Here is a 576,716-nt window from a genome sequence, read left to right as displayed (position 1 = left end):
ATGCCTAGGTTTTAGTGTAAAATATAAAATTAGAGTATAAAATTTTATATCTAGAATGAGATCAAAGATGTAAAGTATGTATAAAAAATGACTGGAGTGGATTATAATAAAATATTAATAATGGTTTTATCTGGTTGGTAAGATTATGGGGAGAGTGACTGTAATTTATGTTCCAAGTGGGGACATTTGGGAGATTAAAAGGGGGCTGGATCAATGGTTACAAACTGAATTGTTGCAGCTTTACGGTCATACTTCTCCCAGGTCACCTTCAAATGAATTTTTGCTGGGCTCTTCCATTCAAAATTTCTCAAAATTCCATTCAAAAAAAAGCTTCTCAAAATTTCCAGTGAAAATCTTTTCAGTTATTGTGTACTGAACACACACCCCAAATGTCTGTGAGCAGGGAGGTATCAGGGAACATTCTTCTGGCAGGAGAGCCTAATGGGAATGTTACTTTTCATTAAAATCCATAAATATTTTTCAGGCAAGTACTACTTTTTTCCACAAAAGGGATCTTTCTAATTATCAAAAGGACACAGGTTCAATGTAGAAAATTTAGAGAACATAGAAAAATATGAAATTTTGAGAAATTATACTGATATAAATGATGGGTGGGTAGAACTCAGTAAAAATTCATTTGAAGGTGGTCTGGGAGAAGTGTGGTTGAGAAACCACTTAGTATGAGAAATAGATGAAGTGGAAAGATTTAATGTTGAAGAAGCATATACTGTACTAGGTAGGTATATGCAAAGTAGTGAGTTCCCTGTCACTGGAGTCATTTGAGTTGAGACTGGGTGACTCCATCAGAGGTGTTCTTAAAGAGAACCAAAAGTTGCTTAAGAGACACCAACCCTGAGATCTGAGGTTCTTTGGAAGACCATCATGCACCGAACTCAGTCCGTAGCTTTTCTCCAGAACTGGGGTATAACTTGGAGAGGTAAGGATGTCCAGGCAGGTCACTGCTGGCCGCAGCCGCACCTAGCAGTGTATGGGCGGGCAAGGAGTGGGGAGCTGAAACCATACTCAGAACACTACCTCATATTTGGGTATACTCTTTTCAAAGCAGTTTCGGATATCTATATGATTTTTTTTTTCTTTTTTGGTGAGGAAGATCAGCCCTGAGCTAACAGCTGTTGCCAATCCTCCTCTTTTTGCTGAGAAAGATTGGGCCTGGGCTAACATCTGTGCCCATCTTCCTCTATCTTATATGTGGGATGCCGTCACAGCATGGCTTGATAAGCAGTGCATAGGTCCACACCCAGGATCCGAAGCTGTGAACCCCGCACAGCCAAAGCGGAGTGCACGAACTTAACAACTATGCCACCGGGCCGGCCCCTCTATATGATTTTTTTTTAATTGTATTGTTTTTATTGAACACAGAACATTCCCAGAATTCCAGAAACCCCTTTATTCCCTCTCCTAATTATAACATCCGTCTTCCCCCTGAAGGAAACCAGTATCCTTACTTCTTATTCATTTGGCCTGTTTTTAAATCCTTCTAAATGGAATCATACAGTATGCACTCTCCTATGGCTGGCTTCCTTCACCCAACTTTATGTTTATGAGATGTCTCCATATTGTTATTTTATATCACTTAATTCTTACAGAAACACCAAAAGGTAGGTTAAAATATGATCAGCAATTTGCCATGGAGATAAGGAAATAAACCCAAAGAGATTAAGTGACTTGGCCAAGGTCACATAACCAATAACTGGCCAGTAAGTGGTACCCAGATCTGCAGGCTCCAGGTCTGGCTTTCTTTCCTTACACTGTGTCAGTACCCCCAGAGAAGCATGGCTTGGTGGAGACAGTGTGGGAACTGGGTTTATTCATATCTCAGCTCTCCTACTCACCACCTTTCTGACTTCAGGCAAGTACTTACCTTCTCAGAAACTTGAGTGCCTCATTTGTGAAATGGTACCCTGAAGTCAACGCCTCTTAGGCAGTCAGTTAATATTTGTTAAGTGGATGAACAAATGATTCTGGTTCTTAGGAGAAAATGAGATCATATGTGTGTAAAATCTGGTATGGTGCTTGGCGCTTTTCCAGCACTCAATAAAGAGCAGCGATAGGTGGCCCTGAAAAGAAAATCTCATACCAGCGAGACTCTCAGCAGAAGACTAACTTTGAGGCATCAATTAGAATGCATCAAGTTAGGATGCACTGAGCTATCTGATACTAGGTGACCGGAAGGGAAGTTAAAAAATAAAAACAATCATCTGGGAATTTCTAACATCTGAATTCTCGCTGTTATGCCGTTGACCTGCATGACCTACTGTACACTCACGGTCACCTGGAAGCTCAGATCCAGTGACAGCTCCTGCCATTAGCCCTCTGAAGGCTTTCAAAGTGTTTCTCAGACCCCCAATTGCTCCAGGCTTTGGTGATATGTACAAAAATGTCAGCTTTTCAAAGCTAATCTCTTCCTGAGTTTTTGACATGCATATAGCATTTGTGAATGTGCAACAACCTCTGGGACAACATAGCTTTGCTCAAGCAGAATGTAAAAGCCATCCAGCTGGCAGGCCAAGCTGAGAAATCCACGTTCATCTAAGTTGGTTTGTGCCTAAATGCTCTCTGGGGTTTTACTTATTTTTCAACTTGCTCTTGCTGTGAAAGTTCCATCTTCTAAATGTTAAGTCACTGAGTCATAAAAAGATGTGACATGACCACAGCCAGCAGGCAGCGTCAATTGTTCTGTAATGGTCTGTATGTGTGGTGCTGGCTATGGGGAATTTTGTAATGGATTTCTAAATATTGTGGCATCCTTATCCTTTCATATATAATGGTTATCACTTCAAGTTTTTGAGCAGTTAGTGTGTGTTAGACTCTGTTGGCTACTCTTTTGGTGTTTCATTTAATCTTTGAACCCCATGAGGCAGAGTTATCATCATCATTTTATGGGGAAGAAAACTGAGACCCAGAAAGGTTAAATAACTTTTTCAAAGTCAAACAGCTCATAAGTGGCAGAGCCTAGCGTTGTCTGATTTGAAAGCTAGTTCTCTTTCCTCTAGTCTGTGAGTTGTAGCAGGAATGAGGAGACTCTAATATAAGAGGTCCGGAAGTGTGACCCAGGAAAGAAGATGGAATCAGACCTTACTGACACACACCGGTCTATGGGTGCGGGCACCACGGTTTCACTGAAGTCCTGGTGACTTTATTAAAGAATACAGCCCCCTATGGCTGGAGAGGAGCAAGTGTTGGCACATCTGCCAAGAAGGAGGTCAAGTACACCTGGCTTGACCCCAGCCCGTGGCTGTCCAAAACAGGCTGCCTGCAGGCACTCTGGAGGAACAGAGACAGCTTTCCCGATTTTTCCTCCACCACCAAGGTGAGGTGTTCTCTACTGGTCTATCATGGCTCTTTATTTAGTATGGCAGTTCTGTTCCGCCAAAACATCCACTCCAAATGTGAGTACTTAAAATAAAAATTATCATATAAAGAAACCAAAAATCCACCCATAGGTAACCTCCAATGGTGAGTCCCAGACATTTGGAAGAGTGGGAGGAAATAGAGACATGTTGTTCCCCTGACGGTCAGGCTCTGTTGAACCTTTGAAGGTGAGAGAAGTGTTTCTGTGTGCACTGCGCCTTGCTCATTCTCCTGTCTCTGGAGCCATTTAGCTCTTTAAAGTAAACTCTGTCCAAACCGGGCACTTATGTCCTGAATTCATCCCTGCTTTTTATATCAATTCTGCCCACCGTAGTCTAAGCCTCATTATTTCTCCCCAGGAGAAATAATGCTTGTGCCACCAGACCGAACTCCATTTCCACCCTTGCCCTGCTATAATTTATTCTCCTCAAAGCAGCCAGAGTGTCCTTTCAAACATGTAAATCACATTCTGTCTGGGGCAGAATTTATTTTCCAAAGATGGCCACACAAATAGATCTCATTCCACATGTTCTTACGAGGTGATATTGAGACTCCTCCATGACTAGTAGGGTCTGTGTTCCCTCTCCTTAACACCAGGTAGGTTTTTAAGATAGCCTCCATGATTAGGACACAGCGGACTTCCAAGATTAAGTTTAAAACAGTGATACGTTTAAAACGGTGATACAAGTTTCCATCAAGCTCTCTCTCTCGGGATACGTGCCTTGGAAATCCATCCACCATACTGTGAGGAAGTGAAGCAGGCACACAGAAGGGCCAGGAGCGGTCCAGCTGAGGTCCCAGTGGAAAGCAGGAATCACCTGCCAGACATGTGAGTGAGAAAGCCTTCAGAAAACTCCTCACCAACCCCCCTACCCCCCCAACACCACCCCCCCAACCTTGGAGCTGCTCAGCTGCACCAAATGGAGCAGACACAGCTGACTTTGCCAAGCCCTGCCCACGCTGTACATCTTTAAGCAAAACAAGTGTTGTCATTGTATCACGACACTAAGTTTAGGGGAGGGTTGTTATGCAACAATAGGAAACTGGAACTCACTCCCTTGCTTGAAAGCATCCAGTGGCTTCCCAATGCCATGTGAAAAAAATCCAGCATCCTTCCTTGATCTACAAAGATGCATGATCTAGCCCCTGACAATCCCTCCCATCTCATCAACCCTCTGTTCACTGCACTATAGCCACATGCTCCTTTCTCTCCACTCTCTCTCTCTTCTTACTGTTCCTTCTGCCTGAATGCTATTCCCTGGATTTTGGCATAACCGGATTTTTCTCATAATTCAGGTTCCACTTCAAACATCGCTTTCTTCACAGGTCACCAGGACTAGCCCCTGGGTCTCTTTCAGATTAGTGGTCACACGTATAAGATTAGGTGGTCAGTGTGGCATTTTTTTCTCAGCCACTTTCAGCTGCAGAGATGCAGGCATGGAAGAGGGGCAGAGTGGACTCTAAACAGAGTTGGAGCCTTGTCAGGCGAGCTCATAGCTCTTGACCCCTTTGAAAGCGACTCTGAATCTGTAATCACTGCTCCCCACTGATTCTCTAAGGGTGCTTTTCACCAAGACAATATGCTAAGGTTGAAATAGTCGCAGTCTCAAAGATGTGTTTATCAGATTCTGTCTGACTATTCTTTGGCTCACCTGCAGTCACAGAGAGAAAGAGAGATTAGAATCTTGGTATACAAATTCCATGGTTCTCTTCAATCATCTTCAATTCTTTACCCTCCAAAATGTATTTATTGTAAATGTATCCACTGTCATCAAGGAGGCTATATTGCAGTAGAAGGGACAGATGCAACACAAACGAACAAATAAAATAGAGCATGTCAGCGTGTGATAATATAGGAGGGAAGGGGTGAGGGTTGAATGAAATGTGTCAGTTAGCCACGCAGCTATCCATGAAGAGTGTCCCAGGAAGAAGGAACAGCAAGCACAAAGTCTCTGGTTTGTGAGCATGTGTGGCATGTTCAAGAATTAGCAAAAAAAGACAATGTGACTGGAGTGCAATGAGAAAGAGAAGAGAAGGAGAGGAAGTCCCAGAAGCACCATGACTGGATCTTACATGGACGTGTAGGACACACCAAGGACTTTTGCTTGTGCTGAGTGAGATGGGAAGCACCATTTGGTTTCAAACATGGTGTGACGTACACTCTGGCTGCTGGTTAAGGAGAGGCAGTGGAAAGACAGAGAAGAAGCAGGAAGACCAGTTAGCAGCTCTTTCAGTGACCCACAAATGAGGTGACAGAGGCTTGTATGAAGGTGTTAAGGCTGGGGTAGTGATAAGTGGTCAGATTTTTGATATATTTTGAGTGTAGAGCCAAAATTTGCTGATGGATTGGATATCTGAGGTGAGAAAAATGATGTCAACAGTAACTCCAAGTTTTTAGCCCAAGCAGCCGTGAGGATGGAGTTGTCACATACTGCGATGAACGAGATGGTAGAGGAGCAGGTTTGGAGAGGATAATCAAGAGTTTCAGGAATTCTATTTCATACAGGTTTTAGCTGAAAGGACTCAATGTCTATTAGACATACCGGCAGATACATTATACAGGTAGCTGAATATATGAGTATAGCTTTCAGGGGAGAAGATTAGGCAAGGGATATAAATTTGGTGGTGGTCAGAGTATAAATGGTATTTACAATCATGAGACTAGAAGAACTGACTAAGAAATAAATATAGATAGAGGACAGAGGTCCAAGAAGTGAGACGTGGAGATTTCCAACATTTAGAGATTAGAGAGAACAGGGTGAACCAACAGAGTGACTAGAGAGGATTGGCCAATAAGGTGGGAAGAACAGAGAGTGGTATCTGGAAAACTAGATATAAGAATGTCCTTGGAGGGGCCAGCCCTGTGCCGTAGTAGTGGTTAAGTGGGCACACTCCACTGCTGGCAGCCCAGGTTCTGATCCTGGGCGTGCACCAAGTCACCGCTTGTCAAGCCATGCTGTGGCGGCGTCCCATATAAAGTAGAGGAAGATGGGCACGGCTGTTAGCCCAGGGCCAGTCTTCCTCAGCAAAAAGAGGAGGATTGGCATGGACGTTAGCTCAGGGCTGATCTTCCTCGCAAAAAAAAAAAATGTCCTTGGAGAAGGAAGAAGCAATCAACTGCTCGAAACACTAACGAACAGAGTAATATGCGTGTCGAGAATTGCCTGTTGGATTTAGAGATGAGGAAGTAATTGATACCCTTGACAGGAGCTATTTCAGTGGTGGGGAGAGAATGAAAACCTGAATGACGATGGGTCCAGGAGAGGATAGGAGAAAAGGAAATTGAGACAGTGACTTTGAGAGCATTTTTTCTGGGGGAAAAAAAAAAGCATAAAAATGGGTGCAGTAGGTGAAGAGGGATATGGGGCAAGTGAAGATTTTTTTTAAATAGGGGAAACTATAACATGTTTGTATGCTAATAAAGAAGAGTGAGGGAAATTGATGATGCAAGGTAGAGAGGAAACAACAGGTAGATCACCACAGGAGGAGTTGGCCAGAGAAAGGCGAGCAGAAGGAACAATCCTTAGAAACAGGAGTATATGTATATGTTGGCAGGTAGATGTGGTGATGGGAATGTATGGAAGTTACATTTTGATTGCTTCTACTATGTATGGTGAAATATGAAGCAAGGTAATCATTTGACAGTGAAAAATAGAAGAGATACTGAAGGTTTGAGAAGAAGGAAATAGCTAACCAGGAGAGTGGATGAATAAATGAATTAGCAAAATGCAATGGAATTAGTGACAGCACTAAAAGTCCACTTCAGATTAGTGATCAAGTGTTTAAAGTCAGACCGGTCAGTATGACATTTACCATATTCAGCTGCAGACAAGGAATAGGTGTAGTGTTGGATTTAAACAGGAATGAAGTTTTGGGGGGCACTAAGGAATGAAGTGTCCCCTCAAAATTCTCATGTTGAAACTCCAAGCCCCAGCGTGACAGTCTTTGGAGATAGGGCTTTTAGGAGGCAATTAAGGTTAAATGAGGTCATAAGTGTGGGGTCCTAATCTGATAGGATTGGTGGTCTTATGAGAAGAGGAAAAGAGAGAGACTTTCTCTCTCTTTTCATGGACACACATGGAGAAAAGTCCATGTGAGCACACAGCGAGATGACAGCCATCTGCAAACCAGGAAGAGAGCTCTCACCAGGAGCCAAATTGGCTGGTACCTTGACCTGGGGCTTCCCAGACTCCACAACTGTGAGAAATAAATTTCTGTTGTTTGAACTACCCTGTCTATGGTATTTGTTATGGCAGCCTGAGCCAACTAAGACATCAGGTGAGTATGATAAAGGAAAAGGCAGATAAGGGAGTTGAGGGCATATGCAAGAGAATAGTTATGACCACAGACCATGGGAACTAGATTAGGTGAGAAGGGAGTGATGAGGATGTGGAGGGTAGTATAACTGTTGAATATGGTAAAATCAATGAATTATAGATCTAAATTAATCCAAGAGTCCAGAAAATATGGTTCTCAAGGGGATAAAGTGGGAAGATAGGAGGTGGTGGTCAGAAAGTGAGATGTTTTCTATAAGATTATAGAGGTGGTACAATAATCAATGGCGACAAAGTCTAGGGTATGACCAAGAAAGTGGGAAGCTAGATTATTCAAGGATCAAATTCAAGAGACTAAAACTCCAGAGTGTTAAAAAGATTGTCTTCAGGAATACTGAAATAATCAAGGATTATAGTAACTGTTGGAGTTACAATAACTGTTGAAGTGAGTGAGTGGTCATGAGTCCAGTGTTTTCACCTTCAAAGAATGAAGAGGAGTACTCGAGGGGGTGGTTTAAGTGATTTCAAGAAGGTGGGGTAGTGAGTAGTAGAGTCTGAAGGTATGATCTTCAAAGTTATGGGCTGTTAAGAAGAAGGGAAGACGAATAAAGTATCAATCAGGACCAAGGATATATCTAGATCTAGATCCTTAGAGGATATCTTACATCTGTGTTCTATCATCTGTCTGTCTATCTATCTATCTATCCATCTATCTATCTATCTATCTATCTATATCAATCATCTGTCTATATATCTAAGGAGAATATCTAGATATCCTTAGATATATCTAAGGAGATATATAAATACATATATATATATATTCTCACCTCTAGGCCCAGAGGTATAGGGATGGGGAGGCAAAGCAGCCACCACTTGAGAGATCTCCAGAGAAATTATAGTCCATAGAGAAGAAAGTTTCAGTTGGAGCAAAGATGGAGGACACATTGAAAGGGAAGGGTGAAGTTCTTGTAGTTCTCACATCTCTGTCTGTACCTCAGCCAATAGCCCCTTCATTAACTTTGTTCTGTTGAGTGACCCATTTGATTCATGCCTGGACCCTAGTGGTCTTACCTTCTACTGCTAACAGGGTTACCATGTGTCTGGCTGTGCCCAGAATAGTTCTGGTATATATAATTTGTACCAATGTAATTACTAATAACACCCCCTTTCAGTCTCAAAAGTATTCTAGTTTTGATAAATTATATAGTCATCCTATGCCTGGTCCTTTGTTCCATTTGCTATGGTCTGAAGCACCTGTGAATCTGAATCTCCAGATGACCTTCCCTCTGCCTGGGTTCTTCTTGATCTCTTATAGTCTTTCCTGTGAACTCAGAGGCTGGGTATCTAAGGAAGGAAGGAGGGAGAGGAAGAGCCCAATCTGGTCTTTATTTTCATTCCTCCAGCACACCAGGGTAAAAGCAAATGAGAAAACAGAACTCATCTGGTTTATGATTTACATTTTTCCATGTTTAATCATGTATAATGAAGAGACACTACCCTAGGGTCACTGGCTCATTAGTTTCTTATCTTCCCTTATTTTAGATACATATCAAGTCAACCCTAATAGCAGCACAGGTGAATTGAGAAATGTCAAGTGGCTTTGCGAACTTAGGCAAGTTAAACTAAGCTCTCTTGGCCTCGGTTTCCTTGTTTGTAAATGAAAGTATTAAGAATGCCTGCCTCACAGGGTGACTAGGATTAAATGAGTTAATACATAAAGACATAAAATAGTGCCTGGCACATAATAAGCACTATGCAACTGTAACTCCAACTCGCGCACACATGATGGGGATGGGGATTAACACTCACGTAGCAGAGACGAGAAAGTGACTCTGTTTTACTAAGTACTAAGGAGCACAGAACTGGGGCACTGATGCAATATTATGTCACGGATCACTGTGTTTATTGAAACAAGGGACTATTTCCCATCTGGAGAGGGTGTGCATTTCGAGGAGAAGGGAGAAAAGGAAAGCTGTCCTTACTTTAGAGTCTCTTCAAAATGTCCACCTCTGCTATCCCAGAGACCAGTTACTCTGGGAAACATGGAACAGCTTCCAGCAGCCTGTACATAATTTTGGGTTTTGTCCACGCCAACAAAACAAATGAAATCAGCATTTATTTTTATAATCTGATATAAATTCTGGGCATGGAGGAGTGGGGGACAAGAGTGTATCAGTCTGGGTCTAACCAGAAGACAGACACTGTGAAGTAATTAGACAGGGGAAGTGTAAAATAAGTAATCATTAAGCTATGACAGGAGAGTAACTATAGAGATGGGGAGAGAACTCTGAAGGGCCGTGGGGCTGAGGGAGGGTATCCTAAGAAGGACAAGCTTGAAAAGGTTCCAATCTCATTGGGGAAGGTGTAGTTGCAGCCCACTGGGTGGCAGGGAAGCTCGCTGGCCTGCAGGAGCCCCGGCTGGTCCACAGTGACTGGGTAAGCAGGGACAACCTGCTGTGAGCCCACATGTAGAAGGACTCAGGGACCCTCCTGCAGGTGCCTGGCCTGGAGGTATGGTGTCTACATCAGGAGGATGGGAAACAAACTCCAGGGCATTGGTGAGCTGAGACTGGCAATTGACATGCAGATGGAGTTGAGGGGCCTCTATAGATGTAAGGCCTGGAGCACACAGTGCCTGAGTTGGTAGCTCCATGAGAAACAAATATCCAAGGCTGGTGAGCATGTACACAAAAGGAATCAATTGGGATACTGCTTCAGAGGGGAGCTGGAGAGGCCCCTCTCTGCAGGAACCTACAACACTTCTGTGTTCAGCTGGGGCTGGTCCAGATCCAGGTGGGGCCACAGGCTCACTAGAAGGTCAGCCCTGCAGATATTATGAGACAGCTTTTACTCTCCTTTTCTCTATCAGATGAAGTATCCCAATTTGTGACAACTGTTCCTCCTACAGCATTGTAATCCTGGTCACATTGACTGAAAATTCTCTTTGGCTGTTGTCTGTTGCAATAATCCAGATGTAATCAGACAAAAAATACTTCTTGTGCCTGGCACAAACTATAGAAGAGTTTCATGAGATTTTGTCAGCTTTTTAGCAACTATACAAGGGTTATATTTAAGTTAATGCATTGTGCCCTGAGAAATAACCACTTACATGCAGTATATAATTGACCTTACCTATGGGTATTATTGCGGATAGAGTCTTTCAAGCTATCAGAAAGTATATTTTGCATTTTTATAATCACAATATTAAGGACTTGGAAATGTGTTCCGAGGTAGCATTTCTATGAGCGACATCCATTATCTGTCTCATTACCCGGAGGGGTCATTAGATAATCTTCTGATGGCATTGGGTAAATCTATTTCTTGAAACTGTTCTCCTGGGATAAACAAATAAAGTCGTCATTTTGTTCACTGTGGTGTCTCTAACTCTCAGAATGACTGATGTGCCATAATGGTATTCCATGGGGATGGAGCGCACGGGCTGTGTGGTTGGCTTTTGGTTTCCTTAGCAACTCTCTCCTAGGGACACCGCGGCAGCCACATTTATTCAAAGTTAAGACTCTTTAAAAAAAAATGACAGTATTTCAATTGAGATTTTATACACCTAAATTAACTTTGCTCAAGAGAGATGCATTTTGCATTGCTATCATTTTTTAGTTTGTGTGCTATTTCTCATTAGAATAGCAAATTCCTCCCTCAGAGGAGAGTTGGCTGGGAGGGGGAGAGCGCTGGGGGTGGAGGAGATTAGAAAGGCTTTAATAACCAGAGTCCCAAAGAGGAAGTGGTTTTCTCTTAGCTGCATTTTCTAATATAGGCCTGAGGGGAACTAATTTAGAATCTAAGCAAGCCCCATCAAATCCATGGCCTCCTTAGTACCACGTTATTCAATCCTTAGTCTTTCCCATTGTTTTTACAGAAAAGCTGGTCTCAGTGTGAGATTTATAACCATTTCCTAAACCAGGGTTTCTCAGGCTTGGCGCCATTAATATTTTGGACCTGGTAATTCTTTGTTATGGGGAGCTGCCCTGTGCATTGTGGGATTTTTAGCAATAACCCTGGCCTCTACCCAATAGATGCCAGCAGATCTTGTCCCCACTGTGACAACCAAAAGTCTCCAGACGTTGCCAAATATCACCTAGGGAGCAAAATGGCTCCAGTTGAGCTCTGTTGTCCAAAAGAAAGGTGTCACGTGATTCCATGAGTAACTCACTGCCATTCTTCCTTTATCAGTCCTCATTCTCAGCTTCTAAACTACATAAGCCATGCTTCAAGCACTTGAGCGCCCATGCCCAGAACGCCCATCAAAGAGAGCTCTGCTATATTTACCTATAATTTTATAAGTATTTATCATTATAACATGGATGTCCTGGTTAGCTATGAGAAGAGATGACTTGAGCCATCTTCTGGCCTCAATCATTTCCTCTCTCTCTCATATCCATTCACTCTCACAACTCATATTTCTTATAAGAGTATGCATGTCAGATCGAAGGAGCTAACACCTCCCAGCCCCAAAATAGGAAAACTAAAAGAAAAATAAAATAAACTGTGAGGGAGCCACGGAAGAGTCGACTGTGAATTTCACAGGACACAGGTCTATAGAATATTGATTCTACTCGCCCTTAAAATTAACCATAAAATTAGACACATCTCGGGGGGAAACTTACATAACATTTTTAATCTCTAGAAGATAACTAGTATTTTTTCCAACAAGATCTACTATAACAACAATTCTAAATTAATAAAAGAATATGTTCAGCTTCTCATACTTCTATATGACCAAAACTACATTTCTAGAATAAAGGTATTCCTCTGTAAGTCCTATAAACGGAGACACATTTTTGTCTGATCTCAAAAGAAAAAGATAAGGGGGCTGGCCCAGTGGCATGGTAGCTAAGTTCAGGCACTCTGCTTTGGCGGCTCAGGATTCACCAGTTCAGATCCCGGTCATGGACACGCGCACTGCTCATCAAGCCATGCTGTGGTGGCATTCCACATACAAAATAGAAGAAGATTGGCACAGTTGTTAGCTCAGTGACAATCTTCCTCACCAAAAAAAAAAAAAAAAAAGAATTGTCAAAGTTTTTTCTAGAACTTCCACAATGCAGTTAGAATTGATCTATGCTGGAATTGAGGCAACATTTGAAAAATTTGATGTGAGCTAACATCAGTGTCAGCCATGACCTACCTCGACATGTATTCAGTAGTTGTTTGTTGGTTGTGTTGGAACTGATTTTAATCTTAGGATGAAGACTATGTGACAAGGGAGGTGGAAAGACCGCAGATTCCTGCGTTTGGTTGACTTAAGTTTTGAACCCAACATTGGCTGTGTGATTTCAGGCACCTTATTTAACCATTCTGAGCTTCAGTCTCCTCATCTGTAAAGTAAGAGTAGAATACAACCATCACAAAGTCCTTGTGGGGATTAGAGAGAATGCACCTAAAGCTCTGAGCAGAACATCTGGCCTGGGGAAGAGCCACTTCCCTATGGGGTAGTTATCCCACACTGACAAGATTTCTGACATACATGGCCTCAGGCTGACACATCTAATGCAGAGCCTAGAGTCCTTCTCCATGTAGATGATCTGAGCCATCACGTTTATTTGAAAAACAATGACAAATTATTATCTACCTCAGAGGTTTCCAAATGAGGATGTCAGCCTGGCTGGGTTGGATACATCTGGGAGCCTGTTAAAAACAATGATCCTTTGTTCACACCCTAGAGATTCTGACTCAGTCAGTGGTCCATCCTAGGACTTGTGAATCTGGGTTTTAGAAAACTCCCTAGGAGCTGGCAATGTGTTATTTCTCAATCTGACTAGTTACACGGGTGTGTTCATTATGTGAAAACTCGCCAATTGGTACACTTTTCGGCATGGATGTGATATTATGCTTTCATAAAAGTTCAGTTAAAAGTAACATGTCTCCCTAGGTAATTTTGACACACAGCCAGGTTTGAGAGCCACTGGCTTATATCTTATCCAAACCACATTCAAAAGTCAAAAATGATAAATATGATTTTTGTCATCATTGATGAAAGAATTATTGGATGAATACGCTTGGCCCAGTGGAAGAGTCACTTTCTACAGTTACACAAGAATAGATCTCAACAACACATACAGAGCATCTAGTCTAAGCCTTTCATTTTATAGTTGAGGAACCCGAGAGCCGGGAAAGGGAGGTGATTTCCATGGGTGGCCCAGCAGGGAACTGGCAAAGTAGACATGAGTCCAGATGACCATTCCTGTCCCGCATGTATAAATGTAAGTCATTTGTAGAAACGTACCCACATTTCACACATAGTACTAAATGTGAAGCCAGGTACCTGAGGGTTACTATTCAATAAGAACGTGATTGCCTTTTGACTTTGTTCCCAACACAGACATAGGTGAATCTTGTCAATTTGCTGTTTTCCTCTTTACCTTGAGAAGTGACTTGAATTGAGGATTTGTGAGTTTGTTTTGCAGAAGAAAGAGAATACCTTAGGGGAGGTTGTGATCACTGGATGGCTGGCTCTCAGCAGCGGTTGAAGCCCAGAAGTCAGATTGCCCAGGGGCTTATCAGGAGTGACCCCTTTGTTTCCCCGAAGCTCCTCCTGCCAAGCCCCTTAGCTCTATAAAACCCCCGGCTTTCTGTTCCTGGGGAGGTGGATTTGAGCAAACCCAGGCTCCCACCTACTCATTTTGGCCAATTCAAATAAATCTTTCTTCATCTCCAAGCTCCGATGTCTCAGTGTTTGGCTTGCTATGCATTGGGCACACAAACTTGAGATTAAGAGGTTCGGTATCAGATGCACAAAAATATTGGCCTTGGTCACCTGATACCTCACTACTGATGGAGAGCTTCGACCAGGGCTAAGCCTGGAAGTAAAGTAACAGATCTTGCCTTCCTTTCAGCGTCTTATGCTCTGACCCACACCTTTACTTTCTTAAAACTTCAGGGAATGAAGTGCTTTCAAGCTTCTACTAAAGCACTTCCCTTGATGGACACTGTGTTTCCGAAATCAGAATAACACCCCTCAGTTGCTCAGCCCTCACTGAACCTCAAACACTGACAACACGGAAAATGGATCTCTAATTGCTCATTTTCACTGCTGCTTAACTAGGAGTTAAAAGCATTAATACTGTTGAACCAAAGATTGCAGATTCTGTACAAAACGGCACACTTCTATTTTTCTTCTCATCGAGAGTGGTTAATTTTCTCCTGAGGAACTCTAGCAGCGAATTTTATCCAGCGTTGAATAACAGAAAGAAATTGCATCTTTTAAGCTTGGTAAGTATGGTATTTATTTGTAATTTCACTTAAGAGATGAACCAGTTAAGACTTATACAAAATGTCAATATATCTATACACAGGGCTTCCAGAGGCAACTGCTGTGATTTTGACTAGTGGCTTAGTTTCCAATTTCCTACTTTATTTACTTATTTCAGCTCTGGATAAATAGGGTAAGCTAAGTTTATAACACTATGAGAATTTTTTCACTATGGTGATTAATAAAAAAGCAGATAGAAATACACTGTCAATGTCTTAATCAGATGTTAGACAGATGAAATATTGGTTTTAACCAGATGAAATCCTGGAAATTTTTTCAACCAGCTGAAATGCTGCAAAACTAATAATATCACTGTGGAAGGACATATTAATAAAAATATGCAGACTGTGGGTAGGTGAGTTGAGAGTAATAAAACTGAGTCTGAAAGTGATGTAGTAAATAATTTCAGTTTGATCCTCACAATCATCCTTCAAGATTAGAATAATGTGCCCATTTTTCAGATGAGGAAACTAAGGTACAGAAAGGTTACAGATTTGTACAGGTCTGCTTGAACAGCTGTACCCTTCCGCCCACACCTCGCTGGTGATGTTGTTAGTGAACAAGATTCGTGCATTCAGAAATATTGCCAGAGGGCCTGAGGATGCCATAATGACTGAAAGAAAACACAATCAGGCAAGGAAGTCAGGCACCATGAGGAATAGCTAGAAAGTGAGATGCGTATTGTGAGGGAAGGAAGGCCAAGTGACATGGGAAACAACCAAGCAATGCAGTCTAGAAACAGAGACCCTAGAAAAGCACATGTCTGTGGAATATACAGCAGAATTCCTGGGGAAACATACATCATGCCCTGTATTCAATTTCATTGGTGAAACAGTGGACGGTCTCCTAAGCACATTTTACATGGACATCATTGAAACTTCACAAATCTAATTTGTATATGCTCTTTGCAGTGGCTTGAATGGTGGGTCCCCAAAAAGATGTGTCCATCTCCCAAAATCTCTGAATGTGACCTTATTTGAAAAAAGGGTCTTCACAGATGTAATCAAATTAAGGATCTTGAGATGAGATCATCCTGAATTACCCCTGTGGGCCCTAAATCTTACAAGTATCCTTAGAAGACAAGAGAAGACACAAACACAGAGGAGGAGAAGGCCACCTGAAGACAGAGGCAGAGACTGAAGTTTTGTAGCCACAAGCTAAGGGATGCCTGGAGCTGCGTGGAAGACGCAGGGAAGGATTCTCCTCCAGAGTGTCTCAGAGGAAGCATGACTCTGCTGACACCTTGATTTTGAACTTCTGGCCTACCTAACTTGAGAGAATAAATTTGTTGTTTTAAGTCACCAAGTTTGTGGTCATTTGTTACGTCAGCCCTAGGAAACCAGTAAACTTCTATCATCTCCATATTATAGATGAGGAAACTGAGGCTTAGAACGTTAAGTAGATTGCTTATTCACACAGCTATCAAGAGGTCAAGCCAGAGTTGGAACCTGACCACAGAGACTGTGCTCAGAACCTCACTCTGATGCCACCTCCCTATCTCCAGAAACGAGGCCAAATTCCTTGGGCTGGCCAGTGGCCCTTCTCCATGGGGCTCAATCCACCTTCCCAAATCATGCTTTCTCCATTTTCCACCCCCCACCAATCACCTCACCCTGTGTTATATTGGACCCTTGTAATGTACACATTTTTAATAAAAACAACAACCATGCATTGAGTGCCTAATATGTACCAGGCACTGTTTTAAATTCTTTATATTCATAGTGTATTAACTCCCCCAGAACCTGGATTCCCATTTTACAAAAGAAAGCACTAAGGCTTCTAAGATTGTAAGGAGGTAATGGGCCCAGTTCAAAAGCCACTTCCTCTATGAAACTTTCTGGATTTTTCCTACCACAGTGGAAGGGTCCTGCTGCCTCTATGCTCCCATATCACTTGGATCCCACTTCTAACTCTATCAACTTTCATTCCTTCAACAGTAGTTATAGAGCACATGCTTCTTGCCAGGAGCTAAATTTGGAAATGATTTCTTGGAGAGGAAAAAACATAGTCCTCACTGCCAAGGAGCTCACAGCCAGGTGAGAAAAACAGACAAGGAGATCAATATTATGGCATCCTGCAATGAGGGTTAGGAACAGAGCGAGGCTCAGGATGCTGGGTGAGTGTCTGTGAGGAGCATTCCCCTAAATTCACCCTTAGTGAGAGAGTAGTGGGGGCACTCAACACTTAAGCCTCAGGACCTTTGAACAAGACATTTTGGGTTTTTTCTTGCAAAAGCCATCTCTCTTTATTTTTCATTCCTGCTGTCAACCAGTTTGTACAGGCTAAGGATGAGTGGATTTTGGAGGAGAAGGAGGAGCATCTGGGGACAAATCCTCCTGGAAATAGTCTAGGAACACTACTAAAGCTGGTTAAACTTGAGAAGCAATTCAACAATAAACTGTACAGAATTAGAAATATACAAAAGTGTCAAGGCGGCTGCTCCCTGGTTTCTTGCCTCCCCAGGGGGATCAGAGTTAGCCCCATCAGTCCTGTGCAAAAGTACTCCCCACTCCAGTGTTGAGTACTCCCCACACCACTCTTTCAGCTAGACGGTGTATGAGAGGAGAGAGCCAGGGCAGAGAGGAGTCTAGGGAAAGCTTCCAAAAGCAGTGAAACTTTTCACACTGTGACATCATGACTTGTTAGAGTGTCTGTCTCCCACAGTAGAAAATCAATTATTTGAAGGCAAATATTGTGCCTTATTCCCATTTGAACACTGGGGGCCCAGCCTAGAGCCTGGAGCACAGCAGGTGTGGGCCAGCAGTGGAGGGAAGGCACCTGAGCTTCCTGGCCCTCACTCCCTCACCTTCCTCTTGGGCCCGTATCCCGTAGGAAGAGTTAATAGTTCTGGCGGCCCGTGTGTCTGGCATATTGTCAAGTGGTGTCCTGGTGAGGTGTTCCTCTTCTCCATTTTACCCTCATTCACTGACCTTGGCTGGAGCAGGCCCCTGGACACATCTCCCCAGCTCTCTCTTCTCCTCCAGGGCACACGTGCTCAGTCGCTCTCGCCTCTCCCACGGGCTGTGCAGGGAGGCCGACTGCCGGAGGCTCATCAAATCCCAAATTCTTGATTTGGGCTGAGGAAATGAGATGGGCCGTTTCACTGGGCTTAGGCCACCTGTTCTGGCCCAGATTTCCAGAATGCTCATCAGTGGTGTTTGGACCACAGTCGCAGCTCACAATCCTAATAAAGGATACTTTGCGTCTCCATTCACCACTGTTCCTGGTGCTGTCACTCACTGCAAGCAGGGTTTGGTCCCTGATGCAGTCTGGTAACATCACAACTCTACTTCCAACCACTGCCACCAGCCTCCGCACAACGATTTGTTAAACAAAACAGAAGCTACATCTCCTCCATTCGTGTGCATAGCTGTAAAAAGCTCCCGGGCCATACTCTCAGTTGAGGTTGGATGCTCAGGGAGGGCGATGCCTTTTTACAGAAGCCAATCGTGTTATTTGCCTGGTGAGAGAGGACAGGGGAGGGTCACAGCCCCAGGCCTGGCAGTGGGGCTCTGCACAGGAGGACAGGTGAAGGAGAAGGGCTGCAGAGCTTGGCTAATTTCCCAATCTCTCATTTTCACAGCGCCACAATGATTTTAATTAAATACTCCCCCTACTGACTCAGCAGCGGCTGACAAAGCCAAATGCAGAGTTAGGAGCCTGAAAAATAGAGTGTTCCTGGAGGTAGTCAAACTTGAAGCCTCCGGCTGGAGCCCGCCAGCCCTGTCTTCTCGCCTGTCAGCCCACAAAGCCGATGACAGCCCAGGTCTTCCTTTCCCTCAGCAGGACTCCCAGGGGACTGGCTGGAGGCAGGCAAGCTGTGCATTCTCAAAGCCTCTTGAAAGAGACACTTTTCTGGACTCCATTGGTCTTGGTTGTGAGTCCTTTACCAAACTCCTACTTGGAAAGCTGCTTAACTCACCCCATAGAGCTTTCCTCCTGGTTTTTGCATAGCTGTGGCTGGAAGCTGACTTCTGAGAGCTTTCAGCAGCCCCCGGAGGAAGACAGAAGAGAACAGCTCTCAAAGAGAGGAGAGCTGAACTCATCACATACCACAGTGCAGAGCAGTGGGAAAGCCATGGACCTTGTACCCAGACCCACATGGGTTCTGACACTAGCTCTTCTGGCTCTTACCAGGGCTCCTGGGCTAGTTACTCAACTTCCCCAGCCTCAGCCTTCTTATATACAAACCAGGAAGCATACTGTCTATTTTATAGGATGATTAGGAGATTAAGTGAGACAAAAAATGGCACCTACCAATTCTTCAATAACTGGTGGCTATTATGTCTAACACATATTGTGCAAGTACGTGCTGGACAAACCACAGCCTATGGCAGAGCTGCCAAGACAGTGCAAATATGTGTGAGCACTTACAGTATTTCAGGCATTGTGCTACATAGTTTTCACATCATCTAGGCCACAGAGGAAAACTATTTTTCTGCTCCCTCCACTTAGGGAGAGGATTCAAAGTCTCAGTGAGGCTGCCTCAGGCCCTTCTGTTTCAACACACTTTGCAACTGTCTCATAGCATTTACCATCCTGGTGGTAGATTCAATTATTATTCAGCAAATTTTCACCCCATACAAGGAAGACCTCTTCACCCCATTGATGACGAGCTTGGCCCTGTACCGTTTCGGCCAAATGGCATGTAGGCAGAAGCGACAGTGTTTGAGTTCTGAGTCCAGGCCTGAAGGGGCACCGCGTGTTTCCACTCATCATTCTAGGAGTTTCCTACCTCCACCATGAATCACTGACCCCCAGCCTGCACCCCCCGAATGGGATACATGGAGGAGACCCACCGTCTGAAACAGAGCCACCAAAACCAACCTGCAAACATGTGAACAAAAATAAATGCCTAGTGCCATACGCCAAAAGATTCTGTGGCTATTTGTTACGTGATAACAATAGCTGATTAATCCAGTCTCCTCAGGAAATGGACAGAAAGCGGGCAGAAGTCTCCTCTATTCTTGGATCCACTAATCTATCTGGGAATTCTACTGTTGCTCTGCACCCAATATTCAACCAGCTAGGACAATAACCACCATCTTTTCAGAAACAACTCTCGGACGCCCTCCCCTCCCCTTTGCCCATGTCTAGGCTAGACAAAAGAGAAAACATTGGTTAGCAGTGATTCTTCCCCAACCTTCACGTGTTACACTTGAACCTTTGCATTTTATGTTCTCTGACTCCATTAGGACAACTTTCCTCTGGGGCAGAGGTGGCCATCTCTAGCAGCCATGGAGACAAAGGGTTAGTACTTCCAACTATTATATGGCTATGGAAAAGTTCAATGAGATGAAAAGGATATAGTAAGCACTAGGTAAATCTCAATTTTTCTTCATTTATTTATTCATGAATGCAACAAATACTTATTGAGAACTTACTGTTAGTGTTGCCAGATATGATACAGGATGCCAGTTAAATTTGAATTTCAGATGAATAACAAATTCTTTAATATAAAGATGTCCCAAATATCACATGGGATATATTTATGCTAAAAATTATTTATTGTTTGCCTGAGATTCAAATTTAACTGGGTGTCTTGTATTTTTTTTTGTCAAACATAACCACTGGACTACTGTAATCTAGGCATTTTGTTAGATGTTGAGGATAGAGTAGTTGGGAATGATAGAAAAGGTCTTAGCCCTCCAAAAGCTTACAAGATTTTAGATAATACAGGCACGTATACAAGAATTACATACAGACGTGCACATGGAACATTTACATAGACGTATATACCAAGTACGTGTCAGATAAATTCTATAATATGAGAAGCCCAGGTGCTATGGGCTACGTAGGAGGAACAACGTATCAGCACATGGGCTGCCTTTCCCTCAACGCACAGCTGGGTCCTCACAGATTGCTCTCCATGCCACTTGACTAAGGAGGAAAAAATTAAGCCTGTGTTTTGGACGGCTCTGCATGACATTCTGGCAATTGCCAAAATTAATTGCTGCAATGTTACAGCTTACTCAGGAATGCCCCTGAAAGAGAACAGAGAAGGAAAATTGGCTCAGTGAACAAAATTTAGCAGCCTGTCTCCCTGGCTCTTTTATTTGGAAAGAGAGAGAGACTGACTCGAGGATTTACGCTTATTGATGGGCAATGGCTAATGGTCTGGCCACTTGGTCAGGGACTTGGAAGAAGCAGTACTAGAGCAATGGTGACGAAGACTTTTGGAGAAGAGGTATGTGGAAGTTTGGAAGGGCCCCAGAATGTAAAAATATCTGTATCTTATCTAAGGGTCCAACAACGCACTTCCACCACATAGTGACTTCTTAATAATTAAGAGAGAAAACTGACCCGGCCTGGGATTATCAATCAGCCTCCCACCAGAGGCCTCCCAGTGCCTACTCAATGGGTGGGGGGATGGTGGCAGGAATGGAGGCCATGCATGTGCCCAACAATATGGATTTCTCTTTGCCAAATCTTCTCTGGCTATCTCATTGCTGAGTGGCCAACTTCCCAACAGCAACAACTAACTGCAAGTCTTCAGTATAGTATCCTGGAGAACAATCTCGGTACCTGGCGGCTGGTTGGTTCTATAAACTTCTTTCCATCATGGAGAGACATCGGTTCCTTCTCAACGAAAGAGATACATTCTGAATTTGAATTTGCTTTCTCTGCCAGTCACACTTCTGCTAGTTACCTAGAAAGTTCATATTATATATATATATTATATTATATGTGTGTGTGTGTATGCATGTATGTGTGTGTTGAAAAATCAGTCCCCTGGTCCAACTAAGGGACAATACCTTCCTTGGAAGAGATGCAGCCTTGCAGAATAAAGGGTATACTCAGAACCAGTTTCTTATATATCATTTCGTAAATCTCATAGTCATATTACAAGCATCCATTATAAGGTCTAGAATTGGGGGACATATCACATAATTAAATCTAATGACTCACTAGCAAAAACTTTCCTTTCCCATCTGAATCTATAGATTCTATTTAGTATCCAGTTACAGACTTCTTCCACCCATGAATACGACAAAGATTCCATGGAATTGGAAGCTAAGAATGCCATCTGGCCACTTTGAGCTCCTCATGCCATTTAATCAACCAGTAGAAAACAGCACTAGATTGTTGGCTTGAGAATTTAATCCCACCAAAGGGAAATAGTGTTGAATTAAGGGGAGGGGGGATTATAAATGGAATACAGGTGTTCCCCTGGGCACCTCTTAGTTCAGCCATTCCCACAACGCTCATAGGCAAGACCACCAAGGGCTCATATCCTTTATGAGGGAAGGTTTGAGTTAGCTCACTAGGCGAACATCCCTGATCACACTGGGTGCTGGCTGAAGGCCTAGGAACAAGGAAAGCATAGGACACTGGGAAGAGTCATGTACATCAACTATGGCCTGGAGACCAGTTACAGTACAAAGTTCATGGCCTTCCCTCATATTTCTTTTTTTCTTTATATATATATTTAAAATATATATTTTTTTCTTTATATATATTCTATATATATACACACACACATATATATTTTAACTAATATTTCTTTTATTTCATCCATTTCTTCCCCCACTATTGTCTATAGGTTGTGTTGGCTCAAAAGTTTCAAAGTATTGAGACTGGATCAGGAGAGAACCGGGGGAATAGATATTATCCAGATACCCTGGACTCAGCTGGATGCATTAACTGAGAGATTTGTGATGTCTCTTTGGTTGGGCGGTGGGGGTGTGAATGAGTTTTCAACATACAGGAGTGAGTTGCAGTAGCTAGGTGAGAACTTTATTTTGAAAAGTGATTATGGAAGAGGAGTGTGTAAGGATGCAGAGTTGCCAAGCAGATGTACAGCATGGGACTTTGTCAATTTTGGCTTCTCAGCATCCCATACTCTTCCCATTTAGGGTAATCCCAGAAGTGACAGACACAGCCTGTCTTAGTCTGCTTGGGCAGCCATAACAAAATACTGTAGACTGAGTGGCTTAAACAACAGACATTTATTTCCTCACAGTTCTGGAGGTTGGAAGTCTGAGATCAAGGTACCAGCATGGTTGGGTTCTGGTGAGAACTCTCTTCCTTTCTTTTTTTAAATTTACTTTTTATTTACTTATTTATTTTTTGGTGGGGAAGAATGGCCCTGAGCTAATATCTGTTACCAATCTTCCTCTCTTTGCTTGAGGAAGATTGTCGCTGAGCTAACATCTATGCCCATCTTCCTCTATTTTGTATGTGAGATGCCACCACAGCATGGCTTGATGAGTTATGTGTAGGTCCACGCCTGGGATCTGCACCCACAAACCCCAGGCCACCAAAGTGGAGAGTGTGAACTTAACCACTACACTACCAGGCCAGCCCCCCCCGACTATTTTTTTTTTTTGCTGAGGAATATTCGCCCTGAGCTAACATCTGCTGCCAATCTTCCTCTTTCTGCATGTAAGCCACCACCACAGACGAGTGTTGTAGGTCTGTACCCCAGAACTAAACCTTGGCCGCTGAGGTGGAGCATGCCAAACTTAACCACTAGGCTACCAAGACTGGCCCAAGAATTCTCTTTCTGGCTTGCAGACAGCCACCTTCCCTTACATACTCACATGACCTTTCCTTGGTGCCTGAGCATGGAGAGACAGAGAGAGATCTTTCTCTCTCCCTCTTCTTATATGGGCACAAATCCCATCAGGAGGGTCTCACTCTTATGACCTAATCTAAACCTAATTACCTCCCAAAGGCCCCACTTCTGAATACTATCACATTGGGAGTTAGGGTTTCAACATATGAATTGGGGGGGGACACAAACATTCAGTCCATAAAATAGCCCTGTCCCCACTGGGGAAGCTGAAATGTGGGTGATCTTCCTCTTCCCAGCTCCCTAGTGATAGGAAGGAGAGCATATGTGAGCTATGCAAGGACAATCAGCTACTCTCACCCAAGACCCTTAATCTCAAAGGAGTGTGTCCAAGAAGAAGGGGCAGTTAGCAAGCTAGCGATCACTTGCAGTCGATGTGATGGTAGAGCTTCAAGCCCATTGCTGTGGTGGGGGCTAGGGCCAGCAGTGGAGCTGCAGTGGCAGTGGTCTTTGGGTCCCAGGACCAGAGATCGGGCCATTCTTAGGTGTCCAGACCCTCTTGACCCCTGATTTTTTTCTGACTTGGCATTCTGGTTTTCTCTGTCATTCCACAAACTAGCAGGGACCTTTCCAATGAATCCTTCATCTACTTTAGTAGGCTATATTTGATTTCTGTTGTTTACAACCAATAGTCCTGCCTAGAACAAGTAGTTTGTGCAATGAGAAGGTCTGGGGCATAGCCTGGGAGTGGGTGGGAGAACTGCAGTGAAGACACATATCATTGGACAAAAGGTGGTCAAGGAAGAGTCCAGAGCTTCGGTTGTGCCATGTGTGGAAAGCTGATGTCATGTATGATGATAGAATTTGCAGAAGAGGGATATGGTAAATCAGATGCCAAACTCTTTAGAAAATGAGGGGAAGTGATCAACTGGCCACTCTGAAGAGAGTGAGGAGGTTGGCATAAAATGATTTAGCCAAATAGATCAAGTCTCAGAGGAGCAGAGATTTTTACATAAGGTACAGAGGTTAGAGTGTGGAGCAGGCACTGGGGAGCAAGGAAAATTCAGACCCAAGCCCTGCCCCTGAGGTCTGTGAGTGTGGGAGAGAAGCAGGGGAGCTGTGTCCTGGCGGCAGAACCAGGTTTCAGTTAAGGCAATGAGCTTGAAGGAATGTATAGAGAGAGGGGAAAGGTGTAGTGGAGTTTGTCCACATGGGGCAGAAGTTGCACAGAGTGTGATGAAAGCCTTCTGAGGAGAACGCTGGGGTGTCAGTCAGCGGGGAGGCAGCTCTCACAATAATGGAGAGAATTGATACAGGAGAGGACAGATGACACTTCATCCACGGCCTATGTGAGGCACAGTGTTTTTAGCCAGCACAAAGTTGTCCAAAAAAATTAATCCCCTTCCACGTGCATCTAAATAAAGTCAGCTATGTGGCTGTCTAAGTAGACTGATGAATGAGCACAAGCTTTGTGTTATGAAAACCTGGGTTTTAGTTCTGAGTCTGTCACTTACTACCTGTGTGAGTCTAGAGATTTCATTTCGGTATAAAGGGGATAATAAGACTATAGTACTTAGTTGTTATGAGGATCACAGAGATGATGTATACAAGAGCTTTTTGAGAATAATTTCAAACTTACAGAAAAGTTGAGAGAATAAAAATAATACCAAGAACACACATATATCCTTTGCCCAGTTTCAACTACTGTTAACATTTTACCCTATTCGCGTCATCATTTGTCATTTGCACTCTCTCCATACATATATGTATGTATGTATGTATGCATAAAGTGTTTTTGACCACTTGAGGATAAGTTTCATACATCATGGTCCTTAACACCTAAACACCTCAGTCTGTATTTCCTAAGAATAAGGATATTCTCTTACGTAACTACAGTAATCAACTTCATAAATTGAACAGGATACGATAGTTGAATCTACTATTTGTATCCAATTTTGTCAATTGACCCAATTCTGATCTTCATGGCACTTTCCCCTCCACCGTGGGATCCAGCCTAGGGTCAGGCTTTGCACTCAACTGCATGTCTCTAGTCTCCTTTAATCTGGGACATTTCTACAGCCTTTCTTTGTCTTACAAAAGTGGCTTTTTAAAAATTACACCAGAGCAACACAAGTTTAAGGCATAAAAATTATAAAATATAGGTAAACACAAAAGAAAAACCCACCCATAATCCCAGACCTTGAACCAGTTAAGTTGACGGTGTCCCACTTCCCTGCTATCCTTGATGAGCGCCCCAGATGTCAATCCCACCTGCCTTTTGTCTCTCTACTCTGTGCTTCTTTGCCCTTAACAACAACCTCACGCTACTCCTTTCCACAGTGTGTGTGGGTGTGAAAATCGGTGAATGGACTCATCTAAAGCACTCAGCTAAACAATAGAGCTAGAAAATGGGATTGTGTTAAATGCCTCTTCTTGCTGCTTCTTTGCTCATTTCTCTGGCTGCCTCTCTGTCGCTCATCTCCCTCTTTACTCATTTCTCTTCTTTCTATCATATCAGGGACTCTTTTCTCTGTGTCCCCAGAGCACTGTAATTGTGCCTTATTGAATCATACTGCCATTATCTGTTTATAGGTCTGAATCTCTCACCACACTGAGATGCTCTAACTCTATGTCTTATCTCTCGTTCTATCTTCAGTACTCAGTAAGTCCCTGGCACATAGTAGGCAGTTAAAGAGATACAGAAAGAATACGCGAGTGAATGAATTTGAATCTATTTAAATATGTTTCTGGGGAATGCAATGTTATGTTGGAAATTATTCAATATTGGTTCGCAGGTGAACTGAGTCTTAGCATCTGCATAACTAGGAAGAATATTGGCTTATTGAAGACATCACACCTGTTCTATTATCTACAAATTATTAAATCCACTTAGGATCATGGTCAACACAACGGTACTAAACGAAAACAGAGTAATTAATGAAATAAAATCACATGTGGGGGGAATTTCAATCTTGTTTAAATTAAGAGAGATGAAAAAAACTGGTGTAAAATTGGAGCACCAGATGGTGTCAATACATTATACTAATCTTCTATTCACATATTCAGTTCTAGTTTAAATAAAAACTAATATTGGTAATTTATCTCATGGTGTTTGTATGCCCCGTCTGATTATAAATTCCCACACTGTCCAACACGCCCACGAGTCTCACACTGCACAATTATTGAGCAAGCAGGGCACAGTCCGCAGGGCATTCCAGAGGGGGTGCTGGCTCCTCTGGGAGCTAGGAGGCAGGTGTCATAGGGAAAGAGGTCAGCACTGACTTCTGTTTCCCGAGAGAGTGGGTGCCAGATAAAATACTGGATGCCCGGTTAAATTTGAATTTCAGGTAAACAAAGGATAATTTTTTAGTACAAATGTGGCACGAGACACATTCTAAAAAAACTTCACGTAGTTTACCATGTGCTTTTCTGTGCATTCCTTCACTCTTGGCAACAGATCCATGAACCAGGACCTCAGACTCAGTGGAAAAGTGTAGGATCCAAAGAGACAATGTGTCCAGGCAAAGCTCTGCGGTTCCCAGCAGCATCCAAGGACAGGTCAGTGTTCAGCAGCCACAGCCAGGGCCTCCCAGAGGAGCCAAGAGGGGCTGGGGTGAACTGGGACCAGGCTTTCTGACACTGTGACACCAGAAACTGATCAAAACAGGCTTTCCTTCAGGCCAGCCTAGAGACAGATCACCATCAGGCATGGGGAGAAGCCCCTGTCCCCTATATCCTTGAGATGCTATGCAAAATAAACCTGCTTTGTGGTGTCAGAAATTACTTTAAAATAGAGGAGGGGAGTGCAAATCTTCAAAATCTTAAAATATGTATAGCTTTAAATTAATTATAGGTAAATTTAGTTAGTAAATTTGAATCTGTTGTCTCAATAATGAGCAAATTATTTTTCTCTACTTAACCATCTTTTCCATCTCTCTCTATTTACTCCTTATTTAAATCTTCCATTAGAGCTCAAATGCTACTTCCCTTTTAGATCCTACCTGAACCCTCTGCATGCCACAGCATCTCATGTTTAATCTCCTGGTAATGCATCACTTTTATCTTATATGGGGATTTCTGTAGATGCTTTATCTTTCCTTTAGTGGAGAAATTCCTTGGGGTAAAGAATCACATCTTCAGTTTCCAGAACGCCACATTCAGTGCTTAAATATATTAGATGATCAATTATTGCCAAAAAAGAAAAAGAATAAACTGCATTTTAAAATTAAATAAAACACATTTTCCAGTAAGAGGAATGAGGGCTCCTTGGAGAATGGCTGATTCTAGGGCTGGGACAAATATAACACAAGACAAGGATCTTGTTAAAAGGACATAGAAGCTAACTTGAAGGTGCTCCCACTAATCGAATATGGAATAATTTGAGCAACAAAATAAGTATAGAAACCCATAGGATTAAATAAGAACCCATCATTCCTCACTAAGATAAACATGTAAATGGATAAATAAGTTAATGTTGCAGAAAGAAAGCTCTCCCTTACAGAAAAATTCCAGTGAAATGTAGAAGAAATGATAGAATTAGAATACTGCCATTTGGCAACTACCTATAGTAATAACTGTTTTAGATAAGAATCTAGTGGGAAAAACTAGTGGGAAAAAATGTGATGAGAAATGGCACATGTACATAGTCTCAATGTACCTCCTCATAAAATACCTGTTAATTACAAGGAAAAAAGTAACTTCTCAGTGGAGAAACCTAGCAGGTGTCACCTTAACTAGTGGTCAAAGTTAATATTATTAACAATGAGAGAAATCAACATAATGTGCCTCCTGATACGATGCACAGAGAAGAGCACAACACTCCTTCTGTGTATGCCTGACAAAAGCACATGCCATGAAACTAGACTCAAGGAAACATTAGACAAAGCCAAACTGAGGGACATTCTACAAAGGGTTTGCATGTACTCTTCAAAAATGTCAATCATTCGCCCAAGAAAATATACAGATGGCAAATAAGCATATGAAAAGATGTTACACATCATAAGTCATGAAGGAAATGCAAATTAAAGCAACAATGAGATAACACTACACACCTACTGGAAGTGCCCAAGTCCAGAACTTGACAACACCATGTCAGCGACAACACCAAATGCTGATGAGGATGTGAAGCAACAGCACTTTCATTTATTGCTGGTGGGAATGCAAAATGGTGCAGCCACTTTGGAAGATAGTCTGGCAGCTTCTCACAAAACTAAACATACTATTAACATACAATTCAGAAATTGTGCTCCTTGGTATTTGCCGAAAGGAGTTGAAACCATGTCCACATAAGAACCTGCCCACGGATGTTTACAGCAGCTTTATTCGTAGTTGCCAAAACTTGGAAGCCACCAAGATGTCCTTCAGTAGGTGTGTGGATAAATAAACTATGATACATCAGATAATGAAATATTATTAAGCACTAAAAAGAAATGAGCTATCAAGCCCTGAAAAGACGTGGAGGAAACTTAAATGCGTATTACTAAGTGAAAGAAGCCAATATGAAAAGGTACATACCATATGAATCCGACTATATGGCATTCTGGAAAAGGGGACACTATGGAGATATTAAAAATATAAGTGGTTGTCTGGGGTTGGGGGGATGAAGGAACAAATAGGGGGAACACAGAGGATTTTTAGGGCAGTCAAAATACTCAGTATGGTATTATAATGGTGGATGCATGGCATTATACATTTGTCTAAACTTATAGAATATACAACACCAAGAGTGAACCCTAAGGTAAACTATGGACTCTGAGTGATAATGATGTGTTTCAGTGTAGGTTCATCGATTGTAACAAATTTACCACTCTGGTGTGGGAAGTTGATAATGAAAAGACTACGCGTATGTGCAGGCAGGAGGTATATGGGAAATCTCTGTACCTTCCACTCAATTTTGCAACGAACCTGAAAGTGCTCTAAAAAATAAAACCTATTAAAAAAATTCCAATCATGAAAGACAAAGACTAGGAACTGTTTTGGATTAAAAAAGACTAAGGAGACGTGGCATGTAAACATAGTGCGTGATTCTGAACTGGATCCTGGACCAGAAAAGTTTTTCTTTTGCTGTATAGAACATTAGTGGGACAACTGGTGAAGTTTTAGTGTCTGTATATAGATAATATTAGTGTATCAAAGTTAACCTCCTGATTTTGATCGTTGGATTGTAGTTATGTTACAGAATACCCTTGTCTTTAGGAAATACATACTGAGGTATTTAGAGGTAAAGAGGTATAACGCTTTCTACTTACCCTCACACAGTTCAGAAAAAAGATAAATAAAGAGAGAGAATAGAGCAAAGGTGTTAAAATGTTAACACTTGAGGAACCAGGGTGAGGTTTATACAGGAATTCTAAGCGCTAATTTTGCAACTTTTCTCTAAATTTGAAATTATTTCAAAGTTTTAAATGGAAAAAAACCTCTCTGACATAAAACAGTATGTATTTTCATGTTCTTAAATTAGATAATCTTTAAAGATTACTTTAAAAGAATGTTGCATATGTTTTAAATTTCCCAAAATTTCTGTTTTTTCTTTTGGTCCCCAAACTGTCAAACAAAAATGATTTATGTCAATTTCTCATGGTGTCTGAGTTTCTGGGAATTTCAATTTTTGTAATTTTTTGGCAATTCTTCTAGAGCATTGATTTCCTTTGACGAGTGACCAAAATTCAAAGTCAAATTAAACCTCCCACAGAGTTCATGGTGAGGCCTGTTGTGGCATTACACAACTTATCTGTTCTTGTCATGAAAGGACTTCACTGCGCCGCAGCCTGCAGTTCTGGTCTCCCTCAAAACATTTGACATCCCTCATAGTCATTATCTTCTTGTTCGTGGTTGTTTAACTGACCTCCACTCCACTCCACTCCCCTCCCCCCTCCACTACTTGAAGACTGGGAACTTAGCTTGTCGTGTTGTCTCCATAGACCCTAGCACAGTGTCTAAAATGTGGAAAAAATGCTAAAAAAATGATCTTTATTATGATCTCACATTTCTAGGTCTATATTAATAAAGATATGTCCCCTTAAATTGTCTTACTTACAGAGCTATTCCTTGAGCAAAGGGCACTAGCGTTTATTCAATTCCCGTAGTGCCAGACAGCACACATCCATCATCTAGGTCAGTCGTTAATATTACCATAGGACACAAGTACTGTCATGCCCATTTGGCAGATGAGAAAATTGAGGCTCAGAGATTTTTTTTTTAAGTTATGGAAGCTCACTTGGTAAGGGGCAGAGCAAAGTTTGAACTTAGACTATGTAATGCCAAAGTCCACATATTCCCCTTCTATTATCCTTAGTAACCCTCTATTTCAATCAATTTTTCTATTCCACAATTGAAACAAAAGCCCCATTGAATAGGCACCTGCCTGTACAGCTGATCCTTACAGATGCTCCTTTCTGGCTCTCTGTAGTTCTGGGGGCGGGCGGGGGAATAAAATATAAAAATGTGGATATGGAAAAGTAAATTGAAAGTGAAGTTCACAGCCACATGGAACTAGGGGGACAAGTAGTAGCTTATTAATATGCTTTCTATGGAGTCTGCACTGGAAAATAATTTATAGGGGCACATGCTTCCCACCTTTTATCTTTGAGATGAAGTGAGAGGAAGATGCCAAGAAGAACTGAGAGGCACCCAGACCCAGATTCATATTAGGTATCACTCATCAGAACAGCTGATTTGTCCGGAAATAATGAGAGCCCGGGCTGCTGCTTTCCCTCAGTGCCTGCTACCCCTTTTCAGTGTCTAGCAGAAAACAGAAGCTGTAATACTGGGAACTGCACACGTCAGAACTCCTGGCTTCAATGTCACAGCTCCAGCTTACTCAGACCCAAGCCCCAAAGACCCTCACTTCCTTCTGACCTGACCGCATACCAAGCACAGCAAATGCTCTTGGGTCTCCAACAATGTAGACCGCTCATCCACCAGGAAGGGCAGGAAGTGCACATATAGATGAAGTTTGGGGAAATAATAACCAAAGAAAATAGCTAGTAGATAACAGATGCTGACCTGCTTTAGAAGAGAAAAAAAACTTGATGCAAGACCTGGTAGGATGCAGAACTGAAGACAAGAAAATGCCCCTTGACACCTTGTGGTCACGTACCCCAGGATGTAGCCTGGGTCATTGGCAAACATCTTTGGGGAGCAGTTTGGAATTCTCGAAGTAATCCACTCCTCTTGGGAGAGATGCTCTGTTGCTAAATGGGAATCATCTGATTTGAAGCCTATGGAGAAGCAAGGATCCTCCACCAGCCAAATAACACCTAGCAGTCCTGGTCATCACCACATGGAGCAGAAGAATCCCCCAGCTGAGCCCTGTCCAAATTTGTGGCTCACATAATTATGAGCTATAATAAAACTGTTGTTTTAAGCCACTAAATTTGGAGGTAGTTTGTTATGCATCAATAGATAGCTGGAACACTGGGCCTCCGTACCCTCATCTGTGAAATAAAAAGATTGAATTCCACTGGACTCCATGACCTCCAAGATTCTTTACAATCCTAAAAGAATACCGATATGTACATTTAGACTGTTTCATCTGAGTGGTAAATAATGTGTCGTTGTGATATTGTGCTACTCCTTCTAGCATTGAGATTGCAGCAAGAAATAAATTTTTGAGATATTGCTTTAGCCCTGAGGGTTTGGTATAGAATTGGAATGTTTGACCACATGGGAACCTCAGAGCACACCATGTAAAGGGGGTCCACTCTGGCAACACATAGGGCCCCCCCATGTATGATGTTATCCTCTCATTCAGAATTCTACTAGTGACAACAGTAAAATCAGGTGGCCAAAAGAGTCCCCTTGCCCATTAAGAAACTGGTATGAGGCAAAGAAGAGCCATTTCAAAAGTGATGAAATGAGAAAATGTACAAACTAGACAAAACTCCATAAATAGGATAGGAATGTGTTTCTCCTACGTATCAGTTTTCCTTAATAATATCTCTGAGGGATGTCGTTTACAAATTTATCTCAGCCATCTTTGAACCTATTTACGTTTTCACCATTTTGGGATAACAAGTTCCATATCATCTTTATATTTATTTGGCCTAAATTTACTTCCTGTAGGCTAGTTTTAGTAAGCTACCACCTCCTTCTCTGTGTGTGACTAGGTTTAGCAAATCTAAAAATCTAAGTTGTGAAATAAAATATACTGAAAATTAGCCATGTTGAATTCTTTGTAAAGCAAACCTAGATATAAATATAAAAATGCATAAAAATGGAATATATGGAGTTTTCCCATCAAACAGATTCCCATGAAAATCGTCAGAAAAACATGACACAAAGATGAAAGAAGTAAGCATTTTTGTGACCTAAGGGGTCACCTGGTTATGACTTCAGAGCGTAGAGTGGAAAAGGCTTAGAGACTAGTAAAGCTGGGAGTGAATCTGGTTCTACCATTTACTATCTGTATACCTTTGACAGGTCTCCTGACCACTCTAAGTCCATCCAGTTGCATATGAAGGGGAAATACACCCTAGTGGTTAAGACTCTGGCCCAGGGAGTCAACCTGCTTAAACTACATCCTACTCTACCGTGTACAGCTATGTGACTCTGGGAAACTACTTAACCTCTCCATGCCTCAATTTCTTTATCTGTAAAGTGTGAAAAAAATAATACATACTGCATTGTGTTTTCATGAAGTTTAAATACGTAAAGCTCTTAGAGCATGTCTGGGACTTGGTAAATACCATAAAAGTATTAGCTGTTATGATTACAATAAGGTACTAGATAAATATTCACTCTTTTCCTTTCCTTCTTCTGCAACTTTTAAATAAAAATGAGGCTCTGCTGTTTTCTGGTTCCAAGGGGGCGGATACTTGTACAATGTAAATAAAAATTACTGTTATACATTAAGCCAGCTTAATTGTTTATAAACAATAAATAAATGACTTTAGAGTCATTGAATATTGGATAATAATAAGTGACTATAAAGGAAAGACTTGGACTAAAGGAAGAGCTTCCAGACTGTAAGCTCACTAATACAAGTGATGGAGGACTCTGATGCAGTCTTTAAGAGGAGAATGAATATCATGTGTCCCGGTCATTAGTTGAGAAGCTCACCTGACAAGCACATAGTAGTCATTTAATACATATTTGGAGAAAGAATGACACTGAATGGCAGCTGGAAAAGGTGTTTCATGGGCTATCCTTCCAAGTCATGAATTCTTGAAGGTCCTAAAAATGTAAAGCATGTATCATATTTGATGTCTTTGGATGTAAAGCTTCATTTCCTTGAGAGTCTCCCTGGTTTCCCTCTGTCCTTGACCCATTGCTGGAGGGCTGACAGCCATGCACTGAGCAAGCAGAGACAGTCACCCCTGAATCACTGGGAGGAGCCAAGCACTCTTGCCCAGGGCCAAGTCCAGGGCTTCAGGGCTCGGGGCTGGCTACTAAGGCCTACGGACTGCAGAGCAAGTGCATGGTCAGCCTGCTTCACTCACAGCCCTTGTCTCCTCAGCCCACTCTGGAATTCACCTGATGAAGGTTACTCAGCTTCCTGTATCTGTGCTAGAGGGCACTCTCTGGCTGCCCAGTGTGGGAACCTCACTTAACAAGAGATGGGGGTTAGTGGAAAAATACCCCAAATAATGCTCTTGTGTTGTGGACCGAATGTTTGTGTCCTCCCCAAATTCCTATGTTGAAGCCCCAACCCGCAGTGTGGCTGTATTTGGAGATCTGATAGGATTAGAGTCCTGATAAGCAAAGACATCAGACAACTTTCCCCGACCCCCCATGCGCATGCACCGAGGAAAGGTCATGTGAGGACACGGCGAGAAGGCAGCCATCTGCAAGCCAGAAAGAGAGCCCTCACCAGAAATTGAATTTGCCAGCACATTGATCTTGGACTTCTAGCCTCCAGAACAGTGAGAAAATAAACTTCTGTTATTTAAGCTACTCAGTTCAGTCTGTGGTATTTTGTTATAGTAACCTGAACCAACTAATATATCCTATATTCTACTTCTCTCAGAGGGTCCCCAGACCGACTGGGCCTCAGTCACCCAGTGAGATAATCTGACCATTAACGTTCCCTTCATTGGTTTTCCTCCACTCACTTGAGGTCACCTCCAAAATAAATAACCTCTACTCAAATCCAGTCCTCAGGGTTTTCTTCTGGAGAATGCAATGTAGGGAATATATAACCAGGCTGACCGGGCATCAGTGGAAGTCTTGAATGTGATAGGCTATCATTAAAGGCATCATATGTTAGGGCCAGTGTGTTTGTGGAAAGGAGAAGAGGGAGATCCTTGATAGGGCTCTTGGGTTGAATGCCCACAGGTGTACCCAATTTGTCTTTACTATAAATCAAAGGTATACCTCCTTCTTTCCATCCTCTGCCCTCCTTTGAGTAAGAAAGAATTACACAGAAGCACCTTCCTCCCACACAGAAGCTTTCAGTCCAACTTCAGGGTGCAGAGTATTTGCCGTAATTCACTACGTACCAGAGAAGTCCTCTTGCAAGTCTTTCAAACTCAGGGCTTCCAGGATTGTATCTCAAGATTGCCCTCCATTTAGATATGACATCATAATCCCCTGAAGAGAAGTACTAATGGGCTGACTGGTGACTGATTTCTGGAGGTGATACATCCAATATGAAATGATGATTGGAGTCTGGCATGAGAGGGCATGTCAATCAGCACCTATGGAAGGTGGACTCACCTGCCTTGAATTTAGTAGCTTGTCCTGTGCCCTATTGTTGTGGCTCTGGATTTACTGTGTTGAGCACTCAAACATAACTTTGTAATAAAGTCAGTGGGGTTTACATGACTTAACAGCTTGTATAGTGCAGCAGCTGTTTGGTAGGGAAATGTGAAATTCTGTCACAAGTACATTCCCCAAGAAAATGGATAATTTTGGTCTCCACCACACCAGGAACATGGGCCAATTTCCCTGCCAAGCATATTTTTCCAGAGCATTAATCTGCTATAAATCACTTAAGTCAATCTCCAGAATCACTTTGATCCCCATAATTTTCATTTACATAATTCATCAATTAAAAATATTGGAGGAGAAATAAACTTGTAACTGCAGAACACATTCTCTTGACTCTCCATCCGTAAAATTACATCCTATGAACTTTAGGCTTAATTGGGCTCTGAATGAATTTGCTAGTTCCTTAGATCTCTACTGCAAGAAAGAGTTCTCATTTTTAGGAAGTCCCTTTTCTATATGTATTTTGTTACCTGATAGACCTAGGTTTGCATTCTCATTTCATGAATATAACTTTGGAAGTTTATTTAAACTCCTAAACATTAATTTTCTCATCTATACATTGGTAATAATAATAATAATTCCTATCACAAGAAGTTGTTACAAGAATTAATAAGAAAAAATATACAAAAGGGTCTAGCAAAAGCCCATCCCATAATTGGCACTTTTAGTACATATTTGACATTCTTTGTCCATTCCTCATCCAAACCTCATTCCTGTATTTAAGTAATTCCCTATCTTCTGCATCTAGGTGAAAAAGAGACACTGAAAATTCCAGATACCAATTTTTTCAGGATCCCTTGCAGCTAGGCCTAGGCACCCAACCTGAGCTTAGCCAATCAGATGCACATACTCTAGCCTTGACCGAGCAGATGCATCTGCCCAGAATTTGACGTGGGTGATTTACCACAAAGAAGCAGGACGCTGGCAAGTCCCTCCACGGCGTAAGTGTAGCAGGAACACCAGGCTGCTAGGGCTCCAGAGGCAGCAATGTCAGCAGCAGTGTCTGGGGTCCAGTGCTCCCTGGAATGGTTCTAAAGCATTATTTGGGCTGTGGTTCTGGCAACATGACCTTCAGCCCACTTTCCAAACCTGGTTCTCCAACTTTCCTGGAAATTCTATGAGCAACTCTATCCCCCTTTTTTTTTTAAACTGCCTACGTAGATATGCGGGGTCTACTTGATTCAAATGGCTTTCCGTAAACATACTTAAAAGCATTACTTTAACCCCGGGATTTTAAAAAGAAAATCAAAATGCTAGTTGAGGAGGATAAACCTTTCACCGCGAAAGAGATGCACCTCAAGCAAGAATAAATGACAAATGTGATGATCTGTTGTTGAATGTCAGTCTATTTACTAAGGAATCAATGAATTTCTGGTCATGGTAGCTAAAATGATATCTAATCTTGACTTAATCTAGGTCGACTTCATTATTTGTCATCCTTTACTACATTCTCTGCTGATGTGCTGTTCAGTGTCTGTTACTAGTCCACACCTCAAGTTGTGTGGGGCTGGCCTGAGGTTGTGTCATTTTTTATAGCAGAGCTGGTTTGTTAACTGCAAAGCATATCAGTGGCTGTCTACAATGGCTCTAAATCCAGTAACTTCAGCTTTGTCAACTATATTTCTACTGCTGTGACATTTTGTCTACCTATTCACCTTTGCCCAAATCCACAGAATATTGAAATGCTGAGGTTCATTGTCCATGAAATGTGAAAGCTCTCCAGTAAAGATTGCTGCCAAACGCCAGCTCAAGCCTGGCAGACTCCACCGTGACCTCTGGTAGCCCACAGAATCTCACCGTCAATTAGGGTTTGAGGCAACAGATCAGAGCCCACTGCACAATCCCACTTAACTTGACAGTTTTTATTTGCTTCTTATATTTCTAGCTTTAATGTCTTAGTTCTATGATCTCAACTTTATTTTATTTTCAAGATCATGCAGTTGATTTATTAAACCACAAATACACACACGTTTTTTGTTGTATATGTTTTATACAGGTTTTGTCAAATCTCTTCCACTTAAAAAATAGTAATTTATTATGAACTGTTTCAGATATACAAGGAGGTACAAAGAGTGATACAGTGAGCGTCCACATACCTCAACTTCCCTTTTTGCCTTCATGTTGAGATTCACCAGGTATTTAAATCAGGTACTCATTAGAGACTCAGATTAGCCTGCTCTGTTACTCCCAGTAGGAATTTTATACTAGAGCTTAGAAGATCCACTGGAACATTTCTTGTCTTCCCTTGGGAGGAAGACATGTTTGAGAAGTTTAGAATATAGGTTTAAAATGCAAAGTGAACTTGGAGATCCTTGAATCAACTGTGCTATTCCCATACTTTGTGTACATTTATGTATGCAGTGGCTGTATTAATTCCTCTACCCTTGTTTGGGTAACTATTGATGCATCATAATGGGACTCTGAAGCTGACTGGCATAAAATAACGATTTTATTACGGTCAGGGCACAGTGGAGACAGTTTACATCTGTTCTATGATCCAGAACCTCAGCTAGGAAGATTTAATGGCAGGTGGTGACTCAAATGCCAGGCACTGGAATAATTTTAAGGTATATGCCTCACATGTTTGGTGGTTGATGCTAGGGGGGCTGCTGACCCAAGCTCTTAGATGTGGCCTCTCCATGTGGCTTGGGTTCCCACATAGCATGGCTGCTCCTGAGAAGTCAAACTTCCTACGTGATAGCTCAGGGTTCCAGTCTAGTGAGTTAGCACACAAGGCAGAAGCCATATCATCTTGTATTCTGACCTAGACTTGGAAGTCTTTTCTGCCATATTTTATTAGTTAAAAGTGACTCACAAGCTGCTCAGATTCAAGAGAAGGAACGTCAAAGAATTCACAGCATTTATTTTTAACAACAACAATCCTAAATGTCCTCTCTGCAGCTCTTCCTTAAATACGCCTGGCATACCCACAGGAGCCATCAAAGGCCAGAGAAAGCAGTGCTGTAGCCACTTAGACTTTGCCTTAGGAACAGCATACTTCAGCCTCTCTTCCCCAACACAGACCTTGAAATTTTCCCCACCCCTAACTTGCATCTTATAGGTCTATTCACATTGGCTGGTCCATGTAGATCTTTGACCTGAGTCCAGACTCTCTCCCTGGCTCTGACCCGACGTGTCCATGGAGATCTGCTCCCGAAAACTGCCTTCTGATTCAGGTGCTAATGCCTCAGGTAAGAGGTCTGCCCTCACTTGCTTCTCCTAATTCTGGGATATCTCTGGCCCTAGTAGGTTAAGGCATGAGGATTGGACATAGGGCTGTGGAAATGAAAGAAAAAGAAAGGTTCAAACCTTCAAGAAACTTCTGAAAGCATTCTTCACATGGATTTAAGATATACTTATTAAAAGCAATGTCAAAACTTGAGATCATATTTGGCCAAATTTTTCCATTTTAGTAACAGATATTAAGTATAAAATTGATGAAAAGCATAGAATAGAGAGTCCTCATAGGTTACATGAGGCAGCCAACTACATCAAATTTGTAAATTGAAAAACTAATTATTTCTTCAAGTGATCATTTTCTGAGTTCACTCGAAACCAGCATCTACAGAGCACCCAATCAGTTTTAAATAACAGGGTTTGGGATTTTACTGGTGTCAAGGCATCGTGTTTATCATCTATCATTTATCGTGTGTTTGTTTTTCAGAGGAGTAAATCAGCCTGGAATCAAATGCTTGCATTTATTCTTCAGATATGTCCTGGCTTAACTACCACCAGTGTCTGCACTGTAACATGGAATTAAACACTTTTTTTTTTATCTTGTCTGTTTATACGTAAAATTTTCTTTCTTTTCAGAAAAATAACATTAACAAATGTGCTGGTCTTGGGATCCAGAATGAGAATCCAGAATGAGATCCTTTCAGGCAAATCTGCTTTACAATTCCCTAAAGCCATATGCAGGACATACTGCAATACACGTAACCTGGATTCTTGAAATAAAACGTGACTGAATGCAAACAGGATCTACGTGAAACCAAATAACCTGATCACATTGTTTTAATGCTCTGTGATCGAAGGCAGCCATGGCTTTATCATAAAAAGCAAGCTTTTGAGGGAAATTCTTTAAAAACGGCATGTCCTCACATATGGATTGACAACTGAGCAATTTCCCTCTGTGCTTTAGAAAGAGGTGCCAGCTCAATGAGGTGCTGTCGAATGAACTGAAAACCCCCTGCTGCCAATTTCTCCTCCACAGTACGAAAGCCAGCCTTCTCGCGGGTCATCACTGCTGCGAGGAGAGGAAAAATTGCCTCTGCATTTGCTGATTGTGGTTAACTGGTGGAGGAGGCTTCACATCCTGGCTCCTGGAAAATTCACAGATGCAAAATGACAGGAAGAGGCCAGGACCACATGTGACAAAGGAGAACACAACCACTTATTCCACAGTGTGTCAGGGAAGGGACACCAGGCTGAGCACTCATTATGCTTGAATTGCCCTTTTAATAAAAGCACATTTCAGTCAAAAGAATGATGCTCTGACTTTTCAAAGCACCAAATATTAATTTTCTAGGAGACATAGCTCTTTTCTTTTGCTTGCATTAGAAAAAATTTTATGTGACTATAGCATTTAGGAATATTTTTACAAAGAAAAAATCCATCATTATTTTCATTTTTAATATGTCCTAATTTTGGCCCATGTGAATAAATATTGATGTAAAAAGTTACAATCAGAAGGATATAATAATTTATAATTCTTGGTTTAATAATGTAGTCTGGATATTTACTCAGTTTTTTTCATAATTATCGTTATTAATAAATGTGTAGCAGCTCATGTATTTGAGATACATGATATCTAAATTTATAAAATTTATTATCATTTCTAATTGTGGCTACTAAAAACTAAAATATGATAAATGTTCCCAATTTTTCACCATCATGACGGACAAATGCGTCAATGCATTTTTTTTTTCTTCTGTGGAATTATTTCTCAAGATAAAGCTCTGGGCCTGGGATTACTGAGGCAACAAGTATGAACTCTGTCTGTTGGGTTCCTAAATACCTTCTTGCAGATTGTGCACAGCACAAATCCAAGGGGTGCTATTGCTAAAGTTCTCTTCCTCCAGAAGTTGTACACTGTGAATGGCACCCCTGCAGGTGTGCTGCACTTGACCTATGCAACCTTATGTGGCAGCCCTGCACGGCATCTGGAAACACCAGCCTACTGCTAAGTTGCTTTCTTAAGGATTAGCCCAAAAGAATCTCAAGGAAAGAGAAAAGACAATCTCACTCTCCTGCATAACTTGTTGTTCAAGGAGTTAATTAGGGATATAAGGACAGAATATTTAACAATGATAAAAGTGAAATTGGTGCATTCCACTATAAAACTCATGAGTAGGTGATAGTGTAGTACTTAAGATAAACTTTTGAAACAAAATTAAAAATTTGTGAATGAAGTTAGAATTTTTGAAGAATAAAATGATAAACATTTCAAGAAAAATATAGGAAGTAAATAAAGATAAAAGAAGAAACGTATTTAGACAAATATGCAAAAACATTGGAAATAAATAAATAAATATCATGACTACATCTTTGAAAATCTTAATACAATAAATAAATTATTGGTAAATCTAACAATGGAAAAATAGAGAAAAATAATAAATGAATGACTCAAAAATAAGAAATGGTAAACAACCAATATAAAAGAGATTAACTTCATATAAATACTATATTTATACACATTAAATTGGAAAAAGGCAATGAATTTTATGTCCTATAAAAAAACCATAAATACCAGTATGCAAGAAAGAAATAAAAAGCCTAAGCAGATGTATGACCCAAAAAAAAAATTATGACAAAGATATTACAGTTTTACCAGTTTAGAAAAAATTAGAATCTCATTCTTAAATTGTTTCAGACACTCAATGAATAAATAATCTCTTGTTATATAAACAAATTGATGGCAAAATTAGGATCAGACAATAAAATTCTTTTTATAAGGCAAATTTCACTGTGATTTCCAAACTTAGAAAAAATAACATAAAATTTAAAACATGTAATATCTGTAAACTGCTCATTTTATAATATTAATTGATGAAAGCAGGAATCAAAACCGTGTATACAGTATAATTTCAATCATGTGAGAAAAACAAAACTACACATTACAAAAAATGAAAACGGGAAGAAAAAATGTCAAAATATTGAGAGTGGTTCACTCTGGACTTGAGTGACTGATTTCTTTTCCTTTATTCTTCAAAAGTTTCCTAATTCCCACTATAAGTTGATGAAAAGGAGGGAACTGTCATAGGGTGAATTATGTCCTCCACCCAAATTCATATGTTGAAGTCCTAACCCCCAGTAGCTCCCACAAAATGTAACTGTGTCTGGAGATAGGATCTTTAAAGAGGTAAATAAATTAAAATGAAGTCATTAGAGCAGGCACTAATCCAATATAGTGTCCTTATGAGGAGATTAGGACACAGACGCACAGAGGAAAGACCACGTGAAGACACAGGGAGGCGACGGCCGTCTAGAAGCCAAGGAGAGAGGCATGGAACAGATTCTTCCATTATGGCCCTCAGGAAGAACCAACCCTGCTGACACCTTGATCTTGGAATTCCAGCCTCCAGGACTGTGAGAAACTAAGTTTCTGTTGTGTAAGCCATCCAGTCTGTGGTACTTTGTTAAGGTAGCCCTCACAAAACTAAAACAGGGCCTTCTCTTTCTTCCTTCCTGTCTTCAAGATTCTTTCTTCCTTTATGAATCAAAATAATCTCATTGGAGGACATTAAGAAAATTTTAAAAAGCATATATTACTTCTATATGTGGGTTTTCATAGCACTACTTGTGGATTAGCTGATTGATTACTTGAGGAGAGTGATTTGAATTACTGGGAGCTGTATTGGTAATGTTATAACCAGCATGTGGAACCAGCAATTCAGGCTAGTGGGGAACCACTGGGCTAACTATAAGCAATTCTGTTTAAGTGGCTCTGAGCTTTGTCCATCAGGTTATAAAGGTGGGAAGAATGACTGAGTGTCTGTGCCAATAATAGTGTCAGTAGGAATAGAAAAGGAAAAGTCGCTACCTCCACATATCAGCCCCATCTGATTAAAATTGGATCACTCAGTGATGTCAAGTTTTTATAGCTGTTTTTTTATAGCTTTAAAAATACCTTTACTCTTGGTATTCCTGAAGGAAAAATAATGTTGTTATTGCCAGGCTGAAACTCAAAAGCACAAAGATTCTTTTCCCCTATTGAATCAATTGCCTTTATAATTCAAGTCTTGGCAACACAAACATGTTATAAACTACTATAGTAGAAACAAAATTTGGTTATGCACAGTAAGAGAATCCTACAAGGATCAAGTAGACTGTTCATATCATGCAGCATTTCTAAACCCATCAGAGGACCAGGCACGCGACTTTCATGCTAGATGCATTGGTGTAAACTTCACTTCCACAAAGAAATTTTCTCTCTTCCATTATCTCTCCAAATCTACCTTTTTATTTTCATAAGACCATATTTGCAGACAAATACTCCTCCACTATAAAGAAAATACCAGTGTAAGCAGGTGGTGAGTGGCTGCTGACCCCAATTCTCATTGAGTAGAAAGGGTGGCTGAGACTGCAGAGGCCTGGGGAAGGTGCTCCATCCAGAGGGGCATGGCTATCTGGTGAGAGTGGACTGCAGAAAACCCACCAACTGCTAAAGAGGGGAACACAGTTTGGATGGCTATGCAAATTCTCCAAGTTTTAAAATGTTGACTCAAAAAAATTTTAAAGCACCCTGTTCACCAAGTTAATCACTTCTATGAGTACGATGCAGCTGCTGCTAGTGAAATAAAGAGTTCTGCTCTGGAAGTCAGAGGAATGGAATCCAGGCTCCACCCATCACTGCAGCGTAGGCTGTGGCACTGCTGGACCGCCTGGTTCTCAGTTTCACCATCTGCAAAATTCATCAGCTATCCATCAGGGTAAAGAAAGTTTCCAGCAGAGGATCTGGTACACACCAAGTCTTCAGTAAATGTTAGTTAGGTGATTGCAAACACGCCTAGGAAAAATCTATTACTAATCAGAGAATGCAGAAAAAGCAATCGACAAAATTTAGTACCTGTTCCAAACAAAGAAATTATATCAGAATAGAAAGACTCTTTCATAATAGGGTTAGATTTACAACCCAAATCGATATTAAACACTAAATAGATCAAGGAAAATATTACCTTAAATTCAGTAAAAAAAAAAAAAAATCATACCAGCTATCACCATTATTTTATTATTTATTTGTTTATTTTTAATTGTGGCAAAATATACATAACATAAAATTTACTATATAAGCATTTTTAAGTGTACGTTTCAGTGGCATTAAATACATTCACATTGTTGTGCAACCATCACCACCATCCATCTCCAGAACTTTTTCCATCTTGCAAAATCAAAACTCTGTACCTATTAAACCATAATGATAATCATTAAACAATAACTCCCCATTGGAAAAGAAGGCAAAGGTATCCTTCTTTGTGGACAGCATGATTATATACATGAAATATCTGTAATATGTTAAAATTATAAATAAGCATTTATTGAAATGGTCAGACACAAAAGAAATGCTCAGAAATCAATAGCATTACAACATATGAATAACATTCAATCAGGAAATATGATGACAAAATAGACTATGGTTCACAAAATCAAAAACTATGAAATACAAGGAAATCTGAAGAAAGATAACATGTACATTTTAAATATAACAAAGCCTTCTTTGGAGAAGTTAATCATTTCCAAAAGTGAAGATTCACTTTTTTTAAATAGGCAGACCATGTTAATTCATACATTTAAAAAAATCCCAATCAAAATTCTGACAATTTTAAATTGGTGAGACAAAATGTTCAAAAAATAGTTCAAGTAAGATCACTGTGGTGGTGAGGAACTGGAAAGAGGGCATGAAGGGGGCCTAGGCCTACTAAATCTTAGCATGTTAAACCAAAACCAAGTAAGCAATATGGCACTGGCACCAAAATTAAAATATAAACCCTCACAAATGGATCAACATATGAAACATTGCACAAGGACTTAACGTGTTCCAAGCAAGAAAATGAGAAAGAATTATCAATTAATAATGAGAAGCTAAGTCAAGGGAGTGGACAGTGAGTTTTTAGGTTTATGCATTATGCTATACACCAAAATAAACTCTGGCTAAGTTAAAGGGCTAAATAAATTTTAAATTTTAGTTTAAAAAACATACAGTACAATAAAATATTAACCAGGCAATTGGGGAAATGATCAAGATCTTTTCCACATGAATCTCAAAAAAAATCAAAATGAAACTGACCATTTTCAATACACAAAATATAAAAGATACATCAATCTGATAATAAAATTTAAATTTAAAAGTACACAATTTGAAATATTTGCCCTAAATTTGATTAAAAAACAAGGAATTAATATTTGTAACACATTATGATCTCAATCTATTTTATAAAGGAAGCAGGAAGACTCCAGAGATAAATGGGTCCAAATAAAAACAGGTAATATTTATTGAGTGTTTGCATTGAGCCAAGCATTTATTTATATTGGGTCATGTAATCCTTACCCCAATCCTATGAGACAAGAGATACTAATGTCTCCATTTTATAGACTTTACCCTCCTTGGTCCCACTGACATACAAAGCAGAGTCTGGAATTTTGCTTTAACTACTACTCTTGTTTTGTGTTTTAGATATTCCAAAACATTTAATTAAACAGCATAAATAGTCCAAAATGTCCTACAATTCATTAACTTCGTATTCATTGACCATCTATTCTATACTAAGCCCTGTGCTGGACACCTGGACTTTGAGATGGATTAAGATACTCTCTAGCGGTCCAGTGGAGGAAACAGCAAGTAAAATAACCACTAACAGTATGATGCTGTGTACCCTGTGCTGTGTAAATTAACACAACGTTAGGGGCACCATTTTGATGGCCAAGCCAAAATTTGAAATAATAATAATAGCAAAAGCTTTCAAGAAGTGATATAAATCTTTTTAAAAGCAATATACAAGTATGTAAAAGAATTTCAGAGTGTTTATTCCCTTTGACCCAATAATCTCTCTTATTCTTGGAAGTTCATCCTAAAGAAATGATCAGAAAGAAACAAAATATCATTCATTAATTAACTTTTCAAATATTTATTTGTGCCTATTGCCTGCCAGATTCTGTGCTAGGATCTGGGGGAATGAAGATGAACAAGAAACTCATTCCACAAAAGTCTCTATTTCAACCCTCATCATAATGGTGAAAACCGGAAACAACCATAATGTTCAACAATGGAGAGATATTTTATATATTATGATATGTTGACTTGCATAAATATAGCAAATATTAAAATTATACAGTCATGTGCCACACGACATTTAGATCAATGATGGACTGCATATACGATGGTGGTCCTGTCAGACTACTACCATATAGCCTGGGTGTGTAGTAGGCTATACCATCTAGGTATGTGTAGGTACACTCCATGATATTTGCACAACAACAAAATCACCTAAGGACACATTTCTCAGAATGTATCCCCATCGCTAAGGAATGAACGACTGTATTTCAAAATTATGTACGAAAAAGCTCATTTTCACAAAATAATGCTAACTTAAAAATATTAGATTTTGAATACAGGTCTATTGCTATAATAAATATTTATTCATAAAGGCAAAAGCTAGAAAAGTATATGCAAATAAGAGGAGTTGTATTAGAGTTTGGGGATTATAGATGATTTTTATTTTACAAAATTAATGTTACTGCTATACAACTTTTTCAATGAAAAGAAGAAAGAAGAGAAAGAATTCAAATAATCAAAGAGTGATCCTGGAAGAGTTTAATAATTGACTACAAAGGGGTTTGCAAACATGAAGTTCTGTGTAACGCCTCACGGAATAACAAACCAGAATCAGCAAGATATGAAGGGAATGATATTCCTGCCTTATACAGACAGACAGTAAAGAGATGTTAGAAAATGAAATAAAGGCTTGCACTGAAATCTCATGCCATATAACACCATAATCACTCTGAAATTACTAGCTTCCGAAGTCCCGCTAACAATACAGTACTTGCTAACTGTTGTCAAGTATAATTTTATTCAAGATTCCCAGGGTCAAGTATTCAGCATAAAAAATGTATTTTTAACACAAATAAAATGATAAAACGCTTCAGTGATCCATGGTCTCTTTGAGTCTTCCTCCTATCTCCAGTTATCCAGTCCAAGTATAAGCTCTTAAGTCAACTGACCTGCCACTTAGGAAGCAGGAACCCTGGTCCCTCTGGCTTTTTTATTGAACTACATACCCCTCTGCTGCCTTTGTGGTTCCTGATACCTTGACATTCTTGAGTCTGACCTTCTGTCAACAAGAAAGAAGCAGTGGCAAAAATAAGAAAAATTTTCCCAGTGCAAGGTCTAACATGGACTTCCCTGCATTGCACAAAATGAACGCTCCTTGTGAGCAGGGGAAATAAAAATGGCTAAGCAAGGACACAGTTCTTCACAGACAGGCATTTTCCCCAACCTGGGTGGTGAGGTGTGAGTTTAACAAAGAGAAACTGAATGCCTCAGAGAGGTAGGCAATACAGTCTCTGTGGTTCTGGGGCTGCACAGTGGCTTCACTAGATGTCAAAGTCAGCTGTGGACTTAGGTGTAGGTCTCATGATGTCTAGCACTTGGCTCCTGTAAACAGAACAGACTGGAGTTTGACCAGGGGCTATGGCCCCTATCAAAGAAAATTAACCCATCACAGCCAGTGCTAGCCTCTGTCCAGGTTCAATTTCTGCTCTGCAGTGTTTTTGTAATTGGAGTGATGCTTCGTTCTATAAGTCCAAATTATACCTATATCTTCCCCAAATGTATCTACGTTGACCTATATGTTCTGGTATCGGTTCAGAATTGCCTTGATTGTTTTCCTCTTTGATCAACATTATATTCATCACAGACACCTCACTTCTACCTTGGACGAGAACTGGTGGACACCTCATAGACCATGAGTGACACTGCTTGGCTTCAACAGTGCTCTGTCCACTGCCTCTGGTCTCATAATTCCCCCATTGGAAATGATGATTGGTATTGCTCCTTTGGTGTCATTCTTTGGTTCTCTTGAGCTAAAATTGGCTATTGCCTCCCGTAATACACTTGCCTTTCATGGTAGAATCCACATGGCCAATATCCTAGTGAAGTCAGCCATCAAGGAGGTTTTCATTAGGCTTTCATAAAATTTCATTTTATATTTTCCACTATAATCTATACCTTATTCTCTAGTTAACCTACCTAAGATCCATGCCAGAGAAGACTTGAGAAGATTACTACTGCCCAGGCAGTGAATCAAAGGCTACACGATTTCCCCAGGATCCCACCATGAATCACATGATACAGATAGCATGAGCACTCAGTTTCTAATTGCTAATCTGGTGCTCATATCTAATACAAGGAAATTTTAGTCTATAATATATATGAGCAAAGATATTTCCAACACTGTATCTAAAGATTTCTTCCCATGGTGCTTGATTCTTTCAATTAATCCAAGATGAAATGGTAATATCAAAGCTTCCAAAATGCCATGTTAATCTCAATAGGTAGGTATTCTTTATTTTTTCATTCTAGGCAGAAATGAGATACACATGAAGCAAGGGAGATTGGAATAGTGAAGCAGGGCTCAAGATGGTGAGGGTGGGGGATATAGCATTTGCTGATTTCCGTGACATAAATACTCCCACCATGGCCAATTTTAAGCTACTACCACTGTGAAGTCCACCAGCTTGCCAAATCTTGAAAATTTAACAATTAGCTCTCTCAAGCCACCTTGAGCAGCCTCCAGCACAACACTGGTCCTCTTTGCTATGAATTATCACCCCAAGATATGGCTTTGGTGATCACATACTTGCATAATACTGTTGTTTTGTTGTTATATTTGTTTTTGATTGCCCATAATTATTTTTCCTGTCCCATTGATATGTAAAATGTAAGTCAATTACTTCTTGGCTGAAGTATGGGTAGAAATTCTGCCATATGCAAGAAGAGAAATTCTTATGGCTATATCCATTCAAGCATATCTCCTCCAACTCTTTCTGGCATATGGCCTGATGGAAGGGAACAGCTCATAAACAGAGACTGGGAAATATGGTAATATTTTGATTTATAAATGTTTGTGAAAGCTTCTCTCTGTATCAGGCTTGAACCCATAAAATGTCCTAAGGTTCTTCCAACCAAGAAGTTGTTGTATTACTTTAGGATACAGCAGAACCTCAAAACACCATGACCACTAAAGTAAGAGATGAAGAGGAGAGAGGGAAGCCCTGGTGACCACAAAATAAGAACAAAACCAATATACCATATATTTTATGGCCCTTGAGTTTATGAAGCACTTGCACACACATCCTCACAGTTCTGGATATTGCATTTTAAGAGGACACTGATAAATGGGAGTGCATCCAGAGGAGACCAATAACAATAAGAGGCGCTCACACTTCTGCACTGTTTACAATGGGCCATGCATTCTACTGAGGGTATTACATGTTCAATCCTATTTTATTCTTTCAATTCTCCTATGCTCTTACAGATGAAGAAAATCACAGCTGTAATTACGATTAGTAACCTATCCTTTGTTGTGTATTTGGTAAATGAGGAAGGTGAGGTTTAGAACCAGGCAGTCTGATTCCAGAAGTTGTGTTCTTAAGCACTAGATAGTATTCAAACCATGTTTTGTCTGGAATATAGACTAGCCAGTGATATATTAAATGTTTTCAAGTTCTAAAAAGCTCCCCTACCCACAGCTAGATTGAGGAATTACATCTATAGGTGTCCAGAAGAAAGCACTGGGACCACAGGGGAGAAGGAAGATGCAAAAAGGCTGACTTGGAGACAATAATAAGTTCACCTTTCTCTTAGCAGGGGCCCAAAGTGAAAAAGTCCATCTTGGGAGACCATGATTTTCTTATCATCAGAGGTGCCTAGACAAAGACTGGGTTACAAGTGTGAGATACTTGTAGAAAGAACATGGATCAAGAGGTGCAGTTTGGATTGGATAATTTCTCTGTGCTGTCCAATGCAGTAGTCACTATGGACTTGTGGCTATTTAAATTAAAATTAAATTCACAAATTCAGTTCCTCAGTCACACTAGCCACATTTCACATACTCAATAGACACATGTGACTAGAGGCTACCATGTTGGATGGTGCCGATATATAGAACATTTCCAACATTACTGAAAGTTCTACTGGACGGTGTTGTCAAACAACACAAAATCTGCCTTTTAGAATTCTCTCTGCCTTTAAGAAAAGCAGGGTAATTATCCTTATTTCATAGATGAGGAAATTGAGAATGAGAGCTTTATTTTCTAGTCTAAGTGTTAACATTTCACGATCCTTTGATGCCTACACATACTTTGCTTCTCATCTCAGTGGAGAGATGCCTCTCTCCACTGTTGCAGCCACTTCGGCTGTGGGATGTGCACTCGGGCTCCCTCAATCATTGCCGATGCTTCCTCTTTGTGGCCACAGGAGAACTTGGCAGTGTGCCATTTGGTACATAGATAATTATCAGTTACTCCTGCCTCCCCTTTAATTGGCTCACAGAGTATTTCCTGAAAAGATCTTTGAAAGCAATTGGGCCACAGCACTCTGCGGGCAAGGAAAGGAATTACATTGGTTGGAAGGAAGTTAAATTGTGATGTCAGCTTGATTACAGTGCTTGTTACTGCTCAGTCATAACTTTGGGGAAAAGGGTCCACAGGAAATCCATTTATAGATTGGCTAGCACAGCGCCACCTGTTGACTGCCACGGGTGTAGCAAAGGAAGCCCAGCAAGAGAAATTGTGGTCAGCTTGGCATTGGTATGGAGCAGGTGGACTTCTACAGAAGGCACTGGCCCTTGCAGGACCTCCTCAGTTCAACACAGTTGAAATCTATTCATCTCAACAATCAAGTAACTGATTTAAGGATAAAGGTATTCAAGACCTGAGATGTGATATGCTTTCTGGCTACTCAATAAATCCATGCTGATCTGTTACTAAATGGCTGACTTTCTAGTGGATTCTGACCTTTATTTATAGTATCTTAAGGAGAAATAAGTCATAAATAACCACTTTGGGGTTGTACATGCTTTCATTCTGGATAACTGGCAAAAAGGAACACTCATGGAGCTTTCTCTGTGTCAAGTACTAAGCTAGAATCATCTGCATACCTTATCCCACTTATTTTGCACAGTGATAATGCAAGTTAGGTATTGTCATCATCCCAATTTTATAAGCGAGGAGACTGCGGTGGAATAAGCAGTTAACCCCAGGTCTTTAGATTCCAACTCCAAGGTTCTTTCTGCTAATACACTAGTACCTCTCAGGTGAAAGGCAGCATTGCCTCTTAATTTGAATGGTCTATTCCTGGATTCCCAGGACATCTCACTGCATCTCATCAGTATCTCACCAACTTCCCTCCTCTTTATGCCTCCAAATAATGTCTTCAGTAACAATCTTACTCAAATGCTACCAGTATATAAGCTGGTCATTCTTTTCTCCTATGTTTGCATATGACATTTCTCCCACCTGAAAATGTGTTCTTTCTTCCCTCATAACTCTTTATGAATCTCTTGCTTCCAAGATCATTTCAATAATCTTGTCATCTTGAGAAAACCACTTGGAAAATGCCCACAAATCATGAGTTACAAAGGACTACTGAATGGACCCGTATTTCCTTCAAACTTATTTATAATGCTGCTACCATATCACTATTCACTTTTCATGGGCCAGTCGCTTAAAGTGTGCATTTTGCATATCTTTAATCGTGTATCTCTTTTGAGGAAGAAAGGTATCTTGATTGCTGGTTCTTCTTCCCTATGATCCACACATTCTTGACCTAGAGAACTTCTAGGGTTCAAATTTCAGATGAGAGATAAATAGTTAAAACACATTGGTTCTTTTAAAATTTGAACTATACAGCTTTTTTTTCTGCTTTTTTTGAAATGACCCATCTATTTTAATGCCTTCACATAGTTATAAATTCAAATCCATACTGCTTATTATATTCAGTGTCTCTTCGATAACCATGATGACTCTTGGCCATTAAGAGACACATCAGGTCAACCACTTGGATGTATACATTATATCAACTACACTCTATTTCTGTCATCTGAATCATTATCAGAGGCCAAGAGCAAGTGGGAGAACTCTAAAAATAAATCATCACTGTAACAAGCCATTATAATAGGTTATTCAATTTGATGAATAATATTACTTTGACCTCATATCACATTTATCTTTCAAGAAGTTGACATACTTCATGGTATTTACTAAATATCTAAAAGTCACTAACACCCAGTATATGGAGACCATGAAATCTTCACAGAATGATACATTTGGGCTGGACATAATCAATAGTAACACCTGAGGTATCCTGAAGGGTGAGGAGAAATCCATTTTGAATGAGTGAATCTTAGGAAATTGAAGCATATCCTTTTAAGTCACAAGGCTTTTCTAAAAAAAATCCATTTCTAAAATATCTGATATACTTCTTTGCTTAAGAAAATAGGGTGGCATGTGTGACACAATTTACCCTTCTGTTCACGAGGTAGGGTAATTGTCATGAACATTAAGTAAAGCCCACACAGGCAAGGCATGTATAGGCATAAAGTGCATGGACTTTGGAGTCAAAAAGACCTGGATTTAAATCCTTGCTTTATCACTTAGCATGCTTTGGGGTGGGAGTAACTTAAAACTCACACTCACGTGTCTTATACAGCACAGAAATGATTTCACATCAAGAAGTTGGGTGGTTTCAGAGTCAGTTAATTTTTCATTTCAAGAAGTCATCACAGATCCAGATTCTTTCTTTTTTCTTTACCATCCTTAGAGTTTTAGATTCGTCCTCAGGCGACAGCTGGACATTACAGCAGTTGCACAAATCACAGTCAGGCATAGTAGTATCCAGCAAAAGGAGACTGTCTCTTCCTTAGGTCTCTTTCTGAAAGGAACAAACCCTTTCCCAAAGGCTTTAGAGCAGCCTTCTCCTTGGATCTTCTCATTTAGAATTGGGTCACATGCATACTCCTTAACCAATCACTGGCAGGGGGATGGGATTATCAGGATTGATTTGGACCAATCAGGATTCATCCCCTGGGACTGAAGCACATGGCACCATGGAGGAGGGTAAGCAAAACTGGTCTGTACAAAAAGAAGGAAGGATGGTAGGTAAGCAAGGAACCATAGCTCACTAGCTGTGAGATCTTGGGTACACTACTTAGCATCTTTAAGTCTTAATTTCTAAATCTGAGAAATGGAAATAATACCTGCACCTCACAGAAGTGTAAGAATTGGAAAAGGTGAGATTTTCCCAGCTCCTGGCCCATAGAAATGCTAGCAGTCTGTTTTGCTTGATTGCAGTCTGTAATATACTTCCCTGTTAATGCTGCTTCTGCCCACACCTTTGTAAAATGTGCTGTTCTCAGGTGTTACTTTTTGGTATTCTCAGTGGATTTGCTTTTTGCTACTCATCGCTGTTCCTAGTCTTTTTGGATTGGGTTTTCTGTCACTCATTTCCCTCCTCTGTCTTGCCTCTTTCTTTTTTTTTGTTCTTTCTCTATATCCAACTCTATCTTTACTGTACCTTTCTACCTCTAAGCATTATAATTTATGTGTGTGTGCGTGTGTGTTTAAGATATCTTCATGGCTCATAAGGGAGAGAATTTCTTCTGCTTAGCAAACCCCTTCAGACGCTCTGAGTACCCCACATGTACTTGAATGTAACCAGAAATTTTTCTCTCTAGATGCCCGTATAATTACATCTTTAATATTACATTTGAAATCAGAATTGGTTGATTAAGATGAGTGGAGATAAGCAGAAAGAAAATTCAATGAACATTTCACGTTCTAGTCACTATGCCAAATGCCAGGTAGAGGCAGAGGTGAAGCACAGGAAAAGCAAAAAAAAAAAAAAAATGCTGAGGAATGGTGAGTTTGTCAAAGAAATAATGAGCAATAAGATAGAAAATGCAGCATGAGGACACATTTGGAGAATTTTGAGTGCTATGCTAAAATGTTGGGACTTTATATTTTTGGCATGAGGCAGGGGACAGAGTGGGGCCATTAAATATTTTAATTAGAGATGAAATATGAAGAAAACATGACTATTGAACTTAATTTGGCAGTAATAGAAAAGAATGATTGGAAGGAGTACAAGGTACTCCAATCTGGCCAGTTAGGAGAATATCAGACAGGTTAGGCGAGGTTCTGCTAAAGAGACAATCTCGAAACTCTCATGACTTAAAATAAAGAAACAAAAATGTTTCTTTCTCATTCATACGACCTGTTCGTTGCCAGGAAGCGGGGAACTCTGCTCTTTATATTCACACAGGGATTCAGCCTGATAAAGTGAGGGCGGTGCCACTATCTTAAATCTCGACAAAGCGAAAGAAAGCCCAGGAGGGTCTTACACCCACAATTAATTGCATTGGCACTGAAGTGACTCACACAGTGGTGTGTGGCAGCCTGCTGAAACTGGATCACAAGAGCCAGATGTGAGCATCTTTTCCCAACTCCACATTCAGCGATGTCAAACTAGTAGTTTGAAATCAGCCATGGTAGGAGTATTGCACCACAGAAATTGGCAAGCACTACAAATCATGCCCCTCTCCCTGCCCCAAAGAACCAGTTGGAAGCATTTACCAACACACCTCTGGACTCACTTCACTTTCACTCACAACTCATTGGCCAGAACTATTCACACGGCTCTACTAAAACACAAAGGGACCAAGAAATCCAGTCCTACCATTGCCTTGTAGGCAGAGAGCCAGAAATGGTGGTGAAAACCCTAATGACAACCACAGCATAATAAAAGAGTCCAAGTGTTCATTCGTCCACACATTCATTCAACAAACATGTATGTAACACTTCAGACTTTAACCAAGGAGCAATAAAAATGGGAAGCAGAAGAGTTTTAAGCACAGGCAGCATGGCAGTTATCAATTTATTGCCTCTCAGCTCCTAATCCTCCTTTCATTTCCCTGTTTGGGGTACTGGAGATGGATCTTGTAAACACATCTCCTTTGATAGTAGGGGTTGCAGGCAGACATTGCAGAAGGAAAGGGCTTCTTTCTGGTTCTGGTGTGATTTCTCTCTCTCTTGATTTTGCAGTTCTCATCTGGCATTAGACCTACTATAGAGTTCATGTCCAGAAAATCTCAGAGGCATCCTCAAGGGTGGCTTTCTAGAAAGGTCCAAGGATGCCTTGGGCAATTTCCCAGCTTGTAAAGCAGCAACTTCTGCAGGTGTCTTCCTGGTAACTTTACAATGAGTCCTACTGATGCCCCAGCCAGTTCCCCAGTGAGTCCAACAGCATTCCCCATGAGCAGCTTCCCAGGAAGTTTTTCTAGCACACCAGTAGATTGCTTCCTGCCCATCAGCCTCAGCCTGGCGGTAACCCAACAGGAAGACTTCCAGCTTGCTGGCTCCACTCCGTGGTTCTCTGCCTGTCAACCTCAACCCACCAACTGTGGACCGGCTCTGGTCAAGTGAACTTCTTTGCCATCTAGTGGGCTGCAACCACATCCTCCCCATCAAGGCTGAACTCTCAGCCTTGGGGAAGAGGGCTGTCTCCCAAGTTTGGGTACCTCCTGCAGCCTCATGGTATTCTTTAGTATTTATCTTCTCTTAGTAGCTAATTTCACGTACATGGTTAACAATTCTTTGTTTTAAGCCTCCCCTGTTCAAATCACTGTGAACCTAATACAGGTCGGAAAACGGGACTTAATAAAAATGATTTAGGCTTCAGTGCAGAGAAAAGCCTGGAGTTAGTCAAAGGTGGAGGTAGACAGTCCAGTTAGGCGACAGATGATGGTTGGTCAGACGAGTTCAGATGATGGTGAGACCAATCAAGAGATATGGAAATATTACAGATGTTTTTAGGAGATAAAATAAGTAGGTCTTGGGGCCGGCCCAGTGGCGCAAGCAGTTAAGTGCGTGTGCTCTGCTGCGGTGGCCCAGGGTTTGCTGGTTCAGATCCCGGGCGCACACCGACGCACTTCTTGGCAAGCCATGCTGTCGCGGCGTCCCATATAAAGTGGAGGAAGTTGGGCACGGATGTTAGCCCAGGGCCAGTCTTCCTCAGCAAAAAAAGAGGAGGATTGGCAGATGTTAGCACAGGGCTGATCTCCTCAGACACACACACACACACAAAAAAAAAAATAAGTAGGTCTTGATAATGAATTCGAGTAGATGAAAGAAAAAGATGAATTGTGGTGTGATCCACCAAGTTAGAGGACACTGAGAGAAGATCAGATTTGGGGAACCAGATTATGAATGGTTTTGTCCTTGCTGAATTAGAGACACTTTTGAGTCACCTAAGTGGAAATGTCAAGTCAGCAGATGGATTGATGGGTCTGTAGCTCAATGGGGAGTTATGGGCTAGAGACATAAATGTGTGAGTCATAATGGCACAGTACTATAGGTTGGGTAGATGCTTTTGCCTGCCCAGCATCACCTCCTCCATATTGTTCACCCCAATTTTTCTTTGTAAAGCCACTCCTTCGTTAAATGGAAGTTTCCGGTTATGCACCGTGAGGCAATAAATATTATATTCTAAGCAGTTGTTAGACCATATGCAGAATGTGTGAAGGAGATAGTCAAAAACTACTTATACAACTGAACCCCTCACCTACTTTAAAAGTGTAAAAGAGGGCCGGCCCTGTGGCTTGGTGGTTAAGTGCGCGCGCTGCGATGCTGGTGGCCCGGGTTCGGATCCCGGGTGCGCATCGAGGCACCACTTCTCCATTCATCCTGAGGCCGAGTCCCACATACAGCAACTAGAAGGATGTGCAGCTACGACACACAACTATCCACTGGGGCTTTGGGGGGAAAAAATAAAATAAAATAAAATCTAAAAAAAAAGTGTAAAAGTGTTTTAGGCATGAGGGTACCATCTCAAGCTTGGTGATAAGGGATCTAAATAGAATATTCACAAAGACATTTAAAGATACCTCTGGAATGCTGGGAATCCCAACTCTTCCAAAATAGATGAGTGGAGTGATGCCTCCTTTCACTGTAAGTCGAGAGAGAGAGCTTAGTCTGTATCCCCTCAATTTGGGTAGGGAGTTAAACAGTTGCCTGAGATCTGACTCATATATTGTAAATCTAAAGGATAAGAGATTGGTAGAAGAAACCTGTAAGAGTTATGTGATTGCAAAGGGAAGGGGGTATTTGGATCAACCAGCACTTTGAGCATTTCTGAGGGCAAAAAGGAGTAAGTGTTGCCCAGAGGTTAGAGGTGGGCCACCTACAAGGGAGAGCTGGAATGGAGTCACCTTAAGGCCTATCTGTGAGGGCTATTTGCATGTGTAAACAGACCTTAGCAGAAAGCTGTTGAAAGCATCATCAGATCTCTGGGTGCTGAAGAAAGAGAAAACAACCAGGAGAGATGGAAATACACCTGCTCTGAAAGTTAGAGATCCCCAGCAATGAGTGGTCTCCAAGAACTTAAGAAGATGGGAGTTAGGGAGGATAAGTGTCATCCAAACACAGGTAGAGGGATTGAGAATAGAGAAGAGGCCATATGGCATCTCTGTTGTAAGTGATGGGAAGGAAAATAGCATCAGGTGAAAATGGAGTTAGGATTGTAAGCAGAATTGTAGGACATTGAGGGCATTCCTAGCTAATGACACCTATTTTCTCTAGAAGGCAGGGGACAGACAAAGCTTTATGCTAAGAAGAATGAGTTTGTGAGTGCTGGTGGAGGGGATATAGGTGGGTGACAGTTTTGGGGAGAGTGAAGATGGCTGGAAGTAGCTGTGTAGAATGGAGAATGGGTAAAAGAAGTATCTAGAGGACCCTAATAGGATTATCTGGGGGTGCTCAATGCCCATTTGAAAGGGGCAATCATGAGTTCATGGTGGAATAGTCTTTCCTGACTCCACAGCTACTAAGGTAGAGAGAGGGTAAACAGATGGATTTGTCAAAGTTTGAGTTTTTATCGAATGGAGAAGACAAAAAAGATAGAGGGAGAGGAATGTTTAGGGTATTTACAAGAGCTTTGTTGTAAAGATGGGCTGGATAAGGATAAAATTGACGAGAAGGCTGATGAATTTGGAGACAGTAGAGTAGTCCACTGCCTGGAGAGCTTCACGAGTTTTTGTAGCACCTGACAAGCAAGCTGACATGAGCAAAGGAATGAGAATAGAGGATAAAATGCTTCAAATAATGATTTTGGAAGTGAAGCACTTTTAAGAGGCCATGGAAATTACAGACTGAGGTTGAGAGGCAAAGAAAGCTATTAGAGGTCAAGAACTTTTTTAGGCTCAACTTTTTTAGGATGATGACAAGGCTTGGTGCGGAGAGGAGGATGTTGGGCCAAGAGCCAACATTTTCAATAAGGGGGAATGATAGGGTGTTCAGTTTATAAAACTGAGGAAGGAGAGAGGATGCTATGATTGCTTAGAAGGGGGCTAAGAGGAGCAAAGGTTTTTACAGGAGGCAGAGTAACAATCTGGAAGCAGAAATCAGGAGACAAAAAACCTACCTTATGACAATGAGGTGTGTGGGATTTGAGAGAATAAATAGCCACCTTTGAAAGGAATGGAGAAGAGGGAAGTAATGTCTTTAAGTTGAACCAGCTCTCAGTTAAGTCAGAAGGTGAAGGGAACACCTGGAGAAATTGAAGACATAGATGAGTTTGTTGATAATGGGGCAGCAGCCAGGATTCAACAGGACCAGGATTAAGGTGAGGGAAGTGAGTTTGGGTCATACTAGTGCAGAGTTGGATCCTGTCTTTATTTAAAATGCTAATATTTTGTTCACCTCGCATTGTTTTGCGTTAATTTTTATGTTTTAAAAAAAGGTGCATTAAAATATTACTTATCTTGGGGCTGGCCCAATGGTGTAGCGGTTAAGTTCACACCTTCCACTTCGGCAACCCGGGGTTCGTGGGTTCAGATCCTGGGCACAGACCCATTCACCACTCATCAAGCCATGCTGAGGTGGCATCCCACACAGAAGAACTAGAAGGACCTACAACTAGGATATACAACTATGTTCCTGGGCTTTGGGGAGAAAAAAGAAAAAGAGGAAGATTGGCAACAGATGTTAGCTCAGGGCCAATCTTCCTCAAAAAAAAAAATATATATATATTATTTATCTTGGTCACCGAGTTTTTTGGTGCCTCTCTTAAATGTTGCATCCGAGGGGGGTGCCTCACTCACCCCAACCTAGTCACAGCCCTGGCAGCAGTGTTAGTGGGTCCACGGGAGAGTTTGAAAAATGCAGGGGGGCTGGAGGGCAGGTAGAGTGGACTGCAGGTCACAAGTAAGAAAATGCAGAACACTATGGAGACAGGGGAGAAGGTTAAGCATATGTCTGAAACTAAGTAGTGACAGCAGTCAGAAAGTATTTAAAAATGGATGTTAAGACTATAGCAAGAGAAAATTGATAGAATGTGGTGAATATGGTGACTTTTTATATTGGTGGTGGGACTAGTAAGGGGATAACTAAAAATGACCATCCATGTGGGGAAGACATGGTAAGCTATGTAGTGAGAGAATAAAAGCCTTAAAAGGAATTACAAGGACTAACTAATAGGACCTGTTAATTTTTTTGGTGAGGGATGGAGGAGAGGTTGTGGTAGAAGGCAAATGACAGAGAGGATTGAAAAATGACTACAGTTGTGGACTGGGGATACTAGAAGACTGGTGGCGCATTCAACAGAATTAAGGACGTCTGTAGGAGGTCAGTCACGTTGCGTTTGAAGGAAGTGGCCACATTGAGATGGCTTTTCACAATACAGGCTTGGCTGAGCCTGCAGATGTGGGTGGCGTCCACACAGTGCTGGTGAGCGGTCCATGAGATGGCAGAGGTTTCTCACCGCCTAGGCAGAGCGGGTGAGGGTATGCTCAGAGGTAAATAACCTTTTCGAAGACCCCATACTCTGCTCCCCAGCCTCCCAGGAGCCAGTCTAGGCTGCATTAATACCACCTCTGACCTCTAAAGGGTCCCTGATTTCTCCTTGCACCTGAATCTAACATGAAAACTCTCTTTCCTTCACATTTCATCACCCAAAAGAATTTAGGAGTTTCTAAAAACAACTTTTACCAGAGAAAACTAATAACAATGATGAAAATTCCGAAAGTCTAACAATAGATGTTTTCAGAGTATAATCTGCTCATTGAAATTGAAATGTAAGTAGAGTCTGAATGCAAATAAGATCAGTCTGCAGTCACGGCCTATGGAGGCTCTGATTCATCTTCCTTGACAGGTATACACCTATTTCTCTGGCCTGCTTGCTTCATGTTATTCATATTCATTAACACATTGCTAAGGCTGTTTCTACTGGTTGGTGAAGTGATGTTCTCTCTTCAATTGTTCTAAAATAGCATCTTAAGGTCTCACTGGGGCACATCAGAGATATACTGTAAAAGGAAATTAACAATTCCCCACCAACACACTAAAAACCTTGGTTAAAACATTTCAGAAATCTACAAAAGAAAGTATTCATATAGGCGTTTTCCCCCGGTGTGTATTTTTTGTGAGTTTTCCACAATGAGTGTGTATTACATTTTTTTTCAATAGGTAAAAGTAAATTCCATTTAAAAATAATTAGAAAAAAATACAGTGCTTAAAGATTTCTCTAACACAAAACAGAATAGTCAGGTTCTCATATGTAGAAAATTGCATTCTTCATTCTGGAGATTAGTGCACTTTCTGTAGTAGTCCCAGATACATCTGAGAGTTTGTTATTTCTTGTGTAGTTTGGGACATACACCATTAGAGAGACGGGAAGAAGGCTTTCACTGATTAAACGTTTACCAGTAAAGACTTGATAACAACCCAACCACCTCTTAAACATTCAAATAAATGGCAACAGTGTCCCAGAAGGGAGAAACACAGGGAAATTATAAGAGACAACATTTCTAGCAACTGCCTTAATGCATCCTTTATGACTCCTGGAACACTAAATGAATATCTGGCCTGCAAGATATTTCACACCTTTGTCTTTCAAAGCCCCTACTTAGAAAATCTTTGACGTTCATTGATATAGAGCATCCTTGACATTCACTGATATAGAGCAACTAATTTCCTATTTGGGGAAACTAAGAAAAAGAGTTGTCCCAAAATACAAAAAATGGCAGGAGTTCTAGGAAGATCCTACAAAGAAACTCTTGGCATGCATTCCTTGGGTACATACACTCTAGTAAGCAATGTACTTACTACGATGGAGACTAAGAAAACAAATATCACCTTGAAAGTAAGTTACATTTTAATAGGAAAGATATGTACACAAACAATAAAAATAACACAAGGGAGCCTATGACAAATGTCCCAGGAGATCTTCAAAGAAGGTGCTGTGGGTAGGCAGTAATCATGTTCTACTGGGGAGGCCAGAGAAAGTTTCAATTCAGAAGTGGTGTTAAGTGTTGCATTTGGGGAAACTGTTTCGCAAAGCAGGCTGTTATGGCAAGCAGGAGAGGCATTCAAGTGTGAGAAGGAAGGTATGCAGGAATCAAATTCGGGTTTGGGGGACCCTGAAGGTTATGCGGTTGTCGCAGCACTCTTTGAGAAAAAGGATACCAAAATATTTTTTAAAAATTGATAGGGTCCTTCCATGTACATGAGGGGCCCTGAAGCTCAAGCTTCCTTAGCCACACAGGTACTCCATTCTTGAGGCCAAGTTGAGTCAAGCAGACTGAGAACAAGTTGGTCTCCGTCATTTACGACCTATATGATTCTAGGCAAATCACTTCATTTTTCTGAACCTCTGTTTCTTCAAACAATACCTACATCAAATATGCCTACTTCAAATGCCTACTTGTAGACTTGGGAGATAGCAACCTAATTTTCCTTTGGAGAACAACCCCTCCCCTACTCTCAGCCAATTTGTCAGAGCTCACCTCACACTTCATGGGTTGGTTATGTGGCTTGGCCCATGAAACATCACATTCCATTGGGCATGTGATCCAAGCAGGCCAATCTGGATCAACCCCCCAGGATATTGCTGTAACCAACGGGAAGTTTTTTTCCACTGGGAAAAACCAAGAACTTAAGCTAAGCTAAGAACATGCTTAGAACGTAAGCCTAAGCAGCTGGTGGCACATTGACCTCCATAGCAGGAGAATTTGAAGCCAACACAGTGGACTGCAGAGTCTAGAGACAGATAATATCCTAAGGGCACATCTGAGCTGTGCTTGCACCAGTTTGAGAAGGTTTCTGTCATCTTCAGCCACTAGTGCCTTGACCAATACACTACAATGACAGCAATCCTCTGATATTGGATTACCCAGCAAATCTGCCATTCAATTCAATACTTGTTTAAACACCTACTATGTGCAAAGCAGGACCGCCTGTGCTGAGCTCTGCCAGGAACAGAGAGATGAGGAACCTGCTTTCATAGAACTTTCAGGTGCTACTTAACCACGTGGGCTCACCAGCTTCAACTCTGTCCCTCCCAACTTCTCCCCATTCTACCTCAACATGCAGACATCCCTCACATGTATTTTAGCTGTGCCTGAGACAAATCAATCCATCATTTTGACTGAATAAGCTGAATTTGCTGATAAAATGGGTCAAACAACAGATGTAACTGGATCTTCCATAGCTAATTTAAGATCGTGTAGACCATCTTGTGTGGGTGCTGAACAATTCCCAGCCATAACTCCGTCTCTAATTCTCACTAAACGGTAGAATTTAAGTGAGCGGGTGACATTATCTTGGGATCTCTGTACATGTACCATAATTTATTTATCTTGAGTCAATTCCTTGCAAACTTTGGAACTTGAGCTCTGGTAGGTAACACATTATTTATGGCATCCTCACAGCTGATTGATCTCACTAACGAGCTGGAGCACCAAAATTGAGAACCATCGACGCGTAAATACAAAACGCAGATCCCGTTGTGTACCTGATTCCCGTCCCAGCGAGGGAGCTGAACAAGGACTTTTGTTTGGCTCTGTACCCCTGTCACCTGCAGAGTGCTTGACACAGGAAGCTCAATTAATGTTTGTTGAACTGGACTGAACCTTATCTCCCAGTGTAAACAGATGCAACCTCACTGTGCTTTACCAGAGCAAACTGCATACCAGTCCTATGCTAAATCCCATCTATTTCCTCTGCTTGGAAAACTCACCTGGAGCCAATCATATTCCTTACCACCTTCAAAAGAGACTTAAAGCTCACAGCCTCGATGATAAACTTTTAGCCTAGTGCTTTCAAACTTGGCTGCACACTGGAATCAGGTGGGGAGCTTTTTAAAATCCTGATGCCCAGGATGCACCCCAGATCAATGGATTCAGAGTTGTTGGGAGTGGGACCCAGGTGTCAGCAGTTTTTAAACTGCCACAGGTGATTCCAATATGTAGCCAAACTTGAGAAACACTCTCGCAGAGCAGCCCTTCTTTAGTTCCTGAATTATCTTTATAACTGTATCAAGTTCTTCTTTGTAATCTCTGCTGCCCTAGTCCAGGCCAGCCCTAGAATATAATGGTTTCATAATAGCAGCAACAAAATAGTAGATCTCTTGTATCATTCCCACCAGTGGCATTGTTAGAATCTCAGATGCTTCTTTTAAGATTCAGGAGGGGAAGGATAATAGGCAGCTTCTGGGTTTCTTCCCAATCCTAATATCCTTTCTGTGAGAACTGAGCCCTACCCGCTGACAGAAATGGGCCACTGAAGTTAAGAGTATGCTCTATAACCCTGCTTCCCACACTCCTACAACATCTCCCACCCCGCTGCTTCCACTTGCCATAGCTCAAAGGATTTTCAATTTGAGGGTGCATCAGAATTACCAGGAGAGCTTGTGATAACAGATTCCTGGGCCCCACCTCTAGAGTTTCTGATTCCATAAGACTGGGATAGGGCTTGAGAATCTGCATTTCTAAAAATTCCCCAAGCGTTGCTGCTGCTGCTGGTCTGGGGACCACACTTGGAGAAACACTGCTGTAGTTGATTACATCTGACCCAGACTTGGTCAAGTCTCTTATCCTTGACTCAGAGGTAAGCTCTTGAAGACTCCCAGATTAGTTTCCTAGGGCTACCATAACAAAAGACCACAAACTGGCCTTGGTGCAATTCACACCCTCAGTTTCCGTGAGCCATATACAGTTCCTTATATTTGGAAAGTCTCCATTTTTGAATTACTCTATTCTGATTGGACTCCTATTACTTGCAACCAAAAGAGTAGTGTCTAAGAGAAGGTATGTCCCATTTGTTCTCTAGCAGGCTGTGACTGACCTCTTCCACTCCTGGCATCTGCCATTTTTGCAGTTATTTCCTGATGCCCGGTCCTTAGGGCTAGCTGCTATTTCTGCTCTTGTTCCTGAAATAGAGTAATAGCTTTCTTTTGGCCATTTTAGACTCTGAACTGAGGAATCAACACAGCAAAACTGCTTGGTATGCTACCCTTTGAAAGATGTCTAGTAACATATTCCTTGTTTTCAACTGGCTTTTAAAAATTATAGCCTCTTTCTCTGGAGTGGAGAAAGCAGTGCTGCTGGAACATCTGAGCGTGAACACACCAGGCTACTTTCTAAATATTCTCTCTGATGCGACTACCATGCAGTGTTTGGAGACTTATTATGTATACTCAACTTTCTCTCCATTTGAGTACCTTCAGTATCCTAGACCCTTCCTGGAGGTTGAAGGAGTGGCCATTGTCTCTGATTCTGGATCTGTTATGGCTGTCCTAGTTCTGGCTGTTGGAAAGGACCTCTACTGGATATTTTCCATTTGTCCCTCAGGTCCACCCTCCACACTATCCACAGTGCACTGAGCCCCAGGAGGCTGCCCTACCTGGACTGCATGAATGAGCGCCCTTCCCCTCTGGCTTCTGAGTAGGTTTGGCCGAGAGGGAGCAATGACAGGAGACTGGATGCAGGGAGGCGGAGAGCAAGACCAGGGTATTTATTTCTCCAGCTCCCTCCTTAGGGTTGCCATCTGCTGGCTGCTTCCCTCAGCTGAAAGCGATAGCTCCTGTCAGGACATCTCCACAAAGTCCTCTCCGTCTCAGCAACTGCTCTTTCTCTTTGCCCCTCCAAGTCAAGGAAGGGTAAGAAGACCCACCCGTCACTATCCCCAGGTACCATACCATCTCGTGAAGTATCTCCATCCCTGGCCCACAACTTGAAACACTTACAAGCTTACATAATTGGATTGTGAATCTCTTTCCTGCTGGGACCCTGATCGATACAGAGCCTTGGCCTTACATGACCAGCCAGTGTCCCACAGAAGGCTCCTCAACCCCAGGGAAATTCTTGACTCTTGCTTCACCAATCCTCAAGAAATACTGAGCTTGCCTAAATTTTTTCAATATTTGCTTAGACCCACATGCTGGGACCTTTGCTTGCTACACGTTGTTCACAACTTTCTCTTCCTTCCTTTTACATAGCCCAGTAGTTCTCAAACTTGGATGCAAACTAGAATCACCTGGGGGAGCTTTTAGACATCTTAATGCCCAGGTCGCTGAGGGTGGGATTGTAGGATAGGAAAACAGTGTATAGTTTTCCTCATGGGAAACCAAGAGCCAGAAACTCAATGATTTTCTAAAGGTAACAGAAACTGAGACTAAATTCAGTTTTCCTGATTCTTACTCCAGTACCTTTGAAAGCATGAATACTGCAGTTTCTTCCTGTTTATTTGGACCTATCCTGTCTCTATTATTGTAATATAATTCCTCCAGGTCAGAAACAATTCCTTCTCTTTTGATTCATACCTTCCAACAATGCCTAGTAAAGGGTCATGGACAGAGTTGGTATTTAACAAAAATGTTAATTTATTGACTGTGTACTCTACATGAGGCTCAAAGGAAGATAGCAAATTCCTTTTTTGATGCACTATGGGGAATAATTAATGAACAATTATCTTGCACAGTATCATATATTAAGATATTTTTGAGAAAAGTAGATAGCTAAAATTGGTGTTGATGTAATCAGTTTTTAAACGCCATTCACTCTGTCTAAAAGTGTCATAAAATTGAAAATTTTATCTCTGAGTGTCCACATGAAAATCTTCTGATGTGGGTACATACAGATGATATGCATGTAGGTAAAACTAAACACTATGTGTTATCTCTCAAATTTCCTTCATAGAATTTCAAAGAATCCCTCAAATTTCTGAATGTAAAAAGTTTAAGAAAGAACCAATAAATCAGGTTAATAAAGAGTAAGAATATTTATGGCCAATTCTCCATTTCATAAGCTATCCATTAAAATGCTATTTCTATAGCCCAAACTGTCATCATTTCATACCGGGACTACTGCAGTAGCCTCCTACCTGGTCAACCTGCTCATCCCCCTTCCTATCTTTGCTCCATTCTTCACATAGCAACCAGAGTAATCTTTTAAAAATGTAAGCCATAACTTCTGTTTATGGCAATGATTAACTGGTGCCAGATTATCTCTGTCACCATAAACAACCAGAAAACTGGATAAAATAAGGAAAATATCTTTTCAGATGTTAAACAATAGGAAACACAGGACACTGATCTCTGAACAAAAAGAAATAAATGAGGGAAGCCCCACCATCACCCTGGCTTTATGCCTAGAGGTACTTTCCATTCTAAGATGTTGGGAAGAAAAATCCCAAATAGAATATAGTAATCTCATTAGCTGATTAGACAGGAATCAGAATTTGGGGCTACTGAGGCAACTTAAATTTGCAGGGCAGGGTACCAAAGAGAAGGGAGTAGTTCAGAGAAAAAGCTCCAAAAACTATATAACTGTCTTCTTGAGCCTTTAGCCAAATAAACTGTGCATATGCAGAATAAGACTTTATAAGACAAGGCAAAGAACTAATGATAAAAGACAACTAATGAGAAACAGTGACCTGAACCACTACTGGAACTCACATAGGAACAGGAGACATTTGATTTACAAAGAAGTAAAGAGATTTTGTTGAACACCTCCAGCATTCAGTAGAAATCTCAGCAAAGCCATGCTTTATGAGTAGGGCTAATCTAGCCCCAGAGTAAAAGCTATGCTAGACCAATCTTAAAAACATTAAAAACAAACCTTGAAAGGTACAAGCTGTTCCACAAGTAAATTACATGACTATGAGAACAAAACACAATACACAAAATTCAGATAATAAATATAGCATGCATAATGTCTGGCATAAAGCAGAAAATTACTAGACTTATAAACAAGCAAGAATATGTAATCCAAAACCAGGAGAAATGTCAGTTAATAAAAACACACCTGGTTGATAGAGATAATGGAACTAGCACACAAAGACTTTAAACAGATATTATAAACATGTTCAAAGATTGGAAAGAAAACAAGGACATAATGAGGGCACGGAACAAATAGAAAATCCCAATAGAGAAAATGGAACTATAAAAAAAGAATGAAATAGAAATACAAGTAGAACAATACAATACCTGCAGTGAAAACACTGCATGGGCCTAACAGCAGATTCGTTATTACAGAAATCAGTCAATGAAATTTGATACACAATAGAAGTTATTCAAACAGAAATACACAAAGAAGAAAGGCTTAAAAAAAATGAGCACAGCCTCAGTACCCTTTAGGACAATATCAAGCCTTCTAACATTAACATATGTATACTTGGAAGGAGAAAAGAAAGATATTGTGGGAAATATATGAAGAAATAGTGGTTGAAAGTTTTCCAAATTTGATTTAAAAAGATAAATAAATCCACAGAACCAAGAAGCTCAATGAACCCCAAGCAGAGTAAATAAAAAATAAAATTACACCAAGGTATCTCATAATGAAATTACTGAAAACTAATGATAAAGAGAAAATTAAAAGCAGATGGAAAAAAAATGACACATAAAGGGAAACAAAGATTGGAAAACTACAGACTTTCATGAGAAATTATGCAAACTGGAAGACAATGGTCTTTAGCACTTTAAAGTGCCACAGCAAAAAAAAAAAAAAAATTAAAAATCAACCTAGATTTCTATATCCAGTGTAGGGGAGGAAGAAAAATCCCCTACCCTCTGGGTTCTTCTGGCTGGGCTATGAATTAAACTGACATGAGACAGAATAACAGGAGAAAATGAAACAAAGTTTTATAACATGCATACATGGGAGAGACCCAGGAAAAACTGGGTAACTTGCCAAAATGGCAGAGGATCTCATCTTAAATACCATCTTCAGCTAAAGACAAAGGAGGATGTTGGGGGTAGTGGTTTGGGACTTCAAAGGGGAGAAAGGCAATCCACATGGAAATGGAAAAGCAAATGTTTGCCAAACAGAACTTTGATAAGAATGGGCTTAGCAAGGACCCTCCCAGTTTATCGATACGCAGAGTTATCTATGGTGATGGCCTGTCCTGGGGACAGGCCTTCTATCTTAAATTTCTTTTAGGCAGTTAGTCGGAGGGAAGGTCAAAGTTTTTTTCAGAGTCTTTTGTTCTTGAAAGTAATCAAGGTGAAGAGACATATTTTGAGGTGGCCAATTCTGATCCCCCACACCAGCATAAAATATTCTCCAAAAATAGAAGTAAGATAAAGACATTTTCAGACAAAAAACAAGTGAGAGAATTCATCACCAGCAGAATCGCACTAAAAGGACTATTAAAGGAAATTCTACAGGCTGAAAGACAATCCTACCAGATGGAAACTTGGATCTAAACAAAGGAATGAGAAGCTCAGAAATGATAAATATGTATATAAACATAAAATACTTTTTCATTTCTTAATATATTTAAAATGTAATTGACTGTTTAAAGCAAAAATAATAACTAGTGGATTTTATAACGTGCGTAGAAGTAAAATATATGACAATAACGATACAAAGGATGGGGAGGAATGGAAGTATACTGTTTTAAGCTTCTTATAGTATATGTGAAGTAATGTAATATTATTTGAAAGTAGCTGTGATCACTGTTCTAGCTATTACCACCTGCTGTTCATTCTGGGGATGAAGCAGGTAATTACCCAAATAATTAAAATATAAGGCCAAATGTGACAAGTGTCATGAGAGAGATGAACACAAAACCCTCTGATGTTCAAAGAGTGAGCCCATGTCTTGTTTAGGGAATCAGGTAGGGCCTAACAGAAAAAGGATGGCATTGGGTGGTATTCCAGGTCCCCAAATAGCATTAATTTACTTATTCAACAAATATTTATTGAATTGGTTCAGTCACTGGGCTGCTCTCTCACAGTATGAAAAAAAATAAGAAAATTGTCATTCAAAGGGCAAAGGCCTATTAAAAGGAGCCCTATGATTGACTGCATGTCCTTATCTTCAGTACCCAGAAGTACTCTAGTTCCTGGTTATTTACTCATTGCCCTGGTTGTAGACTTCTTGTATTTTTAATTTTTTTCCTGATCCTTGGAGTTGACCTTGACCCCATGCCATCAAGTTGGCCTCTGGATCACTCACTATATCTACCACCACTGTTTAGATGGCCCCTTGTTCTCCCTGTGTGACCAGCTCCATCGCTCTATGCTTTGTCACCTACGATGCTGCCCACAACCCCTCCAGTGTTCGTGGGGAGCCCTGGGTAGGTGTTGCCTATGTGTTAGTTACTTCTGAATTCCCTGAAATACTTATTCTGTCAAAATATTCAATCTATAAGATAGTTTCCCTCTTTATCCCGCTCTCCCAATCTCAAATCCAGATTTACTACATTAAATCTGCATATAAGATCTGTGGATTGAACTTGTGTCATTTATCCTTTCTCTTTTCAACAAATGGTGAGCACCTATTTTGAATAAGCACTGGCATCGTAGTAATGGACAAAAGAGAGTCTGTCTCTGTTACCATGGGCCTTATCGTCAGGTGGGAGAGGAAAGGATCATGAAAAAGTAAATAAATAAGTAATATTACAGATAGCTCTGAGTGTATGAAGAAACCTAATGCTTAATTTATTTAACTGGTGGTTGCCATCCATAGTCAAGGCATTTGGCCAAGAAAAGTGTTGTGCAATAAGCCCAACAATGACTTACACATGCTTTTCAAGAATAGGTGTTCTCTTTAGAACTCGCTTTTGAGCTATCCACCCAACCTTACAATCCACGTTCTTAATCTAGTTATCTGTGTCCACAGTAATAATCACGGCTAATATTACTGAGGACTTAAAATATTCCAGACACTGTGCTAAGAGCTTAATGTGTATTATTTCAATCATTCCCACAATAAACTTATGCAGAAAGCAATATTTTTATCTCCATTATGCAGATGAGGAAATGAGGCTGAGAGCCCACACACACCCCAAGTCATAGAGCTAGGGAGAAGAATTCACACAAATTCAGTTGTGGGTTGTGTATCATCTCCCTAACCAGAAGGCGGGCTTCAGAAGGGCATAGACTATGGCCTCTATTTCTCTAGCTTCATGGTGTTGAGCTTACAGCAAGCACTCCACAATAATACTTATGGAGTGCCAGATATTGCACAACAATCTGATAACCAATTATCATCTTTCATTTTCAACTGAGGAAACTGGGGCACAGAAAGTTTGAGAAACTTGCTCTAGGTCGTGGAGGTGCTGAATGATGGGCCAGGGTTCAAACCCAGGCAGTCTAGATCAGTGCATCTCAATCTGGAATCTAGAATCTTTTCAGTCTAGATCAACGTCAGGATGCATGATAGTAACCTGGAGGCCTTGTTAAAACCCAGGGAGCTAGGTCCCAATCCCAAGTTTCTGATTCAGCAGGCCTGGATGGGGCCTGAGAGTCTGCATTTCAAACAAGATCAAGGGATGCTGACTCTGCTTGTCTCCAGGGACCTCACCTTGAGTAAGGAGGGTCTAGAGCGAGACTCTGTGCTTTTAACTACTAAACCATGGTGGTTCTACAGTAGATTAATACTTGCTGATTGAGTGAAAGGCAATATATTCGTGTAATAATAAAGCAGCAATCAGTATAACTCATACCCATTGATCATGTTAATCAGAAATTTGCATTTCTGTTTCAGTGCTCACTCAGCTTTTACTCAAGTCATTCACTTGAGAACAGGAGGCTGTGCCAACCTCTTTGGAAGCAAACTATGTTAATCAGCATAGCTCTGAGAGCTTGGGTGAGGGCTAGTAACTCAGGGCCCCAGGCCAAGAGGCAAGAAATCATGCCTTGCCTCTCTACCTTCAACTCTTCTGTGGCTTTCCATTGAATTGGAATAAACTAAACTCCTTATCATGGTCCAGGAGGCCCAGATGATCTGGCCTCTCTCTGCCTATTCCTGTCTCTGCTCCTAGATAACCATATCCAGGCACATTGGCCTTTCAACAGTTTCTAAAACAAGATAAGCCTTTTTTGCAGACTCAGGGCCTTTGCACTTACTGTTTTCTCTGCTCTTTCTCTTTTATTTTGTTTCTGATGTCAAAGAAAACTAGAGACAGACAGAAGTTAAAGCAATGAAGACAAATTTTATTCAGGAACTACTGCAGTAGAGGAAGACCTCAGTAAAGCACTGGGCTACATTTCAAATATGACAAGGACAAGGCGGGATTTATTGCCAAAAAGCAGTGGGGCTCAGTGGATGGAAAATTACTAAGAGGAAGCCTCAAGGATGAGGGAGAATTCTGGCGAAACTGACTTGATAGGATTCTTGCTAAAGGCAGGCCAGGGTGATTAGATATCCATGGGAAATCTGTCAGATATCTTGAGTGGTCAGATAACAAGGGTGGAGAATGAGGAATTTGACCCCAGTGAAGGGTAGGGGATTTTCGCTCAACTGACCTGGCTGGATTCTTGCTGAAGCTGGAATAACTGGGCCAAGGACAGAACACAAGGGTGAGGCCCAGTCAAAAAGAGGACTCAGAAGAGCCTTTGGTTAAAGACAGAGTCTTCGTCACAGACAACCCATAGCACTTGTTTTCTGTATCACATAATTCACACTTCATTTTCCTCAATTTAGTCTTTTCTCTTTTGTTGTTTTGATTTTTCTTTCATATGTATAAATATTTTCTCTTCATGGGACCATAAGCACCCTTAGGAACTTTTGTTTTCCTCACAGTTCAAGAACCATCTCAGATGCGCATTACCATCCTTGCCTTCACAAGTTTGTCATCTTCCAGGGGAGACAAGACGTGCACACAGAACTATTACATAAGATGGAATTGCTGCTGTGAAGATGGCAACAAAGTCATACGGGATCACAGAGGAGATTGCGATCCAAACCGATTCGGATTTGGAGATTGGAGGCAGGCTTCTGAGTCAAGCCTTTAGTGACGGATGGATATAAACAGGCAAAAAAAGGGACCAGCACACTTGGCAAAAGAAAATGTTATGAATATAAGCCAGAGTTTTTGTTTGTTTCTTTCTTTTGTAGTTTCCAGTTTTGTTTAATGTAAATGTTTTATTGATGTATAAGAACAGTACACAAATCTCAAATGTACTGCTGAAGAATGTCTTTGAAGTGAACACACCCTTTTCACCACAATCTAGACCAAGAAAGAGCATGTTTCGAGTTCCCAGAGCCGCCTCCTACCCTCCCCGTCATTGTCCCTGAAAGTAACATCTGTCTTGGCTTTCATCACCAAAGATTAGTTTTGCTTGTCTGTAAACTTTATGTAGATGAAACCATACTCTATGTACTCTTTTGTGTTTGGCTTCTTTTGCTCAACACGTGTGTGAGGTTGACCTATGGTCATTGGTTTTCATTGCTGTGTAGTATTCTGTCATATGATTACTACACATTTATTTATCCATTTTATAACTGATGGACTCCTAGGTTGTTTACAGGTTCTGCCTGTTGCAATAATGTTGTCGTGAAACTTGTACATGATTTTTGGTAAACCTACTGTAGTAGACATGGTTGGAGCTCTTTGCCCAGACCCCTTTGTGCCCCTCTCCTAGCTTCTGGGTACCCTTGCTTTTCAAGGTCACACCTGTGAATCTCAGGCTGCTGAGCCACTTTGCCCATAAGAGGAGAGAGATAGAAGTAACTGTAAGTTTAAGTCCTTTCCTTCCCACTCCACCTCTCCTCTACCAGCCTTAGCCAATGCCTGACCACTAGGTGTGTGAAAGCCTAGCTTTCTCGCCTCAAGTGAGGATAAATGCTGAGGCATATTTTACATTCCGTGGCTCCCTTGCAAGGTGAGGCTGAGCTGCTCTCCTAGGGTTTTGTCTGAACTCAGTCTTGTTTGATTTCTTTCCCATCTCTGTCCAGCTGCCCTACTTCCTCCTGAAAGCATGTCTTTAGTAAGTCGCTTGTACACAAATCCTCATCTCAAGATCTGCTTCTGGGAATCCTGACATAACTCACACAGGTATAGAATTACTGGATCAGAGAATATACCTGTGCTTGGTTTTCCAAAGTGGTGGCACCAGTTAACGTGCCCAGCAGCTGTTTATGAGAGTTCCAGTTACTTCAAATTTTTGTCAACACTTGACAACGTCTTTTCCTCAATTTCTCATTTTACAATGGGACATCTTTTGCTTATTGATTTTTATATGTTCTTTTAAAATACATTCTCAATCGGAGTCCTTTGCTAGATATATGTATCATAAGTATCTAGTCCCACTCTTAATTTTGATGTACACAATCAGATCTGTGAGCAATTATCACTTGAATTCTACTTTTCTAACCATTATATATTTTATTTCTTTCTCTTGCCTTCTTGTGCTGCCTAGGTCCTCCAATATGATGTTAAATAGAAATAGTTATAGAGAACCTCCTTGTCTTAGATCCAAACTTGGCTTTCACTATTTCAACATTGTATAGGGTGTTTGTGGAAGAGTTTCTGTAGATATACTACATCAAATTAAGGAAGTTTATTTCTATTTAGAATTTGTTAAAAGTTTTTTGTGTTTTGTTTCCGTGGTTGAAGATTGAATTTAATCAAATGATTTTTATGCATCTATTAAGACTATCATATGATTTTTCACCTTTTTTCTTTTAGTGTTAAAACTAACCTTGCATTCCTGGATTCCAACTTGGTTGTGGTGTATTACCCTTTTTATATATTGCTTGATCCAATTTGTAGTTATTTCGCTTAGGATTTTTACATCTATGTTTATGAGAGATATTTGCAAATAATTTTCCTCTTTTATGATGCACCCATCAGGTTTGGTATCAAAGTTATCCTAGATTCATAAAATATGTTGTGAAGCCCTCCTTTTTCTATTCTCTGGATGATTTTGTGTAACACTGGGGTTCTTTATTCCTTAAATGTTTGGAAGAACTTATCCATGCATTTCTCTTCTTTCTTGGATTTTTGACCTCTAAAGTCCTGGCTGTCTTGGCTACTTTGTGATGCTTGTACACAGCAATTAAAAAAAAAATTTTTTTTTTTTCTGGTGACGAAGACCAGCCCTGAGCTAACATCCGATGCCGATCCTCCTCTTTTTTTTTTTGCTGAGGAAGCCTGGCCCTGGGCTAACATCCATGCCCATCTTCCTCTACTTTATATGGGACGCCGCCACAGCATGGCTTAACAAGCAGTGCGTCTGTGCGCACCCGGGATCCAAAACGGTGGACCCCGGGCTGCCGCAGCGGAGCACACGCACATAACCACTTGCACCACCGTGCTGGCCCCAGCAATTTTAAAAATTTTGATGAGACTTTATAATTATTCTCAGCAAGATGTTGGTCTGATATAACTGAGTCATTACAAGGTCCTTTTTTGAGGGCCATGTATAAATGGAGCATAGATTAGGAACAATGAATGGTTGGAAACATATGCACATTGGTATTCAATTGTGAAAGGCCTTGGATTCCAGAGAATACTAAGCAATGGGGACCCCTGATGGTTTTCGAGTAGAGAGACAATATGATTAGAGCTGGAATTAGGAAAGTAAATATGGCAATGATCTATGCCATGAAAGGGAGGAAGAACTGGTAAGAGGTTATTACAAAAGTTCAGTGAAAGCTAATAAGGGTCTGCTTAGAAGAGTGCCCAGAACAACACAGAAAACTTCCTTTCAACCAATGGTTCCCAGAGTGGATCCCTGGAGCAGAAGAAGCAGAAGTTCACCTGGGAACTTGTTACCAATGCAAATTCTCAGCCCTGCCCCAGACCTACTGAATCAGAACGTCTGCTAGGGGAGACACCCAACAATCTGTGGTCGAAGAAACCCTCCAGGTGATTCTGATGCTCATTTAATTTTGCAAACCACTGCTTTAGACCAAATTTTAGCCTCTCTCACAGCTATGGACGACCGCGTGGTGCCAGTTCTGGCCAATGAAACATAGGAGGAAGTCCAGTTGGGGTATTTGTAGGAAGACTTTTGCACCGACAAAGCTGGGAATGTCCATTTTCCTTCCTCCTGCCATGAATGCTGATTGACATGGTGACCAAGAGGCAAAAGGTCTGAGGACTGAGAAGTCCAACAGGTTGAGGTTGGAAGGGCAGAAACATACAAGAATCGAGGTTCTTGATAACATTATTGTGTCTAACACCAGCCCGGAACTGTCTACATCGTTAAATGCATTTAGCATTCAATTCACTGGTAACTGGGCATTCTGCTGCTTGTAGCTAAATGAATTCCTAACTGATATCTGTGTCAAGTTTATACCAGGCAGCTAGTAGGAGATCACAAGTGATAGTTCCCCTTGATAAAGTCAGAAAAAAAGAAATTGAGGCTGTTCATTTAACCCACTTCTGGAGAAGAGACCTGCTAAGCGTTTTTTACCCCGTGGAGATCACAGCTTTGAGTAACAATTCTATTTCTTAATACCTTGGGCAGAGAAGGCAGTTTTGAATGCTGTAAAAACATTTCTTCACTGGATGCAGTCACTTCTGTATGTGAGCCCAGAAAGCAAGGAATCACAGTGCCATCTTCTTGGCATTACCATTTGCCTTTTTCTCATCCAGAAGGGGAAATCCACTGGGAGTAAAAGCCCCACCAAGAAATTCACACCAGAGACAAATCTGTTCCCAATTCCTACTATCATGATACATTACTGAATACTATTTCTGGCTTTCCCAGGACTTTGTGGAACAAGAGAATGATGATTTTTGGCAGAGGAGTAAATTCCATAGCACAGTGGGCAGTGCCTGGCAGCTTCCTTGCAACGCGGCACAGGCTCAATTACTTGGAGCTTCCTCTGCAAGTGCTCTCCAGATGGCAGCAGGGACCTCTCCAAGTCTCACACGTGCTCGGGTGGCATTTATGACTTGTGTGTGACAGTCCTGTTCCAATGGGGCTGACCCACAGTGCACAACAAGAAACTCTAGTAAAAACATCAGCGGAGCTGCTTGGGGGTGTCACCCACATTCCCACATTCTGGCTCCTAATTTCTGCTTCAATTTGTAGGTGCCATTTTGGGTCCCAAGCAGAATATTCTGTGAATGGGTACAAATCCTGAACCACCTCCACAGAGAGCTTTTTGGCACTGACCACGCTGCTTAAAATTACAAACCCTCCTCCAAACTCTAGCCTGCATACTCCCGCATCTTTGCTTTATTTTTTCAGCATAGTACTTAGCACCATCTGGCATACTATATGCTTTACTTACTCAAGTTTTATTGTCTTTCCTCTTCCACTAGATTGTAAGGTTTATGAGAGCAGTAGTTTTTGCCTGTTTTGTTCATTGCTGCATCCACAATATTTAGGAAAGTACTTGGCATGTCGTAGATGCTCGATAAGTATTTGAGAACAGATGCCTCTCAACTACTTGTCTGACAGGTCCTGAAAAATGGCACACCCACTTCCTGCTCTTTGCCATTGTTTCTCTCAAGTGTAAGCCTTAGAGGCTGTTAGGCTCCAAATTCTGCTACAGTTTACTCCATGTCAAGAGACTGGTTGAATAATAATACTGATTAATAATAACTATTATTGTGTAAGACTCACTATGTAACAGATGAGTATTAGGTGCTTCAGATGCATTATCTTATTTACTTCTCAGAACAACCTAGCAGCTTTAGCCCCATTTTATCAATGAGAACAAGGAGATCTCAGGTGACTCATTCAAGCTCTCACAGCTCATCAGTGGCAGAGCCAGGACTTGAACTTGGGGCTGTCTGACTCCAAAGACTGGGCTTCACGAGCCACCTCTTTGGAGAACCATGCCAGCATTAGTTGACACATTTATGTTACCCTGATCTCTCCTCCTCTCTTGCCAAAAGACAAGTATTTTTGTGTAAGCCTAGGAATCATCAGAGATGCTTTATCCAGACAACCCTTCTGTCTAGATAGATAGATACATACATACATAGATACACAGATAGACAGATAAAAATACTTGGCAGAAGTGAAGTTCTGATTAAATGTTGACTGTTTAAGTATTTATGTATCTTCCAAAAGAAGAATATAAAAGCATTTTATGTAGAATGAACTTATTTTGGCAAATTTTTTTTAAAATAGTATCAAGGCAGACAGTTTCAGAAGTCATACTTCCTAAAGTAGTGTCTAATATAATTAGACACTAGCACAGTCTTAAAATTAATAATAATAATAGTGACAAATACTTAAAGAGTGCTTATTATGTGTTGGGCTTAAAATCTGCAGCAGCCGTATGAGCAGACAGAGAAGTAAGCACGTGTTTAACCAGTTGGCTTTGAGGAAATTGCCAACACTCTTTACCCCACCACTGTTTCCTTTACAGTTCATGCCCCAGCAGCCCCCCAATGACACACAAGTCCTCAATTGCCCCACGTTGTTTCATGCTTTTAAGCCTTCACTCACACAGCCCTTTCTTCCTGAAATGTCTTTCCCCTCTTGTTGGCATTGGGAACTCTTATTTGTCCTTCAGGACTCTTCTTGGGTGTTGCGTCACTTCCCCTAAGAAGCCCTCCTAGACTCTCTAAGTCTTAGCTATCTCTTTCTCCACTGTGCACCTAGATACCCCGTATGCCCTTGTGTAATACACAAGGTATGGTCATTCTTTCCTTCATTAAGGTGTAAGCCTCATGAAGGTAGGGATTGTGCCAATTCCATCTTTGCAATGAACAATACCTAGTGTAATAACGCATGCAATAAGAATGTTAAAGAACTGAGCTGAAATCAAAGGGGCTAAAATGAACGACATCATAGCATGACCAGTCATGGAGTTAAGGAAGCCTACTAACTAATAATATACCCAAAGGTTTAGACATCCAAAGTCCCCCACTGGATGCTCTCAAACATCATCTTTGCAGCCTTTGATCCTATCATTTTTGAGCATGTACAATGGCTGTAACAGTGTTGTGTAGGAAAACCCAGTCTTCCTCCTGTGTTTCTCCTTTACTCTCACACTACTATCACACTCACAACACTTTTAACACCAGATGTGTGGGGGCTTTCCCCACCAAGCAATTGTCTGTGACACCAGCCAGGTATGCTACAGTTTAATTCAGTTCTGACACTATCTTCCTCGAGATAGCGTCAGATTCCACAGATTAAGGGCTCAATCCCACAAGGGTGTTCCCACCCCACTTAAGACAACAATTGCAAGTCCCAGGTTGTCACCTGTGCTTCTGGCTGATTGGCTACAAATCAGAGGTTCCCATGAGCTCTTCCGTATGTTCGATTAATTTACTAGAGCAGCTCACAGAACTCAGAGAAACACTTACTTATGTTTACTAGTTTATTAAAGCATGTGATAAAGGATACAGATGAACAGCCAGGTGAAGGGACACACAAGATAAGGTCTGGGAGGGTCTCAAGCACAGGAGCTTCTGTCTCTATGCATTTGGGGTGTGTTACCCTCCTGGTGTGTGGATGGCTTCACCAGCCTGGAAGCTCTCTGAATCCCAATCCCGTACTAGTGGGATTTTACAGAGGCTTCCTCATGGAGGCATGATCAATTATTAAGTCCATTTCCAGCCCTTCTCCCCTCTCTGGAGGATGGGTGGCAGTGGGGCTGAAAATTCTAAGCTTCTAATCATGGCTTGGTCTTTCTGGGGACCAGCCCCCATCCAGGAACCCACCCAGAGTCACTTCATTAGAACAAAAGATGCTCCTAGTGCTCGTATCATTTAGGAATTTACAAGGGTTTTGGGAGCTCTGTGCCAGGAATGGGGTGAAGACCAAATATACATTTCTTACTATAAATTGCAATATTGTGTTAAGCATAATCAGGGCAAAAGGGAGGCATAAGACATGGTCCTTGAACTCTGCATCAAAGGAAAAATGACCAAAAAGAAGGGCCCAATAGGCTGCAGTCTGCTTCTTCCTCGGACTGTAGCTCAAGCAGATGGCGGTGAAACACTGCATATAAGGAAAGAAAGTCCTTTGACCCTCCCTCAGGAAATACTTCAAACTCAACGCTTTAATTATTTTAGGTCTAGACTCGAGAATTCCTCCCCTGGAGCTCAGACACATCACACTGGAACACGTTAGCCAAGAGACAAGCTGACTGGCACTGTAACGGATTTCTCTGCAACAGGATTGCCGGAGAGCACCTACCCACAGATTGTTCAACCCATCGACGGATGCAAAAGGCTTGGCTTGAGTTCCAAAACCTTTCCAGCATTTGTCTAGGGACCGTCTCTGAAGATGACGATAGAACACTATTTAAGTGTCTGAGGCTCTACAGGGTCTATTCAGAGAGGAGACAGTGCATTTATTAAGTGGAAGAAAGTTTAGGAATATTGGAACACAGCCGACTACCCACAGGATCTTTAAAGCTTGACTTCTTCGGGAAGTTCATTGAAATGAACTGAACATTTTGTGTGACAAATGGGTTCACCTCTCCTTTCCCAATTTCCATCTCTACAATCTGCTGTGAATCTCCTGTCTCGGGCATCTCTCTGCCCTCAGCACACAGGAGAGGCTCCTCATCCCAGACTGGGACCTAAATACAATTGGAAAATGCTGAACTCAACAAAGCTGAACAGCGGGACTTTTCAGAGTTTTCAATCTCTGTGATGTGTACAGAGCATGCAGCATTTCCGAAGATTATTGACCATGGAATCATTGTCTTCCTTTTCAGTGGAGTATTTCATGAGGCTAGTGGGCCACCAGTGCACACTTTGGGATCATCAGAAATTAGATGTCGTATTTGAAAACCTTATGCGAAGTGCAAGAAGCCAGTCACAAAAGACCACATACTGTATGAGTTCATTGATATGAAATATTTAGAATAGGCAAATCTATGGAGACAGAAAACAAATTAGTGTTTGCCAAGGGATAGGGGTGAAGGCGGTGGGGAGTGAGGTGTGACTGCTAATGGGTTTCTCTTGAGAGGATGAAATGTTCTAAAATTAGATTTGAGTGATTACATAATTTTATAAATATGCTTAAAAACCATGGAATTCTACACTTTAAGTGGTATGGAATTTTATGGTATGTAAATTACATGTCAACAAATCTGTTAAAATATTTTTACAAAGATCCTATAAAGATCATTTCCCTTCTGCCAGTTAAAGTAGTTCTTTATTTCTTTTTTCCTTTCTTCTTTTATCTCTTTTCACTCCCCAACTTTTTGTCAGTCTCCTGCACCAATTCAATCCCTTCCATTATTTTCTAATAAACTAACTTTTCTTTTTTTTTTTTGGTGAGGAAGATCTTTTGGTGAGGAAGATCAGCCCTGAGCTAACATCTGCCAATCCTCCTCTTTTTGCTAAGGAAGACTGGCTCTGGGCTAACATCCGTGCCCATCTTCCTCCACTTTATATGGGACGCCGCCACAGCATGGCTTGACAAGCGGTGCATCAGTGCACGCCTGGGATCCGAACTGGCGAACCCCGTGCGGCGGCAGCGGAGCGCGCGCACTTAACTGCTTGCACCACTGGGCCGGCCCCCGAAACTAACTTTTCTTAATAAGCAATATATATGCACAGTTTAAAAATTATAATGAGTACTGAAAAGTGTAAAATGAGAAAGCTTCCACTTCTTCATGAGCCCCTGTCCCACTCTCAGATGTAACTGCCATCAACAGTTTCTATGGGTCCCTTTAGAAATTGTTTACACATTCATAGCCCGTGTCCATATGGTGCCTATATTTTTACACAAATTGGACCACACTCTATTCTGCATCTTGTTTGTCTCATTTCGTAGTGAATTTTGGAGATCTTTTCATGTTTGCACATTCAGAACAATCACATCTATTTAACAGCAGCATAGTGTTCACTGAATATTTATGCCATATTTATATAATCAGTTCCCTATTAAGAGATATTTAGGTTGTCTCCAGATGTGGGTGGTTTTTATTTTATATGTTTTGCTATTATAAATTTTCCTACAATAAGCGTCTTTGTGTGCTGGTGGAGGATAATTACTGGGAAGTGCTCATAGGTTAAAAGCCAGCTGCTTTCGGATGTTGACAAATGTGGCTAGATTGCCCTACAAAATAGTGCCCCCACACACAATCCCATGCTCAGGGGATAACAGAGCTGACATATAATTGGACAGCTCTCTTAGCCTAGGACAAGTTCCACCTTCTCTCAGCCTGCAGCCCTGACCACACCCAACACTGCCCAGGCTGAAGTCCTGTACTAATGCTGCAATGATGTGTTCTATTCTTAGCATTCCTCCCTCTTCACGGGAAGGTGCTCGCTCTACTCTGTTCTCTGCAGTTTTCTTTCTTGACAGCTGAGCCTTGTACCAGAGACACCATCGATATGCAAATGGCCCATTACTGCCCTGTCCAAGAAAGGGTCGTGTCAGCTCATGTTCTGACTTTATGATTCTCTGACTCATGGTCCTAGTTCCTCCTTTGTATCCCTGCTTAACCTTGGGGAACGTCACTTAACTTCTGACAGCTTCTGTCCCTGCAGGCACTTAAGCAGCTGGTGGGGTTGATAGTGGCAGAAGGTGGGGTTTGCCATGAGTGAGGCTTTGAGCATTTGTGTGTGTGGAGGTTGGGGAAGGGCATGGAGGTGTGCATAATACTGAATGGCTATTTTTGAGTTTGTAGGGAACCAATGAAAACGCAGCTAGAATAATACTGTGAATAGTTTTAGTTCTCTTGCAGATGTTCTGATACAACTAAAAGAGATATGGTTTCAGCCATGATGTAGAGTTGTCACTCTTAAGAAAGGCCGTGTATGGAATAGAAAAATCCAAGCCTGTCTAAGGCCAACCACACTTACACTCTCAGAATCAACCCAGTTGTATTACACTCAGGCTATTGGAAGTGGCCTCGATTCCACTCCCTTCATAACATTACCGTCTTCGGGGCTCAAATTTCCAGCTCCTGCTAGAATAGAGTTTTGATACTCTGTTAACATAAGTGGCCTGGAAGTGACATGAGATGAAGAGAAAATAATTCCTGCTCTTGAGCTTTAGCCTCTATTCTCAATATGCAAGTCTGAGGCTCAGCTCTGACACTGATAAGCAGAAGTGGGGTGGGTGGGGTAGAAGGAGGTCCTTGGGAAGGCGCAGCACTTAATATTTCCAGACATGCACTTCCCCAGCTATAAAATGAGGGTGTTGGTTTAGGGTCATGACCTCAGATGCCTACAGGGGCCAGGCAGGTACCTGCATGTGTGCAGCAGGCCAGGGAGACTGAGCTGCAGGGGACCTCAAACCTACCCCAGGAGGTGCATGGTCGCTCCTCCTAGCGCTGATTGCTGTCATGCAGCACTGAGGGTTAAAACACCCTGTAGGCCAAACCAAACAACAGGTCTGCAAGCTTGTCGGCATGTCTTCACTGTCAGCCTGTTCCAACTCTGACACTTGACTATTTGGAACAGTGTGAAGTAAGAATCACAGCGACTACACCTGTGTTAAGTTATTTCCTAGGCTTACACACTCTGCCAAGCACTTAATAAGAATTAGCTTAGTCATTTCTCAAAACAACCCAACAATACAGAGATTGTAATTATCCCCATTTTACAGAGGAGAAAACAGAGACTTAGAGAAATGAAGTAACATGACATTTCTAGCAAGTGGTGGAACTAGATATGGATCTCAGGTGAGTCTAACATGCATGCAGGCCCCAAACCATGGGGGTGTGTGGCGCCCTGATGTGGCCATTCCTCAGCCCAGCCTCTGCAAATGTCTTCTTTCCATAGCTGGACCATCTCCACCCCCCACTCCCCCGTGTGCCATACCACCCAGCCCCTGAGCCCAGTCCTAATAGTCCCAGCCAGCGCTTGGAAGTCAATATAAATTCCTCCTGGTGGCTGGTCCAGCCCACGTTGAACCCAGTAAGGGTCTCAGCACAGTAATGGGCTCCTCGTGTCCCTCGGCCTCTGCCTGAGCTGCATCTCAGCAATGTGCTGGGCACCTCCACTTCCTCTCTCTCACTCCTTGTAGCTTCTCCCTACCTCCCAGCCCTCCCTGCAGGACTCTGGATATCCGGACTGCGGATTCTTAGATGAAGAGAGACAATCCCTGACAGAACCCCTCCACCTCCTGCCAGACGTCCCGTGCTGGCTCCTGTTCCTGTTGCTGCCCGTAGCTCACCCTGGCTCCTGCGCTGGGCTTTCTCCTAGTGCCTGCAACGTGAGTCTGCCCCCCGGGGCCTGCTTCACCTCGGGAGTGGGACTCGCTCTGAGCCCAGCCCTTCTGCATCTGCCTGTTTCTGCTGCACTTAAGTGGTCTCCGTACGAGCGAGTTCTGAGACACGCTGTCATACTGGTTCCCACAGCCCCTCCCACTTCAGAAATCAGAGACAAAAGCAGACACAGGTCTTCCAAGCCCAAAGAACGTGCTCCTCCAACAAGGTGGGCAATTTGAGGAAGGACAGACAGGCAAGAAAAGACAAAATGAGTCCATTTCTGAGGGATTCTATAAGTAACATTGTAAGAAGTTAAATAAAGTCCTCACTGGAGTCCTAATGGGTCTTCCCATCAACAGACTAAAGAGATGGGAAAAAAAGCACAAGAAATGAGGAAAGGCTGCCTGGCCTTGAATGAGCCATGTGACCACTTCAGACCACAGTTTCTTGAAGATCAGCCCTGAGCTAACATCCGATGCCAATCCTCCCCTTTTTGCCATGGAAGATTGGCCCTGGGTTAACATCTGTGCCCATCTTCCTCTACTTTATATGGGACGCTGCCACAGCGTGGCTTGACAAGCGGTGCGTCAGTGCACGCCGGGATCCGAACCTGTGAACCCTGGGCCGCCGAAGCGGAGCACACACACTTAACCGCTATGCCACCGGGCTGGGCCCCTGACCACAGTTTCTTGTCTCCAAATACTACAGATCCTGACTCCTGCCCTTACTTCTGCATAAGCTTGTTGTGAAATCAAACAAGTTATTGTTGGTGGTAAAAGTGGTTTGTAAATTCTAACACAGTGGTCAACGTCGAAGTATTGTTGATTTCATCAAATTAACTTGGTGTTAAATGAGTTAGAAGTCCAGAGGTGACAGGCCCTGCAAGAAATAAATATCAATTTTTTTTAATCAGTGTAATTTTGGTTTGGATTGTATGATAATTGACTCTTGCATGAGTATATTCACCATCATATGGTTGAAATTCTTTCTTTAGACTAAGCTGAATTTTTCTTTAAAAAGTGAAATAGAAAAGCATTTTAAGAATGATTATTTTGGTCCTGGTCCTAGTCAATCCATACTTCTGCTTTAAAAATTAAAAGAGAAAGTATCTGGGGAACAATTAAATTGTATCTGGTGAGAGAGTTCCCCCCCAATGGGAAAGGAGATGGAATTGGGGGATTTGAAGCAGCCTAAGAATATAATACTGTGCTACTGAGCGACAAAAATCCGGCCTGATTTGTAAATTTGTGTTTCCATGGCAACACAAGTATGTAGTTAAATAATCCTCACTCGTCTACAACTGAATTCCAGCAACTCTTACTAAACCTTCATCCTATTCTAATCCCACAGCTGTTGCCATGGAAATGATCAGATAAGATTCAGTCCTGGAGGCAGATGGGCCTATGGTGGAAGCTAAGTCCTGGCCTACATACAGCCCTGAAATATTAGGTTTTGTTTTGATTTGTTTTTTCCCAGTCTTCGAATCGCAGAAAGCGCTGCCTCCAATGAGAGGCTAATGTAGCACGATGTTATGAAAATCAGTCTTGGAGTTTGGGCTTCTGGAGCGAATGAGGAAATGTCGATTCCAAAATACTGCTGAGGAATGGAGAAATTGGGAACACGTTCCTTTGACTCATTTTTGTTCACGTGCTCTAGGAGAGGATCGCTCATGGGACTCCACGTCCCAGAAGTGTTTTCCCCAGGCTGCTTCCCCACCCTAGGAGAAGGGTAGGTCACACAAGGCCACTCCCTGGGCTTTGCCAGCCCAGGACAGGCCAGCTCAGTCTTCCTTGTTCAGGAGGAGTTTATTTTCCATGGTTGATGGGAGTTTGTGCCTCCAGGGTTCACTCTGGTTGTGTCAGCAATGTCCTTAAAAAAGAGTGACAGAATTTTTTGGTGCTCCATCAACATCCTTTTATCATGTGCATTCTTGCAAACAGATTGTTTGGGAAGACCTAAAATTTAAATCACTGTTTCTAAGTAATATCCCAATGAAGTCGTGGCGTTTTTTTAAATAGAAAAAAGCAAAACCTTGTCTCTTTACTTTGAAGTGTGATTTCATATGTTGTGAGGTCTTTGCCAGATACTTCACTTGGGGTGTTAAGCTAGCCCCCAAAGCAATTGTGCCTCTCAGTGAGGCAGATTCCCTGCAATGTGCGAGCCCCAATATGTCGCATGAGAACAAGACAAACCTCAGAGTAAAATTTACTGAATTCCAGAAATGAAAGGGACCTTCCAGGGTCACAGGCAGTTCAATGACTGCAAGCAGTTGTCAGATGAAGAAGCTTGGTCCAAGGTCGCCAACGCCTCACCGTTTAAGACTCCTGCATTTTCCTCTGGAACCTTTCCCACACTGCCACCGGTTTAACAAAGGATCCAAGAAACACCGCTATCTTTATTTGCCTTTTCCTTTTCCAGGCAGCTCCAGCTGAGTGTAGTTCTTATTGATTATTCCCCTTTAGAAGCTTAACTCAGACAGGCTGTGCATCATTTCACAAAGTTTCACTTACGTATAATTTGTTCAATAAACTTACCTCTTGAATTAATATATGTATTACGTGATTTGAGACACTAGTGCAGAGTGTTTAAGAAGAAGCTGCTATCAAACTGTTAATATTTATCTTGTTCTGTGTGACTCCTCTCACTACAGTTACAGAGCAATAGAGTGGAAACTTGTAGAATCTGTTTAGCGCTTTCTGGCAAGTTGCATGTTTTAGGTGGTAAAGGTTATGCTTTTCAATGACACGAAGTAGAATTTCATTCATTACAAGAGCTGAGTCATTTCTTAAATGAAAAAAATGAAAAATTGGAACTGAAAGCTTGCCCTTCTCCAGCTCGCTTCTGTGACTCTAACTGGCGCTACAAGGCTGCATTCTCTTTCACTGAGCAAAAACATAGCTGTGTAGCATACCGTTCACGCCTGAATAGAACACGAGCCAATGCAGATAGCCTTCCGTGTCCCATGGGCCAGTCTGATCATTGTCCCACCCCTTGTGTTATTTCAATCTTTGTAGACACCCTGTTCTCCTGAAGCTGAGGTCTATCTAATTTTAAAGAATACTCTTTGTGTGCAAGGATGTGTACTTGTTACTATGGTAGTGAATCATATCATTTTCACAACTGTGAGAAATTCTGAGTTGAAAGTTCACAGTTACTGGGAGGAAAATGGTCCCAGATGTGGCCATGCTAAGTGTGTGTCTTCAAATCCTCCCTCTCCAGATCCAATCAGGTTCCAGATCCCCACTAATGCACCTCTGAATATCTCTAAAGTTCACCTCCACCCAAGCCACCACCATCTTTCTCCCAAGACAGTTAGAGTAGCCTTGATTCGTCTCCCACATCCCCTCTTAGCGCTATTCAATGCAGGACCAAAACGATGTTTTAAAAAACCTAAATCTAATCATATTACTGTCTTGTTTAAAACCTTTCAATGACTCACCTTTGCCTTGGATTAAAATTCAAAACCCTTAGCATGCTCTGCAGGAGTGGTCCCCTTCCCACCTCCCCAGCGCAGCCTGGAGCCACCTCCTCTGCATTTCCCAGGCCCCAGCCACGCACCCGGGTGCCCAACGTGCACACCACGCCTGGAGCACTCCCCCCTCTGCCTCTTGCTCCAGGCTGACTTCTACTCACCCTTCAGCCTTAGCTGAAATGTCACTTCCCACAATAAGCCTCTGCTAAGCTCCCAGATTAGCTTGGGTGTTACTCTTGTAAACTCTTAGAGGAATTCACCACAACTTTAACCACATAGCAATGTGTATAATACTTAATCTGTGGTTCCTTCTACAATGTAAGTTCTGTAAAGACAAAGACTGTGTTTGTCTTGTGCATCTTGGTCTCCCAAGTGCCTGGCACAGGTGACACATCTAAAAAGTAGCTGTTAAAATAATGAATGAATGTCAGTGGCTAAATGGAGGGTGAGAACAGTCCCTGGCATTGGGAAGGTTTGGGCAGTGAAAGGCGGGTATTGGAAAGGTCACCAATGTTTAAGAATGGACAAGGAATAGGGACACCTTTGGGTTCAGCTGAAATATTGAGCACCTCTATGTGCCAGACCCTCAGCCAGACACCTCCTTCCCTCAAGTTGCTCAGTCTAATAGAGGTGACATACACTTAAGTGTAAATGTAAGTTATCATGAAGTCATACCATACACACTTCTAAGTTACATGGATTCAATTATATGCGCCTCACTTGACACGAAAAAAGACATTCCACGGGTTGTGTTTTATGCCCCAGGATGTTAGCATGATTTGGGAGATCTAAATATTCTGTGTTCTCAGTCAGGCTGGGTTCCTACAAGCATCTCTCCCCAGTGAAGCTGATTCTTGTACTTGAAGATGGATATTTTTCTTATATCATGGATCCTAACTTGACCCAACTACTTCTCCTGGGGCTCAACTGAGGCACAGATGATCTGCTTCAGTGCTAGAGGGAAAAAGCTGGAAGTAGGGTTGGGTGGAGGGAAAAGTTGAGCTGCCACGCAGTCTCAACAAGGGCCTCGGCCAACCCACTGGGAGCTCTGGAGCTGGGATGGCCCTCCAGAGTTGTCCTGAATTCAAGTGATGGGGCTGAGCCTTTGAATCCCAACACTGACTGGCCCTTGGATGTAGGGTGTCCCAGTCACGGGGGTAGCCTTAGATGAAACAGCTCCCTTAAGCTGAGGACAATTCCTGGAGAGAAATTCAGCTATGAGCTGTCAGTGGGAAATACTCGAGGAAGCAGGGGAAATGAGTGCCTTCCTCCTGAAGGCAAGAACTGGGTGGAGGGGCAGTAGATTTTAGATATAGCTTGCTTCACAGTGACTTGCTCCTTTCCCATCTTCGACAGATGCTGACTGGGGGATAAAGGCAAGTGAAATGTCTTGTCCTTCCAAGAAAGAATTAAATGTATTTCCTAAAGATGAGGATATATGGATTATTTTGCCCTCAGGAACAGAGAGTGGTAAATATAGATAGTCTCAGGGGGTTTTGTGGCCCTAGGCAGTGCTGTGGGCCACAGCTCCTTGCTCTCGTGGTACCCTTCTCGTCTTTAGAAGGAGCTATTTGTCCTGAGCTGAAGTGCAGGAATGACCGGCAGGGAGGCTCCCAGAGCTTCACACTGCTGAGATTTTGCCACCAGCCATGCCAAGTTGTGGCTGGGGCTGGCTGCGGGAAGGATGTATCCAGAGATGAGCCTGCCACCCCGCCTCTTTTGAGAACCCAGGTGCTCCCCAAGTCAGGTTCAAACCACTCATCTAAGTGGCAGTGCGTCCAGCAATGACAGGCTCTCCACCTTTGTCCACCAATTACACGTGCCAGGCAAAGGGCAGTTATTTATGAAGACTTTGTTCTCAATAAACTGTCAGTGCAGCCAAGGCACTTCCAGCCACGCACTGCACTCTATTTTTCCAGGGCTCCGGTCCCTACCGCATTCCCTCTCCTTCTCTCTGCCCTTTGTCTCCTGACTGCGGTGCTGTGGAGTATCACAACGGGAGCACCTCTTTTCATACAAGGCCTGAGAAGGTCAAGTAGGTGTGGCCTTGCCACCTGCCTCTGCATCATTCTAGCATAACCCCTATGGGGGCCCAAAGCAATTAGACGACGTGCAAATCCTGCCTTTTTAAGCTTATTATGGAATTGCTCAAAGCTCCTACATCTTCCAAAAGAAGGTATAAAACTCTTGTCACATTTCTGGAACTCCTTTCCCATTGGGATCAGCCTGCCACTGAAATCTCATTTTTTTAAAGCTAGACAGTGCCATATTGGGGTCTGGATGAAATCCAGAATCACAGAGGCGCTTAAAAAATTGGGCAAACTTTCTGGGAATGAAGTTAGCTACAAGATTTTTTGTTCTTTTTAATCTCATTATACGAAACCTCTTGTCACTCAGAAGGAGAATCTGGGAGCTTCTTTATGCTCACACATCTTCACTGAAAATTATGAGAGTCCAGCTTCAATTCTTTTGCCTTCATCACTCACCCACCTTTCCAACCATCTCTTTATTCAAGCATGTACTGAGCGCCTGCACTGGACCAGGCTCTCTCCCGGGTTCTGGAGGCCCGAAGATGAGAGAGACACTGTGCCCTAAGGCTGCCCTGTTACAAGACAAAACACAGTGAAAGGGGCCCCTGGAGCTGTGGCAATGGAAGGTCCATCTGCCCTGAAGGACCTTACTGCCTAGACCTGCACTGCCCAGTACTCAGCCACTGCCTGCCTACGGACATTGAGCACTTGAAATGGAGCTGAGGGACTGAATTTGTAATTGTCTTTAATTTCGATTAACTTTACTTTAAAAACTCATACTCACTTCCATTATTGGAAAACTTTTAAGTATGCTTGGAACAACCTGAGAATGTGAATCTCCTATTTGAACTCTAAATGGTATGAAATATAAGTAAAGATCAAGTATTTCTGATGAAAATTTAGTGTCAAAATTGAGACGTGCTTTTACTATAAAATACACATTGGATTTCTAAGACTTAGTATGAAAAAAAGAATGTAAAATGTCCCATTAACAATGTATATATCTATTACATGTTGAAATGACAATATTTTGGATATATTGAGTTAAATAAAATATACTATTAAAATTAATTACCTGGGGTTTTATTTTTAATTTTTAAATGTAGCTACTAGATAATTTAAAGTTACGTATGTGGTACATGATATATTGGATAGCAGTGTTCTAGAAGTAGAAATAAATGAGGAAATTGAAAATTAAAATTTGTGTGGTAAGTGTGAGATAGAGAAGTAAGGGATAAATAGGTGGGGTATCTCATACAGGGGATGTGTAAGAGCTCACAGGCCTAAGAGTAAAGAGAGAATAGAGTGCTCCAGTCAGATAACTTGACATGTGCAAAGACCTGGAAGCACAGATAAATCTCCTAGATCAAGAATGTAAATGAATTAGTTTTTTAAAAGTGGGGCTGGTAATAAAGGCAGGGTGAGAGATTGAAGGACGTTTTGTGCCAAATTAAGGAATCAGAGGCTTATCCTAAAGACAATGAGCAGCCACTGAGATACTTTAAGGAAAGAAATGAGAGGGTCAGAGCTGCGTTCTAAACCCATGTCCTTCCCAAAGTGTGGAGAATGATTGGAAGTGAGGGACGCTGGAGACTGTCCTCCACATGCAAGGGGAGCAAGGCAGAAATCCCGGGTCCTGAAGGAAGGAATGTTCAGTGAAGGGGGAAGGGAAGGAAAGGAACAATCCAGATTGCTGCCATACTGTAGGAATAATGAAGTCAGTCATAGATAAGATTTTTTAGAAAAAGAAAGAATTTTATATTTATGTTCATGTTACTTCCTTTTCTGAAAAAGATCTAGTTCATCTTAGAAAGTACATGTGTGAAAACCAACACATATATTTAGGAAGGCAAGTTACAACCAGAGAACCCTGAAAATATGAGTTTCTGACAAACCAAATCAATTAATTTATACCCTGTGGCATGAAAAATGCAATTACAAAAAGAAGAAAAATCCTGAGCATGTTGTGAAGGCAGGTTTTCCAGGATCAAGTCCAGCCTTGACATGGTTCTGATTCTGTTTATTTGACTGCTCTGGGTGCTCAGGCCTCAGTCTCATGTTCTTAGCCCTGGGATCCTTCGGGCAAACGGCTTTGAATACAAACATCCCAGCTCTTCCTTGGGACTCTTTCATTATGTTCAGACTTCGTTACTAGTTCTAACCCCGTTTCATTACTAATTTACATTTACTTTCCTACCAGGAGGTCAGAGGGTTTTTTTAATAAGGAAATGTAAATTGCTGTATTTCTGTTTTTCCATTAAGCACCTACCACTTGGGAATTATGTGTCATTCTCTATCTCCCAAGAAGGATTGAATGAATCAGAATTTAAAATGTGAAAATGCCTCAGGCTTCTTAGAAGAATAATGTTCTAGAAGTAAAAAATAGAAATATAGATTTATAAGTATCACAGGAAATGCCCTGGGTTCAATCAACACAAACAGTAACAAGTTATGGGGCAGCTTCTGGCGCAGGTTCGAGAGCAGGATTCAGGAGGCTGGGTCCCCAGTCCTACTGTGCATCTGGCCTCTGTGCCAAATGGCCCATTCACTTATTGCCTTGGGCTTGCACTTCATGGGGTGTGAAATTAAAATAATAATATCTGTCCTCTATACCCCAGAGGGCTGTTGGGAGAATCAAATAAAATATCTTCTGTAAAACCAATTGGCAAGTAGACACTGTCTGCTGTGCATCACTAGAAGTGGCAAATTTTTGAGGACAATAATTATGATTATGATGGTTGGCGCCATTTTTTAATCTCTCTAAGTCTAGCACACATATGGCCCATCGCAGGCACTCAATAAATATTGTTGAATGGAACCATTACTTCTCAGAGAGTTCTTTTCACGACATTGTTTTGAGAGATCCTCCCTCCCATCACGCACTTTTTCCTTTCATCAATTCTTAGAGCCACCTTCCTTCATCTCCAGTATAACCTAGTCTTCAATTTTTCAGGGCTGGCTTTCTATGCTAATTTTTCTCCCAGCCTCTCACTTTTAAACCTCACTCGCGGGTCCAATACTGTCTCCAGTTTGGTCCATCTATGCCTTTCTCTGTTTGCTTGAACTTTGTTTCTTCTTCCAGTTTGAGTTCTAGACAATCCATGGCCTCCCTCTTCCTTTACACAGCCACAAATAACTTTGAAAATTTCGGTTCTCACTTAAACACTTCTGTTGTTCTCTCCTCCTTCTTTTTTTTTCCCTATATCAGCAAATCCTCTGCCTCACTGTCAGAGAAATTCTCTTTCTCTCTTATTCTGTTTTTATACAGTTCAACTTCTGCACCACTATAATCTTTCTCATCACGTGGTTTCCCTTTTGGTTAAACCCTTTATTCTGACACAGTTTACAGCCTCCTTCCTTTCTTCCTTTCAGTACCTCAGCTCTTATTTAATACGAGGTTTCACATTGATTGTTTCCTTCTGGGTCAGAGCCATTATTGATGCCATAATATTTTATGATCACAGAGTATTTGGTCTCTAAGAACTTCAACAAGTACAATGCATTTGGAAAGGGCAAGAGAGATAAGATAGGCCACCATTTTAGAAGCACATTTGGTACTTCTATAGGAAACTTGAATGGCCTCACAATCTATTCTCTAGTGTTAATTAGCCCTTTGTCTCACTAGACAGACTGTATTTTGGGACTGCAGGAGTTTACGTTCTTTCATATCTTTATTGTAGTTGACTCACTGCTTTGCTCAGTGTTATTCAATTATTCTAGGCCAGCCAGAGGACAGAAAGAGAAGAGGAGGAGGATAGTTATAATAGCAACAGCTAACATTTCTAGAGGCTTCACCAGATAAGCCAGGTACTCTTCTAAACACTTTATATGTATTAACTCATTTTATCCTCCCGAGAATCTTATGATGTGGGCACAATTTAGGGTTTCCTACCAGAAAGTATGTACCATCATAGTGAGATAGTAATGCTTTCCGATGGAAGTACTACCATCTTAAATCTGTGGGCAGCACAGATCAAACGGCAGCTACTATTTCACACTGGTGACCAGAGGGACACTGCATTGGAATTCCCAGTTATGGTTCTACGATCCACATGACTGGACCTGTGATGTGGACCACTGGACCACTGACTCCACTACAATTTCACTACCTGACATTTCTTTCTGTTTCCATGGAACACTCTAGATTGATAAGTAAGGAATGGAGGGGGAAAGGAGTTGATTTTCACAATGAAATGTATAGACACAAACTTTGATGCTAAATCATCCTAAACATTCTTCAAAAACATTGAGAGTCATAAATTGAATAAAGCCTTCTGCAAGGAAACTCAAACATTTATACACTTCTTAGTGGTGGTTTCCCATCCATGAACATAATGACGCTCACTCCTGAAGTCTTTCCCAGCCTTGTCCAACTAGTGAACCCCTAATCATCCTTTAAGTTCCTTCTCATCCAATACCTCTTAGGAAAATCTTTCTTTAATCCTCCCAAACAATATGAAATGCACCTCTCTATATCCCAGTGGCACATTGTGCTTCTTTTTTATGGCGGTTGCGTTATAAGGCGTATTACACTATGATCGTCTATTTATTGCATTGCTGTCCATATAGACTGTGAGTGTCTTCAGGACAGCAACCCTATTATATAGAATCTATACTATAGACCTTTAATATTCAGAGCAATAGGATTACTATGTAGCAAATATTCAGTAAATACATGGATAGATGAATGAGAACATGAATAAACAAATAAATAAATGGACCAAACTTCAATCTACCTTTCCACTATTTTAAATTATCTACTCTAACTATAGGTGTATCAGGGTTTGATCAGAGAAACAAAACCACAACAAGTGGTATAGAATAAGAGATTTCTTATAAGAATTAGACCTTACACAATTGTGAAAGCCAATTAAGCAGTCCATGTGAAGCTATCGCTTCTTCATCTGATGCTAGGGCTGAAGTTAGCAGTGTAGGCAGTTAGGAAGGAAAAATGGACATGAAGTGGGGGAAGCAAGGACAAGCTGGAGTCTATGAGAATAAATCGGGGCACACATCTGCCGCCAACCTCAATAATGCAAGTGATATTGGTACCTTATCCCACGGAGTCATATCTGTACCTTAGCCAAGATTCAGGGCAGCTGACAGAGGAGATCCGACACAAGCTGAAGGAGCTGCAGGCATGGCTGCTGCTCCCCTGCCAACAAGGCAAGCAACAGATCACAAGCTACAACAGAGCCTGATGAACCTACACTGCCCTTCCAAATCTGGCACTGATTTTTCACACGGCCAACTGTAACCCGGAACCACGGAATAGGGATGAGAATTCTGGGAAATGTTGTTCCAGCTTAGCCAAGTTGACACTGTACAAAGCCACCACAATAGATATACTAGCAATACGCTGCCCACAGTGAAACCCGCACCCTGTTTGAAATTTCAGTTTCCATCTCAATTAGGGCCCATGCAAATGAGGAGGACGGACTCGAAAGAGGAGCCAGAGAATGCAGTCGGCAGGCGGCTGTGGTAGATTGCATTATTGGCTCCTCTTTCTCACCCCTCCCTGCATCTACACCCTTAATTACCTCGCAGTGGGCAGGTTGTACTTTCCCGAGCCATGAAACTTACTTTGGCCAATAACATCTGAGTGGAAGTGATAATGAGGTAGATTCGAGCCTAGATCTTAAGAGGCCGTACACGTTCTCGCTTGCCCTCTTGCTCTTCTGCCATGTCTGTGAGAAGATCACGCCCAGGCTGGCCCACTGATCCTAGGAGGAGTATCAGCAACACGCAGAGAAGAGCCACCCAGCCCCACTGCAGATGCATAAGTGATGACAGTTCATGGCTGTTTTAAGTTCTGTGCTTTGGAGCTGCTTGTTGCACAGGGATAGTTAACCAATACAACTCAAAGCAGACAGAAGAGGGGGCCAGCCGGAGGCCTCTCCCTGAGCGGCCAAAGCTTAGTGTTTGCATGCATGTCAATGACAGCCACGCGGTTCTCCACTTGTCAGTAGTTCTTGTACCTAAGCCTTTGCAACTGTTTTTGTGCAATGAGCCGTGTGGAGTAGAAACTGCAGCTCTTGGAGGAAAGAAGACATCTCTGATGTGGGCCATCCCTGGCCAGCCATGGCGCGAAAGAGAGACACGTGACTCAGTAGCCAGAGCCTGCAAATTAGACGAAGCTAAAGTGAAGGTGTGCACAGAGGAGTCAGGACTCGGTGTTTTCCTAAAGTGATTTTATTTTCAGGTGTGACTTGGCTAATGGACAGCTGAAGGACTGGTAACTGCACAGCTGCTGCATAAACAGCTTCTTCTGATGGTTCCCCATCCTCTGCAGGATAAATGTCACATGCTCAACCGGACTTGTAAGATCCTTTTCTGACCTGGCCTCCTCATGCCTTCAGAGCCCCTCTTTGTTATTCCTGCTCTCTCACACCTGCCAGTTCTCTCTGCCTAGAATGTTCATCTCTCTTCTCTACCTAGAAAGCTCCTATGCGTTCTTTAGAGGCTCTAACAAATGTTCCATTTTCTCTGCAGATTCTCACTCTCTAACTATTTCCAGCCTCCTAACCCATCCCTAGGCAGAATTATTGCTCCTCCAAATACTTTCTTCATTGTGTTGCTGCCTCCTGCATTAAATTATCACCTCTGGGGGCGGGGACTGGATCTCCCTCACCACTACAGCCTTCAGAGTTTAACCCGGAGCCTGGTCCAAGAGAGGTGAGCAGTGGATTGTAGCTACTGTAGTTGCTAAGATACTTTTCAAGAGGATAAAAGTTTTTCTTTACTGAAGCTTGTATTGTTATCTGAAAAGGTGACCTCTAAGGTATTGTTGATAATCACTGGATGCCAAGGCAAAGATATGGATTTTTCAGGTCTTTTTAGAAAGGAGGTCAGCTAGGAATAAGAGAAGAGCCTGAAACTTAAAATATACCTAAAAATTTCAAACACATACAATGACTAAATTCCTGTCTAATGCAAAATAACTTAACAGAAACCCATTTGAAATGGGCCACTTAAGTGCTGACAGGACACGCTTATCAAGGCTTTCGCTTGGTTTCATATCCTTCTCTCTCAAACATCTAGTTTTTTTCTTTTTCCAGAATCTTGTCTCATTTCCCAAACCCCACTCCTTAAGCTTTCAGCCCTCGAAAAAGCTGAGGCAATGTTGTTTCCTTCCTAAATTGACAATAGAGGAGGCACAGCAGTGTTTTGGCAAGGTAGCAATGAGGCCACCTCTCCTTTCAGTTTCAGATTTAGCAGAAAGAAAGTTCTGTCTGTCATTGACCTTCATGCTCTTTGCCCACAGCTAGGTCTAACCATCTCCCATGTTTTGGGGCAGCCTTACACCATACCTGGGGTGCCTCAGAGCTCGCTGCCCATCACATTTCCACTTGGCCAGCTGCATCCTGTAAGGCACTGCCAATAGAGGGCGCTAGAGGGTGACAGTGAGGCTGCAGGAGAAGGAACTTTCTCTTTCCTTTCTGTTCTTTCAGCTCACCGTAGCCTCGCTTCTTCACTTTGGCAGTGGCAGGTCCTTCCTGTGTCAATAGCCGAATCCAGTTTTTCAGCATTTGGGGAAAATAGCTTATTGCACACTCCCCATCCCCACAGACCCCACTGCAGCCAAGAAATATCCCTCTGAAAGGGTCTGAGTTTCCATTCCACGGGAATCCTCCTCTGAGTTTCTTAAGTTTTAAAAAACTCCAATCTCTTCACTTTGTTCTTCCAGCACTAGAGGTGGTTGCTACTTCTGCAGGTGTGACACCTTGAAACCTTGGAATTGTCTTTTTATCTCCTCACTTAACTAATACCCAGCTAATAATTCTTGATATTAAATTCTCTCTGTTTAAATAACTGGTGTGATTTCTGTCTCCTGAGTGGACCCTGGCTGATGGAGGCTGGCGTCTGAAAATACTTCAGCTGCCTGTTCCCTCCCCTGCAGCCACTGTAGGCTTTCTGTGATGCTAATGTCGCTGTTAGGATGCCCTGATTGGCAGACCCTGTGTGTACCTCTGGATTCCCCTTTTAAGCTCTGCATCACTCTTCCTGTGGTGTTTTCATGCCCCTCACCCAGTCATTCTGGATCCAGCCTCTATTCTGATCATGAGGGTTCCATGCTCAAGTCCTAACACCCACCCTTGTACCACAGTTCACAGCCTGGGCTGCTGTTTTAGTCTTTGTCATAATTTTCCAAACCCCTACCTGGATGTTAAGTCCCCTGGTTGTTAACAACTGAATCTCCAGGGAGGAAAAAGTCCTATTTTGTAGCTTTTGTCCATTTCTGTAGTGCGTAAATAGCTCCCACCATGGCCAATTTCACTGAACATGGAACTGGGGAGAGATGTGCAGTAGCATTCCATTATATAATAGTTTCACCAGATGGGTAAAATAGACATAGGTAATCTCAAGAGCATAGATAATAGAAACATGTAGTAAAATAATAATAAATGAGTTTTGAGTCTTTATTTCCTTTGCTTTTAATATAATTTGTTTAAATATAATTTATTTAATTGTAAGTTAATTTACTTTAATATTTTTTTTTCTTTTTGTGAGGAAGATCAGCCCTGAGCTAACATCTGATGCCAGTCCTCCTCTTTTTTTGCCAAGGAAGATTGGCCCTGGGCTAACATCCATGCCCATCTTCCTCTACTTGATATGTGATGCTGCCACAGCATGGCTTGATAAGCGGTGCATTGGTGCGCACCCGGGATCCGAACCTGCGAACCCCAGACCGTGAAAGCAGAGAGTGTGAACTTAACAGCTACGCCACTGAGCTGGCCCCATTTACTTTAATTTTTAATGACTCTGCTTAGCAACTGGTTCACAGAATTTCTGAAAATTTAACTATTAGCTCCCACCAGCCAACAAGAACTAGCTCCAGTGTACCACGGGTCAGAGCCGCATCCACAAAGTGTCCCCACTGCCCTGTGCAGTCATGGAACCCTGGGCCTGCAGAGCAAGCACAGCATGAAAACCACCTCTCTGGGGTTCAGTCGTTAGACTGAATGAGGTTCTACCATTAGAAAGGGATCACAGGGTCGCCTCTGCCTTTGTCCAGAACTGCTTTGAGAGTTTTCCTTTTGTGAAAAATCATCAGCTGACTTGAAAAAGAAAACACAGAAGAAGACAGATCAGAAGAAAGGCAGGGGCAGGGGACAATTTGGAGCAATGGAATTTTCTATTCTTGGCCCTGGATCCTAGCCCTTGGTCAATGTTGAATGAGAGCTACCAATTCTCCTACTTGAAAGCCACAAATTCCCCGCAGGTCTCATGAAGGTCAACTAGTCTCTTCTGCAAACTTGGTCTCTCAAACCTTCCCAAGGTCTTTATCCTCCAAGGACTCAAACCCAGGAAGCAGAGTACGGGTTCAAGTTCATTTTCCTCTCCAGGACCCACTAATATCTCTACTTCTCTCACTTCCCATTCATTCACTCACGCCCTCCACTTCTCAATAGCTTAGAAAATCTCCATTTTCCTTAAGGTTGGGAATTTTGGAAATAAATCCAAGCAAACTCTTCTTTTTGGCTTTCTGCCTGCCTTCCCTGAATCAATGGGCAGTGTGGGCCTAACAGTTAAAAAGCAAAGGAGGAGAACACAAAAAAAGCCAGTTACTATTTCTGAGTCTCAAATATGAAAAATATTAACTCTTATGTTTGTAATGTGAAATCTTATTTAAATTCTTGGTGCTTATACAGCAAAGACCCTTGTACTGGACTCCCCACTGCATCAAATGTCTTTCCTGAAATGCTTATGTATACTGGTTTTGTCTCAGGGATCTCTAGGATCAAATGCGTGGCTTGATCAAAATCAAAGTGGTAAAACTTTGACCAGACTTAATACTTGAATGATAAGATATCAAGGTGTAACCTTCAATTAATCCCAGAAACAAACTAATTGCTGATTTTGCAAGTCAGTTCAGGTCTATTAATAGCTAATGCTTTTAAATGCTTGCACATGCTAGGCACTGGACTAAGTGCCAGCTACCCAAAGAGGTAGACACTATTTTACACCCATTTTACAGATGAGTATATGGAGGCACTTAATTTAACTTGCTTAAGGTCACACAGTAATGGCAGAGACAGGAATTGAACCCATCCGGTCTGAGTTTACAGCCTTCCACTTAACCATTGTGCACCACTGACTCCTTTAGTCCAAGCCACTTAACCCTCACTACTAAGAATTTTCTAGAGTCTGAAGCTGCAATAAAGAATCTTGAAAATCTCCTGCTTTGCACCCTCCTTTCCTACCCCCCTCCACACATTCTTCATTCTGATTTCACACAGCCTGTTTGATTTTGAAGATTTAATATTCAATTCAGAAAACAAGGAAGTCATCTGCTTGACACCCCCTTCCAAACTCTTCTGACCCCTGATCTCACAACTGGAAGAATCTATGCTGGATGCTTGATTTTTCCCAAAGTAATGCCGATGGCTAATGTCCATGGGGTGCCTACCACATGCCAGAATGTGTTAAATTCTCAACATATGGTGGTCAGTACCATCATTTGTCACATTATCACAACTACACTGAGATGGTTTCATTATTGTCATTTTTACCAATGATGAAAATGAGGCTCAGTAAAGGTTAAGTGCCCTGAAAATGTCCCACAGCTAGGAGGTGGCTGAGCTGAGACTCGAACTCGGGCACTGTGCATCTCTGACACACTGCTGCTTAATGGTACTGCTCTGCATGGAGGAGGAAAGATGGAGAGAGTCCCCAGGCACACGTTACTCGAATTAAACTTAACTACTGCAGAGCCTTATTAGGCATTTTCATCTTCTTAGTGCTTTCTAATTAAAAAGGAGGGAAGTCGTGATCTTTTTGCTCTCTAACTTCTGTTTTCTCTGAGTGGAAAGCAGAGGGCCCCCAACGATAGTCTTTGCACAATAGAGCTTATTGCACTGCAATCAGCTGTTTAAGTGCAGAGTTCTCTGAGGTCACTTTTTACTGGAGAGTTAATTAACAACACAGCCACTAATCACGTACCCGTGCTTGGTCTTGATTGCAAAGAACATGTGAACGTACTTAGTCACCTGAAAGTCTAAAAGTGTGCCCTACCGTAAGCAGGCTTTGATTAATGGTAATAATAATAATATTAATACTATTTAACATCAATTGAGTGCTTACTAAGGGCCAGGTACTCTGCAAAGTGATTTTTATTTAATCCTCACAAGGACTTTAATTTGAAGCAGATGCTATTCTTTTTCTCTCCACCCTGCCAACGAATAATAAAAAAATAGCCAGAGGTGAAGGTTAGGGTGAAGGTGAATGAGCTGAGACTTGAACCCAGATGTCTGCAAACCCAGGGCCCGTACACTGAACCTTGATGGCCTCTGTGTCTTAGGCAATAGGGGGAAATAAATCACTTCTTTTTATATTGTACGGGATATTCCTTTATTCTTCCAGCAGAGCTCAGAGTCATGAAATCTAAGAAATTGAAAAAAGACCCTTACCGCAATAAACTGAAGTTACAGACCACTTGACTGTAACTAAGGAAACCTTCACAAGACCCTTGAGTTTGGGTAAATGGCAGCTAAGCCCAAAGAAATTGACAACCCATCCTCCCAGCTGGCACCCCCATGACTGAGACCTGGACAAGGCAGGGTGTTGGTGGCCTCTGAGTGGCCAAGGGCAAACCCAGCTGAGTGGTACAAGTTATCAACTCTTCTAGCTAAGACTGGTCCTTCACTGTCCAGGAAGGTGGGGTGGGAAATGGGAGTGAGATAAAGAACTTGGAATGAAAAGACTGACATTTATTAGCATAATCAGGCCCCTGGCTCTCTCCTCAGCCTCTCCCCATGCCCCCTTCTTCTGTCATTATATTCATGACATCACAAGCTGTTTCCTCTGCCTAGAGTATTCATTCATGCCCATCAGATCCCCCTCCCCAACTCCTGAGACCCTTTCAGTGTCAGCTTTAAAGCTCCTTTATCCATGGAAACCTCTCCTGACCCCCAGAAGAGGCCACACTTCAGCTTCCCCATGCCAGGTTCCCTCTCGTGTGCATCACAACCATGAATATCTATTTGTGTCATTGTGGATTAAATATCTGTTGTCAGCACCTGATTGTAAATTCTATGTCTTATTCTTTGTTCTGTCTCTAGCCTAGTACAGTGCCTGACATAGAATGGACCCTCATAGATAGTGATTGCATTAGTTACCCAGGGCTGACCTAACAAAGTACCAAGAACTGGCTGGCTTAAAACAAAAGAAATTTATTATCTCACAGTTCTGGGGGCTAGAAGTCTGAAATCAGGTTGTCGGCAGGGCCATGTTCCCTCTGATGACTGTAGGGGAAAATCCTTCCTTGTCCCTTCTAGATTCTGGTCTTGGCCAGCCATCCTTGGTATTCCTTGGCTTGTAGATGTGTCCCTCCCTCACATGGCCATTTTCTCCCTGTGTCTTCACACCGACTTCCCTCTGGGCACGTCTATCTGTGTTCAAATTTCTCCTTCTTATAAAGGTGCCACTTATATTGGATTAGATCCCACCCTCATGACCTCATTTTAACTTGATTACCTCTCTAAAGAACCTATTTCTTTGCAAGGTCACATACATGAGTACTGGGGGTTAGTACTTCAATATACCCTTTTTTAAGAGACACAATGTAATCCCTAACAGCGATTAAATGAATAAATAAACTTGCTTGGACATATCTCTTAACCTTTCTGTGCTACAATTTTCCCCATTTGCAACATGATAATAATAGTACCTGTTCTGATTCCACACATATTTTTGAGATGAAAGAAGTTAATGGTAACAGAATATAGCATTCCTCTGCCCACCAGTAAATTTGATTGGCCAACATGTTTGGGGGATATTCTCTGTGTAATTAGACCAAATTTTAGGTGAAATCAGAGTAAGGTTCAAATATGAGGAGAGTAGAAGTGACATAATATGCAGAGTTAAGAAGTTCCACACCCCAGGGCCGGCCCCGTGGCTTGGAGGTTGGGTGCGCGCGCTCCGCTGCTGGCGACCCGGGTTCGGATCCCAGGCGTGCACCGACACACTGTTTCTCCGGCCATGCTGAGGCCGCGTCCCACATACAGCAACTAGACGGATGTGCAGCTGTGACATACAACTATCTACTGGGGCTTTGGGGGGAAAAATAAATAAAATAAAATCTTTAAAAAAAAAAAAAAAAAGAAGTTCCACACCCCACATCAGAGCACGTGTTATGACAAGTGCAATGTATGTAATGGAGGTGACCCTCAGAGGCACAGGGGTAAATAGAGAGGCTTTGGCCTGAGACGGACCTGAGCTTGAAACCTGGCTCTGTGCCTCCCTTTAATTACAGGATTTAGTCTCTCTGAATCTCAGTTTCCTAGTCTATAAAATGGGTTAATAACTCTGTAATAATCCTACCTAAGATTATTGAATGGAGTCATTTTATATGCACTTAGCACAATAACCAATCAGTAGATGGTAGATTATATAAGATACACATGTGAGATGTATTTGGACTGTGCTAAAAATCCAGGCCATGCAGTTGTCATAATTCTGTGGCAAAGTGGAAAAAATGAAGGGTGGCCTATGGTGGAGTTTACCTGGACTGGGCCTCTCCAGTCCTCAGCTGTATCTCAGCTCAGCCAGGAGAGAACTGTGGAATCCCATGTTCTGTTCTTGTGTTCCTTCCCTTTGCTATCTATCAGCAGACGCCCAAGAAAGTGTGCAAAACTGGTGAAGGTACAAAACTGTGTCAGTGGTCAACATCCTGAGTGTCCTGGGACAGAGGTGAATGAATTATCACATTTGATGCTTTAGGACTTCTTTCTATGAGGGCGGGGACAAGAAGAGGAAAGGAACCCTGCCGAGTGCTTCTGGCTGAATCTCAGATTGCTCTTTGCCATCAAGGGAGGGTAAACTAAAGGCATTGTCTGAGATGCCAGGAATGTTAAGACATACTTCAGTGACAGAGGGCACTATGGGTACAGAGCTCCAGCTGCTCTGACAACAGGACCACAGCCAGTGTGGCCGAACATGCCAGCAGTTCTGTGAGGGCCATTCAGGCTCTTTGATGTATTGAGCTTCCATTTTTAAAACTAAGTTGGTGTGGCATTTTGGGGTCCATCAGACCTTGATTCAAATCTTGGCTATGCCACATCCTAGCCATGTGAGCATGGGGAAATTACTTAATCTCTGAGTCTCAGTTACTTCAACTGAGAAGTGGAGATGATTCCTATTTCCTGAGGCAGTAGAGAGGATTTCATGAGATGGGGTGTGCAAAATGCCTGGAACAGAGTAAACACCTGGTAACAAAGAGTCCGTGCCACTGCATGTTAGAGGAAGAACTGAGCAGGGGAGACACAGCAGACCTCCATCCTCATACCAGGACTCAAGTCCTGGCTCAATTCCTTACTCGCTATGGGATATTGGGCAAGTTAACTTCTTTCTACCTCAGTTTCTTCACCTATAAACTGAGAATGATTATATATGTCCATAAGCCATTATCCACAATTTCTAAATCCAAACTCTTTAAAAAACCTAAAAGTTTTTCTTAACTCCATTGGTGACAAAACCTGACCTCCACTGAGAGGAGGCTGTTTCCAATCTGTATCTATCCCTCTTGGTGTAAAAATTCACATTGATTATGGAGTGCTGCCCCAGACCTCATGGGTGGGTAGTAGAGCTACATAAAATGTGCTACATAAAATATGTGATTTGCACTACCTTCCTAAAATTTGAAAACTCTGAATTCTCAAAACCACCTTGCCTCAAGGAATGTTAGATGAGAGACTGTTGAACTCCGTGTGGAGTCCACGTGGTGGACTGGTGGACCATCTATGGAGAACAGAGATCAGTACATGCAAAGGGCTCAGTGAGCGTGAGCAGGGCAACAGGGCACAGACTTGGCACCAAGATGCAAGGGTCTGAATCCTGTTTCTCTTCCTTCCTGCGTGACCTTGGGTGAGCTACATGACCTTTCTCAGTTTCCCCACTGTTAAGTGAGGATGATGGCCATGATACTAACTACTATATCAGTTAATATATGTAAAGTACTTGGTAAATTGCCTAGTACATAATAAATACTAATAAGTGTTAGCTATTATTATAATTATTGCACTTTCATATGTATATGAAAATTCCTCTTTTATAAAGGGCATGGCATTACAGCAAAACTCAGAAAACAAGGCAGCTCAACTTGTGTTGGTATTCCAAGAATTTTACAGGGAATAGAAAGGTTACCCAGTGTATAAATCTAAGCTGTTCTTTTGTGCCTTCTTTAATCAGATTAAAGCACTTTTCATTAAAATAGTTTTATTTTATTTTTACATAATGCTCTTGATGGATTTTTTTTCCCTAAGAATTCTGATAAGACAAAAACAAGGACAAAACAGTTATTTCTTGCTTTTGGCAACACAGGTTATGTCAGGTGGACGGGTAGGGAGGGGAGATTGAAGGAAAACCCACTGCGGATGCTGTGTTAGGTACTTTTGGACTCAGCACTTGTTTCTACCCACTTCTGCCCCTCGTGGGGTGGCTGTGGAAGGTGCCACTCAGATTTCCAAGATAACTTACTGCAGGGAGCATGGTTGGTGGACAGCTTGAGATTCCCTCCATTTGCATCCACCACATGTGTGCCAAGACCACACTTCCCCTGTGTGGTTGACAGCCCGTGACTAAGCATAACAGGGGTCTTAGTGCCAGGCCATTCCTACCACCAACATAGGATTCCTTTAAAGGGCAACTATTGTTGGGGACTCTCCATTGGCCTGGCCAAGACTTTCTTAGAACTGCAGTCTGAGGCTTGTCCTACCCGCTTCCTCTTCTCTCTCCTTGTTCAGTTATCTGATCTGCTTTGGAGTCTGAAGAGTTTCTCTGCCTAGTTGCATTTTCTCCCCCTTCTATCACTCAGAGACAATTCCCCTAATAAATACCTTGCACACCTAATCTCACCTAATCCCATCTTGGTATTTGCTCCTTGAAGGCCCCTAGCTGACACACCCTGTGTTTATTTCCCAGACTGCCTTGCCTGGAGGATTCTGGATGTTACTGAGGTTCCGCCTCTGAGAGGTTCTTGCAGGAGACTCGGAAAGGAGAAGGAAGGGAGACATCAATCTCTCTGTTTGGGGCAGCTGACAAGTGGGCTCCAGCAGACATGGGTTTGTGTAGCGGCCGACTCCACATTCCGCTGTCTCATCACCAGCTTCACAGACGTGGGCTGCTGTGGTGGCGGCAGCAGCGGGAAACCCGGATCGCAGCTGCCAAGGCAGGATTCTAAAGCTGAGCAGCAGCTCTCGAGCTCTTGCTCTCCCAGACTTTCCAATAATTTCATAAGCACTCATTTCCCTGAACTGGATTTCTTTCTGCTTAAAACACCTGAGGTGATTTTGGTTTCTTGCACTGAACGCTGACTGATACACCAATGAATCTGCAGGTTGCCAACTTGACTTTTTTATGCTCAGGGAAACTATTTAATAAAGCTGTTACCTTCTACAACTTGGAAGTGAGACGACATACCTACTAAGCCAGTAACTCAAGAAGAAGGGATTATAAAGAACTAGAGGATTAGTTTGTGTTGGCTGCTCCTCATAAAGCATTTCAAGAAAAATTGAGCTCTGGGAACGATTAGCCAGTGAGTAAGCAAAGATGGAAGGGAACAGAGAGTCCAGGGATTAAGGTCCTCACTGCTTCTATGCCTGGTTTCCTTGAGCCAGTCCTTGACATAGTCCTTGTTTACATGCTCAAAGGTGTCTCAGTTTGAAAGATAAATATAGGGTCATCCTCTTTATACGCCAAATAGCTAGAGAGAGGGCTATTGTTCAAAACCTTTCTCAAAGGCCTATTAAGACCTTCTAGTCAACCATTAAGTCCAACAAAGGTATCCATTGCTGACCAAAGATCAAATTGAAAATGTTGCCTTCCAACCCAACCTATTGTTCCAAAAGGCTTCAGTGTGTGTAGCTATCGAACTGAGGAGGAGGGATGGGTATAACGAAAAAGGCAGGTTTAAGATAATGTCTAAGAAAGAACTTGGGCGTAATTTCTGGCATACGGAACTCACTAGAAGCAAATGGAAGAGTATCACCAAAGAAATGATAAAACTTGTTTGCAAAAGCCTGTAAGACCTTCCAGGTCTTCAAGCAACTCCCAGATCCCCCAAATTCTCATAACTAGGAATGGACTGTAAAAGCTATGCCACCACCAGGGAGGTCTTACTCCCCAGGAACCACTCCAGATGTGACTCCAGAGGATAATGGACCATCAGGAAGAACCTCTCAAGGGCAGGGGCAGGGAAAGCAGAGGAAAATGGATGGGAGAGTTTCTCCAACAAATAGAGCCAGAGTCTAACCAAGGAGCTAACTCTCCTGCCAGACAGTGAGTCTTCACAATGCCTGCCCTGCAGGACTTCCTTTGTTCTTGAAGGGACTGCTATATGCTCCCCAACCTTCCCTTTTCAGTTTGAGAGTTTTTATTGCAGTTGGCCTCTTCCTGTTCCATTATTGCTTATTGGGGGTGGGGGGGAGGCAGGGAGGGCAGGGGGAAGTGGGAAGTGCAGATAAATTGTCTTTTTGTTTATAAGTTATTGAACCAGGAAGAAGTAGAGCCTGAATTTCTTAACTTTGAGCTTAACTCAGAAACTAGGTGGTACTTTGGATTGTCTCCGTTGGGGAACAGTGATTTGTTCTATGTGTGGGAGGAATATACACTGATATTTGGAGGACAGAGGGGTGGGCTGTGTTGGAGACAGATCTATGCATAAAAATCCATTCCCCTCTTCTTCTGGTGTGTTTCAATCAGGGTCCAATCAGGAAAGAGTCACCAGGTCTTTCAACAAGAGGGAATTTAACGCAGGGAACTGGTTTCTTTAGGGATGGAAGAGCTGAGAGGCAATCAGGGGAAGGTGAGATAGCCCAGAAACTAACAGCACCAGAAAACTGCCCATACCTCTGGGGTTAAAGGGACAAAGGAAGGAAGCAAAAGCCAGAAACACAATGGCCATGTTTTGGGAGAGCCTGGACCATGGAGACAGGGGCTGTCAGGAGGAGGTAGAGCGATGGAGGAAACACAGCTAAAGCAGAGAGGGGGAAAACTACCCTGCCTTCTCTCCTGCTCCTGCCCTCCAGTGTCCCACCAATGCCAACTTTACCCAAAGCCAGGAGGCAAGGGAGCTTGGGAAATTGGGTTCCCTGTGATGTACATCAGGGCATGAGCCAGATGCTCTGCACATAGTGCTAGACTGCATTTCCCAGCCTCCCTTGCAGTTAGCTGTGTCACGTGATTAGAAATGTGTCATGTGAACAGAAATCATCTGTAGCCTTTCAAAGCCTGGGCCTTACATCAGTGAGCATGCCTCCTCCACATGGTCTTTTTCCTACTCAGCGGCCACCACAGGAGGGGATTTAGAATTCACGAAGCAGATGATGACAATGCCCTGAGGGGAGAGGGAGCAATATGTGGAAGAAACTGTGTTCCCTGAGTGACCACGTGGAGCAGAACTGCCCTGCTGACATGGATAATCCACCTGGAAACAGGTACAAAAGAGAGAAATAACCATGTTTTTTAAGCCACTATATTGTTGGGTCTCTTAGCTGTTACAGCTTATGTCTTTATCCTAACTGATAGAGATGTTTTGAGTTTTTCATTCATCTGTTCATACATTTATTCAAGCATCAATCATCACCTATGACCTAGGCACTTAGATAGGTACCGGAGATAAAAATATGAACAAAACATGTTCCTACTCTAGGGGAGATCACTACCTACTAGGGGAGACTGAAAAATATACAGAAAAATATAGCAGAGGGTGCTAAGTGCTCTAGCAGTGCAACACACTGAGGATGAAGAACTGACACAGCATAGCAATTGCTCTTAAAGGACAGAATTGACAGATTGGGACTTAGAGATTGAGTAATAACCATCACAACCAGTGAATGAAAACCTGCTTTGTGGCAGACCTTCTATCAGATCCCTTAAACATTTAATCTCACTTAATACTCACAACACCTTTTGAGACAGATGTTAAAACTCCCCCATTTTACAGATGAAGAAACTGAAATTCAGAGAGTTTAAATGATTTCTCTAGGGCCACACAACTGATCGTTGAGATTTAAACCCAGGTTGGCCTGACTCTAAAACCGATGTTCTTTCCACCACGGTAAGCTATCTCTCCATCCAGTGAGCTTCAATTTTCCAATACACTTAATAATGTGCCTGCAGGATAGATGCCTGCTTGTCTGCCCTGCCCCAAATAGATGTTTATCGAACTTGTTGCTCAGGTCCACGAGGAGAAGATGGAAGAAAGCATGGTGACAAGAAGCCACTCTCATTACTTGATTTATTTGCTTCATTTCTGAACAGAATAAGGCACTCACCACCAGCATGACTGCCCTCCTGATTTCATACCAGATTTGTCCTAAATGACTTCAGTCTGTCTCCCAAAAAAGCCAGACTTAAAGGACGAAGATTTACCACCATGAAGGATAGTCAAAAGAAATACTTTAGGCTCCGGCCACATGTAATATCTCTGTCTCTGAAACTTCCTGACCAATTGAAAGGGCAAGAGAACCACTTCCACTGGGTCCGAAGACCCCATTTTTAGCTATCTGAAAAAGAGGCATTTTAACTTGCATTAACTCTGCAGGACATCTTCTAATGACCAAGAATATCGGTTACAAAGCCAACACTATTATCTCCAAATACTAGAGTAATAACTGAACAAGATTGCAGCACTCCATGCAGCTCGCCTTCTAAAAATTAACATGAGACCGACTGATGTTAGGAGGGATTTTATCTATGTATCTCCTTGACATTATAAGAGGGAATGAGAACTGTAGATGACTATTGGAAAGGAGCAACATAAGCCTTTTCAAGGTCCCCAAGCCAGTCTCGTCCCGCTTCAAGTCTCTGCCACTTTTACAAATGATCATTTTTTTAAACAAGAAAGAATATGGGGAAGGCAGCTGAGCTTTCAAAACAGGAAAAGGTAATATGGTCTCAGAGCAAGAGGGTTGTAAATCGTGTCCTTTAAGAGCCTGGCCATGGTGTGCCCCTGAGTTCTAATGGAGAAGTCATTATGTAACAGTAAATAACAGGTAGCTTATACAATGTTTTCTTCCAGGAAGTTCGCAAGGTTCCATTTGTTCTTTATTCACAAAGCATTCACAAAAGTAGGTATGTGAAGGGCACATTGAGGCCAATTTTGTAGGGACAGAGAATAAGACTTGAAGTCATTATGCCCAAGATGACAGAGAAAAACACACTTGTGGGTACAGAATGTGGATCTCCTGGGTCAAGCGCCCACCCTAAACACCAGCACTTTCTATCTGTCTCTATTAGGCATTTTTGCTGAAACCCGATAATGATCAGAGAGACAAATTTAATCAAGATCTTACACAAACCTGATTGGATATTGAGCTTGCCAATATACATACAAAATAAACCAGCTCACAAAAAGATAAGAAATTATATCTCCCTTTTCTGGGACAGTCCATGATAATCAATCAAAACAACTCTGTTCACTGGGCTTAGATTATTAGTAGGCATGGACGCATCTTGATTAGCTCCATTGTGCCTTCAGATCCTAAGCATAAACTGAAAACTGTGAAAATACTTTTTGTTCTTGTGAAATTGTTAATTTTTTTCTGGCATCTTGAAAGAGGCTCCCAAGCCTAGTTGAGAATTTGGAGAAAAGAGATAAATCTGTCTAATTTTTTGAAGAATGGGAATATGTTGAAGATACGAATTGCCAGAGGCCTGGAAGAGTTTGTCACTTTTCTGTGTCATTGGCTCACTGGCTTTGTTTTCAAGGCAATCTCAAGAATGCCAAGCACCGTTTTGCAATGTCTCCCTCTCAGGGTTGTCCTGGGTGGCATATCTGGGATGTCTATTATATTGAACGGTCCACATTCCCTAAGTGTGTGCACTACCAAAATGAGATGATGGGAGGAGATGTAACAAACAATAGAGTAAAAAACACTAAATCAATGTATTATACATCATTGTGCCCAGAATCTCAAAATTTTCTCATTTTCACTGGGTGTCCTTCATACATGTATCTCCATTTCACACCCAGCCAGAGGAGGCAGGGAAGAGGAAAGGAGGCCTGGTGCTGGCATGGCAGAAGGCCTCCTCAGCCGGGCTGCTGTCTGCTCCCAGCAGGCAGCCTTCCTCTCATCCATCCCTCATTGCTGTTGGTTTGTCCTCCTAGTGCCCCTGTCACCAGGGAAAGAGCAGCTCCATTCCATCACAGCATCTCCATCACGCTCTCGTTTTCCTCCTCTTAGACCACTACCATCTTTTCCCTTCTTTCTCTTTCTGCTTCCTCAGTTCTTGCAACTCCCCAAACTTGGCCAATGTGCTCTCCACCGCCATCAGCGTGGTGGTCTGGTGAATCTCCTCCTCTCCCTGGGTTGCCCTCAAATTCCTCCCCCAGATGGTTTCTGTTTACCCACTCTAGCAGCCGTCCTGTCAACAATGGAAAAATTGAGCCAGAGCAGCCAAAGGACTCTGGAGGCCTGAGCACAGCCGTGTCTGAGATGAAATGTCCTTAATATAATTTGTGGACTCTTCTGGTGGTGGCAACAAGGGGCCAGTATCCATGCCAGCCAGTGTGCTATTGAATGCAGCCATTATCCCTCTCTGGAGGTGGAGAGAGTGGGCAGATGGGAACTTCCAGTTTTTTCCTCTTGATCTTCCATTATTTCTTCAACCTGTTTCCTGACCTTCAAGAGGTGGGAGAAGGCTGCCATGCAGGCTGCAGAGGGAGGGAGCCTCACAGCCCCCAAGACCTCCCACCACTCTTAGCACCCACGGCCTCTCCCTTCTCAACTTTACACAGCCACTCAAGAAGCTTGTCCTTGTTTCTCCAAAGCCGTTTCTCCACTTGAAGAAGAAAGAGAACTCTTTTGCTTATACCAAGAGTAGACAGTCGAGGTTGGGAACCCCATATTAGACTTTGCACTGAGCTCGGTTTTATTTGCTCTTACTCCTATCACTCTTTTGTGCACTGAGATGGTGAAAGTAGAAGGTCCCTCAGGGAGGAGTATCAGCACCTGCCTATTCTAGCATCTTCCTAAATGGCTAGGAGACAACTAAAAGAGAAAGGTCCAAGATTTCCAATGGCCGGACGTTCATCAGGACTCTAAGGAACCAAATGGAATGAGATGGATCACAGAAAGGGCTTATGACTCTTCACACCAGAACAGAGAAGTTTGGGGTGAGTTTAACAGGGTTAAGTGAGAAGTAAATGCTTCAGGAAAAGAATAAATCCAAATTGGAAATATGAGTTAGGAGCCAGAGCTATTGGCAAAAATGGGCTCCCTGAAGACTGCTGAATTGGGACATTAAAGTTTTTTCTTCACCAAAAAAAAAGCAAAGTTGGTACTATTATTGTTATTCAGTTGAAGAAACTGAGGTACAGAGAAATTAATCAATTTGCCTAATGTCACACAGCCAGTGAATGGCAGAGCTTGGATTGAAACCTGGCATTCTGGTGTCTGAGTCCGCCCTGTATTTTTCCAATTCTATAAGAAAATGTTCAAACTATTTGAAACGATATCAATGATAACCTACGTACACACTACCTAGCTTCAATAATTTTGCCAAATTTGCTTTATCTATATATATTAGTGTATCTTTTTTTCCTGAAACATTTAAAAGTGACTTTTATCACACTTTACCCCTAAACACTACAGCACGTGTGTCCTTACACTAAGGCCTTCTTCTACATGACAACGATATGATTTATCAGACCTAAACTATTAGAAAGCCTCTAGTATCATCCATCATCCAGCACCCAATCCATATTCAGATGTCCCCAGTTGTTTTAAAAAAGTTACAAAGCTTTTTTTAAAAATCAGAAACAATAAAAATTCACACGTTACATTTGGGATTTTCCTTTTTTTAAGAAGAGCCCCTTCATCTCATTTTTTCATGACATCAAATTTTTGAAGAGACCAGGCCAGTTGACTTCTGGATTTGTCTGAGTTTTCTCTGAACAGACTGACCACACTGCCTCTCGAGTGCAAAACATCCAAGTCCACAGAGCTGAAAATGGAGCCACTCCTGCCTTCTGCCAAAACACACACCCTTCCCCCACACATGGCCTTCCCATAGCCCCCTGCAGTCTACGGTAATATTTAATACACAGACTGTGTTTCTTTATTTCAACATCAGCCAATGAGTTACTTAATTTGTCTTTATATATCTGAGTTCTAGCTTAAGTCCTGGCACAGAGTAGGCCCTCAGGAGATATTTTTGAGTAAATGAATGAGCCATATCTCATGTTTTAACCTTTTTTAAAAAAATTGCGGTATAACACACATTCAGAAAAGTTAAAAAATCGTAAGTGAACAGATCTGAGATCTTTTACAAACACACACCCCGTAACCGCCATCTGGTCAGGATAAAAAGCATTTACCAGTCTTTCAGAATGTTCCTTCATGCCCCTTCCAGTTACCACCCCCAGACAGGTAGCCGTTGTCCGAACTTCTGTCATCACAGGTTAATTTTACCTGTGCATAAACATACAAATTATATCATATTGTACTTTTTCTGTGTCTGGCTTCTTTTAATCAAAATGGTGTCTGCAAGATTCATCCATGATGTTATATTGTTATTCATATGCAGAAGTTTATTTTTCATTGCTATCTAATATCCCATTGTGAGAATAAATGTCAATTGATTTATTCATTTTTGCTCTTTGGATTATTTCCATTTTGGAGTTTTATTAGCAAGCTTCTAACAATCTTTTTATGCCATATGCCTCTATTGCATATATACTTAGTAGTGGAATTTCTGGGTCATCAATATATTCTCCTCCAGTAGATACCACCAAACAGTTTTCCAAGGTGGTTGTTCCAATTTACGTTCTCAGACATGAGTGAAAACTCACATCTTCCATATCCTCTCCAACACTGGGTGGTGCTAGGCTTTTTAATTTTTCCCATTCTGGTGGGTGTGTAATGGCATATCATTCTGGTTTAAATTTGCACTTTCCTGATGTCAATTTTCATATGCTCATTGGCCATGTATGTGTTTCCTTTTGTGAAATGCCTGTCAAGTATATTGCTCTTATTACACATTAGGTTGATAGTGTTTTCTTTACTGATTTGGAAGAATTCTGTATATTCTGGATGCAAATATTTACTTCCTCTGTGATTTGCCTTTGCATTCTCTTGGTGGCATGTTAGTGACATTTTTAAGTCCCGTTTAAGAAAACTTTGCCTAACCCAGGGTCATGAAGATATTTTCCTGTTTTATTCTGGAAGCTTTATTGCTTTACCTTAACACATTTAGATCTGTGAACCATCTGAAGTTGATTTTTTTTTTTCCTATATAGATATCCAATTACTATAGCACCATTTATTAAAAAGCTGTTCTGGACTGCAGTGGCAATTCTGTCATTAATCAGGAGAACACCTTGTGATTTTATGTTATACAGACTTTAAGAAAAATAAATGTTTGTGCTTGGATGACAAGTTTCAAAGATAGCCTGGCAAAGGGACCCACAGATGGTAACTGAAGAGGACGCTCAGATGGAGGGGTCCAGGCTTACCTTTGCTGACCCACTGAGCCTATCCTCACCCCTAGTGCCTGTGAAGTATTATTGCCCATCTGGCTGGAGCCCAGGGCACGTCTCAGAACCTGGAGACTAAGACCAGAGCACTTTCTGAGGGTAGAAGATGAGATCTCTTTTGTGGAAGGGGTGGGCTTTCCCAAAGCTGGTGACAGGCTTGTCAGATTGCCAGGGCTTAAGGGGGTTGTACACTGCTGTCCTGAAGGTGGAAGGAAAGATCACACCCGCAGTCAAAGGAGAGTCCTGGGCAAGGGACGGCTCAAGACTTTACAGGGCTGGTAACATACAATGCCAGGGCCCTTCTTAGAAAAAAAAATTCAAAACTAAAGATACAAAAATCAGTTTCAAAGGCAATAATTTATTTAGACTGCATAATGAAATTACAACAAATTACAAATTTTTTAAAACATTATCACAAATACACAGTAAATAACATAGTATATTGCTTGTTTGATACACCTCTTGAATAGTGTTGGCCCATAGTTTTTGGCTACATAGGCTGAGATTTTGTAATATCTCCTATAGAGAAGATAGGAAGGTAGTTCAGTCTTTCCTTTAGCATAGTAGAGTTAAATTTATTTTTTATTATTGAGAGTTTAGGAAATTTCCTTTAGTTTCAAAAATGATTTTTGGTAATGTCATGTGATGTTTTTGAAATTGTTATCCATTCCTGAAAGCCAGTATCTACTTTCTTCCTTTCTTCTATGAGCTGTTAGATTTGGAAGCATTTTCCAGGCTAGTATCTGACTCTACGCACTTCATACCTCCCCCTACTACCCACATACCATGATTCTGGGCCTCATACAAGAACTTCTCATGACCTCAGGCCATGCTTCCTTGTGTGACAAGGCTGCATGAGTCAGCACATGGAGCATGATGGCTCTTCCTAGAAGCCACTCCAATGCAGAAGAGCTACTAGCAACTATACGTCAGTGTGTAGTGACAGTGATGGTGCTCAGGGAAAGCTGCCCCAGGAAGCACCACTCTGGTATGCGGATTATTTCGAGCTGAAGACAATAAGGACTCAGAGAGCTCAGGAAAAATATTTGAGTTTCCCCTCCCAAACTGCCTAAAGAATTTAAAACCAAAAAATCTGTTTTAGGAAGGGGTTATTATCATGACTGCTATAAAAGATAATTTAGGATAGAGGTTACAATAGAAAAGGCACCAACAAGCCCATCTTATCGGGAGTTCTGTCTCTCTGGCCACATTCTTTGGATGGCCCTGCGAGGAGTTGTCAGACAATCATTTACAAGGGAAGTCTCCATTTGTAAAGGTATCTCCCTCTCTGTATTGGGAAAAGTGGGGGGGTGAGCTCATTTCTAGTAACTTATCAATGTGGAAGGTGAGGCCTTGGGCTGCATAATAACATTACTCTTGTTTACTGTGCTTTAGTGGTAATCTCCTATAACTGACTCCCCCCACCCCCAAAATCCTCCTTTGTCATTGGCTGAAAATGATATTTAAGACGAGAATTTCTGCTATTGTGTTGAGAAACGCAGTGTCCCTGCTTTCTCCCATGTATACATGTTATTAAACTTGGTATTATTTTCTCCTGCTAACCTGTCTTGTTGATTATTTGGCCAGCCAGAAGAACCTTAAGGGAAAGGGCAGAGGGAGATTCTCCCTCTTCCCCCGACAACAGCAACCACATAAACATTTTACATTGAAACATAAATCTCTATGGTCGCTCCAATGCATCTGAATCAGACAGGATGTGTGACAGAGAATAAAATAGAATGACAATAGAGGGTGGGTCTTAATTGCTTGCAATTAAAAGTATCTTACTTCTGCCAATTGTATAAAAACCTAGAAGCACTTGGACACATTGCTATGCCTCCTCCCAAGGCTTTTTTGCAAGAGGCCCATGCAAGTGATGGGCCCTGAAGCTAAAGCTTCATTAGCTTCTTGGCAAACACACCCCTGCGAGGACACCCCATCTTTGCCTACATCCAGATGTACCCTTATTTGTGTGAGGAAAAGTTCCACATTACCTAGAACTGTATCTGTGCCTTTCTTAAAGTTTTATTTCCCTTCTGAAAATGTCCACTCTTATTCAGCAGAGAACTTTACATGGGCCCGTGTACTAGTCTTGTGGAGATAGAGGGGATAGGGCAGGAAGAAGATGGGGGACTTCTCCTCTCCATGAGCTCCCAGCCCCCAGGGGAGAAGAAGCTTCAGCCCATCAGAACTACACCACAAAATTGCCAGTAGGGAATGACTTTGGAGGAGTTGCCCATCCTGTTGGAGGGACCCAGAGAGGGCGTAGGTGGGCCACACCTCTCTGCAAAGCAGAGTTCCCAGGATGAGGTGGATTTCACAGGTAACAAACGTATCTTCAGGAGAGCCCCTTCTTCATCACTTCCCCGTACAATTGTCCTACATCCGCCATTTGGCCCTCATGGTGTAGCCAAGACAGGAAACTCAAAGTTTGCGGCCAGCTGGCAAGGAGGGAAACAAAGGAGCTATAGTCTCTGGTCTGTAAAAATTCTATAATTTCTTTGTTTGGGTCATTTTTTGGTTAAAATATAAATTGAAAACTTTCCCCTCAAAATGGCCCCCGGCCACTGACCCTTTGGCCAGCTCAATCTCAAATACAATTGCTTCCATTGCTAATCAGCATGGAGGGTTGAGGATATCTACTACTGACTGAACTTGAGTCTGCCCAGCAGATGGAGATTGGCCGCTATCCCTGTGACACTGATTGGGGTCAAGTGGACATGGGAACCCAAGGAGTTAAAATAACCCAGACACAAGGGTCTAACAGAACAATATGTCACTGTTCCTGATCTTTGGCTAAGGAATTTACCAGTGCTGCATTGGACTGAGACCAGGTCCTTTTCCTGGTTACAAAAGCCTATTCTCATAAGGGCAAAGGTGGCATGCATATGCCCTCCCAGAATTCTATGACAGCAAATGCCATGCTGGTGTGTGTGTGTGTGTGTGTGTGTCTGTGTGTGTGTTTGCACATATATGGCAAATATTTGAAAAACGCTTTATGGTCTCATACTGGGTCATAGTCACTTAGATGTGCTGCCTGATTCTGAAATTCAGTAGCTATTCTGCTCCACGGCTGGCTGTCTCATTAAAAGAGATTTCCTAGACTGACAGAAAATAATGGCCTTCTAGAACCAGTGACTATGCAGACTATGCAATAAGCTGAAATAAAATACACCATCATAGGAATATCTAACAGTTATTCAATGCTTATTGACACAGTGAATGAAAGATTAGAGCTAGAAGAGACGTTACAATGGATCACAGATTCAACTAATATTCATTGAGTACCTATTCCATGCACAAAGGATATAGAAATGAAAGAGATAGATTATTTGCCCTCATGGAGTTTGCATTCTAGTAGGGGAGACAGTCAGTTAACAAGTAAATAAATAAACAAGATAAATTCTGATAATTCTAAGTGCTATGATAGAAATAAATTAAGTATATGGTAGAGAGTCACTGTGAGGGGAGGGCGAGCTTCTTTAGATAGGGTGGTCGGGGGAAGCCTCCATGCTGAATATTCTCCATTTGCCCCTACAGATCCACTGTCCACCCTTCCCACAATTTCTGTGCCCCTGGAGGCTGATCTCCACTCGGTTCTTATGATCCGGCAAATCCAATGACATCCGAAGGGTCTGGGGTGGACAAGGGTGCATTTGAAAGCCATGGTGAACCCCAACAGGAGAGAATCACTGTGTAGACCTATAGGATTTGAGAACGAGGCCGCCTACATGGCACTATTCCCTTGGGGGACCAGCCAGTCAACAGGTAGCAGAATGTGAGGATATTCATATCCTACTTAATGCCCCCCAGAGGGTACCCATTCTAGAGGAGGCTATCAACAATCAGATAGACAATATTATCTGTCCTGTAAATGCCAGCCAGTCTCTTTTCCCATCTATGCTAGTGTTTGCTCAGAGGGCCCATGAACAATGTGGCCCTGACAGCAGAGATGGGGAAAACACACGGCACAAAAGCCTGGAATTGCCCTCACTCAGCCTCAGCTGGACTTAGTTACCTGCATCCAAAAGTAGCTTATAGAAAGAGGAATAGTAACTCGACAGGAGAAACCTGTCAGACACCACCCTAACCAAGTGATCAAGATTAACATCACCAGTAGAGAATCATATTGACATCATGTGTTCCCTGATGTGGTGCAATGAGAAGGGCAATTCACTGTGATATTTTTCCCAAAAACTCTTAACCCCGGTCTAATCATGAGAAAACATCAAACAAACCAAATTGAGGGACATTCTACAAAATATCTGACCGGCACTCTTCAAAACTGTCAAGGTCGTGGGAAACAAGGAAAGACTGAGAAACAGTCACAGATAGAAGAAGATCAAGGAGACATAACAATTACATGCAATGTGGTATCCTGTATCAGCCACTGGGACAAAAATAGGGCACTAGTAGAAAAACTGGCAATAAAGTCTGTAGTTTAGTTAAAAGTATTATACCAATGTGGATTTCTTGGTTTTGACAAATATAGCATGGTTTTATGTAATGTTAACATTAGAAAAAGCTGGGTGAAAGGTATATAAAAATTCTCTGTACTAACTCTGCAACTTTTTTGTAAATCTAAAATTGTTGCAAAGAAAAAAGTTAAAAAATTTTTTAAGAAAGCACAAAAAACAGACCACTGTACCAGATCACCTCTGAGTCATAGAATCTGACAGAACTTCCCTGGGTACTTTCCATTTGGGAACATTCAGTCATAGGCCAAAGAAGATTTGCCTCTCTGTCCAATTAATAGAAAAAATAAAGAAAATATAAAATTAAAAACATAAGGAGTGGATTAATTCTCTAGTTTATAAAGATTGCTCTGAGAGATTGCACTATTAACAACTGTGAACTATTTAATAAATTCAGTGACTCTACCATCAGCTACCAGTTCACTTGTTGAATTTTTCTCTAAGTATTCATAAAGACCACAGGTCTTACATCTTTTGCTAAAATCTCCAACTTACCAAAAAAATGGTGTACCAGCCTTGATGAATAGTCACTGGGATAAACCATTTTAGACAATCAGAAGCTTCATTATGCATTTGCTTGAAAAATTGGCCTCTTTGGTGAATATATTTAATGTATCTCTCAAGTCCATCTCCACTACAACACATCATGCTGGTGAATCAATATAGACAGCAAGTGGACGCAGCAAACCAAGGAGACGAAGTGTAATTACTGAGAAGCAAAATCAAGGGTGCTGTCTTCTCCATAGCAGCTGGATTCCCCCTGCTTCCAAGTTGTGGTAGGACCCATGCCTCTTCAATGCAGCTGGCATTTCATAAGTGCATATTTATGGAATGTCTACCTCTGAAATTCACAGAAATAACCACAACCATGTGCCAGGACCATACGATCCTTATTTTATTACCAACCCTACATAATAGGCAATATTATCCCCACTGCTAGAGATGAAGATTGAGACTCAGAAGCATTAAGCCACAGTGGTAGCTGGGCATCAAATCTAGATTTCTCTGGCTTCAGACCTCAAGCATTTCCCCAGACACAGGGAGCAGATCTGTGCTAACATGTGCAACAGAGCACATACCCTCCACCCCAGCAAAACAAGTGGGAGCTCGAAGGTCATTATTTAAATACATAATTTTTTTTAAAAAACATGGGAAATCAGTTAAACATTTGGTTGTTAGATAACACTGTCTTTATTTTTTTATTCAAAAGGTATACTCTAAGTTTCGTGTAAACGTTGGAAGAAAGTGAGACTTCTCAATGGTGGGGACACCTGTTCAAGGTATAATCCAGAGAAATATCTTTTTAACTTTTTTCTCCACTCAACTGACAAAAAACTGTTTTTTGTTTTCAAAAACAGCAACAAAACTATATGTATGTTATATGAGAAAACAATCTTTTGGGCAGACACACAAACAGCAGTTTCAGTGCAACCTGCAGCAGCCTCTCCTGAAAGAAACGGTAAACTCACTTACAAGGGTGTGGGGAGAGGCTCAGTCAACAGAAGGCTGCAAAGCAGAAAGCATCAGAATCACAACCCTATGAAGCTCATTCCAGAAATGAAAGTGAAACTCAAGCAGCAGAGGGCCCTGGATAACCAAACTTCTGCTCTATTTTATATAGTAGGTATATAAATATTTTGGATTTGTATATTGTGGATTTGTATATTTTTATACAAAAATATATGTATAATGTATATGTCTATATATACATAATATAATTATCTAGAAATATGAAATATAAAATTATATTTTTATATAAATATATTAAATTATATACATAATATACAAATCCAAAATATAAAATGAGGCATATTGTTTTAAATGATAATTTTTATTTTAAAATGAATCAAGAGTCTCACTTTTCCTTTTCGACTGGGAGTTCAGGGGTAGTTAATCAGATGTGGGGCATCCCCTGACTGGATAAGAAAACCTCTTTAGAACAATGGCATGTAATTGGGGGGGTTTCTGACTCCTTTGAGAATCTGATGAAGGCTATAGAACATCTTTCATGAAAATGAATATATCTCCATTCATGTGAGTTTTACTTCTGGGATGTCCATGGATGTCCATTGATGTCTCCATAGGGTGAATATCCCTATGGAGAACCCAGGGTCCTCTCAAGCCTTCTGCCATGTTCATTTCTCAAACATAAAGAAAGAGATTGACAAACCATCATGATTTATTAAAAAAACAGTTTACAAATCCGTTGTTAAAGGAGCTTTGAGTTTTATCTACTTGCACGTATGGGTTGATTTCTGATTTCTGTGCCTTCCAGTTTCCAGCTAATATTCCAGATACACATGCCACCAAATAATTCAGTCAGACAATGAAAAAGCAGAGCAAGAGACCAAGCACTCTCAGTAAGAGGCCCCCAAAGCCTAGAATCTGATGAACATCAGCCAAACCTGGAAGGCCAAAGAATCTGATCCACAAAAGCATGGCCAGGGGAGCCAGGATGTTGCCCTGGCCCTCTCTAGTTCCTCTCTGGGGCAGAATGGAAACAGGTGGAATATGGTATTGGAGCTGAAATAATGGAATCAGTGAGCCGAGCACATGGGCTGATCTCGAATAATAGAATAGAGTTGCATGATATGCACATTTCGCTTTCATTAATTCAACTGCACAAACAAGGAAATTAAAAGAAAATTCATAAGTAAAAGCAAGGTAAAGAGTGAATAATTTAAAATAATGCAGGTTATGAGGCCATTCTACTCAGTGAACACATGCCGAAAAGCAGTGGATGCAAGGCTGTTGGCAAAACTTAGAAGAAGAGCAAGAACATGTGAAGGATTTTAATGGTCTCTTTGCCACTGACAAGGAGGCAAGCCCGTTGTTCAGCTGGACAAGCGAGTGAGCGTTGAAGGAAGACAAAGAGGAATTAGGACCAGGGCCACAAAGAAACATTAGCCAGTAAAGAATGAGACAACTTGTGAAATCATCTGCAAAAGGTAGAAAAACCTAGACATCTTCTTTGGTCGTGGAGGGAGGATAGAGGATGAGTACTCCCCCTCATAGAAACGGGCTGTACAATATTCATGCTCTCCAGAAAAATAAAAACAAAAACAAAAATATTTGTTAACCAAGAAATATGGCCAGGCCTGGTGGCATAGCGGTTTAAGTTAGTGCATTCTGCTTTGGCGGCCAGGGGTTAGCCGGTTTGGATCCTGGGCACAGACCTACTCACCGCTTATCAAGCCATGCTGAGGTGGTATCCCACATAGAGCAAATAGAAGGATGTACAACTATGCCATACAGCTGGGGCTTTGGGGAGAAAAAGGGAAAAAAGGAGAAAGGTTGGCAACAGATGTTAGCTCAGGGCCAATCTTCCTCAAAAAAAAAAAAAAAGGAAATATGGCCAGAGCCTCGGAGTCACTAGCTGCCATATTCCTGGACAAGTCTGGTACATCACTGGTTTACATATTTGTTGGATGCTCCTAGGTTTTGTCACCGAGAGATACTTAAAGTATTGACTAAAGTGGATTTTGTCACACCTGAACTCGAGCAAGAGAAATGGAATAGGGAAGGCACTGTTCACATTAAACACTAGACCAAGCCCCACGGTTGTCTTACAGGTATGTGCAAAGCACTTGGTCCAGACCATGTACTGTCCATCAGCATCGCTAGTTAAGCCACTGTGATTAGGTCTGAACTAACCCTTCATCTCTCAAGCCTCCGCAACAATTACTTACCAAAGAATCTTCCAAGGGGCTCTGCACTTTGTCATCATCAATTAAACCTCAAAGAGGGTCCAACCACCCCAGGAGAGTCACAGTATATGAAGTGGCCATTTCATGGACTTCCAAAGCAAGGAAGCATGATTGTATTAAATATCAGACGTAATTCAGAGGCAGAAGATGCTGATGAGGGATAAAGAATTCCTCCTCATCATTGTGACCTACCTTGCAGCTGGCAGAAACAAGTCATACTTGCAGACATATTTGTCTATAAAATTCTGTTACTATATCTGCAAAATTGCTAGAAAAAGTTATCTCTCTCATTCATTGAGTACTTTGCACTTTACGATATGCCTTAACACATATTATCTCATGCCATGGTTAGAGTGAACTCTGTGATGCAGTGTCACAATGAGGAAACTGAGGCTCAGATGTTAAGTGATTTGCCAAGGTTGAGACCTGGAATGAGGATGGCTGTTTGGTCACAATGGTGAGAAACCAAATTTAGCCACTTATAATGTCCTGTAGTGAGCTACAACAAAAAAAGAAAGAAAGAAAGGGAACAATTGTTTGGTTGTCTATTTTCTTGAGGTAGCAACTTGCAAGGTTCTAAAAAACCAACTAGGCTATTAGGGCATTGGCTCCTCAAATTCCATCACTACTCCAGGGTGAATGGATGCCCAATTTACAGGCTTCCCTGGAAACAAGACTGGCTCGCTGCTCTTGTACACACTCTCCCAGTTCAGTGCCATTGTTTTGTTGTTTTTGATTCCCTTCCTTCCATTTATTCATTATAAAGCCCCTCCAATTATAACATTTTAAACTATGTGTAAATACAAATGCAGGAGGCATTTGTCATGTACATGACATGCTGTGTGACTCCATCTACCTCTGGATGATACGGAAAATGTGTGTTAGTCTCCAGTGTGTTTATTCCTGGGTTTTTCTCATTATAGAAAACCAAAAATGGCAGAAGATGGCTTATTTTGACTACAATTTAGGCAACCTTTATTTATCCTAGTATAATTGTAATAATGTCTTTAGAATTCAATATTATATTCAAACCCTCAGCTCCTTCATGCAGTCGGCAGGTTTTGAAAATAGAATCGAAGAAACAACTTCAATTTTAAAGAGGAACACAAGTGCTGAGCTCAGATAAAGTAATTATAACTTCATGAAAGTCTCAAGATTTTCATGCACAAATGCTTCTTGAAATGGGTCCTCCTCTTCCTTCCAAATCGGACCTAAATCCAGTCTGCTCTCCTATATCCAGATAGAGGACAAATTTCTACCTATGATTCGTGCTACTGGGGTAAAATTTAAAAATTACTCCTTTTTCATGTGATAGAATATTAGGCACGCATTCAAATGATGTTTTCAAATCCTTTGTAATGCCATGGGCAGCAAAGGAAACAAGATATTAAAGTATATATGTTCTATAATTTCATTGATATAAAAATATATAAAATATATTTTAAATGGTTAGAAAGAAGTAGATTAAATGTTCATAACAATGATCTCTGAGTTATATAATAATGATTGACTCTGTGCTTTTTTGCCTTTATTCTTCTAGGTTTCTGTAATAGTTATATATGGCTTATTTTCAAAAAAATTATTTTTTCCTCAAGCAGCCCTTTCCATCCTATAGCAATAATGGGTCAGTTTGCTCTCCTGCAACTGCTTCCATGTTCAGCTTACTCTGTGCTCAGGACTTACCCTATACACTACCCCAGCCCTCTTCCTTTCCCACTCAACATGCTCTACCGAGACAAGCTCGTCTGCTCCCATTGCTTCAATTAAAATATGTACATTGATAACTCCCAAACATATATTCCATATCCCAGAACTTTGCTCTGAAATTTAAACTTATGTAGGCAGTTGCCCATTTAGCATGTCCACCACAATCACTCACTGGCATCTCAAACTCAGTATGTTCAAGTCAGAGCTCATGACCTCTGTTCCATACCCAGTTCTCTCCAGTTTCCTATGTCAGCGAATGAAGCCACCATCTATGCTATTACATAAGCTAGGAATCTGGCTTGACACCTCCCTATCCAACATACCACATATATTTAATACATTACCAAGTCGTGTGGCTTCTCCTTACAATCTCCTTACAAACTATCCACGTTGCTCCACCATCTATGCTATTATATAAGCTAGGAATCCGGCTTGAAGATTTCATCTCTCACCCGGATCACTGCAATAGGCTCCAATTTGTCTTTCTGCATTCATTCTTGCCTTTCTCCAGTCATCTTCTCTCTCCAGTCAAATTTATCATTTTGAAAACACTAATTGAGCATGTTTTTCCCAAACTTTAAATCCTTCAATGATTTTCCTCTTTTTTTTTTTAAGATAAAATATAAAATCTTTACCAAAATCTATAGGACTCCCAACAATATGACCTCTTCCTTTTTCATCATCCTCATCTTGTTTGACCCTTCCCCTTGATTTCTGTGGTCTGATATTGGAGTGGAGGGGAGAACCCACAGACTCAGAGTTTCAAAGCAAGGCTTCATTTTTTATGAAATTACATTGCAGGAAGAAGACTTCTTGCCAGCCAAGGGTCAGATACAACCTCAACCCAGTTTCTTAACACATCAAAAGGACAGGCTTTCTTTTAGATCTGAGCACAACAAAGACGCCCTCCAAGAATTGTCCTGTAGTTAGCAAAGGAGGAAAGGGCCTCCTGACATGCAGGTAGGGAAGAGACATTGTGATGTTCACCAGGGAGGGAGAGTTGGACCTTGACCTAAACTATCAAACCTCAAAAGGCTATTTATCTAGGGACTCTGAGAATATGTATTTGAAGGAAGTATTTGTCCAGTCAAGCATTTAGAATCAATAACGGATTACAGTATTTGTCCAGGAGGATAAAGCATCGAAGCTCTATAAAGGAGTCCAGCTGTTTGCCCAGGGCAGTAAAACATTAGGGAGCTCTTTGGCTGACGTTATTAGAGAATGAGCCAAGAGTATCTGTTGATCATGGAGAGGCTGATTTCCTCATCATCAACCACAGTGACTCACTGAGAGCCTCAAGGAAGAAAATGCTTTCCTGCTTAAGTCCCCTTCACTGTCTATTCTATTCGAAAAACTCTTCCCCTCCTTCCCTTCTCCCCTCTTTGAGGATAACTCCTATTCTTCATGGAGATCTCAGTTCAACATCACTTCCTCTGGGATGGCTCTCCTGATCAATTGATCGTCAGCTATTAAGTGATTTACTCCTTCCCTGATTACCTCTTTTAGAACTCTCCATCTTTGAATCAATTACCAGAAATGTAATTCAATAATTAAGTGATGAATTTTTATCAGAATCTAAGCTCCAGAATACAACTATCATATTCACCACTGTCACCTCCACTCTCAGCACAGGATCTTGCACCTTTTAAAAATATTTGCTGATGGGGCCGGCCCCATGGCTTAGCGGTTAGGTGCGTGCGCTCCGATGCTGGCAGCCCGGGTTCGGATCCTGGGCTCGCACCGATGCACTGCTTCTCCGGCCATGCTGAGGCTGCGTCCTGCATACAGCATCTAGAAGGATGTGCAACTATGACATACAACTATCTACTGGGGCTTTGGGGGAAAAATAAATAAATAAAAATTAAAAAAAAATTTTCAAAAAAAATATATTTGCTGAACGAATAAATTAATTCTTTGTATTATTTAATATTTGTTCATCTATCCTACCAAATTATAACTCTCTTGACACAAGGACTTTGTCATATTTCTCTTTATATCTTCTCGTACATGGTTTAACATACTGCATAGCCCACAATAAACATTTAACCAATGTTTTTATACATATCTAAATAAAGAAACAGTAAAACAAACAAATACATAGTACTTTCTTTCACTGCTGATGTCCCTATGAGGGACACAGCAATCTTAAATTTTTGGATTCAGGATCCTTTATATTATTAAAACTTATTTAGGGCCTCAAAGAGCTATTTATGTGAGTTATATCTATTAATATTTACCAACTAAGAGTTAAAATGGAAAAACTTGTTAAAATATCAAATTAATAATTTATTAAAATAAAAACACTCATTACATGTTAACAAAAGTACCATACATTTTTATGAAAAATATTGTATTTCTAAACCCCAAACAAATATTAGTTAGAATGGCATTGTTCTACATTTTAGAAAAATCTCTTTAATGTCTCATATAAAGAAGACAATTGAATTCTCCTACCTGTTTCTGCTTTCAATTGCTGCAACAGGTTGGTATGTTTGAAGTAGATGAAGAAAATCTGGCATCACACAGCTACGTACTCGGAGATTTTAATAGCCTTTTTCAGTCATTGTGGATATTCTTTACTACTACACCAAAACTCAACTAGTGGCAATTTCTTAAAGATTAGTTGCAATATAGAATTTGAAACATTATCAGTGAATTTTTTCATAGATAAATGAAATTTTCTATTTCATTTTAAAGATTTTCATTAAAATCCATTGACATTTAATATTTTGAGTAGATATGTAACTCTTGCATGCTTTTGTAACATTGTGCATTGACCATTTGGAAAGTATTAACTCACTGAGTTATGCTGATCCTCTAAGTGTCATATTTCAGTATACAACATCAAAAAATTACATTTATTAATATCACCACCAGTCTCATCAAGAAAGTCATTATTGGGAAACCGCCAAGGTCAAAATAGCAAATATAAATTTTCCAAATGTCTAATTTTCACTTGAAACTTTGAATTTTATTATTGGCAACAAAATTTCAGTTGTCTGTTTTTAAAAATATTATTTTATTGAGGTCATATTGGCTTATAACATTGTGTAAATTTCGGGTGTACATTATTATATTTCAGTTTCTGTGTAGACTGAATCATGTTTACCACCAATAGTCTAGCTTTTATCTGTCACCATACCTATGTGCCTCTTTACCCCTTTCGCCTTCCTCTTACCCCCTTCCACTCTGGTAGCCACCAATCTATTCTCCTTATCTATGTGTTTATCTTCCACATATGAGTGGAGTCACGTGGTATTTGTCTTTCTCTGTCTGACTTATTTAGCTTAGTATAATACCCTCAAGGTTGATCCAGGTTGTTGCAAATGGCATGATTTTGTCTTTTTTATGGCTGAGTAGTATTCCATTGTATATATGTTTATACCACATCTTCTTTATACATTCATCAGTCGATGGGCACTTGGGTTGCTTCCACATCTTGGCTATTGTGAATAATGCTGCAGTGAACATAGGGGTGCATATATCTTTTTGAATTATTGATTTCATGTTCTTTGGATAAATACCCAGTAGTGGAATTGCTGGATCATATGGTATTTCTATGTTTAATTTTTTGAGAAATCTCCACAGTGTGGCTGTACCAGTTTGCATTCCCACTAGCAGTGCATGAGGGTTCTCTTTTTTCCACATCTTCTCCAGCACTAGTTATTTCTTGTCTTGTTAATTATAGCCATTCTGACAGGTATGAGGTAATATCTCATTGTAGTTTTGATTTGCATTTCCCTAATAATCAGTGATGCTGAACATCTTTTCATGTGCCTGTATGTCTTCTTTGGAAAAATGTCTGTTCATATCCTCTGCCTATTTTTTGATTGGGTTGTTCATTTTTTTGTTGTTGAGTTGTATGAGTTCTTTATATATTTTGGAAACTAACCCCTTGTCGGATGTATGATTTGCAAATATTTTCTCCCATTTGGTGGGTTTTTTTTCATTTTTTTGATGGTTTCCTTTGCCATGCAGAAGTTTTTAGTCTGATATAGTTCCATTTGTTTATTTTTTCTTTTGTTTTCCTTGCCTGAGTTAACAATAATAAAAGAAAATATTTAAAAATGAGAAATCAAGTTAATGTTTAGTTATGGAAACTGTAATTATGTACCTAGAAGACTAGAGATTGTACTGAAAATTTCTTAAGATGAATATGAAAATTATCCAGTTCACAATTAATAAAAATAGTATACAATTTTTTTAAAAATTTCAGTTGTTTTACCTAAAGTGACAGTCTCATTTCATATGTTTTTCAGAAAAATGTCTTCCAAATACCCACATCTGAATAACTAGAGTTTGCCTATCAGTCAGTTTCAAGTAAAATTGGTGTTTCACAACAAAAAAAAAGGGGGCTACTTCAGCTTGCAACTTAGTCAATTACACAAATGCTTTTTCTCTAGAAAACCATCGTGCTTCAGTATGCAGCAGAAGTGCTTTATGCGTACTTGTCTTTTCATCATGCAGTACTCAAGGGTAATATTAAATAGCCAGAGCTCAGGTGGCATCCACTGGCAATCAATATTCCATCCTGGAGTTCAACCCACAGCCCATTTCAACTCTGATGAAAAGTCATGGTTTCCAATACTGCTGTCTTCCAAACAATGTCGTCTCATTCTACATCTATCAATTATACCTCTAAACGTAGCCAATTTACTATTATCATTATTACTACAAATGTGTCCCGTCGTTCACCAGGGGGACCAGGCAAGGGAATAGAAACACCACTTAGTGAAAAACAAAACCAAACCAACTCAAATTCCAGGTCCTCTTACTGGTGGATGGGTGATTCCTTCCATATTAATCAAGAGCACATGGAAGTAGGGAGAGGAATGCTGAACAACAACCTCCAGAGTGCTGATGGGGAGAGGGGAGGATAACGTTGGTACAGAAGAGGAAGTCATCAGAGAGCAAGAGTCCAGGAAGAAGGCTTGAAGATGGCACTAAGACTGGGGATAATTTTTTTCCACATTAAATAATCATAAGTGTTTCCAAAAACACTTACCTCATTGATGCAGTGATTTAGCCAAGAAGTGCAAAACCACTGTCGTTAGGGAATAAGTAAATGGTTCAGGAAATGAATAATGGAGCAACCACTGGGATGCAGAGGGCCCGCTCCAGGAGAGTGGGGTCTCTCCTGCTCACTCTCCACCACTTGCCGTTGTCATTGTCAACATGTGCTTGAAAACATTCTTGAGTATTTTGAGATTAGGATTTGGAGATATTTTTAGCCTTGAAATGTATTTTAGAAATTTTATGTTTGTTATATATTTTCTCTGTTAATTAAACCTCCTTAAGAGTTTCTTTAAGGGGATAAACCATGAGAAGGGGCAACGTTTTAGTCACGGGGACCTCATGAAAGATGCTGCTTAAATGAAGATTCTCCCAAGAACAGCACTTCTGTGATTTATTTTTATCAAGTAAAAGTGGGGTTCAAATGCAGCTCTGCTTCCTTGGACAAGTTAGTTACTTAACCTCTCTGAGCCTTTGTTTCCCTCTCTGTAAAATGAGGATAATAATAGTATTTACCTCCAAAGACAGCTGTGAGGGTTAAACAAGATATTACACATGGAGTATTTAGTACTATGCTTGGCACATACTAATACATCCTAAATAGTGACGGGGTGATAGTGGTGGTGGAGACTAGTGGTAATGGTAGCAATGGTAGCTGTAGTGGTGGTGGTGGCAGAGATGGTGGTCGTGGTAGTAGTGACAGTGGTGGTAGTGGACACCCCAGTGGTGGTGGTAGAGAAGTGATAGTGATAGTGGAGGTGGTGGCAGCAGTGGCACCACAGTAGGGGTGGCAGTAATTGTGGTGGTGGTAGTGGCAATGATGGTGTGGTGATAGTGGCAGTGGTGATGGTAGTGGCAATGCTGGAGGTGGAGTTAGTGGTAGAGGTAGAGGTGGAGGTGAAGGTAGTGGTGGACATGGCGGTGAAGGTGGAGGTCACAGAGGTGGAGATAGAGGTGGAGGTGGAGATAGAGGTCACAGAGGTGGAGGTAGAGGTGGTGGTGGAGGTGGAGGTGAAGGTGGTGGTGAACATGGAGGTGAAGGTGGAGGTCACAGAGGTGGAGGTAGTGGAGGTGGAGGTGGTGGTGGACATGGAGGTGAAGGTGCTGAGGTCACAGAGATGGAGGTGGTGGAGGTGGAGATAGAGGTGGAGGTGGTGGAGGTGGAGATAGAGGTGGAGGTGGTGGAGGTGGAGATAGAGATGGAGGCGGAGGTGGTGGTGGAGGTGGAGGTGAAGGTGGTGGTGGAGGTGGAGGTGAAGGTGGTGGTGGACATGGAGGTGAAGGTGGAGGTCACAGAGGTGGTGGAGGTTGTGGTAGTGGTGGAGGTGATGGAGGCAGAGGTCGTTGAGGTGAAGGTGGAGGTGGTGGAGACGGAGGTGATGAAGGTGGAGGTGGAAGTGGTGGGGTGGTGGAGGTGGTGGTAGAGTAGATGACAGCAGAGGTAGTGGTGGAGGTGAGGGAGGAGATGGTGGAGGCAGTAGCAGTGGTGGTGGCTGCACAGTATTTAATTATTAAAGCCAGAGTGGTTCCTTCAGAGGGAATACAATGACTAGCTTGGTCATGAGAGTTGATCAGTCTTTTAAAAGACATCTACGAGGGAAGTTGAAAACCATCTCTTCATATAAGACTTGACTAGTCTTCTAGCTCTGCACCTTACAGTATATGTCCCCAGCTCATGACACTTTCTGTGGCTGTAGAAAGTCCAGGAAGGGGAACTAAAAGAACTGATGATAAAACCCATTTATTAAATGAGCTTAACTTGACAGAGGGTTAGAAGATCAATTTAATTCTTTTTTCCTCCATCCCTTCAAACCAAACTCCTCCCATTCCTGGATGAAATCTCAGACAAGACTTTTTAAATCTTTTTTATTTTTTTAATATTTATCTGAAGTTCAACAGTCCCTTCAGTTTTTTGTTTGTTTGTTTGTGTTTTTTAAAGCTTCAGTACATGGTTGTGTATCCTAGTTGTTAATTTTAGTTCTCTACGCAAGCCACCGCCACAGTATGACAACTGACAGAAGGGTGGTGTGGCTCCACAACCAGGAAACGAACCGGGGCCACGGCAGTCAGAACGCTGAATATTAACCACTAGACCACCAGGGCTGGCTCTTAAATCTTTTTTAGATAAGAAACAAGTAATCTCTTGGTTTTGGCATCCAAATTTTGAGTCCAATCTAATAGCTACCTAATTCCAGTGGAGTAGAGTATAATAATCTAAACACTGTGAATTCCTCACCCAAAGCAAGCTTGCATCAGGCTGGGTGCCTGGTCTCTGCCATTCCTGGGATGCTGTTTCTGAACACTCTAGGCAGGGCCAAGAGGGTGAGCTGATTAGGGGGAAAGGAAAGCATCCTACATGCTGATATGTTGTCATCTGGCCTGGTCCCCCTGGATGGAAGGTGGAAGGTACACATTTGCTGGGTTTTGCCCTCATGGGCACTTTCACATGGTCCTTGCAGACTCACCACGCACACACACACACAGACACACACACACACACACACACACACCCCACACACACACATACTACCACACCACACCTAAGAGAGCAGCTGTCTCAGTATAGGCAAGACCTTCCTCCTCAGGCTCTAGATCTCTAATTGCCCACTCTCTCGGGATCACATTGTCCCTCTAAGATGTCTTCTTTGGCCCCCTCCACCAAGTCCACATCTGGTCCCTGGAGAACACACATCTTTGCTCTTTATAATCAGACGGGAGCAGCATTAGCCAAGGCCACTCCCCTCTGGGTTCTCTTGATGATAATAAGACACATGTTTCTATGTGCCCTAGATGCCAGTGGGCACATGCTGGACTCTCTGGATGGTCACCTCAAAGCCCTCTCGCTTGACTTAAAGTGAGGCAGAAGCCCCCTCCACCCTCCCAGGGACAGAGGGTAGATCACAGCATCCTGATGACTCCATCAAAGAAACCCTCCTTCTACCAGCCCCTCACTCCTCCCTTGAGCCTGGAAGTGGTGAAGGGCTACTGCTTGAAGAACTGGTTTCCAATATCTCAGCATGCCTTGCTAAGGATGTGGGGGTACTTGGCCCCTACTGTGCTGTTGTAAGGCCTTGGGGTCCTGCTGAAAGCCCCAGACTGAATGAGTGACATTTTAACATTCTCTTACAATAGGGTTGAAACACTGGCAAATAAGAACCGAACAAAAAAAATTATGAACATACTTGGTCTAGGAAAACAAACACTAAGAGAAGATCATAATAATTAGAAAATACCCTGCATTTGTTTAGCAAAGCTTTTACACGCATTGTTATATAATTTTCAAGGACTAGGAAATGGACATGGAGATCACAGTCATAACCTAACATTTGGATAACGTGGCGGAGTCTAAAAAGAGCTTTCTCACGTATTGTCTCATTGGATTCTTCTAAGAAGCCTGAGAGGCTGGCGCTGTTCATCTCATTTTACAGAAGAAGAGCCAGGGTCGGGAGTGGCAGAGGGGTTAATCTCACGAGCTAACCCACGTCGATTGAGATCTGCTGCCTAGAGGAGCGCTATTCAAAGTATAGTCCAAGAGCATAAATAGAAAATAAGCATTTAGGAACTCTTACAGCCATTTCATGTTGCCATAACATCCAAGCGCGTGATCAGCAGACTTGTTTCACTGAGCAGCTGTTAACCACTTCAGGTGTGATCAAACTCTGATGGTGAGTCTCATGCAGCACCAGCTGTGTACTAGTCTTGTGCAGTAGGAATGCATTCCAGTCTGCAATCAGTTGGAAATTAAAGGAAAGAAAAAACTGGCCCTTCACAACAGATAATTTGAAAAACAGTGCCCGACACAGAGCAGTGCATTCAGAAGGATCAGAAGCCCAGGTGATAGTGCTGTGGTTGATTAGTGATGTCTACCATGAGCGTGGGGGTGGGAGGCAGTGACATGCACACCATACCATGTCATCTCTGCAAGGTCATGGGGTTCTATTATGGTAGAACACGCTTAGAGCTTGAAAGGAGACATATATGGAAAAAAGAAAGCTAGACATTACAGTGATAAACCTGATTACAGAAATACCTTCTATTTTCAAAACGCTTCAAAATTTCAAAGACATTCAATGTATACTGTCTCATTTGATACTTGGGACAATCCTGTTAAGAAGACAAAGAAAGGAGTATTTGTCCCGTGATACAGAGAGGAAAACTGTGAGCCAGAATATTTAATATCCTGCCATAATCCCAGAGCAAGACAGTGGCAGTGTTGGGACAGGAATCCAGGTCTCCAGTTTTTCAGTCCTAATATTGTCACCACCTCAGACTGCCACCCTACCCATGGCTGAGGATAAAATAAAGTGATGTATAGGAAAGCTCCAAGTAAAATGAAAATGTCCTATGATATCAGTTTTGTTATAGAAAAGGTTAGGTAATTTCATGGATGGCGTTCCTAGATGGTTTCTAGATTGACATCACAGAAGACAGGCTGCCCTGAGGATAAAAAGCAATTGCCACTTTCAAACAAATCTCTGGGCTAGAGAGGAACGTGGGTCCAAACTCAGGATGGCGATTTCCCCCTTCATTTGATATCTTAGAGCTAGTTCCAGATGTGATCAACTTGAGAGTTATTGTAAAGAGGTTAGTAAAAATTTCCTTCTGCCCAGCACGCATCTATTGAGCACGCTGTGTGTCGCAGGCTATACTAGGCCTGAGGGACACAGACTATAACAGGAGCAAAAGATGCATGAACAAATATTTGCAATGAATTGACTTATGTGTAATAACAAAAAATAGGTTAGAGGTCCAGAATTGTTTCCGAGTGGGGAGTGATTGACTTTATGGTTGGAAAGGGTGAGAAAAGCAGGCAAGGAAAGAGATTCAGAAAGGAGAGGACCCTGCTTGGGGCATGTTTTGAAGGATGAATAGGCAGAAAATCTGAGACAGGGCATTAGGACAAAAGGAACAGCATATGCAAAGGCACAGAGGCTTTAAACCACGTGATGAGTTTGGGGAAATATAGATGATTCCACACATCATGTGTGTGTGTTTATTTGTGGTAAAATATATATAACTTAAAACTTACCATTTTAAGTGTACAGTTCAGTGGCATTAAGTATATTCACACTGTTGTGCAACCATCTGGAAATGGATGGTTCTGCACATCTGCTTTTGTTCAAAGGTATGTAACGGGGGGGGAAATCAAGATTTGACCTTCACCATGCCATTTTTAAAAGAAACTCATCTATTGTTCATATGAGAGGCCAACATTTTTCCCTATTGAAACTAGCCCCGTACTTAACCTTACCGAGACTTAGTTTCCTCTCGGATAATATCAAGATACTAACAGAACCTGCTTCACTGGGTTGTTATGAAGGTTCCCTGTATAGAGTGGTTGAAACAGTGTTAGCGCAGAGTAAATGCTTAATGTTTTATTGTTGTTGATGATGATGACAGAGGTGGTGGTGGTGGGCATGATGGTGATGATGATAATGATGGCAATGGTAGTGGTGATGATGATAGGGGCGATGGTGATGGTGATGATGATGGTGATGATTTCTACTTTACCTGGCCCCTCACCCCAACTGCCACGTCTTGGCTTCCAGGACCAAATAGGGAATGAATGTGAGATCATTTGATTATGATATGACAGTACAGAGTATTGCTTAGCCCACAGAGGTTCTACCAAAGACTGTTCTGCTTGATATCTCGTGGTCAGGGGTGGATGAACTGCTAGTTAGAGCTCATTGGCATATTGGTCTAAGTCTCTTCTTCCAGGAACCTCACAGCACTGCCAACCACTTTCTGCAAATACAGTTGATCCTCATAGTTCACAGATTCCATATTTGTGAATTTGCCTGCTTGCTAAAATCTATTTGTAACTCAAAGTCAATACTCGTGGTGCTTTGGTGGTCATTTGCAGACATGCAGAACAGCAAAAAATTTGAGTCACCCAATGTGCACATACCCCGCTGGGGTCAAACAAGATGCTCTGCCTTCTTGTTTCAGCTCTCAGACTGTAAACAACTGCCCTTTTCGTGGTCTATTTAGTGCCACATTTTTCAGATTTCTGTGCTTTTTGTAGGTGATTTTGCTATTTAAAATGACTCCCAAGAGTAGTGCTGAATGCCATCTAGTGTTCCTAAGCCCAAGAATGTTGTGATGTACCTCACAGAGAAATTAGGTGTGTTAGATAAGCTTTGTTCAGGCATGAGTTATCGTGCTATTTGCCACGAGCTCAATGTTCACGAATCAGCAATATCTATTAAATAAAGTGTCTTTAAACAGAAAAACACCTAAAGCAAGGTTATGTATTGATTGATTGATGAAAATGTCACTAGAGGCTCTCAGGACCTAACCCAGTATTTCCCCTAGAAGCAATGACTGAGAACACACTAATTCGTGTTTGCGGGGAATTTATAGAACAAAATTACCTCAAATAATAGGAGTTGACTATATAAGGAAGGAACGGGCCCACGGAGGCCCCTAGTGTGTAACCACCTTGGCGGAAAGAAGTGCACAGGGACAACAAACCTCCTCTCAGGTGCCATGTTCTGGTGAAGGAGGACACGTCTTCTGCTTTTACATCTGCTGACTCAAGGAAGACCGGAAATGCTCCCGCAGTGGTTTGGGCACAAGAAATCTCCCCAACTAGTAAAATAAAGGTTTCTGGGAATAGACTTTTGGGTTTGGGGTTGTGGTACATGAGCTTTCCTTTCCAGAAAGCTGCCTACGTAGACTCAAAATGGCTAAATTCCAATTTCCCTTTTCCCTGGAACTTTGGTGCAGCTTCTGGGAAATGATTCCACTCCTTTCCTGACCAGACCTCCCAGTGTCTTTCCTTCTAAGCAGTACACAGAGATATTAAAATGTCCCCAAAGATGGCTGCTTTGTATCCATCCTAGCAGAGGATGACACCCATCTCTGGGGCCAGTCCTGAACACTGCCCACACCCAGAGTGATGAGACCCTGGGTCTGCACAGTTAAAAAATGTGTTGTTCCTCTTGCCCCTGTGGGTCATGTCTAGAGCTGAATAGCAGGCCTCTAGTATCACAACGAAATCCTGAAAGGGAGACTGAGAACTGAAATGCCTGGTGGGGGTGGTGCCTAATCCATGAGGGAGCTGGGGGCAGACACTTCATTGCTCATCATCTATTTTAGAGCTCTGTCCACACAGCAGCTGTGCAGGCATGACGTGGGGTAATGATGCCTACCTTGTGCATTAGAGGAGAGAGCAGCTGCAAGCTCCCTGTGCAGTACCTCCTAAATGCTCACTTTCTCCTCCCCTTTCCTTCCCTCACCTCTTTCCTTCCTCCTTCCTTCTTTCTCTGTTTCCTCCCTCTATGTCATCTCTCCATCTAAGCAGCTTGAACACTATTTAATACTAATCAATATCACACCCTTGCTAGTTGATGAATGGAATTTAGAGATAGGAGTCTTAGGTTTGAGCCTTTCTTTGTCACTCACTAATTGCATAAGTTTGGTTGATTTATTCATCAAATACTGAGTGTCTATTAGGTTCGAGGCACAATTCTAGGCCCTCAGGCTAGTACAGAAAATAGCAGAATGGGTGGCTGTCCTCGTGATGCTCAGACCCTAGCAGGCGTGGACAGACAAACAGTAAATGTAGTAATTCTCTGAGTTAGACAATGATAAGTGCCATAGGAGGGAGAAAACATGCAGCACAATTAAGAGGGTGCATACAATGGTGTGAGGGAAGACCACAAGGGTTACCCACTCTGAGACTCTGCACGCTCACATATAAAATGTGGGTGATGACCACGGGCTCTCCTTGCCAGGATGGAATGAGACAATATATGTGAAAGGGCCATATAAATCATAAACCATTAGATGAACACTGACCATTTGAGGAAGAATCATCTCATCTGTACGACCCAAAGTTTAAAATAAACTCCCCATTTGGACAAGAAAATGATAAGGACGGAAATTCACATTCAATGAGGGCCTGCCTTGTGCCACTTACTGCGTTAGCCCGTCACCTCAGGCACCTCCTCTCATCTCCAAGTGGGCATCATCATCCCAGTTTTGTAGCTCAGAAAGCAAAGCTCAGAAGTGAAGTAATCCACCCAAGTTCAGGTCACAGAACTGGGGGACGACAGAGCTGGGCTGAGGATCCGTCTTTGTCTTTCCAGGGCTCTTTCCTCACGGGATCCAATGCGTCAACCCGGCTGGGTGACCTCTAAAATTCCTCCAATTCCAAGAGCGCATGGCATCTCAGTGATTACTCTTCTGGTGAGGATAATTGGATGACCCAGAGAAAAGCCCATCTCTGAAGGAAATGAGTTCCTTGGTTTCTAACGGGAGAGTCATTTCTCAGCTCTCTCGGCAACAGAGATCTCAGGGGAAACAGACATCAGTAGGCTGGAGGTTGAGGATAAATGGGAGAGCAGTGGAAGGGGCTTCCTCCGCCTTGTGGGGTCCTGGAACCCAAGAAGAAAATAAAAGCAGGAGGGATTTTGCTGGTTCTTCCAAACCTCCTAATAAAAAAAGGGTGGGCTACAGTTGAAGAAGCAGCTTCTTACAGTGAGGTAATTATCAAAAGGGAGCAACCCAGGCCTCTTTCTTTAAAGAACAGAGCACTACCTGCACAGCTTAAAGTACTAGGTGGCTTAGGAAAGGCAAAAATACATATATCATTTCAAGTTCCAAGCGTGTGCACAGAAAGAATTGACAGGCACGTTAAATATTGCTTGCCAAGAAGTTGACCAGGAAAAAATGTTTTTTTCACGCTATTTTCCCAGTGTTTGATGTTTAGAGATATTAAATCACTTAATATTATAGATAACATAGTGTTTTTTGGCTGTTATCTTATGTCTGATCCCTGCCAGGTTATGAATAAAGATAGTCTGATTTACATATTTATTAGCTACATTTTACAAGAAAATAGCAACACTGCGTCTCCCACGGTCCACAATCGGCACTGAACGGCAAGGACATTTAAAATAAGCACCCGTCACAAATTCTCATTTTATACTGCTCCCAGTGATAGCTGTGCAGGAAATTATAATAGGGAGATGCTCCCAAGTCTGTGCTGAATATCAAGTTTAAGTGTGATAAGGTCATTCGGTGAGTCTGTGACCCTTCTAATTAGGTAAGGGAGTTACTGATACCCCTGAATCCCCACCTCAGGAACATAGTGGCCTAGATCGGCTTGCAGAACAAAGGTTCAGATTATAATATGCTGTCTGGAGGCAGTGGCATCAGTGCCCTTTGCAGAAAGGCCTCTCACCTCGAGGGGGCATTAAGTGGAGTGCCCTGTGTAGTTTGTTTAGAACCAGTCCAACCACTTGAACACCACTGCAGAGTTCCAATCATTCTCCTGGGAACACAGGCTCCTTCTACCAGAAAGCAGTGAACACAATTAGTCTCCTAGTGCAGTTTCCTTTATCTTGTAGGAAAGTATGTGTACATATACAACATTTCAACGGGGATTTCTCTTCACAGGCATAGAAGGATGTGCAAAGTGGAAATTATTTGGTAAGGAAGTACAGGCAACCTGACTGAGGAGGGGCCTGTGACAGCAGAGCTGGTAGCCTAGGAAGAGGCCCTTGGTGTCTTTATTTCCTAGAGCAGAAATGCTTACCTGTGTGAGAGGAGCATGCCTACAGGTGGGCACAGGAGAATAAGATTCTGAATGAATCCGAATTTTTATTTTCTAAGTACATCTTTGGATTTAAATAAAATTTCTAACTACTGACATCACCGAGTGATGATTGAAGTGTTATGTGAGTGGCATTGCCTACACTGGACCCATATTACTATGAAAAAGGAGATCTCTTTAATACTCTACTGCTTAACACTAATCCAACAACTCACCAGCCTCTTCTCTACTTCCCTGCTCACCAGAGGGACTATAAAACAACATGGACATTTGGCACAAAGCTTCTTCGAAACAAGTATTCATTATCTCTTTTCTCAAGAGCCTGGAAACAACTTTACATCCATTCCAAAAGAAGGCATCTTCTGAGAAGTCAAACCAAACTTAGTTTGCACCCTTATCTAAGGAGAGCATCACAGGGCTGCTTCAGAGATTTGCTCGAGACTGGGAGATCCTGTTTCTGGGCCATCAGTCTTCTCTAAACTGTTTTAGTGAAAGATCTACTCAGAGATTCATTCTCATAAACACAAAGAAAATGATGAGATGCGTAATATAAAGCCAAGCACTGCTGGGTGCTGCTCTATAGGGAAAAGAGTGGTAGATGTGAAGTTTCCCTGCTACAGACAAGTATTTCGTTTTTCTTTGCTTCAACTACCTCAAAACTGGAGGCTGCCAAACCTGAACTTGACGGTGTAAGGTCAGGGACCTCCCACAGACATGCGGCTCTTCTGGAAAATGAAATAGATTCTTAAATAGTCTTTCCCAGGCCTCCTGTGAGCTGACGCCCTATTTTGACCGGCTGTCTTTCTCCTCGAGTAGTTCAAGCAGGTCGACAACTCCACACAATAAGAACAAGGCTTCCTCTCCAGCCTTTAATCTCCCTCTGGAATTAAGACCCTTTCAGGAGGGACCCCACACTGCACTTGCCCCATCAGGGATTTCTCTGAGATGTTCAGGTACTGCCTTAGAGGGGCACAGGGGACAAGACGCTGCGGAGCATGGGGAGATCAAGTGAGGAACAACGGCATGCTGCAGAAAAAGATGAGGGCATGTTGGCGGGTAGGAAACCCAGCCCTGGGAACAGGGGCATCTGATTGCCTCGCTCTCCCCACTGCTCTCTCCCCTCCACCAAGCATACAGAGAATTCTCTCTGTGTCAGTTTGCCCTGTTATCTCCTCAAAATTGTCATTAAATAGGAAATTTGGAAATCATATATGAAATTTGGAAATTGTGTGTGTGTGAGTGAAAGAGAAAATAAAAAAGAAATGAAAGTTACCAAAAAGACAAAAGATAAGTATTGGCAAGAATGTGGAGAAAAGGAAACCCTTGTGCACTGCTGGTGGGAATGTAAATTGGTGCAGCCTCTATGGAAAACAGTATGGGAGCTTCTCAAGAAATTAAAAACAGAACTACTATAAGATCCAGCAATCCCACTTCTGGGTATATATCCAAAGGGAAAGAAAACAGTACCTCAAAGAGATATCTGCACTCCCATGGTCATTGCAGCATTATTCGCAATAGCCAAGACTTGGAAACAATCTAAATATCTGTCAATGGATGAATGGATAAAGAAAATGTGGTATATATATTCAATGGAATGCCAGTCAGCCTCAAAAAAAAAAAAGAGGATATACTGTCATTTGCTACAACATGGATGAACCTGAAGGATATCATGCTAAGTGAGATAAGCCAGACAGAGAAAGACAAATACTGTATGATCTAACTTATACATGAAGTCTGTCACAGTCAAACTCATAGAAGCAGAGAGCAGAATGGTGGTTGCCAAGGCCCGGCGGGAATTGGGAAATGGGAAGATCTTGGTCCAAGGGTATAAAATTTCAGTTATGCAGGATGGATAAGTTCTGGAGCTCTTGTGTACAGCACGGTAACTATAGTTAATAAAAATTAATAGTTAATATAGTTAATAGTTAATAGTTAATATAGTTAATAAAAATTTCAAGTATTGTATACTTGAAATTTTCTAAGAGGGTAGATCCTAAATGTTCTCACCAAAAAAAAAGAAATGGGTAACTATGTGAGGTGACAGATGTGTTAAGTAGCTTGATTTTGGTGATTATTTCACAATGTATACATATATCAAAGCATCACATTGTACACCTTAAATATGTACAATTTTTATTTGTCAATTATACCTCAATAATTCTGAAAAAATAATAAACGAAGGTAACATAAATTTTCGAGTACTTGCTGAGCTCCTGTACCAGCCTCTCTTGAACTTGACTTGTCCCTCTTTGGGGTTCTGATGGCAGGCACCTCATTCATGTGGGTAGGGAGTGTAAATTGGTGTACCCACTACCTCCAGCTAACAAAAGTCAGGTTCTTCAGGAATAAGGAAATTCCAGAACTACTGGCAGCAGACACCTGGAGAGTTGTTCCATAAAGAGAATTTCTAGGTTGAAAGCTCCACAGATCAATCAATTGGAAAAGAAGAACGATCTATACAAGAGGAAGTTACTTAACCTCCCCACACCTAAGTTTCCTCAGCTTAAAATAGAGACACTAATAAAATCTAACCCAAAGAGTTGTCATGAGGATTGAATTAATTAATTTATAAAAAGTTTTTAGAACATAAGTGCTCAATAAGTACTAGGATTCATATTACAACAACACAATATGGAAAAGATAAAAATAAGGTCCTGTCTCCAGAAGCTTGCCATCCAGTGGGAAGGCAGGGCTTAAAAGAAACAGATGGAATAAATAGGATAATTCCTATAGAGAGGTGAGTGCATTTAGGAACTCTAGGAGAGTTGCTCGAGTTTTCTGGAAGGTAAACTCCTAGAGAAGGTGCCATATGAGTTAGAATATCAATGATGACTAGCAGGGGTATTTTCCACATAGACACGTTGTAGGAATTTTTTTTTTTTTCCAGGAGAAGGCACATAGGCACGAGAAAACAATGGATTTGGGGGAAGTGCAAATACTTCAGATTTTGTGCCCTAAGGTTGCTCATTATGAGTCAAGTGTAAAATAAATCAACAATATGATATTTTTAATTACCAGAAACTTGAAAACTCAGGCAGGCAAAAACTGATTCACACTTCTTAACTATAGAGAAGAGTTGACAAAATCAGGCTTCTCGTTTAAAGGAAAGCATCAGATGTTTCTGCTCCGTAGCTACTATTTAGTTCCAGAGCAATGGATTAACACTGAATATATTCTCTGGAAATTATCCTAATTAAGTAAACAACATACAAGATCTGAAACAAACCCTGGGGCAGTCACTTTCAGTATTACCTACGTCCAATTTAAAGTTGGAAGTATTTTTTATTCTAAGTATCCTGTTTGCTAGTTACTAAAAAGCATCGCGACCCTCGACGAGATGTGGGGTCATTTCCTACTGTATTAGTCAGGGTTCTCCAGAGAAACAGAACCAATAAGACAAATATATCCATATCCATCTATCTATCAAGATATTTATTATAAGGAATTGGGGAATTCCTTATAATCACAATTATAAGGAATCTCACTTGATTATGAAGCTAACAAGTCCCGAGATCTGCAGTCAGCAAGCTGAAGACCCAGGAGAGCCAATGATTTAGTTTCAGTCTGAGTCCAAAGGTCTGAGAACCAGAAGAGCACGTGATGCAGTTCTGGCCCAAAGGCCTACAGGTTAGAGACCCAGGAAGAGCAGATGTTTCAGTTCAAGTCTGAAGGCAGGAAAAAAAGTGATGTCCCAGCTCCAAGCCTGTCAGGCAGAAGAAATTCTCTCTTACTGGTAGGAGAGTCAGCCTTTTTGGCCTATCAGGCGTTCAACTGATTGAATGAGGCCCACCCAGTATAGGTGGGCAATCTGCTTTACGGGGTCTTCTGATTCAAATGCTAATCTCATCCAAAAACAGTCTCATAGACACACCCAGAATAATGTTTGACCAAATATCTGGGCACTCCATGGCCCAGCCAAGGTGATGCACAAAATTAACTGTCACGCCTACTTAGTTGGTACAATATATTTCTTGGCATTTGCATTCCATATGGGGGAGTTTTTTCAGAACTTTGTTAATTGCAATACCAAAGGTAATTATTATGCCTCAAACTGGATGCACAAAATTTTAAATCAGGAAAGACATCTTCAGAGTTCAGAAGACCTGATTTTCATTTTCTTAACCTCTTATATGTCTCATGATTCTGTAGCAAAGTATAATGTGACAGAGGATCATCAGAAGGACTCCAAATATTGGTAATTTCTAACAAGAAGCTCTGAGTATTCCAATAATGAGAGATGGAGAAATACTCTGACATCAGAGGACTCGACTCTGCTAAGTTTCCAAGGTAGTATGCAGCTGTTCTTTATAAAATATGTATCGTTAAAATCCTGTCCCTGGATAGAACAGACCTTTACAGCTGCCCACACAGCACAAACTAAAACAAAGTTCTGGCCATCACTTCTCTAACCTGATGGATGTAAATAGCCAATCCTGTTAACTCAGGGCTGGGGGGATTGTTCTCTCAGCCTTCTTTACCAGTCTTTGCTCTGCACATCCATCACATTCATTGGTAAATTGTGGCCTTCCTGCTGTTTGAAATCCCCAGGGAGTTTCACTTAAGGTAGAAAAAGTTCTACCACAACTACTCCCACACAAGAAACTCTTTTCCCAAAATAGCAAGAGAGTCAAGATTTAATTAAATTTTGTCTCCTCTTCAAGCGTCCCCTTGACCACTCCCTTTTGTACCTCACTTAACGCCTTAAGGACTTAGGGTTCATTCTGGTGTCGCTCCCTCCCTTTGCTCTTGGCCAGTTGGTGGAACCTTGAGTCCATAAGCTGAGCAGCCCCTGACTTACTAGCCCTGCTCATGTCTCTACACTTTAAAGCTGTCTTTTGAAATTTGCACACTGACTCTCAGTTTGATCAAATTGTGTATAAAATGCAGTTTGGAAGACATAGCTTATTAACAGGGAAGAAGATTGTTATATTATAGTTGTAAGAATAGCCTGAGGTGTTTAGATATTTTTTTTCTTATAATAAGGAAGATTCAGCCATCACTGGGGGATTTTGGAATCTCAAGGACATCAGAATGATGTATCAGTTTCAGATTCTCAACAATAATGTGTCTTCAAAGTTTTTGCTTCAACATCTAGAAAAGGGTCAATTTTCTTATTTCAAATCAATTAAATATTCTGGGTGAAACAAGTCACTCATTTGCCTATGACCTTTCAGAAAAGTTGTCATTTTGTTAAAATACTGTACCTATTGTTAATCTGAATTTGCATTGACTATGGTTTATTATATTTATAAATGGTGCATTCAGTCTCTGAAATTAAACTTTTTATTTGCAATTTTCTAAAAAAAAAAGTAAGGCCCTGCTTTGAGCAGTCACCTAAACTGGATGGCTCTATCTGAGCACGATACTCTTGCCGGTCTACAGATGCTCATTGTTTATTTTCAGGACAGCGGCTCCAAATCATCGTCTTAGGACTTGATAAGGAGGCTCCCCACAGCTGCCATGTGAGGGAGGCAGCTCTGCTTCTAGCTGTTTTGCATATAGGGCTGCCAAGAAAGATCGTTGATCAGAAGGGTCCATGGCTACAAAAGTTCCTGGGCAATTATTTAGGAATCTTTCTCCCTTACTCCTCAAGACTTTCAATGAAATTAACTACTTGATCGTTACGCACTAATAACCTAGGCTAGACTAGACTACCTAGTCCAGCCTACTAGACTACCTGGTCCTACAAACCAACTCCAGAATCTCAGTGGCTTACCACAACAATGGCTTATTACCAACTTATGTGACCAACACAGTTTGGCGGAGGGTTCTACTCCATCGGACACTGAAGGACCGGTTGACTGATGCTCCAAGATCTCAATCGGGCCCTCCATGTTACCAAGGCAAAGCAAGAGAGAGAAGGTGGTCATGCACTGGCAATTCAAAACCTGCAACCCAGAAGTGATGAACACTACTTTCACTTTCACCATTGGCCGGAACAGTCACATGGCTCCATCAAACTGAAAGGAGCTGGGAAGTACAGAATTCCAGGTGCCCAGGAATTAGAGAAGAATGGGATATTTGTAACATCTGGTAATGTCCAGTAAAGCTTCTCTCTTTTTTCCTCCATCCCAAACTCCTGACTTCCAACTCCCTTCCAAACTTTCTCTGATTTTATGACATCTTCGACCCTTTTCTGGAATTCTTGTCATCAATATCTCTGTTCTTGCCCTCCCCCAATAAACCTCCATACAAGTGAGCCACACATACACACACACGTGTGTGTGAATGGAGAATGGGGAAATGGGGGTCTGACAATTAGTTGACAATGCTCATGCACATGTAGTAGAAACAAAAGTCATTGAGAAGTATGAGCATTCAGATTGCCTAGAACGTGTTAAAATGGTATTGGTATTGATGGTCTCCAGGCTCTGCCCCTCTTGTGCTCTTGTATATGTGAAAATGGTTCACAACAAATCCTCTGGTCGTGCTTAGTGGCACTGCACTTTTATATATTGTAGCTCACCGATGACACTGGTCTAGTCTCAGTTAGACTTGCCTGTGTGTGTGTGTGTGTGTGTGTGTTGAGGGCAGGGGTTGACAAGATTATCCCCATCCAAATGCAGAAATAGCAAATTCAACTGAAATGATCTGTCAGAATTTTTAAAATTATAATACTCATTGCTGGCAGGGATACAAGGAGGCAGGTGTGATCATACACTAGAGGTGAGAATGAACTTTAGTACAAATTTCTGAAGGACAATTTGGCAATATCTAGCAAAGTATTTAAAATTGTGTATATACATTGTTCCAGCACTTCCATTTTAAAAATTTGTTCCTGGGGTAAGCACACAGATTTAGTTGTAAAGTTGTTCAGTATAACGTTATTTATGATAGGCTTGAAACATTCTAGATGCCCAACAATAGGGAATTAAATAAATCATTTCATATTATTGGACACAACCCAACAATTAAAATCACATTGTGGAAATATATTTACTGAGCTGAAAAGCTGCTCATAAGTTATTATTATATGTTCCTATTTTGAAAACAACTACACACATACACTTTTTACCTTTGCATAGGGGTCAACTTGATTGATTTTTATCTTTTTATTTTAATTCACCTGAAATTGTTTTCTAGCTATTTGTGTAAAAATACTATTTTGAAACCATTTGAAATGTGTCATTTTGAAGGAGGCCTATTGGTGTTGACCCAGCCAGGCACCACCCCTACTCACCCCAAAACCCCTCCGGACAGATCTCATAACCACTTGGCTAAAGCTCTCTGCTCATTTATACCATATTCACCTAGCAAACACCCTCAACTTGAATATGTTACCCATGGCTTTTTGCTTTCATTCATCTCACTCTCTAATTATTTGGGGATGAATACCCACAAAAGCCTCTCACAACCTCTCTCCCCACTACCTTGAGTTGAGACCCCTTCTCTCTTGCACATGATTCTATACTAGCTCCATAGCTGCAAGCACATGAGTCATGTGTAAGAGGCTTTCTTCAGCCCACCTGCCCCATCCTTCAGAATCCATATCTCATTAAATCTTATTTATTATTATCTAGCCCTGAGGGTCAATTCTCATCCCTTTGTACACTCCCACCACTTAAATTGAGGAAATGGGATTAGATACAAATGCAAAGTTGTTTATACTTGTACAAACATGGAACTCATGAAAACTATGAAACTCACATTGACAATTTGGTACTGAAGAGTTATAAAGGCAGAGGATCACTATTAAACAAAATTCCTCATAAGGGCTTGTTTATCCTAACATCTGGAGTCTGACAATTTTAAAGGTTGTGAATAACCTTATGTTTTCCCAACATTTGTCCTGGGTATTTGGCTAATATGCAGCTAGATGAAATTCTATGCAAACGAGCTCTTCTGTTTCAATGTTGAAGTACATGAATGCCCTCACAAAAATTTCCTCTTCTTAAAATTGTGCTAAGCATACCAACAAGCATTATTTATGTGGCAGGTGCAAATGGAGAAAACAGAGACTGTTTTGTTGACTTGAAAGCAAATGCCCACCTTTCTTTCAGATCAGCCTTTGTTTGTATGACTTGTGCTAGTCAGATCCTGGTTCATTGGTAACAGTATTGTGCTTCCCGCACGTTGGGGAAATTTGTCCTCCACTATGTCAGAATCAATGAGCATTCTTTACTGGTCTAAAAGCACTAAGTGAGAGGCATTACCCTGGAAGAAAGAGAAATATGACTGTGCTAAGAATTTTTCAGTGCATTCCAAAGTACTTCTCCCCACATCTGCACTCTAGTGGGGCCACAGTCCTAAGGAAGGCGTCTGTGCAAATACATGTGGAGCTCTCCAAGGCCAGGCACACACCAGCTATTTCAGGACCGTGTGTGTGCGAGTGACAAATTCTCCTGCTGGGTATGTTAATGCACATTGTGGTAAAACTGAGGAGCAATCCATCTGGATTGACTTTATCCTCTGGAATCCAAGGTTTCAGAGTTGGGTGAAACGCACATTTATTTTTGGGGGGTAGCTTGTTAGGAAGAAGAATTGGCTGCAGTGGAGGTCAAAGCCAAACAGACATTGAGATGTTTGATACCTGAGTAGATAATGGGTGACACAAGGGGATTTGTTTCATTAGCTGGAATCTCAAAGCTCCCTCTAGAAGAGTTCTTTATTTACACTGCAGTTAAAAACATAGAATTTAGATGGGAGCAAGAGGTTAAACCTGTAAGGATAAGGTTACGAAACGCAATATGACTCGCACTGTAAACCTGGAGTCCTTTGGGCTGACTGAGGGCCCCTTTACATATGATATTACTATTTGTTGTACACAATCTTGATAGAGGCATCATTGAATTTACTGTGCCTTTTTTCGACAAGATGGCTAATCACTATTGAAATAACATCCCTTGATTAAATCAGTAATAAATCAAATTCACTTAAAGCTCCATATTGCACACTTGGTGAGATAGCTGCCCCTTGAGATTGAGAGGGACTACCACCCCAGCTGTTCTGCTGTCAGCAGCAGTCACTGGATTGCAGGCTTGGGTTATTGCATCAGCTGGAGGAACTGAAGACGAGGAAGTGCATTTAGGAAGGAATGGACTAGGCTGACAGTCATGGATGGTTATGTCCTCAACGGTGTACGGCCAACTAAAAATCCACGGGCTCTTTCTACTCCCTCCGTGAGCCTAGGGTTTGATGGGGAAGGACAGAGACTCACCAGGGCAGGGTTGATCCAATACAGCAGGAAAATTGTAGCAGGAATTAAGGAAGTAGGATGACGTAGCGGAGAGAAAACTGGATTGGAACCAGAAGATCTGGTTTCACTGCGGGGCTCTGACAAATATCATGACATCTCTGAGCCTTGGTTTCCTTACCTGAGCAATAGTGGTCATTACATACTGAGCGTATTAGTTTGCTGGGGCTACCATAACAAAATACCATAGACTGGGTGGCTTAAACAACAGAAATTTATTTTCTCACAGTTCTGGAGGCTAGCGTCCAAAATTAAGAGTTGGTTTCTCCCCAGGCCTCTCTCCTTGGTTGCAGACAGCTGCCTTCTCTTTGCAGTTGGGTCCTTATGTGCTATTTCCTCTGTGTGTGCACGTCCCTGGTGTCTCTCTGTACGTCCAAATTTCCTTTTCTTAAAAGGACACCAGATTGGATTGGGCCCACCCAAACAGCTTCATTTTAACTTAATCACCTCTTTAAAGGCCCTATCTCCAAATAGAGTCATATTTAGAGATATTAGGGGTTAGAGTTTCAACATACGAATCTGGGGGGCGGGGACAATTCAGCCCATAGCACAGAGCAAATGTAAGTATGCAACGAGATAACGGATATGCAAATATGATAGATTGCAAGGCACTATATAACACATTATCATTCGAAAGGAAATGTTAGAACACGCTGCCTCAGACCTCCACCAGGAGCAACCGGCTTATGAAAACCACCTTCAAGCCTTCCTGTTCTGAAGTAAAGTGGAAAAAAAGGGGGAAAAGGGAGGAAAAGGAAACAGAACAATTTTTGAATAATATTTTGGCCACTGGGCATCCATTCTCTTTCATAATTGTATAATTGTACCTTGATTTCCTTTGGGAAAGGTACCTCCTCAACCCCCTACACTGGGTTGCAGGAAAGTGCCCTGCATTCCCACCAGAGAAGCTGAGAGGTCTCTGCAAAGACCTTCTGCTAGATCCTTCCTTTCACTAACTCTACACATCCAAGGTGCTGGAGCACACAACCTTAGTTGGCTAACTGGTCACACTCTCCTGGAACTTTGTTCTTTGTTAAAGTGATGTAAGGATGGAGAAAAATATTGGGTTTTATTCGTTTCATCTGGTGAGCTCTGATAGTCCAAACTGTCATAATGTCCTGCTCCCAGATCTGGTTTTCTTACCTCATTGCTGATTCTTAATGCTTCCCAATATCCTTTTCCAAAGTTCTCTTTTGCTTAAATTAGTCAGAGTTCATGTCTATTGCTTGCAACCCAAAAGCCCATAACTAGTGAAAAATAGAGTGGAAGGATGAACAGAAGGGAGTTTGCAAAAGAGGAGGAAAGATGGACAAAGGAAAAATGAAAGAATAGAAGGATGGAAAATTGAAAGAAAAGAGAGGAGAATAGATGGAGGAAAAGAATGGATGGAAGGGATGGGAAAGAAGAAGGAAGCGTGAAAGAATCAAAGGGTCATGAGGCATAGCAACTCAGATCTTCCTTCAGTGAAATCAGCTCCATGCCCAGAGAAGAGAATATGGGTTCCGCCTAATGCTTAACATATGGAGTTACAACTCAGTGATAGGATCTTTCTTTTCATGGAAACTTGTGCTTCCCTGATCCACACGGGTGTGGGGTCAGGGGTCGTTTAACACCAATAGGTTTCACCTCCTTAGGCATCCTATGATTTTGAAACCTCACATGGAGATGAAACATTCACCCAGAATCTATACTCTCTGGAGCAGCTCAAAACAGGTCTCTTGACAGACTTGTAAGTATTTTTAAACTGATTGAGAGAGACAAGGTGGAGATACTATAGAGAGAAGCCACCCTAAATGAGGTCATTATATGCTGGTCTTCAGCTATGTAGGTCCAGAAACTCAATTTAGCCAGGAATCCCAGTATTGATTAAGTCAATTCAAACAAATTCACAATGTGATTGATGAGTAGAACAAGATTTAGTTTCTCAATACAAAAGTACTAGGTTTGAATCAGATCTGGATCCAAACTTGGCCCCTTGTATTTCTCAACTGTGTGATTTTGTGCAAGTTCATTAACTTCTCGGAGCCTAAGTAACTGCCGTGGTTTGTGCGAGGGTTGCATTAGATATTACCCGTGAAGTCCGCGGAACAGTATGGGCACCCAGCATGTGTCATGTGTCTTTCCTCACCTTCTGAACCAGACTCCTCTCCTGACCCTCTCCAGATGCTCTCAGTCTCACCTGTTCTTGTTCCAGCTACCACAACATCAACCAGCTGTATGTGGGTTCTGATGAATTTCATGCAGGTGCAACTTGGCAGTGCCTTCCTCTGGCCTATGCCTGCTCCACTGCATCATGGGCCATCCCTGCTGACTTGCAGGTGTGTGAGGCTGCAAACGCTTCTTGGCACCCACCCATGCAAACTTTGAAGGGTGGGGGAGTTACCACCATAGAGTGAATCTTTGACTAAGGAGAGACAGAACTCAGGATAAATCCCTCCCTCTTTCTCCCCTCCATTGTCCTGAGACCACTTATAAGGCTTCTTAGAGGACCATCCCTTCATCCCTGGGACCCTTAGTCCCTCAGAATTTGGTAACCAGTGGCACTTGGTGTTAGCTAACTCAGTAAGTTATCCTTTTATTGGCTTTGCCTCCTTCTCTTCCTTACTCCCTGAGGCACTCACTCCCTACCTAGAAATAACACAAAAGCCTTTTCCTCAGGGAACCCAGGCTAAAATGAACTCTTGCCCCCTTTCCCTTGCCAGTCACCAGAATATCTCCATTGGTCAGTCCACTGTCTGGATAAGGCACATTTCATGGTACTCAGGAGGTCAAATTAATAGTTAGCAGTTTGCTGGTATACACACAAAATGGAATATTGTGCAGTCTTAAAAAGGAAGAAAATTCTATCATATGCTACAACATGGATGAACCTTGAGGACATTATGCTAAGTAAAATAAGCCAGTCATAAAATGACAAAAACTGTATGGGGTACCACCTATGTACACATATGCACCACTTATATGAGGTACCTAGAATAGTCAAATTTGTAGAGACAGAAAGTAGAATGGTGGTTACCAGGGCCTGGGGGGAGGGAGAAATAGGTAGTTGTGTTTAATGAATACAGAGTTTCATTTTTGCAAGATGAAGAGTTCTGGAGATTGGTTGCACAAAAATGTGAATGTGCTTAAAAAGATTCCATTGGGACCATTACTGCTAGAATTTGTAAGTTATACTTTAACAAATATAGTCAAGGATTATGCTAGACTTAGTCTGTATTAATTAGACTATAAATATCATCTAAGCTATGATTTAGATCTTGAAAGCCCCCTATTATGGATTGGATTGTATCCCGCCCAAATGCATAAGTAAAAATGTCTTAACCCCCCCTATTATTTGGAAATAGGGTCATTGCAGATGTAGTAGTCAAGATGTGGTCATTAGGGTGGGCCCTAATTCAATAAAAATGATGTCTTTATAAAAGGGGGAAATTTGGAGACACACACACACAGGGAAAACATCATGTAAAGGTGAAGGCAAAGATTCTACAAGTCAAGAAATGCCAAAGATTGCCAGAAAACCATTCAAACCTAGGAGAAAGACCGGGAACAGACCCTTCTTCATAGCCCTCAGAAGGAACCAACCCTACTGACACCTTGATTTCAGACTTCAAGGCTCCCAAACTGTGAGACAATAAATTTCTGTTGTTTAAGCCACTCAGTTAATGGCACTTTGTCAGCAGCCCTAGCAAATTAATACCTGTTCCCCACCCCAAGATCTTTTCTACAAGTCAGGTATCACCTATCCTGTACTGTGCAATTTTTTTTTCTTTTTGGTACCCAAGGACAAGACTTCATATATATCTTGTATAATTTTGGTTCAGAATATACGCCATCAAAATCATTGCAACTCTTGATTCTGTCATATATTGCATTTGCTCCCCTTCCAGGTTTATATTATCTGCAACTGAATATTTAGCTCTTCTGGAGTAGGGACTGTTGCCCTCCTTCTCCTGGGATTCAGTGTGTGACTCAGTGGTGCTTTGAACGACATTGGCCCCACAGGAAGATATACATTATGCCTGGCTCAATGAATCATAGTGGTTTTATTACTGATGTCACTGACATGTTTATGGGTGAATGGCAGATTTCCCAGAGGCCAACCAAAGGCAGTAAGATGGAAAATCATACCTCTTTCCATTCAAATGGCTTGGTGATAATATTCACAATTTTATGAAAAAAATATCAGAAGCCACTGAAAAATCAACAGTTTAGCCTGTGTCTCTACCTGCCTTCTTTCTTTCTCTTTGATGGTGGTAGTGCCCCCCCACCTGTATATATAGATATATATATAGAGAGAGAGCTTACTAGATATCTATCAATTTATGTATCTATTTAGATATAGATATATAGAGATATATAAAGAGATAGAGATATCGTATACATCGTGCATGCACGCTCATGCACAGAATGGCTTGGTTGAATTCAATACAGAGGAAGGGCAGGGTGTGTCTTTTGTATATTTTTTATTTTGAAATAATAGACCCAAAATTCTCTGTTTGGCTTGAAACAGGTTTCAGTTTCCGTTATGGGTAAATCTTGTTGTTTGATATTGTAGCACATAAAGGAAATGGCTTTGACTTCATTTTTCTCTCTCCAACCCATCGCACCAGTAGTCATAACACCTGTTGACACGCCATCTTGCTCTTTAGTTATCATTAACTGTGTGTGATCTTGAGGGCATCACTTCACCTCTCTGGGCACTTGGAAAATGAGGGGCTCAGGGCGGCTAACCTCTGAGGTCTCCTTCAGCCTTGATTCTGTGATGCTTTGGGGTTGTTGGGGGCAGCGAATTCTTCATCATCAATATATGGTTTCAAAATGGCAATTCTCTTCTTAATAAAACCAATTCTTGCTAGGAATTTCAGAGTTGACAGAGACAGAATTGGAACAGTTTTAGTAATCATAATTCAAATCTCTCTCAAGACTTGTTTTCTAACGTTTGTTAAGTGAAAGGTGTCAAAAGCATTACATTTACTAGCGTGAATTTTTATTGACTATCAAGAGTAAATAATATATGACTCGGGAGGAAATTTATATTAAATCTATTTGGGGCCTTATGTAGATAAAGCTATTCAATTTGTGCTTTGCTTCAATATGAATGCACCATTAATATTTATCTACAAATAATCCATGGCTGTTATTTTTACAGGTGCCTGAAATCATATATGCCTTTGAAAGACATGTGAGGAATTGGGAGCTTCCCCAAACCTCCAGAGAGCACCCTGGATAACAACTCTTCTGTGATGTGACCGAGTAGGCAACGCCGAGCATTGTTTTGTGGTCATCAGAGGCAGCTGTGTCCGTGGTGGGGGAGGAGGACCCTAGGGGGATGTCAAGGGGCCCGTGGTGAAGAAGGAGCAGCGAGTTCCCGTTAGTACAGAAACACAACATTGAACAAACGTCAGAAATAAATGAAATTGAATTTTGGCTTTCTCTCCAAAACATAGCCCCCCAAAAATGGTCTTTGAGGAAATTAACATGTATTGGTGGGCAAGTCTGCATAGGAAATATTACAAATGCAATCTCACCAAAGCCCACGACAGCCCAGAGAAATGCTAATGTCAGCCTCTGTTTATAGATCTGCTAGGTGATGTTCAAAGGGCTAATGTAGGGCAGAGAAAATCAGCATTTATTCAATATTTATCACACTCCAAACATTGTGATAGATTTGATTAACTCCCACAAGAATGTTTTGAGATGTGTGTCCATTTGACAGATGAGAAAACTGAGGCTAGCAGAGGTTATGTATCTCACCCAAACGAGAAGTAGCAGAGTTGAACTTGGCTTCGTTAACTCCTGAGTCTAAACTCTTTTCATTCTGGCCTGCTGCATTATGGAGTATAGTTGAAATTTGATATTAAAGCAACATTAACAACCCTAAAAACATATTAAGTTTCATTAAAATTCCTATAAATCTTTAGGGCATTGAGGCATTTGCCCAATAGTCCCAAGTTTATACATATTTCAATAGTGCAAACTGTTCCCCAATCTTTCTTCCTGAATTCCTCAATACATCAGTGCGTGGTTAACATGAGAGCCACTGATTTGCTTCAGGAGTCAAAGAAACTTCTGGAATTGTGTGTAATTGTGTGTGTGTGTGTGTGTGTGTGTCTACAGCTTTCATTTTTAGAAAGGTCTCAATTCCAAAGACAGTTAGAAATGAATGGCATAGACTCATAGAACTATTATTAGCCTCCAGGATACTGGTGCTTTAACTGTCTGGTGAGAGGATTGACAATATGAGCCACAGAGGAAGTGATTGCTTAAAGTGAGGTCATGGGTCGTTAGAAGAAATTCATTGACAAGCTTAAGGGAGGAGAGGGTCACCAAGATTTGCATGGATCGAATCACCTCCCAGTGCATCCTATTCAGTCCTGAGTGCCATAGCTAGGAAAGACTCTGGCTGACTAGAGAGGACTGGAGGGGAACAACTACAATGGGTGTTGCATCAGGAAACCACAGGACGCAAAGAACAGTTGGAGAAACGGGTTTGAAAGGAACTCCCAGACATTGAGAGTAGGAATGTAAATTGTACAACAACTTTGAAGAGCTCTATGGCAACATGTAATAATCTAAAGACATGGATGTTCTACCACTCAGCAATTCTACCTCTCCACAGACAAGCTCTTACTTACGTGTGCAAGGAGCCAAGTAGAAGAATTCCATTATAGAACTGTGTACAATAGCAGAAATGAAAAGGACCAAAAAAAAGAAAAGAAAACCTATACATTTATCAACAGAAGAATGGGTTCCAAAAAGTGTAAAATATTCACAGAATGAGAAGTAAACAGCAGCTAAAATAAATGAACTAGGGATACATGTACCATACCGATAAGGATAAATCTCAACACAAATGTAAAAGAGGTTATACGCAATATGATATTCTTTATATAAACTTTAAAATCATGCAAAATAAAAACTATATTGTTTATGTACACATACATATATGGTAATAAAAGTATAAAAATGTGCACAAAAAAGATTCCCCCAACTTCCAGCTGGTGGTTATTTCAGGAAGTAAGGTAAGAAATGGCCTAGAGCAACTACAAAAGGAGCTTTGGCTTTATCTGAAATGTTTTATTTCTTTTTAAAAATCTGAAGCAAATATGAAAAAATAGTATAATTTAACAAAGGTGGGTACATACTATTCATTAACTTTATTATTACTATTATTTATTCATATCTCTGTGCTTAAAGTATTTTATAGTATTAAAGCACACAAAGGCATTGTGAGCTGTCTTAACTGAAAGGGTTCAGTCTGAGGTTGCATGTCTTTTGGAGGCAATTCCTACAAGGAACTAAGATGAAATTAAATAGTGAGTCTTTTCCGGCTGGAAGCCTGTCAGAAGCTGTGCCCCCAGTGGCGTCCTAGCACTCCGATAAGCAGCCTGCATTTGTTCCTTACCTGCTTTGTTTTACCTGGCACACTAGAATCAATGCCAGAGCAGAATGCAGTGAAATTAAAATCCCCATTGGAATCATTGCTCTGTTTGCAGGCAAGGATCCCTTTCCACACTCAGAGCCTGTGTGTGATTCCTACACAACTCATGACTCAGTCAGTCCTTAAGAGCCTGATAATAGCACTACAGGGAAAACTTCCACATCTTAGAGTTTTCAGAGTGCCAGCCATGATCATGGTCTCTATGAGCCATTTCAGCTGCCTCCTTACTTCTTTGCGCAAGATACCACACAGCCAGCCCGCTCTGCCCCTGTCGTGCCCAGTACCTTCAAAACAGCTCCAGCCCACGTAAGTGCCTCTCACCAACCCTGGCACCCCTCCATGCCTCCCGCACCCCCCATGCCTCCCTCTGAGCTGGGGCCCCACATCACACGTGCTTTCTTCTCACCCTTCTCCCCTTCAGAGCTTCTCTGCTTACCACCTCCTTAGGGACCTGAGTCCTAAGCTGAAAGAGAGGTAATGAATTTGCACGCAATCAGTGGTCTGGATGGGGGCAAGGCTTTACCCCAAAGTCACTCATAGCATTGACAGCACGAAAAAGAAGCAGGAGCAATATCTGGGGGAGTGCAGACCTTTCTAGTGCACTCATATCTAAGGGAGCCCTTGGTTCCCCCAGACGACCTTTAATTTGGGAGAACCCTTTCCTTTTGACTTGGTGTCATAGACTTGGCTTACACACTGGGAGCCAGTCAGTCCTAGTTTGAATCTTTGTCTGCTACTTTCTGGCTAAGCGACCTTCGACCTTCAGCAAGTTTCTTAAATGCTGTATATTCTTAAACATACAGCTTTCTTAGAAGTTAGGAAACTAAATAAGATAAACTATGTAAGATACCACACCAGAGTACTCCTCAGTTAATGTTCGTTCCTGTATTAGTTATCTGTTGCTGCATAACAAATTACCCCAAAACTTGGCAACTTGGCAACTCATAACAGTAATACGTTTTTTGTCTCACCATTTCTGTGAGTCAGGAATCCAGGTGTGACTTAGCTGGGTCCTCTGGCTCAGGCCTCTCACAGTCAAGATGTCAGGTGGGTCTGAGCCCATCTTATGACCTGACAGGGGCAGTTTCTCCTGGGCTGTTGGACTGAGGGCCCAGTTCCCCACTGCATGTCGGCTGGAGGCCACCCTGTGTCCCTTGCCACATGGGCCTCTCCAACATGGCAGCTGGCTTCATTAAAGTAAGCAAACTAAGAAGGCAAGAGGGAGAGAGAGATGGAAGCCAGTCTTTTATACCCTAACCCCAGAAGTGACTTCTCCTCACTTTTCCCGTATTCTCCTCATTAGAAGCAAGCCACCAAGTCCAGCCCATGCCCACGGGGAGAGGATTACACAAGGGTGTGAACCCCAAGAGGCAGGGCTCATTGGGGGCCCTTTTCCAAGGCTGCCTACCACAGTTCCTTTCCCTTCCCCACTTTGGGTCATCCTGACCAAAAGAATACTCTCACACATTGCCCTTTGTTCCACTTATTTTATTCTAAGTTATTTGTAACGCATATGCATATAACCTCTTAATGTTTCCAAGACTTTCCATTCAGATAATATTTACATAGAAAGTATGTAGTAGTCCCATGTATGTATACCTCTACGCTTCTTTCCTTGGAGAATTTCTGATACCAAGATTAGTACATTACAATTCTGCCAGAATCTTTCTTCTTCTTAGTTGAGATCCAGGTGACGAGCCACTGGGGACTAAGCCTCAAGATTCTTCATGTGCCCATTTCCCTCTGGCCCAATGGCCCCTCACATAGCATGTGTTCAGGCCTGAAGAAAGTCCCATCTGCCCACAGATGCAGGGAAAGCCACAATCTGGAAACCCCCCATTACTCACAGCCCCATTTTCCCTTTGATTCCTCAGAAGACAAGTCGTACTGAGTCTACCCTGCCCCACCAGGAAGACCAAAGACAGGCTCCCAGCTCCATCACTTTGCCTTGGTTCGTCTTCAGGTGCACTTCCCTCTTGTGTTCTAATGCAGTGACATTAGCCCAGTCTCGGCGGCTCTGCTGAGACAGCAAGTGTGGCCCCACTTTTGCCAACTTCTAATAAATTCATGGTCATGCAGAGCCTTGCAAACCTAGCTCCACTGTCAAGAAATTTAAGAAAACCAAAGCCTCCTTCTTGTATTTATCACACAGCTTTGCTCTCTATCAAAATCTCTGGGCCTTGAAAGTGTTTGATGAGCAAATGCTTGGATTGTTGTCACTTTGTCACTTCCTGCTTACTGCTCTGCCCTTCTCTACTTGCCCCCACCCACTGCTATCTCTGTTGTCAGCTTCACAGCACCCACGAGGCTGTGGGCCAGCACCACTAGTCATCTCCTTGCATCCCCTGTGGTGCTTTGGGCCTCCTGCTTTTGTTCAGGTTATCTCCTGTATTTCCATCTGACTATCTCTTCTTCCTCCTTTAGAACACAGCTCAGGTGCTGGCTCCAGGCAACTGGGCATTAATTTCTAAGCCCCAGAGTGGCCCTTGTGTGATGGAGTATAGCACTACCATAGGACTCACTGTATTATATTGAAATGCCCTGTTTGCACACTCACCTCCACTATGGGTTAGACTTTCTCCAAGATGGACCCAATGACAATGTTATTGGCTAAAAGTTATTGAGCATTATCTCCTATCAACCACCCTAAAAACCTAGGCATTATTTTTATCCCCACTTTGCAAATAAGGAGAACAAGGTTTGGAAAGGTTAAGTAGCTTACTCAAGGTCATGAGGTTAGAAAGGAGCAGAGGGAAGTTTCAAACCCAATCTGTCAGACCCCAAAGTCCATGCAATGCACTTAACTATTCAGCTAGACTGCCTCGTTCATCTTCCCACCCAACCCCCAGTCCTCAACCCTCCACTCTCATCAAGGGGACCAGCGTGTGGCTGGCGGCCCATCAATGTCTGTCTAATACAGCTGAATCGGACCCAATCGTTTATAGATAAGGGAATCATATTCCTACTGCCTTCATCAGAGCCAGTGGAAATGAACAGGTCTTTTTATATGCATGAGTTTTAAATATACTTATCTCTTTTTCTCCTAAGTGACAGAATAATCATCTTTCTCATCAATACAAGCAGACACAATACAAACTACAGATAAAAGGGCTGTGTATTTACGAATGTACTTTGTTGTTGATATGTAACCATTCTGCACTTACACACCTCTAGATTCAGCTCTGAGATTCACATCAACTAAGCTAAGGTGCATTAGTAACAATTAGGGAGAAAGAGCTTTAACTACACTTGCAAAACGTACAGTCATTTATAAGGTGGCTCTCAACTGTTGCTGAATCAAGGCTGTTCATGTACCCTGTCTCACTGTCCCTTTAAATACCACTCTCCTGCTCTTTGGGGAAAGGAGAATGATGTATATTTCTAATTATAACCGACCAGACTCTTCCACGCTCTGCTTGGTTCCCCGCAGGTTACACTATTTGCCAATATCTATTTAACTGTAGCGGCAACAGGAAAAACTTCCAACTCTAATCAGCTAGAAATTCTTTGGCTCTCTCTCACTTTAGTGGAATCATATTTTTGCACTTGAGGTCATCTTTATATATGAAAGGGGAACAAGGCTGGGAGAAAATTGGTATTAAAAATAGAGCAAAGTTCCAGACTCTCAATCTCTAGAGCTCGTGGAAGATTTTGGCCTTTTATTATTCATGCTTAATGCTGACTCCATCCCCCTGCCTTGAGAACACTCCAAGGATCTTCACAGTGCCCTGGCTCCATCTTGCCAGCTGCCAGGGTTGGCATCTGTTGCAAGGTTTTATCTTTCTCCTGCCCATCACATCCAGGCACCACGGTGGCAGGGCGAGTCCCGGTAAATGGGGTGCCATCCACCCCCTAGGCCTGCCTCCCACTCTGAAACCCTGACCACTCCTCCCACTGCTACCCACCTCATCCTCAAGCCTAAGGCTGCCTCAGCCCCCAACATCACCTGCCCCAAAGTTCACAATTCAGGGATGGAGGTTACCAATCAGCTAACTCCCTAAATTAAATACTGAAAATATACTGCCAACATGAGAATTTCCTCTTTGAAAAATTCAACTTTTATTGATAATGCCTCTTCTTGTGAATCAAATGCCAAAGTCACTCTAGTGGTAGCATTCTGGAATAGTTAAGAATATATTTTGAGGTAGAGAAAAGCTTTTTAGAAAATCTTGGTTTTGGCTACATCATAACTGGTGCTGGGAGAAATAATCAGACGAGCAAGCAAAGGAGAAGGAAGCACTGGTTGAGTCCTTTCCATGCTAAGCACTGTGCTCGATTCTGAATTCAGAATACCTCATTTAATTGTTATCATCACCCTTCGGGTAGATATAAAAATCCACATTCTTGCAGTTGAGGATCCTGAGGCTCAAAGAGGTTAAATAATTCTTCCAAGGTCACATACCCAAATGGAAACTTGAACCCTGCTCAGGTAATTCCAAAGTGCTGATTTTCCCTCAATCCCGCAACGAGGGGACCAGAGTTAAGCGTCGGCCCTAGCCAGATGAAGGTGCCGAATCAGCACAAGGAGTCAGGACGAGAGTCGTGCTTGTAGAGAAGGGTGCATGGCCCTATGGCCCAAATCCACTTCCCAGGTTAGGGGCTGTGCCCAAGCAAGGGCAAGGTGACCAACAAGGAAGGGCTAAGTAGCCAGTGGAGGCAGCAGATGCATTTGGAGAGGCACAAAGATGCAGGAGAGAGGTTCCAGGGAGGTCCAGAGCAGGCCAAAGGAGAGTGGTATTCAGGGCCAAGGCCTCCATCTATTTGGACACTGGAGGGCAAGACAGAGAACTGGGCAGATGACCAAACACTCAGTCACTAGACCAGAGTCTCAGGATTGGGGAGGAACCTACCTCAAGCCTGACCTGATTCTGAGGTGCTAAGCCTATAGCCCAGGACCCCTATTTGCTCAGATCCAGGATGAGGCTGGTTCCTCAGGAGGTTCTCTATTATCTTAGGTTGCCACGTTGAGAGACCTGCAAGGTTGTGAAGATATGAGGGTCATTGACCCTGTGAAAGCCTTGGGCAAAGCCTGAATATTATCAAGTTTTACAGAAGCCAACAGGATTACCAACTCCCTCCACATTCGGTTGGTCAGCACATCACTCACTCAGTCACCGCACGCTCTTATGAGCCCCTGTGATTCTTTCTTTCCTCTAAGCTTGGTGCCACTGCACTACTGTGCAGTGGGCCGTATTCTGCTCCAGGTATAAAAAGACAAAAGCCAGGTTCTGTGCAGAGTATCATGGGAAAGGTATCAGTGAGACAGACCCAGACTCTCCCTCATGCAGTTTATAACCTAGTAAAGAAGATAGGACACAAAGTGTAATAGTTATAATATCAGGCCACGTGTGATAAGGAGCCCAGTGGAGAAGCAGAGAAGCAGCTCTGCGTAATAACAGGGAAGAGAGAGAACTTCCAGTGACAGGGAGAAAGAAGGTGGGTGACTGGGATGATTCGGTGAGATTTCCAGGAATACGTGAACTTTGCTGTAAGGAGCACAAGGAGAGGTGTGGGGTCAGGAGGTGAGGGCTGCGGGACTGAGCTTCAGGTCTGAGATGATCCTCCTCTACATGACATATGCCCCCTCTATCCCTCTCTGGTTGGTCCATTGTAGTCAGGGAGGCAAAGCTCCTTGTCATCCTTCATGCCCACATCTGACCTGAAAATGCCATACCCCCTCCCCCTGTTTTTCCAGTGAAACACGCTCTCCTCCTCCAGATCACTAAGAACCTCTCCACCAGGAAGTGGCCCAAGATCAGATCCCTCTGGCTTGACTTCACTGTTGATTCCCCCTTCCCTTGAGCACGCCGAGCCAAGCGGCTCGAGTTAGCAGGCCTCTCTTCATCCAAGTACGCCTTACATTACCAAACAGCAATACTCCTGAAAGAGGGCGTAGAAAGTCAATCTGTTCTTCTAATTATATTTGAAAAATACTAGAGGAGCTTGCTGTTACCCTGTAGGAAATCCTTAGTAAAAAGAATGATCATCTGTAACAGAAATAATCCCACCCTATGTGTCTATCTTCCAAGTGTGAATTCTTCAGGGGACAAGTTTTCTTCTCCCCTAGATATCTGTGGGTTTGGGGGGTATGTATTTTCATGGGAGCTTGACTTGGCTTAAAATTTCCTGTCTTCAAATTTTATGATGACCTTCAGGGCAGAGAAGTCCTTTTTTAAACTCATTTTCCCAAACGGTCTTGAACAGTGACACTCTGTGAGGCTTGACTGCTGACCTGGCTGGCTCTCAGCTGGTGGTGGTCTCATCTGGCTCAGGAACAACCTAGGAGGTGGACAAGTGGCTTTCTCTTTGTGGACGCTGTTACTCGGGGGCACATAAGGATGCTTCACGGAAGCCAGCCCTTCTACGGGGGCAACTTGGTTCAGGTCTGTTCTGCAAAGCTTACCCTGTTCCATGGCCTACCTGGTCCAGGTCCTAAAACCCTAAAGGCCTAGGAAGTTGCATCCTTTGGCTGAAGCTATTTCTCCTCAATAGGATGAAGCAGCATAATAGGATAGAAAGATAAATGACCCCCAAATCAGGCAAGCTGAGCTCAAAAAGCACCTTTGGTAATTACTAGCTGTATGGGCACAGGACTAAACATAACCTCTTTCAAGGCTCTGTTTATCTTTCTAATGAGATCAATAGTACCTATTTCAGAAAGATGTATATATGAAATGAGTCTGGGTTATAGCAAGACCTTAGTGAATCATAGCTATAAATAACATTTCTTCTTTGAATTTCAAAATTTTAATGAAAATGATTTTTAAGAAAAACTATGCTTTTTTAAAAAAAGAGGCAGAAACTATGCTTTTTTTAAAAAATTATTTCAAGTGTAGAAAATTATATTTGGTTTGCTAAAGGGCTGACTTAAGCTTAGACGCATTTTTATAAAACATGTTTATGCATGTATACTTACATATCCAGACACTATGTGCCTGAGGGTACACATGTGCGCGCGCACACACACACACACACGACACCTCAAATTAATTACAGGTGGGATGAGTGTTTGACTCCAGCATTAATTTCAGTCCCTCCTCACTAAGGGATCATCATTGCTGAACTGAACTAACATCACTGTGTCTTGTTGTAAACACACCTGCTGGTAAGAGTTGCCCAGAGCTCCTTAGTTACCAGCGCCTCACCTAACCTCAGTGCTGGCTGGGCTGGACCAGCAGCCCCCGTTCACCTGGTTGCCATGAGAAAGAAACAGCACAATCCTTTGAAAGAGCTAAAAAGCCCCTTTAGGATTTCCTCCAGCCTTCAAACAAGAGAAGGAAAGCCATGCACAGCTCTGTGCCTCCGGTGGGGGTGAGAAACATCTACCACACCTCAGGGCTAACACCCACACCCAGCTCTTCTGACGTATTTGGTTGTTAACTAGATCGCATCACTAATCAAGTTTCGGTGTAATTATCCATGCACCTGTATTTCCCTTATGCGGGACTATGAGGGGTTTTTGTGTACGTGGAGTATACAGTATTCATTTCTGTGTTCCCGGCGTCTAGCCTGCCTTGTGTAGCTCCTGGCACACACTTGATTAGTTGGATGGATGAATGGACAGATGGATGGATGGATGAATGATGAATGGATAGGTGGGTGGGTGGGTGGCACATTTGCTGTTTTGGCTACCTGTATCAACCTTGATTCAGAGTCACAAGAGAATTTTTTAAAATAAGTATTTACCCTGTTTTTAAGATTGTCAAGTATTATCTCCTCCACAATCAGAAGCTGTCTTTTGACGATCAGTAGCAGGTGGTTATGCTGACCTGTATCCCATCCTTGTACATTTCAGCTTCTACCTTAAGACTATCCGTTAGAAGGTCTTCTGCTCCCTCTAACACCACTTCCACCCCAGTCGTTCCCCCATGAAGGGGATCAGAATACGCCACCTCAAAATATGCCACTTTGACATAGCATTGTTTTGAGCTAAAACCAACTGAAAAACAGCAGATGCAGGAAAAGCTCCCGACCCTCCCCCATCTGCCTGAAAAGAGAGTGTAAATTTCTCTTTGTGAACCTGCCCCCCTCTCTTACACCAGGAGGAGAAGAAAAACCTTTATGACCAGAGATGGAAATCACACTGAGATGAGTCTGCACAAACAAAACTGCACTAAATAACCCTTATCTTCCACTAGTTTCCCCCAAATATTTACTTTCTCACAATTTATTGCTCCTGAAAGCCCAAACCTCTTTCCTTTGTCCACTCATAGCTCTACAATTTATCACTCTTTGTTAAAACGGTATAAAAGCCCCAGTCATGGTCCTTGAGGAAAATGCTTACCCATCTCTTGCATCTCCTCTCGTTCCCCCTCCCTCCTCCCTGACAGTGGTTACAGCTCAGTACCTTTCTTGCTCCTCTCCCTCCTCCTCTTCTCCCTCACTCCTGAAGGTCCCGTTAGAGACCTCAGATCAGCCTCTAGGATGCAGTAATATGCTGATTGGAAATCCCCTAGCCCAGGTGGATCTCCTCCTTAAGAAGTCATCAACCCTGATGTAGCTTATTTAACAGCCCTATCCTGCCAAACCAAAGTGACTGCTGAAAGTCATGACCTTTGATTAGTCTTTACCTGAAGACCTTCTGGTTTACCATAGTGATCCAAAAATTAGGTAAGGAAGCTCCAGCATCTGAAATCAATACCTGGGGGATCGCCCCTTATGGTTATGAGCGTTAGCTGCCCGCTAGGCCTTGAAGGATTTTCAGAAAAAGTCTTCAGCTGTATCTGCTGAAGGGAACTGGAGGGGTAACCAGCAGCCCCCGCCATCCCTGCCCTCTCTGCAGCCCCTGGCCCTGCCCGGGCAAAACCTAAGCCTTCAGGGCTCGCAGAACACCCCTGTGCTCCCCGACATTTTTCAGCTGCCTTGCTGTTAGGTGGGTCCTGATGCTGAAAATGGAGTTGGTGTTTTTAGTTTTCATTCTCTTCCTTATTTCTGTTGATTTACAGGAAGAAGGGGGCAGGGGAAGAATGTCAACTTTACACAGTCATCTTCAAACCAGATGTCTTCCTCTGAGTTTCAAAATGACAACAGGAAGAATTTAACCCTCACACCCATTTCCAAAAGCTGGAGGGGGAGCTTTATCTCCGTGCTGTTTCTCTTTTGTCCTATCTGTCCAACCATCTTCAGCAAATGTCAGAGTTCCCTCTCTCGGGCTGTCCTTGGTGTGTTTCATCTTTTGTGATGAAGTGCAGACACTTACAGCCCAGAGGAGGGTCCAGCCAAGTGTACGTCTGGTTCATAGGTAGGCTTCACCCCAAGCCCCAGTTTCCTATTTGAGTGGGTTATACTGCACAGTCTAGAGGGAGACAGCCTCAAGAGCTTTTTCACTCACTCATTCAAAAAGGGGCAGTGCCTACGGTGATTAAAAACACGAGCTTAGAAGTCAGATTGTCTAAGTTTGAGGCCCAGTTATGCCACTGCCACCTGTAAGGCTTGGCACAGGCCACCAGCTTTTCTCAGCTTCATTGTCACCTGGAGCTGTGGGGAGCTGAACTGAGTTCATCCAGGCAAAGGCCTCCAGTGCAGTGTGACCCCAACCTCCATGGCTAGGCCTGGAGTCCACTCCTGCCTCCTGCTGCTTCTCCCAAAGTTCTCTTAGTTCTCAGGACAAGATCAAGGCAGAAGGCATTTTCCAGCCAAAAATGAATCTCCCAAATGATGTTGCCCAATTGCCCAGTGCCTCAAGAACCTTTGGCCCCTTCACATCTGATAATTTTATAATTTGTTTCCCCCACTCCTGGGCAGGGAGGGGAGGGCAGAGGCAAAATGGCATCTGAGTTGGTCTTTGTCACTCCACTTTGCCAGTCTTCTCATGTAGTAGAAGATCCTTATCTTTGTAAGTCCTTGATGACCCCATAGAGGAGGATGTGGGGGGCTGTGAAGCTGCCGCATCCTGGCCTTCCAGAGAGTTATAGGGTTGGTTCAGAGGAGACATCTCCAGAGCGTTTTATACCAAAGCCATCAGCATAAACTAGAATATAAAGAAGATAATTCTGAAAATTCTAAAACATTTTTGAGGAATTATCAGACAGGAAGGAGTTTCTTAGACTCTAGAAAGACAGTACACGATAGGAAAAGCTCTGGACAATGAGTCAAAAGACATGGGTTTCAAGATAAACTTCAACCTTAAGAAACTGTGGCCTTGACCAAGGCAGCTAAACTCTAGGGACCACGGCTTTCTCAACTCTAAATCAGGGGTAACAGTTTCTTTTTCTCAAGTTTAGTGTGAAGATTTCATGGGGATTTGTGCAGAAGACGTTTAAAAATGATGATGTGCCACACAATATTATTATTATCATAAATTATGAATAATAATGATAGTAAAAAGGGGTGTCTGAACGTTAGAGTTCTTTAGTGCTTCTCAGAACTAAGAAAAGAGGACTTTTTCTAGGTCAGTGTTTTTGAAACTTTATTTAACACAACCCTCAATAAGAAAAGACATTTCACATTGTGAGCCAAGATCCATATACTTGTCTGTGTGTATACATATGTATTAGTCAGGGTTCTCCTTAGAAACAGAACCAATAGGAGATATATGTAAAGAGGTTTATTAAAAGGTATTAACTCGTGTAATTATAGAGGCTGAGAAGTCCCAGGATCTGCATTCTGTAAGCTGGAGACCCAGGAAAGCAGGTGATGTAGATTGTAGTCTGGGTCTGAAGGCCTGAGAACCAGGAGCACTGAGGACAGGAGAAGATCAATGTCACAGATCAGTCAGTCAAGCAGAGAGCAAATTCACCCTTCCGCCGCCCTTTTATTCTATTCAGGTTCTCCATGGATTAGATGACGGTCACCTGCACCAGGGAAGGGCCATCTGCTTTACTGGGTCCACCAATTCAAATGCAAGTCTCTTCAGAAAACACCCTCATAGACACACCCAGATATGTTAAACCAGATACCTGGGCATCCCTTGGCCCAGTCAGACTGATGCATAAAATTAACCATCACAACTTATAATAACAAAGATTTCACAAAATAATACTTGCCTTGAAAATAAAGTGGACTCTGTTTTCTATTCTTTTTTATTCTACTTGAAATAAAATGTTGGTTTTAATTCTTTAAATTGATTTAAAAACTCCTAATAAGTCACAACTACAACTGGAAAAACTCTAGTCTACTAGATCAGGGGTCAGTAGATCCCTGTGAAGGGCCAGAGAATAAGTCTTCTAGCCTTTGCAGGCCATAGGGTTTCTGTTGCAGAAAGCAGCCACAGACAATGCATAAACGGATGGGCATGGCTGTGTTTCAACAAAACATCATTTACAAAAACAAGTGGCCAGCCCACTGGCCATCGTTTGCTGACCCCTGGTCTAGATGAACTCAAGTTCTTTAGGTAGGAATGTACTAAAGGACTATGAGACTGTAATGCAGATAGCCTTAAACACCATCTGGGTCTCTAAGTCCATGGCAGAGCTCGCTAACAACCTCAATTTGGCCTCCTGTATCAATCCACCCTCACAAGGAGAGAGAGTTCTTCCAACAGCACAAATAGCCAGCCTGGGTCTCATGACAAGTCCTTCTCCTAGTGCAAATCAACAAACTGGCACTGCTTGTGAGTTGAATTACTATGAGTCATTGCCCAAGAGCCTGATCATTCCTGAGTGAAAAGAGAAGTCATGTCCCAGAGCCTACAAAACTAAGGACTGGATGCCAAAATGTCAGACCTCATGGAGTACTGCCTTCCCTGCTCCTCTCCTTTCCCCGCCGCCCCAGCCTGGAGAAGCAGATTGGCAGAATTGATTGGCAGAAGATTAACTATGGAAACCAAAACAATTGTACACTGGAATGTGCAGTTCCATTTTCAGTAGGGTCTTTGACATTGTGTGACTGAGAGAGGAAATTGCAATGATCACTCTGGTGAAGGATATACTTTTACTTGATATTTTCTAATATGCAATCTAAGTGATTTTTCAGTTTGAACATTCCAGAAAATCATCTTGTCTGTATTTTAAAATGAGTAGAGCCCAGCCTGAGGACCCGTGACACAGACAAGCCACGGTTCTTGCAACTACACATGGAGAACCAATTATCTTAAACTACCCCCTTTTGCACCTTACCTAGTACCTTAAGAGCATAAGGTTCATTCTGAGCTCATGCAAGCGTCAGCAAACTGTTTCATAAGGGACCAGATAGTAAATAGTTTAGGTTTTGCAGGCCCAGAGGCAAAATAAAAGACATGATTTTGGTACTTATAGAACCATTTAAAACATAATCATTTAAAAATGTAAAAATCATTCTTAGCTCACAGGCCCTACAAAAACAAGAGGAGAGCTACTTTTGGCCCGTAGGCTATAGTTTGTCAACATCTGGCTTAGAGGGATGGAGGGCAGGACAGTAGTACAGCAGCATTATTCAACTGGAAAAAAATGACAGATTTGGCTTTTGGAATATATGCTTTCAATGTCATTGCCCCTTTTGATGGATAGTATTAACCGAAGGGAATTTATCATATTAGAGTAGGGATATTTACTAGGTTAAAAATTAAGTACATAAAATACATGTGGTTAGAAAATCTTAAAGGTAAAATTATGGGGTTGTTTGCTTATAAATAGGCTTTATGATATAGTATAGAAATACACTATTTTAATCTTGTGGATTTAGGAGAACAAGTCTTGATCAATAAGCTGAAGACACAGATATATAAAGAGACGTGATATAGAGTAAAATTCCATAAAAAGTCTATGTTCTTGAGACCTATACAGTGAAGGGAGAACGGGAAATGTTTAGAATCTGGCCAGTAGAGCAGAAGTCACCATGAAGATTGGAACTGGTTGTTTTGTTGTGGGACCTTGAGCACATGCTAACGACATATAAAAATAAAAACCATATGCAAATAAGTTACAAAGATAACCAGGGATGAGCTGCAAAGGCCTTTTCAGTCCCATTTGAAGGAAGTATTATAGTGAGGTTGCGTAGAGAACAAAGAGTGAAATAGTGAAGAACTTGGCTAGAAAATACAAGAAAGAAGCTGATTTATCATAAATGAGAGCATTTAGGACACTGAACATGCTGAGCATTTCTGCCAAACCATCCATCTTCATGGCTCCATGTTGTCCCATCTGTTCTTCTCATCACCATTGCTAGGTAACCCAAGTCAGTGTAACCAGGAGGAGAATCAAATGAGAATTTTAGTCAAGGAGAGGAGCATGGACTTGGCTGGGAAAACAAATCAAATGCCCGGGCTGAAAGGTGAGGTGAGGCTCAAAGTGGGAGAATGAGTGCAAAGCTCTGAAGCCAGGGGAGCAGTAATGTATAGGCATGCAGCACACATACACAATTGGGAGAGCAGTTCAGGATAAAAGTACGGACAAGATGAAAGCATGAACACCCAGATGGTCACAATTTAAAAAAATTCCATCTGAACCCAATGAACAACTATCAAAGCAGCAGCAAAGAGAAGCACATTGATGTGAGCTTGACATTCTGGACATTTTTCCCCTTGAGGTACTGCTAATTCTGAAGGAGCTCAGAGCCAAGAGACTAAGAATCAAAGTATAAAGTGGTGTGTAAGAGGTGGAAAGGCTAAGCAGAGATTTTGGCAATCTCACAGAGCTGGGAAGACAGAAATTGAAGGTCAGAGCTCACCAAATAGAAGGCGCCCTGGTAAACACCCGAGACTTCCAGTTAGAACCATAAGAAGAATAAACCTTAGGAGTGAAGGTAAACTGGAAGTAGACCATCCTTCACAAAAACCAAAACCATTGTTCAAACCGTTCAACCCCAAACTGGATTAAAGAGATCTGACCCAATTCTAACTGCCTGCCAGAGAGAAAAAGTAAACCCTCTTATAGAGGAAGATGTCAGCCAGAGCCTCATATGTTCTAGACAATTTTCCATGTACAATATTTGACTCTCAATAAAGAAGTTACCAAGCATGCTGGGAGTTAGGAAACATGACTAAAAATCCAGAGAGAAAACAGAAAAAAAAAATGACAAGCTGGAGGATTTCATTAGAAAATATCATTTTTTTTAAAGACTAATGGAAATTCTAGAACTGAAAATATGAAAATGAAAGATTCATTTAGATGAAGTAAGTGGTAGATTAGACACAACAGAAAAGAGGACTAGTGAACTGGAAGATAGGTCAACAGAAAATATTCAGAATAAATGACAGAAAAAAGTATGAAAGTACAGAAAGGTCATATTAGACATATGGGATACATTAAGAGGATCTAATATTTGGATAATTGGTGCACCAGAATAAAAGGAAGAAAAGTATGAGACAGAAGCAATATTTGAAGAGACAATACCTGAGAAAAACATCAGGAAACTGAAGACAGGCATCAAATCAAATATTCAAAAAGTTATTTGAACTCTACAGTTAAAACAACAAAAACCTTCCCACAAAGAAAATTCCAAGACCAGATGGCTTCCAAACCAGATAGAGTAAGTTATCTTCAATGATAATCCTAGTCCTAAAATTCTGACTATAAACAATAGGTGCATTTTCCCTCATGCATCATAGAACAGAGACCAGCTGTTTCTCCTGTGCCTTGCCTGAATACTTGAGCCACAAAATTGTGAGGATAACAAAATGGTTATTGTTTTACACACATACACACACACACACACACACACACACACGACCTTCCAAAGAAAATTCTAAGACCAGATGTTTCCACTGATGAATAGTTCCAAGTATTAAAAGAAAAATCGCAACAATTTTACACAAGATCTTTCAGAGAATAGAAAGCGAACACTTTCTAATTTGTATTATGAAGCCAGTATAACCTTGATTCCCAAAACTGACAAGGCATTACAAGAAATGAAAATTATGAGTAAATTTCTCACATGAACATTGATCAAAAAAAATTAGATTGCACACTGAGATCAAGAATATATTAAAAAGATAATGCAACAAGACCAATTTTAAGCTTATTGTAGGAATTAAAGGTTCATTTAAAATTCAAAAATAAGTTGATAAAATTCATGCCATTAATAGAATAAAGGAGAAAAAAACAAATAATTATCTTGATTGATGCAGAAAATGTATTTGACAAAATTCAACCCCAATTCACGATTTAAAAAAATCTCTTAGCAAACCAACTATAAAAGTTTCCTTTTTTTTATATATGGAGTGAATATATTTCACTCCATATTACCAATAAAGACTTAGATCTAGAACACAGAGAGAATATATGAATAAGGAAAGATAGACAATTTGGTAGAAAATTGAACAACAAGTTTGAACAGGCACTTTAAAAAATATATTATAATCACTAGTAAAATGCAAATTAAAGCCACAGTAAGATAACACTGCACCCTCAGAAAAATGGGTAAAATTAAAGATATTGACCATACCAAATATTGTTCAATTGTGGAGAAACTGGAATCTTCACATGCTCCCATTGGGAGTGCAAATTCGTGCAACTACTTTGGAAAACTATTTGGCATTATCTGCTAATCTGAACATACTCATACTCTATGACTCAGTAGTTCCATTCCTAGGAATAGATATACCCAACAGAAACACACACGTAGATTCACCGATAGACATGTTCAAGGATACTCACAGCAGCTTGATTCACAATAGCACCAAATTAGAAACAATCTAAATGTCCATCAATAGTAGAATGAATAAATAAATGGAATATTTTACAGCAATGAGATGAACGAGTTCCTTCTATATGAAAAATATGAATAAATTTCATGAAGGTAATGAGCCAAAAAACTGCATGATTTAAAAGTAAACAAAGCTAATCTATGTTATTAGAAATCAGGAGAGGGGCAACTTTGGTAGAATGGTGTGGTGGTAACTGTAAATACAGTGGCCAACCATCCTGATTTGCCTGGGACTGAGGAGTTAACCAGGACACAGGATATAACTACGTTCATCTGGAGCAAACTGCGATGGTTGGTCACCATAACTGGCAAAGTCCCAAGAGATGCCTCTTTTGAGCTGGTGATGTTCTGTTTCTACATCTGGGTGGTGGTTACACGGCAATCACTTTGTGATGAGCCATCTGGTATACATTTACGATGTGTTGTCTTTTCTTTTTTCATATATGCTTCACTAATATATTTATTAAGCAATTCAATCTATTTAGCATTTGTTGATCAATGTAGAATAATGTAGAGGTATATGGAAAACAAACTATCCCAAAATCATTTATTGATTAATGTGTGCTTTTCCCACTGATTGGAAAGGCTAATGCTTATTCTCTCACTATATATTTGATTGGGGCCTACCCTCAAGTCGGCACTGTTCCAGGGACTGGGAATACAAAAGTGAACAATGCTCCTATTCTCAGGGAGCTTTCACTCAAGTGGCAGGGACAGGCAATAAACAAACACAGAGCTATATTACATAACATACTATTAGGTAGATAAGTGTGAAAAAAAAATAAAGGGAGTCAAGGTTGAGGGTGACAGGCACTGATATTTAGGAAAGAGTGGTCAGACAAGGCTCTTCTATGGACATGACATTCAGTAAAGACCTGAATGAAGTGAGGGAACAAGCCATGCCAATACCTTAAAAAAAGAGGGAGGGAGAATTCCAAATGGAGGGAGCAATGATTACAAAGTTCCTGAGATGAGAGCATAAAATCCATGCCTTTTGAGCACTCATTGAAAATAAAACTATGTGTTTAAAATCTGTCTTTCCAACCACCCACTGGTGGCCCCATTAGGGCAGGAACTATACCTGTCTTATTCACCCATTTTTCCCACTATCTTGCATGGTGCATACATTTGTCCAATAAGTATGTATAGAATGAATAAATTACAGAACTACATTTTTACATATCCTTCAATTTGTTTCCCAGCTATCTCTCTGTCCCCAGAATCTATCTGTTTATTTGTGCATTGGTTCCACACTGGTTTAATTACTGTGGCTTTAGAGTTTGTCTTAACATTCGGTGGTACAGTCATAGGAGGCATGAGTCAAGCAGTGGACTGTGTACCGGAGATACAGCTGGAAGTAAAAATAGGCAGACGGTGTCATTATCCTGAGGAGCGTCAAATCCTAGGAGGATCGTGGAGGAAGAAAAGCTTAATTTCAAAGGAGAAACTGCAAGTGTTTTCTAGGTCTGAGGAGTAAGCGCATAAAAGCAGGAAATGGGTAGGACACCTTATCAGGATGGGTAACCAAGTTTGCAGGTAAGACATTGGCAAATCTTCAAAACGGGGCTCCGGGTTTTTATTTGAGGTGAGCTTCTTGGGAGCCGTGGTAAGTTCTAAAAAGGTTGTGCTATTTCCAGTCCCAAAACCAAGTGGTGAGTGTTAGCATCTGAGAAGCAGAGCCGAGAAAAAATTCCTGCTGAGATTGTATGACCGGCGTGGTGCACAGTGTGACCTGTTCACCTGATCCTCGTGAAGCAGCACACAAACAGCTCAGACTGTTCCTCTGTGCCCTGGCTTTGAACCAGTGCGGGCCTGGGGCCCAAAGGTTAAGTGTGGATTTAAAAATTAAACAGCTATCTGAGGCGATAACCCAGTTGTGCCCCTTGGCTGGGGCTTGCTTCTCTCCAGCCCCAGACGGGGATAGTGTTGCTGGCTGCCCTAGATTTTGGAGGGTGAGACAAGAGGTGAAAATGTCACTGTTCTTGGCCAGGAGAGGAGGCCAGGGCAGATTTAGAAACCTCGTCAACCTCGTGCGCAGGAGAGCAATTAGACGTGTATTTTCGTCTTTGCACCATGGTTGCAAATATTTCCGATATTTCATGTTGACATTGTGCTCTCTCACCACGAGCTTCCAACCCAGCAGGGAAAACTGGGCCTAGGTTTTATTTTATATTCCATATTTTGGTGTAAAGTTTGATTCTGACTGAAGTTCCATAACCCAAATCATGCCCTGTATGATCTTAACAGACGATGTAAGTGGAATTATTTCTTAATACAAATAACTACCCAGTTTTGTAGGTTTGAAAGTCGAGTTTTCACAAAGCAAGGTATAACTTTCGTTAGAAACCTCTCCTCCCTGTTTGTTGCAGGCGAGCATGGATGCCCCACCTGTGCAGGGACCGGCACGTGAAACATCTTAGCTGAAGTCTTAGGAAGGTGGGAGAAGAGCGCGGCTGGTTTCTGTACTCGTGAGTATGCTGTGAGCCCAATGTGGACTCGCCATCGGAGCCTCATTATCATCTTCATCTGTGAGTTCAGCTTCTCTTGTTATAGGGAGAAGGGATTTCTCCCACGGCCTCAGGATGAAAAGCATCCTTAGCCTTTCTTGGATTCTCTCCCTTACTTCTGGGAACAATAACAGGTCATGGGGAAGTGCTTCATGTGCGCTGCCCAGCAGAGCCAGCAGACAGCAATCCCAGAGTGCTTTGCCGGCCCAGGCTCCCCCACCAGAGCCCGTCGCTTGACTTGCTCCTGTCGGACACCAGGCTGTGACATTCTAGAGGGCAAGGAATCTGCAGTGGTTTATTAAATGGATCAAAGATGTTATTTAAGTGTACAAACTTGCAACTAGTAGATAAATAAGTCCTGGAAATCGAATGCACGGTACAGTGAATATCAACAACAATATTGTATCATAATTATCAAATTTACTAAGAGACTAGATCTTAATCAGTCCCACCACAAAAAAAAACACAATAATTTCGTGATGTGATAGAGGTGATAACAAAAGATACAATGGCAATCATATCACAATACATAAATGTATCAAATCAACATGTTGTACACCTTAAACCTATACAATATTATATGTCAAATATGTTTTGATTTGGAAAAAAAAAAATGAATGAGGGAACTACTGGAAGTGGTGGGAATCCGGTTGAAGGGTATGGTGTGAAGCTTCTGGCCTTAGAGATGGCAGACCTCATTCAAGTCTAGCCCCTGCCCTTACAAGCCCTTTGAGCTTTGCAAGTTACTTTGCCCTCTGTTTGCCTCGGTTTCCTCCTCTGTTTGGAGAAGCATTACACCTACTTCACAGGAGAGTTGTGAAGACTACACAGGACAACATATATAAAGTACATTGCACAGTACCTGCGTCCCCAGGCAACAAATGAGAAAATCCATTTCTGAGAACTGATTGTGCCTCAAACCATTAACCTGGCCTGCTCTTCTCTGTGAAGATTCTCAGGACCCCTGCCTTTGTCATTTTATTCAAGCTCAAATTAATAATTAAGAAAAATTCCTCTCTCGTACATCTTAACAAAAAAATCTTTAGCACTCATATAATCACTGAGTTTCTTCCTTTACCGGTGTGTTTCTCAAACAGTCTCTGCCTGTCCCGGGGCACAGAGTCTTGTTTGTAACTGTCTGTTCACTGCCTTAAAAACAAATAACAAAAAATATTGTTGATTGAAGTATACAAAAAAAATAATAAAATAGCACAAATTATATTTGTACAGCTCAATGAATTTTTTCCTTCACCCCTTATTAATCCTATTATCCCAAGCATTTATTCCTACTCTTATGGGCCAGGAATAATCAATCATTTGTTTGTAGATTTCACATGTACTTCCATTGTTGTGGTTCTGGCATAGGAGGAAAGAGTGGTTAACAAAGATATGCAACAGATAAAAATGATCAGGAGCTTTAGACTTAGGTAAACAGGAAGAGACAAGCGGCAAACTGACCAAAGCAAGTTACTTTGTGTCCACAAGTCTCCCAAGTCCAGAACATTAAACGCGGTAGAGGATAAAGATTTGGGAAGAGACTGGAAGTCCGGTTACAAGATAAAGGATAGAGGGAAGTCCTCTAGGTCCTCATCTCAACCAAGTGTTTGACGTAATAATGGGATTATCATCTGGGACGATCACCATTGTCCTCATGCTGAGAGTTTAATGAAAGTCGAAATGTTATGCAAGGTTGTGAATCAGAAACAGATCCCACTAGAATTTAGCTCATCCTTGGAATCTAATCAGAAATGCAAAACAATTAGGCTGATAGCAACAAGACTCACCCTCTCATAGCTGATTTTGAGGAAAAGCAGACATATAAGGGGAGAGTTGGAGAAAATGTGGAGTTATTAGCCATACGCTGGAGATCCCAGGAGATCCTTGTCAGGACTTCAAAATGGGAAATGGCATTCTCAACCCATACTTGGTGATGGAGACAGCAGTGATTTCTAACTTCCTGGGAGGGGAACAGCTCTTACCTATTGCTAGAGCCTTTTAACTCGGAGCCCAGGAGACGTCTTCGAGTCCTTGGTAGCCTATTTTCAATAAATCCCCATCTCAAATACACAGAAAGACAGACATGGGAAACCATCACCTTCCTAGACCTGAGAGGACAATTTGTGAGGGCCCACTCCTCCTGTCCCATTCTACCAGGGTGAGAGAGAGGATTTCAGCCCTATTATGGTCCTGCTTTTCAATTTTACTAGGATCTGAAGGGGTTAATAAATTGTACCTCTTCTTACCACCCACGTTTAGAACCAATTGAAAGACAAAAGGTAGTCAAATAAATGAAGTTTAAAATATTTGTTTTAGTACTGATAAAGACTCAATTGAAAGTCATAGCTTAGATGTGCAATGATAACAGGCTTCCTAAAACTGCATCCCACAGTTCATCAGAAATATCCACCCAAGCGCAGGCAGCACAAGAAAATGTCACGTCTGCCTCCAACAGAAGCAGCACCATGACTGCTAAGCTGGCTATTTGGCAGAGAACAAAGCAGAGCACAAGTTCCTCCCAGAAGCCATCTCCTAAGAGAAGAAGAGGAGGAAAGGGTCCTTCTCCCAAACGCACCGCTCAGAAAAGCCACTCTCTGGGAAGAGAGAGGCCAGGAGCATTTCTCTAATGGAGGTCCCTCCTCATGGAAGGAAATATCAGGGGAGGGATGTAATGTTCCCATAATAGGTTTTTATTTATTTCTTCTTATTTGTTTGCTGTTGCTCTCCCACAGAGAGAGAATGGCCTCTTTCCCTTCTTTAGCGTCGTGGTCCTTGAAATGCTACATAGGATAGGGAATATTCTCTGTCACATATAGGTTGACAACTAAGAGATTTCCTTAAGTTCGAGGGAAGGGCAAACGGACTGATAAATGGCTAGAACACCACAGGATTCAGTAGGGCTACCAGCAGTAGATCTCAGGTCTTTCACAAGACGGCGAGGGAACTCTTTCCGGGAATTGCCTTCCTCATAGGGAATGCCAAATAATCTGAAATGTGGGTGAATGGAGGAGATGGTATCATGGCCAAATGAAGAGTTTCAGAAGAAGGAACAAGGAGGACATAGAGAGTGGATGTGTTTCCAAGCCCATTTAGAGATTTGAGGATATAAGTGGGGCATTCATTATTCATTCATTCAACCAATATTTACGATGTGTCTATGAGGGCCAGCCCCTGGTCTGGGGATTCTGCAGCAAATAAAACCCAGTCCCTGGTCTCATGGAGCTTTCATTCTGGTCTGGATGGCAGAAAATACACGATGCAAGGTAACAAATAAAGTCATGGTATATTACCACATGAGGAGTTATACTGTTGTGAAGGAAGATACAGCTGGGTAAGGGGATGGAGAATCAAGTAGTTGTCAGGCTGTGCATTTTTTTATGTGGGGGCATCTAGATGGAATTATCAGCCAGCAGCTGGAGAGAGTTACATGCCATGGAGTCTTGCCTTCCAGCCAGTGAGGAAATCTGAGTTCCAGACTCCCTGAAGCACCCTTGCCAGCCTCAGTATGAATATGTCAGGAGAGAGGGAGTTTTCTGGGTTTTTGAGAAAACTATTTCAGTGCTAAACAGCTCTAAAATGTAATAAGAATTTTGCCTGAGCTAAAACTAATAATTTCCATATGCTGGAACACTTCTTATGGTTTCTGGAACAACCTAGAACAAGGCCTCTTCCTCTTTCATGTGCTAATAATGAGCTGTTGTTTATTGAGGGCCTACTCTCTATGTGGAACTATGTTTAAAAATATGGGCAAGTTCTTTAGCCTCTGCAAACATTGGTTTCCTCATTTATAAATCAGGAATGACAGTGCCTGCCTTACTGCATTTTAATGAGAATTAAATTAGGTAATGCTTCTGTGCCCAGGTACTGAACTAGACCACAGCTGATCTTTTTTGATACCCAAGATAACCCTGGAATGAAAGTTTTTCTTTCCTCAATTTATAACAAGGAAACGAGTTTTCCCAGAGGTTAACTCACTAACCCCAATTTCTACAGTTTATAAGTGATGGAGCAAGATTAAAACTTAGTTCATTTGGACTTCAAAGTCTAAACTATTTCCAAAGTTACATGCTTACTCCACAGATACTGGAAAGGGATTATCCTGGACTATTAAATCATATGATCCACAAACAACGCATCATCTCTTTCCTTTTCTTTCATTGTATGGCATTATTTCTAGACTTTTCATCCTGCCTAGTTCCATTTGGATGCATGCCTGTTGAAGTGAGCACAGTAGGCAGGTGAGATCTGGCCAGTGGAAAATGAAATGGAGCTAGTCCACCCCCATCTCCTTTATATGGACACAGGGCTTCTATTAACAACATGGCATTTGTATGGATTTTTTTAACTACTGTGTCAAAATATTTGCAAATATGACAAAAAGATTACTTCAGACCTTCATTTTCAAGTGAAATGCTGTGAGAAGAGGTCTCCCATTCTTTCTGTCCTCATTCATCTTTTTAAAAGTCAACAGTTTCTAATTTATAAATGGGTATACAGAGCACATTTTTTTTTTCTCCTTTCATTCTCAAGACCCCACTAACAGAAAAGTATAAAAATGGTTTAACCACTAACAGTAAAAAAAAAATGGGTTGAGGAGGGGTAGGGGTTAAGGGCAAGAAGATTATCAGCCAATGATAAATTTCAAATACTTTCTGGAAGGCAAAAGCCAACTGGAACATTTGATGAATGGAATGATGCGGAGAAAGCAGGAGTCTGAATTAAATCATACCAGTCATAGATTTAATTTTTGCTGGATGCAAGGGAGGGAATCTGGGACCCTGCTCTCATCTAAGGAGCAGCTGTGGAGACCCAGATCTTTATCTTGACATGCGGAGCCCTGGGCAAACTGTTCAGTGTTGGTTTCCTATCAGGTCCTTTCCTTATTAATTTGTTTATCCAATGCTTACTGAGCCCTGATAAGTGTCAGGCAATGTTTCAGAAGCAGAGGATACAAAGATGAACAAGATATAGTATATACCTTTGGGGAACGGCAGGGTCTAATGGGAGAGACAAGTGTGTGAACATATAATTATAGTGCAGTATGAGGAGCGTAATGAAGTGTTACAGAATTGCAGAGCACGGAGACACTGACTCTGCTGAGGAAGAAGCGGGACTAGGAAGGTTTCATAGAGGAGCTAACGTTTGATCTGAGTGCTGAAGGGGACTAGGATTTCTCAGGCAGATAATGAGAGAAGAACATTCTAGAAAGAGATATAGCACATACTACAAAAGCATCCTCTTTAAAAAATTTTTCTTTTTTTTTTTCTGAAGCTAATGAGATTACAACTGGAATTCTGACTATTTTGATTATTTTTATTGCCAAAAGGTAAGTCAAAAAGAAAGAAGAATTGTTCAAAGAGTTCCAGGTGGGGGCATTTAAAAAAATTGTCCCATCTAATTTGACTACCATGAATTGGAATGAAATTGAAAAGATTTTTTAAATGCAATTATTTAACTACTTTGAAAATTGATACACGAAAATACGGTAAAGCCATGTTGGTGTGATGGTTTGGGTTTTGTGAGATTGAGAACCAAAATACTACACCGGAAAAGCATTCTATTCAACAGGAAGACCAAGTGCAATGGCTTGAAGAAAAATATTCCCACCACATGGTTTACACTAAGAATAGCTTTGTTAGCTTAAATGAAACACAGCATTGCTTATATTTTCTACAATTCATTAAAACAATCATATCATTGCTTTTTAAAAAATTTCCTTCTCTAAGCACAATAGAACATTCTTGTAACCTAGCTCAGAACAATCCTTAGAGAAAAGATAAGACAATTTAGTAAGACATGATATCCTATGATGGTCGTAGATGATCCAGAAGAAATTACGGAAGAATACAAAAGTAAATATTAACTAGGACCCCTCTTAAATTTCCTTTCAGTTCAGTGATTAACAATATTCACCCAAATCCTCTGTTAACTAAACTAACAGGACACCCTTAAGTGCCCCAAAAGTCTGGCTGACCATTCCCTAAAGGTGCTACCTATGACTTCCTACAGACAGTGAACTCCACAAAGATGGGAACCATGACTGTCACTCTCATAGTTTATCCCTAGAACTTAGCATAGTGCCTCCCCTCAACACACATACCCATAGTAGGAACCTAATAAATACTGAATGAATAAATAATACCATCAGTTTTATATGGGTACAGCTTCATGAACATTAAAAAAAGAAAAAGATCAGGCTCCACATATGTTACCGAGGGCCATTGGAGTCATAATCCATAGTAGAGCAGAATTACCCAAGAACCCACAGCTCAAAGCACATATCACCAATATAGTTCATCAAATGGAGATCTATTTGGGTCAAGAGTTCTTGTTGAAATTTAAAAGCTTTCTTAGAGGTAAGGTATATTGGTTACATTCTAGTGCCATTTGCTTTAACCTTACAATCAATACTAACTACCCAGGCTCATATCTGAAATAAAATTTTTTCATGTGTGCGTGGAGAAAGGTGATCTTTATTTCCCCCTCCCCCCCAAAGCCCCAGTAGATAGTTGTATGTCATAGCTGCACATCCTTCTAGTTGCTGTATGTGGGACGCGGCCTCAGCATGGCTGGACAAGCGGTGCGTCGGTGCGCACCCAGGATCCGAACCTGGGCCGCCAGTAGCGGAGCGCGCACACTTAACCGCTAAGCCATGGGGCCGGCCCAGGTTATCTTAATAGAAGACTTAAGCTTTCCTGGAGTAGAAAATTTGCGATAACAGTAGCTATCGTATTTAACTGCACACCTCCAACTAGGCAATCTCCTAAGTGTTTATCTCATTTTCTTCTCCCAAAACTATATCAAAAAAGGTACTATTATCCAAGTTTTACATATGAGGAAACTGAAGATAAGAGAGCTTAAAATATGTGTTCAAGATCAACTCAGCTAGATGGTGATAGGACCAGGATTTAAACCAAATCTGTTGCTTTTACCTACTTCAGGGATTAGCAGAATTTTTCTATAAAGAGCCAGATAGTAAATATTTCAGGTTTTCAGGCCATAGTCTCTGGCTGACTTCTCAACTCTGCCAATGGAATGTGAAAACAGCCAGATAATAAATAAACAAATGAGCATGACTGTGTGCCAAGACAACTTCATTTATGGACTCCAAAATATGAATTTCATATCATTTCCATGTGTCACAAAATAGTCTTCTTATTTTTATCTTTTTTTCAACCTTTTAAAAATGTAAAAACCATTCTTAGCTGCAAGCTATACAAAAACAGGCAGAAAAATTTCTATGCCCCTTGAAGTTTAGCTGGAGAATGAGGTGGCCCTGTGGTGCCAGGAAGAGTTCACCTTTCTGTTAAATCTGATGGTTTTTTGGTACCATAGGCTGTTAAAATGTAAATTGAGATAATAACCTGTAAGTCTGCAAACTCCAGGAAACTTTGGTTCTGCGCCTTTCTCTCCAGATCAGTCCAAGATTTCTGATCATGTTTTCACTCCCTCACCCTTTGAGAAGGGAGAAAGCAAAACAAGAGGGAATATGACAGTCACATGTTTGAAAACAACATAATCCAGACTGGTCCTGTTATCCATTCCTTCCTCTCCACCTGTATTAATTAACATTAACTAAGACAATTGAAAACCCAGAATAACAGGGACATGAATAACAAAAAAAGAAGTGTATTTCCTTCTCATAAAAATTTAGGCAGCCCAGAGCTGGATCCTTCCACCATATTGTTCTGCTGTCAACTGGCAGCTTTCAATGTGTGGTCCAAGATGTCTGCTTCATTGTGGCCATCATGTCCGCATTCCAAAGAGAAAATTGTAGGAGAAGAACAAGTCTTCTCTCTTGTAGGGCACTTCCATTTCTGCTTACATCCTAATAGAACACAGTCATAGTTGTACTAGCTGCAAGGGAGTCTGAGAAGTGTAGTCTTTGATTCTTGCCATTCAAGTACCCAACTAGTATTTGGGGTATTTTTACTCAGTAAGGAGAGAAGAGAAGTTGGTGCATAACTGACAGTGTCTGCCACACAGTTCATTGGTGAAGAGGGACCTTTAAGACCTTCTGCTCTGGACCTCTACCTCTGCAACACTGATGTAAAGAGTCCCAACCAGTCCTCTCTTGGACAAAGTTCAGAGTTGCTCATCCTGTCTGCACCTCACACTTACCCTGTGTATCTCTGCCTCTCCTGTCCGCCAGTCTCAATAGTCAGCCCCCCTTCCCCGTTCATCCTCTTTCCTTAACTTTCCACATCACCACCCTAGATCCTTTCAACTGGATTCACAACATTACATTCTTGTAACAGACTCTAGGACTAGAGCAGGACCTTTCAGACTAATGTGGCTTCCAAGATCATCCACCCAGATGATCTCCTGGGGTGGGTCTTCCATCCATCTCTCGCGTTGAATGCATATCACAGACTGAACTCATCACCTATTGACCCTCAAGCTAACGCTGAATATCTGAATCACATACATAAATTCATTTTGATCCCATGGATGTATTAAAAGATGATGAAAGGAAAACCACAAATACAGAGAAAATTGCCTATTTAGCCATTGGTTTTTTAAAAAATCAATTTTAAGTATGGGGCCAGCCTGGTTGCATAGTGGTTAAGTTTGTGTGCTCCACTTAGGCAGCCCAGGGTCTGCAGGTTCGGATCCCAGGCACAGACCTACGCACTCCTCATCAAGCCATGCTGTGGCAGCGTGCCGTATATAAAATAGAGGAAGATGAGCACAAATGTTAGCTCAGAGCCAATCTTCCTCAGCAAAAAGAGGAAGATTGGCAATGGATGTTAGCTCATGGCCAATCTTCCTCACCAAAAAAAAAAAAATCAAGTTTAAGTAAAATTTAAAGAGCTATAACATGGTCTCACTATCATGCATTATTAAATCAGTGGTAATAAATTTACTGTTTGCTTTACTGATGTGGAAATCTAAATTCTGAAAAATAAATTATTCGAATAGTGTTCAGTAGCATAGCCACTGATAGGATAAGTTCACCAGTGGAATTCCTAACATAGGCCTGATTTTTCAGTACTGAAGAGAGCAAAATGAGACACAACTTCTTGTTCTTTTATTTACTTTTTTCCTATTTAGAAGTACAATTTAATGTCATTGGAAAAGATATTATGTTAAATGTATTATAGGATCATTTCTTTGGTGAGAAGAGGGGACAGTATCATAGAAAGGACTTTTTTCCTGAAAGCTATCCTCTCCCAGCTGAAGTTCCCTGTTATAAAGCTAGAATGACATAAATATGAAATGTGCTTGTTGGGTGTCCTGGATTGCAGCAAACAGACTATTCTGGAAATGCCAGTCTTGTGTATTATGCAGCCACCCAAGTACCCTGAGGCCAGCATGTTCCTTGAACTTGTCTCTCTCTTATTGGTCAGAAATCTTTGTTAACAATCTGAATATGCAGCTTCAAGCTTAAGGAATTGGAAACAAATGCACACATTTGGAGGAATTCATTTTACTAATAGGTTGAATTTAGTGAATCAACCTTTTCAGGTTTAAGAATATTGTGATTCAGCGTATTTTCTAATCTTTTTCCTCATCTCTGCCTCCTCAGAAGAAACTCTCCAAATACGTACATTACTTTCCAAGGCTCTTTTGAGTCCGATTTATGTCTTTTGGACGTAGTGCTGTGCAGAAGTCAGCCTCGAGGCCACCCGGGATGATTCTGTTTATACTTCTTTGATTTAGTTTTACACGTTCTGCAGATAGGGGAGAAGGTCCCCAGAATAGCCTCTGGCAATGTGTCCATCACTCAGTCTGTGTGTGGGACATATTTGCTCCTCCAGTTGCTGGAGGCAAGGTCAGGGCTGTAGAAGCCGCTGTGGGTTATATGTTGGTAGCATATGTTGGAAACACGAGTGGCCATGGAACCAAGGAGTTAAGAGCACAAGGGTTAAAAAAAAATTACCTCCAGCCTCGTTAGCTTTTCTCAATGCGTCCACGCCAAATCTCTTCGGACTAAGAACTAAGGCCCTTTCCTTGTTTACAAACACCTTACATGCTATGGGGGCCATAAGACTCTCGGTGTGGTAGCTGTGCCCTCTTTCAATGCCAAGCTTTCTTGGGTCCATGTTTGTGTATACTAGGTGTTTTAAAGAGACCTAGAGCTTCTCAAAGAAGGTAGTGTCTGAATTTTTAAATTTTTTGAAGTCAACGAATATTTATTGAGCTCTTACTTACATACCAGGTATAAAGGAAGAGACTGCTGAGAAGTTAGTTGAGAATTTTTCCTCCCATGGTTTTTACCCTGCTGTTCGAACTGAGAGTTACCTCTGCACCACCGCTGCCCTCTTTGTGTTTAATTGGGCTTTGAAGGACCGTTAGGAGTCTACCTGGTGAAATAGCTCATGGGGTGAGCAGGGAGACAGTTGAGAAAATGTGAACAGATTTATAAAATTGGGAAAAGACATAATGTATAAGTATAAGAGGCACAATTAAGCAATCCAGGATCACCAGTGAATGAATAGTGAAGGTAACCGGGGACTGATGCTGGAGAACTGCAAATCAAGAATATATAGCTCACATAAATAATGAAAAGACAAAATATTCATTTCAGAGGTAGCAGGGTTATGGAATTTTTTAGTCATTATTAAATAAAAGTCAAGGGCTACATGATGAGATCCACCAAAACTTGTACTGCTAGCACTGTTTGTTTCTTAGTGTGAAAAGGAAATAACTTTAACAAGCACTGAAGAGACCACATCTGAGCAATATGTCTGGCTTTCACTATTGGTATGAGCCTCACGTCACTAAAAGCCTATTGGAAAGCAGCAATTATACTAGAAATGTAAGCTCTATCATCATCATCAGAATCACTTCCTCCACATGTTGCTAATTCAGAACAGACACAACATGGACTTCTTTATGGCCAGAGTGGAATTTACATTATCTCAGGTCTCACCTAGGTCAAGGGAGCTTTCCATTTCCTAGTACATTTTCCATAAATTTACTGTAGAGGTCTAAATTGAGTATTGTGACTTCAAAGTGGTCAGGTCAAGAGCATTTAGGATATAAGATAATCAGAGAAGGACCAAAGTTGGCTGGATCAAAAGATTCAGTTGCTATTGTCTGCCTTGGCGTGTCAGGATGCTCCTAGGGACAAGTGGGTGAATTCTCGGGCTCCTTGCTACATGGCCCATCCGTGTAATCAGGCTAAGCCAAAGAGACCATCTTGGTCTCATCTCTGTGTCCGATGGAGACATTGTCTAAGAGGAAAGCAGCCAATATGTTTTTGTGACATTTGGAGTGGCTCACGGATTGGAAAAGATGTGGCTGTTGTCTACACAGAGGCATTAAAAGACAACAGCTATTTTGAGACCGTGGTTGGACTCACCATGCTTGGTGAAAACAGCCGGAAGCTATAAGGATCCTGAAATCTAACATTATCTTTGAAATTTGCACGTGGTTCATTGCTTTAAGTGCCATTACAGAAGGTTCCCAATGCCTTAGTCAGTCCATTCAGTAGAGGCATTAAAACAACCACAAACTTTTAGTCTTTGTCCCTCTTCCAGTGAGCTGGCTCCTTCACTAGCATTCAGGCCTTCTGAGACAAGCCAATTATGAAATAAGACCATACATTCTCAGTGCTAAGAATACCCAATGGCCCTGTGCGGGTGGAGGAGAGGAGGGACGATGATTAAATAAATGCACCCTGGGTTGAGGTTCCATTATAAATGGGCCCCTCAGTTTAATGGGTTATTGTGCCATAAAAGAATCTTTGATTGGCTACTGAATACCATTTTGTCTCTGCACAGGCTTCTTCTGTCATCCTCTGTCTCTATATCCTCCCCACGCCCCACAGTCCTCTTACATCACTATTCCTAACCACCTCCTCCTTCCTACATCCCACCTCATTCTCTGATTCCCCCATAATCAGCAGATATAGAAGACCTTAGACTCAGTAGTGAGACAATATTATCTATGCCTGGCAGTGTTGAAGAAACTATAGTCCTTGTTTTACTAGAGACTGGGATGGTCCAATTGAGGGCAACATCCAGGGTTTGGCTTCTGAAAGTAGAAGCCAAAGGGAAATGTTCTCTCAAGGAAACCAGGAATAGAAAAAGACAGAGGGTGTGCCTAAGATAAAGCCCATAGAGAAACAATGTGACGTGGTCGAAAGGACAAGGCTTGGGTATAAGAAAAGGTATGAATTTCAACCCAGCCCCTTATAAATTATGTGGCCCTGAGAGAGTCATTTCATATCTATGAATTTCAATTTCCTTGTCTGTACACTGAGTATAATAGAGAGTTATTATGAAGATTGCAAATAATATATATTGTGTCTGGCACATGGTAAGTGTATAATAAATATGATTTATTATTTTATCATTATTATCATTATCGGGGCTGCGGAGAAGCTGAAGATAGCAAACTCATTTGGCGAGTCCAAAGGGTAAGAAGAAGTTCCAAAAATAGAAGACAAAATCAAGAACTGAATGTGAGTCAAGTGATTTCTAGGCAGTGTGACATCAAAGCTGGAATGCCTGTAGACTGTTAACGCTGGCCTCGAGTCACGTGCCGTGTGAATGTGTCCGACTTGTTTAAACGTATAGGGTGAGTTCAACACTCTACCAGTGGGTAGGGTTTGGAGCTCCTCTCACGTCCCCAAACCCGGGATGCAGCTTGTCTGATGGGAGTGTCTGGGCACCATTCATCAATGGAATGCCATATCTCTCCCCTCTGCTGGGACTGGGATTCCGTGAATGTGAGCTGAAAAACAGACAATGGAATCCAGTCCTCTCAGCAACAGATCCAAATTCAGTTCTTTGGAAGGAGTGTTCATATTACTTCATTTGTTCAGGCATAAATATGAGAGAAGACCTCAGAGAAAAATGAGGGTGAAAGCTCTGATGGAGAGAAAAAGGTATCAAAGACTAAAAAACAACAAAAGGAGGTTACTGGCTTCTTATATTCAATACTTATGAGTGAATTTTGCACTTAAGAAAGTAATGTCCTCATTGCCAAAATTAAGAATGGGCTTTAGGTAACCACTGACCCTGGGCAGGAAACGAAACCCTTCTCTTTCTCCATTTCCTCATCTGTGAAATGAGAAACTGTTGGTGTAGACTCTATTAAAAATCATACTGACTTTTAAGTATAAGTAGTCCACTTTCTTTTGAGGGGATATATGATGGTTGAAGACCAATACAAATATTCAAACGTTTATTTTCTGCTCCATGCCTGGTACTGTGTTAAGTACTTTTACATTAAATTACCTCATATAATCTTCATGACAACCTCATGAGGTCAGTATATATTATCAACTCCACTTGACAGAGGACAAACTTAAAGCCAGAAAATTTAAGTAATGTGCCCAAGTTCACACAGCTGGAAATGTCAGTGCTTGAGGTCAAATCCTGGTGCATTCACACATTTATTCGGCAAATATTGACTAAGCACCTACGATGTCCCAGACACTGTGCTAACTACCTAGGTGCCAGGGTGATTAAAAGTAGATGCAGTTTTTAACCTCCAGCTACCAAGGAAGATGAACAACAAACGTGTTAGAATAGCAGCAAATACAGAGCTAGGAAGAAGAGTTACATGGCAGTTGGGGAGCCTAGAATAGAGGGATTTGCCCTAGTCAGGAGAGTTGGGAACAGCTCCCCTGATGCTCCTGGAGCTGAGATTTGGAAGATCATTATGGGCAGAGGGAACAGCATGAACAGTAGGTACAAAAGTCCTGTGGCAGGAAGGATCGTGAGAACTATGAGGGACTGAGAGAAAGCCTGTGGTCGAAAGGCTGAAGCAGAGAGAGGAGGAGAAGAATGGTATACAACACAGCAGGAGAGGGAGACAGGACCAGGCCATGCAGAGCTTTGTGGGCCAAAGTGAGGACTTTTGTCTTTCTCCTAGGAGCAATGGAACCCCCACTGAAAAGTTCTGAGCAGGAAAAACATTGAACTACTAAATAAGGTACAAATTTTCTTCCTTACTTTGCCAGTGGAAATGACATCGTCAACACTCATGTCATGGGGAGGGCAGGAAACAGAAGAAAGAAGGGGACAGTGTTTCACGCTTTTTCCTCTTGAGGGTATTGACCTAACCAGAGATCATTAGTAATAGGTAAATGGTCCATGCCAACAAATATTCTGTGAAAAATCTAGGAAGGGCCCAATTTGGCTTCTAAAATGTTTTGCCAATGAAAATCTGGACCCATTCTCAGTAATTCTTAAAACACAGTTAAATGAGAAACAGATGAGTTTTATTTGCTTTGTCTATAAACCAACAGATTCAAGGTGCCTACTCACCCAATGTGGCAGCTACTAAGACTAAACATGCATAGAGCTCAAACATCAACGCCTAACTCCTGATGTCCTGCACTTTAAGTTATTGCTGGTGTTTTTGCATGCTGTGTGGGGAATTTTCTCTCTCTTTTAAAGGATTCCAGGTCCTTTTAGATATAAAAGGATTCTCCTAGAAGGAATAAATAAATAAAATGAGGCAAGTCAAAGTTAGGTTTCGTTTCTTTTATTGAAGTAAGCATATGTTCATCAGCTGAGAGAGAACTGGGGCATAAGAGGAAGGACTTGAGCATCTAAGGTTTTCAACTATTTCCAGGAAAATCAGAAATTTTGTGCTTAGTTATGGTGACTGAACATACTATTCCGGCTTTATGAATATTAATAAGTTTTGAACTTGAAGAAGTTTCTTTACAGATTAAAAAGAAAAAGAATCTCAAGTTCAGTTCCCTGTACTTCAGAAAGGACAAGGCTCTTCGAACAGATCTTAAAAGAAACAGAAATGGAAAGGAAACTAGGAACATTCTAGAAAACAGGTCTTTCATTTTGGGGGAACTTAAAACAACAGAAGGAACTCAGATAAGGCCATCTCTGTGATTCCAATGTGCTCTGTTCATAGATTTGATATTCACATACTACTTTCTACAAGAGTAGCAAGATCATCCCTATTGCCTCCAGCTGGAAACTCTCTCTTCAGCAAGTCCTGCTCGACTCTTCTGAGTCTGGCCTCCACCCAACTTCTCCACTCTCTTCTCTGATCTCTCTCCTGTGTTTTATGTGGTGGGGTTTTAAAATATGCCCACAAGTTCTCTCAAAGTCTTCCCTCCAAAAGGTGGGGCCTAATTCCCGTCCTTTTGAGTATAGGCTGGACTTCCTGACTTGTCACAAATAGAACAGGGTGGGAGTGACAGGATGTGGTTCCTGAGAGTAGGTCATAAAAGATACCACAGCTCCTCCTTGCTCTCTTTCTTGGAACACTCACTCTGGGGAAGCCAGCTGCCATGTTGTGAGGACACGCAAGCAGCCCTATAGAGAGGCCCATGTGTGAGGAATGGAAGCTTCCTGCCAATGGCCATGTGAGTGCATCATCTTGGAAGTGAATCCCTTGAGTCAAGCTTTCAGATGACTTCCCTCCCGGCCAACATCTTGAGTGGCCCTGAGCCAGAATCGCCTAGCTAATCTGCTCCCAAATTCCTGGCCCATAGAAACTAAAATAATACAGGTTTGTCGTTTTAAGGCTCTACGTTTTGGGATAATTTGTTACACAGCAATAGATAACTGATACACTGTATAATAATAGTAACAAAAAATGACTAATACTTGCAGAGTTTACTAGAATATAATCTCCTTGCAGTAAAGAATCATATTTGTTTGTCTCACCATAGGAACCTCAGTGCCTGGCACCAAGTCAGTGCTCCGTACATATTTGTTGATTAAATGGCTGATGAGACCTTAGTTACGTGACTGGTATGGTGTTATTCACTTTACACATATTTTCTCATTTAATTCTCACAGCTATTCTATAGCATATTTTTTATCCTTGTTTTACAGATAAGTAATCTGAGGCTTGGCAAGATTAGGGAAGTAGATTCTAGAATCTCTGTGACTCCGGGACCTGAGGCGTACACAGGAGTCTGTGCCCGTCCCATGAACTTAGGGTCCAGCCACCCTGACAGGTGTTTTTGCACTTCCTGTGCAACAGCTAGAGACACGTTCTTCCCACACCTCGCCTAGAACTCTGACAACTGGGCCAAAATATGCCACAACTCTTGTGGAGGTGTAGCTGCCACGTGCCCCTGTAAGAAAGTACGAGAGCAACCTCAGCTGGTTAGGACAGGAAGACCCAAGTCTGCTTCTAGAGGGGGAAGGACAGGCAGGACCCGCACAGGGCAGATAGGAATAAGCCCTTGTCCCTCCCCGCAGGCCCTCCCTCTCCCTCCCTCCCTGAAGGCCTCCCTCTCCCTCCCTCCCCGCAGGCCTCCCTCTCCCTCCCTCCCCACAGGCCCTCCCTCTCCCTCCCTCCTCCGTCTCTCTCTGTGGTTTTACATAAGTCAAATCTGCTGCATTGGCATGAGGCTTCAGGCTGGTTCAGAACCATAGAAGAAAGTGCCCAGATTTGGGCAAGATCCACAGGAGTCTCCCTGACTTCTCCAAACACGGCACACTCTGGGGATTAAACTCTAAGGCTCCCAGTCCTGGACTCGCATTCCTGGCCCCACTAAGCCTTGATGGAAAAACGTTGACATGCAGTGAACATTAACCAGATGTGTTTGTGTCTAAATACACAGTGTCTTTGTAGTAACCTACTTTTTCCTTTTAAAACATAAAAATCTGGAGTGCTGGTGTAATTTACTAAGAGTTGCGAGTTTCCTTTTATGCTGTTTGGGGACATTTTGCTCATTTCATGAAATGCTGTGGCTCTGGGATAAGATATTTAAAGTTGGAAATAATCTTACCAGTCTTTGTCCTTATGACTCTATCTAGTCCTACCTTTAGGGTGGCCATTTTTTGTGTGAAAATTAAGTTCTGAATAGAGTTCTAGGAGCTTGTATGGCCCATAAGAGAATCTCAAGGTAATGCATTTTGATATTTTCCCAAAAAGCAACTTATTTTTCTGATGGGAAGAGAGGGAAATATGGAAGACATATTATTTTTTTTAATATCAAAATAATTTTTAGAAGAATATTTAATGACATAGAAAGAAGCTTACTATACACTACAAGTGAAAAAAGCAGGTTAAGAAATAGTGTGTATATTATGATGTTCTCACATTAAATATATAGACAGAAAGATTTATGTTTATAAAAAGAAAAGACCAAGATAGACATGAAATATGAATAACAGCCTTCCAATGTCTCTTGAGTGCCTACTGTGTGTCAGGCACTGTCCTAGGCTTCAGGTCCAGAGATAAGATTCTGCCCTCAAGTGCCTCATAGTCCAGTGAGAAAGTCAATGAAGTAAATAAACAGTTGGAAAAACCAGATATGTAAAAGGTCGTAGAGCATAGTGGTCCTGAGAACTTATCCTTGTGATCAACACAGATCTGTATACAAACCATGGTTTTGCATTTACTATGTGCCCTTAAGCAAATTTTCTCTAAGCTTCAATGTCCACATGTGCAAGTGGGAATAAAAGTACCTACCTCACAGGACAGTTGTGAGGAGTAAATGGGAATCATATAAATGTGAAGCACTCAGCACGGGCCCACCCACAGCAGGCTCTCAATAAATGGCCACCATTGGCTGTTAGCAGAGTGCGCCTAGTGGGAGCTCAGAGGAGGCTAAAGGGCTCATGAAGATCAGCATCCCTGAACTCACGGTGATATAACTAACCCTGAATTGGTAATGGTAAATCACTAAACTAGAGTTCATGTTCTCTGCAAACCCAATCATTGGGGAAAACCTGCCATTGTCATCGTACAAAAGTTTCCAGAATCTACAACATCATCCAACTCCTGTCTGAAGAGGCCATTCTTTTTTCAAAGCTTTTAGCTTCACTCCTGTCTGTGGCCTCTTCTGAAAGACTCTAAGGTAGCCCCCTACCTCATGGCACATTCAAAACCAGCTCAAAGGCCTCCACCACAGACCCTCAGAGGCCTGACTTCTCTCATTTCTTCCTTTCTCATTTCTCCTTTTTCTCTCCATTTTACTGGGAATTTTAGTTTCTATCATAATTAAAAGACTTCGTAAATCTTACTTCCTCAGGAGGTAGCATGGTGAGAGAGAGAAAGCACGGCCCTTGCACACAGGCAGCCCTGAGTCTCAATCCTACGGCTCAGAGCCCAGGAATGTTGAGCAAATAATCTGGGCCAGCCCCTGTCCTTGTGTTTTTGCATGAGAGTGAAAATAACCACCTCGTGGATTTGTTGTAGAAATGAAATGAAGGTCACTAACCCAGTAGCCAAAACTTGGCACATGCTCAGTAAGTGTTGGTTTTCTTTCTTTGTCAATAAAGACAATGTATTGACTATATTTATGCACAGACTTTTATGACTCTGCCTCTTAATGCCAACATGCTCTCCCTCTTTCTTCATGCGTATTCAGATAAAGAGTAAATAAGCCTTGCAGATGCTTTTAAAGTCGAAGCCCAGCTGAACTAATTAAGTATGTTTTGAGGTGAGGGTGCACACCTACCACTCATTTTTAGCATAATCGGACGATACTGACAAGAGGAGAAGTGAAAACAACATTGGTCAAATTGGTTGAGCTCCATTCATCACCATTACCCAATGGTAAAGTTCATTCAGCCAAATGGCACTATTTTCATTAGAAATCATACTAAAATTCTGCAATTGAAGGGTTAAGATACTCCAAGGTAAAGCAAAATAACCCAAATGTTTCATTTAAGTAGATCTTCACTCATTCGGCAACTATCAGATGTGATGGTGCTCAGGGCAAGCTGCCCCAGGAAGCACCACTCTGGTATGCGGATTATTTCGAGCTGAAGACAATAAGGATATTTGACCTTCCCGACTAACTGCCTAGAGAATCTGGCATAGTGGCTCATTCCTGAAACAGATCTTCTATCATGATGGCTATAAAGATAATGTAAAATAGATGTTGCAATGGGAGGGGCACCAAGCCCCTTTTATCAAAAAACTCTCTCTCTCCCTGACCAAATTATCAATAGATGACCCTGAAAAGAATTGTTCTTCTGCCCTCTGAAGTCCCAGGCCACTACCCACCCCCAACACGTTCCTTCGCCTTTAGCTGCAATACTTAAGCAAGCAGCTTAGACAGAGGGACGAGTTGCTCATTTCTGAGCTTCTCCCATGTATACATGTTATTAAACTTGGTATTATTTTCTCCTGCTAACCTGTCTTGTTGATTATTTGGCCAGCCATAAGAACCTTAAGGGAAAGGGCAGAGGGAGATTCTCGCTCTTCCCCCGACAGATGCATGTATAGCACTATCCTAAAAAGAAATGGAAGGCAATATTCTTTGTTTCTACAAGAGAGAACTTGAAGGATAAAATAAAACATATGTCCCTGATCTCTTCTCTCTTTATGGAGCTCCACATTCTGTCAGCAGCAGCTACTCCTTCCAGTGGTCTCTTCTCCCTCACCTCCTTACACACACCTCAGCTCTTTATTACACACCTACTCTCCACGGAAGCCAATTTCTCCAAGGATACCAATAACCTCTTAACTGCTCCAACAACAGGCTTTTCTCCTCCAGCTCTTAGTTGACTCGACTTGATTTTTTCATGGTTTCTAACACAGTCAACTGCTTGTCTTCTCGAATTTCTCTTGTCCTTCAATTTCTCTCCAGGTTCACTTGTGCCACTTCCTTTTAATTCATCATCTTCATTGTTAGCAAAGTTATTTATTGAAAATCCAACTCTGCCCATATTATTCTCCTGTTTAGAATCCTTCAGCATTTTCCGACGGCCTGTGGGATAAAATGCAATTTCCCTAAGGCCCTTTGAATCTTTCTCCTGCCTGTCCTTGCAGCCTCGTCTCCTCTTAGTCCCCTTAGAAACCTTACGTTCCAGAGATATGAAAGGACTTTTCTTCAAGTTGGTCATGCTCTTCCAACTCTCCATTCCTCTGCTTATACGGGTTAACTCAGATGAGGATCTTTTACTTCCAGAACACTTCAGAGCTCAACATCAACTCCGCCAGCCTACAACCTGTTTGCTGTGTGCCTTCCTCCATCTCTAGTTTTGAATTACTTTATAAGAAGGACATGTTTTCTCTTGAGCCCTCAAGGCCGAGCTCAATGCCTGGTACTTCATAGGAAAATAAATCACACTTTGTGGGATAAACGGGGTTCTGATGGTTTACCTCTGCAATGTCTCGGCTATCTTTATCCTCATTCCCATTGTCTCTGTAGTCTCCCAAACTAGGGAGTGAAGTCTCTTACTTAGACTGTTACAAAGCCTTTTAATTACTCTCTCTCCCCACTAATATCCTTCCAAAACACACAAACCGGAGTAACGTTCCTGAAGGCTTATTTGCACGTCAGCAGCTGGTAAAGCGCCACCGATGCAGTCTCTCAGTGCTGCCCTGCCAGCCTAGCTGCAGCCAACCCTCCTCTCTCCAGACCTCAACTTGGAGGAACTTGGCGCATCAGGGGACTCCTAGGACCTTGCCCTCACAAGAAGACAAGCATTGATCCCACCTGATTGGTGCTCAGCCCATACATCAGTGTCTGCTCACAAGCTGTCAGTGCTCCACATGACCTATCAAAGTCTAAATTCCCTAGCGTGGTGTCAAGGCCCTTCATAATTGGATACCATTTTCAGCCTTATTTACAAATAATACATATGATATTCTCTACCAGTATATCTCAAAACTTAATATGCATATGGATCACTTGGGGGAGCTCACTCAAATGTAGATTCTGATTTAGTAGGGCAGGAATGAGGGCCTGAGACTCTGCATTTCTAACAAATGCCAAGTGATATCGATGCCGCCACTCCACAGGCCACAACTTGGAGTAGTGAGGATGCTCACCTCCAAACCACCTCTGCCCCTGTGTTCCTACTGTTACTTCCACCCAGACTGCCCTCTGGTCTCCACGAATTAATTGATTAATCCTCAAAGCCAAGCTCAAATGCAACGTCCTCACTGAAATCTTCTCCTATCTCCTGCAGTAAATATGAACTCTTTCTCCCTGGCATTCTTGTATGTTTGATATGGGAAATCAATCACCCAAAAGGCATAGCTAGCAAAGTTTTCACATATATTTCCATTTTAGGACAAGTTTTATTGTTTTCCTATAAGTTGACCCAATCATACCCTAAAATGATCTGCACATTTATTGCTAGTTCTGCAGAGTAATTAAAGTACTATAGAAGGCTCCCACTCATTCGTGATAAAATAATCAGAAAAATGCGAACAACCTAGATTGTGAAGAATTTCACGATAATAATTTATGTTCATAGTAATAACCCAGAGGCATAAGGAGCTTAAAATAGCTTCTGAATCATCAAAGAAAGATTAAAATTATATTCAGCATATTTTAGTGTTAAGTGAATTTGATCGTGGTCTCATTCTCTGAAAACTGACATATGAGGGGGGCGGGGTATGTGTGTATGTGTGTGTGTGTGTGTGTGTGTGTGTGTGTGTGAGATACGTTCTGATTCCTTGAAAACATATAAGGAATATATAATTGTCTTTTTTGGTTACATGCAATATTCAGCACCCTTAGTACCAACTCTATGCCTGCCATTCTCCTAACACACACACACCACGTGCTTTCTCAGGGAAAAAAAATAGAAAAACTGGGATTCTACTGTACTTCCTAAATTCCCAAAGTAAACTCCTTAAAGCCCTCGGTTTTTTCTAAATTGAAGACCTTACAATGATCTGAACTGAGCCAATACTGGTTATTTCTCCATTTTTAAGAATTCCCATAATGAATGCATATTGCTCTTCACTCCATAGGGATTTGCAACGGATTGCAAACACGCATAATTTCAAAAACAAATTAAATTAAATATGAAGACCCAACAGGAGTCGAATACGAATGAGGCCAGGAAGAGCGGCTGGCTGGATATGTGTTGCATGAGGTGCTGCGTGATCCTCGACCCGGAGCAAGGATGTCAGTACATGGGGTCTGACTGCCCGCTTCCCCTTCCTCTTTCCTTTTCCTTCCCATAGCCCACCAGGGCAGATGGGCAGGTGTTTCCCTTCTTCCTCCTCTCTGGGACTTGCTTGTACGCATGCCCTCCCTCGTCCAGAGGTAGCGTATGCCTCCCTGTCTTCCCTGGAATTATATCATAATTGTTGCTTAATTCACTAGGGAGAATAAATCACACAGTTTCATAGTTTTTTAAAAAAACATTACATTAAATACATTCTCCCCCTAATAAACATTTTTACCACCCCACCCCCCCACGCCCCCGCTCTAAGGACACTATCTTTTGTCCAAGAATCTAACTTCTTGCAAGAAAGTGGGAACTAGGTCTTGTCCTACACTTGTGTCTTTGTCCATCTTCCAAGCCCCCAGAGGCTGGCCAGATGAACCTCATTATTGGCTGAAAGTCGCACCTCCTATCAATGGGGATTCTTTCTCATTCTCCAGAAAGGCTTGACTTTCCCAACATTGGCTCCATCTTCAATGGAATCTAGCCACACATGGAGGCAAAGCTTTCCTCTGCATGGACTAGCTCTCTGGCTGACACCACCTGCCTCATCCTGTCTGTTGCCTCCAAAGTCTTTCTCAAGAAACAAACAGGTGCTGGCTGAGCATTGCTCCACTGCCTGGCTTCCCAGGAGCTCTCATGCTACAGGCCGCCCCCCTCCACCCAGTTACCTTTAGAGGGAGGTCTTTCCCAGGACACTTAATAGTTTGTATATCACATGCATCTATATTTTGCAGGGTTGACCTGAAAAAAATTAGACAGCCAGAGAGGCTTGGGTCAAAACCCCAAGAGACAGGATGGGCAGGCACGGATGTAGGACTGTAGGACTGTCAGCAGCAAGAAGAAAGGGAGAGTCATAGATCTTTATCTTCAAGACCCCTCCATGGATTCTTAATCTTTGAAAGAAGAGATATCTTCCTGGAGAAGAAAACAAATCCAACTCCATGGCATAACCTTAGGTCAGCAGGGAAGGGCCTGGGACAAATTTGGAATAGCCATGCTGTAGAGAGGAAGACTGGAAGCCATTGCCAGACCAGAAGGAAGACTCAGATTAAGCCCTCTGAGTGTGCAGAGCTGCTGGAGGGTGGGCTGCCCACAGGTAGAGGCCACTGTCAGCATTTCCCAGAGGCTATACTGGGGTCCTTTCTTTGGCTGACCCATTGTCTCTGGACAACACACTGTTTGGCCCTAGACACTTGTCAGCACCTAAATAGAGAGGAGGGGAAACTCTGCACCCTGACCATGGTGGGGCTGGTCAGAATGGATTGGAGGTTCTCCTGAGTCAGGACAGCAGTGGACACTGTGCTCCTGATACACAGGCACTCCCTCACGTTCTCTTGCTTTGCTCTCTACCTTCATCTCCTAAGAATTCCTTGGTTCCTGACTGCCCGTAAATTGTCTTCCACATGGCTCAAAGCTTCAGGGTTTATATTGGCCTATTTCTTATAAATCTACCTTACTTCTTACACACAATTTGCCTTGATCTCAGTAATTTGTCTCTGCTTTGATTCAAAGCCTTTGACTTTCTTTTATCCATGACAAATACTTGATTCTTCCAATCATGTTTTATTTTCCTCAAGCTCAGTTTCTTACCCTTTATCCACAGTCCGCTGCCATTTATATCACTGCGTGAAAATATTTGAAACAATCATGAAAGGTGTCATCTTCATGCAGTGAGGTGTTAGTAAAGGTGAAGAGAGAGTCATATGAGGAGTTCATACATGAACCTCATGTCAACTGCTTATCTGATTACCAGGAGAAGGTAGATGATGACAACAATGACGACCACCCCCCAGTCGTGTGCTTCATTACTATTTTCTTCATACAATTGAAGCACAGTCTATTAGAATTGGAAGGGACCGTGGAGATTACAGGATACAAACCTACCATTTTAAAGGAGGTAAACAGTGAAATAGTTAAAGCCTTTGCCCAGAGTCTTAGAGCTAATCAAGAAAGATGCTAGGGCCAAAACCTGGGTTTCTAGATTTCTAGATCTAATGTTCTTTCCACTACATTTAAAACTCATTCAACACACATAGGTAAGTAGTAAATAGAATTGGATTTTTTTTTTTAAAGCCGAGACTTCAATGAGTAAAGCTCAAGAAGAATTTGCTTCACTCACTCATTCATTTCATTCCAATTTATCGAATGCCCGTTATATACCAGCACTCTACCGGGAAAAGGAGGTAAGGTTGTGAGCAAACAGATGTCAACACTATCTATGAACCTCAGACGTTAAGCAAATATCCATGCAAACAAATTATACCGTATCTCATTTATTTTAAGATACGCCTTTTTTAAACATCTCAGCATACCCAATGTCAAGACTCACTGTACCGTTAATGTGTCCTCTGACCTGGAAGGAAGTCAAGTTCTTCCAGAGAGGATCTGCATTTGTTTCTTTCACCTGGGTCTGCTCCCACAATGGGCCCCCTTTAAACTACATCCTCTGCTTGAGGTTTTCTGGGCCACACTTGTAGTTGGACTTCAGACCACAAACCTGCGTGATGATCACCTTCTGGTTCAAATTGCCAGGAGAGATTTTTCCTTCTCCTTCCACCAGGGGCTAAAGTCGCGTTTCCTTGCTGTCCTTTTCTATTTGCTGGGTTTGTTTCTGATGTGCCCTTATGTTGGTGGGCCAGCTTTGTGTGTGGAGTCCCATGCTAAATTTTCTACCTTGAGCTTTTTTAAAAAAACACTCTCTCATAGGTACATACAATAATGGTGCATTTTATAGTCAATGGCATTTTAGGTTCTACAAAACACAGTGATTATAAATTATGGCAAGAATTGTGACAGAACAATAAAGAGTAGCACAAGGAAGCATGATAGGGTGACCTAACTCAGATTGGAAGCCTCTATGACTAAGTGACGTGTAATCTGTGTGTTTGCTAGGGCTGCCATAACACGTACCAAATACTGGGTGCTTAAACAACAGAAATGTATCTCCTCACAGCTCTGGAGCCTGGAAATCCAAGATCAATGTGTCAGCAGGGTTGGTTTCTTCTGAGGCCTCTCTCCTTGGCTTATAGATGGCCGTCTTCTCCTCCCTGTGTTTTCACATGGTCTTCCCTCTGTGTGTGTCTGTGTCCTAACTTCCTCTTCCTATAAGGACACCAGTCCTATCAGATTAGGGCCCACCCCATTGACCTCATTTTACCTGAATTACCTCTATAAAGACCTAATCTCCAAATAAGGTCATACTCTGAGGTATTGGGGGCTAGGATTTCAACATATGAATTTTGGGGGCACACAATTCAGCCCATAAAATAAACTGAGGCCTGAGGAATGGGGCAAATGACCCAGGAGCTGAGCATTCCAGACAGGGGAAGCAGCCTGTGCAAAGCCCACTCATAAAGAGGCCAGTGTTAACTTCAAATCCCTTTAGTGTGATGTCCCCAAAGCTTTAATATCCAAAGGAAAAGAATGTTATTTCAATAAATCAGCTTTTCTTGAAACCTGAAATAGAAATATGATGGATTCTTGTTTATAAACTACTTTTAAAATCATATTTTTAAAAGTAAACAGGGTTATGCCCTCTGATTATAATTATCACCCATGCTTTCCTCAATCTGAAGTTGATTTTGTTCCCTGTTGCTGTGCTAAATGCACTGTGAATTGACATGTGGGTCTATAATAAGATAAATTACCACCATTACATATGCCTTTTGCATGGGGAGGTATTACAACCATTCCCTCTCACTGCTTTTTTAGAACAGCCTCATCTCCAGGGGCCAAGCATTCCAGACAGGGCGAACAGCCTGTGGCATCAGAGAATAAATTATGATTTGTAGCAGGCTCATGGAAAAAGGCTTTCCATCTGGTGTATGGAGGATGCCATTCCTCTCAGCCCGTCATCTTCAAATCAGTGCAAAAGCTGATGCCCATCCCAGCACTCCTCCAAAGGTGCTTCTCGGGACTTCAAAAAAGTGATAGTAAAAAAGCACAATTCATAATATTTTTTACATGTATGGCTCTACAGCAAACAGGAATGTAGGACTTCTCTGCTTTTATTGAGCCATCTCAAAACTCAGAGATTTGAAATAACAGTTTGTTATAAGATTAGACAATAACAGCATACTTGTATTTTCAGAGATCTGCTATAAGAGCTTGTTGATAAAAGCAAGTGATGTACAATATTGTAGAAGTGCCCCGTTACAGTGTAGCTCACCCAGATGAAATGCTCGATTCTTTTTCAAGCAAGTGCTCTGATCTTAAGTGACCAAAACACTCCTGTGAATTCCTAGGAGCATGTTCCACTTTTGCCCTGTACTATGCCTGGGTTGTGTGACAGCAGACCTGAATGTCAGTTTGTGTTTGGGAGGCTAGAATGTGGAGTTCATGGAGGTTCCTCTGCAGGCCTCTCCCTGGGAGCAGGGGCAGATTCCATCCAAGGAGCTGACAGAGTCGCAGGGAGCTGCTTCTTTGTCACTTGTCTGCCATCCTCAAACAGAAATGGGAGAAGTGGTCCCCAGGAATGAGATTTGGGTGGCTAGCCATCCTTCCTGTAGCCAAATCCTATGTTGGGTAGAAAAGGTGGGGAACTTTTCACCAGTGGACCCCTAATTTTATTTCATCTGGACCCCAGGTTGATCATTATAACTCCAGAAAAAGAAATCTCCCTACCCTCTCTTCCCCACTTCATGCTACTGTGATTATTTCATTCAGAGAAGAGTCTTTGGCTGTGATAAAGAGCAGTGGACGGCAGATTAACTGATCATTCATTCATTCATTCATTCATCCATTCAAATAGTAATTAACACATGCCTACTAGATGCTCAGTGCTGTTCTATGAACGAGACGTACCCCGTTCCCAAAGTCTCTTTCATTGAAACTGTTGGTTGTGTTGTGAATCTTCTTCTTCCTTTTTTTCTTCTCCTCTCCCCATCTCCTCTTCCACCTCCTTCTTATTTGAAGGTTAGTATTATTGGCTAATTATTAGATCAAATAATTTTATTTGGTTTGCAAAAAAGAAAGGAGTCCTCAAAATAGTTAAATCCTGACTTCAATAGTTAATTTCAGGCTGTGTGGAACAAAGCTGCTGTATTACTGCAAAGATCAAAAATAAGGCAAATATTCAGCTGTTGCAGTTCTGAAGCAGTTTTCAGAGAAAAGAGAACGAACTGGCTGACACCAATAAAGTTCCAAAAAAGTTGATTAAACATAAATCTGTCCCTTTCACCTGGGAAAAACTCTAGGCTTACGTGGAGAAATAAACCTTTATTTCAAAAGTAAACTTTGAAGTTTGAGAATAAAAGCAGAAGTGTTGTTCCTCAATACACAAGGGTGTTCCAACCTGGAGCACTCGTCGGAATTTCAAAGGGAAATGATAACATGTGAGCACGCGCTCGGGCGTGCACAGGCAGTGTGGACGACCCAGAACCTGCTACTAATACACTTCCAGGTAACTAATTGGCTTCATTGTGGAAAACTTTAAGGCACAGGACCCTTGAAGGGAAAACCATCCAATTGCCTGCCTATGATCATGGGTCAAAGGCAGAAGGAATGATTATTTCCTTTCTCCTCTGCCCTCCTCTAGCTACCAGGAAACGACCACACAGAGCTGGAAAATGGGCTTAGAAGGTGACGTACAGGAGGCACAGAGCAGCGGTTCTCAAACTTCGCTGCATCGCTGCACTTTAGAATCACCTGGGAGTTTTTAAAACTTCTGACACCCAGGCCATGCTGGGCAGGGGGGTGAGGACGACCTATTAAATCAGGATCTGGGGTGAGATCCTGGTATTAGCATTTTTTGAAGACCCCCAGGTGGTCTCTAATGCACAGCAAGTTTGAGACCAGAGGGATAAGTGGTGTTTCTCAATCAGGCAAGGCCCCAGAGGCTGCATTTCTAGCAACCTCCCAGGTGGTGTCCACGCAGCAGGTCCCCAGAATGCACTTCAGATAACAAGGTGTAGAGTTTCTCCCCCCGATGCCACCCGCCAACGCTGTCCTGGCAAAATGAAAGAAGCCAAGTTAAAAGAAGAGTGGGCCTGGGCAGAAATTCCTGGTAGTTAGGGTAATTAGGCAGGGAGTAGGAAGAGGGGGCTGTGTGAGGTTGTCGCAGGGACTCAACCCATCATCTCAGCCTGGAAAAAAGGAAAAGAAAATCTGTGCATTCCCTGGGAGGATAGAATTGCTTTCCATTTGAGGCAAGATGTCCCGCTCTCCCATGATGGCCCTTCCCTCCCCCTCCCACCCTAATACTATGCATGTGGGAAGAATCCATATGCCCACATTCCTCGTCCTCTCTGTAATTACACGGCTGAGTGAGGAGGGAAAGGGCATAGGCCCCCTCCTCAGTCTATAAATACGTCTAAGTTTCTCCCATCTTTAAAGCAACAAGCCAGCCAACTCACCTCCATGGACTTCGGGTCCCCTCCTAGCATAAGTCTCTCCTTCCCCGCACACAGTCAGCTTCAGAAAAAGAACCCACTGTGCACATCTACTGTCCACACTCTCTTGACTTCCATTCTGTCAGTATTTAAAATGTTCATATTTTGTTCATCATAGACTTTTTTGCATTAATTTTTATTTTTTTAAATACTGCCTTAAAATATTGTTAATCTTGATTACTTAGTGTTTTGGCACCTCCTTACATTCTGCTCCCAAGGCGAATGCCTCACTTGCCTTACCCTAGTCCCAGCCCTGTTCCATTTACTCTTCAACCCATTACGATCTGGCTTCTGCTCCCAAAACTGCAACGGAAACAGACCTTGAAAGGTCCATAAAAAATCTTCAGTGTGTCATTTTTTTTAAAGGACATTTTTCCATCCCCTGTTTTAGTTGATGTTCTTTTGAGCATTTCAAACACATCAAACAACAAATAAAACATACACAAATATAATGATTACAAAAAATATTACTATACTTACACCTAAACCTATTCCTAAAATTTCAACCTCTCATTTTCTTCCTTATTTCTTTATTATTTTGATACCACTTCTATGCTTCCTAAAATTACAGCAACAGTTAATTAAAAACATTCCCAAGGTTATAGCATTCTTACCCACATCAAAAAGAAAATGCCTATCCATTCAGACAGCCATGGTAACAGGATCTAACTGATCAATTGGTTCTTGGTTATGGCATAAGCCCAGGCTCTTTCTCCCAAGGCCATTCGAAACCAAGCTATGGACATCAGGCTGAAAATTTCTAAGATAATCTTCACCTTTTACATTAATTAAGAAAAACTTGTGGTCCACGCTTTTCCTGTAGATTTCACTTTTCAGTAGCCTGGAATTTCCCTATCAAATGTTGAAGTCTTTCTTGGCCAGCATGACACAGCCCATTGTCCTGTCATTGTGATAAGCTTTCTCTATTGGCATTATTGAAAACCTATGCTTGCCATACTAGCGTCTCATAATAATTAGTGGAACCATCTAGAGGTTTCATCTCCCAGGAGAGGTAGAACCAAGGTTAAGCAACGAGCACTCCGTTTTAAGACATTTGGCCAATTCGTCATCTTGGAACACAGTTTTGAACCTCCTCTCTGCCGAGTTGTTGTGTGTGAGCACTGGCGCCTATAAGTCCCTCCTGCTCTTGGTTCTGTATATTTCCCAGGGCAATTTGGCTAACTCACAGTTCCCTGTATTTCTCCTTCTCTACTTATGCAGATAGACAGTCTGTGTTTTAAAATCAGAAAATTAATAGAATAAAATACCAATTTATATTAACCTCCTTTCATCAAAATTAATAAAAAATTAAACAGATCCCTTTATAGCCAAATTCCTATGCTCATCCTAATCACCTCTAGTATACTTTCTATAAACTTTTTGCTTAATATCATTATGAAATTATGGCCTTTCACAAACTCATCATATTTTAATTAACCACAATTATTATACCCTCTTTGATGCTCAAATTACAATTTGGCTGGTGAGAGACCTGTAAGCTGGCTCCTTTGTCTTGTCAGCACTGTCCCTGGCATCTTTGAAGGTATCTCTGCTTTCTGGCAACAATAGAGTATTCAGGCCCATTCTACTGTATGTGTGTGTGTGTGAGTGTGCGTGCGCATGTGTGTGCATGCACACAAGGAGTGCTAGTTCCTTCCAGTGAAGTATGAGAGATCCAAATCTGGGCATTTAGAAGTTCATGTGAGAATAGGCAGTGAACAAAACGCTACTACTGTTGAGACACTTCTAGCTGGAAAAATACTGCTTTTTAACCTCATGAGTTCCCATTGATTTTTTCTAATATTATTAACATAATGAAGTTGCTGTACTTGACTCTTCTTATAGCATGAGGTTTCGTCGACCTTTAAGACTTTCTAATATATTGATGCAACAAATGACCTCAGCTTGAACCTTGTTTCTTTCGTAGTTCTTGCCATGATATTGGCTTTGTGCTTGTCCTCACGTCACACTTGACATCCGAGGATTTTCAGCACTTTGTCTTTGTTCGCCATCTCATCACGCCCTTATCACACTGATTTCCAATCCCATCCCAGATGACTTCTTGGCCCCAGGGAAATGTACCTAAGTGTTTCTTGCCCCTGAGGAGTAATTGCTCTGGATGGTGGCATGTTGAGTTTCTGCTATTCCAAGAAAGTCTTGGCTTCACTCATCTTGAAGACTCTTCTCTGTTTGGGATACAGTTTTGGAGGACCCCATATTTCCCCTTGTCCATATTTTCCCCAGCTGTTCTATATCTGCCCCCACAATTTTCAGTCACTGACGTCCAACACATTTGAATACAGGAATACAAAGCCAGAAAGATGTGGTCTCTGGTCATTCTCCTCAATGAGGACATTAAAAGGACAGGAGTATCTTTTCCCCTGTCTCAGCCTGGTTTATATTTCCTTCTGGAAGTCCTGGTTTTCTTACATTTTTTATGAGGATCCTCCTTGACTGGTAACTCCAGACTTACTGATCCCTTTGTTCAAGGGATCTGAACTCTACAAGTGTTTGCTCTGGCTATAACTAGGTGAGCTTCCATCCACAGTTTGGGTGGGGCAGGAGGCCACCACCACCTTGGTGGTTATGCCAAAGATACCTTCTCGTCTTTACACTTAGGAAGGGGGCTCTCGACAAGGAAATGGGAGAACACTTGCTCAGAGAGATAAGAGCTGGAAAGGAGAGAATGCAAAGGGACTCATACATGATCATTTCAAAATAACCTCAGCAGGATGGAGTTTGGTTTTAACCGCAGCCTGGGTTTCATTTTATGCCTTTGAGCTGGGGCAGAGTGCATGAAAAATGTTGATTTGCTGGAGGTTTCCCACTGAAGGAGGCAATTTGGGTTCAGAAATGATGGAATGTGGATACAGTTTTTAATATTAATGAAAAATTTTTAAAAATTATAATCAATTGCATGTTTATTTATTTTTTAACGGTAACTCAGAAATGTATATGAACGTAAAATCTGCCATTTGTGAGCCAGGTTCTGTGCTAGACACTTGACATTGCATAAGTCTTCAATGCTCATAACCACGTGCTGGGACAGGTACTATTGCTGTTCCCATTTCAAAGGTGAGTAAATCGAGGCTTAGAAATGGCAAGTAAATTATCCGAGGTCATAAACTAGAGGGTGGTAGATCGTGGTTCAAATTCAGGTCGTCTACCTCTGACTCCAGAACCCATGGTCCTAAATATGATGTGTATGCATGTTTGTGTGTGTGTGTGTGTGTGTAACAAAAATTGGATCATACCACACATACAATTTGGAATTCCCCTTTTTCTCACTTATTAGTTTATTAAGAGCATTACCTCCTTCTTATAATGGTTTATAAAAGATCATTTTAAATGGCCGAATACTGTCTTTTCTTAAAAATGTAATGTAATTTTGCCAGTTTCCTATTAATGAACGTATACATTCTTTTCAATTTTTCAGGATTATAAATAATTATTCAATAAACATTAAATAAATAATAAAGCATTGTACGTATATCTTTGTTCATGTCTCTGATCATTTTCTTAGAATAGACTCTCTGGAGGGGAATCACTGAGCCAAGGAAGTGAACAGTTTCAGTACCCAGATAGATATTACCAAAACACTTTCCACAGAGTTTGTACAAACTCATACTTCTAGTAATTTATTAGGGAGCCTTCCCATCAAACTTTTACCAGCACTGAAAATTTTCTTTAAAAAATGTTTTATTATTTTAGTGGGTGAATAAATGTATCTTGTATCTAGTTTAATTATTATTTGTTTGATTAATTGTCAGTGTGAATATTTTTGCGTGTTTATTGGATTTTGCATTTTTAAAAATTTTCTGTGTGGATCCTTTGTTCATATTTCTTTTTTTTGTGAGGAAGATCAGCCTTGAGCTAACCTCCGATGCCAATCCTATTCTTTTTTTTTGCTGAGGGAGATTGGCCGTGGGCTAACATCCGTGCCCATCTTCCTCTACTTTATATGGGACGCCGCCATAGCATGGCTTGACGAGCGGTTCGTCAGTCTGCGCTCGCCCAGGATCCGAATCTGCGAACCCCAGGGCCCTGAAGCAGAGCGTGCGCACTTAACTGCTATGCCACCGGGCAGCCCTCATTCATATTTCTTTTGGAGTATTAGAGTTTTACTTATAGATGTAAGAGTGCTTCATGTTTTGATGATATTATCCTTCTGCCCTGTTGCTAAACTACTTTTGCCAAGTTGTGACTTTATTGTTGTGAACGATGTTTCTTGATGTAGAGGATGTTTCTAATTGTGTAATAAAATCTGTCCAGCTTTTCCTTTGTAATTACTTCCATTGCTTTTATCCCGAGCATGGCTTTCCCTCTCCAGAGATCTGATAATTATTCACTTACATTTTTTGTCTATGTGTGGTTCTTTAACCCATCTGTTTTTATTGCTGTTTTTGTTTGGGGCTGTGGCATGGTGAGGCTATAATTTGAGTTAATCAATTTTCTCAACCATTTCATGAATCACCTCTCCCTTTCCCATCTTTTGTTGTGCTGACTTTATTAAGCTAGGATATATACTAGAGTCTACTTCAGGGCTGATTGCTCTATTCTATCAATCTGTCTGCCAGTTCTTGAGCTAGTACCATACTGCTTTGTTGATGTTGCTTGCAATATATTTTCATACGTAGTACGACATGCCTCCTTAATCTAATTGCTCCAGTTCTATTTCAATACGTTCTAAATTTTTTTTTTTTACTTGTTATTCACCCGTATGAACTTTAGAATCACTATGTCATATAAGAAAGATAACATCGGCTTAGCTTTTGGTTTTCATGTCATTGAAATATTTAAAATATCATTGCAAAATCATAACAGTACTTATTTTTCTTTTGTTGTGCTTTTTTTGTCAGTTTTATATCAATGTTATACTGACTTCACAAAATGAATCTTTATGTTTTCAGTTTTTGTTGTTCTATCTGGAAAAATCATATAACATGGAATTATCTTTCTGAAAGTCTGAAAGTTATCAGTGGTAAAATTTTCAAACAATGGGACATCTTTAGAGGTAATTATCTTAGGGTCAGGTAAAATTTGCCATGAAAATATCCCTTAATTCAGCTTTTCAAATTTATTAACAATATTTTTAAATAATATTTTCTTACTTGTTAAAATTCTCCAGTTTTTATTTTCTACTTTTAATTTTTCTTTTCTCTCTTTACTTTTCATATATTCTCAAGTTGTGTTAAAAATAAAACCAGTTCTAGGGACCAGCCCAGTGGCATAGTGGTTAAGTTGGCACATTCTGCTTCAGCTGCCCAGGGATCATGGATTAGAATCCTGGGTGCGGACCTATACACCACTCATCAAGCCATGCTGTGGTGGCGTCCCACATACAAAATAGAGGAAGATGGGCACAGATGTTAGCTCAGGGCCAATCTTCGTCACCAAAACTAAATAAATAAATAAAACCAGTTCTTGATTTTGTGTATCAACTTTACTGTTTCTATTTTTAATAATTCATTCATTTTTCTATGCTTATCTTTAAAAAATCTATTCTGTTTTTTTCTTGGTTTTGTTTTAAATACATTTGAATTATATATAGTACACATCCTTTAAAACGTATCTATTTTTTCTACTTGTTTTTCTCAATGACTAGTAGTTCTATAAAAGGCTCACATGGAACAATTGTGTTTTTGTCCATTTCTTTACATCTTTGTTTTATATATTTGAGGCATAAAACATATGTGCCTTTTATATCTTCCTTGAAGACTGCACATTTTTATGCACACTTTGACCCAGTTAACATTTTTTGGCCTTGTATCTAGTCTTGTATGAATTTAAGATTAATACCTTCACTTTTTTGTTTATATTTTTCTGGTAAATCTTTATTCACTTTTTTATTTTTAATCTATTTGTGTCCTTTTGTTTTGGATATATTTCTTGTTGGCAAGTCAGAGTTGGATTTTCTTAGCCCAATCCTGAAGGCTTAGTATTTTAATATAGTAAGTTAAGTCATCTAAATTTATTGTTATAAGTGTCCATCCTCTTGTCTTGGGTAACTGTGGGGATATCTGGGGGATTTGCTCAGGCACATTTCAGAGTAACTGAGTCTGAACATTGACATGAGAAAGAGCTGCAGAAATAAAAACAAGAAAAACTCACCCTTGGTCATGGGCAAGCCCGCCTTGCAAAGAAAGGCACATCCTGAATGTTGAGGAATTGATCAGAAATCTAGCACAGGATCCAAATCAAAGAATTTTAAAAGATCAGACACAATTGAGGAAAGGATTCAGAAAACAGAACCAAGAGAGCTTCCCTGAGGAAGGGCACACAGGGAGATTCAAGCATTTTCAATCGTTTACTACAAGTGACAATGAAAATAATAATGATGGCAACAACAGTCTACAAGAACAACCTGTTTATTGACTCGTACTGAGGCCAGGCATTGGACTAAGTTTTTCAGATAAATATTCCCTTTAATCCCTACAACCACCCTATGAAGTACATGCTATTCCTGTTTTATAGACAGAAAAAGAGAGGCTCTGAATAGGTAAGTAAATTTTCAGACCAAAGTTAGAAAGTGCCAGGAAAAAAAGATTTTCCTGACTCAAAAGCCCATGATTTTGACCGTTATATTGTTTTCTTCCTAGTATTACAGTTTTTTTTTGGCTTCTAGTTTCCCCATTTTTACAAGCATATATGCTCTTTTGAATTCTTCTAATTAGGTTTTTCAAAATCACACTTGAAATAGTTCTCTAATTATCAAATTTATGAATAATATAATAACTGTGGTTCCTTTCTCTATAAGATGAGGAATTTCGTACCCTTTGAATTCCCCTCCTACCCTTCTTTCCCCCATTCTTTGCCACAATCGTTGGAATTATGGACTTATTTATTATTAGTTTTATTTTTAGTTATTCTGCTTCAAGAAATAACAACAGAAAAACTTTCCATCTGTACTGATACTCTATTTACAACTTTTTTGTAAAACTTAATGTTTAAAAAAAAATTATGTTTTGCTGGGACTGTCACAATGTTTTTGAACCCGCTTTTGCTATTCTTGAGTTTTTGTCTTTAATTAATATGTTGTTTCATTTGTATCTTTACGTAAATTTTTCAAGAAAAGCGCATAGGTGGTATCTTTTTTGAGACCGTGATTTGAATATCTAAGAATGTCTTTTTTGTTTTCTTTGCAAATTAACAACATTTCAGCTTGAGTCATAAGCATTTTCTCTCAGCACTATTTAGACTTTGCTCCATTATCATCCAGTGTCCATTCTTGTGATACACTCTCGATTCAGCCTGTTTTCATTTGATGATAAGAAACTTTAATGTTTTGTCTGGATGTTTGTAGAACTTTTTAAAATCCTTTCTATTCAAACAAATTTGCTAGATTATGTCTAACTGTGCATCTTTCTTCATTAATTTTGCCTGGAAATGGTGTGCTGTTTTAAATGGTATATTCAATTTTTTTTTTCAGCTTGAGAAGTTTTCTTCTATTCTTTTTCTTCCATATTGCAGCAACATCATTTGTTCCGGTTATATTTTTCTTAGGGGAGTCCTTCTTATCCATATATTAAGGCTTTATTTTTGATCTACCAAATCACCCATCTTTTCTCTTATCATTTTTATCTTTGTTTCTTTTCTCTACATTGATAGAAAACTTCTCTAGCTTGTTTTCTATAACATTTATTTGGTTTTCTGCAATTTCAATTCTGATCTTTACTGCCTCAAAATAAGATTTCAATTCCACAATTTTATTTTTAGTTTACCTGAATCCAATTCTTATCTGTCAGCTTCCTTTTCAAATTCAGTTAGAATCTCAAGCATCACCTTTTTCACATAAAGCTTTATTTCTTATTTCACAAAGTACATACTGTCCAGTATTTATTAAGAACACAAAGCAGCAAGATTAAATTTTTTTATTTTATGTAATCCACTTTTTTCCTAAATAAGCATGTTTTTTCTCTGTTGCATTGGTCTAGGGAGCCCCTTGTTTTCATGTAACAGAATATTTTTCATAGACTTGATGTATCCTTATCCCTCCTCTCACACATGCATGTCACTACTTCTTAAACAAGGAGATATCTAAGTTGGTTGTACTCTGGATCTCCAGAATCTTCCTCTTAAATTTTAAATTGAAAGGCAAATTAAGATGCATAGTCTCCAGCCTAATTTCCAGTGCCTAGCTAGTAGTGTGTACTGTTAGACTATGGCAGGAATTTCTCCTGCTTCCCTGACTATCCCTTTGTAAATGGGAAGTGAATTAATTATTAAATAATTTGAAATTCCATAGTCTTTTTGTGGCCTCAAACGGTGCATGAGAAGCTCTCATTCCAAGAATGCAGTGCTCTCAATGTACATGGCAGATGATATTTTCCAAAGGTGGCCACAGCAATATATATCCCATCCCACAGGTTCTTCTAACAATGTGGCACTGACCCTCCTTCATTGAGAGGGTGAGGTCTATGTTCTCTCCCCTTGAGTCTAGGTGGAGCTTTGCAGCTGCCTCCATCGATAGAATGCAGCAGAAATGACACTGTATGACTTAAGGCTGTCATAAAAGTCACATGGCTTCCTCCTCTCTCAGGCTTGTGCACTGGGAGCCCTGAGTGGACATGGATGAAGTTCAGCTTCCGTGAGGCTGCCATGCTGGAGAGATCATGAAGAAAGACCACAAACAAATAGAGATGCCAAGCAGGCCCGGCTATTCCAGCCCCCGGCTGAGTTTTCCTAGCCCAGGAGCCAGGCACGCAAAGGATTTCAGCCCTCAGCCTTCCAGCTGCCCCGGCTGACAGCAGAGTCCAAGTCCCGCCCAGATTGCAGATTCTTGAGCAAAATAAATTTCATTGTTTAAACCACTAAGTTTTGAGGTGTCTTGTTATACAGTATTAGATAATCAAAAACATTGGCTTCCCATCCCCACCCCCACTTACATTTACCTACTCCCTATATTACTATATTACTTTACATCCCAGGACATACTCTGCAGCCACTGCCCCCCACACCTCACCTAGGCCCATTGTGCTTTCCTGGGATTTACAATTGCACAGATAGATTTAGCAAGATGAAAGAGGTGGGGTGAGTGTCCTCAGGCAGCCAGGAGGTGACAGTCAGGCTTTCTGAGTGGGGAATCCGCCCGGGTCCCTGATGAAGACCCTTTCCTCTCCTTTCTCTCTGTGGGGGGGGGGGGGGGGGCACTCTTCCTTGGTCATCCTATTTGCTCTGTGTTAAGGGCAATTTCCCTGAGAAACTGGACAATATATATTTAGGATCCTAGGGTTTAAGCTCGATTTAAGTCCTGGCAGCCCTTTTGGATTTTTGTGTGTATTTTAACGGAAGTTGGGAGAGAGAAGTTCAGGCAGTCCTCATGATCCGGAAGTCTAGCATCTCAACTTGCGTTCTGAGATTCAGAGGTGTTGCCCAAACAACAATCAGACACAAAACAAAACAGCAGGTGGACCCCTCTCTCAGTTCCTTGGCCCTGTTATTAGTCAGCCATGCTTCCTCTCTGGGGGATGCCACAGTGTGATGATTCCAGGAGAACGAAATAACGAGCCTCTTCTTTAGAGCCAATTGTTCCTCTTACTCCTCTCTTCGAAAGCCCCAAATACAAGGAAAAGGGGAATAAATATAAATACGAAACTGCTGCTTAAAATTGCCTAACTCCAGGCTAGTTCTGATAGCATTCCAGGCCTGTTCTATTCTTCTCAAATTATAATGTACATATGAGTCACTTGGGGATCTTGTTAACATTTAAATTCTGATCCAGTACAGCTGGGATGAAGTCTGAGTGTCTGCATTTCTAACAAGCTCCCAGGTGACGGCAGTGCTGCTGGTCCACGGACCACACTTTGAGTAGCGAGGCTCTGAGCCCTGGGCAGGCCCTCTTGCTCTCACTTCCTGCCTGGCCAGGTGTGGTTTGCAGCTATTGTCGCTATCATGTCCCTTTCCTTGTGTCCTCCCAATGCTCTTGGGCTCCTCCTGCCATTTTGTCCTGTCCCACAGCTGTTGGGTAACTTAGGCGGGGAAGGGTTACTCCTTGTGTTCTCACTCATTTGTTCTTCCCCCTATGGTTACTGATCACTCTTGGCCTGGCTCTTCCGGGGGCAGAAATATAGAGATGAAAGACACTGACCAGAGGCTAGTCAGGGAGAAGCGCAGTGAGTGCCCTCTGCTCTCTGCTGGGGTAGAGGTTGGCATAGGTGGTGAGGGGACAGAGGTGGTAGGGAGGCAGCAGTGGCATTGGGGGTGGGAGGGCAGAGTGAGAACTCTAAAGGCTTCCTGGAGGAGGTGACACTTCAGGGGGATCTTAAGGTACTAATAGGTGTGAGCCAGCTGAAGGAAGGGGAGGAAGAGCATTCCAAGCAGAGGGAACAGCAGGTGCACAAGTCTGGAAGAGAGAAAGCATGGTGGGCTCAAGGAACCACAATTAATCATGGCCCAAGTATAGGGATGTGTGAAGCTAGGCAGAGGGTGAAGGTGCTGTGTTAGCTTACTCCAGCTGCCATAGTGAAATATCACAGACTGGGTTACTTAAACTACAGAAATTTATCATCTCACAGTTCTGGAGGCTGGAAGTTTGAGATCGAGGTGTTGGCAGGTTTGGCTTCTTCTGAGGCCTCTCTCCTTGATTTGCAGACGCCGTCTTCTCCCTGTGTCCTCAACATGGTCGCCCCTCTGTCTGTGTTTCCTGTGTCCTAATCTCTTCTTATAAAGACACCAGTCCTGTGGGATCAGGGCCCACCCATATGACTTCACTTTACCTTAAGTACCTCTTTAAAAGCCCTATCTCCAAATACAGTCACATTTTGAGGCACTGGGGGTTAGGACTTCAACATATGAATTTTGAGGCGACACAAATCAGCCCATGACAGGCAGTCAGAGTTTGGACAGCCTTCTTGTTCAGTTTGCCACATTCCTCAGCCCTCCTTACCTGCTGTCCCATTGGGGAGGAGAGTGTCTGGAGGAGCTGGAAAGGGTTTAGAGTGAGGAAGCTGGGCCACGGCGGGGGAGGGGGCCCTAATCTGAGCAGCGGTGTTCCTCCTCCCTCACCTGTATATACTTTCTCTATACTCATACTCCTGATTCAGGTTTGAGAAGCATTCTACACCTTGTGGATTTTCTGTCATGGATTTTCTTCCTGTATGCTCTCCGGGAACCCTCCATTCTCTTTGATCAGCCGGAGGGTTAAGCACTGCATTGCACCATGCCCACCTGGGGTGCACAGGCCTGGCACCCACCGCCTGCCAGGAGGGCAGACAGCTGTGGCCGCTCTGCTGGGCCTGGAACCAATGAAACTCTTGACATATTATTAAGCTCTAAGCCTCACACTTCTCTGCTGGAGATGCTGTTGGGCCTCCAAAACATGTTCAGCACTGGCTAATTTCATTTGCCCACAGTTACAATCAGTATCCATCCTCAAAATACAAAGGTTTGTGTGCACTTTTCAGACTGTGAGGGCAAAGCTGAGACCTCCATCTCTGAGAGAGCAGAGGAAAGGCACTGTGTCCATGAAAGACACTGATGGGGACAACTCTTGCTGCAAGAAGAGGGTGTGCACAGTTGCTGCTGGGATGGAGAAACGGGTGCCTGGGGGTGCACCTGGAAGGATGATAAGCTTTATAAACCTTGACACTTCTGGGTCGTTTTCCTGTCCTAATCATAAGTATTAAGCTTCTTGGCAGGAGGCCTGTTAGACACTGAGCAGGACAAATGATCTTTTATTTTTAAAAGTAAACACTCTCTCTAATCTTAAGAAGCTAACAGTCTATTTGGAGAAACACATTCTATGTACTCACATATCAATCAAAGGCAGCAAATGATAAGCTCCCCAAATACATCAATATTGGTAAATGGTTATTATTTTTATTCTTTCTCCTTTACCTCAAAACTCATTTTCCATAAATATAATGTTGTTTCTTTTTCTTTCTCCCCTTAGATTTTGGCTTCACCATTTTTTTAATTGCATCCATACTGATGTTTATCATTTTCACTTCTTTGCTGAGCTTTAGGATATATTCAAATTAAGAGATGTAGTTTAAAATAAGAGACATAATTTAAAATATAGAACTATGAATATAGTAAGTAGCAAACACAGGCCATATGGTAGTAATGGATATGGATCAGGCTAATTGGAAAGTGGGGATGGGGAGAGAAAAACTCTAAGAAAAAATAAGCTTCAACTCAGCCCAAATATTAGTTTCAAGCCAAAGAAGTTGGCCTAGCCCCAATTCTATCCTTGGTTGGACACAATATATGATTGGAGTATTTTCAGAAAAAAGAAAAAAAAATCCACCCATAGAGTGAGAATCTAAGTATCTATTTTCCATCCCAGTGACAATCAAAAATCATTCTTTGCATTTATTTTTCAACTTTGTATTTTCCTGTGAACAAAATTGAAGCTGGCAAACGATGGTTCATGTGAATTACTTGAACAACAGTTTCTCATTGTGTTGAGTTACACTGAGGCTGCTTGCTGTGAAATATTGCCGCAGCCCAGTAACAGTGGCAGATATTGTCATGTTTTTGCATGCCCAAGAAGTTAACCCACTTCTCTCCTACACAAATGAACTGATGGTCCTTTCCAAAGGGGGGGTGGAGCTCTCCAAATCCTAATCACTAAACATTTACAAACAGCTTATTAATATTTTAGGAATCAAAAGCCAGTTTATCTTCCCACATCACCCAATCTTCTTTCTGCTTCCCTAGATTAGATGTCCAGATGACACGGCTTCTCAATGTTTGGAATATGTCTAGTAGTCAACAAAGTAGGAATCATGGAACCAGAGCCTTAGCTAGCAATATTTTCATCTAACTTCGAAAAGTCACCTGGCCCAGAAAAGTGGTTGAGAAGCCAAAATAATCACAAGGCGCCTACAGTCATTCATAATGCTGTACTGACTGGTCCTAAATCCATCACCCACCACTAGGGGGATAGATGAATGAAAAAGCCTCCACTCAGAAGTGGTGGCTACAGCATTTCCCCTGGGCAGCATTTAAGGCGCCCCAGTTGAGGTGCTGGGTGGGGGTTAAGCTCTGTTTGCCTTGCTCTTCACGTGATGGTCAACTGTTCATTTCAGAGGCTGGTTGGAGGGGCCACCACAGATCGTGGGAGGTCTAGACCCCTTCTTAATCCCCTCCTTCCTCCTCGGCGATCCTACCAATTTGAAGTGGAAAATGCAGGTATTAGTTCTTGTCACTCGCTAGCTGTGAGCTCCAAAAAGCCACTTGTTGCTCTTTCTTATGAGTAAAATGGGTCTCATAAGATCAGCTCTCCCTGTGAGAATTGAGATAGAGGACGTCACAGCACTCCATCAGCAGCCACGGGCACAGAGACGAGGACGGGTACTGTCTTTCTGCGGCTCCCTGTTTTCCCAGGAGAGAAGCCAAGCAGAAGCACCCGCTGCCTGTACACCCCCTCATCATCTTTGAACCCTGATCCATGGGTAAATCAAGGACGAGCAAGAAGGAAGTGAAGTGAACATATTAAATTCCTTCGTCTGACTGTCATGAGGCTGACACCTGATTTCCTTCAGGCTGACTTTGATTATTCTTAAGGCTTCAGGCACAGGATTATTTTCATGGCTGCTTACTCTTAATTATAGGAGGAATCTACAACCCTAATCCAAAATCCTCTCTCTGACAGCAAACGTGTTTGATTTCTCTAAATACAGTTAAATTTTTATCTAAAACAAATGGTCAAAACTGAAAAAAGCTTGTGCCCCCTTGGACTGTACATGAGGCAACATGCTATAGAGCAAAGAGAGCTGGATTAGGATTCAACTCCTTTCCCTTTTGAGCTGTGTGACACTGGGCTAGTCACTACACATCTCTGAGTCTCCATTTATAAAATAGGATCAATATGAGTCACACTCTTCCTAAGAGACAGACCACTGGGCGATAAATGAGATAACATATAGGAAGTCATTAAGAACTGGGGCTGCAATAGCACACACCTTGGTTTCCAAGACTGGCCCTGCCATTTACTGGATTCATGACATTGGTAGAGTTAATCTTTCTGGGCCTCTGTTTTCTTATCTGTAAAACAGGGCTAATAATAGTATCTAGTTTAGGGAAAGGTTGTGAGGGTTAAATTGTAAATGCGGGTGAGGCACTTAGAACAAATGGTGCCTGGCCAGGTAAGCACACAATCAATAAACATTAGCTCTTTTTATTACAAAGTATGTAAATAAGACTTGAAGACAATAATGCACTGGGAATGCCCTTCCAATAGCACCAGGATCACAGTTCAGAGACAAGTAAATGTCTTGGCTCAGCTTGGAGCTGACAGTCACAGAGGCAAGGAAAGGAGCTAGCTCATCAAGGGTCTTCTCAGGAAAAAGTGAGGAGGCACTCCCAGGATGCCAGAGTGATGGAGAAGGCCACAGGAGTGAGGGGAAGGTTCCGCAGCAAAGTTGGCTGGGAGTGAGGGGAGGGTGCTGGGAGTAAGGGAAGGGTTCCAGTACCGTGATAGACTCTTGGGGAATGATGCAGCCCACGATGACAGAATTGGGGAAAACAAAAAAAGACCTCTGTGGGGGGAGCCAATTCAGATAGCAGACAGCCCAGACAAGGGGAGGGGAGCATCTGAGAGGGACATCAGGTGAGATCATGTCTAGAACCACAGAAGGATGAAGCAGTTTATATTTAAATAGTATGGCAAGACAACACCCCCACCCTTACACCATCCATTCTCATTCAAGTTCTTTGGGAGTAAGTAAAAATTATGGAAGTGTTAACTGCTATTCAGTTTCAAATTTAAGCCTGCATTTGTACACAAGAGCCTAGGAGAGTGGATAATTTTCTTTGACACAATTATTAAGGTTTTTCAAAGGGTTGGTCGAGTCCCCACAATGGCCCAGGCAGTTGATGAGTGCTTCCTGGTACTGGTACAGTCCTTGCAGCTTCCTCTGAGCTTTCAAAAGCTGTCTGGGGGCTAGCACATCCTTATCGGTAGTGCCTTGTGACCCAAACTCCTGGTAACGAATATGACGAGCAGCTGCCCCTGGGCCCCGGGCATTTAGGTCAAGGCCAAGGAAGGTGGCCCGGGCCACAAAGCTAGGGGAGGGTGGGGACCAAGGCAGGCCTGCGGCTAATCGCTTTGTGTCGGATGGGCTCCAGGCAGATGGAGGGCTAGACAAGGCCCTCTGCTGGGGTCGCTGCGACCGTGCAGTTGCCTAGACACCGTCGTTGGGGGCGACTGATAATCTGTGCGGCTCTTGACGGATTAACCGAACTTCCCTGTTGCGGTGCTTCGGTTCCTTTCTTTCCTTTTGGTCTGGGGTCGTTTAGGCCGGAGTGGCCCCGGGGAGCAGGAGGAGAGGCCGAAGGCTGCAGAAGCCTCAATCAGCTCTGACCTCTGGCACCTCCTCCAGCCCCAGAGCGCAACATCTGTCCCCAGAAACACCAGGGCGGAGGGGAAGAGCGCGCGCCAACCCCTTCCTGGGTACTCGGTCTTCTCTCTCTACCTAGAAACAGCCTCTCCCCTCCGGTCTAGCGCCCCGATGCCAGAGCACCAGGTCCCTGCCCCGCGGGGGCGCCTCTGCACCCCACCTCCGGGCCCCCAGTTCCTCTTGCAGTACCACTCTGTGTCCGCGGCGGCGCCCCGTGCCCCGCAGCGCCATCTACGGGCCGGGCACCGCCTTCCTCCCTCTGGGGCACCCCCTTCCTTACTCCGCAAGGATACCCCCTCTCCCCAGTCCTCCGGGCAGCGGGACCCTCCCCGCCCCGGCCGCAGGGCCGCCCTCGGCGCCCTAAGCCGGTTCCCCTCGCGCCTCCCCAGGGGCGCACGGGCAGCGAGGAGCGGCGCGGCGGGGGCGGGCAGCGGAGACCGAGGCCCGGGCCTCGGGGTAGAGGCAGGAGAGGCGCGGGCAGGCGCGGCCCGCGGGCGAGGGGAAGCGGGCGATGGCCGCGGCGGGCGTCCGCGGGCGGCGAGGCGGCGGCGGGCGGCGCGAGGAGCCCCTGTGATTGGCACAGCCCGAGCCGGAGGAGGAGGCGAGGGGAGGGCGGAGGAGGAGGAGGAAGGGGGCGAGAGCGGCGGCGGCGGTAGCGGTGAGGAGCTGTGCCTTCCACCTCTCCAGCCCCGGCAGGACGGGGGCGGCCGCCGCGAGCCCCGGGCAGGGACAGCACGCAGCCTCGCCGCGCACACCCCCGCCCGGCAGCGACCCCGACACCCGGAGCGAGCGGGAAAGCGGCGGCGGCGGCGAGGGAAGGATGCAGGGGAAGAAGCCGGGCGGCTCGTCGGGCGGCGGCCGGAGCGGCGAGCTGCAGGGGGACGAAGCGCAGAGGAACAAGAAGAAGAAAAAGAAGGTGTCCTGCTTCTCCAACATCAAGATCTTTCTGGTGTCCGAGTGCGCCCTGATGCTGGCGCAGGGCACGGTGGGCGCCTACCTGGTGAGTCCCCGTGCCAACTCCGCCGCAGGGCCCCTTCCCCAGCCCGGCTCCCGGGGCGGCCGGCTGGCACGAGGAGGGGGCCGCCCGGGCGCCGGGGGCAGGCGGGCATGACCTCGGCCCGGCGTGGAGGTTGGCGAGTGGTGCAGAGGCGGCCGCCGTGGGAGCTGCCGGCCCGGCTGCCGAGCGAGCCGGGAGCAGGCGGGACCGCGGATGCCGGCAGCTGCTCGTGCGGCCGGCGAGGGCTGGGGGTACCCGGAGAGGAGAGGCAGCGGGCAGGTGGGCGTGAAACCATTCCTCTCTCCCCTTGAGCGCAGCCAGAGGGTGAGTTCAGGAGCCCCCCTGGAAAGGAAGGCATCGCGGTTTTCAGGTGACCTGCACATGGGAAGAAAAGCCGGTTAGCATCTTGCGTCCTCTACTCTCCATTCCATCCGCCTCGAGAACAAATCCATTATGCATCATTTTCCCCCGGCGCTTTCTCCATCCGCCAATTACAGGGGGATTTAACAGTTTAGAGTAAAATGCGTCCGAGTATGGCCTTGATTTGAGCTGGGCTGCAGGGGAAATGGTCCCACTGGGTATCCCAATAGCCATCCGTCGGCGTCTGGGATAAAGTTACAGTACCTGGAGAACTGCTGCAAGTTTGTGTAGTTCCTGCTACCCACTCTTAGACCTCAATTCCCCACCGTTGTCTCTCTCCCACAGGGGGGTTGCATCATTTTGCACAGCGTATATCTATTTCATTTGCCTTCTGAAAGGGGGTATTAATGCTCAAACGGCCCAGGGGTGCATAACGTATCAGAGGAAACAGCTTGTAATGACTCAGCACTGTCAGATACCTACTTTGCCGCTGTCTCCTGCCCGGCGCAGGTGTTCCCAACTTGAGTTCCAGGGAGTGCACTTCCAGACCCAAGGACAGTCCTTCCTAAAGGGGAAAAGGTTTTTCAGAGTGTGTAGTGTTAAATCTCTCCTTGGCTATTGACCTGAAACTGGAATCAAATGTCAGAGACTTTGAGTGTTAGTGAGCAAGTTTGATGGAGATAGAATCGGACAAGATTTTGGCTGTTGGATAAGCACATTCAGAGATAGAACCATGCTCTTCCTGATGGTACCACTAATCCCCCATCCCTGGCCTCGAGGTACAGTTAATGAGGGCCCGGACGCTGGGTGCCCTGGACCATTCATAAACAGTCTCCTAAGACTGGGGGCTCGCTGTCAGAGGGAAGTACAGGCAGGCTTGGTCTCTGGTGTGGGGTAAAGTGCGTTCTGTGGTTGTGAGCGAGTTCAAACTCAGCTTGCTTCCTGGGGTGACAGAGTTACAGGGCTTCTGAAAATCGAATGCATGTCTTTTGCTCCTTGTGAGGTGAAAGGAATTGAAATTCCTGTCTCTGTGCATCCATGACTTGTATGCTGCAGGTGAGCCCTGTGGCCAAAAGCACATCTTCTTTCCTGTTTAGATTTTTTTTGTTTTTAAATGCACTTTTATGTCTATAGTTATAATACACAGTTGCAGACAGTACTTGTGGCCTTTGGAGTTTTGAGGGTAGGGGGTAACTGTTTCATGGGAGTCAGTTTATCAGACCTTCCTTGGAGGGAATTTGACTTATTAAATATTAAATATTTATTAAAATATTAAAATAGGTACGTATATTACTAAGATGGAAATGCACATTAATAAAATATATGTGGGTCTGTACCGCAGCATATGCAAAGTGTGTAACACCAAAATGGGCGGGTCTGTGTTTACATGGAGGTAATTAGTATATCAACAGCTGCCTCCAGTTTAACAGTTTGGCTCCAACCAGTTTTGTTTCATAGAGTGCATTATTCATGTGTGGCGAGCACCAACAGAACTTTTCACACGAGGAGTGATAAAGGCACCAGCTTAGTTTTAGCTTGCAATGATCTAGGGTTTTAGAAAGAAAGGAACCATCTCAACAAGATGAGTGGCCTAAGCTCCTTGAGAAGTTAAAAAGCAGAGGGCTGGTGGAGTGGTGGATGTACAGAGGCAGGGCTGGCACCAGGAGATAGGAAGTTGACTTTAATCCCAGAATAGGCAAGTGGCAGGCAGGCAGGGGAGGAATTCAGTGCACCTGGTGGGGGCCTCCTGGCCCTTCCAGCCTGGGCTGCTGGAAAGCCTGGTTCAGAAGAGTAGGGTAACAGGAGTCAACAGGTGACTGGCAGAAAGCAGGTGGAGGCCCAGGAAAGGACAGGCCTAGGAAATTGGACTCATTTTGATTACTAGGAGTGGAAGCATAAGGTGCTCAGGGCTCTGCCTTGCCCGGCTGCCCTCAACTCTCCGTTGCCATCTGAACTTCATGAAAATAAATAGTTTGCTTGCCAGGGTTGACTGAGTCAGCTCGCTGTGGGGTTTGCTCTTCTGGGCCACTGGGGAGTTTTCTCTTCATCTGCTATTTGGGAGGTGGAATAAAAAGTTTGTTATTCCTTCAGCTACGTGAGACTTTTTTATGGATAATTTGAGAATGAAACATTGCGGAATGTTTGCAGGAGAGGCAAATTTCTCCCTTTTCTTTCATCATGGCTTTCTTAAGAAACTTGAGAACCTGTGTTTGTAGGTGATCACACATGCAGGGTCCATGTGCAAGGTGTGTGTTATATATGATCTTTACTTTGGCAGTCTGCCCCTCTGATGAAGTATTTTCAGATACCTGATGAAGGGCATACCTTGGGACACTGCCAACAATGCTGACTGTTATAGAGAGGAGGGTGATGGCAAATTCTATGCCAATGACATTATTTCCTATGTGATTCCAAAAGTCTAAGCACCTACTTTCTTATTTTGTCTTCCCAGATGCCATTTTTTTTTATTTGGAGGCTTCATTTCATTTCTCCCATTTCTTTCTGAAAAGACAGATTGCCCGGTGTCTTCAGTGACAGTCGTGTAGGCTTCCCAGCTGCAGAACTGCAGCAAGAAGGTGCCTGTGATTTGAGAAGCAACTTTGAAAAGCGAGACTCTGCGCGTATGCACGTGTGTGTACGTGTGTGTCTGTGTGTGTCTGTTTTCCCTCAAGAACCCGCCCAGGGAGGAAGCTCAAGAGATACCTGTATATGAGAAAGCCACCAATTGTTAACCTTGGCAGGGAACCTAGCAACTTTTTGCCTGGGTATTAGGGTCTCCCAGGAGGGTACAGAAGGACATCGACCCCAACGCCCAGACTTGGTGATAGGTAATCCAGGTGCAACCTGGGCCAGCTGTGGATTCTGAAATCTGTTACCCTTGCAATTGTTTTCACTGGAAATCATGCTTCAGATAAACCAGCAGTCACAGGGCTGTTCTCTCCTAGCCACTTAAACTGCCCGACTGGCTATGAAATATTTTTTTCAGCGTAAGAAGAGAGACCTGTTCAGTTTGATCGTCGTCGTGTGCTAGATAGAGAATGCAATCTAATTTTCCTCTACTTGGGTCTTTGCTTTGGGTGGCTCCAGTCTGAACTGACCTACTTGCAAGGACGTAACATCTGGTTAAGTCTTGGGCTGTTTGGAGAAGGTGCAGGCACATGGGACCTGCACGGAGAGAGAGTCATTTTGTACGCACTTGATGGTGTTTTATGGAGAGCCACTGAGATGTTTCCAACCATTCGCTGAGGGCAGCCTTGCATACAGAGGTTCGTGTCTGTTATCAAGTTACTGGGGACTGGAGTAGATAAGGATGTGTACAGGAAATTAAAACCTCTGACAGCCCTGGGAGGTTATGATTGAGGCTCACATACGTATGCCTTTGAAGTGCCTCAGGATGAAAACCTAAAAAGGCCAGATGAGCGTCTGGGTAGGGCACACAGGCAGTTGCCATGAACCAGGGGTGGGCATTTCCCTCTGTAGAGTTATGAAAAACCAAGTCTGAGGTTGTGGTGACAAAGTAATGAGACGAATGACTGAGAGTGTCTGACAAGGCCCTGTCTCACTGTTGATACTCCCTGGGTTTTTTAGGCCTGAGAGCACTTAGTGGGCTTGCAATTAGTGGGTGAGACGAGACTGCTGGATTTGTCATTCTTTTCTTTGTTTTTTTTCCTAAAGAAGCATCATTTTGAAGATGGGTTTTTGCATATCTAACCCAGAAGCGGACAGCTGAGAGACGTTTTTCAAGTCCTTGTCAAATTAGTATGATGACTAAGGCAACTGAATTTTACTTAATCAAGTTATTTTACATACTTACGGTTACTCAAAGTGACAAATTCCCTGCCATTTGCATAATTACTGTATAGCCCCAGGTAGTAAGAAAAAAAAATTACCCTGATTTTTTTTTTTTCTTACAGCTGGGTTAAAAATGTTTAGCTCGTAATTATTTAGGGGAAAAATTATTTCTGAAAATTCCTTTCAACCAGCTTTGTGTACACACCTTAGGTCTGTGGGGGTTTTCTTTTCTGTGTTTAATAATCAAAGAAACTGAGTGAGTTGTAAAGTGAGCAAGATCTCTTTCCTGAATTTTTGTAACTCTCCCGCATTTCAATTTGAGATCCCTTATAGAGAGGCTGACCAGAGCCCTCTCCTCAGAGGCACTGCCTTGCTAATCAATTGCTCAGCATTTACTGCGCATCTTCCTGCCTGCTGCCCGAACCACACTGTTTTGTATCAGTCTGGATAAGTTTCCTCTTGCACAAAGTCATTGGGCCAAGGTGGCTTGAGCAAGAGGGTCTCTGTGAATTTACCTTGCTCATCTTAAAGCAAGCTTTGAGGTGCTGCCTTGCTCGGGAACTGGGTTCACTTTCCAGACTTGCCTGGGGATGAGTAAGTGTAATGTTGCAAAAACGATGAGGATAGAGTTGCGTTTCATGTAGATGGAGGTCTCAAGGAAAAAATCAGTGAATGTTATTGGCTGGTTACAGAGAGAGAGCACAGGCTGCCACGCTGGTTTCGGGGTCTGTGCCAGGCCTCCTGCGGAAGCTGTGGGAGTGTCAAGGACTCCTGCTGAGCCGACCATGGTCTTTGGATTAAGGAGGAATCCTTGAAGTGCCAGGCGGGGAAGGTTGGGGACTGTGGGCAGGCAAGTGTGCGGAAGATGCTCACCCCTTGCTATAGTGGAGAATAAAACTCTGTACTAGCAACTTTTCTATAGCAGCTTACTTCCAACTTCACAAACACGTTTAACTTGCACAGATTTGACTGTGCATGTCATTGAATAACCATGTTCCTACGAAGTAGAGTCAAAGTGCTTATCGTCACTTCTACTCACATTTTGTACATGTACTCTGTTATTTTCTGTACATTAATATGCACCTTATATATTTACATACATGTTCTTGTACAGGGTTACAGTCACCGAATATTGTGTGCTATACTTTTTTGAAGATGTGAAGGGACATTTCAATGGTAATTTTGATTGTGTGGCTTAACACATGGATTTAGAACTCCCCTGAAGCCAAGTCACCTACATTTTATTCCCTCTAAGAAATCTGTAGGCCAGAAAGATAGCATCCTTGCTTTTTAAATTTATTTTTGCTTTCTGTTTCTATATCTGTATCTACAAAATAGATCATAAACAGGAAAAAAGTGGAATCACTGACTTTGGTTCATAGGATAAGTGAACCGATGTCGTTCAAGACACTTGTATTTTATGTAATCTAAGTGTTTATGTATTAACGTGAGAGGCAGTATTGCTGAATGGTTAAAACTCCAAGTTATATGATTAAAACTCCCAGGTGAAAAATGGCAAGTGGCAGCTGTGGCTCATTGGATGAACGTCAGAAGATCTGGGATTCATTCCTGTGTCCTCTGCTTACCAGCTCTGTGACCTTGAACCGATTACTTAACCTCTCTGTGCCTCAGTTTTTCATTTTAAAACTGGGATCATAATAGTACCTACCCTCATGGTGTTGCTATGAGGATTCACTGAGTCAGTATGTATAAAGCATTTGAACACTAACTGGCATATAGTGCTTGATAAATACTAGCTATTATTATTAATAATGATATGGTTATACATGTTTACTGCAAATATAGTAACTGTGTAGCCCAACCAATGAGAAATAAAATTATTTCAATCAAGGATTTGTTTTGGTGTAATGAATTATACACTCAAGTAGTTTCCTATTCTGCATGAACATTTTGTCGGGGAGGTAAAAAGTTTTTACAAGCAAGAAATAAGTACTAATAAATAAGTTAGTAATTCTCTTTATTCCCTTATTATGAATACATCAATTCCATTTTATCTTAAAGATACTATAAAAGTGACAGTCATGTGGGAGAGGAGCCCACTATAGTAATGGTTATGCTGACCACCTAAAGTCAATGGTACTTTGAGGTGGGTGGAGCAGAGACAGCACAGGAGGCCTGGGAGGGACAGGTGCCCTGATGCCTCATTTTGGGAGGCCCTCGGGATCTGTTGCTCTGGTCTGTGGCCACAGGGCGAAGACTGGAATGATCTTCCAGGTTGTAGGCAGCTGAGGAGCAGTGAAAAGAGTGATGGACTTGGAGTCAAAAGACCTATGTTTGAACCTGGCTCTGCTACTTAGCTGTTTCTGGTGACTTGACTTACCTGAGCCTCAATATCCTCATCTGAAAAATGGGGATAATGATAGAGCCTGACTTACAGATGGTTGAGAGATTTAAATAAATGGACATGTGATAGAGTGCTCCTCATAGAGTACAGTATTCAGTAATTGCTTTAACAATAATGGCATAACACTGCTCATTTACCTTGGCACAACAGAAGTCCTTCTCAGGGACCTGAGGATTTGGGGTGTTGTGTGGGGCCTTGGCTCTGTTTCGTAAATTGGAGATCTGGGCCGTTGTAGATTGCTCTGCTTCTCTGGATGAAAAATGGCCACTTCACGGGAGCCTGGGGTGTCGGGGGTGGGGGGACCAAGGACATATGTTGTGGACATATGCTGCCCTCCAGGCAGCCTTGTTTGAGACCTGCAACCTCGGGGTTCAGCCCTGGTTGCCAGGAAGGGCTCAGGTCTTGCACCGCGCCCACCGTCTTCACCTTAGTCTTCTCGCGGTGTTAAGCAGGGCTCAGCAGGCACCGTTATGGGCTCTTCCCTGATCTTGATCCTGTTTGGTTTCCCAGAAGCAGAACAAATGAGCTCTTGATACAGTTGTTTCTTATCCCGTGGAGTCGTCCCTCTAGGCTTATAGTTTATGGGATTGTTTCAGAGGATGCCTTCCGCAGGGTGCCGCTCTCCTTCCGTCTGTAGTTTTGGAAGCAGCGTTCCTCCCCCAGTCTGGTCACACCTGTCCTTGGGAAGGATGGGGAAGGAATTGGGCTCTGCTCAGTGAGTCACGTTGCAGCGTCTGTTTTAGGTGAGTTCTTAGGTTCACAGTCAAGTGCCACCAGCTTCGTAAGAGTGAACTTGCATGTGAGGCCCCCTGGGTCCCCAGACCCTGGTGGCTCTGTGTCGACCTCACTGAGGAAGGAATGCTGTCAGCTTCTGAAGCACGGGGCCTTCTGCAGCCACAGCCGTGGAGCGAGCGAGTGTGGGGAGCTTTCTTTCCGGGCATTCCGGTGACAACATGCAGGGTGGAAATGTTCCTCTCGATGCGGGCAGAATCGCAATGGGGTGTTCCCAACTTCATTTCGCTTCTTCTTTGTGGCTTTGAGTCAATCCCTTCTGAAAAGGGAAGCCCCTCCTGATGGAGGGTTTAGTAGCTCAATTCTTTAATGGAAATGATGGTAACCAACCCAGCTTAAGTGGCTGGACGTTCCTCTTCGAACAGGGAATAGTTATTTCACCTGTTAATCATCATCTAATATATAATTGTTGGTCATTAGAATTCTCCTGGATTTAAAATAAAAGTCTCATTTATGACTTCCAGTGAACACTCACTGAAAATATTTAACAGCAAAGGGCAACAGAGGTTGCTACAAGCCCTACTTGTTGAATGGTGCGGTGAGAGGCGTGGGGCCCACTCTGCCCCTTTGCCTTCACGACGTCCTTCATGAATACCCTGGCAATATCTCTTCGATACTCTCTCCTTCTGGGATGTGATGTCCCACGTGGCGTTTTAAGTTACCTGGTAATGGAATCAGAGAGGACTGACTGTAACGAGGATGCTTTATTTCCTTAGCAGTGGTTTTTGTTAAAATCTTTGCCGTGAGGCTCTGAGAGTCCTGGAAGCAGGCTGTGGCCGCAAAGCCGTCCAAGCAGGCAGTGGTGCAATTGCTGCATCGCGAGGGTGTGGTAGAGGTCTAAGTTACTGTGCAGTAGCGCGAGTCCCTTCCGAAGCCTGGAATATGCTGTTCTTCTGTCCTTGCATCTATCTATCCATCCGTCCATCCATCCACACTCCCTATATGAGTTCTGTGCCATGTGGTGGCAGATTCTAATTTGTCTGGCAAGTGGCTCTTTGGGACGGGTCTCTAGATAATGAGCCTGGCTGTCCAGGTAACCCTTGAAACCTTTTCTTGGTAGTCTAAAGCCTGCTGTGGCGCCTGAGCTCCTGGTTGTGTGGAAATAGCAGAAATAGGAAGGAGCTGAGCAGGCTGTCAACAAATAGTCCTGGGCAATATGATACAGTAGTGGGCAAACTGCTCCCTAAGTCACTGCCCACACAACTACAGGAACTTGAGGAAGGTAGAAATGATTATTTTTACCTTCATTTCTGCACTTGCAAGGTTGGTTTAGGGAGAACAGTGTGACAATGGTGTCTTTTTTTTTCTTTTTTTGTGAGGAAGATCAGCCCTGAGCTAACATCTGCCAATCCTCTTTTCGCTGAGGAAGACTGGCCCAGGGCTAACATCCATGCCCATCTTCCTCCACTTTATACGGGACGCTGCCACAGCATGGCCCGACAAGCAGTGTGTTGGTGCGCGCCCGGGATCTGAACTGGTGAACCCCGGGGGCTGCTGCAGCAGAGCGCGCGCACTTAACCGCTTGTGCCACCGGCCGGCCCCAACAATGGTGTCTTTCAATTAAAGACTATTGTACAATGTTCTTGGGAATGGCTATTGTCTTTCCCTTTTCCTCCCCATTTTGGAAAATGGTTAGGTACAATAGGCATGCTCCTTCTCTAATTGTTGGGTTTGCTCCCCCAATTCTGACGCTGCTGTGCTCCCCTCCTCAGCTGATGAGAATGAGAAATTACCACCTTGACTATAAGCAAGTTGAAATTGGAAAGCTGCCCTCTGACTGATTATATAAGGTTTAAAATACTGTACCTGAAATCTTGTGTTTACTCTGCTAAGAATTCCCTTAATGAAGATAAAAATTTCTAAGCAGCACGGACCCATATGTTTTTATTATGTAAGATTCCGTTATTGTGGTGCAGCCTGTAAAATAAAGAATGGTGTTGATGAGTTCATCTCTCCATTGGCTTTTTGGGGCAGAGAATTGCTTGAAGTAGACCCATGGAGCCACCTAGAGCTATCCCCCTGGAACTTGGCCAGCCACTGCTTCAGCACCAGCCCCCTTCACTCCAGGGCACACGAGGCTTGTCCTGGGTCTGTGGTCACTGCACCTCTCAAGGTTGCAGAGGGCAGGTGTCCTTTAAGGTTGGCTTTAGAGATTGCTGTGCGATTCAGTGGGATGTTGTGGAACACAGCCACTGTGATGGCTCCATCCTTTGGCCATTTCCTTTCCTGAAGAGCTACTGTGTCGGCACTTGGAATGGACTGTGTCTTGTTTTGCATAATGTGTGTGTGTTTCAGTGTGGCACATCACACCAGCCTCTTCTCAAAGCCATACACGCATGGGGTGCACAGCACAGCGCATTGCACAGTCGATTTCGGATTTCCAACCTCCTGCACTGTAGTAAAGGAGCTTACGTTTTGGCCAGGGTGAGCGCTAGGGGGACAAAGATTTAAAGGGCACTAGACCAGTTGAAAAAGACATAGAAGAGCTTCACACAGGCCTCTCCTATCTTTATGCAAAAAATTTAGGGCAAGACTCATGATTTATTTTGCGGCATGTTGCATTGCCTCCCCGTGCTGGTAAATACGATGTCAGTGGGGAGTCTTAACAGGCCAACAGCACGTTTCTTAGCCAGCCAAAGAAAGGATATCTTCTGGAAACAAAAAACATAAATTAGCACCTTCCATTTACCTTTGCCGTTCCGTGGAGACGCATATAAATAGATCAAAAAGTCAGCGAGCAGTTTTGCAGCCTCGCAGCCTGCAGTGGATGGAGCAGATGGGGAGGTCTGCTTTGCTGCACCCGGGCGCCGAGTGGTGCCTGGAGCCAGCAGCACTTGGGCCAAATCCAAATGCAGCCCCATGAAACTTCTCAGATGCACAGGTGGAATTAGTGTCCAGTAGGCATGTTGTCCTTGTGTCCCAAGGTTGGCCATGGTCTGCATTGAAAGACCTGTTTGTAGGTCTTTTTAAAGATAACATCATGGAAGCTCTGCATTTGTTGCTTTCATTTTAGGCAAAATCAGGGCACAGAATTAAGTGACTTACCCAAATGTGCAGTGCCACCCTCTAGAGCCAGCCCACGGTAGCTGGCAGGTGTGAGCAGGTAAGTAGTCAGGAAGAGTTTTATTTTTGGAAATAATGATTATAAACGTATATAAATAAAAATATTGTTTTGATGAATGCTAGAAAAAATCACTTCTTTCTCTCTTTTTTAAAACATCCCCCCCTTTATTTTAATAGATACAATATTTCCTAATAAGCCTCATACCTATCCTTAATCTAGTGAACAAATAAAAATATATACATTTGTATGTATCTGTCTTCTGACACTTTTCATTTCATTGGGGAATGTGTTTGTCACTTAAAAATTATAGTACCAAGGCAGCAATTAAAAATAACTCAAGGGCTCCTGGCACCCAGGGCTCTCACGGAGACTGTTCAGTGTGACGAGTGAAACATTTTAGATCCCAAAAAAGGAAGTGAGTGTTCTGGTGTTCAGGTCTGTCGCCTTTGTGGCTAGTTTTCTCTTTGTGCTGAGTGAGCTGAGCTGTGGTGGTCACAGGTGTCAGCTCAGCTCTGTCACCTCCTGGTTGTTCATTGATTTTATTCTTACCTCCCTCCCCTGGCCCCTGATCCCAACAATGCCACACTTCACCAGCCCTGGTAGGATGTCACAGATCTGTGAGATCTCCGTGAGGGCATGCTCCCGGCATTCAAAACCCAGGTCACTCCTGGGTGGGCCTCTTGTGCCAGGCTTACACCACGGGCACTGTTAACACCATTCTTCCAGCCCCTCCTTTGTCGGCTTCCCGACATCCTCATTCAGTGGATAATGCGGCTGAGCTCTCGGCCTCTTACAGGCCGTGAAGATCCAGTCCCACCTTTCGCCGTGGACTGTATGTTAATTCTTGCCTTCCTGGACCAGTTCGGAGCTCCTTTGTATTTTATTTGGGAGTGGTGGTGGGGGAGTGGGGTCTTCATATATTTTATTTAAACCTTTCTTTCTGTGGAGTTTGTAGGGCGGGTCATTCTTGAACATTTTCAGTATCTCAGATGTTAGACGAAAGTGGGGGTTATATTTTCTCCCTTGGATATAGAAAGATGTGATGTGTAGTGAAGAGAGCATGACTTTGACAGTTTACCCTTTGGTTGTGAAGTGGACTTGGACCTCGAGGTGGGAGGGTGGATGAATATGAGTATGTTTCTCTAGGCATTTCTGAAGGAAGAAACCGGGTGTATCAGTTGCCTGGCGCTCCCGTAACATATTACCACAAACTGGGTGCCTTAAAACAACAGATTTATTTTCTTGAAGTCCTGGTGGCCAGAAATCTGAAGTTGAGGTGTTGGCAGGACCATGCTTCTTCTGAGACTCCGGGTAGAATTCTTTCTTGCTCCTTCCTAGCTTCTGGTGGTGGCCGTTGGACTTGGCATTTCTCGGCTTGCGGCTGCACCCCTCCAATCTCTGCCTCTGAGGTCACGTGGCATTTTCCCTCTGTCTCTCCCTTCTCCTCCTCTTATAAGGACACCGGTCACATTGGACTAGGGCTCACCCTAATGACCTCATCTTACCTTGGTTACATCTGCGAAGATGTTTCCAAATAAGGTCACAGATACTGGGAGCTAGGGCTTCACCATGTCTTTTGGGGGACACAGTTCAAGCCATAATGCCAGAGAAGAAGAGCAAAGGACCCTAAAATGGTCTGAGGGTACAAGAAAAAAAAAAAGAAAGAAAAAGACAAACTCTTTGCCCTGTTTAGGGTTTTGGGTGGGGTTAGAAGATTATGGGACGTAGGTCGGAGAGTCATTCTTTCCGGGAAGCCTTGTCTTTGAGGAAGTGCTGCCCCTTGGCAGTCCTGTTTCCTTTCTGTAGGAAGATAACCACGTTTCTCTCTGGTGGTGGTGGCGGCGGTTAAGCCTGTGAGAGTGAGCCAGGCTGGATTCAGGAGTAGCTTTGAGCAAGTCCTTTCCCCATTCTTGGCACAGCTGAATGCAGGGGTTGGACTGAATGATCACGTCTTCAGATTAAGGGAAATGCATGTAAAAAAGCCTAGAAATACACGTGGGTGAGCGTTATGTGTGTATATATTTAGTGTGTGTGTGTATGTATGTGTGTACTTGTACATCTCCCCTGTCCCTTACACCGGGGCTCATTACCAGGATACCAGGCCTGGTAAAATTTCCACCTAGCCCTTTCTCCTCCTGAAGACCTGTCTGCTTCGGTGAGACCGAAAGAGACTTTATCATTGTGCCAGCCAGTCTCAGATTTGGCCAGGTATGTGTTACATTAGGATCAGACATCTGCGTTCTAATCTCATTCATCTCCATGTTTTTTTGGTGGAGGTGGGAGCTGTATGATTCTCGGAATTTCTCAGCACGGGCTCCTTTTAAAAGACTTCAGCTTGGTCTCTGCCAAACTAATTAACTTGGACAACTTCCTTAAGTGCTGTGAGTAATATAGAGTTGAGTAAGGCGTGTTCTTGGCCCTCGTGGAGTTTATATATCCTAGTGGGGGAGATGGCGTGTTTATAATTTCTTCATTAGACTGTTTCATGTCCTGGGCCAGGCAGTGGCTTGTCCCTCTTGGAACCTCGAAGCTAGTCTTGTATTACACTGGACAGAGTGGCCTCTGATCGTAGAAGCAGAGGGTTGAGGTGGGTGGTGGTGTTGGAGATGGGCCTCGGAGGATGAGGAGAACGTTTCTGGTTGCAGATGTAAAGTAATTTTCTTAAGCTCGGTCAGGGTAGATCTGAGGGGAACAAGATGTCAGGGCTGTGCTGAAAGAGGCTAGCTGGGGAGAGCCCGAGGAGTGGGACGGGATTGGGAAGCCTACTGTGGAGAAGGGGCAGGCTGGGAACACAAGGCCACAGCCACACACAGGGGCACGTCAGGGCTAGCACTGGGAAGTCTCTGCTCCAGCCAGCAGTGTGGGGGCTGTCTGCATCTCTCTTGGCTCGGCTTCTATTCCTCCACACCACGTCCCCCAGCTTTGAAGTGGTGCCCTAAAATCCTGCTCGAAGCCAGTCTGCCAGCCTGTGGAGGGAAGCTCCAGCAGGGCATCGTCAGGCTCAGCTAGAAGAAGCATGGCTGCATTGCATGATGTGGCCAAGGGGCAAAGGACGCGGGTTGTCTTGGACCGCTGTGCTCACCAGGATGGGGCAGTGGAGGAGGAGGGGGAGCTGCAGCATCCATACACAATGGCACCTCTGTATTCAACCTCTCTTTTGAGTTATCTACAAATGAGATTTCTGTAAGATGAGCTAAAATTAGGAAAGGTCCACTTATCATATTTGACCTTTTTTTTTTTTTTTTTAACACTTTAGTTTGGCCTCGGATGTATCAGTTCTGGATAACTTTAAAGCCGGTAACAGAACAAACTGTGTTCACACACAGGAAATATCTCCAAACAAAAAGTGGGCGTGCAGTTTACAGTTTAAAAATTGGATGGAGGCCATTCAAACTTCCCCTCCTGTTCTCCTTGAGAAGAACTTGGCAAGCTTTTGAGAGAGGGCACTCCTCCTCCGAATTATCACAAAGGTCCAGAGAGAAGCTATCTTATGAGCAGAGCTAACAGGTTACTGGGATGAGGCCCGGATGATGTGGGGGCTGGGAGACTGCTGGGGGATTTACTGAGCTGGTTCCCTTCAGCTTCAAAGCCTGTGTAGAGGGTCAGTGGAGTCCGGCCAGCATGCCTCTGGCCTGTTGGCCGACACCTGTTGCCCACAGATGGCTGATCCAAGCACTGGCTGAGATGGCTCCGGAGCCCCATGTAGCCACATCATTTGACTCTGCCATTAACTTGAACTTCAAGTTCATGCTTGTGGCTTTTTTCCTTAATATAAAGACATTACTGTTTTACTTATCACACAAGGACTAAATGTGTTGAAAATTTGGAAAATACAGATAACATAAATACATTAAAAAAAAGAAGAAATGTCATCCATATTGCCATGACCTGGAGATTTACTGTCAACATTTTGTGTGCATCCTTTCAGTCTGTCTGGGTCCACTCACATCCTTCATGACTCTGAGGACAGAGTGGTAGAGGGTATAGGCTTTGTGAGGTCCGTGCCTGCTGAGTGTTAATCTTGTGTGGCTTTGGGCAAATGACTTTACCTCTCCAATTCTCCGTTTCAGCTCTAAGATTGGGATGATATTTATACTGACTTGGTGATCTTGTAAAGACTAAATGAGAGAATCATCCAAAGAGCTTATCCTGTGTCTCTCTGTAGTACGTTACTATTGTTATTACTATTTTTTTAAATAATAAAATCAGATCACACTACACATTCTTTTTAGGAACCTGCTCTTTCCCCTAAACAATTGTGACCACTTTTCTGTGACATTGGATGTTCTTCTCTGGTGTCATGGTTTTAAAGAAAAATGACCTTATTGCTTTTGTAAAAACAATACATGTTCATTATAAAGAATTTTAAAATGAAGAAAAGTTCAGCTAAAAATATTTTAAGAAATTCCAAATCCTACCATTCAGAGATAATCATGGCTGATATTGGGGTTTGAGGAGTGATAATTAATCACACTTTCCTCTCTGCCTCCCCACCGCCCCCCAGTTAAGAATCAAGTGGTTAGTAGACCTAATAGCCAGCCACAGGGGTATAAAAATATCAACTTGGAGTTTGTATGGAATAATCTGGAATTTGGATTAGAAAACTCAGTTTGTGGCCAGATTCGGGCTTCTTAATACTTTGCTCCTAGTCAGAATGACAGGCTCTATGTCTCTGCAGGGGCACACCTGCTCAGGTAAGCTTATCTCTTGGAGGAGCAAAGAATGCGTGCATCCTGAGAACTATTCACAGAAGAAGAGGAGAAGGAAGAGGCTGGGGCAAGCCTGCTAGGTTCCTTTCTAATTTTACCCTTTTGGGGAGGATGGAGTGAGGAATTCAGAAGAGCAGATGGTTTTTCTCTACTTCCAGAAGGTAGAAGTTCTATAGTGTGGATCAAGGTATGAATTGTGGGAGGAGGAAAGAGTAATTCCCTCTTATAATCGTCATTAGCAGTGTGTATATCATTTCAGCGTTCTTTCTGTTTTACATGGAAAAATGGCTGGCTGGCTAGATATACTTTATAAAGTATATGTTCTTAAAATACAAAGCAGTAAATTTAATTTCACTCAAATTTACCAGAAGACTTAATTAAAACTGGAAAGAAGTCACTGTCTCCTGCCCTTGAACGTTGCTGTAGAAGAGTCCAAGTCCAGCCTGATTTTTCCTCCTTTATAGATTATTTGCTTATGGATGAGATGCTTGAGGAATTCGTGCCTAATATTTGATGTATAACTGAATCACAAGATATATTACTGCTGCATGATGTGTGTCATATTTTTGTGGAATTTGATGTGTTCTTTCAGTCAACAGATTCAGTTCTCTATTAGTCTTAGGAGAATTTTCTGATGTTGTCTTGAACACTTTCTTGGTCTTGTATGGTGAGTTCTCTGCTATAAGGACACCAGTTATCCGTATGTTGGATTGTCTTTGAACTCCTAGTGATTTGTTTTGCTTTGATTAATTCCTTGTTTTCATCTACATTCACTGTGTTTTATTTTTAGCATTCCTCTACTCAATGCGTTGATTTGAAGCCATCTTTCTTTAGTTCTCTGTAGATTTTATTTTATATATTACTTTTCTAATGTTTATTTTAGTCCCCAGTTTATTTCTTTAGGTCTACAATCTCATTCTTTTTTTTTCTTTTTCTTTTTTTGAGGGGGTTAGTGTTGCCTTTGAGTTCTCAATTTATTGAACTCATGTTCATATTAGGTTCTGTGGCTCAAAGATCTTTTGGGGGGGAATCCTCCTCTTCTTGGGTTTTGTTTTCTTTTAGGCTCCATGCTTTATCTTTGATACAGTGCTTCATTTTTTCCTTTCCTCCAGGAGTCTGCATTTATAGATGCCAGGCCTTTTTGTTTTTTTTTTTCCACTTTGTTCTTGCCTGAGTGAGTCCGCCTAGGTCTTTTTTGTTCTGAGTGTGGGTGATTTCTTGATCTGAAGCCTCTCTTTTTTTAAACCCCTTATTGCCAAGCTGATGTTGGAAGGCTGGTTTTTAGTTTCTGTCCCTGCTTTCTATAGCCTGAAGACATGCAGAGTGGCTGGGGCAAGCTAAGCTATAGCAGGTGGTGTGCAGGGTGCTGACTAGTCGTGGCTGGAAGATGTGGGCTTGGCAGCTTTTGCTTCTGGGATCTTTTAAAGGTCCTTTTAAGTGGGTTCAGTCTTCCTGTGTGGGGGCACACACTGCATACCCTTGGGCAGTATTCTCTGGCCTCGGATCAGCCCCAGATTTTACTACGTGCTCCTAGAGCCTTCACTTCCTCCCAGCAGAGATAATCAGCACCGTGGTGCGTGGCCTCCTTTTCATCCTTCCTCCCCAGTGGATGTTATCCCCAGTCGGAAAAGAGGAATATATGGAAAACTACTCAGGTTGTTTTTCTGCAGATTTGGTGATATTAATGAAAACGCTCAGGATTTTAATTTATTCACTGCTTCATGTTCCTGCGAGTGATGGATACAGGGTTCTGAGCCTTGGTACACCGTACCATTCTGCCCTGCTTTAGAATCTTCCTTTACTTTTCTTGGCAGGCACTTTTTGAATTTTATGACACTGGGGTGTGCTCATTTTCTTGTTTGTTTTTTGATTGGTGGTTATTTTATTTCGGCTGTAAAATTTGGGGGGTTAAGTTTTGGAAGAGTGAGATTTTGTATGGAAGTTTGTACCATTTTAATTGAGAAGTACCTAGCGTCATTTAAAAAGATGGCATAACAATCCACTGTCTTCTGTTGTACTTCAGCCCTCTGTTTCTGTTTGTTAGGCTGTTTACGGTTTTGTTTTGCTAATGTAAAATCAAATTTCTCATAACTATTCTCTCTTGTGTGTTTCAGAATTATGAAATGGGATGATGAGATTAAACGGGATGGTCATGACTGAGGGAGTCAAAATGGAGCCTCTGTGGAGAGGAGAACTGACATTTTTTTGAGGGTCTCCTGTCTGCCAAGAAGGACATAAATGATCTGATTTGACTCCCACAACAACCCTGTGAGGTCGATGTCATTATGTCTGTTTTACAGATAAGGAAACTAGGGCTCAGGGAAGTTAAATCACTTGCCCAAGTTAAGATAATTCGTCTTTGATCCTGGGTCTCTCGGTTTTATTTTGCTCTAAAATTCCTTCTCTTTCCTCAGACCACACCTCCTCGAGAAATGGCAGCTGAAGTGAATGCTTAAGCATGTTTGGTGTTTTGATAGTGTTTTAACACGTTACTACTTGTGAGAGAACACTGTTGTTCCTTTTTTTTTTTAACTGAGGGAAAGGGTAGTGAGCATTGAGCATGACTTCACTGGGGCCAGAGAACCTTGTCATCTGTCCTCCCCTTCCCCGTGAGTGCACAATGGCATTTACCAGCGCTGTGAGCTCTCTGAACAGGAACCTTTGTACGCTCCACAACCAGTCCCAGGGCCTCTACTCCTGGCGTGTTGTTACCTGCGTGCTCAGCCCTCGCCTGCTTTCTTGCTCTGAACAGCCAGCCACTCAGAAACAAGGGCCCTTATGTAATAATTCTGCCATCACAACCCCCACAAAATTACAGACTGCTCTGTGCCAGTGTGAACAGACACTCTAATTAATGTTCACTTCTTCAACGAAATGGTCATTTTTCTAAACCTTAGTACAAAATTACATGTACTTTATGCGAAAAGTGTTCCACAGGACTTACCAAGAATAACATTTTGATATTTCTTGAAAGACTCTTGATTGGGGAGTCATTTATTTACTGTGGGTTTCAGTTTTATTGCCCCCAAACAAAAATGGGTACAATACCGTCTTACTTGTGTGGAATGTTTAATGGGTTTCAAAGTGTTGTTGTGGATTATGTCATTTCAGCCTTACAGCAACCCTGAGAGGTAGGTGGGGCATGTTTACCCCACCTTTGTTTTTAACTCTATATTATAAATTCTCAAACAAAACAAAAAAAATAGAAATCATAGTAGAGCGAACATGTGTTGTGCAGTACCCATGTACTCACTACCTAGGATTGAACAATTGTTAAGATTTGGTGTATTTCCTTCATATTTACACATATACATACATATACACAGAAATATGTACATATACTTTTTTTTAAGCCATTTTAAAGTCAATTATAGAAATGAAGATACTTCACACCTAAAGTACTTTAGTATGCCTCTCCATAGGCTGTGATAATTTCCCTTTAAAACCATAGCCCTATTGTCACTCTTGACAAATTAATTATTCCCTAATTTCAACTAATGCCCCCTACGTATTCAAATTTTTCCTGATATCTCTATTGGCATTGCTATTGACATTCCTAGCTCTATCTCTAGAACTATTTATCTATTTTTTAAACAGCCACAAACCAATTAAAGATCATGCATTTCATTTTTTATATGACTTTGTCTCTTTTTTTTTTCAATTTATTTTATTGTGGTAAAACACATATAACATAAAATTTGCCATCTTTACCATTTTTAAGTGTACAGTTCAGTGACATTAAGTACATTCACATTGTTGTGCAACCATCCCCACCATCCATCTCTCAAGCTCTTTTCATATTGAAAAATTGAAACTGTACCCATTAAACAAGAACTCCCCATGCTCCTCTGCCCCCCACAGCTCCTGGCAACCACTGTTCTACTTTCTGTCTCTATGATTTTGACTACTCTAGGTACCCCATGTAAGTGGAATCATATAGTTGTTCTTTTGTGACTGGCTTATTTCACTTAGAGTAATGTCTTCAAGATTCATCCATGTTGTAGCCTGTGTCAGAATTTCTTTACTTTTTAAAGCTGAATAATATCCATTGTGTATATACACTACATTTTGCTTATCCATTCATCCACTGATGGACAGTTGGGTTACTTCCACATTTTAGCTATTGTGAATATTGCTGCTTTGAACGTGGGTGTACAACTTTCAGTCTCTTTTAGTCTAGAATAATTCTAATCTAGAGTAATTCCTCCACTTTTTCCTACTCTGTTGGCTTTTTGAAAAGGTTGTTGACTTTTTGAAGAGGTCAGTCCAGTCATCATTATATAGAACATTCTAGAGAATGTTCCCTATTCTGAATTTGTCTGATTCTTTCCTCGTGGCTTGATCTAACCTGTCCTCTTTTCTCTGTACTTCCTGTACATTGGAACTTAGTTTTTTCTTGACTAGATTTATGTTTTGCTTGATTGTATTAGATAGACAATTGATAAGGCATTCTTTTAAGTACTTCCTATTAAAATGTCTGGTTGACCCCCGTGCGTGGTGCTAACTATGGTTGACCCCTGGGTTGAGATGGGTAGTGACAGCCAGATCTCTCCATGTGAAGGGGACATTCGCTCCCTTGAAATCGGCAAGTAATCTCTGCTAGCACCCTTTTAACAGATGAGGCTGTTGCTGAAATTCTGAGCAGGCACTAACTGGGCTACCAATAATAATAATCTCTCCTTCATTGAGTGTTTGCTATGTGCGGGGCACTGACCAGAACTTGACACATATTATCTCCTTCAGTCCTTCAGCATTGTCCCCATTTTACAGCTTACTGTTGGGGACCCTAATTGCCCCCTGTTTTGAAGATGCTTCCCAGGCCTCTGCTCCTCCTGCTTCCCTTTCCTCTTACTGCTCCCCACCCACGGTGGGTCGTGGTCTCTGCCCCAGGCTAGCTGACATGATGTGGACACTGTGTCCAGTTTAAACACCCTCGGGGTACCAACTTGGCTTTGGGGTGAGACTGCCTGGATTCCAACCCCAGCTCTACCCCTCATGCATGACTCTGTTTTGGTCCCTCACGTTCTAGACTTCAGTGTCCTCATCTGTAATTTGGGGATGAGAAAAGTACCCACCTTAGACGGTTCTCCTGCAAGTGAATGAGTGCGACGCTTCGTGTGGTGCCTGGCCGTGCGCTCCATAAATCTTGGCCTCATTCTCAATGTCACCCCTTCCATGGGTCCCTGAGGACGCTTCCTCAGGCCTTTTTTGCTTTGAGGGTCTTGTTGTAACGCACTGTGGAGAAACACTGGGGGTGGCTGAAAATCAGGAGCAGATGCAGGGCAGTGAGGATGGTTCTAGAGCAGGGGCCAGCAAACTACAGCCTGAGGGCCAAATCCCGCCTGCAGGCTGAGTTTGAAAGTCAAGTTTTATTGGATCACAGCCATGCTGGTTCATTTACATGGTATTGTTTCTGGCTGCTTTTGCCAGACAAGAGCAGAGTTGAGTAGTTGTGACAGAGACTATCAAGTCTGCACAGCCTAGAATAGTCATTATCTGGTCTCTTACAGAACAAGTTTGCCGACCTCTCCTCTAAAATCTTAAGGTGTTCTTAGAGTTGGGGTCTCTGATCTGGGGGTCCTGGCTCCCCACATAGGATGCTGCTTCCTAGTGAATTCCTGCCTCCAGCTTTCACTCCTGGGATGGCTTTTCCCACTCAGCCTTTTCAACCTGGAGCCTCAGGCTGACTCCTTCTGGGCAGGCCCCTCCTGCTGATCTGAGGCAGGCTGCCTGCGAAACCAAAGGCATGTGTGTTCACAAATGTTCTCTGAGCTGGGTAAGTGGTGGTTCTGACGGCCCCCAAATTGGAGATGTTCCTGCATTTGTGGGCCTTGCCTCCCAGCCAGTCAAATAGGCCTGCGTGTGTTTTGCACAGCACCTTCAGATGACCCTGGGGGGCAGGAGGGGTGCTCCCTATCACAGACCTTCTCTCTATTCATATCCTGGCCCATGGGCACCATAACAGCTAATTATAGGTATTTTACTTCTGCCAATATGTTTGGGGTCCTGCTGTTTGACCTAAATGGAACTGATTCAACTCCACTAAATGAGAAACCTCATTTCCATAAGTTACTTCAGCATTTGGATGGAAACAGACCACTTTCCTAAAGTCATTTTCTATTATGTGCAGCTTATATTACTTGATTTACTTCCTGGTCTTTAAGATAGTTTTTATTGATCGGAAGCATTAAATTTAATTCTGATGTGGAAGAATCTTTTCCTTGATATTTTATGTTGTCTTCTAATCACTTAAATAACTATTTAATGTTTTAATTAATTTGGCGTGAAGCCTCCGAAAAGGATGATGGCATTTCTCCTTGGATATATTTTTTATTTTGGTATCAAGCTCCGCTCTCTTGTCTTTCTTGCCCTTAAAGGATTTAAGGTGTTTGTTTTCTGTGACGCTAGCGGATTAACTCGGGACCTGTTTATTGAGCTTCTACGACTTGCCAGGCACTTCTGTAGGCGTTGGAGAGACAGCGCCATCAAAACACACAGGAGTCTCTACTCTGAGGGAGCTTACATTGTGGTGCTTTTCTCAAAGCCTTTGCAGATGACATGGGGCCATGGCTGAGATTCGTGGAAGAGGGAGTGTGGTGGCTGAATGTAAAACATCCCTTGGTGGAGATGGGAAAGAGGAGCACACTGATGTGGCTCCCACACGATCCGCGGCAGAGGGGAGGTGTGCTGTCAGAAGAGGAGGGACTTATATCTGAGGGAAGGCCTCTGACCGAGGCAGACAGGCCCACCCCTGAGAAGGGGAAGATAGATGGTCTCGTTCAGTGGAGGTTGCAGTTAATGGAAGGCCTTGACTTTAAGACTCAGTCTAGTAGGCAAAAAGGTGTCATTTTAGGTTTTTGCAAAAAGGGGTGTGATCTGTGGAAAGAAGTGTTTTAGGAAGAGAGTAACTCAATGAGCCTCAAAGCAATTGGAGACTCATAGTCTGATCGGAGTATGTAGCTGGAAGTGTACAGCTTGGTCACCTCCCCAGTTCTCCCTGTGCTAGGAGGCAGGGCCACACAGAGACAGTCTTGTGGAAAGACTTCCATTTCAGAGCTTTACTGAAACACAGAAAACTGTGCTAATGAAATGGGGCAAAATCTAGCATGCCCGAAATGAAACCATTATCTTGTAAGATCTTAGGTCGTTTTTGATGGGCTCCGTGAGTCTGGATGCGTTCCTCTTCCATGGTGGCAGCCAAAGGGCATCAGAGGAAAGTAGCTCATTGGGTGTTTGCAGGACATGGTGTCAGCTCATGGTCTTCTAAATATTGGCTCCCACAGCATGGAGACTAAATGATGGAACTGCTTGAAGCTTCTGTTAAGTATGTTAAATGTTAAGTATTAAGAATGACATTTTGACAGGGACAGATCAAACACTCTGTTATATTGTAGAACCTGACTCCCATTTTGTGTCAAACCATTCAGAATTGTCACCTCCTAGCTGCCTTCCTTACAACTCAGTGTGAATTTTCATGTCCAGAAAAATCTTCATTCACCAACATTCAGACAATGAAGTACCTGCAGTAGCTGAAAAAGTACCCACGCTTCATCAAGAGGACCTTATACTTAAGGAGAGACTTTGCATTTTATGCAGATTTTATAATTTTTCCCTACATTTAGGAAATAGGAATTGAGCCTTTTCCCCTCTCGACCAATTGTCTCCATTTCTCTCTTCTGAGAAGTTACATTCTTTCTTGCTGGCATTCAGATATTTCTGAAATAGCTATTCTCAGTTGGCCATAATTACAACAGAACTATAAAATAAAGTACGTGACTCCATTTTGAAAATCAGCCTGTGATCTGTACCTGTGCTATTGAACGTGTACTTTTACCCACATGCATTCACTTGGGCAGCCATGTTTCCAAAGGCAATTGTGTAATTTGATAGGCCACTGTTATATAGGATATCTGTTAGCATAAGGATTCTACTAAAATATTTATTGCTTCTCCCTGAGCTGGTGCCCCATAATGCAGGTACGTTCTGCATCACTACTTACACTGTGATGTGCTTGGTTTCTATCACTTATTTTGTCTGCCCCCCCCTTTTTTTTTTTTTAAAGCCACCATCTGCATTTTCCCACTTTAAAGTACATTAGTTACTATGGAAACAGTGATGTCATTGGTGGCGGTGAGGTTTAGTAACATCCCCCAGGACAGTATAAAATCATTTTATTTAATGGTTTGAAATTTATACTACACTTGGGGAAAATTATGAGTGTGTTTGAGAGAATGGTGTGCTTATGCAATGATAGCTCGCATGATGCATGTGCATGTAACAAAAGTCAGCATTTGTGTGTTTTTTGGGTTGCAAACAAAGATAATGCCTGAAAATTAAGGAAAAAATACAAAGGAAAGAAAGAGGAAGATCAGGGGATTCATATACTTGTTCCCCTGGCTCATTGTTACAAAAGTGCGTAGAGTTCCCTCTCTAGGTGTGGTTTATGTAAGTAGTGGTCCATTTTCCCCCTGTAAAAATACTGTTAGAGGGCAGGTCTTTGGCTTCTGAGTGAAACTCATATTTCTGACAGTGGTTGGTTGGTTCTGATAAGCAGCTGCACTCTTAACAAGATCCCTAAAAGGGGCCAGTGGTCTCAGAGACTTCAGAAGGAGACTTTATGTGACTACAATCATGTGTGTGATGGCAGAGGTGGCATGGTGAGTCCCAGCGAGGGCACCTGGGTCTCTCTAATAAGTGCTCAGGGCACTGTGCAGAGTGTCTGAATGAAGCTAGCCTGTGTTCTCCTTCAATCTGCTCATCTTCTCTTTTTAAAAAACTTTTAATTTTGAGATAATTGTACATTCACATGCGTATGTAAGAAATAATACAGAAAGATGCCCAGTCTCCCTCAATGGTGACATCTTGTGTAACTATAGTACCATACTACAGTCAGAAAACTGACATGGATAAATCCACCAGCAGATTTCTTCCCTAGTTTTGCATGCACCCATTTGTGTGTGCGTTTAGTCTTCGCAGTTTCATCACGTGTGGATTCTGTGACCACCACCAGCACAGTCAAGGCACAGAATAGTTCCACCACGTGGATCCCTCCTGCCCCCCTTGTATAACCACACCCTCCCCTGCTCCCTAACCCCAGGCAATCACTAATCTGTTCTCCATTTTGGTATTGTCATTTTGAGAATTTTATATAAATGGAATCATACAGCATGCACCTTTTGAGATTGGCTTTTTTCACTCAGCACAGGTCCCTGGAGATCCATATAAGTTGTTGCATGTATCCATAATCCATTCATTTTTATTGCTGAGTAATATTCCATGATATGGATTACCACCATTAGTTTAAACATTCACTCCTTGAAGGACATTAGGTTGTGCTCATCTTTTTAAACAGTAGTGCTTGGGAGAGGGCTAATGGGGTCCTAAGAGCACAGAATCAGCGAGCACTTGAAAGGGATCCAGTCTCTGTTTCTTATTCTGTTTTGAAGTTTTTAGCAGGGCTCCCTCCAGAAGCAGTAAGGCCCAAATTTTTGGAAGGAAGGAATGTGGTGTAGAGAGCCAGCGAAAGCCCAGGGGAGCTGGCTAGCCAGGTGTTGTGTCTCCTTTTGGGGTGGGCCTTGGTATCCGATATATTTAGTTTCCTTGCAAAGGGGAGCAGAAGGTACTTTTCCTGATAAAAGGAGCTGTAACACCAGCTGCTCAGCCTGCTTGGTCCCCTGAACCTTTTTGGGAAGATCAAAACCTGTACCCTTGGGCCGGCCCCATGGCTTAGTGGTTAAGTGCGTGCACTCTGCTACTGGCGGCTCGGGTTCGGATCTGGGGCACGCACCAACGCACTGCTTCTCTAGCCATGCTGAGGCTGCGTCCCACATACAGCAACTAGAAAGATGTGCAACTATGACATACAACTATCTACTGGGGCTTTGGGGGGGAAAAAAAAAGGAGGAGGATTGACAATAGATGTTAGCTCAGGGCTGATCTTCCTCACACACACACACACACACACACACACACACACACACACAAAACCTGAACCCTTGTTCTGAGATGGATTGTGGAGGGAATCATTTCCTTGGTCTTGCTGATTGATTTTCATTTTGAAAAGTGTTCCACTTGGCCTTTTAAAAAATATGCCCTTGGCCGGCCCTGTGGCTTGGTGGTTAAGTGCGCGCGCTGCGATGCTGGCGGCCCGGGTTCGGATCCCGGGTGCGCATCGAGGCACCACTTCTCCGTTCATCCTGAGGCCGAGTCCCACATGCAGCAACTAGAAGGATGTGCAGCTACGACACACAACTATCCACTGGGGCTTTGGGGGGAAAAAATAAAATAAATAAAATCTTTAAAAAAAAAAAAATAAATAAATAAAAATAAAAATAAAAAATATGCCCTAGGATTGTTTAACCAGTCAGATGACAGAGCTTAAACACCAAAATCATTCTCGGAATCCCTCGGAATCCCAGCTCCAGGTGTGTGTTTCTGGTTTGAGGGTCATCAGAAGAGGCCTGAGCTAATGCACCCATTGATCTGACGTTACTCTCCCCTGTAAAGACTTCTTTACCCCACGTTTTATGCAACCAGCAGACTCACCCCTTGTCCTCCGCTGTTTAAGCTATTGCCTAGGGAAAGGGAGGGTTTTTAGCATTGGGACTGGAGGTTTAAAAGCCACTCAAGGAAACCTGTTGTATTGAGTCGGAAGCTTTTAATACCAACAGCTGTCGGTCAGAGAGTCTGCACTCGGACTTTGTCAGAACTAAACAGTGGATGCAGATTCCTGTGGGAAATAAGCAGCTTGCGAGATGTCCGAAGAGGGAAACAGAAACTTTTGCCCTTGGCCCAGACTGTGGGAAATGGTTTTCTTAGCGTAAGTAACGTGATTTCTTTTTTTTTTTTTTTTTTTTTAAAGATTTTATTTATTTATTTTTTCCCCCCAAAGCCCCAGTAGATAGTTGTGTGTCATAGCTGCACATCCTTCTAGTTGCTGTATGTGGGACGCGGCCTCAGCATGGCCGGAGAAGCAGCGCGTCGGTGCGAGCCCGGGATCCGAACCCGGGTCGCCAGCAGTGGAGCGCGCTCACTTAACCACCAAGCCACGGGGCCGGCCCAGTAACGTGATTTCTTTGCCTGGCCATCTCCTCGTCATCTTCTAGCCCTAACCTGGGATGTCATGCTTGAGTAGGGTAACCGTGCCCCCTCCACCATCACCTTCCTCACCCCTCCCTGGCCAGGTCAGGTGCCCTTCTCTGAGGGCCTCTTTTGTAATCGGCGCTATTATAACACAAAACCCTCAAGATCAGTGCCTTGAGGTATGGTTGCGTCCTACTGACGAGTTTGGTTCTAAAGCAGCCTGGGACACCCACATGATGTGTGGGTGGGATATTACCAGAGGATATTGCTCAGTTGCCTAGAAGGTATGTAGTGCATTTAGGGGTCATGCTGTGTGAAAAATGCCTAGACTGAAATCATGCTCCACATTGGTGAGATATGTGTACAAGGAGAGGGCACATGAGGACTGGCGCTCAGTGAGAGGAAGTTCCTGTGTCCCTTCCCAAGCACACATTCAGGACAGGCCTGTACTGAGTGGAACTGGGGATAAACCATTCATACTCTTTAAATAACATACTGCTGAAGCTATACATTTGTGTTCACAGCTCCCAGGTCAGGGGTGAGCACACTGTAGTGTTTGGCAGATGTTTGCTAAATGAATGAATGATCAAGCAGAGAGATGTGAAATTTACTAGTAAGTGATGGATTGGGGGGGGTTCCACCCTCCACCCCCACCGCCACCATATGTGACCTTTCAGCCCACTCTGATTTTACTGAATATGTGTAAAAAGTATCACTCCATGAAAGCCAGTAAATTATAGACTAGCAAGAACTGGAGTTTTCTTTGCAAGTAGGTGTCACCTGGTATCTCAAGGAACTGTAATATCACCTTGTTTTTTAAGAAGTTGGTTGGGTGCACTTTTAGTGCCTGGTGAGTAAGGGAATAGCAGATGGGCTGCCAGCCATGGCATGGTCCAGGCGGCGCCGTCCTCTGTAAACAGAGCAGCAAGGACTTGGGAAGGAGCCATATGCTTCAGCCTTTCAGATTCCAGGCCTCTCTGTCAGCCTCTCTTAATCTTCAGGTTGCCAAGACGCTTTGAGACTGGTTGATAATAAAGTAACTCGCTCTTCCCTCTCCCCCCACCTTTTTTTTTTTTTTTTTACAGCTGGCAGTAAATGGTCTGGGTTTCACTTTCACCACCAGGTCCTGGGATGCTGGCTTTGTGAAATCTGCTTGTCCTGAGAATGGAAAGCGAAACTTGGTACCGAGACCCTAGAATCCTCTCTTTCTGGTTTGCCTTTTTCCTTCATCAACTGGGGCACCATAGGGAATGTCAGAAACCCCAGATTTTCTCAGTAAAAGAAATGCTTCTTTGGGATCAGAGTATCTACTCTCTGCTTGGCCCTCTTGCTCTGATGCTGGGGCTTGTGGGTGATGGGACCGCCCTGCTCTGGCTCGCTGGGGCATTTAGAAACTGCCACTTCAACCTTCTGTCCCCTTGCATTTCCTACACGTAGCAGTCATTTCCGTAGGGATTTCCCCTCTCAGTTATTTGTACTTATTTTATGCCATTACAGTCAAGCGTCGCTTAATGACGGGGATACGTTGTGAGAAATGCATCGTTAGGCGATTTTGTCGTTGTGCGAACATCACAGTGTACTTCCACAAACTTGATGGTATAGTGTACTACACACCTAGGCTGTGTGGTACTAATCTTATGGGACCACTGTTGTATATGCGGTCCGTTGACTGAAACGTCATTATGTGGCACACGACTGTATATACCCTTAAGCTTGCTGTTGGTTATAAATTCCAAGTTGTGATTTATATCTCTTAATAATTACTAAGGTGATCCTTTCACACATTATTCATACTCTCATAATTATTTCGTGTGTTTTACGGGCTTGTGTGTAGAAATTTTGGTTCCAACTGTTTTGTAAGCAGGATCGTGTTGGTAAGATCCCTGAGGGCAGTATCCCAATATTTCGTGGTTGCTGCCATCACTTCTGCTTTTTCGATTCCACACCCTGTCCCAGGAACTGTGCTAAATGCTTTTCATCTATTGTCCACTTAATCCTCCCACTAATCCACATGCAGAAATATTGCACAGAGCAGAAAACTTGGCCACTATAGCGTCATGGAAGGTGCATTAATGATCATAACGGTGATGATATTGAACGCTGTTCTAAGGTTTTTGTATGTATTGACTTGTTTAATCCTCTCAAAACCCTGTGAATAAGTATGACTGTTATTGTTATTTTATAGATGAAGATTCTGAGGCCCTGGGATGTCAGAAGACTTTCTAAACAGTGTCACGCAGCTTGAAAGTGGCAATGCTGGACACCAAAAGCAGATATTCTGACTCCAGAGCCTTTTTTTTTTAAATAATAAAACGTTGTTTTAAAATAAAGAAACTATTATTAATTTCTTCAACAGCCATTATGTGAATCACTAAAATCAGAAATTATTGTGAAATGTCTGTTTTCTAGTATTAAATAGGGTTTAAGTGATTTCCACAATTTGCATGTGTCAGAAAGATTTGATCATTAGATTCCGGTTCTAATTTTGACATTTCTCTTTTAAATCAGAATCATTTGTACGAGTTAAGCATTTTTTGAATGCCTACTCTATGCCAGGCCCTGTGCTGAGTATTTTTCATATATTATCTCATTTAACTCTCAAAATAGCATTGTTCTCTTTGAGGGCAGAGGACACTGAGCTCCGCAGAGGTGAACTAATCAGGACCTCCCCCAGTTGCTGGGGTTCAGCAGGTGGAGCCCCCCATGAGCTCACCTGTGTTCTGGGAGCATTGAATCTGATGTCCTCCAGTGCATCAGGAAAGCTTTCTGGGAAAAGGTACGGTTGTGCAGCTTATGATTCTTGCTCATTTAGTAGGAAAAAGCCTACCCATCCCATGTAGGGGCCCGGGAAGGAAGTGGCTGACCGGGGGCAGAGGGGTGCTGAGCCTGCCCTTCTGTTCTGGCTCAGCTAGAAGGAGGGTCCGCACAGAGCAGAGGTGGTCTCGCCTTCTTTGCCCCCTCCTACGTGCTGGCCAGCTCCAGGCCCAGCCGTGCCTTTTCTCCCATTGCCCCCTTCTCCAGGGCTGCCTCCCCAGAGCCCACTCCTGAGGGCAAGAGGGCCATGCCAGCTTCTCCTTGAGCGAGCTCAGAGGTCAGGGGCTTCCCAGGCTCCTGTGTCGGGAGACACAGGACTTCCAAGGCCAGAGTGCCCTTCTCAAAGCTGCCGTGGCTCCTATGTCTCTGGCAGAAGCTGAGCAGACACCTCTTTCTTCCAGCAGCCAAACACAAGAGTGTCTGAAATCATATGCTACAGGAAAAGGGAACCCTGCTCTGCTGGTCAGCTGGGTCTGGAACCCCCATGGTCTTCTAGTGATGCTTAGATTGGGCTCTTGCTGGGTTTCTAGCTTTTGTAAGATATATCAACCCTTAAACTGCTGTGATGGCCCTTGATCACGTGCATCATTCTCTGTCCTTTATTCCATTCACAGTAGGCATTTGGGGTAGAACCCCACCATGAGCAGCCATATGCTGTCTGAATTGATTCTCATCCCCCTTCCTTTTTACTTTACTGCTAACATATGGGAACATAGAGAAAGGCCTCTCTGGGCAGGTGACATTTGAGTAGATTTGAAGGAAATATAGGATCAAATTATACAGCTATTCAGAACAAGAGTGTTTCAGGCGGAGAGAATAGGAAGTGCAAAGGCCTTGGGGTTGAAGCATGCTTGCTATGATCAGGGAAGGGAAAGTCTGTTTTTGTTTTTTTTTATTTTTTTGTGAGGAAGATCAGCCCTGAGCTAACATCCATGCCAATCCTCCTCTTTTTGCTGAGGAAGACCGGCTCTGAGCTAACATCTATTGCCAATCCTCCTCCTTTTTTTCCCCAAAGCCCCAGTAGATAGTTGTGTGTCATAGTTGCACATCCTTCTAGTTGCTGTATGTGGGACGCCACCTCAGCATGGCTGGAGAAGTGGTGCGTTGGTGCGTGCCCGGGATCCGAACCTGGGCCGCCAGTAGCGGAGCGCGCGCACTTAACCACTAAGCCACGGGGCCGGCCCCATGGGAAGGGAAAGTCTTTAGCAGAGGGAGCAAAGGGGAAAGTGGTAGGAGATGAGAGCAGAGAGGTAGCTGGAAGACCAGATCCTGCAGGGTCCTGTGAGCCACAGAAGGCTGAATTGATCCCTTTTAAGTATTATTTGGGGCTGGTAAGTATGATCAGTCCATTTCTCCGGTATCCCTACTAGCCTCTGCATCTTTGCCTTTGATTATTGCTTTCCTTCAGTGTGTCCTGCACATCCCCTTGGTCTCTGTTAATTGTGCAATAAGAAAGTTTTTCCCTACAATAGCAACAGCACAAAAATCCACATGGGATGCTTAGAGGATTGTATCTTTTTCCGTGAGCTGACTTGTCTTATTAGCTGGAAAATGACATCAGAGCTGATCGCCTATGCTTCTCTTTCAATTAAGATTCCCCCCCAAGTCCTCCCATTAGGCGAGATCTGCCTCCTGTGAGCCCCTGGCCCACTGTACCTGTCAGGGTGGCCTCCTGATTCATCTTCCCTGTGGGGCGACTGTGGGAAATCGTCTGCCGTACCTCCTGCCTGGGGCCTTGCGTGAGTATGGACTTGGACACGGTGATCTGCCTCTTTATGCTTGCCCCTTCCAAAGAGAGATGTAATATCCAGGCTCCCCGCATCAGTATTGTTTGTCCAATGTGACCATATTTATGGGCTCACTGACTGCAAAGTCACCCCAGGGCTGGGATGCGTTCAACGCCCTTATCTTTGTGGCTTTGTTCTCAGGACTTGCACTGACTACATCAATCTGAGTCGTCCAGCTTAACTCTAGACTAGAATTAAGGATGTGCTGTGATGGCGCTTTGTTGACTCTCTTTAAAAGTTGTGACTATGAGGGATAGTGGGTATTAATGAGCCCCTGCAAGATGGCAGGTGCTGACAAGTGCCTTACAGCCTCCATTTCTAATCCTGCAGTTTATATATTATTGTTCAGAACCCGACGCTCGGAGGTCACAGAGTTCTGCTTACAGCTGACACTGCGGTCGATGGTGGAGCGAGCGGGAGGGTATTTCCTCTCCCTCTGCGTGTGCGTCTGTCTGCGGCCGAGGCTCACTTTCCCAGTGGAGTCCTTGCCGGCTTTCACGGCCCTTTGTGAGAAGGCAAAGGAGACGGACACGTGAATGCCAGGTGTCCTTCTCGCTGTCAAGTGCCTACTTCCTCAGCACGGGGTCCTGGACAGGCTTAGAAATGCCTTTGAATTTCGAGTTAATACAGAACGTGCACACAGACCAATGATTTGTTTTATTCTGTGATATTTTCCTTTTCTCCTTCAGACTGTTGTCCTACTCCCCACCCCACCCCCCCACCATTTCCGAGTGCAGGACAGCTTGAGCCATTTCCTGACTGAGTGTGGCTGTCCAGGCCCCCTGCCCACCCAACTCCCCTAGCAATGACCCTCAGGCTTTTTATGATCCTCTTGGTCTGCCGGCTGAGACACTGCAGCCCTGCACCCCTCGCCTGCACCCCACCCCCTCGAGTGACATGGTACTGCCTGTGCGCATGGGAGCCGTGCAGCAGCTGGTGGCAAACAATGCTCATTCTCATCTTGGCATCCAGAATGGCCTGGTTTGGCCGTTTAGAGCCCAGCTGGTGCTGTGGGTTCCTGGGCTGCCCTGCAGAGGGGATTTGCCACTTTGTGCTGATAAACAGATTTCAATCCTAGCAACTTCGGAGGGCCTGCTGCTCTCACCCTGTCTCCTAACTGTCTCTGTGATGAAAGATGTTCGAGGTAGCCACACGATTTAATGAAACCGGGCTGGGTGCAACTGCTGAGGTTTAAAATATCATTCTGCCACGCTAGCTGTGTGCTCTGGACAAGTTACTTAAACTCTCTGAACATTTCCTTCTGTATCTCTAAATTGAAGTTAATAATACCTAAGCCACACAGTTCATGCCAGGATTTAATGAGATAATGTTTGTGGAAAGCACCTCGTCCAGGTCTTGGCACACCGTCTGCGCTTAGTAGATAATTAACTTTCTTTACTCTTTCAGATATGATCCCAGGCGGGAGAAGAAAAGGACAAATAAACTTCCAGACCTGCTGCTTTGTCTCTGCCGGGATCTGCACTTGGCAGATTTCAGATACTTTTAAACAAAAGTAAAAGAGCTTTAATTATGCCCCTGTTTGTGGTTTGGTTTGGTTGCATTATTAAGCGATTCGAGAACACCGCCCGCCCTCTCACTGCTGCAGAGTGAAGGGCTGGCTGGGAGTCAGGAGCGGAAAATCAGGATTTCTCTGGAGCTCGCAAGTCTCCCTGCCTCAGAGACGGGTTGGCAGGATCCTCTGAACAGGGCGTGGTTCAGAGACTGGCCTGTGGAATCTGCGTGGGCTGCTCGCTCTCTCACTGCCTCCTCAGTGTGTGTGTCCTTGGCTCTTGTTGATAGACTTGCTGTTGCTCTTTGCCTCCCGTTCACTTAATTTCACTTGTGCACTTCCAGTTAGACAAACGACATACACATAACTGTGATTTGTAGCAAGCAGATAGCTCGAGTGTTGAGTGTGGCTCTGGTCTGACTGCCTGGATTCCAGTCCGCCTCATCCTGGATGGCCTTGGGCATAAGGAACCTCAGTTTCCTTATCTGCAAAATGGAGTAGTGATGGCATTTATAGGATTGTATGAGGATTAGGAGGGTTCATCTATAAAAGTAGTTAGCACAGAACCTGCTCCGTAATAAGTGCTCAGTAATTGCTTGTATGATTAGTAGTACTAGGTAATGTTTGAGCATTTATTACAGAATAAATATATTCCAGCTAAGTGGACATTGTTGGTTCTCTGTACAGCAAACCCTATTATTCCTCCACTGAGGTTATAACATTGGAGATGCAAACTCCTTAGGGAAAAGTAAGTTCTGTGTTATCCCCAGGGAAGGACTGTGGGTGGCCCCACTGAATCTGGGGTGCATTTGTAGCTCTTTGTGGGCTTCGAAGCACTGTATGCCCCTGGTATCCCCCCTTAGGCTTGCTCAGCGTTGCTCAGTCCTTAGCCCAGCCCCGAGGTTTCCCTGGGCCTCTGGTCCTGAGCTCCCATGGCCTCTCCTTCGCCGTGGGTTGTTGTGGCCATTGACACTGGGTGGTAGGACTTGTGCTGTAGTCCGAGGCTCCATGTCTTGTCCAGCACAGTGCTGGCTTGGTCTTTGCTTTTACCAGCCTAGAAACTCTGTAAGGTAGACTCATTTCACACATGCTTGCTGTTCACTAGTGTCAAATATGGTATAAGTATTTACACCTAGAATCTGCTCTTATCTGTCCATATAACAGTATGCTGAGCCTTGCTTTCTACATATTCGTTTAGGCCATTAGCCCAGGCAAATCAACCGGGTGGTTAAGGTAAATGAATGACATTTGAATTTTGTTTCTTTTCTTTTGTAGGTTGTTCAAATGATTTCATTTTGCGTCATTCAGAATTGTTATTCTATGATATCTGGTTCATAAATACCATTTTCCCTGAGCAACTTTGTTACATTTAAGAACAACTTATTTTAAGGGACGATAGTCTATAGTTTCCTGAATTCTGCAGTCTAGGAAATATTATGGCATTAATTTCTTGCTAGAACAAAATACAAACCCAAATTGAATATCGCTCCCTTTGTTTACATGCCCAATACTCTGCATATATGTATGCTTTATTCATGTCTATATTGTATATATGTATGTGTGCATGTAAATATGTATGTTTTATAAGTATGTACACATTTAACTTGTGGGAAACAGAAGGATTGAGGTTATGTTTCATTCCCTTTATACTATCAATAATCATTTCCCCCCAATATTTTATTATGAAATATTTCAAACATGTAAAAAAGTTGAATTGTCCAGTTATGATACCCATATACCCACTGTGATGGTTCTACAGTTAACATTTTGCTCTATGTGCTGTATCATATAATTATCCATCTCTCCACCACTGTATCTATCCAGTTCCAACCTTTTGTTGTATTTCAAAGTAAGTTGCACGCTGCCCCTAATCATGGCCACGTGCTGTTTGCAGGAAGTGTGTATTACTTCTTGGGTCTTCCCTGAGCCTCCCCTGAACCTCCCTGTTGCGGAGACCTTGACACCTACTCGTGACTCGGCCCGAAGTCTCACCAGCAGGCGCAGAGCCCTCCCAGCGGCCTCCCCAGGGCTGTATCCCTCTACGTGTGGCCTTGACAATTCTGATTCTTATTGTGCATTTTAGAGCAAGGGTGTTCAAGATGCTGTATCTACCTTTTTACTTCCTTAAGCAAAGAGACTTAACTAGACTCCCCAGTAAATGCTGTCTGCTCCCTATCCATGAGCACAAGCCAAATAAAGTCTCTGACAAACGCTGACTCCAGAGGCAGACTGATTGAGCCTCAGGTTCCCTTTTGGTCATTTTCCAGCATTCTGTGGTCTGGGCAGCCTCCCTTCTGCCTCCAGCTGGCTATTCGGGCTGACCTTGAGGAGGAGTTCTCTGCTGTCCTGACTCGCTGGTGCCCCAGTTCTGTCCTGGCTGGACGGCACGGCTCAGAAGGAAGGTAGGAGTGAAGGCCTTACTGCGTGTGAACTTCCTGTTCTTTATAAGTAACGGCTTTCTCCATGATTATTTTTATAATAATATCACAATAATTGCCATTTAATGTGTGCATTCTGTCAAAAAGTAATTGTGGAAAAGTGAAAAACATACCCCTCATATAATGAGCGCATGAACTTGAGTCAAATATGTCATTTAAGTCATTAATGAGGGAACCAGTAAGTTGGTAAAGGTGGTTCAAAGAGCATCTCAGGAACTGGGTATTTATAGGCATTTTGGAAAAAATGGAATGACAGAAGAGAAGCAGTAGGTAACTGTGGGTGAAATGTGAGGTACCATTCAGATCGGCCTTGAGGTACCCCAGCTTCTGGAAGTGCTGCCAGCAGAAAGCCCTCAGCTGTCGGCTCCCTTCAGGGTTGCCTCGGCTGAAGAGTCACCCGGCCTGACGTCATGCTCCCTCCCAGGGCAGCCTGCACCCAGTGTCTGATCCATGAGTGGGTGTGAAGGCTGGGCCTCTCACCCCTGCATGCATCTCTCTAGGGTCATCCTACCTTCAGAACTGCCCACAGGGTCAGCCAAGCCTTCTGTCGCAGCTGCATCCCAGCTCAACTTCTCTCTACTGAGTCCTGCTTCCTTCCCTTCCTTCTGGGGGGATTGACCCCTAGAACACTCCTTCATCAACATGTGGCCCGATAGTGTCCCTTTTGGAGTCTGCCTCCTGGGAAACTCAATCTGTGACAGTTAGATGCAAAATTAGTGAATGTCCCGCAAGCCGGTATTACTGTCACTTTTGAGGTTATCTTTTCTACTGTACAGAAGTCTACGAGTTAACACTGTTAAAAACGAAATTTCACCAAGTAAATTTGAAGATCTGATTGGCTTTGTTAAGTGATTCATGAATGGGGCAGCATCACATCTAACAAGTAGAGAGATTCTCAGAGGAGTTGTACAAAATGGAAGGTTTATATAGGCAGGAGGGTGGTGCAAAAGTTATTAGCAAAAGAAAAGAAAGAATTGTTTCAGGCCTGGACATCTTATTTTTGGGGGAAGGAAACAGTAGGGGTTTTATTCTGCAGATTCCCTCACTAGCGTTGATCAGGAGCTCTCAGATGGACTATTTTAAAGGTCACATTTCTGAGAGGGGTTGAAACTGCAACTAAGTCTTAGTTTGCTGTCCTGGGGGACAAATGACTCCATTTTGGGCCTGCTGCCTCTTTTAACAACACGTCGCTTCACAGTGTCCGAGCCCTTATTAGCAAAATCAAACCCAGGTATATTCCTCTAGATCAGGGCTTGGCTGATCTGTAAAGAGTCAGATAGTAAATGTTTTAAGTTTTGCAGGCCATATGTCTCTCTCTCACAACTCTTCAGCTCTGCTGTTGGAGCAGGAGAGCAGCCATGATGACGAATCAAGTGGACGTGGCTGTGTTCCCGTGAAACTCTACTTACAAAAACAGGTGGAGGGTGGGGTTTGGCTTGAGGACCATAGTGTGCTGACCCCCGCCCTACATAGTTAAGTAATCCTCGGATAAATCTGTTAAACAATGTCTTTGTGTGACACTGAAAGGATAAGCTGCCTGCCATCTTTGCCCCTCTGATGATCGTAGGATATAATTTCTAAACCCCGCAACAGCCTGCAAGATGCTCATGTTACCATTTCACGAATGAGGTAACAGGATGAAGAAGGGTTCTCCATGGCCTTCCTACTTAAGTAGATGATGGTTCCTGGAAGTGAGTGTGGTGGATCCAGCCCTGAGGCTTGCTCTGTCCCCCTCCACCAGCCTACCTCACTGAGTCATGGGAAGCATTGGGATAGAGGTTTGAGTTACTATTTGGAGAAAAGCACCCCCAAAACAGAGCTGACTGCAGTCATAGAGTCCGGAGATATCTCAAGAGGCCCTGCCCAGCACCACACTCTTTCTGCCATGTGTCCTGGAACTGTCACAGAATAGGTGGATTTACCTGTGAGCAAGGCAATTTGAGTGCAGACAGCCCTTATCCATTAAGGTTTTAGAAGACTTTTCCAGCCTGGACTTTGTTTCCTGTGCTGCATTCCTCTGACACAAGTAGGAGGTAAGAACGTCTTACACCATAGGGGCACAGCTTTTCCCTGGGCCGTGCCACATGCTGGCTGTGCCATTGAGCAAGCCCCTTGGTCAGCCCGAGACTCTGTTATCACTGCTAAGCAGTGTGAAGGCTCTCGACAGTCTTTTCCAGCTCCCCCTTTGTAAAAGCCCTTTTAACAGGGCCTGCGTTTGAATTCTGACTCCTCATCTCACCAGCTATGTGATCACAGGCAAGTTTCTTAAATCTCTCTTTGCCTCAGTTTCCTCATATGTAAAACAAAGATAATAACAGTATCTTTTTAATGTGGGTAATATGAAAATGAAATGAATTTTATATGTAAAGCTTGTAGAACAATACCTGGTACATAGTAAGCACTATGAAAGTGTTTTCTGTTGTTATTTTTGTTATTGTTATTATTGTTACCATTATTTTTACCACTTAGTATGGTGTCTGGTTAGTAATAGGTGCTCAGTAAGTGTAATTCAATACATAAATGAGCCACATAATAGATTAGATTCAGATTAAGTTCTAGAATGGTGCTTTCCAATAGAGATTTTATGATGATGGAAATGGAAGTGTGCTATATTGGTGCTGTCCAGTAGGGTAGCCACTAGCCACATGTGGCTAATGAGCACTTGACATGTGGGTAGTGCTATTGCGGAAGTGCATTTTAAATTTTATTCAATGTTAATTTAAACTTATGTAGCCATATGTGGCTAGTGGCTACCATGTTGGACAGCACAGAACACTTTAGCATTCAGAGGTTGTGATTCAGTTGGTCTGGTATTGGCATTTTTCAAACATCTGCACGTGATTAACATGCAGTTAGAATTGAGAATTTTGGGGAGGGGGAAATTCTCCCCCTTTACCCTTCTTGTGTTCTTATGGCTGGACTAATAATAAAATTGACACAAGACCAGATTAACAAGAGAAAAACCAATTTAATACTCATGCATGGAAGATCATAGAAAAATGATGCTCAAAGAGTGAACAAAGAAGGCAGTTTATATATCTTTTTACACAAAGAAACAAATTTATGAGAAATTGACAGGACAAAGAAATTTAGGCGTGGGGTAGGTAATTACTGAGGAATTTGAGCAGAGTTTAAGCTTCAGGTAGTAAATTAGTAAGAGTAGCAATGTTTGTTTCTCCAGCCTTCTTGGCCCTGAATTCCTTAGCTCTGGTGATAAGGATGTCTCTCTCTCCTGGTGTGGAAAGGGTACCTGTCATGTGGGACATTTATTTCCTGCTTTCAGGAGGAACAGAGAGAGGAGGATCAAAACAAGTCACTTTAATTCAAAATAATAGGCCATTGTGGGATATTTTAGGGTCTGCTCTGGGTCCTCACAAGAACCACAGGACTAGAACTTTTAGGCCAGTACTTTCTCCTCCATCCCCCCATCCGTCTATCCATTCATTCATTAAGTAAAGATTAAGTTTCTGCTATATGCTGGTTACTTTTCTAGGCACTAGCAGTCAGCAAAGAGAGAGAAGGTGTTGGCTGTCAAAGAACTTGCGTGCTAGCGGGGGAATAGATAATGTACAAGCACACAATGGGCCACTTCCAGACGAGGTACTTGAGTGCATTGAGGATAAAAGAGGGTGTTGCGATGGTGACTGGCTTGGAAGGGCTGGTGGTACTTGTTTAAGGAAAGCATCCCTCCAGAGAGGACGTCTGAGCTAAGATCTGTTTGGTGAGGAGACAGCCTTGTCATGACCTGAGATAAGAGTGTTCCAGGCAGATGGAGCAGCAAATTGTCTTGAATCGGAACTGTGCTGGCCTGTTTGCAGAAGAGGAAGAAGGCCGGTGTGGTTGAAATGGTGAGCACAGAGGCCTGGGTAGGAGATGAACTGGGAGAGGAGGACAGGGTGGGATTTTTTAGGACCTTGCAGGCCAGGGTCCAGAGTTAGGATTTTATTCTAGGTGCCCTGGGGAACCCTAGGAAGATACTGAGCAATGCCTCCTGTACTCCAAATATCTCTTGAATTGCCAAAAGAGTGGACAGATGGGGATCTACTAAGGTAGAGTTGACAGAACTTATTGATGGGTGGATTGGATATGTGAAGGTCGCAGAGAGTTTTTATATGCCCTCCTCCCCAGATGTACCTAGACAGTGAGACTTGGTAGTAATAAGCTTACTTTCCTTCCATTTTACTTCAAGAGGCTGCTAAGAAGGTTTGTGATACTATGGAGTGTAGGTTAGGGAATTATAAAGTATGTAGCCCGAGGCTGTTTCTCTGACTTTAATATGCAAATCACCTGGGGATCTTCTTAAAATGCAGAATCTGACTCAGGATGTCTGGGGCAGGGTCTGAGATTTTGCATTTCTGAAAGGCTCTCTGGCGGTGTTAGTGCTACCTGTACTTGAGCCCCGCTTTACCTAGCAAGGGCTTCCTTCCTATTATATGCTCTTGCTACGCAGAGGCACAAAACAGGGACCCTCCAGAGCCTGTGTGTCTTAGGAGCAGGTTGTAGCTAGTAGGGAAGAACTCTCAAGACTCAAGGGTGAGTCCATCCTTCTGGATCCACATGGGCGTCTTGGACTTGTGGCTGTGAGCCCTCTCCAGAGACTCAAGGAATTTGCTTTGTGAGGACACAAGTCCTTGCTCCTTTGTTTGTCCGTTGGAAAGAAGTTCCTTGGCAATTATTTCACAGCCTGTAGCAGTGTAGGCACATCTCTTTATGTCTCATCTCTAGAACTACATTTGAGGGGATGTAGTTTACATGAAAAAGAAGCTGTAAAGCGAATGACCTGAGGGCAAGAAGGCATGTGCCTCCTTATATATAAGCAACACTGTATTATTAACACAATGCATTTACTTGGTGTCTGGGTGGGAGAAATGAGACTTGATCACTGGAGATATTAACAATAGGATGATCAGTTTCAGCAGAGAGGAAGTGCAACTCTCAAGTGGTGCCTCTAGGTCTGGATCCATTTGGTAATGAAAGGGGGAAGGGAAGTGTCAAGAAGTTTAATATGATGCATTTCGCTGCAGAGCATTATTACTATAAGTGAAACCTATTACCAGGCCATGGGATTTAGGGCTGTTTTGAAATGAGCATACTCCATTGTAAAAGGGGCTAGCTCAACTGTATTGATCGTCCAGGGCCAGCACAGAATGTTTTATTGAGTCAGGATTCCATATGGAAGCTTTTTGTAAATGAAACTAACATTTGATTACTGGGAGAAAATTACTGTGACTTGCCATCTGCTTTCCCAGCCAATACTGTTGATTCATGGCGCTTCTAGTAGTTCTTAATAATCTGTCCCATTTCATACTATGTGAGATATTGAAGCTATTTTCTTGACTCCTCCAGTCTAAACATTTAGGGTTATTGCACCAAGCTTGTACTTCAGCTTTCTTCTGTCTAATCTTTTGAGTTCCCAAGTGCTGTGGCATTTATCATTACAGGTTATTAAATTATCATGTGGTACTTTGCATTTTTATTATGTTCTTCACTTCTAATAAATGCAAATCTTCCTTTCAGAGACCGCATAGATTTTTTAACTCAGCAGAGCGGGGGACATTGAACTGTCTCAACCCACCTCAGTCAAAATGACCAATATTCTGTCTTGTTTCTGAGCGGAAGCTATTCAATAAAGCAACTCACCATGTTGGTGGTTTTACTCCTTCAAAGAAGCCTGATTCCTCCAATTCCCAATGTTTGTTTTTCCCATTTGTTTCTCTTGTCTTTGTGGAATTATAGCTAACTCCAGATATAGCGGCTTAAAAGGAAGAAACAGGCGTGGTCTGAGACAGTCCTTAATGAAATGTCTTCAGTTCATAATATGGTCCTAGAATTAGGGCTGGGGCTTTTCTTGTGTTTATAGAAATGCTCCCAGCATAAGCATATGCACTCGGTAAACCAGCACATTATTTCCTGGATGTGGATTCAGAGTGATGGCTCCGATCACAAAGCTGAAAAAACTTCTTTGTCTGCCAACAAAATAAGTCAAATTCATAGTGTGGCCACAATTGCTTCTCAGAGATAGAACTCCAGGCCCATGGAGGTGCTTCCTTTGGAGGACAGTCTTCCCAGTGTGAATAATTGTGAGCCTTACATTAGATGTTTATCATCAGGATGTGCCATATCTTGTAAGAGAATGGTCAGAATTGTACTTAGAAAAGTCTCCATTCTGCCAAGAGGTGTCACGGGTTTAGGAGTCAGACAATTCTGCGTTGAAATCCAGTCTCTGCCACTTTCTAGCTGTGTGATATTAGGAAAGATATATAACTGTTCTGATCTTGAGTTTCCTCCGGAAAATAGAATAATGTCTTCTTGGCAGCTGGAGAGTTGTGAGAATTAATAATAAAGTATGGTAAGTTCCTACCACACTGTTTGCCATTGTATATACAGATTATTGCTTTTAAAACAAAACAAAATAAAAATATTAAGAAGTTGGATGTTACAACTAATCTCTTATCCTGGTTTTTACATTCTTTGGAGCGAAATAAAAAATCAATAGTCCTCTGATTTCTGACCATTTCCTTCATTCTGGCTCTTTAGACTCCCAGAACACTCTGTGGCTGGTGTTTTCTCTGCTGATACAAATGCTGGGACTGTCATCTTGATCAAGCCAGTCTCCCTGGACACTGGGAGTGAGTGGATGGGTTTGCTTATCTTTGCCAAGCTGAGTCTGCCCTGCAGCCGGGCTCTGGCAGCAGTGTGCCAAGGGTGGTGTTGGAACTGGATGTCTAAGGCCTACAGTTGCAAGACTATCTGTTTTCTGTCTTTCTGGCATGTCGAGGCATCCTGCAGTGGGTGACATGTCAGCATGAGGAAGAGTGGTGCAGGGGCAAAGCCAGGTGAAGTTGAGCGTGAGAGGCAGTCTTTGCTCTAGACAGTTTTCTGAGTAGAAATTGAATGAGATGCAGAAAACGCGTGTATGGTTTGTTTCTGGTGTTCTTGGCTTGTGTGAAGGTGTCTCTTTCAATACATCTTTTTTTTTTTTTTTGGTAGCTATTCTGGTTCAAAACTGACTTATGTCCTATCAAACATACATTGTACATCTGCTTTAACCGTTAGAGTAAAGAATGCATTAAACATTATTTCAAAGTAAAAGAATTTCAAACAAAAGAAATTTTTGTTGTACATTATTGTTTATCAATTACATCTTATTTTTTAAGCATGAAGTCAAAGGGAGAAAATGTGACCCAGTTAACATGACAGGGCTCCAGCATTCCCGGGGTGCATCCGCTGACCGTCCATTGCACACTGAGCTCCCTGCTCAAGAACAGAGCCATGACCCCAGGTCAGCAGTGCACATAGCAACATGTTCTCAGCTCTCTGGTCCTGAGTTACGCAATAGCCACTTTCTTACCGAGGTGAAGGAGGCACTGCCTTGTATATCCAACTGGAGAGGCAAATGCCTCTAGAAGCTGGAGACAGCAGTCTTTCCAGTGTCTTTTACATTTTATAATATTTCTAATACCATCTCAGACCTGCTTGTCTGTGCAATTTCCCCAATTTACTGTGTCTCTCCTGGCTTCAAGCTTTTATTAGACACAAAACATCTCATTTCCATAATTGTTCTCCTTGTCGGGGCTGGCTCTATTATTCTCTGGCCTCCAGAGCTGTTTGGGTCTCTTCTGGAGGGGCCAAGAAGGCTGCACTCCTTATTTCCCATTGATCTGGAAAAATTCAGCTAAAGAAATTTAACATTTAGATCCACAAGATACTAGCCTATACTGAGTGGGTTGGGGTCATCTTCTCCTTCTTGTCACCAGGAGACCCCAGAGTGTGCTTTCTCAATGGGGGTGATTTCACCCCTAGTGGAGGGAAAATTGCTTCCTGTGGGTGGGGGAGGGGTACAAAAAACTTATTACTGATTTTATGTATAAAGTGTAGATTATACATACAATACATAAGCAGATATACAATATGTCTGTGGTATTAAAATTTCATGGGCAGGCAATTAGGAAGAAAGGTCTAAAAAGGCTCTTGGCGAGGTGATAATGAAAAAAAGGTTCAAAAAGACTGTTCTTGAATTTTACTCTTGATGCCTTATATTCTCCATTCACTAAAAATAATGCTTAAAAGGAAACTTTTTGCTCTCTACTTGGGGTGAAGAAGTCGCCAGATGTAGTTCTGGAACAGAGAAAGGCTGGTGTGCTTCCAGCTGAAGAGCTGTTCAGAACCCTTGAGGGAGTTCTGAACATCTGTGAGTTTTCAACAGTATTGGAATCTCGCCGGGAGATTTCCAAATACCAACTCCTGGGCTCCACCCCAAATGTACCCCAGAATCTTCTGGAGGTCTGGATATCAGTTGGGTGATTTCAGAACAGTCAGACCAACACTAAGTCCCCAACCACTGATCTAGACAAGGAGAGAGGGTGGCTTAGAACAGAGCTGACCCAGGGCCAGAAAGTGAGGCTGTTCTGTAAACCTTTCTCTCCCCACCTCTCCTTGCCTCTGGGCTTTGGCAAACTGGATGGCGCGTGGTCCACCACACATCCCCCAGCCTTTCCCATGGCGATGCATTCGCTTATTAGGTTCTTTCCACTCCATCCCACTTTCATCTTCACCTGTCAACATTCTCCTTGTCCTTCGAGACGGAGCTCTAATGATTGCTCTTGCAGGAGGCGTTTCGTGAACCTCCCCCTCCTCCCCCATTTTCTTACTGCACTGACCACATTCTGCCTCACGTTTTGGCTATTTGTAGACAACGTCCTGTTTTTTTCCTTTCTATTTGGTTGCGGTATAATTTATATACCATAAGTCCATCCATTCTAAGTATACAGTTAAATGATTTTTGGTAAACTTATAAAGTTGTGCAATTGTCACCATGATCCCGTTTTAAAACGTTTCCATCACTCCAAAATGTTTGCTTTTGCCTGTTTGCAGTCAGGCCCCACCCCACCCTCTAGCCCCAGGCAGCCTGCTTTCTTTCTCTGTAGATTTGCCTTTTCTGGACATTTCATATAACTGGGATAATACAATATATAGTGTTTTACATCTGGCTTCTTTCAATTAGCATAATCTTTTTGAGATTAATCTATGTTGTAGTATGTATTGGTAGTTTGTTCCATTTCATTGCCAAATATTAGTCCTTGGGATTGGAATTTAGTAGATATTAGATTAACTGGATTGGGTTAGTATTGGATTTGTGGATAGACCACGTTTTGTTTATCCATTGACCATTGATGGACATTTGGGTTGTTTCCAGCTTGGGGTTATTATGAATAATGCTGTTATTCACAGTCTTTGTGTAGACATATGTTTTCAATTCTCTTGGGTAGATTGGGAGTGGAATCGCTGGGTCATGTGGTAAATTTATATATAACTTTTTAAGAAACTGCTCAATGGTTTTCCAAAGTGGCTGTGACCATCTCATCTTTTACATTTCTACCAGCAACGTATGAGGCTTCCAGTTTCTCCACATCCATGTGAATGCTTGATATTGTCTGTATTTTTTTATTGATTTTTTAAAAATTATTTATTTATTTTTCCCCCCAAAGCCACAGTAGATAGTTGTATGTCATAGCTGCACATCCTTCTAGTTGCTGTATGTGGGACGCGGCCTCAGCATGGCTGGAGAAGCGGTGCGTCGGTGGGCACCCGGGACCAAACCGCGGCAGCTAGCAGCGGAGCGCGCACACTTAACCGCTAAGCCACGGGGCTGCCCCTGTATTTTTTAATTATACCCATTCTAGTGGGTAGGTAGTGGGACCTCATGATTTTTATTTGCATTTTCCTAAAGACTAATGATGCTGACCATCTTTTCAAATGCTTATTAGACATTTGTATGTCTTCTTTGATGAAATATCTAGTCAAAATACTTGCCTATTTTTAAAATTGCGTTGTCATTTTATTGTTGAGTTGTAAGATTAGTAGACAGTGTTGTGCAAATCATCTGTAACCTTACCGATTTTCTATCTAGGTGTTTTATTAGTTATTGAGAAGGATATTAACATCTCCAACTATTATCATTGAATTGTTTATTTCTCCTTTCACTTTGCCAATTTTTGCTTCAAGTGTTTTGGGGCTCTGTTATTAGGTTGGTGTGGTTGGGTTTACATCTGCCTCTGCCATTTTGTAATTTATTTTATGTCTCATGTCTTTTTTGTTCCCTTTATTCCTTCTTTATCACCTTCTCTGTGTTAAATAGATATTGTCTCGTGTTTCATTTTAATTCCTTCTCTCCCTGTGTTTTGAATTATTTTCTTAGTGATTGTATCTACAATATGCATCTTAAGTTATCACAGTCTACTTTAGATCAGTACTAACTTAATTTCTGTAAAGTATGGAAACTTTGCTCTAATATGGCTCCATTTCTTCTCCTTTCTTTGTGCTGTTGTCGTATATATCACATCTTTATATGAATCAAACAATACACTGTTATTGTTTTATACAATCTTATGCCTTTTAAAGAAGTTAAGAGAAAATATATTTATACAGCCTTTTGTATTTGCCCACATATTTAATTTTTCTGGTGCTCTTTATTTCTTAGTATATTTGTGTGTATATTTGAGTTACTGTGTGGTGTCGTTTACTTGCCACCTGGAGGAGTTCCTTTAGTATTCCTTGCAAGGAAGATCTGTTAGCAATGAATTCTCCCAGTCTTTGTTTATCTAGGAATATCTTTATTTTGCCTCCAATTTCAAGTGATCGTTTTGCTTGATATAGAATTCTTGGTTCACAGTTTTTTTCTTTCAGTTCTTTAAATATGCCATTCCACTGCTTTCTGACCTGTGTTGTTTCTGATGAAGAGTCAGCTGTTAATCTTATTGAGGATCCCTTGCCTGTGATGAGGGTTTTTTTTTTCTTATTGCTTTAAAGATTTTCTGTTGGTCTTTGCCTTTCAACATATATATGAACAGACCATAATGTGTCTGGGCATGGATATCTTTGCTTTTGCCCTACTTGGGGTTTGTTGAGCTTCTTGAATCTATGTATTCACGTTTTTCACTACATTTTGGATGTTTTGGCCATTATTTCTTCAAATAATTTTTTCTCTGCCTTTTTCTCTCATTTTTCCTTATGAGACTCCCATTACATGTATATTGGTATATTTGCTGGAGTCTCACAGGTCTCTGAGGTTTTGTTCATTTTTGTTCTTGTTGCTTCAGATTGATAATACTAATTGATTTATCTTCAAGTTCACTGATTCTTTCTTCTGACAATATCTATCTGATATTGAGCCCCTCTAGTGAATTTTTCATTTCAGTTATTATACTTTTTAACTCCAGAATTTCCAGTGGTTCTTTTTTTTGTTTGTTTTTTGTAATAGCTGTCTTTTTTGGTAATATCTGTCCTCTATTTGTTGGATTATTAGCATCATGTTGTTATTTAATTCTTTAAACATGAGTTTCTTTAGTGTTTTGAACATATTTATAGTAGGTGCTTTGAGTCTTTGTCTGCTGTGTCTAACGTCGGGGCCCACTTTGAGACAGCTTCTATTGACTGCTTTTTCCCCCTGAGTGAGGAAGGGCCATGCTTTCCTGTTTGTTTGTTTTTTGCATGACTCAATGTTTTGTTGAAAATGGGACATTTTAGATAATATACTCTAGCAACTCCGGATTCAGTTTTATGCTGAATCCCCCCAACCTGAGGTTTGTTGTTATTGCTATTTGTTTAATTACTTGCCTGGACTAAATCTGTGGAGTCTGTCTCTTGTGGTATGTGGCCATTGATATTTTGGCTCAGTGTTTTGTTTTGAATTCTTGTGGGCTTTTTTTTTTTTTTTTCATGTTCTAAATTCTTGTTTTTATTTTTAAGTCTGGCTTCCTAGGGGCCACCTCTGTGTCTGCATAGTCAATGACTGGTCAGAGTTTGTGTTCAAATGCCTCAAGAACTAAGATTTTATTCAAAATTAAGGCAGTTTCTAAGTCTTCCCAGCTTTTATTTTCTTCTGGGTCCGTTTGCATCCCCTTTTCCTATGCACACAGGCTTATAGTCAGTCAGGAATGAGTAGAGAGCATGGACCCCCTACGGTCTCTCCTTCACTTGTGCACAGGCTTTCAGTCAACCAGAGATATGTGGAGAGCTTATCAAGGACCCTTATGTCTGATCTTCCTGTTAAATTTCTGTCTAGTCTGCCAGTCTGATGCTTGCCCCAACCAGCATCACAGCCTCAGAGGAGCTGAGGTGGACTTCTCTGTTCATTTGCCATTGGGATTTCTATCCTTACTGACAGTGCCACTGAGTGTGGAGTTCTTCATGTTCCACTTCAAATCAAGCAGACTCCCTCCAGTGAGGCTGCTGGTTTGCATGGCCAGCTCGCCTGGTAGAGCTGTGCCAACCAACATGGGAGGTTGATGGGAGGGAGGGAAAGAACCCAGATTCCCACTGTTCTTATCAGAGGTTCAGAAGTTTTTCATGAATAAATGCTCCTCAATTTGTTGTATGTTTTAGTTAATTTCCAGAGTCTTGAAATGGTTGTTTTTGACAGTTTTGTCAAGTTTTACCACTGTTCTTTGAGGAGAGGATTTGCCAAGCTTCTCACACTGCCATTTCAGCCCCATTGCTGTTTCCCGTCTTTTAGAGAAGAAAAATCTTGTGGCAGTTAAAAGTATCGACTCCGAAACCAGATTGCCTGGGCTTGTATCCTGGCCCTGCCATTTACCACCTGCAAGACCTTGGTCAGGTTTTCTTAACATTAACATCTGGGCTTCTGTTTCCTCCTCTGTAAAATGAGGCATATTAATAGTACCTACCTAATGAGGTTGTTGTAAGAATGAAATGGACTAATATACATAGAGTGACAGGAACAGTGCTGGCACACTGTAAATGCTATCCAACATTAGCTCTTAGTATTAGTTCAGCGAGGGCAGGTCTCTTATTTAGGACTTTAGCCCCGGTATCCTTGGCCTGGTGCCTTGCACATAGTCAGCTCATCTGACCCTCAGATCATCGTTACTAAGTGATGCCTGACATTCTGGGGAAATGAGGGCAGCTCAGAGTAACCACAGGTACGAGGAGGAGCGACTGCAGGGGACCCAAGGAACAGATGGCTTTGTGCCTTGTCTTTGGCCAGTCTTTGTCTTAGGCTCATGTGTGTTTTTCCTGCCAGCCCCAGGAACTGCCTAAAATGCCCAGTGCTACTCATATAATATATTGAGTTTGAGACCAGGTCTGCACACTGGTGTTTCCAAGCAGTTAATTAGCATGGTTGCCACCATTGCAGAAGTTTCCTTGCATCAGGCACCTCCAGGAGTGGACAGAGCAGCTTGGCCATGATGCTTATGTAGGTACTTGCACAAAGGGAAGGGCCACTGGGGAGCTGTGGGAGGGCAGGGGCAACTTACGGTGTGTGTAAGTTCCAACCCAGGCTGCTGCTTGGCCCTACAGAGCTATCGTGGCAATGGGAAATTGGTAGTCCTTCTTCCAGTGGACACAACTGGGGTGAATGGTATACAGGCTGAATTCAGTCCTCATTCACCACCTCGGTGGGACACCTTTGTGCAGGAAAGTGTACATCCTGCCCAGCTGTATGCAGTGACCTGGCTTAGCTCCATGTGCCCTGCTCTGTGCTCAGGAGAAGGGCTGCAGACATGATAAGACAGCCCTTGCCTTCAGGGAGTTTCAGCCTTCATGAGGGATGCCAGACATGCCAAAATAATGACAGCCTCATGAGAGTCTGTATTAAGTCCCATGGTTGCAAGGGAGAACATGAAGGAAGGCAGGGAGGATTCACAGAGGAGGTGGCATTTGAACTGCCTCTGCTGGATAAGTAGGGATTTCCAAGGTGAGTAGAGTGGGACAGGTGGTATTTTGGCCAATCTGAAGGCTGGGGGATGAGAAAGATCCAGGCCAGCGTGGGAAAGTGCAAATCGGGATTGCTGCAGGAGGGAGGCTGAGAGGCAGAATGTGGCCAGATCTCGGTGGGTCTCTTACCCCAAGACAAGGAGCTTGGGCTTCTCCAGTTGGCAGTGGGCGTCACTGGAGAGTTTTAAGTAGAGAATTAATTGGAGGTGGATTGAATGAGGTGAGACAGGGAATGACTGTCAGGTTTCAGGGGCCTGGGACCTTACAGATGTCAGTGAAATATTGATGTTCATGGGGAGAGGGATCAGAGGGCTGGGTGTGCTGCAGGCTGGGGTGGTTGGTAGAGAAGAGAATTTTGGGTTGAGACCGTGGAGGCTGGGTGCTGTGGCCTTCCAGGGGAGGGGCTCTGGAGCACTGAGGTGCAGTGTGGCTGCAGAGAGAGCTGGGGTGTCATCAGCATGGAGGAGACAGACAGAAGAATGTGGGGATCTCCCCATGAGAATAGTGCAGTGACTCAAGAACACTCAGGTGCAACCTTGGAGAATTCTGGCCGTAAAGAACAGGAGAAGTGGGGGAGGAGAGGGAGCAGGTGGGAAGTAGGAGAATGGAGCACAGCTAAGTTGTGCTTATCACAAGAGAGTGGTCAGCTGTGTCAGAGACCAAAGAAACCTGGTACAACATGGCATTTAAGAAGTAGGAGCTCACTGGGAACCTTTATCAAGGGCAGCTCACCGGGGCCGTCGCCTAGTAGTGAAGCCAGATCGCACAGGGTTGACTGGAGCATAGAAAACAGGGAAATGTGGACTTCCTTTACAATGCTTGGTGGAAGGAAAGGAGGAGGATGGCAGTGACAAGAAAGGTGATTTCAGGTGGTTGTTTTTACACGGATGAGCACTGGGCAAGTTTGTGGATAGGGGAGAGAAGGAGCCAGTGGAGAGAGCGAAGAGAAAGAAAAGAGGGCAAAGTGGTGGCAAAAGGTCTTCTGGAGACGGAAGGGCTAGGTGGGCAGAGGACCCCTGCTGAGTGGAGGAGGGCAGCTCTTTCCCGAGTGGAGGTGAGGTGGGCACCCTGCAGCGTGTTCCCTCCTTCCTCCTTTCTCTGAATAGGATCCCGCCTCTGGCTCCAGCAGGAAGAGGCGCTGTGGCCACATCCTGCGCTTACATTAACCTCTCCACTTCTTTGTTCAATCACAGGTACACCTTTTGGTACTTAGTTTGGTATATATTGGTGCAGCACTTTTAGCACCTTGAACCAAGGTAACATGCATGCAAGTAGTAGACTGTTTACTCCTGGGGGAGTGAGGCCAAGTAGTCTTATGTCTCTTTTCTTCTAACGTCGGGGAGAGAACTGGGCTGGGCATCAGAAGACATCTGTCACTTACAGGTGTGTGATCCTAGGCCAATTACTTCACTCCCCTGGGCTCCGGTTCCTCCCAGTAAAATGTGGGCAATGGGCTAGGTCATCCTCAACATCCCCTTGAGCAGTAACATCCATGGGTCCTGTGATCAATCACTATGTGTCTTAGGTGAAGCTGAGGGTGTTTTGTGCCCGAGATGCAGGGAAATAACAGTGGAAGGATCAACAGCTGGATTAGAGCAGCGAGCTGGTGTGCACAGATTGAGGAAGATGAACCCTTAATATGTGTGCTGTTTCCTTCACTGCTCTGACACCAAAATTAGACTTTCTTAGTCTTCTGGAAGCTTTTGAATGCTGCACATGAGTAGGCACCGTTTTGTTCTGACTGGTGTTTATCTTACACTTGGACACACAAGCTTTGGTAACCATATTAATTTCTTGTCAGCTTATTTGTGGGGTTCATTTTTCAAGAGAGGATACAATTAGGTGGAAGTAGACTATCTTGGTATTTAGGGCTTAACCCTACCTGTCGGGTGGTTTGCTCTTGAGGAATCTATGTGTAATGATCTTATACTGTGCCCTGGTAGAAGCAGTTTATAAGTAGTATACTCCTGTGGAATTATAAGTAGAATTTGAAGACCGGGAAGAAAAAGAAATGCTTATGTGCAGCCTTGGCATTCCGTACCATTGCTCTAGCATGGCTGCAGGCCTGACTCTGAGATTCCTGGTAAGCAAAGCAAAAAGGGAAATACATCATCCTGTTTAATAGCCTTTGGTTGGAGGTAGGTAGGGTGGAAGAAGCAATAAAATTAGTTCCTAGGAGAAGCAGAGCTTTTTCTAGTACTTAATTAAAAACATTTCTCATATCGGCCTTAACCCAGTGTTTCTGAAAGTATATATATATTTTTCAAGGGATGCTCAGTATTAAAAAAGGGGAAAAAAAAAAGAAGCTTCCATAGGAGAGTTTCAGGAAATGCTACATAACATACATTTTGATGGATGACTGGTGTGGGGTCAGGCAGGTGGGCTTCAGTCCTGGCACCCCCTCGGCCTGTTAGCTGCATGGCCATCAGCAGGACAGTCAGGTTCTGGTCTCAGGTTCCTTGTCTGTCAAATTGGGATGGTAAAGTTACCTACTTCATGGAATCAGTGTGAATAAATATGTCAATATATGTAAAGCCCTCAGTACTGTAGTTGGCATGAGTAATTAACAAGTGCTCAGCATGATTGTAATTAATGTTACCCCCATTCCAGAGCCTGCCCTGATGCCGCGTTCCTCCAGCATCCCAGGTACCAACTACCGTGCTTCTTTGGGTGCTGACTGTGCTTCTCTGTATTCTGCCACAGAGAAACTTTGTGAACAATTTGTGATCATTGCCTATTTTCATAGTTGTTTCCATTATCCTGTGAGCTGGCTGAGGGCATCTCGAGCCTCTGGATTAGTCCCTGGCATGGCAGGGTCTTCAGTGGGGAGTTTTCAGTTTACCTGACAGTAAGCCCCGGTCCTAGGGCATGTAGAGAAGCCTGATTCATTGGAAACAGTTCTGCCTGGGGAGTGTGTGTGTGTAAGTGGTGAGTGTGTTAGACAGAAATCTCTTTCTTAAGACTATGTCTGGTCCTCTAGACATTTTTGTTGAAAGCTGAGGAAATCATTTAACTCTTATGGTTCTTGAAGTTTCTCCAATAATACAGACCTGGCACCACGGAAATTGTGAATTGAAAGAATGTCGCAAGTTGTTGTGTGAAAGGTGCTAAACACAAACTAATAATAATAATCAGCCTGATGGCAAAAATTTCTGGTGAGAACTTTAAAGCTCAGTAACTGAGTGGAAGAAATTCCGTCAGTTGTACCCAGCTGGGATGGAGAATCTTTGTTTTTCTATAATGGACCACTAAGCTGTAGAGAAAAATCAATGATAGGGTTTATAAGTAGGAAGCAATTAAATTTAGGGATTTTTTTTTTAGAAGAGACTCATAAAATGTTACACATTCTCTTAGAATTAATTGAACATAAGATTTCACTAAATAGAAAGGATAGTAAAAAATATGTCTCCTTTGTACTTTAGGGCCATTTCGAGAAGAGAGTTAGCAGGAGAAGAGAGAGATGAGAGAAACTAAGAAATGGAGTGTAGAGGGAAAAACAGTCTGAGAAAGATGCAAATAACGAAGAAAGATGCAAGAACTGGTAGAGAGGAAGTCTCAGAGACAGACCAGTGAGGCCTTTCTAAGGATAGCCCATCCCAGCCTCTCACTCTCAGACAAGAGTGATCAGAGAAAATGATGGTGCTCCTATTATAAAAGACCCAGGTAGAGAGAGAGCTGGCAGGCTCTCAGGATACTGTTGCGGGGAGGGGTGAAGCCGTGTTACCAATTTGCAACCCCAGGCATAACTGCACTCACAGTGACAACATTGCACAGAGCGTTTCTGCATTTTGAACCTTATGGCCAAGCTGTGAAGGCAGAATCATCATCTCTACATTACAGATGGGAAAAGGGAGTTTCAGGGGTGTTAAGTGCTTTGCCTAAGGGTCTACCATTAGTGTGTGGCTCCCCAAATCTCTCATGTTTTCCATCTACTCCTCCTCTAGCCCCTGCACACATACTGATGCCTTTGGTGTGGCTGGAGGCCAGAGTTATGTCTAAATCAGAGATTCTCCACGTAATTCTTACTCTGCTTTTTAAGAAAAATGGTCGTAAAATTACACTCATGTATTCTGTGGGCATAATACAGGCTAAATCCTTCCACCAGAAATAAAGCAACATTGACTAAATGTCTCTCTTCCCTGGCCGACCTGTGAGGTGGGCAGGCGGGCGATCTGTTTACCACCAGGGCAATTACAGGAAGTGCTCCTGTGTTGTTCTCTGGTACCTGGTTCTGCAAACCTTGGATCCTGGAATTCACAAGTGAATGCCTTGTGTGTGCCGTTTCCCCCGTGCCCTAAATTACTCGCTCCAAGGAGCTGCTGTTCAGATGAAAAACAAAAGCACTCAGTGTGCCTCACTCACCTGATGAAATTGCTGCTGCGGTTTCATCGTGGGATGTGCTCTCCGGGGTTAGGTGGTTAAGCCCCTTCCCGGCTTTACTACAGGAAGGCATGTCCTTGGCACGTCAGACAGGAAATTGAAGTTGCCTTGCAAATTGCTTTCATGGGATTAAAAAAACAAAGAGCAAACTCGCATTAAAGTTGTGCCTGAAATAACTTTTCTGTGTGAGCAACAGGAGTGCTTCACAAACTTGTTACAAATGGCCAGCGTTTTTATTTCCAGATGTAGAATAATGTGATTTCCCAAACTGGATAGATGGAGGACTGTAGAGCAGTTTGGTGAGCCATGGCCTGCAGCCAGATCCAGCCCACTGCTTGTTTTTGTTAATAAAGTTTTATTGGAACGCAGCCTTGCCCATTATTTACATACTGCCTACAGATTCTGCTTTTGTGCTAGGATGGCAGAGTCTGAGTAGTTGCTACAGAGACCATGTGGCCCCGAAGCCTAAAATATTTACTCTCTGGCCCTTTTCAGAAAAAATGAGCTGATGCCTGTTCAGGAAGCCTGCAGGGGGCCCGAGGGTCCTTTGCGCAACTGCAGCTTAATGTGAGGTTGCCTCCTGGACTGTTGCAGCACCTGCTCCCTGACATGGGCCCTGCTGCTGGGCATGCAGTTGAGGGTGCAGCTTCCTCCAGCTCCTCGGGGGCAGCCTGCTGGGCTCTGTCACGTCCCATGCCCCTCAGCGCAGACGTGCTTGTAGATGCAGGTTCTCCATCCGTTCTCACGGGCCCCTCCCAGCCTCCCAGCTCTCAGCCCTCACCGGGGCTCCCGATGGAGCCAGGGGGACTCCCTCAGGGTCCTTTTGGCTCCACCTTCCTTGACCCAGGCCTCCCATGAGCTGCCGGCTCTGCCGCGTTTTACCTCGGAGGCATTTCTGACACAGGCGCCCTTCTGACATTCTGCGGAGCGACCCTGCTGAAGCCTCATTTCTCACCAGTTGTCTTGAAATAGCTGCCTTGGCAGTTTCTCGTCACTGCACGCTACGCAACACTGCCAGGATAATGTTGCTGAAGGATGGCTCCTGCTCAGGAACCTCCCTTGGCTCCCCATTGACCTCCAAATCAAGGGCAGACCTTCAGCCTGGACTTCAAGGCCGTTTTGTCTCAGATTACTCCTCACAGCGCTCTGAGGACAAAAGGTCTTCGCTTTCCCCAGGGGTGTTCTGAACTCTCCCTGCACGCCACTGATCTTTGCTCTTGGAATGTTGTGGCACCTCCCAGCCATTGAAATCCAGTGCATTCTTGTTGCATCCCAGATACATTTTCCTCCACATGCAGCCAAATGTATGTTCTCATTCCCTTGAAGCTTCTGCCAGCCTATTCTATTACCCTGTATTGTAGCCTGTGTTGTTGTTTCTGCTCTTCCCGGATTGTGAAGTCCCAAAAGGCAGGGATTGCCTCTCAATCGTACTTAGTTCCTTCCACTGCCCACGGAGCAGACACTCTGTGTGTGGAATCGAATTGGAAGCCACACAGAGCATACACGCCAGTGATGAGGGCAGCTCTTTTATGTGCACCTACTGTGTGCTGGCTGCTCTGATACACGATCTCATAATGCTCTCACAAGCAAGTATTGCTGTCCCCACTGCACAGGTGTGGAAATAGGCTCAGAAAGAATGCCTTGGCCACGTGCTGTCAAAGCCAGATTTGAACCTGAGGCTCTCCTGCTCCAGCACTGCACCGATAGGACCAGGTTGCACTGTTGTAAACATCCCTGCATGCACAGCCCCTCCGCAGTGTCCATATAGTGCACACACATACCTCTACCTGTCTGTGTGTTAGAATCACTTGGGCAACTTTGGAAATACGCGTGGGCCCAGCTCTCACAACTATATCCGAGTCCCTGTTGGGGGGTGGCAGGTGCTGGCTGGTGTGTTGCAAAAGCTCCCCAAGTGATTCCAGTCCAGGCCACACTCCCTAAGCCAGAGTAAGAAAATTGACAGACCTCTAGGAGGGTTCCTGAGAGCAGTCCTGAGCTTCAGCTGCTGCTCCTAAGAACCTGGCTTCTTATTCAGTCAGTGTCTGATAACCTTGGCCCTTTTGAAGGTGAGGAAGGGCTCCTCTGTACCTGGCCATGGTCTCTGGGTGCCTCGTGTCTTACAGCATTTATGACGTCGTGGACTGAAATCTCCCTTTGGGGCTGGGCCCCATCACTGCAGTTGGTCTGAGTGTGCCTTAGGCACCCTAAGAGGTGAGCCTTCCCAAAATGCAACCCGGCTTTCCCGTACAAGGAGAGTGTGTCTCCAGGAACTGGAAATGAGGGCGTGCTTTCAGTTTGTGTTTGATTTTAAAAACTTCTTGAATGTTGAGTGGGGTAGGCTTGCTGAGGAGAGGAGGCCCAGTAGAGCAGTGGTTCTCAAGTGTAGTCCCCTGACCACCAGCAGCATCACCTGGGAGCTTGTTAGAACTACAAATCCCCAGACCTGCTGAATCAGATGCTCGGAGGTTGAAGCCGGCAGTCTGACACCCTCCAGGTGACTCTGCTGCCACTGAAGGTTGAGAACCACAGCTCTACCTTGATGGTGAGTATGTATGTGGACACCTGGAATGCCCGTGGTATTCAGCCCCAGCTGGGCATCGGAGACCCCAGGAGGTTTATAAAGCCTTGGACTCTGGAGCTTCATCTCTGGGTTTGGGAATCTATTTTTAACAAGTGCTCCAGGAGATTCTGAAAGACAAGCTGATTTTTTTTTTTTTTTGAATTGTGGTAGTAGAAACCTGATAAATGTCGCATTCGTTTAATAATAACTTCATGTCCACTTGGTGCCGGGTAACGACACTTCCTCTTCTCTTTTGCTCCTGGAGTTGCGGCTCCTTCATCTCTAATTATCAAGACGTTTTCCATCAGTCCTGTTACCCATTAAGTAAAGACAGCCGTTCTCTTTAGCGTGCATCTTCCTCATCGCTGGATTGTTCCGCCACGTAAAAGCCGCAAGTGGTTTTATGGCCTCTCATGCACGCTTAGTCCACCCTCTCAAAACTGTGTTTTTAAGTGAGTGAAGACATTAGCCTCTCATCTAATGGATCAACAAAGCATCTTTTCAGAATGTTTGCATAGCTTAACTGTTAATCAAGTTGCGAGTCAAGGAGGTAAAGAACCTACTGCTTCCTGTGCCCCTGGGCGTTGATCTGCAAAGAGCGGTTTGAGGCAGGACAGGAGCTGCATGCAGGCACAGGCATCAGCTCGCTCTCTAGAAGAGCTGATTATTTTTTGTTTTGCCCACAGCTGTCTCTATCCCCACCACCCTTGTCTGTCATCATAAATGTCCACACCTGCCTGATATTTTATGACAGGGTACACCTGCTGAAACGGAGCGGTTGCCATGTCTCAGATATGCTGCCTGGTATGTATGTCACTAAGCCTCATGGCAGAAGTGAAATATGGCTTCTGCTCCAACCCTTCCCACCTGCCCACCTCCCTTGTCCTTTACTCCCATGGTGGAGGTCATCAGGCTGCAGACTCACCAGACTGCTGGAGGTGACTGGTGGACCCAGAGGACCCTGCGCAGATGCATCCCTGTTCCATTTCTGCATCCAGCCTCTTCTGGGCATCTCTCAAGACTCAGCACAAAGGCCTGGGTGAAGGCCCCCTGAAGCCCCCACCTCCCAGGGGAGGAAGGCCACCTTCCCTGCCTTCCTTTGTACTCCCACACTGCGTTACCTATTATAAACCTCTGTTAGAGCACTCATTCCATCACTTTTGTTTGTGTTATGAAGGAAAGGAGTGAATGAATGAAGCCTTTGTTTTTACTTGCCCAGACCTTTCATAAAGAACTTCTTTCGGAGTATTTGCGAGCCATTTTAATGAGACCAGGACTCGCTAAATTTCATTTCTCCACCATTGCAAATACTTGGTTTGAAAAAAAATCATCTAACCACATAACTAAAGCTGACTGAGTTGTGAGCTGGCCTTGACTTGGTTAGAAAGCACAATGGAAACAGGAATCAGAATTGGAACGCGGGTGATGGCGGACACCCAGATGTCCCGTTGTCGGTTACAGACGGGGTCTGTGCTGGTGTTAGAACACTGCTCTGCAGCGCTCGCCCCAGGACAACCACAGCAATGTGTGTCATCGTGTTAGCACTGTGCTGCTCACCTTCTTCAGAATCACCTAGTGGGTAGGGGTGGGGGGCAGCGGCCGGACTATAACAGAATCCCAGGGCCCAGGCTGCTTCCCTGACCAGTTGAGTCAGAAACGTGGGAGGGACCAGGCATCTGAAATTTTTAGCGCTTCCCAAGTGCTTGCATCTGAAGGTAGCCCTGAGAACCACTGGGCTAAAGGAGTCTGTTTAAATGTGTGGGGTTGAAAATGAGGCTAAGAGGAATCACCAGGCTTCTCTATATTGTTTTATAATAAAGGCAAATAGAATAGAGGCATGGTAGTCATCACAGGTGTGCATATGTTTGCACATAGGCACACGTGTGTGGACACTGCAGGGAGGGTATGGATGCAGGGATATTGACAACAGTGCACTTATACATTTGGAGGAAGGCTACATCCATGAGACTCCTTCCTTCCTTTTCTTAGCAGCATACATCCAATTGATTGGCAGACGCAGCCCCATCTCCCCAAGGATATAATTCTGCCTCTACAATGCTTCTCAAATTTTCCTGTTCGTTTCTACTGCCACTGTATTGACTTGACCTTTTCTTCTCCTCTCAATAATAGTCTAGCCTTTTTCTCTGCTGGTGTTCATTTCTTTACTCTTCTGCCATCCATTCTCCACACTGCAGTCACATCTGGTGTCACTCTTATGCTTTTAGAATCTTTGATGTTCCCCGATGCCCACAGAAAAGTGATAATGGTTCTAGATAGCCCTCACCTAGCATTTACACACATATGTTGTTTACTCGTGGCACCAGCTCTGAGAGGTAGCACTCTTGTCTCTGTTTTACAGATGGGAGAGTGAAAGCATGGGGTAAATTGCCCAAGGTGACACAGTCAGGATGGACCTAGGCTTCTGGCCCAGAGTCCTGGCTCTGCACCCCTCTGCTTCGCTGCCTCTCCGCACGCTCTCCTGCCAGGTAGGGAAAGGTTACTCTGTGATAATGGACTTTTTATACATTATTTCTAATCCTCACATACATCTTGCCAGGTGGATGTTATTATTCCTATTTCACAGAAATCAAAGCTTGGACAGGTTAACTTGACCGGAATCATGGAGTTAAATAAGGAAATAATAGCTGGGATGCAAACTAGGTGTTCTGCATTCTTGATCTGCATTCTTTCCACCACACTGCGTGAGATTGCCTAATTTCTTCAGGGTGGAATCTGTGGCTCCTTATAATCTGTCGCCAACCCACCTTTCTAACTATTTTCCATTCCATTGTTAAATTATGTCACTTGACTTTAGCTCAGGCTGTCAGACCTTCCATGACAGAGACTCTGGTCTTGCTAATAATACCCTGCGTGGAACCTGCAGACAGCAGGAGAGGGAGGCCATTTGCATTTTCTCTCCACTTCAAGAAGCCCTAAAATAATGTATCTCCTCTTGACAAACGCGTGTGATGTTTGCATCATGAATGTAACATCCAGTCACTCTGTGTTATAGTTGTGTACTTGTTTACTTTTCTGCTACATGTCTTGAGGCTGGGTGTCATCACTTCCTCATTTTTCTGTCTTTTGTGTCTAGGGCGTTGCCAGGTCAATGGCAGATGGTCAGTAAATACTTGTTAAACAAATGGAAGGCAGACAAGAATACAAAGGTGGGCAAAGTCCTAAAAATACCCCATCCAAGGGCCTTAGTGGGGCTGTAGTGCATAGAACAGTTAGGGATGTAGTTACCTGATGGCCTCCAGGGAAATGTACTTTGTTTGGAGACTTCCAGAAAGAAGTGAAGAGCTAATGATTATCCTAATGAGCTAATCTAGCTCGTCCATTTTGCCACTCAGGCTTTTCTTTTGTTTTGTTTTGTTTTTATTTATTTTCTTCAGGCATTGCTTTGCTAACCTATGGGTAAAGTAGCCCTGGCTCCTCCGCCCTCCCAGCACGGACTTGCTGAATAGGATATAGTGAGGAGCATGTGAGAACTGTGGGCGTCAGGACTTTTACGGGACTCATGAGCCCTACATGGTGGTGGCGTGTGGGGCAGTGGACGTTGTGCTTCCGGAATAGAGGCAGAACCTTTCAGGATGGAAACAGGTGCCAAGAAAAACTTCTTTGCCATTGGCAAAGTTAATTCTTTAACCGTTGAATTAGGATTATCATACAAAGTAAACGTTTTGCGGACCCTTCAGGTTTAAATCACTTTCCATAGGTGCCTTTTTGCTTCTGGTAAAAAACTGCCAGGTGGGAGGGTCCGGGACGGGCAGGTGCACCGTGATGCCGGAAGGGGGCTTCCTCAGCGGTGTCCATCTGAGTTGGCATTAAGATTTCGTTTTGCATCCCGCAGGTGAGCGTCCTGACCACCCTGGAGCGGAGGTTCAACCTGCAGAGCGCCGACGTGGGCGTGATCGCCAGCAGCTTTGAGATCGGGAACCTGGCGCTCATCCTCTTCGTGAGCTACTTCGGGGCGCGCGGGCACCGGCCGCGCCTCATCGGCTGCGGCGGCATCGTCATGGCGCTGGGCGCGCTGCTCTCGGCGCTGCCCGAGTTCCTGACGCACCAGTACAAGTACGAGGCGGGCGAGATCCGCTGGGGCGCCGAGGGCCGCGACGTCTGCGCCGCCAACGGCTCGGGCGGCGACCAGGGCCCCGACCCGGACCTCATCTGCCGCAGCCGGACCGCCACCAACATGATGTACTTGCTGCTCATTGGCGCCCAGGTGCTCCTGGGGATCGGTGCTACCCCCGTGCAGCCCCTGGGCGTCTCCTACATCGACGACCACGTGCGCAGGAAGGACTCCTCGCTCTACATAGGTAGGAGCTGCTGCGGCGCCCTGGGGTGCGGTTCTTTTGGGGTTCATGCTCTTGTTAGTAACCAGGGTGTGTTGAGAAGGAAAGGTGGGCCCGTGAGCTTTCTATTCAGCCAGAGCACTGGTTCTCAGACTTGGCTGCACATCTCGGGGCTTTTGAGAAATGCTGATGTCTGAGTTGCACCCCCGGAAATTCTGGTGTCGTTGGTCTGGGGTGCAGCCTGAACATGCAGCCCTTTTGAAAATCTCCCCGGGTGGTTCCAATGTGCAGCAGAATTGGAGCTCAGCTGTGCTAGAGTGTTAACAGACCTTGAATGGGCAGACATGGTCAGGAGGAGTTGTATGTTTATTTATCTGCTTTGTGTGTGTGTGTGTGTGTGTGTGTGTGTGGACTTCAGTGTATCTGGCATTAGCCACGATGACGTACTTGGGGTCTGCAAGTTGGAAACTCCAGTTTTTAATAATCATTTTAATAATAATTTAAAATAAAATTTTAATTTGAATCTAATGATCTTCTGTCCTATTGAAGCTCAAAGGGAGAGATGCTTGCTTTCTTGGCATTTGGTATCATTGAAAGTTGGTGAATTTGAGTAATTTTTTTCTGTAATGGAGATATACACTGGAACTGACTATTTAGGAAGAAATAAAAAACTTACATCTGAGTTTTTAAAAATTATTTTGTGCTCTAATAGTTTCTGATATTTTATGCTGGAAGGATGGAAGCCATTTGTGGTGTAGGGTTGAGAAGTATCTTAGTAGTGACTTGCTCTTAGAGCAGATGGGGTCGTCAGTCACTGCTTCTGGACACTTGCGTGGTCATTTGTAGGGTGTGGGCTGGCCTGCTGAGCATCTCCAGCCCTTGTTTACCAAGTATAATTTTGCCTCCCTTGAGCTGTTGGATTTTTATGACATATCCCCAGTCTCCAAGTGCTAAGCTTTGAAAAAATTACCTCTACCTGCGGAAGCTTTATGCCTCCTGAAAGAAGGGTGCCTTGAGGTATAAAGTTAATTATAATATGGAGGTTTAGGTTAAAATAGAATTTGAACAGAATTTGACATAAAGCTTCATATCTGCCAAGCACCCACCCTACGCTGCCCAAGCTTTCTGAGAGAGGAGGGGTTGGAACAGTTACACACCTGAATGCTGATTTTCCTCTGTGCCTTTCTGCCCCAGCCACGGAACAAAATGTTGCAGGCATATGTTTCAGCCCTCTGTGAACAGGCTCAGGGTGGGAAAGGTAGAGAGTACTTGCCTCCCTGTTCAGGGTGGAGCACCTGTGAGCCTGGTCATGGCCTACCTGTGGGACACAAAGTAGAAGAGACGACTGCTCAGGCCGGAGATGGACAGTCCCTCCCTCCATGTGGTTAGCTGCTTCCGTAATTGTGTCTGAAGGTGGGTACGGTGCGGAGCAGGCACTAAGGAAATCATGTGCATTTTGTTTCTTTTACAGCTGGAGTGAAAGCTCCTCCATGTAAGTCTGTGGCAGACTGGGACATGGGCCATACATAGCATGTAGCCAAGGTAGTCTCCTGAGGCCCAGTCAGACTGTTGGTCTCCAGCCAAACTGATGTCACCCTTAGGAACCTGGGAGAGGTGTTTTTTCTGGTAGCAGTAACAGCAAGTAGATAAATCTGAGCACAGGAAGGAAATGGGGAGTGAAAAGCTGAGTTCTTGTCTCTAATGATAGAATAAATTGAAAAATTTCTCCGCTGTATCCCTCCTGAAGTCATGCCAGTGCTCAATCACCTCTCCTTGGGGCTTCCTGCCTGGAGCAGCAGGCTCAGAACCCTCTTCTGGAAGTCTTCCCTGATGAGTTAGGCTGTGGTGCCCACCCCACTGGAGGGGACCTGGTTTTTGTATGTGCAAAGCTTTAGGATTTGGAAGCGTTTTGGTTTCAGGTGTGGGAGGTGGAGGGAAGGGCAGTAGGGCTGACCATTTGAGGCAAGGGGCCTTCTCCAGTTCTGAGGCCTTGACTAGGGGATTTATAATGAGTTTTTGGTAGGAAGAACATTTTGGCCAAATTTCTATGTGGGTGCCCTTTTCGCCTATGATAGTAAGCAGTCAGAGGGTTGGGAGTGTCTTATTTGCATGGTACATGGACATCTTGGTGGCTGTGGTCCGTCTGGCCAAATTCCAAAACATGACAGCACATGGCCACAGAGATGGACTCCTTAAGTCTTTCCAAATTTGTTTTATGGGTCTGTGTTTACAGGGAGCAGCAGAGAGCAAGCCTTCTGCACAGATTGGCCTCAATAGGTGGCCTTTTTATTCCATGCACAGTTTGAATTCTCCAGGAACAGTTTAAGAAGACTGTAGCATAGCAGAGCATACTGGTTCATTCATTTACTATACAGCCCATGGAAAAGTGTTTGTGATCATGAGACTATTTTAGCATTTATCTCCCCTGATAGACGGCTAGTTCCTGAAGCAACTTACCTTTGCCTCAGGAAGTATTGGGGGGAGCCCACTGAATGGGATGGATGTGAACTGTGGCCTCTCAACTCCCAGCAGAGAGGAGGAAAGTGTGAAGGGGCTGGCCCTGGGACTGTGGGTGATGTGTACCTATTGGAGTGGAGTAGCATGTGCCTCCTGGTTCTGGCTTCTGCAAAGCTGGTTAAGAGAGAGGCCCACAACCAGCCGTCTGATTATACGCCTAAAGTGTGAGTGTGGATTGGAGATTGAAAGGATTGTCAGTACTGTGTGTGTAAGACACAGGCTTGTTCACAGCGCATCCTTTCCTGTGGCTGTCAGCAGAGAAGGGGATGATAACAGTGCTTGGTGCACTGGTGACAAGACCTGCCCCTGGGTTGCCTGCATTCTGGGTCACCAGATGGGTGTTGCCTGTGGCTGTGTCATAGACCCCACTACAACCAGGGGGAAAGTGAAGCGTGCTATCTTGATTCAAGCTATATTTTCCACTGAAATAACTGTTTGCTTTGGCCTCTGGTGGCCGAGCCGCAGCCAAACTCCTGGATTCCTCGATGGGCCATTCACAAGGGGCTTCTCTGGCTGGCACCATTCTGCAGCCTCTCCTTTCCAGCGTGGGGAGGGAGCCAAGGAAGCTCATTACTGGGGGTCAAACCCCGATGAATGGAGACGCGGCTCTGCTGGCAGGCTTTTCCCTATATACGGCACAGTGTGGAGCCAAGCCTCACGGCGATGCTAGACGGTGACCCGTGGGTGGCACGTGGCCCTCTTTCTTCCTAGAGGGATAGATCGGGCAGAGTGGCTGTGGAAAAGGTTTGATGCGGGGGCCTGACTTGGGGAGTCTGCTCGTGCCTCTAGACTGCATGCCCAGCTTTCTTAGCTGCTCTGTTTTTCCAAGCTCAAAACATGGCAGGTTGTGTTATAGGAAGAACAAGTGGAGTAACGTAATGGACTCACTGTGTCCTTTCATTAGGTTGCTGTGTCAGCTGGTTATTGCCTTTTTTTCTTTGAGAAGGAAACAGGTGAAAGGAGAGTGGTAAGGATTTTTTTAAAAACTTTATTCCTAGTTAAAAAATATTCCGTGTTCACTGTTGACGACTTTGGAAGTATAAAAAAAGCATAATTAAAGAATAATTACTCCTAACTTTGTGGTTATATACAGTCTTTTTTTCTGCATTGGTACGCTTTTTTACAAAAAATATGTTTATAATCAACAATGTTTTGCAATTGCATTTATCTTTTAATATTTTATGAGCATTTCCTCATGGTGCTAAATATTCTTCTATGATGTTATTACTGCATACATAATATTCCCTTGTGGATCTATACCATAATTTTTAATGCCCTTTATTATTGGCCCTGGGTTTTTAAAATTTTTGCTGTTATAAATGAAGCAGACAGGTAAACTGTGATTCTGAGCAGTGAATTAATTCTTGCATAAGATAACGTAGCTGAATGGGGCTGAGCTCCAGGTCTGAGAGTGATGTTTTTCCGAGGTACGTCCAGGATCTGTGACAAGGCTGTGGTGGGGGGTGGAAGGCTGGTGGATGGTCCAGGGTCAGGTGCAAGTCAGGGCATTCCACAAGATGGCCTGAAGCCTTAAGGGAATAAAAATCACACAAGCCATGGGTAGAGAGCAGTGTGCCTCAAATCCGAGGGGAGAGGTGCTATTGGAATGGAGAATGGGTATCAGAGCCAGACTAGAGAGTTGCGAGTAGAAAGGAGAGAGGAGAGAGAGGAGGGCGGTCCTGGCTAGCATTTCAGCTCAGGGTTCTAGAAGGAGCTCGTGCCCCTGTTTCATATGGTGCTTTGAGTAGCGATGGGCACAGATCAGAGCGGAGACTTGTGAGGCGGGGGCAGCTGGTGTATTCCATCTTCTGTTCTCTCTCTAGCATTGTGGACACCCTACCCTCATAGGGCTGGTCATGGCATTTTTGAACCATGAGACCCATTAGGAAATTGTCCGTATGTTGTGTTAGGAATCTGTCTCCTTACAACTTTCCACATGGTGGTTCTGGTTCTGCCCTCTGGGCCCATCCTGAAAGACTGTGATCCCTCTTCCATGTTTAGATAACTTGCCAGATAGCTGAGCACCAGCCCCACATGAGTAGGGACGAGGTACTGAAAACTTAGCTCTTCTGTGCTGAGACCGTTGTCCCTTACCTGGTGAGGTTTCCTGCTCACTTCAGCTGCCATTTCCCTCTTAAAGAAAGAAACCAAGGGCTGGGGACAAAACCAGATGAATGGGGCATGAAGGATGTGGGTCCTGTATTAGTTTGCTGTGGCTGCCATAATGTAACACCAGACTGGGTGACTTAGACAATAGAAATTTATTTTCTCACAGTTCTGGAGGCTGGAAGTCCAAGATCAAGGTATCAGTAGAGTGGGTTTCCTCTGAGGTCCCTCTCCTTGGCTTGCAGATGGTGCCTTCTCCTCCCTGTGCCTTCACATGGGCGTTCCTCTGTGTGCACTCATCCATGGTGTCTCGGTGTGTGTCTTAATTTCCTCCTCTTATAAGGACACCAGTCAGATTGGATTAGGGCCCACCCATAGGACCTCATTTAACCTTAATTACCTCTTTAAGGCCCTGTTTCCAAATACAGGTCACGTGCTGAAGCACTGTGGGTTAGGGCTTCAACAAATGAATTTTGGGGGATCGTGATTCAGCCCATAACAGGTACCAAGTGGACCAGTAACAAACCAAGCGAAGACTCTTGTGTCTTTTGTCCTTTTTTTTTTTTTTTGGTGAGGAAGATTGCCACTGAGCTAACCTGTGCCAGTCTTCCTCTATTTTTTGTATGTGGGACACCGCCACAGTATGGCTTGGTGAGCAGTGTGTAGGTCCGCGCCTGGGATCTGAACCCACGAACCCTGGGCCCGCCAAAACGGAGTGTTCAAACTTAACCACTACACCACCAGGCCAGCCTCTGTCCTAACTTTTTTATGAGGAGCTGCATTGTTTTCTTTTTTTTTTTAAGGTACCCAAAAGATATTTGAGGATGCAGGTTTTTTTTTTTTAACTTTTTATTTTGAAATAATTATAGAATCACAAATTGTTGCAAAATACAGGGAAGTTCCCTGTACCCTTCATCCAGTTTCCCCCAGTGGTAACATCTTGCATAACTATAGTACAATATCAAAACCAGGAAATTAACATTGGTACAATCCATGAGGTTTATTCAGATTTCACCAATTTTATATGCACTCATTTGTGTATCTCTGTGTGTGTCTGTTTATGGTTCTGTGTAATTTTATCACAATTAATGCAAATGATGTTGTTCTGAGATCATTTTGAGTTGTGTGAGTGTGTTTGGCTGCCATATATACATGCAACACCAGCACACAGACATATACACATGTGCACACACACACGCAGAGGAAGATACAGAGATAGAAGCCTGCAGGTAGAATGGGAGCTGGCTAGAGGAAAGTGATTCTTTGAGGAGGGCTTCCTGTGGGGACCTTCTGCATTCTCAGAAGAATGGGGTCCTTGCAGGGTGCCCGAATACACAGAGCAGTCGCTCCAAGCTGGGAGCCACATATATTAGACAGTAATGTGTCATGTTTTGTTTGTCTCTTACATTGAAACCCAGTGGAGCCCTCCATGTTCCAGTTAATGATGCAAAGAGAATTATTCTCAGATTTCATCTGCCAAGTGTTTATTTAGCGGAAAGGTCACTATAATTCCAGCCAGCAACCAAAGAGAACCAAATTTCTCTTCTGAGCCCCGGGAGCCCAGAGTTATTTTGCTTCTGATGAGTTTTTATTTTAACTTGTCATTGGGTAAAATGTGTTTTAACTCTCCAAAGAGTGTGGGTCGAGTATGGATCAAATACATTGTGACTGCAGTTCATCTGAAAAAATAATTAAAAAGCTATCCCTTGTGGGAGCAAGCGTAGCTCATTATACTCTTGCAGCTTCATTGATATTGAAGTTCCCATCATTAATTTCTTTTTTTAAATAAATGATACTCTAAAACCGGTCAATTTGTTTTGGCTGTGTTCCACTCGCTCTCCCCCGATGCTGGTCGCATGCCGTTTCCGTGTGTTTTAGCAACGTGCTGGGAGACGCACGTGTAGCTCTTATCTGGTACTTCCATATTGCTCATGCTGGTAGATGTTTCTCATCATTTTCAGCCGCTCATAATTCATGCCCCGTGGTTCATGGAATCACTGCTGTGCTCACTGCCTGGTGACCTTGGACAAGACTCGGAGTGTGGGCTCTGGAGTCTGACAGTCTTGAGGTTCCCATCCTGGCTCCTCCACAGACCTGCCACTGGGATTTTGGACATGTTTCCAGTTGACCTGAGCCTGTTTTTTTTAATCAGTAAGATGGCAGTGGGACCTGCCTTGCGAGTCTTTGCCTGGGCATCAGGTATCGTGTCCATGTGGAGATCAATAAACGCTGTCTGTTCATCTTTATGGTCATGTCATTTCCATCTCCAGATGTAGAAGCTGAGGCAGGAATAAGTGATTGACTTTATTAAACACACGGGCAGGTCTTTTGACAAGAGTAGTGGGATCCTGATTTTCAGCCTGGGATATAATCCATCTCCTAGATCTGAGAATAGCAACCTCTTCAGTCCTGAATTGAATCAGCAGGGCTCCTCTTTGCCTGCTGCCCCAGGCAGCAGGCGATCTGGTTTGTATGAAGGTGGAGGCACCCCAGAGTATGGCGATTGCCCCAATGTGATGTATTGGTTAGTTTTCTGGGTTCCAACACATTGCTTCTTAATTTGCTTCTTAATATTTGTTTAATTTTTCAAAAGAATGTATTCTTGTTTTGGTAAAATTGGGAAAAACAAAAATATAATATGAAAATGTAAATGATGAGCGGTGCTTCAATCTGAGCCCAGGATCCGAACCCGCAAGCCCCGGGGCTGCCAAAGCGGAGCGCGTGACCTTAACCACTATGCAACTGGGCTGGCCCCTATATATATATATTTTGTGTGTGTGTGTGTGTGTGTGTGTGTGTGTGTGTGTGTGTGTGAGGAGATCAGCCCTGAGCTAACATCTGCCAATCCTCCTCTTTTTGCTGAGGAAGACTGGCCCTGGGCTAACATCCATGCCCATCTTCCTCCACTTTATATGGGACGCCGCCACAGCATGGCCTGACAAGTGGTGCGTCGGTGCGAGCCCAGGATCCGAACCGGCGAACCCTGGGCCGCCGCAGAGGAGTGCGTGCGTTTAACCGCTTGCGCCGCCTGGCCAGCCCCTGGCCCCTAAATTTTTAACCAGTTAAGACCAACCAGTTAAGTAAACTGCTTTTTGTCAACTGATGTATTATAAACTTTTTTGTATGTCTTAAACAATAAACATCGTTTTAGATAATTACGTTATATTTTATCAATCTAGAAATGCTGGAATTTCCTCATTGGACCTTTAGGTGATGAACATTTTTGTGGCTATAGCCTCATGCACATTTGCTGGAAACTTGAAAAGCTCAGTTTAGTTCAGATAGTATGAGCTGGAAAGCAGCCATTTGGCCTTGCTGTGGCTTTTCCCAGAAGATAAATGAGTGAGGCACAAGGATGTCCTGAAAAGAAGCTTTGGGCCAGCCGTGAGTGTTGGTGCCCTTGTTTTGAAGCCCCTTCCCACGCCTGCTGCTCAGGGGTAACAATCTTAAGTGCTGCAGGGGCTCAGCTAGCAAATGAGAAAAGCAGACTGTGTGGGGGCTGGGGAACCAACAGTCCTTGCCTCATTCTCCGCCATTTGTGGCCTTGTGGGAACTCAAAGTCGGTCTTGCCAGGGGCTGGCCTGATGGCGTAGTGGTTAAGTTCACCGCCCCGCTTCGGAGGCCTGGGGTTTGTAGGTTCGGATCCCAGGCGCGGACCTAATGCACTGCTCATCAAGCCATGCTTTGGCAGCTGTTCCACGTATAAAGTAGAGGAAGATGGGCACGGATGTTAGCCCAGAGCCAATCTTCCTCAGCAAAAAGAGGAGGATTGGCAACAGATATTAGCTCAGTGCTAATCTCCCTCACCAAAAAAAAAAAAGAAAAAGAAAAGAAAAAAGTCAGTCTTGCCAGATCTGATTTTTAAGTGAGTCTGGAAATCTATGTTTTTCAAGTGGACTGAATTACCGACTCGTTGAAATAGTCTCCAAACCCTCCATGGGTCAACGCTATGTAAGCCAGCAAAAATGCATAGGTGGCTTGACATTTTGGCCTCTTTGCACCAGATCATCAATTTCAGACTGTATTCACCTTTCGAGTAGCAAATAAATAAATAAGAAAGGAGGAAAGGAAAGCAGTTGCACATCATGGCTGCCACAGCCAGAATAAATAGTTTTATCTACTGTGGTTTCAAATGATATGGGTGTTGGGTTGGGACGAGGGGATAGGGGCTCTTGTGCAAACACAGGACACCGTGACCAAAATGAGTGAATGCCTACTGCTGAGCGGGCCTCTCAGGGTGCTATTCTGGTTGAGGCTTTGCCTCCTACCTCATAAGAATGGGAATTGCAGAATGGAAAAGAAACTAAACCATTTCTTCAAGCTAAGCATGGCCAGATGAAGAAAAATGCTACTCACAGTTCCCTGAAGGGAGCTGTGGAATGCAGAAACCGATACCATCTTGGGCTGTTTGGGGCCTAGGGATGTTTACTTGGGTGAGAGCATCTTTGCTAAGGGATTTTGGAGCGTAGCATCGAAGTGTTTGATAGACAGGATGTAAGACCACAGAGGCCCAGGCTGCCCTAGAGAAGATTCGTGGGAAAGGTGAGGATGCACACAAGGAAGTTTTCCTTCCTTAAGAACCTCCAAGACTACTGCTCATTACTTCTTTACTGCTGACCTCTTACTGCACCAGACTAGTGACAGCAGACCCATTTTATTTTTCTGTAACACAGGTATTGTTCTTAAATTAAAAATATTTTGAGATATTTTTCTGAATAACATGCATATTTTTTTCTTTAGTTTATTTCTAGACTATTTACTTCTCCTCTCGGAGAGAGAGTAGTCTTGGCTTTATTTCCTTTCACCGACAGGAAGCATTCTGTGAGAGCAGATGCCATGAAGGGTTCGGTTTCTGTAGAGGATTGTGATTTGCCATTGTTGGCGCTGGGATTAGAGGTTAATGGCCTTTCTCTTCAGTGGGAAGTGGGTTCTTCATTGCTACAGAATTCTGTAGTGTTAAAATGCCTCGTGTAAGAGTCTTTGTTGTGGATGTTTGATTTTGTCTGTGCAGCATCTTGTTTTTTTTTTTGCTGGGACACTGCCTGTGCTCATCCCAGGTGGTTCTTGTGGGCTGCAGAAATGATCGTGCGGTCCAGGCATGGCCAACCATGATACAGAGAGGGGCTCTGGTCTACAATGATTGGCCCAAGGAGTGAGACAATCAGAGTCTACCATGAGGTTTGAAAAATGGACTCAGAGAAAGAAAGAGAGAGAGTCACTTTCTCTTTTAGGACTGCTAGCTGTAACAACTCTGAATGCCCAGAGATTCCAATGTTCATCTTTGCTGCCACATGCAGAGAACTTGACCTAGAAATGAAGACAGCACAAAGGAAAGTAGACCAGGAGAAAGAGGGCAAGAGGGCTCCCTGGATCCAGCTGTGCCTGAAGCTAGCATCCTAGTTAGCATTCCCTTTAGGATCCCAGTTACTTGAGCACATAAGTTATCCTTTCCAACATTTGCAGCCAACAGGATCCTGCCTAATCAGGCTTAAGTGCCCTGTGATGTCATGTACGAGTTGGACTGGATTGCTTTCCTCTCACTGAGGTTTGACCAAGCACCTTCCAACAGGGATGAGTGTTTCTGTCCAAGGAAACACGTGTAAGGCGGTTGTCCTCTGATCAAAGCGCTAGCTCTTTCATAATATCAAAGTATTTACCCAGGATATTCTAAAGAACGGAAGAACTCTTGACTTTGTACGTACAATAAGAAGGGTTAGGTTGAAAGTTCTGGTTTAGGTCTTCATTATTTCATAGTAAGTTGCAGGACAGGGACCAGAGGGCAAAAGTAATGCCCCCTCCACTTTCTCCCTACCCATCAAAAACAAAGTATTTAAAAATAACTCATTGCAGGCTTTGTGCAGGAACAGTTAAGTGTTTATAATAGCAAATTGCTTATGTGGGCGGGAAGAGTGTGCTTATTCAATGGTGCTGTTTATTGAATGGAAAAAACACGACCAACCCTGGCTCCTTTACATGACTGCCATTGCCAAAGCTACCTTAACGCCTTCTGATGACTTCACGTTGTCAGGAGTGAGTAAGCTGAGGGTGCTCCATTCCCAACTTTGCTTTTCTGTTTCATTCCTGCCAAGCCGTGTGTATGTGCCTGTGCGCGTGCCTATTTTTGCCACACACAGACAAAATCTGAAGATACTAAAAGCATTAGGTGGCCAGTGGACACTCATAAAAACTTAGATGTAGTCTTTAGAGCTGAGACTTAGGAATTTACCTTAAGAATGTCAAGAGGAATTGAGGGCTGCTTAAGTGGGCTACTTGAAGCTAAAGGTTCTCGAATGTGCTTTAGGGGAGGGGTCCATGACCTAAAATTATATGGAGATGTATGTGTACTCCTGTGGGAAAGCTGTCACTGGATTCTCAAAGAGGTTTGTGACTGAAAAAAAGGTTGAAACCACGTGAAGTCCTTATGTTGGACAGACCATGACGACAGGCATCTTGGGGTGAGGTGAGCCGACACAGTTGAGGTGATAGGCTGTATGGAGTGACAGATGGCATTTGGGGACTGGAATGTTGTTCACCGCTCAGCTCTTAACTTGATCTGCTCCCTGGGGAGCCACTGTACTTAGAACAGGAAGCTTTTGAGCCATCACTCTGGGTGAAAGGTCAGAATGAGTGCTCAGCCCAGCAGCAGGAGACACCCTCTCAGCCCTCCTCCTCCTCTACCGCCTTCCCCACTCCCCCCGAAATTCCTTTATGGCTGAAATTTTCCATCCCTTCTTTCAGCCTAACCTTAGGTGTTTTGGGTAATATTCAGCAAGTTTTCTGTGCTGGTTTGAACTGATGCACAGATAGGAAAATCAAAACTTTTTTTTCCCTCTAAAAGCAAAAACATTTTAGAAATGCACTTGGATCATTAAGGGAATCTGAACTCTCAAAGTCAAAATTTTCCATGTGTTCTTACTAAGAAAAATTCTCTTGGGGCAATTAAAAGCAAACAAACAAATAGGCAGAAAGTTGTAAGGGACTCAAAAAATCATCTGGGGACATGAATGAACTCAAACTTTATGGCAAAACTCTTCATCCCAAACTTTTTGGGATAGTTGCTGCATTTGAGAATCCTCCTTCTTGTCTGCCAATTACCACTGCCTCCTAGTTCAGGTATAGGAGGTGGAGAAGGGCTGGGGGTTGAGCCCAACCTAATCCCTCTCCAAGGAGAGATGCCTTTCTCTCTTTCTCTCTAATGTCCTGAGCATGCAGTACAAATGGGTGGGATTTCCCACTGCCTTCCTTTCTGGGCAAGGCATTATTACCATAAGAACCTTCACATTTGCCCACTTGCCTTGTGGGTTGTTAATGGAGTTTACAAAGGGAATTTGGATTCCCAGCAAGAGGCCTCATTAACACAGCAAGGATCTAATAGATTCTAAAATTGTGTATGGACGGTTGGAAGCTTTTGAAACCCAGTGGTGTCTATTATTAGATCTAAATCATTTCACTTACCCCGGCCTTAGTCTGTACATTTGTATCACAGGGGAAAGAACCTTGCCTGATCCAGCCAGCCAGATGGACTGGATTGGTTTAAGTATGCATTAGTATCTGTGATTCTGGGGCTAAAGACAAGATTCAAAGGCCATCAGGCAGTATAAAGAACAGAATGTCTACCACATTGGTGCTTTTATTTTATTTTTTAATATTGGCCTTGTTACTAGTTGTAGGTGCTTAATTATAGGATTCATTGCCGTCACAAGGAAAATTTAACAGCTGTCTGCTTATTTAGATAAGTGTGTTAACACATGTGTGTTTGAATAATGACCATAATAACACTGAATACACTAGCTCTCGTTCGTGGGGTCCTTGCTATATGACAGACAGAGAACAGGAGCTTTACGTGTGCTCTCTTGCTCTCCCCTACTAAAGCCCAGGGAGATAGGGGTTGTCATTCTCATTGCACAGATGGAGAAACTGAGGCTGGAGGAGGTTAAGCAACTTGTCTAGAGTCGTATAGCTAGTGAGTGGCAAGGCCTGGATTATAGTCCTGGCCTTTATCTCAAAGACGGTGTCTTTTCCACCACTGCTCCCCCTCCCCCATCCTTAGACGCTATTACGCCCCACCAGATAAAATAGGGTGGCAGGCGTGCTATGCTACGTATTAAAAGTGGCTTAATCCATCTACCACATTATTTATTTATCTCTCTTGCTCTCCCTTATTATTTTTGGTGTGCTAACTACCTGGAGCTGTTCATTATTTTAACAGTGAAGTATGAAATAGTGATGAGTTTCTAGGCCAGGAGAAGTCTCATGGGTGTAGGGTGCTGATAGCCTGGCATCTCTGTGGGAATTTTTGAAATTCTCATCAGATAAAGCTTTGTTCCTACAAAAAAACATGAGTTGTTTTCACAATCTCCCTATAGTAAAGGGAGAGAAACTCACTCACCAGACGGTTTTGTTTACATTTCAGGCCTAGCAGCATTTAATTGGTGAACATTCATCTCTGTTATGCAACTTGGACTTGACTTTTTTCACTCCTAGGCTGACTAAGCTGACTTGCTTTTCTGTGCAAATCGGGAGTGAGTTTAGAACCCTCTAGACCACAGCTGGGACAAAAATGGTAAAAAGGTAGGATAACAAAGACTTCATAGATCCTGGATGAACACGTGAGGAAGAAAAAGAACAAGTAGACATCAACAAGTTAAAATGATATAATTTCCAAGGCCTTTCAACATGGGAAAATAATGGGCCTTTATAATTGTTCAGCCCTGTGGTACTCTGAAGAACTTGAAGAATAGAATGTCCATGGCAATGAACTGTGTTAGCGGAAGAAGGTGGTTACATGATGGATCAGAGAGTGGCAAAGGCCTGCTTAAGCTGTCCTGGAGGGCGTGATGTCCAAGCAGCTGCACACTCTTTGTGTATAGCTTTAAGCCACACTTTACTGAGAGCTAGTTAATGACCTGTAGACAAATGACCGTCTCTTATTGGTCTACCTGGGGGAGTAGGGAGAGGGTTCAGAGGGCAGAAATGAGTGTGAGTGACCAAGTGTTCAATCTGGGAATATTGGTGCAGAGTTGGAAAGTTGGGAGACTGAGCTCCTCCAGTTCATGACTCCAGATCCATATTTCTAGCTTTTATGTTTTTAAATTAAAAAATTTTTAAATTATGGTGAAAAAAAAAACCCCACATAACATAAAGTTCACCATCTTAACCAGTTTTTAAATGTACTGTTCAGTAGTGTTAAGTATATTCACGTTGTTGTGCAACAGATCTCCAGAACTCTGTCATCTTGCAAAACTGAAACTCTTTACCCATTAAACAACTTCCCAACCTTGGCAACATCCTTTCTACTTTCTGTCTTAATGGATTTGACTATTCTAGTCACCTCATATAAGTGGAATCATACAGTATTTGTCTTGGTGTCTGGTTTATTTCACTCAACATAGTGTCCTCAAGATTCATCCGTGTTGTAGCGTGTGCCAGAATGTCCTTCCTTTTTAAAGGCTGAAGAGTATCCCTTTGTATGTATGTAGAGCACATTTTGTTTATCCATTCATTAGTCAGTGGCCATTGGAGTTGCTTCCACCTCTTGGCTATTGTGAGTAATGCTGCTCTGAACATTTGTGTGCAGCGTATTTCTGGCTTGTTAAAAGACAACTCTACTTGGGTGTCCTAATGTGCGTTAAGCTCAGTAAGTGCAAAATTCAACTCCCTAATTTCTTCCCAAGTTTGCTTTGTCACCCACTCACCTTGTTCTTTCCCTCCACCCCTTGCATTTAAAAGCCACCACCTCTTACTGATATGATGCCTGAAGGTCCCTTGTGTCTGGCTCCCCAGTCCCCTTTATGCCTTCCCTCACTGCCCCAGGCCAGGGCCTCAGCACCTCTCACCTGGACAGTTGTGGCTACCTCTGACAAGTCTCATTGTGCCCAATCTGGCCTGTCTCCAAGTTGTCCTTCATGTTGCTACTGCTCCAAAGCAGGCTTTGAACATTTACCAACCTGGAGAGATGCACATTGTTCTGGAACCTTTGCTATGAAAGTTCCAAGGCATCGGATTGGAATTTTTTTTTTTTTATAATTTTATTTATTTATTTCTTTTCCCCCAAAGCCCCAGTAGATAGTTGTATGTCATAGCTGCACATCCTTCTGGTTGCTGTATGTGGGACGCGGCCTCAGCATGGCTGGAGAAGTGGTGCGTCGGTGCGTGCCCGGGATCCGAACCCGGGCCGCCAGCAGCAGAGCGCAAGCACTTAACCGCTAAGCCACAGGGCTGGCCCCGGATTGGAATTTAATTGAAGTTTATTACATACCCAGTGAATAATAACAATATGGTTCTGCATATTAATATAATGCATATGTATAAGATAATAGCACTGTATTTTTGAGAGACTTAAAATAACTTGACCCGTTCTTGATAGAGACATGTTAAAATTTAATTGTCCATGTTTCATTCACTCAATGATCTAACAAACATTGAGAACTTACCATAGTCAGTCCCTGTGCTAGGTGCTGGGGATACGTGGATGAATCAGACCTCTAGCACCAGCTGGTAAGAGTCATAATAATATCAGCAAACGTTTATGAAGGCACTTGCTGTGTGCCAGAGACTGGGTGAAGTTCTCTACATATATTATCTGGTGTGGTTCTCAAAACAATCCATTCAGTTAGATTTTATTGTCTGCATTTTACGGAAGGAAATCAGGACGCAGAGAGTTGAGTAACCTGCCCAGTAAGGGACAGCGTGGGGACTTGAGCCTCGGGGGTTCTTTCTCCAAGGGATGTGTTCCTCTGCTTCCCAGCAGACTCCGTCAGCGACTGTCATAAAAAGCAAGAGCTTGAAACATAGGGAGGGCAGAATGAAACACTGGGCTAATAGGAACCTACACGTGCATTCGTCGCATATGTGTGGAATTGGAAAGTATCGACCAGATGTGCTCAGGGATATTTCACAAGTGTGAGTAATGACTTGGTGCCTCGCAAAACGACATGCCACTTCCAGACCATGGCTGCTGCTGTTAGAGAAAAGAAACAGGGTTCTGCGTGTTCTCAAAGCAAGGACTCGTGTAAATTCCGTTTTTCATAGGTGTCAAATGCTGTTCCCTGATGTGATGCATTATCCAGACAAGGAAATAACATGACAAAGCCTCTCGCCAGGCTCGGAAAGGAAGGCGATGTCTCTGAGCTGGCTGTCTGGATATCTGGGAGAAGCATTTCAGAACTTGTGAGTGTTCACAGCTGGGGAGATGGTGTTGACTTCCTGAGAGGCACCACCTAGCACAGGGTGTGCGTGTGTGTGTAGATGAAGGGGCAGACGGAGATTGCTATTCATCACACACAAGACAAGCATGTTCTTTTAAGAATGTGTTTCACTCCTGCTGGAGACTATTAAGCAAATAATCCATGAGCGTTAAACAAGTTTTTAAGTTAAAGTCAGAGTGGAAGGTTAGGGTCCACAGCTTGCAGTCTGCAGTGGCCATGACTCAGAAAGCTGTGGGTGTGGGAAGCCTTCACTGGTAGAGAGCACACCACCTGCCAGGCTCTGAGCTCAGCATTGCCCTTGTGTTTTCTCATTTCATCTTCATCATGACCATCTTACATAGTAGGAAACTGAGGCTCAGCAGAATTAAGTCACTTGTGCAAAGTCATATATCTTAGTAGATAAGTGATAAGAGTTGAACATAATGTCTACTGATTGTGTCTGGCTCCAAATTGAGATTTGTAGAATAATTGATTTTTTTTTTTGCTGAGGAAGATTGGCCCTGAGCTAACACCTGTGCCCATCTTCCTCTATTTTGTATGTGGGATGCCGCCACAGCATGGCTTTGGTAAGCAGTGTGTAGGTCCACGCCCAGGATCCAAACCTGCAAAGCCCGGGCCGCCGAAGCAGAGCGTACGAACTTAACCACTATGCCGCCGGACCGGCTGCCGATCTTTTTTTATTATGGGAAATTTGAAACGTATTCAGAAGTAGAAAGGATAGTTGAAGTAACCTCAGTGTGTCAATCGCCTGAGAATTATCAACACATGGCCTTTCTGATTTCATCTGTACCCTCACCCAGTCTCCCCTGTCCTTGATTATTTCAGATACGTCATTTTACCTGCAAATATTTAATATTTATTTTGAAAAGATAAGGACTCTTTAAAAACACAATCATAATACCATTGCCATGCCTTAAGAGTTAATAATAACTTCTTAATATCAATAAATATCTACTCAGTGTTCAAATTTCTCCAGTTGTCTTAGATAAAAAACAGTTTCATCGGATCGCACAAGCTCTGTGCTTTGCAGTCAGTTGCCTTGTCTCTTTCAATGTGTAGGTTTTTCCCTCTTTCTTTCTGCCAGATTAAAGAGATTGGATCATTTATCCTGCATTTTTGTACAATCTAGATGGTGCTTTTTAACATGTTCTTCTGTCCCCTACCTGCATTTCTTGTAAAGTGGTGGTTAGATCTAGAGGATCAGATTCAGGTTTGATTTTTTTTTGGCAAAAAATACTTCCTAGGTGATGATGTGTGCTTCCATTATGAGACACATGTGTCTGATGTCTGGCTTTCTCTTTCTACGGTGTTGACAGCCGTTGTTGATCACGGCCTTGATAGTGGTAACATTCAAATTCTGTCATTCCTTCTTCTTTTATTACTTCTATTAAGAGAAGATTCCTCATTCAACTATTTTACTATCCTGAGGCAGAATTCAAATAAGAAAAGGAGGTAAAGTGCTGTATGATTACCAGAAACAATTTAAGATTTTTCTGGTAGTTCTTTTTGTCCTTGAGGAATATCCTATTAGGGTTATATAGTTAAACTGCTGTGTTTAAAAATCATTAAAAATGGCTTCTCTCTGTATTGTTAGGGCTCTAATTCAATGAACAATTAAACTGGTTGCATTTTTCTTTTCATTTTTATAGATGACTTAAGACACAATTTTGTTTTATAATCATGTAAACTATTTACATGGCTTCAAAGTCAAATCTACAAAGAGGAATATTCTGAGAATTCTAGCTTCTAAACGTATTGTTTCTATTCCCTCCCTCCCCCTAGAGGCAGCTGTTTTTCTTTAAGTTTTTGGTTTTTGTCTTTCTGTTTTAAAAATGTAACCAAAGACATTTATATACTACTATCTCCCTTTTCTTTAATAAAATGTAGCTTATTATATACTTTATTCTCCACTTAATATATCCTATAAATAAAGGAATATTGCATTATATAAAGGATTAGGATAATTAGCATTATGTAGAGACATAGAGTCATTGAATTTTTAGAGCTGGTGGTAATAATAGCAAATTCTCATGTGGCATTTGGCTGTGCTATGCACTAGGCGCTTTACATAAATCCACTCAATAATTCTCATAACAGTAATCCTCTGGGGTATGTACTATGACTGTCTCCATTCTATAGATGAGGAAACTGAGGCACAGGGAGGTTAGGTAGGTAACTTGCCCAAAGTCTCAGAGCTAGTAAGTGGCAGACCTGGGATTGGAATGCAGGAGTCTGCTCTCATATACCAGGTTATACTGCTTTAGAATTGCCAGTTTGATTTTCTGATTTTTATGAGGGAGGAAATTGTAACCCCTGGGCAGTTAAGTTAAAGGTCTGACTTCCCATGTGCCCTGTCCCTAGATTTATGACTTTTCTAAATGGTCACTAGCTTGCCTTGCAGCTTCTTGTTGAGTCTGGAATTTGATTTTATTGTAAACTAAAAACTTAGCCTGTTGCTACCTCAGGGATGCTCAGAAGACATGAGACTCCTAGGTCAGAGATAAAGGACTTTATTACTCCTGGGACAATAATCAGCATGTTGTGACTATTCCTCTGCCTTGTCAGTACCCCAGAGGTGATGCTGAGAGCCCAGGTGGATGTCTGCTCCTGCAGTGAGGTGTGTTACAGGAGAGGAACACTGAATTTGGGGGAGTCACAGCTTTTATAGCAAGCAGTAAGCAATCTTAGTCTTTGTCCCACAGGGAGAAGTTGTCTTATTCCTCGAGGTTGCTCACTGAGAAATGGCTGGGTAGTGAAGGGTCAGGGCCTTGTGTTTTGGCACACTTACCTGGATGTGTAGGAGCATGGAGACCCGTCTTCTCTACTCCTTCTCCCAACATTTCTTTTAACCTTTCTTATTTGTTTTAAAGAGTCAAGGGGGTACCCCATAACATTTCTTTGACAAATTACTGCTTTTAAAGACATCTGCCAATATCCCTTGACATATTTACTCTAGGTTTTGTAGTTCTCAGATTCTAACTATAGCAAAAACAAAAATGAAAACCCAGTAAGATCTTTTGACGGCCACCTTTAACAAATTCTAAACACTCACCACGTTGCAAACCTATAGGTTTTCCTTTTTATTTGTGACAGGTAACCTTTTGGAACCAGCAGGAGGGATGAGGTTGACAAGCATCGATCGGTTTCATGACTACATAATAGAAGGTTTCTTTTTTCTTTTCTTTTCTTTTCTGTTTCCTGGGATGAAACTTCTTTTCAGTATTGAGCTCAGTTTTTCTTGCCAATGAGTTTTGTAATTTTGTAAATTACTGTGCTTCCTAAGACCCTGATTATAACTTAACCTTTTCATGGTAACACATTGGACTGTGAATGCCTCTGGGGAAGCAGCCCTCTCGAGCAGTTTGGAATCCTCAGTGATCAGGTTCCTGATTGGGTTTCTTGTGTTAATAAGAAATATTAAGGGTCCAAGCCCTGTACATTTGATGGCGAGAAGTGGCCTCTTTAAGTTAGGAGAGGAAAAGGCGACATAAAGAGCCTTTGTAAATGTGGTGTAACTCGGATGCATTTGAGGAAAACAGGGAGCTCTATTAGCTACGAGGATGTGCACTGTTTAATTCAACCAGCCTGATTATTAAAAGTCAAACACACTAGATGTGGGTAAGCCTCAGCCTTTTCTTTTAAATTTTAATGAAATGCGGTAGACTCAGGGGCCTAAAAGAGGGGTGTTTTTCAGGGATTGCTGGTGTATGGGAGAGCGAGAGGGCTTATCACTTTCTTCCTGGTGAATTCTAAGGGAGTGTTTCACATGAATGTGCAGAGTGTGTTCCTGAACAGATAGCAGTGCCTGGACAGAGCCACCCTGTTAGTAGCTTTTACGCTTCTTGCTGGGCCTCTTATTGGAAGGATGTTTTGTTTACCCAGGCTCCGGGGGATCTTTCAGGACCTTAAAAGTATCTCAGCGACGTCCCGTCACAGTCAGCCTTGGGAACATAAGAGGAAATATAAACTTAATTATTAAAGTTTTGTCGGGTCTGAATGGTGAGAAAAGAATGGAGAGAAGAACCCCTTGTTACATACACAAACCGCTGAGCAAGGAATCACCAGTGGGTCAGTGATTGCACTGCCTGCACTTGGTCCTGGCTCCTTATTGCTTACTAGCTCTGTGACTCAGTTCCTAGGTACAGTGGGAATGATGGTAGCATTTTTCTTTAGAGATGTTGTGATGATTACAGGAAGTGACATGGAAATGTGCCATCATCTGCAAGTAGTAAGTGCTCCATGCGTCGTTAAGTAGAAGACAGAGTGTCAGCACAAGCCCAGTCTGCTAATTTACATGGTTTCTAGGTTTATGTAGTGGATTTTTTTCTAAATATGGCCTGGAGCTGCACTGTGCAGTATGGCACCCACTAGCCACATGCAGCTATTTAAATTAATTCAAGCCAAATAAAATTAAAAATGCAATTACTTAGAGCCAGCCCTGATGGCCTAGTGGTTAAAGTTTGGCACGCTCTGCTTCTGTGGCCCGGGTTTGGTTCCCAAGTGTGGAACCACGCCACTCTTCTGTCAGTAGCCGTGCTGTGGTGGCGGCTCGCATAGAAGTAGAAGGACTTACAACTAGAATATACAACTGTGTACTGGGGCTTTGGGGAGGAAGAAAAAAGAGGAAGATGGGCAACAGATGTTAGCTCAGGGCAATCTTTCCCATCAAAAAAAGGAGGAAAAAATGCAGTTGCTCAGTTGCACTGCTAAATTTCAAGACTCAAGGGCCACATGTGGCCCTTGGCTACCATTTTCGAGAATATGGATTATGGAAGATTTCCATCATTGGAGAAAGTTCTTTTGGACAGCTCTGGCTTGGAGGGTTTAAACTCGGAGGGATTTGAGGGCATTATAATGACTGAGTGTTAAATTTTGGCACTTTTTCCCTGATCCAGCCCCCTTTCTATGCCCTTTTCTGCAAGTAGAGAAGAATGTATTGAGTGCTGATATGGGGATGTGCAGACTATTTCAGGGACGACTGGAATAATGAAGCCCTTGCGGATGGAGTTGAGGAGGGGGCAGTTTCTCCAGGGTGAAGGCTGATGCTGTCCTGAGAGGTGGCCGAGAACCGCTAAGTGCCTTTTAGCCTTACTGTCCCCTGCACCTCCACCCCCACTCCCCAGGTCACGGAGGTCGCAGTCCTCCTTTGCTGCAGTTCCCAAGACGTTCTCGAGTTCTAATGTTCCATTCTGTTTCCCTCCTAGCCATCGTATGTCCCAGTTTGTGTCCCAAAACTATGGTCACCGTGATTATGGGACACTGAAGGCCCTTCATTCATTTGCCGAGTTTGGGTAGTTAACGTGGTCCTGGCTCTGCTCCTGGTCAAGTCAGTCTTGAAACGGGCTGGAAAGCCAGGACAGCCGTGTTGCCCTTTCTTTTGGGTTTTGTCTCCATGAGAAGAGTGTGAGCTGTATTTTGTAGCTAAATACCAGGCTGTCTTCCCAGCTGAAGACGTGAAAGGAAACCGCCCACTTGCATTAAAATGTGTTTCTGCTTATGAGCTCTTGAGGGCTCATTAGAGACGGCCTTAATAAGGCCTCCTGTGCTCAGCTGTCCCCTTGCTGCCTTACCTGCGGAGCTCGCAGCATGAGGATAAGCGTTCTCTAGGCGCCGGGCCCTGGGGGAGCAAGGGCTGGGAGGAGAAGCTCTGACTGCTCCCTGTCCTTGGAGCAAATAGGGTCTCTGGGAGGCGGCCTGGTGGGAGGGGGTTTCTGAGCTGCGTTTTACAGAGGGGGAGTGAGGCTGGTAAGTCAGGGGAAGGGGCCATTCCAGGAAGAACAGATTGTGCAAAGTTTTAATTAGAGACAATGAACAACTTGTTACAACCCTACCACTTCCAAGTTATGCAATCTTGGGTAAGTTACTTAACCTGTGTTTTCACATCTGTCAAATGGGAGTAGTAATAATACCTCACAGGGCTGTTCTGAGGATTAATGAGATAACACATGTGAAGCATTCAGAGTATCGCCTGGCTCAGAATAAGTGCTCAAGGGAAATTAGCTGTCATCATCTTGATCTTTCTTCCTCCTCCTAGTATTTTTATTATTATTAAAAGAGAAGTAGGCTTTGGAGTTGAATTCACTTGCAAGCTTTGCCACTGACCGTGTGTAAGCCATTTCAGTTTTCTGAGCCTCAGTTTTTCCATCATTAAAATGGGGATAATACTACCTGTGTTATGGGGCTTCTTGTGAAGTTTAAATGAGGTATTGTCTATACAGTCCTTGAATGGGGCCAGGAATAGAAGGTGGTCAATAATGTTAGTTTCCTCCACTTCTCCTCCTCCCAGCCACCTTTTATGGTTGTCACTTGGTAACCCATTTAGTCGAAAAGTGATGGGATGAAACAGCATTGGAGGAAAACTAATCCAGCAGCTGTGTGTAGGATGGATTAGCTGATGGGCAACACTCCAACTTAAATAGAAAAGTGAAAACATGGCTTTTTGGTATCTAGGTATTTGTGTCATAGTTACAAGATGGTTTCTTGTACAGTTACAATCACTCTTTCTATGTGCCAAGGACTCCTCTAAATGTTTTACATATATTTACTGATTTAACCCTCAAGACAACCATAAGAAGTAGACTATTGTTCCCATTTTACAGATCAGGAAACTGAGGCATCAGGAGATTAACTAACTTGTCTACAAATACCCAGCTAGTGTGTGCTGGCATTTGAACCCAGGCCCACATACCCCAGAATCTGTGTCTTCACCTCAGTGGTTGACAGGTCTGGGTTTGACAGGACTGCATTCTGCATTTAGCGTTTATGTGGTAGGAACATCATACGGTAGGAACCACAGGGGCTAGACCGGAGGGTTAATGGAGAAAGCAAGCATGGTAGGTCACCAGTAGATTGCAACCTTGTCCAGAGAAGTTGGGTGGGGGAGGGCAGGCCCCAAGGTTTTCTCAACTTAGGCGGTGACACTGACCCTCCTCTGGGCTAAACCTTGGCTTGGTGCCTGACCCCCCGGAAGCTACCTTGGGCGTCGAGGAGGGAGAATGTGGCTCTGCGCAGGACACCCCCGGCTCCCTGGACAGCTTCCCCTCAGCTCGGCAGGAGGGCCAGCCTTCCTGTTCCCTGTCGTTCACCGGCTCCAGCCAGGCCTGGTGAAGGTGGTGGATGTTGGCCCCCACTGCCTGTTGCCAGCTCCGCGCCTCTTGATGGAGCCCTTCATGGGGCCTGCCTGCGAGTGAGCAGGCGGAGCCAGGGGAGGTGCCAGGTTGCTGCTCCTTCCTCCCCCTCTGAGGAGCGTTCTGGCCAGGAGCTTGTACTCCTTGCCCCCTTGGCCTCCTTCCTGCCTCCTCCATCCCTCCTCCACCCCTCTGCCCAGGTCCTCTCCCCTGCTGTCAAACCATCAGCAGCCCCCATCACCCACTGAGTGCTGCCCAGAACTATGCCAGGCTGCCGCCAGCGTGTTACTCAACAGCTGGCAATTACTGAGTCCTCCCCCGGGCCAGGCACTGGTCTGAGCACAGAGAGGCCAAGTCACTTGCTCATGGTCACACAGCTAGAGAGTAGCAGAGTCAGGCTTTGCACCCCGACAGTCTGGCTCTAGGGCCCGTGTTGCCAGCCTCTGCCTCCCTCTCCCCCTTCGCACCAGTTGCTCTGTCCACACGTTCCCATCCTACCCTTAGTCTGTGCCCTTCCCTTTGTGGCTTTTCTTACTTCCCCTTCTCTCCCTGTTCCCTGCCCCATGGCTTCTAGCTTGCTGTCCCTCCTGGGCTACACTCCGTGACAGCAATCCCTACCTGGCATTGGAGTGATTCAGGGCCATTTGCTTCTTTGGGCCCAGACTTGGATTGGCCTCATCTGTTTCCAGAGGCTTCCACAGGGGCCTGATATCTGCCTGGTCTCAGTAAAAAAATAATAGCAATAGATAATAATACCTACCAAGCCCTAGTCAGTGCCGGCTCCATACTGAGCCCCCATCCCCCCCCAGTCCAGGTTTCGCAGAAGAGGGGAGTGAGTGAGTTTCCAGGAGACTGGCTGAGTGGGGTTGGGGCTGACGGACTCCAGACCCAGGCCCTTCCCTGGAGTCCGGGTAGCCTCTCTGTGTATACTGAAATAGTGACTTTCAAATCAATATTTGAGCTGACGGCACTTTTCGTGGTTCAGGGAATTGTGACAGGGTGATCCAAGAATGTCATCCTGGTACCCCTTGTCCCCCTGCCAAACCCCCTGGACGCACACTCACGTGCTCTTGTGAGCTGCTGTGCCCTCCTGGCTGTGTGTGCGTCAGTGCACCTGTGGGTATTGCGCACGGCTCAGGGGGCCCTTGGCAACTTCAGAGAGCCTGCTGTGCCCACAGCTCCTGTGACATGTGCCCCCAGCCAGCACGTGGTCAGTGCTGAGTAAATCTCACTTTCTGTGGGGAGGTTGGGTAAATATCCTACATCCTAACAGCTGCCTCCCTGAGTTGTTTTCGCCACTTTCTGACTGCCCCAGGCATTCATTCCCCCAGAAGCCCTTGAGAACATCCTGGGCAGGGCTGCTAAATGTTAATGAGGGATGCAGCCAGAGGAGGGCCCCCTTGACCTCTGGCCTTGGGCTTTGCTCCCCTGCCTTTTAGGAGAGTGATTTATTGAAAGGAAGGCAGAGGTGGATGGTGGGAAGGAAATCGCCCTTTTAAATTTATGGCTGTTTTTGTCCACATTAATGTGCAAGCCTCCAGCCATGCAATTAGAGGTCGTTAGGCAGCTACAATGCGAAATTAATTCTGCAGGGCCCCCCTGTGTGATTGTGGGCAAAACCGCTCCAGGGCTGGGAGAAAGCAGGCTTGTTCCACTGGCCTGGTGAGAAGGTTGTGCTGTTCTGCTGGGAAGGGACTGCAAGCTTGCTGGGGCGGGGAGGGTAGGGTATCAAATAAGTGAATAAGTGACCAGCTAGGATTGAGCCCAAGGCCCTGAGAATCCCTGCGAGGCAGCGGGTCTGCAGTGACCCAGCGAACTTGCATCAGGGGGCAGGGGGTGGCAGGATCACTCTACGAGGGGGGCCTCCTCCCTCTGGCCTTGGGGAAGGCCAGATGGCAACTTAAGGCTGGGTGTCCTTAGCCAAGTTACTTAGCTTCTCTGAGCCTCCCTTTCCTTCTTTGGGAGAGGAGGATGATGGAAAAGAAAGCATCTGGAGTTGTTCAACTCAGTGATGATCTTTTATCTTCCTTCATCCTGCAGGGTTTGAAGCTTCTGATCTCTGATGGGTTTGAATTTTTTTCCTCTTGGGATATTTGTTTCTCACTCTTTCTCTTAAAAAATTTTTTTCCTCCCTTGTAATTCTTAAGTCTAAAATCTTCTAGTTGTTAACCTTCATGGAGCTTGTTTCCGTGTGTGCGTGATCACGTCTCAGAGTGCTCAGGCATCCTTCTTTCCTCTCAGCCTGCCATGGGGCCTCGTATACTGTAGGAGCTCCATAAATGCAGTCAGGTCTCCGGGAGCCCGCAGTCCTAGAGTGAGGGTGAGGGGCTGGTATTAGAGGGACCGCTCTCGGGCTGCAAGCAGAGGTGCTGGACTGCTGTTGGCTGGGGACTGCCTGCCTTTGATCCAGGTCTCGCCCATCCAAGACAAAATGAGAAAACAAGCACAACGTGGAGAGTTCGTCAGCTTAGTTCATTCTATTTAGAGTCCTGTTCCTTATTCTGAGATAAGGCGCCCACCACTGTTTAGTTGTTTAAATGTACCTAATTTTTGGTTCACTATAGCTTTCTTTTTAAAATTTTACTTGTGGAAATAAAAAGGTGGTACCTCTGGTCATTTACCCCTCAATATTTTACATTTGGCCGTTTCGTAAAATCCAAAACTGTAGAAACTGCTGAACTCTGCAGCGCGTGATCCATAGTAGGTGCTTATGAGCCTCCCGTTCTCAGTAAGATATTATTGCACAGTTTCGATGTGCAAACACATTGTTGAGAATTTGTTTTATGTATTTTTCTAAAGCTGTGCTGCCACGGCACACCTGCAGGGGGTGCCAGACACAGGCCACACTTTGAATGACGTGCCCTAGACTTGTTTGTCAGTGGCCTTCCTCTTAGATTTGAAAATACCAGACTCACTGCTTTTTTAAACTTTGGTTTGGCAGAACTCTTTGCCTGTTGGAAATCTTAAGTGGAAACCCATGTCAGACACATAAAGCAGAGCTGCTCTCCCTTCGTGATGGGGGACCCCAGGCCCAGCTGTTTGGCCCCCTGCCTCCCTCTCTCCCCTGAAAGCATCTCCATGGACCTTCTATCTTTGCAATCTAAGGACTCCACAGAGCACAGTGAAAACCTCGGGTCTAGTTTAATTTCCCATTTTTTATTTGCTTTGTAAAATACACATAACATAGAGTTCACTATCTCTTCACCTTATCAAATTGTACAGTTCAGTAGTTTAGTATATTGACATTCTTGTGAAATAGGTCTCTAGAACTTGTTCATCTTGTAAAACGGAAACTCTGTACCCGTTAAACACTAACTCCCCATTCCTCCCTACCCCCAGGCCCTGGCCACCACCGTTCTACTTTCTGTCTCTATGAATTTGACTGCTCTGGGTATCTCATTTAAGTAGAATTGTACAGTCTGTCCCCTTGCAACTGGCTTATTTCCGTGAGCATAATGCCCTCCAGGTTCATCCATGTTATAGCATGTGTCAATTTCTTTCTTTTAAGGATGGATAATATTCCATTGTATGTAATACCACATTTTTGTTTATCCATTCATCTGTCAGTGGACATTTGGGTTGCTTCCACCTCTTGGCTAGTGTGAGTGTAATGCTGCTGTGAACGTGGGTGTGCAAATATCTCTTTGAGATCCTGCTTTCAGTTCTTTTGGATATATACCCAGGAGTGGGATTGCCAGGTCGTGTGGTAATTCGATGTTTAACTTTTTTGAGGAACCACCATACTGTTTTCCATAGTGGCTACATAATTTCCCTGATGATGAAATGGAGGCCCGCTAGGAGGGCCCAGCAGGACACCAGGGCCCTGAAGGAGAGAGGAAGGGCTGGGACCGCGGTCTCCTGCTCCCTCCATCCCTGCGGGCCGTGGTTTTGCTGCAGCTGCCTCCTCGCCCCATGCCACCTCCTGCTGCGTTCCAGTGACCACTCCTCCTCTTGCCCCTTCGGGCCTAAGGGTTGGTGATTGTCTCCCATGATTGCTAGTCCTGGGTTCCTTAGCGTCCCTTGTTGGGTCCCTCAGCACTGCCCCCACCTCTGTAAATAGTCCTTCTTTAGGTTCTCTGCAGTAGAAACCTTTGAGTGTACTATTTGCTACCTGCACATCCTCACTGATACAACCACTTAGCAGCAGGGTCGCCTTGGGTACATTGCACAACTTCACGGTGCCTTAGTTTCCCTCATCTATAAAATACCTCCTTAGAGTTGTTAATATACGTTGATATACATAAAGGGCTTAGAACAGCCGCTGGCACATAGGAGGCCCTACGTAAGCCTTCACTATGGTTTTTCCGATTGCTGTGTCTCTTGTGCAAGGCCCCTCTTAAGACTGTCAAGCTGGCTTAGGCCTCCAGGGCTCTCCCATTAGAGTGTGAGCCCCTCAGGGCTTCAGCAGCTCCTGGTTTTCTGGGCTGAGAGGCCAGCAAGCGGAAGCAATATTATCAAGGCTGCTTTACGGCCTGTCCACCGAAGAGAGGAAGTGCCGGGTATGCTGGCTGCCCCGGCGTGTGGCGGGCCCTCCTCTCCGTACCCCCTTAGCGAAGCAGCCAGCAGCTGCGAGGGTGGGCTCCGGCTTCTGTGCTCACTTGGCGGGTGGTCTCTTCGGGTCCTACCAGTTCCCTTTGGAGCCTTGTCACTCTGCTCAGTCCCTGTGAAGCGGCCGGCAGGTGTACAAACAGAGCAAATCCCAGAGGGTTCGGATCAGGGATCGCTCCCCCTTTACCCATGAGGTGCCTTTCGGGAGGAAGCCTGCCTTGAGATCTGGACACTCCAGCCGCTCAGGAAGGAACGTGGGGTGGAGGGGGCAGTCCTGAGGAGTAGACATGGCAGCACACACACACACACACACACACACACACACACACACACACACACACACACACACACACACACACACACACACAGTGTCTCTCTCTCTCACTTCCCTGAAACTTTCTGCGCTACACATTAAGATCCCCCTCCCACATCCAGATTTTACTCTTTCTCTAATATTTTCCATTACAGCCAGCACTCAGGCCCTAATTGAATGAATTGTCTTTGGGCAGTTTATATTCTGAGCTGTGGATTTTGTACTTCCCTTATTCATTCAGCAACATCTATTAAATAGTTTCTGTGTGGCTGGCGCTGGGTGGGGGGGGTACAAAAGAGACAAGGACCCTGGCCTCAAGAATGTACATTCTAGTAGAGAAGAGAGCCAAATATGAATGAATGGATGAATGCATAAGTAAGCAAACACGGTAATTACAAGTCGTAATGATTGTGAGGAAAGTGGGAGGACCACAGGCAGAGAGAACAGCATATGCAAAGGCCCTGAGGTAGAAGAGAGAAGTTACTGTAAAGGAGGAACTGAAATAAAACCCATGAGGCAGATTGAGCAGGAGGGACATGGAGAGCTGAAGTTGAGAGGAGGCTACAGCTGGCCCTGCAGGGCCCTGTAGGCCACAGTAAGGCATTGGAGTGTTTTTCTCAATATAATAGGAATCCATTTTCGGGGTTTTAGGTAGGAGTGATGTGACCTGCTGATGTTTTGCTGCTGTGTGAATGGGTGATGGGTGACCCATGAGGAGGCTATTACAGCAGGTGGGGTGAGAGGTCACAGTGGCCTGGATTACAGTGGAAGCAGTGAAGATAGGCTCAGATAGGCTCAGATGGAGTTGAAAGAGATTTTCAAGGTAGAATTGATAGGAATTCCTGATGGATTGTGGTAGGAGGGGGGAGGACTTATAGAGAGAAAGAGAAAAATCCAAGGTAACCCCTAAGAGTTTCTGGCTTTCTCAAACACCCATCCCTTTTCTCTCTTATTTTGGTTAAGAATTATCTGATATTTTCCTTGAACATATAAATGTCACTTGGTGACTGTAAATGCAGGAGGCATTATTTTGCCCTAGCTCATGATCGTGGGTTCGGTGTGGACTTCTTACTCCAGGGACAAGTCCCTGGGTCACCTTAGGTCCTTGACCCATGAGGGCAGGCCTCTTGTAATTTGAGAGCTGAGAAGACTTAAAGATCATTAGTTCAGCTCCTTCTGTACAGGGAAGTTGAGTGACTTGCTCGGTGTCACAAGCTGGTCAGTGGTGGGAGCCAGGCTGCACTCTTGCCAGAGGAATCAGCCCTGGGCAGCCTGTGGGGCTCTGGTGACGTCCCTGCCCGGCGGTTGCCAGAGACCCTGGGCAGGGCTGCAGGACCGTGGAGAGATGCCGAAGGCTGTGGTGGACAGAGACGCCTTCCAGAGTTCATGGCAAGTGGGAGAGACTTCAGTCAGGGGTGCTGGTGACTCCCCCGAGCATGTTGCTCTCTAGCAAAGTCTGAGGGAAAGGAGTCTTCAGTGTGTCGCATGTGGAAACTTCAAGGCACACTGGCCATCTCTGGAGGCAAAAACAAGGCCTTAAATCAGAGTCTACACTCGCCCCTCTGCTGTCGTCCTCTGATGAGGAGGCTTCCCTCAGAAATATTAAAATAATCACTTAAGAGATAAAAGTAGCTTTGACTCAATAAACCTATTAAAGAAAAGTCATATAAGGTCCCTTTTAAAAAAGAATGAAAAGATAGTGAGTGGCCTGCATTTACATGGACAGAGAAAGGTGACACATTATGTGGTTTCCAAACCCCTTTGCCCAGAAGAGCATTTCAGAGGGGCCTGAGATGAAAAAGGAAAGGTAAGAATTCCCCAGTTATATTACGAACTGAGATATAATCAGAAGACCTTCACGTAGGAGAATGGTCCAGTCAATTATGATATATGAACCTGATGGAATATTTTGCAACTATTAAAGATAATGATTGGAAGAATGTTCTGTAATTTTGGAATGCATATGGTAGAGAATCAAGTGAAAAAACAGATTCCGAAGTTGTAGTATAGGTTGCGTGTACAATGCACTTAAGGAAAAGGACTTGGAAGAACTATCTTGTTTTTTTTCCTCAAAATGTCTCTCGTGTAGTTTTGTCACGTTAAAAAGGAAGAATGCAATCAGAACCAATTTTCCCAGTTCAGTTGTAATGCCTGAAGGCTGTTGAGCAGGCAGCAAATGACCTGAGTTATCGAAATTCCCCTCCAAGGAAGGGCAGATATGCATCCTTCCAGGAACATTCAGCCAGCAGAAACCCGCCACAGTGGAATGGCAAAGGCAGGGACGACTAGTGAGTCAGAGGGGAGATCCCCCAGTGGGTGTTCATGGAGCTCTCTTCCATCCCAGCGCCGTATCTCGCAAAGCAGCCTAAAGGAAGCTCACCGTCAGGCCTCCTGGTGACGAGGTGACCACAGGATGTGCCCGGGAGATAGGGGCTGTGTGCATTGGCCTTTGGCCCTGTGTGTTTCTTTCTCAGACTTTGGGTGGGGTCATGGAGGGCAGAACGACAGGGCACAGGAAGCCTGGCTCTTTGAAATAGCCATGCTCCCTCCCTGGGTGCACCTCCAATGATAAGACCCCGCCTTGCCAAGCCCGGCCTTTTCGGAATGCCCTGTGGTGGAGAGGGACGCTCACCCACACAGGGGGAGCAGCTTGTCTTTACCCTGGAAATCCCACGTGTGCGCAGGCCCTTCTGTGAAATCTCGAGAATTCTCAGGCCTGGCCTTTCCTGAAGGGTTCCCATGGCCTTGGTCTGGTTGCTGCTGGCAGAGTTAGTGCCTTTCAGCTTCTGGTCGGGGTGACGTGTCGCCTGCACCTCCTCTTCTCTGCTCTGGGGGTTTTTGCGGTGGCCCTTTTGGGATACTCAGACACTCATGAGACTTGAGATAATGACACTAGGAGCCTGGCTCTCACGGGCAGGAAGTGGACTCTCTATAAAGTACCCCTTATCCTCTGCAGACCACCAGCAGACCACCTTCAGTAATTCTGTTGTTTAACTTGCTTTAGTGTTTATTAAACACGTGGTTTGGTTCCCAGCGTTAAACTGGGTTTGGGCTTCTCTTGGAGCCGTGATGGCTGGACCAAGAAGTGACTGCCCTCTAGAGAGGATTTGCTTTCTCAGTTTGCCCAGTTCCCACCCAATCTGCTTTTCTTGTGTGTACCCCTTGCTTCTTCCTGGGAGCAGGTGACTTTGGGACTCTTGGTTGGTGTATACACTGTAGAGTGCTGTTCCGGGGGCTACTCCCATTTGGCCCCCACGCAGGTTATGGGAAGGAGCTGCAGCCCGGTTGGCAGTGGGCTTTCCAGTTCCACCTGAGTGTTGTTTATCCTCCCAGCTGAATGTTCCAGTAGGGCTGTGGGAGCAGAGGCCGAATTCTGATGGCAGATGTACTGCAGAGTGGAGATAAAATAGAGACTGACTTCTGCATTCCTTGCTCAACTTGCCACGCCCTAATACACGCCTGAGCCAGCAAGTGGCTGTGGGGCCCTGGCCTCCCACAATCACCTGCCTATTGTTTCCGTGCCATCCTGCTAATTAGTGCCATCCTCTGGGAAGCTTGTTCTGCTCCTGCTGGGCGTGTGAAAGTCATAACCAGCCCTCCACAGTGGGCCCACATGTGACGCTGCATCATGCTCCCAGGGGGTGTTGTCAGCATGCAGCGTTTTGAGAGCACAAGCTGTAGCCAAGTTTAGAAGAAGAGGCCCAGTGTGATGGCAGCCCCACGCCCTGTTCCTGCAGATGAACTCAGAGACCCTGCAGAAGTGCTCACACGCACACGGCGCCATGATGGGATGGAAGCAGGAGTCACTGGTTAGGAGCAGGGGGGTTTGCCCTGTCCAAGCTCCAGTGTTCTCCCAAGAGAGCACTCAGTGGGAAGGGCCAGGTGTAGACACGTCTTTGTAGGAAGCGTTCATCCTTGTGCTTTGTTGCTGATGAGAAAGGGAGTTTGTCCCCAAGATTGAAAAGCCTTCAGAACAGTGTGGGCAATTATAGTAGCATGTCCTGTGTGGGCCAAACATTGGTGCCCTGCGCCCACAGACACGAGGGCTGAGTTTTCTGCCCTGGAAGCAGAAGGCACTCTAAGGAGGAGGAGAGGCATGGCGAAAGAAATGCTGGTCAGTCTGGGACATAAGGTTGAAGGTCAGGGTCAGACTCATGGGGTCCTGTATCCCCACTAATGCCCCCAAAGATATTCTGGGTGGTATGTGCCCAACTCCTTGTTACGGGTCTCCTCCTTGTTAAGAGACCGAGGTGCACCCCACATCCTCATTTCCTTTAATAATCTAAGGAGTGAGTCATCCATAAACAAATCAGTACTTTGGAAAAGGCTTTTTGTCTTCCCACTTACATCGTCATTTGTGGGAATAATTCCCTCCATTTTTATCCCTGGGGTAACCTCCCTGCCCTCTAGCAGATGGTAGCATTGTGCCCAGTTCTCACCATGCACTTATTGAGTGCTTACGCCCTGCACGTGTGTGTCTGGGTGTGGATGCAGTCGATGCTGGAGAAGGGGGTATTACAAGTATCAAAAAAGGCTGGGGGGATGGACGCGTCTGTACACAGATAACTCTGATACGCACACAAATACGCTCAGAGGGAGGATGGCGCTGTGGGGAAGGATGTGGACAGCAGACCGGACTGCCTGGGTTTCGTCCCATCACCACCGCTTCCTGGCTGTGTGGCCTTGTACCCGTTTCCTCCCCTGTAAGGGGGGTTAAAAGTAGTACCCACCTCGGAGGCTGGTTGTGAGGATGCAGAGAGGAACTGTGTGTGAGGTGCCGGAGCAGTGCCCGGCAGCCGGGAAGCCCGTCAACGTGGTGGTGGTGGTGGTTATTGTAGAGGCGCACTGTGCTGCAGTCTACACGAGAGAGGGACACCATGTGCGGGAATGGGGAGGAGGAAACATTAGTTCTGACTAGAGGGCTTTTAGGAGAACGGGAAATTGAAGCTAATCTTGAGGAAGAAAGTGGTAATAGGCGCGGGAAGCAGCTGGGACACAGACAGCAGGGCCTGAGGGGCAGAGCCCGTGTGCTCAGGGAATGCAGAGCCGCCTCTGTGGCCGGAGTTGAGGGTGTGATATAGTGGAGGGATTGGTAGGGGGCTAGGGAAACAGAAATTAGCCTAAGAAGGGTGGTGGGGCCTGGCCCAGGTGGGTGAGGAGAGTCAACAGTGTTCCGTGTGGCCTGGCAGGCAGGGTAGGGGGAGTCCAGCCCTGCCACTGGCCTGGCCCTTGATCCTGGGCCTTGACCAAATGGGGACTCTGATCCCTGATGTGGGATCGGGGTGTAGGGAAGGGCAGATGAGCTACCGCAGGGGAACCTCGTGTGTAGGGCAGACTGGACACACAGCTGTGAGCCCCTTGTTTTTTTGCTATGGCCTCTGTCGTCTAGTCCAGTCTTTCTAGGCACCTGAGGTCCCAGTACTTAACTAGTTTCTCTTTGATTTCCCGTGCACCACATCTCCCCACCGTTTCTCCCTCCGGAACACATTTAGATTTTGTCCAACTTCATTTGTTTCTGTATTTCACAGCCAGTGCCTCTGCTTTTTGGGGTGAGGGCTGGCGAACGTGCTGTTAAATGTCTTGGGCAATGCTGAACTTGATGATATGTGGAACGCTGATTCTGCCTTTGGTAGTTTGATGACAAGGACTTCTTGGGAAATACAGCCAGGGAGCCACCCTCTGTGACTTGAACAACAGGTAGCTAATAACCAATCTGAGGGGAAAAAAAAAGTATTTCTCTAGCTTTCACTTCATTTGACTGGGAGCTTAACCTACTGTGCATATTCTCACGCAAAGGCCAGTTCTCACAGTTCTCTGGGGTCATGTGGCTCTGAGGTGAGTATTTGCTGAATCTCACTTTATTTATTCGCATCTTTAAGTACACGTCATTTTATTGAGATATAATTCACGTACCATAAAATTCACTGTTTTAAAGTGTAGAGTCCTGTGACTTATAGTGTATTCATAAAGTTGTACAACCATCACCATTATCTAATTCCAGAACATTTCCATCATTTTCCAAAGAAATCTCATTAGAAATCACCTTCCATCTTCCCTTCTCCCGGCCCCTGGCAACCACTCATCTACTTTCAGTCTCTTTGGATTTGCCTGTTCTGGACGTTTCATATAAATGCAGTCGTAAAGTATGTGGCCTTTGTGTCAGGCTTCTTTCACTTAGCATCATGTTGTCAAGGTTCATCCACATCATAATGTGTATCAGAACTTCATTCCTTTTTATGGCTGAATAATATTCCATTGTATGGCTATAACAGAGTTTGTTTATTCATTCATCAGTCAGTGGACATTTGGGTTGTTTGTACTTTTTGGCTGTTGTGAATAATGCTGCTCTGAACATTCATCTATAATTTTCTGTGTGGAAAAATGTTTTCATTTCTCTTGGGTATATACCCAGGAGTGGAACTGCTGGGTCATGTGGTAACTATGTTTACCATTTTGAGGAACTGCCAAACTGTCTTCCAAAATGACCGCACCGTTTTACATCTCCATGGGTAATGTGTGAGGGCTCCAATTTCTTGACAGCCTTGTCAGCACTTGTTATTGTCTGTCTTTTTGATGGTAGCCATGCTAGTGGGTGTGAGGTGGTTTTGATTTGCATTTCCCTAATGATTGATGATGTTGAACATCATTTCATGTGCTTGTTGGCCATTTGTATATACTCTTTGGATAAATGTCTGTTCAAATCATTTGCCCATTTTTAAATTGAGTTATTAGTCTTTTTATTGTTGAGTTGTAAGGGTTCTTTATATTTTCTCTAGACCCTTATCAGATAACAGAATTTGCAAGTAAGTTCTCCCATTCCCTGGGTGTCTTAAGTATACGTTTGAACCAGTGCCTTGCACCAGAGTATTGAGCTGTTGGTAGCACAAAGGCTCAGAAACTCCATCAGAGGACAGTTGTGTCTTTGCATCACCTTCACCTACTCCAGTACCAGTGATTTGAGCCAATAAATGAATAGTTTTCTTTTGCCGCTTTCCGAGGGTAAAAATGGATCTGAGTAAGGTAGGTGGAAGTGGATAATAAATTGCTGCGCAAAGCCACAGAGGCAAAAGATGCACGATTACACGCTGAGGCATCTTGTATCTGGATGTTATTTTCAAGATCAGTGAAGGGAAAGGCTGGAGCGCAGAGCTGGACTTGTGCCTGTGTTTCTGATGCAGTAGAGATACTTTTCCGAAATCAATAGAGTAAGTCTGCAGAGCCCTGTAAACGTGGTGTAATTATTGTGCTGAGAATTACGGTTGTCACCTATTGATTCCGTCCTCTCAGCAACTATTTGCACATTTCCTGCTGCCCCGCCTCCACTCCACCCCGGCTCCAAAATCTAATCCACATCGACCCCCTCAAACTGCTGAGTCTAGGAGAGAAGAGGGGGTGAAATCCCGCGAGGGAGGCTCCAGCTGCATCGTCACCGTCACCTTGGTCAAGGAAGCGGCGGCTGGAAGAGTCTCAGATTTAGGGAGGAGTTGGGACAATGTCTCTCTCAGAAGTGGAATCAAAGAATCCAAAGAAATGGGTCGGTGTCAGCCTCAGTGGAGGCTGCCTTGGGAAATAATCTGGACAGAGCAGGATGGCTCATTCTGCAGATAAGACCAGGAAAGAACTTCCTTAATCCTAGAGAGAGGTCCCAGGTCCTCCCTGTAGAGGAATACATCTATTTATAAAGTGGTAATGTCAGATCAACTGTCATCTTGGAAAGTGTAAGTCACTGACTCACTCTTTCACTTATCTATTCACTTGTTTTCATTCGTTGAATAAACCCTTGTTGAGCACATGGCGTGTTCCAGAAGGAGCCTGTGCTAGGGATGCGGAGAGGAGCCAGGTGCAGCCTTTGCCCTCCAGGAGCCTTTATTCTCCTGCGAAACCCAGGCCCAGAGGCAACTGAGTGCAGAGAAGACCCAGAGGTGGTGGATGGGATGGGGTGGTGCGAAGGGGTCAGGCCTCTCTGGGAGGCTTAGGAGGGGCCCTGGAGGGCGGGGGGGTGGAGCCTGCAAGGAGGAACAGGTGTTTATCAGGTAGACTGGGGTGCTGCAGGCAGACGGGGTGGTTCCTTTTGGGGCCTGTGCCCGTGAAACCACAGGGTGTGGATGGGAACCGCAGGGAGTCTGCTGTGCTGGTGCCTGAGGGCTGTCACCAGAAACGGGGAGAGTGAGCATGGCAGTCAGAATTTCCCGCCCAGCTCTGCTTCGTGGGGGTGGAGTGGGGTGGGGGGGGGTGGCAGGAGATTTGGGAGGCAGCATTGCTGGGCTCTTTGCAGGGATGGTCTCAGGGTGGGCAGGCGGCATCCATCCTGCTTGGTGAGCCTGTTGGGGTGTGTGCCCTGCCTCTGGGACACCTGACCTCGTGCAACAGCTCTCAGAGGCTGATCAGTCTTTGAAACTACATCTTCCTTCTGGGGGGAGGAGGATGGGAATGATTAATCAGAACAATGAGCAGTTCTCAAACCTTTAGTTCTCAGGACTCTTACACTTCAAAATTATTGAGGACCCCAATGATCTTGTGTTTACATGGGTTATACCTGTGGATATTGACTATTGGAAATTAAAACTGGGATCACACAGGCACATGGTCCATTAGCCATCAGTGATGTGTCTTCACACACAGAAACCCCCACTGTACACTCAAGAGGGGATGAGAATGAAAAAGGCAAATGAGGTCTTAGTATTATTATGAACATAGTTTTGACCTCGCAGACCCCCCTGAAAGGGTGTCAGGGCCCCGTAGGTGTTACCGAACCACACGTTGTGGATTCAGTTGGATTAGAAGCTATATACGTGGGTCCACATTCTACTTTGCCCCTGAGCCCCTAGTGAGTTTCTCGGCGTAAATCGTCTACCCACTGAGTTGGCAGGTCTTGAATGCTGTCTTGGGGCCAGGCACCATGTTGAGGGGGAGGGATACCACACTGAGTAAGTAATTCATGCCCTCTGCAGCTCCTAAGGGGCCAGAGGTCAATAAGGAACTGCAGAAGCAAATATTTATGTTGCAATTGTGATAAGGCTGTGAAGGAGGGCGACAGGGGCTGAGCCTAATCAGGGACCCGCAGGCTTCCCCGAGGAGGTGAATCCAGGCTCTGAGCTTAAGAGGAAGTGCAAGCTGGCCAGATGAAGAGCACTGCGGGCTTGCAGGCCGAGAAAGTGGCCCTGTACGAATTTCCCCAGGACGAAGGCCATGTGGTTAGAGCCCAGTGAGTGAGGCATAAAGTGGGCAAGTTGGAGGGGAGGGGGCGGGCCTGCAGAGCACCCTCCACCTCCCCTTCCCTTCCCAGCATGGGATCTGAGCAGAAGGAGTCCATCGCCAGCCTGGACACTGCACCCTGAACCGCCCTCCATGGGGCCCTGAGGGGATCCCTCACTCTCTACAGCCTCCCCGGGGCCAAAGGCATTCTTCTCTCTGCCTGTGGCCCCCAGTCAAATCCTCCGTGTCCCTCATACCCCGCTCCAGTTGTCTCTCCCCCACGTTCCCCGCCTCGTCCCTCTGTGGCCTTGTCCACCTCTGCGGCCTTGTCCACCTCTGCTTCCTACTGTAGCTCTTTCCTAAGAGTCACAGCAGCTCCTTCTCGTGCTATGAGCCACTGTTCCGAGTGCCGTACAGACATTTCCTCGTTCAGCCTTTACCGCAACCCTCTGCGGTAGGTCCAGTATTATCCCCATCTCACAGATGAGGACACTAAGACCCCGAGAGGTGGAGTCCCACACAAGGCCACATAGCTAGGAAGTGGAAGGACTGGGATTTGAACCCAGGCAGGCTGGCTCCAGTCTGTACCTTTAACCACTGCACTGGGCTGCTTTTCGTCCTATGTCATTTTCTGTCCAGCTCTGGAACCACGTGTGTATCCCCGGGCTGCCACGTAGTAGGTACTCATTAGAGGTTTGACGAATGTCATCTTCATATCCCACTCGCCGGGGCGTCATGCCTTGTGCATATGCCGTTGATAAAGAAATGAGTAAACGGACTGATGAGCAGACCAAAGAACAGATGAATGCCACCTGTTAATGTGCTTGGAAGCTGTAATTACCAGCGTTTTTCAGGGCAGAGGTGCGAGTTCGTAATGACTAGACAGGTTCTAAAACCATGCCAGTCACTGCTGAATGCGCTCCTAAAGTGACTCTGTGCGCTGTAAAGCCCCTTGCCAACGGGAGGTGTTTTTGCTGTTATCAAAAGCAAAAGGCTCCTGGGGCGTCCGCTTCCCAAGCCCTGGGCTGGGGCTCTTAGTTCAAAACAGGGACCGGAGGGCTGGCCCGTGGCTTAGCGGTTAAGTGCGCGCTCTCTGCTGCTGGCGGCCCGGGTTCGGATCCCGGGCGCGCACCGAGGCATCGCTTCTCTGGCCACGCTGAGGCCGTGTCCCACATACAACAACTAGAAGGATGTGCAACTATGACATACAGCTATCTACTGGGGCTTTGGGGGAAAATAAAACAAAACAAAACAAAACAAAGACCGGAGGAGGAGAGTGTGCTTCCCCAAGCAGGTGGGTAGAGTGCCCTTCCCAGGGCGTGTACTGGGGTCAGAGACAGCTTTTGGCGATCAAAGTGAGTTCAAGTCTGGCTATTGTAATTCCCTTATCTCTGACTTCCTGCCGGGGCTGGCCCCTGTCGGAGCTCCAAGGAATCCTGGTGGCCTCTCAGCAGGAGGTCTGACATCCAGAACCTATGCACATGTCTGAGGAAATGATTGAGGGGTCTTGGTGCAAAATGGGCCCTGAGTGTTGAGGAAGAAAATTGAATGACTGTCATTATCATTTTTCCCACTTCTGGGCAGCCCCAATTGCCCTCGCTCTGTGGCTTCTTCCCTCCAGCTCTGCAGATCTGCTGGCATATTTATTTGTAAGTGGAGTAGGCATAATTTTTCAAAGGGAAGCTGTTTGCAAAAGATGAAAAGAAAACAATTTGGGATAAATGGCTCATCTGGCAATGGGAAGTTGCCTCTGGCATGGAGAGATCTTTAACCTGGTCTGAACAAGCAGAAGGGAATTTGGCTTCTGTATCATCTTAGTGAAAGATCCTTCCTGCCTCTCTGCTGAGGCTAGGTCCTGGGGAGAAAGAGTCTAAAACCTAACCCAGCACGGTTTGAGAATTTGATCGGTAGATGTCTATTTTCCCTGTCCAGTTAACTTCTAAGCCCCTCCTTGTCCAAGCCTCCGTGATTTCTGTCCCCTGGACTGTTGCTGTAGTCTCCCTCCTAATACCCTGACATCTCCCCCAGCACCCTGTCAGTCTCCTCTGCACACTGCAGCCACCAATGTAACCTCCTAAAAATACAGAGTGAGTCCCATCCCTTACGCCTGTGAGCAAGGCCTCCAGTAAAAGCTCTTCTTACCTTGGCCTGCAAGGCCTCTGTCATTGGGGCCTCCCTGCCTTTCTGACTTCATTTCCTGCTGCAGCCACACTGGCTGTTTTCTGTTCCTCACATATATCAAGCTTATTCCCACCTCAGGGCCTTTGCATGTTCTGTTCCCCTTACCTGGCTCACTCCCCAGATCCCTGTGGTTGTCCCTCACTTGGCTGAGGGCTCTGCTCTGATATTATCTTATCAGAAGTGCCCTCCCTATCCGCCTCATATAAAGTAGTGCCCTACTCTCACCCTTGCATTCCCTGGTCCCCATTCTCAGCTGTGTTTTTCTCCATAGAACTTAGTGCTGCCAGACGTAGTACCCGGTCAGTTATTTATATTTAGTTTCTGTCCCGCTACACCAAAATGTGAATGCCATAGAGACAAGGACTGTTTAGTTCACTGCTGTATTCCCAGTGCGGAGAGCAGGTGCTTACCAAGTCTGTTGTGTAAATGAAAATGAGTGATTAGTTTCCACGTGCTCCTTTCATATTTACCCACCGTGGGTCCAGACCATGCTCAGCCAGCCTTTCTCCACTGCTGTGCCTGGGAGCAAAGATGAGCTTTGGATTTAAGCCGCCCTGGACTTGAACTTGGGCTCTTCCATTCCCTAGTCGGGTAGTTCCCTAGTTGGGTGTCGCTGGGCAAGTTAACTTCCTGGCTTAGCCTTTGTTTCTTCACTTGCAAAAGAGAGGGAAGGTGCCTTGCCGTGCAGGGCTGTTGGAGGAAGGAATGTTTAGATGTTCAGTATTTGTTAGCTCGTGTGCTGTATTAAATTCAGTGTGAAACAGAGAAAAGGCCTTTAAAACAAAAAAGTTTTATTGAGATATAATTCAATCCCATAAAATTTCCCCGTTTATACAGTTCAGTGTTTAATATATTCAGAGTTCTGCAACCATCATCACAATCCAATTTTAGAACATTTTCATCGCCCTCAAAAAGGAACCCCGTACCCACGTGTAGTCATTCCCCATTACTCCCTGCCCCCAGGCCTGGGCAACAGCTGATTTGTATTCTGTCCCTATCGATTTGCCAATTCTCGACATTTCATATCGATGCAATCATGCAATCTGTGACCCTTTGTGACTGGCTTCTTTCACTTAGTACGTGTTGTCGAGGTTCATCCATGTTGTAACGTGTGTCAGTACTTCGTTCCCTTTTATGGCAGGTGATATCCCATTGTGTGCATATGTCACATATGGTGTATCCTCTTATCCACTGGTGGGCCTGGGGGTTGTCTCCACTTTTTCACTATTACAAATAATGCTGCTGTGAACTCTCATGTACAAGTTTCCTGTGGACAAGGAAAGCTTTTATTGGCCGAATCCAAGCCAGTTCAGGAATGCCTTCTCTGAGGGGTCACATCTTGAGCCAGGTCCCAAATCCCCCGGTAGCTCCTGAACTCATTCCTTTCAAATTATGATTGTAGTTTTAGAGAGCTATTTCACTCATCCCAGCAAACGTTCTTATGATACAGGATTGACTTATTTATTTCTTCACTTTTTATAAGACCAGCTGGTTATTCATTTGATTTTGCCACCTGCGTTTCCCTTTCTTGGCTCATACTAGTTATCTTCTTGATGCCTCTCCTAGGCTGCACTCTGCTCAGCCACACGGCCTTGTTTTCCTCCGTTCTCAGGACCGATTGCATTACTTTCTCCCATGAGCGGCTCTTTTCTGGATGAGATTTGCCATTCTGCTCCGAGAACCCTCGACTTGAAGCGGACTTGTCTGGAATGTGATTTTGAGTTTTTAGTTCATCTCATTCCAGTCAATTTCTTTATCTCCTAATTGCATTATCCACGACCCCAGTAGAATTACAAAAAGCATTTCTAGAAGATTCATTAAGTCCTGGCTGCTGGCGAGGATGCGATAACAAAGACGGCATCAGGACCAGTCAGTGTTTGAACTTTGCAGGCTGTTCTTCTCCTTTGGCTAAAGAAAGGCCAGATTCCCCTGCTTCTGCTCTGAAGGGCATATGCAGCAGGGGCACATCGTCCTGAAGGGGACTGTGGTGGTGCAGGAGACCAGCTCTCTGGTTCTACTCTGAGGAAATGAAGGAAGATAGCACTGGGTTGTGTTAGGCATGGAGTTGTGTTGAAAACATCTCAGTTCAAGGTGTGTGGGTTTCCAGAGATCAAGGTCTCACGTTTGTGGAGCACTTTTCAGTGCATTTTCTGTACATTGTTATGGATCAGACCTCAGGGCCTTTGCACTTGCTCTTCCTCTTCACTCAGGCCTCTTTTCATCTGTCACCATAGCAGAAAGGCCTTCCCTGAAGACGCTTCCCCCTCTCACCCTCTATCTTCACTCTTGGTCCCCTTGCTTGGCTTGCTTTTTCTTCATAGGACTTATCTCCACTTAGCATATTTTATATTTACTTGTTTATTTGTTGTTGTTCCTCACCAGAACGTAAGCCCTGTGAGAACGCCTCATTCACTTTTATCTTTAAAGCTTAAAACGGCTCTCAGAAAGGGACTCAGTAAATGTGTGTCGAGTGAATGAATGAATGCGTTTAGTTTTATGAAAACCCTGGGGCAAATTGCTATTATTGCCATCATGAGGAGGCAGAAACCCAGAGTCAGGTGGCTTGGTATAATTACTTGAGGTCATGAGGCGGGATGTGGCTGAGCCATGTGTCGAGCTCGGCTCTTCTGGGTGCTGGTGCAGCCGTCTCCCAGGCTTAGGGGCCCAGGAATGTCCTCCAGAGGTCATGTGGATATTCTCGGGAAATGTCACAGCCTAGACTACAGCAGGAGGTGGCTTGTGAGGTACCGACTGGAGTGGAAATTTTAAGAGTTATGGAGCAAGGATTTCCTGTGACCTGAGAGGGAAAACAGGAAATAACTGGAACCTGGAAAAACAGCAGTGAAAGAGGCTTGGTGCCGAGGGCGGGGCCAGCGGGGAAGGAGGGAGAAGGACACAGTGCGAATGGCCGTGGAGGGTCGTAAACTCAAAGGAAAGCCCCAGCAGTGACGTTTTAGGGGCCCTGTGATGAATGCTGTCCGAAGAGGCCCGCTGGTTCATCCCAGGCTGTCAGTGCACCTACCCAACAGTGTCCCCAGACGTTTCTTCAGTGAGGGTCCAACACTTGGGGGGATGGCAGCCTGGGGTGATTAACTCCTGAGTGTCGTGGATATTGAGGACACCCCCCAACACACAAGGCACCCTGGATCTGACTGTGGAATGCACCGGGTGATGTTATGGAGTGGACAGTAATTGTATGGATGGGGAATCTGCATGTTTCCACTTCGTGACAATAAGTTTGCAGGAAAAGGGAGCCTGTGGTGGCACCAGAAAGCTCACTCAGGATTGTATATCTACCTGGAGCGATGCACGGGTCACATGGCCTCTGCCTGAGTCATCAGGGCTGAACTCCGAAAAGGAGGTACACCTGCCCTGTCATTTGCAATGTTTTTTTTTTGTCATTTTTAGGTGTAACTTTTAATACTGCCTTATACCTTGTACCCTTTTTTGGTGTTGAGGTGTATTTCTTGAGATACTGACAGCTGCTGTAACAAGCAAACCCTCACGTGTGTCATTGGTTAAACTGATATTATTTCTTTCTTGTGTGAAAGAACCAAAATAGGTTCTACTACCGTGGGCTGCTCTCCTTCCCACGAAGAGGTGGAAAGAGGTGGCCCTTTCCATGGCGTTGCCATTTTCACTACGTCGTTTGCAAGGTCGCTGTGCTCGTCTGCATCAAGGAGGGAGGAATATGGCAGATGGGGCGTGGGGGGTTCTGTGGGCCGGGCTGGAGGTGGCACACTCCACTTGCACTGACATCCTGTAGGCCAGAGCTCAGTCTTGTGGCATCCCTGGGAGGCGAGGAAAGGGAGCAGAGCTGTGTGCCCAGGAAGGAGCAGAAGCGGGCTCAGTCAGCAGCCCTTCTCTGCCACAGGGAGCCGGTAGTTTTAGGGACAAGAATGCCTTTCAATTATATAGCCGCCCTTTCTGTACTTCAGAGCCTGTTCTTGAGAATCGTTTCCTTCCATCCTCTCAGGAAAGTTATCTCCATTTTACAGATGAGGAAACTGAGGCTCAGAGAACTTAACTTGCTTATGGCCACAGAGGATCGCGTGGCAGGACTGGAATCCAGGCACTCTTAGGCCTTATCCTGTACCTTATCTTGGACTTTCTTTCTGTGAGTTTTTGAATGTGCCCAGAAGTCCTACTTTTAGACTTTTCTATGTGCGTCCTGCTGGCTCTTGGGAGAATCATGGTCATAATTGCCATCTGAGAGGCTCTGGGGGGCCTAGTCTCCTCGGTGACAGCACACAGATGAGGTGAGGGAGGGTCAGTGGGGACTCTCGTTGGTGGTGAAGGCTCTCAGAAACTTCCGGGAAGGGAGAGAGGTGTACGTTAAAATCTAGTGCCCTGAGAGCAGGGTAGTCAGAGAGCAGGCGTATGATTAAAGGGAAAAGCATGTGAGGACCCACCCCAACCCAGTGCTTGGGAGCCCCAAAGTTAAGCCTTGACTCCTCAGGGACCCCTGAAGGAGACGTTTACCCCCTCGATGGCTGGATGGCCCCTGATGAGTTAGAAGCCCAAGATCTTGCTCAAATCCCTCTGGATTCTGCATGGTACTGAAGAAGTACTTTTAAAACTAGACCTGACAGGTCAAATAAATATCCTCCACTGAGAGGAACAATCTCATTTGGGCCTCCGAGGCCTTCTCAGCTTTGAGCTCTCTAAAAATATCCTTCATTGACTGTTGGCTTCATAACCCGGACCGATGCCTCTCCCCAGCTTTCCTTCTGCTCGCTTGCTGGCCTCCTGCTTCCTCTTCTCGCCAACCTGGCCCTGCTTGGCGAGCGTGTTGGCAGGCCTCGCCTCAGGGCAGACCCTGTTGAGAGGAAACAAGTGGGAAAGGAATGCTTTGCCTGTGGGCACACTTGGGTTGTGGGAAGTTAGCAAGTGTGTGTGTGTGAGAGAGAGAGAGAGAGAGTGTGTGTCTGTGTGTGTGTGTGTTTGTGCTGAGGGCAGGTCCTAAGAGTGAGTGTGGGCATGTCTGCTCTGAATTGCTTCTAGTCCAGCATTTACTCCTGGAGGTATCTGTTACCGCCCCAGGTCTGTTTTTACCTGCCACCCAGAAAGCTAATTACCGAGACGACGGGATTGCAGAGAGAGAGGGTTTGATCACAAGGCAGCCAAGTGAGGAAGACGGGAGAACAAGTCTCAAATCCGCCTCCCTGAAAATAGGGACTCGGGTATTTATAGGGAAGGGGGCAAGGTGGTCTGAAATGATTGGAGGTGAGGGGAGATGAGGTAATTGATCTGCACAAGTGTAGTCAGCCTTCATTTCTCTTCGTAGGACACACCTTCACAGAATGGCGGCATTAGCATGCCCTGAGGGTGGAGTTCCAACCTCTTGCCGTCAAAAGGGCCAGTTGATGGGTTGGTGGTCTCAATCCGGCCTGAAGTGGACAAGGGGTTCAGTTCCTGAAAAAAAAAACAGCTCAAACATCCATTACCATGGTGACCCCGACTCCAGGGGGATGTGGTACAGGAACCTAGTGGGAGTCAGATAGCATATTGCCCAAACAGCACAGTTAATAATGGGTAAGTTTATCGTGCAGATTTAAGTCCTCATCTTCTGTTCTGATAAGTTTCTAGGTGAGGCCATCCCCTCTTCTTCCTGGTAGAGGGAAGAAGATACTTTTACAGATGAAGATTTTCTTTTCAAATGTAAATGTCTCTCATAAAGGGTAACCAGAACTAAGAATGGGCTTAGCACGGACCCACCCAGACACCGGAGATGTCTACGGTGATGGCCTTTTCTGGGGTCAGGCCTCCCATCCCAAACTCCTTAGGTTAGTTAGTGGTGGTGGGGACTAAAATGTCCTTCAGGCAGAGACATATTCTGAGCTAACAAATTCCAATCCCCCATAGTTACTAGCTGCTTAATCATCAATGGCCCTTTGCCGGCTTCATATCTAGGAGTGAACCATAGTCATTTGAGCCCGTCCAGCCCTGAGGACATCAATTCCAGCTCCCAGCTCTTGTTGAAGGGAGGAAGGGAAGCTCAAAGAGGAGCCAGGAAGGGGATTTTGTGAAGCTTGCTGCCTTCCATTAAGAGCTGATGCCATTCATCCTTGCCTGGCCATTCAGTGAGTCACCCAGAAGGCGTCAGAGCCTCCTCATTTTGGCAGCCGCAGGGCATTTGTGCCTGGCTAATTATGGGCGGCTCTGATCTGAAGTAATGAGGTTGAGTCCAGATAGGCTGAGAAATGACCCAGACAGAAACAGGGGCTTGGGCTGGCAACCTCAGCCACACGGTGGCTGCACCCATGGCTCGAGATGAGGTCAGGGCGTTTCTGCTTGGTGACAGATTTGGGGCGCAGAGAAAAGAGGAGTTGAGGCTTTGTGCTGACGCCAATGCAGATGAAGTGGTTCATAGTCAGGGAGCGGAGAGTTGGACTGCCCAGGGGTTATAAGCTGAGGAGGATTTTGATTGCCAACACACAGGTTTCCTCTAATGTCTCAGGAGCATCAGCATCTTTCAGTGTGATGTTCTTCCTGCTGCACACATGATTGTGTCCCCACGGTGCCTGGGCCAGAAGGATCCTTGTTGGAGCTGGGCAGAAAATTGCAATGCTGAGCAGTTCAGGCTCTGACCCCTGCAAGGTATGGAGCCCAGCACCCCATTTTTATGGGCTCAGGTTTGCATTACAAGATGTGCTTTTCAAATGCAAATTTAGGAACATTTATTTGAATGGGTCCCTTAGGAGCAGTAACCATTCTCAGATCCCAGTTAACCTGGGTGTATTAGAATGCCTCAGCAGTGGAAGGAATTTATGCCTGGACCTTGGCGACACTTCTCAAAGCCAGCACTTGGCACATCTCGTGTGAAGAGGTGGTTTCAACCCAAGGCTGAATGATAAGGTGGCGCTTTGCAGAATGTAAAAATTTGAACCCTTGCTTCTGCAAAGAGCTTGGCTGCTGCACCACAAATCACATGTGTATGGCATTTTACTTCCAAAGGGCAGCTTTAGTCATGAAGAAGACAAAAGCTTTGCGTAGGTTTAATTTTTTTTGACAGCAAGACAGACGAGACCTAATTTGCATTTTGAACTCTGCTATCAAATAATTTTATAAATGGCTTTAAAACCGTCTTAGTCTGTTCAGGCTGCTATAACAAAAATACCACAGACTGGGTGGCTTAAACAACCAACGTTTATTTCTCGCAGTTCTGGAGGCTGGGAAGTTCGAGATGAAGGTGTTGGCAGATTCGGTGTCTGGCGAGGGCCGCTTTCTGGTTCATAGACAGCTGTCTTCTCGCTGTGTCCTCACATGGTGGAAGGGACAAGAGAGCTCTCTGAGGTCTGTTTTTTTAAGGGCAGGAATCCCATTCCTGAGGGCTCCACACATGACCTAATCACCTCCCAAAGGCCCCGCCTCCTGATACCATCACATTGCGCTGTTTTAGAGTTCAATGTAAGAATTTTGGGGGGACACAGACGTTCAGCCCATAATGGAAACTATCTTTGTAAATGTTCCAGAGGAGTTGGGCTCTGAAGGAGTTTTGAAATGCCTTAATCTATTTGTGTTGCTCAGGTTTTCCTTTGTAAATATACACAGAATTGATTAGATAATAGGAATCTATGTCTGAATAAATACAATAGCTCTTGCATTTATATTTATTTTAAATAAAAATTCCAAGTGATAAAAGAGCTTTTGTCATGCTGGCAAGGTATAGGGAAGCAGAGAGTACAGTTTTCTAGTTTGATTGCTCTGCACAGAAGTGAACTGTGTAGATTAATCCTTAAGAGCACAAATAGCTCCTCACTTGAAGCTTTATACGGTGTTCTCTGGGAGAATATCCATCCTGGTTATGCTTTTCTTTGGAGAGTGATACTGTTTGTCTCCTTCCCTCCCCCCAGCACACACGAGCTGATGTGGGGATGTAACCCAGAAGCGTTGCCACTTGGTGAGGACAGACAGCACTTGCCATAAAATGATAATCCACTCTTGGACAAGTCACATAGTATATGGATAATCCCAGATGAAATAAATTAAACCTGTTTTACAGATGGATCAACCATTTGGTCCTGGTCCTATTGACTTCCAATTCCTGTTATCTATCGTATTTTCCTGGATCTTCTTATCTTGAAGATATTAAATAACTAGATCCTGTCATCTATCAAATAGCAAAAGCACAGTTTGAGGCTATGATTACTTTTAACCAGCCAACCATTTGGCGGCCACTAAGACGTAGTGGCAGGAAGAACGGTCAAGGTCACTTCTTCAGCAATCTCCCAAATCCCACTGGCATGAGCTCTCTTCCTGTCTACTTTGTCTGCAAGCATCGGTGCCATGAGTTCTCCTGGGAAAATCTTCAGGCAGTGAAACCAAGAGGAAGGCTCCACTCCCTCCTCCTCTCCCTCCTCTTCCTGCAGAGGTGCAAGCTGGCTTTGAAATGCTCCTATCTTCTTTCCTTTCTGATTGCCTTATTTGTTCAGATGCTTCCATCCTGAGCATTTTCTCAATTCCTCTACCTAATCGCCTTGGAAAGTACCCAGGCAAGCAGCTCACAGCCCATCCATCAAAGTGCAGTGTATGTCTGCTTTCTCAGACAGAGGGAGTGATCATAAAGGCTGCAGAGGAGAGCTTGTGCCCCCAGTTTCAGTGTAGGATCAGAGACTGAAAGAGTGTCTGCATCTCGCTCCCAACCCACTCTTGGCTCCTTTCACTTCTCCACCTTGGCAAATGGAGGAGGAGGGGACGGAAGAGAGTTTAGCTGGCATCTTTCCGATGATGCTTTGTAGCCTCCTGTGAGCTTTCTCTCCAGTGAACTTTGCAGGGTTCTGCTGGGATTATGAGAGACAGAGTGGGAGTAAGAGACTGGCCCTCTGGAATTCTCTGGACTGTGTTTATCATGCAGCATGAAGGCGTTGTGGGGGAAGAGGGAGAATCCCTCTCTGCCCTTTCCCTTAAGGTTCTTATGGCTGGCCAAATAATTAACAAGACAGGTTAGCAGGAGAAAATAATACCAAGTTTAATAACATGTATACATGAGAGAAACCAGGGACACTGAGTTTCTCAACACAATGGCAGAGATTCTCGTCTTAAATACTATCTTTAGCTGAAGACAAAGGAGGACGTTGGGGGTGGGTGGTGTTTTGGGATTTCAGAGGGGAAGAAGACAATTTACATGAAGAGGGAAATGTAAATGTTTGTCAGACAATGCTTTGCGGGGCCACCTATAGAGAATGTGGCCAGAGAGACAGGAAATATAGTAATCAAGAGTATGTACATTTAAGTCTGCTTCTTCTGTACTGATAAGAGTTTCCAGAGACAAGGCCATCTCCCACTCCCCTATTCCCAGCACACAGAGGGAGATACCTTTACAAATGTAAATATTTGGTAAACAGAACTTTGAAAAGAATGGGCTTAGCAAGGACCCTGCCAGTCTGTCCATACCCAGAGTTAAACTCCTTTAGGTAGTTAGAGAAAATAATCAAAGTAAAGAGATATATTTCAGGGTGGCCAAATCTTGATCTCCCACAGCATCACCACTAGAACAGTGCCTCTGATTTATCAGGTCTGGTCACTAAGTGAGACAAATAAGGCTCCACAAACCACCATGGGGCCAGTTGCACCAAATTTTGGTGCTAACAAAAGGAAGTTTAGTCACAGACAGGAAGTGAGAAGGAGCTGAGGTGGAGATGAATGACCCCCACGTACGTGTGAGGTTGCTACCCACTTCCCACACACAGGTACACTGTGCACACACACACGCACAGCTTCTGTGCATGTACACACACTTGCATAATGTTTACAGTCGGCACTTGAAACATGCCCATCGTCTTTATGCCCTAGTGACAGGCACTGCACTACTTTTAGTCACCATTGAGGTGGCCCTATTTACTGGTGCCTTTATGCTTTGCATGTGCTGGTTTCTCTGCTTGGAATGTTCTGTTTCCTCCATCCAGTGGATCTGGAAAATCCCTCGTGTAGAGTCAGCTCAAGGGTCTCCTCCTCTATGAAGCCTTCTGTGCCCGCCAACCTCCATGTACACACAGGGCTCACTCCCAATGCCACTCTGCATGTAGCATTGTCATTTTTCTATGATATTGCATCTGTTGCTCATGCACCTGTCTCCCTGCTACACCTTGAGGGGTAAACCGTGTTTTTTTTCATTGTACAAAGCAAATGTTATGTGCATAAATGTGCCTGGCACAACTAGGCAGTTAGTAGGTAAGCGAATGAGTGAATGAATAATTTGGGGGGAGGGTTGTGGGGTTTGGAATGACTGACCACTATATGTGGACACTGAGAACTAATCGTTCTTATGCAGTAAAATTTCTTATGTTTGTCTGTTTTTATTGTTATTATTGTCTTTCTATGAAGAACACTACCAAAATCTGCTTTGACTTGGTGCCACTCAACCTATATCATTTCTTTTCTGGTGAACGTACTCCTGGCATCTCCCAGACTTGCCCCTTGGTTATCCCAAGAGAAACTTCCATTATCCCAAGGAAAGGTTTTAGCTACATCTGCAGGTCTCCTGGTGGTGGAGGCTGGGCATGGATCCAGATTGAGTGGTGGGGAGTTGGGCAGGGTTAGCCCATTGGACTGCTGGCCAGAAGAAGATTGGAGCTGGGAGCAATGGTCACTGTGGCTCTGACTTCCCAGCTAGCCCTTTATGTGCTGAAATTCTCTAGCATGACATTTGCCGTGGTGACCAAGGAAGTAGAGCATTTCCCCCCTCAGCTAAAAGCTGAAAGGCAAAAAGACTTTTCTTGCTCACTCTGAAAAACATTTAGCTCCAGCCAGGAAAAAAAGTCTTGTGATCATAAAAAAAAACAAAAAAACCCCAAAAAACCGTTGGCATTGAAATATAGCACCTTTTTCCCAAGCTGTTCAAAACACTTCGTTAGCAAGGTCCTCATCACACACGTAAGAGAGAGGTAGAGTCTGTTCTGAACTGCATTTTAGTGTATTATTTAAAATATGGCCGCAGAGTGGTCTACTTGCGTGCCTGTCTTTGGGCTCTGTCTTTAAATCAAGGAGAGTTGTGATGACTTAACCACTACACCAGGAGGCCCGCCCCTGATGTGCATTTTTTTAAAAATTGAATTTGAATGCCTTTGCATGGGGCTGGCATCGTCCACAGTCCATCCTGCATCCCACCCCCTTGTCCCAAACTTGTCCTGCCTCACAGATTTAGTGTCCTTTGCTCTCGGCTACCTGGACATATGGGCAAGGGACACAGGAAGTTGTGGTAAGCAGAGAGAAGATACAGGAGAAACTGTTTGCAGGATTAGCCCTAAATGGATCCAGTTGTCATGCCCACATGTGAGCCCTGTTCATAAAGCGGTTGAGTATTTTTAAATGCTCGATTCTGCCCCAGAGCTCGTTGATGATCACTTTCCCTGGCAGCAGGTTCTAAGGGCAGGCAGGCACCCTGCTGGCCTCTGATTCCAGGGGGTGGCCTCGGGCTTGAGTCCAGGTGCAACCTTCCTCTCTGCCCTTGCTCCTGCAGTGCTGGCACAGCTTCCCTCCTCCTTCCCCTCCTCCTCCCCCTCCTCCTCCTCCTCTTGCTCATCTTTTCCATTCCATTCTCAGCTTGCACTCCCACCCCACCAAGCAGTGGGTGCTCCAAGTGCAAGGGGCAGCCTGACTTTCCTGGCACGCATCAGCCTTAAGAGCAGTGCTAGTGGTGGGGCTGGGCAAGACCGCTGGCTCCGGAGGCAGAACCCTAGGCTGAAGCGTGACCTTGGGCAAGTCCCTGAGCCTGGCAGCCTGATTCCTGTCTGTGACGCCGAGGTGCTCGTGTGGCTTGCAGCACCTCATAAGATTGTTGGGATGGCAGAGAGAGGCAATGTGTGTAGAGCGGACTTAAAAAGAATGTTAGATACTCTGCAAATAATAAGCGTTTAAAATCATTAAATTAGCATGCTGCATCATTTCGTCAAATATGGCCAACCAGTCCACAGCCTGGGCCAGAAAGCAGGAGTGGTTGTGCTGATTGTGGTGAGGGTCCCCGACTGCTCCGGGAGAGGCCGGGTGGAAGCAGGGTATTCTACAGGTAGAGTCACGCTCAAGCATGCTCAGCTTTGTCTTGAGAGTAGGTGCAGAGTCCTGTCCTGCTTTGGGGCTGCTCTCAGGGGGATTTGGCAGCCTGGGTGGCGGGTCCTCAAGCTCCTGGTGACTCTGCGTTCTGGGCTCCACCGTGAAGCTCATTTTCCCCCGAGGGTTGGGGCTGCTTCTGGTGTGAAGGCACTCTCCTTAGGATCTCTACTGCCTCCCATGACTTTGAGGGAAGAGAACACAAGCGCTCCCTCCTTTATCTTGCTCTGTCTCCTACACCTAGGAGGGGACGCTCTGGGCCAAACCAAGTTCGAATCTCTGCTGTACCACTTGCCTTGTGTACCACTTTGCTCAGGCTCTTGATCCTTTAAAATGGAAATACTGAAGAGAGTGTCCACCTCAGGGGCTCTCAGGAAGATTAAGTGTGCTAATACTGTGAGTACTTAGAACACTGAGCACTCAATAAATATTAGCTATCATTATTAAAAATAATGTATCTATTATTACCCTTAGCCACTCTCCAAATCCCACTCTATCAGACAGTAGAAATATGATGCGAGCCACAAACACAAGCTACGTAGTTGTAAATTTTCTACTACATAAAAAAAGTAGCCACATTAAAAAATTGGAAACAGATGAAATTAATTTTAATAATATATTTTATTTAATCTAAAATATCATTTCAATACATGATCAGTACAAAAGGTATTAAGATATCTTACAGTTGTCTTTGGGTACTAAGTCTCTGAAATCCAGTGTGTGTGTTACAGCATGTCTCAGTGTGGACCAGCTGCACTTCAAGTGCTTAGTAGTCACATGTGGCTTAGCAGCTACCTCAGTGGACAGCGGAGCTGTAGCCATATATACTAACTGCTTCCAAAATGTACCGTTGTCCCTCAAGACCTGTGCTCATCAGATTCTTCCTTCTCCTTGGAGTAGCCTCAGCTCCAACTTCTTTACTGGATAATTCCTGTCTATCCCCCAGAGTGAAGTCTGCCATCACATTCTCCCAGGAGAGTTTTCTGACCCCTCAGTCTGGGATAGGGCGTCTCTTTCCACAACTCCTGACCATTGGCACGTACCCCAGGGTGTACCGGTGGATTATGGGAGCAGTGGAAAGGAATACTTGAAATCGAATGGTTCCAGAGGATCTGCATTGTAGCATTCATTGCTTTCTAGAACTTTCTCTCCTATTGGTATAGTCCTCAGATTAAAATGTTTGAGGAGCTCTTTAAACGTTTCTTCCCACTCTAGATAAGTTCACTGTGACTGTGGACGATTATGAATGGTAAGCCAAAGGAACATTTGCAGAAATATTTATGTTTACTTCCTACTCCAGTTCTGTAAGGTCACCTTTTTTTGTGTTTGGCTGTCAGTAATAAGCAGTGGTATTTCTCTCTATTCATAGGTTAATACAGTTTTGGATCTATGTGATTTTAAATGTGTAGATTTTTAGGTGTGTCTGATCATATGATTTGGCAGAGGTTAGACTCCAGAACTTTAGATGAAACAAATTCCATGAATTTGTTTTGCCCTTTATTTTACAGTGGAAGAGTGAAAATGAGGTGGGAGATATGAGGAAATACTATTGTTCACATTCAATAGTGGCAGACTTACAAATATGATTACTTGGATTGGCTATTGTCACCTTCGTGACAGTGGACCTGGCTCTGCATCCCTCTTCCATTGGCTGTGAGGCCTTTGCCAAACTGCCCAACCTTTCTGTGTCTCAGTTTCCTTATCTGCCAACTGGGCACAGTGACCATCTGACAGCGTTATTATAAACAGGTAAAAATGAGGTAACGTGTAGTAGTTAAAATCTATTAATTTCTAGTTGGCAGAGCTTGTATTATTGATTACTTTTTAGTCATTCATTTACAGTTTTAAGTATTTATTCCCTGTGTTCTTTTTTTTAATCTAGTTGATCAAAGACTGAGAAAGGAGTGTTAAATTTGCCCGTATGATGTTGTCCTCTTCAATTTCTCCTTGTCCTAATTTTCCGATGCTGAAATAAAACATTCTTTCTTCATACAGTGTACCTTACATAAAATGACCTTGTTTGCTCCTAATTATTTTTTCTTTTTTTTAAAGTCAGATTTATTGTGATTTACATACAATAAAATTTACCCTTTTAAGAGTACAGTTTGATGAGTTTTGGCAAATGTATCCAGTTGTGCAGCATCACCATAATCAAGATAGAGAACTTCCATCACCCCTAAAAGTTTTCTTGTGCCTCTTCCCAGTCAGTCCTGTCTCCCTTCCCCCAGTCCCTGGCAGCCAGTGGCCTGATTTCTGTCCCTATAGACTTGCCTTTCTAGAAAGTCATGTAAATGGAATCATACAGTATGTAGCCTTTTGTGTCTGGCTTCTTTCGTTCAACTTAATGCATCTGAGATTCAGCAGTGTCAGCACATTTATCTGTAGTTTGTTCCTTTTTATTGCTGAATAGTATTCCATTGTATGGCTATACCACAATTTGTTTATCCATTTACCAGCTGATGGACGTTGGGCTGTTTCCAGTTTTGACTATTATGAATAATGTTGCTATGCACACTTGCCCACAGGTCTCTGTGTTTTCATTTCTCTCAGGTTACCTAGGAGTAGGATTGCTGGGTTCTATAATGCTGTTTTGATGTGGATTTTACTCTGACTCATTTTAATGTTCTCCTTTTTATTTATGTTGCCTGATATTTCTCTGTTCTTTCTTTTATTTTTATACTTCATAGTTCTTAAGTTTTATGTGCTTTGTCAAACAGCATGTAATTGGATTGTAGTTTGTTTATTTTTTAAAACTCATTCAGGTTTTTGGGATTTTAGTAAAATTTCTAATTGGTCTTTGTCCTTTCATATGGAATTTTATGTTTTGTGTTTACTTGCTGTTTATATATTTTATCTTTCCCTTTGTTAACTGTGGGCTGATTTGAAAGATAGCTTGGTTTTAAACCCTAGTAATGCTTTTCATAAGGTTGTAAACCTATAATTCTCTAATCATTAAAGACAAGAATAAAAAAAGATAGGAGTAAGATCTCACTTCCCTTTGACAAAATAAGAAATTCATTGCACTTTTCTTCCTTCTTTTTCAACCTGCCCCCAGTCAATTTCTGATTGTTAATATAATCTAAGGTTATAGAGTCTCTAATGCTGGATAGACTAAGGTTATCATGGCATAATTATTTCTACCATAAAATATTTCTTCTATCTTAGTTTTGGATTTTATATTCAATTTTGAAACGATAATTTTAACAGTCATTTATACTCAGTTCTTTAAATTTACATGATGTCCTTGCTCTTTGCCCCTCCTTGTGAACTGAGACTTTCCCATTCTTGAGTTCTTGATTTTAGCTATTGAGCTGGAGTAAGTCTTTGAAACGTTTTCTCAGTAAAGGTATATGAGTGATATGTTTTCTGAGTTAAGTATCTCAGAAGGTTCTTGTGTTTCTTTACATTTCACTAATAAATTGCCCAGGTAGAAAACTTACTTGTCACTCTCATCTCCTGCTATAATTATGCAGCTCTTATCTTCTGGTGGAATGGGGGAGTAACCTCAGATCAGCCTGACCTCTGTTCCTTTGCATGCAGGTAAGACACTGCACAGCTTCAAGGTCCCAGCCACCCCGGCTGTGTCTTTGTGGTCCACAGAGTCAAGTGAATTGGCTGTCCAAGGATGTCATGCCACATTTCACATTGTAAGTGACACACTTAGAGGAGGCCTTTCCTGGCAGCTCCGGAGAAAGCCAGTTAGCACAGCACGTTTTGGCTTAATTAGGGAGGAAAGAAAAAAATGTTGAGAATGTACCCCAGGAAAATGCAGTCCTGAGACATTGCAGTAAAGAAGGACCAGAGGCAGATCTTTCTTTTGTGAGAAACCTTATTAGAAATACTTTTAAAGGTTAAGGTTAAAATTTTATCTTCTTCTTCTTCTTTTTTTTTTTTTTGTGAGGAAGATCAGCCCTGAGCTAATATCCATGCCAATCCTCCTCTTTTTGCTGAGGAAGACCAGCCCTGAGCTAACATCTATTGCCAGTCTTCCTCCTTTTTTCCCCTTTTTCTCCCCAAAGCCCCAGTAGATAGTTGTATGTCATAGTTGCACATCCTTCTAGTTGCTGTATGTGGGACACGGCCGCAGCATGGCCGGAGAAGCGGTGCGTCGGTGTGCGCCCAGGATCCGAACCCGTGCCACCAGTAGCGGAGCGCGCGCTTAACCGCTAAGCCACGGGGCTGGCCCCCTTATCTTCTAAATAATCCTCCCCAGGAGGCTGTCAGCTCTATGAGGACAAGGACCTTGGCCATCTTATTCGCTGTTGTCTCCCCATGTGGGGCCAGGCACAGAGCAGCCTCTCAGTAAACATTGAATATTGACTCAAATACTGAATGTAGAAATACTGATTATTGAATCAGATATTGAACCAGATAATCTCCTAAACAAAGGAATGCCACCTTGTGCTTTTTGCTGCTTTTCTCCTGTCACCCACTTCTGGGGAGTTTTTCAGATTTCCAAGATGTAACAGGACTAGGAAGCATGTCTGCTGGAGGTCATTGGTCAAAGATGAATCCATAAATCAGTGATATGAGGGATTTTGTCACTCATAAACGATAGCCCTCAGTCCGGTAACCCCCTGTCCTCCCATTGCCGTTTATGAAGATGGATGATTTCTGATTTAGATATTTTGAATCCTTTAATTCCTTCTTTCCTCAATGAACTAAGCCCTTTCATTCTTCAGTGAAAGTGGTGCTGTACATAAATTTCTGGCATCCACACAAGGAAAAAGCTTTCTGTGAACACGTGGCCTTTAGAATGAAAGCCAGTGATCTTTAGAGTTCTTAATTACCCAAACCCGCAGGTTGTCTAAGCCCTGCCTGGTCTATGCTCCAAAGAGGAGCGAAGGATTTGGATGTCAATTTAAGTCTTAGCATCTGTTCTGTGCTCAGGGCTCAGAGTATAGGAATGTGCACTTCCTTTGTCCCCTTAGTGGAAAGTATTCTCCTTTCTGTTCCCACCACAAAAGCTGTACGTGCCTTAGAATTTTCCCACTGGAGTCCATTTAAAAATTACACAGGGGTTTGCCTTTTGACGGTACATGCTGATGATTCTAGGTTCACAGAATGAAATAAACTCCTAGAAATCATGAACTCATATATGAAAGCTGCTCGTAGGAATAGGAGTCTCCCGAGATTTCAAACTTTCTCTGTGTCATCATCGTCTGGTTCAGGGGTCAGCAAACTATGGCCCTTGGGCCAAATCCTGTTTTTGTCAGTAAAGCCTAAAGTATCTCTGGCCCTTTACAGGAAAACTTTGCCGATCTCTGATCGAGTTCAACTTTTAGAATAAGCTGCCCCCCACCACTCCCATCTAATACTCCTGTGTCTACCCCTTCTCCATCATTGGTCACCAGAATTGGTTTGCGATTCTCAGGCCTCTTGGACTAATTTTCATATATGATGTCAGACCTGCTGTTTAACCTCTCTGAGATCCAGGTGCCTCATCTGCCAAACGGGGGAAATAATAAAGTTCTTGGTGTTAAGCATTGTACCAAGTGAGTTTACATATATATATATATATATGAGTATACATATATAAAGCACTTAGCATTATGTCTGGCAGTTAGCAGACTCTCAGTTTGTATTTTCTTTCCTTCTTTCTACCTCTTCCCAAAAGACTATGACCATTTATCCATGAAAAAAGTTAAATGGCAGTACAGTGTAGTAGTAAATTTGCAATCAGATAGCTTGGGTTTAAATCACTGCTCTGCCACTTACTGGCTATGTGACCTTGACCAAGATGCTTAATCTCATTAAACCTCCTCCAAAAATAGTGATAATAATGGTATCTATCTTCTAGTAGCATTGTGACTGTTCAGTGAGTAATGCATCTCAAGGGCTTAGCGTAATGCCCTGTATCCAGCAAGACCTCTGCCACTGAGCTGCACTTTAGCAGACAAAGAAAACGTGTCCTCCTGGGGAAAATAAATTCAGTCTCACCTTCCACCTGTGGCATCCTAAAACACTCCTAAAGGAAAAGCAAAATGGATTTGCACATTTCTTTTAGATCCGCCACCTGATTTCCTTCAGATCCCCTCACTGCATGCTCAGCCAGTCCTCTCAGCCTTAGCTGGACACGTGTGACTCAACTTCCCTTTATGTTCTCAGGGACTGCCTGGGTGGGGAGAGGACACTCTGCTCAGATGGAGCTGCCCAAGTAACATTCATTCGTTTGTTCGTTCATTCAGTCATTCATTCACTCATTCAACACTTATTGTACTGTTCCGGCCACAGAGATATCAAGGAAGATTAGTAATTCTTAGCCCTGCCACTAAAGGGCTCACCATCCTGGGCCGCGATTTTGAGGATGTTTTGGAGAGGCAAGAACTTGGGGGCTGGGAAACCTGAGAGTTTTAAGGTAATCCAAGCAAAAGATGGTGAGTGGATGAATAGGGTGATGGAGGGAAGGGGGCGCCTATGCTGGGCAGGGTGAAGCTTTAGTCGGCATGAAGTTTTTCAGCTCACCCCTGTTTCGAGTGGGTCCTTTCTAAACATGACTCCTTGACTGTAAGTCCTTCTTTCTCAGGGCGCATTCTGCAGAGGTCTGACCTGCCTCCCTTCACAGTGTTCTCCCTCACCCCGAAGCTGTTGTTGAGCACAGAGCAGGCCAGGTTCACCGCGATGTGAGTTTCCCCTGGTGCCTGGTGATCCTTGACAAACGCAGCCCCAGGAACCACTGCTTTTCTGTTTCAGCACGAGCTGAACTGAGGCAGTTGGCTGACTTTCTCCAGACCCGGGAAAGTCAGGCATGGCGACTCCAGAGGAGGAGGTGCCCCCTGCCCTCGGGTCCAGGTGACCCTCACTCAGGCACAGAAACTCATGTGACCCTTTATGGAACAGCGGATCCCACGAGGGTGGAAGTGCGCTGCAGCTGTGCCTTTCTTGTCAAAGACTGGCCTGAGAGGGCCAAAAATAGTCCTGGGACCAGTCTGTGTCCAGGAAGTGGTGTGAGTGGGAGGCCTCCCGTTAGGAAGAGTGAGCCAATTCCTGAGAGTGACGGGAGGGTCAAGACAGGGCAGCGGCTGGGCTGGGGCGGGACGATTGGGATGCCAGGCTCCTGTCCCACAGCCAGGCCCTCCTTCCTCTCATTGCTCTGTCCTCTCATTCCTCCCCCATCCTTCGTGCTAAAGCTTACCCTGAACACACTGCTCCTGCTCAGAAAGCTCCATGGGACGCCCTCGCCAGCCAAAGGGAAGCGTGAACTAGCCTGCGAGGCCCTGGACTCTGCCCGGATTCTCTCATCTCTCCTTGACCCCTCCTTGTGCCCTTGATGCTCCAGCCAAAGCAGATTCCTCAACGTTTCCCAAACGTGCCTGCGCTTTCCTGACTCGTGGCTTTTTGCGCTGGCTGTTCCCCCCTGTGGAACGCTTCTACCTGCGGACATTCTATAGGTCCTTCAAGGACCAGCTGACATGCTACGTCCCCCTGTGTAAGGCCATTATATGATTTATCATCCAAACTGGGACTCCCTTATCACAAAACTCACAAACCAGAACTTCCTGGGCGAACCAGGTCATCAGCTCACCCTATCCCAAAAGGCTTTACAAAAAGAAATGGGTCCCTCCCTTTTCTAGCTCCCTCAGTTCTCTCTTGATAAAACCGTTGTCACAGATCCCACAGTGCTGCACATAGGGAGATGAGTGTAAACTTTCAGGTCCTGCCGCAGGTTCTAAGCTCCCTGAAGATAGAGATGGTGCCTGGTGACTTTCCTCCCCTCCTCAGCACCCTGCACGGCCCTTTGCCCTGAGATGGTGCTCATTTATATTCAGTGCAGCTGCCTGTTTGTTGCTGAGCACATTTGGATGCTGTGTGCCAGGCACTGAGCCGCATGCTCTATGTGCATTCCTTTGCACCCCGGTACCACTCATTCAAGTTATGCACATCAGCGCAAAAGCAGGGCGAGCCCACTGCCACAAAGCCTTGGCACGCCGGGCGCAGACCCTGCTTCAGCCAGCAAGCCAGGCTCTCCCGACTTCAGACAGCTGCCAAAGGCATTGCTGCCAAAGGTATTCCTGCCAAATTTGTGGCGGGAACAGTTGATGGTTGCCAGAGAGGGACCACCTACGGGTTATGCCAACCACACATTCTTTTAGACTGGAAAACTCGGGTGTGGCTCCTTGTTTTGCATCGTTAGATCACTTGGCGATTAGTGCAGTGCCCCAGCTAGAAGGTTACAGCCCACACAGGAGGGCCCTTTTAAGTAACAACTTCACAGTCTGGCCTTGACTTTTAGGAGGGCCTGTATGAGAAATAGTTGTAGGAAAGACGATTCCACATTTTCTTTAAGAGGCTTGTTGAAGTTCTTTTAAGGGTTCGTGAGATTAATGCTACCTAGAGCAGTGATTTTTCAAACTGTTTCTTTTTTTTTTCGTTTTTAGCTAGGGAATCCTTTGTTTAAATAAAATCTTAGGCACATGTCCAAAATGAAAAATGACAAAGTAGAGCTGTTCTGGGTGAAGGGGGCAGTGGGGCTTGAAGTCCTGTGCACTTGCCACCTGACTCCCTCTACGGAGTTTCTGGGAAAACAGCGCTCAGTGAGGAAGACCGGTGTCCCGGAATCACAGAGAGTTTGCTGACTTGTGAAGAGTGGTGGAAGGAATGTTGGTGGGTGGGGGCTGCCTGGGCTTGCCCAAGGCCACACAGGTGGATCATGAAAGCACACCTGTGAGTCTCCCCAGCCCACGCTCTCCACACTACACCTGACAAGGGGACCAGGACCCCCTCCAGGTGTTGCTTACCTGCATCAGCCTCACCCCAGACTCCCCAGGAATTAGAGGGCCGGTCCCTTCACAGAATGGCATTCCCTGCTTGGGTCTATGGGAACAGCAGCAAGAGACAGGCTTCATCCAAAGTGGTGTGTCCCCTCCAGGTGTCTGACTGACTCCCACTGGGCTGGGGATGAGCTAGTCAGAAGTAGTAGTTGTGTTTTAACAAGTTATGTTCTACAGGATGCACTTGACTTTCTGCCATAGTGATCAGTAACTGAGTGTGCACTCCCGCCAGGCATGGTCCCTTGTGCTGTGCATTTCATTTCATGTTTATGACATGCGCATTTTATAAAGGTTGTCCTGGTTAAGAGTTTTAATAGCAAGGCCTGGTGCATTTCTCCTGCATTTTTCTTGAAGCATGGCACTGAGACTCATGGGCTGGGGGCTGTTTATTTCCAGAGACATCCTCTTTGGCTGCCCCAGTGAGGAGAGCTGGGTCTGTACCCTTCATCCTCATCCTTTATCTGGCCTAATGGGAGAGCTGCCCCAGCTGAGCCAGCCTAGAAGGTTGCTCTCCAGTTCCAACTTGATCTTTAATTGACTCCCCTGGATGGATTGAGAGCTGAAACCCATCAGAAGGAAGCAAGGGGCTGAATTTCCCGAGTGCTCAGCACACTTTTAAAAGTAAATTACTTATTTCCTTCATTGAGGCAGTAAAACACGTTTGTTTGGTTGTGGCATGGAGAGGCCAGGGGGACTTAACTTTGTGAAAATCAAGGTTTAATATTTGTGACAAAAAGCAATAAAATAGCGTTGATGGACATAAGTGTGAGATCAACATGAAATTTACCATGGTAACTGAAGCCGGCTGGAGGAAAGCTGGAATTAATGAACACACATATAGATCTCTGATTTTATAAGGCCTGTTATAAGACACTCAATCAGTGAATTCCTGAATCCTAACATCGCTCTAAATTGGGTCTAGATGCTGCCATATGTTGTACAGTGAATCCGTCTATGGTAACTAGGCTATTAAAACAAGGAGGAAAATGAAGACAGTTGCTATGAAAGAGGTGAGACTTGTGAGGCTGGACGTGGTTCCTGCTCACATGGTTTTCCAGTTAAGCTGCTGCACCTCTGACCTTCTCCCAACCAAACAAGGGTTCTGTTTATCCAGACTGGGGGCCGCAGGGTCAGATTTGTACTCGATTATTCTCCCTGAGAAGAGAGGTTTGCACCTTCATTTTGACTTGCTTGCCTGGCCAAGCCATGAGCTGCGTGGCTCTCCAATTTGTTGACTTTTCTCAAGGGGCAGTTGTGGGAACCCAGCGCTAAGACATAAATCCTCTTTCCAAACTATTTCTGAAGCTTCAGGGGGAATCAAGTTACATTTGATAACCTCCCTCTTCAGCTGTGTTTTCACAAGTCAAGAAAGAAATGAAAATTTAAAGTGATTCCTGGATGACTCAACTGTCCTTATTGGAGATTTACAAATAATTTCAAAAGTCCAGAATTCCTGCAGAGTTCAGATACCTTTGCGCCTTTTTCCTGAGCGATAAGATGCTGTGTTTATGCCCATGCATCTGGATAAGGGTTTCCAAATGTTTTTGCTTAAACCTTGTCAGAGAAAATTTTGCTAAGTACCAATAATACTTTATATTTACAGGTTATGTACTTGTATTTCTTTTTTTTTTTTTTTTTTTTTTTTTTTTTTTTTTTTTTAAGATTTTATTTATTCATTTTTTTCCCCCCAAAGCCCCAGTAGATAGTTGTATGTCATAGGTTCACATCCTTCTAGTTGCTGTACGTGGGACTCGGTCTCGCGTTGGACGGAGAAGTGGTGCCTCGGGGCGCGCCCGGGATCCGAACCCGGGCCGCCAGCATCAGAGCGTGCGCACTTAACCGCTAAGCCACGGAGCCGGCCCTGTACTTGTATTTCTTTGTTAATGTGGAACGTAAATTATAGAACACACAAAAACAGGAGATAAAGATGAAATAAACAGTATTTAAAAATGTCTAGCCAGTCTTGCTGCCATCGTACTATCATCAGCTGATATCTCAAGATCTAAAAATGTACACTTAGAGTGAGGTTTATTGTCAATGATTTTGAATATAGACCCATATTTCAAATTATTTTCTCCATACTTTCAATTTTTTTGCTGAATTGTCACTCTTTGTAATCTTATAATATGGCTGACAAAGGCTTTTACTAGATGGACGAGAAGCTCTGCCGTTTTTTTGGTATTTACTTGTGTTTGTATTATTGATGTCATCTTCAACCCACTGTTTCTTTGCAGGAATCTTTTTTTTAAAGTGAACTTTTTTTTTAATTGAAGTATGTCATACATAGAGAAGAGCACTCAAATCATAAGTATACAGCTTGATGAATTTTCACAAAATGTGCATAGCCAGATGACCACCACCCAGCTCAAGAAATATTCCAGAAGCCCCCATCATGGCTCCCTTCCCACCTCCTCCTTCCTCAAAGTACCCACTCTCCTGACATCTATTCCTTTATATTACTTTTACCTGTCCTTGAACTTTATATAAGTGAAATGATGCCACATGTACTCTGTTGTCTTGCTGCTTTCACTCTGCTGTTGTCAGATTCATCGTGGTGTTGTGTGTGGGTGTAGTTAGTTTACTGGACTGTGGTAGAGCACCCCATTGTTTGACTATACCACTATTTCACTGCCCACTTGACTGTTGGTGGACATCTGCATGGTGTCCAGTTGTAGGCTATCATGATAGTGCCTCCGTGAGCCTGACTGTGTCTGAGTTTTGGTGAAGGAATGTATACATTTCTGTTGGATGTGTACCTAGGAGTGGAATTGCTGGGTCATAGGTGTGTTCATCTTGAGTAGGAAGTGCCCAAAGGTTTCCAAAGTAGTTGTACCAATATATGTTTCCAAATGAGCAGAGGATGAGGAGCATTTCCATATCCTCCCCAACCCTTGATATTACTGTCTTGTCTTTTTAGCTTTAGTTGTCCTAGTGGGTGCTGTCAACGCAGTCCTTAGGTCAGACAAGGGGTCGCCCAGGCCCTGTGCTTTAGGAGGGCTCTGCTCTAGTGCTCCTCTGAAGTCCTAGGGGTCTAGAGGGCTGCCCTCCTGGAGTTCTAGTTACCGGGAACCGTGGAGTTCCCTGTACCAAGGGCCATGGGACCACTTTCAGGGCCTGCTTATCCTGTAGAGAGTGACATGAGGGGTGGCCAAGAGATGGCCCTGGGCAGTGATGGGATGGAAGGAGGAATGAGTGTGTGGAGCTTGCACTGGTGGGCTCCTGGGTCTATGTGCCCATGGGAGAGGCTTCCGAGGAGCACGATGGAGCCCAGGGTGGGAGGAGAAGGGGCAAATGGACCAGAGGCCAGCTCTCCCCCCTCATGACCAGCTCCCAGTGCCAAGGAGGCTGAGAGTTCCAAATTTGGATCTGGTCTTCCAAGTTTAGGTTTCTTTGAGGAGTGTGGAGGTGGGCGCTGGGAGCACCGATGGTCAGAGGCTGCATGGCATGACGTTTTGAGAGGTGAGGGGGGACCTCTCAGCCACTGTGCTTGATCTTCACTTGGTATCCTAGTGGGGGTTTGAGGGTGGGTGATGGTGGGAAAGCATCCCACCTTGACCAGGAGATGAAGAGGCTCCCTGCACCCCACAATCAAGAGGACACACGGTGTTTATCCTGTGGATTTCCAGAGTGATTCGAATAGGAAGCAGCCATGGGCACTGGAGCAGGGTCCCTTCCTTTCCTCCCAACCTGCCACAGCTGCCTCTTCCTAGAGCAGCACTGTCCCGTAGAAATATAATGTGGGCCGCAGGTGTAATTGTAATTCTCTAGTAGTCACATTAAAACGAGTATACAGAACAGGTGAAATTAATTTTAATAATGCATTTTAAGCAAATATAGCCAAAATATTATAAGTTCAACAAGTGATCAACATTAAAAAGTAATTGACAAGATATTTACATTCTTTTTGTGTACTGGGTTTTGAAATCCAGTGTGTATATGCGCTCATAGCAAATCTCAGGTCAGATCAGCTGCATCAGCTACTCTACTGGACAGTGCCACCCTTTGGTGGGAAAGAAATTAATTTTGGATTTGTACTGTCCACAGTTATTTGATATGAACTTTTGCTTCACATAGTTTTAATTTTGTTGTTTGGAAAGTATATTTGTAAAATTAGGAGGCTAGAACATTTTATTTAACAGTTTGTTAGCTTGACTTGAAACATCTAATATTTAGGCATGTGGTAAGCGTGTCTCCATTTGTACTTGTGGCTGTAGATGCCGGGAGCGGTTAATGTAGAGTGAGGCTGCTTGGAGGCAGCTGTAGTCAGCTGGGGTGATCAGGCTCTGTCCATCTCAGTCAGTGTGTCCCCCAGGGACCATTTCTTATTCATCTTTGGGGCCTCACAGGATCCACTTGTTTGCTTTTTGCACATAGGTAGGTGCTGCATGAAGGAATGGGATAGATCTGCCTTGTTCTTCCCGTATTCCTAGAGCCACGTGTATATTAGGTGCTAATGTAGTAACTCACTCATTCAGCATGAATTTATTGAGCGAGTATGATGTGTCGGGTGCCAGGTGCTGCTCTAGGTTCTGGGGATACAACGGTGAACAAGACAAAGTTCCTGTTCTCTTGGAATTTGTCATTGAGGGGAACCCTCCTTTTTTGTTGTTAATAATAATACCTCCAATAGTGGACATGGCTCAAATGACAATCTGACATGTGACTTACTCTCAAAGTACTCAGAGAAAAAATTAGTAGGTATCCTGAGTCTTAGAAGATATAGTCAGCAGGCACAACAGATATTTAAAAGCACCAATTGGAGGTGTTCTGCTGGCCACACGGGGAGCTGTGGGATTTGGCAGGAAGGGATTAGGGATCCATTCAAGGACACTTGTCTAAAATTGAGTTTGGCTCATAAGACTCTTTCTCGGCTACTGTCTGTGACCTGACCAATAATTGTTTCTTATTTACAGATTTAGGGGTTTTCTGGGAGCAGATGGGAAGGAGATGTAAATTAAAAAGATGGTATAGATGGGAAGACTGGCGTCATTGGTCAGATAACAAGTGAAAAAAATAAATTAACCTTTAAAAATAAAGTTGAGGGGCCGGCCCCGTGGCGTAGTGGTTAAGTGCGCACACTCTGCTGCTGGCGGCCCAGGTTCGGATCCCGGGTGCGCACCGATGCACCACTTGTCAGGCCGTGCTGTGGTGGTGTCCCATATAAGAAAAAAAAGTAGAGGAAGATGGGCACAGATGTTAGCCCAGGGCCAGTCTTCCTCAGCAAAAAGAGGAGGATTGGCGTGGATGTTAGCTCAGGGCTGATCTTCCTCACACGAAAAACAAAAAATAAAAAAATAAAAATAAAGTTGAATTTTTTTCTTTTTTCTTTTTTGCTTGAGGAAGATTTGCCCTGAGCTAACATCTGTGCCAGTCTTCCTCTATTCTATGTATGGGTCACCGCCACAGCGTGGCTGATGAGTGGTGTACGTCGGCACTTGGGATCCGAACCTGCTAACCCAGGCTGCCGAAGTGAAGCACGCCGAACTTGACCACTATGCCATGGGGCTGTCCCCCATAAAGTTGAATTTTAAAAATTAAAAATCAAGTGAGCTAAAGGAAAATTTTGTTCCATGAGATGGTTCAGCGCAAAGAATTGGAAGAAAAAGGAAATTTGGAGATCAACAGGAAAAGTAAGAGAGTCTTTGTGTCTGTGTTGGTGGCTTTCAAATGTGAGTGCAATCAGAATCACCTGGGGAACTTGTTACAGGACTGACTGCTGGTGCCTACCCCCAGAGTTTGTGTTATGCAAGTCTGGGGTGGGGCCTGGGAATGTGCCTTTCTAACAAGTTCCCAGGCGCTGCTGCTGCTAGTCCAGGAATCACACTTTGAGAACCACCGGTCTAGTTCATCACATTACCACTGTTAGACACACCCAGCAGCTTCATGCCTCAGTTTCATATGGTTAATGCAAAGTTGGGCTCCAAATCCTATACTGCAGAAAGAGGTAGGATACCTCTAATCATGGCTGCAGCAAGAATTAGGGGGAAGACACATCAATTATGTATATAGTTTCACCACTGCCTTAGGCTTACATTGGTGTCTTGGATTAGGGTATCCAGTCTCTTTGTGTCTCCCCATGGGGATATTAAAATTAGGGTCTCAGTAACCTGGCCCTTCCCTGTCAGCTCAGACCCTGACCTTGTCCTTCTGCAGGAGCTGCAGATACTCACAGTTCCCAGACCCACTGTGTCGCTGTTCATTCTACTATGCCCTTGCATAAATTCTTCCTCTGCACTAACCCATTGCAAGTTTTTATTCTTCCTCAAGAATCCCATTCAGCTGCCACCTCCTGAATAGTCTCTTCCTGGCTTCTCTATCTTCCTCCCTCTGTACTCTTTCTGTGCCTTAAATGGACTCCTGCTACAGCACTGATCACACTGTATTATAATTTGTAATGTATATAGTCCCCTCGCTATTGGAGGAGCTATTCAGGGGCATCAGACATAGCTGCTTCGGTATCGTGGCCCCATTCCCAGCCTTCACATCAAGATGCACAGTAAATATTTATGGACTGCATGATTGGATGGTTTAGTGAAAGCATCCCAGATTTCTCAAGTCTATAAAAATGAATAGAATGAAATCACAACCAATAAATGGAATGCAGAGAGTTCAGATAACTCATATTTGCAAAAGAGTTGCAGAGTCACGGTGCAAATAAGACGATAATGAGAAGTCCTGAGATTTCCATTACGTTGCTTGGCATCACAGTGAAATCTGGATCTAACTCTGCTTATATTAATTGTTTCGTGGAAGAACCAAAGTGTTATTTATCTACTAATGAAAAGCAATTCGCTGATACCAGCTCAGGGATATGAATGAATATCACAAAGTAGTTATCCATAAACATCTGTAATCTCCTTTATATTTTGGTCACAGTGATAGGTTATCAAATGAATCAGAGGACCAGTGTCTGGATCCTCAGCTCTAACACAGTCATTTGGGAAAATATTTGCTGGGTTAGTAAAAAGATTATGAGAATGAAAATTTCTTCCATTTACCTAGAAAAGAGTAGCAGCAGAATTGTAATCATCTAGAATATTTCAAAATCCATTATCAGAGAGTCCATGATCTCAGTCCTTATGTGAATAGTCGGCCCTCCGTGTCCATGGGTTCTGCATGCGTGGATTCCACCAACTACAGATCGAAAGGCCTACGATGGTTGTGTCTGTATTAAACATGTACAGACTTTTTTTCTTGTCATCATTCTCTAAACAATACAGTATAACAACTATTTACATAGTATTTACATTGTATTAGGTATTGTAAGTGATCTAGAGATGTTAAAGCATATAGGAGGACGTGTGTAGGTTATATGCAAATATTGCGCCAATTTATATAAGCGACTTGAGCATCTGTGGATTTTGACATTGGGGGTCCTAGAACCAATCCCCCGTGGATACCGAGGGACGACTATATTTTCAATTGCAGTGCTTATCACTTCTATGCTACACATACAATAGATTAAAAAATTCTCGGGGGTGGGGAGGCAGTGAAGTTAAGATGGAGGAAATGGGCGGTTTCTCTAGAGACAAACACTGGATAGAGGACTATTTACAGTGTGGGCATGGGAAGGCAGAGTTGTTTTTGAAGAAATTGTGGTGTGCTTGAGTTTTGTGAAATTGCTTTGATAAGTTTTGTCTTTTTTCCAAATCCAGCTTTGTCTGAGATAAAGTGATAGCTTTTATTAAAAGAAGAGAAAAGGGCTGTTGTGGTATCTATCCAAGGACTGTTGCATTTAGTGCCCGCTATTGCCACCCTCCCGGCAAGCTTGGTTTTCTGCATATTACTCCCTCCACCTACCTGCCTCTTGGCTCTAACCCGTCCTTCTCAGATGCTTGAGCCATTTCATTTCATCTTTCTTCCTCTTGCCTCTGGGTGTCCCTCAGGCATTGTTCTTAACCTCTGGCTCTTTCCTATATATATTCAGTTATGTATTTCCAAATGCCCCGGGACATCTCCACTTAGATGTCCAGCCTCAAAAAAAACACAGAATCCCTAAGCTGAAAACATCTACTTGAAACCCACATCTCTTTCCAGATCTTTTATCTGCACGTCCTTGATCAGACCCTCCCCACTGCTGTGCTCCTGCCTAGAATGCCCCTCACCCCGACTCTGGGATGGGGCTCTCAAACTCAAATGCCAACAGAGGAAGAGAATTTGAATGTTTGATGCTGGCAGAGAGTAGGGTGAAAAATGACAGCTGACCTTCGCCTCAGTGTTGGGGAGTAGTAGGGCCTGGTGGGGACAGTGGAGAACTGGAGGGCAGGTGTCCTGTACAAAGAGGGCAGTTCCTGGCCATCCTTGCCATGTAGGAATGTGGGCCTGCTGTTAATTTCTTTATTTTTAAAGAGAATGTGGAATCCATTTGTTTGTTTTTAATCACCTGATTTTATAAATGTTAGCAATTGTTTAAAATTAAAATCTCCCTTTGGGCTAACATTGTCGAGTTCATGCAAACTGTATCTGTCGGTCCTGTGTGGACTTGAGCTGCCAGTTTGCAATCTGTAATTTAGAGCGTCTAGCCAGGCGCCATCCACTAGACATATGTAAGCCATATGTGTGGTCCGAGATTTTCTAGTAGCCATATTTTAAAACGTAGAAAGGAACAGGTAAAATTAATTTTAATAATATATTTAATTTAACGCAGTACTTTCAAAAATACATCAACATGTAATCAATAGAAAGAAATTAATGCGATATTTTGCATTCTGTTTTTGCACACTAAGTCTTTGAAATCTGGTGTGCGCTTTCTAATTCTGGTACATCTCAGTCCAGACTAGCTCCATGTGGCTACTAGCTACTGGACTGGACTTCACAGCTCTGGATGGTGAAGACCAAGAATTAATTACCTGCGTATATATTAAGGTGAGATTTTATTCATTATGCTTGTATAGAGCTAGATAATTTGAATTTAAGATAAACCAAAGTAGAAGAGAGCAACTCTGAAAATGATGAGTCCAAAAATGACACAACTACATGGGAAAAACTTCTGGGGTGGCACCAGAGAGGGATAAATTACAGACTTTCCTAATCCCCTCATGTATGGCTGACCCGAGTTTTTAAAGGACAATGCTTGGAGCTCTACCCATCACAAAGGAGTTCACAGTTAAGTTCTAATTCACACTTGGAAGTGGGGTTACATTTTGCATTTTACTCTGCTGTTGCCCTTCTCAAATGTCAAGATGAGTATTTGTCCTTAAGCATTTCAAACAAAATGAGCATCAAAGGGCCAGTGTAAAATGGGGAAGAATGTTCTGAATTCAGTGATGACTTGGTCATTCCATCAAGATTTAGCAAATATACTCACTGCTAAAGATGAGCATTTCCAACCAATGTTTACCTACTTTCGCTGTATATTCTTAGTGGGGAGCAGGGCCCTGGAGCTGTTGTCAGCTTTGGCCTAGTGAAGATTATGGCCACCAGGGACCCCTTTCTTGACCCCAGTTCCATGATTTTTATGTTTCTTTACAACTCCATCCGTGGTACATTCAAGGAGCTGTTGAGGCTGCAAACTCAAAGCCTGTGATCATGGAAACCACGTTGACATCTTCTTCCAAGAGTGATGTTTCAACACCACGGTATAGAGTGAAGCATACTCTGGCTACACTGCTCTCATCAGTCCTCTATACTGCTGGTAGAGGCCAAGCTGTGGTCATTTATGCTCTTATGTTACTGGAAGGCACCAGGGAAGGTATGACAGCTTCGCAGGACTGTCAGCCATACCTGCTTGACCTGAGTGTCGTGTCCCCGGAGACAACTTCCACCTTGTGGAAGATACCATTAGTGCTTTCACTGCACCTCTGGTGAGTTAGGGCAGTGATATATGTCACTGGGTTGAATATCATCCTGGGTTGAACTGTGAACACTATTGGAAAGGCCTTCCCAGGGCCAAGTGGGAACGCCATTGCTGGGACATGTCCCATGTCTAAAATCTCTGGCACGGATCTGATTTGAGAAAGCTGCCAAGAAACAGGAGTCTGAGGGACCTTGAAGGGAATCGCAGGCCTTTCAGAGAGGTAGTTGCTTCCCCGGTCATTAGGCCTCCCTCACTGGCCTGCTCCTGGGCTCACTGGATTTCAGCCAGGCTTATCTCCTGAGCACAGCTTTGGTGGGAAGAGGAGGAAGCAGATAGTCTGCCTTTGTGCAAGGAAGAACTTTCCCACAATTGTCTTGGGACACATACTCGTCTATGCACAATAGCATTAGTGCAGACACTTCGACCAAGGCATGAAATTTCAGTCTGCTTTGATTTGAGTCTCCTGCATGCAGAGGAAGTATTTCATACTGATATACTTGACAAAGGAGAAAGTTACATAGCATTTTTGGTCTGAGGTTACCACTTCGAACACTTTTATATGAAGATGAAATTTGAGACTAATTTATAGAGATAATGATTTAGAGTAGAAGTTGACAGCACATAGTTCCTTCCTTGGAAATGGCTCAGAAAGCCAGTAGTAAAACAATAGAGAGCTGAAATGGAACTTAGCCAGGATGACATGGGCATTCCTCTTTTCATCTGTTCTTCTGATAAGTGTGTGTTGATTGTCTCACTAAATGCCAGGCACTTAGGATGCAAGAATAGTTAAGATCCGATTTCTTTCTTCATTTAATAGACCTGGTCCTGTGGTAGCCAGCCTGCAGGGTTGGCCCCCAGTAATCCTTGTCTCCTGGAATTCATACCCCCCACAATGAATAGGGCTGACCTGTGTAACCAATATGATAACGCGGAAACGATGATGTGTGACTTCCAAGGCTAGGTCATGAAAGATGTTGCTGCTTCCACCTTGCTCTCTTGGATCACTTGCTCTGGGAGGAGGCTGGCCGCATGTTGCAAGGACACTCCTACATGGCGACCTAAGGCCTCCTGCCACCAGCCAGTGCCAACTTGCCAGCCATGTGAATAAGCCATCTTAGAAGCATATCTTGCAGCTCCAGTCAAGCCTTCAGATGTCTGTGGCCCCAGCTAATGTCTTGATTGCAGCCTCGTTAGAGACCACAAGTCAGAACCACTCCAACTCCTGACCCACACTGATGTGAGATGATAAATGTTTACTGTGGTCTTGAGGTAATTTGTTGTGCACCAATGGATGACGAATACATAGCCCTGACTGTGTGCCAGGCGTTGTTTTAAGACCTTTGCAAATGTTAACCCATTAATCCTCCTAACAACACTTTGAAGTAGGTACTGTTGTTATTCTCCTTTTATACAAGTGGAAACTGAGGGCGAGAGATGTGTAAATGATTTGCCCAAAGTCACAGGATTTGTAAAAGGCTGAATGGGGATTTGAATTAAGCAGTCTGGCCAGAGTCCATGTTCTCTACAGTTGGACTGTGTCCTCCTTAAAGAGGAGCATGTTTTAGGAAATCAGTTCTAAAATCAGATGATTGATGAAGTGCAGGGTTAAGACTCAAGAGAGGAGTGTGCTGGATTCTGAATCCAGCTCTGTCACCATCTGGGATTTGGGGATTTGGGAGAGTCTTGGAAAAATCACTTCTTTGAGTCTCCGTCCACTCGTCTGTAAAGCCAGGAAAATACCAACTCCCATTTTGGGATGTTTTGAGGATTAAATGAGATAAGGCATGAAAGCCTCTACCTGGGGGGTCAGTACACCTAGGTTCCCTTCCCTTGTCAGCACCTTCTGTGGACCCTGGCTAAAGGGGGACTGGGCCATCTGGAGGGTGACTGCTCTCTGCCCAGGGTCCTGCAGCTGTGGGCCATGCCTGGAAGCTGCCTGTGCTCTGAGCCTAGGAGGGTGCCTGGCATCCCAGCCCACGTGATCATAGCTCTTCAAAGGAGACTCCCCTTTAGGACTGTCCTGAGGCCCTACATAGGAAAAATCAACTTCCTGAGGATCTCCTGACCTTCATTGTTAGGTTGCAGACTAACAACAATGAACCACTTCCTGTGCTTAATTACATTAGTCATAGCGCTCTGCCAAGTGGGCGGTTTGGAACCCCAACCACTAATTTACAAAGTAGTTGGAAAGACAAAAATAAAACAAGGAAAGGAAAGTGGCTCTGTTGGCTCTGTGAGGTCTGCCTTGTGGAGCCAGAGGTCATTGTGTTGGGTGTGCTTGGAGATTCAGGGGCAGCACCATAAGCAGTGGAAAGTGTAGGGCGTGGAAGTCACACACACCTGGCTTCCAGCTCCAGTTCCTTCGCTTTCGGGTGTGAGACTTCGGACAAGTTATTTCACCTCCTGAGGTTTGATGTCAAGTGGAAAATGAGGATAATGATGCTGACCTCATTCATTCCTTGTTGAGCATCCCGTGGGGTAATGTGGGCACCTCGCATCAGTATCAGTTCCCTTTCTCCTCATAATCATTGTGTTGGATAGCTGGTGTCATAGGCAGCTAATGGTTTGGAGTTCGAGCTCAAACAAGAATTTTTTTCCCCAAAGGAAATTTAGGCATAATTTCAGACCAAAACAGTGTGTAGGCATTCCATCAGGCAACCAGGGAGGAGTTGCAGACATGTGTGGTCTGTGGCGGGGGCCTAATGGCAGGGCAAACCCCAGCCTTGGATGCTGAGACCTGGCTGGGAGACTGGAGATTTAGTCTTTTCAAGTCTGTGTGTCTGACCTTGCAGGAGAAAAGTAGTTATGCACCCTGAAAGCTTTTCTTTAAAAATCTTGTACATGTCCATACATACAAGGTAGGGAGGAAAAAGTGTAATATACATTCATGATTAAAAACACAACACAAGAAAAAGCAGAAAGTCTTAGCAATTTAAAAATAGAAAGGAACTACTTTATTCTGATAAAGAGTGTGGAGAAAAAAAAATACGGTGAACATCATACTTGTGCAACTTTACAAATAATTTAAGGATGCTCTCTTTCACTATTTCCATTTACTATCACACTGGATGTTCTAGCTACTTAAGACAAGAAAAAAAGGCGTAAATTAGAAAAGAACAAAAAAATTTCCATATTTTGCAGATGATATGATTATCAATGTTAAAAAAAAAGAATCTGTAAACTGTTAGTAAGAATTCAAGTTTGATGAGTACAAGATCTATGTACAAAAATCAATAGCATTCCTGTACAGAAACAAAAACCAAGGAGAAAAGAAAAAGTAAATAAATGAACATTTATTCTAGCAACAAAAGCTGTAAAGTACCTAAGAAAAAAAATTTGACAAAAATAAGCAAGACCTTTATGGAGAATATTATAAAACTCTACTGAAAGGCGTGAAAGAAGCCTTTTAAACAAAGGGTGAAATGTACCACGTTATGGATGGAATGACTGAGTATCATAAAGATATTATTTCTCCCCAAATTTAATCTGTAATTTCAGTGCTGTTACAAAAAGAAGAAAACAAGGATTGCATGTGAGTGTGTGTGTATGTGTATAACTGTATAAGATAATCCTAAAATTCATGTGGAAAAGTAGTTGATCAAGGATAATTAACATAGTTTTGTGTAGGGTGGTTATACAGGAAGGTTATTGCCCTAATAATTATCCATATTATAGATTGTAGTCGTTCCAGTATGTGGTATTGGCACAGAGATATAGAAATATTTACCATTTAAACCGCCTGGTGTGCCCAGAAGCCAGTCTATACATGTTTGGGCGCATAAATGAGAGCAGTGATGTTACAGGGAGTGAGGACAACCATTTAGTCAATGAATGGTGCTTCAACTGCCAGCAAACCAAGAGGAACAGAATCAGATCCTACTTCACACCATACTAAGAAAATTGATTACATTTTTAATCAATTAAAAAGGATGATTAAAATCCTAAATATGAAAAGCCAAAAATTTAAAACTTTTGGGAGAAAGAGAACAAACCCTTAAAAAAAAACCCAAAAAACAAAACCAACTGATTTGATTACATTAAAATTAAAACTTTCTTAATAGTCACATAATTCGGGAGAATATCTGCTACACATAACCAGTCAGGGATTAATATCCAGAATATTTAAAGAATTCCTACAAATCAGAAAGAAAAAAGACTATGCCACAGAAAAATGGGTACAGGGTGGGAACAGGGAGATATCAGAGGCAAGAAAACTGAATAGACAGTAAGCATGAAAGATGTTCAACCTCACAAGTAGTCAGGGAGATGCAAATTAAAAACCGTACAGTGAGATACCATCTCACATCTCTCAGACTGGCAAAAATTAAAAACCTGACAACACCAAGGGTTGGCAAAAATATGGGGATTTTCAGACAATCCTGCTGGGAGTGAAAATTGGTAAAAATCATTTGGAGAGTAAATGCCACTTTTTATTACAAGCAAGTAATTCCACATCTACAGAGAGACTCCAGAGAAAACCCAGTGTGTGTGCATGAGGAAACGTATTTATACAAGAAGGTTCACTGGGGCATTGTCCGTAGAAGAGTTAAAAAACAGACCAATAAAATGTCCATCAGGAGGGGAATGGACAAAGTATTTTCTATGTATAAAATAGAATACTATATGGCAATTAAATGAATAGATAAATCTGCATAACTTAATGTTGAATCACAAAAGAAGTTGCAGTAAAGTATCTCATTCATGTAACTTAAAAAATGGCAAAAAAGGGGCTGGCCTGGTGGCATAGTGGCTAAGTTCACACACCCCACTGCGGCGGCCCGAGGTTCACGGGTTTGGATCCCTGGCATGGACCTACACACTGCTCATCAAGCCATGCTGAGGTGGCATCCCACGTAGAAAATAGAGGAAGATTGGCACAGATGTTAGCTCAGGGCCGATATTACTCACCAAAAAGAATAAAAGGGAGGGGGCACAAAATAGCACTTTACATTGTTTATGGTAACATGTAAGTACCCAAATGATAAAATCACGCATGGGAGAGACATGTAGAAATTCAGAAGAGTAGTTAGTGTTCTCTGGGATAGAGAAAGCAAGGAAAAGTGAATTGAGCTTTAGAAAAAACGAGGCTACAACTCTGTAATGTTTTATCTCTTTAAAAAAAGAATCAAAATGAAAAAGAGAGACCTGAAGTCAATAGTACAAAATGTTCACATTTGTTAAATTTGAAGCTTGGTTATGGTAATTAAACTATTTTCTGTATCTGTATATTGGAAATCCTTCACTGAAGCAACAGCCGTCAGAACCTTTCAGATTTTCCAGAAGGAGCTATGTAGAAATGAGTCTCTTCTTAGTGTGGAACATTCTTTTTAGATGTGTGCCTGTGTACAGGGAGGTGTTTGTGCATGGGCGCCCGTGCCCATGCCTGTGCGTGCACACACTTGTATTCATCTCGTGCTCAGCTGGTGTTGCCTTGGCAACTTGGGATGCCCTGTTGTCTGCTGAATCCGGGGTAGGTGAATGGCTTGGCACATTGGCTCTTCATTTCCCCTCAGGGAGTATAATCAGGAGCAGGCTGATGGGTCTGTCTGTCTTTGTCTCAGTCTTCTAAATATACGATTCACCTTGTCATGATCATATCCTAGCTATTCTCCCCAACTCACATCTCATTTTCAGCCATTGATTCCTAAGACACAACTGTGAATGGCTAATCAAAAACAAACAAAATTTACCACCCTAAACCTTTTCCCTAAATAAGCAGTTAACATGCTTTAAAGACCAGGGAAAAAAGGTGCTGTATTTGCAGTGTCTCTGTAGACTCTCTTTTCCGACCACTGGGGAGAGCATCCATCTGTGGGACTCGACACCAGCACGCATCATAGGATGCTGCCTAGTTAATGCTGTGGAATAAATGCCTACCTTCTGGTCACTCTGGTCCATAGGAACCTTCTGGCTTGAATTGCTCCTTGTTCAGCCTGGATTTCAGGGGGGAACATGCCAGCACGTCCTGCCCAGCCACTTGGAGAAGTTGAGCCCCGTGCTAGGGGCTGAAGGACAGAAACTGATGTATAGGGGCACCTAAATGCTGGTTATACCCTCGGTCTCAGATACACCCCCAGGGCAATATCTTAGTGAGGTGAAGGCTGCATTAACGAACACAAAATAAACACATGTACTTTTTATCCGCACAGAAGGGTTTAAATTCTTAGAATGTTAGGGTTTAAATTCTTAGAATGTTAAAGCTGGTCATATGTTAAGGATTTCTGGTTTGACGTAACTAGCCAGCCAGCCAGTATTTACTGAGTTCTGTATCTTTGCCAGGCATTTTAGGAATGTGAAGACTGAAGTCCAAGGAGGTTGCATGACTTCTTTTCTGTTAGCTAAGTGAGCACCTCTTCCTGGCTAGGTGCCCACTCAGTACAGGTCCCTGCATCCTTCTTATAAGGGTCAGTAGAGCCGCCTCTTTCCCTGCCACACTTCTGAGTCCATCACCATGGCCTTCAGATAAGGAATTGATGAGTCACTATTGAGCCCTTAGCTGGTGGGACTCAGGATCTTAATCCATGAAGATGCTTACCCCATGGAGTAGAGGCGTGGTTTGCCCATCAGTCTCAGTCCAGACGTACATTCATAGGGAAAGAAGGCACGGCCCTGCCACCACAGCAGGTGTTGATTCTCCCTGATAAGCAGCCAGGGCGCTGTTCCTAGGCAGGCAATATCCAGACACCAGCCCTTGCCCGAGACACCAAGAGGGAGAAACCATCAGATGAGTTTCACTCTGAAAAGGTACTTGAACAAAGTACTTGGTCACAACCTGTCTGGACAAAGTGATGGATTTTTCTAGGTCTGGCAACAGTTCTTAGAATTCTATAAACCCCAGGTGCTGAGAGCAGCGTAGCATGAACATATTTAGTGCTTTTTCTTTTCTTTATTGAGAAAAAACATTAACGTGGAATGCGGGTCTGTTGGTTCCTACCTGCCATTCTGAGAATTTTTCTTCTTACTGATTGTAGCCTTTCGAAACAACTAATCTTATTTGCTTGAAGCACCATGGTGTATTAAGAGTTTCATAGTAAAGCTATTCCTAGAAATTGATAATAGCAGTTGCCTCTCTGGAGGGGCCTGGGCTGGGCAGGAGACTCAATTTTTATTGAATATCTTTGTAGGATTTGAATTAAATTTTCCCAAATGCATATCTTTTTCAATTAAATGAACTTAGTTAATTAAAAAAATCTTTTGTTGTAGAACACAGGGGTCCCTATGTTGAATAATATTGCATATACTGTTAACTCTGCAGAGTCATCTGAATTACCACCTCCTGGTTCTTGTACTTACCAACTATATGATGCAGCCAGTTACTTCAGTGCCCTGAGGCTCAGGTCTCAAATCTGTAAAGTGGGGGTAAGGACACTTGGTTATCCTCACAGAGTGTCATAAAGGTGAAATGAGGTAAGTATATATACTCTTCCTGCATTAAAATTACATTGCCCAACTACCCCCGGACTGTGTACACCCAGATAGTAGGAAATGCATTTTATGTAACATTTATATCCCCCAACCCCCAGCTGCATGTTTTGTACCATCCTGATGGGAAGGGACATTTGATCACACTGTTTACTGCTATATCCCCAGTGCCTGGAATGGGGCCTGGCATAGTGTAGGTGTGGTGTAAGTGTTTGTTCGATGAATGAATGCCTGCATGCATGACAGGGGTTCCGTTAATGTTACTTGATGCTTGCATACTGATTTGCTGAAATAATTTACGTATGCCCTGTCTCAGTGGTTAGTGTTAATAAACGTCCTTGGCTCCAGAGAGTATACACTGTTGAGTATACGTTCCTTTTGCTTAGTTTTCCATCAACTGGCCCATCATACATTGGTCTCAGCGTCCACCAACAAACTTAGTCATTCTGTCTCCTGGCATTAAGCACATCAGTGAACATCTCATTATTGCTCATCAGTGGACATCTCATTATTCCTTCAGCAGATGCTCTGTTATTTTCTCTGCTATATTGATGAGAAATCCTAGACCTCTTGGGAAAGGCCAGGGGTTGGCGAGTGAGAGCAAGACCAGATCTGGTAGTGACATGCAGTGGTCCTCTTAGGAGCTTTCCCACCTGCTACAACTTGTGCCCCAAGCAACAACAGTGAACAATCCAGGTACACGTAACGGCCAGTTCCCCATAGGATTTATGGATACAGGGCCAGAGGATGACACCAGGTCAGATCACAGTCCTTGGCAGTTGATTCCAGCAGAGTGGCAGTGGGGTTGCCGTTGCCTTGCAGTGCTACCCATTGGCGCTGCCCAGCTGGGGACCAGCCATACGGTTCCCACGGGGGTTGTGTTTTGGAGCCATCAGCCTCTATCTCGGATTCCTGATGAGCATCCATATTAACTGAAATGTGCAAGATAGGCAAGTGCATCTAGGTATGTGGTACGTGGGCCATCTCAGACACGTGCTATAGATGCAGATTCCTGGATCCCAGACCTTTCGGGGGAGAGGCTCTCTGGGGTGGGGCTTGGGAAGTGCCAGCTTTAACATTCTCCAGTTGATTCTAATTCACGGGAGAGGTTGAGAGCCATGCTGGAGTAGACGGGAGTCTGGCTTTTAGAGCCGGACAGACCTGGGTTGAGTCTAGGCTCTGCCACCTGCCAGCTGTGTGGCTTGTGGCACGCAACCTCGCTGGGCGTCTGTGTCCTCCTCTGTAGGATGGGGTAACGATGATGATGTCTGTCTCACGGAGTTGCTAGGGTGGAGTGAGTTAGTGTGTGTGAGGCACCATGGCATGCGTCTGTCCTACCACAGGCACCTACGAGTGTCAGGTGGTGACATGATGATGATGACCACCCTGGCGGGGACAGTTTTAGTAATCCTGCTTCCCACCGTGCCCAGCACAGAGTAGGTGCTTGAGTGGTGCTGAACACATGAATAAATTATTGGCCATTTTTTGACAAATCGAATACTAAAAACCAGAGATGTGAATTCCCTGGATTAGCTGTCACTGTTGTCTGTGCGTCAGCAGACTCTCCAGAGTGACTTTCTGAGGGAAGCCTTATAACTGAGTTTAGTAGGGGATGGGCTCTGGGGAGTGATTTGGGAAAATAAAGAAGAGGCAGCCCACAGAAGCAGTAATTGGAGCTTCCTTTCTGTTGTCCCTTAAATGCATTCGTCTCAGTGGAACTGTGACAATTTTTCTAAAACGTTAAAATGTCTGCCTTTTATTTTTTATCCCGGGAAGCCCCAGTTCTAGATGCAACTAAGGCTTGCATTTGAGCACCTCCCTAAAGCAGTGGAGTCCGGCAGTAAGCAAAATAACACGCGAAATGTGATCTGTGGCTCTAAGCCCTGACACTCAGGTCATTTCTTTGTGGGCATAGTAAAAAAAGAAAAGAAAAATCTGTTCAAGTCTCTGGAACTCTTTTATTGAACCCTAATAAACATCAGCACCTTGATTTGCTGCAACATACTGAAGAGCAGAACAGTGGTTAAATGCAAAGTTCGTGATGTTTGCATTATATTTGTTTAGAAGACTGTCTAGTTAAATAAATAGCTCCATTGTCTCCTAGCTGTTTTTGGAGAGCAGTATATGGAACTCTGTAGAGAAAGTTGCTGGATCCAGGAACTCACTTGGGGAAGTGAAACTAAGAAATGTGATTGGGCTTTGAAAAATAAATAGAAAACCACCCAGGTGGTTCTACAAACTTGGCATTTGCACATGGAAACCATCTGCAGGTTAATGTTCCTGGGTTGGAACAGTCCCTAGCCCAGCGTTCAGAGCATGAACAGAGGTTCCACAATCCACGGTGGTGGATTGTGTCTTGTGGGCCAGTCACCTTCACCTCTGTGAGGGCAGCCTGTCCATGTGGTAGATGGAACACAAGTCATGGAATCAGGTGGATCTGAATTCTACTCCTGAATCTGCTACAAACTGACCTTGGGGCTCAGTGAAAGCCTCAGCCCTTCTGTCACCTGAGGAATAAACTAGTTAATTGGCCCTCATGAGGATTAAAGAAGCTATCTTATATGGTGTGTGTGTATACACACACACACACACACACACACACACACACACACAATGGATACTACTCAGCCATGAAAAAGACAAGAGTTATGCCATTTGCGACAACATGGATATTATGCTAAGTGAAATAAGTCAGAAAAAGACAAATATTGTATGATTTCACTCATGTGGAAGATAAACACACACATAGATAAGGAGAATAGATTGGTGGTTACCAGAAGGGGCACATATGTATGATGACAGATGGAAACTAGACTATTGGTGGTGAACACAGTGCAGGCTATACAGAAACTGAAATATAATAATATACACCTGAAATTTACATAATGTTATAAGCCAATATGACCTCAATAAAATAATTTAAAAAAAGAAAAGGAAGCTATCTCATGCGTGAAAGTAGGTAACATCACACCCAGAGTGCTCAGTCTATCCTGGTTGGCTGCTAGGTTGCTCTTGTCTCATGCTTGGGCATGCGATTGGGTAATTTGCTAATCTGCTTTTTATGAAACCTGGAAAGCAACGCTCAGAAAATGTTCAATTCCGAGGTTAATTAGGTCTCACATACTCCTGTTTGTGCTGAGTTACCTAAGAGTTTTGCTGATTTTTTCTTCCTTCTGCACTTCAGGATAAGGCGGGGCTTGTTCCTCCTCCTAGTTCTGAGAGTAGAGGGTCTTGCCTTACCAAGATCTGCACAAAGGGGACATTAGCTCAAGTTCTGTGACGTGAGCTAAAACCCCCATGTGAACCAGATAACATTATTCCTTTGTCCAATGTGAATGAGTTTTACTGGACTTAGTACAGCTCCTGAGTTAGTTCAAGAGGAAAGATACTTTTCAGTTATAGCAAAAAAAAAAAAGAGTTCTGAGGCTCATGTTGGCGACTGTCCTCTGCTGGGATTAGACGAATTTCTGCCCCATCCTGCCTTTCCTGTTCCTGACACTCATTCCTGTCAAGTGCTTTAGGGTATGCTGAGTTAAAAAAAAAAAACCAGCAAGAAAAAAACCCTAAAAAACGATTTTCCTATTCATTTAAATGACTGCGGTCGTTGATAAAGACTCACTCTTTTCAAAACTTGATTCCCAGTACCCTAAAAGACAAAACACAGTGAACGTAATCAACAAGATGGATGTATTCTGTAAGTCAGTCAGCTCATTACTGACTAAATCTGCTTCTTTAAGCTACCACATCCAGAAATGGAGTTCTCCTTTAGAGAAAATGCTAGGTAAGACGCCCGTGTAAGCCCCCGTATTTATTTAGCAATATCTCACTTTATTTGATCTCTGTTTTAGAGGGCTGGAGTCTTTTACCTAGATGAAATAATTTCTAAAGGAAGTAGCAGAAAGGCCCATTAAATGCTAGTTTGGGAATTGTGCTGCATTGAGTTATATAACTTTCCACGTCATATCGTACTGATTAAGCACCGATGTGCATTGTACAGGAGTTTACAGACGAAATAAGCCACATTCCAGCCGACACACGAGGACTGGAGTATGTCTGTGGTGAAACATGCAGGACAACATAATGACCCATGTGTTCTTGTGTAGGTAAGGGCCTAATTCATGTTAAATGCTGCTAAGAATACGGGAGATACTGTTTGTTCTCCTGAAACCTGTCTGGTTCATTTTAAAGTTGGTTGGGTAATATATGAACACAAATTATGCAAGCGTTGTGCTAGAGTGAAAAGACAACAGCGTTCAGTCGTTGTGGACTCTGAGGTTGAGTTGACATGTACGTTGAGTACGTGGCTGGGGTATGAGGCTGGGAGGCCTCTCAGGTTGAATCAAGGAAGATCCCAAGGAGGAGGTATGTGAGCGAGAAGAGAGAGTGTCAGATGTAGTTTAAGGCTAAACCAAAGGAAGGGTGTCTTTTTGAGTAGGGAGAATGTGGAGGGGGGCTTGCCTTGTGATGGGTCACAGAACCTCTCTGGGACACAGAATGACCTTGGGTAGTCAGGGAGGCGCAAGGGAAGTGGATTGTTTCAATGGGTGCTAAGAACCTCTCACAGGTTTTTAGAGGCCTTAGGACCGGTAGGCTCTTCTGAAAGTTAGAAGAACTGGGCGGGGTGGAGCAGGGAGAGTGCTACGTCTGTTTCTCCTGTTCTGTCATTTTTGAGGCATCGTAAGTTAAATGTATTAAAATAGCCCCTAAAGCATAAAACAAGGGTGTCTTGAAGTTAGTATGAGTATTTTACCCGAGGGACGGAAATCCAGGCTCTCCTGGTTTGCAGGGCGCTAGCTCAAAAAAAGTGCATGTTTATTTTCTAATTCTTTTTTTTTTTTTTTTAACTTTTTGTTTACTGCAGCATACAATATTTTCTAAATTTTGAAAGAATCTCTTTGGGAAGTAAGTTGGTGCCTTTAGAAGGAGGCAGATTGACAGCCTTGGGGGACTTGCCGTTCCTGGACCAGTGGACCACACACCCACTCTGCGGTGGGAACAGAGGTGCCTTAGAGGAAGAAGTCAGCCCAGTGAGCTGGAGCCCCGATCGCTGGCTTCATTGCTTGAATGAACTGGGCAACCCCACATGTGGTCCCCAGGTGGCTCACTAGCAAAATCAGAAGACGTTTCTTTCCTTCTTGTAAACACACGCGCGCACACACGCAATTCGGAGCCTTGGAATTGCTTCCACTTAGGCTGAAATGGGTCTAATGGAAACCCAGGCCCAGCAATTGAGAACTCCTCGGAGCTCAGGCTTTCTAGGAACACAGGCTGGAGTTCACGCCCCGGCTCCTCCACCGGAGTGTGCAGCACCCCGAGGGCAAGTCAGGTGTCCTTTCTGAACTGCAGTGTACTCTTCTTTAAAATCGGAATGGTAACACAGGCGTGGGTTTTGTGAAGATAAAGTAATATGTGTCAGGTATCTAGCTGAAGTGGCATATACTATGGGCTAAGAAAATTTTAGTTAAGATTTTTCATTTTAAATTCCTTGACCCATCACCTTCTTTCTGAGCTAGTTTATTAAAATCTGAATTCATTTTCACAGGTTTTGGAGAATCAACATTGACACTGAAATAATGAGTTAGGTTTAAAATTCTGTTCAAACTGGTAGAACAGAAGGGATATATATGTAAATAAAAGGTATAGGTTGTTTTCTCAATGATATTTTTCTGTGATATTGGCAAATGTGATGATTATGCATAGAAAACAATAATGAGGGCTGTGAGCATTTGTATGATCTGTGCGAATATAAAAACTGAAACTAAAGCGAATCTTTTCAAGAAGCAGATCTGCCTTGCATAGGCTCAGTCCTGGTCAAGGAAGGCAAATAAACTCCCTTTCTATCCAGAAGAGGAATGTTTCAGCTATAGAGACTCTATTTGAGAAGATTTTATGGATTTCTGATGTGTAAAATGAGTTTGTACCATATCATAGAAGGAGTCATTTGTAAGGAGAATGAAAAATATATTACTTCTGACACCTTTTTTATTATTGAAGTGACATTTGTATACTATGACATTTCTCTACACCAACTTGTTTTCCTTCTCAGTGACCCCAACCGTCGTCCAGGTTAAGGGGTGCACGTTGCCCCAAATTTTGTGCTCTGCTGAGCCATCTGCTGAGTTACAGTTGGGAAGTCAATGAACCTGTAATCCTCACCATCAGAATGTTTTCTAGAAGAACAACTCGGGAATTGAAATAAACAAGAGTCAGTTTTGCCGGGGCCACTGACCAGGGCACGTGACTCAACCGCGGCAGAACAGAGGCCTAGTGCCCTGGGCTCTGCCTGGTCTCCATCTTTCTACCGCTCAGGACTGGTTAGGCGGCTCAGGCTCTGAGCAGCGCCCTGGGTTAAATTCTTCCAGCCTGCTCAGTCTCTGGGGTGGGCTAGCCGATTTGATGAGGTCTCCAGCAAGAGCTGCTGCTCGGTGGACAGCCTGTGCAATAAATAACCCAGGCACTGGGGTCTCAGGAAGAGAGCCGGCTCCCACACAAGACCAGGGAGGGGATGGTGCAAAGACAGCCTGGAAGAGAAGAGGCTGAGGGCAGACCCGTGCGGAACTGCAGGCAGTGATGCAGGCAACTCCCCCCGTTTGGTTGTGTTCCTGTAATGATCATTTATTGCATGAGTGCTTTTTTGCTAGGATCTGTCCTTATTGCCTCTTACAAATGCCATTGTAGTTTAATCTTCTCAGTGACAAGCCTTTGAGATTGCAGTGGCTTGCACCTGAGCAAAGAGCTCACCATTAGGGGTCACTTTGGATGACAGAGCAGAAAAGGGCACAGTCTTCCTGGGCCTCAATTTCCTTGCAGTGAAATGAGCAAATCGGAAGTGAAGGTCTTAAAGGTCCATTCTTATCCCAGATGTTACTCTAGTCTAGGAATAAAGTCACCTGGAAGCCGCTGGACCACGTGTGTCATTCGTTTCATGACTCAGCATAGCAAAGCACTTAAGAAATTACAGCTGCACCCAGAGGTGGTGGTGGCCTTGTAAAGAGTGTCCCCTTTCTGCCCCTGACCGTGTGGCTGTACGTGGTTAAGCTCAGGGACTATGTGGGCTGCAGGGAAGAGCCTCACACGGGTAGAAGGTGTCCTCCTGTAAGGAGAGCATTTCTCCCAAACTCCGGAGTAGGGGAGGTTCTCTCCACCCTGCTTGACTGAGGTAGAAGCATCTTCAGAGAATGCCCAGGGGCCTGGAGAAAGTACAAATGAATCACAGATGAATATAAGGCTGAATAACTTCTGAGAAGGACTTTATGAAAAAGGAAATGTCGTTTGTTGAATGTGAAAGTACAACCTGGGTAGCAGCTTATCCACCAAAGCTGTCACAGACTGTAAACTGGAAGATTCAGTGTCACGTTATCTGCCAGGAAAATAGCCAGTGGCCCAGCAGTTAGGACAACAGCTTCCTGAGAAAGAGGGGCTGATGGCTTGGCTGGGCTGGAAGGAGAGGAGCCGTGTGCAGGATCGGGGGTCTGTGCCCAGCAGACCTTGAAGCTAGGGGAGAGAGCAGCTTTTCCAGAGCCCCCAGGGTGCAACAGGGGCTCTTCTCCGTTCAAATGTAGTGTAAATTCTAAACGGGGATTCCATTAACTCATCAGCTCTCTCAGCAATGGAGTGAGATTGGGATTGTTATTCCCGTTTCACAGATGGGAATATGGAGGCTCACGGAGGTTGAGATTTGCTCTGCATCACAGTGCCTGCTGCCGGAGGAGAGTATATTCCATTCCTCTGATATTTGCCTGATATGCAGCCTGTATTTTGGGCCAGACGCCTTGTTGGCTGCTGCCATGATAGCAGAGAGAGTGAGATCTGATCCCAACCCTACAGGCCCTCTAGGGCAGAGACCTCTGGAAGGCCAGAGGGCATGAGTTTTGTTCTGTGGTCTGACGTGCTCTAGGAGCACAGCGCAGGGAGCCCTTTGTCGGTGAGGCACGCCCAGGCCACCACCTCAGCTGGATTATACTTGTCAGTGGAGAACATAAACTACTAAGAATATGCAAAAGATCATTTTCCAGTGATATAGAAAATGTCACTCATCATCAGGCTTCATTACTTGATTTTAAGTGCAGCTGAGATACAGACCCATCATAAAACTGTGGCGTCCAAAAGGACCTTCAAAAATCCTGCTGGCAGGAGGATATTGGGGAAGGGCTTGGACTTGAAGTCAGACACCCTAAGTTTAATTCCTGAACCTGCCCCATACACCTCCGTGACCTTGGGCAAGACATTGAACCTCTCTGGGCCTCAGTTTCTCCCCTTGTCAGATGGCATAAGGATAGCACTTACCTAGTGGGCGACAGAGGCCTGGCAGGAATTGAGCTGGATACTGTAAGTGAAAGGTTTAGTGTGCAGTAGGTGCTCACCAAAAACGGAAACAGTGATGACCAAGCCTCATGTGGTCACCCCACCCGTCTTTTCTGCACCATGAAGCCACAAGCCTGCCTCCAAAGAGCCAGGCTGAGGTCTCTTCATCTCCCCTAATCCCTTAATCTAGGCAGGAGCTTCAGCATCATTTCCCTTCGCCTGGACCTTGGCAGGGGAGTAATACATGGGGGAAGTTGGTGCCTTTGTTGCTGCCCAAGAAAAAGGAAGGAAAATAAGGAGCCTGTTGGGCAGCGTACCTAGATCTCCCACAGTTCTCCGGGCTGTGTGGGCAGCTGGCCGCCTGCTGGCCCTTTAAGCACAACTCCTGGTCGTGCCAAATACCTGGGCACGGATGTGAAGCGTGGGTGCAAAGAGGCAGAGAAAGAGCTGGAAAGAAAACTGGCACCTTTGGAGGGCTGCAGGGGTGAAAATGCCCTACGATTAGGGTTTCCTTCCAGGCCTGTAGTTTAAATTACAGTCATAATTTATTGCTGTTACGGGCACTGAACTGTACTTGCCTCGGGCTCTGCAAACACAGGAAATCAGCCAGGCCTGTTAGAAGTGGGTTCAAACAGTGCTAAGAAAATGAGGCTCAGTGGTTAAAGAGCAGCAGGAGAAGGCACACCTGCCCTCTTCTCCATCCTGGTCACCAGAACACCCACCTCTTCTGTTCTATTTGCCCGCTCAGACACTTGCCTTCAAAAATCAAATTAGTAAAAATTTCTGGGTGCCTAGGGTGCCAGGCTCTGTGCTGGAGGCGGTGAGAGAAACGGAAACTTTGAGAACATTGTTCTCTGTAGAGGGAGAAGGCGTGGGGATTTTCAGACCCAAAGCATTCTGGGAATTCAGCAACGTGGCCTGATGAGGAGGAGGAGGGAGCCAGAAGGATCAGGCCAGGATCTGATATGGAGGAAACCGACCTGGCTGGAGGGCAGGTCCCTAGGGGAAGAGGTCCACTGTCCAGCGTGCAGTCCCTGAAGGGGTTGGTGCACTCTGACTCAGTTCCATATCTAAGCAGGCATGGCAGACGGAAGCCTTGGACAGCAGGAGGTACTTGAAGGCAGGCGAGCAACAGTTTCTGGTTCCAGGTGGGACAGCCATTTGGAGTGGGCATATGACAAGCAAGGTCCATCCTTAAAGGGGTTGGGGCAGGCAAGAGCTAGGCCTAGGGATGAGCATTTTGGTAAATTTAGTGCCTCAAGCCTTCCATGTATCATGTCAGTAGGCTTGGGTCCAGGGCAGGCTTCCATTCCTAAGGGATAGCTGGAATGCTAAGTGGGCAGGAAGTTGGGGCAGAAGCCAGTGTTGCCACTCGGCAGTGAGGTCGTGGGTGAACAGGCTGCCGTGTGCTGAGGATAACTATTGGGGTCTGAGCCTGAGGTAAACAGGCTGCCGTGTGCTGAGGATAACTGTTGGGGGCGCTCCCTCTGCAGACTGACTGTAAGATTGAGCCTAGTACTTGCTCCTTGGTGGGGCCAGGGTGCTGACCACTTCTGCTTCATCGGGAGGCCTGAGCTCAAAGGGGGATGGCTTCAGAAACAGTGGCCAAGAAACCTGGTGAAGGCAGGAGCTGATAGTTTAGTTGGACATAAGAATAAAAAGAAATGGCTGTAATTCATCACCAAATGAATTGTAAAGACACTACCTGTTAGGGGCTTGAAGAGTGGTGAGAAAGGATTTCCGGCTGGGACACTTCCAAGGAGGAGGTGAAATTTCAGGTAGGCCTTATAAGGTTCTGTCAGGCCCAAAGGAGGGAGGTGAACATTCTGGACAGGAATACGGTGTGGAAAAGGCCCAGGGATGGAAGGCTGGGAGAAAGCCAACCAGGTTCTGATGTTGCAGGTTTGTTGGGTGTGACTAGGAAGGGCTTTGCAGGGCAAAGGAGGGAACTGGTCCTGACTGCATTAGGATCTAGGCAGTGGGAATCTCTGTGGCCTTTGTAAGTTGACATGGCGGTAGTGTACAGCATGGGACAGGGAGAAGGGAAACAGCGAGACCAATGTGAAGAACTATTGCATGACTTAAAGAATGAATTAACAAGAGCCTGCATCAGGATGGTGACAGTGGAAATGGAGGACCAAGAATGGATTCCAGAGATTTGTTGAAGCAAGAGTGGGCAGGACTAAGTGAAAAGACCACAAAGACTGAGTGAGGGACAGGTGGTCACGGTCACAAAAGGAGGAGGAGGGGAAGATTAGGAGAAGATGGTAGAGGAGCTTGGAGCAGGTGGGTTTGAGGTGGCAACAGTCATCTGAATGTTGGTATCTCAAAGTGAGTTATGTGAGGTTAAGACATAGGAAAGGTTAAGGCTGGACTGTATATTTGAAACCTCCTCTGTAGAGTGGATCTCTGTAGAAGTCACAGAGGAGACCATTTGCTTTGAAGGGAGTGTAGAGAAAGAAGGCAGAGGGTCAGCTACTCAACACCCATGTGCGATGGGCTGAAGAAGGACAAAGAGCAGATGAAGGATGACTGCAAGGTAAAGAGGGAGCCTACAAAGCTCTGAGGTGCCATTTGCAAACGAGAGAGTCCAGAGAAGGAAACAGGGACGGCTCCAGCTGCTGCAGGGAGATGAGGGAGGAGGGTTATTGGAACTGATCCCTCAAAGGTCCAGAGGATCTTCAAGAATGTGGTTTCCATAGAGTTGGAGGAGCTGGGATTAAGGGAGTAGGGAAAGGGTGGGTGGTGTCAAAAAAGCCTAAGTATCAAAAGGAAGCAGAGGGAGTCAACAATCTCCCAAAGCTGTGAGTGAGATCTAGTCATGTTCTCTGATGGGGAAGCAGCTAGTGTCGAACGTGCTGGAAAGACAAGAGCCTCAGCATGAAGCACGTTGTGGAGAACGTGGGAAAGGACTGCACGTGAGGAAGGAGTTTATCCTTAGAAGGGCAAGCACAGTCCCATTCTCAAATACAGGGACGGTAGAAGAAACGGGTGCAGAGGTGAATATGTGGGGGTGCAGAGGACGGGAGAAGGGGTGCTGCACCAAGTAGCCACTGTCTTCTTAGAAACATGCAAGGAGAGGGCCAGGGCTGTGGGTGGTAGGGGAGGGTGAGGGAAGGCACAAGTGGACATTTGGGGATGAGAAATCCCAAAGTGACTGTTGTGGAGGACTGGCTCCAGAATCAGTGAGAGGAGAGTGAAGGACGAGCCCTCAGGGGTGTGTGGCGCTCCCGGCGATGGTCGGGGGATGTGCACAGGGGACCCTGTGTTGGGGTTTGGTCCAACAGACCAGGCTGGAGAGCTAGAGACTTCCAGAGGGGTGAGTGAGCGAAGGACATGCAGGAACTAGCTGAAATGCAGAAGGAGGCCCCAAACAATCCCAGGTTTGGAGAAGTTAGAAGGGAAGAAGTTCTTGAAGGATGCTAAGCAAGTGTTGGGTGCAGGAGGCTGGGTGGGACCTGCAGCAGAGGGGGCTTCAAACTGAGACCACAGAGGCGGAGCAGAGAGGTCATAATGTGGGTCAGGGCTGGACTGTGCCCGACAGAGCCATGTGCGAGGGATCGAGGCCTCTGGGGGACTGAGGGGAACAGGCTGAAGATGACAGGTGCAAGGCCGGCCTGGGGAGGCGGTGCAGGTGATGTAGTTGGGAGGGCACTGGATGGGAGTCAGGTACTATGGTTTTAATAGCTGTGCTGTTAAGCTCTGTGGCCTTGGGCAAGTCACCTGTGTTTCCTGGATGGGGGGCTCCTGTCAACACCATTCCTCTGTTATTATGCATGTGGTCTAGCGGGACAGCGGGGGCCCTGGAGGTAATCCAGAGCACTGGCCTCGGGTGCTCCAGCCTCAAGTCTCCACACCCGGGGCTGGCCACTCCTTCCAGCCTGTTTTAGCTTGTGCCCCCACAGGCTCATGGTGTCAGGAGCAGCAGCAGGCAGCCCTCACCGTGTGACACGTCCACTCCTCTTCTGCAAGAACTGGACTCTCTGAATTCTGCAGCAGGGTGTAAATCAGTGCCCTCACCAGTGTCCTGGCAGCCTGACCTCACCCTGGCAGATAAGCCAGGGCTGCTGTGGCGAGTCAGGAAAGGGAGGCAGGAGGGAAGGTCACCTGGCGGGCAGCCCTGGTCTCACCTGTGGGCTGCACCTGACTGGGTGAATACAGAGAAGAGCCTGGGGGGGTTCCCGAGTGCAGGGATGCCCCCAGTGTCCTCCCCATTCCCACCCTGCAGGTCTGCAAACCTAAGTGCCCAGCCACTGTGACTGTCGGGTGTGACCTGGGTGTCTCTCCATTACAGCAACATGACTGCAGCATCTGATGCCGCTGCCACACTCCCCTTGTGCCTGGCCTGGGATGAGGTGCTGCATGGGACATTTAATTTCTCCCAGGAGACTATTTTTAGAGTGCTCCAGCTGAACCGCTGCTGTGAACTGTATATCTTAACCAGGAGTGTGTGTGTCCTTAACAAGGTGTGCAGGTGTGTGCATCCTGGGAGCGGCTGACACTGCTCCTAATGGGGGCTACGCGGGCTGGCCGGCCCGTGTTTTCAGCTCTGCCACGGTGGCTTTGCTCGTTATATCTCACCTGTGCAGGTAGAAGTTGTGTCTCTGGGTGTGAGTCAGTCCTGGACGTCTTCCCCTGGGACCCTCCTTTCCTCCACTGTCAGGGTGAGGTGCCAGGGTTGTGTCTAAAGAACTGTATAGGGCTGGCCTCGTGGCTTAGTAGTTAAGTGCTCGTGCTCTGCTACTGGCAGCCTGGGTTCAGATCCCGGGCACGGACCGACGCACTGCTTCTCCAGCCACGCTGAGGCCGCGTCCCACATACAGCAACTAGAAGGATGTGCAACTATGACATAGAACTATCTACTGGGGCTTTGGGGAAAAAAAGGAGGATTGGCAATAGATGTTAGCTCAGAGCTGGTCTTCCTCAGCAAAAAGAGGAGGATTAGCATGGATGTTAGCTCGGGGCTGATCTTCCTCACACAAAAAATAAAAACTGTATAACGCTGGCCCTTTCAGCATCCTAGACTCGTGGAGGCGCTCTGGGGTTCACTTGGCTTTCTGCTGCAGAGGAAACGTGAGAGCGAAGGGGATTTATGGTTCTCTGGAGTCAGACTGCCTGCCTTCGAATCTTGGCTCTGCCTCTTACCAGCTCTGTGACCTTGGGCAAACTGTCTTGACCTCGTTCTCGAAGCCTCAGTTTACTCATCTGTCACTTGGGGTAACGAGTACTGATTTCATGAAATTCACCAGAGAGTCAGATCAGTAAAGTGTGTGGCTCTTTTTTTTTTTTTTTTTTTTGTGAGTAAGATTGTCCCTGAGCTAACATCTGTTGCCAATCCTCCTCTTTTTGCTGAGAAGATTGGCCTTGGGCTAACATTCGTGCCCATCTTCCTCTACTGTATATGGGACGCCGCCACTGCGTGGCTTGACAAGTGGTGCATTGGTGCGTGCTGGGGATCTGAACCCACCAACCCCGGGCCACTGAAGTGGAGCGCATGACCTTAACCGCTGCTCCACCGGGCCATCCCCCATGTGGCTCTTCATTGCTCAGTGTACAGTAAATGCTAGTCCCCTACCCTTTTTTTTTTTAACTTAGAGGCTTCTGTTTATTTATGAACTCTGTGAATCGCTGTTCTGGCCAAGCCCTGCCCTAGGCCTGGGGGAGCTGCTGGAGTTTGAAGCGCTCAGGGTGCATCAGGGAGACTTGAGCTGAGCCGTGAGGGGCGACCTAGAGTTTGCTGGCCAAGATTCTGGGTTGGGGGTTGGGGAGTGATTATCCTATGACAGCACCCTCCTCTTGTGGCCTGCCTCACGATTTGCAGAGCTTACCTGATGGCAGAGTTTCATGGGCAGGCAGGAAAGGGAGGGCTTTGTCCCTTCTCTGTGTCTGCTCTGCACAGAGCCTGTCAGTGGCCCCTGGAGAGCCTGCCCATGTCGTATGGGAGGACCCAACCCTGCTGTTCGTGGGTGGCTCTACTTGGCCTGGGTTCCTCATTACCTATAGGGTGCCTTATGGGGCAGACCAAAGGTTTCCGTGGTGCCCTGCCCAGGTGTGGAAGAGGAAAAAGGGGTCATGGTGGTCTTCATAGAGGGTAGTGAGGACTGTGTCCTCTCCCTGTCTCCAGGGAGAGGGAAGAGACATGGATGCAGGGCCTCTGAGAGAGTGTGCTCCCAAAGAGCTGCTGCCCCTCTATCATTATCTTCCCCACGATGTGTTCCAGCTACAAGGTGGGGACAGATTTTCCCAGCTGTTGTATGTCTAGGATACAAGCGTCTCTCTAATTATGTCAAGTTTTTCGCCAGCCAGGTAGACTTGTAACTTCAGACAGTATTTTTACCTCTAGCACATACGTTTGTCATACGCTGAAGCTTCTGGTTTGAAGCAATGTGGAAATCTGTCAGCTCAATGAATTAACTGTCCCATCTCAGCAGATTTATTTGGCAGAAATACTCAATTCCTGAAACCACGTGGGCTGGCCCACATGACGCCTGCCCTGGGAAAGTAAAAAATTACATTGGAGGATTTGGGGCTAACTAGTATTGAAAAACAGTCAAATTTTATTTATTTTCATTTTCTTATATTTTTGCAGTGACCACCATTGGCTCTCATGTAGGATTCCCTGTGGGTGTTGTTGGTTAAGGAAGTGAGCCTGTGGACAAGGAGAAGGCGGGGATGGCTCGGCTCATGTACCGCCCAACACTCCACTACAGCGAGAAAGCTGGCCCTCAATAGACAGGCCCCTGACATGAGCCTGGCTGCCTCCTCCTTGACCTCAGCGCTCAAGAGAGACCTGTTTCCACATCTTATTGTTGTGGGCAACAGTGGAGAATTTAGCAAATCCAGAAGGTAGCATAGTGCACAGTGTAGCATTTTCCAAAAATATTCTCTCAAGCCACCTTAGAAATATTTTTAATCATTTCATTGTTTCTGTGGTATATGGTAAGAGGTGATTTTAATGACAGTAAAAAAATATTCTGGCTACATGATGCGTGACTTCACATAAATAGCGTGTTCTCTCTAAACCGTAGTCCTTGCCTGTTAAGGGGATGCTAATAATAATATCATCCTCAGACAATTGGAGTGAGGAGTAAATGAGATATTACATGGGGTTTCCCAGACATGTAGCAAGTACTCAATGAATCGTAGCCACCATCCCATCATCATCCACGTGATTCTGGTGCCTGTTGTCCTAATTGCATCATCACCTTTTTGGGTGGCCCAAGCATAATGTGCCTTGGGTGATGCAGGAGGAGGCCTGCCTTAAAGGCATGCTCTTCACTCATTCATTCATCAGAGATTTATCGAGCAGCCATAATGTGCCAGGCATTAAGGCCACAGAAACGAAACACAGCCCTGCCCGGAAGCAGCTCCCACTCTGGAGAGATGTTCACATGAACAGTCACATTATTTTCGCTCTGATGATGACTCAGGGAAGCAGGCTCCAGGAGCATTGAGAACCCGGGAAAGGGACCCAGGAGGGAGCCTCTGGGGCGCAGACACTGTCTTGCCATTCTATGCCACCCACTACAGTGACTCACGCCCAGTTTTTAGAAAGCGAAGGCCCCAAAACCGATTTGTAATGAGAGCCTCACACCCGCTGGGAGTGACAGGAAGGCAGAAGTCAATCATTTTATTGTTTGGGCCTAGATTCAACCAGAAGGTATAGAGATGAGGTAGGAAATCCTGTCTGAAGCCAAAGTTTCCATCCATTGGCATAAAATCCTGGTGAGCCCTGGGGAGGGAGAAAAAAAAGTGATACTGAGAAATTCCTTGACTTTAAAAGGGCAAGATTTTTAGCAAAGGAAGTTGGATATTTCGAGGTGCTTCTTTTTCCAAAGTTATTTTTAGCCTCCAGCTATATAATTTTTCTTGCCGATTTAGGTGCGGTGTGTGAACTAGACCAATCGTGTTTGGGAACAAAAAACAAGCCACGTCCTCCTGTTAGAGAGTCAGATGTTCTAAGACCTGTGAGCATGGTTAGGCTCAGGGGGGCAACACCTTGGGGGTTGGTGGGGACCAAGGTAATAGTTCAGGGAAATAGTCATTGGTAAATAGTCACAAGTAAAACCATTTAAGGAAATCAATGGCCTTGGCCCACTGCTCTGAAGTGTGGGACGTTCTGGGATGAAGGAAAAGCCTCTTGCCTTGTAGGAGTGGTAGTTTTTTCAAAATGCATGATTTTAGCCTTATTACTAAGTGCCTGTGAGAGAAGACATAAACCTAAATGAATTTGTTCTTTTGTTTATGAATTCATCCACCGAGTATTTACTCATCTCATCTCTCTTTAAACGGGGTCTCCTGCTCTCATGGGGCACAGCTAGGGCTGCAAACATGCAGTTAAAAGCTGCTTTGATAAATGGTATGACAGGTACATGAAAAACGTGTACAGGATGGGAGAGACTAACTGCATGGTCAGTCAGGGAGGGCTTCTTCGAAATAGCAGGTGACATCTGAAGCAGGGCCTCAAGAATTGACAGGAAGTTGCCAAGGAACAAAGGACTCTGGGCCATGGGAAACGTGCAGTGCCTTCCTGTGGTCAAGGGAAGCATGGAATTCTGGGTACTGAGCAGAGCCTACAGAGAATCTGATTCCTGGAAACAACCAGAAGTCATGGAATCACTGAGTGGATGGTTATCTCAGCAAACCTGCTCATTTTACAGGAGAGGAAGCTCAGAGAAATTGAATGGCTTGCCCAAGGTCACACAACTCTAGGGAAGAGTCTGAACTAGAACCCGGCTGTGCCCTTTGGGTCTTGACTTCTTTAAGTGTGACACGAGGGGTCTGGCGCTAAGTATGCTAAGGCCCCTCAAGAGTTCCTTGATGCTTCTCTGCAGCCTCCCAAGGATAGGGCTCAGCTTACAGGGAATCTACCTTTGTTTCCAGAACAGACAAGGAAAAAGTCTAGGAGCTGTTTATATCCTAAATGGCCACATTTGTACCAAATGGCTAGCCTGGTCATGTTTCCAAGACTGAGGGATTGAAATTCATTGCATTTTAAAAAATTCTTTTCCTTTTTTATCTTTTGGTAATCTGTATGAGAAGAAAACTGAAGCTTTCAGAAAGTATGGCTGTGAAAGAGTGAGATTGATTTTTTAATAACTTTGGAAGTTGAGACCAATATTACCCTCCTCCTTCAGGAAGTTCTCCTGGAGAGCTAGATCCTTATCCCATTGATCCTTACCCTGAATGGCTTTTGGGCTCCCTCTTCTGGTGCTGAAATCCTTTTCTTTGTGTTCACAGTGGTGGCGGGGAGGCTGTGTTTTCTGTAGAGCCAGGCCCAGTATCTGGAGGCAGCTAGTGAATCGGGTGGGCAGTCTGTGCCCTGATTCCTCTTGTCTTTTGGGCTCCCAGAGCGTCCCACCATGCCTGGCTTAGCACTTAGTGTTTAAATTGTCCATTCCCTGCTCTGCGTCCACCAGGCTGCAGGGCCCCGGACATAGCACAGGTCTGTCCCCTGGCGAGTGAAAAAATGAATGAAAAAACCAATGAAAGAAACTGATGTGACCCCACTGCTCCACGTGTCACGGGCAGAGTTAATCTCAATGCTTTCTTTAGCTGCATCTCTCTTTTCTATTCATATCTACATTACAGTCTCATAGACAGAAGTGCCTGGCTGAGATGTAACAGGGGATAGGGCTTCCTAACACCCTCCAGCCCACCCACACCAGGCCTTAGTCTTCAAAGGAAATTGGGCCTCAGGTCCTTTGGGCAGTTAATGAAGATATGCTGTCCAACTTACTGTTATAGTGAGTTCAGACTTTTTTTTGGAATCATGATAATCTATGTTTAAGAGGAATTTATACTACTGTATATTGATATACACTTGTGTGAAGTGATGCATATGTGTATGCATTCCTCTACCCACCCATTTAACTATCTAACAAATGTTTATTGAGTGCCTGCTACATGCAGGTTCTGCTCTGAGTCCTGGAGAGACAGCCACAAAGAAGCAAAGTTCCAGTCTTCCTGGAGCTTATACCCTAGTGTAAGGGAGATGAAAAAATTAACAAATAGATATAATAAAATGACAGTAGTAATAACTGCTCTAATAAAAGCAAAGCAGGGTCAGAGGCTACAGAACAGGGGAGAATGAAGTGCTAGTTTACAATAGGCAGGACAGGGAAGCCGCCTCTGAGGAGGTAACATTTGAACAGGGACCTGAATGAAGTGAAGGAGTGACCCCGGAAAATATCAGGAAACCTGCAAGTACAGAGGCCTTCCCACTCACCCATTCACCCGTCCACCCACCCATCTATCCATCCACCCACCCATCTATCCATCCACCCACCCATCCATCCGTCCATCCATCAATCCGTCCATCCTCCTAATGGCATGTCCTCATGGCATAGTACCCTGATGTACTAGATGCCCTACGACTATTGAGAGACAATGACTGTCATCCCTTAATAGCAGATTGGTAGAAGTTATTTTTTTTTTGAACTTTTTAGCTGTGAGAGATTTTTCTTTTGTGTTTTTTGGTTTGTGTTATAAGAGTGATTTTTTTACTTCCAAAAGATTTTTAAATTCTGGAAGCACTTGATGATACGGGCTCAAAGACGAGCCAAGCCCATCCTTCCTTAAGTCTTAGGTTCTTAATTTAAGGCCATGGATAATACTTCATAGGGTTCTTGTCAAGAATACATGGGGGACACTGGGGGCGCTCAGTGAGTGTTAATTGCAAACAACAGCAACACTACTACGACTAGCAAACATATGGATGGCAGACACTGATGGTTTTGGAGCAGTGCTAGGCCCTGGGCCAGGCACTGTCCATTCTTGCTTTCTAAATTTTGACATAGTTCTGCAAAGCATGTCTATCCCATTCCACGTGGGAGGGAAAGGAGGCTCTGGTTAAGGTCACCACTGTCACTTCTCTTCCTCCCCTGACCATCCCCCTAATGGTCTCCTGTGACAGTTTACTGTTAAACTGGAGTGACTTGAAACTGTGTTCTCAGTCAGCAAAGCAGAAAGAATTTTCTACGTTACCCTCCCTGTCAGCCAGTGGCTGCTATCTACCTTGCCAATGCCGTGTGATTCATCACGGAGTAGGAGCTGATATTTCCCAAGGGCCCTTTAGCAGTGGGAAACGCTAAAGGAGTGGTACAGAGGTTTCTAAGTTACTTAACAGATTTTATGAACTGCTAATTACCTCATAAAGGCGTTTTATTGGGCTAGGGTGATCTGTTATTGACACTGCCTGTTTACATATCTCAGTAGTTTCTGCTGTTTCTTTGGCCCCAGTCAGTGCGTTACTGGAAAGCTCTGCCCTATGCCTGGCGAAGGAGACTGTAATTAGTTCTTTGTCTTGCTCATGTCCACGCCAGTGTCTGCCACTAGTCACTGAACGTGGGGACAGGACTCTGGTTCTACATCCAGTGACTCTTCAAGTTACTGTCCTTAGGAAATTCGAACAGGAGAACTGCAGACTGGGATGTGATCTCTCCATTCAATTGGTTTAATGGATTTGGCAACAGATAAGAGTCTTGGTTTTCTTATCTGCAACGTGGGGGAAAGAAGGAGGAGAGGGGTTTTGTTTATTTCTGTTTGTGTGTTTGTTTTTTGAGTGGGTTCTTCCACCTCTGAGTCTGTAAGAAGTTTCTCACTAAGGGGACAGAAGCGACCAGAGCAGGTGGTAAGTTTAACAGATGACAAACAGAAAGTAGAACCAGCCACTTCCTATTTCATTTTTATTTTTCCCACTGATCAGAATGCCTCATGGGGCCAGCCCGTGGCTTAGTGGTTAAGTGCGCGCGCTCCGCTACTGGTGGCCCGGGTTCGGATCTCTGGCGCGCACCGACGCACCGCTTCTCCAGCCACGCTGAGGCCGCGTCCCACATGCAGCAACTAGGATGTGCAGCTATGACATACAACTATCTACTGGGGCTTTGAGGAAGAAAAGGAGGAGGATTGGCAATAGATGTTAGCTCAGGTCCAGTCTGCCTCAGCAAAAAGAGGAGGATTAGCATGGATGTTAGCTCAGGGCTGATCTTCCTCACAAAAAGAAAAAGAATGCCTCAAAATGGAAAGGGTGGAGCAAACAGTTTCGCAAAGCAACTGGAGTCCATTGTAATGTTAAAAAGTGCATGGTGGCGGGGAGTGGGGGGCAGGACGGGCCACCCTAGGGGCTCTCTGAGTTCTGCTTTCCATTTTCTTAAGAGAATTTGGAGATGTGAGCTCCTAGATCCGCTACCTGGTTCTTTAAAGGGAGTCATGAGGAATGGGGAAAGGGAGGTGGGCAAAGGAGGTGGGAAAGTTGTCATAGCGTTTATTAAGCAGGAAAAGATGGATTCTGAAAACAATAGACAGTGCACGCAAGAGAGTGACAACACTCCCTGCCGAATGTCTAGCATGGATTATTAAACAGATGGGAGCTCTGATAGAAGATTACTGGGGGTTGTCATGAGCTCTCTAAAAACAAGCAAAGCTAAATAAATGCATTACATTTTTGATAGGGTTGCTGTTATGTCAAATAGACACCCAAGATGTGAGCTCCTGGAGATGAGTAACAAATTTTCTCATAATATCCATATGAACTTGTTAAACAACATGTTACTTCCATTTATTGAGAGCTAAGTTGTGTGTTAGACACAGGCTAAGGCCTTTATATATCTTGTCTCACATAATCCTTGGATCAACCATATGAATAAGGTGCTATCATTATTTTTCCTGTCTTGTGGATGATCAAATTGAGGCTCAGAGAGATTAAGCAACTTACCCAAGGTCACACAGCCAACAATAGCAGAGCAGGAGTCTCACCCTGGTTTCTCTGCCTCCCTCACCCATGCTCTTGACTGAGACACCGCACTGCCTCCCAGGGGCTACTGTAGCTGCACAGTTTGCCCTTGAAGCATCGGTTAATGGATTGACCTTGGTCCGGAAAGACCTCTGGTGTGGAGTGCCACAGGAGTCTTCCTTTTGCTTTGACTGCTCAACATTTTTATCCATGACCCAAATGAAAACACAAAAGTGCACTTTTCCATATAAGCCAAACAGCTGGCACAGGCTGGAGGAACAGGTCATGCACAGGATGGTATAAGATAATCTCATCTATCCCAACAATGGGTGGAAGCCACGAGGGCCGAGGAAAAGTATACATTTCCACGTCTTGGTTTTTGGTTTATTTTAACTTTCAGGTAAACCACACGTGTGCAAGAGAGACACTTAAGAGTGGAGGGCGTGAAAGGGATGTGGACATTTAAGAGACTATATTGACTCCTCCCATCGCAGCATTCTTCTCAATATACACAAACCTATTTGAGAATCTTCCCTAGAATTTCTGTCGATGCTAACAGTGGGCAGAAGACCAATCCATTCCGCTGACTTGCTGCTATTTACATCGGGTGCCACCGAGCATGTGAAGGAAAGGAAGACCCAGATCCCTCGATGGAGGGGGAGAGGAAGGCACGGGGTGTGGGAATCTGGTCAGTCGTATGTCAGGTGGTGATGGGGCCGGAGTGAGAGGAACAGTGGTGCGGGCTGCAGGCCTGCTGCGATTTGCTTCAAGTCTTCAGCCAGGGGGTGGTCTAGTCGGAACCAGAACCAGGCCTCCGGACCCTGTTAGTACAATAGGGAAGCCACAGCACTGAAATCTGCCCCTCCAACTTGGCCTTGGACTGCTGGCCCCAGGAGCGCAGACACACACCTGTTACTTGACTCTCACGGGGCTTTCCCTGCCCTGCTCCAGTCAGCACATGTATGTATTCAATAAATATCTGCTGACGGCCAGCAGCACCTGACAATGTTCTAGGCTCTGGGGATACACATTTAATAAAATAGAAATACAGACAGAGAGAAAAACAGAGGATTAGAAAAGACACAGATACCAGCCCTCAAAATCGTGAAACGTTCTAACCCGGAAAGAAGACTATTGGGTTATTGGACCTAATGCAATATTCAAACAGCTCAAATCTATAATAAATTTTTTAGGCTAAAATAGTCAGGACTCGGGGGTTTTTTTTAGTGGACTTTATTCCACAATGAAATCGTTACTTCTAATTTTCATGGAGAACATGCTGCAACTAGGGCTTTTTCTGTCCCTTCCGAGGCCAAGTGCAGAATGCCAGAAGTCTGGCATTCCCAAACATTTCTGTAGGATCTGGAAATGCGAGCAATTTGCTTTTTGCTGGCATATTAATTAGGAGTGTTGACTTCTTGCTTCAGAAGCGGGTGTGTGTGTTTGTGTGTGTACATGCATGTGCCCGGATGTACATCAGAAAAAGCCTGACCCACAGTCAAACAACTCTGCAAACTGCCAATTGCTTAGAAAAATATCTCGTTTCTTTCAGGCCCCAAAGGGAATACATTTAAGTAAATACTTTAATTAAATTACATCCTGTTGCCAAGTAATTTCTTACAGAAGAGGCAGTAAATGGAATCTCTTCTGGGAAAGTTATGCTCTAATCACTGGATGGCTTTCTTCAGGAGGAAAATGTTTATTTGAAAACTCTCTACAGCCTATTGTATTTACATGTCAGATCTCTGGCCGGGGAAAGAAAGGAAACTCGTTCGCTTCCAGAGAATGCCAAATTGAGGATTTGTCCTTGGTGATGTGGGAACAGCTGTCAGGGATTGTTTTGCCCTCCCGGCCAGGCCCTTGCACAGCAGTGAGCGTGAGCGCAGGGCGCCGGTGCCCTGGGGATTAAAGATATTTGCATCGGACCAAAGCAGGATTAGGCCCGGGCTTGGTAAGTGTCCATATACAAACGCTCCATTTTGCATCTTTTACCTACTTAAATGTAGTCATTGCCTGGGCAAAGACCCATGTGAACATTTGTTTTTGAAAAATGTTTATTTTTTTCATAAAGAAATACATACTTCCTGTAGAAAATTTGGAAACATAAGAAAAGCTAAGAAGGAAAATAAGAATCATCCATTCTCCCACAACCCAGGAATAAAGTACATTTTTGTCTATTTTTGTCTCAGTATCTTTTTCCCCATCCACAAATATGTAGTTGAGCTGACACTGTATAAATGAGTTATTTTATAGGATTTTCTTAAAAGGAAAGGTGAATGCCCCAAGGAGCTACGTTCCCATCCCAGCTGAGGCCTGCTCCCCTGCCTTCACACGTTTTACTAGATGTCTTCTGTCTGGTGTTGTGACAGCTAAAAGATCTGTGCTTCGGTCAGGCACCTTCTTGGCTCGGGTAAAGAGTCAGTGAGGCGAAAGGCCACAGGTCAGTCATGTAGATGTGGTTCGGTATTGCAGCCCGCCTGCCCCATCACACTCCTTAAGGTGCATTATTGCAGTAATAAAATGTTCTCAGCTATAATTTTGTAACAGTTGGTACTAGGAGTCCCAAAGGAACTGGGCATTTATCTTGAACATGGGCTCTGCCCAGGCCCCCACCAGCACAGCAAAGTTTGCTTTAATGACGTTCCTGTGAATAATTTAATGCCATTCTCCTGTTGATTCTTTCTGTGTATTTTATTCCACAGGATGCCCCAAAGGGGTGGTTGGTTGGTTTTCAAAAGCTGCATGTTAGACACAGTTGGATCTTTTTTTTCTCCTTCTGTGGCCTTGAGATTTATGCATTGATGCTTTTCTTAGACAAATACCAGGGGAAAAGACCTTTGCAAAATACAAAATTTCATCCTGGGAATCCACAGCGGACGATTTCTCGCCTTTTGGAGAGCCTCTGGCAGAAGCTCAGCCGTGGGGGAGGAGGAGAGAAGGTCTGTGAGCTTGGCATGGGCCTGACTGCTTACACTCCGTGCCAGAGCCACAGCAAACAGCACAGTCACCACCATCCCACCTAAAAAAGGTTTAACCACCTGCTACCATTATTGCCGACGGAACCAAGGAAACCCAATAGGAACTTTGAAGAGCTCTGCCCTGTGGAGTAAAAGATTTAGGAAATTTTAGATCTAACAGAATCTGTGAGGTCATCTTTTCCCAGACTTTGGATTTATAGGTGAGGAAGTGGAGGCTCTACTAGGATTAAGCAGGATGTGTTGTCACACCCGCCATGGCAGAGGGGGATTAGAACCTACATTTCCTGAAGCTAAAGCCATGCCTCTCCTGTGCCCCTATGAGATCTCTTTGTGTTCGCGTTGTAAGGACGCTAGAGGTGTGTCAAAATGGTACCATGGAAACAAGAAACCCCCTTTGCTTGGGAGTCTGATTACTTGAAAAACAGATGCCAACCTATGGAGTTCCCGCTTTGTTAATAACTGAAGTGAGTGCGTTGTGAAATCGCGTAAATGCACCACTAGCTACAGTTTGGCATCTTGTCTGAGTTGGGTCACGCTCTTTGAGGGAGGGACATAAGGAGGGCATTTCATGAACGTTGTGTCTGTCTGTTACCCTTTTAAAGAAATGTGGTGCACCGAGGAGTCCCAGGATCCGCCTGGGCTTCATTTAGTCCTGCCAGAGCTCCGACTGAAAGCCAGGGGGCAAGGAAGAGAAAAGACAGAGGAAATCGATGGAGCTTTGAATGAGAAAAAAATTAAAGGAGCTAAACACGAGGGGGTTTTTTCAAAGAGATGAGTCAGTGGAGAAATAATAGCAGTGTAAAAAGAATTTGAAAAGCCTGAGAACAAAGAAAGTGTTAATTATGTTAACCTTTTAGAACTTGTGCAGTACACAGCAGGAACAGGAGCCTGTTTTTGGTTGAAACCAGCCATCTGATGAGATAAACACTTTCTACGACCTCAAATAAGGGGGCTGCGTTTGCTGCTCAATTGTTCTGCTAATGAGGCCTCATGCTCCTTAAGGCCTCAAAAGGTTTTCTGGATCCCTAACCTGGACTCTCTTTGGAATTTCATGGTACAAAATGTAGAAGTGTGGTGTGTCTGAGGTTAGTCCCTAAGTCTGCCTTGTCCACTTTCACTCCTGGGAGGGGCTGAGGATGTCTTGGGAGCAAGACTGAGATGGTTCATCCTGGGCCCACTTACTTACTAGCTATGTGGTGCTGGCCAAGTGGTTACGACTTTTCTGTGCTCCAATAGATCATCTGTAAATGGGATGTCAGCTATGTCCACTCAAAGGTCTGGCACAGGGCTAAATGTCGAGTTAGCCAATAGGTGGTTACCATAGTTGGTGGTGGTGATGTTTAGCCTGCCCTCACCCATGGGCTGCTGCCCATATGGTTTTCATTTTACGTTGGGTCTCTGCAGTAGTGATCTTTGGCCAAGACGGGGGCCAGAATACAGAGTTCCCTAAGAGAGGGCTAGTGTAAAACTTCCTCCAAAATTGTCTCAAACGCAGAGGGCCACACTGTGTGCAGGCATGTGACGAGGGGAGATGGGGATCAGTGGGGGCCAGGTGTGAGGAAGAGAATGGAATCTCACCAGGAGCATCTAGGAATGTTTCCTTGAGCTTGTGGAATCCCAGAGTCCTAAAGGCAGAGGAAGGCTTCAGCATGGTGTTCTGGAAGGGGAAAGGCGGGCAGCTGCAGGAGAGGCTGAGAGGTCGAATGTGCAGTGTCATTTAGAGTCTCAGGGCTGGGCTGTGCTTCCACCATGCTGGAGTAAGTGGAGCGGGGTTGAGGGTATAAACAGAGAAGAAGCTGGAAGGGAAGGATTTTGGAGAAGGTTGTAGATTTTCAGATTTTACTATGTGTGGAATGGGCGAACCATTGGAAGCTTTTGAATAGCAGAGATGCCCTGGGTTTTTGGCGGAAAGCTCTGGCTGCCGCGATTGGGTAGGGTGGAGTGGGAAGTGGCTCTGGCAGCAGGGCCCCTTCGAAGGCTATTGTGATGCTCCTGGCAGGCCGTCAGGAGGACGAGGACCAAGTCCGAGACGCGGTGAGGAGAGAGCTTTGAGGAACCTCAGGGAAGCAGTACGAAAAACACTGGGGTCTGGTTGGATTGGGCTTATAAGGGACAGGGGATAGATGACAGTTCCTCTGTGATTTCAGGTCTGTGTAGCTGGCGGCCTGTGATGGAAAATCAGGATGGGGAAGGAGGGGAAAAAGAGAGGAAACAGGTCATGTCTGAGCATTTTGATTTTGGCATGTCAGGGGAAGTCGGTGTCAGCGTGTTCAGCAGTTAGTATGGGGTATGGGCTTTGGAACATAGAAGACAGATCAGAGAAAGAAATATACAAGAAGATTCATAATGTTATATTTGTGTAGAATTTTAGAGTTTACAAAAGAATCTCACATATTAAAAAAACTCCATGGATGGGGCATTATTATCCATCTCCATTTTGTGGAAAGGACACTGAGGCCATGCCTGTGTAGTAGAGTTGAGGATGAGAACAGGGAGTCAAGCTGAAGGAGATTACAGAGCACCTTGTCCAAGCACCTAGAAGCATTGAAATTCACACTCGTCTCCTCCCGGTAGTCCACCCTCTGGAGGAAGATTGTCATCTTCCTGCCTCCCCCAGAGCACCAGGGTGATACCTCCTTCCATACTCTCCCTCCGCCTCCTGTCCTGTTAGTGGAGAAGTAGCCGTGTTCAAGCTTGGGCAGCTGGATGGACACGTGGAGTGAAAAACTGAAGGGAGATTAATGCCGAGACAGTGATCAAAAGAGAATGAGGGAAGAACAGAGGGTGACTTAAGCTGGGATTGGAGTGTGCTCATTCAGCTGGAGTTTCTACCATGTACCACGTACTGTTTTAAGAGCTGGGGATATAGCAGTGAACAAATAGACAAAAATCCCTCCCTCTCAGATCTAATATTCTAGTGAGGAGAGAGAGATCATAAACAATACAACTAAGCAGATTAGATGGTGGTGGATGGTGATTCATGCTATGGTGGAAAAAAGGGGAGAGGAGAGCAGTGCTGGGAGGGGTACAGTTTTGATGTAGATGGGGCAGGTCTCACTGAGATTGGGACAAGGGAACGAGGGACAGGCCATGAGGTTATCTCTTGAAGAGCATTCCAGACAGGGCAGCAAGGGCCAAGGCCCTGGGGAGGGAGCACATCAGCTTTGTTGGGAGAACAGGGAGGCCGGCCTGGCTCGGGCACAGTGAGGGAGGGGGAGAGGCACAGAGTGGGCCACGGCAGAGCACACAGAGTCTTGTTGACTGTTGGGATGATCTTGGCTTTATGCAGAAGAACGGGGAGCCATTGCAGGGTGCTGAGCAGAGAAGTGACAGGTTCTGATGGCCCCTGTGTGTTCTGTTGACACTGGGCTGTGGAGGGGCAAGGAGGATGGCAGGACTCAATGCAGGGACCCAGGGTGATCCATGGGAGCTGGGAGCAGGGGACAGCATGCATGTATTGTAAAGGGAGCACTGACAGAATATTGTGATGGATTCTCTGTGGTCATGGGAGATTCAAGGAGTCAAGGAGGGCCTGAGTAACTAGACCCATGAGTGGGGCTGCCCTTAGGATGGGGAGGGCTGCAGAGAGAGCAAGCTTGTGGGTAGGGGGTGCGTGTCCAGAGCTTGTGTGCTAAATTTGAGATGCCTCCAGGACATCCAGTTGAAGCCAGTGAGTGGGTACTTGGGTAGTGAGCATAGAGGTCAGTGAATTGTCAGTTTGGGAGTTATCCATGTAGAGATGGTACTTAAAACTTGGAGGCTGGACGAGATGGCCCAGGGAGTGGATGCAGATAAAAAAGGAGCCTGGAGCACTCCCTGGCTGAGTGGGCAGAAGAGGAGGACTCAGGCCAGGGGCCAGAGGGAGCAGCCAGGAGTCAGGGGCGTGCAGAAGCTAGGCAGCCAAGAGAAGAAAGGATTTCCAGGAGAAGGGATCACCTGGGTCCAGGGTGGTGGGTGGATCCTGTAGGATGACAGTGGCCATTGGATTTGTCCACTTCCACACCTGAGGAGGCCTCAGTCCCATGTCCCCTCCGCAGTGACACGTAGCTGTCATAAGAAAAGGGCCAGTGAGAATATCGCCTCCACTGATCAATTAAGCCCCTGCTTTAATACTAACAGCCCCAACTGTCACTTATTGATGTCCTGTTATGTGTCAGGTGGTCTGCACCTCCCCCCTCATTTTATCCTCATCACAGCGCTGCAAGTTCACCACATTTTAAAGCCCACGGAATTGAGGTTCAGAGGCTTTCAGTGGCTTGTCCAGGGTCAGAGTTGAAGGGGCAGAGCAGGATCGAGAATCCAGGACAGGGAGGCTCCCAGGAGCCTGGTTTTTCAAGCTGAGAGCAGTCAGTCCAGCGGGCATGGAACAGGGGTAGCCAGGCGCTAGGCTCCAACACTGGAGCTGGCTGCTCAGGGGCCAGGTGGCCTCGCAAGTCCCCCAGAGGCCCTTAGATGAATTTGTGTAAAGCAATAAGACCAAGTTGGTAACAACGCCAATAAAACTCACTCTTTGCTGTATAAGTTATGTCATAGTGATGTGAAAGTAAACTTTGCCAGAGGGAAATGTCACTCTCTTCCTTTGCTTTTTCCTTTGTCAGAACTATGTTTGGTAAAAATCCCTGTTGTATGGCCCAAAGGGATATAGAAACCCAGATCTGTTTAAATGTGAAACATACAAACCCAAATACATATACACATACAGAGCTCTGAATCCTAAGATGACTCGGAGGCAGACAGAGTGATCTAGGAGAGAACCAGGAGCCAGTCTGCAGGCTGCCTGATTTGAGTTCCCACCACACCTTGCCGGGGACAGAGTGCTTGGTTCTGCCGGCCCCAGGGAGCTCACTCTAGGACAGCTTCAAGAGAGAGAGGACAGACCTAACTAACAAAATTGCAACTGGGAGTGAGTTCTAACACCCGTGGAGCCCCAGATTGTATAGTCCCCCTACTTGGGGAGGCCCATCCACAAGAGGTCCCCAAGAGCGTGACTACCCACCCTCATCCAGTGTCCCTCCCTGACCCAGAAAAGGCCCTTGTCTGCTTCCTTCCTCTCCTGAGGTGAGAGTGCAGCAGAATGCTGCTGGCAGAGCCTGTGGGGTGTAGGGGCTGATGGTGGGGAGAGGACAGGAGTTTCCGGGGGTGCCACAGTTTGGGGCCCTGGAGGCTGGCCCCCATCCTGAGCTCATGGGCAGGGCACTCACACAGTGCTCAGTGCAGACTGCAGTGTTGGCCAGGCGTGCCCACCGCCTGTCTGCTGAAACACCATCTCCTCCGGTGTAACTGGGGCAGGGCCAGTGCCCTGAGCTTGGACCAGCACCGCCAGGCTGCGCTCCAACTGCAGAACGTCCCCGGGCTGTGCTGCAATTAGAGGAGGACACCCATCTGTTTTCTGGACTTCTCCTGCGTGTCTGACAATCCTTCTAGCCAGCTGGGTTTCATGAAACCCAGAATGAATCTTGCCTGGAGCACCTTCTCCTCGAATTTTTAAAGGCAATCTGCGAGTTGGTTCTGGGAAATCTAATCTATGCACTTCCTTTGCCAGCCTGTTGTTGAAGAAGGGCTGTTTAGTATCTGAGAAACCTTCTGGGGCTTTTTAATGATTCTGTTCAAGTTTTTCTTCTCCTCTTCCTGGAAATTCCACTTGGCCAAGAATTAATGGGGCTTCATCTCCTGAGAGCTGCCTGTAGGTTTAGGAACGGACAGCCCTGCCTCCTCACCACCTGGGCAGAGGCACCGATTAATCCAACCTTTTTACTCACCTTGAGAGGGAGCCATATGCCTCCTTCAGAGCTCAAGTCTACGTTTTTTAATTGAAAACAAAAATTAACATTGCTTCAGTTACCACTTCCTTGTTCTAAGTTCTAGCTTTGCTGCTAACCAGTCATGTAACTAGGAGCTCACCTCCCTGGGCCTTAGCTTCACCCTCTCTGAAAGGTGAAATCAACCGGAGACTTCTTCCAGCCCTGAAGTCTTAGGACTCTGTGGGTTTGTAACTCCCCACCTTGTGCTGTGCAGATTTCATGGTGCAAGTACAATTTTCATTCAACGGATCGTTACAATGTGACCTCTGAGAAGATGGGACTAGGGGAGGCAGATCTCAGGCTGTTGTGGTTACACTGACTTGGAGTTGAGTGTAACTCCTGGTTCCAGGTTCTCCTGCTCCCTGGTGACCAACTCCAGGGGTTCATTATTTCAACAAATAGTAACAATTCTAGGGGCGTTCTGCGGGCCATGCACTATTCTGAATAAAGAGCGAATAAAGCAAAAAGCCTGTACTGATGGAGTTCACACTGTAGCAACATGCCCTGGGATGCTTGCTTGTGTTCTGGAAGCCTAAGAGCCTCAGTCGTCCATGATCTATCTATTGCTTACAACCATCCTCTTTAAGATCCACAGTCATCTTCACTCACATGGTGTTTTGGTAATAATGTCTATGCCAAATGATGTGTTTTACTGCCAAACAAGATTGTCTTTCTTCCTGGCCTGAATTAGGGAAATTCATGCATTATTCGTTAGACCCTCCAAACAACTCCCTTGTGAGTAGATAGGACCCTGAGTCTCCGAGGCTGGTGCCTGGTGACATTTTTAAGAAATGGTCGAGCAAGCTATCCAACCCAGATTTCTGATTCAAAATCCAGGCTTCTTTCAACAAAAGTCTTAATAATAAAGTCATGTGTCCATATGTAGAGAGTCAGCTTCTAGAAAGCTGAACCTAGAGCTTGTTTCACAGGTCCTGTTTACTGCCCTTGACCCTCCACCCCCAGCGTAAGTTAAATTCCTAACAGATTTCTAATGCTGTCTTTACGTTGCTCTAACACCAGTTTTTGAGTTGCCAAAAACATGCTGTTGCTTCATTCTCACTCTCGGTGTGAAACTGACTGCAGAGTCCCACGGAGGACTCGGCCTAAGACCTGAAGTCCTCCGCAGCTCACATAGCCTTGCGCCAGCAGTTCATTCAGTTGCTGGAACATTAGCAGGGTTCCCAGACATACTGATGCATGCGACTTCCCTTCCTCTCAGCTTCTGTTTTTGTTTTTTTCGGTCAGCTTACCAGCATAGCCCTAGCAGTGAGCATTCCAGCAGAGTCTTGACTTCAGCAGCATCACCTGGCTCTCTGTTTCATAACACAGTGGTCTGTCCTTAACCATGGCCACTGGACCATCAGTGTCCCATGTAATGAGAAGAGCAGTTAGCCTCACGCATGTAGTAATGAGACCTGAAGGCCTGCTCTGCTCACGGCAAAAATTGTTTGGAGATGAGCATAAGCCTCCCATGAGGGTCAGACACGGCATAGCAAAGTGCACTGAAGCTGGAAGACCTGTGTTCAAGTGCTGCTTGCTCTATGGGAACAGGCAGAGCTGGCTATATGGACGTGCCACCTTCTCTCTGCTACCTGTGTCATCTCTAAAGTGGAGATAATGATCCCAGTCTGAACAACCTCCCTGGCTGGCCAGGAGAAAATGTATAAGCTAATGTGAGTATAGTACTTAGCAAATTGTAAAGTTCTGTACAAATGTGAGAGATCGTTATTCATCTTCTATAAACAGAAGAAGTGATCTGTGAAGAGGAACACGCACGGGGATGTAGAAGAAGCTGGCCGTTGTAAAGGATGTATACAATCCTGACATCCAACTTCATTAGTACTAGTATTGCATCTCCATATGCGTTCATCTTTCCGAAAATAACAATTATTACAGTCTCGAAAGAAGACATTTTCTCATGCAGGCAACGAGTCAGTTCCTTGAACGTTTCAGATTTCATCCAGATCTTGGTTATCATGCTAGGCCAGTAAATTTTGGCGATCCTGTTTTCTTTTTTTTTTTAATTCATTTTTTTACTGAGGTAACATTGGTTTATAACATTACATAAATTTCAGGTGTACATCATTATAATTCAATTCTGTATAGACTACATCATGTTCGCCATCAAAAGTCTAGTTGCCATTTGTCACTGTACAGATGTGCCCTTTTATCCCTTTCGTCCTCCCCTTTTGGTAACCACCACCAGTCTATTTTCTGTGTCTATGTGTGTGTCTGTTGTTTTTGTGTTATCTTCCGCATACAAGTGAAATCATAGGGTATTTGACTTTCTCCATCTGACTTATTTCACTTAGCATAATACCCTCAAGGTTTGTCACAAATGGCAAGATTTCATCTTTTTTATGGCTGAGTAGTATTCCATTGTATATGTATACCGCATCTTCTTTATCCATTCATCTGTTGATGGACACTTAGGTTGTATTCAGGTCTTGGCTGTTGTAAATAATGCTGCAGTGATCATAGGGGTGCAAATATATTTGAATTAGTATTTTCATGTTCTTTGGGTAAATACCCAGAAGTGGAGTAGCTGGATCATATGGTATTTCCATTTTTAATTTTTTGAGGAATCTCCGTGCTGTTTTCTGTTGTGGCTATACCAGTTTGCGTTCCCATCAGCATCATATGAGGGTTCCCTTTTCTCCCCATCCTCTTCAACACTTGTTATTTCTTATCTTTGTAATATAGCCATTCTGACGGGTGTGAGGTGATATCTGATTCTGGTTTTGATTTGCATTTCTCTAATAATAAGTGATGTTGAACATCTTTTCATGTGCCTGTTGGCCATCTGTATATCTTCTCTGGAAAAATGTCTGTTCAGATCCTCTGCCCATTTTTTAATCAGATTGTTTTTTTGTTGTTGAGTTTATGAGTTCTTTATATATTTTGGATATTAATCCCTTATCAGAGATATGATTAGCAAATATCTTTTCCCAATTGGTAGGTTGTCTTTTTTTGTTGTTGGTGGTTTCCTTTGCCATGCAAAAGCTTTTTAGCTTGGTGTAGTTTCATTTATTTTTTCTTTTGTTTCCCTTGCCTGAGTAGATATGGTATTCAGAAAGATACTACTAAGACCAATGTCAAAGAGTGTATTGCCTGTGTTTTCTTCTAGGAGTTTTATGGTTTCAGATCTTACATTCAAATCTTCAGTCCATTTTGAGTTAATTTTTGTGTATGGTGTAAGATAATGGTCTACTTTCATTCTTTTGCATATGGCACCGTTTATTGAAGAGACTTTCCTTTCTCCATTGTATGTTCTTGGCTCCTTTACTGAAAATTAGCTGTCCATAGATGTGTGGGGGCAGTTCTGATTTCTAATGGACGTTTGAATCTATAGTACCAGGAGATATTCCAGGGTGAGGCGAGAACAAGTGCATATCTTCCTCAAATTCCAGGGCAAGGAAATAGGTAGTGGCTGAAGACAGACAGTCCAGAAGGAGAAGACCTGCTCCACAAGAGTCACACTTCTCACTTAAAAGCCTCCTTCCCTTGATCTTAACACACAGTGGGTAATCAAGGTAGAATAATGAACTGCAAACCTGCCTGTCCCACAGTGACACTGGTGCCATCCTCTCCCAAGGCCCTGCTTGGTGCTCTGCCTGTGCAGTGAAGTCCAAAGAGGGCATGGTGGTGCCTGGACAATGCTACCTGCCTCTGCCGTTGCCTGTACCTTAACAGGGCATCTCAGGATGGTAGGGTAATTACTGCTGATAGTAGCAGGTGGTGGCTCTTAAGGAGAGCAGAATGGGCATCAACCTTCTTTAATTGCTGCCCTTTGGCTGTGAGTCTCAAGCACCAGCGTGCATCAGAAGCATCTAGAGTGCTGTTTCAAATGCCCATTTCCAGATCCCACTTTTAGAAATTCAAATTGACTTGGTCTGGGATGGGGGCTGGGGATCTGCGTTTTTGACAGGCACCAGAATTGATTTAGGTGTCGATGGTTTGCACAATCCTAGACCTTTGGGTGAGTGTCCTGACTTGTCCTCGCACAGGGGGCTGGACCCACCTGGCCTTGGACCTTCTGCTTCCTCCTTGGCAATGCCCATCTCACAGGAGCATTAAATTGAAGGTGATGCTTTGTAGAAAGTGTCTAGCCTACAGAACGGCTCAGTAAATGTTAGTGCTGTCCCTTTCCTTATAGCACCCCTGGACAAGAAATAGAACTGGATTGATTTCAGATTTCCTAAGATGTATGACAGCTCTTGGTTCCTGTTAACCCTTTTTGTGCCTGTATAATACAGGTATGTTTCCATCACTCAGCAGGTGTTTATCTAGGGCATTTACCTTGCTAAGCAAGCATCACAGGGGCAGAGAGGGAGACACAAATGATGTGTGAAAAATAGTTGCCAGCACCATGGACTAGAAGCCCTGTTTTTGGAGGTGAGGTTTTAGCACATGAGTCAAATAACGTTTGCTAAATGGACAGAACTCTTGAGAAATCAGCTAATGTACAGCAGAAGACTAAATCCTACAGTCTTTTGTACACTAAGAGTTCAGAGAAAGGGGAAAGCGTTGGTAGGCTATGCCCACCCCTGGCTTTTAGAATGAACTATATGGTCTTTTTGACACGTGTATTTTAAGCGCAGATGGAGGCAGTCAGGTTTCATTGGATATTGTGTATACATGTGTGATTAGAGTCATAGAGTTCCAGAATCTAAGGGATTTTACACTTATCTAGAGGCCCCACCACCACCTCCCATCTTTCCCACACATGCCTACACATCCCACACATGTTAGAAATTGGAACCACAAAGTCCTGAGAAACTGAAGTGCCTTAGGTCCAAAAGGGAAGCAGAATGCACCTTCTCGAGAGAGTGGGTGGGAGTGGGTAAGAGGCCTGAGCTCTCAGATGAGCCCTGGGCAGCTCAGAGCTTCTTTAACGGCTTCCCCGGAGCCTTGCCCTGCCCTCTCAGCAGACGGATGCAGTAGTACATGCTGTTTTCCATCTCATCCAAGGTATTGGCATCTCTCCTTACGCAAGTGCTTTTCCTCTTCCTTTTTACTGTCACCATTTAACATTCACACAGTGTCAAAAATGTGCCAGGCAGAGGCTGTGCAAAACCTACTCAGATCATTTTGCCTAGCGAACCTAAAATTAATTTTAAAATTGAAAAGATGTTGACTCTTGCAGACAATAGTGGAGGATGACTTAAGGGATTAGCTATGACTGTTTTATTGTTATGGCACCTAGAAAATGATTTCTGGAGCACGCAGACTGTCGGGCCATTTAATGTGGGGGCGAGGCTTTAAGGCAGGTTAGCTCGTTCATGCACCTCTGAACACTTAGGAGCTTTGTTACTGGCACTCAGTCAGGCAACACAAGGTTCAGGAGGCACTTCCTGCTTCAGAGGAGCTCACAGAGGAACCTGGTGTTGCCCATGCTCAGTGAGAGTGGGCCATGGACTGTCACATGGGGTCCGGGAGGTGGGAGTCAGAGAAGGCTTCACAGAGAAGATGTGAATTCAGCTGAGCCTTGAAGGGTGAATAGGAGTTCACTGGTTAGACAAGGGAGGAGGACAGATGTTCCATGCAGAGGGTATGTGTGCCAAGATGCAAAGTATAGACATAGGAAAGAGCAATGAGCATTGACAAACTAGCAAGCAGAGGGCACAGGTCAAGGAGAATTAAAAAGTTGATGTCATATTGTGGGGAGCCGTATCCACCCCCAGCGGCTCAGGTGATCTTGGCCACAGGAAGTCATCAGCAGGTTTTAAGATGTGTGTTTTGGAAGGATGACTCAGGTGGCCACAGAGTGATTAGAAGATGAGAGATTCTAGAAACAAGACGACTAGGACGAGCTGTTCCGGGCTAATTGTACGATTTCTTGTGACCCACGTTTGTGCAGTTGTCACAGCCATGGCTGCCCCATCAGCTGAGAGTCATTTGACCCAGTTGATTGGGCTGTGGTGTTAGTAAGTGGCCAAAGCCATGTGACTGCTTTCCATCAATGCCAGTTGACTTGACTTTGTTGCTTGGCCAGGGCCAGCCTCCTAGACCTGGCTCGGCTGTAGCCCAAGGGCAGGTGGTGTGAGGAAGTGCTTGGACTTGTTTCAGCTACAAAACCCAAGGCATCATGCAGACCGGGGGAAAGCATCGTCCATGGGATTTAGACACTCTTTGTCTCCCCAGTGCAGGCTGGGAAAACAAACAGCGGCCAAATAGCTGGCTCCTGACAAATATTCAGTATCCTTCATGCCTTCATTATGTGTCAGCATTACTTGATTTTGAATCCAAACTTGGGAAGAAACTTGAGAAATTTGGGAGTGGGTAGAAGCAGTTTCTTGAAGATCAGAAAGACTTCCACTTCAGGACCTTGTGGGAATTAACATCACAAAGCCTCAGGGGCTCTCGCTCTGCTGCATAACCAGAGAGAGCAGGTCCCAAATGTCAGGACTGCCAGTTCCTCTCTGACCCAGGCAGGCTGATGCAAGTCAGGTTCACCGAGTGAGACCCATCTTTGGGCCACCCCATCCAACCCCAAATGGAGAACTTGGTGTCGCATAAACGTAACCTTTGATACCCTTTTGTTCAAGATTGCCCAAATTTGAATGCCAGCCAGTAAGTGGTCTCCATGCATAGAGAAACTTAGCTTTTATTTGTTTTATGTTCCTAAGTGAGGTTCTTACCTGGTTCCTGGTTCACATTTTTTTGATTCACTGTGTCTCAGCCATTTTCTTTAATTATTTCCACATGATGACAACCACTTCCATACACAGTCATGCATAGCTTAACGATGGGAATATGTTCTGAGAAATGCGTCACTAGGCGATTTCATCATTGTGTGAACATCACAGAGTGTACTTACACAAATCTGGATGGTACAGCCTACTACGCACCGAGGCTACACGGTTCTGATCTTATGAGACCACCATTGTATATGTAGTCTGTCGTTGACCGAAACGTTGTTATGCGGTGCATGACTGTACTGATTGTCTACTGTGCCAGGCGTTTTACATCCGTTAACTCCTTTAGTCCTTACCTGGAACCCTGAGAGGCCGAAGTTATAACCCTGGTTGTGGAGATCCTTCCGAGAAAGCAGCTCTTTGTGCCCCCTCCTCCTCGTTCCCCTCAGTCGTTTCGGCCGTCCCCTCTGAGAGCCTTCTTCCTTTGTGCCCTCAGACACGCTTCTGCACTTTGACCGCTTCTACCTCCCCCCTCTTAAAAGGATCTTTTCTCTTGACCTAGCTCCTCCCAGCTTCAGTCTGGTTCTCTCCTACTCTCCCCGTTAACTGTGCCCAGTGGCTTCATGGCCCACTATATGAATTCTTGGCCTCTTAGGATGTAGATTCAGCCCCACCTCTCAGAGGTGACCAGTGACCTCTGCCTCATCTGTACCATCACCCTCCCTGAAACACTCTCTTCTCCTGGCTTCCTGGGAAGGGACAGGCAGGCTCCTTTCCTCCCTTGCTGACCACTGCTTCCTCGCCTTCTGGGCCTCTTCGTCTTCTAGCCCCCAAAGGATGAGCACCTCCCCAGGCCAGTTTCTTGGAGCCCTGTTCCTATCTCCCTGGGAGATAGTTCCTCACCCTATCCAGATAAGCTCCAGCTCCAAGCATGTTCTGTCCCCCAGGCCACTAGATTAAAATCTCCTCCTTGGTGGGTTTCGGTGATGGCCCTGCCACCTACTCAGCCTCTCAGGCCAGCAAATGGGGGGCACCTGTGGCTCCTCCCGGTCTTTCCCTTCATAACAGCAGACAGGAAGTCATGCTGGACCTTCATTGCCACAGGCCTCCCAACCCCAGAGCTCCTTCCTCCAGATCCCATTGCTGTCACTGGCTCCTCATCTTCCTCCCTCTATGTCCCCATGCTTCAGGACATCCTGCACTCGGGGGCTGATGCAGCTCCGACAGCACTGCTCGTCATTATGTTGTCCCCTAATCCAGAACCTGCCGAGGCTTCTCTGTCAGCTGTTTCATCAAGTCCAGCTTCTTCCTAAACTGCCACCCAGTCTGTCCAGTGAGGCTTCTTTCCCCCAACTCCCAGCATACTCTTTAGCTTCAGACAAGCCGGTCCCCTGAGCCCCTCCCCACCCCCTCCCCCCACCCAGTCTGTGGTCCATGGGCTCCCCCCTGGCCTGAACCCCCTCTCGGCTTTCTTTTCATCTCTCCCTCTCCTAGCCATCCACCAAGCCTCCAGTCCTGCTTCCTGTTATTTCTAACATTTACAGATTAAATGTATTGTCTCTCAGTGATACATACTCATTGTAAAACATGTTTTAAAGTGCAGAGAAATATACAGAAGAGATTTAAAAAAATTATAATGCCATCGCCCAGAAACTACTATTGTAGTTTGCATGTATCTTTGAAAGATTAAATGCACATGTATCTACAGGATATATATTATTTTTACATAATTGGGCTTATGTTGTTTATATATTTTATCATTCTTTATTCTGTAACCGCTATGAGAATTTTTCCATCCCACTAATTTATCTTTAAACAGCATTTTAAAAAGCTGTATAATAGTCCATCATATGGACACCTAATTGATTTATTTTTGCAGTCTCCTACTGTGGCTTGTTTTGTGGCTTCCAGCTTTTCCTCATTATAAATAACAAACGTCCTTGTTCACTAACTCCAGCCATTTGTTTTCCCCGTCAGAGGACTTAGCGTTTTTATAATGCAGATGCACATGGCATTTAGTGAGCTACTGCTGGGTGCAGCCTCTATGCCTAGCACCTTCCTTCCCACTTATGCCTCGAAGCACCTTGCAAAGTAGGTGTTATCAATATCTGCAGTCACTTGACTTAAGTTGCCCAGTTAGTAGGTTATGAGGTCCAGATTCGGGCCCAGCCTTTGATCCTGAATCCATCCCCATTGCTCTGCCCGCTGTGACGGTGTAAGAATGCATGGCGCTATGCGTCTGTGGGCCAGCGCTAAGCCTTAGTGCAGGCAATGGACGGCCTCACGGATTTCGCTCTTGTTTCCCAACTGGATTGTAAAATCCTTTAGATGCCTGATGCACACCCCTAGACTTAATCTTAGACCTAATTAGAGCTGTGAGGGCCTTTCTCACCTTATAAATGAAGAAGCTGAGAGGCTTAACAAGCATCTCCAGTGTCGGGGTGTGAGCTATAGTGGATAGTCTATAGTAGACACACATAAACTGATTTCTAAAAAATTATTCTCTATCATGTAGACTTACCTTTCCTATGCTAGTGTGTCAGAATCTGTGGCCATAGTGACATGCGATGCAGGCTGTCTTGTCTAATGCAGCAGTGTCTGTAGCCACCACACCCCGTCAGTTTTGGAAGGTCGGTGCTGAGCCCTGGGTTCCTCGGCTGGGAATCCTTGATTCACTCCAGGTAGAACAGAGCCATAAGAAGAGTACGACCCCAGCCTAGGTTTTCATTCCTCAGAGTGTTCAAATCCAGCTTTTAGTTGCCTGTTGGCTGGGTCTCTCTTCATTAGGCAAGTGCTTCTCAGACTGTCTAATCACCTGGAGGCCCTGTTCCAACAGGGCTTGCTGGGCCCACTCCCAAAGTTTCTGATTCTGTAGGTTGAGGTGGGGCCTGGTCATTTGCATTTCTAACAAGCTCCGAGGTGCTGCTGATGCTGCTGGTTGGGGCCCAAACTATAAAAACCACAGTCTCGGGCCGTTAAGAGGATATTAGAAGGCAAGCCATGCAGTTAACTAGGCCTCTTTAGCCCTTCCATTTAAAATGGCTAAACTTGTGTGATTCCAATCATTCGCTCCCCTACATCATTTGAAGTTCAGAGTGCTTTCAGCGTTGTGTCAGCCTAGGTGTTGGCCTGAACCTCCTCCCTTCCTGCTCAGCCTCAGGCCTTCCTGCTACCAACTACAATTTCAGCCCCACCCCGTGCCTGAGTCTTCCCTGACTGGCAAGGTACTCAGGCCCCATCTGAGCAGCCAGGGCAGGCTGAACTCACCTGGCTGCCCAGAGCCTGGGATCTTGAGAGCTGGGTTTAGGTCCACAAGAAAATTGCATACTCACGGAACTGCGGTGCCCACTGTCACCCATCTGTGCCCCTAATGGATCCCAGCCATTTACCTGGGGCCCTAGACTGCCACCTCGCTGGCCTTTGACAGTCCCTTCTCCATAGGAACTGCTTCCCCGCTCTGTCCCTAAGAGGTATCTGAGGTCTGAACTGCCACAAACCTCCCCAGAACCCCGCTATCTCACCCCCTGACACCCAAATTTCAATGTTGCCTGGAGCTTCTGCTGCCATCCCTGCCCCTCATCAGACCCGGACCTGGCAGCCAGTTCAAGTGGAGTTAAGTTTGCCGTACTCCATTGGAGTCTGAAATAGGGCTTCCACCCCCCACCTCTTCTCCTGGGGATATCTCAGAAGCCCCCTAGTCCTGGTGCCCCCTGGGTCAGTTCTCTTCCTCTGCCCATCCATGTGAAGTGTCCCAGGTACTCATGGACAGAGCCACTCTGCATATAATCACATTTTCTCCTTTTACTCTGAGATCTATAGCCATCCTCCATTTCCCCAGCGGTAATATTGACTTACCTGTGGCTGAAAGTGTGCGTGTTTTCCTCCGCCCAGTGAGATGATCATGAGACCCCGCCCCCCATGTAAAGCTGGACCGTCTAATGGGTCTTTGGGAGAGCAGCTCCAGACACGACTGAATTAGGATGAGAAAAATAGGTCCCATGAGCTGGGACTGAGTTGAGGTAAAAGCCAAGAGTAGGGCTTCCATTGTGCCCGACGCGACCTACCTGGCTCCCCTGTTCACTGTGGCTCACTTGGGTGGGTTCCATGTGCCACCACCCTCCCCAGCACTTCTCTTTCTTTTCAAGCCAAAGACATGAGCAAGTAAGTGTGAAGTCTTCACCCCTCACCCTTCATTATCAGGTCCCCCTGCGCTTCTCTCAGAGAAAGGAGAAAGTCCTAACCAAGCATGGCACAGGCACTTTCATTCTCCTCAAGAGAAGGAAGGGGTGGGAGAGAGGAAGTGTGATGGGAGCAGGGGGTAGAGGAGGGAGAGAGGGGTATGGGAGAGACAGAGGGTCTGCGAAATAGTGCTGTTGCTGCTGTGCAGTGTGGCCTAGCTGACAGCAGTGATCCATACTATAGCAGGGCTTCTCAACCTCAGGACTACTGACATGGGCGGCTGGATAATGCTTTGTTGTTGGGAGCTGTCCTGTGCACTGTAGGATGCTCAGAAGCACCTCTGGCCTCTACCCACTAGATGCCAGTAGCCCCCTCACCCCCAGCAGATATGGCAACCAAAAATGTCCACACATTGCCATCTGTCCCCTGGGGGATGGGTATCCTCTCCTGTCCCCCACATTGAGAACCATTCGGCAGATATTTATTACTTGGAAGCAGGAGCTTTCACCTAGAGAGACTCATTTAATCCTCTCAATAACCCCATGAAGAGAGGGGCATTAGCCCCATTTCACAGATGAGGAAGCTGAGCCCTGGAGGTGCCTACATGTGAGTGGCTAAGAGGACGTGCCAGGACCAAGATTTGACTCCAGGTTGGTCTGACACCAGAGCCCATTATCTTAGAGATGTATGGCTGCACGGAAGAGACAACTGGAGGGTTTATTTTAAGGATACAGTGGGATATTTTACAGGCCGCTCAAGACAGGACATGAGCTTTGACTGGGCCTCACAGAAATAGAATTGGAAGGTTAGCAGCCAAGTTTACACTCGCATCTGTCGGTGCTCCACGGCTGAGCCTATGCCTGCATCTTTCCACTTGGTGGCCTCCCCTCCAGGTCTCTGCTTCCCCCATAGCCTTGGTGCCAACCCTGTCCCCAACCTTGTTAAAATGCTTCAGTCTCTAGGTCAGAAATCCAGATTCCCAGGAGAAGCAATGCTCAGCCAGGCTGAGTGGTTTGTTCCTGGTCCAATCAGCTGTGTGTGGTAGGGGTGGGATAGGTGAAGGGAGGAAGTGATTGGCCTCCCGGATGCCCTGAGCTCTTGCCACTGCCCCTTAGCCGCTCTTGCTCGGCCATCACCGTGACAACAGAGGCCAGTTTGCCCAACACCTTGAAGGCAAGGATTTTGCCAACCAGTACCCAGGCCACGGTGTCCTACAGAGTGAAACCACAGGAGATTTGAGCAGACACATCTGTTTCTCCCATTTAGCAAACAAGTGGAGCCAAATCAGCCCCCCAGAAATTGATCTTCACCAACACTTAATGAAGAGTTAGCTAGTTAATAGCCCATGACAAATCCAAAGGCTGTGAGAGGTCTGACAACCCAGACATTAACAGCAGCAGCAGCCAATTTCCAAGAGATTACTGACGTTTGGGGCCATTCAGGAAGACATCCGGGAGGAAATATTCAGAGTTGTTTCAGGCACAGCGAGGGAGGGGAGAGGGAGAAGGATAAGTGGCAGCTTGGTGATGCACACTGACACTGGCATCTCAGAGCAAGAACACAAGTTGCTCCTGGAGCCTTTTAACCATAGAAGAGTTGAGAACAGAAGGAACGGCGAATCTTGGCAGAATTTCCTCGAGCTAAGAAGGAATCCAACGGGCCCCCAGAGGCCCAGAACCGCTTGGTGTCATCGAGGGTCTTTCCAGGGGTTCTAGTCCCTCCCTTGCCCTGGGACTGGGTAACTGAAAGTCAGTGTGACTGATCTCTAACCAGCACACTTAGGTCGCTGTCACCTGCAAATGGGCATGGCCTCTTGCTTCTTGTCTCCTGGGGAATTTGTGGGCTTTTTTCCAACAATGCTGCTCTCTGTTTCTCTTGGTACTAAGTCGTCAGTCTCCAGTCGGCATTCAGCAGGCGTGATGGTGCACCCACTGTGGGCCACACACTCTGCCTGGCCCCTGCCCTTGTGGGGGTTGTGGGGCACAGAGGGATGACTGATTTGAGAGCAAAGATCACAACGCAGTGTACTGTGAGATCCAGCAGGAATAGAAATAACATAGACGGGGAGCACTTTCTAGGGCTTATCGCTGTGGACGCGATGTTATTGCACAGAGCCGGCACCCAGAGAGGGAGGCGTGGTGCGCCACCAGAGATTCATAAAATGGACTTCTGTTCTCCAGGAGCTCCCCCTGGGTACAGGGCAGAAGCCCTTGCCTCCATTCCCTGCATCTCATCCATCAATGAGTGCTCTCACCTCTGTCTCCAGATACACTCCAGTCCATCACTTGTCTCCATCCCCGGTCCACTGTGCTAGTCCAGCCCAGCATCACTACCAGAATCTCGTCTTGCCACTTTGTAATCCATTACTCACTCAACAACCAGAATTGTCTTTTATGCAACATCCCTGCTTAAGACATTCCAGTGGTTTCCCACTCCACTTAGGATAAACCCAGCCTGCCTATCACGAACCATGAGAAAGAGCCTGCCTTCCTCCCTGAGCTGTGTCCTTCTGCTCTGTCCCAGCCTCCCAGCCCCTCTTGCGGTTCCTGAAATCCCTCAAGTTCATGCCCACCTATGGCTTTCACACTTGCTGATCGTTCCACGTGGAACTCTCGGCCCCCAGCAATTGCCTTTTCATCTGTTAGGCCCTAGTTCAAATCTACTTTCTTGGAGTAAGTGACTGCCCTTCCAAATTTGCTTCCCACCCTGTGTCCCTCTCCCATTTTCATGTTGTGTTTTCTTCCTAGTTTCTGGTATTATCTTGTTTGTTTATTTTGCTATGATGGAGGTGCAAATAATCAGAACTAGGTAAGAAACGCGTCATGTTCAGGGACCTTGGTGAGTTGAAGGCATCAGTAGGGAGGTGACATTTGGGCTGGAACTCGAAGGGGTGATTTGGCAGGTTGAGAGGTGGGATGGAAGGGATTTCAGGAGAGGGAACAGCATAAACGAAGGCACAGTGGCCAGTGAGTGTGTCACCCTCAGGAAACAGCTTTTGGGCAGCATGCCTGTGGTCCAGACTACACAGGAAGGCACAGTGAGAGTTTATGGGGGCTGAAACCCCACTCCAGAGTGTTTGGACTTGATCCTGTGGGCATTGGGAGTCGGTAGTGCACAGTGGGTGATACACTAGACCTCCTGGATTTGCTCAAGGGAGCCAAATAGTCAGAGTTTGAAAGTGAAGTTGAGTTTTGTTAAATTGGCAGAAGTAACTGGGAGCCAAGGCTGGCACGGGAGAGAGAGTGTGCTAAGATTGGGAGCTTCAGCTTGGAGTGAGAATTGAAAAGAGGCTCTGGAGTGATGGATCTTGTTTTCTGAACCCGTCTCACACCGAGCAGCTGTATGGCATTGCTGTGTGGGCTGGTTTTGGAGGGATCAGCAGCAGCAGGGGAGCAGCCATGAAACCAGCAGATTAACTGTTCCAAGGAGACACACACATTTTCCACTCATGCTTTTCTCCCTGCCCTGCTAGTTGAAGCCAGACGGGAACAAAAGTGCTGTGTGATGAGGGTCAGATGCTCTTGTAATTCCACAGCGATGAGTCTTTTCGTAGCATCCAGATGTCAGTGCTATTTTGGGCAGATGTTCTGGGAGCCGTTGGTGATGACCTCACAAGGGTGTGACTTTAAAGACCAAGTGACATAGCCGCTGTGAGCAAAGCCAGGCTCTGCTCTCCTTGTACCTGTGTTCCAGGGCCCTCCAGTTCAGAGCAAAAGTGGTGCTCCAGGTCACAGTGTCCCCACACTGCCCCTGCCGGGGGTCACCAGCATAGTCTCAACCTTTCCTCACCCCAAGCTGCTGAGTGAGCTCAGAACTTGTGTGATTGGTCTGGGGCCTTTGAGAGAATTTTCCTTGGACAGAGCACCCACACCCAGCTGGGTATCTGTTCTCCCCTCCACCTTGGGATGGGGTCAGCCCTGTGTGACTGGGGCAGGCGCTTAGCCTCTCTGAGCCTCTGTTTCTTCATCTCAGGGAAAAAAAAAAAAAAAGATAGTAACACCTACCAGGAGGAGCTGGAAAAGAATCAGGTGAGATGGTTTGTGCTGTGGCATTTTGCATTCTGTAAGGCATCATAGAGGTGTTAATTATCGTGGCAGCAGATTCCAGAGCATAAATCCTAGACTCAGAGCCGTGTCAGAACTGGATGGAACCTCAGAGGTTCAGCCAGGCTAAACTCCAAGCCAGTGAAAGCGCTCTTTCTCAGGGTCTCCAGCAGGTAGGTAGCCACCAGCCTCTGCTTGGATTCCTCCTGTCTTGGGGAGATTGCTCTTTTCCAGGGTCCCCTATTCCAGCCGCACACAGAGTTCAGAGCTAAATGCCTTCCCTTCAGTGGAGCCTGGCACCTAGTAATTTCCAAGTTCTGGTTCTGAAGGGCTCTAGAGCCGTGTTTTCCCCTAGGGCCCCACTCCGCGTGCGGTTGTTGAGTTTTGGAACTGTGGCGAGTCCAAACAGAGGTGTGCCATAAGTGTGAAGCACACACTGGATTTTGAAGCCATACTATGAAAAAAAGAATACAATATCTCACTAATAAATTTATATGTATGTACAAATGCATTTTATATTTATAGTAATATATTTTTGTATTAGTTTTTATCTTTTACATGTTGAAATGATGATATTTTGGATACATTGGATTAAAATAAACTATATTATTAAAATCAGTTTCACCTATTTGTTTTCACTTTTATAATGTGGCTCTTAGAAGAATTTAAATTACCTATGTGGCTCACGTTGTACATCTATTGGACAGCGCTGCTCTAGAATTATACAAAATAAACTGGATTCAGTCCTTTCATCCAACAGCCCTTCAGATATTGTAAGATATATATCTTATGTCCCTGAGTCTTCTTGTTTATTCACAAGTGTTCATTGAGCACCTGCTGTGGGCCAGGTGAGGTGTTACATGCTGAGCTGGGATGTGATGTGAACAGAACCTGCCCGGCCCCTGCACTCTTGGAGGTACAGTTGATTGGGGGGCGGGGGGGTGCTAGACATCAATCACAAAGTCTCATAAGCAGGACTGTGGTTCCAGGTAAGCAAGACAGGGCTGTGGTTCCACATGTGGCCTTCCTGAGCCCCATTTTCCTCTTTCTTAATACACTTTTTTTATTTTACAGTAGATTCAGGTTTACAGAAAAGTTGTGAAGATTGTACAGAGTTCTCATATATCCCACACCCACTTTCCCTTATTATTAACATTTTATATTAATGTAGTACATTTGTCACAATTAATGAAGTAGGATGGATACATTATTATTAACTAAAGTCCACACTTCATCCAGATGTCTTTAGTTTTTAGCTAATGTCCCTTTTCCGTCCCAGGATCCCATCTAGGACACCACATCGCATTTAGATGTCGTGTCTCCTTAGGCTCCTCTTGGCTCTGACAGCTTCTCAGACTCTCCTTGTTTTAGATGACCTTGACAGTGTGGGATTACTGGGCAGCTATTCTATAGGAGGTCTCTCAGTTGTGATTTGTCTGCTGTTCATTCTCACCATTAGACTGGAGATAGGGGTTTGGGGAGGAAAAGCCCAGAAGTCAAGTGCTGTTCTCATCCCATCATGTCAAGGGCACTTAGTCTCAACGTGACATACCACTGTGGGTGTTTAACTTAATCACCTGGCAGAGGGAGTGTTTGTCAGGTTTCCCCACCATAAAGTGGCTCTTTTTCCCTCTTTTCCATATTGTGTTCTTCGGAGAGAAGTCACTCTGTGCCGCCCACAGTTAAGGAGTGAGGAGTTCTGCTCCATCTCCTTGAGGGCAGAGCATCTGCAGAAATTATTTGGAATTATTCAGCACCAGAAGTTTGTCCTTCTCTATTTGTTCATTTATTCAGTTATTGATTTATATGAGTATAGGCTCACAGACATTTATTTCATACTTGAGATTATAATCCAATACTACTTGATAGTGCTTAAATTGTCCCAGCTTTGGCCATTGAGCGCTCTTTCAGTGGTTCCTGTGTTCTTTTGACATACATACCCCCATCAGTGTGAGATTTTTTTGTTTTTGAGCAGTTTCTTACTTTTTGGCACTACAAACCACAAGATATTCCAGACTCATCTTGTATTAAAATAGGGATATTTTTGTTCCTGTCTAGTGGAGTTATTCTGAAGATTAAATGAGTTGCTGCAAGTAATGCTTTTTCCCTCTATACTTTTGCTTTCATCGAGATATAATTGACATATAACATTATATAAGTTTCGGGTGTACAACGTAATGATTAGATATTTGTGCATATTGCAGAATGATCACCACAGTAAGCCTAGTTAACATCTGTCTCCACATGGTTTTTTTTCTTGTGTTGAGAACTTTTAAGATTTACTCTCAGCAATTTGCAAAAATACAATGCAGTGTTATTAACTGTAGTCACCATGCTGTACATTACATCCCCAGGGCTTATTTATTTTACAACTGGAAGTTTGTACCTTTTGACCACCTTCGCTCATTTCACCCATCCCTCTATACTTCTTTAACTTTTTGTGTGTGTGTGAGGAAGATTAGCCCTGAGCTAACATGTGTTGCCAATCCTCCTCTTTTTGCTGAGGAAGAATGGCCCTGGGCTAACATCCATGCCCATCTTCCTCTACTTTATATGTGGGACGCCGCCACAGCATGGCTTGACAAGCGGTGCGTGGGTCCATGCCCAGGATCCGAACCTGCAAACCCTGGGCCGCCAAAGCGAAGCACGTGAACCTAACCACTATAAGTTCCATAAACCATTGGTTGAGTACACTCTATTATTTTACTGATGTCATTTCCAGAATCTGCCTATCGGTCTTTAAAAACTGGACACTTGCCTAGTGCTGGTTTTGTGGCATTTTCTTTGTTTTTCCATATTTTTCCCATGCAGCCTCTGTGTACTTCTGAACTCTTATCTGCATCCAGTACCCGGGGCAAGCAAGGGGCCTTGAGGTCATCGGGAAACATATTTAAAAGTCTTTTCCTTTTTTTCCTTTATTTTTGGGTTCTGGTTCCCTCATAACCACATTTGTTCAGCTCTTTGGGCTTGAAGAACACTTTCCTTGAAGGAAAAAAGAAAAAAACATATAAAATTGTAGTTAAGTGAGTAGGATTTCTTGCTGAACCATCTGCTCTAAATTGAAGGGCCGTTCTTGGCTGCTGCTTTGTCCTGCTCCAGAAATGCCTTTCTGAGGTCTTTACTTTTCAGAACCTCAGCCCCCTCTGGGCCGTAGCAGGGCCCACCCTTTGCTTAGGGGTTCCTGCCGCTCTTCTGTGTCCATGCTTAAAAACAGGTCGCTCCTTCCATCATTTATCATTACCAACTCTAAGTCGATCTAAGAGTTCCCATTTAAACTATAGACTCATCCGAACGTGCTCCTCCCATGTGTGGTGTTAGTGAGACTGTTTATTTCTGAGGGCCTCCTTCTATCCAGAACTGTATTCCCTATAAGTTCCCTTTTAAACTGTTTGCAATTGTTCTCCTAATATCCGGAGTGGATCTGCCCTCTTTGGCTGTTACCAATGCCAGGATGGAGTGAGTCCATCCAGACCTTCACCACCTCCCCCATTGGTGAGAGAAGGCACCCCTCTTGTCAGCTCCTAAGGATGCCTTGCTGGCAGCAGCATGACGGGGTCTACAGGGGCACCAGGACTTCACCATCCTCAGGGTCTTCCCATTTTTGTGTCTAGACGTATTTGGCTTTCAGTTTTCTTTATTACTCAGTTGGTCCTTTTGTCAGGGATGGACAAAACCTCATGCCACTTTCTCCCTCCAGCCGGTATCTAACAGTCTGTCCTCTTCCAGAAGACAGCGCTCGCCTGGCAGTTGCCCTTCTCATTTGTCAGAGCGGCCAGCTGGCTGCTCCCTTGCACCGGCGTGGAGCCTGACAGGCACAGGAGAGATCTCGGCCCCCTGTCGCTGGGAGCCGAGGGTGCTACGGCCCGACTTCCACCCAGACTGCAGATAAGAAGGCTCGGACTGAGGCAAGGCTGTGGAGGGAAAGGTGGAGCCCGTGCCCCACTGCATCCCCACTGCAGCCCGGGCGATGCATCCTTTCACTGTGCAAAGGGACCCCAGGCAAAGCCAGCTCTGGTGGAAATGTCATTTTAGTCGTTGCCTTACTACTTTTGAGCTGTTTACTTTTTCCTGAAAATAATATTAGAGCTAAGAATGTTGGCAGGTGCCAAGCATCACATTCAGTGCCTGAAGACAAAATGCAGTGGATTTTGATCAGAAGGAGGTGGATCTCGAGGACAGACGTGCCTGTCTTCCTGGAGGTGTAAGACACTTCTGCCTGTGTACACGTAAGAGCAGTCAGTCCAGGAGGAGGCCGAGTCCCAGAGAGATGAGTCTCCTTCAGGCCCCACCTCAGCGGATGGAGAGCCCAGCCCCGATCTCACTCTTGAGCCTCACTGTCTCATTGGTCTTCAGAGAGCAGTGGAGAAGGCAGGTGAGCAGTGTCCAGATGTTGACAAGAATGTTTGCTGCTGCTTAGTGCAAGTTCTCCTGTAGGACCTCCTAGGCCACCTTACATAGAAACCACTAAATGTCAGAGGATGCATGGCTCCTTAGATTTGTCCCATCCCATCCCTCAGTGGACAGATGGGGACACTGGGTTGCAGAAAGAAGAGGTTCCTTGCCCTAGGTGACAGCAGGAGAAAAACAAAATTCTAATTCGAACTCAGCTCTAATAATGATTGATAATAATATCTAACATTAAATGAAGGCCTACTCTATGCCAGGCAGTGTTCAAGGCTCATCGCATCTGTTAGCTCTCACTTTTGTTGTCACTCTGAAAGAAGCATAGTGTTATCCCCAGATTTGTAGATGGGGAAACGAAGACCCAGGGAAGGGATGTGACTTGTTTGTTCTCACACAGCTGGTAAAGATCATGACTTGGACTTGAGCCTCATCATCACCATTGATTAAATGCAGCCATCTTTGAGTACCATGCTGGATTCCTGTATAAGTGGGCGCAGGCTCGCACGCACGCACACATGTGATCCATATAGCATCCCTGCGTTCCCAGGAAGAGGGGGGTGTTACTCCACAGATTGGGAAACTGAGATCGAGTCCTGAGGGTCTAAGTTCAGGGCCCTTTCTACTATTTAGGGTTACAAGGTTTGTGAGCTCTAACCTGTCCATAGAGTTAAAGAATAAGTGACAGTCATTCCTTGAGTTTTTCCTCTTTTACTGTGAGTTAAAATCTACGAGACGGCTGAGAGCAACGGCTCAACCCACGCCATCGGTCCGTTCCCTCTAAGAGTGGCTTTCAGATGACCTTGAAGGCAGGATGCTGGATGCCTTTGGAGTGTGGCTACACCCCATTGGGTGACACCATCTGGCAGCCCATGAAGAGGAGCAGGCAAATGTGGCCCATCGGTCCATCTACTTTCGGGACTCGCGCTCTCTGGGAGACAGTTGTTCCGAGCCCACGTCACCAAAATCCCTGTGGGAGACACGCGGCTGCTGAGGGCCTCGCTTGTATTAGATTCCTGGAGCTGCTGAAACAAAGTATCACAAACTGGCTGCTTTGAAACAACAGAAATTTCTCCTCTCACAGCTCTGAGACCAGAAGTGTAAATCAAGATGTCGGCAGGGTCGATTCCTTCTGGAGGCTCTGAGGGAGAATCTCTTTCAGGCCTCTCTCCTCGCTTCTGGTGGTTGCTGGCGATCCTTGGTGGTGGTTGGCATGTAGAGGCATCACTCCAGGCTCTGCTTCATCTTCACATGGCCTTCCCCTGGGTCTGTGTCTCCCTCTCCTTTCTCTTACAAAGACATCCGTCGTTGGATTTACGGCCCACTCTGGTAATCCAGGGTGATCTCATCTTGAGATCCTTAACTCAATTACGTCTGCAATGACCCTGTTTCCACATAAGGTCACGTTTGCCTCGCCAGTACTGGGATTAGGATTTGAGCATATCTGTTTAGGGGACGCTATTCAACCCGCTGTTATCAGTGTCCTGTCGTGGTTTATCAACAGTTCAGGAAGCAGTGAAGGGTCTTGGGGTAGGTGAGAAGAGGGTCAGCCCTTCCTGCCCAGCCTCGCTTACCAAGTAGACCGACTCCTTTTTTAGGAGTGAGTCCCATCAGAAGAGAAAGGCGGAAGCGAAGGCCCAGGAACAGGTTTCTGAAAAGGGCTGTGTTATCTGTCGGTTCCCAGGCAGCAGATGTGTGCCCTGTGGCTGGGCTGGTTCAGCCTTCTCTCTGCCCTGAGGCAGGGGGCTGGACTCACCCGCTTCCCAAAGCCCTTCCCCGGCCCTAGCACAAGGCACTTTCTCTGACAGTATAAGTACTTGCTGGAGATGTTGCCTTCCCCGCACTACCTCCATCCCCCGTGTCTCGTGCCTCTCTCCAGGGCTTGGCAGGACACATGCCTGGCCTGTAGGGAAGCTTGTCACTTGACTCATTATCCAGCCTGTGAGCAGCAGCTGGCGTTGTGCCACTTCGGGTTCCGTGCCCCTAACCAGATGGCACATGAGGAGCCCAGAGCCTAGTGGCTGGCTTCCCTGGATCTAGAAACCAAAACCTTGATGGGTGGAGAGGAGGAGGTGTAGAGATGCAGAGGCCTCTACACCCGGGCCTCCGTTAGCACAGTGGACCCTGGTACTCATCAAACCAGCATCGAATGCTCTGACACAGCAGAGTCTGTGCAGAGAAAAGCCTCTGATACATGCTTAGTAGTGCATTGGATCTAAGCGCCTGCAGGCAGTGTCTGCATTTTGGTATCCACGGTAGCTAAGGACGTGAATTGCAGTTAATGTTTGTGAATTAATAAACATTTCCCCCTTCTCTTCCTTTGCACTGGTGTATGGTAGGTGCCCAGTGAGTGAGCCTTGTTCTTCTGGGGTCCCCCCTCCTTGCTTGGGTCTGGGCGTGTGTGGAGGTTGCCTGGCTCTCGCTCGCTCCTGAGCCTCATCAGAATTACAGGGCCGCAGATACGGGGCTGAGAGTGAGCAGCAATGACTGTAGATGGATGAGAGGGAGGGCTCCGGCTGAGCTCCATCCCAGGGATCAAAGAGGAAGAGAAGCCCACAGAAGCATCTCCCCTCCGCTCGCATTTGAATCAAACTCCTGCTTCATTAATAGCTGCCCCTCTGAAAGCCCTGAAAGACTGCGACTTCCCCTCGGTTTGTTCATTTAATCTCTCCAGAGGCATTTTCCTGCAGTGATGAGCTATGAAATCTCTAAAACCCAAAGGGCTGGTGGAGCTGCTGGGAGCATCCTGAGAAAGCTAAGAGGTGGAGGCTGTGTGTCTCCGCCCTGCTGGCCATCCTGCTGTGGATGGAGCTGAGGGAGGTTCCGGGGCTGCAAGAATGCTGAGAGTTGGGCAGCATGCTGGCAAGGAGGGGCAGGAGAAGGGGGGGCTTGTCGGGGCAAATTCTCAGCACCAGCATTGCCCCTGCAGACACCTCCATGGGCTGGTTCTTGCCTCCACATGCCCACTCTCACACAAAGGGTCCCCTTTGGGGGCCACAAGGTTTGGCTACAGGGGCATGTTGAGGCTGTAGGTGAGGCAGGGCAGGGGCTGCACCACCTTCCTACTGCCATCCAGAGAGGCCTGATAGTCTGCCCCCAACGCGCACCCCGGCCCTCCCGGGAGTTCCCACGTTCCCATTCTCACTACCTGCCCCAGCCCTTCCCCGGGGGCCAGAGCAAACCCTGAGCATTGAGGAAATTTCAACTGGGAGAGGAAGACCTGAGCCATTATCCAACTCCAAGCCTTTCAAATACCTGTGCAGGGAAGGCAGACACACACACACACTTGACATCTCATTTTGTTCCAGAAAGTTTTTAAGGTGACAAAAATTCTTGCAGAGTGAGTGTGAGTGAACCCGTAGCCCTCAAAAACAAGCCCTAGATGCTGTGAGAATCTCTCATCGTGAGGGCTCCCTGTCAGTCGGAGGTGCCCTCTGAGGTCATCCTGCTTTGAACTGGAATTTGAGCATGAAAAGACAACTTTTCCTTTGGGGGCTCTGGAGGCACCTGTTGGTGTCTCAAGTGAAAAGTTCACTGAAAAATAATAGAAGGAGAATTTCAGGGTTTTACCACTACAAAGTAGCCTTTATCACCTCTAATTATCACAGCAGTTTGTGATACTGGTTCTCTCCAGAATCCTGAGGGCCTCGAGGGTTTTGCATATTTTTAATATTTTAAAACAGGATGGAGTAGGGAGGGGGTGTTTGCATTTTGGAAAACTGTTCAGTAAAGCTGGGGCACAGGAAAGGGAGAAAGATGGCAGCGTTGGCCCCAGAATCCAGGTTTCCCCTTGGGCTCCAGCCCAGACTAAGCTGTGCCACCCGGAGTGGGGGCAGCGTGGGTTGCCTGTGTTTCCTCGAGTGGCTGGCTCACCTGGGAAGAAAGGTCCGTGTCCTGCGCTGAGTGGAGCAGGTGTGGCCACAGCCCCTTCTCCCTGCAGTCAGAGGAGAGGGCAAGGCCAAGATCAGTGAGTCCCCCAAGAGCACTGCTCCACCCAGGAGCCCGTGGAGAGGCACCTTGGCCTATGAAAACCACGGCGGTTGGCTTTCCCTGGTGTTGCCGAGGAGGGCAGCCCATCTTTGCTGAAGTCTGGGTCAGCGTGTGCAGCATCTGTTTCTCCCCAGAGCCCCGTCTGGCAGGACTGTCACATGGCTCCTCGTGGTCAAAAGGGGCTTCTGCCTGACACTGAAGACAGTCACCCCCACACTCCTGTCTCTTAAAAGCCTTCTCAGAGGTCCCTCATCCTCGCTCTCACTTTGTGAAGTGGTTCAGGGCTTCTTATTTGCATTCCACAGCAGACTGCAGACAAAAGGAAGGGATCGCTGTCTGCATGACCTTTTCCTGTGATTGGCTCACATCAGGCAGCAAGCTCACCTTTTCTGGCCCTGCTCTTCCGGGAAAAGGGGAGCCCTACTGCCTCTAAAATGAGCAGCTGGAGGGGAAGAGCACAGAAAACCCAGGGGAGCTGTAGGCAAGGAGCCCGGGCTCCCAGGGAGTTCCATCTGGGCTCTAGAAGAGTGTTTACTCAGAGGAAGGAGGAAGGGGTAACTGACTGCATTCAGGGGACCCCTGGGCTACCAGTTCCCCAAGAATTCTTGGTCAAAGGAGATGAGCATAACCCTTTGATAATCCCCAAAGGCAATGCATACCGTGCATACTGTGAGTTCACAAACAAGAGCTCATTGGCTCACTCATTCACGAATATTCCCTAAATACTTACTGGGATCCAGGCCCTGGGCTGGGTATGAAGGAGATAGAAGGCCTACTCTCTTGCTTCTTGTGTGGTGTAGCTATTAAATGAGCTGATTTTGGAGTCAGCCTTTTCTGGGTTCAAACGCTCTCTCCTCCATGAGTTCCTCTGTGACTCTGGGTAAGTGGCTTAACCTCTCTGATGTTCAACCTATTAGCTGTAAAACGTGAGTGAAAACAACCTATCTAATGTTGACCTTTTGCTTATTATCTTAAATGAGATAAAAGCCCCTAGTACTGAGTAAGCACTTGATAAAGGTGGTCTCTTAATAGATTATTTGGAGGGGACTGTTGGGTATGAATCCTTCTGATGTCCCCAGGAGCTATCCTGTTCAGCTGCTTCTGAGGTCTCTGCATGGCCAGAGGGCTGCACATCTGTTGTCTGTGTGCCCAGAAGTGGCAGCCTCCTTGGATGCAGCGAAGAGGAGGTGACATTAGCTCACATCAGCCTGTGGCTGCAGTCAGCCGCAGGCGCAGAAGTCAGAAGGGCTCCAGTGTCAGTCCTCTTCCTTCTGTGTGGGAATACTTTTTTTTTTTTTTTTTTGTGAGGAAGGTCAGTCCTGAGCTAACATCCATGCCGATCCTCCTCTTTTTGCTGAGGAAGACTGGCCCTGGGCTAACATCCGTGCCCATCTTCCTCTACTTTATATGGGGTGCTGCCACAGCATGGCTTGACAAGCGGTGCCTTGGTGCGCGCCCGGGATCCGAACCCAGGCCGCCAGCAGCGGAGCACACACACTTAACCGCTCCACCATGGGTCCGGCCCCGGGAATACTTTTTTGATAGAAACTTATCCTGAATATCACTTGTGTCAGCCCTGGGGCTGAGGTTGAATTTCTCTAACATCCAGCTGTCTCAAGAAGGGGAGAGGAGCCCAGAACCCCTGCACCTGGTGCCACTGGGCAGTGACCCCGTGGTCAGCCACCCAGGCCTTCGTTTCATGTCAGACTTACAGCATCATGGGTAGACAGAGATCTTGGGCAAATCACATAGTCTCAGGGCCTCAGTGTCTCCATCTGTAGATTGACATGAGGACACCACCTTGACTGCAGCAGTTACCGTGAGTTAGAAACTTTCCCCTCCTCCTGCACCAGGGCACAGTCTGTTCCAGAAGGATCAGTTCCCAGTCCAGTCTCTTCTGTTGGACTGTGAGCTCCTTGATTCCAGTTTCAACAGAAACACATCAGGAGCCAAGTGTCAGAGGACAAACTGCTATCATTTAGCAGAGACCTTTTTTTGTCAAGTCTTTTGTGGTGTGGTTAATAACATTTCCATCATACCATTATGAAAAACAAGATTGGGAAACACTCTCGTAGCTGGGGGGTGGGAGCGTGAAAAGAGGGGCCTCAGGCTGCCGGGTGGATGACGCAGGACTCCCCTCTGTCCGTCCCGGTCAGGGAGGCAAGGCCTTCCCAGTTACCTCCGTGCCCTTCTGCCTGTGCCTGGCCCTCAGTTCTCCCTCCGCTGTCAGATTCTGTGCTCAGGGAAGCGGCCAGCAAGCACACGGGCACAGAAGTGCTGGTGACTAAGGAATGCTTCCCTTTCCGGATGAATTTGCATATTTTAACTGAAGGCAGATGCCTTAAGTTAATTCAATGCAGCAAACTTGGGTTGAACATTTATTATGCTCAAAGGAATAAAATTCTGAGAGCTCGGCGGTAGGGCAGGAAGGGACAGCTTTATGGGGGAGGTGACGTTTGAGTGCCTGTGGATTTTATGGGGGGGCTCAGGGAGTGTCCAGACCCCTGTCCAAGTCAGATCAGCCTTTCTGAGAGGTGCACAGACACAGCAGCCTGGAGTGCGGTGTATGGGGAAGAGGGCTCTGGGAAGGGGCTGGAGTGTCTTGTGAACCCTGTGAGGAAGTGTGACTCTCACCTAGAAGGCAATGAAAAATCACTGATGAGTTGTTGGCGGGATTGGTGTGGTCAAACTTATGTGCTGGAGAAGGCAACTCTGTTGGCAGCACATTAGAAAACTTGGAAAGGGTGGTAGGGCTTGGTGACCAGGAGGCCAGTTGGCCCAAGGAGTGAATTTCTAATTGTGAACTCAAGCTGCTTGGGGAGTTACTTGGGGGTGGCAAGATCAGAGCCAGAGCCCAGAGGCAGTCTGACAAGCCAGGCCGCTCTCTGAGCCTCTTGCTCCTGTGGCTGCTCATAGCTTGGAGCTTGGCAACTGGGATTATCATTGTGGTCCCTCTGCCGGATGCTCGTTAAGATTTTCTCTGGAAATCAGTGTGCCTGGAAGCCACTGGCTCCCATCCAACCTCTCTCCCACCCCAGGGCAGCCCTGGGAGGGTGCCTGGATGAGGGCCTGCCTGCCTCCTTCTGGTCCCTTTAGATAAGTCTGGAGTTGTAGCTCTCTAACTGGGCCAGGCCTTTGGAGTCTCAGCATTTCTCAAGGTAGGAGTTGGTGAGAAGAAAACACCAGGATGGAAGGCATTAGCTCAGCCTGCGCTATCAGATCACCCAAAAAGGACAACGAAAATGAGTAACTAAAAATAGCCCCTTAGGGCTAGTTCAGGTTCTGCTTTTAAGTGCTGAGCTCCAAGCTAGATGGAAGTTTAACCATTTGGGAACCTCATGTGCTGTGATGTTCCACTGGGGCCTGTTTTGAGGATGTGGCTGTGACGACTGAGTGTGGACCTTGGCAAAGATAGGTGTTGTTAATGTGACAGATGCTGATCGGGACCCTTCATGTGTATAGATAACCAGTTAAATCCATTTCAGTCCAAACCCCGGAAACGTGGGTGGGGTTTTTGTCATAATGGCATAGTGGAGTAACAATTGCTCCAAAGTCAGCCAGGCCTGGGTCAAATCCCAGCTCTGCCCTGGGCCGGTGTCTTAACCTCTGGGGGCCTTCTTTCTCTGTCTATAAAATGGGAATAGTAAGAGCCATTGCAAAGGATCATTGTGAAGATTGAATAAAATCATAAACTCACTGTCAGGGGCAAAGTGAGGGCTCTGCCTTCGCTTGTTCTCTTTAAGTGCTGTAAAAAAATTTTTTTAAAAATCAGTGAGCCAGGCATTATTGTGAGTTTTTGCTTTTTCTATGAATTACCTCATTTAACCCTTAGGGCAACCTTATGAAGGGAGTACTAAAAGTATTGTTATTTTGTAGATGAGATGAATGAGACTTAGAGATGTATTTGCTTTGAGCTTACTAGTGACGGGGGACAAGGTAACCCCTCCATCAGGCTGACTTTGCAGCTGTTCAGGTTGTGGGTCCCACATTAGATAGTCTCCTACCGGGGCCCTGCTGGGACTTCAATTAATGACCCCTCGTGAGTGAGCCTCCTGATGGAGGTACCTTATGCTAAACTCTACTCCTGGGTCTCCAACATCCTCCTCCTCACCCCCTGCCTCCTGAACTTTGACCGGAGCTTAAGAGTCAGTTGAATGAGTTGGAGTCTCAGTTCCAGTTTTTCCGCAAGGAGAAAAGGAGAATGTACTACATCATATAGTAGAGTTGCCATAAATATGTGGCCAGCCTTTCCCCTGTAGCCTCTGCTTTCTGCAGTAATTAAGGAGGATCCATGTGTTCAAACCCCTTTATAGCTCTTTTAAAAACCCTTCTCATTTCTTTTCCTTTTTTTTAAACAGTGTTATTGAGGCATAATTTATTATATACCATAAAATTTGCTTGTTTTACATGCACAGTTTACAGAGTTGTACAACCATCACCATAATCTAATGTTAAAACATTTACAACTCCCCTGCTATTTCTGTTTAAAAGTGGATAAAAAGTTATTTGCCGGTCCTGTTGAGCCTGTGACTGGAAAGTTTAAAACAAGGAAGCTCTGCATTAGAAGGCTAGAAGTTTTCCTAGCCTCTCAGGGAAGGGAGCTCAGAAGCCAGGAAGCTTTTTATGGGCAACAGTCACAGAAGTGAAGCCAGAGGCAGAGCGAGGACCATCATCCTCAATTCTGCTGGAGGGAGGCCCGGGTGTTTGGGCCGTGCTCACAGTGCCCAGTGGGATCACGTCCTCAGCCGTGGGTGGAATTTCCGGGAGAACAAGAACAGCCTCTGGAGGGTTGACCTCATGAATCCCTCTTGAAGGAAGTTGGAAGGAAAAGGCTGGCCCAAGTCCAGATTCCAGCGGGGAGTTGGTACCAGAGGGCGAGCGCCCGTGTGATGTCCTCCAGGCCTTCAGGGGAGGAGGGACCCAGTGGAAAGAACCAGTGAAGACCAGCTCTGACCCTGGCTTCACCAGTGACCAGCTCTAAGCCTCGGGTCCTTCATCTCAAAGTCGGAGAAAATAATTGCTCCTATCTCTGGCACTTTTGTGAAGTGAAATGACAGTGTGCATACAAAGGGTCTAGGATGTAATAAGTGCTCTATAAATAGCAGTGACTGCAGTTATTATTACTAAAGAAAACAGCTTCTGAGAGATGCAGACCTTGAATACACTGTGGAGACATGTCTGCTTCCTTGGGGGAATGGGAATGCATCTTACTGGTGGGTTCAAATCCACATTCTCCTATTTACTCTATTATGTGGCTCTGGACACCTTGCTTGACTTCTCCAAGCCTCAGTTTCTTTATCTGTAAAGTGGGCCTAACAATAGTGCTTGCCTTTTAGACTTGGGGAGGATCCAGTGAGACAGTGCATGTCGAGCTTAGCCAGGGCCTGGCCCCTGCCCAGGGTTCCGTCAAGGCTGGTTTTCCCTGGGGCTGGAAAACTCCCTGTTTCTCAGTTAACATCAAAGTCCACATTTGGATGAATGTGTGAACCCTTGAAAGACAGGCCTATTGAGGGCCTGATGAGACTTCGGATGCAGTTCTAGAATGTCTCTAGGAGTCCTGGTTGGCTTGTTAACATCTTGTATGTAAATATTGGGAGATGGAGAGCAAGCTGGAGCTTAAATAGGAAAACACTGAGGACCTGTCCCACTGATGGCACCCAGGCCATGTGCGTATGCATGCCTTGAGGCCCAGTGGTGTGTCTGACCATGGCCAGACCACCACGTTCACACCCCCATCCTGCAGGCCAGGGGAAGGGGCCCCAGAGCCCTCTGCACCATGCGGGGACGCCAGGCTGCTTGTTCCCGCTTCACGTTAGGAAGGGCCATGGAGTCTTAGCAATGACCCTGTGGGGACACACACACCCTGACTCTCAGGGCCGTCCTTTCTTTTTTGTAAAATAAAGAGGTTGGACTAGATTAGACCTTGAATTTGAAATGACTTTCTGGGGAGTCCGAGGGTTCACCAGGGTGCCTCTGGAGCCACAGAGTAGCTGAGGAGGGGTCAAGCAGGCTTCCCCCTCTTCAACCAGAGTTTCTGTCGGTTCATCTGAGATTGGTCTTCTGGGTGAGCTTTCATTTGAAGAAAGGGTTTCACTGAAAAAAGAGAAAGAAGACAAGTTTGGCAGGTACTGGGTGTAGTGTCTCCAAGCTCTCTCAAACACTGTGGTTCTTGGACGCCTCTCTCCAGGGAAGAGCTTGCCCACCCCTGGGCAGGGGTTACAGGCACTGCATGTGGGATGCCCAGCCCACAGGTGGCTGGGCAGGGCCTGGGGCGGGCTGAGCCCCTGGCTGGTCAGTGCAGGAGGGAGTAGCCGTGTCCATTCACCCTGGGGGCCACGCAGATGTTACTGTCTTTGTGCTTGGTGTGGCAAAGGTTGGAGGTGCTGTTTTAGGGAAACACCTGTGCGGTATCAGTGTCGAGAAGCAAGAGTCTTTTCCCTCCACATCAAGACTCTTTCTATCAAGAAGATAAGAGGTAATAAGTGTTGCTGAGGATTTGGAGAAAAGGAAGCCCTTGTGCACTGTGGGTGGGATATAAACTTGTACAGCCACTATGGAAAACAGTATGGAGGTTAATCAAGAAACTAAAAATAGAACTACCATATGATCTAGCAATTCCACTTCTGGTTATACATCCAAAGGAAGCAAAATCATTATCTTAAAGAGATATCTGTACTCTCACGTTCATACCAGCGTTATTCACAATAGCCAAGGTATGGAAGTAACTTGTGTCTGCTGACAGATGAATGGATAAAGAAAATGTGATGTGTGTGTGTGTGTGTGTGTGTGTGTGTGTGTGTGTGTATGTAAAAAACAGAATATCAGCAGCCTTTAAAAAGGAGGAAATCCTAGGCAAGCCCCGGTGGCCTAGTGGTTAAGTTTGGTGTACTCCGCTTCAGCGGCCTGGATTTGGTTCCCGGGTGCAGACCTACACCACTCGTCAGTGGCCATGCTGTGGTGGTGGCTCACATACAAAAAGAGGAAGATTGGTAACAGATGTTAGCTCAGGGTGAATCTTCCTCAGTTTAAAAAAAAAAAAGGAAATCTGTCATTTGCAACAACATGGATGCACCTGGATGGCATTATGCTAAGTGAGATAAGCCAGGCAGAGAGAGACAAATACTGCACTTATATGTGGAATCCAACAGTCAAACTCGTAGAAATAGAGAGTAGAATGGTGGTTGCCAGGGGCTGAGGGGTGGGAGAAATAGGGAGAGGTTGCTAAAAGGGTACAAACTTTCAGTTATAAGATGAATAAGGTCTGAAGATCTAAGGTAAAAATAAGACTTTCTCTGCACGCTGCTAATCCTTAGAGGGCAGAGCAAACTGAGCCCTCAGTAAGGGGAGAAGGTCCCTTCCAGCATCTTCATCAGTTGCAGCCCATGTTGTGGCCTCTTATAAGGCTCTCCCACACCAGCATTTTAAAATCAGATGTAAGCTCCTGGTTGTCAAGTTCTCACTCGCTTCTCACTGCATCTTTTGTTCAGTGTGCCCTGCTCCTGGATTTCTAGGAGCTCCGGTCGGTTCACCACATGTTAAACCATTGCTTGTTGAGGGTTTCTGAGGCCACAGTAAAGAAGGCCCGGCCCACGTCTGTGTCCGTCGGGACTTTGTGGTTCCAGGGGCTTTGGCACCTGCTGGGGTCTCTACCTCTGCCACCAAGAACTTAACCAGCAACTTGAGAATGTGGTTTTCTTTGCAAGCAGACTCACCCAAAATGGTAAAAAGGATTGAGAATGGCGATAGCATGCCCTGTTGAATCAACTCAGTGAACCTCTTTGGGAGAGTTGATACGTTGTAGGCAGCAGGCTAGGGACTGAGGAGGACGGGGTGGTTAATAGGACCCTCCTCTCGGGATTCCTACTGCCTAGTAGGATCCACTGCATCTACCTCACTGTTTCACAAGGCACCATGTGTTCGTCTTAGTCTTGCTCTTTTTTAATCCTCCCTACACACGTCCAGAGAGCTGCCAGGGTAATCGTCCGAGCACTCTTCTACCTGGAAATCTTGGTGTCTCCCCACAGCTGTTTGCAGACCACAGCTGTGAGCCCAGGCACGTGGGTCCTCCATGATCCAGCTCAGAGCTGCTTTCCCTGCCCTCTGCTCTGGGTCAGATCCCATCCTCATCTCCCTCTGCTTCCCATGTGGTTTCCTCAGCCTGGGATGCTCTCCCCTCACGTCACCCCACCAGCACCCCAGTGCCTACTGCCCAGGTCCCAGGCCACATGTCCTACCTCCCTGAGGGAAAAGTGAGGGAACTCGCACAGCATAGTAAGCCAGCTGAGGGGGTAACGCTCAGATACTGCACTGGAACCATTTCTCTTTGGCTTCTCTTTCTCTCCTAACACAAATAAAATGAATTTCTCATACACTGTCAGTCGGGAGACCTACAAGCATGGGGTGGTTAAGGCATTAACCTGGTGTCAGGTGTCAGCAACTAGGTCATTAAATCTTAAGACCCACTAAGCATTGCTTAACTGCAAGTAGACCACGCTGCACCTTTTGGGACTGGCTTTTAGGAACTGGGAGCATCGTGTAGGCTACTATTTTCCTTTGTAGCCTCTTCACCACTGGGGAGTAATGACACATGGCCAGGCCACCTCCTAAGGACACTGCTGAGTGACATCAGGTGGTGCAGGCATGACTGAGCTCCAGGGTGTAGATGCATGAAGCTCTTGGTGTCCTTCGTAATTGACGTGGCTTTAAAGGAAGACTTAGCAGGAGGCCTGCAGTGGTGGAGCTGGAAATGAGACTCTGCTCAGCAAATCTGGTACCAGATTGCAAACCACGTGAGTCCCACCCCCACCACCACCTTGCTCCCACTTTCAAGTATGAATCAGATGGTTTACTCTGTTCTACTTTCCTCTTCAAAAAGGAAAGCAGATTCCAAACCTAATTAAGACAGCTCTTCTAGCCTGTAACTAAATTCATTCACAGCCCAACTGCACTGGGGCACCGAGCTTCCTCTGGCTGCCTCATCTTGCAAACCTGATTCAGATGATTATCATTTATTCAGGTTTAAGTTACTAGAGAGATTAAAAAAAAATTAACCCTGCTCTTCTCATGCTTGGTAGGGCCGTGCGGCTCTAGTGACTTTGATCCCGGTCAGCACAGAGGCTCCACGCTAAAGGAAGCCTCAAAACACACTCCTCATTAATTAACAGCTGCAGGCACTTGGAATGTCCTGTCCGAGTGGCGTTAACAGCCTCGCCTCTTTGGCGGCCAGAGCTGGAAAGCAGAAGGATCCCAAATGAAGCTCCTCTTTCAAGCTACCTGCTAACTCCCACCCCTTACATGGGGTTTAGAAACAGCGCAGCTGTGGAGTTACTGGCCCTGTCATTCACTAGCGGTGTGACCCAGGAGATTCGGAACCTCTCTGGCCTCAGTTGCCCCATCTGTAATGCAGTGGGTCACACACCTGTTTCACAGGGTGATTCTTAGAGATGCACAAATATTTTGGGATTCCTACTCTGTGCCAGGCACTGTGCTGGCCTATAGGGAGGCAAAGAGGAATGAGACAGTGGTTCTTGACCTCGGTAAGTCCATGCTCTAAATCAGTGGTTCTCAGGGGCACTGCTACCCCTGGGGGACGTTCGGCAATAACCAGAGACATTTTTGGTTGTCAAGACTGGGGACATCTAATAGGCCAACACCAGAGGGGCTGCTAAACATCTTACAATGCACAGGGCAGCCCTCCACAACCAAGAATTATTCGCCATGTCCTGTCGATGATGGTGAGGTTGAGAAACTCTGGTCCAAGTAGACCAACGCAGACGCATAAGCAAATATTTTCAGTGCAGTGTGGTGGACGTTATGGAAATGAGATCAGGTACTCTTATCCAGGGGTCTGGATTCTGTGGTTCGCAGGGAAAGGTCATTCCTGTGGTCCTGCATGCAGTGCTTCTGCAAGGACTCCTGTTGGCAGCGAGCATCCAGGGAAAGGAAGCAGTCTTTGCATTCATTGCACAGGAGGGTGTCGCTCCCGGTGATATAAATTGGGCCTGTGTGATACAGTGCTCTTCTGACTCTGGGTTCCAGCTCCATCAAAATCCACCCCCACTGACAGGGGCCCCGGGGCCCAGGGGCAGGGGGAAGCCAGAATGGGAGCTGGGCCTGCTGGGGAAGGAGGCGGCTTTCAGCAATGAGTATTTCTTTGCATTCCCGTTTTTTCTCATCTAAAGGCTCCCCACCCACCACAGGCAGAATGATAAATGAGTCACTGTGACTCACTGGGGAAAGCCCTCCCTGAGACTGGTGGCTGAGAACCCACCCAGGTGACATAAATCCACCTTCCCAGTGATTTTCTTGCCTCTCTCCCCAAAGATTACAAACAAAATGTAAAATAGTTAAGATGACTTACTGCAGTAACTTTTATAATATGAAAATAAAGCAGAAATTTTTAATGAAGCCAAACTGGGAGGCGACCCAAATGAGAATTCGGGAAGTGTTGGGTGGGCATCAGGCTCATTCAGAACCGGCTGGTCCAAGCAAGTCATCCTCCCCAAGGAGGCAAAGAGGCAGTGGAAGGAATGTGAGCTTTTGATTCAGAAAGTCTCAGTCTCAGTATCAGTGCTCTTAGGAAATCTCTCAGCCCCTGAGCATCAGTTCCCAGTCTGCACAATGCATCTTGAGGGCGCCTCACAGTGTGTTTAGAGGATCAAGGAGTTGAGGCATGGGAAGGGGCTGTGAAAGTTAAACCACCTTCTACAGTTACTGTAAGATGTAGGGGTGTGATAAAAACATTGTAGTTTTGTTTTTGTCTTTTAAAGCTAGGTCTTAAAATAGTTATGGACAAAATATGTCTGGCATTTGCTTTAAAATAACACAGGTAGGAGAAGTAGATGGGGGGTAGACGTGGAAAATTGACCATGAGTGATGATCTTATCCAGGCCTTCATTTTTCTAGTCTATTCTCTTTACTTTTATGTTTGAAATTTTCCATCCTTTAAAAATATTTGTCTTTTAAAAAAAGAGTTCTGGGGATTACACAACAATGTGAATATACTTAACACCACTGACGGTACACTTCAAAGTGGGTGAGATGGTAAATTTTATGTTATGTGAATTTTACCACAATTAAAAAAATATGTATGTGTATCTTTTAAAGTCACTTATTTAAATCAGCAGTATATTTGGGGTAGAGGGAACACAGAAAGACAATAAGCATCAGAAGGGGAAAAGCAAGCCAGGATGAAGAGAGTGTGGCCCGCCCTGGGAGTTGGTTAAGAACAGCTAGTGAAAGTTAAGAACAGCTGGGACACCTCCCTCCTGGCAGGGGTGTTGGAGGTGAGAGATGAATTTTGGTTGGGACATTGGCATCGCCCGCCTGGGGTGGCTGGCCTGAGCTGGGCCTCGAGGAGGGGAGCTTACAGATGGAGAGGGGAACGGCCGAGCCTGCCGCTCTGTCCCCGGGAGTGTGCAGACCAAGGTGGCGTGGCCCTGCGCTCGGGAGGCTCCGAGTCTCAGTTCAGAGAGCACCAAGTCCTCCCGTTTGGCCACGATGGAGTGCAGATGGAAGGTATTCAGAGGACAGCAGGGGGCCCCCTGCGTGCCCGACTGAGTAATTTTGACTCAAGAACAGATGAAGTAGAAGCTATAATCACTCGCTTTCTAGCCTTTTAAAAAATACATCTCAGAGACGGAGTCATTTGAAGCTGTGTCTCCTGTCTTGGAATAATTTTCCTCAAGCATTAGGGTTTACAAAATGATTGGTGGCACAGAGCGCTCTTCCTGATGGATGGCGCTAACCTGCTGGTGTTAGTGCAGGGCGCTGTGACCGAGCAGCGGGTGCTTGGGTGGGCTGGGGCCTCTCCTTGCCCTAACTCTTTAGTTGTGACACCTGGGGACACGTTACTTCATCTTTCCAGCTCTTGCTGTCCCCACCTGTGAAATGAGCCGGGCCATCTCTGAAGGCTGATTGACTGCTCTGTGACTAAGAGTTTATGATGACAGGCCATTTGTAGGGTTGTTCCCGGCAGGCAAGGCACACAGGATGTGTCTTTGTCATGAGTGGGAGCCTGGACGTGACAAGCTCTTATTCCTTCCACTGAGTAACTTGCACTGGAACCTAGGGAGGTCTCGAAACGGAGGGCCTGTCTTTCTGCCACTGTCACTGAGGGTGCAGTTCGTGGCACTGACCAGTTCTTCCCTCTGAGGCGCCCTGTGTGAGGTGCCTGGAGAGCAAAGACAGCACTAGTATTTTCTTTTTCCTTGTGGATTCCATTAGCTTCTCAGTTAGGTAACAGATTTCAAAGGAATTTGGATGGTGCAAATGGAAACTTTCTGAAAGAACTGAGAAATTCCAAGCCTGATAAGCATTGCCACCCTTCATTTTCCCCCTCAATGGATGTACAAGGAGGTTTGGCCCAACCCAACCTCACACCATTGTTCACTCCACCTTCACTGAACAGCTGTTCTCTGAGTCCCTGCTCTGGACTTAACAGCAGCCCTAGGGGAGATGGCCCACTAGAGGTAGTGGTTTTCAAACTTCTAGCCATGCGACTCTTTCTTTAAAGAAAACTACATTAGCTTCCTGGGGCTGTCACAAAAATTACCACAAACTTAGTGTCTTAAAACAACGGAAATGTATTCTCTCGTGGTTCTGGAGGCCAGAAGTCTGAAATCACGGTGTTGGCAGGGCTGTGCTCCCCGCAGAAGCTCTAGGGGAGAATCCTTCCTTGCTTCTTCCTGCTTCTGGTGCTCCAGGCATTCCTGGGTCTGTGACTCCAGTCTCTGGCTTCAGATGGCCTTCTCTTCTCCCTCTGTCTCCTCTTTATGTGTATGTTGTAAGGACACTTGGAATTATGGGCCCACTGAGGTAATCCAGGACGATTGCGTCTCGAGATCCTTAATTACATCTGCCAAGACCCTTTTTCCAAATAAGGTCACATTCACAGGTTCCAGGATGTGGACTTACCTTTTTGGGGGCCATCATTCATCCCACTACAGAAACCTTGCACAGAAGTCCACGTGGCAGGACGGAGAAGGAGGAGGGGGTCCTGGTAACAGCACCATCCAGACCTTGATCTCACACATTCGGCTCCCTCTCCCACCATCTGCCTGGCCGCCCCGGGCCCCAGGGAGCCCAGTGTGAAAACCACACCTTCAGTAGAGAGAGCTGGGGGACTTCCGCGTCAGATCCTAGGCTAGGGAATGGGCCAGGGGCTTGGGCAGGACAGCATGACCTCTCGGTTTCATCATCTGTGAAAAGTGAGATACTCGGGTCTTCCTGCAGTGTTGCTCTGATCAGCTGTCCTCGGGCCATTAGTTACCTCTTGCCTCACCCCAGGACACCCCATCCCGTGGAAACAGACGACAGAGGTGTTATGAGGATGCATCTGGCATCGCAGCAGGGTTGGTTGGGAACTAGTGCACAAGAAAGTTCATTCTGGCTTTCATAGACAATCGAGAGCTTCTAGAATTGCAGGGATCAGGTGTTTTTCCTTTTTCTCTGGTAGAGACGACGGAGCTCCTCGAGCTCATCCAATTCTAAGTGCCAAATGACCGTCTACATTAAATGGACCCCAGCGATCTCCCCACACCCTGCACCCACCCCTGCCTGCTTGCACCCCAAGTTGAATGTGGGCCAAGCAAGGCTCTGAGATCAACTGCAGCCTGGTTGTTTTAGAGCAGGGTTTCTCAGCCTCAGCACTGGTGACATTCTAGGCTGGATCATTCTTTGTTGTGGGGGCTGTCCTGTGGATCATAGGCTGCTCAGCATTCCTGGCCTCTACCCACTAGATGCCAATAGCGTCCCCTCACCCACTGTGACAACCAAAAATGTCTACAGATATGGCCACATGTCCCCTGGGGGCAAAATTGCCCCAGTTGAGAATCACTGCTTTAGAGAAACTGTCGTCTCCTGAGCCAGCCAGTCAGGTGTCAGAACTGAGACAGTCCTTCTTCTCCTTGTTAAAAAAAAAAAAAAAAAAAGGAGTCACAAGTTGCTGACTGCACAGTGCTGCTGGTGGGAGGAGTTTGATCCAGTCTCTTCAGTTGACCCCAAACCAAGTGCTGCAGCCAGAACCAGACTTTGTTTTCTGGCTTCGCATCCTTGTCTCCTCCCTCTCCCTCGTCTCCAGGCAGAACGGGAAGTGATTTTCCAGGGAAAGGAGGCTCACAGTGTTTGGTCCAATTATTGGGATAGTTTCTCCAGTTCTCTTCTCAGGTGGGCCTTGAGGACTGCACCAGCGACACTCCCCAGGTGGGCGTGGTACTGTCCCAAGACCTGCTATCCATCTGTCCATCTGTCCTGTTGCCTTTGTAAAAGTGGACATCCCTCAGCAACTTGTCCCCTGTTCTCCAATCTGTAAGTTGGAATCCCACCTCTCTTTCTCTAGAGCGATTCAGTGTCTGCACAGATGAGTCTTCCAGAAAAGCTGTCTTCCAGGACTGAGACGCAGGGAAATCAAGCAGCTGGTGTTGATTCAGCCTCCAAATCTTGAAAGAGCAGACAGCAGAGCAGTGGAGGATGGCCAGTGGTGACAGGGCTTTCTGGTGGGCACCCCCACGTCCTGCTTTCTCCCTATGAGTTTAGTCACTCCTGCCCCCTAGGGAAGGGACTTCACACCTGTGCTCATGGAGCAGTTGGTGAGAAGGATCCCCACCCTCAGTGTGCTCGGGATGGTGGAGAAGCTTGAGAAATTCCTGGCAGTTTGCCCAGATGGAAATCCTAGAATCTTAGAATTAGGGACCATCTTGTCTGCCTTCCTACCACCCAACAGGAAAGCCCTATCCTTCCACCCTGACACCTGGCTACATGGCCTCCACTTGAACACCCCCAGTGGTGAGGAGCTCACTACCTCCTAAGACAGCCAATCCATCTGTGGCCAACATTCCTGGTCACCTGCTTTGTTATAAGCACATTCCAAATCCGGTTCTGGCTTCTGGAATCTTTCCAGCCATAGAGTGGTTGAGCTCTTATTCCCCCTGGCAGCATTTCAGTCATACCTCTTGCTTGTTCTTCTTTTTGAGTCTCATTCTTCTTTTTCAGTCCTTTAGCCATTTCATGCCATGGCTTCTAGCTCCCTTCCTCTCCCAGGTGCCCTTTCAGGAGGTAATCCAGTATGGCATGGCCCTCTCTAAATGCCATATTCCGACTGACCACCCTGAGGCTGACCATGTGAGGACAGGGGGCCCGCCCCCTTGTACCCCAGACTCTGTTGATGCCACTGAGGTGACACTGGCATTTGGGACAACTGCTTCACTAATGGGAACTCATGCTGAGCCTTCCTGCCTTGAGCAGCTGGCACACGACACCTTCCCTAGCCCACCCTAAAGTTCCCTGTACATGAATGCTGGCTGCATTTCTCCTCATAGTTTGTGTCCATGCATTCAGCCCGTTTTATTCATCTTGAGTCTTTACTCTACCTCTAGTGTATTGACCTTCCCTCTCAAATGAACAGAATGCACCAGTGCACCATCTCATGTGTAGAGGATGCCGTGGGAGCGAGACTCCCTCCTCTCAACAAGACTCCATGCACCTTCTCTGTCGGCTGGAGAAGGTTCAGCCAGCTCTGTGTCCCAGCACCAGTGCTGTTCCCCTTTCTTGTATAGGGAGCCAGCGCTTTTGTCCAGTCTGTGCTTGCCTTGAGATGTAATGTGTTTGTGACATCCCCCCAGTCTGATCAGCCTCCCGACCCTATCAGAAACCACAGAGGAAATGAAGTTGGTCGGGCAGGTCTTGTTCCTGGTGAACTCTGTCGACTTCTGACAGTGACGGTTCCCTTCTCACAGAATACGTAAACCTGGTGTTTAATAACCCATCCTCGAATTTTGTCAGCTTCAAAATCACCAGACTGTCACATCAACAAGCAGCCGTGTCCCCTTTAGTGATAAATCAGGGTGAAATTTGCATTTCACTCACACCTCTACGGTTTTCCACGGTTCTTCAAACAAAACCCCTGGTGTAGGTGCACCGTTGGAAATGAGGTTGGAAGCAGGGGAGAATGCAGCCGTCGGGGCCCGCTGGCTGTCACTTCTGCAGTCTGCTCGTCTTGCCCCAGTTGGGACCTGGGGACACCCAGCCCTGCCTCTAGATAGGGATTTCTGCAGCTGCAGCCCGTATTCTGGGGCCTGCTTCAGGGCTTCAGTGCTGTCAGCCCCCCTGGATGCAGGACAGTTTGGATGGTGGGATTTCTGCTTTATCCCAGAATCCCAGCTCCTATCCCCATCTTGTCCCCTTGAATGACGCCTGGGCTTCTCTCATGTGCTTGTACGGAGGGCCTCCTGTTCAGGGACCTGGGTCCACTGAGAGGCAGGTGGACAATGCCCAGGACCTCCCACTAGCCTACTCTGCCTGCCCCAGTGCCTGATGATGATGCTGTGCTTGGACTAGGTTGGTGCTCACTGGCCTCTGAGCACCGTGCTTGCTGCTGATGGATGTATCTCTCCCGTCAGCTCAGAGCTGGGCCAGCCCCCACCCTTCAGTGTGCTCTCAGTGGAAGACTGTGGGCCGGGCCCCCACCCATCTCGGTGTCCCCAGCCTGCTCTCGGGGCCGGTCCACCCAGCACTCGGTACGGTTGTGCAGCCTGGCATCATGGCCCTGCCCCTACCCATGACAGTGCCAGGCCAAAGTTTGGACTTTATGTTATAAAGTAGGAAGCCTCTGATGGTTTCAAGCAGGGGAAGAGTATGATTCCACCAGTTTTAGGAAGATTAATATAGTCAAGTCTGGACTATACTGGTTGGGGAGGTCAAGGCACCATGATTGGAGTAATCTGTTTTGATCTTGAAGGCCTCTTTCCCTTTCCCAGGCATTTTGGAAAGGGTTATTTTCTTGACAGATACAGCCTGAGGACCTTCAGTAATGATCACAGATGTGCCAAGTCATTTGCTACTGTGTCCTCCTACAGGTGGGAAAGCCACCCTCAGAGGAGCACGTGGGCAACCCTCCTACCTTGAACTAACTGCAAGCCTCTCACCACACTCCTGAAGCAGCAGTACCCGGCACGGAAGGTGTCTGGCTCCCTCTGGTGACAAGACAAAATGCCTAAGTATTCGCTCCAGTTTCCACCGATGGTGGAAGGCACACTTTTTGAGTTGAGGATGGGTGAACTAAGGCCTAGGGTCCCCCCACACTGAGTGAGTGGTGGACCCATGTGTGTGTGTATATGTGCCTGAGTCCACTTCTGTCTCTCTCAGGCCATTCAGCTTCCAAGTGACAGGCAGGCTCAGGCTCAGAGAGGGGCCTTCAGCACCCTGCAGACGCCAGTTCCTTTAGAATTTATTAGAAGAATTTCCATGGCCCACAACTCTTCTGCTGCCGTTTCCTCCTGCCAAACGTTAGATGGGAGGAAGTGCAGGATTGGGGGCCCACGGAACCTGGGCTTCTATCCAGGTGTGTGGCCGTAGGCTGGTAACCCAAGTTCTCTGTGCCTCAGTGTCTTCATTTGTAAACGAGGTGAAAAGACCCATGTCTCAGGGTTGTTGTGAGGATGAAATTATGTACCATGTCTAAAGCACCTGGCCCGTGAGAGGTACTTAGCGAAGAGTTACTTTGTTGTTGCATTAGCCATAGCATCAGTATGGCTAGATCGAAGTGGCAGTGGGTTTTCAGTTCCTGAGCAGTGGAAACAAAATTAGGTCACCTTGGGTGAACACCTGAGTATTGTGGTGAATGAGAAATACTTACCAAGTACTAAGAATTGACCTGTGGGAGCTCCACCCACTGGGGCTGGGCCTGACCTCTGCGCTGGGTGCCGCTGTCTCCCTGAGGCCTGGGCCCATCTCTGCGGTTTTCTGAGCCTTGGTGACCTCCACAGCAGCTCTCCGTCGGCAAGTCTCCCTGAGGCCCCTGAGAAAGTTCATTATGGTTCTAAAGTCCTTTGAAGATGTGGGTGTGCATGTGAGATAATGAGACAGGACCTCTTCAACAAGTAACTTCTCTTGAGAAGCAGCTAGCGGAGGGCCTGGGGCAGCTGGTACCCCGAGGCCCTTAAGTCCACCAAGTACACTGGGCAGCGACCCACTTCTGATGCAGGCCTCCGAGATGCAGCGCCCCCTGGGGGAGGCACGGGGATGTGCATCTGCTCACGCGCAGGTGGTCAGGGCCACAGCGGCTTCAGTGGAGTTTAGTTAATCCCACCCCACACCCACCCTCTGAGTCCCGGCTCGCCTCCCTGCTGCCTGCTCCTTTTCCCCTCGTTGTCCCCATGTCCTGCATCCAGGTTTATTTTCCTGACACACAGCTTTAGCAGGACACGCCTGTGCCCAGGAGCTGCTGGTGCCCCCATGACAGGCAGCCGCAGCCTGACCTCGGAGCCTCTGTGACAGCACCCCAGACCCTTGGCTTGTTTGCAAGGGTCTCCTCCTCCTGTCTGTCTCACACCTGAGCCTCTCCCCGCTCTCTGCTTTTGCCCCTGCTCTCTCCTGGACTGCCCCATCCCCGCCTTCCTCACTTTTCTGAAATCCTCTGTCTTGGTTCTTATTTGCGCTTCCCGCTTACTGTACATGTGACATTGGGCAAGTTACTTCATCTCTCTGTGCCTCAGTTTCCAGATGTGTAAAATGGGAGTGTACTTGCTGATAGGGTCGTGGGGAGGATTAAATGAGAGTGCGTGGAATGCGCCGGTACCCAGCGCTCAGCTGGCTGGGGGTCAGTGCCACCATCTCCACCCCTCTCTCCCCCACCCCATCATCGCCGCTGGTAATAGTCCTGCTTCAAAACCTGACTCGGGCCCTAGTCTGTGGATGGGATACTCCCCTCATCCGAATCTCTGCGATTCTTACACCACACTCAACTCCCACCCTGGGCGAAAACTGCTTGTCTTGCATACAACAGTCAGCAAATGTCTTTCAGAGCCTGCCCCCTGCTGGGCGCAGCGAGGGTTTCAGAGGTAACAAATAAGACAAGGGTCCCACGGGCAGAACTCCCTGCTCATTTCACGTCCTGCCAGTCCTAACCAGAGAGTAACACGCATACAGGGTGCTGTGTGTTGATTCCATCCTCACGTCTCGGGGTCCTGGGATGGTGTCACTAATGTTTATTGATTCACCTTGTGCATCTGATGTTCCGTGCCATTTGAGTGTCACTCCACAGTTTCCAGGTGGTCTCTTATGCCTTGTCACATGTGACCCTCACACGGTCTTGGGAAGTGTGTTGTTTTCTAGGGCTGCATAACAAAGTACCACAGACTGGGTGGCTTGAACAACAGACATTTATTTCTCACTGTTCTGGAGGCTGGAAGTCCAAGATCAAGGCGTTGGCAGGGTTGGTTTCTCCTGAGGCCTCTCTCTTTGGCTTGCAGAGGCCGCCTTCTCCCTGTGTCCTCACATGCATTTTTTCTGTGCTCGCACCCTCCTGGTGTCTCTTCTTATAAGGACACCAGTCCTATTGGATTAGGGCTCATCTTAAGGGCCTCGTTTTAAGTTAGTCAATTCTTTAAAGGCCCTATCTCCAAATACAGTCACATTCTGACGTACTGGGGGGTTAGGGCTTCAACCAGTGGATTTGAGGGGACACAATTCAGCCCATGACAGGAGGGAAGCAGGGCAGGTCGCTGCCCCGTTTTACAGCGGGAGCCACCAAGGCTGAGGTTGAGTGCCTCGAGTTCAGCCTCCTGCTGCTGTAGCTGTGGCCTGGCCTGAGATGGGAAGCCCAGACTCTGGACTCCAGGCCCCACCATCTCTCCACTGCCCCCTGCTCTAGGCTGAGGGTCGGGACAACAGGAAGCCATGAAACTCGCCACCCTGTGATCTCAGGGGATCTCCAGAGAGAGCTTCTGTGAAGATCCTACCCTGAGTGCAAACAGGATGTGGGCCCTTCAGGAAGGTGCAGCCTGTTGTTTATTTGGTGGGTTTCCTGCCTGTATGGCTCGTGGCTTCCTGGCCCTCACCATGCCAGCCGCATTTTCTCATTTCATCAGCCAGTGTAGTCTCATCAGTCTTGGACCCTGGGTTTCCCAGGGGCTTTAATGGAGGTTGGAGGGAGGGCGGGCATACTCTCACTTGCTTTGAAGAGAGTCAGCCGGCTCCTGCCCTGCTCCTTGTCACCTGCCACGTACAAAGAAAACTACAGGAAAATTTGACGGTAGCTCCAGCCTTGATACATCAGTCCCACGGGGGCACGGGCCAGGGAGCCTCAGCCTGGCCCCTGCTGACAGTGAGTTCCTCCCTGTGGGCTTCGCATCCAGATGTGGGATATATGGCCTCACCCTGGTGAGGCCACGCTGGGCAGGAGAGGAGGGGAGAAAAGCTTCTGTCAGCTGGGTTGAGAAACCAAGACTAGGAATAACTGTAGCTTTGACCAATTGCAAATCCTCCCCAAGCATCCCAAAGAAGCCGAGCCTTATAGAAGGACCATCTTCTCCATAGTGCTAGGGCTTCCTCCCTCTCCCGGGCCTGGGCAGTAATCAGTTCACAGTTCAACAGACGGACATTGGGTCCCTCTTCCAGGCAAAGGGTTGCATCGCCCCTGTGGAAAATAGGATTTTTTTTTTTTTTTAAGCAAGGTCTCTCTCTTCCTTGGGCCTGCCATTATTATGGCATGCTTAATATATGGAACTTTATTTTTGCATCCAGGCAGATATAGGCAGAACTATAGGGAAAGTCTCAGGCTAGGTGCTATAGCAGAAGAGGGAAGGAGAAGGAAGAAGAGAGAAAATCTGGGAAGGCCCCTTGGAGGAGGTGGTATTTAAGGCAGGCTTTGAGTGGAGGGGAGAATTTGGGTGCACTGCTCAGGACATGGAGGAGAAAGGAAACTGGACTGAGGACCAGTGTGAGGAAGGCCCGGAAGCCAGACAGCACCAGGAGCCACGCCAGGCATGCCGTGCACTGTTCTGTAATCGAGTGCTCAGTTGCGGCGGCGTACGGGGCTGCTTTGGCCGGCTTCACAAGAGAGACTTGGGGTCGGCCACCATGCCCAGTGGCCGGCTGCCCTTACACCTTACAGGGCTGACGTCAGTGGCATTCACGTCCTTCCCTTTTCCCATGTGCGCAGATGCATTTGGGGTACCAACTGGTTCCTTAGTCAAGGTCAGCAAGGGCAGAGCCCAGAGTTTCTCACCTGGCTGCACATAGAATCACCTGGAGAATGTGGAAAAAAATCCCAGTGTCCAGGCTGCACCCCAGACCAGCTACGTCAGATCCCCAGGGGGTGGGACCTAGGCGTTAGTGATTTTTTTGTTTCCCGGGAGATTCCAGTGTGCAGCCAACTTTGAGAACCAGGGACACATCTGACCTAAGAGCCAGCAGGTGTGACACTGTGGGAAGAGGCACATAGGCTCTGGCTCCGGGACACACCACGCGGCCTTAGCAACACTAGTGTTTTGTTTGTAAACTTTCCAGTGGGGATAACTCTATTACACAAATTTCATGCCGTGTCTGGCACATAATCTGTGTTCAGTGAACAGTCACCTCCTCATCCTCACTCCCCTCCCGCCTCCCCTCAGAGAGAAGCAAGGACAGTTAGGTAATGCTGTCAGGCTATTGGCAGCGGGCACCGGGTAAATATGTATCATATGTTTGCAGGTTTCCTGCTGCTTATGGATCATGTTTTATTCACGCATGTGTGATGCTCGAATGTTCCTTCTTAGGGGAGAAATTTCAGCAGGCAGATTTCAAGAGACGGAAGAGTACATTTGTATAAATTGAGGGCACAGAAGGCAAGTGGGAAATGAGAAAAGCAATCTCTGACCAAGGATTTTGTCGTCAGTTGGGAAGTGGAGGACCAGAAAGTTCAAGCAGCCAGGACTCTCTCTTTCCTAGGCTGGTGCTGCCCCCTAGTGGGGAAGAGCCACAGCCGACCTGAGCTTTCTCCTTACTCTGCCCACTTCAGGGGATCATCCAGGGTTAAAATTACTCTGAATCCAGCTAACGAGGCACATGCCTAGGGGAGACCAGCCATGCAGGCCTCCTTTCTTGGACTCATCATCCCTGAGACACAAAGAGAATTCTAGAAAGCATCTACTAGGCACCAGAAGCTTTGCATGCATTGCATCTTATTCATACTGTTCTGCAAGGTAGGTATTCTTATTCCCAGGCACAGACTTGGGAAATAAGTCATCCAGAAATTGAGAAGTGTAACCACGATCCCAGCCTTGGTCTGGCTGATTCCGAAGGCTTCACCGCTGTACCATGATGTCCCGTCTGTTCTTTCTCTAAGAACCTAGGTGATTGTGGAGGCCTGAGTTCAAATCTACCTCCCCATGTACAAGCTGTGTGGCCTTGGGGCAATTGACTAACCTCTCAGAGCTTCTATTTTCTCATCTACAAAAAGATATCATAACATATACCTTATCAAGTGGTCATGGGAATTTTTGTTTGACCTCAAGTACATCAGAAGGGATAAAAACTTGAAGACAGCGATTGCCTCAGGCTGGTAGGATAATAATAGATGGTCCCTCTTTCTGAATGCATTGCTTTTATAATCAAACAAAAACAAAGGATTAATGAGACCACTTTCCTTCGAAAAGAGGCCGCAGCACTCACCCACCTGTTCCAGCCCAGTGAGCTACTGCTGGAGAGAACGTTGTCTTATTTTTTCGAAGTTGTATCAAGCAAATCTCAGAATCTCTCCAGAGAAAACCACAGACTTCCCCTGAAGTGGTCTTTTGTTTTGTCAAGCACGGAACCCTCAGCTCCGCCCTCCCCCTGCACTGCTCAGCACTGTCGCAGTCACTGCTGAGAAGTCAGGCTGTCACACGAGATCACAGTGTCCTCGGTGCCCTCCCTACCCCCCCACGGCCAGGCAGGGGTCCGGAGCTGGGCCATGGGTGCCGAGCAGTGTGGTCCAGAGTGTCTTAGCTCCCTCCTTCCCCACTCTCCTGAGGGCAGCGAGAACTGCCTGTTCCTTGAAATTCTCTTCCAAGCACCCTAAATTCTACTGCAATAGATAATTCTATTCTTTAAAAACATGTTCTTTAGAAAATCTTATCATTTGTTTCCAGGCTTTCTATTAGGAGAGCTGTGTTGGGTATTTTTTTAAAAAATGACACTAAAAAAATTAGTCTTGTGTACAGGGACAGACTGGAAGTGTATATCTAAATGAACATCAGTGTTTCCCTCTGGGTGGTGAGAGATGGTGATTTGTGCCATCTTTGTAACAATAATAGCTAAAATTTATTAAGCACTTACTGTATGCCAGGTCCTGTGGAAAGCCCTTGGCATGCATTAATCACTTAAACCTTGAGATAACCTTTCGAGGGAGGAACTATTATTATCACACTTTCCGATGAAAGCACGGAGGCCCAAAGAAGGTAAATAACTTTCCCAGGGTCACACAGCTAGTGAGTGCAAACGCTGGCCAGCTCCACGGTCTGTGTTCTTGACCCTGTGTTACGGTGCCTCTCCATCGTTGATTTATTCTCAAATCATTCTTCAGTGTTTCTTTTAAAGCATGGGGTTCTTTTAAAATGAAGAAAATCGGTTTTGTTTTTAAATTAATCTATCTGGTCTCACCAATGCAAAAACACACAGGAAGAAATACAATACAAATACAGTAACACCCAAAAAGAAATATGAGAACAATGATATTTCTTTATATGAGTCTGTATTTTCCACATTCTCAAGAATACACATCTTATATGTAAGTAATCAAAAAAGTAAAACTCATAAAGCAGAAAAGAAAACCCTGCTGCTAGAAGCACCAGCAAGAAGAATAACTAACAGCTGATGCTTTTTGAGAACGTCTCTGTTCCAGGAGCTTCTCTGAAGCCTCTCTTGCGCTCTCACCCATTTGATCCTCAGAGGCCCCTGGAAGGTCAAGGTTATTGTCAGCCCATATTACAGAGGCTGCAACTGAGGCATGGGAGCATCTGTACTGTGCTCGCAGACACGCAGATGGCAAGAGAGCTGGCCTGACACTGCCCTTCCTGTCGTGCCCGACCCACCCTCGAGGCAGGTGTCATCACTGTCCTGTTCCATGCGGTGACCCTCAGAAATCCTAATGGGTTTGTCTAATTACAGTGTGAGTAGGGGCGCTGGTAGAGGCCCCTGGATTTCCGGATGGCTCATCTGGCTCTGCTTTCAGCAACATAAATAGTTTCTGCCTCCAGGTGGCAGATGCCCACAGGTCCTTAGGAACGGCCTTCGCCCCCTGTCCTGGCCCTGGTGGGCTGCTGACATGGGAGCCAGGCCCCATGGCATGCTCCAGCAAAGAGAAGAGTAAAGGCTCGGAGGGACAGGTCAGCGTCCTCTCCTTCACACAGTACATGGGTGCTGCTGTAGCCAGCCCACTGATGGGCTCTCCTGCTTGTCGAGGGGGAGCAGTAAAGAGCAGGCCTTCAGGTGAGCCTGGCTGCAGAGGCTCGCGGCCCACTGAGAGAGGAACAGCGGGTTCCCACAGCGTCTTTCCCTTCCCCAGGCTCTTCTAGCACCCAGCAAAGCCATGGAGCATCAGTGCAAACCAGCATTTATGAAGTGCTCCATCTGTGCCAGGGGCCCTCCGGGCCCCCACGTCTGCTTTCATTTATGCCCCCCTACAGCGCTATAAAACACATCTTACTGGCATCCCCACTTTTCAGATGTGGAAACTAACATAGAGGTGGGGAGGGACTTGCCCGGGTCTCGCAGCAGTTATGTGGCAGCGCTGGGATTCATACCCAGCCCGGCTCTGGCCTCCAGTCCTGCCCGCACGCGCTGCCCTCTGACAGCAGGCAGGAGGGCCTCCCTGCCGCGGCGCGGGCTTTAGTTTCCGCATAGCCGTCCATCTGTGTGAACGGCTTCCTCATGGTGGCAAGAGGTGTAAGAAGCAGGTGGCTGCCTGTGAATAGCAGGGTTTGGGGTTTGGTTTGGTTTTGTCCCTTAACTTTGTTTATTTGTGCTTGAGCTAACAGAGTCCCCAGTTCTGCAGAGAGTACAGGAGTCAAGCTGCCACCTTGAAGCCACAGGCCGTGGGACAAGTTGCTTAACCTCAGTGAGCCTCAGTTCTTTCTTGGATAAAACCGAGATGACAGCACCTACCTCGCTGCATTGTTAGAAGGAGTCATGAGATAACATGTATAAATCACATAGTGCAGTCCCTGGCATCATACAGTAGGCGCTTAATAAATAGCCAATAGCCATGTGTATATAGGCACTTATATCACACACGCATATATGTGTGAAAAATGCAACAATCATGTTTTTGTCCAGAAAACATATTACAGCTTCACAAATTGTTGTGAAAGAAACATCCATGTAGCCTGTAAACAGACCAAACACAAAACCAGCACCTCAGAATGACTCCCCACCCTGCCTCCTTCTCAATGGTAACTCCCTCTCCCTCCCTGCTCCCTGGCAGCAGTAACCACAATCTGTACTATTCATTTCCCTGTTTTTCCTTATACTCTGAGTACCTAGTTTTATATCACTAAAGAGTTTAATTTTGCTGACTCGAATTCTGTATAAGTGGAATCACACCAGTATATATGTAATCAACCAGTATGTGTTCTTGCCTGTCTGTGTTCTTTGCTTGGCATTTTATCTTTAAGATTCATCCTTGTTGTTGATGATTTGTTTTTTTTGCTGTGTAGTAATTCCAGAGAATGGAGATGTCAGTTTGTTTCTCTGTTCTGTTATTAATGGGCATTTGGGTTGTTTCCAGTCTGGGGATCTTATGGTGTTGGTATGAGCATTCTTGGATATGTCTCCCAGTATGTTTCAGACTTTCTGTGGGGTATTTACCTCGGAGTTGGAGTTGTGGGTCTTGGGTTAGTTTTATCTTCAGTTTTTCAGATGCTGCCAGAGTTATGCCAGAGTGGTTGTCCGATTTACACTCCTACCAGGAGTGTACAAGAGTCCCAGATACCCCACATCCTTACTCAGTATGGTCAAACTCTGTAGTCAGCTGAAAACGTCATGGAGTTTCACTGGGGTTGTAATTTGCATGTCCCTGAGTTCTAATGAGGTTGAGCATCTTCTCCGAGTCCGTTGTTCGTTTGAATTTGCTCTTTTACGAAGTACCTGTGAAGGTTTCTGTCCCTTTTTCAATGGGTTTGTCCTTTTCTCATTAATTTATAGTAGTTTTTATATAGTCTAGATAGGAGCCCTCTGATTCTTGTGTGTCTTTTTTAAGGATGTAGTTACACATATGTTTGCCCACATTTTCACGTTGTTAGTGGGCTCTTCTGATGAATCTGATGAATGACCTTCTTAATTGTAACGTAGACTAATTTATCAAGCTTTTCTTGTAATGGCTAGTGCTTTCTTTGTTCAGTTTAAGAAATCTTTCCCTACCCCCAACATCCTGACAGTATTTTTGCCTATTATCTTCCAGAGCTTTATTGTTTTGCTTTTCACACAGGTCTTGATCTCCTTGGAATTGATTTTTGCATGTGTTGGGAGGCTGGCTTTTTTTTTCCGCTATAATTTCAAGTTGTCATAGCACCATTTATGGAAAAGATCGTCCTTCCCCCCACTGCTTTGTATGCACACTTTGTCATAAATCAGGTGTCCATGTAAGTATGAGTCTGTTTCTGGGCTTTCTCTTCTGTTTCACTTATATATTTGTTGTTCCTTGTGCCAGAAACACGCTGTCTTCGTCATTATAGCTTTAAAAGAAGTCCTGATATCCAGTAGGGCAAGTCTTGGTAATTCTTTTTCTAAAAAAGGTGTCTGGATTGGTCTTGGCCCTCAGCATTTCTAGAAACAATTTAGAATCAGCATGTCATATTCCACAAATACACAAAAAATGTTTCTTAGTGCTTTTATTAATTATCATATAGCAATAATCAGAATAAAGTTGACTAATTGTTCCCGGGCCAGTAAATTCCAAATAGAAGTCTCGGTTTGGATTTTCCAGAGTCTTCTGGTTCTGTGCATCTGGCCTGACCCTTTCTGTAGGCTGTCATGGCAGTCCCCTTGTGCATTGCATTTAGAAGGAGGCACATTGATGGGGGGTCCCCAGCACTGAGCGAGACACCTGCGGAGAGCACTGTCCAGGGAAATAGGTCAGGAGCTGAGTCCCAGCTCTGCCTCTCACCGCCGGCTGAGCTCGGGCAGCCATGGCCGAGGAGAGGTGCTCCCTCCCTCTTTTGCGTCACTGCCGTAACTAGTGCGCTCGTTCACGTGTCCTTTCAACAGAAAGAGAATTTACTGTTTGCCGCACTGGGCCAAACCAGGAATAGAAGGATGAAGGCACCACCACTGCCTCGCGGGGCTTAGAGTCTCCTCTGGCATCTCTGGGGCTGTGCCCCCGTCAGCGCCAGCTCTGAAAAATGACCCACAATCAATGTTGTGTGGTCAGATAATTAACGAACAGCTTCATGCAATATCCTATTCTTAGAGATTCACATGTGTATTTGTAGTTATAAGATCTGAGAATTTCCTCAAATGTGCTTAACAATTGTTTTAGTTTCTTATTGCTGCTGTAATAAATTACCACAAATTTAGGGGCTTAAAATAACACAAATTTATTATCTTGCAGTTCTAGAGGTCAGAAGTCCGTAATGGTTCTCACTGAGCTAAAATCAAGGTGTTGGAGGGCTGCCTTCCTTCTGGAGGATTCTTTTCTGGAGGGGAGAATCCATTTTCTTGCTTTTTCCAGCTTCTAGAGGCTGCCCACGTTCTTGGGCTCATGGCCCCGTCCTCCATCTTCAAAGCCAACAGTGACTAGTCATGTGTTTCTCATGATGCCATTGCTTGGGTTCTGTCCTCTCATCTCCTTCTGAGATTCTGACTTTTCCTCCTCCTCCTTCCACCTCTAAAGGACCCACATCATTACATTGGGTCTTTGGGGATAATCAGTATAACCTCTTTATCTTAAAGTCAACTGATTAGCAACCTTAATTCCATCTGTGGCCTTAATTCTCCTTTATCATTTAAGGTAAGAGTCACAGGTTCCAAGATTAGGACATGGGCGTCTTTGGGGGCCACTGTTCTGCCTCCCACACAGTGGAACCCCTAACCTGCGAGTCCACTCTCCCCAGCTTGAGAGCACATCTAACACGGTGCCATGTGTGTTATTTACAGGACGCAGTGCAGTGCGGGGTCTTTCTCTAGCACCCGACCATCATGCCCTCTCCTCTTTGGCACTGCCTTGACATTGTACAGTAGGTTAGTTTCTTTCTTTATAGCCTTTCTTCTTCTGGAATACAAACTCTGCAGAAAAGCAGGGATTTTGTCTGTTTTGTTCACGGCTGTATCCCAGCTCCTGGCCCAGGGCCTGACCCCTAGTAGGTGCCAATTACGTATTCAGAATGACTAAGAATGGTTGAAAGTCTCTCCAATAAGACAGCAAGCTTCTTGAGGACAAAACCCTTGTCCGGTTCATCTGTTCTTCCCCAGCGTCCAGAGATGGCTGGTGCTAAGTCTGCAGATTGGATAGCATGGGCAGCAAGTTTACAACAGCAGCCCCCAGACTCTTGGTTCACTGTGCCCTTAGTATCTCCATTATATTTTTGACAGAGCCCTGAGTCTGAAAGGAATACCTAGCAGTTTTGTTTATCAAGCAGTTAGGTTCAAACTACTTAATAAATATTTGAAAAAATAATACAAGTAAATTTAAAGAAAAAAATATTTTTATTTTTGAATGAGCACAATCACTTACTAATGGGATGTGTGCCCCTGCTGGGGACTGCACGGTTCTCAAACCTGGGAACCAGATTGGACTCCACTGCCCTCATTACCAGTTCCACATGGATTTCCACACAGCATTTGCCTTTTATCACAGCAGCTACTGAAAACTCAGTTCACAAAGATAACAGTGGAGTTGAGAGGAATGTAGCTCGATCCGGTGTTGAAACCATCAGCTACCTTGAGAGAGTAGTTTCACGAGTAACATCCAACTGATGGCAGATATCGCTGTGTTTCCCTCAAAGACTTAACACATTTCATGGCGCCTCAGTGAGTTCACTGGGGTACCCCAAGGTGCCTCAGTACACGGTTTGGGAACTGTGGATTTACACTAATCTAACATAAAGACAGCCTGTGTTCAGATCTGGATGCCAGAGTTAGGTCACCACAGGGGTTGTCCCATTCCCTCTCAAATGCCTCTGCTCCCTTTCCAGTCTTCAGATTCCTAGGAAGCCAGGTCATTTTAGCATCAGAATGTGCTTGGTGAGCGGACGGTCAGGGCAGGGGTGGACTCTGGATGGCCAGTCCATCTGGGCCCTGCTGAGGCTCGGGGTCGCAGCTGCTTCCCAGTAGGAACTCTCTGGGTCCTGGCCTGCCCCCAGCTCCAGCCCTGCTCCCCTCTTGTGGCTTTAAGGCAGTGAGGCGTGGGCAGTAAAGCGCTCTTTGGAGAGAGGACTGGGAACCTGCACGTGCTGGCCTTCTTTGTGGTGGAGGAGGCACGGGTGTGGTCTATTTAATGCTCTTCTACAGCTCTTTCTGTGTGCCAAACGCTGTTCTAAGAGCTTCACAAATATGAGGTCATTAAACCCTCTGCACAACCCTGTGAAACAGGTCTGATATCGTTCGCATTTTACAGTTGAGAAAACTGAGGCACAAGGAAGTTCAATATACCTTGCCCACGGTTCACAGAGCTAGGAAGTGGTGGAGCTGGGATTTGAACCCAGGTGGCCCATGCTCTCTCTTGAGCTGCCTCCAATATGGTTTTTCCCTGAAGGAGTGGGAGAAACCTGGCTTCAGATCCTGGCTGTGCCGCTTTCTAGCTGTGTGTCAGGAGTGAGGTGCCAAACTTCTCTGAGATACTGTTTCTTCTGCCGTGAAATGGGCACAGTAGATTCCCCAGTTGGGCCCTTGAAAGGATTACAGCAGACTATGCGTGTAAAGCAGGGGGCTCAGGATAACCTTCACGCGTCTCTGGTCTCCCGAGTCTCGGCTCTCTTCTTCCACGTCGCCCCCTCCCGTCCAGGGTACATGAATCTGGCAGACAGCAGGGGGCAGCACTGGGCCACTGAAGAATGTTCTCTCCTGGACCTGGAGACGCTCGCTGTTCAACGCAGGGATTCTGGATTTTAGAGCTGGACAATCTGTTTCTCGTCTGTTTAGGCAGAACAATTGAGGTGGTTTTGCTAAACAAGAACAGAATCACAGCCTGGTAGGATGAATCGAAAGGAGAGCAAGGAGGCAAATTCAAAAGTGCCTTTCTGTAAGATGATAGCCTGCTGCATACGCTCCTCTCAGGGGAACAACTTTCCATGAAGACCCAGGGCCATGCTCTCCGATGCTGCTTGATTTGAGCTGTTATCCTAAGATATTTCTGAAGTGAAGAACGGTGCCTGCTGATGCATGAAGGCCCTTTCACATCCCCACTACTGGATTGTCCCTTGGAAAATATTTGAGAACTCATTGCTGCTAGAGGTTTACTTGACATCTCTCAGAGGAAGAGCCGCTTAGAAAATGCCCCCAGAGATTCTAACTGAGGGGAAAAAATGCCCTTCACGCAAAAACCCGTGTGTCCTACATCTGTCATTGGTTTTTAGAATTGGGTCCTATCTGGTTTCTTTGGTGTTGGGGGAGAACTCCATCCTGTTAAAATGGAAAGCCACAGTCTAAGGGTTTGGAGCCCCCTGCCCTCTCCTAGAGGAACTGGAGTGGGAGGTGCTCTGGCTGGATGGACAGGCCGTCTTGGTGCATGGCGTCTCCACGGTAGGCCTCTGCCCCTCCGAGCTGCCAGAGTGGTGGCTGGCCCCTCTGGGCCCTGCAGGGCTCCCGTGGGCAGCTGAGCTTAAGGGATGCTTTTCCTTCTGTGTCACAACTTGCACAAGTGCAGGACACCCAGGGGTCCCCAGCTGTCCCGTCTTTTCTGGCCAGTCCACGCTGTCTACTCCACTGCCCCCAAGTTGGGGAGAGGGGACAGAACCATCTTGACACAACCTCTTCGGCTCATTGGTTGTTTCTTTCCAATGACACTAAAAACTTGGTCCTTTGACTTATTAAGTATTAATGATAATTTTCGTTGTTCAATCTGTAGGGGATGGATCGGTGATTATTACATCAATTGGGGGTTTTATTTAATTTTCATGAAAGAAGGCATTTTATCATGAGTATGGGGATGCTGCTGTGGGTCAGAGCGGCTGCTGGAAATAGCACAGGTGAGTCAGACGGGTAGTTGCAGCACCCTTGGCAGGAAAATTGGCTTCCTGTCTCCTGCGTCCCTTTCCTTTGGGACAGCCTGAGCACTTACTTTGCTTGCTGAGCCATCTGTAGAGGACCAATGACTGACCAGTGGCTCACCTCAGCCTGGATGGGAGGACATGGCTGGCTTCACGGTTTTGCCCTGGAGCAGAAATCCCTTCAGTCAACCTTGGGTGCTGCTCTTGCCTTGGACACACCCTCTCCATGCCTCCGTCCCGGCGTCTTTCTCAGCATCTCTTCCTGCTTCACTTTCCCCCACCCAGGCAATGGGGCCAAGACTAGCTCTGCTCCCTAACCCCACCCTGCTAAGGACAGCCTCCCTAATTCTAGCCCATACCTGAAAGAGCCTCATAGTCTAGACTGTTCCAGTAATAACCCCAACTTCCTCTGCTTGGTCATCTTAATCTAAGTTGTGACAAACCAGAGCCAGTGTATGAATAAGGTGGGTGTTGCTCCTCTCCGGATTCCTATAAACAGGAATAACTGTGAGATCGGGGGTCTCTGGCTGGCTGTGGGAGTGGCTGTTTTGAGACACTTGAACTTCTAGATTGCTCCAAATCATAAAGTAGGATTTCGCTGAGGGTGGATTCAGCCCCATTCCTATGAGATAAACCATCCTTTTTTCCTTCCTTCCTTCATCAAACAACATTCTTTACAAGCTGTCTTCAAGCGATTGCTTTGAGGTTCTGGTTTCTGTCTGTAAATCGGGAAATCACAGCATCCTTTACCAAGTATTTAGAAACCAACTGAGCTCCTGTCAGTAGTTTCAGAAATTGTAGTTTTTGAACTTTCTGAAATTTCCCCTCCAAATGTGAGTTCCAGAGGGCTGGGGTTTTTGACTGTTTGGTTCCCCAGCCGTGAGAATACTGCTTGGCACACAGAAGGAGCTCGATAAATATTGATTGAATGGATGAATATTTGAGTGGTTCCATGATGACATAGCTGAGACAATTGCGGCTGAGTTAGTCTACCCCTGTGAACAGACCAGAATTACCCTCCACTGAGCCTAGATTCCCTCTGGTCAAAATCATCTCCTACCTTGTTCTTCCTGTGCCCATGTGGACCTGTTAGCAACCACCCTTTGGGCTGCCTGCTTGGGTTGGATTGACCACATATTGATTGTCCCCACAGGCAGCCAGCTTCTTGAGGGAAGGGCCATTTTTTTTGCTCTTATATTTATTCCAAGGGCCTTGGGAACTGTCAGTGCCCAGGAGATGTATGCCAAATTGAAGTTTAGTTAAATAGATATAGCCTGTAGGTTTTAGTTTGTGCTCAGTACTTTTCCCAGAATGATCCAAAAGGTTTGTGCAAAATTCCAGGTACTATGTCCCTCAGCTCCTTAAGCACGTGCCTAGTACCATCTTCTCAAGTCCTACGAGAAAGCTGGAATCTTGAACGACCATTACAGCCACCACAGATAGCAGCTCCAAAATACGAGGGGACACTGCAGAATTGAAATTAATAAGATAGCTAATTAAATGTTCTCAAAGCGTACCATTACGTCAGCTTTGTTATTTGCTAAATTTCATGTTATTTCATTTCAAATGTTATTTGCCCATAAACATTTCATTACATTTGAAAATAATCTATGGCTTCGACTTTTCTCACTGCACAAGAACTCCTGAGTTTGCACAATGGGTGCTAAGAAACCTTCACCAACTGTAAATTCAATGAATTACATAAAGACAAATAAATGTAAAAGCAAGATTATAAAAATCCTTTCACAAATGTTTATGGCAGAAAAAATATTAAATGAAGGATGCGGGTGTATTTTAATACATTTGATATGATTTGTGGGCACTTGGGGCCCACAAATATTTCAAAGCAATCAACCAAAACAATAGAATTCCTGCATAATAGTGCTTCAAGAATTTCCAAATATCAGAAATACTGGCTTTTCCCCTCTAGGATTTTTAGACTAATTCCTATCATGTCATTTGTATAATCAGATCTGTCCTCTGATCCATGTAAAATAATTTCCTTGGTTTTTGACTGTTTTGCTCGTTGAATGGCCTCTGTTTTTAGTCTAATCTTTGTTGCATCTTCTTCTTTCAGGAATCCTGTTCACGATGCTGGTGTTTGGACCAGCCTGTGGATTTATCCTGGGCTCTTTCTGTACCAAAATCTATGTGGATGCTGTCTTCATTGACACAAGTAAGGAATATATCTCAATTTCTCACCACCAACCACAAACATTTCCTTCCTCGTAAAGGAGCCTTCATCCTGTGGCTTCTAAAACCTTTGTACTAAGCAGCAGCCTTAATGCATCCACCTGTGTAGCTGGTGGCCCACCTGAGATAGAAGGGAGGAGCATGAGTGTTGGTCCAGAGGGCCTGGACTCAAGTCTGTGTTCTGCCCATGTCTACCTAGAGGCTGAATAACCTCCTAGAGTTGATTTTCCTCCTCAAAGCTGGATTTTCCTCATCTTAAGGGTAATGATAATTACATGTGCCTCGCAGGGCTATTGTGAGAAGTCAGTGAGAGAATACATGTGGAAATGTCTGGCACATACACATACTCACTGAATGCTGGTCCATTAACTTATATAAGGACCCTACTTTCTAATCAAAAATTTGGAGCATGTTTTCTGGAGGTGCAAGTGTATGAATGGGGTCAATGAGACAGAAATATTTGAAAATCCTTTCTACAGGACACTGTTGTGGTGGCCTTTATAAGGAAACTTACCATACCTCAAAACCATCACAAGCAACACTTCTTGTGTTCCTAGCAGGAAGGGCAAGTGTATTTCTCAGTTGCTCTCGGCTCCCCAGTCCTTTAGTAAACTTTAATTCAATAGTGTACTAGTCAAGATGGGCTAGGTTATGCAGTGGTAACAAACAATCCCCAAATCTAAGTGATTTATACAACCAAAGTTGATTTCTCGGTCACACTGCATCTCCAGTGCAGGTTGAGGGTGTTGGAGAGGGTGAGACTTGGCTCATCATGGTCACTCAGAGACCCAGGCTCCCGGAAGTTTCATCTGACCCCAGCCTCCACAGTTGCCAAGGCAGGAGACCAGGCTGTGGCAAGCTGCACACTGGCTCTTGCAGCTTCTGCTCAGAAATGGCACATTGTTTCTACTCACATTTCAGTGGCCAAAGCCAGTCACGTGGTGTATTAGTTTTTTATTGCTGCGTAACAAATTACCCTAAACTTAGTGACTTAAAATAGACAGTTATTGTCTCACAGTTTGTATCTGTGGGTCTGGAATCCTGGAGCAGCTTAACTGGGTGGTTCTGGCCCAGATTCTCTCATGAGGCTGCAATCAAGGTGTCGACCTGGTCTGCTGTCATCTTGAAGTTCATCTTGAGGAGGAGCTGCTGCCAAGCTCACTCCCATGGGCCTCTCTACAGGGCTACCTCACCATGGCTCCCTGGAGCGAACAACCCAAGAGAGCGTGAGAGAGAGCACCTGGGACAAAAGCTGCAGTCTTTTTATGACCTAGTCTCAGAGTGACATTGCATCGCTTCTGCTGTATTCTGTGTGTTAGAAGCAAGCCACTTGTTCTGGTCTACACTCAGGAGAAGGGATCATTACACGAGGATGTGAATCCCAGGGGTTGGGGATCATTGGAGACCATCTGAGACACTGCCCACCATATGTGGTCACAGCTCGACCACATGCCCGAAAGAGAACACTGTGCTTCTGTGTGGCTTAGTGAGCAGAGAAGCCGTGTTTCCTTGCTCTCTGAAAACAGAGCACAGGAAGCCATTCCAGCTTCTCCTCTTCATGCCAATCTGTTCTCAGGATCAATAAGAACTCTCAGTCCCCAGGTCCTCCATCCATCATCTCTCGACAGTGCTAAATTTACTAATTCACCCCAAAGAAATAACGCAGTTTTAAATCCAATCAAGTCACTTTATAGTTCACTCCATTAATCCCACTGATATATTTACTTGTAGCTAATGATGTTACAAATTTCCAAGTGGGGAAAAAAAGAATCAAACGCACACAGCCTTATTTATTTATTCGTTTGAAGTACCAGGTCTGTTCAGGAGGGGCTTGAATGCTGCTGTTTGTGGTAGTTGGTTGGCCCGTTGAACGCTATCCCTAGTGGGCAGGATGAGGGGTGGCCTGGTCAGAGAAACAACACGTGCTGTGGGTCAGCTGCCATCTTGCTCAGATGGACAACAAAGCCAGCTTCCGCCACGTCACCAAGGCAGCACAAGACAGGAATAGCACAAGGGGGTTGGGGAAGGGGGCGCCCTCCCAGTGCCATGGGAAGGCTACCTGGAAGGAGAAGCCAAGTGGCTGGGCAGTATATTTTGCCTTCAGCCTATCAGCAGTGACCCGCTTGAATCAAGGCCTGTGGATTACCAGAATCTCTGAGCCAGAACAAACCTCAGACATCATTCTTTTCCAACTCTTTCATTTAACAAATGAGGAACCAAGGCCTAGAGAAGGACAGGGATGTACTCAATCCAAGAGGTGTATCTATATATAAAACCCAGGTCTCCTGAGCAAGCGTGCCTGGGGGTGTTTCCACCTCAAGATTCCCCTCACCAAGCTCACTCCTGGGAGTGAAATAGCATCTTTTCTCAGTGCCTGGAATGACCAAGGGGCAGACAAGTGACCAGAGAGGGCTGAGATGGTCCACTCACAGTCCCCTGAGTATTTCTCACGCTGTTCCTCCAGCCTGGAGTGCTGTCCCACCCCATTCTATCCAGCATCTTTCCTCATCCTTCAAGGCCCAGTGTGAAGTGACATCATCCATGGTACTAGACTCATTGGTAGCTTGAAGCCTCCTCCTGTGTAAGGCAGATGGGCCCGTTTCTATTCCTTTTGGACATCTTGCTGACGGCAGCCTTCCCCCCAACAAGTTAATAGCCGACTTCTGATCTCATGGATCTCTAAGGAATGGAAGGATGCATTGTGAGTCACCATCTTTGCATCCTTTCTGAAGGCCCTGGGAACGCTGGTGCTGCTCTTTACCAGTAGAGGGCGGAAGAATATAGTTTATTCTGTTAGGGAGCCAGCCACAGAATTCTACTGTTTCCAGCAATTTTTATTTTTCTAATCTTGTGACTGAAACTTATCATTCTATCTGTGAATGGATTTGGGCTGTATTTTGAGGAAGAGCATTCTCAATTCTTTAGGGATGACTCTCCCCTATCTTTTCCTCATCAACTAAGACAGAGCCCTTGTTGAGGACTGTCCAGCCTATGGGAGTGTGTCCTTAAGCACGAATACACAGGGGCCATGCACACAGCCAATGTTTCTGAAATCCCAGCTGAGACCTGGAGGGGAACCAGGAAAAGCAGTGGCCTGGAATTGTGGGGAGGCGGGTAAGGCAGGTCCATGGAGGGCCCTTGTGGTGGGGCAGATGGAGGAGAGAATGTGCCTTCCCTGGTGCAGCCTGGCAGCGGCCGAGGAAGTAAGGTGAAAAGGAGAGACCAGTGAGGCAGCCTCTTGAAATCTGTGAATAGGTGAAGCTGTGGTTGCAGGGGAGGCAGTTGGTTGTAGGGATGGGCCAGCTATGGGGCAGAGAGACCCTGGGGGCAGCTCTCGGGAGGGCTCCACGAGCTGTGCTTAGACACGGGGGGATCCTGAGGCTGCGCCTGGCATCTGTGCTTGATCCCTGCGTGGCTCCCTTTGTCTCTCTTCTCATGGAGAATAGATGCCTCCTTTGACAGCCAGGGGAAGGAACGATGGTGCCTCCAGAATTTCTGTTTTAGAATATCTTTGTAACACGGAGACCAGTCTAGAACAGGATCTAGAAAAAAGAAGGACTTGGTAGCAGAGTATGCCCCGAAGCATTGAACTGACCAACCTTAACAGTGTGGGTGTATCAGAAGAAGAGGATGGATGACAACAAAGCCGTGAATTCACCACTTATTAAAGCTGTACATAGATGGCCTTGTTTGGACCTCAGAACTTTCCTATTGGAGGTGGGTCCTACTCTTATCCCACCTAACAGATGAGGCATCCTCATGCAGGATTGTGAGTTCTCAGTTCTGGCACCAGAATCAGACCGCTGGGTGAATCCCAACCACAGCCCTCATGAGCTGTGTGATCCTGGAGACATCTCTCCTCGTGGGTCTGTGCGTGGATGACATGAGTTAATCATGCAAAGCACTTATCCTGGTGCCTGGTGTATAGTAAGTGCACAGTGAAGTTAGGTGTAATGAGGGCCCCGCAAGGTTAACTCATTTCCGTGGCTAGTAGGATTCAAACCCCCAGGCCCGTCTGACCCCACACTGAGCAGCTTGCTTCCCTGAAACCTCTCCAAGGATGTAGCCAGAAGGCTGCCCCCTTCCTTGGACAAAGGCCTTGCTGAGGTGACCTGACCTCGCCAGCACATCTGTACGGACTCATCCTAAGGCACGCAGCGGCGGGCCCTGCTGCGGCTGCATAGTGTTTGCAGCTGGAATGAGATATGTCCATCTGTTTGCTTCACGAGAAAGGTCAACGAGCTGAGAGCCTCCTGCTCTGCCACTCCAGGGCTGGTGGCTCTCGCCAGATTCTTTCATGCTGGAGTAATTAGCCCAGTGGCTGGGATCCTGAATGTTCCACGCTGCCCCTGCCCTCAGTCCCTCCTGTCTCCGGTTTCTAATTAGGTCTGTAACTTAATGATACTCTTGGAATTCTTGAGTCCCATGGCAAAAGTTTTACAAAATAGGTTAGACAAATAGGTAAATGGACTGAAAAAAAATAAAACTGCCCAGAGAGCTATAGAATCGCTTACACGTCAGTAGTGTGGCCCGGCAGTAAGAAGGAAATGTCCCCAGTTTGCTTTGATCTGCCCTTCTCACAGTCTCGGGTATCCCCATGGGTTGCTTGGTTAGTGTTAAACTGGTTTAACCCTGCTCCCAGTGATTTTCCTTTCAACCTACAATGGTAGTGGTTGGGAAATGGGAGAAAATCTCAACCCTATATGTTTACATGACCTTCAACAGAGGGAGCAAACAGCTGCCAAAAGCTTGCTCAACTTAGCCAACAAAACCACAAAAACACTCCAAGTGTCAGATTCCAAGATATGTTCCAAGACATGGAAGGGTTAGAAAAATGGATCTTGTAGAGCAGAAATCCTTCTATGCCTCTAGGCACCCATGCAAAGGCAGACGCAAGCTGTGCGGCCGCATGGCAGGCAGACATTTCCATCATGATGACCTAGCGTGTAGCTGTCCTTGCTCCACTTCTGTTCCTGCTCCAGCATCTTTTCCCAGGGCGTGGAATGACCCAGGGATAGACAAGTGGCCGAACGGAGCTTAGCTAGTTCACTCACAGAGTCCCCTGAGGATGCCACGCCTTTGCTCAGGCTGTTCCCGAAGTGTGAGATACTGTCCCCACCGGGTTCTTTCAAGTCTGTCTTCATCCATGGTTCTAGTGTCACTGGCAATTTGATACATTCAAGTAAATAGGGGTGCTTTTTAGTTTTGTTCCTGGCATCTTACTGACAGCAGCCTTCACCGAAAGACTGAAAATGCAGTAATTTTGTAAGATCAAAACCACAAAACTAACTAGAACCAGATGGGAAGAGAAGTAAAGGGGTGTTCACACCTTGTCCCTAGCTGTGCTTAAAACAATACTTTTGCTATTCCAAGCCTGCCCAGGACTGCTGTTCTTAAAGATTGTGCGTTTTTATTTCCTATGCCTTTTGTACTAGTCAGGGTAGGCTAAGTTCTGCTGCAGTAACAAACATCCCCCAGATCTCAGTGACTTAGAATACTGAAGGTTTACTTCTTGCTCGTGCTATATATCTGACACAGGTCAGCAGGACATTTTGTTCATTGTAGCCTCTCAGTTACCATCTTAGGAGGATTTCAGATACTTCCATGATCAGGCAGGGGAAAAGAGCATGGCCAAGTCACACACCAGCTCATGCATACCTCCACACAGAAGTGACACCTGTCCCCCTGCTCACATCTCTTTGGCAAAACTCTGTGGGATGTGGCCACATCTAACTTCACACTTGGAGAGGGGTAATCCTCCTTGTTCTCAGAGGAGGAGATCCAAAGGCAGACATCAGTGATGTCCACCACACTATTCTTTGCCAGCCAACACAGAAAGAACTCTCCCTCAGCATCAGTAACACTAGAGCAGTGTCTGCTGAGCAGTGACGATTGCCAGGCAAGTGGAAGGAGATTTTCACTGTAACTAGCCAAAATGCTTCATAAAAATACTCTTCATTGTGGAGAAGGGTAAAGAAAGGAAGTGCCTCAGAAAAGTCATTTCTCAGACTGGATTCAAACATAAATTGTCTTCCCAGGAACCACCAAAATCAGACCGAAACTCTGCTCCCTATGCCGACCCCGTCCTGAGGGCAGCGTGCTCCAATGCTGAGTGGTTTCTTCTCAGCATGTTATTTCTCTCTCTGCCACAGTGCTTTGGATAATTGAAATAGAGGGAAAAAAAAAATCAATACTTTCCCGAATGGTCAACTGGGATTTTCCTAGATCTACAAAGTCCTGCCCTCCACACGTCTTCCTGCAGACTCCTCTCCATCTCCTCGTCCCAGTGGCAGGCATGCCTTGGTCTGACAGATCACTTGCTCTTCCCCGTCTTACAGATCCTGAGCCAAAAGTTGGCTCTCCACACTCATGCACATACCTACAGGAAGCGAGTTGACACATTCACACAAACATCCGCCTCCCCCACCACAGCCCTTCTCTCTGGGATGTTTTCTCATACATAGAAGAGAGTCACTAACTTCCTAACTAAAATATGACTCTCTACGTGCTACTAATTTTGTTCCTCCAAACAACTGCCAGGATTTCTATCTCTTTGCTGGCTCACATCTGCCAGCTTTCAGTTCCCCCTTTATGGAGCCCACAGACAATGGGGGGAAGTACTGTAGCTCCCTTTTACCGTCTTTTGTTTTCGTTCATTGCTTGGCAGCAGGTGAAGAAACACAGTCAGTGACGTGGAAACATTCCTGCTCAGCTACCCCAGGCGATCTTCCTTCCTTGTCTCTTCTCTTGTTTGCGTAACGATTCTTTCAAGATCACCTTGTATCTTCCCATTCCGTACTCTTTTAAAAAGTCTATACCTATTCATATAAATGTGCCTAAAAGTAAAAATAGTAGGAGCTGCCACATACAAAGAGCCTACTATGTGTCAGGTGATTCTTGCTCATTACCTCTCATCCTTGCAAGCACAATAGGTGGATGTCATCTTTATTTTGTAAATGATGAAACTAAGGCTCAGAGAGGGTGAGTAACTTGCCCAGTATCACATGCTAGTAAGTAGCAGGGCTGGGATTCGACCCAAAGCCCACCAAAGCTTACACTGTCTCCTCTCTGGTATGCAGCTACACAAAAGCACCTGGTCCATTGTAGTGCCCTGGTTATTGCTGCTGGGTTGATGTCAAGGTCTCCAGGACAGAGACCACCAATAGTCCAAAGGCCAATTTGCCACCGACCAGAAGAGTTGGTGGTCTTAGGCCCATTGCACAAAGCACAGGAATTAGTCATCCACTCAGGGCCCTCCAGGGAGCCCAAAACAAAGTCCAGACAATCAAGAGGGGTGGTGTAGGAGATGGTAAAGAGCATGGCCCTTGGTGTCTGAATGCCTGTGTTCCAATCTTCAACTCTGTGAACTTGGACGGGGTACCTAAGCTTTCTCAGCCTTGATTTCTCCTTCTGTGTGAGATAGGGATAATAAAAGACTCCACATTGTAGGATTGTGGGAGCTTTGATTGGAACAGTTAAGAATGCACTCTGCATAATGCCTGGTACAGAGTCACCCTCAATAAATGATGGCTGGCATTGTCATTAGTGTTAGCTGAAGAGTCTTCAGGGAGAGCATTTTACAAATGGTGAAGCGGTCATCTGGTGTCTCTGATCATTTCTCTTCTTGAGCCTGTCCATCCATCTGGTCAAGGCCTGCAGCCCTGTTAGTTCTTTGCTCATAGGCCGTGGCCCAGGTCTCTGAAAATTTCCTTCCGTGCTCCAGGGGGATGGAATTATCATCAAAGAGACATTTCTAAGCAGCTCCTCTGGGAGTGCTGCTATGAGAGGCAGCTGTAGAGAAAGAAAAAAAAAATCTACCAAGGGGTAAGCTGTGGTTTATATCTTCATGAATTCAGCTACAAATCAAAGAAATAACAGTACAAGACAGCCAAACCACATGCACACTGCCTTTAAGACTGTAAGTTGGCTACAAAGCTTTCTAGTAGAGGATTGGCCCCAAACTGCAGGCCACCTCCAAGGTTTGAGTTAACCTATTACACTAGGAGCTTGGAAACAGGACTCTAGCCATAAATATTAAGCTGATGTCGATCAAGTGCTCAAGCACGTGCCAGGCACTATCCTGAGCACCTTACCTCTGTTGTGGCTCGTTCCATCTTCCCTACTACTCGATAAGGTAAGTACTGTCATCAGCATGGGCGTTGTACAGATCAGTCAACCGAGGCGTGGAGAGTCCAGATCACTGGCGTGAGGTCGCACAGTGAGGAGTGGGCAGGCTTTCAGTCCAGGCACCCTGGCTCTTGACTTCATTCTGTGCCACCCCTTATGATCTGTGAACCGATTTAAGACAGAGAGTGGAGTATTGACTGGGACCTCAGGCTAGCTGCTGTTTTGGGGGAGGTGTGAGTGAATATACCTAGTAAAATATACCCTTGAACAATAAATATTTCTGTTTCCTTGTGTTTTTGTCAGCACACCTTGGCGGCTCTGCCAAGCCAGTCAGTTCCAGCCTAAATTCCAAGGGTGTCTGGCTCCTCACTGTTTTTGTTTAGACTGATAAAAGCACAGAGCAGACAAAACGAAGGAGGGAGAGCGATCAGTCTTCAGCCCTGGGAGAAACAGAAGCGCCGGTGTGGCACGATAAGCTGCTTAGTCCATCATCTGGTCCTCCCCACCCCAGGCTTTTCCAGAGCCTGCGGCCTGTCTGTGCAACTGAGCAAAACCGGGGAATCCTGGCCCCGCCACGTTCCCTCTTGCTAACTGTGCTCTTTCCGATTGCAGGTAACCTGGACATCACTCCGGACGACCCCCGCTGGATCGGAGCCTGGTGGGGTGGCTTCCTGCTCTGCGGTGCCTTACTCTTCTCCTCTTCCCTCTTGATGTTCGGGTTTCCACAGTCTCTGCCCCCGCACTCAGACCCCGCCGTGGAGAGCGAGCAGGCCATGCTCCCCGAAAGAGAGTTCGAGAGGCCAAAGCCCAGCAACGGGGTCCTGAGGCACCCCCTGGAGCCGGACAGCAGCGCCTCCTGCTTCCAGCAGCTGAGAGGTAAAGGCGCCTTGTCCATGGGTGGCCAGGGTCATGGGGCAGTCGAGGGGGGTGGGGGAAAGAATGGTACTCAGTACTGGGTGCACGGGGACGTGAGGCAGATCCTATTTGTTTTACACGATTTGCCTCCTCCAGTCTGGTACTTAACTTATCCCTGAGAAGTAAATGACCTAATTTGCTTAATAAAACAAGAGCAAAGTGGCTGCCATTTAGTAAAGGGACAGCAGACCAGTCTCTCCAGCAGAGACCCCAGAGGCTACATAGCACCTGATGTCTAGTATAATAAACATAAACGTCTGTAGAAGGAAAGTAAGAGAGGCGGGGGGAGGCTAGACATTTCACGGAACTCTTTGAACTCTTTCAGGCCACTTACAAACACACCAAAGCAGTAAAGGATGTTTGAAGTTGGATCCCTGTGCCTGATGCAGACATTCTTAAAAAGCCACGTCCAGAGTGTATTTCTTTAGATTCTCTCTGTCCTTCCATCCCCTCGGTGAAAGATGAGAGATGTGTTCCTCTGGAAAGAAATATTAACTCAGTCTTAATAACAAAGTGACACTTTAGAATGCGCAAAGCTCTGGCAATCATTTTTAAAAACCAAAAAAATGCATCTTTTCTGACAACATGGTAAGACACAAACAGTGATGCAGAATGAGAATGAGAAGCACCCCCGGGTTGTTTCCACATTTGGCACAGTCTCTGAAAGGCAAGGAAAATGACAGCGTATCCTCAAAAGCTGCTAGGTGTCTGTGATGGCCCCCCTCCCCACTGTGAGCTATGTGCGGTGCTCCTTAATTCACAGGACCCCTTCCTCAGGTCCCCCGGAGAAACTACTGGATTTTAGAAGTGAGCAGGAGCAAGCTGGGGTGGGAGCAGGTGCACGGTCACTCTTTGCAGGAACTGGGCACACAGCCAGGCCGGCCTCCAGCAGCCACAGCTGCCGTCCTCCAAGTGCTCGATTTGGACATTTGGTGAAAGTCTCTTTACTGAGCTTCTGTATAATGAGGTGCTCTTTCTATGGAGATGCTTGAGGACCATGGAGAGAACCTCAGGCAGGCTGCCGTGTGCTCAGATCCCCGTTCGTTCTGCTCTTCACTAGCTCTGCGATCATGAACTTCTCCACGCTTCATCTCCACAAGTGTAAAATTGTAACACCATCCCTAAGTGACAGCGTGGTTGTGAGAATTAAAGCACTGCCCCTGGAAGACTGTCTGTTCACAGTGTCTGTTAGTGAGGAATTGAAACAACTCGTGCTAATTCCCAGAAGAGACTAATTTAATAACCTACTGTCATGTCTGACCCCATGTTCCATGATGGTTTCTACCAAATTCATAATTTGAAATTGTCCATAGAAGATCTTAAAATTCATCTCGCTAGGTTCCAGAATGCATTGGTAGATGAGAAGGCCCACCCCCTTTGTGTCCTCTGAGGTTGCCTTGGCCTGGCCCCCCAGGAGTATGTGCTTAATAAAAAAGGCCCCAAACAGGCACACTTCAGGAGCCCCCAGGTGGCCAGAGGGTGTTGCCTGCTGCTTCCTTGATAGCACAGCCGACCACAGAGTGTCCCAGTCACCAGATCCGCAGGAATAAATGGGGCTGCCGTGAGAGTGGGCCTTGCGGGGCACACCCTGGACCAGGTAGTGGCAGCCTTTCCAGGTCTTTTCTCGTCCCAGCATGATGGCCTTGCCTTCCTATGGCTCTGATTGCTGCACCAGTAATCTCTCGTCTTTCATCTCTGGGGCTATAAACACAAAAAACATAATTGTGTTTGAACTCACCATCCAGTGTAGGGACAGACCAGAAGCCGGCAAAGCTAGTCTGAGGTGGTGAGAACCGCAGTGCCAGGCAGCACAGGAAGTTATGGAAATACAGCAGGCAGGCGGGGAAGAGCCCACTTCTTGGGTCAGAGGCAGAGCCGAGTCATGACGGACAGCTTCAGAATTCTTGGGTTATGATTCAGTCACTCATTAACTCATTTGTTCAATTCAGTCAGCATTTCCTGAGACCCTGCCAGGCTCCAGGGACGCAGGGGTGACCAAAGCAGCTTATATTCGGGACCTCGTGTTGGGGCAGGGGAGGCATGCAGTAAGCAAGGTCGAAGCGATGACACGGTGAGTGTTGGACGGGCCATGGCTGAGCTGACAAGTGCACAGTTGGGTAGATGGTCTGAGACTCGCTAGACCATGGTGATCACCATTTGTGGCCTGTGCACACATGGGCCCCACTTCTGATAATTAATGACTTTTAATTTAGAATTAGCAATTCCCAGAGGCAGTAAGTCCATTAATAGACCTAAAGGATGTCCCAGCAGGAAAGGAAGGCACTGTGTCTAGAAGAATCCCCAGGAGCCAGAATACAGTGAAGTGCGCTATTATGCTAATAAACAAATTTTACACGTGCCAGCACATGGAGAGGGGTCCACGGTGGTTTACATCCTTCATTTTTCCACGTGAGAAAATGCTTTTTGCCACGTGTTCATTTCCACCAAAAGCACCATGCGGTGCTATCTGGTGCTCCCAAACTCTTCATCCAAATTGCGTGGGGACTCAGTGGTCCCCATGCCGTGTGCTACACATTTATGGGTACAGTTAAGCTGAGCAGTGTTGTGCATATCAGAGGAATTAACAGTGCTCTAAAAATCTGTGTGTTGTAATTTCCCATCTGTTTCATTTGAGCTTGCAAATGAGTTTCTTTTCGGCCATCAATCTGTGTCCCCTGCCATGCTCTCTAGATAGCAAAGGCCCCTGAGAAGAGCTGGCATTGTGCCGAGAGCAGCCACTGCATCCTGCTTGTTGGGACGGAGACGGTCTCCCCCTCTCCTAGGAGGGCCGGGGGCTGCTCACCTGGGTTCAGACCCAGCTCAGCCACTTCCTAACTGTGCAGCCTTGGCTGTGCTGTTTAACCGTCCATGGCGTCAACATGTGGTGTCTGGTTCAGTCTTTACAGCAGCTGGGTAAGGTCAATATTATTACTTATTCCTGTTTATAGATGAGGAAACGGAGCTCCAGCGATATAGGAATTCAAGGCTGGGGTTCACTTTTCAGGGCATTCTCCCCCAAAAGCAGGCTTTGAAGGTCTATTTCCAATGAAGTTAGCCATCCATTGGGTTTGGAACTGTTACAAGAAGGAGAGAGATGGAAAGCCTGGGTTGTTCTTGCAGAGTTGTGTAGAAAAGCTGTTACTTCTTACTTGCACAGCCCTGAAGTCCTCATCTTGTAGTGACTGTCGCATAACCACTTACAAAGCAGGCAGCAGGTGAACAAATGCTTGGGTTTGTTAAACTCCAGTATCTCCTCCAAGGTGGGAGTCTGTAAACCCAAGACACATTTTTGCATCTCAGCTGTGCCACCAAATAACTTTTCCTTTACACCCTGTCTCTAAAGCAGCTCCTCCCTCCTCTTGTTCTTCCAGAGCATTTTACTGATTCATCTTTCAGGACACACCTGGCCCCCTCATGTCCCTCCTCTTGTGTCATCCACTCCTCTCCTCTTATGCCGTGAGCTGTGTGTGGGCCAGGACAGCACCTAGTGTGGCCTCAATCTAGAGGCTGAGAGTTTGCAGCTAGACCTGGAGGGAGGAAGGAATTCAGGGGACTGTTATGGACAAATGTACAGTATTATCATCAGCTAATGCGTTAAATCTCACGTCCACAGTTTTGTGTTTCATTTGGAAATTGTATCCTGTGTCACTTTCCTTCGAGGGGCCTTTCTGGTCAGGATCCAGGTCCCTTCTGCAGCTACACGTCTGTGCACCTTCCCCATCACGTTCTGTACGATTCCTGGAACACATCCTTGCTGCTCTTTCTGCCTGGAATGTCCTACCTCCCTTGGTCCACTTCTGGGATGGACTCGGCCCACACCTCCCCAGGGAGTCCTCCCTACAGCTCCTCTGTGCACATGCCCCCATATGCCCAGTGCTAGATTAGCTGCATTCCTCCAGCGTCCACATAGCCCCTGCAAAGCACTTGTTACCCCAGTACGTGGTAGCCTGTCTGCTTGTCTGCATCTGCCTAAAGCTTGTGGGTTCTCCAGGGACAAAGCTCTCATTTATCTTTTTGTTCCCACTGCGTAGTGCAGTGCCTGGCACACGGGTGATGTTGGTTGAATGAAGGAATGAATGAATGCATAAACAAATGAGCACTGTCTTGCCAGCATGCCTGCACATGTGCACACAAACACACACAAATAATAGCAGCTAACATTTGTTTTCTGTGCACTGTCGTATTTAATCCCCCCAACCCCAGGAGGCATTGGTACCATTTTACAGATAAGGAAGCTGTGGCTTACAGATGGAAAGGAAAGGTATTTGAACCCTGGGGAGGGCCGCAGGGCCTGTCTTCTTAACCACAACATTAGGCTGCATCTTCGGGCAATAAATGGACTCTCTGTTAAAGAAAAAGTGCCGTCAGCAGGTGCTCACTGACTTTCAACAGAGCGTACTAAAACTCCAGCTGCAGCGGCACAGTTGTGCCCTAAAACAATGGGTCTTCTAGACAAGGGTACAGCCTGAAAGGGAGGGAAGAATGACTTCCTGCGAGCATTGGCACGTCCTGACCCTCTGATGGACTTTCTAGCTGGGATGAGTGGAACTGTACCAGAGGGTTAAAATCTGAAGGGAGAGCCCTGCCTTTGATCCTTGAAAGACCACAGCAATCCAAAGCTGAGCACTCTTGTCTCTGCGCACTTCACGCTGACTGCCAAGTGGCCTCGTCCTGTCCCAGAAAAGATAGCTGCACCGGGTGACAGCAGGTGACAGCTGAGCTGGCAGCGTGAGGGTGGGGCTTCGGGTTGAGGGTCTTAAAAACCACCCCCAAAATGTAGAGGATGGTTTGTGACTTCCAAAGCACTGGCACCAGCCTCCCACTCGGCCCCCACACTCTGGCTCGTAAGGTGGGTGTTAGTAATCTCTGTGCCACCCCTCCGGACGTGGAGCTCTGGGGGGGTCGAACCCTGTCCCCAGGTTCCCACAGCTGTGAACGGTGCAGCTGGGACCAGGCCTGGATGTCGGGACTTCCAGTCCGAGGTCTTTCCACTGTTTCCCACAAGGATTCACTCGACTGGTGATGAACCAACTGAGGAGAAAAAGGGAAGCAGCCTGGGGCGGATGAACAAAAGCCTTTCTCGTGTCAGAGAAACATACACTCTTTCTGCTGCACTTGCTCCCTCTCCAATGCAGAGCCAAGCTCTGGAGGACCTTCACTTCTAGGGGAGGTGAAGTCGGCCTGGGTTAGCACCTTCCCCACCCTTCTCCCCGCCCGCCCCACTAATGCCATCTATCACTGGGATCTGCCGATTTTGCCTCTTAAGTATCTCTCCATCCTGCTGTTGGTCTCCTGCACCCCGGTCTGCCCAGACCCCTCCAGTCTGTCATCCACACTGTCATGTTCTCAGACCCCTCTCATCTGTTATCCACTCCGTGATGATTTCAGAACACACCTGATCCTGTTGCCAGCTCCCGCTTAAAGGGACAGAGGCAGGGCCCTTCACGTGGCCTCCAGCCCTGGGATGTTCTGCCCCTCCAGCCTGTTCTCACCCCACTGCGCCCTGTTCCCTCCACCCCAGCCTCACCCGCCTCCTTTTAGTTCTGTTTTCCCTCTTTTGCATTTGCTGTTCCCTCCACTGGAATTCTGATCCCAACTTCAGGCATCAGCTCATACATCATTTCCCCAAGGACGTTTTCCTGCCTTCCTGACAGCACCCCTTCCAAGGTACATTGCTCTCTGTGTCATGGTCATAGTGCTTCCTTTAGATGAGTGACTGTTCACTTACCCCATACGCTCCATGAGGGCAAGGACTGCATCCGTCTTTGCTCCTGCCCTGTCGGTAGCAGGTGCTCAGGACCTACTTGCTAAAGGGAGGGATCTGGGGGTCACTGGACATGCACTGCTGAGCCCAGCACAGTTTGCTGCTTTCCTTAAAGCTCTTCTCACCCCAGCCCCCTCCCAGAGTTTTGGCCTGTGTTTGACCCATTCACAGACACAGGCTTGGCGGGGGTGCCACCTGTGCACAGTGCCACGACTAGCCCACAGGTGACCCATCTATGTGGGGAGGGTCTGCTGCTGGTGCCTGGGCTGCTGAATCGCAGAGGGTCTGCTGGCCCAGTTGCTCAGGCTGACTTGCACTGATGACTTTGGGCTGCGTGTCTTTACTTGCCCATCTTCCTGGCAGGCATTTTGCTTCTTGGGCAGGGTGCACACTCACCTCTCCACTGCACCTCCCACCATTCAGCAGGGGCTCCACGTGGGTTGGTCTGGCTGCGGGACCCAGCTCACGCCTCTGGCTTCTGCAGCTCTGCCAGGCCTCCTCCATCCTCTGCCAGCTAGCAGCCGGCTTCTGCTACATTTTTCTTAATTAGGGGCCTGTGCCTTTCAGCATAATGTTATTGTGAGGAGCCTGGTGATCTGAGAGGCCTTGTTCTGCAGGCTGAACGGCTGAGTGTTTTTTATCATGCGATTTGTCTTCAGAATTGTCTTCTCCTCTCTCGTGTGGATTTCCCGTTAAATTCTTCTTTCTTAATTCCACGGCCAAGGAAACCATCTGCCCTCCCAAACACTTGGAATCTGTGCCAGCCTGTGGTTCATGTGCTGCCATGTCACAGGAGTCATTTTTATAGGTCCCCAGGGACCAGATTGGTCAGTGGCTTCATTGTGTTCTTATCAGCATTGATGAGGACGTGCTGGGGACAGGCACTGAGGGTTATGTCTGTGAATAAGCCATGGCTCCTCTTCTCAAGTCATTCAGCAAAGCACCTGAGATAAACACAGGCGAGGGCGCCTAGCACAATGTCTGGCACACTGTGGATGCCCTTGAAGTGTGTTTTGAAGGAAGGAAGGAAGTAACTAGAAGGCAGCATTTCCCAATGGGGGTTCCTTGGAACATGAGTCTTCTGAGATGCTCAGGGAAAAACAAATGAACAACAAAAACAACAGGGAAGAGTGGTTACATGGCCAAAAAAAGCTGGGAAGCTGTCTGTAGACTCTTTGACCCTTTGGGAGATTTGTACTTTCCGTTTGCGTTTTGAAGGCTCTGAGAAGGCCAGCTCGAGGGAAAGCTGGCCGACTTTGTTTTACTCGGTATTTCCCAGACTTGTGTGATCACAGAACTCTTTTATTCAAGTTAACTCTTGGGGCACTTATGAATTGTTGCTAGAATACAGGATAGAAGATGGCGAGGATTACGAGAGGTTCAAAGGGATGTAGTAAGTACCACCGAGGGAGGATTTGAAGACAGGTGCATGAAGGAGGTAGCATTTTGGCCCAATCTGGAAGGATGAGCAGGATCCCCGTGGGTGGAGGGGGAAGAGCTTCTGGGCTGGGAAGCAGGAGTGAGCAGAGGCAGGAGACAAATGCCCAAGACGTGGGTGGGAGCGAGATATCTGGTTTTAGGGACTAGAATTGCTAAAAGGTCAAGATAGAAGGCAGGCTGGCATCAGCTCCCACACTGAGCCAAGTTCCTGGTATCTGAGGCTGCCCAATAAGCCTTTTGTAAAATTATGAATGAATTATTGAAGGCCTTCGCATTGCCTTTCTGAAGTGTCTGGACTTTATCCTATGAGTCATTGTTTTCCAACCAAGATTTGAGTCAGCATCACCTATGGGGTGTCTCGAAACACACCCATGCATGGGCCTCACCCCTAGAAGTTCTGATTCTCTGCATCTGGAGTGGAGGAAGGTGATCCAGGCATCTGGAGGTCTTTAAAGCTCCCCAGGTGATTCTAAGTGAGCTCCCAGTTGAAAATGAACACCAGAGGTGGTGGGGTCCTTGGAGGGATCTCCACCAGGGGCTAACACGTCAGACCTGTTCCTCCAGCAGTTGTATGTAAGATAAAATGGGGGGGACCCACTCACGAAATAAGCTTGGGACACTCCGTGCTGTGATCCTCTTGGAGGTTGACACTAGCATATTGATGGTGACATGAGTGTATTGAAGGCTCTGAGAAGGCCTGCAGTAAACCCAACATTAGGAAGCCTAGGCTGAGATGTGCGTTTATGTCAACTTGGGTGTCTTGCCTCACCATTTCTTTCGTGAACATTGCTGTTTCTCTTTTCAGACTTTCCAGGAATGAGTTCTCCCATCCCTGGAGTTTTCATGAATGCTAATGCAGTCAGCCCTGCCCCCACCAAGGGGGGCACCGTGCTCCCAAGGGGGTTCTCGGGGTGGCGTGAAGTTATAAAAGTGGCTGTTTGCTTACAAAAGATTCATTATTTCCTTAGTCATTTTCCGTCTGCTGCCTCTGACGTGGAAAGACGCGATATTTGGGTCTGAATGAGAGCCTGCTGCTTCCCAGTCTCCTTTCTCCTCTCTGAAATCCTGTGGCGATCCCGTGTTCCTGACTTCATCCTGCTGAGGGAGGGAAATGACTGGGTGGCACCACTTTAGAGCTGCAGCTCACAGAAGCTAACCGTGCTTCTGTGGACGCCTGGTTCTTGCTTTAAACCAGCTAAGGGGCTGCTGCGCTACTCCTTTTCTCCCGGGGCCTTCTTGGTGGGGTTATAAGGAGCTGGTGATTTAAAAAGAATCAGTGAAATTGATCTGCTCTGGGTTGTCTTGACTGATCCACACCCATCTGACACTTGGGTTTTGGTCTAAGTGCTCGTTTCCTGTGTGAATGGTTTTGTGTTTTTTCATTCAAACCACAACCTTCTCTATACAAGGGATGTGCTGCCTTCTGCCTGTTGCCTCACCAAAGATGGGCAAATGGAAGCCTGTAGTTACTTCTCTCAAAGCTGGCAATGAGGGGGTGCCAGGAAGCTCCTCTGGGCTCCTCGACAGCCGGGGCGGGGAGGGCAGAGGTTGGGGGACTGGCTCATCTGATGAGGCCACAGTAGGCCCGAAGCTGGAGCCTGAGGCAGCTGGTCTGGGCCCAGTGCATGGTAGGCGCTCACTTGCGGAATCTTCCGGGCACCGCAGGCCTCCCCTCCTACCTGGACTTCCCCCACCCACCCAAGGGAATAGTTAAGGCACCTCCAGAAGCAGCGATAGAAATGACCGTATTAGCTAATTATTCCCACTTCCATCATGCCCCATAAACCTGTGATATATCACTAATGGTGTGATCATAAATTGGTCTCTGTTTCTACAGTTAATGTTTCTTAAGAGACTATGACAGCTACCTTTCAAGATTTTGCAATTCATTCGTTTGTTTCTTTATTGGATTCTTTAATCCACCTTGCATGTACTAAGCATCTACTCTTACTGGGCGTGGTGCCCATGTCCAGGGGTGGAGCTGTTCTAACCCTGCTGTCGGGTGGCTCCTTGAGTGGGAGAGCCAGGAGGACCCAGGTGAGGGTGTCCAGTGGGGGGCGTTGGTGCAGTGAAGACAGCCTGCATGGGGTACGGGGGAGCCAGCTTGGTTGGCTGAACATTCATAGTCTGCCACAAGACTTCATTTTTCCTAGGATTAACTCGACCTTGGATTCACTCTTGTGCCTCCATTATGTTGTTTTTCTACATCTTTATTATTTCTTCCTACCCCTTTTGTTTTTGCTCATGGCTTGAAAACTTTTGTTTATCTCACCTCACCCAGCACCCTCCATGTCTCTGTTCTCTTTGGCTCATGGGTCCCATGTGTTGGGAAGTGCTTCATGGCAACTCACCTTTCAGAAAAACACTCTTCTCAAGTCCCCACCCAGAAACCTGAAGGTTTAGAGGTGGGTTCTGGAGTACAGGCAGACCTGAGTTCAAATCCACCCTCCTTCACCTCTCGGTTTTGTATTCTGGGATGGGGGGTGGGGGGTTTCAGCCTCTCAAGGAAGCCTTGGTTTCCTCTTGTCTAAAATGAAGATGGTAGGACCACCCCCTATTGTAATAGTTGTGAGAGTTAAATGAGAAACCCTTAGCTCGGTGCCCATCCAACACTGGGTGTCCAACAAGCACTGGGTGTCATTGTCACAATTGCGGAGGAGTTGTATGCACTGGCTCCATCTCCCCTTCTCGGGAGCATTAACCGTGGTGTATTAACAGCAATGTTATTAAAGCCGGTTTCAGTAGACTAAAGGCAGAGATATCTGAGAGTCAAGTGGAGTGTAACTGAGCCCCTCAGTGAGCACTTCCCAGGCTACCTCCAATTCTCAGGGTAGGCAATGGACAAGGACTTGCACCTCCGCGTCCCCTGACCTTCTGTGCAGCCCTCTGCAAGAGGGAGATCTCTTTGGAAAGTGGCTCCCAGCAGCTCAGCTCACCCACCCAGTCTCTTTCCCATTTTGCTTACTTACCACATCTGCTCACACACAGGCATTCCTGGATCAAGCCTGATGTCCTCACAGCTCGAGGGCTATCTCCCTAACGTAGCCCAGGATTACTTCTATTATATTAATTATTACGATGCTTCTCGAGCTCTTACCTGTGTACTGGGAGCACTGGGCCACATGCTTTACATACACGGCTCTCGTTTCATCTTTGCGACAATCCATGGGATGGAGTGGTGTGTTCCGGTCACAGACCTACTCAGTCTTGAAGCCAGAATTCAAATTCCAGTGACCTGGCTCCTTACACCGGGTTTTAAGCATTATTTTATACAACCTTGTTCAGTGAAACTTTTTCTGTGATTCAAGTCTCCTTCTCTCTAGGTCTCCAATCCTTTCTCTCTCTCATTTCTCTCCCTCCTTCTTTTTCTAACTTGCCTCCTTCAAAAAACGTGGACTAAGCCCCTGAGTCCTGCCAGATCTGGTCCTTTTCCCCAACCCCAGTGGGAATGTTTTATTATTATTATTTCTAAAAATTAAGCCACACCTTTGATTGCCAGGGGTTGCCTGCACGCTTAGTCCTGAAACCAAGAGCAACACCTCTTAGAAATCAGACTAGAAAAGGGCACTGGTTGTGAGCACCCTCTGTGGCAGCAGGTGCCTGTGTTTGAGTTTCTGCCATTCTCCGCTAACCATGGGACCCCTCTCTGCCTCAGTTTCCTCATCTGTAAATGGAGGATTTTAATAGTCTCAAGATCACAGGTTTGGTATGAGGATTATAGGAGTTGATGTGTAAGCAGTTAGAATGGTACTTTGCACATGGGAAATACTCCATCAGCTCCTCATAACTTCTCCAAACCTGCCATCCTCCTTCCTGGAGGACCCACAAGTTTCCAAGAGGTCTCGATCCTACAGGAATGTCTTCCAAAGACTAGCGGTAGAAAGCTTGTTTTCCCAAGAGGCCGCTCCCCTGCCGCTATTCCCAGCGTTGTACCATTCTGCCGGTGACAGCACCGTGCTCCTGACGAGGGGTGAAAAGGTTTCCCCAGCTGGTGAGACTGCGTGATGCAAGCCAGCCTGCCTCCCACCCCAGTTGTCAACTTCTGAGGCTAAATCAGTTAGGTGGGAGGTAAATGGCTAAGGGAGACTATAGGTGTTCAGTGGCCTGGTGTGGCCTTGGTTCACCCGTTTCTATTTGTCTGGGCCACCTCATTAGCTACTGACTCCTTGGAAAGTTAGAATTTTATGAGCTTAGCAATCCTTTTGAATGAACGAGCTTGAAACACTGAGATAGCCCTAGGATGAAGCTAATTAATATCCCTTTTCAAATTGGGGCTTTGGAGGGTAGCCTGAACCTTTGAAAAGGAATCTTCTTTTGAGAGCACTACAAGTCATTGCAGTAAAACTCTGGAAGGGAGGAAGAATCTGGGAGGAAAATAGCTGAACACAAAAGGAAGCTGTCATTTCTGGAGGCGAATCCGCTTGGTAGAGGGAAAAAGAATGTTCTTCATGCAAATAAGGCCTGCTGAGGCTTCCCTCGGCCTTCAATCAGATGATCCTCAAACTTAATGATTTTCACATCTAATTCAAGGCAAAATTAATCATTAGATATTAAGACAAAAGCAGGCAGGCTGCTATCTCGACAAGGAATCCCTCCCACTGAAGTAGAATTATCTCTGGAATAATTTAAATGCTTGCTGAAGTGTGTAAACTGTTAACTGGAGCTGTTAACTGTTAACTGGTGTGTAACCGTTAACTGGAGCTGCCTTTGTTGAGCAAGTATCCTCTCCATCCCCAAACAAGTCATGATGGCCGTGATCAAGGACCGGGAGATACCGAGGCCCAGATACGTAATGTGATCAAGCCCAGATCCTCATTGGCATTGTTTCTGAGCCAGAGACCAAAGTGCCTCATCAGAGGACGCTGGTGGTGCCAGCTCAGCAGCAGTTTTATTTGTGAGCAGGGGTGGCTGTGGTGCTTGCTTCTTCTGAAGCCCCTGAATCTGAAGGGTCTGCGCTCTAACAGAGGAAATGAAGCCTACAATAAAAGTGTGGCAGAGGATCATTTTCCTGGAATGTCCCCAACCTGCCTATTGATTGTTGGCAATGTTTCCAGAGTTTAGATATCTTAATTCCAAAAAAGCACGATGATCAAGCAACAGTGTTATTACCTGCCAAAACATATAAACAGCCAGGAACTTTCAAATTCGTTCATTACAAGGAGACACTGTGTTCACCCCATATGATCCATACCACTCTCTCTAGTGTGAAGACTGGTGTTTCGTGACATCAACCAGTCCCTTGTCATGGGTACATTATATCATTGGAGTGTGCCACACACTATAGCAAATCAGCCTTCACTCATTATTATTTGTGATGACGGAGTCTTAACATCCGAGGGGTCTTTGTACATGAAGACAAATACTTACCTCACTACCCTCTGTCTATGCCCACTGTATTCATCTGTATTTGTTAAGCAGTCCACATTTTTAAACATTACACAGTCAACATTCCTCTAAATATTCGTACAATACTTAATAATGTGGATTTAACAATGGAAAATTCCCCAACGTTTAACCTAGACTTTAAGTGTAACCACTTCTGGACATTTATTTGAAATGACATTTCTAAGAAAGTCAGATTATCATAAATGTTTGAAACTCTGTAAAAAAATAAACAAAACACACATGTTAAGGCAAATACAGTTGCAGTAAAGCAGGATATAAATGTGTGAATACCATGGATTTAAAGTTATTTCCTTACTCTCTTTATTCTTATTCATACCCTTTTTAAAGTTTTTGTTATATTTTTTTGTGTGCGTGCATTTATTTAGTCCAAGAGTTACCTTCCTAAGGTTGTAATAATGTTATAAGAAATCACCTCAGAACAGCTGAGGCCTCCAGCTCTGGTTACTGTCTGGTTGTTTCTCAGTTGGGACGATCAGGTTGCTTAGCCCACAGTGATTCTGAGCCTCCAGTAATCTGGCTCAGTCCATTCCCATAATTAAGTTCCTTTTATTATGTGAAAAGGCCCTTAAGTCTCATCTTTTACATAGATTTTCATTTTTGAAACTTGGTATCTTTCCCAGAAATGATAAATTTTAAGTTTTGTGTATCTGCCAGTTCCTTACCCATTGTTCTGTCATTTTGATTTATTGAGCTTGTCTGTTAACATTATTAAAAACTTACATATCTCCTATTATTATTTTATTCTAAGTAGTTGGGCCATTTAGAAGTTTCATCTCCTGGGAGATGAGATTGAGCCCATATAATTAGCTCTTTTCTTTAGGACAGGTGGCTAATTCATCACCTTGGAATTCAGGGTTAGACTCCCTGCTCACCTGTTTCGTTTGTATGACCGTGGACACTGATCAGTTTTTCCTAGACTTGGTATGGTGCTTGCTTCATCTGGGACTCTGTTTATCTCCTGCATTTACACGGGTGGAAACAAGAACCCACATGCCAAATATTCCAATTATTCTGATTACAGCAGAACAGAGTTCCCCTAACTTTCATCATTGGCACACTGCTTTTACAAATTTTTGCCTTATCTGCTTACCACCTGTACCATTATTTACATAAAACTTCTCTTTAAATAAATCTACTTATTTTAACCTAGTATCATCTTAAGCTATGATAGCCATGAAACCGCACATTTGATGTATCAGCTTGATTTTAGTTAACTTTTTTTGTAAGTACCATTAAAATAATGGCATAAACACTGAAATGATGAGGTTGTCCTGGTACCCCCCCCACCCCGCCCCCGAGCCCTCTTTCATACTGCCAGGATTCTTCATCACACCACATTTGAGATCTGAACAAAGACCACGTACCAAGGGTTCTAACCACTGGAAATATCCAAATAATGTTAACGCTTTTAAAGGATTTAAAAAATAAATCTCCTGTTTTTGAAAGCACCAATGTAAGAGGAAATCTTAGTGGTTTATGAAACCACATTTTAAGAACATAATAAAATAAGATTGAAATGCATGACCTCAACAACATCTGGCTTCCGGCTCTCGTGGTATTTAAAGTGGTTCACAAGCCACAAAGTGCTTTTGCCCACTATTGACTCTCATCTGAGCCCTGAACATCAGGGCTGGGTGGGTGGCAGCTTCTAGGTTGGATTGGGTGATGAGAAAAGACCTCCTGAGGTAGAGGGAACATGTGCAGCGAAGATCTGGGAGCAGAGCATTCCAGTAGAGGGAAGAGGTCCCAGTGCAAGACCCAGGTGGTGAGGACCTGGGTGCAGGCGAGAAACAGCGTGAGCCAGTGAGGCTCGACTGGAGGGAAGAAAGGACGTGGCAGGAAGTGTGATCAGATCACTAAGGGGCAGACCACGACCATCATCATATGGAGTGTGGATTTTGGCTATCATGGAGTTTTGAGCAGGAAAGTGATTTGAGCTGATCCCACTGGCTACCGTGTAGGGAATAATTAGATCATGAGTGAAAACCAAGACCCTAGTTGGGTCACTCTGGTTTCCCAAGTGAGAGCTCATGGAACCTTTTGCCAGAGAGTGTGGCTGTGAAGGTGGGGGATTCAGTACATATACATGAGAGCTTTAAAATTTCATTTCTGTCTTGAAAGTATTAAGATCAAATACATTTTCTTAACACGTATATACAGTTATAAATATTCATCATAGGTATATTGATATATATACTTAGATATATTGATATAATATAATTATACATTTATAATTTATAATATATAATTAAGTTATATTTTCTCTTTTGAGGAATAACCCCAAACTCCTTTTTCTTAGATGGAAATAACTTGTGATTGCTTATAAAATATTTTAGTGTTTCCAGTGAAATGTAAGAAAAGGCATGGTATAGTCTCTCCTGTTTTAGTAGTTGTCAGTTTAATTGGCAAAATATCAGCATATGTTTTGAAGCCAGAGTTTTCACAGTTACAGGTGACTTACAGGCTAGAGGTTTGGCCTGAGCGACCAGGTGACTCCTGATGCTGTTTACTGAGATGGGCAAAAGTGGATCAAGACGGGGCTTTGGAGGCAGAAGGCCTGGGAGTGCAGTGTGTGACCCTGGCCCTCTGCTGCTCTCTCCCTGCAGTGATCCCGAAGGTCACCAAGCACCTGCTCTCAAACCCTGTGTTCACCTGCATCATCCTGGCCGCCTGCATGGAGATTGCGGTGGTGGCTGGCTTCGCTGCCTTCTTGGGGAAGTACCTGGAGCAGCAGTTTAACCTCACCACCTCTTCTGCCAACCAGCTGCTCGGTGAGTGTTCCTCAGTCCCCCGGGAGGGCAGAGGGAGCTGTCCTGCCTATAATACTGTAAGAATTTACTGATGCCTGCCAAAGGGCCCAGACTGTGCTCCTCCTCCAGCGGCAGTGTGCATGTGGCCCACGTGCAGGAGTTTCAAAGTATATTCTCGGGGTAAGAATTGCCCACTTGAGGTAATTGCTAAAAGTGTGTGGTAATAGAGCTAAATTATAAAATGTACAAAAGAAGAATTGTGACAGGCGGGAAGTTGACAGGTTGGTGTGAGCTGGAGAATATGGGGGAATATAGGGTGAAAGGAGAAGGGAATCAAGGTGGATCTTGAAAGGTTAGCAGGCTTTGGTCACACACATGAAAAAGCAAACATATTCTTGGCAGCATGCAACTCACAGTCAGCAAACGTAGAGGTTAGAAGTCGTATGCTCCCGTCGTCCCCGTGCCCAGGGCAGACATAATCAGTGGATCATGGCCTTCCTCCCCAAGCTTCAAGCATGGCCTTACCCTCCTTCTCAGTAGTAGACTACAGACATCTGCCTCCAATTTTTTGGAGTTGACATGCTAAGGAAAATCAATTTGCCCTCATGAGAAGCAGCATCACATCTGCGGGGTGAGGAAAGTAGTCTCACAGCAGATGAGAGAGAGGGAAGAGTCAGGAACGACTCCCAGTTTTGTAGCTCAGACAGCTGGTGGTACCATTTGTGAAACTTGGAAATAGCAGAAAGGAATCGGATCTGTAGGGAAGACGATGAGTTCAATTTGAAGTTCCTGAGTGTGAGATGCCCATCGTATATCTACATAATGTCCTATATTTGATCGAGGGCTCAAGAAGATGTGGGTTAGTAATACAGGCTCGTTTGCATCAGTGTGTAGATGGTAATTGAGGACACGGGAGTGGAATTTACATAGGGAAAATGTGTAGAATTAGAAAAGAAGGGCTGAAACACTCACCCTGAGGAAATGCAAGAGTCTGCAGAGAAGGTTAAGAAACAGCACCCCAAAAAATCTGTGGGTCACGGAGTCAAGGAAGAGATAATTCCCAAAAGAAGGAAGCGGTAAGCAGTGTGCATGCTCAGGCAGGATGAGAGCTCAGATGTCTGTTAGCTTTAACAACCAGGCCATCTTTCAGCCTGTATCAGGGCTGTGTCCATGAGGTAGCAGCAGGGGGGCCCATCCTGTGCTGTGGAGAACAGCCCACCAGAGGGAAGAAGTAGACAGTGACCGCAGAACACTTTCCTGAAGCTTAGCAGCGGAGGACAGGAGGAAGGACGCAGCGGGAGGTGTGTGTTGGAGTCGAGGGAGAGGAGTGGTGATGGTGGTGTTGCGAGCAAACAGTTGCCGTTGTGACAGCAAAGACTTGAGCAGGTTTGTAAGCAGAGAGAAAAGAGCCAGCAGAAGGTGATGTGCAGAAGAGAGAGGGAGTGTGGGTGGATAGCCCTTGACAGAAGTGCTCCTCTGTCCTGAAAGCACAGAGAACGAGGGAAACGTGAGTGCAGCCACTGAGAATATGACGAGTACGGCCGGGCATTTGAGTGAGTCCAGCCCCATAGAATTCTCTTGTAGGAGTCAGATCATTTGCTGAGAAGAGTAGACAAGGTGATGGTTTCTGATCTTCTCCTTCAGCTGCAAAGCTGCCAACCCATCACGAGTCATCAGGAAAACACGTATTCAAACCACAGTGAGACGCCACTCCACATCCACCTCACCAGTAGTACCAAGTATTGGGGAGGATGTGGAGCAACTGGAACTCTCATACATGCCAGTGGGAATGCAAAATGGTACCAGCACATTGGAAAAGTCTTTGGCAGTGCCTGTTAAGGTTAAGTATATGCTTACGCTGGGCTCCAACCCTTCCACTCTGGGCATATACCCAACAGAAATGAGTGTGTAGGTCCATTCACTGAGATATGCATATGTAACAGTGTTCAGAGCAGCCTTACGCGCAGCAGCTTCAAACTGGAAACATCCCAAATGTCTATCGACAGTAGGACAGGTAAATAAATTATAGCATGTTCATACAGTAGACTACCACAGCATGAGAAAGGGCTTTGATACATGCCTCAATGTGGATGAATCTGACAGAGTTCAAAGACATCAGACACAAAAGAGTACATATTTATATGAGTTAAAAAGAAGAAAAGTTGGGGCCAGTCCCGTGGCAAAGTGGTTCAAGTTCTATGCGCTCCACTTCTGTGGCCCGGAGTTCACAGGTTTGGATCTTGGGTGCGGATCTACTCCACTTGTCAGCCATGCCGTGGAGGCATCCCACGTACAAAATAGAGGAAGATTGGCACAGAAGTTAGCTCAGGGACAATCTTCCTCAAGCAAAAAAAAAAAAAAAAAAAAACAGGAAGGTTGGCAATGGATGTTAGCTCAGGGCAAATCTTCCTCACAAAAAAAAAAAAAAAAACGAAGAAAAGTTAATTACAGTGGTAGAGGCCAGAATGATGGTTACCCCTGGGGGAGCTGACATGAGGTGGGGGGCACCTGGGATCCTCCCCAGCTGCCAGAAATGTTTTAAGCTTGATTTGAGCTGTGGGTGCAGCATGTATACAGATGCAGAAATTCATTGGCTGGTTCCTTAAGCTTTGGCACTTCACAGGACTTAATGGATCCCAATGAAAAAAAATTAAAACCCTACCAGGATGAAGTGGCCGGATCACAGCACTTCTCCCGGAACTCTTAGGGTAGCATAAGCCTTATTGTCTCCTTTTTTACCAATAAATCTTTACCATCCACTATTTTATGAGTACTACTTCCCAGAGGTATTAACAAAAAGCAGCCAGCCCTTTAATACCTGTCTGACAGAGAGGGTAAAACATATTTCTTTATAATTAAAGTTATAACTTCTTCGTTATCCTAGGATCTCTCAGGTTTTGCCCTCCAGCGCCTGAAGTTTTCTGTCTCGCCTCCTGGTTTCTTTGCCACTGTTTCTGACGTTTGATTAGATCTGCACAGCTGCTTCAATGCGGGGACTATGTTCTGTTTAAGAACAGATGCCTCGGTTTTCTATTGACAAACAAATCAATAGTCTTCAGGGCAGAAGTTCCAAAAAACAGTCTTGCCTCCTCGCTCCTGTTTCTTTCCCGTTGACTTGTGTCTGTTAGAGCGCTGCGCAGGGGGCCCTTCTCCCACCGCCTGCGGAGAGGCAGCCTGGAGGCCCGTTCATCAGTCCAGGCAGGCAGCACACCTGCCTTCTCCCTGTGTCCTGCCCATGGCGTCACTCTCATCAGCGTGGACTCTGGAGAGCTGGCTGTAAGAGGGGCTGGCAGTGGGCCTTTAGGGGATGGAGAGGCACTGGGAGCATAAGGCAAGGCTTGTGTCAGAAAATCCTCCATTGGTAGCTCCTGCAGACACTCCCAAGGGATGGGGCCCATGCAGTCATCCCAGGGCATCAGCTCAAGGCTCTGGGCCACCCACGAAGTTATCAGCAAATGGGGCAGAGTTCAGAAAAGAGCAACACAGATGATTAAGAGGCTGATGGCATTGATTTATGCAAGAAGATAAAAAGGACTCAATCTGCATAGGTTAACGTAATGAGGATGGAGTTTCAGGGAAGTTCTGATAACAACAGCCTGACTGTTAAGGCCGAACACACAGCAGAGAGGGAGGGGGGAGGCTGATGATGGCTTGGAGGAAAGGTGCCGAAAGCCTGTTATTGCCATAGTTACCATCATCGCCAGGTGACACTCCCCACTGTCTCTGCTAGGAAACGAAACAAAACACAGGACTGCTGTCTGGGTGTGCCCGTGTTGTCACCACCGTTCATTCACACAGATCCAGTCTGCTCACTGTTGCATTCATCCCGAAAATAATCCTTGCGTGCTCCCTCTGTGCCGGGCAGCATGTTAAGTACAGGGAACTGTGCTGGACTGAACAGGATGGAAAAGGTTCTTGTCCTCAGGAAAGCTTCATCTAGGAGGGAGAGAGGGAACAAGAAACAAGAAAACCCAAAATAAACGAGGCAGCTTCAGATAGTGGGTAGGACCTTGAAAACAAAACAGGGCAAGAAACTACAGGGAACCGCAGGGTGGGGTGCAGGGACCACACTAGATGGGGTGGTCTGGGAAGGCCTCTCTGATGAGCATAGGTGCCAGCCAAGTACAGACATAGGGCAAGAATGTCCTAGAAGAGGGACCAGCAAGTGCAAAGACTGGGGCCTGAACAGGTTTAGCCTATTCAGGGAGAGAAAGGAGGAGGCGTGGGCACGGTTGGGGGGCAGTGAGGCATGGGGTGAACATAGAGGGGCACATAGGGGCCTGGTTGTGAGGATCATTTCTCTACCAGGACGAGGGAGAACCAAGCACAGACATACCAGGAGCATCTGATAATACAGAGATATTATATGTTTTTTACAAAATGTGACTTGTGCTATTTTCTTGCAGAGCTCAGCCTCCCTGATTGTGTTTTTCTTACCCTAATATTAAAATTAATTTGCATTCCCTTAACGCATACCAGCTGGTTGATGTAGTCGATTGACCTAGAGGTCTGTTGATTGGCAAGGAGGAAGGAGCCTAGCCTGGAAAATTGGCCACGCGTAGTCTACATGGTGGATAAATGAGACGTGGCAATTTAAAGCTGAGTTTTAGATGAAGTGAATCAGAACAGAAGAAAACCAAGCAGGAGATTGGAACCCGAGGGTCCTTTGGTCCTCCTAAAATTCCATGAGTCTCTGAGAATCAGAAATAGCAGGTTTATGGTCCTGCTGCCTTGCAGATAGCTCTGTTTATAAGAGGGGAAAAAAATTTATGCCAGTTATTCACCAAGAGCTACAAAACGAATTGATTTGATTGATGCTATTTCCTCAGAGGTCGCGGAGCTGGTTAAAACACCGTCTCCACGGGCTGGTGAGTGCTGAGACCTTTGTTTAAACAGCCTCCAGACCCTTCCTCAAAGCCTTCCTTCCCTAATGAGAGGAGGGGAAGAAAACCCCCATGATCAAGTGCCCCTCCCACATCACCTCAACAATGCCCAGAGAGCACATCTCTGCTCTGTGGTACTTACTTTCCTCACATGCGCGTGCGTGTTCCCAGTCTGTCTGACTTTGTCTCTTGGTTGCTCCCACACCAGCTGTGTGTGTGTGTGTGTTTCCCGTGAGAATACCCCACTTAGCATGAGGGGTCTATGCCCTTGGACTGCTAATAACTGAGCTTTTACGTGTCTATCTCCCCCAATTTTCTGTGGGGTCCTTGAGGGCAGAAATGAGGCCCTTAAAGGAGACTCGGGGCGCTGTGAGGAAGTGGCACCACGGTGGTGTCATGGGGAATTCTGTCTGCACAGGGCTCAGCCGCGGGCCTGGCCCCCATCCATCTGCGAGCGTTGGCCCTGCTTTCCCTGCTCACGGTTCCCGGCCCTCTGCTCTCTCCCAGGGATGACTGCGATCCCGTGTGCCTGTCTGGGGATCTTCCTGGGTGGTCTCCTGGTGAAGAAGCTCAGCCTGTCTGCCCTCGGGGCCATTCGGATGGCCATGATCGTCAACCTGGTGTCCACAGCTTGCTACGTCTCCTTCCTCTTCCTGGGCTGTGACACGGGCCCTGTGGCTGGGGTTACTGTTCCCTATGGAAACACGTAAGTCCCAGAAACGCCTGATGCTATCCCTGCCTGCCCAGAGATGCCAGGACTCTTCCTCCGTGGTAGGTTCGTGGAGCCAGCTTTGTGCCCAGTGACCATGAGCGGAGGAGTCGATGATGCCTCTGCATCTCACTCCTGGGGTCAGAGAATCAATGTGAGCCTTCTGGGTGGAGAGGGCAGACTGTTCCACTCAACGGCTCTCTCCCACGCCGGCCAGGAGAGCGTTGGGGGAGACAATCAGACATTTACTCCCCAGGGTACTCAAATTACTACTTTTGGCATTTGACTTTAGGAATGATGTGAAATAAATTTTATTTTAAAATTCAGCTTAAAATAAAAGAATAGACTTAACCATTCCTTAAACTCTCAGAAGCTATCGTTAGACTCACATGGTAATTAGAGTCTGACCCATGATATGATAAGTATTGATAAGTGTGGGAAGGAGAGAGACAGGGTAAAAAGAGAAGGGAAAGAAATTAGTTAGTTCTTATAGGGCCACTTTTCTTATTTCCTAGTTATTTTCCCAAGACTTTGAGCTAGAGTCCAATCCGAATTGCCCTTAGAGGGAATTATGGAGAGTCCTTATAGATCCAGCATCAACAGCTGTCCTCTTTTCTACATGAGTCTCTGAGACTGCTTTGGGAATCCAGTCCAGAGCATCGAGGCTGCAGGCTGGTTGGCCTGCAGGATACCATTTCCTCTTCACACCAGCCTCTTCCTCCAAGCAGGCCACCAGGCCTTCTGCAGTTAAGCCGGAAGATACAGCAGAGCTGGACTTATCTGCCACCCCGCAAGGGTGAGCAGGCAGAATGGGAGAAGACAGGCAGAGGCAGCTGTCTGTATACCCATGCTCAATCCAGGCACCGTATGCCCGTCATCCCAATTACCACCACCACAATGGCCTCTTCCAGTCCCCACCTCACCCTAGGCCCCAGTTCCTCCCTCTCCAAATATGGTGCCTTCTGGTTTGCGCATGCCATAAATAACAGTGTCTGGAGATAAAGACTGCCAGCCCTTACTGTGCCCACTCTCAATTAGTGAACTTGTAGTGGTTCAAAGCACAGGGTTTTACTATAATAAAGTTATTCTTCAATAAAAAAGAAAAAAAAGCTCAAGGCCTACAATCAAATGCCAACTCAGCCAAAATGGATAGAGCTCCAATCCCTCCTTTACCATGTATGAGTTAGGAACATTTGGGCAGGTGACTTCGCCTGGCTGTGCCAAGGTTTCCTTCTCTATAAACGCTGTGGGGTTATACCGAGAATAGATGAAATGACACATGCAGTACTTTGAATAGTGCCTGACACATAAGTGATCAGATCTCTCCATCATCATCTTTATTATTATGAAGTGCTCTGAGCCCAGAAGGCTTAGCTGAAAATAACGGGGTTAAGGAAGAGAGACTGTCTCTCACAGCGCTAAAAGACACCTGCTCCGCCCTTTTCCTCTTTGCAATTTGCTTGCTGTTGGAACTGTGCCTTTAATGGTGCAAAAGAAAATTTAACATATCTTAGTGTTATTTTTCTCAAGAAATTGAATTGATCAAACAGACAACAATTATTGAAGCTAGTCCAGTTGTAGGAGTGTGTTAGCATCATGAGGCTTACTGTCTCCTGGGGAGGAATGAAACAGAGAGATAAGGACCACCCCAAATTGTTCTACTGACAGTCGTTGGTCCGGGGGAGGGGCAGTGAGCTGAGGCTGCAGTGATCAGGAGAGGCGTCGGGGAGGAGGTGGCCCTGAGCTGACCTCCGGTTGCTGCCAGTCCAGAGGGCACATTGGTGCAAATGATAAAAAGAGGCTTCTTCCTCCTCTGGGAAGACAAAGCTCCCATGCAGCCTGGCACCGTGGTGCAGGGCACAGTCCACACAGCTCTCAGCGGTGGTGCTGGCTCGTCCTTGCAGGACGGGGAGGGCTAAGATTGGAGGAGGAAGAAGAAGGGGTGCCAGGTGACTCGTCAGCAGAGGGCTGGCTCTGGGTGGGGGGTCCTATTAGAAGCTGACCTTTCTCTGATGGGTTCCTTGTTTCCTTTCTTTTCCAGCTCAGCACCTGGCTCAGCCCTGGACCCCTACTCGCCCTGCAATAAAAACTGTGAATGCCAAACCGACTCCTTCACTCCAGTGTGCGGAGCAGATGGCATCACCTACCTGTCTGCCTGCTTTGCTGGCTGCAACAGCACGGTATCGGTGATTTTTCTAATGGGATGGGACAGGGCAGGGGACTCAGGTGGCCAAGTAGCTTAAAGCCCAAGGTCAAGGGCAAGAGTGGGCAGCCACACATGTTCCATCCTTTGTTCTCCTGCACTGTGACTTTTCCTCAGCCTCTGCCCTACTCTAGTGGAGGATCCTCCATCAGCAGGATGGGAGGACTGCCAAGCCATTCAGGCCTTCTTGCTAAATCAAATAGGTTGCCAAAAAGCATTATTGAGCAACTGAAAGTAAAAATTCAAAGGAAGCTGTATGTATGGAACCAGAGGAAAAGATTGTGGTTCAAGGCACTCACAAAAGGTGTCAATGGAACAGAATGACTGTACAGGTAGTGAGCTCCCCATCAACAGAAGTATGTAAAGAAAGGCTAGAAAACCATTTATCAGGGAAGACCTCTTCCAAACCTGAGACTGTCTGATACTAATTCAACCTCCTCCCTATTCAGTTCCTTTTGCCCTTTTCTTCCCAACTAGATGCCTCCTACCTTTTTTCATCTTCCCACTATACTTTTTTTTGGCTTTTTCGTCCTTATCCCCTGCTTGGACTAGTGTAGTAGTTGCCTAACTGGCCTCACAGCTCAGGATGGCCCCCTTATGGTCGCTGCAAATGACCCTTTCTAATGCTACTCTATCAACTAGAAGATCTAGACATTGAACTGGGTTTGTATGTGTCTTCAGTGCGTGTCTATCCTCAGTCATTCTCTCCAACTGTACCTCCTTTCAGCTTTCCCCACACAACAGGTATCTTTTCATACTTCTTCCTCCGTGGATAACTCCTACTCACCTGTCAGTACCCTATTCAAATGCCCCCTCCTCTGTGAACCATCCCTTCCCTCCTTTATCTTTGGGGTTCTTGCCTCTGCAGTCTTGGTACCTCTTTCTCCTAGAGGCACTTGTCTCATTTCACTGCAGTGATCTGCTAACACCATTTGTCTTCTGCTCTGATCTGTGAGCTTCATGAGCCAGGGCTGGCACCCAGAAGTGCTCCATAAATGTCCCAGAAGGCATAGATGAAAAGGAAGGTAAGAAGAAGGCTGAGTGGCTGCTTTCAAGGAATTTAGAGTTGAAATCATTTGTTTCTTCCATCTCCCACATCCTGCATCTTTTGGGAATAGTAGTTTCTCTGAAAGAAGAAAAATTGATCCTTTATTTTCATTTCCAAAAGTTTCATTTTTCCTTGCTTTTAACATTTAGATTCCTGGCCAGTCACTAACATTTTTCTATAGAGAAAATAAATCACTGTCGGGGGGCGAATAGGGACGAACTGATTTTTTAAATTAGATGATAAAGCAGTTTCTTTTTGTGGGTGGAAATGAATTTTTTAAAAGGGACGAGGCCTTGAGAATGGTTTAAATAAAAATACAAGCCATTATTTTTCATGGCAACAATTTTCATTAACATTTTAATATCCAAAAAGTTATATTATAAATCAGTTTGAGTTATTGTCCTGTGATAAGAATTAAATTGACTCAGTATAGGCTAGTGTCCTAAGACCAAACGAGTCTCTATTCCAGAGCATTCTCTGACCAAAACATTGTTTTAAAAGTTGCATTTCCCCTGATCTTGCATGTACAAGAGTCTTATTGAATGAGAGCCCAGCCAGGCCCGTGTAGCTTCCAGCAAGCTGTAACAGCAAGCCGTGGAATGCAGTTACCGGATGGCGAGCTGCTCCGTTTCCCTCTGGACATATCATTTATTCCCAGACACCTGCCTTTTCTTCACATTCCTGGAGGCCTCACATTGTCTACTGGGGTGCAGGCAAAGCAGGGAGCTTATTCCCCTGCAATTACAAGGCAGAGATTGAGAAAGCCCCGGGCCCCAGGACTAGGGTAGGAATAACATTCCTTCCCCGTTGAGACAGATCTCTGGCTTCCAACATGTGGATGAGGGATCTGGGGACACAGAGCCACACGTATCCTGGAAAGGGGCCCTTGTGACAGTCCAGCCTTAAAAACAACCACAACCATAAAAGTTGCAACAGCAGCAAGCTTCTTCAAGAGCCTGTATGGGCCTTCCACGTGTCACTCATGGCCCATGGCGGCTTGGCCCAGAGTCAAAGGAATCTCAGGCCACCATCCAAAAATGAGCAAAAAGCAATTTCAGTCTTTTAAATCTCTGCCTCAGTATTTTGAGACAATGCCAAATGGTGGATTATATTTTTGGTCATTCACTCCCTCCTTCTCTCCCTCTTTCCTTCTTGTCTCCAAGCTCTCAAACAGACTCTTCTACAAGCTAGAGGCTTCCTCCTCTCTCTTTCCCCTTTCCCGTTTTCATATTCATTCCTTCACCATCCACTGGAGTCCTCTGCCTTTCCCAGCGTGAATCCAGCCATTCTTCCACCTATACATACCCTCAGCCCCACAGACATCAGCTCACTAATCCTCACGACAACCTTGGAAGGAGATGTTACTTTTATTCCCTGATGACAGATCAGTCACTTGCCTGAGGTCACGCAGTAGAATATGGTGGAGCTGGCACTGGACCGTAGGGTCTGTGCAACGCCAAGCCCAGTGTCTTCCTCTGACTCTGCGACTTCCCTGTTTAGGATTTCCACGGTTTTTCCTACCTGAAAGAACCTGTTCATGTGTACACTTCACAGTCAGGACATTCTGCCTTCACAGTCTGGTCCTGGCTACCTCTCTGACCTCAGCCTCCCCTCTCCTTCCACCTCTTGAAGAAGCACTTGCTTTGTGGAGCTTTGTGGGGTTCTCCCGACACACCCAGCTCTCCCTTGGCTGTGGCCTTTGTACATGCTGTTCTTTTTATCAGGGATAGTCTTCCTGTCTAAGCCCTTCACAGGCATAACACCTCCTTATGCATCAGGGCTCAGCCTCTCCTTCTCCGTCACTGAGAAGCCTCCTCCCACCTCGTCGCTTCCTCCAGGACTGCATTAGCAGAGTCCCCCAGCACCTACTCCCTCCTAGCAAGGCTTTTACCTCACCTGATCAAATGGCTCGTTTACTCCTGCATCGCCCTCACTAGGCTCCAGCATCCAGGGGTGGGGCTCTGTTGTGGACCCTTGCATTCCCAGTACCAGCCATCACGCTGGATAAAGGCCCCAGACTTCCTGAATGCCCAGCCAGAGACCCTGTGCTGACCTCAGAGTCCCAGGGAGCCACGGGCTCTAATATCACTCTCTTGAATAGCAATTGGCAGGCGGGTAGGTTGGCTGGTGCAGATTTCAATACTAAAGAGCCCATCCTTACTCATCTCTCACCACTTAGAGCTTCCATCACGACTTGTGAAAATTCCCTATAACTCGATTAAATGTGAATAAGTCATGCATCAAATAATTCTGATTCTAAGGAAATCTGGTTAGCGTTAGCATTTTCCTGATATTAGACTTTCCTTCCTGCCCTGGTTTGGGCTTTGTTTTTTATTTTCTTATTTCATATCTCCTGGAGTGATAGCAATGGAAGTTTCCAGGATTGTATTTAATATGCGATTTCTAATTCTCCTCCTTGCATATGACCAAGAGGGGTGACAAAAAAGATTGCCGGTTAATTTTGTAAGCTTCCTTTGGCATGAATATATTGTCCAGATTGTTTCTGTACCTTTCACTCTCAGAAGTAATTATTCCAACAGAAAGGGTGTTGGTATGCTGCTGACTGACTGCTGGAAGTTGTATCATTTTGATGTGCAGAATAATTGACTAAAAAAAAGCTTATATCAGCCACCATAAAATGCTGAAAGTCAACACAAGTCCAGCACAGCAGTTTGTAGGGGACTAATGATAGACAGCTAATCTATCCCCCCATCCAGGCAACAGACACTCATCGAGCACCTGTTTGAGCTGAGCCCCGAGTGGGTTCTATGGAGGGGAGGGAATGGCCGCATTATGGACGCCTGCAGGGAGCTCGTCATTCAGTATCACGGGTCTCAGTCCTGGCTGCACATTAGAATCATGTGGGAGCTTTAAAATATGAGGCCTGATCCCCATCCTCAGAGATTCTAGAGTAGGGTCCAAGCATCAGTGTTTTTTAAAGCCCCCCAAGTGTTTTTGGTATGTAACCAAGGCTGAGAACCACTGTTCTAGTACAGTTTCTCAACCTTGGCACTGTTGACATCTTGGTCTGCATCATTCTTGGTTGTGGGAACTGTCCTGTGGAGTGTAGGATGTTGAGCAGCATCCCTGGGCTCTGCCCACCAGATGCCAGTAGCAGCCTCCTCCTCGTTGGTGAAACTACCAATGTCTCCAGATATTTCCATAGGTCCCTGTGGAGGGCAGAATCCCTCCTAGTGAGAACCACTGCTCTAGTAGAAGGGATGAGTTCTTAAAATTTTTTCTTTCTAGAAGCAGGTCAGCATCTGAGCTGACACCAAGCATTCCTCCCTCCATTTTCTTTTCCCTCTCACTTATTGTGTTCACCCACTGTAGAAACAAGGTGGAGATTAGAGGTGCGGTGTCAGGATATGACAGCAGAAGAAAGAAACTGATTGCTTACATGCTATATCTGCCCTGCAGATGCAGTTCCTGTGCCCTGACCCAAGGTTTAATAGTCTGGGCATTTCATATACAAATCTGGATTTCTGGCCTCTGTAAAAGTTAGATGATGACTAACAGGGTACCTGCACCCCAATAGGGCAGCATTCGTCTGGAGCGGAGAAGTGGCTGATCCTTTAGACAAGACATTTGATCTCCACTTAGCCACAGTCCCCACCACTGGCCACCCCTTACACCTGGACCATTTTTCTTATCTGTTTCCTGTCTGGCCCCCAAAGGTTTGGAGTTTGCAAACTCTTTCGTATAGGCTGGCCCCATTTGCCAGAACTGATTTAAAGTCGGTTCTCATGCTGGTGATGGCTTGTCAGAAGGGAGATGTGAATATTCTGAAATCAGGCTCTACTGGGCTATATATCCCTATATAACTCAGGCCCTGGGCTGTGCATTAGAAATAAGAGATGAATAAGGTAAGGAGCTCATGTTTACTGTGAGATGAGATGTGATGTGTTAATAGAGTAATGTACAAGGGAACACCCCGGAGCAGCAGCTAAGCTGGCATTATATGTTACAGTATGTGTTGTGAAAACAACACATTATAAAACAATATACAGTGTAGATTGTGATCCCTTTTAGTAAAGAAAATGAAAAACCTAAATATTTATATATCTTTGCATGGAAAAAGATTGGAAGGATATGTAGCCAACTGTTCATAGAACATTATCTCTAGCCAGGGACTGAAAAATTAATTTTTACGTATTTCTTTATATTTTTCTGTGTATTTCTAAATTGTCTAAAATGAACATGCATCCCTTTTCCAATAAGGAAAAATGTTTTTTATTAAGAAAAAATCTGGCATGAAAGTTTAGGTGGTTACATTCCAATAGAAAGAAACAGGTATGTAGAGAAATTAGTGAACTTGCAATGTCATGCCTGCTTGGGCAGGAATTGGTTCAGGGCAGGGTGGGGCTGGAAGGAGGGAGTGTGGACATTTTTCCCCAGAGGAGGAGCAGGGGCAGGGCTGGACCTTCATCGTGAAGGATGAGTGGGTATTTGCCTGGTGGATGGGCGTGGAAGGCCATTCCAGCATGGAATGGGTGTGGTGGGGAGGCTTGAACCTCATGACATGGGCAAGGACTTGGTGTCGAGTAGGGAATGAGAAAGCTAGAGGGAGAGACCTATGGGCCTGCTGTTCCTGCTGAGCTGCAGCCGCACCCTTCCCCTTCCATGCTCTGCCCACCACTTCCTACCTGAGACGGCTGGAGCCAACAGCGAGCCTTGCAGCTCTCCCGAAGAACAACCCCCTTCTTCCCTTTTGGCAGGAGATAATTAAGGCTCTGACAGTCTGACAGGATGTGCTCTGGCTCGTGCGTTACAGGTTATGGAGGTGAAAGGTAGAAGGAGGTCTTGCTTTCATCTCAGAATTTTTCTCCCTGGCCGTTATCCTTCAGCCAGTGACCCTGCAAGGGAACCTAAGAGCACGTTTCTTCTTGTAGGTTTTCAGTATCCCCTTTGCTTTGAGGCATGTGGATTGCCAGCAGTGCTCTTTGTGATGAGCTCTGAGGTCTCTGCCTGGAAATACCAGCTTGGGTTGGGCCAATGAGGTGAAGAGATTCTAAGCTACAAGAAGACAATAATAAATGACAGGAGAATGTCTGAGGAACTTCACTGAATCATGAAAGAATCCATAAATGTGCAGGACACATAGGAGTCTGTTGTCATTCGAAGGAAAATGTCCCAGTCTATTGTGGTGTCACCAGTCCTGCGCCATCTCAGTTATTAGGATGTCACACACAAAGGATTGAAGATGGAGCAGGCAAAAAGCAGGACAGAACACTGCGGGCATTAGCACGCTTGCTGGCTAACCCCCTTTCTGAACTACAGGACTAGGGCTGACATGTCATAGAAACTGTCATTTCTGCCTGGTAAGTGAATGGTGATAGAAAGGAAAACAAAAACAGTATTCCCAAATATTGGGAGTGGCTCTCTACCTTGCAAGTTTTCACAGTAGGCTCTTAATACAAATAATTTCATCACCCGGCCCCTTGGAAAAGTAATCTTTCAACCTAGAAATTAGTTTTATTTGTACAATTAATAGAAATTGATCCATCGGTATTGAATGTGGGGGGGGGAATTACTTTATTTGCCAGTATTTTTAAAACACTGCTGACGAGTATTTCGTTCTTATAATATGAGCTGTCAAAACAGCATGCTTATGATTTCCTTCATCAGTAGAAAACAAATCCAAGATTCCAGAGTAATTTTTCTATTTTTATGATCTCCAGCTTTATTGTAATTATTTATCCCCATCATTGTATGTGAATAGAAACGTTCCTCAATTTAAATTAATGACTGAGTGTGGAACAGGAGTATAATTTTCCTTGACTGTGCTATTCTTTCATTGATTTCTTCTTTATTTTTTAACGTTCTGGAGTTCTAAATTTTCTTAATAGATGATACATTTGTATGGTTCAAAACTCAAAAAGTATAAGAGGAGGGAGTGGGAAATCTCCCTTTCATCTCTGTCTCCTGCTCACCCACTTCTCAACCCACCGCTCTGCCAAATAGGTGATCACTATCATTAGTTTCTTGTATATCCTTCTGGATTTTCCTAATGCACGTGTAAGGCCTTATTCTGTACCTTGTTGCTTGTAGTTTTTTGTTGTTAATAATTTGTTTTGTAGTTGTTTCCATATTGGTACATAAAAAGCACTCTCATACCTTTTTTATAGCTATATAACCTTCTATTGTTTGGACCTATTGGAATCTATTTAACCAATCCCTATTGATGGGCATTCAGATTGGTGTAAAACTTCAGCTCTTACAGGCAGCAATGTGACTCATACTGTACTTATGTCATTTTGTGCCTTGACAAATCTGTCTGTGGGATAAGTTCTTGTCGAATTTACAAGACAGTCTCACTCTGTCCTCCAGGTCACCACTGGTTCCAAAGCTTGTCAGGCCTGTTCCTCTGTGAGCACTGTGGTCTTCTGATTATAAACACGAGATATCAGGGTACACTTAATTCCAGTAAAGCTAGATCCTGCCACCCCCCATGTGATAGCAGGCAGAGAATTCAGCTCTCACAGAAGCAGTGGGCACTGCATCTCTCTCCAGAGAATGGCTGACTGGGCAGACATTCGTTTGAAACAGGCTTGGAAGATTAGACATTTGCCACATCGGGGATCGTAAACTGATCTCCCGGAGGCTGGTTCGCTTTCTTAATAGTGGTACATATTGGGGACTGCCCAGGAAAGCACTAGGGTGTCCCACTTCATTCAGGCCGTGGTATCTACAGGCAGTTTCTGTGTCCGTCTGCTTTTTGGTCTGGCCAGACAGGACCGACAGGGTGAGAATTAGAATCCCAGCGTCTATCCTCTCCTTAATTAAAGTGGATCGTTCTCTAATACTCAGATTATCTATTTTCAAACTTCCTACTGCTCAGCGTTTTTGCAGGTCTAGGGGTTCCCATTTAGTTGCCCAGTTAATATCAGCTGGAGGGCTGTCCCTCTGCTTCCTTTTCATCTAGGATAGTACCATGAAACCCCATTGGTGGAAAGTCGTCTCTTCCGATTATGCACCCTGGGAAAGATGAAACTGTATGGCTCTTCCCACCACACTCGGACATCTGTGTGGAAGTTTCTTCCCTGACAAACACCTTATGCACCCAGAGTACCTACAGCTCCTTTCGCACGATGCCCAGGGCCGTCTGTGCTCTCTTGTGTCACCTAAGCCAAATAAAGGATGTTCCCTGTCCTTTGCCATATGACTACAGGCTAGTGCTTTTCCTCAGATTCCCTGCTGGAAGGGTCCCAGGAATGTCCCAGCCTGTCCCCCAGGCCACAGGACTGCCCAGTGGTTCCTGTTCATTGTGTCAGATGGGCTCTTCTAACAGGAAAGGAGACCCCTCAAGTGCCTGCTCAGATCATGCTGGCTTACCTCCTCCCCAACCTCTTTCATGGCTTTTCTCAAATTAAATCTGAATAAATAAATGCAGATTTGCCTAGAACCTTTGGGGACCCATCCATTCTAGCGTTTCTCCTTGGCACCACCAGTGACTTCACTGGTCACGTGCCCGTTACTCGCTTCTCTTCCGGCGTTGATAACCCAACAGATGCCTCATTCCTGTCCAGTTGGCTAGGGCTGACCTGGCCGTTTTTGTCCCGTCCCCCTGCCTGGCTTGTGTGCTCGCAGGTGTCTCCCCTCTGTCTTGGCTGCAAATCCCACAGCGCTCAACCCTGCTGTCCACTCGCTCCGTTCACAGGATGTTGGCTTTGTGAACACATTCACCTCACCCAACCAGGCAGGGCTGCGTGATCACTGTGTTAGCCATAGTCTAAGGTGAAGACGTCTCATTTTTATCTCATTCCATTAGGGCCATGACCACACACCTAATCCAGAGTGGATCCATTTCAGAAGGGGTTTTCCACTTCCTAGAGCAGAGAGGAGCTCGGCGGTTTCTTATAGTAAATACAATGCATTCAAGCCATAGCCTAGGTATGGGGCAAAGGTCTAAGGCTAGGTGTAAGTACCAGGTACAGAAAACTTATTAAACTAAACAAAACTCACCAACCACATGGTTCCTTCACAGAGTTCTGGCTCTCATCACTCAGTTCTAGTATTCACATCCCATTCCTGAGAGGCTATGTGAGTCAGAACTCAGTTCCTGGGGTACTTGACTAAACAAGACCATAGCCATCCATGAGGGGCCTGGGCCTCGTTTATACCCGAGCACTCTGTGAGTGCTTGTGGTTCTAAGTTCCCAGTCCCAAATCTCTTTTCCTCACAGGCTACTGCAGGGGTCAAAGGGAGAGGCATGGGAGTGGTTTGAACTAGGGCAGGGTTTGAGAGAGATTTAGGATATGGTGAAATGAACTGGACTTGAGGGTTTATTCATTCTTTTGATAAACAGCTATTGGATTCCTGTTATGAGCCACGCCCTGTCCTCTAGGGCTGGGGATAAATTAGGGAGCAAAACCACAGTGGTCACTGTCCTCATTAGCCTTATAGGCATGAGGAAGATGGATTTGACGTAGGAGTAGGGGGAAGTCCAGAATTACCACCTGGTTTCTATAGAGTTAATAGGGTACCATTTCTAAGGCAAGAGATGTGGAGGGAAAGGAGATTGGGGCTGGGAGATGTGTATCTGTCAGGGTTCAGTCAAGAGAACAGCACCCACAAGTATTTTGGAAATACAAGGTTTAGTATAGGAATTAGAGCTTATGTGAACATGGAGGAGTTGGGGAATTAAGATCTGGAAGAAATGAGATAAAGGATCGGAGAACAGTTACTACATCACCAGAAATACCAGTTCAGGTGGGCAAGTCAGGGCTTGTGGTAAAATCCCAAGAAGCTGAGCTCATATGGCTGCTCAGGGGAGAATCTGGGGAACCATGCCAGCAGGCCTGCAGCCAAGTCAGTAGAGGTGGGCACGGGGCCTCTGTCATCAGCAGGGTGGGCAGAAAAAAGGGCCGATGCAAACAGATGCTAGGGCTGACTGGCACCTTTTGGGTACCTCCAAGTGTGTCAATCCCTGTGTCTGACCTGAAAGTAATGGCCTCCGCTTCACTTCTACCTTCTAAATCTCACCTATGTTCCCCTCCTGTCCAGCTCTCATCCATGCAGGGAAAGGAGTTCTGGGGAAATAGTTCCCAGCCTTAGATGGGCGGGTAGTGCCAAGATGACAGCAAAGAATCCAGCACAGGGCGTTTGCTCCTGGATTCAGTGTTGATATCTCAACATCCTCAGAGTCTTAGGACGGGACATACCAAGTGGGTCTGGAAGGGATATGGGCTACAGACTAAATTTAGGGGAGTCATCAGAAGGTACATAGATGATAAAACGAATGGCGTAGATTAGGGATGAGTGCAGAGTGCAAAGGGAAGAGAGTCCAGACCAGAGCCCTGAGGAGCACCAGCATTTTAAAGCAGGAAAGGGGAGAAGGTGCCAGCAATGAAGGTGGAAAAGGAGCAGCCGGTGAGGGAAGCAGGAAACCAGGAGAATGGAGCCATGGAAGCCGGGGGAGTGGTTCGCAGGCATGCGCCCCTGGGAGCTCCAGTAAGAGAGAAATGGATGGTGGAGTTGGTATGTGGAGGCCACGGGGGAGCTTAGCATGATCCGTTCATGCAGGTGGGGACGGAAGCCAGCTGGAGTGAGGTGAGAGCATGGCAGATGAGGAAATGGAGGTAGTGAGTGTAAACAGCTAGAAAAGTTTGGCTGTGAAGTCAGGCTGGGGGAGGGGGAGCAGTTTCCTCTCCCAGGCAGGGAAAGAAGTAGCATCTTAAGTTATAGTTGGGGAGAAGTCCTGCTTTCTAGTAAAGCAGAGGAAGATTCATTCACGTATGCGTCTTAAAACTATCTGCTGAGTTTCATCTACCATGTCTCAGTGTTGTGCTATGAGAGGATGCTCAGTCAAGTATGCCTAAGACACAGCGCTTATCCCAGGAGCACAAGGTCTCCTCTGGGAGCGTGGGGAAGTGTCTCTGCGGTGGGACGTGGAGCGGGTCCTCATAGAGGGAAGTGCTGTGCTTGGAGGGCCCCACAGAAGGGCACTGGGCTGGGAGGCCTGGCAGAGGTAGGAGATTTCAGCACTGGGTTTTGAAGAGCTAGGAAGTCTCGGCAGGCAGAGGTATGTGGAAAGGGGCAGAGGGGCAGGGCCTCAGCACCTTGCAGAGAATTACAGTCAACATCCCCGGGTGCTGTAATTGGCCATTTACACAAAGGCCCCTGCTCTGAGCAGACTGCTTAGAAAGAAGGGTCCAGCCCCACACAATGTCACCCCCTGCTTCCACGCCCAGGATAAGGGCCCCTGTTCAGGGCACAGCCATTCAGGGCGACTCTGTTGGAGGAGGCACATGAAGGCTTTGGACACCCCAGAAAGCATCCCATGTAGCTTTATGGGATAAGAAACCCCCCATCTATATGTTCTGTGGGGAAAGAAAAGAAGGGAGAGCGGGGAGGAAGAGGAGAGGAATGAGGATGAGGGGAGAGGGGCTGAGGAGAAACGTGAAGCCAAAAGGGATTTCTTTGACTCTCAGGAGGATTTACCTTGGCATGTGCTCTGAAAGCTGAGCCGTCCTGGAAAGAAAAGCAATGAATCATTTATGATTGTTTTCATTTTGTATTCATTAAAGGCCTCTGCACTATTATTATCGAACCGTAATTAGCTTGGCACTCGCTCGCTCGGCACTGCCTCTCCCAGCCCCTGCGCCTCCCTCTGCCATCAGAAATTCCTCGAACGAGCAAGAGCGAGGATGGTGCCTGGGAACACACCAGGGCGGCTGGGCAGGAATCCACCCAGAAGATCAAATGGAGTACAGTCGCTTTTCTTTCTCCTCTCTCATCATATATTAATAAATGTATCTTGTTGGGCTTTAGCTGGCTCCCCACGACCTGCTCTAATGCTCCCTGACTTCTCTTTCTCAGCCACTCGAAAACTTTCCCGTTAGCTCCCCTGTCTCGTGGCCCCACAAGCACGGGGACTTCGTGCGTGACAGTGCACATCCTTTGTTCCAAGTGCCACATTGGGCACCGAACCAGCAACAATATGCATTTACCTGATTTACTTCTTTTAATACACTTCGGTGTAATTATAACTGAATAAAAAAGAGGACAAATTGGCAAGTAATTACAATCTTAATTTGGCAATGTTTTATCATATTGTGGAAACGCAATTTCCTCTCTAATTATATTGAGGGGACACATTTGTCTACAGTACAGCTTATTGAGGGATTCTTGAGCATGGAAATGAAATACACAGGAGATGGGGAATCAGCTTTTCTCCCCATAAATATTCCTTTATTTGCATGTGTTTTCAGCCTCCTTAAAAAGCTAACTCGTTTATTCAGGCCTAATTAATGGAACGTTGCAGAATGCATAATGAGGCTGTGACAGCTCCAGCTGATGGATGGCTTCAGATTTGGAAACTGGAGATAACCCCAGTTAAAAGGGCTGAACGCTTCCCTTTCAGAATCTCACCGGCTGTGCGTGCCTCACGACTGTCCCGTCTGAAAATGCGACTGTGGTTCCCGGAAAATGCCCCAGTCCTGGGTGCCAAGAGGCCTTCCTCACCTTCCTGTGCGTGATGTGTGTCTGCAGCATGATCGGGGCAATGGCACAGACACCCTCAGTCATCATCCTTATCAGGTAAGCTTAGCCTCAGGGATGTGAGAGCCAGCCTCCCTCTCCCCCGTCCCACTGTGTCTGCAGTTCTGGAAAGCAGAACTTCAGGTACTATGTGAGCCTTACAAGCCAGGCTCCCTAGGCTGATAGGAATCAGTTACATTTGATAGAGACCTCACACCAAGATTAGAAAGCAGGGCCCAAGGGAGAAGAGTACACTTTCAAGTCTTCCCAAGAATAGACTCTGCAGGTGATTGTGAAAGGGACTGTGGTCCTGCATTGATTTTTGCAGAGAACGGTGTTGTTGGAGTAAAATGAAAATGACATTAGACCGGCCAAGTCCCCATGTCCAGCCCCTACCCGGCCACAATTAGCCATATGACCTGGGGCACATTTTCCCTGGGACGTGTTGCTGAATCTGGAACTGGGGGTGATGTCATTGGTCCTGCCTGCCTCCTGCAGGGTGTGGGCCCCTCTGAGACCATGTGTGTGTAAACGCCGTGGAGATGTGAGGGGTTATTGAGGAGGGTGTAACACTGTGCCGAGTGACTCAAGAAGGCGAGCAGTGACTGCTCTTGTACAAATAGATAGTTGGAGAGAGCGCGGCCCATAATTCTGTGGTTCCTTGAACTGGGGGCAGGTGAGGTGCCTCAAAGGTGAATTATTGAGTAATATTCTGAGTCACTCGTACATTTGCAGAGGTATCTAGATTTGTGTGAGGAACCTAGAAGGTATCCATCTGAACCAGAGGAAGTGACACCAGACAGACAGACCCACGTTCCTGGGATGCACTTCAATCCCATTCAATCCCAAGAGCTGGGAATGAAAGTAGGAATGAAATGCTTGGATGTGACCTGTACAAACGCACATCACCACTGCTTTATCCCGCTTCTCTTTTCTCGCTGTGCCTCGTGCCTAGCACATTTCTGCGTCTTTGTTATGAATTCTGAGGAGGAGGATTTAAGCGGAGTACTTTTGTTATCCAGAAGGTCATTAGCAAAGCCTTGTTAACATGTAGAAGCATTAAGGGTACAGTAGCAAATTGCCATTTTATACTTACTGTATTTGAAAAATAAATTTTAAAAATTCACACCCAGTGCTTGCAAGGCTGTAGCGAAAGCGGTAAAATCACATGTTGCTGGCGGCATTGAAAAGTATATCGCTCTTTTCAAAAAAGCAATAATGGCAACGTGAATCAGGAGTCATAAAAACGTTCAGATTTTTTATGCGGTAACTCTGCTCTTGCCACTTAAGAAAATACTTCTCTACAAGAAAAAAAGCTCAATGCAGACAGATTTTTATTACAATGTTAACTATAATAGCAGAAAAACCTGAATTGGAATAGTGAGTTAAATTACAGTACCACAGTTCAGTGGAATAATGAAAATTCTTAAGAATCTGAAAAGTGTTTATGAAATGAATTTTTGAATTTAAATTATATGTGGAGGATGATTATATATAATATGCATATGGACAAAACCATCAGATCTCAGGTATGGGTTTGAAGCTGTGATGGCTGCATTATGGGTGGTTTGTTTTTCATTATTAGAAATTCCCATGAAGTTATATTGTGCTATTCACACACAAAAGGCACCAAGAAGCTGGAAAAGTGACCCTCACAACCATTAGCAATGACCCGTCCTCTTTTTTCTCCCATGATTCCTCTGCAAAAACCCAGCTCGGTAGTGGTGACTGGCAGACCAAACACAGAAAGTTGGCTGAAATGTAAATCACTTCCAATTCTCAGCTTGGTAAATAGCTCTTGCAGATTTTCAGGAAACATTTGATTCCCTTTCAATGGATCAGCAACAGATGGCCTGAGTGACCTAGGCTGGGCCTCGTCTACCTCATAGCTGTATGCTCCGCTGGGCCTGCTGGAGCACATGCTCACACGTGCCTTTCGAGAGGGCCAGGGTAGTACCTTATTCCGTCACCATCCCAGTCCAACTTGTCGTCACAGGTGTTCCAGGCAGGCACAAGGGCACAGACAGTCTGGGCCACAGCCCAGATGTGCAGCAGCCCTTGCCCTGTCCCAGAGCAACGGACCCTTCTCACTCTCATGCCAGACAGGAGCATACCTGCCAGCAACAGTGCTCAGAAGGGCTGTAGACAAGGGGACGAGCTAGCACCCGCTGAGCCCCTGGTGTCACTGCTGGGCTCTCTTCTTAACTTCTTGTGTTTACATCTTTATTAGCATCGCCCATTTACAGAAGGGGAGACTGAGGCTCAGAGAGTGATTGAGCAGTGTTCTCAAGGTCATGCAGCTAGTAAGTTGTGGAGCTAAGGCTCCATCCCTGCCTTGCCTGGAACTTTCAATAACGTTCAGACCTGAGCCCTCCATTTCTCCACAACTAGATCTGAGAAGGATTGTTCCTCCTGTGGGAACCAGTTTCCCAACAGAATACGAAGGGGGATCTTAGCACCTTGCTCACTTTATTCCTAGAGACACGATAGCTAAAAGGAAATCAAATTTCAGGTGATAAATATTCTAGCTCATTATGCCAGTGGGTTTTCTTGAGAAGGAGAATTTGCCTGTATTTTTGTGTCTTTCAATTCAGTACCTTCAAATGGATGTGCAAAAACTGGAACCATGGAGCCAAAACTAACATAGAAAAACTTGGATTTTGTACATGCTCATTCTAAAGAGAACTGACCATTGTTTCTGTCCGGAAACACTGATCTCATCATTGGTGTCGTACAGGTGTCCGCCTTAATCGGCCAGAGAGTGGTCTCCCCGTCACTCAATGAAAGTCTTGACCTGCTGCCCTGGGATTACTTACCTATACTGCACTCTATAATTGAGAAGAAATGTTTAACATGTTTTCAGTTTTCCCTGAAAATCTCAAAAATAGGGCACATATTGTGAACACTGCATCCATGTCCTTTTGGTTCGACAGTGTCTTTGGCCTATACTATATCAAGAAGCCAAAGACATGCACATTTGAGGCTCAGACCAGGTGGTAGGTCATTGGATGGATGCTACTGGATGCTTGGATGAATGACCCCTGGGGTCATTTCAGAATATTATTCTAGCTACCAAGTCCATAGACAGGTTAAGTATCCTGTGTACTAGATATCCCACTGGACTTAGATATCCTTTTGTTAACTTTGTTTCTAACATTTATTTTCTACAGATGATTGCCTAGGTCCTCCCTGCATCACGTGGGTCTTCCTGGTCTTGCAACCACTCTGAAATGCTCCTGGTGTTTCCAAAGGCTCTGGACTGTCTCTAGGCCTAGCCAAGTCCTTCCAGGGGGCATAGTTGTGTGCATACCTCCCCATCTCCCCTAGAGACTCATGATGGGGATGGGATAAGAGGAAGTTTCTCTGCCGGTGGTGTTCAGGATTACCTGAAGCACACGTGCCTATGGTCCATCTAATCTCTCTCCTTTCTCATTCCTTCACCACCACACCAGAGATGGGGCCACCCCAGGTTATAAGTAGGAGACATCTACCCATCCATTCACCCACTTATACATTCACTCAACACGTGCTGTGTGCCAGACCCCGCACTAATGATAAATAAGGTGTGAGTAGTCCTTGGCCTCAAGGAGAGAAGACAAGCGTTGAATAAATACTAGTGTCAAGAGTAAGAGATTTTACAAAGGAGATCTGTTACCAGCTGTGAGGGCTCCTCTATCTAGAATCAGTCATCATTTCCAAACCCCTTTTACTGTCGCTCTCATCCTAAAAAATGTTATATACTCTGACAGTGTTCTAGAAAATATGTGAGAAGATCATTCTAAGGGACTGTTCTAGGTGAACCAAAGCCAGGGAGATTGAGTCAGTTCAAAACAAAGAACCGTGACTATATGAAGGTACCTTTCCAATTTAAAAGGTACTGAAACTGGATATAGATGGATTATTTCACAAGTGGTCCATCCAAGGTGTCAAACCATGCTAGTCTGGTTGATTTCACAAAATGACCCAAGAATGGCAAAGGTGTTCACGGTTCTGGCCTGCTTGTAAAGCATAAGGGGAATGGTCTTCCCAGTTGATGTTTCCCCCATACATGTGACCTCTCAACTTAAGATGCTTCCCTGTCCTGGCAAAAGCAAAATGCCTTTGAATGAACACTTTATGGACCAAATTTGTATTCCATCCTTTGAATGACAAGATTAGCTCCAGTTATTAAAAAACACTGTTAAATTCCTAAACTTATCTTGTCATTGCAGTTGTAGTTATTTTTCAGACTTCAGGCAGAGAAAGCAGACAAAAGAACCAAAACTGTTAATAATTTTCTAAAGAAGGGCTCTGATGGACAGCAGCACACGACTCTGGGGTCTGTTAATTGACGTGGAGTGATAAGAATCTTTTTTCCCCTCTTCACCTCTTGGTGTGTAGGACAGTCAGCCCGGAGCTCAAGTCTTACGCCCTGGGAGTTCTTTTTCTGCTCCTTCGTCTGTTGGGTACGTATTATCCTTTATTCCCTCAATAATGAATTGGATGCTTATGACCAGGTGAGTAAATATCAGTGAAATCCTCCCGTTTCCTCAGTTTCTCTCTTTTTTTTTTAAATGAAATTTAATTATTAGTAAACAAGAGAAACTTTAAGTCTGTAAATTTTGCTGATGGTTTAGACCTACACTCAGGCCCTCCCTGGATATCGCAGTTTTCATTTACATCAACTCTGTCTTCGTGCCACCCTGAGTTCTCATCGGCATAAGGAGGAAAAGTGATGGCACCAAAGGGAACAAAATTTGATAGTGTAGTTCAGCGCCGTCATTAAGCAACCCACGAGCAGCTTGCGAAACACTTTATTTATGGGGCCGCCAGCTGGGAGAGGGAGGCGTTCCCACAATGCCTCGCAAATGGAAACTTTGCACCCTTTAAATTTTTAGAAGCTGACTTAGTTTCTTTAACTTGGGTTTCCGGGATGGGGCAGATGTGACCTCCATGTTACAGAGCCTACATTCCAAGGTTTGGTACAGATAGAAGGAATTAAGTCTAACCCTCTCATTTTGAAGATGGGAAAACAGAGGATGAGAACAGCCCACCATTTTGCCAGGGTCCTGGGACCAGCTGAGGTGAAGCTGGAAAGGCCAACCAGGTAACCTGGTTCCCAGCAGTGCCCCACGTCTCCCTCTAGACCACACTGTTGCTTTATAAACATCCCTTTGTCAAGGCCAAGATCAAGATAGGATAACCTTTTTTTTCTTGAATAATAGGGCAGTGGTCGTCTTTAATGGACATTAAACGGTAAATGTGGAAAGGGAAATAATCATGGCCTGTATTTTCAGAGTAAAAATAAAATTCCTCATTCCAAGTATATAACCATGGATGAGCACAAAGAATTAACTATAGAAATGTTTATAAAAACATTTGTAAAAGTGAAAAATTGGCAACAACCCAAATGTCCAATAGCAGGGAATTAGTTAAATCCATTATGGTCTATAATCCCAGTAGGATTTATGTTCCCCTTTAAAATTCTGGAAAGAAAATGTTTATAGACTTGGAAAGGGCCTATGATATATGGAAGGGGAAAAAGTGGTCTATAATATACTATATACTTAAATGTTTTTAAAGTACACTCATGTGTGACTTAATGATGGGGATATGTTCTGAGAAATGTGTCTATAGGCGATTTCATCATTATGCGAACATCAGAGAGTGTACGTACACCCTCCTAGATGGTACAGCCTGCTACACACCTGGGCTACATGGTGCTGATCTTATGGGACCACTGTTGTATAGGCGGTCTGTTGTTGACTGAAACATCATTGTGTGGTGCATGACTGTACTTTGCTCAATTTTTATCATTTTCTCTATCGTTTAACTAGTAATCTTATTGCCAGAGTGCCACATCTCGTGTTTTATTCCAAATGTGTAGCATCATAATTCTGTCATATATGCAGTCCATCATTGACTGAAATGTCATGTGGCACATGACTGTATATATAAACATGGAAAATATTTTGTTTTAAAATTTTTTTTTTTTTAAAGATTTTATTTATTTTTTTTTCCCCCAAAGCCCCAGTGGATAGTTGTGTGTCGTAGCTGCACATCCTTCTAGTTGCTGTATGTGGGACTCGGCCTCAGGATGAACGGAGAAGTGGTGCCTCGATGCGCACCCGGGATCCGAACCCCGGGCCACCAGCATCGCAGCGCGCGCACTTAACCACCAAGCCACAGGGCCAGCCCATGTTTTAAAATTTTTAATGAATGTATTTGTCTATTTTATAATGAGACTAATTCCAATATAATTGATATATGAAAGAAGAAAAATATTCACCCTTAGATCCGTTAATGAAATGAGGTCTTCCCTGGGGAATGGCAAATACATGGCATCCGCCCCTCCTCATTTCCCTTCTCTCCTTGTAGCAAATAATTTCCAATCAATTGCTGTGATCCTTTCAGCTGTGCCCGGGACAAGGCCCCCCCCCCCCCCAGACCCCCGAATCTTCTCAATCACTATCAATCCATGTATGTTGGTACACATGGGGAAACTTAAATGTCATTTTTGTCTTATTTCAATTTCGTGGAAAATAGAAATGCTCTAGGTGTGAGTATAGATACTGAGTTAAAACAAGTTCAGGGGGCCGGCCTGGTGGTGTAGTGGTTAAGTTCGCATGTTCAGCTTCGGCGGTCCGGGGTTGGCTGGTTCGGATCTTGGGTGCAGACCTACTCACCACTCATCAAGCCATGCTGAGGCGACATCCCATATAGAAGAGCTACAGCTCTACAACTATGATACACAACTATGTACTGGGGCTTTGGGGAGAAAAAAGAAAAAGTGGAAGATGGGCAACAGATGTTAGCACAGGGTCAATCTCCCTCAAAAAAAAAAAAAAACTTCAGTAGTAATTCAAACTAAAACATATAGGCCTTCCTCGAAGTTGCAGTGGCTTGTAGAACTCTGTAACCACACAGAGTAATAATTATGCTGATTTTTTTCTCTTATTACTGGGAGGGTAGAATATGCATGTGCCGTGATGCCTACCACTCTCACTCTGATTTGGGTGGATGGATAGATAGATGAATGTGTAATATCAGGCAGCAAGTTGGGGACTCTTATTTCTGAACACGGTGGAACCATTCTACATACACATTCAGTCAACAAACTAATGTTTATTGAGCCCTAATGTGTTCAAAGCTCCATGGACCACACCCAGGTAAGTGAGCACAGCCCTGCTCTTAGGGAGTCCTCTTGGAACCTGACCAGGGAAGGTGGGAGCCCCCCATCTGTGGAGTTGCTGTAGAGGTCTCTGCACCTCTAAAAAGATACTAAGGATCAACATCGCTGGTAAAAAATTGTTACCCTTCAGAATAATTTTGATAGCAAAAAATGAAAAAATTCCGAGATATTTCTGAAAAGTTAATGAAAATTATAGGACACTTGAAGACAGAACTGAAAATTATAGAGCATGTATAATGTGACACTGTTAAGATCATTGTATGTTGCTCTAAAGCAGTTTTACTATTGGTACGTCTGCCCCAGGAATAATCAACCATGCATTATCTAGAACAGTATTTTCCAACTTCCATGACTGTGATGCACAGCAAGAGATACGTTTTACAGTATAGCCCAGTACACACATACATATGCATAGATATAGCTGAAACAAAAATTTCATGAAAAAATACCCACCCTTAATATGTACAATGCATTCTAATATTTTCTATTCTATTGCATGCTTTTTAAAAAGTTGGTCATAACCCACCATATTGATTTTACTGCCCATTATAGGTCACAAATCACAATTTGGAAAACTCTGCTCTAGAAGGATATGACACAGTTTCATCTTTTAATTACAAATAGCTTACCAAAGAAGTGCTTGCATTTGGCCTGATTCCATTTCCAGCAGCACCCAATAAGATTACGCACCATAATTGTTAATGAGGGGCCAACCAAGAAATCAGATTCCATGACGCTGTCAACCTTTGTACTTGGCTCTGCATGGGTAATGGGGATACAGTGGGGGCATCACGGTTTACTGTGATGAAATCTGAGATGGAGTCAGCACAGGTGCAACAGGGACATGTGGAAGAGCCACCTAACCTGGCCTGGGGATGGGGCAAGGGTGTCGGTTTGAAAGATGTGATGTCTACCTAAGTCATGAAGGATGAGGAAGAGTTACCCAGATGAACAGGAAGGAGAGAGTGCTTTAGAATTGAGGGACTTGAAGGAGTAAAAGCTGGGGAGTGAGCATAGGCTATATGCTGATAGAGGTCCAAGCTGAGATGGTGGCTACCAAGATGGCGAGATGTGGGTGGAAGAAGACCTGTCAAGGCTTAGTCTCTGAAGTGTACCGACTGGGGTATCTGAGAAGGAAGAATCCACAGTGACAGCTCCTTAAAAAGGCTTGGGTGACGTGATACATGGGGGTATTATCTATTGAAACAGGAAGACCAGGATGAGGAGCAAGTTGGGAGTGGTATAGACCAACGCTGTCCAACGAAACTTTCTTTGATGATGGAAATGCTCCATATCTATGCTACATGTCGTTATTGGGCACTTGAAATGTGGCTTCTGTAAACTAATTTCATTTAATTTTTTTTGATTTTCATTTCAGTAGCTGCATGTGGTCAGGGGCTATCATATTGGACAGTGTGTATAAAAAGGATCAGTCTTTGACACACCACCCTACGTGGGTCAGAGCGTGAGGAAGCAGAGGCAGCAAGGGGAGACCACTCTTTCCAGATACTTGGCTGTGATGAATGTAAAGAAAGAGGGCAAGACCCAGAAGTGAATGTGAGATTATATTCCCTTATAGCTTTAAATACTAATGGAAAGAAGTTGCTAGAAAGAACAGGGGCAGAGACTGCAGTGGCACAGGTCAGTGTGGTAGCAAGAGCTTCCCAAATAGCCCTTGGCAGCCCTGGAGTAGAAGAGGGAACATGGTTGTTGGTATCAGTGGCAGGTGCGGTGGAAGGAATGTGGAGCAGAGAAATTAAAGATGGTGGTCACAGTGGGGCTAAAGTGATAGACTATGGTGCCTAGGCTGGATAAGGAAGCAGTAAAGATAGGAGAGGGAAGAGAGGACAAAAAGATCAAGGAGCTTGAGAACTGGATGTAGTAAATCATGGAAAAAAAAATTGAAATCTGTGGCCAAAGCTTTGTTGTCTGACTTTGAGATTATGGAGGTAGAGCAATTCTGAGAGAAGACAAAACCCAGGTGTGGAGTGACCAGAGAGGAGAGAGAGTGAACAGCCTTCACGTTGAGGATGAGTTGTTGAAAGGCCAGAGTGTAGAATCGCATGTCCGTGGAGAACAGAACAGTGGCAGAAGTTGAGTGGGGGAGGACACTGAGCTGGATAAGGGTCAGTAAATTCGGAGTAAACTGAATGACTTACTTATAGCAGAATTCCTGACGTAATCACATCTATCCTTCATCCTTTTGCAAATGCCCTGATCACTGCTTTTCTTGCTGGGTGTGGGCAAACTGTCTGTTCAAGGGTCTGATCCAGAATCGTGCTCCTGGGGTCTACTGCATGCCGTGGATGGATTAATTAAATTAATGGAAATGAACATTCACTGAGATCCTGCTATGTCCAAGGCACTGTTCTAGATGCTGCAAAGGATGTAAAAATAAACAGGAGTCAGATCCTGCCTCTAGAGGGCTCCAGTAGGAGAATGACGCAAAAGTATGGGGAATGTGTAGGACTAGAAGAGTTGAGACCTTGAATTTCAAGGGAAAAAAGATTTTACTTGATTAAGTAGTTGCCAGTGTGGAGCAAATGATGGATTAAGACGGGAGAGTGGATGTACATTCAGAATTCTGATTTAGGAAGATCACCCTGAGAGAAAGGTGCGAGGTGGTTCGACAGGATGCACTGAGGTGAGAAGGAGCTGATCAGGGTAAAGCAATGAGATTAAAAGCCCAGGACAAACGGAAGCCATATCGTGGAGGTAACATCTGTTGAACCCGCCAACTGACTAGACGAGAGCAAGAGAGAAGCGGCAGAAGCTCGAGATTAAGCTGAGGATTTGAGCCCCTGTGACTGGGACAAGCCTTTAGTAGAATAAGATAACAGTCAGTCAGGTGTCTCAAGGGAATTGTGAGCGCAGGGCTGGTCTCGCCCCCACAAACGCCTGCTCTTAGTTTTCCAGAACAACCCGCTGGGCAAACAGCATTGGGAACGTGAGCCTCAGGGTGCACCTCTGTATACAGGTGTCATTCCTAAGCAGACCGTCCTTGGGTCTTGAGTGAATTGTGAACTAGTCTAGGAGAAGTGCGTCTTGACAACTCCTGATGTGGCTCATCAACCATTTGTTGAGCTCCTGCTGTAAAGTCTGGAATATAAACAAGTTCTATAGGCAAGTGGGAGAAATGAGCACATTAAATGAGTGCTTTGGAAGAAGGAAGCACAGCGTGCCAGAGACCCAAGATGAGAGGCCATGCACCCAGCTGTGGGATGGTAGGGAGCAGGATACAGTGGCTGGAATGCATAGAAGACCCTTTCCACTCACCTATGCGTTTATTTGCTTATTCAGCAAACATTTATTAAACACCAATGGTGTGCCTGACTTCTTGAAATACCTGCACCACCCAGGATCTACTTCCCTACCTGTGCTAAGGTGACACTGCATATTTACCATGGGCCCCTCTGCAGTCAGGCACACCTGGGTTTGAGTCCAGCTCTGCTATTGCTGACCGTGGGGCCTTTGGCAGGTTATTTAAGCTCTTTGAGCCTTAGTGACTTGAACAAGGTGGCCAGGAATGAAATGAGAACACAGTAGCTCCTCCCAACTTCTCGGATTTAAGAAAAGTGAATGTCAGGTGTCCATGGACAATGCTGGCTACTGTCAACAGTCCAGTCTCTTTCTTGGCATTGCTGAGGCAGAGAAACTCATTAATCCTTTCAGGAGAACCTACTTTTTGGCATCCCCCTCTCTAGTTTGTGCTGGACATAACAGTAATTCCATCAGGTTGAATAGAGATTCCACGGTGAATTCCAGTCTTGACAGGTAAGCTGGAGAGGAACGGACCTCTTTTGAAATGTAAATGGCAGAATAATTTTCAGCTTCCATTTTGTCCCGTAAAGGAGTGAGAATTTATGTTTCTTACAAAAGCCTTTGTGTTCACCTTTTAAGTTTAGGCCGAAGAATATAAATAGGCCCGACCTTTTCAACCAGGGGAGTGAATTAAATAGCCAAGATACAAGACCCTGAGGTTTAATCTTTGTTACTAGATTTCAGGAAAACAGAGACAATTTCCTTAAGTGGTGCTGCAATTTTTGCATTGAAATATATATAGCTGCAATTTGGGCCTGAATGTAATAGGAAATAAGATTTAATCCTTTTAACATTCCCTATAATAGCACGTAACTGCACTGAGCCTCCGGATACCCTCCCCCCAACATACTGTGGGTTCCGGGTGTCCCAGTGATGGGATCCCAGTTAATGCCTACTTCATCCATTAGCTCATCCCAAGGAGAAGAGAGGGCACAAGGGAGAGGACTGCTCTTGCAGCTCCAGGGAAGAGAGCGTTCTTTTAAAACACAGATCATAAAGAAATACTACACCGTCATCACCCTCCCTCCTATTCCTTAGGTAACTGAGGGCACAACATAGTGAAGACGCTCAGAGCAGAAATACGCACTAACGTACACCTTACCCACCTGGCCTCCCTGCTGGAAGCCACTAATCATCCTCCTAACCGATTTATTCCTGTGACATGAAGGATTCTTGCCACTTGGAGTTATTTGCTGAATCTTGAAGGGTATTCTGCATATCTTCTCTGGAGACGGTGATTTAAAAGAGGACAAATTTTCATTTATCCAAATGAAATCCAAAGAACAGGAAAGGAACCAGATTTGTTGAGAGCCCATTCTATGAGGGGCTTTCACAAATGCTATCTCACTTAAACCATAGAAAAACTCAATATAAGAAGGCTTTATTGTGCCCATTTTATAAACAATGAAACAGATTCAGTAAAGTGGAGAAACTTGACCAGGGCCACACAGTTGCCAAGTGGCAGAGTCAGAATCCAAAATCAGCTGTCTCTGGTTCCAAAGTTTGTTTCCTCCCTGCCACCAAGCAAATACTGCCTGAGCTGTTCTCCAGATACCGAGAGAGTTTGTTTACCAAATGACCGTCTCCCAGCTTTCTCACAGCATTAACAACCCAGAGAAGGGAACACTCCTCACTTTGCAAAGATCGGAACCTCTGTGTATGTGTATTTCCTCCTGCACACTTTGCAAAGATCAGAACCCCTGTATGTTTCACTCCAAAAGCTTCAAAATGAGGCTTCCACAAGCCAGGTATTCCCAAGAGCTTAGTGGAAGGGTAAATAAAATGTTTCTGTAGCCCTGGAAATCTTTGATGAGAACTCTAAAATCTCAAATCAACAAACTTTGTATTGGTAGGAAGGAGATTATTGGGTTTGGGGTTTTGAAATATCAAGCCTGGGACAAATAATCTCTCTCAGCCTCAGTTTCTCTACAGGTAAATAAGGGGTGTTATGGGTTGTGGAGGGCATTCATGACGTGTGTAGAGCACCCTCTGCAGTGCTGGGGTGCGGGGGATCAACAGACCATGGTTATGGTTACAGTCATACTGGAGAAGTCTCCCATTGGTGTCTGGAGAGCCAGCATTCTGCAGGGACTGCCCGGGCTTTTATTTGGTCCACCTGAGTGATAAACATAAGAATGGCTGCATGTGAAAATTAGTCAAGTGGAACTCTCATCTGTGACTAATCACAAGAGTTCTAGAATGGCCAAGGCCTCTAATGAAAGAGATCTAGCCAATTCTTCATCTCTAGTATTCTTTGCATACCTGGAATTCAGGACCCGGTAGCTAGAGTGCCCCTTTGGGAGAGAATTTTAAGTCAATAAAAAGGAAAAGATGAATTTGGTGGAAAAGCCAATATTTTCTCTATTCAGAAATATAAAAGGAATCTCATAAACGTTATACTTAAGGTACCAACCCAGAGTTTATTCTAAGCTCTCACCCCAAATCCCCTGTGTGACATAAATAAGCAGAAGTTCTGGCCGTGTGGAGGGACCAGACCCTTGCGTAACCCTGACCTCATTTGCATCAGTGCTCACCGTGACCCTGACCAGGCAGGTGGTGGTAGTTGCATTTTAAAGATCAAAAAACAGGCACCGAGAGAGAAAGTAGCTTGCCCCAAGCTTCCAGCTCCTTAACTTAAATGTTCTTTCATGTCTACCACAAATGTTCTCCAAAATATTGAGTCTAATATGAAAAACTTTGCTAGATGCTTAGCTTTCTAATTTCTGTTTGAAGGCTTCATCTGACTCTTTCCAGGGTCTTGTCACCTGGTCGTAGAGCTTGACAATAGGATAAAATGGACACTGTTGGCACATAGAAACATGCCCTACTTTAAAGATTTTATTTATTCAGTTTTTCCCCCCAAAGCCCCAGTAGATAGTTGTATGTCATAGGTTCACATCCTTCTAGTTGCCGTACGTGGGACTCGGCCTCACGTTGGACGGAGAAGCGGTGCCTCGGGGCGCGCCCGGGATCCGAACCCGGGCCGCCAGCATCAGAGCGCGCGCACTTAACCGCTAAGCCACGGAGCCGGCCCCACATGCCCTACTTTAAAGTCAGCTCGATATTATAAAGATTCTCACTCAGATACATGAAGAAATTACATATTGGCATTTTAGAGGGATATTTTGGGTTAAGAAAGTATTAATGGTTCCTTTAAATTGTAGATTTACTCCGATGTGCTTAAACCATGCCTTGATTAGCCCAACTTGGATCTGTGCACAACTCTTCAGGCGCCCATGCATTGAGGGACAAGGGGCCTCTGTACTCTCCTTCCTTCCCACGGCAGAGCCTTTACCAGAGGTGTTGTTGTCTTAGCTCCCCATTGCCTGGTGGTTTGGGGTCCAGGACGAAATGAAGTGACCTCGAGAGAGGCAGAAGGAAAGGGGAGGGAGGAGCATTTGGGAGCTAATCACAACCTAATAAAACTGCGAAATGGAAGGATGAATGGATGTGACTTATCCCACGGGGCCATAGGAACCGGCCAGACTTGTCCCATTTGTCCCCAAGTCTATCCATAATTTAAATTAGCTCCAGATCTCCATTTCTTTACCTAAATAATGTGGAGTGTAGCTTAGTTTCTATTATGTGGTTGCCATGACAGTTCCTCCTGTTGGCTCTCTTTTAAGTTAAATGAAGAAAGGCATTCGTTTAGAGGCCGGAGAACACACACTGGTGGATGAGGAAGGTCTCAAACCGCGGGGCAGCCTTTTGGCCAGTGAATGCTGGGGTATGAGTTTCCATTCACCAAGACCAACCTGACCTGGAAGCTGCAAAGAGGGAGCAGGTTGTGGGGGATTTTGAGCTAGGAGTTTGTTTATTAGATCAAGCTGCCTGGAAGTTTAATGAGGTTTCAACTAAAATTCAGGAGAAACTCGGGAGTTTCTCTTTGGGGTAACAAGCGACAGAGCTGGAGAGGGCTAAGGATGTGCTGAGGCACCTGGGCCTGGGGAGCCGGGAGCTCTGCCAACCTCATTAGCACTGATGGGATAATGCCGTCCCCCTCTCCTGCCATTCCAGTCCTGGCATTAAAATCAAGGAAGTGCTGCTTCCTTCATTAAACCTTCTCCCTGCCAGGCTGCCCTCTGAGGGCCCATGAGAGAGGCGGCCTTGCAGTGTATATAACGGGGGCATTCTTATGGCGATCGTGGATGAACTCCAGGCGTCCATGAACCCCCTGAAATATGGGTGTGACTTTGTGGGTGGATGCGTTTTTCTGGACTAAGGGTCTGTATCTTATCAGATTCTCAGAGGGACCTTCCTTAATAAAAAGTGAAACTCAGTCCAGGACCGGCCCTGGAAAGAACACTCTGGATAGTGGGATACCTCGGCAATGAGATCTCGCAATTGGTGCCTCCTGCATCCAGGGGTCACTTACCTCTTCTGAGGTCTCTCACAGAAGGTGATTGGCACCCATTCTGGCCTTGGGGGCACTGTTTTGCCTGAAGCAATTAATTCATATTAATGACTCATCCATTGCTTTCCTGTAGTACAGATGAAACTTTTTTTTCCCCCCAACAGGCCAGAATCACCTGGAATGTTTATTTTAACAATGCTGATGACCAGGCTGCACACCAAACATTTTGCTTTAATTGGTCTGGGATGGGAAGCCTCAGATAATTTCCATGTGCAGCCATGACTGATAATCTGTGAGCTTGGGGATAAGAGAAGGGACTTGAATACAGTGGGTAACACAGAACTGAGTTAAAGATGTAAATAGTCTTCATCTCATCTGCCTTTTTCGATGGTGTCCGAAATGCTCTATTGTAAAGCTTTTAAAACCAGTTCCCAGCTCAGAATGAAAAGTATTCTGATCCAGTGGTAATATCTAGGGGAAGGGAACCTGTCAGTATGTACGCAGATATTTCCCATCTTAAACTGTACATACACACCTGTATATTTACATATGTGTGTGCACATACATATATGATGTGTATTGTGCACATCATATGTATATACGTGTATACACTTACGTATGTATGTATACATACACACAAGGTATAGGTACTCACGTTCAACTTCTGGGCCCTCCTGGTTCCAACTCCCTCCACTCAAGGGCACACATAGCCCCAGAAGCCCCGTGCGGAGGAACAGCGTACAGAGTATGATACCTCTTTGCAGTGCCTTCTACGAGGTTGCACTTCTTTAAGTGACACCAAGAATGTCTCCCTTTGGGAAAGACTCTCTTTTTCTTCTCAGACTCTTAGCAGATGGTGATGATAGCAGCTATCATTTATTTTGTGTTTACTGTGCACCAGGCACTGTTCTAAATGCTTTTCATGTATGGGTAACCCCATTTTGCAGATGAGAAAGCTAAAGCACAGAGGGCTTAAATAACTTCACAGGTTTGTACAGTAAGTAAAAGGCAGAGCTGGGATTCAAACTCAAGCAGTTCGGCCTCTGGACAGGGTCTTTTCACCACTGTGCTATGGAACCACCAAGTGTGATATGTTAGCCCACAGTGCTGTAGGAAGAGATACACATACAGGGAAAGGGGAGGCAGTCTCTACACAGAAGCAGCCGTCAGAGCCAGAACATTAAATGTTCTTTTCCCTCCCACAGGCTTCATCCCCCCACCCCTCATCTTTGGGGCCGGCATTGACTCCACCTGCCTGTTCTGGAGCACATTCTGTGGGGAGCAAGGCGCCTGTGTCCTCTACGACAATGTGGCCTATAGATACCTGTACGTCAGCATCGCCATCGCGCTCAAGTCCTTCGCCTTTGTCCTCTACACCACCACGTGGCAGTGCCTGAGGAAAAACTATAAACGATACATCAAAAACCACGAGGGCGGGCTGAGCACCAGTGAGTTCTTTGCCTCTACTCTGACCTTAGACAATCTGGGGAGGGACCCTGTGCCCGCCAACCAGACACACAGGACAAAGTTTATCTATAACCTTGAAGATCATGAGTGGTGTGAAAACATGGAGTCCGTTTTATAGTGACTGAAGGAGGGCTGAACTCTGTATTAGTAATCAAAGGGTCATTTTTCCAAAAAAAAAAAAAAAAAAGGTTTCCAAAAAAAAAAAAACCTCAGTACACACAGAGAGACATATGCGCACACGCACGCACGCACACATATATACAACCTTTGTCTTTTTTCTCAAAATCAGAGCCAGACAGGATTCAAAATAAGGAGAGCATGGGATCGTGTGTTTGACGTGCGACCTGCTGGGGCTCAGAGTCTACTCTTTGAAGGCACCTCCTGGTTTTTCAGGATGCCGACAGCTGCAAGCAACAGGCACTGCCAAATTCAGGGAACAGTGGTGGCCAGCTTGGAGGATGGACATTTCTGGATATACATACACATACAAAACAAACAAATATTTTAAAAAGTCTACTATGAAACACAAGTTGACAACATTGCCAGGATAAGCACTAGTGACACACCCTGTGCCACCCTCCCCCTCCACATGGGGCTGGGGAGGCACGCAAGTCGGAGGAGCGGAAGGCCACTCCTCTCTCTAACTTTCGCAATATGGGTCACTGTGTAGACGACTCACCCAGTCTGCATGTGGTTCAAGGCCCCAGAGTTCTCTCAGCGATGCTAATGGGTGATCTGTGCTGGAGTCTGTAATTGGCACCTCTCACCAGCTCCATTTCCATGTTCAAGACTGAGGGCCCAAGGGGGAGCCGGGCGTGGGGGGCCAGCACCTCACCTTCCCCTGCAGCACCTCCCAGTGGTGGGCGCCCACTTCCCCCCAGCCCCACAGAGTGACCTCAGGAAGCAGTGGGCCTCACCTGGCTATGACTGACTTCGCTCAGAGCCGGTGAAACCCAACATAGTCCAAGTCATTGCTTACATTTGCCAAACATTTTGCCATTTTTAAGGAAAAAAATGCAATGCATATGAATTTCAAACTGTTGTATGTATAATCCTCTAATACTATTTTTAACTACTTCTAAAATATGTGTTAACCCTTCAGTCACTAACACAGTTCTCTAGACCGAATTTATTATGCTGGTTGGTTGCTTTTACTTTTCTCCTTTTTTTAATGCACCAAAAATATAATGTCATTCAAGGGATGCAATTAATCTATTGTAATTTTTTATCATTTTATCTTCATTTGGATATTCTGTGAAAACAATAAGAATATACAATGTGTTACAAGAAGAAAAAAAAATGCTTGAAAAAGAGTGTATATGTAGCCTGCCTTTAAAAGAATCACATTGGAGACGACAGGGGATAATGTGATGAATTGCAAATTTGCCTTCTCGCTTTATTCCCCATGAGTCAGTGATCACTGTCACGGGAAGCCCTTTTATATTCATGTTTCACATTCTTTTCAGCCTGTGGAGGAGCCACGCTTAGATGTGGGTTGTGTGTATGGGTGCAGTGCTTCTGGGGATAGGAAGGAGAGAAAGAACTGTTGTTGAGTGGTCTGTGGTGTCTGTGATAATGAATAGACCCACAAGCTCCTGGAAGCTACCGCATGTCCAATGCATGGAAACGTCAATAATGTTTTCAGGGTCAGTCTTGAACTAAGAGGCCTTTGTGTATGTTTTGAAAGTGGCTGAACCTCGAACAGCTAGAGAGCAAACCTGTCATTATTTGGGGTAAGAATTATGGGAAAAACCTCTTACAGCTTTATAAGGCCATTCCCGTAAAGGGACAGAGCTTCTGTGAGAGCACGCATATGCTCACACACCCACTCAAAAGGCCCAGTTAACTTACCTTTCGTGAGTCTTCTGTGACCTTTGTCTAGGCCACTCATGGCCCTGGGAAAGACCTCAAGGGTTTGGTTTATTTGCTTTTTCACCTCAGACACATATTTGCAGTTCACCCAGAGGGCAACAAAAGAGTCAGGAAAGAAAAAAGGGCGGGGGAGGGGGTGCCGCTGTTGTCCCAAATTTTTAACTAACACTATAAATGGAGCATTTGAGTGACAGCCCAAAACTAGAGAAACACGACCAAGCGAGGAACCGCGAGAGGAGCTTGTGTGGGGGTGCGCAGCCACCGTGATCAGCTGTTGGGGACAGGATGCTTCCGAAATAACCCTTTCATCTGTTTGTTTAGTTTTAGTCTGTCCTTGTTCATGAAAATGGGGACACTCATCAGTATGTTAACTAGTAGAAGGCAGGATTGTTTTCCAACCAATTCGTAAAATATGTATGCTCTGTCGCTCCGAAGGCTTTGAAACCATTCTATACAGGTTTGGGGTTGGTTTTGTTTTGAAAATGTATTGCTAATAGGTCACCGCCCTCATACATTATTGCATAGCTTTCCAAACTCCATACACACACGTTGAGTTCCCGTGACCTACTGTTCCATGGGGCTATTTTTTTGTGTTTTTTTAAAAAAGCTTTTTTAAAACTCTTTGCATTTTGGATTTTTTCCCTAAGATTTTAGGATGGAGAATAAGATGTTAGGATGAGCAAGGAAAACAACTCCAGGGTTCAGTTTTATCAACAATTGGATATAAATTAAAAGTCCTCTGTTGCAAGATGGTTCTAAAGTGTGTTGTGTCACCTTTTAAAATTTTAATTTCTCGGGGCCGGCCCAGTGGCGCAGCAAAGTGCGCACGCTCCGCTTTGGAGGCCCAGGGTTCGCAGGTTCAGATCCCGGGCGCGCACTGACGCACCGCTTGTCAAGCCATGCTGTGGCGGCGTCCCATATAAAGTGGAGGAAGATGGGCATGGATGTTAGCCCAGGGCCAGTCTTCCTCAGCAAAAAGGAGGAGTATTGGCATCAGATGTTAGCTCAGGGCTGATCTTCCTCAAAAAATGTTTTTTAATTTTTCTCATATACTACAGAACAGAAAACCTAGTCTGCTTTTAATTTTCCTTTTGTGCTACAAAGAACCTTTGTACATACAATGCTAGATCCAGCCCCTTGGTTGTTTGGTTTTGAGTGGTATTTTGAATGAAGAGATTTCCTGGTAAGGTCTCCGTTGGACTTACAGAAAACAAAAATGTAAGGAACGGAATAAACCTACAAAGTGAATGTGAAAGTTCTCTCTCTTCTACTACAAACTCCTCCACCATCTTAGGTGAACATGCCCAGGGATGGATGAAAAAGGCTCCCTCTGCTGCAACTTTTGACAGAGTTTTGTGACTCCTTCACATAAACCAAGAAATTTTTTACCAATATTGTTCCTGCAAATGAAGTAAACACATTTTGTAAAAGTATCCTTCTCTATGAGGGGCGGCTTTGCTGTTTTCCTTCAGCCAAGGCTGTGCACTGTCAGGAAGATGGGCAGCTTTGCTGCCTTCTTCACACCTCCACAGAGCAAGGCTGTGAAGCTCCAAGGCACCCTGGGGACAATGCCACTCCAGAAGGCCACAGCATGCGGGCTTTCCACACAGCTAACAAAGGAGCGAGAGAGCCCTCCTCTCATGGTCCCCCTCTAAGGAGTTTGCTAGTAGCACTTAACAAACAAAATAATTAGGGGAAACCAAGAGCTTCTAAGGAGTCCTTTGACAGGCCTCCTAATGTCTTCCAAGCAGGAAGGAGTGTGCTTCTCCATCGACATCGCTTCTTTCTCACCACCTTGCAGTGGAATAGTTTCCTCTAGTGATGGTTTTTAAAGTTTGGTTTAGTTACATCTATACATTCAAATTCCTGATTCCACTTCCCTGTCTCCAGTAATGACCACAGCTTCCCCTCCCTCAGGCACGGCAAGATTTCCCCTCCCTTCCTGTTGTAAAGCACGCGGGCTTGAGGTGACCCGCAGAAAGGGTCCATACAAGGGCAACCAGCCAGTCCCTTGGATGAGAGCCACACCACACCTGCGGAATTTTCTCAGGAAAAAGATTGTGCCATGGTTGCTAATAGATTATCTTCCACACTTCCAGAGGAGGCCATTCGTTGAGGAATGTGTAAAATGGAAAAATATATATATCTTCACAGAGGGGTGGAAAAGTAGTTGTGGGCTCCCCGTGGGCCTGCAAGACTGGTTTTCTTGCTGCCTGCTGCTCAGGTCCTGGCACGTGTGGTTTCTTCTCCACGCAGTCAGGCCTACCAGACCTGTCTTCTAAGCCCTGCTTGGGAGTCCTGAAAGCACTCCTCAGCAGTGTTAAGCAATAAAGGTCAACGTGTAGAAATCATTGCGGCTGATCACACAGTCAAGGGCAGAAGGAGAAGGACAGGATAAACTTCTGTTCCAGTTTGATGGAGTTATGCTCTATTTTATTGTTGTTTGTGTATTTGGTTTGGTTTGGTTTAGATGTGGGGAGAAAACCAGGTGAGCGCTTTTTCAGTCCAACAGACAGAATATTTGCTGTCTTGTGCTGTTTTTACCTGTTTTGATGGCTTGGAAGAACCAGACATTTGTCCAGAAGCCAGGAGAAGGTGCCAGACACATAGTAGAGGCTTGATTGCTCCACTGAGCTCACACCACTGCCCTCTCATCAGCCTCCTCTCAACCATGATCTGTGTTTCCCTTTAGATTAGAATCCAGGTCAAACACCTACAAGGTGCCGTATTCTCCAAGAGAGAGTGCCAGTGAAATTAAATTCAGCCTGAAAAGTTAGTGGGGGACATATAGTCCTTATCCTCCTCTCTCTGCCCTTCCTTCCTTGTTCATTATACCCACCTCTCCCAACTCAGTCCAATTTTTGAGTTCTGAGCAGCTGCGAGGACCTATCTCTTAGGGCAACTGGCCCTAAATGTCAGCCTTTGGACCCAGCCCCTCTAGGGTATTATGGTTGCTCAAGAATAAATTGGTAAAACAGAAGAATCGCTAACTGGTGGAATATGCAAGAAATATCTTTGTTCAGATGACATGGGGCCTGTTGCCTAGGATAACATGTAGACTCTACACTGCACACAGCCACCCACCCATGCCTCCCCTTTCTCACATTTGTAGGCAACCTCACAGTGCTTGGTTATCATGGCAAAAGGACATGAGTTAAAAAGCCTAAAATGGGAAATTCAGAAAAGCAAACGTCTCCTGTATCAGAAATCTGTGACTGTCGTGGAGACAGGGACAGAACTCATACTTCTCAGAGACCACCCACATGGCAGCATGATTTTCCTTTGCGGGGATAGTGTCATTTGGGGGTACATTGTAGGAGCTTGACATTTTCTAAACATATTTATTCACTCATTTCTTTATTAAAATTTTGGCAATGTGCCAGGCCCTGGACCAGATACAAAGGTGAAAAAGTCATGGTCCTGTCCTCCAAGAGCTCACAGCTCAATGAGCCAGACAGACCTGAACACAAAAGCAATAGAATGATAATATTAGGAGCTGGGTCAGTCTGTCTGTCTGGGTGCAAGTAGGGCTGATTCATGGTTGTGGTAAGTTCTTTCTCATGGCCCTGAGAATCAGGAAGGCTTCAGAGAGCTGGTGGTCTAGAAACCAAGAACTAGAGAGCAGTTCACAAAATTTCTGTAAAGAGCTAAGTGGCAAACGTTTTAGGCTTTGAGGACCATATGGTCTCTGTTGCAACTACTCAACTCTTGCAGCATGAACCAGCCCTAGACAATGTAGGGCTGCAGTGGGCTGTGTTCTAATAAAGCTTTATTTACCAAGAAAGGCCATGGTTGGATTTGGCTGAGGGCCATAGTGTGCTGATCTCTGTTCTGCAGCACAGGCTGAGGTCTGAAGCAGCCCAGCATGTATGGGGGGCTCGAGCAGTTGAGGCTCGTATAGCACTTGCTGAGTCATGTGTTGGAAGGATCCTTTAGCCAGGTGTCCATCAACGCTGACGTTCCTGACTGCAGGAATCTAATTCAGGTATCCCATTTTCCAAGAATGAGGTAAGTACCCCATTATTGTCAAGTACCCCATTATTGTCAGAGTTTATAATTGAAGGCAACATTATCTTCCTCTTGTGAAATGAGGGGAATTTGAACTATACAAGCTGCAGCCCCTTTAAGCTCTGAGATGCATTTTGTAGTTCCACCAGCGTAATCATCCTTTTCCCTTAAGTGATAGAAATGGGCATGGGTGGTGAAAATGTAGGAACTAGATAAAAGAGTGAATCCAGAGACTGAATAGTATTTCAAATCCCTTCCCTCTTTCCCACCAACACAAAACATTGGCAGTATAAGGCTAATAGATAAGCCAGGTGGAATAATTGGTAAGCACTAATAATGACTAACAATAATTGTAGTTAACGTTTACCAAGCACTTACTATGAACCAGCTTATTACATGTATTATCTCATTTAGTCTCAATAATAGCCCTGTGAGGCAGAAACTTACCAGCATCAGTTTACAGGCGAGGAAAGCGAAGCTTGGGAGCGTTCCAGAATTGGCTCAAGATCACAAAGCAGAGTGGGATTCAAACCCAGGTCTATGAATCTAAAGCCCATGTTCTTAGCGTTTATGGCTACTCACTCCCTCCTGGGCAAGGCGTAAGAGACCCCCTCCCCATCTGTAGGGACTGCTTCATCAGGAAGACTCCAGCTCAGATGGACTATGGGATCCCATACACTCTCACATGCTCCCTAATGTAACAACCAGGACATCATGACAGTTATATGATGGGGATGTCCTTTCTTCCTGTGTTATTCCTGGTCTTAACCACAGAGTCCAGTGATCAGTTTATATGGGTATTCTACCAGAAGCAGACAGGTAAGAGGAAACAGGCAATTCCTCCATCCTAAGGCACTCTGAAATGCACCTTCAAAGCACTGAGATGCCAGGGAGGCACTCCTCAGTGCTGGTCATCGGCTCCAGTGGGGAGACCCCAGACACCTCTCCCGCCTGGCACCACTGCATCCGCAGCATCGACCTGGAGCTTGGCTCCGGCCCAGGGCCTTCAGACACATCAACGCTGGTCACTCTTTGGATATGTCTTACTCTATTATCAGATGCTAGGCTTTTAGGAACAGAGTTTCTAGACATTTCTATTTTTGTATTAATGACTCAGGCCAGCAATCAGTAGGTGATGATTAACATAAATTCCGAACTTTTCCATAGGATAAAGTGATTATATTATTTTGCTATGAGCAAATGGAACAACATAGTAAGTTTTCTGGAGGTTTAACTTTGTGTAGGTTGAGATTTTGCCATCCCATTAAATCCCTCAAAACAATGTTTTTCTTAAATTCATGCTAACTTAGTAGAAGATAGCTCTCATGGAGATGTGTTTGTCAACACTGTTTGATTTTGTAATCTAAGGCCATAAAATGAACTGGCAATATGCAACGTAGGAAGTCTCATTACAAGAGGAACCCAACTAACACATAAATTGTGCTCTGGTCCAGCTCCTTTAAGGAAGGAAGGGGTTAGGGTGCTCAAGTTTATTAAGAGCCTGCTACCCACGTGCCAGGGGCCATAAAGGGATGATCCCAAGTAATGCTCCCAGCAGCTTTCTCACACCAGCCCTATAAAGTAAGTATAATTTTTTCTACTTTACAGATCAGAAAACTAAAGCTCAGTAAACCCAAGCTTCCCGAGGTCACACAGCTAGTTAGAAAAGTCAGCAGAAGCCAATGCCATGTCTGTCTGACTCCTGAACCCATACTCTTTCCACTACACCACATAGCCACCAAAGTGAGAAGACAGAGATGGCTTCTTAGGAAGCTTCGATGAGGCCAGCAGGGCATCTATTACAGGGAAAACCCCCACGGAAGTCTATAGTTTCATAAAGAAATGAGCCAAGAGCTAGAGGTGAGAACCTCTGCAAAATTTAGCCTATGGGCACAGGAAACTAAAATGAGAAAAACTCTTTTTTACTTGCATAATGAAACATTGGAGACGTTTAAAAACATTCCTCTTTCCTCCTTCTGTCTTCGCCACATCAGAAGTTTTCCTCTGCCTTATTTATTCTGCACGCAAGAACTAAACCCAGCTCTCTTGCTTCTATCCCACTCTCCCCAACTCCCTGCCCCAAGGCTTCCAACAGAACCCCAAGACTACAAGAACTTGAGTCTTGGGAAAGATGAGGGAGGATGCTCCAAATTGCCCAGAACCTGTGGGCTGCTGCTTCTATAAGTCAGAGCTCAGCTGCAAAATCCCAAGGAAAGGAATGACATTTCCAAACTGTCACCTTTTGTACCACTGGGTCAGAGTCTAAAGAGGACAAGTAAATGAGGGGGGACTTGTATGGCCCCCTGTGCCTATCATTGAACAGGAAAGCTGCATGTCACAGTCAATGAGACCTACACAGCTTGTAAATCATCACAGGGACTAGCTGAGTTCTTAATGTCTTTTAAATGAAGCCACAGCATCTATTTTGGAAGCGTAGCATACGCTTAAAAACCTTGCTCCAACGAGGAGATTGTTTCACTCAGCATGCCGTAAAGATCTGTGGCTAAAGGAGAAACAAACTGGTTCAGAATGCTGGAGGAGAGAGCGTGATATTTCGACGCGGGAGGTTTTCTCTGGCACTCAGCCACCTCTTCAATAGAGACTACGGTGACACTTCGAGTTCTAGGACATGAGGTCTGTCACTGGTGATTTATATAAGGATAAGTTAGTGACTGGAATACATCTTTAGAAGAAATATCCACATGGGTGTTGGTATAGTTACATAAATAAATATGCGTCTTGGAAAGATGTGGCTTTCAAAAAGGTCTTTGGGCTTGGAATCTGGTTCCTTGGGGTTACATGGAGCAAAACTCAGCATTTTACTGGTATGACTCCCTGCTCTTTTCTGTTCCGCTGGAAAGCCATGATACTATTACATAAGCCTAAAAAAGAAGTAGGAAAACCAGAAAAGACCGATTTCTTTTTCCTCTTGGCTCTTCTTCCCTCCTCCCCTTTAGGCACAGAGTACCAAGACATTGAGACTGAGAAAACCTGCCCCGAGTCACATTCACCTTCAGAAGACTCCTTTGTGAGAAGCTGAGGGTCTGGCCCTCTTCCTCTGCCTGCAGAGAACAGCCCGCCACCGCCCACAGACCTCGCGGGCCTGACTTAGTGAGCTCTGCCTGCATAAGAACTCAAGGGTCCCTGTGTGGATTCTCTGGCCAGTGTGTGGTCCTTTGAGGCCCCAAGCACAGGCCTGTGATGAGGACTAAGGAGGTGGCTGTGGTCAGGAGTCCTCCCAACCCTCGGAGTAGGCATTTTTCCTGGGTCACTAAAGAGTAATATTGACCTGGTGTGCAAATTCCCTTCGGCCATCCCTCCTTTGGCTCCTGTGGGGTTGGCCTGCTGACATGCTTTAGAAAACCCCGTCTTAGGGAATGCTTCTCTGACTGACTGAGGGCTCCAACACGTCATCTGAAATCAGCCGAGGCTGGATTTTATTAGGAGAGTTTAAAAATCACCCTGCTTCACAGAATGGAGGGGGAAAAAGCACATACTCAATAGATTTTGAGTGTGGTATTCTGTATTTTTGCAGCTTATATTTTCCAGATGAGCAGTTTAGAAATATATGATGTAAAGTACATACTGTACGTTTGCTGAAAATTATATTAAAAGCACTATTTTAATTCTTTCTCTGTCTCATGCTGTAATCTCTATTATCTTTCTTGTGTCTGGGTAGAATAATCCTAAAAGATTCTTTAGAAGAGTGTTTCTGGCTGTGTGTGCTCTATATTTACGGGCTTTGAATTGTTCAAAGGAGCATGGTCTTTGGAGCCAAAACAGACCTGGGTTCAAATCCTTCCCCCAGCACTTGCTGCTGGTGTGACATTGAGGAAGTGATCTGACTCCTCTGAGCCCCAGTTTCATCATCTGTAAAATGGGAATGTTGACGCCTGCTTTATACAATTGTAGTAAGACTTGGGATCACGTGTGAAGGCACCAAGCACAGTGTCTAGCATAGAATGGGCACTTGATAAATGGTAATTGTTCATTGCTACCCAGCCTCTGGCTGGAATTAGATGCTCCACAGCACTGATAGAGTTTCTGTTGATACATTCCGTAGTCCTGCACTGTTACTGTCTGGTTTTCCTTTCTGATTCTCCCACTGTCTGTAAACCGTTGGGGGAACAGAGAATGGCTGCCTCTCAGGGTATCTGCCTAGTATAGTATGTGACACTTGGTGGATGACCAATATACAATTGAGTGAATGAATGATGAACCAACAGCCTCAGACGTATCAGCCTGTCGGGCTTTGACTTCAGTCCCACTCCTCAGAGGCAACAGCAGCATTTGCCTTCCCTTCTCTAAGTCCATAGACCCTCCCACAAGCCTCGCCATGGATGGAGTTCCGGTCACCTTCCCAGTCCTTGCCAGGCCTCTTCCTAATTGGCTAGCTTCTCCTGCACTTCCTTAGTCCACTAGACTCCTTCCTCATATGGACAGGTCGGTCAGGTAGATGCCTGTCACTGACATGCACTTAGCGTCCCCACTACATTCATTACATCCCTGGCCAGACTGGAGCTCCGAGAACTGATGCTTGCACTTTGTCTTCTGAACAAAAGACCCATAACGGCCCCACTCCTCTTGTGGGGCTAGCCACGTTCTTCGTATCCCCGTCCATCCTGGATCTCGCCCTCTTCAGCCCCAACATTGTTTGCAGTTGAGCTCACCTGAAATCAAAGTTTGTCAACCTAATTTTACTTGAAGACTCCCCCTCCCTCAGCCTTGCATTGTCTCTTCCCTCTGGAGTCAATGGAGTTAGGAAAGGGTGTGCTTGGGCTAGTTACCTTCTCTGAGGTCCTATTACCCGGCCCGTTGGTGCTTCTTTTTTAGCCTGGCCTTGTTATTTATGTCAGTGTTTATTTTTTGCAAAGCAACATGATTTATTCTCTGTGGCATAAAAGTCTCAAGAAAATGCAATTTCAACATTCTCTGTCCTGATGTGAAAAGACGCTGAAGTGGCTGAAAAAGTGGTTAGTGGTTCCTCGCGGGAGCTGGGCTTCATTTACACTGGAAATTCAGTTGGAGGCAGAAGAAGGAAGCAGGGAAGGGTATTGCTTACGGTGTCCATGCTTTCAGTCCAAAGTTTCACATTTGTTTTTCATGTGCAGTTCAATTTCTTTTCTCTTGCTACCTTTTCCCCCGTAAAGGTGGTCAATTTATAGAAAACTTACTCTCCCTCCATTTTATCTTAGCTTCACAAAGACGTATTAGTTCTTATTTGGAATCAAGAGATTCATCCGTCAATATTCAAGCAGGTCCGTGAGAGAGCTGTTCACACAGATTGTTCAAGCAACTGAGGGAGAATAGACAGCTTACACTCCAGTGCCATCTCTTCCCAGTGACCTATCAGCTACCAAGGGCCACCAGGGCTTTGAACTACATATGCATTTTGTCCTTCTTGATCCAGATCTGAAAATCCAACTTGACCTCTTTCTCAGTCTCTGTGAAAGAGCTAGTCGTGCACCCAAGCATTTGGCTCAACCAGAATAGAAACGGGATCTTTCTGTGGCCTCGAATCAGAACCACTAGCACATTCACTCCACAAAGAGCTGCTTATTTTTTTTCCTTTTAGGCTTTGTTACTTCAGGAACTACTGCTATCGAACTGTTTCCATAACTCCGCAGAGAAATGTCTATAGTTAGTGCACAGGGCAGAGACTAGCTTTTGTTTTCCATAAGCACTTGAAAAAGGGTCTTACACTTCCTGAATTCTAGTGTTCCCAGGTATGAAATGCACAAACGTGTAGTTATTGGATCCCCACAGGAGGGCTTTTCAGATCTTTGTGAGTGTTTCAATGGGCAGTCTCACTTCTGTGTCCTCATTAGGGAATTATGGGTGAGATCAAGAAGGCAATTAAGCCTGAACACAAAGGCAGGGTGACAAATGCATGAGTTCAGTTGACCAGCAATATAGAGAACAGCCTCAGGGACTCAAATTTGACATGGCAGAAGCCACCAGCCTCCTTTGGAAAGAGGGCATTTTCCTATGAGGCTCCTCCACGTCACCTGTCACTGAGAACTTGGCCACAATCCACAGGTGCAACTGGAACATCTTCCCAGTGAGATGGACGTGGGAAGCCTCTGTCCTCAGGCTTCACACCTCCAGCTTAGCAACGAGCTCCTTTCTTATTACGCCAGATGCTTCACTCACCCCCATGCCTACTCTTCAGTTTCTCTGGGGAATTTTTCTGTATTGAGGCAACTATATTTTCCTAGTAAAATCAGTGCTTTATATAGGCAAAAAAAGAGCCCAAAGAAAATGGCCGTTCCTTCAGTTGTTTCTAAAATAATCATTGCCTAGCTCTTCAAGTTTTTTGCAAATGATTAGGCATTACAGTGCAATGCTAGGAAAGCAGACATATGTCTTGAGCAGGACCTTGAAGATAAGATTTTATTTAAATGGCAACTGTCCCTGTGAACGTGACCCTTGAAGGAGCATATCAGTCAATCATTTCTTCAGTTGGTGTCAGCGGGTCAATCCCCAAAAAATCACCAAGGCAGCTACTGGGGAGGAGAGATACAGAACTCAGACCCATGCTGGGATGAGGACAGGACTTAAATAGTTGGCAGCCCTCACTCCAACTCGGTCCCGCCCTCTACTTCATGGCATCCTACCATTCTTGGGAATATGAGCGTTGGGGGAGATGGTTAGTGGTTCCTCCATTCATTCCTGACTTCAAACTGATGTATGTTAGGTTTAAAGCAAAGCCATGATTTTTAGTTGAGACAGACAGGACTCTGTGAGGTCCTCTGCACATAGTAGGCACTGCATAGCTCGGGGCAGTAGGAGAACAGGAGGGATGGGTGGAAAGAGCAGGTACCAAGTTTGCATCTCAGCTCAGCTGCTTATTAGCCTTGCCAGGTTAGCAAGTCAAGTCAGCACTCCGAACCTCGTCTCTATGTGGCTCTAAGATGGGGAGGTTTCAGCCTGCCTGGCAGAGACATCATGAGAATTCAGTGTACGCCCAGCCCAGCGGCAGTCCCTGGTGGGGCTCAAGAAGTAATGAGTTTCATTGAGAAGTCTTATCCTCAGCCATATAAATACAAAGGAGCTTCTGTTTACCAATATTTGCTGTCACTCTGTTCTTTAGAAACCCTCTTTCCTGCTGGGGAGCTGCTACCTTAATGACTTCTCAGTCAATTCCTTAATTTTTGAGTCATTTTTACTTATGAAAACAGCTTTGCTTCACTCATTAAGACCGGTCCTGATCATTTGAGAACTTCAGGCACTTATTCCATTCAGGCCTTCCTCGACAAGGGCAGGCCAGACCTATGGCTCTGGGGGCCTGGAGGGAAGGAAAGCAGGGTCTGCTCTCTCCCACCGCCTTCCTCTTCCCTCCCTGAACTCGGCTCCAGACTGAGATGTGGAAGCTGAGAAAGAGGCGTGGTTTGCTTATCAGACTGCCCGTGGCTAAGCTTGCTCCCATCACTGGGCATCACTGCTGACCGAGCCCCTTCTGGAAAGTACTGGTGTGGAGGCAGGCAGGCCCCAGTAAGCCCAGCCAATGGAAGGATTCCATCCCAAGGAGCTCCCCTGCGCTCTGTGGCTCCCTTTCAAGAAGCAGCTCTACCTTCTGGCAGATCCCCATTTGCCAGCCCTGGGCGTCATTCCCCTGCAGTAAGCACCTCTTTCCCCACAGTGGGTTAGTTCCCGAAAACCTACAGCCGTTAACTTCACCTTCCCTCCCAGCCTGCCTGAGGGAGGAGCAGGGCCATATCCCCGCCTCTCTGTAAAGGTTGCTTCCTAGGGCTATCCTTTCCTCCCTCCTCTACACCCTACTCCTCCCACACCTCTGCCCTGCCTGCTCTGATGGTGACAGGACAGGTCAGCAAGACCAGGCACCCAGTGTGCAGGACGTCAGCCTCCCCTTCTTAATATAACCCTGAACTGTACGAGCAATTGCTTTGGGGATCCCTTTTCCTCAATTTTGGAGCAGAAAAGCAGTCAATGCCTCTATTCATAAACATCACTTCTCCTGCAAAATGGTGACCCACCCTCTTCTGCAGCCCTTTGTGTGTGAGGGCAGGGGGCTCACACGGGATATGGCAACAGAAGAAGAGTTGGCAGTGCCGGTTTTTCTGAAGAGAGAAAAACCCAAAAGATGTCCCCTGACATGGCACACCACCAAAATATGCTGCTATCATCAAAAGAGGAAGGCCAGCAACAGGTGGCACTGAGACAGGAGGCTCCCTCAGGAGAAGTCTCCCAATCCCTCATGAGGAACAGCCGCCTTGTGCCTGAGCCTTCAGCACCTCCTGGCCTTCAGGCAGTTAATTATTCATAGTAGGCTTCACACTTAATCAAAGAGTATGGATTCAGGGCCTGGTATGGAGCCCTGTACCCTGTGAGGCCTTGTGGAGAGATCCAAGCAAACTCTGTACTCAATAGATTTACAGTCTAGATTGAGGAAAAGCAAGCTTCCATGTGATAAAAAGACCTCTATGCTACACTCTACACTCAGGTGCTCCTATCAAGAGACAGAGTCATGAGAGCAATGGGAATTGGGAGAGGAGAGGATCCCTAAGCAGCCAGATGAAGCATTCTCAAGGAGGTGGGGCGGGCAAAGGCCTCAAAGGCTCCGGGTATGATTGTTTGCCCTGTCTGTGGGAAAGGGTTTCTGGAAGGAGGTAGGCAGTGGTTGCAGAAGTAAAATCTCTATGAACAGACACAAGGATAACGATAACAACGTACAAAGCACCGGGCTGAATGCTTTACAAGAAAGAATTACAAGGATAACGATAACAACGTATAAAGCACTGGGCTGCTTCCTCATTTAAACCTTGCAAACACCCTGTGAAATAAGAATCATTTCATTCTAGCCTATTGGCCTGCATTGTTTGAATCTTGGTTCCTCTACCTGCCATCTAAATGACCATGCTTTCTTCCTCAAAAAGGTAAAGGTGATCATGCCCATTTTATAGGAAGATTGTAGAGATTCAATGCGGTAATGTATATAAGGCACTTAGCACTGTGCCTGCCTAGAAAGTGTCCAAGGAGGATAAGGGCTCTTCCTCCACCTGAGTACATAGGAAACGTTTTCTCATATGGCCAGGTCATCTGACGAGGATTAAATTTCTAACAGAGCTAACTTGCATGGGTAAATAATTATAACAGCAATTATCTCCCTGAGGACAACTATTTGCCTTCAGCGTTTGCACCCACTGAAATTACATGCATAAGAAGCAGAGTCACCCATTGGCAGATAAACGTAATTAAATTGGAAGAATGATAATCCAATGGCTGATTGGATTAATAAAAGAAATTTGTTCCCCAGAGGTATTTCAGAAATGCTTCTCTCCAAGCTGGATCATATTTTTTAAAAGCTTGTACTCTGAATTCAAATTATGTATTAATTCCTTTCCAAAAATCAGCATGCAACCAACCTTATAAACACCGTGTCCTTCCGAGAAGCTATGGCTATGATGGTTTCATAAAAGTGCACACACAGACTTCTTGATCTTTGTATAAGAATAGATCTACAGAAGACGTAGTATTTTGTGGTCAAGTCAATTTAGCAAATAATTTCAACAGAAAAATCTGTTACCTGGTTTGAGAATTTTATTTTAAATGGTGCCAAAGAATGTAATATAATATGGTCACTTCACAAATTTAGATAATTTTTTGACCTTATACTCCCTAAGTTATCTAATGGTCATATACAGATTTATCTCAAAATAGCTTTAAAAATTGAGTTTATAAACTCTATATTTAATTCTCATGAATTCCACAACAAACTAGTAATGATTAGTGGGGTCCAAATTTATTGACCCTGAGTGATAAGGGATTTCTCCTTTTCCTTTCTGGAGATGTCCAATACTCTAATTGTTCTTATACTTCTGAACACAGGTCTAAGTTTTCATTTCTAAATCTTTGTCCACTGTTTATCACTCCTAAAGTCTCAAGATCTTTGGTATCTGTTAGTTACATGAATTTATATACAGCTTTTCACTTACGAGTTTTGGTGGCAGTCCACATTGGCGTACTTCTTAGGTGCTTGAAATACTTCTGTGAGGTAGAGATAAGAAAGGCACAAAACTTTACTTTACCACCTGAAAAATCCAGAAGAGGAAAGGTGTCTTTCTCAGTAGTGCTTACTTCACTCCTGCCACCAAGGAAGATAAAACCATCTGGTTATTGAGTTCCAAGCAGGTGGCCGGAGAGAGCCACAGCTTTTACTGGCCTGTAAGAGCATTTCAATCATTTTCACATTTTCACTCACGAAAAAGAAATTTTCATACAAAGCTATTGCAGAAGCAAAAATGGGTACATTCAACATCTACTGCACACTTGAAAATGCCCTCAGAGTCTAGATCATGATTAGCTTTGAGAATTTCAAGCTGCATTGAAATGTACCCTTAAATCATAAACAAGTTCATTAATTATCTAACCTGATAAGACTAAAGCTAAAGTACAACCAAAGTGGCACTATGTTCACCTCTTTGGAAGGCCATTTAACGATCTCTAAATGTTTACCTGAAACTGAAACTCATGGTATTAGAAAGATTCTCGTATCGTCTTTCTTCTTTTTTTTAATATAAGGTCATCTTTTCTAGAGACTAGTGTGAAAGGATGGCTCATCTTGGTGATTAGACCATCAGTAGTTGTGCATATATATTAGTAATGGGGTGAGTGGACGCTTCTCTACCTTGTAGTCTCAGATTCATGGTCATCTCTTAACGTGTAGAAATCTGCACATCCTTCTATCTGGGGCATACTGGGTGTAGAGACATAGTTGTGTTGCTTGAGTACTGATGAATATAAATTTCCTACCTGCTTAGCTTTCAAATTTCTAAAAAAGCAAAATGCAAAGTCATAGCTATGGAAAAGGCTGTACTCAGCCCAGTTCATTTACAAAGTTTTTATTATTTCATATTGATAATAATCACAACAACAATGATGATGAGGCTGTCTCATTCATGAGAGCAGCACACATAATCTATAAAAATGCCTAACAGGTGCTCGCTTCGGCAGCACATATACTAAAATTGGAACGATACAGAGAAGATTAGCACGGCCCTTGCGCAAGGATGACATGCAAATTCGTGAAGCGTTCCATATTTTTACGTTGATGGACAAACAAAAATGTACAACCCAAAATTTCACAATGTTATAAACTATTAAAACATCAATAAAAAAAGATAAAATGAAAATACTGAAAGTAAACATCAGATAATATTTCTGTATATGTAGGCAGTAGAAGTCATGACATCCCAAGATAAATGTAAATAAAACATAAACAGATTTGGTAAACTTAAAAAAAAATGCCTAACAGAAATGGGCATTAAAAAACAAAAGTGAAACCATCTTCAAAGACGAAGGTAATAACTTGAAAAATAGACAGTATTTACCACATTTCAAGATTGGATGACTAAATACTTGGAAAATGTGATTTCTCCCCAAATGATTTCAATGTAATCCCCAAGAAAATCTCAATAGGAGTTTCTATGGAAATTCACAAACTGATTACAAAATTCAAATGGAAGTGCTCAAGGATAGCCATGGTTATTCTGAAAATAAAAACAAAAGAGAACAATAAATGAGGAGTAGTTCTTTCAAAAATCAACATGTTAATTAAGCTCTAGTACTTAAAAAGGTGTGGCATTCGCTCAGGACCAGATGAATAGATCAAAGGCTCAGAATAGCATCCATAAACAGACACTTATGAGGAGTTAGAATATGTTAAACGAGAGCATTTCAAATTACTGGGAAAACACTGGACTATTCAACTAATGGTTTGGGGAGAAAAATTTAGAAATGAATTTGATTCATTGCCTCTCACCAATGAAAAATATAAATCCTACATGCTTTACATGGCTAAAAGTGTTTAAAAACTATAAAGATTTAGGAAAAACAGGAGAATACATATATGGTTGGGGGATTTTCTAAAAAGATCCAAAATACAAAAATCCATAAATAAAAGGATAGATTTGACCATTGCAAAATTAAAATATCTGTATAATCTAAAACAGTATATACAAAATCTAAAGAGAAGAGAATATTTGAAATATCTATAAATGACAAAGAATTACTGTCAGAATGTATAAATAATCCCTACATATCGACAAGAAAAAGGGAAACACCCAGAGCTGCCGCTTCACACAGCTCCAGGGGCTTCACTGCCATCATCGCCTGTAAACCCGACAGAAAACAGAGTGACTAACATGAATGAGAGGTTCACAGAAGAGGAATCACCTTACTAGTAATCAAGGAATTACTTACTAGTAATCAAGGAAATACCAATCTTTAAAAAATTAAGGACCATTTTTACCTATCGGGATGGTAAAAATTTCTTTGATAATCTCTCGTGTCAGGGCACAAGGTAACTGGTGTTCTCAAATGCTGCTGGAGTGTAAATTGGTGTAGTCATTCCAGTAGACAATTTGGCAATGTATATTAAAACTTTAAATATTCATATGGTGAGATCCAGAAATTACATTTCTCAACACCTACCCTAAATAAAGGGGTGGGGTGAGGACAGAGGAAGGAGGTGCCATGGCTTGACAGGATTTGGGTCTTCAGGGTCCTTGGTGATCAAGAATTGAGTTCCTGGCCACCCTCTCATCTTTTCCCCATCATGACCTACATAAAGAGCATGGTTGGACACTCAGCTTCAATTCCTTTTAGCTGACATCCCTGTTATAACCGCACTGTCTCCCTTGATTTAAATCCCGCTTATCCTTCAACATTAAGCACAAATATTATAGAGAACCATGGTGCTCTCTAGGATTAGCTCATTAAGCTTGGCTTTTTGCCAATGGTTCAATGTCTAGTTGACATAATAGTTCCCATGTGATGTCTTACACATCCCAGTTATCCCCAGAATGATCATATTAAAGCACCTTTCAAACCCAGATTGGCCCTCCACTGGGGTCTCACAGGCAGGAGCTGGGCTAGGGAAGGCTTAATGCCCCAGCAAGCTCAGTGGTCAGTCAGTGGAGCTCCCGCTGATCCACATTCCCCCCACTACTCCTTGACCAGGAGTGATAGTTTCCCACTAGATCCCACAACCCTTTGCTCTCACAGCACTTATACTCATTGTATTAATCATGTTTAGGTCCATATGTTATAATCCTCTATTGAGATATATTCCTTACAGACAATATCTATGTCTTGTTTAATGCTCTAGCCCTGACAGTGCTTAAGATAATACCTTACACACACAAAAGTACATTAAATACTTTTAATGCATTAAGTGAATTTCCTTTCCAGTAGCCTAAAAAGGTAGGTTACATTGCCAGGGGGAAGATCTCATGTCCAGAGCCATTCTAACCATACACATCTTCTATGACTGACCAAATCTCTCCTAAGATTACATGAGGAAGACCAGAACTGAAACTATCTTGTTAATCTCCATCTTCTTTTAGCCTAATCAAAATCAGCCATTCTTGACTGATAATGCTTTATGCCTAGATAGGACTTGAGAGTTCCAGAGGGTTTTCTATACTCAATTGGGATCTTTCTTGATTCTCCAACAACCCAGAGAAATAACTGGAGCTCCGAGGGTTAAGCGACTTACCCACGTTACTTGACTGGTAAGTGACAGAGCTGGAATTAAGAGCTTAGTTTGCCTTCCTCCAAGAGTTGAGTATTTTTCCCTCCACCACACTTCTTCTATGTTTGCAGGGAAATCAAGAGTCAATTCCTGATCTGAGGTGCAGGTGGATATGGGACAGGATCGGTACCCAACCCCTGCCTGGGGATACCAAGATTTCATTTACAAGAAGGTTGAATTGCATGGGTCCAGAGAGCCATATAAGATTTCATAGCCGCCAGGGAAATGGTGGACATTGTATCAATTCTTGGGCCATCCTTCTAGGAGACAACTGTGATTTGACCATCTGGCTAGAGTGGAGCCCTTATGTCTAAGGAGGACAGTGGCAGGCAGGGTCTGGGGGACATCTGGGGTTATCAGTCTTCTCTTAGCTCTGGAGTGAGGAATACATGCTCCTCAGCAGACTGGAACATTCAACATAGGCATATTCTGGCTGAGAAACCAACATCATCTCCTCTGGCAACAATCCAAAGCCCTCCTCCCCACTTTGCACAGTTCAGGAACATCCTGAACTTCAGGTTGGAACCCATTTCTGGCTGCAGTGGGTTCTCCTGCCTCTTGGTCCAGTTTCCTCCCTATCCTTTTCCAAGATCTACATTCTCCCAGGATACTCGGAGTATAACCTGAGTTATTTATGCATTCCTGTGAACCTATCCAGTGCAAAGTCTGCAGAATGAGCCACTCTTTCTAGAAGAACGAGGTCAACAGTCTTTTCTCCTACGACTCCGCTGAGGCCCATTTACAGAGATTAAGGTCAACTCACCTTGAACACTGAGAAAGTGTGCTTCCCTCTCCTCCAGAGGTTCTGCTGGATGTTGGCCAGCATGGTGGAGTTGAGGTCACTTCACCTTAGGTTAGGCAGACCTAGGCTACTGTCCCCTGAACTTACTGTATGTACAACTCTCCAGACCCTCAAGGCAGACCCCAAGGATTGCTCCGAAATGCACCCCCTCCTGGCATATGAAACCACAGCCTCATCTGAAAAAAGCCCAATTACCCACTAGAGTAAACCAGGTGCAGCCTGAGGCAGTTTTCAAAAATTAAGCAGGACAATTTCTCATTATGCCAGAAGGCAAGATCGAGTGACCTGCAGTGCAGGGAGCCACTGCTGTTTTTCCTCACTCGTACTGCTCTACCCTAAAACTGCAGATTATCTCAGAGGGCAGCTGAGAAATAAAAATAGCAGCTGTTATTTACTGAGGCCCAATTATGCGGCAGGCACTGTCCTAGGTGCTTTATATGTGTCCCCACAATCAATTTTATAAGGTAGGTACAATTATTTCATTTTGCAGAAAAGGAAAGAGGTTCTCTAACTTCCTGCTAAGAATGGGTGGAGCTGGGGTCCCAGCCCCCGCCTCTGTGACTTCTTTCTCCTCTAGAGGACACTGGCCTCTCCTTTTCTAGTGTCAGTTGGAAGAATGACATCAGTTAACGGTTTTAATGGAACGGTGGACTATGGGGATGGATAAAACTCTTTAGGTTCTTCCTGGAAAACTTTCTATTCTAGTATGGCTGGGACAACCAGCCCTTGGGAGGGTCCGGTAACATTGTCCACACAAGCCGTCATGTTGCTGACCCTCTACGGGCTCTGTTGGGATAGGATGCCCTGTTAGTCCTGGGATGTCCGTGTCATGAAGTGATTCAGATTTCACAGAGATTATGACATATGAGACAGCTGCTGGAGGAGCAGGAAAAGCCCCTGGCTGACTGCACACCCTGAGGCTTCCCGAGACAGGCTTGTTTACACTTAGTATCAAGGTCAGAAATGGTGGTGGTGAGAGCGGTGTGGAGACTAGAAGTGTCAGCAAAAACACACCACTAATTGAAACTGGCCACACCCAGGGAAATGCCATTCTCCAGACTCAGGCTGCTTGGGGGTGTGTGTGTGTGTGTGTGTGTGTGTGTGTGCGCGCGCGTGCATGTCAGAGGAGAAAAACGTGGTCAGTAGTAATTGTCTTAGCAGGAGTAGTGGCAAAGGCAAAGTGTTGATCAATAGAACTTCCAGCAATGATGGAAATGCTCTATACTGCACTGGTCAATATGGCAGCCGTCAGCCACATATGGCTTTTGAGCACTCAAAATGTGGCTAGTGCAACTGAGGAACTAAATTTTTAATTTAATTTGATTTTAGTTAACTTAAAATCTAAATGGTCACTTACATCTAGTGGCTACTATCCTGAACATTGCAGGCCTAGAACATCACACTACGCCCCACTGGAAGATGAAGAGGCTGGGAAGTGTAACCTTATCCTGCAGAGTTTCCAAGTTAAAGGGCTGGGGAGTATCCCTGGGCAAGTATTAGTTTGAATTCCTCGGGAAATTGCAGCCACCACCCCTTTTTCTTCTGTAAGAGAAAAGCATCTGCTGCGAGGTATAGAGACTGAAGTAAGGTCAGGGTTACATCCCCCATGTCCCTGTCACTGGAACTCTCCAGAGCTAGCTCTATCTTAGCCACTTCCACTCTCCTCTTCTGAGGAATTTCAGCTGCTGTCTACCATTGCTGCAGGCCCCAGGAAACTTGTGAGACTGTTTCAGGATATTTCGGCCTAAAGCAATGCCAGGCAGCCATTTCTAATTTATTCCTCCCCATGCCATGCTGGCCTCAAGGGGATTCTACAAAGCCTGCCAGCTCCCCAGGCTCCAGTCTAGCTGTAAGACATGACTACTCTTGAATCATCCTTTAACCTACCTGGGGGTTCTGTCATTAATCACCCCACCCTGGAATGACTGACAGGAACTCAAGGCACCTTCTCAGAACCCACATCAGAGTTTATCTCTGTGTCTCACCCACTCTCCTCTCTCTCTTCCGTCTTAGGGGATTTTTATTTAGTGGGGAAAGGGAGAAGAGACATTGCTTCTGACCAGTCACCACCCTTCAATGCCTTGGATTTTGATACCTAAAGATCCAAGCATTTCCAAACTCTTCTCTCTGCTTTTCTGCTCTACCAACACTTTGTTGAAGCAATAGATGCCTCAAAGCTTAGTTAAATGGGGAAGGACTAAAAGGTTTAAAAAATGGGAGTGGGGGGAGTGGATAACTAAAAACGTGTTGTATTTTTAATCCTGCAAAATATTTTTATGCTACCACAGGCATGGAGATTGACCCCAAAGTTCAGAGGGAATCTGCAGCAAGATTTAGAGAGCTTCCTTTTCCCATTCCAACCTCCAGATATCTCATAGCTGAAAAGATATCCATCCACCTTTTCTCGAAAGGTAAAAAAATTAGTGTTGAGAGTCCCTTTCATTATTTGCCCATGCCAAGAGTCTGGCCTTGCATTTGATTTGATTTGAGCCTGGCCACGTTATTTTCTTCAAGGACCTCCCCAGGGTTGCAGTTAGCTAGTACTCACAAAATCCAACGTGAATGCTGATGTGGTGGAGTTCATGGCCAACCAGTGATCGCCAATTCCCTCTGCCCAGTTTTCCTCCTTGCTTCCATCTCCCCAAGATCAAAAGTAGCCATGCTGAGTGTCTGCACTTCAGAGGATGAGGCAAACTGAAATCCCCCTCCTTTCCCATGCCAGGGTAAAATAAGCTCCCTCTGCTTCCAAGGATCATTTCTGTTTCTATAGGTAGCCCCATCTTATGGAAGTTGAAAGGCACCTTCCTGTGGCTGAAGACTCTGTGTGAAGCCAGAATGGAGTATCACGTTCCAATCCCTCCCCCAGAGAAGGAACAATTAGCATTCCCTGTACAGAAGGTCATTTAGGCTAGAACCAGTAGAAATGATAGACCCAGATAGGGCTATAAGCTAATAATCAAGCAGTAAAACATTGAAGAAATACACATTTCCCATTTCTTTCTTGAGTGGGTAGCTTCTTATAGAGGAAAACCATAACAAAACCAGGAAATCAAGAAAATAACTCAGTGGTCATTTTCTGACCACCAAGAGAAGTTCTGTGCTAGGCCTGTCTCTAGGGATGTGCATCTAGCAGGGAGGCTGAGGTCAAAACACAGTTAACTAGAACACAAAGCAAAATGATGGCAAGCCCTTTAAAAACGCCAGATAGGATGGTATCATCATTAGTATACCCTTTACCCTGAGGATTCAGTGAGAGCTAAAATAGAGTCTCAGACAATTTAAACATGTTTCACCTCTCCATGGTGTTGTCATTGACTCCTAACTTCTTTAGCTAATATTTGCTGTGCACAAGATCTATAAACTCTTTGTAAAGTTGGGTGCTTGCTTCTTGACTTCTTAATGGAAGGGTACAAGGAATGTCCATTCTGATCCCAGATAGTGCCACGTTCTCAAGGTGAGGGAGGGGAAGGAGACAGGGCAGGCAGTGCCCACAGGAGCCATGCTTGACTCAGTGCAACGCAAACCAGTGGAAACTGTGATTCCTTCAGCTGGAGGGTAAAACAGGAGGATTACTCCTGTCATGGAGCACCTTCTCCTTGTCATTCTCTGCCTGAAGCTCTTCCTGTATCTTTTCTCATTTGTTTCTCCAAACATCCTGTGAGGTATTACTATATCTATGCGATCGAGTAATGCTTTTGATATATTGATGAATTTTTCTTTTTTTGTATTTACTTTTCTATCTTGGCCCATTTCTCCTTTCAGTCAGGTAGGCCATTTTGTGTTAGTTGCTTTCTGGAAGGAATATGATAACAGAGAGCAGAGAAAAGAGCCATCTCAAAAGCCAAGGCCCTTTGGCAATGGAAATCACTCGAGCTGGAGAGTTGGACTGAGTCATAGAAGTCACTACTTCCCAATCAAAGCCATCCCACCAACTAGAAAAATGTTCCCTAGGCTGGGAAAAGAAGGAGTCAGAAAAGAAGCAATAAGAGAGAGCATGGACATTGAAGGGCCCCTGCAAAAGTGGCCCCATGCCCTTCTCCCTGGGCTGAGCCTGAGCAGGAAGAAAAATCTCAGATTCATTTCTGAGATGTGAGAGCAAGAAGACTTCTGTCTTATATGCTGCGCATTGTGGCAGAGAGGAAGTTCATCCTGAGAACTGGTTACAAGACATGTCATGCAGTGGCATGCTGGAGCTGGCTGGCTAGAGCTGATGGGAAGATTTTGAGGAATTTTATGAGCTAATCGTTAAATCATTGGTAGCTTGAAATCAGCCATCATGGAAGTACTTACACCCTGGAAATTGGCAAAAGCTACAAATCAGGACTTCTCTCTCTCCACCCTTCACTCTCTGCCCCGCATTCCCCCGACCCCCACCCCGAGCTGGTTGTTAAACATTTACCAGCACACCACTGGAGGTAGAAGTAACTTTAGATAGTATCAGAGAATACTTGTGCTCCCAAAAATTGCTGGGAAGGGGCAGAGAAAGCTCCAGATGGAGGGACCCTCCAGACAGGAGACTGTCTCTGGCAACTGCATGGATAGACAACAGAGACCCACACAGCTGGAGGCCAGCTCAGCAGATGCCCAGACTCTGAGGAACAGTTGGGCTCTTGGAATGATGACATTTTTAGACAAATCTCCCAGAATATAAATGCAAACCTGGGGAAAGGGCAAGAAATCCTAAATTATTTGACAGTACATTTCTTCTACCATGCAGAATAGGGACTCAAAATATAAATTAAATTCTTATAGAAAAGTAAAATTACATATATTGTGCACTTGAGTTTGTGAAACTTGTATCTACTCTATTTGTCCAATAAGAAATGTGAGGGTTGGCGGGGTTGCCTCACCCCAGAATCTTGCAGCCTCTGTCTGGCTCACTGATCTGTGCTGTTTTCACCACACGGGGGGATGGCAGAACTGGGGATGGGGGAAGTACCACCTAGAGCTGATTTTGGGAGTAGAGCCCAAGTCAGGTGCAAGACACAAAGATGTAAAAAATTTTCCCAAGTCCCAACCCAAATCAAGAAGTTGTTTCCACACTCCTTACCTAGTGAGGTAATGAAAAAACATTAAACAGAGGGATGAAAGGGCCTCCTTTAGGCTAGTCAGGTTTTGCTGAATAAGTCAGGAGCTGAGTTTGATGGACAGGTGGGAAGGAGAGATTATTAATCCAACTGATGACAGAGGGAGTATAAAGGCAAGAGATCAGTGACCAAGAGAGAGGAATGTGGCCACGGCCCCGTGTGGGAAGAAGGGGCACATTCGATGGGGTCCAAGCAATGCGCTACAGGGTGATCTGTGTGGGGCCTGAGCGTGACTGGAGTCAGCTCTCAATAAGCCTTAGAAGACGATGGATGAATGACACTAGGATGCAAGGGCAAGTGTGTCTCTGCTTACGGCCCAAAGGAAGAACTCACTGGTGGAGCCCCGCCTGCCTCCTCCGAAAGCATCCATTCCATAGCAATGAACACAGTGCTCCCCCTGTGTTCATTGTGCTGTGACACCAGCACAAAGGAGTCAATCCAAGCTAAGGACCCACACATGGACTCTTCTAAAACTAAGCAAATGGAACCGCCCTTCCAGGGAAGCCTCTTTTCAGCACCTGCATCCTTCTATGCACAGGAAGGGCACTCTGGGCCTCGGCTCACCCAAGAGGGCAGCCATATCCTGCCTTTTTCTTCCCGCTTTCAGAGTCTGGCTGAGGCCCCCTAAAAGCCTGGCTTCTCTGTGCTTTGGGAGGAGACTTCAGCATGCAGTTCCCCTGGCTAGATTAAAGTCCCCTATCTATGCTGGTCATTCAAGTTTTTTGTAGAAGGCCTCTCTCTCCTCAGGGCCCAGCTGGCATCCAGATGAGGCTGGGAGGAGGAGTGGACAGTGTGGGGCTCTTGGCTCTGCCTGCACTGGGGAGTAAAATCCAGTCCAGATCTGGGGAGCCAGTGACCCAGGTCTCTGCCCCTCATCCCTTGGACACCAGCCAGAGACTGAAGTGTTCCGGGCACCTCAGGCTGCCTCTGAGCTACAGGAGGGGAGGGCAGAGGCTGCTCTTTCAACCCCCCTCACATTTTTCCCTTCCTCATTCCAACTGTTGGGTCCTCTTTCTTCACCTAGATTATAAGTAGATTATAAGTACTTTACACCCTCTGGAATCATAGTAAGTGCTCAATAAATACATATATAGTTTGTAGCCTGATAATAGGCCCAGGTCTAACAAACTATGTCAACACCCTCCCAATTGCTCTCACCACCTTAGTGCTAAAGAGGAGGTATGAAAACTGAAGGAAGGAAGCAGAGTATAACAGACAGTCTCCCCAAAAGTAGAGCACAGGTCACTAATGGTACGTGTGGTTATGTCTAGCATTACCCAGATAGAATGATGGAATAAAATTAGTTATTTACTTTAGTTATTGGTTAATCACGTTGGTTACTGAAATGCAGTCCACATGTATGTCTTTAAATAACATTGACTCATGTGGTGGGAAATTTATTCCGCTTTCAAATTTCTTCCAATCCATCTGCTTAGGTTAAAGAGAAAGTCTCTGTTTGGTGCTGGTGTGTCTTTAACACTTTTAAACACTTGCTAATCTCCCCTTTTGAAGAAGCTGTCCTAGAATCAGTACCTTTGCAGGCAACAGTGTCTAGATAAAATTAACATTGTTTATCATATTTGTTTTTATGGCAATTTTATAATTTTGGCATGAGATACAGGTTTCCTAGTTCCACTGTTGATAAAGTTTCCCTTTTAAGCAAATTTATGAAAAATAAGTGAGCTTGTTTAAAGAAAAATAGTAAGGAATGCCACAGATGGTGTGCTGATATTGCAAAAAGATGTGAAGGTGTTACCTGAGTGATAGAAGTTCGAGGGTGTGACATAAACTGTAGCAGAAAGAAAACAGAATCTGGATTCAGACACGCCCTCCTCCTCAGGTGATAACTGCACCAGCTGGTGAGCCCAGGCTCATTCCTCACCCAGGCAGGCACTGTGTGTGTCAGGTTTCTCCCGATGGAAGGGAAGTGTAGTGGGCATCGCTGTCAACTCCCAAACTTTTGTTCACACGATTTTGGTCTAAAAGCGAAGAGCCAATTGGCCACGGCATTTCCCTGGTGATTGATTTTGGCCTAAGAGTGGGCGTGTGTGACCTTTTTTAGCCCAATCAGGTGAAAAGGAAAGGCTTTTATGTCATGACCGGGAAGCAGGTGGCTGTTTTCTCTCTCTTCTGTGAATGAGAACACGTCACCCCAATTGCTCCCAGTTAGCACCCTACAACCATCAAGAAAGAGTTTTAGGATGAAGCTGAGGACAACAGCACAGAGAGATGAAGGGCCCCGGGCCTTGATGGGGCTGATGAGCAGTCCATCGTTCCACGCCTAGAGCCTGACCTAGTTCCCCGTGTCCCATTACCAGAGATAAAACCTCTCCTTATTGAGTAAGCCAGCTGGAGCTGGGGTTTCTGTTACCTGCAGCTCAAAGCCCCCACTGCTTCTGAACACTTTGAGGAGTCCCAGAGGGGCGGGATACCCTACACGATTCCAGTTAATATAGAGGTGGGAGGAGTAGAGCAGCTGACACCGTGCCCCCAGCTCAGGTGATCTGTGACTTCCTTCACACCATCCGCAGGAATTTCTGCTGTTTTGCTTCCAATTCCTGACTGTTGTTTCAGGAGAACACGGGCTGGTGCACTCAAATAACCCAAAGGGATTGTGACAAACCTTCCTGGGAAGATAGATCCTAACCCACCAACACTGCCCCCAGGCCTTCAGGAAACTTCATCTGCCTGGGTCACACTTTCATTTACATCCTGCCAGGACTCCGCTGTGTTCTCTTCCTCCACCATCCTGGGGCAATGAGCAGCTGCTCTCTGCCTTTACAGTAAATCTTTGTGATCTAAAATATCCAAAAATGTCATCCGTCTGCCCCTTCATCTTTCTCTGCTTCAGACTATGTCCTTTTAGTACATTCTCGTAAGTATTACTTTCTAAATTTTTAAGTATCATTTGGATCTAATCCAGGTCCTCTAGTGGCTAAAATCCTCTGAGATTAAAACTCCTTCAGTAGCACACGGTTACAATGAGTCCTGCAAGAGCCTGGGCACGTGAAACCGCTTTATGAGTATAAACGGAATGCAGCACAGGTGCAGGGCACCATTACCGAACGGAGGAGGAGCTCGGTGAAGCTTGCCATTCGTTGTGCTGAACTGAACGGTGCCTTCAGCCACTGCTGTTCAGCTGGCTGTTCTTGCAGCACTGGTACACCGGAGGAAGCCCTCGCCTACAGTCTGGAAACCTCTGCTCTCCACTCAGCTCTGCCACAAGCTAGCTATCCATGTGTGATATTCAGCAAGTAACTTTCTCTACCTGGGCCTCAGTTTCCTTCTAAATTCTGTGATTTTAATGGTAAAAATGAGAAGTGATCAACAGACCCTAGACTGAATCAGGGAATATTCTGGAGATACAGGCCAAGGAGAGGCAAGCAAGGAATTGAAAAAGTAGGATTTTGTTTGAACTTTTCCTTCCTGCATCCCAGTGGCCTCACATCCAGGCTGTTCCATTATACTCCAGCCAGATTTGTCCTCTTCCTTTTCCAGGGAAGGGACCTGGGGACCATGCAAGAGACTTTCCGTTTGACATCTCAGCGGGATGTGCTTGCACATGCAATAGACCTTACGACTCCCTTCAGATACATAACAAAATAGGCTTCTAGGAGAGGGGCTCGCTCAGCTGTGGGAGCAGTCCTAGATAGGAAGGAACGAGGCGCAGTGACTTTAGGCTGACAGTTGTGCTTGCTCCATGTGGCAAGGTACCACATACTGAACAAGACCCCCCAGGCCCTCCATGTGCCTGGCCTCACTTAACCCTCACAGCAGATCTGCCAGGAAGTTGTCAGCTTGTATGCACACATATGGCCACACCTGTTGTTAAAATATTGAAATGCCTCCACGACAGTTGGTAAACAGCCTCTGCCCTGAGCACCCTGAGAACCTTGCCCTCCACTTCTTGGATCCCAGCAAATAAATGGTGTACCTGGGCACTAAGTGGGGCTTCTGGAACCCAACTCCAATGCTTACAACATCTGTTGTTGTTAGTTAGTGCCTTGCTGTTGTTAAATATATATATATTTTTTTTTGTGAGGAAAATCAGCCCTGAGCTAACATCTGTGCTAATCCTCCTCTTTTTTTTGCTGAGGAAGACCGGCTCTGAGCTAACATCTATTGCCAATCCTCCTCCTTTTTTTTCCCCAAAGCCCCAGTAGATAGTTGTATGTCATAGTTGCACATCCTTCTAGTTGCTGTATGTGGGACACGGCCTCAGCATGGCCGGAGAAGCAGCGCGTTGGTGCGCACCTGGGATCTGACCCCAGGCTGCCAGTAGCAGAGCGCGTGCACTTAACCGCTAAGCCACGGGGCCGGCCCTGTTGTTGAGTATTTTGAAAATCATCTTTGATGCATAGTGCATATAATACAGAGAATATATGGATCAGGGTCTATAACAAAATTTGGTTGCTTACCCATAAGAGCAGTGATCAATGGATAAATAAGATACAGTATATCCACTGAATATTATTCAGCCTTAAAAAAGGAATAAAGTACTGCTACATACCACAACATGGATGAACCTTGAAAGCATCAAGCTAAGTGAAAGAAGCCAGACACAAAAGGCCCCATTAGTATAATTCTGTTTATATGAAATATCAAGATTAGGAAAATCTATAGAGACAAAAAGTACACGAGTGGGTGCCAGGGACTGGAGGGGGTGGGGTGAGACTTGGAGGAGGTGACAGCTAAGAGAGTTTCTCATTGAGGGTAACGAAAATTTTCTAAAATTGATCTTGGTGGTAGATGCACAACTCTGAACACACTAAGTCATTGAATTATATACTTTAAATGGATAAATTGTATGGTATGTGAATTAAAACTGTTTTAAAAATTACAGGATACAACCTCCATAAATACTAAGTTTAAAATTATACACACATGCATATATACATACCATCACATTAACGTATTATATACACCATAATGCAAATACAGAAACTAGAGTTTCGTAGGCTGAGATGAAAAATAAATAGAAATGATACTGTTTTCTGCCTGTGACCCAGTGGATTGTTTTTGGAGGCCCCTGCTGTAGAAGCAGCCACTGAGGTTCAGAAAGGTTGCAGAACCTGCCGGCTCACAGAGCCTTTGCTCTTCCTAGCACAGCATGCAGATTCCAGGGCCTCCTGGAGGTTGAGGGAGGCCAAGGAGTGCTATTTTTTGAAGCTCACGATGTATTGAAAAACAAAGAAATGCCAAAATGGGGTTAAAATATGGAGAAATATTTTAATTGTTTACATTTGAAAAATTAAGGCTTTTGACATAAAAAACAGAATGCAATATAATTGTGCTATTCATAAGATAATTAGAGCTTTTCTAGAAAAAATTAATTCAGAGCACACAGAGGCAGTAGAACAGTAATGGAGAACAATTAGAAGGTTGTGTGTTAACATCTTCCTTCACTGCAATCAGTCTCTCGGTGAGCATGTGCACGGCCACACTTGCTGATGGCAGTTGAGGCCCTGGTGAGTGTGTGAGCCACACTAAGTGGACCCTGGGCTCCTGCAGTGGTGGCCCAGTGAATGCCTGTGCTTCAGGGCAGAACACGAGAGCCAGAGAACGGGGAGAAAAGCGGCCGGTGGAACCTCCTTTCTGCTTATAGGCAGTCATTCTGCAGGATTGCTTATCTTGCACCAACAATAGTAATTGGGAAGCAAAGAGAAGCGGAGGAAGGTTGTGGAAGGAGCCACCAGTTCAATTAGGAGGGGGGTTATCAAGTCTCCCAGAGGCAAGGCAACTCAATTTACAGCTAGCAAGATGTTTCCTGTTGAAGTTTGATATTAAAAAAAAAAAAAATTGTCTTTCTCCTTTACTAACAGTACAATGGCACCAAGGAAAGAAAACTATGATAGCTCCTCCTCTGTTGCTTCCTTTGCCCCCAACATTTTCAAAGCCACAGAGCCCTGGAGAAAGGCAGGGTCAAAGTCTCCCTCAGCTCTCAGTCCTTGGAAATTGAGTCCCTTCTTCATGTGGAGCCGCCCAACTGGTTGCCATGGTAACACAACATCTGCTACCCAACTCTGCTCCAGCGGTCACTGGGTTTGGCATCCTCTAAGCTGTTGCCAATTCTGTGTTTGCCTGATGTGCTACTCCGCTCCCTGAGGAATGCATCACACTTTTTCAGCAAAGGAACACTTATTCAAAAGGCAAGGTTATAGAGAGAAGGGAGGTTAAATCTGTTCAGACTGCAATTCTGAGAAAGCAAGCTCTCTTTTGTGTGGGGCCATTAACTCTGCCAATCTTTGGATTAATGTTCTGTATCTGTTGATCTCAAATCCTCCTGCAAACCAACCTCCTAGATTTATTTTCTTAGCATTTGTTTCCAAGGAGCATACATTATTTATTAAAACTTGAAGACATTTAAAATATATATAAATTCCTTGCTCATATCCCTGATTTTTTCATTTTAATACATTTCAAGTTTAATTGCTTGTCTGCTGTTCTTTCTTTTCACCAAGTATTTTTGAAACTGAGCAATATAGAATGTAAATATAGGTTTCCTTGTCTGCCACTTTCTCCTGTTCTTCCAGGTAGCATGTTTATTCCCACTTCCCCTTGAAAAAACATGATTTGTCTCGCTTGCTTTAATAGTTACCATTCTCAGGGGGTCTCGAAGACACTGAGAGGTGGTGTGGTACAGCCAAGGGAATACAGACTCTGGAATCATAGGAATTTAGGATTGGCCTCCCAGCAAGGGTGACCAGCTCATCCCATTTTACCTGGCACTTCCCCAGTTTTAGCACTGGGACTTCTGCTTCCAATCTTGGGCAAACTGGGACGATTGGTCCCCTCTTCCCAGCTTCCTCACCGTCTCGCCGTGTGTTATCAGGAAATTTCCTTTGCCTTTCTGACATTCAGTTTTCTTATTTGTAAAATGAGAATGATAATAAGATGCCCCTCAAGAGGCTGTGATGCAGATTAAATAAGTTAATGGATAAAATGCCTAATGCTAAAATAGAAGCCCATGCCCATTAGCTATTATTATTAATCTTAGACTTAGAACTCTAGAGTAATCTTGAACCACTCATCCAGTGTACAGTGGAGAAACTAGTTTGTTTGTGTCACCTAGCTTTTTAAGACTAGGAGCAGGGCCAGGGCTAGGATGGGATAAGTGAGGTGGCTAGGGCTCAACGTGTAAGAAGGAACTCAGTCTCGGGGTCATGCAAGTGCAGACTTTCCTGTGAGGACAAGCAAGGTGCCAATGGGCTCACCTGCTCAGGGCTGTTTAGATAATGCTGCCAGACTAGAACTCGCAGTTGTCTGACTTAAATAAGAACATCAAACTCTACTAGACAGATTCTCCATATTATCTTCGGTGACAATTAGTTTTTAATAGCAATAGTGTTCCTAAACCATCCAAAGCTGTGACTGCTACGAAATACTTATATTCTGAGCATCATTAAAATAAAGCAAAACAAAAACACTTGGTTCTCAAGAGACCTTGAGAAGTGACTCATTATAGACAGTGATTTCCCAAATAGCATTAAATTTCCTTTTATTGTTAACAATAGTTCACGGAAATCTTTCTAAAAGATATTTCACATTTCTGTGCCTTTTTCTTTCACTTAAATTATACTTTTTATTTTGAAATAATTATAGGTTCACATGCAGTTGTAAGAAATAATACAGAGGGGCCGGCCCTATGGTGCAGCGGTTAAGTGCGTGCGCTCTGCTGCTGGCCGCCCGGGTTCGGAACCCAGGTGAGCACTGACGCACTGCTTGTCAGGCCATGCTGTCGTGGCATCCCACATAAAGTGGAGGAAGATCAGCACGGATGTTAGCTCAGGGCCAGTCTTCCTCAGCAAAAAGAGGAGGATTGGCATGGATGTTAGCTCAGGGCTGATCTTCCTCACAAAATAAAAAAGAAATAATACAGAGAGATACCACATACCATTTACCTAGTTTCCCCCAATGGTAACATTTTGCAAAACTCTAGTACGGTTATCACAATCAGGATATTTACATTGATACAGTCAAGATACAGAACACTTCCATCACCACAAGGATCCCTCCCATTGATCTTTTGTAGCCACACCCACTTCCCTCTCATTCTCATCCCCTCCTTAATCCCTGGTGATAACTAATCGATTTTTCATTTCTATAATCATTTCAAGGAAGTTACATACTGTATGATTCCATTTATATAACATTCGGATATTGGCTTTTCTCAGCATAGTTCTCTGGAGATTCATCGGGGCTATTGAGCATATCAATAGTTCATTCCTTTTTATTGCTGAGTAATATTCCATCAGGTGGATGTATCACAGATTGTTTAACCATTAACCCCTTGAAGGACATCTGGGTGATCTCCAGTTGTTTACTATTATGAATAAAGCTACCATAAAAACTAATGTTAATTGTTGAAAGAAATTAAAAACATAAATAAATGGAAAGATATCTTGTGTTCATGAATTGGAAGACTTAATATTGGTAAGATGTCAATACTAACCAAAATGATATACAGATTCAATGTAATATCTATCAAAATCCCAACAATGTTTTCTGAAAAAATAGAAAAATCCATTCTAAAATTCATATGGAATCTCAAGAGACCCTGAATAGCCAAAACAATCTCGGAAAAGAACAAAGTTAGAGGTCTCACACTTTCTGATTTCAAAACTTACTACAATGCTACAGTAATCAAAACAGTATGATATTGGCATAAAGACAAACATATACGTTAAAGGAATAGAATAGAGAACCCAGAAATAAATCCTTGCATATGTTGTCAAATGTTTTTTGACAAGAACACCGAGACCTTTCAATGGGGAAAGAACAGTCTTTTCAAAAAATAGTATCGGGAAAATGGGATATCTATATGCACAAGAATGAAGCTGGATCCTTATCATACACTATATAAAAAAATTAACTCAAAATGGATCAAAGGCCTAAATATAAGAGCTGAAACTATGAAACTTTTAGAAGAAAACACAGGGGAAAATTCATGGCATTGGATTTTTCTACGATTTCCTGGATATGACATCAAAAGCACAGACAACAAAAGAAAATATAGATAAATTGGACTACATCAAAAATTTAAACTCTCTGTGCATCAAAGGACACAACCAACAAAGTGAAAAAGCAGTCTATGGAATGGGAGAAAATATTCGCAAATCATGGCCCCCAACTTATGATGGTTCAGCTTACAATTTTTCAACGTTATGATAGTGTGAAAGCGATACACATTCAGTAGAAACTATACTTCAAATTTTGAATTTTGATCTTTTCCCAGCTGGTGAGGTGCAGTGTGATTCTCTCTTGTGATGCTGGGCAGCTGCGGTGGGCCGCAGCTACCAGTCAGCCACGTGATCAGGAGGGTAAACAACTGATATACTTACAACCATCCTGTACCCAGACAACCATCTATTTTTCACTTTCAGTACACTATTCAACAAATTACATGAGATATTCAATACTTTATTAGAAAATAGGCTTTGTGTTAGATGATTTTTCCCAGCTGTAGGCTAGTGTAAATGTTCTGAACACATTTAAGATAGGCTAGGCTAAGCTATGATGTTCAGTACATTAGGTGTATTAAATGCATTTTTGACTTACGATGCTTTTAACTTATAATGGGTTTATCAGGGTGTAACCCCATCATAAGTGGAGGAAGATTTGTGTCTGAAAAATGGTTAATATCCAGAATATATAAAGAACTCCTACAACTCAACAACAAGAAAACAAACAACCCAATTAAAAAATGTGTAGAGGACTTGAATAGACAGTTTTCCAACCAAGATATACAAATGGCTGAAAGGCACATGAAAAGATGCTCAATATCAGTAATCATTAGGGAAATGCAAGTCAAAACCATGATGAGATAAAACTTCACACTGATTAAGACGGCTATTATCAAAAAAAACCAAAGAAAGAAAATAAGTGTTGGCGAGGATGTGGAAAAAGTGCAACTCTTGTGTACTGCTAGTGGGAATGTAAAATAGTGCGGCCACTATAAAAAAAAATAGTACGGTGGTTCCTCAAGAAAATTAAAAATAGAATTACCATATGATCCAGCAAACCCACTTCTGGATATATACTCAAAAGAATTGAAAGCAGGACTCAAACATATATTTGCACACCATGTTCATAGCAGAGTTATTCACAATAGCCAAAAGGTGGAAGCAACTGAAAAGTCCGTTGATTGATAGATGAATAGATTTTTTAAAATGTGGCAGGAATGACATCACCAACATGGTACCATAGGTCATTCCTGGCTTAGTTTCCCCTCACAAGAAGAAAAACTAGAACAACTAACAACTATTCATGGACAAGATACCAGTGAAAACATCCTAGAACATGGATGTGTGCTAAAGCACCCCCTGCACCACAGAGACCAAGACAGACTGCATTAGAAGGGTAAGAGGAGCAGCTACATGCTAACTGAATTGCTCCCCCTCCCAGGTAGGCACAGAACCACACCAGTGGTCTCCCTCAGCCTATGGTTCCTCGACTGGGAAAAGAAAACCCAGGGTGAACATTCAGTTCCCCAATCATTGTGAAGAACTTCTTGGGAGCCCCCACTCCAGTCTCACCCCACAGGAATTGTGGGGAATCTGTGGGGCTTGACCACTGGGAAGCTGTGATGGAGAAGTGGGGAGGGGCTTGCAACAACTAGCTCTCGGATCTTGGCAGTAGTAGTCCTAACTAGTGGCTTCGCTCACCTGCAGAACCAAGTCAGTGGCCCAGTCTGACCAGGGAACTCAGAGGGTTGCAAGTCTGCCTGATTTATGTCCTCAAATGAAGAGCCTTGCCAGCCCTGGAGCCTGATGTGCCTCTGCCCAGGCAGGGGAGCTAATTCTTAGCCCCATCTACTGCTGAGTTTAGCTCCCTGCCCCTCCTGATCACAAAGTCCTACCAGGAACACCTGGGAGGCTGCTTAGAGCCGGCCCTTCCATTCCACCTAGGTAGGGGAGCTAATTCACAGTTCTGCCCAATGCTGAGTGTAGCTCCCAGCCTTGTATGACCAGAAAGGCTGGCCAGAACACCTGGAAATCTGCATAGCCCAGCAGTGCTCAAGCAAAGAGTAAAGCAGGCAGAGATGTGTGGTCACAGAGCAAAGCCAGTGGCCCCTTTCAGCTAGGGAACTTGGGGCATGAGTCGGCTTGGGTCAAGACTACAAACAAAAAGCCTCGCCGTCCTTGGAGCTGGTTTTCCTGCTCTGCCTGGGACAGGAAATTAATTTGTAGCCCCACCCATTGCTGAATACTGCCTTCAACCAGCCTGACCAGGGAACCTAACCAGAACACACAGGAAGTTGTGTAGCCATCCAACAACCCTGCTTACAGTGGCACTTGAACAAGCACACAGCCTGTGGCTTGCTCTGTCGACAGAGCAAAACCAGTGGTCTCGTCTGGCCAGAGAATTCAGTGCACAGACTTACCTGGTTCAGTCCCCAAACAAGGAGCTGTGCAGGACCTGGGGCTGTCCTGCTGCCCCACCAGGGCAGGGAACCTAATTCATAGCTCCAGCTGAGTACACCATACCCAGTCCCAAATGTCTATGAAGCCTGACCCGAGAACCCAGGCAACCAAGGAGACCATCCTACAGTCTTGCTTGGGCAGAAAACCAATGCAGCAGTCTTATCCAACTATTCTCAGCCAGGGGCACCACCCCCCACCCTCAGAGCTCAGGCAGTGGCCTCTCCCCAAAATAAACCCTGATAGCAATTCCTACCTGCCCAAGGATGTTACCAGCAGACCTGTTCAGAAATCCAAACTGAACTGACTGGTGAAGAACTGTCTCTGCCAAAGTGAACCCATAAAGTCTGGAAGAGGAGGTGGCTTACTCAAATGCTCAGATATCAATGTAAGGAACAAGGATCACAAAAATCAGGCAAACATGACACCACCAAAGGAAATAAAGCTCCAATAACTGACCTTAAAGGAAGGAAGATCTATTAACTGTCTGACAAAGAATTAAGAATAATCCTTTTAAAGAAATTTAGTGAACTACAAGACACAGACAGACAACTAAACAAAATCAGGGAAACAATGCATAAACAAAACAAGGAATTGAACAAAGAAATAGAAACCATCAAAAAACAAACAGAAATCCTAGAGCTGAAAAATATGACTGAAAAATTCAACAGAGAGATTCAAAAGCAGACTTGACCATGCAGAGGAAAGAATAAGTGACCTAGAAGAGAAGACATTTGAGATTATCCAGAGGAGCAAAAATAAAAAAGAATGAAAGAGAGTGAAGAAAGTCCATGAGACTTATTAGACACAATCAAAAGAAACAATATCTACATTATAGAAATTCCAGAAGGAGAAGAGAAAGGGACAGAAGTATATTTAAAGCAATAATGGCTGAAAACTTCCCAAACCTGGAGAGAGAAATGGACATCCAGATCCATGAGGCCCAAAGGACCCCAAATAGTGTGACCCCAAATAGGGCTACACCAAGACACATTATAAATAAATTGTCAAAAGTCAAAGACAAAGAATTTTGAAAGCAGCAGGAGAAAAGAGAGAAGTTACATACAAGGGAACCCCATAAGACTATCAGTGAATTTCTCAACAGAAACTTTTCAGGCCAGGAAAGATGGGATGATACATTCAAAATATTAAAAAGAAAAAAACTATCAATCAAGAATTCTCTGGCTGGCAAAGTTGTTCTTCAGAAATGAAGGCGCGATAAAGACTTTCCCAAACAAAAGCTGAGGGAGTTCATTATCACTAGATTTACCTTACAAGAAATGCTAAAGGGAGTTCTTTGAGTAGAAGTAAAAGGTCTCTAGGGGCTGGCCCAGTGGCATAGTGGTTAAGTGCGCATGCTGTGCTGCAGCAGCCTGGGGTTCGGATCCCGAGTGTGCACCTAAATGGTGATTGTCAAGCCATGCTGTGGTGGCATCCCATATAAAGTAGAGGAAGATGGGCACAGATGTTAGCCCAGGGCCAGTCTTCCTCAGCAAAAAGAGGAGGATTTGTGACAGATGTTAACTCAGGGCTGATCTTCCTCACACACACACACACAAAAGTAAATAAATAAAAGGACTCTAGTTAACAACATAAAAACACAAGAAGGTAGCATAAAACTTACTGGTAACGGTAAGTATATAGTCACAGTTACATTCTGTAATACAGTAATGGTGGTGTGTAATTCACTTACAACTCTACTTTAAAAGTTAAAAAGCATATAGAGTAAAAAATAATCATAACTAAAATAATCTGTTATTGGATATACCATATAAAAAATATGTAAACTATAACATCAATAACCAAAAATGTGAGGGGAAGGAGAAGTAAAAGTGTAAAGTTTAGGAATGCTATTGAAGTTAAGTTGTTATCAGTTTCAGGTAGAGTGTTATAATTTTAAAATATTTTGTATAAGCCTCATGGTAACCACAGGAGAAAAACCTATAGTAATTATATAAAATAACACGATAAAGAAGAAAAAGCATACAGATAACAAAAGATATCAAAATACAAAAAAAGACAGTAAGATAAGAAGAAAAAATGGACCTACAAACACCCAGAAAACCATTAACAAAATGGCAATAGTAAATCCTTACTTATCAATAATTACTTTAAAAGTACATGAATTAAATTCTCCAATCAAAAGACAGAATGGTTGAATGGATAATAAAAATAAGATTCAACAATATACCGCCTACAAGAGAGTCACTTTGGCCTTAAAGACACACATAGACTGAGAGTGAAGGGATGGAAAAAGATGTTTTAAGCAAATAGTAACTGGAAAAAAAAAAGCAAGAATAGCTATACTTATATCAGACAAAATAGACTTTAAACTAAAAATGGTAAAAAGAGACAAAGAAGGTCATTATATAATAATAAAGGGGTGAATCTATCAAGAAGATATAACAATTGTAAATATTTATACACCCAACATCAGAGCTCCTAAATATATAAAGCAAAAACTAACGGAGCTAAAAGGAGAGATAGACATCAATACAATATTAGTTGGGCTCTTTAGTACCACTGTGAATGATGGATAGATTGTCCAGAGAGCGAATCAATAAGGAAACAGTAGATTTGAACAACACTACAGACCAAATGGAACTAACAGACATATACAAAACATTTCATCTAACCGCAGCAAAATACATATTTTTTTCAAGGGCACATAAACATTTTCTAGGATATACAATATGTTAGGCCATAAAACAAGTCTTAGCAAATTCAGGAAGATTGAAATCATGCCAAGTATCTTCTCTGACTACAATGGTATGAAACAGGAAATCAATAACAGGAAGAAAACTAGAAAATTCATGAATACATGAAAATTAAACAACACTCCCCTAAACAACTAATGGATAAAAGAAGAAATTAAAAGGGAAATAAAAAGTATCTTGAGACAAACAAAAATGGAAACACAACATATCAAAACTTATGGGATGCAGCAAAAGCAGTTCTGAGAGGGAAGTTCATAGCAATAAATGCCTCTATTAAGAACAAGGAAGATCTCAAATAAACAACCTAACTCTGCCTCAAGGAACTAGAAAAAGAAGAACAAACTGAGCCCAAATTTAGCAAAAAAAAATAATAAAGATTAGAGCAGAAATAAATGAAATAGAGAACAGGAAAACAATAGAAAAGATTAACAAAACCAGAGTTTGTTATTTGAAAAGATAAACAAAATTGACAAACCTTTAGCTAGACTAACTACAGGCAAAAAGAAAGAGAATCCAAATCAACAAAATAACAAATGAAAGAGGAGATATTACAACCAGTACCACAGAAATACAAAGGATCATAAGAGGCTACTATGAACAACAATACACCAACAAACAGGACAACCTTGAAGAAATGAAAAATTTCTTAGAAACATACACCTTACCAAGACCGAATCAGGAAGAAATAGAAAATCTGAACAGAACAATTACTTGTAAGGATATTTTGAATCAGTAATAAAATATCTCCCAAGGAAGAAAAGCCCAGGACCAGATAGCTTCACTGGTGAATTTTGCCAAACATTTAAAGAATTAATGCCAATCCTTCTCAAACTCTTTCAAAAAAATCGAAGAGGAGGGAACACTGCCAAACTCATTTTACAAGACCAGCATTACTCTGATACCAAAGCCAGAAAAAAAAGAAAACTACAAGCTAATATCCTGATTAATATAGATACAAAAATTATCAATAAAATACTAGCAAATGAAATTCAGCAGCATACTAAGAGGATAATTCACCATGATCAAGTGGGATTTACTCCTGGGATGCAAGGATAGTTCAACATACACAAATAAATGTGATATATTACATTAATATAATGAAAAAAATCATATGATCAATTCAATAGACTCAGAAAAAGCATTTGACAAAATTCAACATCTGTTCATAATAAAAACTCTTAAATTAGGTAAAGAAGGAATATATCGCAACATAATAAAGGCAATATATCACAAACCCACAGCTAATGTTATACTCAATGGAGAAAGGTTAAAAGCTTTTCCTCTAAGATCAGAAACAGAACTAGGGTGCCCTACTCTCTCACCACTCCTATTCAACATAGTATTGGAAGTCCTAGCCAGAACAATCAGGCAAGAAAAACAAATAAAAGGCATCAAAATTGGAAAGGAAGATGTAAAATTGGCTGTATTTGCAGATGACATGAATTTATATAGATAAAATCCTAAAGAATCCACCAAAAAACTTTTAGATCTAATCAACAAATTCAATAAAGTTGCAGGATACAAAGTTAACATGCAAAAATCAGTAGCATTCCTATACACTAACAATGAAGTACCTGAAAAAGAAATAAAGAAAATGCTCCTATTTACAATAACAACAGAAACAAAATATTTAGGAAAAAATTTAACCAAGGAGGTAAAAGATCTCTACACTGAAAACTACAAGACACTTATGAAAGAAATCAAAGACACAAATAAATGGAAAGGTATCCCACGTTCATGGATCAGAATAATTAATACTGTTAAAATGTCCACGCTACCCAAAGCCATCTACAGATTTAAAGCAATTCCTATCAAGATTCCAATGGCACTTTTTTTTTACAAAAGTAGAAAAAACAGACCTAAAATTTATATGGAATCACAAAAGACTCAAATAGCCAAACCAATCCTGAAAAAGAACAAAAAAACAAGGGGCATCACACTTCCTGATTTCAAGCTATATTATAAAGCATTAGTAATCAAAGCAGTATGGTACTGGCATAAAAACAGACACTTTGACCAATGGAATAGAATCAAGAGCCCAGAAATCAACCTCTGCATATATGATCAACTAATATTTGACAAGGGAGCCAAGAATATTCAATGGAAAAAAGATAGTCTATTTAATAAATGGTGCTGGGAGAATGGGATGTTCACACGTAAAAGAATGAAACTAGACTCCTATCTTATACTGCTCATAAAAGTTAACTTAAAATGGATTGAAGACTTAAATGCAAGACCAGAAACCATAAAACTCCTAGAAGAAAACACTTTTTAAAAAGCTCCTTGACATGCTTCTTGGCAATGATTTTTTGGATATGAGACCTAAGCACAAGCAACAAAATAGAAAGTAAGCAAGTGGGACTACATCAAACTAAAAAGCTTCTGCACAGCAAAAGAAATGTTCAACAAAATGAAAGGACAACCTACGGAATGGGAAGAAAATATTTGTGAACCATATATCTGATAAGAAGTTAACATCCGAAATACATCAAGAACTCATACAGCTCAATAGAAAAAAAAAAAAAAAAACAAAATAATCCAATTTAAAAATGGGCAAAGGACCTGAACAGACATTTTTTCAGAGAAGACATACGGATTCCAGCGAACAGGTATACGAAAAGGTGTTCAGCATCAGTAATCATCAGGGAAATGCAAATCAAAACCACAATGAGATATCATCTCATGCCTATTAGAATGGCTATCATAAAGAGACAAGAGATAACAAATGCTGGTGAGGATGTGGAGAAAAGGAAACCCTTGTACACTGTTGGTGGGAGTGCAAATTGGTATAGCCACTATGGAAAACAGTATGGAGATTCCTCAAAAAATAAAAACAGAACTACCATATGATCCAGCAGTTCCACTTGTGGGAACATATTCAAAGGAAACAAAAATATTATGTCAAAGAGATATCTGCACTCCCATGCTCATAGTAATATTATTTGCAATAGCCAAGACATGGAAACAACCTAAGTGTCCATCAACAGATGAATGGATAAAGAAGTTGTGGTACAATACATACAATGCAGTATTATTCAGCCATGAGAAGAAAGGAAATTCTGCCATTTGTGACAACACGGATGGAACTTGGGGGCATTATGCTAAGTTGAAATAAGTCAGACAGAGAAAGACAAATACTGTATGACCTCACTTATGTGGAATCAATAAGTAATGACAACAACCAAACAAACAAAAACCAAACTCAGAAAAAAAGACCATATTTGTGGTTACCAGAGGCAGAGATTGGGAGGAGGGGGAATTGGATGAAAGTGGTCAAAAATACAAACTTCTAGTGATAAGATAAATAAGTACGAGGTATGTAATGCACAACATGATAACTATAGTTAACACCGCTGTAGGGTATATTTAAAAGTTGGTGAAGAGAGTAGATCTTAAGAGTTTTCGTCAGAAAGAAAAAACATTTTTTTCCTTTTCTTTTTTTTGTATCTGTATGAGGTGATGGATGTTAACTAAACTTATTGTGGTAATAATTTCATAATACATGTAAGTCAAATCATTATGCTGTACACCTTAAACTTATACAGTGCTGTAAGTCAATTATATCTAGATAAAACCGGAAAAAATGCGGCATATACATACAATAGAATATTATTCATCCTTACAAAAGAAATTCTGACAAATGTCACAACATGAATGAACCTTGAAGACATTATGCTAAGTGAAATAAGCCCGTCAAGAAAGGACAAATACTGTATGTTTCCATTAATATGAAGTACCTGTAATAGTCAAATTCATAGAGACAGAAAGTAGTATGGTGTTTCCAGAGGCTGGGGAGAGGGAGGAATGGGTAATTATTGTCTAATGGGTACGGAGTTTCAGTTAGGGAACATCAAAAAAGTTCTGGAGATGGGTAGTGGTGATAGTTATGCAACAATGTGAATGTACTTAATACGAGCTGTATACTTAAAAATGTTTAAGACGGGGAGTTTTATGTTATGTATATTTTACCACAATGAAAACAAATTCACATACAGATTTTTGTGAGAAAATGAGTTTTCTCTTCTCTGGAATAAATCCTTAGGAGGCAATTGCCAATTTATATGGTAGTTGCATTTTTAGGTCTTTAAGAAACTAACAAACTTTTTTTTTATTTTAATTTTTTATTGCAGTAACGTTGGTTTATAACATTGTATAAATTTCAGGTGTACATCATTATACTTCTATTTCTGCATAGATTACATCATGTTCACCACCCAAATACTAATTACAACCCATCACCACACACATGTGCCGAATTATCCCTTTTGCCCTCCTCCCTCCCCCCTTCCCCTCTGGTAACCACCAATCCAATCTCTGTCTCTATGTGTTTGTTTATTTTTGTTATTATCTACTACTTAATGAAGGAAATCATACGGTATTTGACCTTCTCCCTCTGACTTATTTCACTTTGCATAATACCCTCAATGTCCATCCATGTTGTCACAAATGGCTGGATTTCATTGTTTCTTATGGCTGAGTAGTATTCCATTGTGTATACATACCACATCTTCTTTATCCATTCATCCCTTGATGGGCACTGAGGTTGCTTCCAAGTCCCCTGTGTTCATTGCAGCATTATTCACAATAACAAACTTTTTTTAATGGAGTGGCTGTATCATTTTATATTTCCACCAGCAACGTATAAGTGATCTAGTTTCTCTGCATTTTCACTAGCATTTGGTATTCTCATGGTTTTTTATTTTAACCATTCTAAGATGTGTATAGAGATATTCGATTGTGGTTTTGATTTGCATTTTCCTAATGGCTAATGTTATTGAATATCTTTTCATGTATTTATTTGCCATCTGTATATCCTCTTGATGAAATGTCCATTCATATCTTTTTACCACTTTCTAATTGAATTGTTTGATTTCTTCTACTGCTGACTTTTAAGAGTTCTTTATATATTTTAGATACTACTCCTTTGTAAGATATGTGTTTTGCAAATATTTTCTCCCAGTCTTTTTATCCTTTTAATAGGTTCTTTCACAGAGCAAAGTTTTTATTTTTGATGAAGTCTAATTTATCAACTTCTTTTATAGATCATGCTTTTGATATCAAACCTGAAAACTCTTAGCCTAGCCCTAGATCCTAAAGATTTTCTTCAATGTTTTTTTCTGAAACTTTTATAGTTTTACATTTTACAGGTAAGTCCATGATCCATTTTGAGTTAATTTTTGTATAAGTTGTGAAACTTTGAGCGAAGTTCATTTTTTTTTTTTTTTTGGATAGGGATGTCCAGTTGTTCCAGCACCATTTGTTGAAAATGCTGTCCTTTTTTCATTGAATTGCTTTGCCCTTTTGTCAAAAATCATTTGGATCTCTGTATGGGTTTATTACTGGGTTCTCTATTCTGTTCCATTGGTCTATGTGTCTATCCATCTATTAATATCACACACTCTTGATTATTATAGCTATATAATAAGTCCTGAAAGGAGGTAGACTGATTCCTCCCACTTCATTTTTTAAAATTATTTTTGGCTATTCTAGTTCCTTTACGTTTCTGCATAAATTTTGTATTAAACTAGTCTGTAGTGACAGAAAATCTTGCTGAGATTTGAAAGAAATGGCATTAAACCTGTGTATCAATTTAGGGAGAATTGACGAATTTACTGTCACCCACAAAAAGTATATTTCTTTATTTATTCAGATCTTCTTTTATTTCTTTTATCAGAGTTTTGTAGTTTTTAGCATGCAAGTCCTGCACGTATTTTATTAGATTTACACTTAAGTATTCTTTTTATTTGAGTGATTGTAAATGGTACTACATTTTTAATCTTGGTATTCATGTATTCATTGCTGGCATGTAGAAATACAATTGATTTTTGTGTGTTTATACAATATCTTATATCCTGCAAACTTCCTGATATTATTAGTTCTAGAAGTTTTTTTAAATAGATTTCTTGGAATTTTCTATATAGAAAATCATATCTTCTGCAAATAGAGAAAATTTTCTTGTTTCCTTTTGAGCTGCATGCTTTTTATTTCCTTTTCTTGCTTTATTGCACTGGTTAAACTTCCAGCACTACGTTGAATATTCATTCAGTCTTTCACCATTCAGTATAATGTTAGCTATAGGTTTTTCATAGATACTCTTTATCAAGTTAAGTTCCACCTCTATTCCTAGTATATGAGAGTTTTTATGATGATCAATGTTATAATAGGGTTTTCTTTTTTAGCCTGTTACTATGGTGAATTTCATTGATTGACTTTTGAACATAAATCAGCTTCTATCCCTGGAATAAATCCTGCTTGGTTATGGTATATAATTCCTTTTATATACTGCTGCATTCTATTTGCTAATATTTTGTTAAGAATTTTTTCATCTATATTCTTTAGTGATATTGGTCTGCAGTTTTTTTCTTTTTTTTGGTGATACTGTCTTTGTCTGGTTTTGGTATCAGGGTAATATTAGCTTCATAAAATGAGTTAGGAAGTGCCTTCCTCCTCTTCTATTCTGTGGAGAGATGTTGTGGAATTGGTGCTCATTCTTTATACATTTTGTAGAATTTTCCAGTGAAAGCATCTGGGCATGGATATTTCTTTCTGGGGAGGTTTTAAATTACAAATTAAATTTCCTTAATAGTTATAGAGCAATTCAAATAATCTACTTCATATTGAATGAGTTATGATAGCATTTTTTTCATCCTAGTTATTGAATTTGTGTGTGTGGAGTTGTTTGTGGTATTCCCTTACAATCTTTTGGATGTCTGTAGGGTCTGTAGTAACATACCTATTTCATTCCTGATAGGGGTAATTTGTGTCTTCTCTGTCTTTGTTGTCAGTTTTACTAGAAGATTGTCAAGTTTATTGGTCTTTTCAAAGAATCAGCTCTTTATCTCTTGATTTTCTCTATTGTTTTCCCATTTTCATTTTCATTGATTTCTGTTCCTACTTTTATTATCTCCTTACCTCAGCTTTCTTTTGGTTTATTTTGCTCTTCGTTTTCTAAGTTCTTAAGGTAGGAGAATAGATTATTGATTTTTTCTGTTCAATTTATTTTTTCAATCCTTCTTGAGATTTTCTCTTTGACCTATGGATTACTTAAAAGTGTGTTGTTTAGTTTCCAAATGCTTATGAATTTCCTGTTATCTTTTTTTTATTAGTTTCTCATTTGATTCTATTTTGGTCAGACAACACACTTTGTATGATTTTAATTATTTTAAAATTTGTTTTATGACACAGGATATGGTCTATCTTGGCATATGTTCAGGGGACACCTGAAAAGAATGTATATTCTGCTAACATTTGATGGAATGTGCTATAAATGTTGATTAGCTCCTGACGGTTGATGGTGTTGTTGAGTTCTTCTATATCCTTGCTGATTTTCTATCTAGTTGTCTATCAATTATTGAGAATGGGGTGTTGACATCTCCAACATAATTGTGGATTAGTCTATTTCTCCTTTCAGTTCTATTACTTTTTACTTCACATATTTTGCAATTCTGTTGTTTGATGTATATACACTTAGGATTGCTATGTCTTTTTGGTGTATTAACACTTTTATCATGATACAATGTCCCTTCTTGTCTTTGGCAATTTTCTTTGCTCTGAAGTCTGCTTTATCTGACATTAATAAATAATAGCCATTCCTGCTTTCTTTTGATTAACATGTACATGATATGTATTTTTCAATCTTTTTACTTCCAACTGCCTAAGTTTTCATATTTGAAGTAAGTTTCTTATAGACAGCATACAATTGGGTCATGATTTTTTATCCACTCTGTCAATCTCTGTCTTTTAATTGGTACATTTAGACCATTTACAGTTAATGTATTTATCCATATAGAATGGTTCAAGTATGCCATTTAATTTTTTGTTTTTTGCTTCTTTTCTCTCTTTTGTTTCTGTTTTTTTATCCTCTCTTCTTGTGAGTTACTTGAATATTTTCTAGAATTCTACTTCAGTTTGTCTAGCATTTTTGAGAGTATCTTAACATTTTTAGTGGTTGTTCCAAATATTACATTATTCATACATAAATTATCAGTCTACTGGTGTCATCATTTTACCATCATACCAATGAAGTATAAAAACCTTACCTCCCTTTATATCCCTCTACTCTCACACATTTATAATATAATTATCTCAACTATTTCCTCTATAGACATTAGAAGCACGTCAGAAAGTGTTATAATTTTTGCTTCAACCATGAAATATAATTTAGAAAACTCAAAAGAAGAAGGAAAATCTATTGTAATTATCCGTAACTTTGCTTACCATATTCTTTCTTTCTTCCTGGTGTTCCAAGATTACTTATTTTATTGTTTTCCTTTTTTTTTAGAGAGAGATTCCTTCAGCTATTCTTTTAAGGTAGGTCTGCTGGTGATAAATTCTCTTATTTTCCCTGCATCTGAGAATGTCTTTATTTCCTCTTCATTTATAAAGGATTTTTTACCATATATAAAATTCTGGGTTGAAAGTTTTTTCTTTCAGCATTTGAAAAGTTTTGTGCCACTTCCTATTAGATTCCATGTTTTCTGATGAGAAATCTGTTTTCATAATTATTTTTTCTCTATAGGTAAGGAATTGTTTTTCTTTCACACTGATTTCAAGATTTTTTTCTTTATCTTTAGATTTCAGAAGTTTACATATGGTGTGCTGGGTGTGCATTTCTTTGTGCTTCTCCTGTTTGGGATACTCTTAGCTTCTTAAATCTGTAGGTTTATGTCTTTTACCAAAATTTGGGAAGTTTTCCACCATATTTCCTTGACTACTTTTTAAGCCCCACTCTCTTTCTCCTCTCCTTCCAAGATTCTGATAACAAAATACCAAATCTTTTGTTATAGTCCCAAAGGTCTCTGAAGCTCTGTTCATTTTTTCAGTCTATTTTTCTCTGTTGTTTAAATAGGGAAAGTCTATTGTTCTATCAGTTCACTGATTCTTTCTTCTGTTTCCTCCCTTCTGCTGTTGAGCCAATCCATTGAATTTTTTATTTTGATTACTACATTTTTCAGTTCTAAAATTTTGATTTGATTTTTCTCTGTCTTCTATTTTTTTGCTGAGACTTTTTTTCCATTTGTTTCAAGTGTGTTCGTAACTTCTTGTTGAAACATTTTTATGACAGCTGCTTAAAATTTTTATCAGATAATTCTATCATCATTGTCATCTTGGTGTTGGCATCTATTGATTGACTTTTTCATTCAGCTTGAGATCTTCCTGGTTCTTTGTGTGAAAAAAGATTTTTTATTTAAACCTGGACTTTTGCACATTATCTTATAACACTGAATCTTATTTAAATAGTTTGTTTTAGCTGAATTTCTCTGACACTGCTCTGGCAGGGGAAAAGGGGAGGAGTGTAGCTTCGTTATTGTCAGGCAAAGGTAGAAGTCCAGGCACTCCATTTGGCTTCCATTGTCACCCAAGGGGGAGCTCCTCACTATTTCTGGGTGTAGGTAGGAGTTACATCTCCTCAATAGCCTCCATTGGTACCTCCCTTGATAGAAGGAGTAGGAGTGTCTCATTATTTCTCCCAACATAGCCTCCACTGACACCATGCAGGTTTGGGTGGTTTCATTATCATTGGGTGATGGTGAAAATCCTGACTCTCTACTAGGCCTCTTCTGATCATACGCCAGCAGGGAGGGTGAGGGGCATTTCATTACTCCCAAATGGGAGTGGAGGTAGCTCCACTGAAACCATGAAGGGGAGCCTTGTTACCACTGGAAGGGATGAAAGTCCTGGCCCCCTACTTGGCCTTTTCTCATACCATTCCAGTGGGGATGTTGTGGTACCTCATTACAGCCTGGTGAGGGTAGAAGTCTAGGCTCCCCACTCAGCATTGGCTGGCATGCATGAGAGTGAAGCTGTGGTATTTGGCTGTAGTTGAGTGGTTACTGTTCAAAAATTTTCTTTCTTACTAGGCTGCCCCTTTCCTGGTCCATTGGCTAGAAAGACCAGGATTTTATTTGGGCTTTATTTTTTTTTCTTCATTGGTTGGCATTTCCAGGTTGCTGGCTTCTTCCACTCCAAGTCTGGAATATATCAGGCAAAGTGAAAACCAAAGGTACTTATCACCATGCTGTTCTTTGAGTTCCAAGCTCCCTAACAGCTTTATCTACTTCTCTCCACTTTTCAGAGTCTTATTATATTTGTTTTATATATAATGTTTAGGGTTTCCAGTTGTACTTAGAGGAAAGAACAAGGAAAAGTATGTCTCCTCCATCTCTCTGGAGGCAGAAGTTCGTGCCTTCCTAAACAGAGGTTGTTTCGCTATATTGAATGACTCTAGTTCATTATGGGAACTATCCATTGTTATGCCTGTTATACCATCCTCAGGGTCTAATGAGCAATTCCATAGCCCTCTTTACCCCAACATGGGGGTCGAAGACCACTATGCCTTGGGGATTCTTCTTTCCACTTTCACAAGCGTTTACGGCTATCCTTTAGAAATTCAGGTCTAAATGGATTTAAACCTTATTCAGCCACCTTACCACTGTGTGATTCAGGGCAAGTTACTCATCCTTTCTAAACCTCAGTTTCTTATCTATTGGACTGTTGCATGTTACTTTTCTGCTCTAATTGAGCCTATCTTTATCAATCTCTCTTCTGCTTCTGATTTGCTATGTCTTAGTTGCAATGAACAGAGAAAAACCTCAGGTTAACTAAGAAAAATCCTTCCTGGATAGACTCTCCTGTGAGTAATGGGCATGTGGTTAGCTTGTTTAGGGCCATTTCGGGTGCTCTTCTTTCTTCTTAGCTATTATAAATGGCACATTCTCTATAACCAGGATGGTAGCTTTCAGAACCACCTATATATTTTTTTAGAAATATAAAAAATACTCACTCACACACTCACTCACATAGCTTAGAAATTACTTTCTAAATGTTCAGCATATTGATTTCTGTGTTACTTAATATTTTGGTTTTTTTTTTTTAATATCCTAATTGGAGGGAAGGGTTAGAGGCAAGAAGAATGGGATTGATTTAAAGTTTTCTGTGTGAGTTGAATTCTGTGCTTCCTGAAATTTCCTACTTCCAACCACCATGTGATGCAAAAAACAATTGCATTAGGGCATGCTAAACTGTCGTAAAAACAGACACTAAAATGTAAAAGAACTATAAACACAATAGAAGTCTATTTTTTATGCACATAGAAATTCAAAGCAAGTATTCCTGGTTAGTAGTGGTCTACTTGCAGTGATTCAGGGATTCAAGCACCTTTCACCTTGTGACTCTACCCCCAGCTAGGACCTCATAAATATCTGCACACATCTAGCAGAAATAGACAGCAGAAGTATGGTGGGAGCTCAACTGCCTCTTAAAAGCTGTTACGTTGGGAAGAACTTGCTAGGAAATGCATTCTAGCCATGTGCCCACCTACAACTCTCTTATTGAGGAAGGAGAAAACATATTGGTGGACACAAATATTAACCTTTTTTTCCCCCTGGAAATGTTATGTTGCAAGTAACCATCTCACTTTCTTTTGTGGTTTATTAGAATTTCACTTACATTGGGATGCTTTCTCCTCAGAATAGTTATAGAAGGTTTAGTCTTTGGGAGATATAATGTTTAAATGCTCTCTCTCTCTCCCTCGTAGAATATCTAAGTTTCTTTCTACCTACCTATTGCCACTTCTTTCTATACTTTCAAATATAAAATATGAATTCAAAAGTTTCCCAGCTATATTAAAAATTACAATATAAACATTTCATTTTCAAAAAAGACCTGAGTTTTTTTCACCCTTCCATAAAAGAGGAATGTTTGGGATACCTTTTGAGAATTTATATTTGAAATATACCTCTTCATTTAATACCTGTGTTACCTTGAAAAAAGTACCAAACTGCTTTGAGACAAAACATTCTATGTAAAATATTTAAAATAATAGCTATCTTAAAGTGTCTGTGTGAGGAAAAGAGATAATGAACATCAAATACCTAGAAAGGAATTGGCATATTAGGCAAGCAAAATGGTAGATATTATCATTTTTATAATAATTAATTAACATAGTAAGAGTCACCTTTAATAAATGAAATGGTCCTCCAATCAAACTTGACAACAATAGCACAAAAAAGGAAATTATAGAGCAATTTCCTTCAAGTACCAGTGTAGGTACCAAATATAATATTTCAAACTGAATTTGACAGTACCTTGAAAATCCAATTAATTATTATTATTTGGGGTATATCCCAGGAAGACAAGATTTTAATGACATGAGAAAAAGTCTCAACCTTGAGATGCAAGATCAACAAACAGAGAAAAAACACTAAGACATCAAATTTCTTATATGGGTCAGATCACAACCTCAACTTCTTCACCAAACCTGCTAAAAAATGACTAAACTAAAAATATTATTGTGCACCAATAAGACTTTAGTCTTAAGTGTTAATAAAAGTATTCTCAAAGTGCATTGAAAAACATATAGAGGGTCCAAAGATACTCTTTCTACACTATTTTTAGACAAATTGAATGTTTGGATGAATTTGCCCATATTAATGGGTGGAATAAACAAAATACCAACATAAGATATATGAGGCAATTCTGTACTCTAAAAATAGAAAATGCACAAAGCACTAAACAGATAGCTGAAAAGCATACTTTAAAGATTTGCTTCAGACATTTTTGTTGGTACCACTATGCACACAAAGAAATTAAAAAAAAAAAAAAACCCAAATAATGAAACACTTAATGATGTAAAAAGGGAACTGGAATTATTAAAGAAATTATTTAAGGATGCACAAAAAACACACTGTTGAATTTAAAGAATTAGAAGCTATAAAGAGCTAAAACTACAGTGTGGAAAAATAGACTCAGTAATGTGGAAGAGAAAACTACAAAGAAAAAGTACAAAGAGAAAAGAGTAGCAGGAAAAAGAATACGCTAGATACAGAAGGCAGGCAATGAAGATTTAATAAATGGACAACCAATATTTCTGGGGAAAAAAAGAGCAGAGCAAATAGAAGAAAAATAATTTTCAAAGATAAAATAGACGAAAATAGTTGAACTATAGAGAGAATTGGACCTGTGGGTCAAAATAGCCCAAACGTACCAGGAAAAATTACAGAGAATCCAAAACTTTCATATTCTTGTGAAATTAATGAATTTCAAAAGAAAAGGGAGACTTCTTTCAGTGCTGGTCAGGATGGAGTAGGTCTATTACAACCTCTTTCTCTCACTGATTACAACTAAGTATGCTGGACAAATAGAAACAGCATCTACCCAAGGACTCAAAAAGTAAGTAAAAGCATGTGAATTCCGTCAGAGAGTAAAAAATTGAAAAAAAACTCATAGAGGTATTAATCTATTTTATCTTTATCTTTTCTCTCACAACTTTGACCCAAAAGTGGTCTAGTCACAAAGCTGTGTGGCATTACAGTCAGCAAAACTCAGAGAGAAACATTTTCTTTCTGACCAGAGGATCAGGCAAAGGGAGTGCTGAGAGCCATGGATAATAGAGAGGATTCCAATTTTTTTCCTTCTTCTTTCTCTCCTGGCCCTGTCCCAAAGGCAGGCCATAGTTGTTGAGCTGCAGCAATACAGCATGGGCAGCCAAAACACTGAGAAAAACTCCATCTTTCGAGGCAGAGAAACCAGGAAAAGGGGCCCAGTAGTCTAAAGAGTATGGAGAGAATTAATATTATTGTTATTATTATTATTATTTTATTCTGTTTGTTTTTTCCTGACACTGGCCTTAATCAAGGAGCTGCATCTTTGGCAGCATAGTAGTTCGGTAAAATTCCACGATAAATCCCACCTTTCTGTGGCCAGAGGACCAGGAGACAGGATCCCTGTAAGCCAGAGAGTATAGAGGAAATCAAAGAGTGATGGAGAAGTGGATCTCCTAATTCTGCACATCAACAAGTATAAATTTTGGACTCAACCCTGAGCTGTGCATAATGGGACAGACCCAAAGCAATATAACAAAGCCTTTGGAAATTGAACTATAATATAAATTACCACCCATGAATGGTACATCCATGGGACAGAACCAAAGCAGCAAAGAATTGTCTTAAAAACTGAACTGACATTGGAACTACCACCCACACAAAGCAAGATAAAAGTTTCAGTCTAAACTCAACCAGGTTGCCTGCTAAAATAGACAAAAAGCAACATTCTCCAGAAAATTTTAACAGTCCCAGAGTCTCATAATTTTTAAAGTGTCCAGAATAGAATCCAAAATTATTCTACCTATAAAGAATGAGGAAAATGTGACCAATTCTCAAGGAAAAGACAATCAATAGATGCCAACCCTGAGATGATTCAGATGTTGGAACTATCAGAGATTAAAGCAGCTATTATATCTGTGTTCCATGAGATAAAGGTAAACACAGCTGAAATGAATGAAAAGTTAAGTGTCCTGCCACATGCAAAAAAATGAAACTGGGCCACTATTTTACACCATACACAAAAATTAACTCAAAATGGATTAAAGACTTGAACATCTTTAACACAAGACCTGAAACTATAAATTTCCTAGAAGAAAACATAGGTGGTAAGCTCCTTAACATCAGGCTTGGTGATGATATTTTGGTTTTGACATCAAAAGCAAAGGCAACAAAAGCAAAAACAAATAAGTGGGACTACATCAATATAAAAAGTTTCTGCACAGCAAAGAAAACCATCAACAAAATGAAAAATCAACCTACTGATGGAAGAAGATATCTGCAAATCATATATCTGATAAGGAGTTAATATCCAAAATATATTTAAAAAACTCATAAAACTCAATAGTGAAAAAGCAAACAATCCAATTTAAAAATGGGCAGAGAATCTGAATAGACATTTTTCCAAAGAAGACACACAGAGGGCCAACTGGTATGTGAAAAAGTGCTCAACGTCACTAATCATCAGGGGAATCCAAATAAAAATCACAATGAGATGTCATCTTACCACAAATAAAATAACCCGTGGGATAATGACAAAGTCTAACACTCATGTAACTAGAATTCCAGAAAGAGTAGAGAAAGAGATTTGTGCAGACAAAAAATATTTGAAGAAATAATGATCAAAATTTCCCACGTTTGCTTAAATGCATAAACCTTGGTAAATATAAAAGGCTATTTTGAATTCTTTTACGTATGTATGAAAGCAAAATGTAACATAAAGAGGGGAGGATAAAAAAATGTATATGGTTATAAGGCTTCCATATTTTACTTGCAGTAGTAGACTTTGAAAAGTTTGGTATGTATATTGTAGTCCCTAGAACAATAACAACAACAGCAATGACATGATTTCAGGCTTCTAGCCTCCAGAACTGTGAGAAAATAAATTTCTTTTGTTTAAACCACACAGTTTGTGGTATTTTGTCACGGCAGCCCTAGCCGACTAACACATGAGTAATTTCATCAAGAAGAACTAACAACTCTAAATGTGTATGTACCTAACAAAGGAGCTTCAAAATTCATACAGCAAAAATTGATAGAACTGAGACCACAAATATACTTGGAAACTTCAACACACCAACTCAGTAATCAATGGAACAAGTAGACAGAAAATTAGCTATGATATAGAAAACCTAAACAACACTGTCAACCTTCTTGACCTAATAGATATAGATAGAACATTTCAGTCAACTTCAACAAAATATCCATATTCTTTGTGTGAACATGAAACTTTCATTAAGATAGACCATATCCTGGGCCATTAAACAAATCTTAGAAAATTTAAAATAACTGAAATCATACAAAGTATCTTCTCTGACCAAAGAAAAATTAAATTAGAATTCAATAGCAGAAATATATCTGGAAAATTCACAAATACTTGAAAATAAAACAATATACTTCTAACTAGCCCATGGATGAAAGAGAAAGTCTCATGAAAAGTTAGAAAATATTTTGAAATTAATAAAAATGAAAATACAATATATCAAAATTTCTGGGTTACAGCTAAATCAATGCTTAGAGGAAATTTAGAGCAAAAAATGCATACATTTAAAAAAGTCTGCAATAAAGAGCAGAAGTCAATAAAATTATTAATAGAAAATAATAGAGAAAATCAATACAGCCAAAAGCCTATTCTTTGAAAAGATCAATAAAATTAATTAACCTCTAACCAGATTGAACCAGAAAGAAGAAAGAAAACAAATTTCCAATATCAGGAATGAAAAAGAGGACATTAGCGTAGACGTTAAAAAGATAATAAAGGTATACTATGAACAACTCTATACCTATAAACTTTACAACTTAGATGAAAATCATCAATTTCTTGAAAAACACGAACTACCAAAACATTCCAGAAAAAATAATAGTACTATGCCTATCATAGATGATGAATTTGAAATTTAAAACTTTTCGACAAAGCAAGCTTCAGGGCCAGATGATTTCACTGGCAAGTTTTACCAAACACTTAAGAAAAAACACCAATACTACACAGGCTCTTACAGAAAATAGAAGAACAGAGACAACTTCCCAAAGCATTTTATGAAGGCAGCATTGCTCTGATATGAAACTAGATAGAGAAAATAAAACACAAACAAAAACAAAAAAACTTCAGACTAATACCTCCCAAGGACATAAACACAAGAATCCTCAACAAAATATTAGCAAATCAAATCCAGCTATATATAAAAAGGCTAATACCTCACAATCAAGTGTAGCTTATCCCTGGAATGCAAGACTGATTCACATTTGAAAATCAATCAATATAAGTCATAATATTAATAAAGCCATAAAAACCATGTGATCATATCAATAGATGAAGTAAAAGAATTTGACAAAATTCAAAATCCATTTTTGATTTAAAAAACCCACAAAAGTCACAGAAAACTGGGAATAGAAGTAGAAACCTTCTTTAATCTGATAAATTACACCTACAAAATATCTGTAGCAAGCATCATACTTAATGGTGGAAGATTAATGCTTTCTCGCTAAGATCAGGAAGAAAGAAAAGATGTTCACTCTCAGAACTCTTATTCAACATGGTACTGGAATTCCTAGTCATTGCAATAATGCCAGAAAAAGAAATTGAAGGAATATAGATTGGAAAGGAAAAAATATACCTGTTTCTATTCACAGATAACATAATTGTATATGTAGAAATTTTTTTTTTTTTTTAAATTTTTATTTATTTTCCCCCAAAGCACCAGTAGATAGTTGTATGTCGTAGTTGCACAGCCTTCCAGTTGCTGTATGTGGGACGCGGCCTCAGCATGGCCGGAGAAGCGGTGCGTCGGTGCGCGCCTGGGATCCGAACCCGGGCCACCAGCAGCGGAGCGCGTGCACTTAACCGCTAAGCCATGGGGCCGGCCCTATGTAGAAATTTTTAAAGAATCTGCCAACAAGCTCCTAGAACTAACAAGTAAGTTTAGCAAGGTCTCAGGTTACAAGACCAACAAACAAAAATCAATTGTATTTCTAGCAACTAACAACTGGAAATTTTTTAAAAACGTAAAAATACTGATTACACAAAAATGCATGATATACTTAGGTATAAATCTAACAAAATATGTGTAGGATTTGTACTTGGAAAGCTACACAACACTGATAAAAGAAATCAAAGAAGATCTAAATAAATAGAGAGATATACCATATTCAAGGATTAAAGAAACAATATTATTTAAGATGTCTATTCTCCCCAAATTGATCATAAATTCAACGCGATCCTTATCAAAATCCAAGCAGGATTCTTTTTGGAGATATTTCAAAATGAATCTATTGGTTATATGAAAGGCAAAAGAACTAGAATAATCAAAACAATTTTGGAAAAGAAGAACAAAGTCAGAACACAAAAACAACTGGGTTTTAAGACTATTTTAAAGCTACTTTAATAATCCAGACAGTGTAGCATTGATGAAAGTTTAGATGCACAGATCAAAGAAACAGAAAAAAGAATCTAGAAATAGACCCACACAAATATGGTCGTTACTTTTTAACAGAGACACAAAAGGAACTCAATGGAGAAAGGATAATGTTTTCAAATGTTTTTGGAACAAGTGGATGTCCACATACAAAAAAAGAAAAAATGAATCTCAAACTATACTTCACACCATATAAAAAATGGACTCAAAATAAGTTATAGACTGGAATGTAAAATCTACAACTATAAAACTTCTAGATAAAAACAAATGAAATAAGCACTGTGATGTAACAAAGTGTTGTTAGATACAACCCCAAAGGTATGATCCATTAAAGAAAAACACAATAAATCATACTTCTCCAACATTAAAAACTTCTGCTCTGCAAAACATACTTCTGAGAGAATGAAAATACAAGCCACAAACTAGGAGAAAATATTTTCAAGTCACATATCTAAGAAGAATTTGTATCCAGAATAAATAACAAACTCTCAAAACTCAATAACAGGCAAATAACCAACCCAATAAAAATGGACAAAAGATTTCAACAGCCACCTCAACAAAGAAGATATAGATAGGAAATAAACACCAAAAAAAAAAAATACTCAATATCATTAGTGATTAGGGAAATACAAATTAAAGCCACAATGAGATACCACTATCTACTTTTAGAATGCCAAAAATAATTTTTTTTAAAAGAAAATATTAAGCACAGTGAGAGGTTGTAAAACAACTGGAGTTCTCATACATTGCTGTTGGGAATGCAAAATGGCACAGTCACATTGGAAAACCAAAAATTATGAAAAAGTAGAAAGAAGAAAATATATTGTCAAGCTCTTCATAAAAAATGAAATGCAAATGGCACATAAACAAGCAGGAAAAAGTTTAGACTCAGTATTAAGGAAATAAATGAAAAGTAAAATATCGGGGAGATACTATTCTTCACAATTCACCACTGACACAGATTTTTAATATAATAGTACTAAATATTTGTGAGAGTTCAGTAAGACATATATTCTCATAAACTACTGGTGGCAATATAATTTGTTAAAGCTCTCCAGAACATGATTTGTAAATATCTGTCATGAGCTATAAAAAATTTCATCCTCTTTGAATCAGTAGTTTTACTCCTATGAATGGATCCTAAGGAAATAATCAAAAATGAAGACAAAGATTTATACATAAAGAAGTTCATCATGGCATCATTTTCAATTCTGAAACACTGGAAACCACCTTAATACACAAAAGGTTTATATTCAATTATGGCACAACTGTAAAACAGAATATTATTCAGCCATTAAAATTATTTATAAAGCATTTTTGGTGACATGGGAAAATACTTCCAATGCAATGATAACTAAAAAAAGAAACCAGGGTAGAAAACTGTCTATGGTATGACACTGATAATACATACATAAATATGTTTATATGTATAATTTTAAGAAAGTTAGGATTATTTATATATGAATATATATGTGTGGGACTACAAAGAAATACAACCATTTAGACTGCCAGACTAGGCTTTGTTATTCTATTTTTAAAGTATTATTTAAAATTTTTCCTAAATCTTCTGGCTTTTTCGTATTTAAGAAATAAATTATACTACTTTTACAATCAGAAAAAAATCACATTGTTTTAAAACAATGTTTTCCTTTATAGTGTACCATAAAATCTGGTTTTTATGTCTGCTTCAGCTGGAGACCCACACTGTTTCATGACATAATTGTGTCTAAAGGGGAAATGTTAAGGATGTAGTTTTCCTCAGGATTATATGATACGAAGATCTCCACTCCCTAGGTAGCCATGATCTCTTAGTAGCAAAGATATTTCTGTTTGCAGAATCTTAGATTTTTATGGATCACATAATGTCCATCAACATCATCAAAGTGTGTGTTCCATCCAAACCTGACTATGAGACAAAATTTCACAAATTATTATAGGTTACAATTTGAAAATATCATATCCAATATCTTCTATTTATCTCCCTCATCACAGAATTCATATCCCATAACGAACAAAACAAAATGGACAGAAAATATGTCGTCTCATTTTATTGGTACAATGAGGTAATTAAGTCAAAGTTTCCAGTCATTCTAGACTTCTTGGTGCCTCAGGTATCATGCTTTTATATATGCCAAGCTACCTAAATTTTACCAATCAGAGTCCTATATAGGAATGCAATAAAATGTTGTAGATTAAGAAAATGCAAGGGGCCAGCCCAGTGGCCTATTGGTTAAGTTCAGCAGGCTCCGCCTCGGTGGCCCAAGTTCAGTTCCCTGGCATGGACCTATACCACTTGTCAGCAGCCATGCTGTGGTGGCAACCCACATACAAAATAGAGGAAGAGTGGCACAGATGTTAGCTCAGGGTGAATCTTCCTTTGCAAAAAAAAAAAGAAGAAAAGAAAATGAAATATTTAGGAGAGTTTTTCTTAAGCAATTAACTGGAAAGAGAGAAGAATAAACAATTAACTGGACAGGTAGGATGAAAGCTAAAAATAACATTGAATTGGATACTTCCAGGCAAATTCAGCTTGAAGAAATAATGGCAGATAACTGATTCAATTCCCTGTGAAAGGTTAAGAAATAGACTTTAAATACTTTTGACCTAAAGTAAAAATATTATGTTTCTATATAATTAATAATATAAGGCAGGATATACCATTAAAGACTTAACTCATGAAGTGACTCTCGAGGTTTGCTCCTCCTGCGGAGGATTCTGTAGTTAACTCATTGTAAGTGAATGGGAGGAACTTCTGGTTTCCTCTTAGGATGTAGAAAATTGGAGAGAGCAACATTTTAACCCTTACAACAAGAACAACAAAATGCCAGACAACTGCCAACTTTACAGCTTATCTTGAACCCATCAGAAAGCTGAAGTTTCAGGGCAACAAAATCTAAGGAAATATGGGTGCCTTTAAGGAGAGGTGGGGCATGAGCCCTTCTTAACTGTGGTAGATATTTGCAGACACAAGTAAGAAGAATTCAGCTAATATTTTTAAACAATTACTACAGACCAAATGTGGGCTAGAGAGAGAACCTCTGTGAGACAAAGACATAAAGGGAATTTGAACCCACCTGCTATTACTGCTAGGCTTATTACCGCATACCTCACTGGGTGCTCACAAAAGAGATGAGAGGCAGGGCAAGAGATTTAATAAAGCATCTCTTAAAAGAAAAATGAACCCTGGGATAAAGGATATGAATTCCCCCTTTGTATCCTTCTCCTCTATTTCCCCTATTGAGCAAAAGGCTTAAGCCACTGGGGGAGAGCAGCAAACTCTGCTGCCCTTAGGGCACTGGCAAAAACCTATTGCGCTGGCTGGCCGAGCTGAGGAAAGAAAACAGAGCAAAATCTCTATCTATGAGGAAGGATGGGAATATGTGCAGGGGACAGACCTGTAGGTGGGGGCAGGTTAGCTTAATTCCTGACTAGATTGGCTCAATGCCCAACTGGTAAATGCCTAGCAGAAGGAAAGTTGTGCTCATTTCCAGACATAAGGACTATTTACCTCAGTCTCTACTTTCCTATACAAGTGATCTGACTTTCAACAAAAATTATGTGGCATTAAAAAAAGCCAGAAAAAAAACACATTATCAAGAGACAAATCAATCAACAGAAGATTCAGATATGACACAACTTTTGGAAATATTAGCTAGAGAACTTAACCATGATTAATATGTTACATGATCTAGTGGAAAAGATGGATAACATGCGTGATCAATTGGCTATTTTCAGCAGAGAGATGGAAACTATAAGAATTAAACGGAGATGCTAGACATGAAAAACACACTAAGAGTTCTAAAATGCCCTTTCATTCTCATGAGTAGATTCAACACAGCTGAGAAAGGAATCAGTAAACTTGAAGATAGGAGTCACCCAAACTGAAACAGAGGGGTTTAGGACAGGGAGAGGTGGACAGGGATAAGAGGACCCTTAGAAGCACTTTGAGAGATCTTGGGAGATGTCCTGGATTGTCCTGATAGGGCAACTTAAACCATGTAAACAAAATCCTCACTGGGCTTGCGCTTTGAGTGGTTCTTTGCCCCCTGTTCATCCAGTCCCCACAAAAGTAGTGCCAGCACTTCAAGAGTCCCATCACCTGCCTGTAAGTAGAAACTAATCTTTGGTTCCCAAAGTCCATACAGACCTCCATCTTTTTTACCCTCCCTCAGCAAGGCCTCTAGCTGATATCAGTAGCATTGGCATGGACAGTCCATAGCTCCAGGCTCCTAACAGTAAGCCCCTTCCTTATACAGAAAACTAGGTCTCCCCTACCTCTCTCAGCTCACCCAATAGGTAAAGCAAAGCAGGGCAAGTTTCCTCTACTGGGGCGCTCCTCTCAGCACTTGCACTACCATTGACTCAAACACACCTTACTCCTGTGCACTCTACTTCTTCTGTGCTCATAAAGTTGATCTCAATAAATAGTATCACTGTTTACACCAGGAATATATTATGTTGTGGGTTATCATGTACCCTACCTAATGTTTGGCATCTACTGTGGGGTCCCTGCTAGTGCCAGTTGACCTAGTATTATGGCTTTTTGCAATCATGGAAAGTTAACTGCAAACGGCTGTAAGACATCCCCATGGGAGCAGCAGAAAGGTCGCTTAGCTGAGGTTGGATCGTTGGTGACTGGATGGCGCCTGAAGGTCATGGCAGAAGGTGGAAGTGCTATGAGGGGGCTATGAGGGGAGATAACATGGTTCATGAATTTGTGCCCTGGTTCCTCTGCATTTGGAGGTATTTTTGAGCCCTGTGGAGAAGGGAGAAAACAGGAAAGGTCCTCTCACTGCATCCAGGGCAGCTACTGGAGCTAATCACTTGTCCTGGAGGTGGCATGGGCAAGGACCCCCTCCACCACCTCCAGTGTTGCCAAGAGGACAGTCACATGGCCACTTCAGAAACAGGGAGAGTTATTCCAGAAGGGAAAGAGGAGTGGGTGTTATTGCAGCTATGGAGGCAGTTTGAAACTAATCATATAGCACATTATACAGGGGAATGAAGGAAGGCCATCACTGGAAGGAGGTACTAGATTACATATGAGAGCTAGCTCCCTACAGGAGTGCTATCATTAGAAGGGCCCTTAAAAGCTTAGGATGTTCTTTTGCATTAGAAAGGATGACATTACTTTTATTGAGTGAAGTTTCATGATACGCAACAGGGTAAATAATGTATGACCCCTCACTAGAGAACTATCTGGGTTTATTAATAATGTTAGGGAAGGCTACTGCTGTCCAATTCTTGATCAAGAACTTGGTGCATTTGGGAATACATACTCTCATTGAGAGACATCCCTGAGATTATAAATATAAACTGGATTACCTTGCTAAGGCAGTTGCCACTTTGAGACAGTTGCTGTGTTAACATAGTTACGTGAGACCTGGGGCATCAAGGGAGAATTCCTCACAATATGCCCTTGATACAGAGAATGAAAGATGATTTAATATGGGCATGTCCTTCCCAAATGGACAATGTCTTTACATTTTGCTCTTTTCACTGGGGGAAACTAATATTACCCTACCTCAACGGAGAAAATAATGAAAAGGGGCCCCAGAATGTGTCTCAGGTTTCTACCCAGGATGGGAAAAAATGGGGAATCAAGAAAGGAAAGACAGAGGATCCTGTCCCGTTACTGTGGCTACATAAAAAATAACTCCTGAACTTAGTGTTTTAAAACAATGACAATATTTATTTTGCTCATAAATCTATAATTTGAGCAGGGCTTGGTGGGGATAATTCAGTCTGCTCCACCTGGCATCAACTGTGAGAGCAAAAGACTGGAGGCTGGAATCATCTGAAAGCTCCCTCACTCACATGTCTGGAAGGTGTTGCTGGAACCTCAGCTAGGGATATTCGCCAGAAAACTTACATGTGGTTTCTCTATGTGGCCTGGGCTTCCTCACAACATGGTGACTGGGTTTCAAGGGCTCCAAGGGCAAAAGTACAGGCTGAGAGACAGATGGGAACTTTATTATCTTTTCTAACCTAGTTTTGTAAGTCATGTAACATCATTTTCACTGCATTCTATTAATTAGAAGCAAGTACCTAAAGCTTATTTATATTCAAAGCGTAGGGAATTAAACTCCACTTTTTTGGGAGGAGTCAAAGAATTTGTGAATGTTTTAAAACCACTACCATCTGTCCACTGGCCACAAATTATCTACATTCCTCCTGTATACAAAATACACTCAGACCCTCCCAAGATCCTCCACAGGTTTCGTTTATTACAGCACCAGGCTCAGGCTCATCATCCATCCTAATTGGATCTAGATGTACATGAAGTGTTGCAGGTGTGGTTCCTTGAGTACAGCTGCTCAAGTACAGCTTCTGTTGAGTCGAACACCACTGAACTAAAAACAAGTTTTCTGCACCAACTCACCCAACATATGATGGTAGGAGAGACATAGGGCAACCACTTTTCCACCAACATGGGAAAATGGGAGATGCACAGGAGTCACTGGTCCATAGAAATTCTGAAATGTAGCCAAACACATGTTTCCAGTTCCTCAATGAAGTCTCAGTCCTTCTGCCTTGCAGTGATTCACTTTGGCTATTTGCCCTTCCCTCTGTGCTCTTGTCATCTTTCCTATTAATTATTGCTGCATAATAAATCATTCCAAAACTTAGTGGTTTAAAAAAATAATAACTATTATCTCACTATTTCTAAAAGTCAGGAATTCAGGAGCAGCTGGATGACTCTAGTTGAAGATCTCTTGTAAGGTTGCAGTCAGATATTGGCCAGGGATGTAGTTATCTGTAGGCTGGGAATCCACTTCTCAGGTGGCTTCCTCATGTGGTGTTGGTGTAACGGTTGTGTGTCAGGTAACGGTTAGAAGCCTCAATCCTTCTTTATGAAGGCTTCTTGACAGGAATTCTTGAATTCTCTGGCTTCCCCCAGAACAAGAAATCTAAGGAGTAAGGTGGAGGCCACAATGACTTCATGACCTAACGTTGAAGTCACATACTATCACTTCTACTGAATTTTGTTTTTAAAGAAGCAAAGATTCAATGTAGTAGGGGACTACACAAGGACATAAATGTCAGGGGGTATTAGGGGCCATCCACAAGGATATATGACTATGAAATCATGAATAGAGGGATTGAAAAAAATAGAAATTGAACAGGTGCTCACCTGAAAATAATGGAAGATATATAAGGAGACTGGCAGACCCATGTGAAAGTCAAAGTTGTATACAGAGACAATAGGGAAAGGACAAATGGTGTTTTGCCTATAGAGACAGAGATCCCTGAATAGTCTTGTATTAACTGTCCCAGGCAGTAGTTCACAGTGAAAACTTATTAATTTTTTGTGTGTGTGAGGAAGATTAGCCCTGAGCTAACATCTGTTGCCAATCCTCCTCTTTTTGCTCAGGAAGATTGGCCCTGGGCTAACATCTGTGCCCATCTTCCTCTACTTTATATGTGGGATGCCTGCCACAGCATGGATTGATAAGCATTGCGTAGGTCCACGCCTGGGATCCGAACCTGCGAAGCTGGGGCCACCGAAGCGGAGCATGCGAACACCACTGAACTAAAAACAAGTTTTCTGCACCAACTCACCCAACATATGATGGTAGGAGAGACATAGGGCAACCACTTTTCCACCAACATGGGAAAATGGGAGATGCACAGGAGTCACTGGTCCATAGAAATTCTGAAATGTAGCCAAACACATGTTTCCAGTTCCTCAATGAAGTCTCAGTCCTTCTGCCTTGCAGTGATTCACTTTGGCTATTTGCCCTACGCCACTGGGCCTGACCCTGAAAGCTTATTTTGGTGCTGAATTTGTCATTCCCAATCTGATTGAGTTTTGGGTGACATTACTGGCATCCTATTCCAAGAGAATGCTGAGGAAATCACTAATGGCTGGCAGAATCCAGAGTCCCTGTTTACTCCGCCCTCTTCAGTGCTCTTCCAATTATCCATGCCCATCATGTTCAACTCTCAGGTGTGCAGTGATGCTCTCATTCTGCCATCTCACCTCCCAGCGGTCTTGGAAACTATCCCTAAAGGACCTGGTGGTGCTCTTCTCCACCCCAGCACTACAACCAGGCCTAATCCACCCCAATCACTATGCCCTAAAAGCAGACAAGCCTTCTTCTCCCATGGACAATTGTCATTGCCAAGTGAATATTGAATGTTATCTTCAATCTGTATGTGGTACCCTTTGTGTATCCCATCTCAGGACTTGTTTTTCTAGGTGGACATCCAGCTGTCTACTGCCTTCTTCTAGATATAACATGTCTTTTACTCTGGGAATATCTCTATAGTCTTCATAGTCACTCAGAGGCCTCCAGGATACCTGTCTTTAAGGTCTCTGCGGCCAGCACTGGGGCCTCTCCTATGGCATCTAGGAAACAGATTTTCACCAGTTTATGCAGGCATTTTGGAGACCAAGACATAATCTGTAACCTCCTAGCTACCCTAAAGCACGTTTTCCAGAGCCGATCAGAATCTCAATCCTGAACAGAACAGCCTTGACTCCCTTTCCCAGGTCATGTAGATAACCACATAGCCCTGGGAGAAGTGTATGTGGTGGAAAACATCTCCTGCCCTCAACCTCGGGCTTGGTGAGTAATCCAAGCACTATGTCAGGATCAGGCTTTGTGGCTCCAGGATCTTTCTCAGTCTGCACCTTGGGGTTTTCTCTTGGCTTAGGCTGGGCTCCATGGTGGGTTGGCTCAGAAGAGCTCTTCGGATCCCTGTGGTGTGCTTTATAGTATGTTCTGAGATCTCTTTCATCAAACAGTGACTCCTTTGATGTTGTCAGCAAGCTTTCAAGGCTCCATTTAAAGCCTTATTTTTTCCTAATAGGGAAGGTAATTTAATGAGTATTAAGGTCTGAAAGTCTGAAGAGAGACTTCAGACTGGAGAAAGACAAACCTTTGGTCTCTGATGACCACAGGGTGGGGTGACTCTTTCTGATGGATAGGGAGTGAGTTGGTTCAGCTGGTCTGAGTCAGGTCATGAAAGGGCAGCAAGTTTTACCAGCAACATCAGTATTCAAACTCCCTCACTGAGCATCTGAATAACAAGGCTACTTTCTGGGTCAAGAATCCCCTTTGTATCATAAAAAACTAGGTATCTCCTATCCCATCTTAATCTAGCCTATAAATAGGTAAAGTGGTGGCAGGGAGGCATTTCCTCAATTGGAGTGCACACCCAGCTCTGCTGCCCAAGAAAGCCTTTCTAAAGAATAATATTGGGACTGAGGGGATGCCATGTGCCCTGTACTTTCCTGCTCTTAAGTTCTTCTCAATAAAGCTTGTCAGTACATACACCTTGGGTCACTAGCGTGTGGGTCACCGTGCAATTTGACGACAGTTTGAATGTCATGTAAACCCTCTCTGGAGCAATACCCCAGGGTCTCATAAACTCTAAGGGCCTTCTGGGTCTCTAAAGGGATAGGAGACAGGTTCAAGGACTCTAATTTGGAAATGGAATGGGGCTTGTTGGCACATCCTGAATATGGACAGAAGGGGTTGGGTGTCCCTGTTCTATGTGGGGGTCCATTCAGGATACTTTAACTTGCAGATGCCATTATGTCCGACAGAATGTGCAAGTTGAAGTAACCTAAATGGCCCCTAACATGGAATAGGGTTATCTGGTCATATTGCTATTACTCCTTTGCATCATGCAATATGAGCATTTACCTAAGTGTATCTGGCTCCAGGCTGGGGGAGAAATTTCCTACTGTATTCAGTTAGTGATAACTCCAAGATGCAACCCAACTCACTTCAAAAGACAAGTGGCTTCAAATAAACATTCCCTTGTGTTAGATTCCTCTGAGGATCCTACTTAAATTGAATGAACAGGAAAGATATAGAAGCATAGTTTTTAAATTTCAGAGGGAGGATTAAGATTATCTTTATAGGAACAAGAAAATAATAGTCACTCCTAGGAGCCTTCCATTAGGGTTGCAGGTAATTTCAGTCATTCACCTCACCGTGCACACAGTCACAATACCTAACATTCCTCTGCTTTCCTGTATAGTCGGACACCAACAGGGCCAGGCGTGGACATTGAGAGCATTTATTGCAGGGTGCCTTTTTAAAAAAAATTTTTTTTAGACATGATTCAGAGCTGTGAGAGATTTTTTCTTAAAAAAAAACCATTTTAAGCTAATGACTGTTCCAGCTCTTGTGCATCAAATGTCATTTACAGGGTCAGTGAGTGGAATAAAAAGCAAAATGACAGGTTTTGAGGAGACACATGGTTGGCATTTAACTACCAAAAAGCACAGAAACGGAGGTATTTTTAAGAGGCCCAGAATATAGACTATGAGGAGAGAGAAGTGAGAGAAAATGTGTCATGATTTAGGAGGAAACAACGAGGGAGCTGGGGGGACGTGTAGTGGTATGAAAAAGGAGAAGGAACTTAGAAAAAGGATGATTTCTTCACTGACTTGTAAACTTTGGTGGACTTCAGTTTTCAAAACGGAGATTTGAGCTCACGTACTTATCTTACCTCCCCTCTAGAAACTCATAAGAATGACCAAGGAGATACAAACTAAGAAAAACATCTATAGCAGCATTGAAAAGTAAGAAAGGAAAAACAGAATAGGAAATCTTGAGGAATTTCTGGGCAATATGAAGCATGTATTAGGGTTCTCCATGAAAGCAAACCAATAGGACATAAGGAGAGTGAGAGAGACAGAGAGAGAGGGAAATTTATTAGAAGGAATTGACTTGATTATGGAGACTGACAAGTCCCAAGATCTGCAGGGTGAGTTGGCAAGCTGGAGAGCCAATGATGTAGTTCCAGTCCGAAGGCTGGCAGGCTTGAGAACCAGGAAGAGTCAAAGTTTCAGCTCAAGTCCTAAGGCAGGAAAATGATGATGTTCAAGTCTGAAAGCAGTCAAGCAGGAGGAATTCTCTCTTACTCAGGGAAGGGTCAGCCTTTTTGTTCTATTCAGGCTTTCAACAGATTGCATGAGGCCTACCCACATTAAGGAAGGCACTCCTTTAGTGAGTCTACCAATGCAAATATTAATCTCATCCAGAAATGCCCTCACAGAAACACCCAGAATAATATAGGAGCAAATATTTGGGCACTCCATGGCCCATTCAAGTCAGCCCTTAAATTTATCCAATCACAAAGAAGACTAATTTTTTGAAAAAGAAATGCTAATCTATGATGCCCAGAACAGGATTCCATAGCTAAACTCACTGGGGGATGGGGGTGCCTCTTCCTGCAAGAAAGTGTCTCCACCAGAGCCCCTGGGGACAAAAGAACAAAGAAATCTACAGCTTTGATGCTGAGGGCAATAGCAGACCAGGCCATGGGCGGTTGGCAGATCCCAGATAAAGAACTTCATGTGGTTCTGGCCACAGCATCTGCTCTCAAGATCTGCTTGGTATAAACAGTTAAAGAAAATATAGGGGCACCAACTAAGTGGACATTCTCCTACCACGTTCTTCGTTTATCTTACTTCCTACTAAAGGTCTGGCCATAACTGAGATGCCTAAATCCTACCAGCAAAGGATGGATGGAAAGCAAACTGGGATATACTTGGGAGAACACTGAGAATTTGCAAGTAAAGTGGCTGCTTGCCTCAGCAACCACTCTCTCTACCCTACTCCATCTGCTCAGGGATCCAAGTAAGGGAGGGCTGAGGATGGACACATAGAAATGCAACTTGGTGCCCAAGCTATCTTGATGGGGTAGAATGGGCATGTTGGTCCCCTTTACTTCCTTTCTTTCCTTCCCTTCTAGTTCTTATATGGAAAGACCTTTTAGCATAATAACGTATCCAAAGATAGGCGACGGGTGAATGAGGAGCCCATACAATCGAAGGAAAAAGCCATCATAAGTTGTAATGCTAAAAAGAAAAATATCTACCTCTTAAAGAATGAGTAAAGAAAAATTACTAGACTCCCGTAGACTCAGTATTCCACATGGGTCTCCTGAGGAATCAAACAAACATCACACTATGAAATGTCTCCTCTAGGAAACATATCTCTAGATCACTCTTTGAAAATAGTTCAAGAGGACTTTACATCTATGGAAAGAGAGAAATCTGAAATCAAGACACTAGGTTGAACTGTATGAAATTACTTATATTTGCTTTAGAGCTACAAAACTGGCAGTTTTATATGGTTCAATCTAAAAGATTGCTTTCCAAGAAAAACTGAAGAGTCAGGGGCTTTGGGGTGAGGACTGAAGTATATGTAAAGAATATAATAAGAAAAAAGAATTAAGAAGATATTACAAAATATCAAATGAGTTAGCAGTTCAGTTTGAGAATATGACAGGATTTAGAGGTAAAGGATAAAGAGATTAAGATTACTAGCAAACAGATAAAAGACTTTACAATCCAAAAAGAAATAACAGAGCAAATGGAAGAAAAATTATAATAAAAGACCTAATTTTAAAAATTCCCAGAAGTGACATTATCAAGACGACAACATAGATCAATCCTGACTTCAGTCTCCCTCACAAGGAGACCAACCAGCAACCATCCATAGACAAGACCTCATTGTGAAAATCCCAGAACCTAGGAGTGAGGCTGGAGCACTCCTCTGGACAACAAAGCCCGAGATATACTGCAATAGAAGGGTAAGAGGAGCAGCTCAACTGACTGCTTTGCCTCTGTCCAAGCAAGCACAGTGCTGCACAGAGGGAGCCACCCTGGGCCTACAGTTTCTCCAGTGGGAAAAAGAGAACCCATCGTGGACATCCAACTTCCTCAGCATCAGGGGCACTTCCTGGGAGGCTCACTCAGGTCTCACCTCCTGATTACTGGGAGAACCCACAGAACTTGATCACTGGCAATCAGATAGAGACAGAGAAAGGGAATGGGGCTTTTAGCAACCAGTGCTCAGATCTTGACAGACAGCATTCCTGCTTGCAGTGCTGCCTGAGAAGAGATCCCAGCCAGCAACTCTGCCCATCTGTAGATCCAAGCTGGTGGCTACATTGGGCCAGGGAGCTTGGTTGGCAATTCTGTCTGATTTGGATCCCCAGCCAATGGGACGTACTAGCCACAGAGCCCATTTTATGACTACAACTATGCAGGGGAGAAAATTCTCTGTCCTGCCCAATTGCTCAGCATAGCTTCCAGTCCCACCCCTTCAGAAAGCATGGCCACAGATGCACAGAAACTGCAGAGCATCCTATGGCCAGCCTAGGCAAGGAACAAAACGAGCAGCCTTGCCCAAATGTTGAGCATAGCCTCTGGCCCCACATAAACGGGAAGCCTGAACAGTGGCCCTGAGCAGCCTCAGAGCAAAGTGTATGGCACTTCCCAGCCTCACAGCACAGCATATGGCCCTGCTCAATTACTGAACACAGCCTGTCACCTTTCCAAGTCAGGAAGCCTAGCCAGTGACCCCACACAATTGTGGAATATAGCCTGAAGCCCCACCAAACCAGAGAGTCTGGATGGTTACTTCACATAACCATGGAGCACAGTCCCCAACCCCACCCAACAGTGGGATATGGCTGGAGACCTAGCCAGACAAGACAGCCTAGCCAGCAACCTCAGCCTATGGGGCACAGCCAATGGCCTACCTGTTTGCAAAGTCCAGCCTCAATGCAGAGTGGCACAATCAAGTCAGGAAGCACAGCCTGAGGCCCCACTCAACCAGAAGCAATTGCAGATCATGGCCTGCAGCCCTGTCAAATTGTAGAATCCAACCAGTGGTACTGCCCTGCCAGGGAACACAGCCTGAAACCCAACCTGGCCAGAGGCAATTGCAGAACATATCCAGCAGTAATGCCAAGCCAAGGAGCCCACCCAGTGGCCCTGCATGAATGTGGATCCCAGCCAGCAGGACCACCCAATCGTGGAGCCCAGCCAGCAGCACTCCCTGACCTCAGGACATGGGCAGTGGCCTTGCCCAACAAGAGACTTTTGATAGCAAACCCTACCTACCCATGGATGCTACCAGCTCACCCATCTGAGTACCCCAAGCTGAGCTGACTGGTAAATTTTTTTACCTGCTGAAAAAACCTATAAAGCCTGGAAGAGGAGATTGCTTACTCAAATGTGCAGATACCAATGCAAGACTTCAAGGACCATAAAGAATTAAGTAAACATGAATACACCAAAGGAAACTAATAAAGCTCCAATAATTGACTCTAAAGAAATGGAGATCTATGAACTTTCTGACAAATAAATCAGAATAATCCTCTTAAAGATGTTCAGTGAACTACAAGAACACACAGACAGACAACTAAATGAAATTAGGAAAACAGTGCACGAAAAAATGAGTTCAACAAGGAAATAGAAATCACAAAAAAAAAACAAACAGAAATTCTACAGCTGAAGAATACGAGTGAACTGAAGAATTCAACAGAGAACCTCAACATCAGACTTGACAAAGCAGAGGAAAGTATCAGTGAACTCAAAGAAAGATTGTTTTAAATTATGCAGTCAGGGAAGCAAAAAGAATTTAAAAAAGTGAATGCAGTCTACAGGACTTATGGGACAAGTAACAATATGTGCATTACAGGACTCTCAGAAGGAGAAGAGAACGAAAAATGGACAGAAAGTCTGTTTAAAGAAATATGGATGAAAACTTGTCAAACTTAAGGAGAGACATGGACATCAAGATTCATGTGGTTCAAAGGACCCCAAATGGTTTGAACCCAAAAAGGGCTACTCTGAGACACATTATAATTAAATTTTCAAAAATCAAAGACAAGAAGAGAATTTTGAAAGCAGCAAGAGAAAAGCCACTTTTCACATACAACGGAGTCCTCATAACACTATCAATAGCTTCTCACTAGAAACTTTGTAGGCCAGGAGAGAGTGGAATCATATACTCAAAATATTGGGAGAAAAATATCAGTCAACCAAGAATACTATACCCAGCAAAGCTGTCCTTCAGAAATGGAGAGATAAAGACTTTCCAAAACAAACAAAAACTGAGGGAGTTCATCACCACTAGACCTGCCTTACAAGAAATGCTAAAGACCATTCTATATGTTGACATGAAAGGATGCTAATTAACACTGTAAAAACATACAAAAGTGTAAAACTCATCAGTAAAGGTAAAGATATAGTCAAAGCCAGATTCTCTAATATTATGATGGTGGTACGTAAATCACTTACAACTCTAGTTTAAAAGTTAAAAAAAAAGTATTAAAAGTAACTATAACTACGTTAATTTGTATTTGATACACAATATTAAAAAATATATAAATTGTAATGTTAATAACCTAAAAATGTAAGGGGCATAAAAGTAAAAGTATAAAGTTTCTGTATACTATTGAAAGTTAAATTGTTATTAGTTTAAAATAGGATATTATAACTATAAGATATTTTATGTAAGCCACACAGTAATCACAAAGGAAAACCCTGTAGTAGAGACAAAAATGATTATAATAGTGGAGTCAAAGAATACTGCCACAAAAAGTTATCAAATCACAAAGGAAGACAGCAAGAGAGGAAGCAAGGAACAAAGGATCTAAAAAACAGTCAAAAAACAACAAAATGTCAATAAGTCCTTACCTATCATTAATTACTTTAAAAGAAAATGTATTAAATTCTCCAATCAAAAAACATAGAATGGCTGAATGAATTAAAAAAAACAAGATCCAATGATATGCTGCCTACAAGAGACTCATTTTAGCTTTAGGGACACACATGCTCTGAGAGTGAATGGATGGAAAAAGATATTCCAAGCAAATGATGAACAAAAGAAAGCAGGGGTAGCTAAATTTATATCAGACAAAATAGAGTTTAAGCTAAAAATGTTCACAAGAGACAAAGAAGGTCATTATATAATGATAAAAGAGTCAATTAATCAAGAATATATGATAATTGTAAATGGGCTCAACATTAGAGCACCTAAATACATAAAGCAAATACTAACAGAACTAAAAGGAGAAATAAACATCATTACAATAATAGTCGGGGATTTTAATATCCCCCTCTCAACAATGGATAGATCATCCAGACAGAGAATCAATAACAAAACAGTGGATTTGAACCACACCATAGACCAAATGGAACTAACAAACACATACAGAATAGTGCATCCAACAGCAGCAGAATACACATTCTTTTTAAGAGCCACATGGAACATCTTCTAGGACAGATTATATGTTAGGCCACAAAACAAGTTTCAACAAGTTCAAGAAGATAAAAATCGTATGAGGTATCTTTCCCAATCACAATGGTATGAAACTAGAAATCAGTAACAGGAAGAAAGCTGAAAAATTCACAAATAGATGGAAATTAAACAACAACCTCCCAAACAACCAATGGATCAAAGAAGAAATTGCAAGGGAAACAAAAAAAGTATCTTAAGACAAAAGAAAATGGAAACACAACATGCCAAAATTTATGGGATGCAGCAAAAGCAGTTCTATGAGGAAAGTTTGTAGCTATAAATGCATACATCAAGAAAAAAACAGATCTCAAATTACGATTCTGAACCCAATTCTGATGTATGAATTTTTCCCCAACACCAGGCAATTCTCCAACTGGACATGCTGCAATTTATCTCAATTATGACATTATTTACATGGAGATAGCATCAGATCCCACAGGTTAAGGGCTCAGTCCTACAAGACTGCACCTCCTCCCCCCACTTCAGCTACCAAACACAAGTCCAGACAGTCACCTGTGCTTCTAAATGACTAGCTATAGATCAGAAGTTCCAATGACTTCCTCATTGGGTTTCAATTAATTTGTTAGAGCAGCTCACAGAACTCAGAGAAACATTTTTCTTACTACATTACTGGTTTATTATAAAAGAATATAATTTAGGAACAGCCAGATGGAAGAGATGTATAAGGCAACATATGTGGGAAGGGGCACAGAGCTTCCATACTCTCTGATTGTGCCACTGTCCCTGAATCCCTGTATGTTCACAGAAGCTCTCTGAACCCCATCCTTTGGGATTTTTATGGAGGTTTCATTATATAGGCATGATTGATTAAATCATTGGCTATTGGTGATTGATTCAACCTCCAGTCCCTCTCCCCTACCCAGAGTTCGGAGGGTAGAACTAAAAGTTCCAAACCTCTAATAACCTCATTAACATAAAAAAAAGACACCTTTATCACTCTCATTACAGGAAATTCCGAAGTTTTAGGAGTTCTGTGCCAGAAATGGGGACAAAGACCGAATATATATTTCTTATTATAAAATAGAATATCACACAAATAAACAACCTAACCTTACACCTCAAACCCAAAGTTTGTAGAAGGAAGATATAATAAAGATTAGAGCAAAAATAAATGAAATAGAGAATAGGAAAATTTTAAAGATGAACAAAACTAAGAGGTGGTTCTTTGAAAAGATAAACAAAATTGACAAACATTTAGCTAGACCAACCAAGAAAAAAGAGAAAAACTCTAATAAATAAAATTATAAATGAAAAAAGAGACATTACAACTGATATCACAGAAATACAAAGAATCGTCAGACTACTATGAACAATTATACACCAACAAATTGGACAACCTAGAAAAAAATGGATAAGTTCCTAGAAACATACAACCTATGAAGACTGAATCACGAAGAAATAGAAAATCTGAACAGACCAATAACAAGTAAGGAGATTGAGTCAGTAATATAAAACTTCCCAACACAGAAAAGCCCAGGACCAGATGGTTTTACTGGTGAACTCTACCAAACATTTAAAGAAGAATTAATACCAATCCTTCTCAAAGTTTTCCAAAAAATAGAAGAGGAGGGAACACTCCTAAACTCATTTTACCAGGCTAGCATTACCCTGATACCAAAGCCAGATAAGGACACTACAAGAAAATAAAACTGTAGGCCAATATCTCCAATCAATATAGCTGCAAAAATTCTGAACAAAATACTCGAAAACCAAATTCAACAGCACATTAAAAGAATCATATGTCACGATCAAGTGCAATTCGTCCCTAGTATGCAAGGATGGTTTAATATACATAAACCAACAAATGTACTACACCATATTAATAGAATGAAAGATAAAAACTACATGATCATCTAAATAATGCAGAAAAAGCATTTGACAAAATTCAAGATCCTTTAACGATAAAAACTCAATAAATTGGGTAGAGAGGAATGTACCTCATTGTAATAAAGGCCATATATGACAAGCTCACAGCTAACATCATACTCAACCATAAAAGGATGAAAGCTTTTTCCTCTAAGGTCAGGAAAAAGACAAGGATGCCCACTCTCACCACTCCCATTCAAAGCAGTACTGGAAGTCCTAGCCAGAGTTAATCAGGCAAGAAAAAGAAATAAAAGGCATCCAAATCAGAGAGAAAGAAATGAAATTGTCTCTGCTTGCAAATGGCATGATCTTATATATAGAAAACCCTAAAGACTCCACCAAAAAACTGTTAGAATAATCGAATTCAGTAAAGTTTCAAGATACAAAATCAACACACAAAAATTGTGCTTGTATACACTAACAATGAATTATCTGAAAAAGAAATAAAACAACCTCATTTACAATAGCATCAAACAATGAAATACTTATGAATAAATTTATCCAAAGAGATGAAAAATCTGTACACTGAAGACTATGATATTCATGAAAGAAATTGAAGGAGACACAAATAGATGGAAAGATATCTCATGTTCACAGATTGGAAGAATTAATACTGTTAAAATGTCCATAATACCCAAGGCCATCTATAGATTCAATACAATCCCTATCAAGATTCCAATGACATTTTTTGCAAATATAGAAAAAAAATCCCTAAAATTTGTATGGTACCACATAAAACCCTGAATAACCAAAGCAATGTTGAGAAAAAAGAACAAAGCTGGAGGCATCACACTTCCTGATTTCAAACTATACTAGAAAACTATAGTAATCAAAACATCATGGTCCTGGCATAAAAATAGACACATAGACCAATGAAATAGAATCAAGAGCCCAGAAAAAAACTAATGCACTTATGGTCAACTAATATGTGACAAAGAAGCCAAGAATACTCAATGGGGAAAAGATAGTCTCTTCAATAAATGGTGTTGGGATATCCACATACAGAAGAATGAAATCCTGTCTTATACTACTCACAAAAATTAAGTCCAAATGGATTAAAGACTTAAATGAAAGATCTGAACCATAAAACTCCTAGAAGAAAATATAGGAAAAAAAGCTCCTTGACATTAGTCTTGGCAATGATTTTCTAGATATGACACCAAAAGCACAAGCAACAAAAGCAAAAATAAACAAGTGAGATTACATCAAACTAAAAATCTTCTGCACAGCAAAGGAAACCATCAACAAAATATAAAGGCAACCTACAGAATGGGAGAAAATATTTGCAAATCATGTATCTGTTAAGAGGTTAGTATCTAAAATATATAAGAAACTCACACAACTCAATAGCAAAAAAAAAAAAAACACTTAAAAATGGGCAAAGAACATGAATAGACATTTTTCTAAAGATGATATACAAATAACCAACAGGTACGTGAAAAGGT

At 44.0% G+C, this 576,716-nt stretch overlaps 1 protein-coding gene and 1 non-coding gene across 3 annotated transcripts; both read left to right on the top strand.

Annotated features, from left to right (window-relative positions):
* The first annotated feature begins 215,619 nt into the window (after nucleotides 1-215,619).
* Nucleotides 215,620-509,639, top strand: SLCO3A1 (solute carrier organic anion transporter family member 3A1). 2 transcript variants are annotated; one of them, XM_004431917.3, is made up of 11 exons: nucleotides 215,620-215,978; nucleotides 275,219-275,684; nucleotides 438,974-439,072; nucleotides 447,829-448,092; nucleotides 463,348-463,512; nucleotides 468,882-469,080; nucleotides 471,125-471,263; nucleotides 483,700-483,875; nucleotides 488,196-488,260; nucleotides 499,867-500,109; nucleotides 508,966-509,639. In XM_004431917.3, the coding sequence occupies exons 1-11, from the start codon at nucleotides 215,799-215,801 to the stop codon at nucleotides 509,046-509,048; spliced, it is 2,079 nt and encodes a 692-aa protein (XP_004431974.1). In that variant the 5' UTR covers nucleotides 215,620-215,798; the 3' UTR covers nucleotides 509,049-509,639. The 2 variants fall into 2 exon arrangements, with proteins under 2 accessions (XP_004431974.1, XP_004431973.1); XM_004431916.3 differs by lacking the exon at nucleotides 508,966-509,639 and having other exon boundaries at nucleotides 499,867-501,330.
* A 7,327-nt stretch (nucleotides 509,640-516,966) lies between these two features.
* LOC147917678 (U6 spliceosomal RNA) lies at nucleotides 516,967-517,073 on the top strand. The gene has a single exon (XR_015551822.1). It is a non-coding gene; the product is annotated as a U6 spliceosomal RNA (small nuclear RNA).
* The last annotated feature ends 59,643 nt before the right edge of the window (nucleotides 517,074-576,716 follow it).

This window comes from Ceratotherium simum, chromosome 3 (assembly GCF_057802395.1).
Source record: "Ceratotherium simum simum isolate JZ-2026a chromosome 3, ASM5780239v1, whole genome shotgun sequence".
Classification (NCBI taxonomy): Eukaryota; Metazoa; Chordata; class Mammalia; order Perissodactyla; family Rhinocerotidae; genus Ceratotherium; species Ceratotherium simum.
This window is presented reverse-complemented; position numbering and strand designations above follow the sequence as displayed.

Coding starts and splice junctions, on each gene's coding strand:
- SLCO3A1 (XM_004431916.3), top strand. CDS start 215,799: ATGCAGGGGAAGAAGCCGGGCGGCTCGTCGGGCGGCGGCCGGAGCGGC. Junction 448,093..463,347: donor CTGCTTCCAGCAGCTGAGAG/GTAAAGGCGCCT, acceptor CTCTCCCTGCAG/TGATCCCGAAGGTCACCAAG. Junction 463,513..468,881: donor TTCTGCCAACCAGCTGCTCG/GTGAGTGTTCCT, acceptor GCTCTCTCCCAG/GGATGACTGCGATCCCGTGT.